This window comes from Oenanthe melanoleuca, chromosome 5, assembly GCF_029582105.1.
Source record: "Oenanthe melanoleuca isolate GR-GAL-2019-014 chromosome 5, OMel1.0, whole genome shotgun sequence".
NCBI classification, from domain to species: Eukaryota; Metazoa; Chordata; class Aves; order Passeriformes; family Muscicapidae; genus Oenanthe; species Oenanthe melanoleuca.
The window spans coordinates 20,393,805-20,970,520 of NC_079339.1; the positions used below are offsets into that span (position 1 = coordinate 20,393,805).

Genomic DNA, 576,716 nt, shown 5'->3' on the forward strand with positions numbered 1-576,716 from the left:
AAGATAGTTTCTCTTTTTTAATTTTTCTTTTTTTTTTTTTTCTCTTTTTTTGTAATTTAGTTGCATTTAACCAAACTACTGTGAAAGGATGTATTTTTCAAGTCAATAGAGTTAAAAATGTTTTACTAAAATAAAATACAATTGCAATTTATATTTCAAATCTGATGAAAATATAATCTGTGCAAAAACTTTTATAAACTAAGATATTAATCATATATTGCTATAACAGCAGAGAATAGAAGAAACTAAGGAATCTCTCACTGCACAAGCCATTTCAAGTAGATTGAAAAAAGCCCCAGAGAGCAACAGACATGCACCTTCAGTAAGTGGGTAATTTAAGAGAATTTCCTTATATAGTCTGTGTGAGAACTTGTTGTGGAACTGAAAGCCCAGATTTTATCATACATGTACTTCAAAATGCAAGAAGAAAACAGAAGAGTATGGATAAAACAGTTAGAATCCTTGCAGAAGCTAGATGATACAAGTTGTGCCCTTAAAAAATAATTAAAGATTATCTGGGATATATAACTCCCACTTCTTGCTTTAAATACTACATCTTACTGTTTTTTTCAAGTCCAATAATACTCTACTTGATTCTGGCTTGTTGGGTTTTTGTCTGCTAAGAATTTATATCTTAAAAGATTTTCTTTTCAAAGTTCTCAAAATTGACAAACTATTTTTCTCTTTCTTGTTTTACAAAATATGACCATAAAATCATCTGATGATCTATTGAGTGTCTCCCCCTCATTCCAAAATTTCATACCTCACTGGAGTTACACTACATGAAAGATTTGTCTCTTATGGAAGTCAGTCAGAATTTGCTAATTTGGCCTTTTGGAGAGCACTCTGATTAGCAGACAATCTGGATGCATGTTATAAACATGAGAGCAAGGAGCAAAAATCAAAACAAATTAAACTAAATATTTCCTTAGATATTTATCACCTAACAAAATCATGGTTTATTCTTATTGAAATAAATAGCATATAACTATTAACATACAGATCTCACTTGTCCTTATAGAGTTAATACTGAAAAAACTGTCCTAGAGTCAATCAAAGAAACACTCATATTTATTTAAAGCATGATTTTGCCATTAGTGTAAAACACTGTAAATCCATTATTTCTTTTATTCTTTAAATTTTCCACTGTTTAGTGCATTAAGCCTTACAATCTACTTGTGACTAAAAGTGGTAAACAAATAAAAAGAAATTCTTCTCATTTTTAATCATACACTGCATGTCTGGACCTGAGTTATTAGCTCTTAATGCTGATTATTTCTGCACCTATGCTCTTACTGGGGAGCAGTTGATGAGTTACTCCCAATCCAAATCTCTCCTGTCCTGCTGTGCTCTTCCAGCCACAAACTGGACACAACCACAGTGTTTTCACAAGGCACCACTGTAAGTGAGGTTTCAGGGCCAACAGGAACTGCAGATTTACTTGGTAGGTTTCCCAGAATTTCCCCAAGCCCATCCCCTGCTGATGAACCTCTGCTATGTCTATAGTGGTGGCTCCGTGTGTTGGTTTTTTATGATACTCATCTATAATCCAACACCTGCAATAAAATATCCACCACCACCTTTGCACTAAATGCAGATCAAGTTTTAGAAATTAGATATTTTTTTTTGGCAACGCTTGTAAAAATGAGAAAAAGAAAAATTAAATAGTTCTACTAAGAACAACAGAAACCCAGGCACTAAAGTCTAACTGGTTTCATTACATCTAGAAGATAAGGATAAATTATTTCTTCATTTACTTCTTTTGGTATGAAATTTCAAGGTAGCTCCTAACATTTCTTAGACCTTCACCTCCTGGACTTAAAAAAAAAACAAAACAGTGAGAATTAAAAAAATTATGTATTTAGGTCTTGTAAAAATGGGATATAACCTTTAGAGAGTGGTGAAAAAGTTGAAGAGATTTTCCATGCCCCTCTTTGAAAAGACTACACTAATGGTCATTCCTGACATATAAAAGCTTGTAACAGTTGTTATGAAACATTTTCATAAGACTATGAAGCTGGTATACCAAACTACAATGTTAATTTACTTGTCTTTTCTTTTTTCTTTTCCTTTTTTCTAGTTCTGTGATCGACCTGTGTCAGTGGGGACAGGGAATCTTGAAATGATTAAATATAATTTTTAATGTGTTAGAATATTGTAGCAAAAAATACAATTAATCTATTACTTTTCATACATTTAGCCCTTTTTGAAGGAAAATAAAATGTCCATCTTCTATGATGTATTGAATGGAACTCACTTGGTTTGCTTTTCACGTGTAATCTCTGCATATGGCAAGATTCCCAAGACTTGATGAAAATTCCAGAAAGAAAATGCTTTGCAGTTTCTATTTGTACAGGACAGCAGATAAACATCTTCAAACTCCATCAAATGAACTGAAGAATAATTCATAATTTCTCATGAGCCCACTAGGGAAGCAATAGATCATAGTCAAGAACACAATTTTTTTTGCACGATTGTTTTACATCACACACAATGTGGTCACCTGCAAGAGAAATTTCATTAGAACTTTCTGTCAGTTGTGCTCTGTCATACAGGAGATAGAGGCTTCTCTCTTAACATTGCTGTCTCTGGAGCAGTAACAGGAGGCACTGGCATGTGATTTGAGCATCCAAACAAGAGAGCACAGCACTTCTTTCCCTTTATTATGGAGCTCAGCTCATACTCTAAACAGTGATCTTCTCTAACTCTGGTACTTAATTCACCTGCAAAAGTACTGAGTGTTTTGTGGAAGTAGGAAGGAATTAGAAATAACATCAGTGGTTCCAAGAAAAATAGGGAACATGATGGGAAATTCATAACTAATATGATTGACATGTAAAACATTTATACTTACCCAGCCAAACACACCCCAATGCTTTTCCTTTAAGCTTATGAACAAGCAGGATTTTTTGATTAGCCAATAAAACTGGATTAATACTCAATAATAATGAATATATTGTTTAAAACAGTCACTGAGTATTTTGTATTACTGCAAAAATAATCAAAGATTGTCACTGATCCAGTGTTGCACTTGACAACTACTCCTGTTTTCTTATAGGCCTCCTACCAACTTACTTTTGGGGGCTAATGAAACACCAAGTGTTTTTAAAACCATGTTGACCATAACTTCTTTCACAAATATTGGTTAGAGTAGCCATAATTTGTTAGCATAAACTCATTAATTACAGATTTAAATAGTCCAGATTTAGGTTTCCTGAATGGAATTTTTTTTTCCAATTTTCAGATTAGCATTGGCCATGGACAGACTGTTACTAGCCAGATGGGCAAAGAGCACATAGGAATGTGTACCTGTAGTAGTTTTGCACAGAAGCTATCACAATGCTTGAAAGAAATCACCAGTGAAATACTCAATTGCACTTTGAAGAAACAGGCAAGCCTAGGAATCACAGTTGCAATATTTTACATTCAGGTCTATCTTTGCCCTCTATTAAAATTCCCTTTGAGTAGATATTATTTTTCATGTACCACATCAAAGGATAATGCCTTGCCAAATGTTTCTTAGAGATTGTTATAGAACTTTGGGTTTCATTCGGTATTATACTTATCAGCCTGCTTGCAGGGTGTGATGCATTGTCACCTATCTCCACTGTGTCCTCCTTAAATCAGGCCTTCATACTACAACATTCACTTGCAGCCTTGAGAACTGTGCATCCAACAGGAGATTTTTACCTCAGAATTCCAGAATTCCATCTTAAACTTACAGAATAAACCATTCTATCAGAATTCCGTCTTAAAATTACAGAATAGAAGTATATTTTTGCATGTTGTTCCATACTAGAAAGACCTAAACAGATTTTATTTACCTGGCACAAGACCCCAAAAACCCTCAGTAAGGGTGGCTAAGAAAGAAAACAGGTGAAAATAGTTCAGAAATTATATATAAGATTCCTTTCTTTCCTAATTTAAATAATGTTAAAATGCTTCTGTTCAGCTGCCAATGCGTAGAGAAGTTTAATTTGGCAGAACTTCTGCTTGGAAGAACACAATGTCCTGAAGTGGTTTCCTATGGAAAGCCTTCCTTTTAGCTTTCAGCATGCACAGTATATACCAGTCCTATACCAATAAGCTAAATCTGAAGAACAGAAAGGCAAAGGGTGTGCATTTCCAGTTGGTAAATGAGTCTGAGTTTAAATTAATGGAAACTGGGTACTCTACAGGGAGTCTAAGTGTCATGAAAATTACAGTAACTTATAATATCCTCTGATTTGTCTGACTTTACTCTTTCTATTTTTTAAACCCAAATCCTGAGATTTCCTCCCGTGATTTACTCCAGGAAAAGGATTTTTATTTGATTTTACACATAGGGATATAGCTCTAATTACAGGTATTATTATGGCTAAGCTTCTTTCATATTTGTGCCCAGAAGTCGCAGAACAACTGAACTGGAAACCACCAACTTTGATATGAAGATGAATTTTCTTATTGAAAGTTACAAATAATAAAAAACAGAAAAAAGTTTTCAATTTTGTCTAATGAATTCAGTGAAACTGAAGCTCCTTGCAAAACTTTTCTGGCATTGTGAAAAGTATCTTGTGATTTAATGGAGATAATTGCAAACATCATTAGAAAGGATGATCTCAATCTTGCATTAGAAATCAAACACCCTTGTTTACCAGTATGTTGTTTTCATAAACTAAAATGAAAACTGTGATATCCTTCAGCAATGATCCAAAATGGTTTAATTATTCTCTTTAAAGTGATTGTGTTTTGGACCATCAGAGCAGATTACTGTAGGAATTTTATCAAACTTTTGATGTTTAAAGCCACACTAAGAATGAGCTATATCCAAGTACAGAAAAAAACCAATATTTTATTTATAATCTTAGTTTAGTGTTTGAACTACAAATTCTGGTTCTATAATTGCTTAAAAGATCATGGGTTTTATAGGCTTCCACAAGTAAATTAATTTTTGGTTTGGTTTTTTTTTTTTTACTTTTTTTTCCATTTTTTTCACAGAATGGTGCTTTTGGTAAATACAGAGCAAATCATTACATGGAGAAAAAAAAGGTTTACTTGTTTTTCTCACTTGCAAAGTTACTGTTATTACTCCATTCTCTGTTGAATAATTTCAAAAAGGGCATGAGAAAACAAAAGAAAAAAGAGAAAGTGACAAAATAGACCGAATCTCACCACTAGAATTCACCATAAAAATTCCCAAAGTGTAACAGAATTCTTACAAAATTTCCTAGATCAGTTCTTTTAGGGAATCAAGATCTCCTATGAAAAATATGGCAAATGGGAGTCAGAGTAGGTTGGGCAGGAAAACGGGAACGAGGAGGGTAAATAACTGCAGCAAAAACAGGTTCTGAGGAATACACATAATTTTGTCTGCTTTAGATCACAATAGAATTTTTAATAAATAAATTTCTTTTTCTTTGTAAAGACACTTTTGAAACAGTAGATTTAGCCCAGTCATTTGTGTCATTTGTTTTATAAACCATCTTTTGTTGTCCCCCCACCCCACCCCTTAATGTCATAAATGTTTTAGATTTGAGTCTCTTGAACATTGTCTTTCGAGTTCATTCGGATCAATAACGGTTCATGCACTGAACTGTGTATTGAATTTATTGTGTTAACTGTTGTTGTGTGGTTGAAAGGAGATTTATAAGAGTTATAGTGATTTAAGTGCTCATGCTCTATTGCTGGCATGGGCAAATGACTCTCTATGGGTGTGTCACCTGTAAGCTCATCATCCACATTAATGATCTCTACAGTCCGTGTTGGAGCATGATGGTTCTGCCGGTGATGCTGCTTCCTCATTTTGTAGAAAATTACCAGCATCACAGCAGCCATGAGAGTGATAGCCACAAAACAACCAATTATTATTTTGGTAGTCTTCATAACCTCATCTATTCCTGGGATCCCGTTGTTTGCGTCCGTCACAGGAATGGTGAACGTTTTTTCTGTTGATCTTGTGCTCTGTGGAGTGAGTGAGGTTGTCATGTTAATGGTTTCCCAGTTGGTAACTGGTGTGGGCCCAACCTGCTCTGTGGTCTGTGCCTCATCCTGAGAAGGTTCCACAGTCTCTACCGTGACGGTTGAAAAGTACGTGTAGCCAGGGTTATCCAGGGCGGTCACATTCAGCGTGGCAGAAGCCGTGGTATTCCCAACAGAGTTACTCACCATGCATGTGTACAAACCCGTGTCTTGCACAGTTACCTTGGTAAAATTCAATGTGCCGTCACTGAGCACAGCAATCCGAACTCTGTATGCCCCATGTGTCATTACAGATCCATTTGGAGTAATCCAAGACACGGAGGTCAGGGAGGTCGACGCCCGGCATTTCATCTCTGCAGCCATGCCTTCTGTGACGTTGAGGTCTGCTGGTGGCTCCACTATGACTGGAGCATAACATGTGAAGTAATTCAGGTCCAGCTCACCAATGTACCTTCCTTTTAAACTGGGAGGCGTGTGGCAACGGGCACAGCATGCAGTATTGGAGGGTGCCTTGTCTTTAATCCACCAGCTGAGCCAAAGGATATCGCAGTTGCAGTTCCAAGGATTGTGATGCAAGTGGATCCTTTCCAGGCGGAGTGGTGTGAACAGGTCATGAGGCAGTAGTGTTAGATTGTTGTGTGCCAGGTTGATCTCTACAAGTGACTGAAGATTATCAAAAGCATTCCTTTCTATCACTTGAATCTGGGACTGTATCATCCACAATTTCTGAAGATGCATTAACCCTTGGAAAGAACCTGGCCGGATGGCAGTCAGGTGATTCCCAGAAAGGTCTAACTCATCCAATTTTACAAGCGGAGTAAGGTTAGGAATCTCTCGAAGATTGCACATGGCAAGGTTCAAATACCTCAAGTTGGACAGACCTTCAAAGGCACCTTCTGAGATGTATGAAAGCCTTTTCAATTCCCCCAAATCCAGCCTCCGGAGAGAAGGGATTCTGTTAAAAGCATAAGAAGGGATGCTCTCAATGGGGTTGTTTCTCAACCACAGTTCCTTCAGTTTTGACAGGTATACAAAAGCCCCATTTGGGATAGTGGTCAGACGATTGTCAAAGAGTTCCAAAGTGTTGAGATTGGCCAGACCATTGAAAGCCCCTATTTCAATTGTTCTGATGTGATTCCTGCTGAGCTGCAGGATTTCTAGGTGCCTCAGATGCTTGAAGCTATTAACTTTAATGATTTGGATCTGGTTCTCATGGAGATTGAGTAGCCGGGTGTTGGTGGAGATGCCGTCTGGCACGTCTCTAAGGTTTTTCCGTACACAAATCACTTTACTGAACTGGTTGCTGCAGGAGCAGACAGAAGGGCAAGTTTGAGCCCTCACTAGACCAGCCACCACAAGAAGCTGAAGAGCCAACAGCACCACAAGCAGGGGGTCAAATAGGGCCCTGTTAAACCTAGGACCTATCATTATCTGCTGTGGATGTAAGGTCATCTTGTTCAACATTCATAATTTATTTGGTGTTGGTCCTTCTGGAGTTTGAATCGTCTGAAAGAAAGGAAGAAAGGAGAAGGAGAACATTAAATTAATCTCAAATAATTGGGGTCTCTCAACAAAGGCTTCTCAAGTCCTTTCAATCAACTCTACCAATTTCTTGAAATTTGATAATGAGAACAGGTATAGAATTTCTAATATTATTTTTCTGTACAGATGTGTGGATCAGCTGCAAGTGGCAATGAGATAAGAAACAGCATTACATTAGTTCTCCTGCACATTCCAATGTACAATGTACGGAGGTGGATGGCAGATAAGAAGTTCAACCTCAATGAATACCTAAAAGAAATGTAGCTCAGGGGAGAGTTGAAAGAAAGGACAAGCATCTCAAAAAGGCAAAAGTCAGTAATAGGAATCTACTAAGATATGAATTCTCAGAATATTGAAGGTGTTAACCTTTTTTACACATTGCAAGACAAGACAACAGATAATATGAAAAGCAAGTGGAGGCTTGTGTCAGCTATGGGTAAAAATCTTTGTCTATACAAACATGATTCCTGAATCGGAGTTTAACTAGAAGTAAGTCTCTAAAACTCAGTGTCATGCAGATGACAGGGCAAGATGTTGCCTATAAGAATTAAAAAAGAAAAAAAAAAAAAAAAAAGAAGCATGATGAGCCTCATCCAATTTAATGATATGTCCTCTTCAATTCTTTTGTTTGGCACCAGCAGCAGAGAAACACTCATTAGCAAATGTGTACTGAACACAGAAATGAGAATAGCCATTTATTTAAATCCTGAAAAATATCGCTGTAGCTCCAGGGCTGGCAGTTTCATTGGCACCTTGAAAAAACTCTCAAAAAATTCTTACTGCAAAGGGAGAAAAGACCTTTACACTACAAATGATCATTACCATTTTAAGAACTTCAGTACTGATTCATGTGAGGCAGTTTTTATAGTCCCCAGCCTTCAGTTCATTTTCAATCTGCTGCTCAGCTCAAGATTCCTCTGTTGCCGAGATTAATGAAATTTCTTATAAATCAGCCAAAAGTGAAGTCTTAGAAATTACAGCAAGCTTAAGCACATTTATAACCTAGAGCACCCAGATGGATAGTACATATATATTCAGTAAAACAAAATACCATAAGGCAATGGTTTTCTACTCCAGGCTCCAAATTGATTCATTTTGTGGGGAAAAAAAAAAAAAAAAAAAAAAAAAAAAAAAAAAAAAAAAAAAAAAAAAAGAGAGACCTTTCTTAAAAAAAACAAAAAACAACAAAACCAAAAAAATCCCCAGAAAAATATATTAACTTTCATCTCACAGCAATTCATTTAATGAAAGACTTTTTTTTTCTAATTATATATTCAGACAATGTGTTTTTGAGAATTCATTTCTGCATTTTTAAAAAACCTGTTATAAGGGTTCAGAGCTAGCAAGTGTTCTCATCTCGTTCTTAATAATTTACTGCAGAGAAAGCCAATATAATGGTTGAAAATTGTGAAAGGAACTAGAAAGTCTGGGCTGTATCTGTATGTTTGATCTCGCTGTAGGTGCTATTTATAAAACATCATTCTTGTTATGAAAGATTCATGAAACTAATGTGTTTTGCAACCTTGAGCAAGTCACTCAACTTCTCTCTCTGCAGCTTGCACTAGTGTCCCATGGCTCTGGAGCACCCTGTGGCTGTAGTTTTAGATGTTACTGCTCCCACCCCTCCATCCCCTCCCTCTGCCAACAGCTGCACTCCTGAAATCAGCTTCATGGGTTTGGGATAATGTACTGGACTAGATGAGGGGTGGCTGCCCTACACACCTTCCTTTTCACTGCAGGCTCACAAGGTCACTTATCTCTCCAGAGGTGCTGAACAGGATGTACGGAGAAACCCTCTAATCACCAAAATTCAAGTTTGATTTCAAAAGTCCAACTGTAGTAAAACTATCTTCAAAAAGCAGGTGAAAAGGCCATAGTTCCCATCTTTCTTACACAGTTATGAAGAAAAACCTGCTGTTGTGGTCAAAAGAATTCTATTAGAGCCTAATATCAATTGTAGGATCCTTAGTTAAGATCTGTGACCCATGAATTTTGCTGCTGAATAGTAATTAACCATCATCTGTGATAGTTAATGTGATTGTATTAGCATTTTTGTCATCTTTTTTTTTTTTTTTTTTTTTTTTTTTTTAGTTCAGTAATTTGTTTTTCCTTTCTCATTTTCAAAATTCTTTTAAAACTTTTACCCTAAGGACTTGGACTGAATAATGAATTCCATTAACAAGTAATAAAACAGACACAGAAACACAACAAACCAATTATTTTACCATTGCACTGGTGAAATGCTTTTGTCTTCAGTGAAACTGGGATGAGAGCTCAGCCTGCCTTCAAAGCTGCCAGTTATCCTTTTATACAAGGCTGGTGAGGCACAGGCAGCACGTGGGGCTTTCAGAGGTACAGGAATCTTCTTCTCAGTCCAATTCACTACTAAAGGTCAGCTTTGGAGGATGTCATATAGTTTCTCTACCTTTCTTTTTGTGACTGTCTGCTCTCAGTACTGTATCCTGGATTCCCTGGAGGACCAGGAAAGCTATAGCATTTGTAGAACAAAAAAGTGCAGAGAAAAAAGAATAGCCATGGGAGAGCAAGCACCCTCAACATCAAATTGTGTATGCACCAAATCCCTTCAGCTGCTCTTTTCTAGCCTCCTTAAAGCTGGTGGTCCCAAGCCATGCTGCAAGCACTCAAAGGCACTTTCCTCCTGTTCCAATTACTTGAACCTGATGGTATCACCCAACATTTTCTTTACCTAGCTCTTCCTCCAGCAAATATTCCCTTTTCATCCCTACACATATGCTCCATGGGGGAAAAAATCATTTTACTTGAGTACATCATTACAACAAATAAATTAGGTATGAGACTGATCAGTAAATGTTGTCTAGCCCAAACCAAAATGTTCCCATGTCTCAGTTGCAAAAAGATTTTTGAAAGAAATGCTTTTATCTTCTTAAGATAAATTCCCCATATCCTTCCTATTTTTGGTTATTGACTGAAACAATGAATCATTCACACAGAACAACTTTTCCCTTGCACTGAAGGCCAAAATTGCCTGTGGCTTTTACATTTACTGTTCTCCCTAATCTTGTGCTAGGGATGTCTCAATCAAACTTATGCCTCAGTACAGCCATCTATCAAAGACCTCCAGGGAAATCTGACACCGTCAGGCTTCTGTAAAATTCAAATCTGTGCACACTTCATGTACAAATTTGGTTACTGACTAATTGATAGGTTCTCTGAGTCTATAATTTTGAAGACAGGATCACCATTTTGTGATATTTGAATACAAAGTTCTAGATATGTTTTTACCTGTATTGGTATGTTTGATCCTTCTGTGTCTAAGTAATATTTTGTTTAATATATAAGTACAGAATATCTATATTGCCATCCCTCTGCAACATTTTACAGGAGGCAGTGAGAGCAAATCTTAGCTTTTGCAGCCACCATTTGATTTTACTTCGGATTTATTTATATTACTTGACATTTTCCCCTCTTCTTTGGAAATACAGGAAGAAAAAGGAAGTTTTTAGGACAAAACCAAACTAAGTGGACTTGGTGCTGCTAAAGTACAGGGTAGCTATTGATCCAAAAAAGTGACCCTGACCAGCAGAAAATATACTAGGCAATGCCTTTCTAGTCCTCACTTCCAGCTAGTGAGGTTTGCATGAGGCTGACATATGGCAATGCGATTCCTAGTGGCAGGAAGAACATAGTAAAAAGATCCTTTCTTTTATACTGATGGTTTTCCAGAGCTCAGAGCTTAAATATTCAGGAAGTCATGGAGTAGGTATTTCATACCAGGGTGATTTTAAATCATAAATATCTTGGAAATACCCTAGTAAAAAAAAAAATCAGCCAGCACAAAATCGCAGTGGAAAATTAATTTAAAGCCTTGAAGGGTGTTATGGAAATATTTTAATGGGCTTTACATAAAGATCCATCTGGAGCTCTGTACTAGAGTAATTTGCTATTCAGTAGCTATTTATGCTAGAGACACATGAAGGTTTAGCTTTACAAACCCACACATGGAACACAGACCATCAACCAGCTTCTTTAGTCTTTGTTGACACCTCTTTGTCTTCTAAGTTATTTTTTTTCTCATTTTTTCTAGTACCAAAATAGCAACTCTATGGTCAATCCAATACCACTACTGCCCTCTGCTGTATAGACTAAAAATTTAGTTTAAAATGTTAAGAATTTCCTTACTGCACAGTCAGTTCCCCTGATGCAGTACAATTATCAAATGTGTTTCCAAACATGACCTTAAGTCTGTCTGTGGCACTGCTCTAATTACCACAGAAAATGGTAATTTTTTTTAGCACAGTAATTTATATTCTCTTTATGGCCATGGACACATTCCCAGACATGTATGGAGAGTTGTTCATTTGGTTTTCTATTTGCACAGGAATAAAAAAATCTTCTTTTTGAAATTGACATTTGATATGCATGTTCTCCTCTCTATAGCTTATCTGACTTTTTGTTACTCTCGATGTACTACACATTTTCCTCTGAGCTAAAAGCAGTGCCCTCTTAAGATCCAGTGCAGAAGATGAAGCAAGGAATGACAGAGCTAATCTACCTCTGCAGCTATGCACAGTGCAGCTTTCCTTAGGGACAGCTTGAAGGACGCTGCAGTCACCCTATTGAAATGCAACTTTGCCAAACGTGTATGCCTTCCTTACGGGCATTGTAATAGAAACACTTTTTTTTCTTGGAATTAGACCTTGGCCCTGAGGTGCTTTGTTCTCCCTTTGCTACTCTACCAGGAGAAAGTGACTATGCTCCCACTGACTGCTGAAGGATTTTCCTGTAATGGGGGGTTTTCATAACAAAAGAGAATTTCCACACCATTTCCAAAGATCTGCCTAATGAGGTATGGCAGGTGGCAAAGATATTTCCCCAAGCTCCAGAGACCCTTAGCTGGATCACTGGCAGTTTAGTTGCTGTTGGCAACTCATACTTTGCTTTCTGTCTTGTCTGTGGGTCTATGAATAACTGTCTCAGCAGCAGAGCTGTGCAGTGCAAAGGCCATAGCTTTATCCCAATGTATGGTTTAGGATACAGTATGATCTAGCACACTTTGGTTCATGCTGTACAACTGCCGTGAAAAAATTTGATATGTGATGTTCCATGTACTGCACTGAAAATTTAGACAGAATTTATCAAGTATCAGGTGTTTAAACTATCATAGTAAATGTACATCATCACAAATATATCACAATCAAGTCTCAGCTGAAGAACTGCTAAATCACAAAAACTCTCCCTCAGCCATGTCCCAAAAAATTTCAGGATGAGAAGCATTCAAATCACTTTTCCCATTTTTTTCAAGATGACAAATACGTGGATGCATTCAGAAAATGCATCTTTGCTTCACTCTATATAGCACAGTTATGTATGCTGTACCTCACACCCTTTTAAAGAGGTTTTCTGAGAGGAAAACCCTCTGCAATGATATCTGCATTTTTTCAGAAAACAAGCCTCTCTACAGTTGCAAATTAAACAGCAGATTTCCAAACATGAGAAGAGGAGCTAGGTGTGTCAAGCAGCTAATTATGCTGGGAAGTCTCTTCCAGTAGCATCAGCACCAGAGAACTGAAAATAGTTTCTGTATGGAACAGGGCTTGGAGTACAGCAACAAAAATAGGGCCAAGTCCCAGGATGACCTTATGCAAAAGTAACTCTTTTGACTCTCTTTTCAGGAACTCTGAATGCTCCAAGGGCCTGAGACTGATCCCCTTTTGGCAGCAATGCCAGCAGAAGCAGCCAAGGGAATTCCAGTGTAGACACGCACACAATATGCTGTAGCTCCACAAAGCACTGAAACACACGAGGGTTAACCTTGGTCCCAGAACAGAGACTGAACTGTGGGCAGGGAGCTCCACCAGGGTCAGAAATCCTCTACCAACATCTGCTCTGCAAATGCTCCAGCAGCCTCACATGTGTGTCCCCATATGGCTGTGCAGGGTTGGGCCGATGGAAGCACATTGCCAGGGATTCACTCGCCAGCATCTCCTGCCCACCTCACCTCCCCCTTTTCTCTCTGGAAATACCTTTCCACCTGGCTGAACCCTCAAGGACTTCAGCTCTCAGTTCAAGAGCAGTGCAAACAGTTTGCATGCTGTGCCCTGCCCCTACACAGTGCAATGATATCACTCTGTTTTTCCATGGGAAGCTTTTGTCACTAACAAAGTAACTCATGCTATGCTCTTAACAGAGAACTACAATGCATCATCATGCAAAATTGTGAAATGGTTTACTGTAGATCTCATATCCTTCTCTTCCTACTCTTATTTTTTATTTCTTCATGGATTGACTTCTGGCAGATGTGTTTGGTTTTTAAAAACAGATTGGTTTACAATGAAACCCCATGTCTGTGACTACAGAACTGGGTAACTTTATCTACATTCTTAAAAATCAGTTTTCCCTTTTCACTGCTCTAGGACTTTAAAAGTCTCAACAACAGTTAAGGGAACCATTGCAATAATGTCTAAAAACCTGGGAGGTTTCAAAGCCCAGCAGTTTTTATCTATTTGGTTTTTATTTTATTTCTAGTTAAATACAGAAGAGGCCAAAGTGGGCTAGATAGACAGCCCTGCAATGCAAACTGATTACTCTTGAGACCAGATAAATCAAAACATTCACAATGCAAATTATTCTCCTTTTTGCATGTTTCACTGTTTTGCTCGGGGACATAGTTCTGTGGCCCCTTGAAGCATTTAAGTGTAGGAAGCAGAGTGGATATTGCTGTACCATAGATACTTCCTAGTTCTCTCCTGCAAGCCTTTCAAGACTCAGCTGAATCACTAAGACACTGATCTGAAAGACCTAAATGTGATTGGACACATTCAATCCTCCTGAATCACCACTGATTTCAGGGGAGTTCAATCAAGGGTGAGTTTGACCCAGTGTGCCTTTTTCTTCTTGTCTTTCATTTTGTTATACAGGAAACAGCTTTATTTCACCCTCCTTATTTTCCAGCATGATTGCATGTTTCCTCTCTCATTTCTTCCTAAGGTTTAAAATTTTCTCTTTAACATCAGGTAAAAGAAATGAACATGAAATAAGAATTTAAAAGAATTTAAATGCACATGTGTCCAAGCAAAAATATTTTCATTTTAGCTAGAAATTAAGATATTTCACAGTGTTTGAATCTCAATTAGTCTGGTATTTCTCTTTATTCATAAATACAATTTTACTCTTAAGCATCATTCGCAGTTTGTATCCTCAAAAAACTAATTTCACAGGAAAATCATAGAAAACATCAGATGATATGTAATGAATACTTCTTTAGGACAAACTTAGATTTCTTAAGAGGAATTATACGACTTCTTTGTTGTCCTCTCCCTGGAAATCACTCCAGGGAGTCAATCCAAGGGTGATGATGACAAAACAATCCTAACTTTTGTGTTCAGACTGTGCACAGTGGTATGAATAGGAGCAATCTGTGAACTATTCACAATGAACTAAAATTCTTGCATAAAAGCCACCACAATACAGCTTGGTTCTAGTGATCCCAGAAACATTCTAGAATTTTAATTGCATTTAACTTTTAAGTGGGTTAATTCTATTGCATTAAATCTTAGTGTGGACATTCTTATTTAGAATTTAATTTAAGCTAAATTGAATCAAGGCCACTGTAACTTCAATTAAGAGTGTCCATAAAAGGATGTAATGTAGTTTAGCTAGTCCCTTTTCAAAGTTAATTTGGATTCATTTTCTCGAGATCCCATATAAACAATAGGAACTTTTGTTTTGTATTGACTTGGGCTTGATTCAAACCAATTACATAAAGGTAAAAAGGTTTCCTACCTCATCACTGATTCCCCTGGGTTTCTGAAGTTCCATTTTGCTCCAGTAATTCAGTTGATAAAATATATTTTCTCTGTCATTTTGTTGTTTGTTTCATCTCATATCTCCTTCTGGACAGATATTTATGTAGGGGAAAACAGCAACGGAACAATATAAATTTTACAATAGCTTGATAATAAAATTCTCTTAATTACAGAAGTCTGTCATGGCACTTCATGTGCCAACCATGATATAAGGGAAAGTCATACAAGCACCTTCTAGATTTCCCTCTCTTATGGCAGAAATATCTCAGTGAGCAATAATCAAACTGCACTGTTTCTGTAACTATGCTTTCTTGATTATTTTTTTCATTTATTATCAAATTAAAATCACAGATCCATGTTAGGAAGGTATCTGAGAACCACAAGGAAATTAGCACAAAAATAACCCTTAATAAAAAATTTTATGTTGCTCTAAAGCACATGGTCTAAAACCATGCAGGTTTTAGTCCTGTCATACTGGGGTAATTTTAAAAAATATTATAGTATTTTTTGGTTTTAGCAGTGATTTAGCATCTATTTAAACATAATACAGTGATCTTTATTTCAAACAAAGTTGTTTTGGTCTGGTAGAATATTATAAATTATTATACATGGAAACATTAAATTGTAAATTAACATTTTTAAAAATGTACTAGAACATTTCAAACTGGTAGGTAAAAAATCTGCACTTTAAGCTTATGTAGTATTAAAGTTTGTGTCTTTTCAAAAATGGAAAGGCAAAAATGTGCAAGGCTCATGGAATCCAAAGTGTTAGACCTGATTGCTTCCAGAATTTTCTCACTACTCACAAATGATGAAAAGAGATGGGGGAAATGCCAGGTCAGAACAACTTAAGAATGCATATACAAATGCAGCCAGTATAATGAAGAGAAACAAACAAACAAAAACCAATTAGAGTATATACCTGCACTTCATAAAGTTTCATCCTAACCTTAGAAAACTGGAATCTAGTTTTTAGTCATTACATTACAATATTTGCACTTGTCTACTGAAAGGGTTAGTGTTGAATATTTTTGTCACTCATTCACATCATCCTCTGAGCCTTGCTGAGCTGACCAGATAATATAACAAGAAGACAGAAATATTTTAGTTTGATGAACATGTAATGCTGTAGCAGTTTTCTATACTTCTCTACAGTTGGGAAACACAGATACTCTGGTAAAATCCAAAGTAATTTTAAAAGATTGAAGATTAGTTTGATATTAGCAAATCAGAGAATTGTCCATTTCAGTGGCATGAAAAGATGGAGTTGTACCATAACAACTGCAGTTTATACACTTTGTATTATGTAAAACAGAGGAGACTGAGGGATGAAAGGAAATGATATTAAAGCAGCCATGGAAAGCCTGCATCAATATTTTGTTTTTGGAGTATGATTTAAAACAGATATCTGCCTAAGTATTCTATGTCATGATGATGTGTCAAGAATAGTGTTTTTCTGTTTTCCTTTTTTAGGTGCTGAATTATTTGATGCTGAGTTGGAGAAGTGCTTGGTAGGTATTTCATAACCTTGATAACTATAGGTGATATTGTTAGTATGTATTACTTCAAAATACCTTCTGGGAAAAACATACCCAGCTAACAACACACTAAAGCACCAGAGTCCATTTTGCATCATTACATTTGTAGTGGCTAACTGAGTCCAAATTACTCCCTCATTCTGTTAATAAACAAAGCAACAAAGAGAAAAAGAGACATGAGTTAAAAAGTTAAGACTGCAAATAGCCTCAAGTCTGGCAAATGATGGTTAAACTTCTTGTCCTTGTAACTATGGAAACCCCTTAAGGTAAGAGTGGAACACAGGCACTTTGTGGTCTGCAATTTACAAGCTGTTTATTTAATTATGAAGGAATATGAAACTGTTAGGGGCAATGCAATTATCCTACTGTGATAGTGTTTTGCGAGAAAAAATAGGTACAGAGAAATATAAGAAGTTAATTTTTTGGAAAATTACTTGTTTTAGGACTTCTATGGAACTGCAGCACATTGTTTTTTACTGAAATCTGTGATTTTTTTTTTTTCCCCAAAGAGAGTGAGGAGCCAAAATTAGTAATACGACATTTTGCCATAATATCCCTCAGTAGATTCATAGTAATTATGTCCATTCTATGCTTCATGAACAAAACCAATGTCAGGGTGTATTTCAATTAAACCCTAGGTGTTACCAAAGTGCAGTGCAGCCAGAATAGCAAGCACATTATTACCAGCTCTATCACTGCTGGGCAATGAACAGGTCACAGGTGCTCTTGCACACAGCATTTGTACACCTTTAAATATTACAAGTGGGAGAATGTTTCAATCCAATTTAGGAGGCAGCTAGTGAAATAAAATTAAGAGTGAAACTATGTGGTGACTCAGGGGGACTATAACAACTACTTACAAGTATTTTCCTGGATCTGAACAACAAACTTTGACCTGAGAGTTCTGTTATTGGGAATTGCACGAATGTAGTGACCCCAGGGCCCTTTGCACACAATAGGAGTTTTTGGTGTCAATGCATCATTCATTGGATTGCTGTAATTAGATGTCAAACATAAACACACCCCCACAAGGCCTCTGGGAAAAAGACAGGTCGTATTATTCTCGTTTACAGCTGAAGAAAAGGAGGCAATAATGGATTAAATCATTTGCCAAAATTTAGCATGTGTATATAAGACACTTTGCAAACATGAGCTTCCCACACCACGCTGGCCAGATGCAATACAGGCATTATTATCAAGTATCTGCAGCATGTTGTTGACACTATGGATGGTAAATCTGAAGAAATACTTTGGGAGTTTGAAACTGAAATTTATAATGCTATTCCTACTTGAAACTCATTGGATGTCTCTTCTACCCAGAGAACAAAGCACAGACATCAGTCTGGATCACTTGAGACACAGTCCAATCCTTCCAACAATGATAATGATAAAATTACTACAATGACAAAAAGCTGAAAGCAAATTCCTTCCATAGGATTGTATAACTGGCAAAATATGACATTCATTGTAATTTGGGGCCACCCAACTAAGAAGATGTAAAGCCCTTGAAAAGTATCAACAGTGCACCTTCAGGGACCTAGTCTCAGTAGCTGAAGAAGGAAAGGGAAGACTGATGGATTTAACTCCATTCAGCAGCACTCTCCATGCCCAGCCATCCAGCCAGGTTTTTACCCAGTGAAGTGCTCACCTGTCCACACCACAGGACAGTTTCTCCAGGAAAATGCTGCAGAAGACTGTGCCAAAGGCTTTACTATATCCCAGGGAGGAATTCCAGCCCTTCCAACATCCACCAGGTGGGTCACCTTGTCCCAGAAGGAGATCAGGTTAGTGCAGCAAGACCTGCCTTTCCTAAACCCATCCTGGCTGGGCCTGATGCCCTGTACGTGCTGTGCAATGGCTCTCAAGGTAATCTGCTCAAGGGTGACCTACCCTGGCATGAGGTCAGACTGATACACTCTACAAACCTCATTTTCATTAGCTATATTCTCTCAAGTGCCAATTCTTCTCTAACAACATATATTTCTGACCTGGTAAAGGACTCATGTTGTTTCCATGTGTTACAGTACTGTTGAAAGATAATGTTTCAAAAACAGTTTCATGCTAAAGCAATTAATTACTGGAGTTTGAATTTCTAGATTCCAAGAATTAGTTCATTAACCTCCAAATATCTTTGTATTAAGCATAATCATAGGGTCACACATGCACGTATAAAATGACATTTGGATTTTACCTTAACAGGGAAAGAGCATCCTTCCCCTTTATCTAGATTATCTTAGTCAGGCACTGGAAGCAAAAATAGACACAACTAGGTCCAGTTTTATAACTGTGTCAACCACTTTAACATGGCAAAATAAAATAATTATGTATTTTTATTTTACCCAGCTTTAATTTTATTCAAATGTTAAATTAATTCTGGAGCAACTTGATATTGGAGCATTATGTTTCTATATGTGCTGAAATACAACACTAGCAAAATCCCATATCATCTATCCTAAAGTGTTTTCTTGAGGTATCTAAGACACAGTGCTATATTGATATGTTTTTTTCAGAATATATCATCTGATTTAAGAATTGATAATATAGACCTGCCTAGCAAGTTATGATTAACAAATAGAGCTTTGAATGCAGCTTGGTGGAAACCCAAGGCTTCAAAGGAATTAGTGAGAAAATATGGCAAATTATATGAGTTATTTTCTTTCTGTCCAGAGAACCTGTAAATCCAAAAATCATAAATTAAAAAGATAGAATAGATGTTATCTCTCTGGAACTTTATACTACAGGAAGTCTTATAGAGAAAAATAATAGATTACTTTTCACGTAGACATGGTTTTAAAATTGAGCAAAAGAGCCTTATTTAATGGAATATCTTCTCTATGTAGGCTTCTTATAGCCTGCTTGTCAAAATCACTGGTGAAATTTAAAATATTATTGCACAATGTGAAATTCATATCAGATTCAGGAAAGGTAGCTTATAATACTTTAGCAGATGATAATTTTCACTGCATATCTGCTTCAAGTTACCAACAGGCTCTAATGCCCAGTATCAGCAGTGCTGCCTCCTTGTTCAGCTGTTCAGACTCTTAAATGCTGATACAGTATTCTATGTTCATGAGCTCACCACACACCTGCATTTTAAACTAGTTCCATGAGAGGAAATCATAGGTAAAAATTTACTCCTACAGAAAGCAAAGGGAGTTTTACATTTGGTTTCAGTGGAGTCAGGACTCCATGCCATATATCAATCAGAATTTGCTATATAGTGCATATTGCAGATTATTGCTGATGTAAGCACTAGGGCTTTGATGACATTATTTTAGGATAGTTTTCAGGGAGATGGAAATGTAATTTTCCTTTAATTAAAACTGTCACAGAACATAAAAGGAAAAAAATAGTAACTGAGACAGCTAAAAAAGACTTCCTATATATTAAAGTCAGCTATAAAAAAATCCAGTAATATAATATTTTAAAATATCAATATATTAATGCAGCTGATTTAAAGCATCTGTCATACCTTATGGTAACAAATAGCTTCCAGAGAAGGAGAACTTTACTGACAAAGACCCAAGTACTGAATTTAGGATACTTCATTATGTACATTGAAAGATACAGAGTTACTATAAGCAACTCATGATCTGGTAAATAGTTAAAGATAATAAAACACAACATAGCCAGTGAAACTTTCATCCAAACTCACACATTTCTATGTGCACAGCTATACCTAATACACCTAAAGATACCTCAACATTATTTTTAAAAAGCCACTTATTTTTTTTCTATCAAGAAAATACTTTCTGAAATTTTGCATTCTGTTTATCTAGCCTGAGCACATCAAAAATACTGCTGAAGGAGAAAAGTGCTAATGTGTCTAGTTCTCTTTTACTCAGAATTATTTTCTGGATTCTTGTATATGTTTCCTACTCCAGAAAGATGCATGAGGACAAGGACATGAAATATTTCCAAGGTGTCATTAGCAGGCACCCATGTAAGCACTTATAGTAGACATGGATAATGCAGTCCTCCTGTGAAGTATCTGAAGATTTTGGCAACATCAGGCACTCTCTCACCAGAGTATTTCACACCAGTTCCTTGTGGTTGGGAGCTACTAAAAGCAATGGTAAATATAAGTGCTAATTTGCATTTAGATATCGATACACAGCACGCATATCCCATACTCTGTGATGCCTTACACAGTTAACTGTACAATGGATTTTGCTATCTGCCTATAGGCAAATACAATTCTTTGCTTATTTCTAGATGTATCCACTTGTGCAAGAATGCCTAATGGCAGCTATTACCAAGTAATTGTCTGTCATTGTCTGCTTTTGATCTGCAAAAATGGCTTTAAAACTTGGGTTCAAGCATCTTCAGAAAAGCACCTTAATTTCTTTATTCATATTGCTGTTCATATGCTCAGTACTTAAGAAAGCTCAGAAAATGACAAAATGTAATCACAGAAACTAGAACCAGCAAAGACTACAGGGAGTTCTGTCTCACATTCTTCACATAGAAGCAAAGAGATTTCCTTCACTAGACCTGATTTCTGAACTGGGATCTAAAGCTCAGAAGGATTTCATGGAAGACATGACAGATGCTGTGTATCAGAGATAAGGAGCATGCACAGATTTAAGAATTTCCTTGAACACTGGAGCCATAGATCTAAATCTAAACTATGACTAGTTAGGAAGGGATGATGGAAAAAAAATTATATAGGGAAAAGAAAGTGATATACATAACACTTTCCTGTGGCTGCTCTTTATAATTTTTTTCCTTTCCAGTAGAGTGAAGGCAACATTTTTCTCTGTAATTCTAGGAAATTGTCTGAACTTAGTCCAATTTCCCAGATGGGATAAACTGAGTTGTTTCATTCAAGTAATGACACTAGATAATTTTTATTCCAGTTGAAGTTTGTGATCCTTGGTACCCTCTAAACTAGACTTATTCTTGAAAAATAAGCTATCTTGGGAGACCGTAGAGAAGCCTTTCAATACCAAAAGGGGGTGTACAAGAAAGCTGGAGAGGGGCTTTTTACAAGGGCATGCAGTAATAGAACATGAGAAAATGGCTTTAAAATGAAAGAAGGCAGATGTAGATCAGATATTAGGAAGAAAATCTCTACAGGTTGCCCAGAGAAGCTGTGGATGCCCCATCCCTGGAGTTGTACAAGGCCAGACTGGATGGGGCTTTGAGTGACCTGGTCTAGTACATGTCTCTGCCCAAGGCAGAGGGGGTTGGACTGGATGATCTTTAAGGTCCCATCCAACCCAAACCATTCTATAATTTCATGGGTTTATGAATATCAGGAGTTCAGTCAACTGCTATGAAATGGAGCTTTTATAAAATAGGCTTAGAATGGTAAAGCCAAAGATAACAGTTTAACTATGAAATAAATAATTCTAATTGCTGAATGCTGATAGAACAGTAACCATACCTTAAGAGTGGACCTAGTTTTAGTTCTCTAGAAATAAACTTTCCTTTTTCTGAATAACGTGTTATTTCCTTTCTTTTTCTCTTTTTTCTTCCTCAGTGCAATAAATTATAGGCTTGCAATGGAAATTATGACATAAAAACAGTACACATAATCCACACCAAGAAAAGAGAGGTTCTTATCTCCTCCTTTACAATGTTGTCTGGTGCACATAGAATTTAAAAGGTTTTACGTTGACTAATAGATGGCATAACTTAGAGTTATATATTGACTTTTCTCTAGGTTTTTCCCTGTGAGTTTTAAATCCTTCACTTAAAAACATCCATCCATCCATCTATCTATCTATCTATCTATCTATCTATCTATCTATCTATCTATCTATCTATCTAATCTATCTCAGTTACCTTATTCCCCACTGAAATCTAAGTATTTTTGGAGAGACTTATAGCAGGTTTTTTTTATAGTTTACCATGTTATATCAAGAAATACTGAAGGCTGCTGTCTTCAACTGAAATCAAAGGCAAAATTTAGAAATGTGGGCTATATATCTATGCTCAAATTTGACATAAAACAATTAGGGTAAACTTCCCTAGTGTTTTGTAAAATACATATTTGGAGAAGGATTCGACTCCAAGTGGAGTGGATTTCTCATTCACCTCTATCATGTTAAAGAACAGTTATTTCTGTCAGAACAGCACTAGAGCACTGCTGTAGAATTAGACTGGGAGAACAATCTGCTTTTATGAATTTGACAAAATAGTTTCTTGCAACTTTCCATTTTGTTCAGCAAGTGCAATGGATCCTTTTTTGGAGAGACACAAAGCTAGGTACTCTAGGGGTACCTAAACTACATCCTTTAGCAAACAGTAAGCTAAGCACACTGAAAACCTTCCCATCAGTAGCTGCAAAAGCTTGTGCCAGTGTCTTTTCCCTGGCATTTGTCCTGAGTGAGACAGGGTGTGAGAGATTACTTGGGAAACAGCCATGAATTATCTTACATCTTCCTCAGAGAGCAACCAGCATTTGGTGGGATCTATTAACATTCCGTATCTGCTGTCCAGATTGCTCTGAGCAACATTTCTTACTTAAAACAGGCAACAAATTAACATTCAGTGGCAAATACCAGGATTTAAAGTCCACTCTATAGGTAACCACAAGAAGGGAGCAAAGCTTTATTAAAATCTTTTCATAATTCTTTACAGCTGTTTAAAGAGGGAACATTTTCTGCAGCTCCACAAAGCAGCCCAGCAAGACTTCAGTATACCAAAGTCAGCAAAATAACTTAATAGTTTCTCCTAAATGTATAAAAGTAGCATAGTAAGGCACCTTTCAATTTAATTAAGGGTCTTCTAAGAACTGACAAAATTCATTTCTCCTTCTTAAAGAATACTAAATTCTTCTTTTAAAATTTAATTTGCCTGCAGTCTGGTGTCCAAGTTGTCAGCAATTTCTTTTTTCCTTAAGTGGAATAAAAATTGCTAAGTAAGTTCAAAATTACACAGCAGAAAAAGAAATGAAATTTTTTTTTCTTTTAATGATTTGGGGTGCTTTTCTTCTCACCAGGATCCCTCACATTTATACTAAATACAGCTTCATTTCTCAAAATGAAATTTAACAAGCCGTACTTAAGAGTGAGAAATGCACTTACTAGGCCATATTCAATTGCTCTTTGATGTTATTCTTTATCTCCCAATTTTTACTAAAAGGCAAAGTAAGAACATACTAGGAAATGAGAGGAATAATTTTATTAGTCTTTGCATAACAATATGAGCAGACAATGAAAAACAGCCAACAGTATACCTGGAAGTTGGAACAGAGCTACTGCTGTCTTCATGAAATTCTGATTTTCAGACTGCTGATTCAAGGATTTTGAACTGGGCTTTGCTTCACCTTCCTTGCAGACTGCAAGGAATAATGACCAATTCCATTTTCAATCCAATGATCCTTGGCCATGCCACTCTGCCTATTATATAGTGGCACAATCATCAAAAGCATGAATGAAATCCAAAGATCCATACTTCGTACTACAAGTAAAATGACCTGACTTTTTATGCTCCTGAGAAAAAGGACCTCCTTTATGCTCCTTTTTTTCCAAACTCATGCTGAATTTTGCTATTTTTGGAATGTTCTCTCAATGGGAAGTTTCAATATCAGTTCAGTGCATAGCAATCACTTCATTCAACACCAAATTAGTTATGGATGCTGAGCCAGTGCTCTATGTCATGAAGAATGCCTGTAGAAAGTCCTGACTGTGCTATAATAGTGGTTACTGTCAAAAATAAAATTCACAGGCCAGAACCACAGCTTGTATAAATCAGTGCAGCTTCACTGGCACAGGCTCTGTCTCACTGCATCCATTTAAATAGTTTCTCAAACTCCTGATCCAACATTTTTATCCAAGTGCTGGCTCACGTAACCGCGAGCCAAAGTCCATACACTCAAGAAAAGCAACAACAACAAAGGATGCCATCTCTCTTTGTTCACTGTTAATGAGCAAGAATGAAGATTAGTTTTTAATATTTGTATATTAATTAGTTAATGATAGTCTTATGGAAATTATATTTTATGTAGTATTTCTCAAAATTTTCTCACATAATCAACAGCAGAGTCATAAAGTTCCTCTACAACTATTTGTGTCTCTGTCCTTTACAACGACAATTGGATTTCTGTCATGAGGAATAAACAAGGGGACGTTCCTAGTAGATGTGGATGATGGTTATGAGGAATTCAGTGTTTGATAGGCATGAGAATCTTTCTCCTGGAATGAAGAAATTAAAAGGTTTCGATTATAAGTGTTTAAATTTAAATTCCATTTTCACTCCTCTTCTGATGAATTATGCCTTGCCAAATCCAGGCCAAAATTAACAAACTAATTCAGAATCAAAAGTCCCAAGCTCAAGCTTTATTTTTTAGTGCAAAAAATGTTGTTTTCACAAAAATATTAAATTCACCTTAAATATACTTTCATCACCTGGTACTAAGCAATCAGCTATTTTGTACTGCAGAAACTAAACTAATCACTTTATCTCCCCTATTTACCCAGTCACCTCACTCAAGGATAGCTCCTGTGCCAATGACCAATGAAGTGATTAAGAGGACTTCAGAAGACAGGTTGGAATGTTTCTATGATATTGCTGTTACCAACTTGTCCCTTCAGGCAAATGTCATACCCCTTAACAGTATCACATTCTCTTATGCAATATGCAGAAATATCACCTTTCTGCTTAAAGTTACTGATTTATCTTAAACCTGAGTTAACAACTGGAGAAGGCAACAGTCTTCCATTATTTTGGATGCTTCATCTTAGTGAGGCCCCACAGCACTTCAGTTGAGTTAGAAGAAAAATGTATAAAACTATCAGAACTGGATTAGAAAAAAAGTACCCATAATCTTTGATACTGATTCCTTTCTTACTCACAAGTGTGAGCTACTATTTTTATTTACTTAAAGCAGCCGGCTGCAGAATCCAGAAAAGGGAAAAAGGCTTTGCCAAGAGAATGAACTTCAAAAATTGTTCTGTAGTTTGAGACCTGTAGTTTATTGTCCAAAATGCATTTAAAAGTGTAGTGTGGGTCTACTTTACAGTATCACTCAAAATGTTGGTATAGGAAAAATAAATATTCATACTCACTACATAGGGTAAAACTCTAGGTTTGCTGGAAATGAAAGTAGTGTTTGTTCACACAGGTCAGTCTTTCAGGGATTTTTCCCCCCCTATACTTCCTTGCCTACATGTAGTATCAGCTACCTGATGTATCTGAAAGATCAGTCTTCACAAGTTAATCTTAAACCTGTTATAGAAAAACAGAATTAAAACTTGGCTTTTGTAAGCAGAGTAGGGATTTTTTTACCCTGCCCTTTGTTCATTCACAGTAAAGCTGAGTGGTGTATGTGACATTTGCCATTAGCTGCAACTCTTAGTTGAAGAAAACTATGTCCTGTGACACAGCTAATGGGGTAATTCCTGTATTACATGCAGCAGAACTTTTGTGCTGCAGTACTGAGGATTACAAATTTACACCCTGCTGCTAAAAGATGCTGTTGGGGTCATTACTCAGTCTGAGCTAAAGCTGATTTGATCTTGAAACTCAGCAGAGTAGCTTCCTGACTCAAGATCATAGAGTTATAGAGTCTTTCTCAATAAAGGGTCAGATTAAAAAAAAATAATAATAAAAAGAAATCACAGGGGGGGAAAAAAATCAAGAAGCTCATTTCAGCTAATTACTACCACCATATCTAGCTCATTAGTGCCACTGACTCATGTGGTGTGAAAAACCAACTGAAAAGGTTGCACACCAGCAAACTAAACATGAAAAATACTCTTTTGTAATTATAAATTAAATAGAATAATTGATTTATGGTCAATTATTCTTCTGACCATCTGATATAACTTAAGTGGTAAATAGGCAAATAATGCAAAAAACATAGGATTTGTGAGAAAAAAAAATTAGAAAACATATCTTCTAAATAAGCTGCTTACTTTTAATTTTTTAAAATATTTTTTACTTCATCTCCTCCCCTCATCCAAAATTATTGCCAACAGAACTTACTGAACAATAGCCTGTTATGCAATACTATGAAATGTACACAGTGGTTTTGATGATAATAAACTATTCAAAAGCCTGGAAATACTTTTTTTCAGAGCCTGGGGATAAAAATCTAAAGAATTTAATTTCTACAGACTTTACAAGAGCGTTTTATCCATCCTACAAGATAACCCCTGACCACTATCTAAAGAAAATAATTTTAGTTAGGTTCTGGAGAGGAAATACTGGCCCCAGTAAAATAATTAGAAAAACACTTTCTTCCCACAAGAGGTTCATTACACTCCATATGTTTTAAGAAGAAAAGAAAAGCAATCCTGTTCAATTTTTAGATCTCTATTCTTTTCATGCCTGTTAAATGCTACATTGGGTCCCCTCTCACTCATACATATTTTCTTGTGAGTCATTGAGAGATAAGCATGAATACATAGAGATTTAAAGGACAGTAGCCAGCAAACTTCATGATAATCAAATCTTTAATTCCTAAAGTAGGAGTATCTGCCTAATTTTGAGGATCTGAGACAGACCTACTCTCTGCAGCTTGTTTTTGCATTGTCCATAGTAATTTTCCTGGAGTTTCAAAAGCCTTCTTCTGTTGGCTTCAGTTGAGTAATATAGAGATCATCAATTTCTAAGCTAGAAACAGAACCATGTTGTGATGGGCTCTACCCCTAATTTAGGGTCATCCACCCCTTTTACTAGTGCGTTCACTCCAGATGGAAATAAGAAAAAATGATGGAGAGAAGAAAATACAGAAATATAATATGCAGTGGATGTTTATGCAGAGGATCTGAAATCATTACCAGCGCTTTGAGACAGTCCTGAGAGACTAGGATTCAACAACCTGAATATTGTGCCATGCAAATGAAACTGAATTGCTTCTGGGGAGAGGTAATGAAATGGGAAGATGAGTGTCTTCGTTACCATTTTCTATTTCATAGAATAATCATGCCTTAAAGCTGCTGAGAGCAGTTCCTCAGATACTTGTTTGTGGCATGGCGTTCCAGACAAATTATGACATTTACAAGTGCTGTTTCACCCTGCCAAGGATGTTAGCCCAGCTGACTGTCTATTCTGTTGTTAGCTGAGAGATGACTATATAAACATTCCAAAACATATATATTTCACAGAGACACATACTTAAAAAGAGATAAGGACTGGAATTACGATCTCAAAAGAGGAAATTAACTCACTTGCCTACTGACTCACCCTAGCCTAGCCTTGTTTGAGGACAGTCACGTGACCCATTAATTTGAAATCTAATTATGCTCTACTATTAAGCGCAAATGCAGGGAACTGCATGTACCCAAGGAGACATTTCAAAGAGCTTTCCTCTGTGGAATGTCTGCAATACCTATTTTTAAATCAGGACCCAAGATTTTGCCTTCACTGAAATGAAGCTAATCTCTGCACAGTGAACCAAAAGAGCATTCCCTTAATTAGTGGTGTCTATGTTGGGCCAGATACAAACATGAGAGAATTACATTCCAGTCCCCAGAATTGCTCAAAATCTCCTTTCAAATGTATCTTGTTGAACTGGAAAATATATATTCTTATGTGACTAAAAACTCACTTTAAAAAATTTTCAAAAAGCTGATAGCTTAGTGTTTTGATTACATTAAATTTTCCATTCTAGTTTATCATTTGGACTTAACAGCACAGGGAAACAAGTCTATCAACACAGGAACAGATCAATGTAGTCTGTATAAAATTCACCCCAACTTTTCTAATATGGATTCACATGGGAAATTTTCCTTTGTTGAAGACCTGTTTCTTTTAAAAAAAAACAGTTCTCATGGAGCAGTTGGTACCCTTATATCTTTATAAAACAGTACAGGTACTAGGTTAGGTGCTTCATTTGAAAACACATCCAGCAGCAAAACAGAGATGTAAACAGCTCACTGCAGCTGGGATTCAGCATGCACTAAGATGACCTCCTAACACTCTACATCATTAAAGATTTCATCTAAAAATTTGTCACCCATGGTTTTAGTCTTTCTGCAACCTTGAAAATCGAATTACGTTAAACAGAACATTTTAGCCTTATTATCACTGTCAGCATAAACAATTCAATCAAAATTATCACAGCCAATAAAAATCAGCAAAGATCACAGGTTTTAACAATTACCTGATCACTAGAACAGGGAAATCACTGTCAATTTCTAAAACCAGCAGTGGATGGACTGTGCTTTTATAACCCATTAAAGGTATCTTAATTTGTACAGTTATCAGGGCTCCACTATTTCACATTGGTTCTTCAGAAGGGCTTTATCTGAACACAGTGTTCCATACCAGCAGCCCTGCAATCAGCAATAAAATATAATGAACCAGTGTTAACAGCACAGTGTGCTAGGTTTAGCAGCATGTCAGTCAATGGGTTTGTTAGTTTGGCCAGGAAAATTCCAACTTGCCTGTAAATTCAGGTAGATAGAAAATACCTTTTTCACCAAGTCTGAGCTGCAGATGTCATCCCTGGCTCTCACTATATTTTTTCCCCAGACCAATTAAAGACAGCTTGTAATTATTGCTAAAATATTCCTAAGTCCAGCTCCAGACACAGAAGGGAGTCATGGTTATTATGGAAGTAGCTGGGTTTTCAATTCCATAGGCACCCAGAGCCAGTAAAATAAACACTTCCCTTCTGCCACACACGGTTCTCCCGTTACATTGTTAGGTGCTTTCAGCTTCATTGGAAACATCAGGTGCCGGTCATTGCTTAAAGCCAGACGCTGTATGTCATGGCTGTGTGACCTGCTCCCATAGGGCAGTCTCCGCCCGCAGGGAGCAGACATCCATCCATCTCCCGGGATATCTGCGGCTGGCGATCGCCCTGCGCGGCGCCGTGCCTGCGCTGCGGGCAGCAGCCCGTGCTGAGCGCGGCCAGCAGCGCCCGCGGGGCAGGACCGCAGCAGAAAGGAGTGCTGACAGCCCGCACGCTGCATGACGGGCTTCTTTCTGCAGTGAGGGAAGTAAAACGACACTCAGCAGTGATGAAAAGATGTAAAAGAGCAGCCCTGAACTATCGCTTCTTTCAGTGTTGCAGGGACTGGCTCTGTGCCCAAGGCAAAATTACATCTAAACTCACACGCAGCTGAGCAGCTGAGAGGGAAATGGTGGTAGGTGCAGGGACTATCTGAGTTAAGTTCCCCTTTCTAATTGATCCTAAAAGAAGCTGAAGATTCCAACCTCAGGATTCAGCCTAAATGTTATGAATGTCTTTTTTTTTTTTTGCAGTCTTGTGCAGCCAAATATAGTGTTGTGAAGTGATACCAGAGTGTCCCTATAGGACATGTAAAAGTCCTTTTTCAGGAAAGCTGCAGCTCACAGAAACAGTTCCCCAGTGCTGTGATCTCACATCTGCATTCCACTAAAACCAAAGAACCTCTATAAACACTGATGCCCTCCCCAAAAAAGCAGCTGGTCTCTGCTACTCACCAAGATGTATCACCAAGGTAGAGACTTGTCTAGATTTAAATGTTGGGGTTAAGGGTGTTTGTTGGTATTGCAAACACCTCAAGAGGTTTAAACCCACAACTTTACTGAACTGAATGAAAGAGCTGCAAAGCCCTGCAATTCAGACATACATTGATATATTTATCGAGATGAATTTAAAAGAAAACTCAGTTGCACGGAGGTTATTTTATATAACTACCATCTGTCAAGGAATTCTGTATTTTCCACTAGAGCACTTGTATGCCCACTCTCAGGGATGGGAAAAATGGAAGCAAATTATCTCTAGGTTAGGCCAGTAAGGCAGTTCCTTAACTGTCTCCCTGCATATGAAGGGACATATGAGTGAAGCTGCAGATGGGCCAGCTCCAAGACAGACAGCTATTTCATTTTTTAAATGATGAACAAGGGATAACATTGCCAGCCATCTAAAGCCATGTTGTTAGCTGTTCTTTATGCTGAGTTAGGGTCACTGCCTGTGAAATCAGCTTGTCTGAGAATAATCAACATACTGTTCTCAACTACTTCCAGGGGAAACAGAGCTGGTTTTGTTTCCTGTCATTTCAAGTTTAATTTTCTCTTCTTAATCTGAGTTTTAAAGGATCTCACAGAAGTGTCAACTCTGTGTTGCCTGATGAAGGAATTTCATTAGTCTAAGGTGACATTTTAGGTTTTGTTTAAATCATTTCTAGTGTTATTGCTTCCTGCAGAAAAGGATTCTTTTAAATCACCAACACATTGCTGTGCACAGTAGAGACCTCCCTTGGCAGGATATGAAAGAAAAATCACGTACTGATAGCTATTCATACTCTAAAAGTGGGCAGAGAGTAATGAGGAAAAAGGCAGTCAGAGAAACTCTAAGCATGGACAATTTTTGCAGAAAGAGTAATTAGAGGACAAGGCATGTTCCAAAGTTGTTGACGAAAAGCTTTTCACATAAAGAAGCAATTAAAACTCCCGTGACCACAGTTCAAAAATAAATCTATGGCATTTCCTTCTGCACCACACTTAAAACTATGTATATGCATAAGGATAAAACAAGAGTGAATGCATTGCAACTTCATTTGCATCAGCAGTATCCTTTAAAAGGAATTAGAAATATTCAGCAAAATATAATATACAAGAAATGCAGAAAACTGTCACAACATTCTTTAGATCACAGCTGTCAAAAAATCTGTCTCTATATTTTCCAACTTACCTAGCATTTCTACAAATTTACACTTACCCCAGCCACCTTGACTTCATTAAAATCAATGCCCAGTTCCCAAATATTATGCCATTAATTGTTCTAATATTGTAAGTTAGAAAGCAAACTCAAGTCCCTGTCTTTTCAGATCAAAGACAAAGCATTTTTAATTACTCGTTTTCATAGATATCTCCAAAGCTTAAGTTCTGTCTAAAATATATTTTTTCCTACATTAAGAAGTTAATTTTTGTTTATTAGAAACATCTTGAAGAGCAATATCAATCTCAATAGTGAGATTATCAAAGCCATTTGACACATATTTAAATGTGTGTTCTTTAGTTATTTATATTTTCCATTAAAGTAACAACTATTCCAGGAATGTATTGTCAACAGAAAATTTAATTTAAACACAAAGAATTATTTGCCTTTATTTTTTTCTTTATATTTTAACATTTTCCTGCAGAGCTATGGTCTCAAATAACAGCATTATGTAGGCACAAGAACTGCAGAAAGAAAACCTTATTGGTGTTTGTTCACTGTCCGTGCTGAGTGCAAAGCGCACATACATTAGCTATAAAAATTCTGTCTGCTTTAATAATTTATGCTATTATTAGTAACACTGTGTGAGCAGGCATGTTTCCCAGGATTCTCTGTACTCAATGCAGAGTTCAAAATTCATGTCTGTCCTGTGGTTAGGTTTTATTATTGCATGAAAAGTTATAAATTAGCTTAACATTTAAAAATATGAATGTTTCAATACAGACCTCCTCAAACTCAGCTGCTGGTGTTTGTCCTTCCTCAGGATGCCTTAATCTTTTCTTTTTAACAGAGCCATTCCTACTTCTTTTCTATTTAGGTCATGATAATGAGTTACCTGCTTTGGTGAGTCACTGTGCTGCTATTGACAATTCTTAAGATTTATAATGAGCTATTATTTTTAAGTGTCAAATTATTTTACCATCCTGCAGTCAGACATGATACTTTCTGCTCCTTAAAATGACTACTGGCCTCATATATATATATATATATATATATATATATATATATTGGAATTTGCAGCAGAAATTGCTACAGTCCATGTGTAAACATCCACTGTTTCTTTCTGTTTTTAGTAAAATAAAGCCAGACTTCCCTGAGAGTTAATGGTCACCTCCTAGATTTGATTTTATGCTTAGTGGGCTGAATAATAGACTGGTCAAAATTTTACAAGACTTTTTTTTCATAAAATCCTTGGCAATAAAACAAATTTGTCAGAGCTTCCAGTGGAGTGGGAAGCCCAGAAAGCGTGTCAGCCCTATTTAAAGATATTGTCTAAGACCATCTCTCTGCTGGCTGCAGAGTCAGGGACCTGCTGGTCCTGGAGCTTGTTCCTTTGAAATTCTGTAAGTCTGGCTTAAGCTGATCCTCCAAAATTCTTGTTGCCCATCTTAGCACCTAAGCTTATGTAAGAAGGAATGCAGGTTTCCAGAAAGCTCAGGAATCTTAATGTTTTAGTTACTTTTCTCACTTTAGTTTGTTTGAAACAGTGTCTTAGATCTCCTAGCACACATGGAATTTTTTTATGAAGTTTATTCTGCAATTAATTTTTTTTTCCTCCTACTATTTATTTTTGAGGTAATGACTCTTATCATCCATAGAGTTTTACTGCAGAAAGGGATATGCACATGTAGGAAGAACAGGATGGTTAGAGGATGGACAATTCAAAAAAATGCATTCTGTAATGCAGGGAATCAGCTGTGCAGGGGAGGATTGTGATGGAACAGTGGTTAACTCTACAAAAACAATTTTATGGCAGTCAAAAAAGCATATTAACATCAGAAATTATTAGGGAAAGAATAAAAAACAAGCTTTGCCATTTCCTCTTTAAATGCATTACTTCTGCAAGGTTTTGACACAATCTCCTGTAATATTGTAATTACCTATTGTAATAGGTAAGCTCAGAAAGTATGAGCTGAATAAATGGATGGTGAGGTGGGTCAAGAACTGACTGAACAGCAGATCCCAGAGCGTCGTGATCAGCAGCACAGGGTCTGGTTGGAGCCCTGTCACTGCTGCTGTCCCCCAGGGTTCAGTACTGGACCCAGCCTTGTTTACTGAATTCATCAGTGACACAGAGGAAGGGGCAGAGGCCTCCTCAGCAAGCTCCCTGCAGACACAAAGCTGGGAGGAATGGCCCACACCCCAGAGGGCTGTGCAGCCCTTCAGAAGGGCCTCAGCAGGCTGGAGAGATGGGCAGAGAGGGACCTTCTGAAATTCAACACAGGCAGGTGCAGGGTCCTGCTCCTGGGGAGGAATAACCCCCTGCTCCAGCACAGGCTGGGGCTGAGCTCCTGGAAAGCAGCTCTGTGGAGAAGGACCTGGGGGTGCTGGTGGCAAACAAGCTGTCCATGACCAGCAGTGGCCAAGGATCCAATGGGATCCTGGGGGGCATTAGGAACAGCATTGCCAGCAGGTCACAGGGGGTGATCCTGCCCCTCTGCTCAGCCCTGGGGAGGAGCATCTGGAGCACTGTTCAGGTCCTGCTGTACAAATATTAGAAAATAAAAAGTATATGCATCAGGACACAAAAATAAGTACTTTTTCAGAAAGCAGGTAGTTATCCGCAAATGGATGTTAGGCAAGATTTTGGAAGAGTAAACCAATACAAATTATTAAATATAAATCAACTTCAGGCTCAGAAACTGACCTGAACTAAAAAGAGCTGGAGACTGATGAATACCTAGCTAGGGAGAAAGTATTAACAGTTGACAAGCTCTAGGTCTTTGGCATGTTCATATAATTCCTTACAGAAAAAGAATACCTGGGCCAGTATCACCACCCTTATGTTAAGGAATTCATCATGACAAAAGCTGTTACCCAGATGACCTTGCATCAAAAACTGAGGAGATAAGCTACCAGAATGACAAACTATCAAGAGTGTCACAAAAATAACATCCCAATAAAGTTTTAAGTTGAAAATACTAGAAAGTAATTAAATACATTATTATTATTATTACTATTATGCTTTTATTTTCCCATAATCTTTCCTGTATATCTGCTCTGTGCTACTACATGGACCTTTGGTCTGACTTGGAAAGACCATTCTTGTGTTCTTGTTAGGTAGCTGCAGACCAGAAATATGTTGATCAGATGTTTCAAAGGACTAATTGTCCCAAGTGAGAGACCTTCTACAGAAATGAAAAAGGGGGTAAGACATTGATATGAGAAGAAAATGGAAAGAATAAACACAAAACAGACTTTGTTAGACATTGAGAGGTTTACTATTTTGCTTTTCTGCAACAATTTGGAACTTAAATATGGAAACAAGAGAACAAAGCACAAAAAAGAACATGCAGAACATATCCCCTAAAATGTGAGCAATGTTCAAGAAAATAAATCTCTTAATTACTTAGCACTGATGGCAGTTAGAGCCAAGAGAACATAATTAACCATGTTCTAATTGGATTGATACCTGCATTTGAAAAGGGATGTTTTAATGCTGTCAGTACCACCTAGTTACATTTATAATTTCCTTTTCTTAAGTTAAATATTTAAAAAAATAAGAACCACAAATTTCAAGATATCTCTCTTAATTTAAGCAGTGTATAAATTTGTTGAGCCAGGGGATGTGTTTTGCAATAACAGAGCAAAATAATAAACAATTCTACAGATGGGTTAGAAAGCTGAAAGAAAAATTCTACCAAGTTTCCAGTGGAGTACACTGTGCTTCACCACAGTACAAACAAAATACCTAAGTAATAACAGGATTCCTCCCTATTTACCAGGAATGCATACAGAAATACTTCATTTTTCTGGTTTTGAACAGTTTACATATTGCTAATGCTACACAGTAAAATCAAATAAATAGAAAACAGTGAACTCCTTTCCCTACTAAGTGGGCTTCAAAGTTAATACTCATGACAAGAAAACATAAGAGAACTTTTTGAAGCAAGAATACTATAGACACATATATTCTTACATGTGCAAACATTTGTGTGCACACACATAAATTCTTGTTTCTCATTTCCATACTTTCTAGATTGTTTTTATCTCCTGAATTATTTGAACACGTAAAAAAAAAAAAAACAAAACCATGCTTTGTACCTTGATTATATATTTGGCCAAAATTTTGGTGCCAGCAGTAGAATTTGATCAGCTTTGAATCCTTGATACAGTCACTGTAGCTATTAAAGAATTGACATGTTAATTGCCACTGCAACTTATTTTGCATTAAATACTAATTCTTTACTTATAACCCAAGATTCAATATGGTAGAACATCTTCCAGATGAAGAAGCTGAAATTGCAAAGCATAAATACAGAAGTGAAGCAAAACCTAAAGATACAGAGAGAAGCCAATCCTAGATAATAACTCACTTTTTTCCCCCTAGCATTTTTTTTTATTTCATGGCATTATGTAGCCTGCTTACAATTACAAGCCGAGATGAACCTTGATCCATCTTTATTCCAAATTCCACATATTCAACACAGTTGAGGAAATTTCTGATTGTCTGAAGGCAAACATCTGTCTCTTTCCATCCACTGTGCCAGAATTTTGCTAGAAAGTGCTTTCCAGTAAATGGTCATGGGATTTTTTGGTTTCGGTTGGGTTGGGTTTATTTTTCATTTTTGTTTTTTTACCTACTTCTATTCATTACAAACTTAGGAGCATTTTATGAGCATGCTGCATAAGTACTAAACTTCATTAAATTTTGACTCTATTAGTCTAACCACAGTATTAGAGAAATCAATGAAGTGGGAGCAAAGACACTTTCAAATATCTTTCTGCTATTCATCATAGACATATTAAAATGATAACTCAATTGAAAACCTTGGATTTTGAATTCATATGAACTCCATATCTTCTATGTTTTAGAGTTCAAAGTATTTTTAGTCTCATGCTCCAGAGTCATTTTTGTGCACTCACATCTTAATTATATTGGTTTCTCCTCTTTTCTTTCTCAAGGATCTGCCACCAAGATTAAAATTGTTGTTCAAAGCACATTTAAGCAAGAAGGTGACTTTAGGGTTCATTATCTAATTGATCAAACAACCTGCTAATTAAATGTATCTGGGCCTAATCAAAGTAGAGACATAATGCAGCAACACTGAAACTGTCAGCAAGGTGTGTGAGACTCGCACCATCCAGGGGAATGGAGCTCACTGTGCTGCTTAATTACATTAAAGCTAAGACTGTCCAAGGAGCCTAGCTGAGAGAATTGGCTGTGTGTCTTACATTGCTCTGGATATGTCAGACTGGGGTTTGGAAGTGCCTGAGTCTTAGCAATAAGCTCTGCTTCACATGACTGCTCTTGCCAAGCTTGCTCAGCTCCTACAGTCTCGACTCAGCACATTTGAGGCTAGTGTAAAATCTGGGCTGAATGACCTAAGTGAATGGTCTTCTTCATGGTTCCATGGCCAAAGCCAGACGTATGGATCTGCTATATCTCCAGTGTTCAATAAACCCCATTGTTTCCATTGCTTAAAAGTAATGAACTGCAGCCAGATTTACACAAACTGCCTCGTGCTCTCCCTTAACTCTAAAGCCAGTACTGTTTTCTTTTTTATTAAGGCCTATCCTCATTCTGAAAATAAAAACAGATAGCTGACTAATCTTGAAAAATCTGCTAATGGCAATGACTCATCTAAAAAGAGGAGATGGAGGAAAACTATTCTCCTACTTCTTCCTACTATAAGAAAAAACTGCAACTGTATCAATTGAGGAAGGAAACATTCTAGATTGATAACATCTAGATAAAATATATTCTTAGATCTATATCCAAATTATAGGTATGTCTTACTGACTGAAGGCTAATCTATTCAATCAAGGCTAATGTATGTTCTACATTCAATGTTTCTCATTCCAAGGTGAACAATGATATTTTTCTCCATAGGTATTGCATTTATTGCAGTAACACATGGAAGTGCAAATCATGGAGGTAATGCTGAAAGAATCTTACCCCAAAATTGACCTTAAAAGTGAGGACAGAGGCAAGATTATTTGTTTAATCCCATGAAAAAAATCAAGAGCACATCTATGACCCAAGCTCTTCAGCATCAGACTTCTGCTCGAACTTGTGGGCAAAACTCCAATTGTTTAATGATGTGGATAAAAACTCTAAAGCGTGGTGTCACTCTTGGTTAGTGACCAGTTGTACACTGCTGCAGTATAGATTGCCCTGGAGTCAGCACAGTTTCCCCATTATTTTATGGAGTAGCATCTTCAAAATGTAAGAAATTAGACACTAATTATAATCACACACTGCTGCCACATATTCCCTAATTGTTTGAATATTTTCAAACTTCTCAGTACTGTGAAAGATACATAGCAATAACCTCCAACAGAGAGAAATATCTTCTGCCAAAGAGAACATTTGCAGCCATTTGCCTGGGTAGAGAGCTCCAGTTATAATTCATATGGAAGTGTTTCCTTAAGTCCAAGTATAATAGTTCTCACACTGCCTCTAAAGCCAAAAACAGAAATAGATAATATGGTTTTATAAAACTAAAATAAATAAAAGTAAAGATCTAATGAAATTCACTTCAGTGTGAAGAGGAGGTAAGAATGGAGGAAAAAAAAAGAAAAATTAAAAGCCCATGTCCTTACACAGATTTTGCAGCCAAGCCAGACCTCAGGAGCTCTACCTATAATTACATTCACAAACATTGTAATTGTCCCTGGGAAGCATCAGCTGGTTTTAAGCCACCTCCCTTCTGAGATTAGTTCAATATGTTTACTACTAGCCCCCCCAAACTTGACTGACATATTCTGATTTGAATCTTAACCATTGTGGGTATTTGTACCCACTGTATCTGAGTTTCCTGTGAAATCCAGCACCATTTTATAAGCTCCAAAGGCTGTTACAGCCACAGAAATTACAACATAACCCTTTTAATTGAAAGCATTTTAGCAATCAACAAAATTTTTGATGGAAAGTTAATGTGCATATCAGGAAGAAAGCATCCACATATAATAATATGTTTGAATATTTATATGAACTAAAATATTAAATTCCAGTTTTGTTATCAAAGAAATTTCATATCTAACTTGCAGTTTTTAGAGGCAGCAGGCCATTAATCATCAGTGCTATTCAATTCCCAGTTCTTTAGTTCATCCTTTAATTCAGTTCTTTAGTTTTATTTTTGAGTTACTTGTACAAGGAGATGAACCAAGTGGTTTTGTCTAAATGTGAAAAAAGCAACCAAAAAACGCCAAACCCCAAACCCAAAACCAACATCTTAATAAGTATGTGCAAAAAAGCTTAAAAAAAAATAATCTTGTAGCTTTTCTCTAGAAAATAGCCTAGCAAAAAGAAGCATTAGCTCATAGACAGAGGTTGCCTGCAGTTTCAAAAGTTTAGTAAAACTAGAAATTTGTCAATGGCACAAATTTGGGACCCTGTGAGAATTTGTCTTTACTTCACAATTAGGACAGTCAAGGAAAATTCAAGGAATTGGAAGGGCAATAACACCAATATTGAGTCAAGCAAAAGTCTTCACACCCTAGAACCTGAACTTCTTTAGCAAGAGCTAATGGCTTAACTTTCTAAGGTTTTGCTATATATGAGACAGAGGAAAGATCTCTGTTTTTCTGAATTCTCTAGTGTGCTTCCGTAGGCAATCAGCAACTTTACTTGTTCCAGGAACCTCTTTTGCAATGCTTAAAATCTCAAGAGCTCATGAGAAAAAAGCCAAAGAGAAAAATAAATTTGTCTCATTTTGATTACAAAGGATTGCCATTTTGGGGTTTCTATCTCCCTAGAGGCTTCTAGAATTGAATATTATAACTTTCCTTCCAGAGATTTTGGGAGAGAAAAACATTTAATCATCAAGTACTCCATAAATATGCTATTTATAACATTATCTTATATAGATTGAGAAAGTTTTGTTGTTTTTTTTTTTTTTTTATGAAAAGAGTTAATATAGACCCATGGGTGGCAACTGGCAAAGTTGAAGTCTGAGCAGTTTTATTGAAGCCAACAACTTACCAAAGTAATTGTCTAATTAAAAAGACTTTTGATTTGACTTTTTCTAGACTTCCAATAACATATAGGAAATCAAGAAGGCAGCAGCAGGAGATTTGTTTCATGCTTGTACTCTATGTCTTTGCCAAAATGCCACCTTCCTTCCTGTCATGAAAAGAGACATCTAGCCCTCCAATTCTAATTCTGGCTTTATTAGATTTTACAGCATTCAAGTGAGCACAGGTATTTATTGCACCAACATGGCAAATGTCTAGCAGCCTGCAAGTACACAGAGAAGTGCACTTGCAGGAGCAAGGCAATCCTCCTTACACTGCTGCTGAAATGTGGGCACTGCAGCAGAACATTAATAGTCTCATTTTAAAACATATTTTATAAAGGAAAATAACAATAGGCGTTCCTGGAGGTTGGAGGGAACAATGAAGGGATGGAAATAATATATTGTGACTTCAAAATTGTTTACTTGGATGTACTTTTGAAAGGGGTCATTGCCTCTCCTGTTTCTAGCCAAAGTAGACCTCAAGCAGGGAAAGGTGGGATGCCTTGGCACAGGCACATCAGTGCCAAAACAGGGAGAATTCAGATCTCTGACTTACAGCTCGATTTATTTCTTCTAGAGCAGATTCATTACTTACTAAATGGGGAGTTGATTCATCCAGATCAGTGAGTACTTGAACCCGTCTTATTCCAGCAACCCGCATTTTACATTTCTTCACAGTTTTAGCAAATACAGTGCAAAATGCTCAGCCAAATGAGAAGTTTTCTTTCCTTTAGCAAAGTGAATGATCCCTGCATGATTTGCAGTTGCTGTATTAATTATGAAAAAAAAAATCTATTTACTTATGATTTTTCTAAGCTACTCCAAAAGAAAAACCATTTAAATGTTGATTCCGTTTCAGTGCCCAAGAGAACTGCCCCCAAGGAATCCCAGCCACTGAATCACTTGAAAATGCCCTTGTAAATTAGCAAGCATTGCACAAACACTGCTGGCAAATTCAATCATTTCTGTGTCATGCTGCATTGTTATCTCCTGCTCACTTAGAGAGCTGAAGTTCATTCTGCCTTGTTTCCATGTAGGCTAGTGAGATGATACAAATGACTTTGGTTAAGTAGCACTGACTCTATTAATATTTAAATACAGAGAATAATAAAACCAAAGCAGAAAGGCTTAGAAATTAAACAACCAATTGCACGGTGCTTCCTCATGTTCTCTGTTTTTTTAATATCCATCATCTCTTCAACAGTATTTTTCCATTTAAAAAATTCCTTTGTATTTAATGTAGAGCTATTAGAAAAAAGAAATGCAAAAGATCAAGGTTCAAGCTAGAGTACCTCTAATGTCTTTCAGTCCCTATGGGCTTTTACAGATGTAACCATGGTCAGAATTTTGGAAACAGAGGTTTTTGCCTAAGCCCAGACATCAGCACCTTTTAGAGATGTTGCTATACAAGCACTTTCAGAAATCAGAGCCTTGATATAATAAAATCAATACCTTGTTTATTCTTTGACTGATTGTTTCCTAAATTACAGGAAATGGAGAAAAACATTCAAAATTTCAATACCACATATATCCCTCCAACAACAAAGGCAACAATGTGTGAAACTATCATATGAACCCCATATGAAAAGCAATTCCTACCATACTCCTACTGTAAAACTCAATTACACCTGCAAGTAGCAATTTTTTAGTTGAGACTATATAGATAAAGGATAAAAAGCTAGATTTTAGAATTTATTCTCAGCTATTATAAAATGTGTCCTAAATTTTAGACTTTTTGGAATTCAAACTTATTTTAATCATGTTATAAATTTATCTCAGTGTTTTATATAGTTACATAAGTAAATGTTTAAAATGCCTGAGGTATTATTGTAAATTAAATATAAATAGAGAAAAAAAAGACTGTTCTGGTTGTTCTGGGTTTTTTTTCAAAGATTAGGAGACAGTTTGAAATTCTAATAAAAATACCAAACCTGATACATGACTTTTCATTTCATCAGGGTTAAAACTGTTAACTCTCAGTGGAGCAGTGAGGACATAATTAAAGTTTGCAGATGCTGTGTTTCCAATATTTGCAAAGGCATGTGAAAGACATGCAGAATAATTCTTACTGCAGTATTACAAGTGTTATTATCTGACAGTCTATTAATATTTTCCCCATTTTATTCCCTAAACTCAAGTAATGCTAATATTGTTCTCAGGCATATTACAATGGTTCTGCCTATTCTGTTCTTTAGGCTTTATAAACTCACATAAATCGGTGTCAACTACATTTGTACAGATAAATATTATTTAATCCTTTCTCTAACAATAAATAGAAATGATTAAGCAATAATTGGGTAAAGAGCTATAGCCTCAGTTATCTGTCCCTCCTACATCTAATATTACAGCCTTAATGAAGTTAGTCATCTTGCATTAGATATAACAGTGCCAGGCAAATTATCAGTGATGCCAATAACTTGGCAATTTTCTGAAAAGCCACTTCAGCTGTTAACTGTCCTAGTTCTTCATTCTCATGAACTTGCTAGAGGAATAGTCTGAAAATAAGGTGATCTAAAAGTCTAAATAAGATAGAAATAAAATACAGTATTTTGCTCTAACACAGGATGAAGATGCTGTTCTCTGGTCCTGATCCTAAATGTATTAAGTACTGTATTAAGTACAGCCATGATTTTATATATGAGATGTACTTACATTGTGACATAAGATTCTTGTCACATATAAAACTGGAGGAGATTTTAATATAGGAAATTGAAACGGACAATTTGCTGCAGAAGTGCTTCCATGTGAATCTCATGAAGTTTAACAAGAGCAAGTGGAAGCTCCTGCACCTGGGTCAGGGCAGCCCTGGAGTCAATGCATGCTGGGGGGTGAAAGGATAGAGTGCAGCCCTGCAGAGAAGGGCTGAGGGTCCTGGTGGATGAAAAGCTGAACAAGACCCAGCAGTGTGTGCTTACATCCCAGGAAGCCAAACATATCCTGGGCTGCATCCAAAGCAGTGTGGTCAGCAGGGCAAGGGAGGAGATTCTGCCCCTCTGCTCTGCTCTGGTAAGACCCCCCTGCAGTGCCTTGGGGTAATATTTTATGGTGCCAAACAGCATTAATAATACCCCACATGTTCAGTGTAGGATATATCCCTCACCTGTAAACAGCACATTTTCACTACATGTTTCTAACCTTGCAGACAAGGTTGAAAGGAAAATAATCTACATTTTTCAAAAGGCTTATTTAGAATGGAGGACTCCAGCATTTCATATGGAGCATGAATAATAAATCTTTAAAATTCTCTTTGATACATCTGTGCACAAGAAACAATCATTACTTAGATGGATCTGAGAAGTGAAAGAACTTAGTTATGACCCACGAAAGGAGGCTCTATGTGTGGGGAGAGTAAAGCAAAGTAGCATTCCAAAACTCATATGATATTGGACTGAAACACATGAAATAAATTATATGTATTGCTATGACTATTTCATATTTATAAAGCACCTTACAAATGGGAACTTCAAAGGGTTTTTCAAAGGATTCATTAATTAGATCACAATAATCCAGTGCATTAAGTATTATGATGTTCATTTTAAACACCATTACATTTAGGCAGCTTGAGTGACATACCCAAGAGTGTATATACAAAACAGTGGTGAAAGAACAAATTGGGCCCCTCATTTCCCTTGAAGACTATGGGCTGAGACTTCATTTTATGAACAAGTAAGAAAAAATACATGTTATATCCATGAAAGAGGGTTTTGACCATAGAAGATTTAAAAGTGCAATAAAGAATCAAAACTCAGTGAAGAGCAATGAGCATACTGAGCCTGGAAAACATGGAAAATAAATGACAAGTTATATCTCTAAAGTGTGATTATTTATCAACTGAAACAACAGCATATTGGGAACTGTTATTTTCGTAGTAGACATTTGCTAGGTACCCACCTGATCACAGGAGGTAAAATGAGGTGGAGATGATAATTGAAATGCAAAACAGGCAGATAAAAGGATGGCATAGGTTGCAATCAATGGGGGGTTTCAACAGCTGCCTGGACAAGTGCTGGAATCCATTACACTGGATTAAAAAATGTCACCAGTGCAGCAGCCAGTCAGATTCCATTTATAGTCGTTTGGAATAGAGAAGAGATCATGTTTCATTAGGATTATCCCTGTTTCCTTTTAGCATAGTTCCCAGAATATCACGGAAGAAGTGATACAGTGATATAGTTCCAATTTTCACAACTTGTCAGGTTTTTTCTATGCACGCACCACTGTCATTTTAAATCCTTATCTACAGCATATATTTCTGCTGCAGCTTTGCTTGCAGCAATGTAATTGCATCTCCCACACTGCATATATCACTTAAGAAGAGCTAAAATTTTAAAATTCCAAATCTCTAAAACTTGATTACCACAGAGCTCTTTAACAAATAATATAGATGCCTATCTTGCTTTCTTCTGCTTGCCATCTTTCCCTTTCTTTTCAATTCTAGATATTCACCATTGATCATTTGTTGTCTATTGTCCACACAAGTCTGGTCTTAGTTCCTCTTCAAAACATCACGCTTTTTGAAGACATGCATTAAATCAAGCTACTGCTAAGACACCAATATCAAATCAAAGTTTCCACGCCAGTTTTTTCTTCTTTCATCCAAAAGAAAAAAAAAGCAAATCACAGTACTTTTAAATACTGCCTTTTTTTTTTTTTCATCATTCATCTTAGAGGATCTAGCTCCCCAATAGCCAACTTTTTGCATGTGAGGGTCATGAGTAAAACAGCACTACTGATTAATTTCTCAATTATGTACATGTCCAGGTATTTTCTGAGCTGAGTATAATAGAGAGAATAAAATGCATTTCCAAACATTATTTGAAAATAATTTTCTATAATCTTGGTTTCAAAATGCAGCTAGTTTTTCCCTTATATTTATAATATGCCAAATATCTACGCCTTCAGACATAAAAGTTATGGGTTGCAGCACTGAGCTAGAGACCTGAATTTTGGAAAGCACTGGTCACCCTAAAGCCTCACAACTTGAAACAGAACCTACAAGTACTTCGACCCTCATCACTTATCAGTTATTACTAGAAGTGGTACAATAAAACTTCTGGGAATGCTCTGGGGTTCATAAAAACCAGGTATTTAATGGAAAGGCACATGTCAAAAGATGAGGGATGTGTTGGAGTGGTACAATGCCCCACAGGAGCTGACTTTGGTCTTAGGTTTAAACTTTCTGACTGAATTTCTTGGGCTTCTCTCCTGTTCCCTCCAAGTTATATTGGAACACTTTCCAGATCATATGGATTGTAGTAGCCAAAATTGTCAAATTAATTTCTTATGTGAACATATTATATGGATGAATACAATGACAGAAAAGAAATCAGGAAATAAAACATAAGAAATGAAGTATTCTCCTTGTATTCTTTAGGATGGAGAAGGCAAATACTGCATGATTGAACTAATTTCAAATTATGATCATATCATGTATCAAATTTTACCCTGCTATAAACTTGAAAAAAAAAAAATCAGTGAATATACCTGATTTTATTTCATCATACCAAGCCCACACTCTGATGTTGAGGGATGTCTTGCAGCATCCGAAAAAGCTTAGAATTTACTAATAATTTACTTTGATAAGCAATAACAACAAGAGCATTTAAGATGAAGCCAGATTGGGATCAACTCCAAAAAGTGCTGAGAAAAAAATTAAGCACGCTTTTAAGTCTATATCCTTCAGTGGCTAACAAAAGTAAAAACAAAGTAAAGCAAACCAATCAACCAACAACAAAAACAACATCAGAAAAAAAAAAAAAAAAAGAGAGGAAAAAACTGAAGTCTTTTTAGTCCACTGATGAGGAAGAATACTCATTCTTTGTAAGTAATACAATCCCAAACTCTAGACTGGAAACCAAGCCCAACAGTTTTCAGCACCTTACATCATCCTCCCCAAATATAAAATTCCTGACAAGCCACAATCCTTACAGTGGAACAGGAGCCAGCTCCTCCCACAGCAACATAGGTTTGGCACAATTTTATGAAACACTTATCTCTGACAGTAAAACAGACTGTAAAGATAGCTAAGAGCAAAAACTAGGTAAGAAGGCACCATCTTTATGTCATCACTTGTCATTCTGAGGTTCTGTCCTATCAGATCTCACGTCCTTGGCTTCTACCTACTTGTGCTGAGTTAACTTGAACTGCTTAACAAGTTCTGTGCATGCATGGCTTCACATCCCTGCCATAAATCTCCTGGTAATACCAATACTCCATGCTGTATTTCTCCTGACGGGGTTCCAAAGGAGCAGAGGCATAAGAGAAGAGCAGATGACACATTTTATTCACAGAAAGGTGACATCTGAGACCAAGTAGGGCACTAGATTAGTACTGTTTTCTCTGACTGTGAGTCATAAATCCCTTGGAGGTCACTCAAAGGTTAAAAAAGAGAGCTATCAGTGAGCAACAGCTCAGTCCCTGCAGGGCTGTGAAATAAGAGACACTATTATTACTTACTCCAATTTTTACACTTCCCAGAAAACTCAAATTACCTTTAATTGCTGGAAACAGTTCAGCTCCTCCAAAATGAAGAAGTCAATAAATGCAGTTGTTTTTCACTCCCCTGTCCTGGGGGGACTTGTTAATACTGATTAGCAGAGATCACGCCAAAACAGATGAGCCGAGAGGGCCTTTAACTTTCACAAAGTTAGCTAAATGTGATCAATAAAGTAAAAGATCTGGGGAGAGATGGCAAGGGAATAAACCATTTCTCTTGGCAACTGTGTCTTTCTCTGGAAGATCCTGCCTCCTGTGTCCCCGGCCAGATTTCCATCCCCTGAACATGCATTTGGTTGTGCTGGTACAATTCCACTCACTGCAGAGATTTCTGGAAGAGTGGGTGATAACTCTCAGGTTAATAACAAGCTTTCCTGTAAAGGCAGAATACTTTTAAAACAGACCTTTCCATTTCATCATGCAACCCCATTAACAGTCATAGGGGCTAAAAACTGGGACTGAATAAACTTAAGCAAAATGTACTACTCTATCAGGATGGAGTTGAAATAGAGCTAGAGGACACAAGGACAAGGACTAATTATTAGCTAGAACACCAGTCTGGAAGACAGAATGACAGAGAGTGTACGGAAACCACTGTACATATCTGGAGTAGAGAAGGACAGCGTGAGTCATCAACATATGAAATAAAAAAAAAAAATCATCATTTTAATGCAGACAAAATCAATAAGATGACAAAAGGATTGTTTCCAAGAAGAATTGTTTTAAATGTTTTCCATGGGATCTTTAAAAGAACTAAACATGATGAGGCTCTTGGAAGATTGCAAGGATAGAACTACAAGACAAAGCAAATACAGGAGCATTGATTAAATGCAGAGTAAGAGTACATCAAAGGAGACCAAAAACATCTCTTCAGAGTTGCAGAAGGAAAAAAATGGAAAGCTAATCAATTTTTCTTTTAGCTTATATAAACAATACCAAGTGAAACCAAATGTCATATTAAAAATGCATACCTTTTTCTTTTGGAGAGAAACTGATGGAGTGTAAAATATGCAAATAGCAGCACAAGTCAGGGCATCTGGAGTATTTAGTCCTTGACAACCCTTCTTTTTGTACTACCTAGAGTCAGAGGAAAAAAAACAGGTCTAGGGAAGAGACCTCCTTTCTTAGAGGCACTGCTGAGCTCAACTCAATAGTTTGCTTCCCCTCAGTGTGCAGATCTCCAGCAGTTTATACTGGGAGTTCTGAGTATGCACTGAGTTTTAAATTCCTAATAATAGCAGGGAAAATTGTATTATATCTAAAACACAAGCAAAGTGCTTTAACTACAAAAAACTTTCTTTCGACTGCAAAGACAAGCATTCAAAAAAAATCCCAAAATGTCTTTGCAGCTCCTTTTTCAAGTCATCCTCTGCAACGAATGAGGCAAGGTCTGAATGGATGGTGAGTGTAAGGGAAGGAGTGACTAAAACATGAACATGCACTTGAGAATAATATAATAGTATTTATACTGATGTATGCAGTAAAACTATTCTATCCCTCCCACATTTTACTGTAAATATAAAGGATTTTCTACCATATCAATCCTTACATATATGTACTGCATTCCTTTTGAAGAGGGTAAAGAAAGAAGGTGAAGTATGGCAAATTTATGGTTCAGAAAATAAAGAATGCACAATTTTATTACAACTGTCATAAGAGTAATACATCAAAACTAATAAAACATATTAAATTTGAATAAAATAATAATGCTAAGAAGAATTTAAGTTACCATTAATAAGTTTTAAAAACCTCATAAATTTAATTTTATTTTAATGTTCAAAATAGTTAATAAAGATATATATAGAGAGAGAAGAGTAAGGATCAACATAGTTGTCTACATATCCAGTTCAATATAATTCCTTACATGCACTAAATTCATAGGCATGACTGGGGACTATGGAGCCTTTTCAAGTGAAGAACATAATGTATAATAATGAGGCTGAATTTGTCCTTTTCATCTGCAGGGCACTGGAGATAATAACTGTGATGTCTTTGAAATGATAGCATGGCAGGTATGGTTCTAAGAACCATACGTCAACGGCTCTGAAATTTCCCTCTGAGCTGACATAATTTAATATTCTTTTTTCCAAATAAAACTTAACCTTTGTAGCAAAACTCCAGCTCTTCTGCATTCTAAATTGGCCCATCCTATATTTCATTTGACTTGTTTGTCAATGTCATTACTTGTAGTAATGTGGAAATCATCAAAATCCATACATACAATTTAATCAACAGTCAAGAACTTTCTGTCTGAGCTAGCATGAAAGCAAAATGAACAAAAATTGAAGTGTGTATATATCTTCATATACCTGAATGGACAGGCAACATTGCTCTTGAAAATGAGAGAGTGCCTTCCCATCAGAATTAAGAGGTTTCAGGTAAGGCTATGTTTACCATAGTCTATTGTGTTCTGAAAATATTCATTTTTTTCCTATTCTTTTGTTTGTTCTGTGATGACTTCATAGAAGGTAAAATAAATTTCCAAAAAATATCAAATGCCTGGAAAACGTGCTAAAATCTGTTTCTGAGACTAAAAGTGGAAACTATATCCTTCATTATAATAAAATTTTCTTAACTAAGTGATCCCTAAGTGAGTTTTTACATGTTCCTTGATTATATTAATAATTTGAAAATAGAGGGAAGAATAATGTGATATCCTATGAGAACCTAGAATACGTTTTTTAAGGAAGTCAGTTCTAAGTTTGATGGAACAAAGTCTCCTGGTTATTTCATTCTGTAGACAGCATAGCTTACAGTTTTAACTCCAAAATTCTCACCAAATTCCACATTAGACTCTACTATAGAAAATTCTCTGTTCACACTTGGCTCAGGAATATATGAAACTTTGGCAAGTAAGATGAGTAATATCTAATATTCCATATCCATGAAAGAAGGAAGCTGAAGAACACATTTAGCAAAGTGGAATGGAAGATGCATGCCAATAAGTTCGGGCAAAGAACTCCTAATTAAAAGATTAGCTTTACATTTCTCACACATCAGATTAAACCCCATGAAAATGAGATTTCTCTTTTCACCTTACAGAACCTTACCTATAGAAAATAAAAAGATCAAAAATACACCTATTGTGAAAGGCTGTACATCCTGTTTATTCAGATTTTCTTATTAGGTTTCAGCTGTGTTTTCAATCTCATCAGCCTGTTATACTGGGACAGTGGCAAGGCCATCAGAAACACATTTCTGGTGGCATTTTGTCTGAACAGAACCATTAGAAGGAAAAAAGCCTGGGAGTGTTAGAGAAGAAAATAGCTACAAAAACACACTTCACAAAGATGGAGATAAGGAAGGATGCAAACCATCATTAGATCTTGGTCTGCTGCTCAAGAGATTCACCAGCTTGCACTCTCTGATCACTTGGCTCTGACATAGCAGAGGCACAGCAGTGGTGTCACTGCTTTGCACAAACACCTAAACCCAGCATATATTTCATACTCTTTTGCTGCTAATCAGGTAAATAAGAACTTTGATGTAAGCAAGTGAATGATCATTGATTTCACTCTGCAGCCATCCAGGATGCACAGACTTTATGTGCAGTATGAATTTGTTATTGTTAACTCAGATCAATCCAATCCAGCGTGCAAGCCTCATTTTTCACATTTTTCTTTTTGAACCATGACAATTTTTTATTTTTTCTGAAACTACATTTTTAAATGATCAGCAGTTCAGTAGCAAATGACAATTTCTTCTTCTTCATACTGGTAATTTTTAATTTAACATTTAACTGTGTGGTGCCAAAACTTTAGCATTCCTAGCAAAACTAAAGAGGTATACTTATGCAACTGAACAATATTTTCTAGTTTAGCTATTAATCCCTTGCTATAAAAAGTGGCACTATATTTTCAAGGCAGTGTATAGGAGACAGGTCCATCTTTGCCTCTCTCTATGCAATGTCCATAACTAAGACAGCTTTTCTCTGTTTAACAGACATGTTAAGGTAATTTTTAATTATTGTAGCTCAGATTCTGAAAAAGTTTTAAAGATGTGCAATAATAAATTCAAATAGATTAAGTGGAGCTTTCTGTGGGGAAAATGGCCCAGATTTACCAGTAGGGGAGAGGTTCTACCCCTCAGCTTTCTTAATACTGCATCTCTGTGTCTTTGTAAAATTGCAGAAATGATCAAACAGAAGTTGCAAAAATAAATTACCTACTCATTTTCACTTATACCGCTTCTAAACATGAAATTTTGCTATAGAATCACATTTTTGAATGCAATATTCAGAGAAGTTGAGTATGCTTGTGCTGCTTGGTTATTAAATAAATTAACCAGTGTGCTGTCATTTTTGTTCTGGTGTAGTGTATTTTTCTGTATTCATCAGAGACTCATTGTGTACAGAGTGTTATTTCATGTCTCTAAAGGAGTGAGTGACTCTGAAGTCAAGTACTCTTGTATTCAGCCCAGTAAAAAAGTTTTAAAAGAAATAGAAGTCAATGGCTGTAAATCAAGAGGATTAAATATATTGCTTCCCTCATTGCAGCATCTGAATGATATAGACCTCTCCTTTTTTTGTGCTCAAATAGCTTTTCATAAAATAGCAAAGGCACTACCATAACATAACAATGTTAGAAAACTATTAGAAATAATATTATGACAAAGTATAATAATCAATTTGGTCAATATAAAGGAATGCTGTAATATACTAGAAATATATTCACAGTTTAGTTCTGTTAGCTGCTATGCTCCATGTTGTATAAAATCAGCCTTGTTTGTACTTCCCATTTGCTTTATATAAAAATTGCAGGAATTACCCTCAAAAATAATTTTTGGGTTTTTCTAAGTCAGTTCAAATGTATGACTGAAATGAACAATCACTTAGTGGATTCAAGCAATCTTCAACCTACAGAGGCAGAGAATACCCAGGTCTGCCTGGTGATGTGGGCTTCCTCTTTGCCATCTGCTTCTAAGCAGGAGGAACAGAGAGCTGTTCTGCCAGAGGGAATTCCTTCCCAAAGGCTGATACTTGGCACTCACAGCTCCCACAACGATGCTGAACAGAGTAGGAAGTGCTCTCAGCACTCCTGTCTCTCGAGGTGCAGCTCCTTTTCCACTGCATACATTTTCTTCTGACCTTTTACCTCTAGCCATGCAGGCAGCCCCTGTCCCACTGTGATGCTTCTAGCTCCCCAACACAAGACAGGCTTGCACAGAAAAGCATTATACCTAGCAAAATTTGAGATTAAGGCTTTATGTAAAGCAAGCAAACAGAGCATTGCAAGATAAAAATAAACCCCAAAGCCCACCATAAAACACTGTTCTAATCTACACTTACAAATATTCTTCATTCACATCCCTCATGCACATTTCTTTCAATTTCAGTCTTGCTCAAAGGCCTTATAGATATGGATTTTGTCCCTTTCTCTCACTTTATGAGGTTCCACAAGAATAACTTCCATCTCCAGCTGCTTTGGTATGGATTTAAATTTCCTAGGAAGTTCTAGCTGCTGTCAGACACCTTGTGTATGTGAGGTGTATTCATTTGCTTTGTTAATAGTCATATTGCCTCATCCAGACTGTTCAATCTTCAGTTCTTCAATCTTTCAGATTTTAATAACTTCATGACAAATATTACATCAGACACTGGATATAAACAAAAGATGTTATGCTGATTATACCTGATTTCTGGTATGTTAACAATTTCTCACAGAGATCTCACCTTCTACAGCAGATGCAAATGTCACCTCAATAAAAGGTGATCTACTTGATGCATTTGAGAGTAAATTTTTCCCTCCCCTACACCCTGCTTTAATATGTCCTGTTTTGCAAGAAGAAGTTTAAAGTAGCTTGAAGCTGACTTTTTTTAAAATCCATCATTTTTATGTAGCCAAATCAACAACTAATATTTTCCAAATCCCCAATATGTTGAGGGAATAAGGGGAAAAAATTTCTATTTGGTATTCAGATCAACTCTTTCATACCCAGTTTTTCTCTACTACAGTCAAAGCAAAATTTCCTCTATAGGAAATGTTAAAAATTTCAGGAAATAATTCTGGAACAGTACAGGAACCATAATATTCTGAGGAAGGTACCTGAACCTGAACATTCAATCATACAAAGAACTGAATATCCCGTCTTACAAAGAGTAAATACCACAAACTGTTCTCCTCCAGTATCAGATGACCACCTATCACAAAAGAACTTGAGAACTGAAAAAGGAAATTATAATTTATACAACTAAGAGGAGCATAATTGGAAAGAAATTAAATAATGCCAGAGAAAAAATAAAAGAAAAAATGGCAGAAAAAATGAACAAAGCTCAACCCTACAGAGATGAGGAAAAGAAAGAAATAAATGGAGAGACTAAATCATTTGCATTCTGACACACTAAGGGGACTAGCTTTTTAACCATTTTTTAATCAAACAAGAATTTCACACAGTAAGTTTAAACAAAAAGAATATAAGAAATGTAAGAAATCTATTATAAACAGTGTTATCAGCTGTCAAGATAGTAATTTAAATGGCAGTCAGTAATACAGGTGAAGGCTGTTGGTAGCTCATCTCTTTCATATTTGATTTCTCAGATCATTTCAGAGATCCAATGGTCTATCTATGTCATGTCACAGTCTTTAGTCCTTTTGTGAAATATTGAAGGAATTGCTGCTGACTTGTCCTGTCTCTATTTGACTTCTAAGAGTTATTGACTTTGGTTCTGTTGAAGGGTTCTTTCTTCTAAGACAAAATCCTTAAGATCTCTTGGTGCTGTCTTGCCTGCTAGCAAGAGGCACTGCCAGTTTTGGTTGCTCACACTTTGGGACTGTAGTCTTATTAATTTCCAGCTGTGTAGAGCTAGTTTTACTCACACAGACATTCAAGAGACAAGCTTTGTTCTAAATATGGGATTTGTTAGGTGAAAAGGACTTCTGTTTTGATTTGAATATCTCCTTTCTTCTGTTCTGTTTCAAGCTCTGGGGCATGCCTCATTTTCAAATGGAAATTTTCATTATGTTTAAGAACACAATTAATTCTGAAGCTGTATACATTTCACTTAATTTGAAAGGTCTGGACTTTTCCATAAATCATGGAAGACAACTGGTTTCTCAGCTGTTACAAAACAGGAAACAAAACCAAACCCTTCATTGACTACTATGATTTTACTATAAATACCCTCAAACAGGCACAGTGATTGAAAATTCAGAACATTCATCTTAAAACCTATCAAAAGAAAATATTGATCAAACAGGCCAGCAAAATGCAGCCAATTATAAACTGACCAGCCAAAGAAATGCACAGAAAGAGCTCTGTTTGCTAGGACAATGTGAAACATTTGTCATTCATGCCAGAAGCAGAATATGGTCAGAATTCAAGGATACATACTTAGTACTGATACCAGATCAATATCACTAGAGTCCAATGAAGATGAAAGCCTCTTACTGAAAATAAAAATTACCTTTTACCACCAAGTCTTCAAGTTATATTAAAACAACACTCTTATCTTCCCCTACCTTCAGTCAAAATGGCATTTCAAGAATAGTACACGAAACACAATTTAAACAGGGAATCAGACTGAAACATCAATCCATTAGGCTTCCTATTTCTCAGGAAGTCTTAAGAGTGGAGAAGTTCAAACTTCACTTATTATGTTGCAGATGAAGATATCACAATGTCATCCCCTCTTCAATTTCTTTCCATACTTGTCTTCAGGGGTTGTAACTTATTTTCCCAGACTAAAGCTTAAAATCCAAATGGATTGAGGTTGGATGGCATTGAGGTTGGATTCATAGAACCATAGAATATCTAAGGTTGAAAGGAACATCAAGTACAACTCCTTGTTTGACAAAGGACTACCTAAAACTAAATCATGTGACTAACAGCATCATCCAGATGGATGAACTCTCTTGGGTTTAGGGCCATGACCATTTCCCTGGGCAAGCCTGTGCCAGTGACCAACCACCGAGTGAGGAACCTCCAATCTGAAGTCCCCCTGGTTCAGCTTTATTCCATTTCCTTGAGTCTTGTTGCTGGTCACTAGAGAGAGGAGATCAGCACCTTCCCATTTGCTGTCCCCCTTGAGGAAGTTCTGGACTGCAATGGGGTCACCCCAGCCTTCCCTTCCCCAAGCTGAGCAAACTGAATGACCTTAGATGCTCCTCATAAGTCTTGCTCTCAAGACCTTACACCATGTTGGCTGCCTGTGGACACAATCTAATAGGTGGATGTACTTATTTTGAGGCCCCCAAAACTGCACTCAGTACTCAAGGTGGGGCTGCAGTGTACAGAAGGACAATAATCTCCCTCAACCAGCCAGTGATGCTGTGCCTGAAGTACCCAGGACACAGCTGGCTCTTATGGTGACCAGGGCACTGCATATTCAATTTGCCACTGACCCAGTTCCCCAGATCTCACCCTGCAGGGCTGCTTTCCTGACTTGTACATACAACCACATTGACCTGTCCCCAGTGGAGAATCCTGCACTTGCTCTTGTGACTCAAATTGCAGAAGTTTGTGGAGAACTGTTGCCTGTGGGATGGACTCACATTGGAAAAGCTCATAGAGAACCATCCCCCTTGGGAGGGACCCCATGCTGGAGCAGGGGAAGGACTCCTCTCCCTGAGCAGTGGCAGAAACAACCTGGATAAACTGATCATAATCCCCATTCCCTGTCTTCCTGCACTGCTGGATGGGGGAAAGTAGAAATGGGAACAAGAGAGGGATGGAGGGAGAGTGTTTTTAAGATTTATTTTACCTCTCATTATCCTGCTCTGATTTTATAAGTAATAAGTTCAATTAACACCCTCAGTTTGACTCTGTTTTGCCTGTGATGGTATTTGGGGAGTGATCTCTCCCAGTCCTTACCACAATCCATTAACTGTTCTTTATATTTTCTCTCTCCTATCCAGCTGTGGAGGGGATTGACAGAGGAGCTTTGGTGGGTACATGGCATCTGGCCAGGGTCAACCCCACTACACTGCTCATGCTGTGCACATTGGTATAAAGGCATTCCAAATGTGCTCAGGTGTACTCAGCACATCATTGATCAGACTGAAGGACCCACCATCACACCATCCCACAAACACTGACATGCAACCCCCAGCCTTTTCTCTAGTGAGCCTGGTTTTATCCCTTTCTCTCTTCAAATCTAGTTTAAAACTCTTTTAATGACACCTGTTAACTCTTGGGCAAAATCCTTCTTCCCCTTCGAGAAAGGATTGCTGCTAAAGCATCAACAAAGGATCAATACAGAAGTTCCATGTGAGTCTGCCCACATTGCTGGCAGAAAAATGCAACCAAGAAGACACCTGAAACACTTGAGATCCTCTGGATCTCAGACCAGTTCCAACCATAAGCAAGCTATTCCTGTCTTTTGTTTACACTAAAGTACCTAAGACAAATTGGTGCAATTTGGTGCAAAAGACTACTGGGCCCTCACTAAAAAAAAAGCCATATAAACTCATTTCTACTAGATAATAGAAAACCAAATTAAGTCTGGAGGCTGAATTGATTAGCAACAAGTATGAGTGGAAGACTGTTGAAAAGATCATAAGCTGAATACTATCACCACATGTATAAATGCAGGAGGAAAGGTCTCCCTGTCCTGTACCAAACTTGTCTTCTGTCACAAATTTGTGAATTGTAGCAGCGGATTCTCTGAACTGTTTTAATGAATGAATGTCTGGGAGCTGGAGGGAGCTTATCAGCAGGAAATAGGAAGGTATTTCCCAGACACATTTGAAAGCCTAACCTAGCATTCAACCAGCCAAAATACCTATACTGAGCAAAGAAAAAACATTTCCCCATTAAATGATATTTTATATTTTTCGATGTCTCATGAGATGTGGGAATAGATCCTTACGAAAACTTTTGCATCAAAAACCCCATTTTATTTTCTACCAGTGTGATTTTCCATTGTTATTTTTCTTGCACTCAGCATACATTAAGGCACATTAATACAGGCAAGAAGCAAGGCAGCCTGTCAGATATTTCAAAATGCACCATGGGCAATGATCGGTCTAGGATGAGTGAACAAAATCTGTTTGTTCAGCAAACTTAATTTTAGCTGAGAACCAAGAAATGTGTGTATAGCACAGACATATGATAAGTTAACTGGGCTCAAAAATGCACCATATAGCTGGGCTTTTGGGACAGCAGAAAATGTTTTGATGCTTCATGTCTCAACTCTGCCTTTTAACATGAAGAAGGAAGCATTACAGTCACTGTGAGGGATGACAGATTTTTAGTTTGCACATTCTCTTGGACTTCTGAAATGCTAGGAAGAAAACATCCATAGTTAAGGCTTCAGGATAGGAGGAGAGTCTCCACAAGCAGAGTAGCTAAGGTGAGATTTAAAGAACCCAATAAGACAAGATTATGTACTTTTAAAAATTCAGCTATTAGCTCTCCCTGTGAAAGAACATTTTACTCTGCTAAATTGTTTTAGGGCTTATAAGCTGGCATTTTCATGGTTTTAATTCCTGCAAGGAATTTCTTGGAAAGTTACTGTAAATTTGTGATTTGTATTCTCTAACAGGTCCATAGGAAAACAAGAAAACCCCTGAGACATATATCAGCATATAAGATACAGCATCCAAATTCTCTCTCACACCAGGATGGGAATTGAAACTCAGCGTAGTTTAAGAAGCTCAGCAAAGATATTCAGGAGACACTGTATGAACAGTCAGACAACAACCAAGGCTTGTGCTCCCCTTCCCTACCAGTTTTCTGCCATGCATTCCAGCATACCCACGGAGCCAGAGAAGCTGACTTGCATAACAATACTCTGAGTTACCTTTTCAGCAGGTTTACCGTCTCGGGAGGTGATGTTTCTCCTCGTTTCCCAAACTATCCCTGGACCTTCTCATCCTACTAGCCCACTGGAGACTGTTCCACAGAGCTGCCTGGACCCCCCCACAGCATCCACCCTGTGGAAGAAACACAGATTGAGAAGCTGTGATGCAGCAAATAAATCTTCTCTAGACATAAACTGAAGACATTGAAAGATAATAACTCAGGTAGACTAAGCCATGATCTAGAGCTGCCATACAAAATCTGAGGAGCGAGGGGAGTTGTAGGATTTCAGTGCCCCCTCAGTGTTTGTATGTTGACAGAACTGCTGGGGGCACAGCTAATTTCAAGACTTTTAAGGCACAAATATAATCAGGGATTTCAAAGGCAGCCATTAGTCAAGAATGTGATCACTTAATCTAGCAGATGACAACCTGTTACAAATGCCTGTATTTTTGCAAACTTAGTAGTAATAGGAAGGAGGTGGTTACTTCTGTATTTATAGCTTCATCATACACCATACAGGGCAATGTGGTAGAAATTAGGCCTTTTCCTCTCATTAGTGATGGTGAAACAAGTCTGTGTACACCTTTTGAGGGCATGGCATTCCTTCCATCACTGGAAACTTTCTTCTTCTAGAGTTTATATACACAGCATGGTAAAAGTTAAAATTGGAAAAAGGTCTAAAAATCAATTAATTTGATAAATAATTTTCAAGCTATAGCCTCTACATACTGCATCAAATTTCTAAATTAGTAATAACCAAAGATTAATGCATAAAATTTCATACCTCCAAAATACAGATAACTATGAGATATGAAACTGGCCTTTTTTTTTTTTTTCATCTTTTAAAAGCATTGTTCATTTGCTAAAGAAAAATAAATTCTACTTTCTCTTGTTTATGCCAAAAGACAATTGAGTAAATTGTGACTTCAGATAACCCATAAGTCACTGATTCTGTTTTTCAAAGACCTGCCTGCTTTCTATTCCTTTGGCCTTGGCTGCCTAGCAACCTCCACAGAGCTTTCTTAGTCTATACTAATTCTGGAGAGTTTTCATTTATATATTTATTTATGAGAATGTCTATAAGGGGGTTACAGAAACAAAGAGCTGTTTGTTCCATCTGTCTAACAGTGGATTCCAAACATGTCATCTCAGTGTCTCAGTGAAGGACACACTCCTTGGTTTTGCAGAGAGGTACCTGCCTTCTTGATTTTGCTTGGGGACTGAGCAAATCTCAGTTTCTGCTAGACAAAAGCTAAGTCTCTGTAGGAAGCTACTGATGTAACAGGCACTGGTACTTCTTGCCCTCCCTGTTGGTTTGATTCATTGGTAAGTTTTCTCACCCTGGAATCCTAGGTGCTTATGTAAGGTTACTGTGCTCATGCAGCCTGCAGCTCTTACTTAACATGAAGACAGTTTGTGCTTCTGCTCTGGGTCACCAACAGCTCCAGTCTCAACCAAGCTCTAGAGGGAAGTGGAGGTTAAAGCTGATCTGCTGTGTCTGTGACTCAAAGCAGGAAGTGTCTGTGACTCAATCTGGAAGGTTTGGATGGGATTGCTTGTTATAATAAGTAGTTTGAAACAGGATATGAACTGTCTTTCCCTGAGCCAGCCACCAGCTTTGCATGAAAATGCTATTTCCCCAGGAGTTTTTTGTTGGCTTTATTTTTTTTCCTTCATTATAAGTGCAAAATTGAGGATGTCACAGAAAATATCCCTATGCTGCATTAAGAAAATACTTATTCTCTTGCCACTTCTATTCAACCAGCACTTTGCAAATATTTTATGCCCTTATCAACACAGAAATCTCTTCCAATTGAAAAGAAGGGGCGGGGGGGAAGAGACTGAAATGAAGAAATGATCAAATATGTGCCCTGAAGAGCTTAACAGGCTCTCTCAAATGATATGGTAAAGAAATGCCAGGTATTTCTAGCCTGCATCCCATGGTGGAGATGTGGGGTTGGTGTCTCACTATTTCCACCCCTGAACTCAGATGGAAGAGTTTGCATTTACTTCTGGATCAAACTGAAGCCTGAAACACAGCAAATCAATATGTCTTAAGATATCTCAATATGCCTTAATCACTTCATTCAATTTTTTTCTGATTAAGCTGACCTTTGGCTATATTTTAGCCTTAAAGGACATGCAGGGAATCTGTGACAGAACAAAAATCTGAAACCAAATCTTCTAAATTCCACTCAATTTCTTACCAACAGAGCTACACACATAAAGATTAGGTTGTTGTAAATTTGTAGGGTTGTAGAAGCATTTTTAAATCTCAGTGTTTACATATACTTAGGCATCAATAAAAAATTACTCCCAATTCAGTAGCAGGAAAAAAAATATATTAAAAAAATCTCTGCAATATTGCATTAAGCAATAAAAATATATATGTTGGGTGGCATATTGGTGGCCAATGAAATAAAATAAGAGCAACACATGAATGATATGAATTATTCAAAAATAACCTGCTGGTTAAAAGAGTGACATTTTGTAGAGCAACTTATAAGCAGTGAAAATACCCATGGAAACTAAAATAGGCAAAATTACTCATTAAGCAGGAGGAAGAAAGTTACTGGAAGTAAACAAAGACCTGGGATTTCTTTTTTCTACTTGTGGGCTAATTATAAACAATTTTCTTAGTTCCTTTCCCTCTGTTATTCCACACAATTATATAAATTTGTAGTTAGCAGCAAATATCTCAATTCTTACTCCTCTGAGTAATTGTAATACAAATAAATTCCAAATATAATCCAAAACTAAGTAGTTGCTTATTGAAAATGAGTTTCCATATGTATGTTCATTTTTCACAGAACATGATTATTATAGCAAAACTTGAGCATGTGGTGTTTCCTCCTCTTACAAAGTATGATCACAATTACATATGTTTTTAAATGTTAAGTCAAACTCTCTGAAAATAAACCTACTGAAGTGTACCAGAACCACAGACTAGCATATCTGCTTTCTCACTTACTTTTGTGAGAAGTCTGCTTTTGATAAGTTCAAAGTCATGTAAATAGAAAATAGAGAAAAATACTTTTTCATGCATTTTTATAAAAAAAAAAAAAAACTATAATGGGTTTTCTACAGAATGAATAAAATTGAACTATACAAAAAGAGCTAGCAAAGGAAATTCAATCAGAGAAAATGAACTTTCTCAAGGTATATGGAAAAAAAGGTTGCAAGCAGCCCCGTCCAAAATTTCAGGGTATAATTAGGTACTAAATCTACTACATTTACACTGGAAAACCTCACCTGCCATGTGCTTATGCTCCCAAAAGAGTATACCAAAATGAGAGATAATCCTTCCTTCCTTCCTTCCTCCCTCCCTCCCTCCCTCCCTCCCAGAAAAAGAGAGAGATTTAAAAGGGTTTGGAAAAGTTCATTACAAAGGAAATTAAGCTTTAGGGGGAAAAAGAGAACAAGAAAATTATTGTCAATATGAAAGTATAATCTTTGCTTGAATAACTAACTCACCAAGGAGAATTGCAAGGAACCTTTTGATAACAATCAATGGTATTATTCCAACACTCTGCTCCTCATTTCAAGTGCACCAATTTTACTTCAGACTTAAGCCAGCAGCTGACCAAAATTTGGTCTAAAATATTTAAATATTTTCTATCCATTCATTGTGGCAGTAAGTAAGAAAAACTCACTGAAGTTATAATCTGGCTTTAGTGATTGCTCTCACAGCAGCTATGTTTTTATAGATTGCAAAGAGATGAAAAGAGCTGCAGTAAAAGGAAGATTTGTTAAAGAAAGACTACACACAGTAACATATGCTACCATGATAACAGTAAAGAACATAAATAAGCAGAAGAGAAAACACAGTTACCCAGTTCCTGCTATTCTTAATAAATATCACTAACAGGGTAACATTCAACTGCCAAAATATATAACAAAATCTATGTTATACCCTGTTAGTACGTCTGGCCCTGAGTTGCCATTCCACAAGAGCACAAGTTTCGTGTAGATTCAAGGCCTTATCTGCCTGCTCCTGAAGTCTTAGATATCCTAGGATGTGTGAAATAGTATTAGATTCTGTTAATTATGAATCTGAATCACTTGCAAGCTGTTAGTAGAAATAGTACCCTTGTTAAGCAACAAGAGTAAAATCAATAGAACAGAACATTGTAGTGTGCTATGCCCACATAAGACTTTCTACTCAGGGTACAAAGAGAAAATACTAGAAAGTTCCTAAAGAAAGGTGTCTGTATACAAATTCTTTATTAGCAGTAAATATGAAGAACCTAGAGTTAAATCTCACCTCTGACTGCTGACTCACTGTGCAGTAAAACAAGCCACTGGTGTTTTCTTGATGGTTTGAAAAAGTGTTCCTGCTAGCTTCCATTCCCTTCTGGTTTTGACACATTCTGCTATTCCAGAGCTCTATTTTATTTAACATGCTTAACAAAATTGAACCTTTTTTAGACTTCAAAATTGGTCAAACCTCCATAAACTCCGATTATTTATGGACATGTCTGTAACTATGTTTTTTCCTGATTTCCATTTTTTAATGATCTTTTAGTATAGTTAAACCCTGAGTAAGGATTATTCTCCTGCATAAAACCTGTGCTTTCAATATATACTGCACTTCTGTTTTCTTCTTTCAAGAATGCCAGATGGAAACAACCCAAATAATAGTTGCATGCCTAGTATGCTAATATATTTATACTTCTGCATTTGAGTTAAGCAGATGGGGATTAAGTAATTCTGCATGACTATCTCTCCAAAACTAGTTCAGATAAGGTATACATTCTAAATTCTGAAATAATTTTCTCTGTGATCTGCTGCAGCAAAGATATTCACTCATACACTATTGATTGGAAATGTTTTTGTACATCTAATCAATAAACGAGTTAATATGTGTTAAACCAATCTTCTAGACTATTTGTCTTGCTCAGCCTAACTAATACAAAGCTGTGAGTGATTCATTTCAGAGCAGCAGTACAGTGTGAAAACCAGACTGGTGTCTTTTTATTGTGTCTGTGTGTGATTGTAAACACAAAATGTCATTAAAAATATTTTTCCCTGACAATATTTCCCCCATTTTAAGATCAGTTCTATTGACTCGTAATAATGGTCTCCAGATACTCATCTGACAAATGGCTGTTTTAATTTATTTTTTTACTGTGAAAGATTTGACCTGGTTTGTTCATCTATAAATACACATTTTTGTGCTGTAGACACAAATATGCATTTGTTTTAGCTTTCATCCCTGCTGTGTTCGTATAACACAGTGTGATATTCACAAACAGAAAGTAAAGAGATTGAAGAACATTTGATAGTATTGTCTAGCATTTTAAATACAGCAAAATAAATAAATTAGTGCCCACTTCATCAAGTGCTAAATTCAGTATGGCTGAAATGAAACAGTGGGCCAGAGAGAAAAAAACTCTTCATCTTAGGGTGAAAAACAGCTCATGTTGTTGACAAAGCAATAGGATGAGTGCTACTGAGTTCTACTGAACTGATAATTTTAAACTTACATTCACCATCCCTGCTAACATATCTGATGTACCTCTAGCTTAGCAATAATTATAAGGAATTTTGCCATACCAGAATGTAATATCATCAAAGGAGTCTGTGAGGATCTTTATCTCTCCAAAAAAGGAAGGTGACAGTCTTAAAAGATCTAGATCCACAGAAAGATTCAGAAAGCAATTCTGAGTTCCAGAATCCTATTTTAAGCACAGTAAGACACAAGTCATTATTATTGAAAAGAAGTTAAACCCATTTTTCCTTCTTTTCAAAATGGAAACTAAAATTCCGTATTATTATTAGCATTGTTATTATTATTTATGTGAATTATCCCTATTTTCTATTCCTCTGCTGGTGTATATGTTGCTTATATCAACATTTTACTAATCTTTTACCTACTTAACACAATTTTGCAGAGTTTTCAATCATTAATTAGAAGCAAATTTCTGTAAATCAGCTTCAGAAACAAAGCATGGAAGACAAGCAGCTGGCACTAAATGACTCTTAGATCTGTTCTGACCCAAGTAATTTTTTAATTCTATTGCATGAAAGGAATTACAGGATTCTTCTACTCACTAGTTCATGTGGATACTTCCTAGTCACAATTCATTTCCCACGTCAGAAAGTTTCCAAATACGGAAAATTTCAATTATATTAATAATGCAAAAGACCTACCCCATTATTTAATCCATTTTCTGCCCTTTGTACCCTCAAGGTATTGTGAAAGAAAGTGACATCATTTGGTGGTTTTGCACATGGAAGAGTTATTCCCTGAGTTATCAAAAAGAAAGATTTTGAAATATGCCTGCTTTGTAGGTGATGAACTTCTTTCAGAAGGATTTGAAGAATATGATTTGTCTTATACTAATGAAGAACATTATTAATTTTACAGTATATGTGCAGAGTCACATATCCTTGATACCCTTGAGGTGAGTATAAGATGGAGACTGACAAGCAGGGACTGAAGCACAGCTAACATTATTCCCTGCAACATACTGAGTAGAAATAGCTGAGGCTTGCATTGCTGGAAGGTGGTGTGCACTACTACCTCCAAAAGAGCAGGCAAAAATCCCCAAATTGTTATTGAAAGCTGAAAAAAATCCCAAACAATCTGTGTAGAGCCATTAGAGAGTAAAGATCAAAATATTTTCATTGAGTCCTATTGCAACAGTGTAGTCTACTAATACAAAGCAAAGCAGTTAAAAAATATCAGTTGCTTTCTTATCTGCAAATTGTTCAAAAATTAGTGATGTATTTCTTTGCTAATAATGATATTTTCAAAATTTTTCCAAAAATAAATACAGCTAGAAGCAATTAAAACAAATAAATTAACAGATTGATTATGTGTGATTGGTCATATAGTGTGATATTCATGGTTCAGACTGGATGATGCAACTTTAACAGACAGAAAGAGGTGAGAAAAATATTTGAACAACTTTGGGAAAAGAAACAGAGGCTTTAAACATGGAAAGGACATAAAAATAATTTTCTCTCCTTTAAAAATATGTTTTGGAAATTATCTTCCATTTAAAACTACTCTCTTCCCCCTGAAGAATAAAAAGGGAATAGTCACCACATCTCTACCAGGAACATTTGCTTCCTGTTACACTGATTACCAAGATGTGAAAAATACCATCAGTTCCAGCTCAATAGTCCAGTTTTCCAAAACTGTCAAAACCATATTCATGAAAAAGAAGTACCCACACAAGCATAATGAAACAATCTGATAGAAAATGGCACAAACATAACCACAGGCAGTGGTGCCCAGCTTATGAACCCTCATTAAGATACATGAACTCAGCTTGTAAATTTTTCTCTCCAAAATATGCAGTGCCCATTTTCACACTGCAAATCTGGAGTCGAATAAAGTTAGCATCTAGCAGGCTTTAGAGTCTCAGAGCAGACCTAGACTTTGCAAGCAAATTATCTGGTTCAGCATTTTAGAAATATTTGCAAGCAGAATTCTATCATCTCAAGTATTAATTTATATGGTCTGGGAATCACAGTTGTACTTGCATTATCTAGACATTAATGCCACTTTTCTTCATTGCAAATGAATGGTGAAATGTGCAGAAATATCCTTTTTGCTTTTTTTTTTTTTTTTAATCTACACTTAAATTTAGTCTACTTTTTTAGATACAGTGCAATGCATGTGTAATAACTCATAAATTTTTGTTTAATATAATTAAAAGTGTGGACTACCCATACATCCCAAGGAAAAAAAGAATGTTGGCTATTTAAAAGACCAGGAGTGCAAACTTTCTTCTTTGGCATATAATCTAGTAGATAAAGTACTTGCAAGGTATGAGGGTCACTCAATTCAATTCCTACTTCAGTTTGAACTGAAGCTCTTCCAGAAAAAAAATTATTTCATAGCATTAACATTGGAAAAGAACATCCATGATCACCAAGCCTAACCATCAACAAGCACCACCACAATGTTCACCATGAAACCATAGCCTCAGCTGCCATATCCACATGTTTGAGCACTTCCAGGGATGGTGATTTATCCACTTCCCTGGGCAGCCTGATCCAATGCTTGACAAGCCCTTCTGTGAAGAATGTTTTCCTAATATCCAATCTAAAACTCCCTGGCACAACTCGAGGCCATTTCCTCTCTTCCTGCCACTTGCTACCTGTGAGGAGACAAACTCTCACCTGACTACAGCCTCTTTTCAGGTGGTTTACAAGTGATAAAGCAGACTTCATGCAGCTGAAGCAGAACCACGTTTGCTAGCCATGTAAAATTTCTGGAGATAGAAAGAATAGAGGGAGTACACAAGGTGGCAGTCTGGACATGGAATGATAGTACTGGGATTTGGGATTATGACTACAGTAACCAGACCATATAAAATCTACCTTCAAAATCAGTAATCTGAAGCTGGTCTGAAAATCAGCTGTAGTCTTTTTAGCCTACCTTAGACATTGTTCACCAGAATATTACAAAGATCTTAATCTACATATATTAGATACAATATATTGATTAGTATCTTGGAATGCACTCCAGAAAAAACAAGTTTGTTCTCCTTAACAGCACACTCAAAGCATGGAAACTTTTTGAACAGAGCTCAAGAGATTTCAGCTCAATTAAATCTACAGTACACAAAATCTCTGCATGTATTCTTGGTTGCCTAGTCATATTTCAAGAAGGGTGAAGAGAACACCTCACTGAGACCTACCATATGTTCAACCCCCTGAAAAAAGATTGTTACAAGTTTTATCTAAATAATTATAGGCTGAAAATTTTATCACTTTTTGAATTTCTGTCTTGGATATTCACAACATTTTGTATGAAAGGCCATTTTTATCCAAGATTAGGGAAAGTAAAAAAGAAAAAAAAACAATCACACCTTGTGTGACTGCAGTTAAGGTTCTGTAGGGCTGGGCTGTACAGGAACTTGTGGGGTAATTTCTCCACTAAACAGGGAATTGTGCTGCACACCTGCTTAACTTGTCAAGCAGCAGCACACATTGACCGGGGGACCAAGTTCAGAACACGAGACATAAAAAAAAAACAAAAAAAGAAAAAAACCTGGACCACATTTTACACTTGTATTCAGTAAAATAAGGAAATACACAGCTATACCGAACTCCCAAGGTGGGGGGGGAGGGTGGGGGGGGGTGGGAAGCAAAATAACTCATCTAGAAACAAATAATTATGGAACTTTGGAAAGATTTCAGACCAAAAATTTGAAAAAAATGACAGTCTACATGCCGCGGAATTTCAGCAGGTATCAATGTTTTAAAGAAGAAACTTCAGTTTTGCTAAACACCCAAAAAAATCTATAAATTTGACAGCAAATTGCCATGATTTTCCCCCTTTCTTCAAAATACTCTTCAGAAATAAAATTTAATCTTTGGCTGAGATCCAGTAAAATCAGTCTATATTTCAACTTGAGAAACAGATATTGCACCCAAGCGACTAAAACCCCCTAAGAAAACTCACAAATCCAGCAAACTAAGCTGCTATTAGACTTCAGATACTGAAGTTAAGAGACCATCATATTTGTTACACACCTTTGTCTAAGGTGGTGGGTTTAGTGGTTTAGAGAAATATTAAATTCTCTCATGAAGAATTTCAGATCTCCTCTTTACAGATCACTCTCCACATTTTCTCTGATTTTCCCTAGCCTGTGGCCAAGGAAGATGATACAGCACCCAAGCTCCTGAAACAATCACATGGAGATGTGATTCCAGTATATCCAGGGCTCCATCTATTCTCTAGTTACATGCTATTATTTCCAAAGCCTGTGTTTTCTTCAATCCAAATCATGCAACACAGTCATGAGGTGAAAACTCATTTTCTGTTGACTTGCTAATTAAGAAAGTAGATGGAATACTGGAAACATGTATTACTAAACTTTTTCTTTTTTTGTTCCTGTCAAGAAGTTTAACACAATTTGTGAAAGCTTGGAAATTCTAGCTGTTGCATTTTGACTCATATTTATTCATTAGAAAAATCAAAATTAAGCAAAGAAAATTGGCATGTGTTTCTGAAAGCCAGTTCTAGAATGAGATGGAAACTTGCAATCCCCTTAATTTCTACGCTTAAAGAATAATCAGTGCAGAGAAAGAATACCTAATGTACAAACATCCACTCAATTCTTCACTTATCAGCTAAGGTAGTCAAGAGAAATGTCATTATACAAAACTGATGTTTGCTTCAGTAGCAGAGGGAATGAGAACAGAACACTTTATAAACACCTCCAAGGAATTGATAAGGGATGACTGCAGTTATCAGCATCAGAGGCATAGACAAGGAGCTTCTCACCCGTTGCCAATGCCACAGGCTACCCAATCATTCCATCTATAATGACACCCACAGGAAAATATCTGGGTCTGTACTCTGCATACTTCCAAAACATCCAGCACTGAGCATTTCTCCCTCCTAAATATATATTGTAAAAGAGTTTCTAAGGAGCCATCAAATGAATTTATATACTCATAATTCAGCAGATTCCTGACTACTGACTGCTTTCAATGGCTTAGAGCTGCTAGTAGCTAGAAAATTTATTTTACTTCAGGTGAAAGAGTTCTCTGTGTGCATAAAAGCAGGATGCAAATTCTACATTGTATCTTATTGAGTTCCAGATGGTCACAGACAGCAGCACAGTGACAAACATAACATTCCTGAGTAATCACAAATATGCTAAATAAGTACAGCATATACAGCACACCTGGATGGTTACCTAGACTGACTTTCTATGTGTGAATTATTTCTTCAGAAATGAAATAATTGTTGAGCTAGCCCATTTTTACTTTTCTGAATCACGCATACAGCTAATGGCTCTGATTCCCATCCTAAGAAATATGCATAGCACAGGAAGATTTTACTGCAGCCACGGCAGGGCTATTTAAGCAAAGGAAAATGTCTCCTTAAGAGCTGGTTTCTTTCTGTGCTTGTTCACATCACAGAGAAATAGAGCTAATGCTACGCTGCTATGAGTGCTTTATGCATTCTGACAAACCAAACGAGGTTTGTCAGGAGAGGCTCTAGGCAGCATGGAACTGCTGCAATTTTACATCTCATTGATTACTGCAGTGGCAATTGAAAATGGTTCTCTGCTTTCCACGTGATATTAAAAATACTGTTGCAGATCTCAGAAAAATATGCAGGTCCTTCAATGAAGGGAGAACTTTGTACACAGCATTGTTTCCTCTTGAATTTGAGTCAGGCCTATCTGACCTTTAAGAAGGCTAATAATAAAGCAATAAGGTGACACACAGTAAAGCATGTCATTCTGTGAGTTGTTCTGCAAGAGGATACATGAAACAAAAGGGCAGTTCAACACCCCCAGGCTTTGGGGATCTGCTTGTTTTGTGGTGTGTGCATCCTGTATACTGCTGGCATTACACAGAGTGTGGGAACCCACACGTCACAACAAACAATACTAAAAGAACAAGGCCTAAAAACAACTGTAGAAAATTAATATTTATTATTACTGTCACACTGCCTTTGTCATTGGCTGGTTTGATGCTTTGGAGAGGTTTTCTATGAATTTTTCAGAATGATTATTGCTTTTATACAAAAATCTCAAATCTTGTCTGTTCCCATGTCTTCAGTGATTTATTTTCTGCTGGATCCAGCAGTCCCTATCCACAGAATGTTACCATTTTATGAGGGACACACATTCTAAGCACAGCAAAACAACCCCAAAAGCACAGAGAATAATCTACAGTGACAGCAGTAGAAGTTTGTTCTACTCAGAGACTGCAAATGACATATGTAGTACCATGTGCTAAGCAAGCTGTGATAGTCACTAACCCTTTGAGGTGCCTAGCAACCCTCAGCAGCATTCAGGAGGAAGAGAAGGTTTTCAGCACTCAACAGAATTAAATTCCTAATAAAACTGTTTACTCAGAATCCTAGCAGCCCTCAATGGTCTCTAAAATCAGGCAGAGGAAAGAATACTTAGCACAAGACCAAGTCATTAGTTACTGCAATCACAGCATCAAAACTAATTTAATTTAACAAGGAAATCTCTGTATTTAAAAATAATGTCAGGCTTATAGAACTTCCCATGGACTGGTCAACAAACTGGGAATCAGAAGATCAAAGCCCTGAATTTCATCATGTCTTTCTGACATTTTTACTATATTATATCTATATACAAATACCTATACCAATGTTTTACATTTACATACTATTCAGGTACATTTTCAGCACACGCCCCATATAAACAGTAATTAGTTCAACAGGCAACCCAATCAATGGAGTTTGAAATGATACAAAAATTGAAAACCAAGTTTCAGTAAATTATTGAGATCTGTGGTATTCCCACCAGTAATAGCCAGTCATGGGAAGTTGCATGCAAAAATTAAACACAAGTATTTCCAGTGACTCACATTAGGACATACTGGGATCCATAGACCAGCTAAAACTAAGTCTGTATGATAAAGAAACATACCATTCAATAAACAAAAGAAGCAAAAACTCAAATGCATTCAAATACTACCAAGTTCTCAATAAAAACTAAGCTGTATGTGAGGACAATTGTTTGATCAGTAGCAGAACAGGAATAGAAAATCTCACAGACCAAAGGTAGCTTTTGAGAATGCACAAATATCTTGCCCTTTCCAGAGAATAATATGATAAAGGCAACAGTCTGCCTAGAAATCCAGTAAGTAATCTCAATAATTATCTTGAGGACATAAAAGACTAAGAATAAATTTTATAAAAAATATTGTCTTGGTTTTCTTGATCCCTTGATATAAATCAAGATAAAGACAAATTAAATAAAGCCAGAGAAGTTATATGGTGATGGGACAAGCCTCCTGATTCTACTTGAAAAAACTGAAGAAGTCATCTGCTAGCCAAACCCAGCAAACATTAGTTTTTCTGCAATAAGAAACTCACACAAAACTTTGTGATGTGTACAATTGCATCTGTGACAGCTGTTCTCATCTACTGGTTATTGGTGTGCTGGAAAGTCCTTAATATCAACTTTAATACTAATGGAATCATTATCACCCTTGGATTTTTCTATACATACACATATAATCTTAGTAACCTATCACCTACTGCTTCATATGGTGATGGTGCCTCACAGAACAAAAACCATTGCAAACTTTTTGGCATACTGAACACAAAGAATATGCTTTTCTATGTGCTTGTTTTTTTTTTTTAATTTTTGTACATGCCATATATCTATATAAACTAAACCTTATAATACCAACAGCAACTTAATCATGTGAGACACAGAATATTTAAAATTTAAAAAAAAAAAAAAAAAATCCCTGAAGTAATGAAGTCCTTTATAAATGTCAATTAGTTATAATAGTTTCTAACATCAATTTTTAGATTGGCTATTATTCAGTATAACTGGGTTCAGCTGTTCCAGAAGGTAATCAACTGCTACAAAATGCCTGACCTGATGATAACAGCCACTGAGAGTTCTGTAAAGAAAACAGTGAAATAGGAATTTCATTAGTATAGCTCTTACACAGAGCAGTGTATTGGAGCACCACAGAATCCCAGAATGGCTGAGGTTGGAAGGGCCCTTTGTAAATCAGCTGATACAAAGCCCATTCTCAAGCCCCCAGGTGCAGTGGCCACTGGCCCTGCACTAGTGCAAGGGGTTGTTCCACAACCTCAGGTACAGAACTTTACATCTCTCTGTGCTGAATTTCATGAGGTTCCTCTCAGCCCATTTCTTCAGCCTTTCAAGATCCCTCTGGATGGCAGCACAACACCCTGAATATGCATACATAACACGTTCTTGGGTCACTTGTTTAATATACTGCCAATTTTGTAATTTCACCTTTTTTTTTCTTTATTTCTTCCTGTGAAATATAAAACCATTAACACTTTACCATTCTTCTCTTGCCATTTGCTGAATCGATAATATATGTATTATGTGGCTTTTTAGCAGAGACTGAATTATTTTCTTACTTTCTGGGAAGTATCTATCACATTACAAATGCTGCTACAAGAAAAAACACCACTGCACCTTGGGCCTATTAGCCACACAACACTCTTCATCTGAATGCATTAAATTGTATTAAAAAATGTGATATAATAAATGAAATCTGTAATTTTATCTTGGTGCTCTATTGAAAGTCTAGGGGCCTAAAGGGCTGAATTATAGCCAAAGGGATTTTTTTTGTCTTTGTTTGGGTGGGTTGGAATTTTTTGAAAAAGAAAATACATACACTAGGACACTAAAGTTCTGATTTTGGGTACTCAGTGATGGAAACCTTACAACCTGAATTTCAGGGTTACTTAAGTCCCAATGAATTCAAAGTTAGGCACCAGCATTTTGTAAATTCAGACTTTGCAGGTATTTAAACTTGGTTACTTGCTTACCAACACATCCAACACAGAATATTAAATAATGTATAGCAATCCACACTTTTGAAAAAGAATTAAGTAATTGTAACACTTTCTAAGAAGTGGAATGATAGTAATCAGTGAAAATCAATAAAATATTTCATAAATGGAATTTTACATAATTTTTAAGTTTTATTACACTATTATTGACATTATTTTGTATTTTAATGAATAAAAATTAAATAAAGCAGGTATGAACCTTTGAATAACTTTGAAACTTTAAACTACATACACATTGTTAATACAGATATAATGAACTGCATTTATGCAGCATTAGTGGCAGTCTCAGTGTAAAGAAAATCTCTAGAAGAATGTTTCAAAGCTAATTGACAAAATACAAATTTTCTCTCAAATTTCCCTTCAGGTCAGAGGGAAACCAAAAACTTGTCCTCTGCCCCAGCTCTTTTCCACTGACAAGGAATGATGGCCTCTGGGGAGGAGATACTGCCAATCACCACAGCCTTGATCATGTATATGGCTGGCACCTGAAGGAATTTTGGACACAAAGCACTATTGGAGGACAAAGAAATTTTACCAGCATATCTCACATTCCCCTAGTCCATCATCTCCTTCATATACCTTACACAAGTCTGATGCAATCATGGGTGCAGAGTCACCCTAAGTCTAAACGCTCTTGTAACCAAAATGATATTGACATGCAGGATATTCAGAGATGAAAGAGTGACCAGAGGGAAAAAAAAAAAAAAAGACTTTATGAATATCTGAAGGGATTTTGAAGAAGAAAATTTAGCATGATACAACAAGAATGAAATGCCTATAAAACAACAATAGTATGAAATGAAGGTAATAAGCTGAATAGTAGCAAAACACTTCATGAGACTGAAATCTACCCAACAGAGACATAATTCTGTAAGGCAGGAACATTTGGAAATAGAGCAGACAAAGCATGAGACAGCATGAAACAATTGTGTACTGATGACACAGAAGGCTAAATCATCTATATTTGCCTTTTTGTCTTTGAGATTACTTCTTCTAGTCAATCATTCTGGAGCACCACTACATTTTAACACCTCTTTCTTTCATTTTCTTTCTCCCTTCCTCTTCCTTTTGAAAGCACTATCAAAATAGATGTGACCTCATTTCTCTTCTTTTTCCTCTGGCTTTAAAGGAACAATCTGTATAATCACTATGTTTACCCAAATGTTTTTACATTTGATTCTTTATATCTGAAAACCTATTTTAAGCTACATCTGGACACAGTGTCCAACATTCCTCTCTTAAAATGTAGTTTTCTATAGTCACATGATTTTTATAAGGTTACCTATCACAAAAGTCAGTGACCTTATAAAAAAGGAGATGAATGAGTGAGGAAAGATTTGGGCTGGAGAAAATGTTAAGTATCATGACTGTTTACCACGAGCACACATCCATATACAAAGTTCATTCACAAAGAATAGACCAAGGCTCTTCCAAAGAGAGCAAAAAGCCTAGAAGCCTGCAGGCATTTTAGAGAAAAGATTTATTATTAACACAAGTCTAGAAAGTAGTATTCAAAAGTTCTTGATGACAGAAGAAAATTAATGCTTCTTTCTCCTTGAAAAAAAAAAAAATCAAACCAATTTTGGCTTTACTGGGAAACTATTTTAAATGCAAGCATATCTGTACATGTTTGTTGAAATGCTCTGTATATGCTAAAGGTGATTTGTAATGAATTTATATGATTTTTTTATATTTTATATAATGTATTTTTTTTTCAAATATTTTTAAATGTCAAAGAGAAAAGGAAGGAACATACAAAGTTACTAGTATCCTAACAGTACATTTTCAGCCAAAAACTACTAATATTTAAATTCTTTTAAAGAAGTTATGCCTCTTATGAAATGCTTATCAATTTTCCAATACAAAAATTATTATCTACTTTGAGTCTCTTGTAAGAAGTGTCTAAAAAATAAGATTTTTATGTATCGCAATCCTCTCAAGATTATTACTATTACAATCAATGTTAATTAATTAAATAATGAATTAAGAATAAGTCAAGACTAAAGCAAGTAATAAAAAAGTAATAACAGTGTAAAACATAAATAAACAGTGGTACTAAAATCTCATGGCTCACTGATACTTTGCATATCATAGGAACCTGAAGAATGCAAGAACTCTAAACAGAAGAACGTACAAAAAGTACTTGGAATAAAATCTAGCTTTGTATCCCTGAAAAACTACATGTACTGAGCTAAGTTTGGAAAAAAACATCCCAAAGAATACTACTGAAGTATTGCTGGTTCCCACTAAACACTAATCTGGTTTGAATTCCAAGGAGATCCTAGAGTTTTTGTTCTCTTATTTATAATACAATGAAAGGAAACTTTGAAAAGTCATTTCAAGCAGAAACCACCCTCCCCAAAACAAGCAAGCAAACAAACAAAGAACCCTAACCCAACTAAAATATTTCTACTAATTTCTGATGAACAGGAAGAAATGTTAAGACAGTCTATTAAACTCAAGTAGAACCTGTTGGGTTTCTTGCCTTGGTAACCCTTACCAACCTCTTAGGATAGGTATTGTGAGATAAATGAATGAGTGCCTTGGAAGAACAAATTATTTAGCCTGACTTGACTCAAAGGCTCCATCATTTGTAATGGACAGCTAAATAAGAAATTATTCCCTCCAACCAGGCTCATTTTAGGGTAGTTATAATGAGCATAATACAGAGTGATATGTCTATTATGTAAAAATAAAGAGGAATTTTTCTGAACATTCTGTATTTTATTATAGTATAAGGGTTTTTTGTTACCTTTATAGAACACTAAGAACAGCTAAAAAAGCTGTTTTACAATAAGTCCCAAACTGACAGATTTTGGAGCTTTGTTTTGTTTGATCAGGTTTTTGTCAACACGTTCTGGAAACCAGGACCCAGTCCTCTGAGCAAAGTAGAAGTGGCAAAACTGAGTTATGATTGAAATCTAGCCTTGCTCTAAATGGAAATATGGAGCCAAATAACTATAGCAGCACTTGGATCCTTTAGCTGCCATGTTCTGGGCCTAGGCACCCAGTTCTGGCTGAAAATGGAAGACTATCCACAATATTTACCTTTAATGCTATGCTTATAAAATGATCAGTCATAAAAAAATGCTGTATATTTATCATACAGCTGCAAATCAGAGAAATTATGTGAATTTACCAAGAAACAAAGAGAAAGTAATATGTTTTAAAAGATGGTACCAGGCTGAGCACAAGCATTTCCACTGAATGCTTTGGGAGGGCAAGTGGTCACGATGATTTTAACACTCCTGTCCATACAATAATTTCCTGATTTTATTTAAATGTAAAAGTAGCAACACTTGCATAGACATCTTCACAAATATTTTCCCTTAAATACACTGTAAAATTAATTAAGAACTTAAAATATGCAAGAATTAAGCAGAAGTTTAACAATTTTATGTAGTTTGAAGGGTTTAGGCACTCAAGTTTGAAAAAAAAAAGTCCAGAAAAGTAGAAAAAATAAGCTTTTGGTTATCTACATGTCCAACTTTCAGAAATAGATGTAGGGGTAAAACACCAATCATCTTTTTTTTTTTTTACTCTTATAGGTGTCATAAATTAAATTTTGTATTTGATACAATCCAATATTATGCACGATAGTTACATTTTTTAAATTAATAACCACTATTTTGAAAGAACTAAATGTTTAGATCTAAACCCACTTTCATTTGTTTCCCAAGGATCTAAAAGATGCTGAACAACTCCAGCCTCTAATGACTTTGCAATCCTATTTTGCACTTGGCTTATTATAGCAACTTGCATTTCTCTTCAATGGCTCAGTCTTGCACGGTACAGAGATCTAGTCCTGATTGATCCAGCAAAGCATCCTGATCCCTGAAGGTTGCATCCAGATCACAGTCTACAAACACTTCAGTAAGGATAACAGAAAAAGTGGAAGGGAGAGTCTTAACACTGCTTTGCCAACACAGAAGCTGAATAAGGCTTATATAAAGAAGGTAATAAAATAAACATATTGCAATAAATTGTTTTCTTTATGGATCAAGGCATTGTCTGATTTGGAACTGTAACTGAACCACAATTCCCTTCCTGAGATTCTTCTTGGATATTCCTTTCCCTACTGAAGGAGTTGAACAACGGCTCAGTCTAGCTTTTCACTTACTCTCAACTGTATGTACTTCATGTACTCTCAACAATAAAATAACTTAATTTTTCAAGCTGGGTTTTTCATTTATGTTCATGAATTATACTTTTTAATACACCTACTTGCTTTTGTATTCGAGTTTTTATTATATCAAGTGTTGGGGTTTTTGTAACTCCATTTTTTATTAATTAATATGTTTCTAACCAAATAATGATCTATAATATTTACACGTAACAGCTGCTAAATTTTGCTGTACTTACTCTGCCCTGTACAAAAGCAAGTATAAAATTATTGTCTTTTAGGAAAAGGGCTCCATTTAATGTTAATGCCCCTGGAATTCCTTCTGTCCATTTTACCTGTACAACAACTCAGAACTGTAGTAGGAGCAGGGAAAAAAATTATAGAAAATTACATTTTCTGTTAAGCATTAATACTGTGTGAAATGCCTTTGGATGAAGGAGGGATGAAAGGGGGAAATGGTTCTTTTAATGATTGGGGCATTCTGTTTGGACTTTGATAGGATCTAATGCATCAATACGAACAATGAGAATAATTACTCAATGACTTTTGATTTCATTTTCTTGGCCAGCTCTGGGACACTGCAAAAGGAACCCAGCTGTTCCTTGATTGCACATTTGATATTAAATGGTGTTATATTTTCCTCAGTGCAATGCAGAGAGTTACTAACACAGCAAGTTGGTTACTATGTATGTTTTCTGTAATACTCGGATTTTAGCAAATTGAGAAGAGTTTTTATAAAGGAATCAGGTTAAGAAAAGAAATAAAGCACACTATGGAAATGCTGTACATGCCACTGATATACATACAGCAGGACTGGACTTAGGGTAACTGTGTTGTATATACACAGAGATTGGATCTAGCAATAAATGCAATTGCACAGTTAAGCTAAACTACATTTACCAATTCTATTTAATAAGTGTTTGCATAGCCTGTACCATAGGACTGTGATCATTCATCTTCCAGTCTATTCAAGCACACTGACATAATCTAACAACATAAGCTTTAAAAAGATAAACATAAACCCAAGCTCCACTATTTTTTTTATTTGAAAGACAGGTCTGATTAAATACATGGTTTACTTTATGTTAGAAGTCAATGGTATTAAATGGTATCATAGGATCTGGAATCCATGCGCTTTGGAGACTGTTTGACACAGGCAAGCTATGCATGTAAATTGTTCAGACATAGGTTTAGTTGTCTTACCCAAAGAACTGAAGTTTGAGGGCTTCAATTTATGCCCTCTGCTACCACAGAAAATGGTGGCAGCTAATTCCTATGCCTTCTGGAATAGTGGTGATAAAGAAACTAGAAACACAAAGTCCATAAAATTCAAATTGAGGATTCTTTGTCCCAAGGCATTAATATTGTATATGCTTGTTGCTTGAAGAGAATTCATCCCAGACCATTACTTTTTGCTTTTTAGTCATGGTGCATAAAAACTGCCTCTCATTTACTCAAATCTCATTCACATTTTTTCAAGAAGAATGAAACTGACTAAGAAAACCTATTTACACTGTTTGGGTAAGTCTGCTGGTAGCATGAGCCAAAATACAATGATCTTTAAAATGAATTTACATTTTAAAAAACAGGATTTTTTTTTTTTAACTTCAGCTCTTTTAAAAGATTGAAGATTAGTATTTTAAAAATATTTCTACTTTTGCACCTACTGCCTGAAGAATGATAAATGCTCAGTTTAATTTATTTTCCATCTGGTAACAGGCATTTACTTCCTTCTAAAGATGACTGATGGGCTGATCACATTTCAATGCAAGAAAGTATCACCAAATAAGGCCAGAATTTTCCATTCGCTTCTGCTGTATTTAGGCAATACTTGTTCCGAAGAATGTTCTAGTTTTTCACCCATATTTAGAAAATGTATTGTGTACCATGGTGAGATAGTTTGTTTCTTGCCAGATCTGAACAAAAAGGCAACACAACGTTAGATAATTTTAGTCATAATGATACCATTCAGTGGAATCACAGTTATGCAATGCTATGTTTTCACAGCATTGTGGAGTTGTGTTAGGATACTAATTTCTTGGCATTGTAGCCCAATTATTTTCATTTATGAACTCAGAGGATGGAGGGAAATTTGCCATGCTAAAATTTGAAGCAGTCCTTTAGCTTTCCACTTTGAGTCCACTGTTGCACATACACTATTACCATAATAGAACAACTGCTATAACAGAACAGGCAAATCAGATGGATTTAAAAAATAGAGCAACACTGTCATTAAATTTTTGATGAACTGCAAAAGAGAGGAATTTAATGCATAGAAAAGTCATGTATGAAGCAGATCTCCTTTGTGGAATGCAAACCAAAGCAAAATGTGGAAAAAAATAAGGTACCATCCTGTTCTTTTCATCAACTGAAGTTTATGCAGACATCTCTTAACCTAACACTTACCACAAAAATAAAGAAAAATACAGTATGTTTGGGAGACAAAAGTGTCAATTATTTTCTTTAAATTCCTAGACAGTCATGGCTCTGACTCATCCAATTTTCTCAGTTTAATAAAATATGACCCTGTGGGAGTAGCCTGTTGCAAAATTTACCATAACTATCTTCTGTCTCCAATATGAGAAATGAATTCTGAACATGTGGAAAACTTCTCCTTTATTTGGTTAGTTAACTGTTGAGCTACCTCTGTGTAACTTCTATCCTGATCATTCTGGCAACAAGTAATTTACGCAACGCAAAACTTTGATAAGGATCTCTGAATTAATGTAAACTTTTCCAAGAACTTTTAAAAGAGGATGAATTAAGGAGGGCGGGGAGAGAGGGTAAAAAATAAAATCGAGAATAATGATTAAATCAATAAACAATTAAGCAATTCACCAAGGCTACTCAAAGTACCAGAGTGCCAAAAGACAAAGACTCAATGTTAAACCAAATTCATAAAAGATACTTAATGTGTCAAGCAGAAGCAAGTAAGCAGGTGATATCCATTTCAGTGTTTTAATTATTTTGTTACCTCCACAGACAGTCATAAATAAAAACAAAAATAAAACTAAAAGTGAAATAAAAACAAGGAGCACAACACTAATCTTTTTCCCTTTCCCTAAGTCTGACAAAATTTTATTGCACTGAATTTCCAATTTATAAGCAGTGATTTATGTATAAGCACAATATACTGGAAGCAGGACATTCAGCCAAAATTCTGATCTTGAAAACCGCTTCTCAAAAAAGCAGTTTTTATTCAGAGTATTTCTGATTCAGTAGCAGACATGCCTTCCTGTGCAGACTCATGGCAACTGACAATGTGAGAAATCGAGACATCACCAAGCCCTTTGGCTGTGCCGGGAGTTTCCTGGGGGTAGGTTGGTCACAGTAAATTTTCCTTAGCTGTGAATTTCACTTTCCTCCAGAGACTCTAAATCTCCTGACCTCTGAGTCACATTTCAAAGTCTACATGCTCTCCATCTGCTTGTTTGCAGAGAAGGGAGAGGATGAGTGTCTGCAGAACTAGAGGAGATTGAAAGGAGATGGTGTCCTGGTTCAAGGTAAAAAGGGACATCTCTGTATTAATGGAGTGCTAAAGAAACTTGTCCTCCATCAGTAGGAAGTGGCTCATCTACTAAATGCATAACAAGCTGGCACATCATTTCAAATGGAAGCAACCAACATTATGAATTATGACCAAAAAACCCTTTATATCCTTAATGTTTGTGAACATTGACAATTGGCAGAGTAGATAAAATTTCACAGTGGCCGGGCAAAAGAGAAATTGTGATTTTTCAACCATTATAGTGTTTGAACCGAAAATAAATGAACAAGAATTTTGGTGTAAAATATGTAGAAAGGCTGATAAGATTTTTCTTGAATACTCTTTATTTGCTTGTTTAGAGTTAGAATACTAAAGTAACATTTAAATAAGCCTATGTTCGCAATTATGTACTCTTAAGAGTAAGAGTTGGTGTAGGCTTATGATCTTGCTTAAGTTTAGGGAAGGAAATTTTAGTTTTTATGAGCCATTCAATTTATGCTCAGAGTAAAATAAGTCAGTAGGAAAATATCACTAAGAGTCTGAATATAAAATAGGGTATGAATTTGCTGGCAGATCAGTAAAAACCTTTCTTAGTAATGGAAAGATAAGAAAAAAAAAATTGACCCATGTCTCCAGCATTATTTAATGAATGGAATTTTTCAGATTAAAGATGTATGAATTTTTTTGTTTTCATCTCTTACTCTGTGTTGAAACACTGTTTTATTTATGGTGATACAGACTGCAATTAAAACTGTGCTTACAAAATGTCTTTAATTAAAGTACCTTTCATGCAACTTAAATCTTATGTTCACAAAATGGCTCCTTAAATCCCATTCCCACTTAAATTGCTTTAAATTCATTTTGATATCTGAAGCCTTATACATAGAGAATGTTGGCCACATACATTGTGGAAGGATCTGTCCTGCAATATGAGAATGCAATTTCTCCTAAGTTACAAAGAAGTAAAAAGGAGCACATAGAATCTGTGTGGTTTGTTTCAAACAATGAGTAAGAGGCCAGAGAAAGGTCAGAGTTAAGAAATCTCTAGTGGTGCCCACTACAGTACACAAGACTGACCATTCCACTATATTTAAATGTATCTCTTAATTGCATTTTCCTTTCAAAAGATATAATTCGAAAGGATAGAGGGGGGAAAGATGTGAAACAAGATCTGATATGTTTTCTTGCTTTTGGGAGATGGGTGATAGTTTCATTACTTGTTTTGGAAAAAACTTATTCCTAAGCCTTTATGAAAGCAGATTCTTTTTTACCTAACTGCCATGCAGTTGGTGTTATAAATCATCAGAGATCTAGATGACTAATGTGTGGAGATTTATATCAGACTCCTACGAAAACAAAAAAAATGGAAGTGAATGCTTTGCTAAATATATATTAAAAATACTATTTCTGTGCTACTTTTCTACAATGTTATCACAGTTGCAAAGCATCATAACTTTAATATGCCACAAGGCCAAATACATTCCAAAACTTTCAAGAGCAATCTATCCACCTAAACACGCACACTTACACTTATAGAAATATATAGCTTTAGCAGTGAAAGTAGTTCAGCTCATGCCAGTGAAATTAAACTGACAGTTCCTCTAGTACATTTTTGCCTCAATATAGAATCTGTTTTACTTTCAGTGAGGCTTCATTTTGGTCCATAGCTCCATCTGCATGGAAAAGCTGACAAAAATAGTGTTGTATCCTAGAAGTTTTTAACTTTTCATTAAAAAGAGGTACAGAAATGCTCAGAATCAGGCAACAGTTCACTTTCCTCCACTTTCCTAACACAGTCTCCTCTCCCTAGTGCCATGATCATTCAATGGTTGTTCTAGTCTTCCAGAGACCTCTGGCAGCAAAGTACTCTTTGGAAGCACAACATGAGAGAAAGAGCTTTGGAACTCTGCTGCCACTGAGGAGAGACATGAGCTATTGACAGACAATATTCATGAGGACCTCTAGTCAAAGATTAAGGAACAGCCCTATCACAATTAGATTTCCTAGTAAGTAAATCAATTCTCTGTTGGTCTCTGTGATCATGTGGCTGGTCCCAAGCTAGGTCAGTGGTTTGAGAAGTAGTTACATGAACTTCTGACAAGAATTTGCAGAAGGGACTGGGAAGGAGGTAAGAGAAAAGGACCATCCTAAACAGGATTTCAGCAGCAGGGAAATTTACTGGTTTCTGTTGTAAGGGTGTGGTAAAGGATATTGTGTCTCCTTCCTCGAAAATCCAGGACTACACTATATGGAACACACTAGTGGATTAATGCATAAGAATCAGGGTATACATTTTCAGTATGCTGATTACACTGACTACCTAGACAGATATTCTCAGTCCTTCTTAACAAGATTTTCAGATAATATAATCTAACATGCATTAGCTATGCCAGCAATCAGTGCAAGCACAATGCAGGTTAGTGTTTTATACATGTGCAATGCATGCTGTTTTCTCCTATAAACAAGCACATGAGATCACCCAATCCATTTTTATAATTCCAGCAAATGTAGTATTATATATCCAAGGCAGGGTAAAGGGTACAAAAAGAAGAATACAGAAAAAGTAGCAAGGTAAATAGTATGACTGTGTCTAACCTCACCCAGAGCTACCTAACATTAGGAATACCCTTTGCTACCTCAGAGGATACTTTCTCACATTCCAAGATCTTTTGGACTAATCACTCAGTTCTAACAATGAAACTGTACACTATTCCAGGAAGGCTCATAAATGGAGGAAACCTAATTTGTATGAGAAAATTGCCTTGGACTAAAGAATTCTAACAGAATTTCAGAGAAAGCGAACATCTACCACACCAGTACGTAAGAAAAATGTATATTTATTTTAGAATTCCATCAGCGATTTTTCTCAGAAATGTTGAGCACAGACAGTGTCCAAGGAAAGTGAAGAGTAACTAGAAATATGAGAAGATGGCCTATTGAGACTGCATTTAATTTCAACCTATACTATCAACATCTATCATGCAGAGATGCAGAGGAAAGTTAATACTTTCTTCCTCTGTCTTGCCAAACCTAAGGCAGGAATTAGCAAAATAAATAAATAAGCAAAATCAAGTCCACAAATTGAGTTTTTTTATGAAGACAGGAATGCACATTTCTAGTCTGACATGCTTAGCAGCCATTCACAGCAAAAAAACCTATGTGTTCAGAGTAAGCTTTAGTGTCCTGTAAGCAGAGGTCATGTTGGATGTATCATCTTTGGCACCTCTACACTTAGTCCATTTCACACCTGAAAAGTAGTCTGGCATCTATTGCAAAATAGGTACAATCTGACCAACCATTGCAGAAATCCATATCAAAAGCCTAAACTGCATACAAGCTCAGAGACAATAATTTTGGTTGGTTTTGATTTAGATGTTGAACAGTTGGGTCAGCTTAAACAAATGGACTTGTTCAAGCTGGAGGCCCAGGTTGCTGAAAAGACAGTGTTTCAGAAGTACAAGACCTAAAGCTTGCAAACCTCTACACTGCAAAGAGAGCTCTGAAGGAGGTAGAAGCTTGGTCACATAAGTTTGTGGATCAGGTACTGAGTGAACAAGTAAATACACATGGCATTGATTCACCCACAGCACAGCTTTCAAAATTCATCTTCATAGAACATTTCAGATTTGACAAATTCACAGAATTCAAAGGACATTTTTCCAACCAAGCAGAAGTCTGAGGCACTGAGTCAGAGTACTGTCATAAAGCAGCAGATGACCCAAAAACTTCTTTGGTGTTCTGGTAACAATCTCAGCACAGAGGGAATGATGGACTGGAGAATGATACTCTTTGGGGTGTTTTGCTCATAGCAAGCTACACATATTTGCTGATGACAGGATTGGAAGCCTGGTTAGAGATGCCCAGGCTACATTCCTTCTACCTGCAGGTACAGGTAGAAGAATCATCTACTCTGCCTTTCTGAATTAGCAAAATATACAAAATATAATAAGGCACACTTCACTACAACAGTCTTCCTCAAAGACCCCAAGAGATAAAGAAAATACTTTCCCATTAATTTAAAAAATGGTAAATTATTTTCAGCATTAAAATTATACCCTTAATTTCTATTATGAATTTATGAGACCTCAGCTTCCATCTATTGTTTCTTCTTAGAATTTTATTTGGTATAATATAAAACATTTAAACACCTGTGTTTTTCCTCTTAAACTAGTCACATCAGTTCTTGAGCTTCTTAATGAATAGATTGATGCTGAAGTACTAATTTTTTCCTTTTTATTCAGCACTGAATATTCTTGTGGCTCTATTCATTCCAACAAAATTTTTAAAATGTGGACAAATTCAAATGAAACAGCATTCCAGTTTTCCCACTGACATTGGTAAAATCACTATTCTGTTTCTCTGGAATGTCATAATATTTTTTAACACTAGCAGTGTGGGAGCTCATGTGGAAATTCTTGCCTGTTGTGATCTCAAATTCTCTTCAGAGTTGGTTTTACAGATGAGTATCTCTCAGTCAGAATTTGTCCTTATATGTAACATTTTGCATCCAATATTACTCAGTATGCCTGTCTTATTTATCATGCTGCCTCACTTTGTCTCAAGGAAAAACTTCTCAATTCATGTGATTGAAATCACATCACTACGGCCAAAGACATTTAATTAACTGGCATTCTCTGCCAGCTCAGGATCAGCAATACAACAAAAAACTCCACCATACTTTAAAAACGGCAATAAATACCTGAAAACTTTACAAAACCTTTATATAATTAATGCTCTAAAGCAACCCCACTCAGACATCCTCACAGGCTGTGCTGGCTCTGAGTGCATCCCCACTCCTGGGAGTGCAGGCTCCCCTCCTTGCTCCCTCTGCCTCTCAAGACACGGGTTTCCAGCTCTGGCTGTTCCCATGCTCTCTGCCAATGGCCAGGCTGAGAGGAAAGCGCTCCCAGCTCATGCATGCTCTCACAAGGTGCACTCACTCCACCAGATGGGTGTTGGCTCCTCACAGTGCCTGGTCAGACCAAGCCAAAGGCTGCAATGAACCGGGTCAGTGTCTGGCAGCATCACAGAAGTGGTTTTGCTCTGTTTCTCTAGCCTGTCCAGCCCTACAGTTCTTTCAGACTATTATTCAAGCTTTGTATTGTGGCTTTTTTAAAAAATTATTTTTGATTATTGGAGGAGTGTTTGTGAGTTTTCCTGGTTAGGGGTTTGTTTTTTGTTTTGTTTTGTTCAATTCTCCTGCTTAGCATTATCAGTTTTGGGAAATATCCTCTCAGCTCAGTTAATCTTATTCACTCAGTTTATCCTCACATACCCACCCTAACAGATGCTCTTATCAAGGTCATTTTGCTAACTGTGGACTCTACTTATTAAGTGTAATGTTCTGTCAATTATTTGTCTAGAACATTGGCACAATTATTGCAAAAAGAGTTACAATATCTGTATAATCCATTAAAAATATTTCCTCACAATACTTACTTTTAAACACCTTACAAGTGCTTCTAGGCTAATTAAATATCCTGTTTTTTAAAGTTTGAGTGCACTTTATTTTCATGGTAACTTCTATCAGCCAGGGATCAATTTTTTTTCTTGATAGAAAATACTTCCCATAATACCATACTATGGACATTAAATTTTCCCTGCCTTAAATTTCTACCAGTTGAATCCTGTATTGCATTTTCAGTTACTTTGCCTAAAATTTATGTCAGGGGAAATGATGAATGGTTACCACGTCCATATAAGTTTCACTCGTATCATTAGAATGTTTTCTAGAAACATACTCTAGACAACTTTTTGAAAAAGTAAAACAACACAGTTGATTTAAAAATATTTGTCCCCTAATAAATATTCCCAAAAATAATTTCAATTGCTTTCTCTTTTCACAGTAAAATGTTTTATTAATAATTTTCCAGACACAGAAGAGAAATATTATTTGAATTATTCTGACAGTTACACATCACTACGGCCAATAGCTCTTCACAGGATGTGGCCAATAAAAACAACCAAAACTACAGCAATACTCCCTTATTTCTGGTGTGTTCTAAGACTATCACACAATCAAAACACTTCTCTCCTATGACATAAATTGTTTTCCTTTTATATCTGCCTTTTTAGTAGAGATTGTTATATGACATCCTCTTTTTCCCTACTAGGTACTAGTTTTGATATCATTTTGGTTTACTTGTTAAATTTTTACTTCCTTTTCCAAGACAGACTCAAAGTCAAATACGAACTCTTTTATGAATTGGGTTTTTCTATGGCAAAATAATACATTCCTAGAAACTGACCGGTTTATATTCACAGTCTTCTGCTTATATGTCCTTTCCAATCAATTTTTCTCATAATTTCCCTCAGGTTTAGAAGATAGGTATTTCTGAAGCAGCATCATTGACTGCTTTTTATCTTTGATTTGCCATAGGCAATCATCAACTTCATCTTTCTTTGCCACAAAAAAAAAATCTTATCTGGATGATATTTTAAATTGGATGCAATACCTTTTGTGATAGGAATTTATACTTCTTTGCAACTCTTAATGACATTCTACTACTACTGCATAACATTTTCATACATATCCTCAAACCTGAAGTTTTCCATTAAAAAATGCAATTATTTTTTCCACATGTTATGGAAAGTTACCTAAGGACTGAGGCATCCTCCACTAGGGTTTGATTCAGTAGTCTTTAACAGATACCTCCAGGCCTTTACTTAATGTATGTAACTCAATCTTCAGGGCCAGACCACTCAGGAAAATGCACATTACAGAAAGAGGAATATCAACATGAACATTCACTGAAGGTGAGGTTTTCTGACCTCTTTCTGGTTCAAAGGAGAAATCCATTATGGTTTTAATTCCCTGCACCATATACAGTCAAAATTCACACGGGCGTTAAATGCAATAAAACCCTTATTGAAGTAGTAGACTGTGCACTGCATATGAGCAACCTGAAAGGCTAATGGGGTCACCATCCTTCCCCTCTGGTAGCTGTGTCATCAACAACCTTAACAAAATGAGCCTTAGTTCTTTAAAGGATGTAACAAATAGAAAAGCTTCCCTCCAGAAAGATAATATATAACCACTTGTAGAAGGAGCTGCCTATCCAAACTGAGTAGGGGCAAAGAAAATCCTTGTAAAACCAAACAGCTAAGTAAAGAACCCTTAACACAGCATATATGCCCTTTGGCAAAGAAGCTCATGGAATTGAATATATTTATGAGCACTTCATTTGAAACTTGCATGTATTGAGGGAGGGAAAGGTATGATTCCTTAACCCACTTCTTTCTGTCCCTGTAAAGCCTCTTCCAGCTTTTAAAAGGAAAACTATAGCATTTTTGTTAAACTGATTATAACATGTCACAATATTCAGTTGTTGACATACATAATCAATACACAGAGATTACACTATCCTAAGGATTAAGAATTCAGACCTAAAATATGTAATTTTAAAAACAGCTGTTTTTTAAAAAATATGAGGTTTTGCTATGGCAGTGAGATTAATTCATCAATTATTCCATTACACACAGATGAAAAAGATGCACTAACACCTGGAATGACAGCAGGGATGGCAAAGGAAAATGGAACCTTTGGAAATTTTGAAGCTTGTAGCATATTAACTCCAAACGGTGTTTGCATCATCTTTTTATATCTATAAATATAAATAGTTATTCTATTATTTATCTCTGGAAATAAAGAAAAAAGAAAAAAAAACCTACAGAGGAAGATCAGTCCTGCTGAAGTAATTGTAAAATATCTGATTGAGATCAGTTGGTGCACAACTGGGTTTAGTTCTTGCAATGACAGAAGAAAAAGAAATGTAAATAGAATTAAACTGGTTGCATGGAAGGGTTGCTGCAAAACCAACTAGCTCATACACTTTACAATGCTAAATGGTGAATAAAAAATGGTCATTAGTGAACAAAAAAAAAAAATATTCTATTAATGAATTCCTGAAAAATAGAAATCTCACTTATATCAGTCCATGGAGAGACTGTCATCCTCTTCTCTTACATGAATAGTCCACTAATAGCTGTTTTTGGAGATTAACAAGAAAGGAAAATGATGAAGATCCAGTAAAATGAAACTTTCATCCTCTACTCCCTACCATAATAAGTTCCAATCAAGACAATGGAATCTGATGATCTTCAGTAATTTGATGAGTGGGCACAGTGCAGGAGAAGTGAGGTGAGTATCTCCCATCCCAGCCACAGATGGTCACTTTTTTCCATTGCAAAGATTCTGGGGTAAGTTCAAAGTACAGGAACAGAACTAGTGCCTGCTAAAGGTCTTAAGACAGTCTTCAGTTTAAGATTTGTCTAAGGTGTGATAATGAGCAGTGTGAGGAGCCCTGCACTGTCATGGCTCTTGCTGCACCCCCCACACTGATAACCAGCTCTCTGTGTGCTTGGCTTTATTTCCCATGGAACATGGCATGGGAGGGAAGAGATTATTGCCATGAAAGTGAAGAAAGGCTTGCAAGCAAAATCAAAATGTGCTGCAGACCTGAAGGACACTGATACTTCCTGGAACTTACTATCACTGTTTTTCAGCATCAGGTCACATCCTTTGGTCAGTCATTCTTATAAGTATGGTGAAATAGAAGCACCAACTCCTGGGCCTTCTAGAAGTCAGGTTATATTACACTGTCCATACAAATATGAAAGAAAATAATATCCATATTTCTGAGGATTATTTTAATGCACAGGACTGTATGAATCCCATAATCCCATAGCAGTCAAATATTCCTCAAACACAAAGAGCATTAATGAATGCTCTGAATTGCTGCTGGTTTGCAGAGAAAACATCATTTATTTAACTTATCTTGCTGTGAAACTTCTGAGTAAGCTTTATCTAATTGCAAGTGAAATCATTGTTGATGGAATCTTTCACTTTGTTTTGAGGATGGTTGGTTTCCTTTTTAATTCTGCTGGTTCCTGGTTATATTGCTCCCCCACAGTCCTGACATAACAAGTACAAGCTTGGCAGCAAAACTATGGTAGATTTTATTCAGTGGTCTGATGCTGCCTCTCTCCCTTTCACAAGCAGCAGAGGTAAATCTTGTCTTAGCACTGTGAAAACAGAATTTCAAGACTTATTACAGTGGTGTTAGTATTTAAATTTACACAAGCTATGGTATATACCTGAAATGCATTTTAATATACCCAAGGAATAGATTCAGTCCTGGAAAGTTCATTGCTGTTTCTAATTGTCAGCGACTGCTACACTTTGCTTGCCTGCAGCTATCCAATTAACATCTCACCACTACAGAAAATATTGTAATATGCTCGATGTCCTAACAACAACAAGTCTCACACTCCGCTTCTATCCAACAATTTCATTTAATTGGGTTTCCAACATATTAGTAAACATCAGTGAGGAGAATACAGGCACATCTGCCATCAGATAATGCAGCCTGCAAACACCTTTTCGTATTGCTGTGCGAAGTTCTGCTGTGGAGCTACTCCTGGTAGTTGAGAATATCGAAAGAGACAGAGAGAGAGAGAGGGAGGAGGAAGGAAAGCTCAACTCCAGAAGTGGAAAACATGTAACTTGTGCCCTGAGATATCGCTATGGCAACATTTAAACAATGAACAGAAAGCCCTGCAGGATTCTGCTCTCGCTTCCTTGGATACCAAATGTAAATCCTGATTCTCTTTTATTGTGTGCATGCACAAGCGTCTGATTTTTGCCTTTTTCACTAACAGATAGCAAAGCACCCAGGCCCCCTACCAGGAACTATGCATTAATTCACTTCCATGTACTGCAGCTTGTGAATATGCAACTAAAACACACCACTGCCATAATCATCTCCCCTCTTGTGTCCCCATTTCTACCCCTTAGGAGGAAAAAATGACCATGATAGTACAGCCAAATAACATGTACTTTTGTTTTTTTAATTCTGAATAAAACCATTAAATAAACCACTCTAAAATGTCACAAGCCAACTCCCAATGTCTTCTGCCATGACAGGAAGTAGAGGCAGGATCCTTTCCAAGGGCTGCTCCTTCTCCAAGCTGCTAGACTCAGGCATGCTGCAAGGCTGCCTTCCAGATTAGCATGGCTGCTGCTACTCCTAAATCCTTCTCATCTGGGTTATCCTGTGGGGGCTGAGGGAGGCTTGTGTTTCTTTATGATTTTCACAAAGCAGCTGAATAGGATGAAAGGCCCCTGAGAACAGCAACCCGAAATCCAGTCAGCTTCACTACTTTAGAAAATAGTTAGTAGTTGCCAAATGCATATCTTCAGAGTAATTTTCATCCCAGACTGAGAACAGCACTAATTCCAGCACCCTTCCCTCTGTCCTTGTTCCCCCAGTAGCCATCAGGAACAAAGCATATCTGCAAGCCAACACGAAGCCAAGACCGAGATGGAGCCTCTCTCCTCTCTGTGTCACGCTGCTGCTGTGCACAGTGTGCTCCTTCAGTGAATACACTGCAACTGGGATAGCCCAGCTTGGGAATTTTCACCAGCACCAAGCTCTCTCAAAATGTGCTAAAATCCTGCCCTGAGCCCCATCCAAAATCTTCCTGCCTCATATTGCAACAGCAAGAATCTTCATGCCAAATGGGAGACAGCTTTTTAGGTCACAGGCAAATAATTTTAAAGCCTATATATAGGAAGCCATAGCAACACCTCTGGAATCTCTTTGTTTTTCTCCAGTCCCACACAATTGCTTGTATTGGCTCACATCGCCAGCATTTTTTTCTTGGGTCTCACCTAATTTGAAAGCCCATTTTTCACTTGTCAGTGGTACCAGGCTGGGAGATATTGTGACACAATTTGCCACTCCAGCAAACTGAACCTGCTTCAATTCTAGATCAGTACAAATCATTCCTGACGTGAGAAAAGATACAGACCAGCCACCCCCTGGCATTAATAACTTACACTTTGCCTGAAGTTTGAGGTACGTGAGCTCTGACCTCCTGGAAAACAATTAGACCAAACAGAGCAGGACCTTCTAATACAGCTTTATCTTTCCTCCTGTACAAGCATTTAGTGCCTAAATATACACATAATGGTTCCCTGTACAGTGCCAAAAGCCCAGCTGCCTGGGGTTGCTACCAAAAATATCATCCATGGTTGATTTGAAGAGGAGAAAGCCCTCAGGACCAGCATATGCCACTGAATGACACACCTGTGCTCAGACACCTGTGAGGAAGCAGCAGAGACAGCCAGCTCCAGCCTCTGGTAGAGGAGATTTGTTGCTTCTCACTTAGCTGGGTGTTTGGATGAATGTTTTGGCTATTTATTTTATGATCAGCCCTTTGGGCTCTGGATAAGCCTCAACACAAATGCTGAGAAATGCTATACTCATTCCCCCTTTGATACTGAATGAGTTAAACTCTGGGTTGTTCTATGTGTCTTTTGGCTACTGTATTAAGTGAATGATTCACAGAAGTGTGAAACTGTTGCCTCTTTGGAAGCAGACACACATCCCTAGCTTTTTAATGTTGACGAGGTTTGCCTATTTCAGCCCAAACTGGTGACTAAATTTTCCCAGTGCTTCCTTATCATTTCAAGAAAATACTCCTGCTAGTTATTGTACAAAATGAATGGGGCACCTATGACAGCTTTTTATTGTCCAAAACTGGAGTTGCTCTATCAAAATTTCTGTTTATGTGTTCACTTGACAGCAATCCAGGAAAAAGCTTGGAGATGCCTTTTCCTTAGCCAGCTTTTTTTTTCCTTCAGTAATTACTGAGCAGCAGCTTAACATAAATTTAGCTTTTCTATTACTGCAACTGCTGATGTAAGTGTAGCCCACAACAGGGCACAGACTTATCATGATACATGAAGGAATGAACAAGAAAGAGTTTTGCACTTATTTTCAGATGCTGGCAAACTTATTACCCATTTAGTGTCCCACCAGGAAACATGGGTCCAGGGAAAAAAAAAAGAGGCTAAAGCACTTCACTCTAAAACAATAAAACAATTTAGCTATATTGAGAAGGATGAGAGTAACTGGAGCTGGAAGGAATAATTTTTGCTGTGCCTGCTTCCTTCTTTTTCTGAGCAGAACTGCACAAAGGGTCTGATTTGTTCGTGTGGCTGAACAAAAACTCCCAGAGATTTCCTTAGGAGCAGAATTGAACCCCAAATCTAAATCCTTTTCAAGTAGCCAGTGTTTAAGAGGCATGACCTCCAAACAGAAGCACATGGGACACATTTGAGAGGCAAAAGTTCTTATTTCCATTATGTCAAAAGATTTAGGACATTTACATGAAGTAACAGTAGGGATGTAAGCAAAGAAAGGGGGGAAAAGGAGCAGGCTAATAATGGTTTATGTATTTATCCAGGGAAATTGCAGCTCAGTTTTGAGTTATTTCCTGCAGGCAGCTTGTGAAGTGAGAAATGCTGCCAGAAATTAAAAGAGCTAAAATCTGGATCTACCAACACTTCTTTCTTTCCTGACTGCTCTTCCCTTCTCCAGAATATTGCTGCTAGAGAAAAGTAAAATGAATGGCAAAGATAGTTCTGCACCTTGCCTGTCAAAATAAAAAAAAAAAATAAAAAAAAAAGAAAAAAAAAAAAAGAAAAAACAAACCCACACCAACCCAAAAAAAAAAAAAAAAAAAATCCTATTCAATGGCTCGTTTAATTAGTTGTTTTCTCCCTCTCATTCTGCACCAGTTTTTGGCCTAATACCTTCAGCTGGAGCCTTACCATGTGAAGGCCAAGGTTGAAGAGGGCAGAAGTGAGGGAGGACAGAAGGGGAAGAAAAGGAAAACTCCCTTAGGCCTGAGCTATGCAGTCATGCAAGGAGAGGGGATGGAGGTAGCACTCTTCCCCACAGGAAAACATGGACCTCTATTTTAAACAACATGTTATCCTCCCTTTATTCCACACTCCCACAAGACATTTCTCCAGGAAGGGAGAGATATTTACTGGTCTGTTACACATCATTGCTAATTTGTGAACCCCACCATTTACAAGCCACTTTTTAATTATTTTCATTACCAGCATAATAAAAAAAAAAAAAAAAAAATCTCCTGACACCTCAGAATCCTCTCACTGCTTGTCAATCAAAGTAAATCTCTTTCAAGTGCCATGAAAGTCCAAGGGGACCCTGAAGGATTCACCACAAAAATCACAAATAATTTCCTCAGAGATCCAGAGGGCATGGGCCAGTACAGCAGCTCCCTAAAGTCCTCTTCAATAGAAGAATATCCTCTCTCTGCAGTTACTGTCTTTTCTTAGCAATGGAGGGAAAAACATGCCATTTCTCTTGGAGTTGCATCCTCAAAATCCATTAGAAGCCCCTGCCCCACACCCCCCCCACTCCCGCCAAAAGCCATCCTTCACCTCCCTGCTTGATTACAAAATGTTCCTTTTAATACACCATATTGATCTGCAATGTCAGACTGGATACCAGCATTCAGATTAGAGCCTTCAACTATTTTAAACACTTAGTAAATAAGTAAACCTCCTCTGTGCATCCAATTCCATGCAACTTGCATCCGTTTGTAGAGACTGGGCAATCAGGCAGCATCCCCCACTCACTGCAAGGGCTTTCTCAGAAGATTTCTTTGCTAGTGAACATTTACAAATGCTATGGAGACACACAGGCAGGTGTCTGCAACATCCTACCAAGGCTCGAGTTTTAGGAATTTGAGCCACTGTGAGAATTCAGTTCTATCCTGATTCCTTCCCTTCTCTCTTCCCAGCCGCCCCTCTCCAGCCGTTACCAAAATACAGCCAGGTTCTTTATTCAGGTGGGGGTAAAGACCTAAAAAAGAGGAATAAGGATGAAAGAAATGAGGCACATTTCCAAAAAATAATAAAATGGAAAGTGTACTCACTGTATCCTCAAAGACTATCCAGCTGGAAATCCGAGTGATTATGAAAAACCAGGGTGGGGGAGGGGTTAGAAAACTATTTCATTTCAGCAACCAAACCAAAATTAAAAACAAGAAAGGAAATAAAAGAAAAAGGATATCCAATTGCAATTTCCCAGCAATTTCAGTCCATACAGGTGCCAATCCAACCCAACACTGCTGAACTCTCCCCCTCTGGCAATTTGCTTTCTTCTTCTCTGTCCTTTATTTTCTCTGTGGCTTTCAACTTTTCTGCTTAAAATTTCTGTAGTGGTAACGTTGATGGTTGCCTTCACTGAAGAATAATGGTTTAAAATAACAGGAAAAAAACAAAAATCCTTGAGGAGGATGAATGGTCCTTTTCCTTTCTGAAACTTTTCATTCCACTGTGGATCGTTTGCCTAGTTTCCTTTTTCTGAGGTTTTCTGCCTCTCTGGCTCCACTGCTCCCCATTGCTCTCTATTTGTTTTTTCTCTGGAGAGCAGAAATAACTGTATTTCCTTTTAAGCAATCCTCCATTTGTATTCTTTTAATGCAATTTTGTTGTGACACTTAAGATCCAGGTCTTGGCAGGCAATTTTCTTTTTCCCCCTTCTTTGCTGCACTATCAATTATCCAATCCATGTGTCTCCACATTAGAATGGGGATTCCCATTCTTCTTTTCCTCTATACCCCCACACGCATTTAGAAAAGAATCTCCTTTTGCATTTAAATTTTTATTCCTGTCTGTCAAAACAATAAACTTTTAGTCTCTCTCGCCCCTCTCCAAAGATCTGATTAGATTTCCAATCACAACCCAGTGCGCAATTGGATTTTTGATTTCGGCAAGAAGCCAGCAATCCACAGCATCAGCACCCTCTCCTTGTTTCAAACTCCACGTTATATCCTTTTGCCTTCCCTCCAACTCCTCTGCATTTTCATAATTTCACATTAAATGAAATCAAGGAGGGAGGGAGTAGAGAAAAATTCAAGGTTCCCACCAGCTGTCATGAATAAATCCATCACCTCATTATTTTTTAAACACTTGGGATGGGTATTTTTAACGCCCACTCTCGCCTTTGCCCCCCCTCACTTCTCAAAATCCTTCAGTCGTTAAAACTCCCCCGATGGGGCACAAAGAAACCCGAGCTGTGATTTGTCCTCTTAGCTGTAAATTTCAGAAGCACACTTTGCTTTTCATTTTAGCTTCCTCTCCATCTTTTGTCCAGCAGCTATATGAATCCAGAAGCACCGAGACGGATAAACTTCTATTTCTTCTTTGAGGAGAGAGAGGGAAAGAGAGACAGGAAGAGGGATAAAAGCTCTCCCGTCTCTGCCTCCCTTTTCCTCCCTTTCTGTGTTTCAATGCAGGTCTGATCTCATTTCCAAGCTGAGCCTGGTGTATTTCAGATGTGCAAGTTGGATTCCCCTTCTGCACAGCAGTGAGTTAGTCTCCCATCTTCTTCCACATGCCAGTTATCTTCCCCCTTTTCTTCCTTCCTTCCTGCCTCCCTCCCTTCCAAGATGACACAGTCCCAGGAGCGCAGCCGCTTCTTTCAGCTCTCGGTTTCATCCCTGACACGCATAGCCCTTTGCAGAGCCGGAACGCTTCCTTCCTGCTACGAGCTGCAGCTTCAATTCTCCCCGTGTGAGCATGTAGGGACGCATGTACGTGTGTCTCCAGCTCCCGACAGCTGCTGCTGCTGCTGGGAGTAGCTCCGCTTTTCAGTCGCTCTGGCTTTCTCTTACTCCCCACCTTTCAGTGGCACCCTAGGATTTGCAAATGTCCCAGGGCCGGTCTCTCTGGCTGCACTCCTCCTTCTCCCCTTCCGTTTTCTCCCCTCTTCCTCTGTTGCAGTTTGCTTTTGGGGGGTTTTTTGGGTGTTTTTTCCCCCCCCCCACACTCTCCTCTTCTTGTCTGCCCCCCTTCCCTTTTTCTTTGCTTGTGATCAGTAAAATACAATTACCCAATTACCTCCCATCATCTTAGCACTGATTGGTCAATTGCATTAACACTTGATGTCAGGGAAAGGGGCCGGGAGCTGCTCCGACGTGGCATTGCTGCCACCTGCTTGACAGACTAGGAACAAACTCAGGGTTACCTTAAGAAATCTCCAAGTCAGAAACCAGTAATTGAAAAACAAGGGATCATCTGAAGGAAAGGAATGTCAAAACTCATTTTCTTAAAAGCCTGCCTGATTCTGACAGTTCAACCAGTATTCGCAGGTTCCAGCCTAGCTGCTGAGGCAGAGTAAATGACAGCAAGATGAAATGAGGTATAAAGTTGTCTTTGCAAAAGAAGTACAGGGCAACCAGTATTCACAGGTACCAGCTCTGGCCACGATGCAGAGGCACAATAATAATATGAAATGCGTATAAATTATCTTTGCAAAAACTGTAACAGTGAAAAAAATTTGCATTGAAAGACAATCTCTTTTCCAATTACAGAAATCAATGTTTGTTTAAAACTTGTATGCACATACAAATTACCTAAAACTCCATTTTGGCTGTTGTTCAAGGGCAAAAGCCCTTTGAACCACTTCAAGGATTCAGTGAGTTTATGTCCTACCTCCAGTAAGCTGAGATGGCAATGCAATGGCTAGGCTCACCTATCAAATCTGCCACAGTTTGATTAGAATGACTTCTGACATACATTTCAGAGTTTTCTGAACTGGCTCCTTAATTTGGGTTATTGAGGTACTGACATGTTTGTTATGCTCTTACCTGCTTCCCAAGTATGTTAGATGTACTTTATCTGCTCAGAGTTGGGTTTGTGTCTTGTTTCAATGGAAATTTTACAGAAAATTTTGCATGTGTAAGGTCAGATGCACTGCTCACTTCATGTAAACAGAATATGGATGATGTATGTGCTGGCATTTGTCTCTCTCGAAATCAGAAACATATTATTTATAGATCTAACTCCTCCACACAACCCCAAAAAAAGAATTAGTCAGGTGCTTCAATGGTAATTATAGCAAACTTCAAATATTAAGCAGTAACTATGATTTATTCCATGCATATAGTAATATAACTAGCTCTTTGCTCAGTCCTTTCTCAAATAGTCAAGATATGTTTGGTATCCTTACTCAGACTTCAGCTCTTGTGTGAAACTCACATACATGAAAATAAAAGCAAGTTTAAGTTCTATGTCATATTAGAAGTTTTTCCAGAATTATAAAACCCGTAAACTAGCTGAATTCAGTCAAGTAGCACTTACTGAATCATTAACATTGACTTTCAGATTTATTCTACTGACTCAACAGGCGTTCTGGTGAGAAGGTCCTACTAGATATAAATTCAGCAACTGGAACCAGGCACATTTAGCACCTGATCTTACTATCCCTGAAATCAGTGGTGAACACAAATTACCTGCAATGGGTGAAAGGCTGAGTGTGTAGCAGTAGGAAATAACCCAAATCTAACGTCTTTCAAAAATGCTGAAACAGTCTTGGGGGTTTTTTGGGGAAGGTTGCAATTGGGTAGGAGATAAGTTGCTGACAAGTAACAATCTTTTTCTCAGTTGGTGAGCTTATTTTGTTCCTGTCTGATTCACTGATACTGCTGGTGTATTTTGGGTCTACAAACGTCTTATGAGAGTCTTTTTCTTTTTACTACTCAAAATCCAAAAAACCACAAGGTTGCTCCTTTTCCCAGAAGGATAAAAACATCACAGTCTAATGCGTTTCCTCCACTGTTATTTCAAAAAACTTCCTGAAAAACTTCCAGCTGTTATTAAAGAATCTGTGAGCAAAAGGGAAGGTTTCTATAACTGAATTAAACAAATACATAGGTTTCAGGTACAGAAGATACACAATTTTTGGCATCCAACTGGAATCTAAGACACAAACTCTGCTATAGCTGCTTTTTTGATACAAAGTTATGCTTATGATAGAAATGTGTTCATTTTGAAATGACATCAAAATGCACATTTCTAGCAGATAACTGCTTAAATAGATTACATGTCTCTCTATAGAGATATTTGCTGGCATATATGTGATTAAACAAAAATGTATCAAAACTGCAACATGCTCTAGGCTATGATATGATCTCAAAGTTTGTTATCTTTAATACATCAATTAGGCTTTATCACCTAATAAACATAGAAGATAGTGTGATTAGCGTCTTAGAACATAACTTTAGAGCAATCTAGTTTGCAATATTTATAGGATGGCATTCCATCCTGGATGAAAAAGTAAATAGCCCTATGCTACTCAAAATAAGAAAATATAATTGCATTATCTGCTTTACAAACATATGTGTCACATGTGTGTGAAAACCATTTAAAACAAATATTTTGGTACCATCACAGTAAATCATTCTTTAATCAAATATTAAAGGGTATCATTAACTCTGGAGAGAATTGTTAGGTTTTTCCTGCAGCACATTATATGTTATTGCCTTGAAACAGAATTGTTCGTACATTGCCTCCAATCTTGCCCAATCCTGAGTAGGAAAGGATAACAAAACTCAAATGTATGTACTGGTAAATCTTCACATAATTAACCCTTTCCAACAGACAAGGCCAGTTATAGAATTGTCACTCTATGTATGACTAACATGGGAAGAGACCAGTGGAAAAAACCACATATTCACAATAATCAGTAATTTGGTGGAAGAGAAACATGGCTAAAGCCTAACAGAACAAAGGCAAAGAGAAACATTATAATTGAATAAATATATCCAAATTCTGAGGAAAAAACAGTAAAACCAGACCGCTTTACTGAGACAAAGAGAAAAGCAATTGCAACATTTTCCTAAGTCATTTGACAGCCCCACCTTCCTTTTAAATAAAAATGAGGAAATCATAAAGAAAATGATGGAACATAATATTTTTTCTATTTTTTTTTAGTTGTCCTGACAAGAATCTGTTAGCATATGGAGAGAGTACTTGAATTCTCTTATAGCTTACTATTTTCAAAAGGGAATAAAATTTGCTGACAAACATACTTTTGACTGCACAGATCTAGGATCAAGCTCATTAATCAATTCATTAATTCAATGGAGATCCTAAAACACTCAAACTATATATCATACATAATTTAACAGGAAGACTGTAAATTTTCTATTCTAATTGGAGTCTACAGTATTTAATTTCTTGTTTATGTGATTTCACTGATTATTATTCAGTTCTTTTAATACAAAAAGCACTAAAATCAGGTGCATACCATCAAAATTAGCAGCTGACTGATACTGCCTCATGCATTAATTTTTATAGGGGTTTTTTTCCTGATGTTTAAAGTTCTAGTGAGAAGGGTTTTTTATCAAGTAATTTCTACCAGGTTGTAGCAGCTTGGAAGAAGTAAAAGCAATCTTCCTTCCAGGAAAATCTGGGTAAAACCACAGCACCTGATTTTGGCACATGGATGTGTACATGACTGTTCAATAAACTCACCTCTTCATAATATCATAATAACAACTTTTTCTGGTAAAGATGGAACTGAATGGTGGGGTTTGTTGTTTGCATTTGAAAGGAACTACATTCTCAAAATTTCTCTATGCTTATTGCATGTTTCTTGTGCACTTGGGGTAACAGAACAAATTTAGAATTGTTGTACAATTGTACAAATTTTCATCTTCCATGCTAACCATGAATGAAAACAGCTTGCTGTTTAAAGAGACTTTCTAGAATGCCTCTGTATGGAATTGAGTCACAGATTGTCAAAGTTTCCTTTATGCAGAGACAAAACTAATTCCCCAAGCTGATCAAGAGGCATGACCTTGCTGCAAAGAGGCCTAATGATATCCTGGGCTGCACCAGGCAAAGCACTGCCAACAGGTAGAGGGAGACAATCCTTCCCCTGTGCTCAGCCCCAGAGAGGTCACACCTGGAGTGCTGTTCCGGATCTGGGCTGCTCAGTACAAGAGAGACACGGACAGACTGCAGAGAGTCCAACAAAGCAGCATGAAGACAACAGACTGGAGCATCTTTCCTATGGGCAAAGGTTGGAAGAACTGAGACTGTTTAGCCTGGAGGAGGCTTATGAATGTCTACAAGTACATGGAGGGAGAGTGCAAAGAGGATGAAGCCAGTGGTGCCCAGTGACACAACCAGAGGCGGTGGGCACACACTGAAACACCAGAGATTCCCTCTGAATATCATGAAACCTCTTTTACTATGACAGTAAGAGCACTGGCACAGGTTGCCCAGGGAGGTTGTTTAGTCCTCCCCCCTTGATAATATTCAGAAGTCATCTGGACATGGTCCCAGGCAATTTGCTCCAGGTGAATCTGCTTGAGCAGTGGGGATGGACTATGTGACCTTAGAAGGTCCCTTCCACCCTCTATGATTATATGATTCCACAATTTACAGTCCTTAGAAGTATTTACATAAAAGGAAAGTAAGAGACCTCACACTTAACTGGTAAAAATACTTTTTCTAAAGTGCTCCTAGTTTCTCTTGTTCACTGCAGCTTAGGAGACTTACGTGCTTAGCATTCAACTCTGCACTAGCAGAGAGTCTCTTGTTTTCTAAAATGAATGATGCTTTGAGGAAAACAAATATGAGACAGAAAAAACTACTAACAGGAAAAAAGGTAAACCTTTCCTAATTTTGCTCTTGAAATTGTGTTTCAATTCTAACTAGGACATAAAAATTTCAAGTGTTTTCACTCTATAATTGTTCTGAGAATAGGACCCAAGTCCTGCCATTTTCTTATGCCATTAATTTTGGGTGTAGAACTCAGACTGAGAAGAATCCTCTCCTTTCTAGGAATGAGCACCATTGACATTAAGCTGTGGTGAATTCATTCCATAGGGAGGAATAACTCCTTTGATTTCAACGGACCATCTCCAGATTAATGCAGGTGTAAATGAGAATAGAGCATTCTTCATTTTATATCCATGGCCCATTTAATATGTATTTGGTTTTCTAAATCACGCAATTATAAAATCATTGAGGTTGGAAAATGTTAGTAGAGTAAAAAAGGAGGACTGTTTCTATTAAATTGAATTTCTGAGAATGTAAAATTTAAGAATATAGACAACTAGACTTGGTCAGGAACGATACATCTGTTTGAAAATATTATCTTTCTAGTGTGACAGCCTTTTTTTCCTCAGTGAATATTAAACAGCAAAAATATGATACTTTGACACAGAGATGAATGTATCAGACATCCTAATTTCTTCTCCTGTGGAGTCATTGTGACTGGAAAATGCAATTTCTGAGTATTGCAAATTAAATTGTAACCACATATGCTTCAAAACTTTAATGAGAGACAACCTAGCAGTCATATTTTCCTACCTTGTCCCTATGATTATCATACATTTAAAATGAAATCCTGATACAGCAAAAAGATTTATAGTTTAACTTCTGAGCCAAAGAGAAGGTAACATTCAGCATCTCTAAATTTTCATCACAAAAAACATGATGTTTGGCTTTAACCATGCAAAGAAAGTTGCAGCTTTCAATGAACTGGGGAGGAAAGGGAAAGTTGCACAAAGAGGGCAAATTGTCAAAATTAAGAAAATAAGAAAATTTTGTAGCATAAATAACATTTCTGAATGGGATAACTTTAATTTTTCAAGATCTCTTTCAGGTACATATAAAATAAATTACTTCAATTAAATATCTTCAGCACCTTCTATTTCTATGTCCAACACTGGGGAATTGTCTTTACATGAGAAAAATTTTTCACTTCATCATCATTTGTCAATATTAAAAAAAAACCAAAAAAACCCTCTGTAATTTCATAGTGATTTTTTTTTTTTTACTCCCTTCTTTTTCCTTTATTTTTTTCCCCCTTAAATTACTAAAGGCTCATCCTTTCTTGGTCAGCAATAAGCATAAGCTTTGTTTTTTTTGCCCCCCAGATTTGTCTAAATTCAAATGGATTGAAATACTATAAGGCATATAATATAAGGACCTGATTTCTTACCGTTGGTGCTTGTAGGACTGCTGTGATGTGGGCATCAAAAGTGTTATAGCCAGCACTCACTGGAATTGTATTTCCAGAGTCTTTGCATGATCTCAAGATGTACTATCTGACTCTATGCACGCCTGCCACTCTCCCTGTAAAATGGAAATTATTCTTACTGCATGTGTTAAACAGGAGGGATTCACCATTATTTGGATTAGGGAGAGTAAAGTCTCGACCCCATAATCAACACATGATGTGCACTACACCAGGCAAGGCAGATTGGAAAATATAAGGTAGCAAATAGGGTAAAAACCCATCCATTTAAATAATTATCATTTTTTTCTGTACCCTAGCAGTCAATAGCTGATATTAAATAATTTAAGATCACTGAGCGTGTTGTAATATAAATGAACACTGAGATGTTGACTTAAACTAGATGGATGGGAAGTCAGGGAACCATTTAGGACCTAGAAATGAATGAAGGAAAGAAGCTCTGTCTTTATACTCATAAATGTTCTGAACTATGATATAGGTTACTTTAAAAAATTACTCTTCAACCTTGATTTCTCTGGATTTTCTCATCAGGTGCTCAGCTCTCCCTTCTATCCCCACATACACACTAAAACTCTACATCATTTAAAGAGCATATGAAATACTTAATCATCTCTCAGTATCATCTTAGAGAGATGCATGAAACACTAGAAGACAGAGATGACCCTTTTGAAACTATTTTGGAATTTACTGGGTTACTGCCACTCCAGAGCATACCAATAGTCTGTCTAGTCCACTGTAGTGTCATTTCTAAAAAGAATACCAGAGTGTTTCATAACAGATTGTTCCACAACTTTTTCATTGGATTTTCACTTAAGCCCTGGAAATCTTACAAGTGGAAAAGGTAACTCTCTATTTTGGAGACAATGAGAGGAAACATGTTTAATATGAGTAAGTAACTTTGTCCCCCTCAGGGTAGAATCCTTTGAAAAGTTCTTAAAAAGTCTGTGGTTGAGAGATTCTCTCATTCTTTACTGACCCCATGCTAGACGTACTAATAAGAAGAAATGCTGTCAGTCATGAGTGGTGAACGTGATGGCAAGAACTAAGATTATTTAGGAGTATTAAAAAAAAGATATTATTTTATTATTCCAGTTATTATTTTATTTCTATTGTATTAATTAACAATAATTTATTATTATTTTTTATTTTTTATTCAATGATAATTTAGGCTAATTTTGTTTTCCTACAAACTCTCTGAACTTCATTCCCAGATGCAATGGTACAGTATAAAATCAATACTCACCTAACTGAATCACATCTGAGCTTCAAGGTCTAGGGAAGAGTTTCTTGTTAAAGGAATTAATTGTGGTGGTGAACAGGATAAAATACCTGTAAGAGATGAAACATTGTTTTAATGATGAGCATCACAATTATAATTGTTTGAGTGTGGGGAAGAAAAAACTACACAAGAGGTGATGCACAGAAGTCTGGATTTTATCCAGAGTTGTACTAAATGTTTTTTGGTTTTTCAGACCTCCTATTTCTCTCTCCTCATACTTTTCTCCTAACTGAGAGTGAGACTGCACTTCCTTTAAATTGTATTTGCTTTACACTCCTTAGTATATGTAGGTGGAAGTATAAAATATAAAAAAAAAAATAGTTTAGAGATAAGGAGAGCTATTGACTTCAAGAATTACAGTACTGATAGTCTTTGAACAATAAGAAGGGGTAATATTAAGAAAATTAGAATAAGAGGCTGAAGACAACTTTTCCTAAAAGTTCTTCAAAATTTAATGGAAAATTTTCTAAAAATCAGGAGGTCAAGGAATATGACCTTCCATTTAAAATGTTTCAAGTGGGCCTCATTTTCAAAAGCAGCACAGCAATATTTGCTAAATCCAGCTCCAGTTAAAATGTGTTCTCCAAAGATGAGCCAACTACAATGAGTCATCACTTTTGGAAAATGCATTTAATAACTCCATACATGAAGGCATAGATCCGGAAGCAGGAATTAACCATCTATAATCCTAAAGCACATACAGTACATTTTACTAGCATTTATTTTCTGGAAGAGAAATTTAGAAGAAAATATTAGGTTCAAAGAAAAATTTTAATGCAATCTCTCACAAAATCAAGGCTGCAAAGCTGTTTCAACTTCATATTAAAACCTGTCCCAAGAAATACGATAATTAAAGACAAATTAGTTTATTTATTTATTTAATGCTCCTGCCTTAATTTTTATTAGGAAAATAACTATGAACAAAGTAGAAATCTACCAATTGCTATTTCTTGATATTTAAACAATTTAAACAATAAATACATGGTTGCATAGTGACTTTTTTACAGAATTATTTTCCCTTAATATTTCTTCAAGAATTCATATAGTTATTGAAAATCATAGAATTGTGTGGAAATTGCTGTTTCTTTTCCTGCATGACCACTTCAGATAGAATAATCAAAGATTAGTTTGTTTCTGCCTTTTTTGAGATACATAATCTATGTATACAGATTTTTATCATGAGAAATGGTAATAAGTCCCATATCTTTTCATGTTTAGAAGCCTTCTAGAAAAAAATATTATTTTTTTTGCTTCCTAATACAACAGAAATTAACAGGTGCTAAATGTTTAAAGTCCATGTGTAACCTTGCAGGGGGAATGAGTATATCTTACAGGTAGTCAGCATCATCCAGGTCAGTTAACCCATACTGATATTGATGACTATCCCATTTTTTGAGAGACTAAATTTCCATTCCTTATTTCTTTTGAACAGAAGAAAACGAGCAGCTTGTCACTATGGTATTAGGTGGGAGGCAGTGCATGGCAGGATATGAGTCAGCCATTAAGCCTGCTGGTCAGTTAAAAACCCCCAAAAACTCAAAATAAACTACAACTTGTCATAATGACTGGGGCAATTCTATGCAGAGATAATATGCATTAGGCAATTTATTCACAGATGGGAATTTATTTCCAGAATATGTTAATATGAAGACAGGGTTTGAGATGCCTCTTCTGTACCTTGCTACAAAAAACTTCAAATACCTGCATCTTATACATTCTTACTTTAGCAAAGTGATTAATGTTTTTTCTGGGATAGTTCTGTATTATACCCAAGCCCATCCTTGGAATTTGATTCTCTAAGGTATTTAAGTGGGATATTTATAGGGCAACCATGCTGATGAAGACCTTGCATGCTAAGCTCTAGAATGATAAGAATTTCTGCTTTGGTTAAATGAGAGCAAGTATATAAATATATCTCAGCCCTTTGTCACAAAAGTGTGTGGGAGAGGCACATTAGGCAAGGTGCTAGAAGTGAGGGAAGCTCTAACTACTTGCAGCTATGACACATTATTATTCATTGCATGGCATGTCACTCAGACTGTCACAATGCACAGCAGTGAGCATGCACATTATCAGTGCTGAGCAGCAGAAGCAGAAGCACAGGTCATTTTGGGAAAATACCTCTGTAACAGTCCAGGCACAAGTTTGCTGCTCTTTGTGAAACAGATCTGGCAACACAAGCAAGGGGATCATCAACTGGTTACTAACAGCCAACAAAATTCATCCATTACAAATTGAGACATATCTAAAAGGGCTTCCTGAGGTGGAATCAGAATTCTGTATGTAAATAGTCACTAAATATTATCCAACAAGATATATCAGGCTCGGAGAAAGTGATCTGAACAAAGAAAAGACCAAATGCTCAAAGAGTTGCATAGGTATAAGTGTTAGCACAGTGCTGTGCACTGAGGAAAAAAGGTTAATCAAGAGAAGGAAGAATCTGCAGGGTCAGAGAAAGCACAAATAGAAAAACCTAAAATCACCCAGGAAAAATTAAAAGAAATAAATCAGCAAAGTAAGGAAATAAGATAGATGTAAGCACCGGTTTTAAAAACACACATACAAAACAAGTCAATGAGATAAAAAAGACAGTCTGAGTTTCTTGAATATGAAATTATCAAGTTAGAGATATAAAAAAATCAAACTCAGTTTTTATGTATTTGAAAATTAGCTTATATGAAAAAACTTTATGGTTTTGTTGGTTTTTTTTTAAGAAAAAAGTTTTCTTCCTTGAGTATTCACAGACAATGAAACCACAATGGGCAAAGTTATTTTCTAGACCCAACTTTAAAACAATTGCAATATTGAGGTAACTTCTATTTTTCTGCTTCTTTCTCTTTTTTTACCCCATATACAGCAGCACTCTCTGATTAGGGATTTTTGTTTTGCTTGACTTTAAAGTCAGGCTTTAGCAGAAATTCAGAGAATCCTCAGTCTTACAGGTCAGAAAAATTATTTTAGTGCCAATGCAAGCAGCCCTGTGTGAGACTTTCAGGCAGCTGGTATCAGCACTTCCAAATGTTACCTATAGCTCACTCATGATATTTCTTCTAGAATAATATGATAAAAATCACATGCTCATCTTCCTGGTTACACCATGAATTTGTGCACTTATGACTGAGGTGCAGAGCATTTCCTTCAAAACTACTAAGAGGAGCTAATTATCATGCTTCTTTATCAAGAATATCAATTTCTTAGTAAAATTATAGCATTTATCTGCCTATAAAACCTGTAAACTTATTACCTTTCAATTAACAAAACACCCACACATTAATGAGTCTCTTCATTGCAGTGTGTCTACAATCCATGTATAGCAATCATCTTAGAGACCCACAAAATGTAACTTCTGCTAGGTAATTCTCAGAAGTACCACAAGAGCTTTCACATTAATAGCAAGAATTGGGATTTGTGTTCAATTTCTTTCAAAATTTTAGTAGGTAAAAGACAATAATGTTGCCATCATGTCACCATCATTCCTTATCTTTATTCCAAAGATACTGATGTCAAAGGACCTGAACAAAACTTTCTAACTTGATCTGGAATTTAATGGTCTAAGCAGTACACAGTATGTTCCTCATTGTGTGACCATTTCCTAACTCACTGAACAATTTGAGAACAGTAAGCAAGCAGTTTAAAACAATGTGGCTGAGGGCAAAGGTGATATGTGAAGGTCAGGATGAATATAAAAGTGAAAACTAGAAAGGATTTATGTATTCATATTTTCATTAAAAGTCAATTTCTTTCAATAAGCACTGCACCATGTGTAATTAATTTTTCATAAGATTCAGAATTGTTATCTGATGACTTTCTAGCAAAATTTGTTATAAAACCACCTCATCTTTACACTTTTTATGGAACAACCAAGCAAGTTAAAGACAAATAAAGGAGAGAGGAAATATACTGTTGCAGTATGTGATGCTCTTCCTAGAACATTCTTGGTTTGGGCTTTGTTGTTGTTTTGTTTTGTGGTTTGCTTTTTTTTTTTTTTTTTTTTTTCTTTTCCCCCATTAATATTTACAAGGAACAAATTAAATTACAGAGTCATAACTTTGGAAGGGAAGGGGTCATCCAGTCCAGTGTCCTGCTCAAAATAGATCTGATAAAAACAAGTATCTCAAAGCACATCCAGCAGATACATAGAACATCTACAAGATTCCCCAATCTCTCTGGCATATTTTACCTGCTTTTTGACCAACCCAGAGTTTTAGGGTTTTTCCCCCTATTATTAATATGGAAAATGGGAGCTACAGTGAGGGAGCAATTCCTTATGAATGTTGCCTATGCTGTCCTGGGAGCTGAATTCACCATTGCAATGCTGTAATTGATATCTATTGAATGGGAACTTACTACAAGATAACAGAGGGATAAATAGCACCCAGTATGCTAATCCAGGCACTAGAAATGTGTCACAAGGAATAAAATATTATAGTTTTAAATGTAGAATGAAAATATTGAAAAGGCAACCTTAAAACCAGAACAGTGGGATCAAGGTATTAAGAATGAAGAGAGAACATCTGTATCTCCAGTATCTCAACAAGTTTATTAGCTAAAGAAGTGATGATCTTTATGCAAAATTGTCAGCAGGGCACTGTGGGACATCTGGTTTGATTCTCCAAGTTTTATTGATATCCTGTTGTTCCTTGTGATACTGTGGTGTCCCAGACATATTCACTACTGAAAAATCAAGTTAGAAGAAATTATCCAAAATAAAAATGTTCATCTCAAATTCCAGTCTTTCAAATACACAAAGTATAACTAGTACAGTATAACTTTTACCCAAATGTGTCAGAAGCAGCTGTATTTTCTATTTCAAATTACAATTCCAGATGAAACTGGCCTACTTTAGCCTACATAAATTATTTTATATCACTGTTAGATATGGCATATGTTTCTGAATTCTTAGAAGTCAGACTATAAAGACATTCCACGAAAGATAAAATGAGGCAAGTTTTAAAATATTGATAAAAAGTATATAAAGGTTTTTATAATACACTGATATGTAAGCTTAAGTAAAATATTTAATTGAAATAAAACTATGTAAAATACAAATTTTAGTCCTAGGTGATTTTAGGATATGAATATACTAAAAAAGAAATTTGCTTTTGAATGATACTTGAAAAAACTGAGAATGCATAAGATAGTCTGTGGTCAAACATGGTCCATTGAAATGGAAGGCCAAATGTGTATCAAGGATTTATTTTTAGATATTTTTAATTATTACCAGCCAGTTCCTACTGGACCTGCTCAAGCAAGTATACACAATGACTTTGTCTGAATTGCCTCTATAAAAGTCGAATTGCAGGGCCAGAGGTTGGACTTCAATGACCCCTGTGGGCCCCTTCCAACTCAAGATATTCTATGATTTTATATTACTTGTTCACCTATATAAAATGACTGTCAGCTATTCTTGTTTTATACATACACTTTACTTTATCTTCTCCATACAAGCAGAGTAAAAATAATTTTGCGTGCAAATATAGCTGTAAATATTAACCTAGAGAAAAAGCAATGAAAAAATTTAGCAGGTGTAATATGAGGACAGAGGAACCTAAATTATCAGAAGACATGAAAAATCAACTAGGGATCAGCATATAAATTGAGGTATTTCCTGACAACTGTCATTCTTATGCTAAAGTTCAGACAAGCAAGGGAGATGTCTCACTCTGTCAGTCTTCCTCTGCTGCCTGCCAGCCCTATCAGAGCATCAAGGTGTCTGAAACAAAACCAACTGATTAAAAAACTAGAGCAAAAGGTGAGAAAAGTTTTTCCTTATTATCTCATTAACTGTTTTCAACAACTGTTTTGTAATTGTATGGTAAAGGAGATTCATGTAATGCTGTTTCATCAAGGAACTTACTCTGTACAGGTTTCAATAAAGGTGAGACTGATGCAGCAGAATGCACATCTGGCTATGGATACCTTTCTTCCATGTATACAAGACAAGACCACAGACCTGTGAAAGACTATCTGGGAGATTGCAGAGAGATGTTTTGACCTATGTCTACCAGGTTGCACATGAATTATATTACATAGGTTATTTAAAGTGTTATGATGTGCCGTCAACAACTCTTTAAATATCCATTAAAAATAACAAAAAAATATGAAGTCTTAAAAAAAAAGCAAGAGTGATTTCTATTTTTTATTCCCCAAAATAAAAATTTTAACTGTAAAATACAGTCCTATACCTCCTCCAGAACACAGCTGATAGGAGAAAATAGGTAAGATTAACTTGCACATTTATTATTATAAATCGTTCTTGGCACCTGTATGACTTAAAGCAAAAATGTAGCTTAATTTACAGCAACAGAAGAAAAATGGAGAAGTGTGGGGGGGAAAAACTTACTAGCTTTAAGAATAAATAACCACAACTTTCTTCAAACTCTCTTCAAACTCCAGTGACCTTGATTGTGATTCTAGTTCCAAAATGTTCAAATCACCTAACAGAAATAAACAAACATGTATGTTCCCCATTCCAGATAAATTCACCAATACATGAGTCAACTCTTGATTTTCTCCTTGACCTCTACAACCACTCTAATAATACTCAAATGTGTTTCTATATAATGTCACTTTCCAGAGAAAAAGTTGTTGCACACAGACTTTTCCTAACTTTTGTATTTGTGTAACCTTAAATTACAAATCACGTATTTTATGCCTGCTTTTTCCAGACTTATGTTAAATCCTGATACATGCAAATCAATTCATCCTTGAATAAATGTCAAGTTACTAGAAAAGTACAAGACAAAATGAAGTGCCAATATTGCCACAAATAGCCACCTTGCCACTAGAATTGGAGTAAAACCTCTGATCTGCACACATCTACTTGTTGGACTTGCCATGCTTCAATGCTCTCCATGAACTAAGTACCAGGGGGAAAAATCAATTAATTTTCCTTAGCAAAAATTTCAGAATATATAGCTCAGAGTGAGTTTGTGATATTCTTGCACTTACTTCTCATAGCCTGGCTCCCACATAACCATAAACAGTTTGTTTGCCTCTTGAAAGTCATTGTCATTATTTTAAGCCACCAGTTAAATTAATTTATTTTATTATAGTTTCTGTTTGAGAAAACAACTCATTCCTGCAATCTATAAGAAAATCACTGCTGTTTTGTATTCTGAAAGTCTGAAGAGAGGCTGTAAATAGCAGAAATATAGTATGAATGTTTTCAAGTGAGAGCGGTAGTACAAACCAGTCTGTTTGCCATTTTAAAACTACAAACAGGTTTATACTAATACAAAAGAAACAGTAAAATTTTAAAATAAATTATTTCATGAGGTTTGAGTGTGAAACTAAACTTTACCTTGAATCTAGAAACCATCCATCCCATTAAATTAGTTCCTTTAAGTGGGTAACGTTTTTACTGCTCTACCTTCTCTCAGAAGGCAGCCTGTCATCCTTTTTGATAAGCACTCTACATTTTTTGTGAAGAATTTAGTATAGTAATAGATATTCTACTACCTTATGGTTCGATATTTCAGTGTCTATATTAGAATGAGATTTCCAATTACAACATGGAAAAATGTCCCACAGTATAAACCTGTATCCTACAGAAACCACATCCTATACTAACCAACATATCTGCCAACATTCAGCATGGATTGCCCTTGTTTGCAACAACTTTTCACATTCTGAAAACTTTGATTGTTCCCCCACTTCCATATCTCATTCTTCTCTTCTTTTAAATGTCATGTGTTTCAGTTCTTTCTGAAATGCCAGTTTTTCTAGACCTTCTTTCTCCTCATTGCCAAGATATGTAATAGCTCCTTTTTGAAGTTGAATTTCAAATTTCATTAAAACCCTTCAAGAAATCCGAATCAAAACACTGCATACAAGATCAAACAATGTGCTTTTTGTTCTGAAATTATTTTTCAAAATTGGTTTTAGTAGATAGAAAATGAGAGAAAATTTTATTTCATTTTCACAGCAGTATACTTTTTCTTGTTGATTTTGAATTTAAAAGGATTAGCTAGAAAATCACAACGCATGCATTCATAATTTTTTTCTTTCAAAATGAAAAAGTTTTACACAAACTCAAAGGTTAAAATGGCAACTCTTTCAATAACCTCAAAATCCTAATTATTAGCAGATATACAACCTGCCCTTAGGAAATAACTTGTTCATATAAAATTGTTTTGCCAAGAGTGCCATGTACACATTTAAAAACTACTTGTGAAAATGTCAATCAGTTTATAAGTGTTTTGTCCATATTATCAAGTACTTCTGGTTACTTTCTACATCATATTCTGTGTTGCATTGTGAGATTCAATGTTAAGTGACTCCCAAATCATTCTAGTAGCACAGCTATTATTTTGTTATTCAGATGCTTCTGCCTGTACTTAACATTATGACTTTCAATCCAGTTTTTCTTTGTTTGGTTTCTATTCATTTTTCCCATCTGAACCTTTTGTATTAAACAGAGTACTGTGTCTTAGAAGGATGATAGATCACATGCCACCATTTTAATCACAGTTGCTTAAATTCACCTCTGAACAATGCATTCCAGATACCCACATTTCTAGATATCTGTAATTAAGATCAGCAATTTAGGACAGAGAGAAAAAAACAATAAATATTATAGCAAAAAATGAAGATGGAAAAATGTCACTGTGTGTGACTCAGAGTGATGATTTTCAACTGTTCTACATTTGAAATGAGAGAATGTTGATGCATGACAAAGTACAAACAACCATTGCATGCAATGATGTCTCTGTCATTGCCATGAAAATGCCTGTGTGGGTTTTATTAGGAGAGAAAAACTACCCTCAGAAAATAACTTTAAGTATATTACTGGGTTTAACAAGAGCATTAGTGCTGAGTATCATCCCACAGTGCTTTTTCAGCACTTACAATACATGACTTTTTAAGTCTTAAATATAATGAAGACCACATACTCTCAGTAGCTGAATTTTAATGACTAAAATTTCTGTGGAAAGTGAAAAATAAAAATACAGTTACTGAACTTACCACATCATCACTGATCACAAAACAACTTGAAAACCTGAGTGTATCATTTAGGCCATACTATCTGAATAGTCATATACAGAAAAATATATGTCACATTCAATTTGCATCATGCTGACACTCTGATATTATCAGTGAGGGAAGCCACAACTCTACTTATATGGGACTAAACTCTAATCTATTTTCAATTTTGTAGATTTCTTTTAAGAAAGAATTAATGAAAACAAGTGTATTCTTGTAAACTTAATCATTCTAGCCTGTTCTGGGAAGTTGCAAAACGATTCTGACATGCACACTTGCTGAGTGCTTGACATAAGAAGGAAGCAAGGACTATTTCCCCAAAAAAATAAAAGCACAGAGGAAAAGAGTTCTGAATATCTTATGTTCTAACCCACTAGTTTGTAAACAGTAACCTACAATCCTAACCAATAAATTAATTGGAAAATAACTGAGTTCATCCCAATGACTTTTTGAATAATATTTCCAACCAGTAGTTAAAACTTTGTAAATGGCAATTTGTAAATCAAAGGTCAGTCAGGGTCTTGAGAGCTGTGGTATTCCAAAATATCCCACAACTTTGCATCCAAGGCTTGGACTTGGAAACCCTTTAGTGTCCTACTAAATCACAGATTTCTTGAACTGCTTGAATGAATCATTTAGCCTTGTTGATGGACTTTCAACTGTAAATAAATTTTTTAAGGATTTCTGTTTCTTCAGTTAATGAAGTAATTTTAACATGACCAAGGCTTTTTAACTAAGAAGGAAAGTCTTCCTTCTGCTATTAGAAACCTTATTCTAAGTTTTATATTTTCTTGCATTTTATATACAATTAAACTAATTCACTGCAGAGTTTTAATGTTGTGTGAGTCATACCTAATGTACACTCACTTTTAGAAGATCTAATCCAAACACAACGAGATACTTATGCTCATAGCAGCTCTGTTTCATATTGAAAAAGATTTTTAGGGAAAATATTCACATTAGCTGCATTTCCACAAAAAAAAAAAAAAAACCCACCAAACACCAATAAATCCACCCACCACTCTCCAAAATAATGCCAAACCAAAAAACTCCAAAAAAATAAAGTCCAACCAACAAAAAAATCCAACCAAACCAAACAACCCCCATAAACCTTAGGAGGATAATTAATAATCTCAGTGAAAAGCACTTGGATTCTGAAGTTCTAAAACAATTTGCATGAGAATTTGCTAATTCTCTAGTTTTAGGATGATCTGCTATTTCTTTAATTCGAACACCAGAGTAGTGAAGAAAACTCTCTGCCAAGTACTGAAGATACTGAAGACCGCTGTATGCTGAACACAGTTTGTATTCTGGTAACTACACAATACTCCTACTATGAAAGATCCTAATTCATAGTGATATATACAGTACAATATACAGTGGTGTAGAAACCTACTAGAAAGCCTAACAACCACTTAAAAAAACACTTAACTTTTACTTGAGGATTTAAATAGTCTATGGCTCTTGTGTGAAACTTTGCACAGTGACTAGTTCATCTGCTAAGATAAAGCAGATCTCCTATAGATAAGCTAGTAGCAAGCTTCATGTAGAATAATTCCTATATCCAAGTGATTTGTATGTCAGCTAACTACAGTCTAATACTTAATGACCACACCTAGAACATCTCACTAGACAAGGGATGTTTATGTCTTTCAGAATCACCTCTCTAAAGCTTCATATCAGTCAGATCCTAATCACCTAACTTTCAGGACTTGTTTCTGCTCTTGCATGTACATTGCTGTTTATCAGAAGTTTTGGGTTTCAACTTTACTGTAGTGTGACAAGAACAGCCATGAATAAATGCCAACTAAATCTTGCTGTGGAACAATTGTCTCCACACAGCCTGAAACATTTCAACAACCAAGTCAGAAAGCCAAATTTACCACACAACATGCAATAATTTCACTCTTCAATGCCTTGAAAACCACACCTAAGTAGACAAAATAAGCAGTGATAAGCTTGGGGGGACAGAAAAATCAAGTTGTTAATAAAATTTCATTATTTTAACTTAATCTATTAACTGGGTAACTTGAGGCATTTTAATTTTATTCTGTTATTAAGAAATATTATGTTCCACACCATAGAGATTAATATTTAGCGCAGTACTTCTTATGAAAATAATAGAATTAAAACTACATTGTTTTAAGAAGAGTTTGAGGCAATTTCACTACAAAATTGCTGAAATATTCCAGAGGATCTAAATATTGAATTGACAAATCCAGTTGCCTTCATGAACAGATACCTGAAACATCTTACGTCCACTAAAGTTACTTTCATGGATTATGTTGACATGCTTTCTATTTTACTAATTAGCTGATGAATAGCAAGGAAAACAGCAAATAGCAGTGGAAGAGATTCAAGAAATTTCTACATTTATAAAGGCAAAAAACCTGGCATTAAATTCAGGCAAAAGCTGTAATGAAATGTAGCATCAAGAGACAGATTAAAAGTAGAAGGTATTTTTTTCTATTCAGTACTCAAAGAAAAAATGAGTCAGCATTAAAACTCAATTCTTGTTGCATGCTGCATCTGCATGCATAAAAGTGAACATTACTCATCAAAGTAAAGGACAGAACATCGTGAAGTGATTTTACTAAACTTTGTGAAATCTATCTCAGCAACCATCAATAATAACTACTAGGTGTATTTCCTTGGGATCCTCGGGTCACAAAGGGCATGATAAACACAGTGACACGTTCTTGGCAGATTGAGAAATGAGTTTTGGCCTGGCTGAGGTCTCCCATATGTGTCCTGTAAGCTCAGCTAATGAGGCAGGACAATCATTAAACTTGGATGAATTAATATGACATGAATAGGAGAATCCACAGATGCAGTGACAGAGATGAAAGTAGGTCACATTCTCACAATTTAAATAGAAATAGTCTAGACAGCATTAGCATGAGCCTTGTAAGACTTGTGCTGAAAACCTCAGCACAAATCTGTAACATCTATTGTGGCTGACAATAAATATAATAATAAAACAGCTAAGAAAAAAATCACAGATATAAATAAAATGAGAAAAAAACCCCCTGTTTTTGCTTTAGCTGGTATTCAGTGGATTAAACACGTTTACAGCATACCAAATAAATAGGATAAACAATAACCAATATAACAATTATTTTGAGGTAATTTTCATTCAAATGCTGGTGACTGTAACAAAAAATATACATCACCTTGTTATTTTACAAGAGTATTGAAAAGGCTTGTTTTCTCCAAAGGTCTTGGCAGAACACACAATTTTAAAAAAGCAAAAAGCCTCAAATAGCCCACCAAAAAAGCTGTTGTATATAGGAGTAAGAGTTCCTTGTTCATTCTTTCTCTTCACGTTTACTCTGCTCATTTTAAGGAGTAAGAGGTCATGTGGAGTCTACACATGAAGTAGCAATGACATGATGAAGACAAATAAGTGAATGTCTAACATGATCATTTGAGATAGTAAAAATGTTCTCTGTTTAAATAAATGGGAGAATAATTTTTACACAAAAATAACAACTTTTGATTATCATTCAACTCTTATATATTATGTGGTCTGACCATTTCCAAAGTGAAAATTCTATTAAAAATTTTTTTGGTACCACAGAAACTTTTTCTGTGTTGTGCACATCCCCCTGCCATGAAATGGAATGATACAACAACCAAATAATTTTCAAAGTAATGGATATCTTGTAATGTGCTGTAACAAAAGAATATTTTTGCGGTAAAATATTTTTGCCTGCTTGATCTGTGTCCCAGTAGTAGTAGTACTTACTAACAAAAAGATGCTCCTCAAACTGTAGTACTTTCTACAAGAAAAGGTGTTAAGCTTCATTGCATGGTCCCATTTCCATTTTGGATAGTTATATTCCAACAAAATCTGTACTAGGCTAGGTTTTTTTTCCTCATTCCAACATTCTTGATAAGAAAAATAAGATAGAGTGTAATGGTGAATATTTGCTATTTTTAGCATTTGTCCTTGATTTTTACATATTCAAGAAACATAAGTCTGTGTACCTTATCTATATTAGGTGAGTAAGAAGAACCACAGGACTCAAATCTTTAATATATAAGCAAAATAATATATTAGAATCATAGAGCATTGTGTAATTTAATCTAAAGCCACACATATTTCAAATATATTTTTACCCACATTTCACCCACACACAACCCACATTTTATATATATGAAAAAGTAATAATTTTCCCACCAATTAAGTTCTATCATTGTTTTAAGCATAGAATAGATACATTTTCATGTCATTCCCAAACAGTTATGCTTTTTTCAAAGAGGTAGAAGCCCCTTGTAACAAAGTTAAGAAAATAAAAAATATTCTAATATGACAAAGGGAAATATTTCAGTCTAGAAATGAGGTTAATGTTTCTGCTTTAATGTCTGGGTTTTTTTCTGAGAACTAGCATTAGACAGACAACAGTAATAACATCTATTGCCTGTTTTTTTCCAATGTTCATATTGTTTCTTTTTAGAAATCTATTCAGTGTATTTAGCCAAGTACATGTATTTATATATATATGTGTGTATATATATATCTACATGTATATATATAGCTTTTTGTTATTGCTTTTAACTATTCTTTCAAGACATATGCATAGTTTTGGTTGCAACAACTACAACCATTGAAGCAGCAAGACTCAAATGTGAAGAAAAAATGATGTCATAAATCTTGTGTCTTGAAGATCTCAAGATGCAACACAGAAATAAGAGAGAGAGCCCAAATTACTTGGAGAGTTCTGAAAAGTAGACTGACTTTATCATACAAATCCATATCAAATGTTACACAAGTTGAAAGACATCTGCCTTGGACATATCTCTGTGTGATTCTTAGTCATGGGTTTAGACCAAGATTCTCCCAGGGAGATTAAACAGCTTAACAGCCAGATGCTGCAGAGCAGTGTTTGGCATACGTAGAGCTGATAAAGTTACTGACTCTGAAGTGAACAGAGGAGACTGCAAATGTTCCCAAACCTTACAATCAAAACAGCAGAATGTATAGGTAAAAACTTTTAGCTGAGTAGTGTGTGGCTTAAAGCAGAAGTAAATACCAACTGGTACATGGACATTTAGACTACATGGGTTATTTTGATATCCAGCTGCTCCACTTCCAATAATTCCAAGTTACACCAGAGTAGACAGGAAAGTAGACTACTACATTTAGGAAGAGTAGTTAATTCTTGTTCCTGAAGTCCTGAGAGCTCTCTAGATGGGCCAATACTAAAGCTTTCCAATTTTACTGAAAAGTATTCTAAGTATATAGGAAGTTGAATCATGTGGTCTCATAGACTGTCTTGATTCAAGCAGCACCATTAGGATTATCCAAATTGTTCTGGGTGTCAATTTTTTTTCAATTGCAACATTTAATGTAAAATATTCCATTTTTATGAATTCTAAATAATATTCTATTCTAATGAATAATAATGCCTCAGAGAGAAGGATCCTCACAGATTTCCAGATTTTCCATGTACCACATGAACAGAGAAATTATTTCTCAGACACTGCTATATTAACTTTGCAGATAACATAAAACTATTTTGGTTTTCACTGCAAAGTAACTTTCTGGATGCATCTTTGCTATGGATAAATAATATAAATAATATCCTGACTTTCTTCATCACAATACTTAATGTTGTATTCAACAGTGCAGCCTGGAAAAAGACAATTTTCTCCATTTTCAGGAGCAGAAAATTTCAGCAAAACAAGGCCAGCCATATTTTCAAAATTTCAAAAGCCCACATTTGAAAAACCTCACCTGTAGTATTTGATAAAGACTGCTGATTATTCTCAGTACAGCAGCACAGAATTTAATTTTAAAAAAATCCAGAAAAATTATTCCTGGAACACTCCCAATACCTTTGACAAAATTTCAGGGAGCTGAAACTTACTTGCAGACAAAGATCTATATGTTATTCTATTATTTGCTTAGAAGTCACCTGCAGTAAATAAGACAGCACTCACTTTTCCCCTCAGAATCACATCATCACAAATACTTTTTTTCCCAAGCAAGTTACAGTAGGGACTGTCAGGCCAACAATTATGGTTTCATAGGTGAGGGTACATTATATACACTGCTGTAGTGACACCCCTATAGAAAACCCTCTATTATTAAGCCAGTGGGAGGAAACACTCCATCCATCCCAGCCAGAAGACAGTCTTTATTGTCTATATGAAATAGATTAGCATGTTTCTCTTACCTCTGAAGGAAAAGATGCCAATGACATGGGCAACATCCAGTTTAGAGCACTGGCCAGCATTTTTTGCAGCGAGACACAGACTGTGATGCTCATAGAGAAAAAGGTTATGGTTCAACTCCTAGAAGCAATCCCTCTGGAGACCTCTCATAGGGTTTACTGAATGTCAGAAGGTTTTACTGTTCCTGTCTGCTAGACTTGTGCTGCAGATAGACAGCAGGATTTCAGCATACAGTTTGCCTCTTTCTATCAGCTTCTAAATTCTATTAAAAGTGCCTATGGCACTCCTCTGCTAGGAAACATTTAGCACTGTCACAGACACTCATTCCGAGAAGTCATTTCAAAGCACCAGAGTGCTTTTTAAAACCTCTGCTGTGTATGCATGAGCACCAGAGTCTGCAAGTACCTGCACAAAGACACTATCAGAAAACACTACTAATGATCTCCATACACTAACCTAGAGGTGACAACAGAAGAGAAACTATGCTCTCAGTTATTTTGGTTACAGCTCTGTTATTTTGAGAGCAGTTCTGGCCAGGTTCATATTTTGCACAAGACACTTTTCCTCCTCAGTTTGCTTTTTCCCCTATAGATACACTATGGTACCTCACAGAGAATGGAACAGTCACATGTTCTACTCTGGCAGCAATATCTCCCATGAACATACAGCTGCAACCTATCTGATCTGCTATTTCAATGTCAAAGACTCATCTTCTCACTCCATCTACTGATAAATAAGCAAATCCATGGTCACACCAAAGCAAACAAAATCAATGAATTTTGTGACAACCTCCAATCACTGTGAAGACCTCCAGTCACTGGAGCATAGCAGTGCCATTCTGCTTGCCCCATATTCCCACTATTTACCCAGAAGAAAAACAGCATTTTAGGTCATCTACAGATTCCCCAAACAAGTGTATTGCGAGTTTTCTGAGTCAGGCAAAGGCAATGAGACTAAGATTTGAAATTTAAATGAGGCTCCAACATTTACACTGAGGAAAAAAAAAAATATATATATACATACATACATACATATATATATATGTATTTAAAACAAAAATAATAAGATTCCAATTAGATAAAAATGAACTTTTACTGAATATCATTGCCATTAGCCCATATTATTTTTATATGAAAATTATTACTTAAATTTCTTTCCTAAATTGAATACAAACAATATTTTTCTAGTAGGTCCAGTAAGTAGCTGTCAGAGATCTATGTTGAGATGGTAGTAGTAAAACTACAATTTTGATGAATATGTGGAAGCTTTATAAGATTTATGCATATTCCACCTTTATTTCCACTCAGAAAACTTCATAGGGCCTAACAAGTTTTAATAGCTATCACACTGAAGTTATTATTTTAATTGGCAACAGAATCTACAATTTATTCTTTAATTAAAGGCAGTGAAATAACAAAAAACTACCATAAACATTTCATTCTTCAAAACTTAATCAAGAAGTAAAGCCAGAGTGGGACTGAAGTAGATGTGAAATAGAAACATTAATTTAGTTAACCTGTTTGGAGGTGTTTTCCTGGTTACATTCATAACCACTAGTCAGGCTGGAAATTAAATTACTACCTGCCAATGACTGTTTAGTAATTTACATCAAAATAGATGGAGATCTCAACTTCATGATTTCCAAATTGTTTTGAGAAATGTCTGCTATTTAGACAATTCAGGAAAGAAGCCAGTGACAGGGATTCCTTCTGACTCAGTTATTTTAGTAGAGAAGGTAGTTTTCTTTAGTTTGTAGTTTTCCACTCCTGTAGGTTTTAAAATATCTCCTGTGATTCAGATAAAGAGGACATAGAGAAGAACAATAATGCAAGATGCAGAAATGGTTGAAAACACTGAGATTGTTGATAGGAAAAATAGTGGTACATAGATTCCTTTTTCTTTTCCATTTTTTTTTCTCTAAAGAAGAATGCTTTTATGATTAGAGTGGAATTTTAATAGAAAACCCTGACCCACTGGCATATTCAAATAACATATTGAAAATCTTGTAGAATTACCCTGACAAGCAGACAAACAATCAGACAATCTGTAATGGATAGCTGCACAATTCTTATCTAAATGTATGATTGAGAGGGTTAAGAAGATAAATACAGTTTCAGACAATGAGAGGATTCTAGTCACAAGATTAATTTTATTTAGAAGACAATTTTGTTCCCAGGTGAAAAATGCTTATATCTTGCAGTAGTTTTAAATTAAGTATATTCTACCTCTTACCAAAAAAAAAAAAAAAAAAAAAACAACAACAAAAAAAAAAAAAAAAAAAAAACCAGCAACAAAACAAACCCAATACTGGTAACAAAGAAAGTTTATTAGGTAGAGAAGTTTTAAAAGACAACCTACTTTTGGCAGTGTTACTAATTAGTCTATCCTTCTTACACAATCTTAAAAGCAGGATGTTAAAGTAAATGAAAGCTACTGTATTTACAAGTTTAAGAGGAATCCCAGCAGTCCTCCATGCTTTCATGTGTAATCACTGCTTGTGGAAGCACGGATTGAAGGCTGTGGCTATGCTGAAGGTACCTGGCTGTGTTCCTAACTGCACTCAGATGAAATGAGGCAGAGAGGAGAATTACTGAAAGCGAAACCTCTACTATGTTCTTTCCGAGTATTATTCTGGTTTCTCTCATAAATCAAAGCTAAAAAGCTTCTCTGATTTTTCAGTGGTTGCCAATAGAAACTATTAGCCACTCATTTCAGGTGGGAGGCCAATATGTAATAGGATGTAACCAAGAATACTATTTTCCTAGAAATAACCTGACATCTAGAAGAGAAAAATAATTTCTTCCTGCTCCAAACACTCCTTATAACGAAACTGCATGAAATAAGGATGGGGGCAAACTTTTAGATCCAGGGTCTGAGATATCCAGTATTCCTATCCCACTCCAATTATGCAGGAGGCTCTCATTAGAGCTCCAGTGGTTTGCAGTTGACAGTACAAACTCACATGTCCAGTGAGTGTGGGTCTAAAGAAAAGAGGAATCAGTTAACTCATTTAAATCAATCCCTCTGTGCTCCCTGCTCAGTTCCTGAGCGCTGCCAGCCACAGAGCTGAGAGGCAGTCTGCTGCTCAGGCTTCCACAACTGCCTGACCTTTCCTCTAAGCATATTAGCCTAGAGCAGATCCAGCCTCGGCTGTCCTTTGGGTCCATGGACTTCGCTGAGTTTCATCCGACAATCAGCGTTCTGAGCCCCAGGCAAATCCTTCAGTGCTGCTCTTCTTATCACAAAGTAATTACCTGGCCTTTCTTATGGCTGGTTTGAATTCACGGGTTGAACTCACTGAAAAGGTTACAGAGTCAAAAAATAAAATTAGAACTTCTTTTCAGTCAGTTTTCCTGACTTTATACCAGATGGAGTCAGCAACTTGAGAAGCCTGACAGGCAACTTGACTGAGTCTATCAGACGGTCAACTGATCACTTTCATGTTTGCCAAAATGTTTAGGGATAAAAAACAGAAGCATATTCTATTGACATTAAAATACATAGACTAGAGACAGATTTCTGAAATGACACGGTAAACCACTCTGGAGTGGGAGGATTTTTGCATAAGAATTACAGACATTCTCTCTAAGTAGAGTGACTGTTGTCTATGAAAATTAAACAGTTTCATGTCAGTTTTAGTCAGGGCAAGTACTTTGTGAAACAGAAAAGATGACGTTTCTCTGAGGAGCTGATTTATTTGCTTTCCAAAAGGCAAAATTAGCTAGAGAAGCATGGACTAAGTCCTGGAATATCTGTATGCTATTCTGTGTCTTGTTCCAAGTACACTTTTGTTATTAGCAAGCTGGACAAACACTGAAATCTGTGACATTTGCAGATCACAACTGGATTAATTTCAAATAGGTTCATATTCCTAGACCATCTGAATTTAGTCATTTGAGATGCTGTCATACCCAGTACACATTCAATAGGATCCTTCAGCAGTCTGTCATTGAGGGTCATCCTGCCCTCACCTTTCTTCTTACTAGACTAGAAGCTTAGAAAGAAGATATACAAAGATATATATATTCTGCCAATAATCTTTTTGTTAAATATGCTGCAACTCTCTAACATTTCCAGATAATACAATATAAAGCCACATAGTATAGATATCAAATACTACATTGTATGCGTTGATATTTATCCCATTTCATAATAAATGGATTTAAATTTAAAAAATCAATGGCAATCCTCCCTGCCCATCTGTTATATATATCTCAAATTCAAAGATGTAAAAGAAGATAAAAATTTCATCCTTTATTCTCAGGAAAAAGCCTCCCTTAACATTAGTTGTGAAAGACCTTTTCTGAAAACATTATTTTAGTTAAAGTTATAGTAACTCCTATTAGTGGATCAAGGTAATGTATAGCTAATTAAGGAAATACTTTGTGTCCACTCATATAATTTTTGAATAAAAATAATTAGTTAAAATATGTCACTTATAAGGTATTTTAATTTCTATTTTCAATAATGGGCTCTATGTTTTCTTGTTACTCTGATTAAGATTTAAAATTGTGTAACAATACTTGCTATATTTATGACGGAGGGAAGTGGATTTACTTCTGAAAATAAAAGCCCTCAAGAACAAAACCATTTAAACATACACAGTTGTTTTTTTTTTAATTCCTCCATCATTACATGTAGCCCATATGGTGCAATTTACACACAGATTCTGTATATATGTACATATATAAATTCACTATATATTGTGATGCATATAGAGTTGCCAGAGAATGCATGTCTTCCACTTATGCAAAAAGTAGCAGATATGACTCCTTATTTTAGGACACTAGTATTAAAGTTTTCCACACTCAGATTTTCCCACTTAAGGAATTTTTTTAATAAGCTAATTCAATATCATATTTTTATACATCAAGCCACAGTTTTCTTCCCCCTCCTCTGTAATATGTACTTTTTTTGGACTGATTTATGGAGATTTAATACTGTATCTGTGCTGTATAAGTAAATAATTTTAATTTGGCCATCTGCCCCATATAATACATCTCCAAGGCCATACCCAGGCTTGCACTCAGAGGCATCAGGGGGGATATCTAATGAAAGTTTATGAGGGCAGCAGATGTTCACTCATGCTGTTTGATGTCGGTGAGATCTGGAACTTTACCACTAGGAAATCCAAGAATAGAAGTCACAAGAGCAACATGCAAGCTTCCTGCAAACACACTACTAATCAAATCAGTATTAAAACTGGAAGGAATTTATGTGCAGGCAAGTCCAGGAGCTTCTTTGCTATGTTCCCTTCTCTTACTTGTAAACAGAATTCACCATTAGTCATGCCCATTTTAGTAAAGCTGCCCATGGCTTTTGAGGCTTGGAGGTCTCAATACAATCAGAGCCTTCTTACCATGAAGTACCTTCAACTGGAACAAAGGAATTTACTCAACTCTTTATGCCTGTTGGACCTAAAATTTTCTGAGTAGAACTGCTGTTTCATTCATAGCAAGTGTTAAAAAAAAAATACACCTATATCTTTATCAATATTCAAGAAGTGATACCAGAAGATTTTTGTTCCTGTTTTTTAGCAATGACATAGAATAAAAATATTCAAGTGCCTAAATTATTTAGAAGCATAAACTTTGTTTTCTGTAGTGGTAATAGCACTCACAGACCTAAAACTAATTTGTTTTCAATGGGTTTCTGGTTTCTACTTATGTAATGAATTTATAATTATGAGAATTGGGCTCCTAAGTCACCTAAAAACCATTAACAAGTTTCTGTTAATGAATAATTAAATTCACAAATATTACATGAACACCTACATGACAGATACACTGAGGGATGAAAAATTATTAGAAAGGATTGATTGTCTGCTGATACACTTCCATTTTGGTCTCTGAACCACCATTTTCATACAAAATATTCACAACTATGACCCTTTCTAAGAATAAAGATGAGTTTATCATATAAACAGAATTTAAGACTATCTACTACTGACCTTATTGTTATGGCTTTTTCTTTGGAGTAGAGAAAGAAGATGCAGGTAGGGCAGTTTCAATGAGAAAACTACAGATTTAACATCTACTAAGATCCACATAGATCAAAATCTAGATATAAATATTCAGAGAAAGAACCCCTATCAGTAGGTAAAATATTTTAGTCACTAGATTTTTACCACATACATAAAAAATCTCATTGATTTCCATTACACAAGTGACTGCAACCTGAGAGGAAAAACAAATGGAAAAAAAGACTTCCATGCACTTCAATAGGCTTTAGATTATGTTTCTAGTGACCAATAGATCAGAGAAAGAATATAATGCATAATGATAAAAAATCAGGCTCCTGCAACAATTATATATTCACACGGTAATGGTAAAACATCCTTTTTAATAGGTCATTTTAAAGGACACATACATATATACATTTTAAAAGGTTACCTTAAGTGGAAAACACAGATAAGGCAAAAGAATTTCCTAACTTTATTTTTCTAGGGAAACACTGATCTTCCACCACAATCCATAACATTCAGTCAGAATATCATTCTATGCAAGAGTGAACGAAAGGCACAGCAGAAGCAATTAATTCATGGCATTCCTAGAGGTGACAATAATAATTACAGAAGTTAAAATTCCTGTCCTTTTGTATATTTCCCCTTCTATGCATTTACATCTCATTTCCAATATAATTTGGTTTCCAGTAAAAAACTTCCAGTATTGTCAAGATTTCATTTTTGTTTTATTATGACTTACTGTGGGAAAGGCAGCAGTAAAACAGTGAACAACCAACCACCAGATAAATATGTGCAAAATCAACCTCTTTTCCATGGACTTGCCTTTTTGTCTTAGAAATTTTCCATCTTATTTGAGCTGTTAAGCTTAGTGTTTTGTACAGCATGATTAAATGGGCAAATCACTGCAGACCAGAAATGGTGTTTCCTACACCCAGATCCTAATTAAACCACTTTGAAATGCATTTTTTTTCTTTTAAATTAAAGAAAAAATATTGTGATATTACTAAAAAAATAATCTCCCCAGGTCACTGTTGTGTCTAATTGTTGTCTAAGTGGTCCCCTTAACTTCATTCAGCAATGCATCCTCTGAAAACTGTTTTGGTGTTGTGTGACATAACAGGAGTACAGACACTGTTAACCAGTCATGTCTCTTTATTTTTCTTGAAGAATTATATTCTGATTCCCTGCCCTGACTTTATTAGACTCCAAATGGACAGAAACAGCCCGAATCTCATAATTAGGTAATAATGCCTAGATAAATGCAACACAGACAGTGAGAAACTAAGTTCACACAGTCAAGCCTTATCTTTCAATCTTCTAGATAAATCCCCACAGCTTGATGGGAAAATCTCCAAATCAACCCATTTGTAATTTAATCTGAGAAATGTTATAATGCAACAGAATTACCTTTTGGCTAAACCACTACAAAACTTCTCCTAAACTACAGCATCAAAATAGCATCTTCCAGGAGAAACCACATGTCTGTGCTCTGGTATTTAGTGACTAAGAGCATAAAGTCAAATGAATAGATGGATTAGATTAAACTATATTAAGGATAAATTAAGTATTGATAAACTTGATAAAACATGATGTTACTCTGATGTGCTACAACACAGAATGACATATGGCTGAACCAAATGTCAATTTAAAATGCTGTGATGTACTACAGAACTTGGATCAGCACGGTATGATATGACAAGAATCCTAAATAACAAAATAAAAAATTGGAAGAGTTGTCTCTAGTAGTGAAAACCGCAAGATTTCAGTTCTAGTTTAGCCAAATATAAGACTACAGAAAAAAAAAAAAACCCACAACACGCCAAAACCAAACCCAAAACCCAGTAAATGAGATTAGCATCTTTTAGTTAATCCTTATCTCGATAAAAAGACTTCTATATTTAAATATTTCAACACTTGCTAGGAATGAGCCTCATGACAAATTTCAAAGGAAGACTAGTAACCAACATGAAAATGGTTAGTTTCACATGGTTATTGTCACTGATTCACTCAGGAAGACCAGTCCTGAAGGAATCTCATGTGTGAATGTACATATAAAGAGTAAGACAAATTTTCTGGCTTGGAAACTGTGCATAAGAACACATTACTGAGCTTTTAAAGTCCTGTATCCATAGTACTGCCTTGTTCCATTTACAAGTCATATTCTTAACCCACCTCATGTTTGTATTTTGGCAATTACAACAGTCCTTTAGTCCTTTAAAGAGACTTATTCTACAAACAAACCATGATCCTTTCTCAAATATTTTTTTATCTCAAAAGAGATATTTAATCAAAATTAACTTCATACTTTTTCAATTATGGGCATGATTTCTCTGCTTCTAGCACACTCATCATAAACATGGATATGACGTATGGTTAACAGAGTAACACAACCACTTTGTACATCATATGCTGCAGTTGTCATACTCGTTTTCACTCCCATGAGAACAGAACTATACCTTCTACCAAAATCTACAATCTTCACAAATTGTCAGGATTTGACAAGGGACTCATCCAGGAAATCATCAGAAAAAGAGAAAAAATTATTTGTTCCCTGTAGTACTTGGAATCTGGATCTCAAAACGCTCTGAGAAATGAAGGCATCTGCACTACAGAGACACTATCAGCTTCCACTTCACACAGAGCAAAGAGCAAGCAGGTGAAAATGTATTTTTCAAAGAAATAAAAATAAAAAAGAAAATAATTAATAAGCTTGACTTCTCCAAGGAAAAAAAAATAGTGGTGGTTAATATATAATGCTATTTAAACTGGCTGCCCTGGAGACTGATATAATTTTCTTTAGCCAGAATGCAAACAGAGTGTCTCACAAGCTTTCCAATGAACTAAAACATGTAAGAACCATTTAAAGAGATGACAGGACATTAATTAATTTAAAAGCTCCTGAAAAGCCTGTTAGGAAGAACACTATATGAACAGAATTTTTATTGGAGCTATGACAGATATATAACAGATCTTTCACATTAGTTCCCCTATTGTACACAGTTCTCCCAACAATCACTTACAACCTCTTACAAGCATTTCACTGTGTGACACCAGAGACTGCTCCAGGCTCTAGAATGGGACTCAAAAAACAACCAACTAACCAAGTCTTTACTACTCATAGTGGGTAAAAATTCCTTACAAACTTCACTCACTCACTAAAGATTGCTATAGTCCTGGTACAAGATTTATATCACAAGCCATACTTTTTCCATACATTTAATGCCAGCCATTTTTTTTTTTTTTTTTTTAATTCAAAGAAAGGAAAAGATTCTAGTTACTGTGCTCTTTCCACCCAAGACACCAGATTAAAAAGCATGTCTGTATGGATATAATATTTAAAATTTATGCTTAGGACCAAATAAATACATTGAAGGCACTGTGAATAGACAACAATCACATCTTCTCAAGGACATTAGCAGCTCAAACTTTCATTAACTTAATATGTCGTCAGAAGACAGGAAGATAATAAAAACTATGATCAGGAAAAGGTTCAAACATGTTTTTAAAAAAGAGAATCAGGTTCTATGAGATTTCATATGACCTACCTGTTAGGCAAGGGATTCTGTGAAGTCTAGGTAATGGTTTTAAGTATGGGCTAGATAAATATTAGTTACTATCTTCATCTTATTTTTGAAGATCGAGGTAGTCCCTTGTCTCTTGCCTCCTATTTCAGGTCTCTTTCAATAGAGTCCCACTCATCCTGAATGACTGATATACTACTCAGAGTAGGTTTCCATGCTATATAACACAGCAAAAACCTATTTAGTAAGACTTAATATCTTTTAAAATACTGAATTAAGAAAAAACTATGAAGTAGCTAAGGAAAGGTGTTATTCTAAATCAGTGGAAATAAAGATCTTGGAGTTTTATAACTTAGGTAGGATAATACTACACACACTAAATATGAAAAGTAACTGTATTGGTCATTTCCTAGTATACTACTTCTAGCCATACACAGTGGTGTCACAGCAGAAAACAAAAAGTTTCCCATCATATTTAACTAACAAGTAATATGGAACCTATTTCCACAGCCTTGATGTCAATTTACATTACTGGCATTAGAGCTAATTGAATAAGATTCAGGGCAAAATAAGTGAATTCTTTTGTTCATCTTTTATTTGGGAGTCATCATCACCTGAACTTGAGTTACAGTTGTCATACATTAATGTAAAAATTAAATTAATATTTGTACAGCAACAAAACAGCAAATCCTCTTAAACACATTTCCAAAACCTTTGATATTATAACAAAAATAATTGACCTGGACAAGGAGCAGCATGAGACACATTCTTATTTCTAGCTGAACAACAGCCTGAGATAGAGACAAGCAAATGTAGATGACCTACCAGCTATGTACCTCTCTTTTTAAATGGCAGTACAAAAGAATGGATGGATTCAAAATAGTTATTGGACAACTGGAAGATAGAAAACATGGAGATCTGCTACCAGCCATCTGAAATGCTTCTTCTTACTTGCCTGAGTATCATGTTTTAAGAATTCAAGCTGCAAACACATTGAAGTAACCCAAAAATCATTTAACAACTTGACATATAGATAAAGAAAGAGCTGAGGCAGGAGCAATGTATGTGGTTCCCAGGAGGATAATCCACCTGAGTTATAACATTTCCAAATGTGCTGCATAATGTAAGTATTAATAGGACACAGGTGCCTTTGCTGTTGCATAGAAACAGGTGCACTGAGGCGAATCAAGTTATTTTTAATAAAGTAATTTCCATTTTAGACAACACAAGGTGGAGATTCTAGAAACAGCTCCCAAATTCTGAAGTGCCTGTTGCTGTCCACTAACACACAAGTCTCCATGCTTTGCAAAAAACCATTATCCATGTTGGATTAAACATCAGAACTGGATATAGGATAAAACTTTGGTGCCAAAAATTAATCCAGGAAACACTGTCATTCAAGCATATATACACCAAGATCTATAAAAGCAAAGAAATATGCCACTGGAAGTTTAACATGCAGATTAACCAAGTTAATAAATCAATGTCTTAAACAGAAAGAGAACGAAAAATAAAGATAATTAGATATGCTATAGATATGCACTGCAACTTAAAAACTAAATAATTTTTAAAAACAATATGCCACATTTACTGCAGCCTGCTGTAATAATATTGCAATACAGCCTCAGGCTCTGATCACAAAATAATGCTAGAGCAGGACTAGCTGCACTTGGATAGAAATATCACAAAAAACATGGGGTATTTCTGAATGCACTATCAGCAACATATTTGCCAGGATGGAATCCTTTTTTCAGAGAAACAATCTAAGCCAGCATCTAAGCTTGGCATGTAAAACCTCTGATGAACACAACCCTTTCATTACAGGTTCATTGCCAACCACAAAAAGAAATGGCATGCCTTTGAAGAGAATCTGGCCATCATTGGTTCTAAAGTCTTCAGAACTAATCATAGTCTGAGGAAATTACTTCCATTTTCAGCAGGTTGTTCTCTGTTTCCTCACTTAAACTGTTTTGAAACATTGTTCAGTGTTAAGAAACAGCTGTAATATTCCAGCACAGAAATAGTTCATTTAACCACTAAGCACATGATAAATAGCCTCAATTATCTGTGGTCCAAAGGGGCAGTGTTTTATGCTGATTAAAGATTTGGTATCTTAAAGTCAGAAGTGTTTGCCCTAATAGCATTTTGGCTGCAGAATATAGCTACCTTTTTGTACTAGATTTGATCCATAATATCCAATTCCTGGGATATGCCTCCCTACTTCTGCAGGATCCAGCAGCATCCCCATTGCAGCTCCAGTACATCTCCAGTCCAAGTGTATGCAAAGATTTTTAGGAGACACTGAATGTAAAAGATTCTATAAAAGAAATCATCATCACAGTCTGTAAGACAGTATAGTCTAAAGATAAAGGAGAAATGAAAATGAGGATACAGATGGGTAATTAAAATTGTGATTTTACATCTGTTATTACAAATCAAGACCTGCATTAACTCTGATCATAGGGGGGGAAAAAAAAGCAAGAATGCTGAAAAGCATGAGAACCTTCCAGTATATAGTGAAACACCAGCCTACATCATGCAGTTAAATACTAAAAACAGCTTTCAGAACCAGTGTTAAGAAATAGAAGACTTAGGGGATGGAAAATTTCAGGGTCATGTCTCATTTTCTGATTGAAAAAATCTGTATTTGTAAAAAAAAGAAATCAGCTAGGAGGGTTTTTTTCTTAATTAATAATTGTTAAAAGAATTTTAAAAGGTAGCTTCAAGAGAACAACAATGACCTAGTCCTCAACCAGGGAACCCTTGAAATTATGAGCCCTTCATTTTTCCATATATCAACAGCTTGTTATGATTTCTGCAAAATTTATGCACAAGTTTCTTACTTCAGAAAATGCATCTTTCTTACAATGAATGGATAATTTTATATTAAACAAACTGAGAGACTCGTTTATGTTTCTAAGTCTGCTATTGACTTCCTGTGTAATTTTGAATTTAATTTCATTGTATGTTTCCCCATTGTATGTTTCTGTTTTGAGAACACTATGATACTACAGTAATGAAGACCACATAAGATACTAGACATATGTATTGAAGCCTTTCTTAGCAACAGAAAACTCATGGCTTTTTTCTCCTTGGGAAGATAATAATGGATGAGCAGTCTTGACATCCTGAGAAGATATATTTTTATCAGGGACAGTGTATCTTGACACTCTGCATATCTGTGTAATAAAAATAAGTGCCAGTGCCATTAAGTGAGAGCTTGTAGCTTTCAAAATACATAATCCAAAATTGTTAGAATATTATATATTAAAAAAAGTAATTAAATATGTGTGTATAGAATCTACACAAATAATGCTCAGATACAGAAAAGGCTTTTGTAAGAACATCCTCAAATTACATCCATCATACATTTATGTACCATAACTAGCAATGTATGTCCTGATGGGATTAAAGTCTTGAGACCACAGAGCTTAATCGTGTTCTTGAAAAAAGACAATTAATGCTAAAACATTGTAACCAAGATCAATCTAACTTCTTAGTTGTCAGTTTTTGTATTCTTTGTCACTAGCCCTTTGCTTAATTCTATTCTGCACTCCTCAGCAAGACCTCTAAAACTGCTTCTCCAAAATTCCTTAAGATATTGTTTTAATTTCCTGCAAACACAGTCAATATGAAAAAAGGTATTTATACATTTTCTTAGGAAGGAATGCAGAATGAAATTAATTGTACCATAAAACATAATTGACTGAATGTTGAAAAGTGCAAACTGAGTCAAAAGAAAATCTAAATATTCCCAGAGTTAACTACTTTCCTTCTACATCAGGAATTTACAGCGGTTGGCTTTGTTACTTTGCTTTCTCAAAAACTGAATAACAAAAGCAGGACAATAAATGGATCCAATTATTTGTACAAAATATTGTTCTTCCAACAAAAAGACCAAGACCAGTGCTCTGTATACTTTGCCACTTGCTTAAGTCAGTCAGAACTGAATGAAATCTTTCAGCATGTTGAATGGATGTTACTTTAAAGCACTAAGAGCACTTAAATTCTCAGGGATCCTGGTGTTGGAAAAAGCAGGTTTAAAGAAGAGCAAAGGCCATTCTCTCGGTCATTATCATTCTCAGATGCAAGCCTGTTGCTCAGTAGGGTGGCATTCATGGAAACTGCACTCAGCAGAGTCAGCTCTTTGACAGGTTGCTCCCTCCCTTAAAGAAGGGCAGGCTTTTGAGAAAGATTTTTCTCCTCTTTTCTTCTGCCTAGGCCAGGAACAGATGAAGGTACCTCACCAAACACAAGGGAGGACTTGAACCTTGGTCTTTGAAATAATTTTATCCACTGCATAGGAGACTGAACAATTTTTTTGGCACGGTGAGCAAGACAAACTGTAGATTTTTACTTTTCTTTAGTGAAGACCAAGGTACTTCAGGGGAAAGAAATTATGTCTGTGTACTCACTTGACAGTTAATACAATGTAATATCATTACTCATGTTAGGCAAATATTAAATATTAGTGCCTTAAGAATTTTCAGTGTTCACCCCCCAATTGGTTTGTTTGTTTTTTGGTTTCTTTTTAACTCAGATAATTTCTTTTTTGTTTTTTTTTTCTTTTTCCTCTGGACATAGTCTAGTAAAAAGGATTACAAGAAGAGATCTTTCTCAAAAAATTACTGGTAGACTGTAAATATCTGCAGCAGAGTATTTTCAATTCATCCTATGCATTTATTCAGCACAGAAGTTGAAGTCAGAGACTTATAAAATAATTTCTTTCATATTTAAAAATTCAAAAACCCACATTAAGTTGCTGCTTACTGAAATACAGAAGAATTATTACTGTAATTTAAACACTAAATATTTGCAAATAACCAGTACATTGAAGAAGATACCAATCTGATTTCAGATAAGTGCAGATGAGTTGAAAATAAAGCATTATTTACCCACTCAGTGTAATCACATTTTATCCATTTTTTATAAGTGTGCAGAGAGAATCACAGAAGCAAAACATAAATAAGACCTGTATGAAGAGCTCTTTATTATTGCAGCTTGTGAAAAAAAAAAAAATCAGAGTTTAATTGAGCAGATGAAACCACATCTTCCAAGCATGAATTAATTTGGAGTAGAATCTGAGTTACACAGTGAGATATAACCTGATGGATTCTTAATTTCCATAAATTGAAAATTCAATAATTTTCTTCCAAAACTTTAGTAAAAATTTAAGATGAAACTTCATACCATTTTATACTAGACAAAATAATATTTTTAATTAGATGAACCCATTAACTTTTTCTACCTTTTATTTCCTGTGTGTCTCTAACCCTGACACTAACTAAGCAAAAATACACAGATAGAAATCCTTTTTTTTTTCCAAGCCTTGTCAGTCAAGATGTGACTATGATTTTTAAAGACAATATGAAAAATATTCTCATTAATTCTTGAGATTATAAAGGGCAGAAACTCAAGACATTTTACAAGTCATATGTACAAGCAATCACCTGGAATCCACAACCAGTTCTTTTAAGCCAAATCACAATATTCAATAACTAAAAAGAAAAATTAGTTCAGTCTATTCATCCAAACAAACATCACAGACATATCAAATTAACTAATAATCCTTTTTTAAAAACATAAATAAAGAAGAATATGGGATAGGGAGCTTGTTTTTTTTTTTCCCATAGAAGTTTTTCAGTCTATAAACAACTGCTTTGTAAATAAACAAGAATTACTTATGTTCTTAGAGTACATGTTATTGTGGGAAATGAATACACATGGTGAACATAGAATGATGCAACTTTTATCTTCAGCATCCCTAGACTTCAGATATTTGGGAAGGATGTCTCCACTTTTCCAGTGACATTGGAAAGATTATGAGACAAGATGAGACATGGTCTTCCAAATTATGTCTTAAAACAGCTTCCTTTAACACCTACAATACTGAAAAACAGTTTACATGCACACAAGACAAGGTTGCAATAGGATTATAACATGCAGACTCACATGCTTTATCAGATGCTATGGAAGTTCTGTAACACTTTTCAAACCCAAAATATTTCACAAAAACATGCAAAATAAAAACATAAAACATAAAACTCTGAATAGTAGTTTAAAAGACTTAATAAAATCTAATATTTCCTTTCTTCTGGAAGGGAGCCATCATTACTTAGAAGAAAACTATGTTGTATTAGTAATCCAGAGGCTGTCCTAACATTTTAACTTTAAATTATTGCAAATTACAAATGTCAGACTCTTGCCTCTAGACAGATGAAGGGATGAATATTAGTTGTTTCCTCCTTATTCCTGGAAAGGTATGCACATGGAATTAGAGACACACTTCAGATAATGAATTTTGGATAGATTTATATTTTGGTCACATCTTTGCAAAATGTCTTTTATCCCACCAGACATCTTAGATTATAACTTGATGTGTACAACTTTGATACAGCTACTTTCAAAACAGCAACATCTGCTCTAGATAGAAAGACAGACATTGCCACAGAATTTTCTGATGCTGGGAAGATGCTGAGACCAACCATGTACTTTAGTCAAGAGAAAAAAACAACAAAACCAAACCACAGTCACCACCTTATAACCCACAATCCACATAATTAGATAATTAGAGTGATTGCTGAAAATGCTGCAACCCAAGATAAACTTGGGGGTTTCAGTGGAGGCAAACCCCAAGCCTAATATAGTGATTTTCCTGTTTGTCAGCATTTGAAAACACCCTATCTATTTTTATTTCAACTTTCCCTTGAAGTATTTAAATTCCTTTGGCAGGTTGAGGTGTGCAGCATTTATTCCTTGATTTAACAGCTAAACTAGATCTTCAGGAATGAACCATTTTAGTGTGCTAGATTCAAAGAAGCCACAACAACTCATCAATTTAGGGAAAACTGGTCTTTCATTTTTATTAGACTTCTTCTCTTTCTACCAAAATAAATGCCAGTACTAGAGATTGACTGCAAAAATTATTTCTGCACTTGATAGCAACTAAAATCACATAAATTATTTAAGATTATTTTTATTTCAAGAATAAAATTAAAAACTATTAGTAAGCACTACTTTTATAAATTTAACACATGAGAACAATTCCGTTGTATAAACCAAATTATTACAGAGAATGCAGTAATAAAACAGACCAACCAATTAGCCAGAAAAATTTAAAATTATGGTTTTTTTACAATTCAGCAGGGTTTTAGAAGATTGGTCTGTTGAATTAAAGTTTAAAGTAGATATGCTGATGTTTATTCAGCTTTTGGAATTGAAAAGAAAAATTTTTAAAAAATCATTTTCAAGCAAAGCAGTGCCCTTTCGGAAAAAATAAATAAATAAATAAATAAATATATTGTAAAACATGACACAAGTTTCTAATCATTATTCAGTTAGGGGAGCCAATGTTCAAAAAATCACAAAATACTTGAAGGTGGAAGAGGACACTGGAGGTCATCTCATCTAAGCTCTCTGCTCAAAGTAGGGTCAACCAGAGCAGGTTCCCCAGGATAATACTCCACAACCTCTCTGAGCAATATGTTTCACTGTGTCACTATCCTGACAGTGGTTTTGTTTTTTTTTTTTTTTTTTTTTTCTTTCCAATGTATAAATGATATTTTGAGGGAGGTATAAACATGCTGTAGGGCAGAAAGTGGAAGAAAATTGGTCTTTATGGCTTTCAAGGGCTTCAGAAAATGTGAAGAAAGATGAAATGTTCAGTTCAAATAGTAATCAAATTCAAGATGAAAAATTCACATTTTGGGGGGGATATATAGAGGAATGGTGTTTTAATAGTTTTATAGGAAAAGGCTTTGAACCTGAACGTTGACATAAAACTTCAGCACAAAAAATATAGAATATTGAATTGAGATTTGCACCTTGACTCAGTTATGTCCAGGTCCAAAAGACCTAATAAATCAGTTCATCGAACTTATTTTCCATTGTCAGTCTATTTGGCAGTGGTACTTATCATAATTTTCAGTGTTAAATTTTTTTGGTATTTAGGGCTGATTGTACCTGCCTCATAAAAGAGAGTGACAGAAGAGTTGTCTGTATTCAAGTTAGCCAGTTCAAAAGGTCTGCTATAAATCATAAAACTACTTGTTGTTCTCCTTATCATCATTTGATACCAAGGTACCAAACTACCTGCCTTCTTTTCCTAAAAGACAGGATAACTTCTTTCTTTCTATACCCTGAGCTCTGAAAATAATTCTCAGCACTGTCTGCCTTGAGGCTGTTACTGACTAGCACAATTCAGCCATTGCAGTTTATATCCTTCAGAGGTGATTATACATTCTCCCTTTGATCCTTTTTCCAAAACTCAATTCATGCTGTTAAACTCTATACTACATATCAGGCTCAATTAATCTTTACTTGTAAATCCTCTGACCTCTCATCATTCTCATAGCTCTTATCCACACCTTAAAAATGTTTATTCTTTGATCCTACCACCTCTGAGATTTTAAGGTCAGGTACTGATAAAGTTCAACATATGGGGAAGTATGTCACCAGTATGAAGAAGAACAATAAAGAAAAAATTCATAAATGTAAGTGGAGATTGCTTCTCACCAGGGCTACCATCTGCTTTGAGAATGACAGCTAATCATAAAGACATAGAAAATGAGAAAAAAAGAGAATAGCAAGAAGATAGAATAAAAAACAAAACAAAAACAAAGAAAAACAACAAAAAAAGCCCATCAAAAAAAGCCCAGCAAAAAAACCAAATTACCCCTGTATGAATTCTTTAATTTTCAGAAGAAAATATGGATTGGCATTTAATTTTTATAGTTGCTATTAAAAAGCCACCTGACACATATCAATAAAATCTACATGAGATCCGTATCCTCTGAAATCTAGTTTATACCTGCATTCCATTTGCAATCTAGCTTGGATTTGTATCTCCTACTGATTACAATGTAGATTACTGTAGAGTATCATGAGGTGGGAACTAATTTAATCTCAATAAATGACCTTTTCAGATGCTTTAAAAATCTTAGCAAATTTACATTTATTAGATCATGAACTCCTCAGAAGAGCTGATATATTAAATACATATCTAGTAGAATTATTGTTAGTAACACACTAAGAGCAAAAATAATGATTAGCATACCTTGCCATTATCTACATTTTAAAAATAGATAAGCTGAGTCACAAAGTGCCAAATGTATTTTTACATTACCAAAGTAATTTGTAGGAACAGATTTGTTCCTGTGTACCATGTGGGTACTTTACACTCAGATCCTACAGAAACAAGACTTACCACAGAGATGAAGATGAAGATATGATAGGCTCTACAAAAGCTGTCCTCAGTGGCAGCTAGCTGGGTGTAGGCTCCAGCTTCTTGTAATGTAAACCAATATTGTAAAGCTAAAATAGCTGAATTTTCAGAATATGTGAGCTGTTAAGAGGCAATCAAGCTTGCCTAATGACATCCTTCAGTAGCAAAATTCCAGCAAAGAAGCTATACAGTGAGCTATTAAAGACAAAAATGGTTAATTTAGACTAGTACAGACCAAAAGCAAATATGTCAAGGAAATTTTGCAATGTATCATTTTCTGAAATAGCTCCTTCCTTCAAAATATGCTGAAAGTGACTTTAAAGGTTTTGTTAGCTCTTTTAAGAAAGGTCAATAATTATAAAAAACTACAGGAATTCGTAAAATATCTGCCCCAGAAACTGAGAGCCTCTAGCCACAAGCAGGAATAAATGAAGATTGGTTCACTTTTACCTGACACTCCTTGGGCAATTTCTTAATAAAATGAACTCAGCTTGAAGGAGAGAGATTGAGGAAACTGCTCAGCTGTCAGTTATAACAGCAGCTGAAACTCTTTTTCCTTGCCCATGAAAAACACCCAGGATATAAAAGTTGGATTACAAGGTACAGTCACACCTAGGAACTGAACTATTCTAAAAAACAGAAAAAACTGTTAAGGACACAAAGAAATTCTTCAGAAATCAAGGATGAGACTAACATGAACTCAATTGTCTACCACTCTGACTTGTACAGACCTTAATGTAAAAGAGTTTGCTTTGATTTGATGGTAATTATTTGAACAAGTCATTTTTGATGTGACTTTCAGAAAATGAGAACTGCAAAGTCCTGTTGTATTTGCCCAAACAAATTCAAAGGACAAGGATATTTTATGATATATTTTGATAGGATATTTGAATCATACAACAATTATTTTATTGTTGCTTGATTCTCCAACCATCTTGCCGAAATCTTTATCCAATTTTTAACATACAGACTTTTGCAAAATAAATTTATATGTTTCCACAATACTTAAGAAAGTAGCTACAAAATATATCGGGGTAAAATTCAAAGAGAAAAAACTCATAGCTTTTACAATAAAAAAATCCTGTTAAAATAACTTTTAATCTTTCTGTTGCTCTGTATTTAGGAAAATTTCTCTTAAATGTCTCAAGAACTCATCTATTTTCTGTATTTTCTCCCTCAAACATTTTTTCCCTTGCAAAAGAACAAAACATTAGAAATTGTCTGTATTCTCATTAGTTATTTTTGTTTGTTTCTTCAATCTTATACATCCCTACCCATAATAATGAAAGGGCTGAAACCCAGCACAGGCAGCAAATCCATTTTCATAGTGTACAGAGATAATAATAAATCATCTTAAGGTCCAGGTTTATTAGAAATGACTGAAATACATTACAGGGCAGCAATAACTTCAATGGTTGGTTTGCCAACCAGTGGTGTGGAATTAAAAATGCATTAAAATTTATAGAAAGGAAAGTAAATAGCAGAGAGTTTAGATTGGTTTTGACATAGTTAAATGAAGCATTATTTCTCTTTGTGTGGTTAATAAAATAAAACTCTACAGAATGTGAGAAACATTCTCTTTTCAAAGCTGTAAGGTGAAAAAAAAATCCATTATTAATTAAATTTAATGCTTATTCCCTCCACTGCATGTCAATGATGCATTTCAGAAGAGAAGTGCAATGAAAGGTTCTTCTCTTTGCTTCTCCAGAAGCCACTTCTATAGATTTTTAACAAGCATGTTCTGTGCAAATTTTGTAGGTACAAATGTAAAACAAACACATATTAGCACAGGAAGATCTATTGTAATAATATTAGTAATAGTAATAATAATATAATACTACAACACAATTACATAATTAACCCGATTTGCACAAATTTCCCAAAACTTGCCAGACCATTGCCCAGCTTTTTTCCAGAGGAGCAGAAAACAATGAGAATGGAGACCTGCTTAAGATACACTCCTTGTATAAGGAAAACTTGATGGGAACTGTGAGGATGGGAGTTTTCTAAGGGCTCAGCTGCCCCAGGGAACAGGGTGTGGCAGTCAGGCCAAAGAGCCCTGCAGCTGCTGAGATGAGCACAGGATTTTTAGAGCTCATAGAACCATTCTATTTTTTCAGTTCCTACATGAACAGGTAAAAATGCCACTGACAGGGTGTTTTTTCCATGCTAACACTTTAGGAAGATATGAAACTCTCTATATAGTCTGGCCTACATCCTACAGGTGGCATAAGCCAACACATGTGCCTAAATTATGTAACAGGCACTAATGAGAACAAGCTATCAAAATTTACCCTTTTTTTCAGCTAAGGCTCTAGGCATGGCAGAAGCAGGTAAATGTCTTTAATTTTCAGGACTGCTCCAGCTATTTCTGACTACAGCTGCTCTTTTTTAGCTTTCAAACTACAAAGACACTCCTATCAGATAGGGCTAAAGGAGGGAAGGAATCTCTACTGCTGTAATTGGGAATCTTTTATGCTCACTTTGCATTGCCCAAGCACACTGCTTGGAAGGAAAGAATGCAAAGGAAGAAAGGGGTCATTCATTGTAACCAATGGAGAGAGAATAGTAAAATTTCAGAGTTGAAATATAATTAACCAAATTGTATTTGACTATGACATGAAAGTTATCTACTTATAGTGTCAGAGTCTTATTTCATAGTTTTAACACTGAGCATGGTCAAGACCTCTATCTGTATGCCCAGAAACACTAAATAAAACATCCTGAAAATATTCCTGAAATACCCTCAGAAATATTCTGAGAAGTATTTTTACAACTTTACCACGCTACCTTCCTGTTGACACACATTATTTTCACCTATTTTCCAGGCTCTGCCTGCTTCATGTACTCATTAGGCCATTCATACTGGAGAAAAATTATAGTAGTTGACTCTATAAAAGTCACATCAACAAAGAACATCAGCTTCTTCTATTCTATAGTCTGGCCTCTATCCCAGCTTACAAAAATATGTGGGTTTTTTTCTTTTTTTTTTTTTTTTCTTTTTTTAACAACATACAGCTGAAATTCTTGCAATATCTCTGAATTCAAGCAAAACATCTCCTCAACTCCCAGTGATAACATTTGTTGTGATCATACCAAATGGCAAATAATTAACTTCTTTACCAGTTCCAGTGTTTTCTTTTGGCAAATAAATAATTTGGAAAAATCCCTTATGAAACAAGCTCCTATCTCTACTCTCACTGAAATAAAGGAAATAACATTTACAATCAATATGTGAATATGGGGCTGAAAGACAAGTGGTTTTACCTAAATCAAAGAAAAGAAAAGTTTTTTTTCAATTATAAATGCATATATTTATGAATGGACATCAGATACATCAGATACATCATCATGAGAACAGCCTCTAGGTGTCATTGAATAAATCCAGATTTAATCTACAAAAATTTTTAAAAAACTGAAATATTGTCCTAATAGCACAGAAAATTTTAAAGATCTTTTAACAATTAGAAAATGCAAGTTTGATTTTATTAATTCTACTGCACAAACTGCACTACAGACACTCTGAGAGAGCTGGAAATAATTATGCAACATGTAGCCAACCTATGCAAGTTATAGCACTAATCCCTGATGCTTCAGGAATACAAACTGTTAATCTCTGTTTGTCATAAAGAGGACTCTTTAGAGCAGCAGTGGGTATTACATGTATACAGTGAACATTAGAACCCACAGTGATAGATGCTGGATTGCCTGAATCTTATCTTCATCTGAAATAAAAAAAAAAACAAAAAAACCAAATCCAAACCCCACCAAAAAACCAAAACACAAACCCCAAGAAAATGCCAAAACACTTTGGATTTTTACTATGTGGTGTTGGCCATTGGTTTGGTCAGAAATATAAGGATTACTTATATTAGGTAATATTATCAATTTCCATCCAGTCAAATGTCATGAGTTTCTTTCATTTTTTCTTAATTTTTGTTATGGTATTTCATAAGGCTAAAGGAATTACTGATAGGCATCCATAATCACCACAAACAAAGCAGGATGTATCCATCCTCATTCTTTTAAAAGACAAGGTGAAATGTGAGATGTGCCTACTTCCAGTAACAATATTATAGCATGTCTAAGCAAGATCAGATTCTCACTTGCCTTTGCATTCCCTCAATTTCTCAAGGTTTCCAAGAAAAATGAACATTTACCCTTTGATATTAAACACAAGGTCAGACAGAATAAGTGGTTGCAAATGCCCATTACTTTCCTGTCATCTGCTCAATTAAGGTTTCCAGCTGTCAGTATCTAACATTGCCACACCATTAAAAATTAAGGGACATTCAGATCCATTGATCTGTATCAAGAGCGCTTTAACGGGAAAGAAAAAAAAAAAAAAGGCAGAAATCATAATTTTCCTAAAGTGTCAAATTATTAGATGAAAATGTCAGGAGGAAGAAAGGAACAGAGAACTCTCTCAGAGCTGCTCAGGTGTCAATTGGTGCAAATAAGATAATTGTTGCTGCGCTCCCCATTACTCCTCAACTGTAACCAGGCACCTTAATTTGGTCAGAAAGGTAAGACATTCTAGAGTAGAAAAAGGATGTGTATATGTAGATTTTCCAGGCAAATACCTTTTCATTTTTATTTGACACTCTAGAATAAAACTGACAAGGTGTGTATTGAGGGATAAAAGTATGTTAAATATACTGGAACCAAGGGCCATAGCACAGAATTAAACATTACAATGGTAAAATATTCTGCCTATAATGGCATTTGATTAACTTTTTATGCTCTTCTATTTTGAAACTTTTCCAATCAATTGAAAAAAATTATCTTTTTTTCTCTTATCACATCTGAAAAAATCTATAATTTTCCAAGCACTAATATAATCAGACTTAAATTAAAATATTCTGCCGCTATATGTTTCTGCAATATCACTTTTGATGGAATTTGTTTGTTCTGCTTCTTATTTTTTTAGACTTTTAGAGTCTCTTATTACAATTTAAAAGAAGAAAAAATATTATTTTCTATATTAAAAAAGTCTAATGTAAGACTGTCTTTAAGAAATAAATTGTGTTTGAAAAGTAGTAACCACAACAAAAACATAAACCATAAATTCTAACACCTGAAAAATAACCATAAGAGAGAGAATAATGAACAACAGAAACATTATTGTAACTACTAAGCCAATAAAAATTATATGTTCAATATATTTTTTTGCAAACTGAATGTAGCTATAAGTTTCTTGGTTCCTTAAACCTGTTTCCTTAAGCTCATACTACTTCAAGTTCATGGCAAGGGATGAGCAAAAAATTCAGATTTTCAGTACACAAGGATCATATCAAATTTATTTAGCCAGATAAAACCAGGCAGGAAGACAGAGAGGTTTATGAAAGATCCAAAAGCACTAACACCTTTCATCTAAGATCTTGATTAAATAAATGAGATTGATTCTTGACTAATAGTATTTTCCTGGATGCCAAACACATTTGTGTATCTCCTGTGTTGTTTTTAAAAGTTGGAAACCTTTGAAAATTGAAATATTATTTCATTTGCCACCTGCAATGAAACAGAGCTATACAAGAGGAGAGTCTGTTTGTATTGTGTAGTGAGGTGTGTGCTCCCTTAATTTCAAGTTCAGAGCAGAGTAATGCTGCCTGTACTAAGTTATGCAAACCTAGAGAATGACCATTCTTTTCACCTCTGGGTTTTTTGACTATTGGATCAGATATTCACCCTGGTGACAAACTGCAAATATTTGATTTTCTTCTTAAATACGGATACAGTGGAAATCTGCTTTTATATAGTCACTGAAAGTTTATGTTGGGATTTTTTCAAGGTGAGATGAGGGCAGTTAGGATAAAATCACTTTTAGATAATGGTCTAGAGACTTTTAAATAATGTTGACTGTGTGTGTATGTAAATATATATAAAATATTATTTTATGGAAATACTTAAAGCAATATTGAATTCACTATAATAATCACTACCTCCTGCATTACAAGATTTTCTTTTAACATGTCTATTTTTTAAACTGAAAATAGTGATTTCAAAAACAAAAGTCAGACAATTTTGAATAACAAAAAAAAATCTTGTGAGTAGGACATACTGTTTATATATTTAATTTAGGCAGCTATTCTAATGCTAAATAGCTCACTTCTTGCCAGATAATAAAAAGTTTGGAAACCATTTGGATGCAGCTGTTAGACATTATTAGTGATAGTTCAGTAGAATTTATAAAGATAGTGAAATATTATTGATCAAACTAAGGGCTGTAAAACGTTAAAGGACCCTGCAGAGTTAGCACCAATTAGGTTTCTATCAGCCCCAAGTTTAGATGCATGCTGTGTTAGGAATGAAAGATTCCCTAGATACCCAAACTCCTCTTTCTGCTTTCATGGTGTGGTGGGTTTGTTTCAGTGACAGTCTGGTGATATCCCTCCTAGTATGGGAGGTAGCTCTTACAGCAGGAACACAAAAATAAGTTTAATACTTGTTGATACAGATCCAGGAAAAAAAGTCAAACAAGATGAAATGACCTGTCCCAAACTAGAGACTGGAACTGAGCTCAACTCTGAAGCCATCCAAGTCTCACAATGGTGCTGGTCCTCTCCTATGGCTCCTGACCTCAGGCAACACGGATGGACATTTGCATGGATCACCTTGGATCAACAGTGCTCCATGAATGCAAATTACCATGAATACACAGCCCAGAAAGCACTCTGCTGTGTAATGAGTACACCTGGTGTTGTTGCTGTTTGTCTTCTGTTCTATATTCACTAGGAGGCAAAGCCAGCTCATTGTTCTAGCCTCTCACAACATGCTCAACATGCCATCTCACTTCTCTGTTTTCTTTTCCAAGGTGCAGTGGAAACAACAGGCAACTGTATTACTGTATTGTAAAGCATTCTCTTCTCTTCTGTTAAAAACAAATTGATATCTAGCACAGTTGACCTGACACTGGCTGCCTCAGTAGCAATATCTCTCCATAATTTCCCCCAAGAAAATTCAAAGGATCAACTGCATGATGTAGACATCTCCCTTTCAATCACCATGCTAACTATAAAGTTTTCTCATTGTCTAAAGAACATTTACTATCCTGTGGGTAGAAGAAGTGGTGCCATCTTTCCATTGGAGGCAAAAAAAATACTCTATATTCTGATTTAAACACTACTCTAAAGGAGGCAGGAAAAGGATGTTCAAAGGTTATTTTTAAAGGCCAGCTCAAAATAGCAATTAGGTGGCAGAACAATTAAGTTTGACGTATATTGTACCCAGTACAAAATACATTATGCTTTTACTCTCAACAGAGAAATTTGTGGACACTCTGGAAGTCTGAAATGAAAGCCAGAATTAACTCAGTACAAATACACAGACAGGAAATACTTTTGAAATTTTAAATTTTGGTCTCATTAGGAAGAAATTCATCTCCATTTGAGAGCAGATATAGAAATGTTATCCTCTTAAATCCTGATTTCTTGGTGCATTGATTTTGCACTAATGTTGTGTTTAAGAATGACTGTCCACTTGTGCACCACATTTTATCAACAAAGCAGGTATAATAATTGCTCTCAGGACTACTAGGACATGCATTTTTCTAGGTGTTAATGACCTTGATATTCATACACAAAAATATCTATTCAAATGCCAAGTATAATCTTTTAAAATGAAAGCTTAACTATTGGTGTCCCTCAAGCCTGGAGTCTGGATACACTGTCCCACTAGGAAACAGGCTGTGGACTGGAATCACAAAAAACCCTCTTCCCTTTCCTCTTGGATTGGGAGCAAACCTCACTTTGTCTGAACAGCAGAACCTACATTTCCAAAGCTCTATCCTAAAATACGGCTGTGTGGTGAGGTAGCAAGGGGTGCTGTGCTCTCACTACTCAAACACTGATGGTGTAAATGGCAAAGCAGAGGAATAGAGTAACTAAATGCAGGGGGATGGCTGGGTAGAGAATAAAATAAACAGAGTTGAGCCACAAGCTGTAGCTGATTTCTTCATTGTTTTATTATTTTCAATGGATACCCATTCTTCTATTATTGTGCAGTAATTGAATATTTTCTATTGTGCAAAAGAAAACCCGTCACACTGACAACAACCACTTTGAACCCCTTAAGGTTTGAAGCTGCCAGGAGAGTCCATTTTCCTCATGATAGGCTGGCACTGGAGTATTAGTTCATGTTATCACTGCTCAAGCAAGGATCACTGAATTTTAGCATCACTGTGGCCTTCCATGGCCTTTTTAAAATTTACAATGAGACGAGCCTGAGAGCTCACTGCCGCATTATGAGTCTGATTCTTTTCCCATTTTTATAAAAAACAGAGGTAGATACTTGAAGCAGGAAGTTCTGTTTGTTGTCATGATGAGAAAGTTGATTAATTTAGTTCCTTTTTTACCACAGAGATTTTCTAGCAGACTTTTTTTCCCCCAGCATGGGCATGAGCACTAAACTATAGTAAACTATAGAGCTCTGCAGTACTTTGGAACAAATTCAGAGTTTAGAAGGGGCTGATCTGACATATTCCCCACAACCAGAAAGAGAAAATCACACAGGCAATTATAAAAGCTAAAGTAATGGAATCTGGCTTCTAGCTATGCCTTACGGATACTGGCTTGAAACTGTGGCATCCATAAAAATAATCCATATTCTATTAAGAGGGCTAAACATTGCTGGGCAGCCTAGTTTTGTCCCTGTCAGAGACTGAACCATTGGTCTTCCAGGTGATTATTAATTTAAAACAAATGATCATTAAGAGTTTCTAATCAGCATAAACTCCAGGCAGTAAGATGAATTTTAGTTATAGTCAATATATAAATTCCCAGCAATCCAGATAGCATTTTGTAATTTAAGTAAATGGCTTTTGTCATGGTTGAGTTCATACTTGACCCTGATGCTCCTCCTGTCCCACATTTTTCCTGATTGCTGTACACTGACCTCTCATGATTTTTACAGTTCTGTAAGGTGGTGAAGAAAAGATGAAAACCCATTTACACTGTCAAAGACAGAACTTGTCAGGGTCGTGTGGCATATATCATCCTTGCTTCTCTGGGACCCCCACAATTTAAGTCTGCCCTCACAGTCAGCTAGAAAAGTGAATACTTCAAAATGAGACAGTGCTATCATTCAGCAATTATTCATTATAGAATACAAGCTCAATGAATCAGAGTAGATATAAAATACTCTCAAACTGTATTATATTACTGTAGATATCTCCCATACTGTCTTTTTAATGTTTTCATTTCAACTTGCTTCAAATGACTTCATAAAGTACAGAGACATCAAAGATTGTTATGCTGATCAACAGAATAAAGGCAAAATTTTAGTACTCACAGAAAAATTGCAAAGCAATTACAAGTCAAAAATAAAGAAGAAACTATCTAATTTGAAAAATATAGGGAAAAGTACTTAAGAAATTAGAATACAGTTATTAGCCCCATTTGAAATTGAGTAGGATTTACTATAATTTATAACAACAAAAACACATTTAAAAAAATGTGTGGAAATATTAATGAACACGAGCAGCTCCTACTCCTTACAAAAGTTTGGGTTTAATTTAATTTGGAATAATTTATTTGCTATTAGTTTTAAAAGCAATTTCAGAAAAACACCAGGTAGGTATTCTCTCAGTAATATGGTTTATCAGGTATCAAAATAGTTTAACCCTAAAAAAGATTATGAATTTTCCACAGTATCTCTTACAGTAACAGCATGAATTGAATCAGAAATAGATTAACTGTCTCAACTGCAAACAAAACCCAACCAGAAAACAAAACATAAAAATACCTGGAAATCCATAGCCATGTGCTGTAAGGAAGCATCCAGACCAATCAACCACCACTGAGCTCTATTTACACACGGCTTCAATGGGCAAATTCAGTGTAACCATGCAGCAGACTAGCAGCATATGCTACCCAACTGCTCCCACCTTCATGCCGCTATAGGAAGCAGCATGTGCACACACATGCAAGCTGTGCCTGATCTAAAGATCAATGTGGGCATCAAGTGATCCTCTGATTAAAAGCCACAGGATATCCCAAAGAACAAGCTCATCAGCTTTATGGAAACTGGATCCAAATTATTTTTAGCTACTTTTCGCTACCTTCTATGAGAAAAAGAGGAATCCCAACTCTTAATTTATTCTTTAACTCTCAATATATAAAGGAGTGTAGAGGATGCATTTTCACAAAAAGAAAGATATATTCCATTAATAGATTCAATCTTGTGATATGAGAAAACATAATACTTTGGAACCTTGTTTTATAGTCAACTTAGATCATTATTAACTAATGTCAAATTTTCTGATTCAGGGACAAGAGAGAATCAATAACAAGTTCAGTTACATGTCACCATATTAAGATGAGAAGATACAGGAAGTCTGCATTTTCAGATCTTGAAGTAAAGATTTTCAGTGAATATTGGCGAACAGAAACCTCCTGGTTACCCATCCATGCAAAAGGAACAAAATACAGGAGAGTCACGTTGCTGAACAGCACCTTCATGGTGTCTCTGCACCCCACATGCGTTACAGTGGATGAATCCAATCTTTAATTTGCAAAAGTCTTCAGGTATAGAACAAGAATATTCTACTTGGTATCAAACAGGCAGTTGATTTTTTTCACTCACATGACAGATGTCTCAACTGCATTTTCCTATGCCACTCCACAAGAAATGCCTTCACAGGCCAACAATATTTCCTTAAAACTTGCAGTACTGGAAGAATGAGATGGTAACATAACTGTCCCTCAAGCAGTGGGATAGCTAGAGTAAAACTGAAGCATTGCCTACAAAAACAATATCACAGAAAACAAATTCTCATCCTTAAAAAAAAAATCAATTTAATGAATTCAATTCTAGATAAAACCTATTTTCAGGTGGAGGAATGGAAGAGGAAAAATGGAGTCTTTCCTAGAGAGCCACAAAATCTGGGGGCCCTGAGTTCAGGATAACTACACTTCAGATCTCACTTACATGGTGTTCACAGTCTAAAGATGATTCCAAAGATTTACCAAGTAGCTGGGGAGTTTTGGGAACAGTTTATAGCAGGAAGTATCTATGGTCCACCTATTTTATTGTAAGATGTTATTGGGCTGAGAATGTATTGGGATGGCAACAAGTTAACATTCATTATTAGCATCCTTTAGCAGGTGTGTTGGGCTTTTCCCCTGTAGCTGAGATTGCTCAAAGATTGTGTCTCTCTTGTGCACCAATAAAATCATTAGCTCATGGTAATAGATGTATTTAGTCTTTAAAAGTTTCACAGGAAATTTTTTTGTTCCAGTCTGATGTCACCAGAAAATAGGAGAGTAAACTGCTGTCTAATCACTGTTCCCTACTACTCATTCCTCAGGCACTAAATGGCATGTTTAAAAATCCATCCAAAATTTCCACTCTCTGTATGCAGAACTTGCTTTCAAAAGCTCCTCTTTAGACAATACCAGTTCTTTCTTCAAAATCTGTAATGGAAATAAGAAGTGCACACCTGTACTTGCAGGGTATTTTTTGGTCTCTGCAGGCCAATTCATTTTATCTGCAAATTTAAAGCAATGCAGTGAGGAATTATAATAAAGGAAACACAGATATTGATGGATGGCTAAAAGCACTGTATAACAAAAAGGGATATTCCCTCTCTTCAGCTGATGCCATTTCCTCACTCCCTGATCCTCCTGTCCCACACTGCCTTTCATAATGTGTGACTACTTTATTTTTAAATTTCTGAAGAAGCAGGTACTTATTTAGTCTTTCTAAAATTTTCCAGTAGTAGAGCCAATGTTTAATCCCATTTTTAGTTGTCTTTCAGAAGGCAGGTAGAACTTAAGAAGGAAGATGAGCCATTAGGATCATGTGTAGCAGATGTCACGAATCACTGGGGTGGTGAGCTTCCCCACATCTTCAGGCTGCTCTAAAATCTCAGGAATTCTCTTTAGCCCTCAACTTTGAGTAAAGATTTTGACACTACCTCTTTCCTTGACCTTATAAGAAACTCATAGGATAACATGGAATATCTAATAAGTAACAGAGTGAACCTTGCAATCAAATTTTGTCCTGCTATTGCAAACTTGTATTAAACTGACACTTGCTGATACCCTTGCCAGTGCTTCTTTAAGTGACCTAAACCAATCATTCATGACATTTATGCAAGAATCTATTATGAAGTAATGATTACAAATATATTAAACTGTATTATTTAAGGAACTTCCTAACATAAAAGATTAAATGCATTTTGGTAAAAAGCTCTCTTACTTTAAAAGAAGCCATGATCTATATCTATCCTGGAGACTGTCATTTTATATAATCACCAGAATTCCTGTGAACAAGTAATTTAAATAAAAAGGCATGATCACCTGCCATCCTCCATCTATCTGGGAAACTATACCATTTTTTGTTATGTAGTACTCTGCATCACAAGTTTTTCCTTTAGAAGCAGAGAAAAAGAAAAACATGTCAAATTCTTATAGCTCCAGACATTCCAGGATCTTCCTATTCCATATAAACCTTAAGGATGTACTCTGGAATAATTTCAAGCAGATTCAGATGATAACTTCATATTTCAATGTCTGCAAAGAATTACTAATCAAATCTGGTTTGTTATTAGTCATAGGGTAAATGATGAAAATGAATGTGAGGAATTAATAGCAAGCACAGACAGACATCATCCTAAACTGTCATAGCTATGACATATCAATATGGATCTTTCAGCTGCCATGTAAATTTTCTCCTGGGAAATGTAAAAATATATCTAAAATCTAACAGGCACAGATCCCAGTGTCCTTTATCTGAATTGAATATCTTATAATTGAATACCCATCAGTACTTTGAAAGGCCATGGCTGCATTACTTTCTCCCACAGACACATTTTGAAAAGAAGGCAGCTGTAGCCGATCCAGGTTGCAACCCCATTCTATAGATTCAGGAAGTTTCATTTACCTGGCTTTAGCTTGACCAAACTAGTTAGAGGTTTGTTTTTACAAGGCACAGGCAAAACAACTGTAACTGTCCTGAAACATATATGAAATAAATATAAAAACACAAAAAGATAATAGTGAACTTTTATAGTCATCAATGTCAACACTTTACAGTTGGCAATCAAATCCATACTAATCTTGAAAGATGCCCATATTTTCTAATGACTGTCTTCCAATGCACACATAATAAGGAATGCAAAATTTCTCTTATGATGTATTCAGTAAGTTCAAAGTGATACCCAGGATCTAAATATTAGAAATGTTATGTGAACCCAGAAGTAGCTAGTATCTTAAAAGAAAAAGCAACCAATAAATTGACCAAATTTGTTAGCCAGTAATTTAACATCTATATTTATGGCAAACTAATTTTCCATCCAAAATAAAGATCTTCAGATAAAAGAGCTAATTATGTCCCTTGGAAACTTATTTAAAATATATCTTATTTTCATTGGCACAAGTTTGCAATAAAATTTACACAAATCCCTATTGCCATTTCTGCCAGCCTTGCTCAATTTCCCACACTCTGTCAACATGTGTCAGGAAGAAAGCATTATGCCTTGTTAAATTACATTATAAGCAGAACCTTCATCCCAAACTGAAAGGGAAATAAATTTTAAAATAGCACTGGCTAATAACCTCTCATGGTTTTTTAAAATCCTTAAGATTCTGTTCTACAGAAGCTGAAGTTCATCGTTTCTACAGGCACTGAGGGGCAGAGTCACTAAATTTCTGAATTCTCAGGCACAGGATTATAGTCTAAAAGGCTGTTGCTTCAAAAGAGACTCCAGATAGCACAACACCTCTGCTTATGTGTATCTTAATTAAAACTAGTCAGACTCCTGTTGGACACAAAAGTGGACTTGAGTGTTTGTCTTATAGTCATGCCTTAAGTGATCAAGGCTATCGAGCAGCTCATAGAACACCCAGACACAGCTTAAGAAAATGAGGAGAAATTAATAAGAATATAACTCAAAAAGCATTATCTAGATTGCCATTACAAAACACATTGTATGTGATGATTTAAAAAAGCAGCTGGGACTTAAACTCCAATTAAACTGCAGGTACTGCTTTTATGACTCATGCACTCTGATGGAGAATTGTGCTTTAAAGTGCATTATCTAAGTGTAAACTTTTGAGCAAGCTTTAAACACCCTGTAAAATAGGATTTACTGCAGAATTTTAAGGACCCTCCCTAACTTAGTTCTCAAAAGTATAGAGACTAACATCATGCTAATCAAGTAATTAAAATCTCAGCTAGAAAGGTAAATTTAGACACAGATCCTCAGCCATGAAGATGCCTCTACTTAGGTTCTTGGGCTAAGGTGTAACCTAGCTGGTTCTGGGGCACTTTCATGCTCATTGAGGCTTCAGCAAAATGAACTTCCTTTCCATGTTGTTGCCCATTTTGTATATGTTGCCCTATACATTAAGAAGCAAACAAGCATATGGCATTGATCTCCTATGAGAAGTACAGGAACAAAACAAGTTGAAAGCAATTAATACAGGATCCTTTTACCAAATGGCAATCTGGCATGTCTGTGCAATCCAGAAACCTACCTTTTAAACTAGGTTATTGGTTTTTGATTGTTTGCTTGTTTACATGTTAAGCAAATTAATATTTTTAACTGATTTCAGGTTTGTTTTTTTTCATTACCTCTCAGAGACAAATTCCTCTAGAGTTTGTGAAATTGCTATTGCTATTGCATTTACATTCTTGCTACAAATGTTTTGGCCAGTGCTTCTGTGGCTATACTCTTTGTGTAAGAGTTATGAAAACAACTATAGATCTGAAACCATAGCCAAAGTTTTAAAAATAAATTTTGGATAGTCTTTATACTTAATCTCCTGTGAGGTAGAGAATCATTTAAAACAATTTTTTTCTTAAGAGGCTGACAGAATTCAAATAGATTTGGGAAGTCACCTGCCTTCTATGTCATATGAGAAAGATATTTTATTTCTGTTACAGCATCTTCTGCCTTTCTCCCACTCACTGGTGTTGCATCTATCTCATTTCCATTGTAGCACTTTCAAGTTACAGCCCTGAAGGTGTCATGTTTAATTTACTTAATGAATACATGATAATTTATGTCTGTTCTGTTGCTTGATGGGGCATGAATGTTCAACTAGATTCTTCATCTTCAATTTGCTTTCAAGGAAAAGATATCCTAAGCTTGCACAGCTTGAGGTAAATGGCACCACTTAGAAGAGCAAAGATTGTCGAAAGGGTGGAGATGCACATTGCCTGCATTGTGACCTAATTCTCTAGATTATTTGAACAGCTTCAAAAAATAACTTCATAAAAAGGAAATATTCGCTCTTCTAACTACTAAATTGTTAGTAGCATTTTAGTATTTTTGAAGAGTAGCTTATTTGTAGCATTTTACTGGACAATGATAAAAAAGAACCTTCAAATTTAACTCAAGACTGACTTAATTTTTCTCTTTTAAGAAATTCTGCAAATAGTAACCATTTTAAATTTCTTGGTTATAGAGAAGGGGAATCTATTATTATCCAGAGCTTGTTCTAGAGCTGTAAGTGTGAAAGTAAATAATTTCTTCTTTTATTTTTTTTTTTTTTTTTCTTTTTAAAGGCAATCCATGCTGTTATTTACACTGATAAGAACCTTAGTATTTGGGACAAGTCTTTCTGTCTCCTACAGAGACATCCTAGATCTTTTCCCTCACTCTCTACCTTTAACTAAAGGGTTAAAACAAGATTTCCACAGTATCTCATAAAGGTATATTCTACCAACATCCAAGTTGGCAGACTTCCTAAAGCAGAAAGTCACTGAAAGATGAGATATCACATAGAGTTTCAAAAAGCTCATCTTACCAGCAAAAATATTTCCCCAAAGGTGGTGTGAACTCATCTTGGACATGAAAACGATACTAATGGACCAGTGACAAAAATGGACACGTAATTACTAATACTGTGGCTTGGCCTGGGAAGAAGTCAGGATCAAGAGTGCACAGCTGAAGGGTTTTCTGGCAACTCATTTGCAGAAAGTTCTGCTCTCTGAGCAGCTGGAAGAAATATCGCAGCTGTTACAGCCCTGACAATCAACATGCTCTGCTGAGGATGGCTGCTATGCAAACAGTCCTTTGTGGCACACACAGCATACTCCATTGGCTGTTAAGTGGCAAACAAACCAGTTTGGGAATTCCTACGCAAAAAGTTGTCCTGCTAATACTGGAGAAAGCTGGTTCTAATCCCAGTTTTACAAGCCACACTTCATAATTAAAAATCAACATGAAGTGCTGTGGGGAAGATTTTAATTTTTTATCTGGACTCATTTAGTTGGCTCCAAATGTATAGTAAATGACAGAGAACTGCATAAGGTATAATCTTCTGTGTAAAGTCCTTTAAAGATCTCTACTCAGAGGAAAGTAAATCAGAGCTTACTGAATTAATATATGGAAAAGCTCAAAGCTTTTCAAACACATATCCCCAAAAAGAAAAGCAAGTCAGGGAGCAAAAAGCAAAGTATGTTCCCAATGTCAGTGGCAGGTCCCACAATAAATGGGCATGCTAGACACATAAAGATCAGAAACATGATGCATGAGTGACTCTTCTGGTTCAAGACATGTTCTCTTCCTGAAGTTATGACAGATGGGCCATAATGAACAGATTCCTCAAGTAAGAAAACCAGAAGTTGAAGGATGGCAATGAAAGTACAGAATAAAAGACTTGAATATTATTTTAATGTAAATGTGGTAAAGGCTATCCTATATTTATACAGTTGTTTCTCCCTTTAATAATCAGAAGGAATTTTATAATAAAGGTACCTCAGTTTAGAAAAGTATACCCTAGTATAGAAAAGTATTTCTGTGGAAAGCCAAAGCATAACTCTCTAAAAGAGAGAACAATAAAGAGGATTGATGTTTTGGGGGTTTTGGGGGAGTTTCTGACAGAGAAGAGTATGGTAGGAGGGTTAGGTGTTTTGTTGTGTTTTTTTTTCCATTTCAGTACAACAATAGAGAGGTGTCAGATAAATTTAAAAATACAAAATTCTATCATCAGGATTTAGGAGGAGGCTGAAATCTGAGGTTAATACTAGATTTCTCGAAAAATCTGCTGGTCAGATTCATTCTATAAGGGTCATAAACAGTCATTATTTTACAGTTTCTATATCCTCAAAAAGATAAGCAACAGCTATTGAGTATCGACTTCTTAAAGTATCTGAAATCAATGTTCCTTTTGAAATATCCTTAACGATAAAAAATAACTGTCCTCCTCATATATCAGAATATATAATACTGTGCTTACAAAAAGGATTTCTTTTGGCAAGGATTTTGTTATTTTAAAGTACTAAGACTTGAACATCCAAATTATTGTATTCAAGTGGCTGATCATAACAAATATCTCACAGTTACAGTCAACGACTGATGTCCAAGTGGAAATCAGTGATGGTCCCCATGTGCTCCTGAAGAGCTCCTCTGGGCTTGGCATTGGGACCAGCACTGTTTAACATTTTTGCTGGTGACACAGACAGTGGCACTGAGCACATCCCCACCAGGTTTGCTGATGACACCAAACTGTGTAGAGCACTCTGGAAGCAAGGGATGGCATCCATAAGGATGTTAACAGGCTTGAGAGGTGGGGCCATATGAACCTCATGAGGTTCTACAAGGCCAAGTGGGAGGTCCCACACCTGGATCAGGGCAATCCCAATACAGGCTGGCCCAAGAATGGATTAAGAGCAGCCCTGAGGACTTGGGGTGCTGGTGAATGAGAGGCTGGACATGACCCAGCAATGTGCACTCGCAGCTCAACAAGTCAAATGTATCCTGAGCTGCATCAAAAACAGCATGATCAACTGATTAGAGGTGGTGAATCGCCTCTTCTACTCTCATGTGAGACCTCACCTGGAGTAATGCATCCAGTTCTGGTGTTCCCAGCAGAAGGAGGACATGGACCTATTGGAGTGTGTCCAGCAGACACACTGATGTTAATCAGAGGGATGGAGCACCTCTCCTATGAAGACAGGCAAAGAGAGTTGAAGTTATTTAGCCTGAGGAAGAGAAAGCTCTAGGGAGACCTCAGAGTGGCCTTCCTGCACCTAAAGAGGACTTACAAGAAAGATGGAGGGGGACTTTTCTTAAAGGTATGTACTGATAGGACAAGGAAGAATGAAAGAAAGAAGGCTTAAAGTGAAAGAAAGGAGGATCAGATGAGACAGTAGGAAGAAATTCTTTACTGTGAGGTGGGTGAAGGTGGAACATATTGTCCAGAAAGGTTGTAGATGTCCCATTCTTGAAAGTGTTCGAGGCCAGGTTGGATGAAGCTTTAAAAAATCAGGTGTAATGGAAGGTGTCCCTATCCATGGCAGGGCCATTGGAACTAGATGATCTTTAAGGTCTTTGTCAACTCAAAACATTTTATGATTATTATTCTATAATTTCTAAGATTAAAAGTGAAACATTATATTTCTTAAATGTTAGATTAAAAGAAAAATAATTTGTCTTCAAACTGTTCCATATTATTTCTCATTAGAACAACACTGAGTTCAATATCAGGTACAAAATATCTTGTGAAAGCACAGTGGTCATAGTTCAAACCTTCCATTCAGAAAGTTCATTTAAATGAGCCTCTGTAGAACATCAGCAATCTAAGAACACCCACATAAACTCCCCAAGATTGTGTATTATTGTACAGAATGTAAGAAGAATTATTGCACCTAATTAAACATCGCAGATACAAAGACCTTTTTTTGAACTTATGGTAGCCTTTGAGTTTTGAAGCTTATCTTCAAACTAGCTATTTATATCAAAAACCAAATAAGACCTGAATCTTCACCATACAAATTTCAGACCTTTTTTCTTTCAAATTTTTATAATCATCACACCTAGAAAAAATTAAATGTATGTGGAAGCTCAGCTACAAATGCAAGGTAGTAAAAAAATTCGGTTTTGCAGTATTAAATGCTCTATCTGCATTTATTTTCTTTGGTATACATTGTAACAAAATATTCAGGGGAAAACAAATTTGGATTGTGATCTAAATCCATGTCCCAAAGATACCAGAACTTCCAGGTTCAGAAACTTTTCTTGTAGAAAAGAATGAAATCAGTAGTAATATGTATTTTACCTGAATATTACAAGTACTATTTTTAAACATCTAAATTACTAAGAACATATAAATTATTTCTTTCTGTTCTCTTCATATAATTTAACTGGCATCCTAGACTTCTTAGTAGGAGCATGACCTGTGGTATGCTGTTTGCTTGCTCTAATGCAAGTTTCACCCTTGCATTAGAGCCCAATACTGCATAAAAACAACTCAATTTTATCAAAACAACTGGTGCAAAGTCAAATATCTAAGGGGGACAAGTTTGGTGTTTTAGCCAGCTATGTGTAACTGAATGACTTACAGGTCATTCACAGAGGAGGTGGTGTCACTCACTACCTTCCTTGGTTTATAGTCAAACCACCTGTAGCTATCCTACTGAATAGGTACTCTTTGTTAACTATTAATTTCAGAACACTACACCTACTCTGGAATTAATTTCTTAGACCTTTCTGCTAGATCTTCATTTCTTGAGAACCTTCTAGTAATAAGCACCACAGGTATTCTGTAAACATGTGTTTCAAGGACAGTTATACACTGATATTTGTATAATCTCACTAGATACACCAGATGGCTTAATTATAAAAAACAAAATTTGCCAGATAAACATTACTTCTTGTTTCATACATACATTTTCCTGTCAATAGCTTGTCTTTCCCAGCAAAACACTTTTGTGTAATAGCTTATTATATTTCATCAGAAACAAGCAATCCTTTAACCCTGAGGCATTGGGGCCAGTATTATTTATCAATCACATTTACTAAAATTGACCGAATCACCTTTTGGACAACCGAAAGAGGAAAAAAAAACAACTTTTAAACTACAGAATAGCACACATAACATTCACATTATTTGTTATATATGATGATCTTCCATTTTTAAGTCACACACAGAAATGACTAAAAGCAGGAAATATTATGCATAATATGATGTAGGCTATGAATTCTGCCCCCATGCAATTAATGGAAAAAGAATAATCAATTTATTAATAATCTAGTGACCTCCCACAGTATGTGGCTGCAGAATTTATTAATTTGGGCTTTGAATAGCCTTTTACTCCTTGCTATGTTTCTCTAGGTATAACTTTAAAAGTAATCTCCAATACAGTTTTCAATACAGTACAAGATATATTGGAAAAATGCTATTCAAAAGTATTAGAGAAGACTTTTCACTCTGAAAAAAGGGATCCTATCCTGAATTGTTCACTGTCCACAAAACACAGATATATTGGTCACACAAAAAAAATGTCCCCTCTCACCTGTTTTACCTAAAGGATTAGAAGCTGGATCTGATCTGGGTGGGATTTCAGTCTATGGATATATTTGCACTGACTCTTCTCTGATCTCTTTGCACACAGCTGACCTTTAACATTCACACAGTAAAGGGAAACTAGTTACCAGACTTACAATAATGAAAAGGAACATTTTCCTTTTTATTATCCATAGTCTTTGATCCATGGAGCTTAAACAAGATACAAACCCATCAGTACAGAAGAGACACATGCCTTGTGAGCCATGGATTTAGTCCAGAGCTGGAGAAGGTGTCCAAAACTTGACTTAGTACCTTCATTCGCTTTAAGTACCTTCACACAAACTTTAAGTTCTATGCCCACAACATCACAGCTTTCATCTATATATTTTACATAACTACTCAAGTATGCCTTTTGTTTTTCCTTTTATTTTTTTGTTAAGAAAAAGATAACCATTCATTAAAAAAAAAACCCACTAAATATATTATTTCTGAATCTTGATTCTGAGATATGAAACAGCTGACTTCCAACATCACACTGCTTGTAGAACTTTTAATAAGCAAGAAACAAATCCATGGAGAAGCAGCCAGCCCAGAAGAGATATGTGTTTTCTAAAGTATTTGGATGAACTTTGCTTTCTCAGACACTCTCCCCATGCCTACATCTCATTGCTTTCCCTGAAGCATGGAAGCTGCCACAAAGGTGTTTTTATCTAGGAAAGCTGCTTTTAAATCACCCTGATATTCATTTCAGTTTTTATCTGGCTATTACATGAACATGAGCTTTTCTGCACCACTTGCCTTAAACTTGTATTTTATCCTAGGTGCAAAGGAAACTTTAGAACTCCCCTACTGATGCTTAGGTTGTACCAAACAAATACCACAATCAAAAGTATAGAGTTGTCATCTGAATTATGATGTGTCTTACAGTCTGAAGGGAGCAAGTGGTGTGAGTTAATTACAGCCAGCTGAATTATCTGGATGCTACACACAGAGAAGTTTTGTTCTGCTACTGGGAAAACAAAATCAACACAAAACAACAACAAACCCTGTTAACAAATTACTTCTCTCCACCCACTTTCCCATATTAACTACTTTTAAAAGAAATTTTTACATGCCCTCCCTGCCTCATGCCCATACTTTAGATGGAATCTGGGACATGAATGTGAAAGGAATAGGATACAACCATAAAAGGCACATAACAAACACAATATGCAAACTACAAATAGACAATTAAAATTCCTGAACTCTCAAACAACAATTTCAAAATGTTAGAACATGTCTGAATATAGTCAAATCATGACTTGGACTTTGGTAAAATGCTCATGGAGGGCACACAGGTATACTGCTGCCAAGTCATGCAACACAGGTGAGGCTTCTCCTGGTAAACAGAAGCAGAGAATAATATCCTTGTAATGGTGTTCACCACACCTCTCTTCCTCTCAGCATGCTCTACATGCTGCACAGAGTGCTGGCACTGCACTGTAGCTCTGATCCAGCATCATGCTTAAACATGGACTTATTCTTAAATGTAAATAATAATAAAATAATAAATAATCTTAGAGGCATCACAGAATGCATGAATGGGTTGTGAAGGGAGGCCCAGAGTGCAGCCTGAGGAGCAAAGCAGTCACCTGCCAGCATTGCTCACTCAAGAAAAATCTACAGAGCTGATCTAACATACACATATTCATATATAGAAGAAATAACAGTGGCTATTCCAAATGCTCACCCCAAATTACACAACCCAAATGCTGTGATCCTCTAGCAAAGCCCTCTGCTTTCGCTGCAGTAAATTCAGGATGAAAAAACCATACTGTTTCTACTCATCAAAGATCTTTGTTACACTGATTTCTAAAAGAATTCTTATGTCCCCAAATACAATTAATTATCAGGTTTGAAGTAATCTAATTTCAGTCTTAAGCAATGTCTGTCTGAAAAGGCAGATTTTAGTACTAAGAACAGTCTGGGCCTTAGATTATGCAGCAGTGTTGATTTTAGTAGTATTATGCCTGTATACATGGTATATATATCCTGGATATGTTCACAAGTTGTGTTTTATGATGCTTTAAAAGTCACGCTGCTGTTCTGTAGGAAATGTGCTCCCCCACCCCCTCCCTGAACACACTGAACCAAGGGGAATCAGCGTCCTGGTTCTTAGTCATGTAACAGTTTCATGTGTGCACTGGGAGCAAACATATTGTGGGAATGACATCAACACTGCAGAAAGGTTAACAAAATATTACCAAAGACAGACGCATTTTCAAAACCCTGAAAGATTCACACCGATTTCCAATGAGACTATTCATATCTTTGACAAATTTGTACATCAAAAAAGCACTCAGCCTGTCCTAAATAATTCCTTCTATTTCAACAGGAGGTAAAACTCTTCTGCCTTTTTTCTGTAATCTTTGTAGTAATTTCTCACTAAGTAATGCAATTTCTGGCTCAGTTTCATATGATCTTCAACATTTTTGCACAGTTTTGCTTAAAACACAAAAATTATTTCATCTGGATGTTCCTCAGTGAGTCTGTTTCCTTCCAAATAACCTCCTTGAGAACACATACATTTTGCACAACAAGATATTGTTGAAACCAGAGCAAAGAAACAAAGAGAAAAAAAATATCTCTAAATCATTAATTGAGAATACTTCTCATTCCACACAATTACTTTATTAGTTGACTTAGCCATCATCAAGGGGGCTGGGAAGGGGGCAAGTCTTACTTGAGATCTTGTGAGCCCTTCCCTGACAAGATCTTTTGACAAAGATTAAACATGCAGATATGAAAGTGCTGGCCTTAAAGAGCAGACTTTATGAGGAGGTGTTACTGTTCTCGTTATGTACCATGGCATCTTAGACAAAAGATCTTGATGTAGTTTTTGCCCTACAGTTCTATTTCAGCTCTAGTTTGTATTTTAACAAAATATTTTCATTTTAGTAGTGGTTGATAATCACTATATCTGTAGGCACCTTTCAGTGTCATGAACCAATTCAGATTGTCCTACCTCTACCTAGAATTCAGGCTATCTAAACACTCTGGTACCTACACATATGTAGTCTGATTTCCAGAGCTGTTAAGGCTTGTTATTTAAGGAAACTATGACAGTTAAGTGCCAAGCACTTAAAATCTAAATCAAGACATTCAGGGATTCTTGATTTCACTACAAGCCGTCTTGTAAATGTAAGTGACTGGAAGCTTGTGAAGAAGTCATGGAATCTTAGATCATTTTGTTCAGTGACTCAGCTGGAGGCTGGCATGGTGATAGGTAAGCATCTCAGATTATATTAAAACACACTAGAAGAGTCAGGAATATTATAATTTTCCAGTCAAAAAACATTGCTAAGTCTCACAATCACCATTTTAGGAAGAAGTGTAACTAGAGACAAAGGTTAAACCATCAAATATATATGATTCACAGACATAGCTGTGGGCCAAAGAGGTTTTTCCCTCTATACATTAAGAATATGAATAGGATTGATGAGCAGCAATCCTAACTCCTCCATCTTAAAAAAAAAAAAAAAAGTTGTTTTGAGTATGATCATGTGAACCCACTAAATGTCAAGACATTCCTTCACCCCCTGAGGGAACTCTGGGGTAGGTTATAACAAGTATGATGTCTGACCTGGAGTATCCTGCCTTCTAACAGAGGCTACATCATCTGTGAGACACCAGACCTAAGAGCATAACACTGTTCACACTTTCACTTCAGCCCCCTTCCTCCCACTTACAGCCCTGTTCTAGGCATTGTTTTTCACACATGAATGTCAGAACCATTATAAAACTCTTTCTAGAAACACCAACGATTATAAAAAAGTGTCTCATTCTTCCCACATAGGAGCCATGAAAATGGAATTAATGTGATACTCATTCTAAGACAGCAAGCCTTCCTGAGAGTCAATGTATGTTGATAGCAGTTTGGGGTCAACATCACACCGAGTTCACTTGGTTTCCAATTAACACAAATGCAACGAGCTTACTTTTGTCAGCCTGCAATATCAAACATATCTATTTGATTTTAAGTGTTGCAACGGATTCAGAAATCAGAAGTTTGTCACCACCACTTTCTGTCAATATTTCTAAGGTATTTTAGACTATTTTATCTTGGGTTCAAAGCAAGAATAATGGCAATTTTTTCATCTCAGTAATAATTCAATACTTCATGTCAGAGGGTACAATTGTGTTGACAGTAACACTGTTGTTCCCCTACTATAGAGCTGTCTATTAAAATTTCCAAGTAGAGATGAGTTGAAATTGAGAAACAGATTCAAAATAAAACTATTTTCAAAAACATGCTATTTCCAAAAACTATTTTCAAGAAAACTCCAGATTTCATGAATATATTTGTCGTGCAAATAGTTATGGCTTTACTCATGTTGTATTAGCTCACTGCAAATTGTTTTCACAGTGCTTGGTTAACATACAATTGATTATGCAATTGTGAAGTGTTTACTTGGAGGGATTTTCTTTATCAGTTTGTGTTATATGGATATTCTGTTTCCCTCTGTCACAAGATGCTTTTTGTTTGTTATTACCTACTAGGAAGTACCACATGTCAAAAAATGACTGTTGGCTAGAATATACTTTTTTTTTTTTTAAATTATGCAGAATTTTAATGTATTGTCATTCTTGGTATTATGTTTTAACTTGTCTGCTTATTGTGTTTTCTAGTATAGATTTTCAAACCATTAACATAGACTACAAAGAATATTATAAGCAAAGTTTTTATTTCCTTGTCTTGCTCCAATTTTAGCACAGTCAGAAGCACAAAAAATTTTTAGCTGGAAAATGCTTTTCTTTAAGCTCCTTCAGGTCTTTATATTTTATTAAAATGTTAATGGCTATCAAAGTTCTGCAAAAGCTATTGGAGACTACCTAAATCCTTTTTACCTCTTAATATCATAACTCTCGATCATGATTCTTTTTTAAAGTAGCTGCATTGTGAGAAGTTGTTCTAAAAGATAACATACTTGGATCAGTGCAGTATTTTTGCTTTATAAAAAACTTGCTAGGGAATCATATATTAGCAAACTATTACCATAGATGAAATGCAGGAATGTAAAAATCAAGATTATGTACAGCTTTCAAAATACAAAAAAACGTACTCTATTTAAAAGTAAATAGTTTAAATTGCTGTGGAAATTGCTTGTTTATTGAATTCTCAGATTTAAAGAACAGAATAATTTCTTCAAAATACAATGTATTTGTTTGCTTAAGATTGGTATTAAGGATTGGATTAATAATATAAGTGAAATACTACCCAGTTTTAAAGTGTGAATACCTTCACATAAAATTACTTCATATTATGCAAGTCAGATATTATATTTTTTCTTCTGACATAATTTAAATGGTCTAAATCAATTTTTGGATACCCTTAAATGATTCCAGGGACTACATAAGACTTAAATTTTAATACTTTTAGTCACATTAGAGTCTATTAATTAGATGCCTGAGTAACCTAAAATTGATGGCAAGGATATATCCCTGAATAAAAATTCTTCTCAATATGAAGAAATGAAAATAACTTTTTTCTAAAGCTTGCTGAATAAAAGAAAAAAAGTTAGAATCTGAAAAATATTATCACGCATTAAGGACTATCAGCAGTGTATTACACAGACATTAAGCTAAAATGCATATTCATGAAATGAGGACATTATACTAATAAAATGAAGCAATAACGTACTTAATCAAGCTTAGACCTGACTCTCTAGGCTACAAATTTGACTAATTCTGGTAAAGGTATTCAGCATGTAGTGACACCAAGCATGCTTACTGAGCTCCCATTATTCCACAGTGAAGTTAATAGTACCTTATTGAGGCTAGAAAAACTCACAAATCACTCTTCAAGCTGCTCTTCAGCAATGCATTCTCAATGCATACTCAAGACAAACACAATATCGGACAAAAATTCCTATGAGTAAATATAAATCTTAATGAAATTCCCTCTTAAATAATTTGCTATTGGAAGAATAACACTAGGATGTGATTAATGTGAATTAGAAAAGAATCATAATATTAGAATTAGTTGGATTGAAAGGCACCTTAAAGGCCAATTTGTTCCAACTCTATTACTTCCATAAGCAGGGACATCTTTCACTAGACCAGGTTGCTCACAGTCCCATCAAATTGGGCCTTGAACTCTTCCAGGAGTGGGGCATTCACATCTTCTTGAGGCAACCTGTTCCCATGCTTCACCACCCTCAATAAAGAATTTCTTCCTAATACTGAATCTAGACCTACTCTCTTTCAGCTTGAAACCATTCTTCCTTGCCCTGTCACACCATGCTCTTGTAAATAGTGTCTCTCCATCTTTGTTGTGTGTGAATAATTACTATATCATGCTATTTTGACAATTGTTTCAAAGTCATCTTCACTATCAAGACTCCTTATTATAAAAGTGACCTCTGCTGAAGTGTTTTTGATACTCTTCATTCCTATATCTCAGAGTGAAGAGATGGATAGCTTACAACATTCCCTAAGTGCCTGCAAGAGCTCTTCTCCAAAAGAATTTCTGAACAGGATGTCACTTGCAAACATACCATGACCATATATTCATATGCATCTCATGCTTCTGCTTTATACATGTCTACAGGACCTAGATGTAGAGGAAGACAGACTCTTACTGGGTGTTTGTGTAGCCACACTCTCACTCTCAGTTTCTGGTGACCCTGGGGGAATCAGTCTTATTACAGCATCATGCAATGTCTTCTGTCCAGCCCTTAGGAAGCCTGAGAAACTTGTAGAGAAGTGATGGTGCAGCATTGGAAATCCAAATGGTAACCAGGGTCCAGTGGGTTAAGTAGGGAACAATAATCTTTCCCAAGATGAAGTCACATCTTTAGTTCTATGACCATTATGCAACTATTTAATCAATGATGTATTTACTACAGTGATCCAACTCAAGTCTATTTAAATCAAATATATGAACTGTTATTAGCTGGGACTAAAATAGAACCACAACAGCTTCATACACAGCTGAATTCGAACTAGAACTTATGAATCTGCTTTGTTTGATTCCCTAAAAATGAGTTCACACTCTAACTTAGATCATGAAGCTCGCACAAAGAAATGTGGTAGAAATCAGGTTTGAATAAAGAATGTAGAAAAATATCCATCATCTAGTCTCACAATCTGGACATCCTCTCTAATTGAGCCTTAATAGCAGCACACTGGTTTGATGCTTTTATAACAAATGCTAGAGCTTTTCAAACTCTTTCATACAAATAGAAAGGGTAGGTCATTGAGATTTTTGTGGTCTCCTGATGAGAGCACAGGCATAACATGTCAGAAAACGATGGTCAAGTCCAACTCCACCTGAATTCAGGCACACATTTTCATCCCAGATCACTTCAAATCAAGCAGGACAGCATCTTTATCTCATGCCACTTTACATCCTTAATTTTTTGCCATCTATTTTTGCTTTCTTGATGAACACATGATTAAAACCAATTTTTTTCCACTGCAGATTTTGGTTGCGATGAAACAGTATTTAGACATGAATTCTGTGGACAGAAATGTGCTGACCTGACAAAGAACTTCATCAGGAATCAGTCTACTTTTTCCTTTGTAGTTTATTGTGGATGTGGTCATTTGTTCCTGTATAGAGAGGTAAAACCCTTATTGAAGCTCTTTTTTTCATCTCTCTTGATCACTGAGTTCTTCCATCCTGATCTCTTGACCTTATGGCACTTAAATATGGACATTTTTTCAAATCTCACTCACATAGCCCTTTGTCATGCTTACCTTTCCATTTTACCTCTAATCCCATCACTACACAACACAAAAAAAAAATTTCTTTTTACATTAGAGCACCTAAAGATCTTTCAACATTTGAAGCTTTCTTGCCTTATTGCCCTGATCTTTCCCCAAAGATGCTTTGTGCAATAATGCTTCCCCATAAGTAACTTCCAAAGTATTTTAAATGTTTAGTGCCTTTTTATCAATTTAAAAACCATTTATAACCTGCCTTACCCTCAGTCCTGACAGGCCACTAACCGTGGCATCAGCCAGGTGACTAGTACCTGTTGCCATAGAGACCACTGCTACCAGTAACCACAAATTCCTCACATGTTACTAATGGAACTTCAACCCTTTTCCTCTTTCCTATGTAGTCTCTTATCACAGTTTATCTACATCTCTGACTGGGAGTTCTTTTGGGGAGGGAATGCCTTTGTTCTCTGTCTACCCAGTACATAGTAGAATGAAGTCTCTTCCTAGAGAGAATTTGACTCTTCCATCAGAGGAAATAGTAATAATGATGCACCTAATTTGATGTTACTGATGGATGACTGAATAATTCCAAATCATACTCAGGCACTCATGATGGTGCCTGATCACCCAGGGCCATAATAGGATCTCAGCTGGGATGACACAACATGCAACAATTCTGCTTGACCACCAGCACCAGAGTCTCAAAAATTACTATTCAAAAATGTTCTTTGCAGAAGCTTTAGAATGCACTCACACCTTACATGCCACTTATTCCCTGTTTTAGTACGAACTGGAGATAAACAGTGAATTATCTTGCTTTAGTTTTAGTACATCAAAGTAGTTGAGCATCAAACATGGAATCATTCTGAAGACCTTCCTTTAAGGCTAGTCTATAACTCTTGTTTGCAGAAATGTTTTTCTATTTCTATTGCAATATTTTTCCATGTATAATTACAATAATTTCTTGTGTTTGCTCAGGAGTTTTACATGTTCAATTTCATACCAGAAACTCCTAAGACACTTCTGGACATGTTGGAGACATCTGCTGTGCATGTAGCTATCTAATCCACAATTTATTCCTAACAATATCAAAGTTAATTGGAAATTATTAGATTATTAGATTATTAGCCCTTTTTTTGTCTTGGACCTCTCGAAGAAAACAATATTTTTTAAACAATCTGGAGTAGCTAAACCCCATAAGCCAATGAAAAAATGTGCTAGGTGTCAAATTACATGTTAGCACGGTGGTTCTGCAGTGATACAGACACACATGAATTGTGCTGAAACAGACGCAGAACGAATAATTTGATTGGAAACAACAGTTGTAAACCTACATCTTTCTGTTATAATAAGATATAGGCAAAGAGAGAGAAACTAGATTAAATCATGACATAGAAAAGCACTGTTCTACACAACACTGTAGATGCATTTTTCTCTATTCCTTTCGTCAGTGTTTGGCCAAACTCCCACAGATCTCCCAGCAGCTATTAGATAAAACATTCATCTGCCTTTTCACCACTCTTACGGCCAGAGGTATCACCTTAAATAAACTGGAATTGAACATGACATTTAATGTCAAGCTCAGCACTGCTAATGCGATCACGATTGTCTCTAGAACAACCTGTTCTGATCCTGTAGCATGACCCCCTTCTGACAGATGTGAGCTGTGCATCCTTTTTTACGTCCTATTCAATATTCCTTGCCCAGACATTCTACACAGATGATACTGAGTACTTTTTTTGCTCCATTTCACCCCCAAAGCAAATCGCTGGTGCCACTTCCTCAACACTTCCACCTCTTCCTCCAGTACTTAACACATCCACACCTGCAATCTCACATGAGGATGTAACAGTCAAAGATTTTTTCATGTGGCCAATGAGTGGTGTTATTTGCATTTTTTTTTAATTTATGAGGGAAAAAGAAAATTACCCATGAATGCTTAAAAAATTATGAACGCACTTTGGCAATAGCAGAGAGGATCCTACAGTACAGGAGTTACATCAAGGTAGGAAAAAGCAAGAAGAAGACACTGAATGGCAATAGGTCCACAATTTTTTTTCATTAGGACAAAAAAAAAAAGCCTTTCTGCAAGGTTTATTGACATAGGATGTATTTGCATCAAATTATGAACTTATAATCTACTGCATTGCAGACAGTAACAAGGGGAAACTGCAAAGCATTCTGTTGGAAGCCTGTCACAGAAAAGCTGTTTTGGGTTTCCTGGTTTACTTATAGTTCACCATTCTTAAATATCAGTGTCCTGCATTTTTTTTTTACTATTTATAGATCTGCAGTAATGATGAAGTTTGAGGAACACATTAGAGTTCATTAAAAATAACACTGATTTTTGGGTGAAGAGCTAGAATTCTATTCCCATTTCCAAGACACAAATGCAAGACAAAAAACAGAAAAGACAGCTTGAAACTTTTTACAAACTGTGCACAGAAGGAGGAGGTGGAGTCCAAGCAGGTAAGATCCCAGTCAAAAATATTGTTTCATAGCTTAAAAAAAGGGTGGAAATCTCTTGGGATAATAGGTTGGCTTGTTGACAAGTACATGTTCATCATGGGGACATTAACATAACAGTTGGGTTGTCTGGTTGTCACTTCTTCAAGCAAGGGACATTTCAGATGGTTCTGCTGAAATTAGTATAAAAACCTCAAGAAATGTGGGTAGTCATTGTAAATAGTCCTTTGTATAATTTTCTGTTTTTCTAGGGATGAGTGTCTTGGCAAACACAGTTTAGAAACAGAAAACAAACTGCTAAAAATATTCACATGCTTTGGCCAATAGCAAAATATACTGAAAAACCTGGTGAAACAATTCTCACTTACAGATGGCAGCAAACAAGTAGCCAGCACTTTCTCTAATAACTTAGACCTTTAGAGGGGGATTATTTTTGCATTCTATTTAAATAGCATTTGGGGAATTACCTCTGATTTAGCACTTTGCTTGCCTGTAGAATTAAACAGATTTCACACTATTCTCATGTTCTGATGTCCCATGAAACAACATAAAGAAACTTGATTAATCAAGATAACATATTAACTCCACCAAGGACAAAACCTTACTCTTATGCAACTATTTTGCTGTTTTATATGGCCACAATTAACCACCAGGAGTTTTAAATAGAAAAATCAATAGATAGAGCAAAATCCCAGAATAGTTATAATATTGTTTATCCTGCTGTAGGTTAAAATGCAGCTTGAATGCAATGAAGTTGAGACAAAAATGGTAGCTCTTTTTATTTTGCTTTCCTTTGTCAATATCAGCAGTGCTAGATGGCTAACTTAGAATAGAAAGGACAAGAATTGTTTCTTCCCAAATTATAATGGCAGACCGAATTTGTCTGGACTCCAGTGGAAGCCAAACCTCTGACTACAAACATCTCTTGCACAATGGTTCACAGGGGCACCACAGAGAAACCTAGAGGGCAAATCTGGTCTTTGATGGCATGGATATTGATTACTTTTAGAAATAAAGGATATGATGGATATGACTTACTGGAGTCTATATCTTAACGTGGACTAAGAATCAAAACTTTTTAAAAGCCTGAAATAAAGCATAAAAGTTATAACTGATGGTGTGCCAAAGCTTTCATCTAAGGTTTACCAAAGAAAAAAATGGGAAGCTTGAATATCAATACCTTCAATTAAGTGGGACTCTGACTTTTGTAAAGCTAGGGAAAACTTGCTCTCTTATTTGTGTTTTCTGTTTTTACCAGCACCTTACGTATTTCCTTATGTGTTGTTTAAGACAAATGTTATTTTTCAAGAAACACTTCTCTTAAAATTCTGTTTTGCTCTTAGTCACAACAAATTATTGAATATATTTGTTATATAATTTGGTCCAGTTCAGTGAACTGCAGCATATTCCTGAAGGCCACTGGTTTGAAGCAATTCTTTTATCACTTTTCTCAATTCCTTATTTATTTTGTGTCTCATGAACTTCAAGTCAGTCTGTTCTGTTTTTAAAAGAACTTCACCTTTTACTAAGTCCCTTCTCTACAATCGTTCTAACATCATTGCTAAATATACCACCAGTAATTGCATGAATTCTAAGGTGTTTAAAAAAAAAAAAAAAAAACTGAATCAAGGTACTTTATAATATTATTTTATTTACAAGTTATGGTGGGAGTAGCCTGCAAGACAGATGGAGAGGGCCAGTTCTCAGTGCCATGTAGTTTTAAGACAAGAAGGAATGGCTTTAAAATGAAAGAAGGTGGGATTAGATTAGCTATGAGGAAGAAATTCTTTACTGTGAGGGTGGTGAAGCACAGGAACAGATTGCCCAGAGAAGCAGTGGATGCTCCATCCCCAGAAATGTTCAAGGACGATTTGGATGAGGCTTTGAACTACCAGGTGGAGTAGGAGGTGTCCCTGACCCTGGCAGGGAGGGTGGAACTAGATGATCTTTAATGGTCCCTTCCAACCTAACCCATTCTAAGATTCCAAAACTTAAAGATTCTAACCCAGCAGCAGGGCATAACTGTGGTATGTATGATTTCTGAATGTTAATATATGAAACACCCATTATCAGAATAAGTGGTTGCACTGGAACTTAGCAAATGATGACACCTATCAGAAAAGTTGGGCTGCAAAATGATCATTTCAGAAGCTATTTTTAAGCAGGCTCAACACTCAAGACAACACCACTTCCCCTCCACCCCCTGAGAGATTGAGAAAATGAGATGTCAGCAATCAACACAGTCAACACAGATTCAATGCAGCATCTGACAGCATTTATGTTAATAGCACTTTCTTGTCCCACGGTCCAAATAAATGTACTGTCAAAGCTCCACATGCAACTGGGACATCTCTTTATGGTTGTCTCATCCTCAGATGAGAATCTCCTGACAAAAATCTGAACATACAGTTAGGCTTTCTTGTTTACCACTGAATTCAATGTTTCAGGAATCTATGATCCAAACTTAAGTCAGAATAAAGATTAGTTCACTGCAACTTTTTTGAGTCAGTTGGACATGTGATGTTCTATTAAAATTTCCTAACAGCTGATCATGAGGCATTTAAGGAGGTTTGATCCCATTCTGCTTCACTGAGCATTACACATTATATTTCTAGGCCCCTCAAAAGAAGATTGTATTTCACGAAAGACATTTAAGACAATATCAAAAGATAAAGAGACAAAGAAAATATTTCTACTTCAAAGTATTTCACTTAAACACCATAATTAGATTTCCAAATTATTGCAGAATTGTACAATAGTACCAATACTTTTAGTCAGGAAGCAAATTTCTGTGGGTTCAATTAACACACAAATGTCTCCATTATATAAAATATAGGAAGCATGGTGAGATATGTTAAGCAATTCCTCTATGATGTGTGACATTCAATACTTTGTTAAGAGAAGGAAAGAGAATGGATGTGAGAAGATCTGGTAGTTTGCTTTTAATTTGGACACTATGTTATTTTGGGAGAAGAAATATATTAATGCGAAAGTCAGCTGTTAATTTGTATTACAAAATATACAAGACATGTTTGAAAAACAGGTATTTTTCAGATTCAGATTGCAAATAATTCTTATTTTGAAAGTATTTCTATAGGAATTTGCCTACATTCAAGTTCTGAAAAGACAAGAAACATCTGGAAAGCAAAGCAAAAAAAGTCAAGGATGTTATTATTTTGATTTTCAGTTTGTTAAAAGGACCAAAATCAGGAGTAATTCTGAGTAATTCTGATTTGCAATTCTATTTAGATACTATGTGCTAGAAAGTGCAGACCCTTTCACTGTCAGGATCTCCTACAAGAACACTGTGTCATGCACTTGAAATACCAAAGAGTTTACACTAACACTTGGAAGTTGTTCTAAATGTGTACTTCAGGATGCCACTATGCCTAAATTATGTCACACATCTATAAGTAAATGACTGCACCCCTGTAATATGCATCTGCTTCACTTTCCAGGTCTAAGGGGCTATTTCCTTCCCATGGATCTCAACAGTACTGGATCATCTTGTTACAGAGGAACTGCAAGAACTGGATAGAATTTTATTTTTTTTCACCTACTAATATATTACTTTTCTTACTTCAAAAGAATTTTAAACACACAGTCAGGAATTTCTCAACAGGCTCAGCTGGGGACAGCTAAAATATTTCATTTTGCAATCTTGATCTTATTTTTTGATTTTTTTTTTTCAAGCTAAATTTGCCAAGATTTCAAACTAAAAACCTTCTATTTAAAAAGAAAATAATTTTGAAACAAGACATTTCAACACTTTAAAAATCTTCTCCTTTCCATTCTACATATTATTTTGAGTTGATTGATTGAAACTGTTTCTGCTGTAAAGAATTCAGTTTCAGCAAAACAAAGTTTTGGCAAAGATGCCAAATGAGAGTAATTTTCTGCCTTTAAGAACAATCTTCTCACCTCTAAGAAAACAAATTGTACAATCTACTTGTCTATAAGAAACCAGCAGTATCAGGGGCTGTTTCTTAGGAAATTCCCATGCAGCATATGATGTACAAAGATGGACCTCTTTGACTCCTTTGTATTGCAGACAGCCACAACTAATATGGTTCTAAAGTTTTAAGGGATTTTGAAGCTCAGAATGGATAGGCATAAGATTATGAGTGAGTTTTTAACTTTTGAGAGTACAGACACTACACTTAATAACAGAAGTAGTGCTGCATCTGCAAGACTACTCCATACCATCTACATTTTGAAAAAATCAGGTTCTGAGTTTAGAAATTAAAGTATTTATTAATAAAAAAGTGTTTATTTAACACGTTCTGTCTCTTCCAGATGACATGGCCACCTAGTGCAACTGATGGCTGACAATATCCAGGATGGCTGTGTCTACTGGGGAAATGGCCTGAGACAGCCTGCTAGAATATATTCTGTTAGTTACTCATCTAGAAAGGATGTATTCTAGAGGCTAAAAAAAAACCCAGCCACTTTTGCAATTCCTTGAGACATCAATCCCTATTATTATGCTATTCTGGATGCTGTCTCACAGTATGATTCTAACTAAATAGAGTAGGATTCCCTACCAGATTCCATGAGGAAACAAACTGCTGGAAGCATGGAGGTTTTACATATGTCTGCTTTTCATCTGAGTTTTGTCTTGCAGCATAATAGGGCAGGAGCCAGGCTAATGGGTTTTCTTTAAGATTTATGCAACTAAATTAGCCCACTTCACTCCATGCAAATTCCCAGTGGTTGCTGAACCACCCACTAATGAATACAAGCATAGGTAATTACAGGACAAGTTGCTTGAGTCTAGACTGACTGATTCAGCAGTCAGTGACAACATGGACATGGGAACATTAACCATGTTTTACTCTTTCATCCCAAGAGGAAAGGTCTTTCAAAAATGCTGTGTCCTTTTGCACATTAATGGCTTCCTACACTCCAGACATTTACAAACTATGGTAGGTTGTGATATAGCAAAAGTGCATTAAGATGTGGTTGTGTAGAATCTCTTTCTCAAGTAAATAATTTATGTGTAATACTAAATAAAGTGACAATAAATTTATAAACACACTATGTATGGCTGGAGCAGGGACTAGAAGATACTGTAAAGTTATATATGTTTGTTTCTTTTGTCTTTGCACTTTAGCTTTACTAGAGTTTGGAAGAAAAAGAGGAACAGATTGACTTCCTATACAGGAACACACAACCTTGGAAGTTGTTTAAAAATAAGAAAGCTATAACCTTCTAAAATCATTAACACTTAGAATAAAAAACAGCTGTCTTTTACCAGAGGAGAACAAAGTATGAAAATACTTAAAACATTACTTCATTTCCAGCACCAAGATATGCCAGGGTCCATGAGAACTCATTGAGGTCTGACAGGAAGACAAGCAGAGAGTGAGGGAAGCCTTTTGGAAGGTTAGTCTAAGATACTAATGTAAAAGGTCAGATAGCTATAGAAAAGGTACCAGAGTTTAAAATATACCTTTTTCTAAATACTTTCATATCAAACAAACATATCTTTACCATGATGAAATTATTCCATTACAGACTATCACCATCATAATTCAAGGCAGAGAATTGTAAAGTAAGATCTCAAATCAGACCTGCTGAATGATCTAAGCTGTAGAACACAACTGCACTCTGTGAACTGTTTACACCACTCACACCAAATATTATCAGAGTCCTGAACTTGAGGCTTTACAGATGAAATGAAAATAGCTATTCCAAGACTGCATGAAGTTTATGAACTTAGCAACCCCAGGAAAACTAACTGAAATCATTCTTTATTTTTCCATTAATTCATTAAGTGGCTGTTGAACTCACGAATGAAATGAAGGCAAAAAAAAGGAAAGGTCTCAAAACTATAAATCACTCCCTTACACACTTTTCTTCAGTTTTCTGTTGCATAAACTGCCCTTTTTATTGGGTTTAGATTATTCTGGTGGCTTTGAGTGGCCAATAAGAGAGCTTGTTTAAGATAATGAAGAAACCAAGCACATCTGTATTTATTTGCCTGAACTAAATTAAAGCAGTTTAATTTCTGTTGGTTTTTCAGCTCAGTATATTTATAAGGCAACACAAAAATGGTCTATGACAGTTCACCCTGCTTTTTTGGGGGAATGAATAAGATACAAAAGGCCACTGTCTCAGTAGAGCACTCAGCTTTCATTAGTGAAAAGGACAGGCATGTACAAAGAGCTGCCCTTATATAAACTTCAGCCATTTGAAATTATGCCTTGTGTTGGGAGCAGAAACTTTCCAAATGCAGAGACTGGATTACAAGAGTACCAGCAGTGATCTGGGTCCATGTGGAGAGTGTTTACTGTTTACATTTCAGTTTCTCTGCACTACAGGCACAAGACAGATGCAGAGGAAAACAGCAGCTTTGCCATCCCACATGTCTTTGCAAACAGCCTTATCATTGACTTACTTGTAATTTCCTTTTAAACTTCTTCAGAAATAATTTATCCACTTTGCAAGCATGCCTTCAAGTGTAACATATACAACCTGAATATCAAAGAGCATTTGAACTCTAGAAACACACAGATCTTGAAGCAGTGCTGAAATGGGTCAACTTGCTCAAAGCTTTAATGCCAGCATGAGCCACTAATAAATTGTTTACAGGAGTTCAATGCCACAGAAGTACATGATGACAGGTGTTTTACACTTACTTTAGGTTTGTAAATTGTTGTACTCTCAGTGCCACAATGATCTTTGTGTCAGGCTTGAGTGAATATTTGGTAAATAAAGCTGGTCAATAAAGATCTTTTTGAGAGCAATTCTGAAAACTCCAAGTGCATCAGACCACAATATTTTTCTTCAATACTGAAAAAATCAATAGCAGCTAAATCATCTGGATATGAAAGATGATTTGGGGTGTGTAAATCTTGTATTGAAAGGTATCACGCAGGATTAGCCATATTAATTTCAACTAAGTCAAAATCACAAGGAAGAGAAAAACAAGACAAATACTTCAAGAAAAGAGTGAACAAGAAATTTAAATACTAGTTTTTCTTTGGATGATACAAACAAATTATATCGTAGCTTAAACAAATCCACTGAGTACTGCTCACAGATGAGTCTCCCAAGATAGCCAGTATTTCTGATTGATCTGCTGGTAATTTTTATGGAGTCCATCACAGTCATGAATATACTTTTAAGCTATTATATTACCACTTTATATTTCAAAAACAAGATTCCCTGTAATTTCCATGTGGTACTTCAGTTTTATCCAAGTTCTGCAATGCACAGTCCTGCCTTCTAAGACTAAATTACTATGACAAAACAAAGTTTTAGTTTGCCTCTTTTACCCTTGCTTTAAAAAAAATAACTACTCTTACATGCTTTGTTCTTACCAATGAAGGTGACATTAAAAAAAAAACAACCCACAGACCCATAAAACTAACTGGATACTGATCATCTGTTATGCTTTATAACATAATGAAAAACTACTGTCTACTAAAAGTTAGAGAACACAGGCAAATTAAATAGAGCATAGTATACCAACACATCTATACAACCTGTCAGGGATTGATTTGCAGATAAAACAGAACAACATCATGTTCAGAGTTGCTCAACTTCTGTAAACTGAGTACTGAGCACCACAAAGTCAGATTTCCAGAAATAGCCTGTCCCACTGAGGTCCTCTAGTGTGTGTAAAATAGAGGAACTCACTATTGTCATGATAATAGGAGGAGCTCCCAATGTTTAAGGAAAAGCCAAGTAATACTTTGCATGGAAATGCAGCCTATTTTCTTATGGAAAGACTGTTGGATTTTCAGTAAAGAACTGAGCTTACCAAAAAAAAAAAAAAAAAAACCAAAACAAAACTAAAAAACAACAACAAAAAATAAACAAAATAGAAACAAAAAGCAAAAATTTCCAGAACTGCCTAAATATTACACTATCTTTTGAAATACTACACTCAAGTGTGCTACCTACCTACCTTCAAGCAAAATGCTCTCATTCTGAAATTCTCAGTCAAAGAAGTATTAAGAAAGGGAAGGACTCTCAAGAAGTCCAGTTAAACCCCTCTGTGTTTGACTATATCTATATATGCAGATATAAAAATATACATACACAAATACATGAAGGTTTACACACATGTATCTATATATGTGTATATATCAGTTTCTACAGTTTCTATTTGCATATCTCAGAGGAAACATTAGTTTTTATTTGGTTGTAGAAAGTTCCAATCATCATTTGCTCTTAAAACAAGAAAGGTTGAAGAAACAATCATAGTGCTTTTTTTTTCAGAAAAATCTCAGAAAAGCTGTGCAATTGTCCATTAGCTGCTGACCATATACCTCTGAAATCTTTTCTCAGCTTCTCATTCTCTTTTAAAAGGCATTGCACTTGAAATCCGTATTGCTCCACTCTGATTCAAAACAGCTGTGCCAATAAAGTTATTTTAATTGCAATACTTCTGCAGTGGAAACATGATATCTACTCTTATAACTGAATAACAGTTATTCAGCTTATTTACTCATGGAATATTTGAACAGCAAGGGGACAAACCATTAACCTTCAGGAACAGTTTCACTATTTCTTTGATTGCAAGTGCTTACTTAGCATCCTGGTTTCTTACAAGGAGATACTCTGTTGTGTTTTGGTTTTTAAAGAAGATATAGAAACTGCTCTAGGATAAACAGGCCTAGCTACACATAACTACAAATCTTCATTCTTACTATCTTTCCTTCTTCTACCTTAGTTTAGGTTTCTCAGAATCTTGACAGATACTTTCTCTTATGCATGCAGGTTTTCCCCAGGATTTTGAGGAAACACTGTAAAAGAGAGGAATTGTTGGTCCTAAAACCACCAGAGAGCATGTCTTACCCCTACAGATATAGATAATCTCTTTGTCATAAGTAAACTCATAATACACTGCTGCAGGTCCACCTTATAAAACCATTAAAATGCTCCCCTAGCAATGTTAATTTTAATGCAAGTGTACTCACAAACACATACAGCTTCTTTTGCAGCCTTGGAGATGTCTGAACATCTTACACCCACAGTTTTGTCAGTATCCTGTATCACATCATCCATCATAGATGCATAAAGCTACTGAGACAACTAAAGAAAAAGGCACCAGGAGCATGGCTGGAGGCTGTGCATTTACTAGCTCAAGCTTTTTGGTTGCTCACTGAACTCATATACCTTTCATGGTTGATTTTTTTGGACAACCACCTATGGAAATTAAAAGAAAATGTAGGGGGGAAAATGAGCTTTGTAGGAGATGAATAGACAAAACATCTACTGTTTTTCCAGCCACTTATTACAACTCAACAGCTTTAAGGTTCAATTTACACAGTTCCATTCTCAATTATACACCATTATCTATTAAGCAAACTCCCCTGATACTCACACATTTTTCAGAAGGTCTGTGCATCATCTAAGGTGCAATTTCTCATTTCCAGAGCTGAATCTAATATATGGCTATTTGTTCTATTTTCTATTTCTGCAATACTTATTTGACTGTGATATGATACAGTCTCTAAAAGACATATCATTGCTTCTGCTATGATAATGGATCAATATTTTGCCTTAATTGTACTGATTCTGATGGAGTCCTCAGTGTTCTTGGTTGAGGAGAAGTCAAACTGCTAAGGCCCAATTAAATAAAAATGATACCTGAAAAAAGGCTTCAGTATTTTCAGTCATTACATTATTACCTTCATTTTTACTAGCTGAGTTAGATTTAGCCTCAAAATAAAAAGATTTTAAACTATATATAAACTTAAAATGCAGTAGGAGTCCTGATATAGAATGACTTAACACCACAAATAACAGATTAATGTTGAAGCAAAACTTTTAACACATGGAGAATGGAAAGCACATAAATTAGATGATTTCTTCATGAGATAAACCACAGACCTGGTTACTTGACAAGGTCACTAATCACTTTGTACACATCTTCTGTCAGTAAAGGATGTAACCCACTCTTCCTGCTTATTACTTAATCTAGTAACCAAAAATTCAGACTGTAGCATCCAATCTTTTGCTAGTTGGACTCAGGCCCTGCTGATGGGAGCTGATGTTGCCTTCTTCACAACTAATTTCTATGCTACTGCATGATGAAGTCAAAGAAAGATATTTGCTGAACTTTCTGCCCCACAGCTCTGGGTTTCATCTGGGAAAAAGTCTGAGCTACATAGATTACTGGTATAGGCAATTCAAGTGCTGGCAACTTTAGCTTTTAAATCTTGACTATAAGAAAATAACAATAAGAAAAAGAAAGCTTAGGCAATGGTACAGAAACCTCACACATGAAATCACCAGAAACACTCCTTTAATGGTGAATATCTTAGAATGATTCCACATTTACAGCTGGCAGTGCTAATGTCATTCCCTGATGAGAAAAGAGACATGGCACAAAGCCATGGGATGTAAGTTTTTTTCCCTGTCATCTTTCTTTTTTTTTTTTTTTTTTTTTTTTTCTTTTCACTTTAGATATACAACAGGTGCTTGTAGGAAAACCACTATTCTAACCTAATCATGCTCACTGAGATAAAATGCTAAGAGGCAGCTCTGGGGGGAAAATGACAAAACACATTTGCATAGTTTGCACTACAGATTTTATTTAATTTAAGAAGAAAGGCCTGTGAGGCTTACTGCACTGTCAAAAATTATAAATATAAAAGTGCCTTCAGTATTTCCTAAAGTGCTAAGTAAAAAACCCTTTGGATTCAGAGGTTAAGTCAGACTGATGAAATCAGTCTTCATAGCCTTTCATAGCTGATCTTTGGAGGGTAAATATGGTATGGGTAAACTATGTCATCTTGAAAAGAGTTTCAGTTACTTCATTGGTAGAAAATCTTATTCAGCTCTGGACTTCCCAAGTACAACCATATAAGACTTATTTGTAAATTCTAAAATAAATATACACACACAATAATAATAATTTTTGCCCTTGAATGAAAAGTCCTAAATGCTAACAAAAAGCAGTGGATTACCAGCAATACCTTCTTCCAGACCTATCATGTATTACAATATATTACATGCATATAGCAGACATGTGAATGGTTCATTCAGTGTTTTCTCCTACTTTGGCTGATCCAAGTATCTCACTTCAGCATATATCCAAAGAGCTTTCTAGAATAGGCACATGATTTAATAATCAAATTATCTGAATGCTATTTAGAACAAACAGATTAACACAGATACTATCCAGATCTGACACATAATTTTTAGACTCACTAAAAATAACGTCAAAGAAGAAATGGAGTAAATAATACAGCTTCAGAAAGAAGGCCAAAAGCATGAAGGGTGTTTATCTTGTATGGGGAAGGATGGATTACAGTCTCCTTTTCAAGTACATACTCCCAGAGTATCCTTACACAAGGGCAGAGACCAAAAATGAAGTGAAACAAGAAATGCCTGCTAGCTCTCTACTAGCAACACAAAACTTCTTCATCTGTGGGGCAAAGAATAGTGTCCTTTGGCACAGCTGTCAGGTGGGTCTAAATCCTGTGTTAAAATATTCTGTCTTTGAAAATAAGTATTTGAGGAGCAAAAATGCTGGTTTACAATTTGAAATTTCTTTTAGAGCCATTTCTCTATACATAAGCTTTTCAGCTAACCAATGAATAAACTCAACTTTATAAAATTTCCTTTTGTTTTAAATATATTTCAAAAGCCTATTCTAGACTTGTCCTTTGTTCTAGCAACTCAATTTAAGAGAAATTTTAATGTTATCAAAACCATTATTTCTATTATTTTTAAGGACCATTTTTTTTTAATCTGCACAATTGAATTAGTTTTTTGTGCTAACAGAAAATCCATTCCTTTCTTTTTTCACTTGACACTTGTAGAGGTTTCATTTAGAACAATGAAAACAATGAAAAGCTAAATCTCACTTTTTCTCTTTTTTAAATCTGTGAGAAACAGACATAGATGCATGAACTATAAACCCTGAAGATAAGTGGCTCCACAGCGCAGAAACTAGAGATGAAAGGCCCAAAATGTGCTGCATCATTTTACAACTCATGTCCTAATTTCAATAGTCTCATTTGTCTTCTTATGATATTTTCCAAGGGAACTTTTCAGCTACTATAAAAATGTAATAAACAGAAGTGTAATAAACTGAGAAAATTGTGCCCTTGAGCTTTGGAAATTTTTATCCAGAACCATGCAGTCAACACTTCCAGCTAATATGTTATGCAATATGATGCCTACAGTACCTGATCTCTCAAGTACAGCATTGGCATGATACCATTCTGGTGAGCATAGAAATATTTGTGTGATGAACACACATGCATTCACAAGCTGCTTTCAGATGTATTTAGTTATTTAAATATGTAGCTACCAAATGAAAATCAGTACTCAGTCTTCAACTTTCAACAAGATATTTTGCTGATTTCATCAGTGACAATTTTAACACTGTCTTATGTAGGTATTGGCTGTGTCAGAGGAACTTCAGAAACATTTTAGGACTAATTCTTTGAAAGGGAGGAATAAGAAACATTCTCCTTCTAAAGGCATTTTAAAATCCAAACCATACTGAACTGACACAACATGCAGTCTGAAAAACACCATTACTGCCTCTTCTGAAGCATTTCAACTTCAGGACATGTCATATCATAGCTTTTGGTGATGGAAAGCCTTCAATCTATCCTTCCAAACTTAGAACTGAACATGACAAAAAATACAACTGTCTTAATTGTACCAAGTTAAAAAGGATACTTGATAATTTCACCAGTAAGGATCCTATCTCTTTTGCAAAGAAAAAAAAAAAAAAAAGGCAAACACCAAAAAGTCAGAATATTAAAACACTACAAAAAGTTCTGAGGTGTACTTGCCTGACCAAATGGATACAGCAATTGTGTACTAGACAGAACAGCCATTGGACAGCTGAGAAATTTTAAAATCTTATCTGATTTAGGAAGGTGTGTATCTTTACCATGTGTCATGAGTATACATCACATACATATTATCAAAGTCTGTTTTTCTAGAACAAGATAATTTGTGGTTGACAGTCATTGTGAGAGTCAACAACTACAACAGTCATTAGCAAGAGCAGTACTCTTGATTCGTTAAGGCTGTCCTGGACTATGTGTTAGAAACCTTGTCCCAAGTGCAAAGAGATCTCAACTCAGTCAATAGCTGCATAACACACTTACAGGGAGAGCAAGACAAGTCCTGTCTGCAGAATACCCAAGGGCCTTGCCATGAGATCCACTCTGACAAGGGCAAGAATATCCCAGCAAGTGCTGCCACCAACAAGTGACACTTTCATGAACTCTTGCCCCCAAATTCATAATCATTCTACTGGAAGGACAGGTAAACAAAGTTTTAGCATTTCTATTACTCACCAGATTCCCATTTCTCTATCCACTTTCAAGAGCAGGATTTAGCACTAGCTAATACAGATTTTATAAGCAGTAATGAAGATAACAGGATTCTTTCCAATACTAGATGCAGGAACTACTCCTGTTGACATTCTCCAAAGCCGAAAAAAAACCATTTGCCTAGCTGGCTTGGATACACTTGTGCAAAACCAACAATTTGTGAAAATGGTATTTGGTACTTGGCTGCTCTCATGTCTTGTGAGGTAAGCCAAAATCATCTCCACAGTAACCCTTAGGCAGTCAGACTCAACACACAGAACAGATTGAACACAGCAGCCAAGAGCAATCAGTGATCTGCCTTTAGTCCATACTTGTCACTTAGTGATTGTGACCCAGTGGCCACAAAAAGTACTACATGAAAATTTGGTTCCGTAAAACAGGCCACTATTTATGGGTATTTTTAAAGAGCAAGTCAGCTGCCAATTTGCACCCTATCCAAAATTAGAATGTCTTCCAAGACCAGTTTTGTTCTAAATCAAATTCTAAGGTCCTAATACTGCCCCACTTAATTTCTGTGGCTACTTTCAGAACTGAACTTTTAATTTCTGCTTATGTACTATGTCTGGTGTGCCAGAGAAGACACCACTCAACTATAAAGAATGATTTTGCAATATTCTAAACAGGGTTCCAAAATATGCCTACATTATGAACTCTTTGCTTTCTCACTCTGCATTTGACCAGAATGTCACAAAGCATGATCAGGACAGCTTTTACAGATAGTAATTCTCCCTTCATTCCTCATCACAGATCTGAACACAGAATGATCACCTACCAAGGGTTAGCTGCTCCCCTAAGTGACAAAGAGATAGAAGCCAAACAAGATAAAAAGGTTAGCAAGGCAGAGCCTTATCAGAGAGGAAGCAGAGTTAATGGCCAAGTTCAACCAAGAGTTCAAATCAGCAGGGAGATGCATGTCCATAGGGTAGAGCCCAGATCAAAGCAGGAGAACAATCTGTGGGTCAGAAGTAATTATGGGTAATCAGGGTGAGATATAACCCAGAGGACAGTGAGAAGGTTCAGAGGCACAGGACAGGCCAAGACAGGATGTCAGTCCATGGGTTAGGACCAGGAGAAAAGGATCTCTGTCTGGGCACACAAATGGCTGAGCCAGCCAGCAACCAGCACTGCCAGCACAGCTCTCCAACAGAGGCTGGAAGACTTCCAGCCTGAGCCAACACTGAGCTCTTTGGTTCACTGGCAGATGTGGATGGAAGCCACAGTTGAGGCTGGTCTGAGCCATTAGAGCTATTAGTACACTCAAGGCCCTAACATGGATGATCTTGGCCACCTGCTCATGACTTGGAGATGATCTAACAATCTGTGGTGATTACACAGTTATATGGACAATGCAAAAGAGATACTACAAACTTAGCAACCCTCATTGGGAGAACTAACCTGGAGATTCTTTACCACTCATAGAAGAAGAGAGCAATATTCAATTTAAGCCAAAAGCAGGATTTTTTTTTTAAAGTTTAAAACAAAGCAACTTTAATATGTAGTTTTAGCCATGCTAAGATAGCACACAAAGCAAGATGAATAGATAAGCATTAGACTTAATAGGCTTAATGAGAACATGTGAAACAGAATAATTTTAGAGAGAGAGAGATGAATCCTCAAGCTCCAAGGCATATTTCAACCAGGAAACGAGAGAAGCTAAAAAGTTCATTCCATTATGATTCACTTTTCAGAATAGTCATGATCAGAAATGAGCACTTCAAAAAGAAAGAAAACAGACAGCCCTCTTCAGTTTTTAAAAGGAGAAACTTACATGCTGTACAAACTGTTCTCATACTGGAGGGCTTTTAAAGCTCCCCTCTCCTACTTACTGCTATAACTATGGAAGGCTTTTCAGATAGTGCAAATATATAAGCTGTTCCATTCAGATGCCTAATTTTATAGATAGTCCAAGAGTCAGGAACTTCTCTTTGTGGATCTAGTATTCAGCCTGTATCTAATTTCCCCATTTGTGCAATGGCATTAATAACATCTTTTTAGTTCACAGTATAACGAATATTTTAACAATTGCAATAGATGAAGATATTAAAAAAATTTAGGCAGATGACAAATAAGAGTTGGATTAGGATCCACCAAAACATATGCAGACCACCAATGATCAACTTTCAACCATTACCTTACTCTCCCCTGTCCACCTTAAAAACCAGAAAAAAGCATCATTTTCAGAAAAGGTTTAAGATTGGGGAATCATGAAATATTCAACCTTAGGAAGATATGAGTGCCTGGGAATCACACTAAGGTGAGTGGGAGCATTCATCTGCAGGAGGTAGGAAATTCTGCAGAGGGATATGGAAAGGCTGGACAGATGGGCCAAGACCAAAAGTATGAGTTTCAACAAGAAAAAGTGCTGGGTCCTGCACTTCAGCCACAACCCCAGGCACTGCTACAGGCTTGCAGAAGAGTGGCTGAAAAGATGCCCAGCACCAAAGGACCTGGGCCTGCTCAGTGTGAGTCAGTGTGTGCCCAGGTGGACAAGAAGACCTGGCTTATGGCAAAAAAATTTTGACTACAGGGCCAGACTGTACTATGCACTGGTGATGCTCTACCGCAAATCCTGTGTTCAGTTTCGGGCTCTTCACTGGAAAGACACTGAGGTGCTGGAGCATGTCCAGAGAAGGGAAACAGAGCTGGGCAAGAGTTTGGAGCACAAGTCTCATGAGGAGCAGCTGAGAGAGCTGGGGTTGTTGGAGACCTTATCACTCTCTACAAGTCCCTGAAAGGAGGATGCAGCCAGGTTGGGTTTGGTCTCTTTTGTCAGGCAACTAATGACAGGAGAGGCTTGAAGTAAGCCTCAAGTTACACTAGGGGAGGTTTACCTTGGACATCAGGAGTAATGTCTTCAAGAAGGGGTTGTTAATCACTAGAGTGGGGTGTCCAGGGAGACGGTGGAATCATCATCGCTGGAGGTGTTCAAGAAATTAATGGACATGGCACTCAGTGCTACTGTCTTGTTAACAAGGTGGAGATAGGTCAGTGGTTGGACTTGCTGATTTTAGAGGTCTTTTCCAACCTAAAAGATTCATGTGACTGATTTTGTGTGTGCCAAGGCTGCAAAATGCCTTAAGAAATTGGTCTTTATCTTGTGTTGACTTCATCAACATTCTACATAGATAGCCTTTTAGTCAGTTCCTTGACTTATTTCATGGTGAAAACTCCTGCAGGAATACACCTCACTCTTCCCTGGCACACTTCTCATAAGCTGTTAAAATACATAGTTCTGATGATTAGTTTTTTACTGGCATTAGATTTTCTTTATGTTTTCATACTTGGAGGTATGCTTTCTCAAAGCCAGCCTCTTAGCAATAAGGAACAAGAAGATTCTTCTTTTGCAATGCATTAGCACAAAGCGCCCCTCAATGGCCTGACAGCCTCAAAAATAAACTGACAGTCTTATTTGCATAAGGAGAGAAGCAGGAAGTGCATGGAGACAGATGGGTGAATATTAATTAATGCTCATAATGCTGAGGAAAATAAGCAATTTGAAATATGCAATATCCTCTTTCCCAAACAACCTTGTCTTATTTACATTATAATATAATACTAGAAGACAGAATGTACTAAATGCATAAGGAGTTACAAGCTTTATGTTAAGTATTTCTTGAAAGATAAGGACAGGAAGATGCACAGCTAAGACTGTTCTAACTCAGCTCCTCCAGACAATGGTAGAAGGCAAAACTAATTTCTTACATGCTAGAAATATCTTATAACCAGAACACTATGTTATTTAAACTTGCAATTAGGTGGATATTCCAACCAAAACTCACCAAATAATAGAATTGTAATGCTATTACTGAAAGTCATATCTGGTAGCTCATGAGATACCATAGACAGACCTATGAATAGTAAAGGATAGGAGGTCAATATAAAGTCTTATTGTCCATGGTTTCCACGTGTTCTATCTTTCTGGCAAACAGTCACCATTACTGTGGAGCTCTTTCTCACTGTCAAATTAAGCACAGCCAGCAGCTGTGATGCTGAACGTGTGCCATACGTTATCTCAGAACAGAGCTGATCAGGTCCAACCAAAAATCACATCTACTTCAGCTCTGAAAACTGGGGCATGTGTCCCCTGCACACAGCCAGGACATTATTGAATTCATTGTGTAAGGAGTGTGGCTGCACTTCCCCTACAAAGCCAGTCCATATGCTGAAAGACCACACTAATTATGTCCATAAAGGGTATCTACTCTGCTGGTATATGCACTAGATATTGGCACACTAATGTTTTGCTGATATTACTGCATTCTTGTACAATTTTTTTGATAAGCCTTCATTAAATACCTATTCATCATACTTCAGTATGAAAAGGGCAGCTTTTGCATGATTTGATGGTGGCAGTATAATAAGTTAGATGAAAGAACAGCCTTGAAATGAGAATAAATTTTTCACAATTTTCAGGCTCCATTTCTTTTTTAGGCAGGAAGAACAGGATCTAAAATTGCATAACTGTATAAAAAAGCTATATCACTGACATACCATAGGATGTTATTTTATTCTCACTCAATAGCAACTCAATGAACCTGTTCACATGTAGATGAGTAAAGTCCAAAGTCCTATAAAATTTTGCTGTGAATTAATTCACAATGCGCTTGCAATGACTCTGAAAAGTTGATAAACTGGAATTGCCCCATCCAACTCAGCATATTCTATGATTAAGATTCCACATCATTTTCACCACACAGACCTGTCGTTGCTACTAAAAAGGTAAAATCAAGCCTCAAAATAGAAATGGGGAGAGGGGAGGGGTTAAAAAAAAAAAAAAAAAAAAAAGGAAAATGTAATAAGAGGAAAGAAGAATGAAAAAAGCTAAAAGCATAAAAGGAGAGAAAAAGTCCAAGATGGAGAAGAAGAAAAAGGACAATAAAAGTTTCCATAGTGTTTTAGTTAGGTAGATCCTTAACCTCAGGGAAATTCAGAGATTTCTATTGAATAGGTAGCAATCATTTTAAAAATTGGAATCCTATCTGTTATGTCATGTTTACTTCTCTTGACGAACAAATGACACACAAAATTTTTGGAAATAAATTTTTTCTTTCTTTTCAACCATGATAATCAGATTTTCATTATGATAAAACTGTAATTCTCCTTAAAAATAATAAAGATTTCTTTTTTTCTGTCAAGAATGTGTAGAGATATTATATAACTTCGTATGTGTGCATGTATTCATGCCTGGTATAAGCAAATAATCTATAGGCTTACACCCATGGTTTAATAAGAAATAAATCCAGAAAAATATTTAGACATGAAACACAACAGATTACCTGAAATCTCATGAAGATTTCCAAACACTAAGCTTCTTTAAGCTTTAAAACACATAGAACTTTGATTTGACCAAATGAAATACTAACTTATGTATCATTTCTTGTCTTGGCTTCCCTACTGCCATTTAGCTATCTACAGTATTATGGTAGTCATCTTTACTTCATTCACACGTTCTCAGGCTGAGAAGTCTTTTTAAAATTTGTAGTCTTCATTTTTAGCTGTATTTATTCCTTCCTTAAACACACATCCTTCCCTCCCATTTTTCATTTTTTTTTTCATTTGGGCTACCTCAGAATACTTTCTCTATTGGACTTTTAGAGCCTTACATCAACAACTCATTTCTCCATTTTTTGCAAGACTCTCCTACTCCCTTCAAACACTAATTCTCTAAACCTGACTGAATAAAAAGAGTTGACATATAGCCATAGGTTTTTTTCCATTTACACAACAGGCTTCCAAACTTCAGATCATGGAACCAGTTAAATGTCTTGTGAAGACAAGACATAAGGAGCAAAAATATGACAAAATAATAATAGACGATTGACATATAATCACAGCAATAATTGACAGACTGTTAACAGATTGATTCCCAAATCTATACCTCAATATAGAAAAAGGATGATACAGACAAAAAACATTAGTATATTTTTGTACTTTTGCTTTATATGGAGTAAGAAAAAAACCAAAACTACAAAACAGTTTCAGACTGTTGAAAGCTGTTGTATTTATTGTACATGCCAAGACTTATTTAGACTATATCCAATTTTAGGACCCTCAGAAGACAAGCTACATGCCCTCCCTAGAGTAGCTGGTTAGTGTTAAAATTGAATCAAATACCCGTCACCCCAGAAGTACTAGCAGTCAGGTTTTTATGACAACTGTTTCTAATAATAAAGAAAAAACAGAGATTTTACATGGTGGGCAGAAAAACTAAAGAGGAGAGTGGAGGTGGAAAAGCAAAAGCATTAGAGATAGGAATAAATTCAAAATTGTTATGTAGTCACTGGAGCACAAATGCAGCTCACCTAACATCAGGAAGATTATCAGGCATTTATCTGTCTCAGCTGTTATAAGTAACATGTAAAATAATGTTTTGATTTGCCTCAGAAGACACTGCAGTCAAATGGATCCCCTAGCAGCCATAGCACCTGTGAGTATAAATCACAAGATGCCCAGTAAAATCAGGATTTTAAATTAAGCTGGAACAGTTCAGAAAAGAACAGTCTAGTCAGATCTGAGCTGTTTTAATCTGCATGGGTAGCATGGGGGAAGAAGAGGAAGGGGGAATAAAAAAGATTTATCCAAATCACACAGAGAGGAGCTGCTTTTTCCTCTGTATTCTTTGATAATAAACTAAGAAGATCTTGTTTAACAGTACTGCTATTCTTTTAAAAATAATTGAATGTAGGTGCCTATTTTAAGCATTCATTCAGACTGCTCCCTATGATTAACAGAGAAGCTGGAGAATTTGAGCTCATCAGTTGACGAAATAGCTTGAAATGAGAACTGCTGGATCATGTTTCAATATTTATCACAAGTAATGGACAATCACATATGAAAATTTATAAAAGTGAACTCAACTCAGAATTTGAGAGTGTTCAGAATTATACTATAGCCATGCATAGTTCAGTGGTTTGATACCTCTCAGATGCACCTGTTAAACAAACACAGGTAAAGTTGTGAAAAATGAACATGCACTGCTAACAAGGTTTTCAAGATAAACTTATTAACATATAGAAAATATGAAAAGGTCTTCAGCTGCAAGCTGCAAGAGGAAAACAAAAGGTTATTTTCTATAAAATTCCCCAATATATGCTGAGCCTGCAGATTCCAGTGATGGAATAACTTGTGCGTGGCTTTTAGAACAGGCTGTACCATTTGCTTTCTCCTTATGGTTCTAAAGAACTATCATCTTAAAAGAGCAGAAAACTTGAGCCATTACTCCAGTCTAGAGCTGAGTGCATCTTTAAAGGTAAAATAATGTCACAGAGCATTTATTATTTTAGTAAATGTTACATTTACTATTTTAATAAATGTTACACAACAATACAAAACAGCACTTAGGTACCCACAAGAAATAAAAGGTTGTATGTAAAAGTAAAGGATTGTTTTGCTTGTTTGAACTGAGCTAAGATAGATAGTAACTGGTCCCATTTAGAGAATGAGATGTGAAAAACTGAGAGGTTTGGGATCATGAGAGTTCTAATTGTTCTGCTATTACAGTCTTTCATGATTGAATCACTACTGCTTGATGAAGCATTTACTCCTAAATGACACTGCTGAAGGCACTAATGAAGCGGGAGACCTGGTGGCTTAAATCAACAGTTTTAACTTTCAAAAGTTATCATTATTAAGTTATTATTAATTTTGACACAAAACCATCTAGAATAACACAAAATTTTGTGGTTGTTCACTGGCATAACAGTGAGGCAAAGAAACATTGGGAAAATCTCTCTTTGTCTATGCCCAGTCAATTTGCATGGTAGCAAATTTAATCACCCATCCTTCCAAAATCAGCTGTCTCAGCTTATTAAACCTGATTGAGAGGGTTGGTCCTGAGAAAGGTCTTATTTGTGTAAAATTGTTAAAATGAAAGGTTTTTAAATCCTCACACATACACAAAAAAATCGTTATTAAATTTCATGATAAAAAAGAACACAGGATTATATTAAAATTATATGAACACCTGATTAAATTCCCACACAGTCTTATTTATAATTAACTTTCATTCTCCTAATGTGCACTTGTATATTTAATGTATTAAGTAGAATTATATCTCCTTTTCATGCCAGCACTTGCTTTTACATGTATCCTGTGTTGCACCTCATCTAAGATACCTCTAAAGAATGAAAATGCCTGTGAATTTTTCAAAAAATTGACAGAAGCTAATGTCCTTGCATTTCAAATCCAAACCAGAAAATTATTTCAAAATCATGAATGAAAATATTCACCAGTAATAATGACTGAAATCAGTATTTATTTGTCCAGCTACTGTAACACCTTATCCTGTTTAATAGCTGATACCACAAAAATACAAACAGCTGGGAAACCATGCCTGTTGTGTAGTACTAACAATTTAACACCACAGTAGATCAGAATGGGAGCACAGGTCCCTACACTCATGATTGCATATATAATTTTTACACTTCTAATCCTTCACACACTTGGTATGTGTTAAATACTTCAAAAAAAGGGGCCATTGCCATCAGGATAGGAGTTTTGCATCCCTGGAAAATTAAAACAATTTAATATTTGAAGTTTGAGATTACAGCGAGTCAATCAAACACTATTTTTATACAGAGAGATCTTTGCTATATTTTAAAATGTTCTCTCGTTATACCTTGAAGATAGAAACTAAAGAATTTGATTGCTTCTAAATTTTGAAGAGGATATAATGTAGAGTTCACACTAAATCCAAAAAAATTATTTTTCCTATAAAATATTCTAAACCAGTTCTATATAATAAATGTCAATCTTAAAATGAGAAAATTTAGAAACTATCAAATTGATTTGTTGTGTGATGATAATTTTTTTTTTTATTAATCTATTGTTCTCTCAATTTTAGGTATCACTTGGAGTACTCTGCATATTCTGTTCTACAGTCCTAATTACCAGATATTTTTAACACATGGGAGACTTGCATTCACTCCCATGACTGTGACACTAAACAAAAACTAATAAATACGCCAAGATTTTCCATGTGAGAGATTTCAGATACAGTATGACTGACACAAAGCAAATCCTTATCCTGACTAGACCAGATTTTTTGTAGCCTTATGTCCCTGAAGTAGTGAAAAGCAAGTAGAAGCACATACAAGGCCAAAAAACCACTATAAAGCAGATGCTAACCAATTGTCCCCAGTCCTGCCCTGCCCCATACATGGATGTTACCCATTCACACTTCTGCACCTAAATATCCACTGCTCCTCACACCGTTTACAAAGCCAGAGTAAACTCAATTTTTGCATTAAGTGGGATGAAGATAAATGCTCTCTGACTTTTAAGTGAGCAATGAAATTAGAAATTAATGGTGAAATCCAGATGCATTGCAGTCAAAACTATCATCATCCATGCCCAAAGCCTCCCACTCTCACTACATCTACTCAGTTGACAAATTGCTTTCTCTGCCTAAGCAACCCAAAGATTTAATTTAGGTTGGAACATTCAGTTAACATTCAAGTCCTTTATTCATCTGCCCATGCCCTCCTGATTACAAGATAACCATTTTTAGTTTCAAGACTACTCATTTGTGTGAGCTTACTACTTAAATGTCAGGTTCATGATCCCTTCAGGTTGCAGCAACTTTATCAAAACTCTAGCACATCTTCCAGTCGTGGTACAGGGCAAGGATCTCATATACAGCTTTTACTTCAGACCATTCTCACTCTTTACATGACCCTACAAGAGCTTCTTGGAGATATTTCAAAGCCAAAATAACAAAATAATTCCTACAAGATTACAAAACCCTAGGTACTTGCAGGCCTTTTAAGCAGGAAGAATTCTTAGGGAAGAAGGGAAATTCAGTTCTGATACAGAAATAATATTGAAGACCAAGAATATCTCTAGAGTATGCAATTATCAAAGCACAAGTCTTTGCACATACAGCAGCTGTCACTCTTTGCATATGTAAATTATAAATAAGGGCTCCACAAAGTGCAGTGTCCAAAAGAGGCTCATTTAGATGGTGAGAGCCTGTAAGGGAAGTAATACAAGGAACAGCTGAGGTCACTCGATCTGTTCAGCCTGGAGGAGACTGACAGAAGAGCTCATCACACACTACAACTTCTTTGTGAGAGGAAAAGGAGGGAGACACTCATCTCTATCTATCTTGTGACTGGTTAGGACTGGATAGGAACCAAGGGAACAGCATGAAGCTGAGTCACAGGAGGTTTAAGTTGGATATTAGGAAAAGGTTTTTCACCCAGAGGGTGGTTGGGCACTGGAACAGGCTCCCCAGGGAAGCCATGTCAGCATCAAATCTATCAGAATTTAAGAGAGATTTGGGCAATGCACTCAGGTACATGATGCAGCTCTTGGTGTTGTCCTGTGTAGGGCCAGGAGTTGGATTTGATGATCCTTGTAGGTCACTTCCAACTCAGGATATTATTTATTCTATGATTCCAAGCACAATTGTTATATGCTTTGTCTACTGGCATGAGTTGGTCCTGAGAACACCCATGAAGAGCCACAGATGTTCTGAAATTGAAATAGCTTCTCTGAGCTTTACAGTTTCTCATCTTTTTCTGTGGTTTTTGACAGAAAATTTCTCACATATCAGTTTTTCCTTTCAAGCTGGCCCTTTACATGGGCCCACACAACTGCCATTTTTCTTTGTACAGACAAAAGGGAGAGAACCTATTTTGTCTTCATCCAATTACTTTTTCCCCAGTGAAGAATTAATACTGTAGAAAATTCCTCCAGCAGCTTGTAAGTCCACGTATACTTCATATATACTAAAATATCAATTCTACACTGGTTAAAAAAAGAGACATTTTTGTCAGAATGATTTCTCAGTGATTTCTGTAATTCTTTGCTAAGTTGTTTGGCCATCCATGTGTAACACAGCAAGTGATTGAATTCCACAACTATAATGAGCCACAGAAAAAGAACAGAAGACATCAAAGACAGTTGTAATATCATATCCTATGATGAATGATAGCAAGGAATTCCTTTCATACAGCTTCCAGACCACCCTAGAAAATGGAACTATACGTCCCCAGGAATGTGGAGGAAAAAAAAAGAAATCCTCAAAATACCATCATGGTTTTTAAAAAGCACAGAACAAAAAAAAACAGCTATACTAACCTGACAGCTGTATTAACTTGAACGGATGAGTTTAAGTTCCATTCTGATTCTAAATATAGAGAATAACTTAAATTTACACCAAAAAAACCTAAGGATACAACAACAAAACAGGAGAATTTAACTCTAGTGTAACTTGCTACCATATTACCTTCCCTTGAGTTTTAGTACTAGTCATTTAAACACCGAATTCTGCAACTGCAGAAGAGAAAGGAGGAAAAAAAGAGATCTCAATAAATGACCAGGAAGCTTTGAAATTTAAAATTAATACAAATAAAAATGCAAATTAGAGGCTGCCAAGCCTCTACTTTCATCCTTTACATAAAATGCAACATTAGATATAAATATGTTCCTACTTAGAGCAGGAATTTTTGGATGTATTTACATAACCCTTTCTTCAAACCTCCCCTTAAAACCATTAAATTTCTCTGACTCTATTAAGAAATTATTTTAGAATGTCACTTCATGAGTTATTGCAGATCTTCAGTTTATAATTGGTTAATAATAACTATAATTTTTAAAATTATTTTTATATTTAATATTGTTTTTCAGCATAGTTACTCTCCCTCTCTGATATGTTTACAGAAAACCGTCTTCTCTCAACTTCATCTGGACTACACTATACAGACCATGTTGTCTCAGGTTCTCTAAACTGCCATATTGCTCTGCCTACTCTGAACATACTCAAAATCACAATATTTCTTCTTAATATAAGTACCTGATACGTAACACTACATATTGCCTATTAAAAATGACACTAGTATTCCTCTAAGGCTGCTAATAATTCCCCATGAAAGCTTCTAGAGCCTGCTTTGTCATTTTCCCTGCTACTTAAGTGTCAGCAGATAGTCATTCTCTGACCAATATGTTCAGATTCCCTTCTTCTCCCACTCCCTCCAGCTGGTAAATCCCCAGATTATACCTAAATTCCTTGTAGAGGTGTCCTCATGGCAGACTTTATTATTGGATTTCAATCTAGAGCAATTATTCAGAACAAGATCTCTCCCTGCTTTTCCCTGTTGAATGATACCATCAATCTGTGCCTAATTACAGCTCTCACACTTTTGAGTGCAGCCTTGTCTAAGAAATAATTTATCGTGTTTAAAAAGATATGCAGACATATTTTTTAGCTCTACTTCAGAATCAGAAAAAAGTACAAGTTTTATGGTTTTTTGCCATTATTTGTCTGCCCTTTGCTAACAAATCAGTATTCTTGCTTACTAGAACTACTTTCACATCCATATATATGTATTTGACCATACTTATTTATATATATATTTTGAAATGCCCAGCACATTAACACATACAGACCTTGCAATCTGAAGGTGGAACACAGTATCTGTTTAACACCTTCCTATAAAACTTTTTAAAAGTGACTCCAAATGTTATTTTGAAATTGAAATTACTTGAGAGGAAATAGCATTTAATTTAAATAATGAAAAAATGCATATAGTATTTTTAAGCAGTATAAAATATTGTTTTCACCTTACTCTGTTTATAATCAATGTCTTTTTTGTTCATTTAAGTATCTGGGGAATTATTAGGAAGTCATCAAAATGTTCTGTATCATTCACCAAATATTAGATCAGCCTCAAGCTGGAAAATTCAATAAACATTTTAATAACATTTCCAATAGAAATTAAATGCAAACAGTATATCTACAGAAAATGCTGAAACAAAAATAAAGCGCCAAAAGCAGCAGGTCCTTTGTAAAGTGCTACTGGGATTAATGACCTTTTTTCTATGAAAAAAAAAACCTTTCAAAAGCAATCAGCTCTACAGATTGTTTAACAGAAATACATTTAGAATGACTGGGAACTAATCAATCAGTCTGAGTGCACAGAAAAATGACATGCTACATGATTTTGACACAGATGACATCGCTTTGTGAGCAAAAACATCCAATGGGCTTGGTCCAGCCAATGAGATTGGGGGACTGGTTGCTTTTCTATCTGTGGCACATGTCCAAAGCAGGACTATATTCCTATGACATTTACTGAAGAGCCACTGTAAGTTCTTTATTCAGAAGTACACAGACATGAAAACTAAATTTCCAGAGCTGTTATATGCATGATCTGAAAAACCTGTGGTTATTTTGTACCAGATTTCCTGTGTGCTTCACATCCTCTCCTAAAAAATCAGGTTCATAACAGATAATTTATTATTACTCTCGAGAGTCTAACCAAATAGGGTATGATGTTTGAATCAAAGTGGAGTGCTGAATATGTGCCAAGGAAGGCAGCAAAAGAACTACTTCATCATTTCAGCACTTCAGCCTCCTATTATGATTGCATTGGCACCTTTCCTAATGTATAAGTGAATTTAATCTGCAGCAGTGCTATAGGGAAGGTGTGCTGTATGAACCTTGAATTTTAATGTAAAACATTCTGGATAATTTTCCACACACTATATGGAAATTAGTGAAGTTCACACACTTGGCTGCCTCTATATCTGAAAATGTCACAGATCTGCACGAAGAGTTGAGCAATTCTGAAAATTAATGACTGTCACATATGGCCATAAGATATTCCTAGTGAGTTAGTGACTTCAGGTTAGCGACTTCAGCTATAGAAGATATTTAAGTCTGCATCAAACCTGCAGTTCTTTTCAAAGTTACCTAACACCCAATGCTCAAGAAGAAATACAGAATAACTACAAACACAAGATTATTCCACCTTCCTTTACTTAATCCACAGTTTTTCAACAAAATGATCAACAGAACCTTAAGTCTCGAGGCCGTTGGCTTAACTCTCACTTTCCTCTGTAAGACCTGTTTCAGCTTTGCCCTCTCTTCTTATGGAGACTAGAAGAGCTGTGAGGGTCAGGGAAAATTAGCGCTTCAAAATTACTTGGTTGTAATCACTCTCATTTTATAATCTCAAATATTTTCTTTCTATCCCTCTGCCCCATCACATTCTTCCTTATATCCTCTGCTAGATTGTCTCACTCTTGTGTATCATAGTTAATTATCATCTGTGTTACAAGATACATGATAGCCTATGAATAGAAAATATTTAATAATACTTTAGATAACACTTTAAACGCATAGAGGATCAAGCATTTCATCCTAGCACCCGAGCTCACATCATTCTAAAGTTAAAAAGAGTTATTAAGATGTAAGTAAATAAATAGAAAACCACATAAAACTAGATCTTCTGTAAACTGGTTTCACTTCACCCCAGACCAACAACTTCACCAGTTTCAGTCCCCAGCTGCCCCATCACCTCTGCCCCTCTGCCCACCCCACATTCCTCTCAAGCTGCCCCATGACCAATTTTGTAAAACACTTCATCTCCACAGTGTGGATTGCAGCACTCAGGAACCCTCTCTTGGCTGGAGGCTCAGTGGGTATCTCAGTCTGTAGTTATATCTCCAGAAATGGAAGATCAGAGGAGTAACTTAGCAGTCTTAGTTCCCAAGGCAAGGCCTTCTCTAGCAACTCTCCAAAAGAGAACTACATACACAGCAGAGGTACATCCCTCTTGTAATCCTTTTCATACTAACAAAATTAAATCCTGAGAGATGACTCAACTTGCATAGAAGCTGGTGGGTATAATGCTTGAGCTACCTTATGACCTATAACATCCAGCCTGATGGGTCAGTTGTATCATTTCACAAGCACATCTTTAAATATTTCATCAACAAAAGAAAGAAAAAAATATTAAAATGGAAAGATTTTTGTTGTTTGGGTTGGTTTCTTTCTTTCTTTTTTTTTTTCTTTTTTTTTTTTTTTCCCCTTCAACAGGGAACAACCAACATTTTAACAAAAGAAGCCAGTACTAAAATATTTGTATATGTCTGTACATAAAGAAAGCAAATCATAGGTTATCAGCTTGGATATGCCACGCTTCATCTGATCATTGCTAGATGTGAGCAATGAAAACAGAGTTAATGTTCCATGGAGAAAGCAGAAGTGACAGTAATGCCCAGGAATGGACTTTTACACAAAGAACTCACTGGAAAAGCTCAAATGTCAAGTGTAACAGAAGTTTACATTACTTCAGGTTTTTGACTTATGGCCCATGCTTCCTTTTTTCCTATCCATACAAACATACACAGTAACACAACTTAAAATCTGGTTTAGCATAGGACTTTGTTTTCAATCATTATCTGCAGAGTGAATAAACAGGACTCCCACTGTGTGTGAAAATTCCTTGGAGAAAATAACTCTTAGTCTCTCATCTTCATGGGCATTATGTGCCTCAATGATGGACAGATCATAGCACAGGCAAAATGCAATTGGACCTGATGTTGTTAATGTTACTTGCCTGAACTAGAAAGGGAGCAAATTCCAAAGTAGTTTTCTAGCATTTGCCTACTCCCTGCTGGAAAAGAATTTATATTTAAAGCTTCAGCAGATCTCCACAGCAAAGCTTGTACTCAGTTTCCCCAAACATTTCATAGGTATTACCCAGCCTGTCCCATCTACCCTAATGCACTATTTATTAATCAAATGCTTTAATTAAAATACTGGAATCTGTAAACAGCATGGTCAATCATAACACAGAAAATATGTCTGGAAGCAAACATGTTTTCATAAATAAAGTAGACTGAGAAAAATAAAAAATAAAAATAAAAACATAAAAAATAAAAACCAACCAAAAAAAACAAAACCCAAAAAAAACAATGCAAAAAACAAAAACAGAGTTCTCCATAAACTGAATTATATCTGTTTACCAAACACAGCTCTGTAACTAAGGCTAAGGTGGTGGGCTCACAGGCTTTAAAACATAGCAGAATTTAATCCTTCTTTTACAAATGTCTATGACCTATTAGAAATCACGGGCCTGATTTTCAGAGATACTGAGCCTGTCTCTTCCATTTACTTTACCCTGAGATGTGTGTGCTCAGTCAACTCTCCTGGAAATCAAAATCCAGTAACTTTACATGATATTAATGGCCAGATCCTCTGCCTTCAAATAAAGTAGGATTTATATTGGCTGAGGCTGTTTCTCATGCTGTGTTTCTGGATACTGCAGCCTCTCTGCTTACAGTAAAACAGAATAAAGATAAATAAAAAATACAGATATAAGATAGATAAATTAGATAAATTAAGCAATAGATTAAAATAGACATATTAGACTATCACAGCACTGCTCCCTCCCACAGACTCCTCTCCATCCTCTCCTAAAGCTCATGCTGCTGCCTTCTTCATTTGCCTTTGGCAAGCTGCCACTGCCAACTCCTTCTTACTCCCTGGTTTCCAAATGCAGTCAGCTTGACTGGACACAAGCTGACTGCAGGACATTCAAAGCCTGTGCACTGAAATTCTCAGTTCCTTGATCTTGACACACATATGCAGGCTGGCAGTAAACAAAATCAGCCAAATCAGCTATACTGTATCACAAAATTTATTACTTGAGTTCATGATACTGAAATACCAGATTTTCAAAGGTCACTGTTCATGTAGATCTTCATAATGGTCAGCCAATTTATGTGAGAAGAATGTTTCCCTGTCTCACACAGTGTGCATATACACAGCAATTTTTCCTTTTGGATTTACACACCCAACTGGCACTTAGTAGTTTTACCTATGGCCTAAGAAAATTTGCCTCAGAACAATGTACCATGATGTGGAAACAATTAAGATTGTCCACTCAATATTTACCAGAGGTTTTCCAGCATCTGATAATGAGCTGACATGACTGAATGATTGCAAGAGACTGTTAAGGACAGGAAATTTTGATGCATTGTACTTGGGAGAAATTCCTCACAGTATGTGATAACAAGGGACACTGTGCTGTAATATGACCTCTTGCAAAATTCATTTCTCTATTTGCATGAACTTTACAACTAAAGAAAACAAAAAGGGCATTTAATTCTGGGAAGATAAAATGTCAGTTGTATAAGTAGGAATTCTTAATTCTAGTTCTAATGTATTGTATTAAAGTGAGACAGATTCAGACACAAACTCCTGAAAAGCTATGCCAGGAAAAGCTGTTTCTCCCTCAATTCAGAATATGAGTGTGCTAGTGCACTGGAGTGAGATTTTTTTTGGTCAGACATGCACTTATTCCACTAAATTGGTTCTGCAGGGGTGCAGAGGAGCTGTGTGTGGCAGTGACACATGGAGCTCCTCTGCAAAAAGAATGCTTTTGAACTGCATATCTGTTTCAATGAAGGAGAAAGAGAAGATGCAATGTTTTCTGTTTTCCCCTACTTTACATTACTTGTCAAAAGAAAAAAAATCTCACTTTGTCAAGTCTGTTAATTCTTTCCCCTCAACAGTAAAGAAAGAATATACATAATTAGAAGAATTCCATGACCAGCAAACCAAGTCTGAATTCTCTGTCTTTTCTCTCTTAAACTCATCTCTCTCATCCATGAAGAGGGAGAGTCCTCAAATTTCAGAAAGGAATCTGCCTCAACTTGCTGACACACTTGCCCAACCCCTCTAGAAATGGCTGCTGGTTATTACAAATTTTAGTTTCCAGTCACCACACTTCCCACTGGAGTCGCCAAAATGATCTTCAAACACTATTGGTAACCAGCAGCTGAATATTAGAATAGTTTTAGTTTTTCACTATGCACATCTTATACCTGTTATCATCCACCAGCAATGTATCTACCTCATTTACTTAACATCTAGCTTTTATGTCCAATTTCCCTTCATTTTCTCATTTAACAGGATTTCACTCCCCTACAGTGAATGTTTATATACATAAGGATTTAAATTGGCTGAATTAACTGAGCTAATTTCTGTTGGTACCACCTATCTAATTTACCTCACACAGTTGTAAAATGAAACAACTCTGTATTTTAACTATGTAAATAAAAACAGAGCAAAAAATCAACAAACATTAAAATATAATTTTGGTTCAATTCCTTCAATGTTATATAAACAGACATGGTTTTTATTTCTAGGCTCTGTGAAATTATAAAACTACTTGTTAATGGATTTAAAAATTTTATTTCCATGTTAAAGACTTTGGACCCAAATTCAACTCAAAAAAATTACTTAACCCCTTTTTAAGCCTGCAGAGCTAGCAATTCTAACAACTTGAACCCCCCAGACTTGAGAAGATATCTCTTCTCAGCATGGATATACTTATAGCCATGTGAGTTTTAGCAGTTGGTCTTTAGTGCTGTTTCAGTTGATGATTCATTTATTCTGTAGGTAGAAATAAGTATAGCTAATGAGATCACAGAAACATTCTGACAGCTTTGATGTGAATACAATCCCTATATTAAGAGCAGTGTGTGGAGGAGTAAAGGGTGGGATGTTCTCACTTGTAATTTGAAATAAGTTTGGTGGATCTCAGCATAGTGCATAGCAGACTGATGTTCAGAAAAATCACCAGTCAAACTAAAATGGGCACCATTCTTAGCAACAGCAGCAAAAAATAATGATTAAATGGGCACAGTTAAATCAAAACAGACTTGCCATGCATTTGCTGAAGGGAAAGTGTCTCTGGAAATTTGATATCAGTCCCATCTGTAAAATGAAACCATGGTCAAGTCTTAATGAGAAATAATTATAGTTTCTAAAATATAAGTAATAAATTTTCAGATGGCTTAAATCTGCCCTGCTCTATTGACTTCAGGAAAGCTGTGCTATTTTCCAGAAAGTTTTCAAAAAATATAAGCAGTTACCTACCACCTAAACATTTTATTTCTCCTTGCATGCATATGCTAATTTAATGGTGTTTTTCTCTCTGAGGAAAACCCCTAAGAAGCTATTATGGTCCTCCTCCACCCATGAACTACTCTGCTAATGCCAGTTTTCTGAGGTACACAGTATATATCTTGCAGCCCCCAGACACAGGAAATACTAGTGGTACAAGGCATTAGTGGTACTAGTAGTACTAGTGGTACAAGGACCAGAGATTTTGTGATCTTTTTTGTAGAATGAAATAAAAACATACATTTTATGTAACCACTATCATCCACCACAAATAGAGTGAGCATCATGGTGGCTGTATGAAAACTCCTCATGTCTGAATGGAAAGGAGACTAAAGGTAGAAGAAAAAGTGTTACAGTTTTACTGTCCTTACTCTTCAAAAATCCCTGTAATGACATGAAAATTTTAATGTGATACAAAGATTTCATTAATTAATAGTATTAAAGCAAATTTAATTCTTAAGCTTGTCACTCTTCCATCTTTCTACCAAACAGCATTGGAGAGAGGGGAGATATTTGTTTCTTGTGTGCAGAATCTAGGGTTTTCTAAAATCATGATTCATTTTTCTTTATCTGTACACAGTAACAATGAGTCTAAAATACTTAACATCTTCAGTTAGAAGCTAGGAGGAAGAAACCTTCTAAGCTCTCTCTGGAGTGACAGGAATGGGAATAGGACTGAAGACACCTTGGGCAAATGAATCACACACGCTGATCAGCCCCAGACAAGATGTGACTAGCCTTGTCTCCCTCTTCATCACATTTGGATCCACTTTGATAGCATGACATCTAAAAGCCATTACCACAATCCACACCATGACAAAACTATTATTCTAAATATAGGAACCTTTCAACTGCCAATGAATTGCATAAAAATCTAGCAACACTGGATCAAATTGAGATCTAACCTGCATTTGTGATTGAAAAGGAGGGGGGGAAATAAAAAAAATAAAAATTGAAAAAAAGGCAAAGCCTGCAGTTTTAGAGAAGTAAATGTAATGAACCTAAAATCTTGCTTTGGAAAATCATTTAGGAAGCACAGGTTGTTTACTAAGCTAAAGTTCCCTAAAGCCAATCCTTCATTTACATCTATTAAATTTTTACATATCTAACAAAAGTGAGCATGCAAATGCAAAAGCTGAACAAAAGCATTCATTTCTTCCCCATGATCCCACCTGCTTGTTACTCTGAAAGGAGTGCTAATGTTAAAAAGCTGCACACAGCCTCTCAGTAATTAGACTCAGCTTCACAGTCAGTCTTTATTTCCTTGTACCACCGGAGGCTAAAGGATTGAATGTAGCCTAATTCAATGAGAGGGCAATTCCTCAGAGCATGAGAAAGATGATAATTAAAGAATACTGGCTTGAGCTAGGTTCACACACTGAACACCTCATACATTTGTTGTGAAGGACAGATGATAGAGAGTGAGGAGCTGGATGCTGTAAGACCAAATATGAGTGACTACAGTACTGAATTTCAGAGAATCACAGTGAAATGACTTTCCTTCACTCTTCTCTCTCCTCTGCTATTTTAGATTTTTGTTGTTTTATTATATAAGGTATGCACTTTGCTAGATCTATAGCTCTGTATAATTGCTGGAATAATCTCTTTAGTGATTTTCTCAGTCATACTGGCAGTAATCTAGAAAAAGCACTACAGCAAATATTATGGTTTAAGTTACTTATTTATTTTTACAAAGGTTTTTACAAAACCAAAATTCTTATGGCCCAAATCTGTAAGGCTGTAGGAATTTGAGAATTTTCTATCAATGCAATTAATTGCTAAAAAAACATAGACTTATCTAATGCCACCAACTATTTCTAAGAACCCTAACTGTACTGAGCAAGCTCTCATTTGGTAAGAAATAGGAGGAGCCAGATTAATAACAATACTAAAATATAATGGAGCCCTGAATTTTGATATTAACACGAAATACAAGACTATATTCTGAGGATTTCTTCAGTAATGTGGTACAGATTATTTAGACATAAAAATTGTTGTGGATTGAAACCTTACATCTGGAAACAAGACAAATAGATTAGTAGACACTAAAATATTTCTATGAAGAAAGAGTTCAGTATTCTTTCAGGCACATAAATTTCACAAAATTCAAATGATTAATTTGTTATTTTTAAATTCAATTTGTTGCTGTTATCCGTATGTCAAAAAAAAAAAAACAAACGTAACTTTCATATATGAGTTCTATAGCACAAAAAATTAATCTTAAATCCTGATGTATAGGTGAGTTATACTAGATAATCAAACTGTAGTTTAGTGAATTCAAGATTGTTAATTTAAACCATATAGACAGACTGACTTTGAAATGAAGGTATTCACAAACTTATCTATCATCAGTCACCAAATTTCCCAAATCAATGCAGTTTATATAAAAATTAGAAACACAAAAATCTCTATCAGCAGTGAGCAATTAACAATGATACTAATTCTGGTGACAGCCATGGTAAGAAGTTGTTCCTGTAGTGCAGGTGCAGATAAGAGCTGCATCATGCTAACTTTTTATAAGTACAGATGAGCTGTACAGTAAATGCCAAGCAACAAGAACACAGCAACACAGCAGCCAAAGTACAGGAAGCTACCAATCTAGAGAACAATGGATCTCTGTACACCACCAGTTTGCACATCAAAGAAATCCATTCCATGTACCATGAAAAGAAAAGTTGCAAAGAGACCTTTTGAAGAAGTCTCTATAAAGATATTTGTGACAAATTCATCGAAAACATAAAGGTTGGTCTGGGAGGAAAACCTGTATGGGACAAAAAAAACCCCAGGAGATAACTTCATGCTAACAAAAACATGTTGTATTTTCAAATACAGTCTATTATATTTGATAAAGTAGGGGCAATTTTTTTCCAAGCACAAACAGGCAGATGTTTGATAGAGAGACACAATACAGTAACTGAATTCCAAATAAAGGTTAGTATGGCTATCAAATAATTTGCCAGCATTATTATAACATGCAGTCTTCAAACTATTTTTTTTTCCATAAATCTCTGCTATCACAAACATTTTCATATTTCTTTATGTAGTTCATCGGTTACACATTAATATATATTTCTAAAGTTAATTACAACAGAGAAATAAGCAGGTCAATAAGAGTTAGATGGCAAAGACATAGTTGAAAATCTGAATTTCTCCGTGTGCAAAATAGGTAATAGTCATCCTAACTTCTGCTTACATGCCTTAACACCTATGCAGTTGCATGAATAACAGGACTTCTATTCCCTCTTTCTGAACAAGGGTCCTAAAAGTCAAGTACATGCCGGTTGCACTTAGAGCTAACTTGTTGACAAAAGTAATTTTTGACATATGAATATCCATCATTCAGAAGCTGGAGTGATCACCACTACCATTAAAAAAAATTTAAAGACCAATTATTTTTCATAATTCTATACGGGACATGAATAGAATAATCTAGAAGGAAAAAAGTGAACTTCTGGCTACTTCAATCAATAACTTATTAATACAGAATTCCTTCCTTAAATATATGCTAATTTGAAGTACACTTTTATATAGTATATGAAATATACAGAAACATATTTTATTTATCCATAGCAGTATCCATATATAAAAATATAGGAACTGATTCCCTGAAATATTTACTGCCTTAGCTTCTACTGACTTTGGATTTTCAGGAAATCAACACAGCTGGAAATCAAGTCAATGGCTCCAGTGCATAACCTCCTAAAACTAATATATCCTCCTAGAAGATCCAGGCATTTGCTCAGGGTAGGAAGTTTTTTCTCTATTTCACTCACAAACCCTTATATTCCCTGATCCAAATTGAATCTTGTTTTTTACAGTTAAAGAAATACATGAGCCTACTGAGGTTTTACTGACCCAGTAGGCTCTAAAAAAATCCCTGATGCTTTCTTGGCACTTGCTATCACTTGTGACCTTTATTTTCTAAGAAGGATTATTATTACTGCCTTGCATTCTACAGTTCCCTACAGGATATCACCAGCCATATGTCAGCCTTGCTCAGGGGGTTCTCATATACAACTCAAACAATTTTTACACCTATTTCTAGTGTTCACTGAATATTACAACCATTTCTTTCTGTATTAATTCCTATTGTACCAATTGAACTGTGGGCTTCTAACATGCAGTTAAACACAATAACTTACATAAAATACAGAGACCTTCTGGTATCAGTAATTTAAGAACTTAATTTTCATTAAATTGCACACATGAAGTCAGCTGTGTGAATCAAGACTGTAGAAGATAATATTTTAAAAGACCTTTCTAGCCTTGCAACTAATCATTTGATCATATACCATTTTGTGTGATGTTCCTATGATAATGCACTTAACCAGGAAGCTTTGATCTTCCCTCATACCCACCACTTTGCTCATTAATTCACCTTCACAGTCCATAATACTGTCTCATAAGCCATGACAGAAACTCATATGTTTTATATTTATTTCAGTAATCTTCACTCCCATGATGTGGAAAATTTTCACTCCTGAGTTCTTAAGTTTTGGTCCAGGCAATACAGTCCATACCTTGAATGAGAAGCAGAGCTGGCCACAAACTTCATATGCCTTAGGGAGCACACAATACCAACAGACTTATGCTAAATATTTTAGACACTGAGGGAAATGAGAAACATGATTCTTGTGTATTTCAGCTGGAATTGTGCTCATATTTTCACTTGTGAAAATGTCCTCTTTGATTACATTAAAAATACAATATGAAGAAAATAAAATGGATGAAAAATACTGATGCTTATAGTATTTCCTTCTCTCTAATTTTCTTCCAAGATAATTAATTTCAGTATTTACCAGACATCCTCTAATTCAACATGCTTTTACATATAGACAGGCATTTGTGTTGTCTTTTAAATACAACTATTATTGATGCTGTTAACCTGTGTCTATTTCCTAATTACTTAAGATCAGACACAGTATCGCATCATGGATGGAGAAGGATACAAAAGACGCTCTTTCAGTCCCAGTTTATTGCATGGCGATGGTATGGCCGGAAAGAGGCCGAGTTTCTCTGGGGTACAGGTAATCAGGAGAGGGGAATGGGAGTGGCCTTGGCTAGCTGCCAATGGGATGAGGACACAGAGGGGACAGGGGCCGGAATACCGACCCCGGTGGGTACAAGGACACAGGGCAAGGTCACAGGACCGGAAAGGAAGACAGGAACTGGGGTTTGCAGGAAAGAGGTTACAGGACACCTTGGTATAATTTCTTATACCTCAAATACTGAATTACAACATCTCCCCGTTTTTTTGTTTTTTAAGTAGGGGGATGATATTAAACTAATTTTAGTCTGAATTTATTAGTTTGCCCACCATTTGTGATAAGCAGGAGAATTAGATTGTTTTATATTTGCCATTTCTATATGATTGCCTGCTGAGGTAGAAGAAATTATACCATTAATGGCTTTAAATATTAAATGACGTAGGATACCAAATGCTATCGCTACAAGGGAAAGAATTACAACAAATAACATAATGGTTTTGACTATGGAAGTCCACCACCCAGAAAACCCCCAGCCATTGAACAGTTCATTAAGCCAGTCCTTTGTTTCTTGCAGAGCAGCGTGGACATTTAGGAGCTCTTGCAGTCAGGTTCATGCAGCAAAGTCCTTCAAATTCCTGGCATCCCAGGCAGGTGGACACAGGGTCTGTTGCTGCTGCAGTGGACAGGCATATGTTTCTGAGGGATGATCCACGCAGCTGCCAAACTGTTCAAAGCTAACAGGACACAGGGTTAACTGGAGGGTAGCTTTCTTCTAAAAGGAAAAACAAACAGTTTAAAACATGTTATAAGTCTTTTTCTGCCAGAGGGTATTCCTTTATGAGGTTTTTGTTTCCTTTCCCTCTGCGGCGTCTTCTTTTCGAAGCAGTGGTTACTTGCTTCTCATCTCCTTCTGCTATGGCTGGAGTTTTGGGAACAAAAGGTTTAACCCACTTTTGGGGAATCCATCGAGGACCTGAGGGGGTTGACACACATGCATAGCCCCTTCCCCAGGTTACTAGCTCATAGGGACCCCTGGTTTCCCATGTTTCTGGATCCCTAATCAAAACAGGTGGATGCTGAGACAATTTAAACTGTTTACTGCTGTTAAAATGACGGACCACAGGAGGTGTCATGGTTTCAAACGAACAATTCAAGAAATTGATTGTGAACAGAGCTTTACAGAGCTTTTGCTGGGGAGACATCCACACAGTTGAACTGTTTTGCCTAGCTAGAACCTGTTTTAGTGTCTGGTGTGTGCGTTCAACCACTGCTTGGCCTGTAGGGGAGTGGGGGATGCCTGTTTTATGTCCCAGTCCCCACTGCTGGACAAATTCCAGGAACTCCTTGGATGTGTATGCTGGTCCATTATCTGTTTTTATTTCCTTAGGGATCCCCAAGACTGAGAAGGCTTGTACTAGGTGTTGTTTTACATGTACAGCCTTTTCCCCTGCATGGGCGGAGGCATAAACTGCACCTGAATATGTGTCTATACTCACATGAACATATTTGAGGCGTCCAAAACTAGGAATGTGTGTGATGTCTGTTTGCCACACCTCACAGCTGTCTAGGCCCCGGGGGTTAACCCCCATACCCAGCGATGGCATGGCCTGGAGCTGACAGCTGGGACAGGTGGCTACAATAGCCTTGGCCTGACTCCGTGTTAGCTGGAACTGACGGACCAAACCTGGTGCATTCTGGTGGTATTGCTGGTGGCTCAGTTTTGCCTGTTGGAAAATGTCAGGAAGGCGTGCTTTTTCAGCTGGTGCTGCAAGGGTGTCTGCCATCCGGTTCCCTTCTGTGATTTCACCTGGTAGTTCTGTGTGTGACCTCACATGCATTACATAGAAAGGATGTTCTCTGTGTGAAATCAAATAGATTAGTTTTGACAGCAGCTTAAAGAGCTGCTCATTATTGATGTCTTTGAGCACTGCCTGCTCCGCCCTGGATACTACCCCAGCAACATAAGCTGAATCTGTTACCAGGTTGAAAGGCTCTGAAAACTGCTCAAAGGCTCTCACAGCTGCAGCCAGTTCTGCAATCTGGGGTGACCCCTCCACAAACTTAACATCAGCTTCCCAATGCTGAGTCTGAGGATTTCTCCAAGTCATCACCGACTTATGGGAGGCCCCCGATGCATCTGTGAACACTGTGAGTGCCTGAAGCGGTCTCCTGCTTCTTTTTTCACGAGGGATGAGGTGGAATTCCTCATTGAACAACTTATGAGCTGGGCTGTGAACAGATATCTGTCCAGTGTAGCTATCCAGAGATATCTGGAGGCTGGCATTGCTCTGTAACAAATGCTCAAACATTTCTTTTGTTAGCCTTTCAGGAGAGTTTTTTCCCTCCATAGAAAGTTTAATTGGCAGGTGAATACATGTGAAGTCAGACCCAGACAGTTCACGCAGCCTCATTCTTGCTTTTTGAATCAACTGAGCCATAAGCTCCTGTGGTTGTGTGATAGTTTTGGATCTTTGGTGGGAGAGGAAGACCCATTCTATGATTAAGAGTGAATCCTTCTGCCCCTCAATCCACTGAAATATTAACCCATGTAAATGTGGTAGTTTTCCCAAAACAATGAGTTTGAAAGGTAGTTCAGGCTGGTAGCGGTGAGCCTGCCTTTCAGACAGGGCTTGCTGTACCTTTTCAATTGCAGCTTTTGCCTCAGGTGTCAGCTCTCTGGGAGACAGTAGCTCCCTCTCCCCTTTCAATAAATTAAAAAGGGGTTGTAAGTCCTCATTAGTGAGGCCTAACCAAGGTCTTACCCAGTTCAATGACCCACACAGAGAGTGAAGATCTGCAAGAGTTTTAGGGTTACAATTAATTTGTAATTTCTGTGGAACAATGGTCCTGGCTGTAATCTGTAGGCCCAAATATTTCCAAGGTGGCATCCTTTGAACTTTGTTTTCCTGTAATTGAAATCCAGCAGAGGTTAAAACCTTAACTACTAGGTCAAGCGTGTGTTGGAGTATTGAATTGTCAGGAGCACACACCAGCACATCATCCATGTAGTGTAGGATTATAGCTTCCCTGCTTTGTGCACGCACAGGAGACAACAATGAAGCTACATACCACTGACAGATAGCAGGACTACACTTCATGCCCTGTGGAAGCACTTTCCAGTGGTATCTCTTCATTGGAGCCTCTCTGTTCAATGATGGTACTGAGAATGCAAACCTGGGAGCATCTTCAGGGTGTAATGGGATTTGGAAAAAACAATCTTTGATGTCTAAAACTGCCAATTGCCAGTCTCTAGGTAACATGCTGGGACTAGGCATCCCAAGTTGAGGAGACCCCATGTCCTGAATTACTTTATTTATTTCCCTAAGGTCATGCAACAATCTCCATTTGTCTTTCCCTGGTTTTTTCACTACAAAGATTGGAGAATTCCAGGGACTAAGTGTTTCTTCTATATGATTTTTTGCCAATTGTTCCTCTACAAGTTTTTCAAGTGCCAGTAATTTTTCCTTTTTGAGCGGCCACTGTGTTGTCCAAATAGGTGTGTCACTTAGCCATGTTAGTTTCTGGACCTGGCAGTCTACAGTGGCCGCTTCCAAAAATCCTGAGGGGTTTTTGGAATTATCATTTTAACTCCCCACTGTGACATGGAGTCCCTCCCCCACAAGGGACATTTGTAATCAATTACAAACGGACGAACACTGGCCAATTTGCCGTCCGGTCCTTCAATTTGTACCATGCGTTTTGATATTTTTGCCAATTTAACTCCTCCTATACCCTGGAGCTGCCCAGCCACAGGTTGCAATTCCCAATGTGAAGGCCAAAGTTTTTCAGGAATAATGGTCACGTCTGATCCCGTGTCCAGAACACCCTGCACGTGTAGGTGATCTGTTCCATGTGTCATGTTGCATGCTAGAGAAGGTTTTTCCTCCTTTACTGTTTCTGCCCAGTAAACCTCTGGTGACTTATCATCTGCTGTGATGTCTGCTGGAATAGGAAGGGCTTGGGCCAGTACTTGCCCCTCACACAAATAGAAAGGTGCTTGAGAGCAACGAGCTAATATTATAACACTGGATATTTTCCCCTTCATGATCATAGGAGCTATTTCAATTTCTAAAGGTGTGTGTGCTGTGTCTCCCACAACAAAATACTCACTCTCCATGTGGCAAACCGTCATGTCAATTAAGGGGCTTGAGATGTCCACTGTAATGATGGTCCACTCAGCAGATCTGAAATGAAAACCTTTGGTAGTCTGGAGCCTAACACGGCCACAGGACTGCCTGACCTGGTTAAGAGAACATTTAACATTTATATCATCTGTTATTCCCACATTGTCCCTTCCACCCTCCCCCTTTGTTTTTAAGAGAGAGGCTTTTGCTACAGTATAGCCTGCAGAATTTATATCCTGGCGCTTTATGGTGTTTATGGCAGGCCAGCGCCTCAGTTCTAGTTTTTTTGTTCACTGATTTTCTTCTGTTTCCTGTTCTGAGGACAGTCCCTAGCGAAGTGTCCTTCCTGCTGACACTGGAAACAGGTGATCTTCTTTAGTTGCTGTGATGGCCTGTGCTGCTTCATCATCTGTGGTGGTGGAGGTGCTGGAGGCTTAGGAGGTGCTGGACTTGGGTTCCTCTCAGGATCACTGAACAGTTTTGCTTTGCGTGTGCATGCTTCGATCATCTGTGCTAGGCTGGGCTCCGGGTAGAGTGGTAAGCTTGAGATGACTCTGCGACATGCTTGATTGGCGTTCTTCTCTGCTAATTCCTTAATCAGTTCTGCGTGCATGGCTGGATTTTGCACCTGGCGTTCCACCTGTGTCTTTAATCGATCTATAAAACTTAAAAAACTCTCAGAAGAATGCTGTTTAATATGAACATAACTAGTAGTTACTTCAGGTGTTGGCAAACTGATAAAGGCCTTTTCAGCTGCATCACTAACCTTATTCAAAATAAATTTAGATAATAACCGTACTTGCTTTTCAGGGCAGTGAATTTCGCCCTCCCCACATAAATGGTCCAATGTAATTTCATTATCATCAGAATCTTTAGAATGCTCAGGGTTTTTGTGAAGCTCTGTTAAAAGACTGCTTAAAGAACGTTTCCAAATATTAAGCCATAATTCATATTCAGCTGGAGTTAGCAAACACATAAAAAGGTCTTTTATATCCTGGGGAACTAATTCATTAGACAAAAGAGTTGTTCTTAGCATCCCTTTAAATATTTCACTTTGCCTCCCAAATTCCCTTTGCACCTTACAAATTTCCTTTTTATCTTGGTATGAGAATGGCTCGTAGCTTCTCCTACCATTCCTTCTACCCACATAACTAACCGGAGCTGCATCAAAGAACTGAGGACGGTTAGTCAGCAAGTTAGGGGTTAAGTGGTTCTGTGTCTCTGCCTGCGTTCCTGAAACACGTGCTGCCCCTCCCCCCGTCTTAGCTCTCACGGAGTTCCCATTGTTTTCTGTCCCCGTGTTAGAAAGATTGTTACAAGGCGATATAGAAACAGCAGCTTGGAAATATGGGTTTACATAGCTAGGAAGATATGGAGCAGAAATGGGAGTTGGATGCAGGAATGGGTTATTGGAAGAAAAAGGCATATGGTTTGAAGTTAGTACAGGTTTTCTCCCTTGCACTGAAGAAAGGTGATTTTCTAAATTAGAATTTTCAGGCGGCGAGGATGGAAAGCAGGGATATCTCGGCAAGTTTGTAGCAGCTTGTGTAGAAGGATCTAAGTGTGTATAACTCGGGGGATTGTTAGAATTAGTAGTTTCTTGAGGTATTTCTGATTTCTCTTTTAATTCAGGGCCAGAAGATTTCGAATTAGGCAAAGAGGAATTTAATTTAGAGACAGAAGATTCCGAATCTAATTGCTTTAAGCGTTGGTGAATATTTAGAAATATAGGCAAAAATAAAGCAGCCGTGGTATCACCTTTCTGTATTTTAGAAGTCAATAAATTTCCAACATTGTCCCAAAATAAAACTGAAGTGACATCTTGCTTTTCAAATTCTATAACTTCTCGAGACAACAAACTAACAAATTTCTGAATCTGTTTTTTAGAAATTACAAAATCCTGCGCATCTAACATTTCTTTAAGCTGAGAAATAATGCTCTTTTGTTGTGCAGAAAATTTCCCCCCCATTCCGATGTTATAAACACAAATGCACAATTCCTTTACTGTTGCAGAAAGTTACAAATTAGCAGTCCGTTGCAAACCCAGGTGTGGGGGTGCTGGGTTTTTGTTACCACACGCGGCTGCCGCTATGGCAGCACCGGGCGGTCCCGGGGAAATCCTCCTAAGGGAAATCCCCGCGCCCGTGCTCACGCCAATAGCCCAACCACGCCGGTGGAGCGGCCCGAGCACGTAAATGCCGGCGGGATTGCGCAACACCGCCCACGTGTTCACCACTCCACGCGGACTGCCGCCGCTGCCCCCGCGGGATACAAACCTCCCCCCGCGAATTTGGGGCTACTCCGTCTAAAACTCCCCCCTCCCCCAGTACCTCGGGGCTAGATAGGGGTTCCCGTCTTCCCTAAGGGATATTTTACCTTCCTCAGACGGAGTGCGGTCTCGCCGTAACTCTGCAAAAGCTCCAATCCAGAATCGGCTCCTCCGAGTTCGCGGAGAAGTTATCCGATTCACCCTCCTATGTTCGGGGCTGGCAAAAACAGCTCCGACCCACAGAGGTAGTTGAACAGCTCAACGGGCCTTTCTTAGCCAAATGGGGTCTAAAACTGAGAGCCCCACGTTTGGGCGCCAACTGATGCTGTTACTCTGTGTCTATTTCCTAATTACTTAAGATCAGACACAGTATCGCATCATGGATGGAGAAGGATACAAAAGACGCTCTTTCAGTCCCAGTTTATTGCATGGCGATGGTATGGCCGGAAAGAGGCCGAGTTTCTCTGGGGTACAGGTAATCAGGAGAGGGGAATGGGAGTGGCCTTGGCTAGCTGCCAATGGGATGAGGACACAGAGGGGACAGGGGCCGGAATACCGACCCCGGTGGGTACAAGGACACAGGGCAAGGTCACAGGACCGGAAAGGAAGACAGGAACTGGGGTTTGCAGGAAAGAGGTTACAGGACACCTTGGTATAATTTCTTATACCTCAAATACTGAATTACAACATATTATAGCCCAATATTTAATTTAAAATGATATGAAATTAAAAATTGAAATACTCTGGAATATTTCAGAATTCCTCTGCTTTCACATTTCATTGTAATTCAAATACAGCCCAAGCTTTCTAAAGATTTTAAAACCACAATGAGAGACATGGATTCAGTGGTAAATTATATATCTAAAAAGGAAGAAAACCCAGGGGAAAAGTTTTAACTATAAATATAGGATGTCTTGTGGACCAGGATAAAGTTTTACTGTTCTCCAAGGTTACTAAGAGAGTTCAAGAGAACATAATCCCACGATTACATCAGTGAAATGTACCAGCAGAAACAGTGAGCCAGCCCCCAAGTAGAAAGCAGATTCACCTTTCTGCAGATGAACAGTAAGAAGCAGGTGTCATCAGCTACTGGCTGCAAGAATTTATATTATCTTCCAAAATACCTTCACCTGCTGGTGACAGGTCAGTTCCTTGAGGACTGAGAACTTTCAGCCAGTTCTTCACATTCTGGAATAACTGGAATAACATTCCTCTTAAATGTCACATAAGGTGACAAAAAAAGTGCTTCAAATATTTTAAAATATATTTGCTCTAGATTTTTTCTTTTGACATTTGGACTCCTATACTTTTGTTATTTTAGTAATTAGTTTCTTCCTGCTTCAAAGTATGAGAAGCTAGAGTATATCAGTAACCACTAGTAGTGAAGTTTTTAACATTTCTCACCAAAGAATAGAAGCTGTTACTAAAATAGCTGCTGTTTGAAATTTAGCCAGTTAGAAAACTTTATGCAGGAAGAATTATTTTCCAAGAAGTTGAGGATTTATGAATTTATGGATCCAAGGCTACCATTTCACAGATTTTTCAAGGATCAGCCTTTAAGCATGGTACATTCATGGTCAATCTGATCCTTTGGAGCACATTAAAGCCTAAATATTGACAATATTTTTCATACTTTATAGCACAGGATTTTGAGGACTATACAATCTGGATTACAAAGTCACAAAGATGCAAAGTATTGAGCCATTATTTTCAATTGCTGTTCAGTACATAAAGCCTGCAGAACTTCAAGCATTATATCTGCTTTTCTGGGGGAAAAGCACCAAGGATATTTTGCTGATGCAGATAACAAACTGTGAGAGGACAAAGCTTCAGCAGGTCCAATTCATTATCTAATGTGAGCATGATTTTTTTTTTTTAATAAATGCTGTTGATATGTCACCTGTTGATGGATTAAAGCAGCCATTATTTGGAATTTTTGCCTTCTGTTCCTTCAAAAAAGGTTAGTTGTCTAGACTTGGAGATGCATTCTGGAATTTGACCCATAATAACACAATTACTAAGGCACCCCTCTTTATCCCCTAAGTGATAGAAGATATAGCTCAGCCTAAGTGCCTTCTGAGACATATTTGAAAATATTTGCTCCATTGTAAATAAATTATAGACGGGTCAAGTCTTTCAGAAAGGAGATTAGTTTTACATAAGACCATTGCTGTTCAAAAGATAGAAGATATTAAAAAAAAATATTCAGATTTATTACCTTGCAATTCTTCAAGTCACATGGGCTGAAGAAGATAAAGTTACTTCTTGCTGTTAAGACTTTAATAAAGAAATTGTTGCTAAAGTACATGTAATGTACCTGAATTGTTTTGCATTAAAATCTGCCATAAATTCCAATTTCTGTGTCCATCAAAATAAAATATGTTTAAATACAGACATTATTTAAACCTAAGCCACCCATGGAAAAAATGGCAATATCAAAACAAGTGTATTTAGAGCACAGTATTTTAAATGCTATAGGCTTGTTCAATTTATGTCCAATATTAGAAAATAAGTTTTGTTGTTTATGGAGGATCTGCAAACCTACCATTTAAGGTGGAGAGGGAAGAAAAAAAAAAAAAAAAAAAGATTACTGCTGTAATATATCCTTTCATTATCGTGGCAAGCTGTGGTGGGCTGACCCTGGCTGGATACCAGCTGTCCCTGAAGCCTTTCTATCACTCCCCTCCTCAGCTGGACAGGTGGATCTGCTCCACCACAGGGAAATCTCTGCTCTGCTGCCCAGAACACCTGCTCCTTCTCATTCTTCACTGACCTTGGTGTCTGCTGAGCTCTTTCCTTCATGTATTCTCTCTTGTTGTGCAGGTGGGGTTTTTTATCCCTTTCTTAAAACTGTTATCTCAGAGGCACTCCCGCTGTCACTGATGGTCAGTGGCAGGTCCATCCTGGACCCCATTGCATTGGCTCCATCACACACAGAGGGACTGTCTGACAGATTCCCACAGAAACCACCCCTGGAGCCCTCCAGCTACCATAACCTTGCTGTGCAAACCCAATACACAAGCCTGGGAATTTCTAAGTTTATTCAGAAGATAACAGTATGGCTAATTGGGTAATACAAACACCATATAAGCCATTCGTGCTTCATCAGGCATTATAAAAACCTCTACATTTCAAGCAGAGGTTTATGGAATGTTAATTTTAATCCATACACAACAGTTCTCTCTGCAGTGCAAAAAAGCAATCCCAGAATGTATTTTTTAAAGTATTTCTGTAAATATGAGACTTACAGTGATACTACCTATACCCAGACATATGATTTGAGTAATTTTATATAGTAGCCTAAAAAGTTCCTGGTAGGACCACTCAGCAAATATCATTAAAAAAACAAAACAAAACAAAAAACAAAAACCACACAAAAAACCCCCACCAACACAGAAAAAGCAAAACTGACCAACCAAGAATACCCATCCAAAAAAACAAAAACCTGAAGCTCTAAGACATAAAATAATGAGCAGAATTCCACCCTGCAGGTGGTAAACAGATTGGAGATAGGAATTCTCAGAGACAAGTGGCAGTAACAGAAGAAATATCTAGTTTTAGCTCTTTTTTTTCCTTCAGGGAGGAGAACAAAGGACTAAATATCAACTCAGACAGGTCTACACCCATGACTCTTTTGCATTTATTTTGAAAATTTAGTTTGTTTTCTTAATTTGCCTTTAAATTAATATCAACTAATGAAAATGAATTCTAATTTAGCTCATCACCATAAGTTCTCCAATTGTATTGCATCAACACACCAAAAAACTTTCTTAAAACACCTCTCATCAGTCTCCAAAACATGACAGTCATCACTACCCATTAATTTCTATTAGTGTTATTAGAAAAGATGGTAACATTCTACTATAAGGCATACTAAAAATTGCTCTTCAGAAAAATGACTTTCCATATGTTTGAAAATACTAAAAAGAAAACAAAATATGCTTTATTATTCTTTAGAAGAAAACATTTTTTTTCTTTGATTTATACATATTGTCTTTCTTTGGGGGGAAAGAAGATAGTTTAAAAAACCCTGGTATTGTTATACTATCATAATTTCTAATTTTGTTAGAATTGGCATCTTTTTTTATCTTGAAAGTTTTTTTTAAGATCTGGATGGTTATGGAACTCAAAACACAAAATAATTCTCACTTAATAGCATACTTGTGTGTGGGATAAAGTCTCAAAAATGCTAATACAAGGGAAAATGAAAAATCAAAACTGATTCTTGACCTCCAAAAGGTTTCAAAATCTAATTAGCTACATGAAAAAATGAAAATGTAAAATTCCCATTCCAGTGCTTCTAGCCATCAGAATTCCCTTTTCATTATCATGATTGCACAGAAAAGGCAATAAAGTGAAAAATCAGATTGAAAAATGTTCCGTACCCTAAATTTCTCTCATGATTTGGCATTCCTCTATACAAATACAAAGTACAGGACTGTGCTCCTGTCAACACACACTGTTCTAATGTTCTAATAAAAAGATCCATGCTTATTGCACCCCAAACCCCTTGGAGTGCACACAGATCTCTCTGACTGTTAATGATTAATGCTTAGCTCTACTTTATACATTAAGCACAGACAAACGACTACAAGACTGACATAGATGAGTCACAATAAATTCATTCCTTATAATTTGTGTCTGCTATCAGTGGAGAGCCTACAGTTGCAAACTTAAAAGCCATTTTGAGCTCTGTCATAAACATTGATCACCAATCATCCATTTATAAACTTTTTTTTTTTTTTTTAATAAAGCCCTGTGTGAATATAGGAAAAGTTATAAATGAACAGGCAAGAACAAAGTTTGGATAGAAGGTAATAGCAGGCCTTAATAGACACACAATATCAATGAATAAAAGAATGGAAAGAAAGTTATTATCAGTTTACCTGTCCTTAGTAATTCTTGGCACTGTTATTTGTCCTTCATGTCAAAGTGTTGTGTATCTATCTTCTCAAAAGATACGCTGTGCCTTAGGATATGTCCATATTAATCTCCATTGCACATTCCTTTATTTTCTGGCAACCTGTGCATGTTGAGAAGGGAAAAAAAACTGAAACATTTCATGGTGTGGTGTGCCTCATACTGACAGAGCATGTTATCTTGTGCTTTAGAATAATTATGAAACAGAAACTCCCCAAGTGGAGGCAGTTGAAATTTCTATGGCAGACCACCTAAAACATACAATCTATAAACAAAGAAAATTAAAGAGAATTCATCTGGTTTTAACTAGGAGTTATATTTTGTTCTGAGTCTCTTAATCAACAATAACTTTAATAATATTGTGGAACCTATTCATGAGACATCACAAAGTAGGTAGTTTAGGCTACAGTCATTACCCCATTCACCAGATAAATATTTGCCAATGCACACCAGCACTCAATGACAAAGAAAAATCATTATCCTTTTCTGAACTGCATACATTGAAATTAAGCTAGTTATTTTATTGTGGGTTTGGTTTTTCCAATGCTTATGGCATTTTATAGCACTTGGCAGGAGTGGTGCATTCAAGACCAAATGTCCAGTGCTAGAAAGCACCTGTGGACTTGGGAATTCTTTGTGCAAAGACAGTCCCTGACAGTAGAGCTACTTCCTGACAGGAATTAAATGCAGATACCACCACCATGACACACATAAATCTTCCCTACTAACTGCAGATCTGAGATTTGAAAAGTATTTTTTTTTTTTTTATCTCCTAGGACAAGTTTTTCATCATTCTGATTCCAGTGCAGTTTTATTTATGTGTGACAGTCATTAATGGTTGCTTTTATATTTTATAATTCTGGAGCTATTTTCTAGTAGCCATAGTGACTTTATAGTAGTAGTTACCCTGCCAAGGAAAATAAAATTTCTAAGTCAGGTGTGTACTACACTAAATTTGCACAATGTAGTTATTCAAATACCTGGAAATGTAATTTCTCCTTTGAAGTAAAAAAAAAAAAATCTGATAGTAAATAGTGAGATCTCTAACTAATCAACAGATCACAGACACATCTGACAAGTTCATGTCACACATCAAATACTTCCACAGAAAATATGAAATCACTTGAATACCAGAGGACTCATTTCTTCTGTGTTCAGAGGCAAAGTACGAAGGAAAACTCAGGGACAAAAATACAGTAACAATCCTTAATTTGAGATATGTTAATATTTGTAGTTTCTCGTATGCATCATATATGCTACATACAAAAAACACTTCTGAATTACTAAAATGGATGTATGTAGTTAATAGGCAGTGTGGAAATGAAAGAAATGTTTTCAACACTTCTATCTTGTTTTCTCCTAAGAGTGACATTCTACTCTAAAGATACATTATCAATTGCCTTTATTAAGTCAGCTATCCAGTGATTTATCCAGCAATCCATTGGGTTTATTAATTAACTGCAAATGGTCTCTTCTTACTTTTCTATAAGAAAGATTAGCTTTAGCACCTAAAAAAGCAAAATCATTATTTAAAACTTAACTAAAGGGGTCTAATTGTTTCTTATCATAAGAAAGAATTTCTATTTGGGCACAGATGTTAAAAATATATTCTTTTTCATATTTATCAAATATAAAAATAGAAATGGAAACATACTGAACCTTATACAAAAATTATAATAATACAATATATAGGAAATAGAATATAAAAGTTAAAAAGTGTTGTTCTTTAAAGCAGGAAAAAAATGCTTTATACATACACCTACACCACTGATATATTATTCATCTTCCATAATAAATGAGAATAATCAGGGGACAAAAATAGATACAAGAGAGAAAAACCCATCAGACACATTCACAGTCACAGATTATGCCACAGCTTAATTTACTATTATATAAGGGAAAACTAAAAAAATCACAGCTGTTCTGAAACTTAATCACTGGGATCATTTGAAAAGTTCATTGCAGAAAGTGATTTTTCTCCTGTGCTGCATGAAGATCAGAAATTGGCCTTATTGTACTAATAAAACTATGAGAACCACTCTGTCAAAAAACAGAAGGTCCACATCATCTTACAAATTACTATTACAAATTACAAATTACTTGATTTTAAATTAGCCTCAAATATATTGCCTGCCATCAGTAGTTTATCCTTCCCAAGGACGACATGAACTACCTTTGGCAACAGCAGATGAAGGGATCAGCTGACATTCCAGTCTGCAAACTAGATCACTTTTCTTCTTTGAGTCAGTGAAAATTATTCTATAATTACAGACGTAGCAACCATTTCATAGTAAAGGTAATTCTTCAATAAAAACTTAATCTGTTTTGTGTTTTTTAATATATCAGTCAATTATCCCCTAATCTTAATTAAACTTTACTAGTAGTTAGCTGAGGTATTTCAACAACCACAGAGTTCACACTCACATGAACCCTGGGTATGTTAGTAACCACCATCAGTCAATTCCTCTTTTGCTTTCAAACACAATTCAGGGGAATGGATGTTGGAACAGATACTGGTGACAGAGGGACTCTGACTGCAGAGATTCCATTTCTAATTCACCCGTAAATTTAAAATGGATCACCAAGGGCAGATATGGGCTTTATGCTTGGAAAAGCACTAATCATAAAGATTTTATCTTTTGGCCAATGTTTTCCATCTCTAAAATGGCAATGTAATTCATTGTCCTGCATTTTGGCCACAATAACCCCCTGCAACGTTAGAGGCTGGGGACAATGTGGCTGGACAGCGCCCAGAAAGGGACTGAACATGAGCCAGCAGTGTGCCCAGGTGGCCAACAAGGCCAATGGCCCCTGGCCTGGATCAGGAATAGTGTGGCCAGCAGGAGCAGGGAGGTCATTCTTCCCCTGTACTCAGCACTGGTGAGATCACACCTTGAGTGCTGCGTCCAGTTCTGTCCCCTCAGTTTGGGAAGGACATTGAGACACTTGAGCGTGTCCAGAGGCAACAATGCTGGTGAGAGGCTTGGAATATAAACCCTGTGAGGAATGGCTGAGGGAGCTGGGGCTGTTTAGCCCGGGGAAAAGGAGACTCAGGGGTGACCTCATCACTCTCTACAGCTCCCTGCAAGGTGGCTGTAGTCAGGTGGGGGTTGGTCTCTTTCACCAGGCAGCAACTGACAGAATCAGAGGACACAGTCTCAAGCTGCACCAAGGGAAATATAGGCTGGATATTAGGAATAAGTTTTTCACTGAAAGAATAATAAAGTATTGGAATGATTTGTCTGGGGAGGTGGTGGAGTCACTATCCCTGTATATGTTTAAAAGAAGACTTGGATGTGGCACTTGGTGCCATGGTCTAGTTGAGGTGTTAGGGCATGGGTTGGACTTGATGATCTTGGAGGTTTCTTCTAACCTAGTTATTCTGTGATTATATACTTTATATTTGTATGTGTAAACAATAGACAGAACTATTTATAAAATGCATATAACAATGATAACAACCTTATAAAGATGTTTTCATAATAAAAGTAATTACAGCACTAATCGATAATCCTTCTATTGTGTGATATTATTATTGCCACAGAGGAACTGCCTGGAGTATAAATACAATTACATGTTATGATTAATTACTGAACAATTTTCATTCTGTGTTTGGGAATCACTGAGAATCTTTGAGGTAGGAAGGGATCTATGAAGACCATCTAATCCAAGATTTAAAAGGTGTGTAATGTTTTGAGGATGTGCTAAACTAAGCATTGATTTATCTTTTTCTCATCCTGCCTCTAACATCACAGAATCTTATTTCCTGATCATGTTCCTACTATACAATGGCCACTGAAAAAAAGACTGATCTTTCATCTACTAGTAGCACAGTATTATGTTGTTAAAACATTCTATTATATTTCAGCAATATTATATATATCATATATATATTATAGCACCTGCTAGTGCCTAAAAACTTTAAATTGTTTTTGACCCTTTAATTTCAAATTCTGTTTAGGTTTTGTTTTCTGAAAGTTTGTCAGTGTAAGTATCACTACTTTCCATTTTTTCTTTTTAAAACACAGTCAGATGTGATTTCTCTCTTTCCACAGCAAAGATTACATGGTTATGAAAGGACAAATTCTCTCATTTCTCACCATATTGTATTTAAATAAAGCCTTACTTTTGTAGTCCTTCTCGTCCCTCACAGAAATCACAAGATCAAATTATTTCACATTACAAATGTGGAAATCAGAAAAATCCACAGTACTACTGTTCTTTCATGAGTGATGACTGAGACTGAATTATTTGGATTCTCTTTCCCATTGCATAATGCTATGGAAAAAAAATGCATTCTGTAGCTCATATAGTTATCCAGAATTTCCTAAAGGATGCAAACTTTCAGTTCCTCATTCAGGGCTATTGTCTTGTTTCATGATGGCTCCATGCTGAAAACAATCTGATTCCCAAATAGATTAAGTCAACATACCACCTTGTAGAAGTTTTGGTTGGATTTATACTTGAGATTTTATGGAAGTGACTCAACTGTTCCTACTAAGACAATAAATCATACAATTTGTTGTCATAGTCTGAATATGGCATAAAATGTGCCCATCTATTTCTCTCACTTACTGCCTAGGGAAAATAAATTAAAAGGTATTTGATACTTTGATTCTGAAAGAGACTTCTGGGACACTCAGTGAATTAAGTTGACTCAGAACTCAACTATAATGTTTTAAAAAAGGATTACTATCTTCTTTCTTGAACAACATTCATATATCACACAGATTAATTCCTTGCATGCATGAACCACCATACAGCTTTTGGAGATAGAGTTTCCAGCCATGTAAAATAGATTAATTACAGACAGTTTGATAAACCATTTCTTTACCAGTGCATAGGGAATATACCACACTTTAGGCACTTTTTATAAAGATACTTTTTTGTTCTGTCATTGCTTTAAATTCCCAGATTTCTTTTGATGGGGTGTTTTCCATTCCCAATGATAATTTAATTTCCCTCCTCTATAAAAACTTCTCTATTTCTCCTTTCCTAACAAAATAAAAAGTGTGAGCAACACAACAGAAAACTTTCACTGCCATGAACCACCTTTTTCAACCAATTCCCTAGTGTCTGGCTTTGAACAGAGTCAGCACAGTCACCTGTGCTGAATTAATATTACACAAAGCACATGGCAAGAAAATCAGAATAGAAAAGTTTTATACCCATCTCACACAGGTATGGAAGATTACATATGCTTCAAAACAGAGTGAAAATAGCTATACTTAACTATGGGGTTATTCAATCACAGCCCCAGGATGCATTTGTGTCCAAAAGACAACAGGAGGAGAGCCTCCCCCTCATCCTTGCAAAGGAAGCTGCACAGTTCAAAAAAAACCATGAAGGAGCACCACCAGCTGATTCAGAGTGCCCTCTCCCAGGCACAGAAGGTTTCCTGAGAGGGAAGTCTTCTCACATCGTGTTCAAATGTGTCCCTTCAACTCCTAAATGGAACAGAAACAGCTTGAGGTGCGACAGGTTTGAGACAGACTGGGAAATGGGACAGAGCGGTGGAAGTTTTTACTGGTTGTAAAGCTTTTAAATGATGTTTTATGTATACAGCTTGCATGAAACTTCAGTGTAAATACTACCAATATTTTAAGCCTCTGTGTAAACATTCCCAACTTTAACACTGCATTATATCGATTTAAGTAATTTTTAGCTAGCTTAAACTAAATCAAGATATGGCACATTCTGGAACATTAATGTCTACACTGGGGCTTACACTGAAAGAACTGAAGCTAGGAGTCATTACAGGGTTTCAGCATAAATTGTATCTGGACTTAAGTCATCTTCTATACTGTGAGAAAGATGCTATTCAGTTAGGAAAGTCAGTACAGAATTTCCTTACCACAAATAGGAAAAACAACTTCTTGACACAGGGAATAATCATATCATAATTAGTATTTATGTATGCAGATAGTGCAACTATTTTCCACACCATGATTGGCAAACTTCCATGATTTAATTCATCAAGACAGGGCAGTATTTAGCTTTAATCAGAAAAATAATGGCTACAAAACAAGAAAAAATTTATATTTTCGTTGCTTAAAAAAATAAAAAGTTTCATGTTTATTCATCATCAATCACAGAATTTATTTGTATACACCTAGAATTCACAGACATCTAAAAACCTTAGTCCATACCTAATTAAGGTCAAAAAAGGATTATCTTATTCTCATAAATATATGGATATAAATAATTATTATATAAATAAGCAACATCTTACAAACAGATTAGCATGAGTTCATAAAATTGGTATTATATGTTACAAATACCTTGGAAACAGAATTTGAGCCCCACACTTTTGGAAAAAGTATTTTATTATCTCTTCCTTACTGTGCTCAGAATTAAAGGCAAGATGATACTTACAAGTATCAAGCTGATACATACTGCAACTTATGAATGTAAGGCAGATTCTTATCCCTGAGAAAGTCAAAATTAACCATTCTATCAGTATTCCTTAAATACAACTGAAAGGAAAAATAAAACAAGTAAGCAAGCAAATAGAAAAACACCTGAAGACCTATAACCTAAACTTTTACAGAAATGCATATTTCTTATGGTCCTTTGCAGGTTTACAGATTTAGTTATTGATATTTTCTGATAAAATTAATCTGTATGTACTAGAAATAGCATAAATCAAACAAAGATCTAAACCTCCATTTTGTCAAAAACCTTTGATCCAAACAAAGGTTTCTAACTGGATAGAACCAATATATCTTATCTTCTCTAAGATCCTTTCACAGGCAGCATTATACAGAGAGTTGCCATGGGGTTCTGTTTATGTTCAGTAAAATTTGATTTATTTCATTATATGCAGTTCAGAATGCTATATCAAGGCACTTGCAAATACTGCCTTAGGTAATTTCACCCTCCAGAGATTAATTTCAATTAAAATACATTTTTCCCGTCATAAAATAACAGCAAGCACTTTTGGTGAAAGACTTAATTTGGGGTTTTTAAAGTAGTATTTATTTCAGCAATAAGGCATATCTGAAGGTACATACTAAGGTAAATGGAAGTCACCAGTTTGGCCTTTTTCCTGAGAACCTACTGATTTGCAATTTCTTCCATCTCTACCCAGATCCATCTAAGAACATAACCTCCCATCAAAGTATGTGAAAACCCATATATTACCTCCTTTAACAGATTAAAAAATTTAAATAAAAGTTACCAGACCAATAAAAATAAAACATAAATTAGCACAAAAGCCATAACATCTACTAAAATAGTTTCATAAAGGAGACATGAAAGCTTCTATCACTTCTTTGTCCATGATTTTCCCCACATGTGAGCCATTATTTCAACAGCATGCAACCTATTAATCATAAGTTATTACCTATTATTATGGCACAGATGAACTGAGGTGTGCTGGTTTTGGCTGGGGTAGAATTAATTATTTTCATAGTACCTCTAAGGGGTTGGGTTTGGATTTGTGCTGGAAAGTTTTGACAACACAGGGATGTTTTTGTTACTGCTGAGCAGTGCTTCTGCAGAGACATGGACTTTTCTGCTCCTTATCCCACCCCACCAGTGAGAAGTTGAACACAAGAAGAGGAGAGGAGACACAGCCAGGACAGCTGTCCCCAACTGATCAAAGGCACATTCCACACCATATCTCATCATATATTAGGGGTAGAAGGAAGGGGCTGGGTGGGGAAAAAGATCAGAGTGATGACATTTGTCTTCCCAAGTAAACTTTATGCATATAGAACCCTGGGAAATGGTGAATGAATTCTTTGTTTTGGTTTATTTGTATGCATGTTTTCTGCCTTATCTATTAAATTGTCTTTCTGCCAACCCACAAGTACTGTTGCTGTTGGGATTCTCTTCCCACCCCACTGCAGCATGGTGGATGGGGGAGGGTGTGAGCAGCACCGTGGCACTGGGCTGCTGGCTGGGGTTAAACCACACAATGAGAATTACACACAGCTGCCCTTGGAAAAATGAACCTGAGAAAAGATCAGCACACACCGCATCGATCGCTGCAGCAATCAGCAGAAAATGAACACACATTGACCATTGAGTGGAATAATGGCTTTGTTGACGATCTCAGAGAATTTCAACCTCTGCAACTAAGTGGATAGAGAGATAAAAAGACAGACATGATGAAAATAATCTGTCATCCCTGTTTGCTGTTTTATATAATCATCTTTCATTAGTCACATACATGTCCAGATGGCCACGGATCAAGGATCATGTCACTTCTGATCACAGGAATTTCTTTGCCCTTCTGTCCACAGATAATATGAAAATATTCCACTCAAAAGAAAAGTATTTCTACTTTGTAAAATGTTAATACATCTTATTTTAATAATCCATATTATTCACCCCTCTTTACCTCTTAATTAAATTCAGAAGTCAGTAAATCCACAGTGGACTTACGGTCCCAATTTATACTTGCAAATATTGTAAGGTCCCATGAGTATTACATAACTGCTGATACACCAGTTGCACATGACTTTCCTAAATGCATACATTGCATAAGAAGGAAAACATAGGAAAAATAAATCACTATCTGAGATGGATGCAAAGATGTAAATCAAGAAAGAATTACATATCCTTCCAGAGACTAGATGAAGAGAAACAAAGATTACTTTTTTCCTGTTTAAGTAAATTTGACTTAACCTTAAAGTTAACCTTGGTAGGCCATTAGAAATTTTATTAACTGTATTAAGACATAACAATTTTGAAAGGTAATAAAAGCAGACAATTTTATTATTTTTTAAAATCCATAACAAACAATCAATAATGCAGTGAAATGTTCTTTAAATCACTGCAGTATTGAAGAGTCTGAAGATGTGTTTACAACAGTGGAAAGCAAAATAGTCCCACAGAGGGATAAAAAATTTAACTATACATTGATATATATACTATATATATATATATATACTTCTTTGCATAGAGTCCATTAATCTGGTACGAAGGTGTCATGGATATTTGGCATTAAAGTATCTGGGCTGTGCAGTCTGGATTTCCAGCATTATCATTTGATGCCAGGAATTAAGATTATTCTATCCTCTTCATTCAGACTTTTTAAGAAATTAAATAGATTCAGCTGAAAACCCGTAAGTTTATTTTGAGTTAATTGCCATAATTTCTGGTCTGAACATAGCAAAAGCCAAAGTCTCAGGAAAATAAAGAGGAAAATAAGGAATATCAAATATTTTAATACAATTTATTAGCACAGACATATATATAGGCACACATATGAAACATACATATATGTACACATATGTGTACATATATACACATATATATACATATATATGATTATATTTGATTATAGATTAGTAAATACTAAAGTTACTCAAAATCTCTGGGAAAAATGCTCCCAAAAACTGCAGGTCTGTGTATTTTCAGGAAAAGAAAATAATAAGATAAAAGTAATCCAAGATGCAGATAGATATGAAATGTAATACAAAGCAATGTAGTTTGACTGAAGGTATATTATCCATCCCTACCTTGACAAATACTTTAAACAAGAAAATATCTGCTTTTTTTCTCATGCTTATAAAGTTTGATTGTTTCATTTGTGTTTATTCAAGTATCTGAAAATGGAGGAAAGAAATTGGATGACATTTACTGGTATATGCAAGGTCCTTCACTCACTGAGTAAAAAGGATTTACATTAAATAGCACAATCTTACAAACTGTTTCTGGAAGGACTAAGGTGAAAAGTTTAATGCTACTAGAAGTTACTGGACAACCAAGTAAACATGACCATAATGAATCAGCTGGTATTGCTTCACTTTTAATGCAACTGTACAAAATCTAATCGGGACTTCAGTAGATCACAATGCACGTGCAAGGAATATTAATTCAAGCTGTAGAAGATAACAGGATCATCATCGAAAGAACAGAATCCAATCTTATAAGAGGAATTGGAAAATGCTTAGCTCATTCACTCTAGAAAAATGAAGGTTAAGAGAAGATACAATTACTGTAAATGTATTGGCTTGTTGAAATTAGAAACATACAGAGAACTTTTAATGTAAAGGGCAGTGTCATAAAATCAAATGTGCATACCCTAATGCATTTCTTAATAAAAACAGAAGAAGACTTCCGAACATTAAGATGGTGCATTTTCTGTAATAGACTTACACTCTGAGAAGTGAGGACAACCATGCTTTCAAATCCACAGTCAACTAAATTCAGGGAAATTTGTTTCTTAAGATAGGCTGAATTGATTTTAAGGAAGTAAACACATGATCTGGTGGTCTTGCAGAAGACCCAGTGTCAGTAAGGAGCATTACAACAACAAAATCAGATTTAATAAGTTTTAATCTCTGGTCGTCGTGTTTTCACATGAATTACCTTGACCATATTAACATATTTAATTTCCAAAAGTAATTTCCAAAAATACATATTTCTTTGGGTTGAAAATAGTCAGTGACATAAGCCACTTAGCATATTCTATTATGATGCCCACGATTACTCTTAAAATACAGTATTTGCTTTGGAAATCAAAAATCCTTATGACACTTACCCTTCAGAAGAAAAACAACGGTGGTACTTTAGTAAAGGTTTCAAAACCAGCCAGGAATCCATGCAAAAATTGAGTTCTACAATTATTCCTACTTGTGTGACTGTTTACTTCAGTAGCTGCTACCATTATTCACTCCTCATCACCCTGGTTTTACTGATGGATTTGTTATGGGTGGATACAATAATATGCATGCACATTGAGTAGGTGTTGTAATATTCCAGACATTTTCTTTTTCTGATTACACAACAAACAGTGAAAGTTGAACACAGAAACAAATTCTTACTAGAATTTGTTTATTGAGGCTTTGTTTTCTCCTTCTTTTTTCTTATCAATGTGTCAAAGTAGTGGAGCAGCTGAACTATATGGCCAACTCCAACACAAAGTAAAAAGACACTAAGATTAGTATTCTCCAGAACAACAAATGGATTGAGGGGAAAAACAGAATGGAGTTGGAAACCTTTTCAGATCTGCAGTCAAAACTTGGTGAGCACTAGATAAGACAAGCCACCATATCAACATTGAATGACTTACTGATTTTTCCAGCTAAATATTTCTCCTCAGATAAAATTGTGAGGGCTGTAACAGTAACTTCTCAGAGACAACATACAAATAGAAATAAAGGTCCTATTTCTCTTCCTCTGATGGAATTATTTTATATTCCATGTCAGGACTTCATCATATTGATTTTGCAAAAGTAAATGCCTTCTCCTGTCTCAATCCAGCTCCCAAAGGAAAGAGAATTTTTGATTTATATAACTGGGGGGAAAAAATATCCCAGATTAAATGAAAACACATATATTAAACTAAATGAGAAATAACTCACTTTTACACATTAATGAGAGTTAACACCAAAGCATAGCAACACTGTCAACCCCTCTATCTCTTATGCCTTGATTTCTTCACCGATCTAGGGCCTGTATCTTGGTTAAAACCACATTGGAAAGAGTGGTCTGAAGCAGAATACCCCCCTAAAAAATAGTTTATCCATTTTCCAAATCTTTATATTGATTGCCATGGGCAAAAGAGAGGTGATGAAGCATCTCAAGACTTTTCATGTCATGGAAGACTACAGAAAAATAAAAATGTGAACTAGAATGATAAGATGGCAGAGTCTGTAGACACCCAAGCAATGAAACAGACTGAGGTGTTAAAAAGTCTTGCTGTGTCAAGGATAGCTGAATTAAGGTTTTCTCACTGCCCCAACAAATACTGGAACTACAGTCCCTTGAAACGGTTGCTTTGTAAGACCAACCTCTCCAGTTTTTTGACAAGAAAAAGCCAACAGCAATAACAAAAATCTCTCTTTGCCAATAAAGAAATTGAAGATAAAAATAACCAGGATCAGATTAGTTGTTTATCATTTATAAACCTGTTTTGAGAAAATTAATACAACTTATAGATACAATTCTTGAAATTCCAATGACAAAATATAATTGCATGTTTGTCTTTCCTCCTAAAGAGAGCAAAACTAGGGAAAATAAAGGATGTCAGCTTTTTTACCATGCAAATTTCTCATCCTTTTTTCTGAAATGTGATTGCAGGAAATCAGAGAGTATACAGACCATAATAAAGAAAGACTATGTTATAAACACCTGTGTAACAGCCAAACCATGAATTTGTTCCACTTCCCTAGTACTGGTTGAAATATTCATTCCCATTAGATGCTCCTACTTAGTTTCTGGAGGACACCTTCATGACACAATATAAATATCAGATATCTTTCCTTGATAGGTAACTCATAGACCTCTTCACTAGTAGAAATATGCTCATTCTTTTGGTGGGGTTTTACTGCGTTAACCTTAAATCAGAAGTCCTCTCCTCTTGCTCTCAGAATTTCTAAAATTACCATGTACCTACCCTTAACAGGAATTCTCTATGAAGCAAAGTGAAAGCCAAGCCAACTTTGTATTTCAAACTTGCTCTGCCTACCAAGAGATATGATAGGAACAGTTTGGAATTAATTGGTTCTTTTTATTGGTGCCTGACACATACAGTGGGACAGGGCATGACAACTCTATATGGTTTTTAACATATAATTAATAATAAGCTGTCATAGGTATATTACGAAAAATTAAAAAAAAAAAAAAGATAGAAACATATTATCAAGAGGAAGATTAAATATGATCAACACAGTAAAGGAGGATAAATACTAAACTGATTAGTATGGTAAATGAATGCTACAATTAATATTCTAAGACAATCTCCTGAATTTGTAGAAGAATCTAGCTCTAAAATCTAAGTATGTCAGATTATTTATGCTCAGATTTTATCTCATCTGTAAGTATCATATAGTGCTGTATGCTGATATGCAATGGACAAACAACTCTGAAACTTAAAAAATATGTGGAGGACTACCACAAGATTTCAAGATTTTCACATGAAGAAGGTTTGTGAGGTACAATTTCTGATGAAAAGAAACAGAAACAATGTGCTAAACAGTAAGAGAGAAGCATTTAATTTAGTTTATTCTCCCTTATTGCTCTTTAAAATATTCCGCTGAGGGAAAAAAACAAACAAACATGGATAACAAACTTTTCCACATACTACTGAGAACACTCATCAGCGTTTAGCATTTTAAATTCTCAGCATCAATGCTGGCAATATCACTGAGTCAAATATTATGGCTAGATATCTAAATGCTGAATAACTGCATGACTAAATACATCTGTGTTCATTAAGGCTAAATCAATGATAATCAAAATTCTTGTTTGTGCAGCAAACAAACTGCTACTAGAATTATGGAGAATTTTAGATCTTCACAAGTTCTTCTGTTTTCATACAGCATTATGTGTTATCAGTTCTGTTGCAGGACTTGTTTTGAGAGATCAGATATGATCAGTGGAACTGACTCAGACACAGATCTGTGTCTGAAATGACAACCACACACTGCTGCGATATTTTCTTTTGGACTTTTTTTTTAATATGAAGATAATGAGCAGAATTTAAAGTCTAATTACCTAGAGTTGAATTACTGATTTTACATTTCTAGAAATACTGTGACAAAATGACTCAAAGACAAAAAAGCATAACAAGTGCATCTCCAGTGTCACACTGAAACACTTTGGCTACATCTAACCTATTATCTATTTTTTGCACATATCCTTATGTATCACAGAATGACTCACAGAGCTAAAATAATAATTTTAAAAATACCTGAATTTTAGGCTAAATTGACAGCTCTAGAGATTTAAATTTTCTCCTCATCCACAGTGGAGAAACAGTGTCAGTAGCTGTACTACTAGCTCATTCTCATCACCACCCACTTGGAAGATACTATTGTTAAAGGTAAAAGATTTATTAACTTTACATGACAATGCCTACAGCTTTGAGTCATATATGGCCTCTTTTGAAGGGCTGATAAGCACTTGCATTTCAAACTGACTTTCAAAGAAATTAAGGACAATTTGAATCTATGGCAAGCAGAAAGACAAAGTGTGCTGAAGTGATGCACCCCACATTCTAGGATCCTAAATTAGCAGTCATCTTGCAAATAAAAATAAATCATTTGTTTCTTAAAAAGATCACAGAACAAATTCAGTCAAGTAATTGCTGCAACTGTGCTAAAGTCAACACACCATTCAGTTATGCAAATGATCCAGTATCTCTCTCTTTATAAGAAAATCATGGACAAAAACAATTTGAAGAAAAAAATCTTTCCTATCTCAAGAACAGAGATTGTATTACTACTAAAACTTCCATAGAGAAAGTGATGCTATATTTATCTATTTTAAGATTAAACTTTGATTAATATAAGTATTTCAAAAATATACTCCTAAACAGATGCAAAGATACATGGCATCACTGTTCTGTGAAAAAGTCGTGCTAAGATGGCAATTGCTCCTGTGTAAATGTAAAATTATTTAATTACAATTCATATAATCTAAATTGAATAGTTTCTGTTTCAAAGACTCACATGGTGCTAAGAAGCTTGATAATTTCAATTAGAAATAATACGCAGTTGTCATGCCTTCTTTCTGAAACACACTATCATAATGGAGTTCTTAGATTGTTTTCCTGTAGGGCATTATTAGTATCACATATCATACAAAAGAAAAGCTTAGAACAGTCTTAAAGATCTACTTGCCTTTTACCATATTTTTAGACATTCAGTCTCAAATAAAAGAAACATTAATGGAAGCACAATAATGCCTAAGCTATATTCAAAACAAAAGAACTTATGATAAAAAGAAGAAACATGCAATAATTATTAAAAATCAAAAACTGTCAACATATATATGAATGCTAGAAATACAGAAGAATATTTGTACAAAATAAGAATTGAATCTATAATGATTTTCTGGCAAGAGGTGACATTTTTATGACAACCACTGTACATAAACAGGATTCATTTAACATCAAAGCACTTTAGCAGCCTAAATTCAATGTGTATGATTTATATAAGACTTTAAGGTAGACTTATATGCCCCACAGGAAAAAAAAAAACATTCATCCTGTAACAATTATGTCCATATAAGCTTACGTTCACATGCCTACAGATATACGGTTTCATGGATACAAGTTTGCATTACACTGACAGTCTCACAGGTTTGTGAGACCTTGGCCACTCCTAGTGGATGAGCCCCTGAAGCAGAAGTGAAAAAGACATGACAATGGGACATTATTAACTCACCAAATACTGCCATGCTTTTGTATTCAAAGTTACACCTTGACTCAGAAAAACTTGATCAATATTATGTGTTGATACACAGCTTAGTAAGGTCAAAGAAGATCTGATAACTCAATGGTACCTGTTTGGTACCTCCAAATTGTAAGTTGGAAGTGCAAGATCATTTCTTTTAGATTCCAGATGCCAAACACAGATGACTAGCTGCTGTGTGATAGCATTCAATATAGTCTCAACAGGAATGCATAGATTTCCCATGAGCAGCTTTTCACAATCATCTTCTGAGGTCTCTTCCCTAACTGCATGAAAATAAGTGTCATATGTGTTTGATCAAAAAGTAGTTGAAGTACCTGAGAAAGGACTGGTGGAATTAATATTTCTTAGAATAGACCAGCAGCCAGAATTAAATCTGAGATTTCTTTCAATGCATTAATGGTATAGAAAGACCTGGGACACCATCTGTGTTCTGCTTTCTTGGCTTCTGAAGAGCATGCTGGAGGGGCTAATACTGGATAATATAGTGAAAAGTGACTACCTGAAAACCCATGAGACTCTTTGTTATGCACACTTGAGAGAGTTATGAGAGTTCTTGGCTTTCCACTTTTTTTTTTTTCCTTTTTTCTTTTTCCAGTGGTGGTGGGAGGGATGCTTTAAGGGCAACGGGGCAAGGGAAGTATATTTGTTAGCAAAAGAAGCACTGATCCTCCAGTGAAGAAAACAAAAAAATATAAGAAATATTACTAATTATGATTAAGAAACCTTCTAGGCAAATGAGACAGAAACACGTCAACATGGTTATTGAGTCAGAAATGCTCAGAAATGCTTTAGGGCACAGGACTAAGAGAATATTTAAGCCCCAGGCCATGCTTACACTTCAGAGGAAGGAGCAAGAGGAAAGATATGCACACATAGAAAGAAGCAAACTTTTCTGAAACATGCTGTTAATCTTTACTGTCATTTTTGTTGTGACATGGTTTATTGAATAACTAAAAAAAACACAGATGTCTGGGTTCAAGGTATATAAGGCATTGTTCTATCAGCCCCCATCTTTGATTCATACATGATCTGTAGAGGGAAGAGCACCACCTACTGAATCATTAGTAAATAGATTTTAGCTCTCTGTAAGGTTTCATCATCCAATGGGATTCAGTTTTTTGCAAAAGCTACTAATACACAATTTATTTTGTTCCAAAACACACATGAAATTTGATCTAGTTCAGCTCAGGCAATTCAGTTGACAGCATTTTCTTTATAGTCTTTTCACTTCCTGTTTGTGTCCCTGTTCTTCCTGCATTCAGTTAACCATTTTTACATGAATGAAAATTCAGATACAGTGGATGCTGGTCTAACTTTTATTTGATTTTAAAAGTCGATATGACTTTATAACCTTCTCAGAAATATGCATCTGAGGTGTAAGTCTAGAGGGTGAGCTCCAGACTTGCAAACAAACTTCTCAATATATTAAGAGGAAAGACAGGTGATACTGTAGATATGTGTAGTATATACTCCACTTTCACAATCAATAGCTGAACCAGAAGAGAAATTGAAGCATGAAACAAAGACTTTTTTTTTTTGGCAGGAAGTAGAGCAATGTCACTCATGTCCTGGTTTCTTCTCTGTATATCCTTGGATCAGTCCTCTGTGAAACTGTTGACCAAGCACATTATTAATACAATGTTTATGAGAAGGATGTTTAGGGACTCGTGGAGTCCTGGCAGCTGTTTGTTACAAGCTTAGGGAAAAATATTCCTGGATGGATTCCAAAAGCAGAGCTTAAAGCATTTTTTTCCCCCCATGCAGACACATTAGAGTCAACACATTAGACGGAAGAGAATTACACAGTGACAAGCAGGTCATGGCTGGATGAGAGACTGGAGAGTTTAGCATCCTCCTACAAACTCAGTGGTTAATTTCCTAACCATGCCTCTTCTTCAGCCACTTCTTACAGGTCCTGGTACTAGTTCGAAGTTGAGAGAGAAGAGTATGCTAAGAAATATTGAGGAAATGCTCAATGGCTGAGATGTATAGAGTTAAAATTGTAAGACAAGGAAAAGATCAATCCATTTGGCAACCTTGCCACTGTACCTGTTATAGTACTCTGGAAATCAGAAAGGAAATATGCAAAACAGAAGTTTCATCCTGGTCAGCCTGACTGCAAACCTCTCTTTATAAATGTATCAACTAATTTCTACTATAATCTAAGTTTACGTCCGTGTTACTTTTCTCTGACTCTTCAAGAATCTAAAATGTTTGTGGAATCCTGCCTCTAAAAATTAGGTTATCTCTTGGGAAAAAGGGTCACATTTTTAATTGGTTCAATGAGTTACAAAATGTACATCTAAAAAAAAAAAAAAACTTAAAAAGAGATATGTACATCATCTTTGAACAAGCAGCATTACATATTAAGTGTGTATCAAAATAAAACAACTATTATTAATTTAAAATGCAGTTAAGCAGAATGATTGCTGAAAAGTCTCAGGAATGAACATCTAGAGACTTAGGAGGAAATTTTAGGCCTCATTAGTTCAACAGTTACACTACTATTGACTTAATAGAATCAAGACCACTTCAGGTTTGAGCTGAAGATCAGCTCCTGAAATTAAAAAGTAGATCTCTATATCTCTGTGGAAAGGTTCATTTTTCTGTGACTCCATACTAGTTTTGACTAGTGCATAACATTGGCTAGGACTTTTAAAACCATTAACCTGTAAAGCCATTGGTTTACAGGAAGGAGCTGTGACAAAATGCATAGCCTATAGTCAAGTGAGACATGAAAGGTAAAACTACAGAAGTAAAATAGAGAAGAACTATGAGGCAGCTCAGGATTCAAGAGAAAAAACACTGATGTGATAAAATGCATAAATATCTAAGGGGGAAACAGAGCTACAATATGGCAATACAGGAACATCACAGACCATCCCGTTCCAAAGAGCAGCAGCAGCTGACCCTGACCCATCCCCAAGCGCCTCATGGAAGGTGATGAAGCATGTTAGGGGTTAGCCTAAGCTTTTTGTTTTTGTATCTAGATAAAGATACTTCATTTCTCAGTCAACAAATTACTGCTTTCTACCCTTAAATGGAGCATATCCTTCTTGCCCTCTCTTTCTGTAGAGCAAAAGCCATCCAGACTGTTCCAGAGTGTGAAACACTGTCTTCAAATGAACTTTACCTGTTCTCTTGTCACAAATTATACCGATCTCTCCATGTCACACCTCACATGGCAAATGTTTTAATCACCCATAATTACATCATAATTCCATCCCAAATTTTTTACAGTAACTGCACTATATTTGATGAAAATTGTAACATATTTTTACAGATTAATTAAAGTTGCTGTAGAATAAATACATAATGAAACTGATTTACATTATTTGAGCCAATACATGCTCAATGGTGCAACACTAAACATCAGAGAATAATATTGTAATACTCTAAGACATTTTTCTACTACTACATTGTTTATTTTCTTTTCAGCATGAATTACTAGAGAAACACTTGGAAAGGAGGAACAACGATGGATTTTTGCTTTTACTCTAAAACATAATTTAATAATGTTTTTTTAAAGTGTGAGTCTATGATTTTTTTGTTGTTTTTCCTTTTCACTGAAACTAACAAAAGACATTATGAAAAGTCAAATATGAATCACTTATTTGGACAAAGCATGTATTTAAATGGTCAGTAATTCTCTTCTACTGTCAGAAGACAAAGGTTTACCATTTTCTTTCATATAATACCTTTTAAATTGTGAGAATGTCATCATGCTCTTTAAAGGGCAGGAGAGAAAGGGCTGAGGAGGAGCACATAATTCCAGTACTATATCCTAGCACTGAAATGGATTGCTGCCAACTGTAAACATACTTAATTCATGTCTTTTTATAAGAGAAAATGAAGGCCAGTTGTTAGATACATTTATGGTACCATACAAATGTTGGCAGCGTTTTATAGTGCTGTCACATTCAGAAAAGTGATAACAGAAAATGTGACATTTAATACAATTGCTCCCTTCCTATCTACAGAGAAATATCTCAACCATTTTTAACATTAATTTTCTGATTCTGTGAACTTTGCATAGCAAATATCAGTACTGGAGCGTAAAGTCTGTTGCACTAAGCTTCCTCTCCTGAAGTCATCCCCACTATTGTGAAAATAGTGTGAAATTGTGAAAACAGTTCTGTGAGCAGAATAGTGGGATGGGGCTGGCAGAGAGCAGTGAACATTAAGAAAGCATGGTCTGATAACTCCAAGTGATGAAACATTAGTACTTCCACAATACATAGAACAGAGATAAAACTACACAGTGATTCCTGGATTTGGAATAATTTAGAATTTCAGTCAAAATACATGAAAATGTCTAACAGTATTTTACAGAGATTCCAGATAAGTATAAAAATGTCCTTTCTTTCCCCAACTTCAAATTATAACCTCAATTAACAATGTGTAGAAATCTTCACAGGAGTTTGACCAATTCTGCAAAAGACAGAAATACACACAATTCATCTGTGTAGCTCTTGGTCACCATTTAAAAGGAAAACTGTGCTGGTTTAGGCTTGGGCAGAGGTAATTTTCTTCCAAGTGGTTGGTATGGGGCTGTTTTGGATTTGTGCTGAGGGGCTGGTAATACACAGATGTTTTTGTTATTGCTGAGTGGCACTTGCACAATTTCAGAGCCTTTTCTGCTTCTCCCCAGCAAGGAGGCTGGGGATGCTCAACAAGCTGGGAGGGGACACAGCTGGGACAGCTGACTCCAACTGACCACAGGGATGGTCCAGACCATTTGGTGTCATGCTCAGCATGTAAATCTGGGAAAGAGGAAGGTAGTGGGTGGATTTTTGGTGTGATAGTGTTTGTTTTCCTCAGTAACCATTGCATGTGATGGGGCCCTGCCTTTCATGGCTATGGCCGAACACCTGCCCACAGGAACAGTGAATTAATTCCTTGTTTTGCTTTGCTTGTACTTATTAAATTGTCTTTATCTCAACCCACAAGTCTATTCTATTTTACTCTTCTAAATCTCTCCCACATCCCCTTGTGTAGGGCTTGGTTGCCAGCTGGAGCTAAACCACAACCCAAACAAGCAAAAAAGCCCAAACAACAAGAGCAACAACAAAAACCCAACCAAGAAAAACAAACAAGCACAAATGAATTGCCATTGCCTGATGTTAATGACCATTGACCACAACTACTCACTTCTAAATTAATCTGCTCTTTAAGGAATGCATGTTTTTTTCTGCTGGAGCCTTTTATTAAATATAACAGAAAAATCTGCAGCATCTCTGACTATATGATGCAATGTCACAGAAATGCTAAGTAAAACATGTATTGTAAACTACTTAGTTTACAGACCAACACAGTTCAGGATGATCTGAAAATTCCCTACAGAATTTTTTAATGAAATCAGTGTTTCTTTTTTGCAGCCTATATAAATCATTTATTATTTATAATTTGAAAACTACAAATCTACTTCCTTTTGCCAGGATCAAACTATTTCCTCTAATTTTGCTCTAAGAACAATAATTAGGTTACTATATCTATATATGATGCATAGGTCAGACTGTACTCTAATGGACAGCCTCTCTTTAACGGGAAAAATAAAATATTTCACCAGTCAAAGAAAGATGTAGCCTCTAACTTACTCATCTCATATAATACTGGACAAAAATGCCCTATAAGAAAAAATCTGTACTCCATAGGGATTTATTTTTTTTTCTCGACTGATTTAGAGGTATACACTGTATAGAAAGGACATTTCACTATTAAAAAAACAAAACCAAAAACAAACCCCAAAAAACAACAGCAAAAAGAAACCAACAGCAAAAAAACCACATTTAATCTTGACATGAAATTAGTTTATGAAAATTCAATAAAATAATTTGGATTTTTGGCAGTTTAGCACTTTTCAGCATCAAATATTCTGCTAAAAAGACTAGAAGATTATTCATGAATGTGAGCAAATGCATTTTTTGAATAACATTACCATGTTTTTGTGAGCAAAAGCAATGTGATGCTTTCTCAATAATATAATCATTTAATTAAATTAGGATTAATTTTAATTTAATGCTTTTAACTTGAGAGTTGCAGTACTTTGCAGACCACATAAACACTTTAAGATGAGAGCCTATACAGCTTTTCTTGTCTCTCTTCCAAAATAACAGTGAATTCAATTGCAATAAGCAAATCCAAACCACATGTGGTCAGGATTGTGCCATTTCCTGCACTCTCAGAAATGTAATGGTGGGCTACTCCCTTCACTCTGCAATGTTGAGTTTCATTTCAATGCAAACTTGCATCTCACATAAAATGTCTCATTAAGCATACATGATTCATAATTTTAATTACCATTTTAATAATCACCAGCTCTTTATAAATGACTGTGCCAACAGCAGGATAAACCAGCATTTAGCTATACTAAAAATTTTACTCATTATTTTGAAATCTGTTTCATCATCCTGCTTCTGACTCATCCGTTTATACCATCAGATGGTAATTCACTAACATTACCAGACGTAAAGATTGCACAAGCTTCATTTTCCATTTGGATCTTCCCCTGTTCTATGAATTAGGTTTGCATACATTGCATCCTCTCTTCCATTTATATTCTCCATTCTTTCTGCCCTTCATGCTTCTCAAATGTCTTTTTCAGCTTGAATGGAGTGGCTTTCCAGCCTTTTTTAGTAAAGCTCAAATACACTCCCACTTAAGCACGAGTTCAATATCTTACAACTCTGGGAACCTGGCAGTCCAACTCTGTGCAAAGGTTATTGTCTCTTATGAAAACCTCACTGCCTTGCTTAATATCATCTCAACAAAAAAATGAACCTGGGAAGACATAATAAAACATTTTGCAGAAAAAAAAACGTTTAGCAGCAGCGAAGTGACTTTTCTTAATAGACAACATGTAACTAAAATCCATCATTGCATTATTACTGAATGAAAGGGACTTTGTGACTTTCATTAGTACTGTTTTATCAAATGTAGCTCACTGAAAAGCCCTTTCAGAAGCCTACTAATCTTGACAAGTTTTTCTTCATATATATTGCTTTAAAATCAATCAAATACCTTTCTAAAAAAATCCTCTTTTTTTTTTTTTTTTTTTTTTTAAAAAAAAAAAACAAAACAAGCCACATACATGATATAAACAACTCAGCAATTAATAATATTCTTAATGGTGTGACAACTAAAAATACTCGCTTGGAAGCAGACATTGATAAAAGACTGCAGGACAGAAACTGTGCCAAACTATTCATACATTGTATTTGACATGATAGTCACCAGTTTGACAAATGACTGGCAACAACTTTTATGACGGTCAATCATTTTAATAAGATGACATAAATGGATGATTAGAGAGGGATTTTAAAACATTACCAGAAAAACCAGTGGAGAAATGTGGTTGCTAAAGAGTGTTTTTCATGCTTGAAGAAAACACCAAATCACAAATTAAATGCCTGACTTAAAAAAAAAAATCATATCTTACTTCAGTTTCCCAGTTTGGATAAAGTGCAAAGTATTTAGACTTAAGAGATTGAACCCCAACTCTATTTCAATCCAAGGCAAAGCTTCTACTGAGAACAATATTTCTGTCAAGTTTCAATATTCTGAAAGACTTCAATCAAGCTTTCTTCTACTTCAGAGCATTCACAATCTGGTTTTTTTACAAGGAGACTAAGCGCTCTCTTCTGAAGACTTGCAAAATATAAGTACAGACCATTGAAATGTTGTGCAAGTAGGAAAGAAGGACATTCAAGAGCAAAATTGTCAGTTGTTAAAAGTCTTATTTTGTGAGTAGTCTTATTTTGTTACACTTTAGCTTCCAGACTAAATACTCTGCATGACATGAATGTACTCTTTATCTCATTATGGACCTAAGTTCATGAAAACATTAGAGTTGCTGTGGATGAATCACTTCTGTTCAGTTGTGACATCAATTAAGTTAGGCTGAGTGGGGTAACAGCTTCTTTGCTTGAGGTTAAAGTGGTTGCAAGACATCCATTCAAAACAAAATTGGCAACATTAATGCCATTAGAGACTCCTTTTCTTTAGTGCTGCTTTTATTTCAGTCTGTAAAACTAATAAATGCAAAAGAAGAAACTGAAGCACTAATGAAAAACATATGGTACAATATTTGTTTGTGACAGAAGTGATGCTTAATTAATCTCCTATTACTCACTATTACCAGGATAACAAACTTGTAAAATGACATGGATTTTGATGAAAAAGCATACACTTGGAAATCAAATAGCATGATAATTAATCTAGATAAGAAAAAAGTCACCTCAGTCTGTAAATACTCACCTCAGGTTTCAATCTTCAAAGTGCAAATATTTTTATAGATACCTGTACTTACAGATACAATTACCTAAATTTAGTAGTATGAACCTACTTTTTAATTGAATTCAAAAGAGGTTGAAACCTGGCTTTGGTCAAACAACTGCAAAAAGCCCCTATGGCTGTGTATCTTTCTGTTTTCCACCCTAACAACTTCCTTGCTGCAACTTTCCACCTAACAGCAGAAGTAACACGTAGGTAATGCTCCTCTGCTGTCAGGGCAGACTGCTGCATGAAGGATAGAGTGTGTTTTTTACTCAAACCCACAGAAACTACATTCAACCACTTCTGAGGTTCACTAAAAAAAATCTGTCCTATGGCCCAAGAGATGAGAGGACAGAAAGTGGTCAAAAGTACAGTTTAAAGCAGAAACACCTAACTGAAGCCCCTGTTAGTTTCTGCAGCACTTGGCCATCATCCACTTGCCTTTATTATCTATTAATAAGTTTGGCAGACCATTATACACCATCTGATAACTACACACAGCAAAACAATGTTAAAATGTATTAGATTACACAATCAAAGAGATTCTTCACACATTCACTTATTATTTATGCTTTCTAAATAACAATGTACAAAAATATCATTTACATTAAACTATTTTAAACAAGAATGATAAATTATTATTATTTAATTCAAATAATTTTTATTAGTTGATAATATTTATGAAAAATATTTGCACATGATGGAGAGATCCATAGAATAACCTGAGTCATAAAGACTCCAGAAGAATCATCAGGTCCAACCCCTGGCTCTGCACAAGAGTCACACCACATGCCTGACAGCATTGTCCAAACACTTCTGGAACTCTTGGTGCTGTGGCCACTTCCTGGGGAGCCTGTTCCAGTGCCAAAAGGTGGAAAAACCTTTTCCTAACATCCAACCTAAACCTCCCCTGACACAGTTTATTATGATCAGAGAGAACAGATTAGTGTCTGCGCCTCTGATTTCCCTTGTGAGGAAGCTTCAGGCCACTGTGAGGTCAGTCTCAGTCTCCTTTTCTCCAGGCTGATTGGACCAAGTGATCTCAACCTCCTCATATATTTTCCCCTCTAGGCCTTTCACCATCATTCACCAAGTTACCACCAGCCACTAGAAATTATCTCTGGTACATAAGGCAAGAACATCAATTAGTTTAGACCACATTACCTATTGTTAATACCACTTTGAATAGCTTTTTCTCTTCAAAACTGCTTTGGAATTATACAATATGTTCGATTAATACCTGAGGGATTCAGGTCTGCAAGCAAATGTCATACAAAAAACCCTGCTTTAATTCAGATATAATAAAAGTAATATATTAGACATTGTGTGCAGTAAATAAGTTTCATTCTTCAAGGTGACACACTGTATTTGTCCTAAGGTTTGATATGCAATAATGCAGTTACCAAAGCAAGTGCACATAATGATTTTCATACCAGTACACTTCAACAAAGTGGTATAATGCCACATGACAGAACATTTTATTTTAGTCCCACTTAAAAACAATGCATTATTAATGCATCATTAATAATATGTATTTTTACAGTATGTTTTAAAAACAGCTAAAACTATAATATCACTCGAGAAAAATCACTACAGTCAATAAGCAAGAATTATTTCCACCAGCTTTAAAAAATATCTATTATCCCATGAAGCACAGTGCATAGATATATAAAATTCAGTAAGGTTATTTACCAATGTGACATATATCTTCAGTATATGGAGGAAATTACAATGCACAAGAAAGGTAGCCAGGAGGGAGTTATAAGTCTCTTGATAGACAAAGATTAATGCCACCTAGCTAACACGTATTATAATGATCTAAAAACAACAATAGTTCCTATTGCTATGCTGCCTTTTATCTCTGGAGCTCAGAGCACTTCACAAGCACTAATTGAAACAACTCTGCAAGGTGGGTACATTTTATTGTCTGGATTCTACAAATTGGAAAATGAAGGCACAAATAATTAAAACAGCTTGCCCCAGGTCACAGGGCATGCCATCAGCTAAACCAGAAATACAACTTTCAAACTGAAGTTCCCAGTTTTAATTCTTCTTTAATCCTGTGTGCACAACAGTAATAAAAAATAGAACTCCTAACTAAGCACCTACTTCTGTCATTGAAATCAATGGCAGTACTGCTGCTTTCTTTGCTGGAAGTTCAACTGCCTCACAAAATACTAAAGATTTGCTAACATCCTAATTCATAAGAGAGAGAGTCTCCAGATGGTTGCTGAAAGTCTCCTAAGAGGAGACTCCATGATGTCCTTTTCCAGTGCTTCAACCTATTCCAGTGTTATTTCTGATGCTCTTAGTGAACTTCTTGTGCTCCAGTTTGTGCCCCTTGCCTCTGGTCCTCTTACTGGGCAATGCTCAAAAGAGCATGTCTCTGTTTTCTTTACAGTCTTCTTTAAGGTAATAACAGACATTAATAAATTTCCCTACTGAAGTTTATGTTCTGCAGGCTAAACTGTTCCAACTCTCCCAGCCTTGGATCATTTAAAACTTTTTTTTGTTTGTTTTTCTGGGGAAAAAGGTGCATGAATAATCTAAACCTAAAAACTGCAGAGGCAGAGGACTAGCTCCCACATCCATGGATAAAAGAATTAGACACCTATTTTAGAAACAACCAAATGCCCAAAAAATCAAATTATCTGAATGCAAACTATTTATATAATATCAAAGTGATCCCCACTATTTCCACCAATCATTAGATTATCCAGTGTAACTTCCTCCAATATTTTCATGACAGCAAAGCAGCTGTCTACCTCATATTAAGTAGATTTATTCTGTTTGTAGAGTGGAACAGGTTATTATTATTTTATAGCCATTTTGAAAAATGTTCATTAAAATATTTATTTCAAAGACTTAATGTTTTACTAATACAAACTTGGTTTTGTCTTCTTGCAAACATATTTTCTGCACGTGTTCACTACAAAAGTGATAGACATTCTTGTTAAAAACATTAAAAAATAGAAATATTTTGAATAAAGTTAAAACGGAAGCCTTGTGTAATTTTTGGTTGAGTCATCCTCTATTTATCCTGAGAAACAAAACTAATTATTCATACAACCCAGCTTCTGTCTTGAAGCACATGCTTTAATATACCAGCAAACATAGGGTACATCAGATTTTTCTTTTCTAAATAAAATATTTTAGAAGTAGTTAAGAGGAAAAACCATCACAAATGTCTTAAAGAAAAATATCATTGTAGTGTAAAGGAAATTAGGGAAACACGGGACACTAAAGCACCTCTCCCTACAGAATCTTTTCCTAAGGTATAATATTGAGCTACTGCATCCTGATTATTCCAATCACTTCTGATTATTTCAACTCCTACATGTCAAGCATCAGCAGTGCAGAGTATAATGGAACACAGCTAAAAGCAAGAGACAGGACCAATAAAAACCACCGAGCTATTTCTCCTCTACAAGGGAAAGCATTTACTGTACTGGAAAACACAGAAGTGCCTGTAAACAGATATCCCATTAAATCAGTTAGTCAGCAAGGTCCCTTTCAAAAGAGCAACATGGAAAACATCTTCTCAGGTTTTACTTAACTTTCTGTTCAAAGGACGGATGTTGAGCCTCAGGGATCAGCTGGTGACATGAAAATCTATCTTCCAAATCACTTGGGTGTTTTTCAGTAATGAGTTCCCACTTCCCTATCCCTGAAAGGCATGGCAAATAGAGTCATAGATCAAAGCAGCACATAGCTGAGTGAGTACAGCTATGGAAGCTAAAATGGCAAGGGCTGCTGTGTGGTAATGAAAAGGGCCATCACTAAAGATTTACTCTAGAATTCAAAACTGTCACTTTCAATTTGAAACAAGGGATCCATTAGCTTAGTGCACTTTTTATTGTTATTGATTTGCAATCTTTTACATTCTTTTAATTTCAAACTGACATTGAACGTATAACTGTTTTTTACCTCACAGAATAAGCCTTGATGATTTTGCTTTCAAATAATTATTCTCAAACCACGTTTTCTTCCTGCATCTGCTTCTTAATGAGTTTCATTAATACAGGTTTCCATTTACCTTAATTATATTTTTGGCAGATTTGCTTTCAGCCACGTCTCGCCTTACCACGGAAGTGTTCTGTCACCTCCCCTGGTTAAGCCATAGTGGCCCTGAACAATTACTTCTTCTAGTAATGTGTTGTATGTGGACAGAGGGCTAAAGTGCATGCACACTTTTATTCATATCTGATAAAAAAAAGCCATACAACCTGCCATTCTCCCATCTAACTTAAGTAATTGCAAGGAAATCAGCTACTTTCCCCCTTGGTAAGGAGAAGCCATTCAAAATAACACAACTACCAGTGGCCAAGGAATTCCAGAACTGCAAGCCCCAAATACAAAAAACTATGACAATAATCTGAGGCAAATGTCATTCTAAGTTATATTTGCACAGGACCCTACCAGACAGTAGTAACTCTGATATTTGGCCCCACCATGTTTCCAACTCCTGTGTATTTCTTGCTCCTACTTGAGAAATGACAGAAGTTCTTTATTCACCCATGCAGGTGTCTTACCCCCTTTGCTCAATTTCTTGCTTATTAAGATTCATTGTTCTTGAACCTGAAGGAAGTCATCCTTGAATATCAACCAACTCTCCTGGACCCCTCTTCCCTGCACAATTTGTTTCCAAGTGATTCTTCCAAGACCCTTGAAGAAGTTAATTTAGCTCTCCTGAAGTCCATGGTTGCTATTTTACTTGTTTCCTTGCTTCCTCTTAGGCCTAAAGTCCACAATCTCACTGTCACTACAGATGAGGCTCCTCCCAAACTTTATAATATTAAATTCTGTTTACTTGACTTGTAAACATATTTTATGATATAGTGATGCATTAATCTTTTTCCTTTAAAACGAAAGTAACAACTCAAATCCAAAAGTATTTTGCAATACTGCAGCTCTTTCTGTATCATCACAATATGCCTGCAGCACCACCTTGTATTTTGTCATGGCCAAGCATCCAAACAGTTAAGCACAACAGTTTGGTTTTGCTTCCAAAGTTCTCTTGTACTGGGTTTCCATATCTGAAAATACTTGGATACAGAAATTCCTGTCAAAAAATGTAAAATACTTCATCTGCAGATAACTTAGTTCATCTGCAAATTCTAAAGTCCACGTACTTCCAATATACAGCTTTTATGTTGACAAGATAGATGCAGCCTGAAACCTAAAACATTACCTTAAACCTGGTGCTGACCACAAACAAAAGTTCTAGTTTAGACAGAATTTCTGGATTTCTGACCCTGAACAGCCATAAAAGTTCCCATCCCTGGAACTGCTCAAGGTCAGGTTGGATGGGGTTCTGAGCATCATGATCTAGCTGAAGATATTCCTGCTCATTACAGCAAGGTTGGACCAGATGACCTTTAAAAGTTACTTCAAACCCAAAGAATTCTAGGATTCTGTGAAACTCACTGACATACACCTTCAGAGTTTAAATGTTTCACTCTGTTCCTATTTTCATCTTATTCAGAAACTTAACTGAAACATGAATATTCAGTTTCACTTTATAATCTGTAAAAGAGAGATACTTAAGAAGATATCAAAAAGTGATTTTATAAAATTAATTCTCCCAAACAAACACACCATTAAATCTTCCCCTCAGAAAAGATAACAGATATTTTTCTAAATACTGTGATTTTGTAAAAAACCTAAACAAATCAAAACATAAAAATTAAAAAAACAAGAAAGTATCCTAGAAGTAACTGGTTTTGTCAAAAAGGTAGCATTTCTTTGTTGTGACATAACCCTTATTCAATAGTATACTTTTTTTTCTACTTCCAGTCAATTTGCAATTGTATTTAGGACTCGGGATGACTGCATTTTTTTCAATTTCTCTAGCATGAAAATTATCTCTGTAAAAATTCTAGACATTTTTAGATCTTTAAACCATACCAAACTATATTCTAATTATGTTTACTTTCTTCATGCTCTCTCTCAATTCATTGTAATCTGCATTTTTTTATGAGGAACTACATTTGAATATAGATATTTTAATGGCAGCAGATCAAATACAATCAGCTACATAAGTTTTCTTTTTATTTATTCTCTGGTAAACTAGAATAATTAAGGTAGACAATCTTTCATGAAAATATTCCAATTAGGAGTTAAATGAGGACTGCTGAATTTTTGCACAGAGTTTTCTCATATGATTCATTTGATAAATTATTTTTTCTGTCTTTCATTTTCAGCACTTCCTTTTAACATATCTAAGCCCCAAACAAAAGGAATCCTAGATTAAAAACAATCATTAGGAATGCACATTTTATAAATAACCGAGACAATGAGGTGATATGCATTATACAAAGAGTTATTTTACAAAAATATGCACATTACTCTCTGATTTACCAGAATCTGTACAAAGGGTGAAATAAAATGTCCTGTGTCAAAGGATTTCTGTGTTTTTTTTTCAAAGCTGAAAATTTAATTCACTTATGTGAAAAATTACAAAGATACAGCAAAGCAAACAAGATGCCTCAAATTTTTTCCAAATTAACTTTCTTTCTCTCTCAAATATTAGTTTAAATTCCAGGCACAGGAAATGCCTGCGATCTCACCTAATCAGAAAATTGAAGATGAAACAAATGAAAAAGCTGGAAAAAATCTCAGGCCTTGATATTTCAGTTCTATTCAGAGTTAAAAAAAAAAAAATTAAAAATAACTGAGTAATTTCTGCCTCTGTATACCACGGCTGCTCAAGTATCTTTTCCTTTGTATATCAAAGATATTTTAATGCACATTCCAGAGCATATGACCTAGTTTTAAGAGATTACCTGTCTATGTAAAATTGTACAGTTCAGCAACTCATATGCATTCATTGCTTAGTAAATACACCCCTAGTGATTCTCTCTAATGCTTTCCAGTGCCCAAAGTTTCTTGTGAATCTCCTCACACTTTCTGCCCTTAATATCACAAACAGACTCTCCAGAAATACATCCTCTGCCAGTTAGCAAATAGTATTCAGAAAATTCCAGCATAGTCTAGTAAATTAAAAATAGCCTTTCGAAACCCTCAGCTACGTGGCTAGTCCTGGACTCACACAGCATTAAGTTCAGCATGGATTGGAGACATGGATCCTTCCCCCACAATATGAGACTCATGCACCAGAACTTTTGATTCTACAGTCAGGGCCAACCTATGAACCACCTTCAAAGACCAGGAACTAAAACTCATACAATCTTGTTAGAGGAACTTAATTTTATGGAACAGTATAGTTTCTGCCCACTAAGGAATCCCATTTTGTGTTATAAGCTTTTCTGCTACACAGATAACCACATTTTCCTAGCAGATGGCCTAAATGAAATTAAACTCAGACTACTTGTTTGCAACTTGCATTTAACTTTCTTTCTGCTAATGGCCAGGATTAGTGCACATTCCATTCCATTTAGACTTGATCCTGTGAAGCAGTTGACACCAGGTGCTGACATTACAGAAAAGATTTTTAGGAAACAAGTCTGCTTTCTACAAAGATTTTAAAAATTTCTAAATACCACTGGTACATAAACAGTTTTTATAGTATAGCTATAGTCAACAGCATTATGATCCCTTAAGGCAGGTAATCTGTTCAATGTGCATGAGTGTGCCTTTGAGGAGTGTATTTGACAATCATGGATCTGATTTCTACACCTGCAATTATTTGTCATTCCAACTTACACTAAAATTCATCCATGCAATCTTAGCCGAATTCACAGCTCATTATAAATCGTTTATAAATTCTGTTTGTGGGGGGAAAGCTCCTAAAAGAAGAAATGACAAAAAACTTTCATCAGTCAAGAAATGTGCACTACAGGGGCATTTTTTTGCTGTGCAGAGGAATGACAGAACTAATACAGACACCCAAAACAGCGATTTTTGGCAATTGCTTATGTTTTCTTGTTTCTTATTAAATGAAGAATTTCTACATCAGCAATAAACCAAGAAGTTTACACTTGTTGTGCCTTCCAGCACTGGAAATTTCTGTTCATGACACTGTAACTCTTGTGCTGATAAACTCAGAGAAGGCAAGCACAGGCTCAAAGTCACAGCTCCCAAACCTCTTGATAAACATATGGTTAGGTCTGAACTGAGCATTCTAGGAAGGACAGTGCATGTTAGATAAAAGGAGGACACTGGCTTCATATGTTCATCTTACTTTCCCACAGATTTTCTCAATTACCTCACTTCTATACAATCTTATTCCTTAGATTCAGATCTGAGAGAGAATTATTTTAAAAAGCAGCAATGCTAATGAGATGGACTCTTAGCAGCTATTACCACCTGCTCTTATGTGGTTTGCACATGAAAGAGGCTAGAATGCATTTTAGGATCAGAAAGCCCTACTGTATATCTAATTCTTGTTCCTACCTTGGTCTAGGGTTGTCCTTAAAAGTGTATTTTCTATGACTATATCAAAAATGCTGTTAAGTAAACCAAGGTATTTAGCTTTGTCTACTTTTTCTAGCACATATATCCTGAATTTTTTTTTTTTTTTGTTTCAGATTCAGCAAGCTCTTTAGAAGTTGCCTTAATTTTTCTAATATAAAATGTAAACATAATATTTATGTGTTTCTCTCATTACACAGTGTACAATTAAGCATAAGCAAAATCCTGGGACCTTAATATTTAACCAAGAATGATTCTTTCACTTCATCCTCTGCAGTAGTTCTTTTTAAATAAATATACTGGATACATGAACATATATGACTAGGAACTGGTTCCAGGTAAAGATATTAATATAAATCTTTGATTAATGATAACCAAAAGTTTAATTTAAATGATAATTTTACTTAGAAGTATTTCATGTTGAAATTATTGCTACAAATAGTACAAAAATAGATAGTCATATACAAAATATTATAACAAAAGTAATTTTTAATCTTGGAATTTAAACTATTTTAAAGTATATTTCATAACAGTTAATAAGTTTATTATTCAAAATTACTAATTTTGTATAAAACATATTTACAGTGATTAAGTTTTAGAGTAACTTAACTATCCAACAACTTGGATAGGTACCATGTCATGCAAGGCAAAGGGTGCTGCTTGCAGAAGAGGAATACCCATTTAAAAACACTCTAAGAGATAAAAGACTAAATCATATCATTTTACTTGTCAGCTGAGCTTTCTAAATATCATTTTCTGGGAGGATAATAAATGTGTCATCAGCACAACCATTACTTCTTTCTCTGTTTCAAGTTTTCTTGCAATTTAAGAATTTATTTCAAAAACTCCCCTGCTTTTGTGGAGAAAAAAAAAAAAAAACCTACAAAAAAAACCCCTCTGAAATCAAGAATTTCTCAATTTCTCATGCATCCATTAAACCTAACATGACAAATGAAAAATTTTCTTGTTGGAAAAACCCAAACCCATTTAATTTGTGTTTCATTTCAGTTCAGCTACAGAACAAAGAATTAAATAATGTGAATAAATTATCTGCATATCTCAACATGTTATTGAGTCAAAGTGTGTGCAAATGTAAAGCAATCTTCTATTGGGTGCAGTCAATGTGCCAATAGTTGGATACCACACTATAAAATACTATTGCATAAAAGAGACTTCAGGGCTTAGGGTCATTTTAATTGAGCTAAATAAACCAGAAGTGTATTTTTAAAGACCAGGAGATAGCTACTTGATAAAATATAACCAAATTTGATAGTAACTGATCAAAATTAAAAGACAAGTACTTTGCTGCTTGATAGCAAATAAAGCAGATTTATATTATGTTAAGATTTACCCTTTAGGATCCCACAAGCTTACAAGTGCTGTAAGCATTTGGAAGCAAATAAAATTAATTTTTAATTTTGACTAAAAAATTAACAGATTAACAAGTGAGATGTTTGTTGCACTTGCTACCTTTTGAAGGTAATTCCAGGAGAAGAAGAAGAAGTAAAAAAGTAGATATTCTTGGTTGATTTCTACCACATTTTATTATTTTTTTTTAAGTACTGAATCTGTAATTTAAGCATAGGAAGAAGTCAAGAAAATATTGCTGGTCCTCATAACTTTGAGAACAACTTTTCATATGCAAACTTGATATAAGGTTGTGCTGCAAAGAACGACCTGAAAAGATGGCAAAGACGCTTCAGGGAAAAGATGTTTTTTTCATTCATCTCAATGAAGCTGTTCCCTTTAACAATCATCTCTAAAACATAAGAGTCATTTTTAATAAGTTACTGGAGAAATATGATACCAAAGTAGCAAGCCTATCTTCACACTTCACTGCTGCTAAGAACAAGAGCCTTGCAGAACACACAGAAGCTCGTTTGCACTCAAAGCACTGCATTATCTGCAGCTTCAAATGGTGGGGGTTGTAAAGGCAGCTTTACTTGAGTAGAATAAATTTTGTACAGGAGAGTCCTGAGGGAGCATAACTCAGTGCAGCTCTATTTCAGTAACTGCTTCAGAGAGCAGATTAACTGTCTTCAGAGACTTGCCTAGTCTGGCTTACAAAAAAACCCCTACATCCACTCAGAATCTGGCATGCTGTCTAAACATCTGTATTTTTCTGATGTCATAAGGGTATTGGTTGTTATTGAAATGTCAGCCTTTCCAATGTGATTTTCTCTTAATTGTTTTTAGATACTCAAAAACCCTAAAACATTGAATTCAATCACCAAAAAATAAATATAAGCATTACTATAGCTTATAAACTTGCTGTCAAACAAGACCAATGCATGTATTTTAGCTCTTTTCATTTGAGCACATAAGGCTTCTTTATTAGTAGATGTTCAATATGTCAAATATAAAAGCTTTATTCTTCTGTTTGGTTTAATTATAGATTTATACATTTAATAATCAAGTACAAATAAGATTAAATCAATAGGAAACTTCAAAAGCATATAGAAGACTCTCAGTTAAGTTAACCAGTAGGTTTTTTTGTGAATAAGACTCCAAAGAAGTAGTTGAGGAGTATTTAGAATATGGTCCTGGCCAGAACAGAAGTAGTAAGAACTAACAGGTACTTTACTCTTCCTGTTGCTATGCTCTTCCATTGTTATTTGGATTTCAATATTAAATTAGTATTTACAAAACTATAAAATAGCCAGGTATTGAAAAAAAAAACATAGGGGGAAAGCTCTGAAAAGTCTGGGGAAATTTATTTTCTTCCAGTAAACATGCTGGTTTCCTGCCAAACAATTAAAACTCACTGTTCAGTTGTAAAGAAAACATTTCAGAGTAGAGAAGAAAAGATCTTCAAATGGCTCTTTGCTAGTTAAACTCAGAAATATACAGCTTCACAGCTCACTGAACCCAACACTGAAACAGTCAACAGACGAAGACCTGGCAATCTGGATAAATAAATACAATCATGTGTCCTGGGGTTTCTTGATGGGTATATATTTCTTGTAGAAAAGGATGGGGCTTATCTCTCTGGACGTGTTGGCAGCCAGAAGAAAAGTCAAGACATTCTAATATATTTTAAGTAAACCAGAACAACAGTATGGACAGGAAATATTCTGTTTTCTTTGTGAGGTCTGCAGTCTCTGAGCCCCTAGGAAAGTGGTTCATGCGATTCTATAGTGCTCTCTTTCACTCTATACAAGTTTAATTAGAAAACTGCTTTGAGACTGCTTCCTTGAAATTAACAGTGGCACAGAAAGACTCACAAATGCTAACCAATATATCATTTGTCTTTCATTAAAATGAAAATTAATTAGATCCAATGACCAAACTCACCAATCATTTTGGAGAAGGCAGATTATTTGAAAAGAGCTTTACAACATTAGTAATGCTGACAAGTCCTATTGTTTAGCATATTTTGTTATGCTGGGTTTATCTGTAAACTAGTCCAAGAATGAATCTGTTTTTCAAAATCATAATTTTCATTCTTTTCTCAGTAACCACATTTTAATGCTGCATGTATAAAAAGGTGAAAGAAAACAAAAAAAACCAAACCCTCACAAAGAATCCACCCTACAAAATCAAGCAACCAAAACAACCACAAAACTTTTACTATCCAAATACTGAGAGATTCAGAAAATAAGAGAATGGAGGTTTTTTGGAATTGATTCAGGGTTTTAAATGCCTTGAATGGTGAGTATGCTCAATTGTGCTAATTCAGTTGAACACAGACTGTAACGTTCCACATACTCAAATAACATCTCAAGAATAAAATGTTATTTTATGTCAGGAAGGAGTCCTTGAAACAGTTTAATATATGTTCTGACATGTTGAATTACTGGAATATTTTGCCGCTGTATCCTACAATCAACAGTGAGTTTTTTGCATAAATTATCACAAAGAACATAGTTTATAGTAGCTTGTTTTTCAGCACTGACTTAATTCTTATTACTCTAAGTAAGCTTCATTAAACTAATTGACTTAGCTGGAACCACTTACAGTAGTTAAGGTTTGCAGAACTGCAAGAATTAGCTGTACTGAAAAACTTGAGAATAACACAAGTATTTCTGCCTATAATGAATAAAACTAGTGAGTAATTTGATTTATGGTGTATCAAACAATTAAATTAGCTAAACAACTATAACTGGCATAGCTTTTATAATAACAGGTCCTACAGAAAAACAATATCAAGATTTAGATTTTCTGAGCTTTCTGAAAGAACCCAGTAAGTGTATTTGTGACAATTCCATTTTCTTATCTAAAACCACCAACAAGACAGATATATTTCTACTCAGATCCATTACTTACAAGAAGGAATGATGGTGTTGTACTTGTGGTCCAGTCATAAAACTCTCCACAGCTCTATTTCAGACTACTCATGCAACTTCTGCAAGTAACTTCATTACAGGGGGCCTCAGTTTCCTCAGCTTCTCTCCATACTTAAACTGTAATTTGCTTCTACAAGAATTCTGCTGGGTTTGGATGTTTGAACACTACAAAGCAACATCTATGTATTACAGCTGCTCGATATATGTACTCTAAATACACAATTGGGCTTTCAAAAGGTTTAAGAAGCTTGTATCTAAAAATTAATAAATAATAAATTATCATAAATAATAAAATAAAAGAAATATACAGCCATTAAGGCCTGTCTACTCAAGTTTTGCTTCAGTTATTTCTAAGTGAACAGATGTAACAGTATTTTATTATATCATAACTTCATTATGAAGATAAATTTACTAACATTGGGCGACACACTCCAGAATATTAAATAGGAAAGAAATCACAGAAATGTCATCCCTTTCACTGATAAGCCAGCTTCTCTGAATAGATTTTCTTTCAAGGTTTAATTTTAATTACCCTTAAATCAGGCTTCAGAATTTTCATCAAAATTCACTACTTTGACATCATCATTTGCTCATGCAGCTGTAAACACAAAATGTGTATCGTAGTTACGGGACGAGACAAACCTTGACACCATTTGAAGCGGTCTGCTGTGCATGAGGATAAATAGGAGATATCAACCAAAATTTAGAAAAGCCCATCTCTGATTCTTTATCAGAGGAGTATCCTTGACAATAATCAGCTTCTAAAGAAATGTCATCCCAACCTAGTGAAAATGCCCCTGCCATCTGTTACTTTCATTTTGAAGGACTTGTGAGCACCATCAGTAGGAAATCACCTTTCTTTGTTTGCCAAAACTGTTTTAGATCCTCTGTATGTCCCTTTATGTCTCCTTCTTATGATTTATTTATGATCTATCTCCTTCAGAGGCAGCTCCAGCCTCATTAAAACTGACTCCTGTTGCCTTGGCTGAGTGTGGCTTCAACGGGAAAGCAACATCTGAGTGCACTAGTTGACCCGAAACTTACTCTTTGACTCTAGCCCAATCAGCTGTCAGAATTTTATCAAAAATGAGACACATTGTAAGAAGGGAAAGCTTTATCCACATTACTTAATTAGATATGTTTTAATAAAGACATGACCTACTGCCTCTCTTCCCACCTGCAAGCACTATAATTAAAGTTTCTCTAACAGAACAGCAAGCTATTTTTGTCCTCTTGCCATTTTAAAAAATTGAATACAATTCTGCAGGAACTTGAGAAGTGAAAAAGGAAAATATGTCAATCCTAGTACTATGATAAGTTTCCTTTTTTTTTGTTGTTGTTGTTTTGTGGATGCACAGTTAAGCACTTAAAACAATAAACAAACAAAGGCAGCAGGTATTCTAGAAGTTCTGGTTATTACCCTGGTCTTCTCCTCTAGTCAGTAGGAATGTTTGTTGTGTAGAAGCATTGAAAATCAACACACATTTGTTTATTTAGCCATATATGAGTACTCAGGGTCCTTAGCATCAAAACCATCTGGACTTTCACAACTTGTAAACACATTATGCTTCTTATGTCAGTGCGTGTGTAAAGAAATATAAAAATTCTATACATGATTCAATGATGGTTTTAGGTATTAATCTTTGTGAATGGATCTATTTGAACTGATGTAACAATTAACATGGAAAAAAAAAAGCAAACCTCTAAATTAATATTAATTTTATCTAAATGGAGGCAAACCCAACTACCTCATTTTGTAGTGTTTCTATTCCAGGAAATAACTACCAATCAATAACATTAAGAAAATGAAAAATGTTGCAAAACTCATGTTCCAACTCTGAAAATTATAAAATAAATAAATTATCAAAAATTATTTCATTTACCAAATTCAATACATGTTTGATAAATCCTTAAAATGCCATATTGGGAGAATAATCCATTCACAAACACAGACAAAGCAAAATGAATGAGCAACCTCATTGTAAAACTGAGAATATCTGCTGTTGTTTAAAGCTGATATGCAGGGGACCTGAATTATGTATATGAGAGTCCACAAGCATAAAGAGTAAAGCAAAAACTAATATCTCTAGTATAGGAGGTTAATAAGTTTAATTCCAGACAGGCCTTAGTTTTATTCTGAGTGTTATTTGGGGAGACTAAAAGTCAATTGGTTTTAGAGTTTGAGCTTCATATCCACTACTGACTCACTGCATGAGAGACAATGATGAGATCAAGACAACCAAAAAAGACATGTTATGAAAGGCCAAGGGCAGGTTGATACTCTCAGCACGTTCAAGGAAAAACATCCATAAGTCAGTGAGTGAAGGTGTTTCAAATGAAGTGGTGTAAGACAGTGTGTGCCTTAGCAGACTGTGTCAAAGGCTCAGCACAGAGCCAGCATTCACAGCAGCAGTCAAGGTGCCACTTTAAGCAAAACAGTTCCTGGAAACTGAAATACTTAATGGATAGCAAGCTTAAGATCTCACATGTAGAAGAACATCACATTTCTAAGCATAAAACCTAATCTTATCCAGAGGTACCAACAGAAAAAAAAAACGTATTTCCTATGGTTAAATAATTGCAACTGAACTTACTGACCCATAAAGATCAGTGGAAAATGGAATATTGCTGGTCAGAAAGTGACCTCAAGTCACAATAAGCAAGCTTAATGAAAAAAGTAATTATGAAATCTTAAAGTGTAGACAGAAATTGTCTGAGAGACAAAAGGAATTGTATTTTCAGCCTACTCTGTCCTGGAAAAGTTTCAACTCAAAATTATCTCCATAATGGGAAGTCACACTTCCAGACAGCAAACAGTGATCTAGAATCTGTACTCTGTGAAAGCAAACGAAAGAGCTGCAATTCACTTTAGAGAAGACATGACTGAGGGATGTAAAAGATCACTGCAAAGAGATTAAACTATTCTCTGTTAAGTATTCTGGGTAGCTCAACAATAAATATTATGTAATTATCACAAAGACAACGTGTTTTAGGGTAATTTCTACAAGCAAGCATTATTAGAACACATACCTTACTCTGGATCACTAACGTTCTAAAATTCAGTTAGGTTATGTTTCAGAAGAGTACACTGCAGGTGTTGTCTTCTAGAGGACAAGGACATAGAAATGTCCAAAGATGGGCTGGAGGATCTTCTCGTATTATTCTGTACATTTTGTACATAATTTTCCAATGTTTAAAAACTTACTTAAATGGTCATTTTTGTTTGACTATATATCATTTTCAGCAGTCTCAGATAGAAAGTGAAATTTGGACTCATCAACAGTGCAGATTTTTTCCTCTCTCTTCTTTTTTACTCTTCTCTCTTATAAAAGGCCCCTCACTTTTGATGAAATTATGCTATTAATTCTGAAAAGCATACATTTCTTTTAACAATCTTATCTCTTGAAAAAAAATTAGACTTTTAAAGTAATGCTTTCACTTCTTTGCTCTCTGAAAACAGTGTAAGAAATTCAGGATTTCTTACTGGATTTCAGCATTATTTCATCTTTAGATTTACTTAGTCCAATTATAACAACAAATGGGCAGAACCATTAAATGCAGAGCTTGTGTACAAAATCCAATGAGATATGTATGAGGTGTGGCTGCCTCTATCCTTCTCTGCTAACCTTGCTGTTCTCCATTTCTCATGAAAGAGAAGCACTTTCATTAGTGCACTATTGCCATTGATTCATTTTCAGTAATATCCCTGCTAAGTATTTTACAGCAACACAAGAGGAAAGAAACACAGCTTCTTCTAAAAGTAATGGAAAACTGTGATACTTCCCCAGTAATAAAAAGCAGTAACACTGCATTTCAAAAGTAGTCAGTGGAAACCTATCCAAAGCACTGAACCATCCCTGCAAAAGTTTCTGTCCCATGAAACAGCTGGATGCTAACATGAGTCTATCTCAGAATAAATGCTTTACAAAAGCCAAAATGTAACATAGAGCAAAACCAGCATAATTTCAAAGATTTCTCCCACTCTGAGAGCAACACAACACTGGCCTCTGTGTAGCAAAACACACTCTAGGAATGTTCACACTCAATCCCTCAAGGGATAGCACAAATTACTATGCTAAACAAAGATACTAGTCCAGACTCAGAATGGTTTGATCTGTTTTAGAACAGGGAGGTAAATTGTTTTGTGAATTCATATTTGTATATTGAGTTATTTTAGGGAAGTCCAGACCTCCAAACACATCCAGAAGACAACATACATATTGGCTGCAAAAATCTAAATCAAATCTGAGTCCAAAATCACCCCACACCAAAGCTAACAATTGCTGTGTTACACAGCTAGTATAGTCATTTCTCTTGGTAAAATACATGGTGGTGTCAGTATCACAGGTTAAAATAGGCATTCTTTTACTGAGCTGCCTCTTGCACTTGCTCCCAAAAGTGGACTTTTGCAAAGCAAAATAAAAACAATCTTTCCAAATAACTGCAGTTAGAATTCTAACCAAATTAAACTGTCAGATGCTTTTCATGCAGTTACCCACCTTTCCGTTCATCATCTCTCTTGAACATTATGTTGCCAGATATGAGTCTCTGAAGTATTTCAATTGCTGTCAGAGTAGCAACTTGTGGAAACTCACATTTTGGTGCTTGGCTTAGCCTCCCAGCTATGATTTGTTGTGAGGGGCCATCCTTCATCACCAAGGTTTCATTTAGTGTGATGAGTTAGGATGCATGAGTGAAATAACTGCAACCCAGCAATTCTTTAAAGCAGCCTTGAGAATTCACACCTATGTACCACAATAGGAAGACCTCAGCATCAAGATGGTCTCATCTTCTTTACCTATTTGTAAACTTGAAATGACAGTAGAGGGGTGACCCTGACTGCATGACAGGTATCCAACAAGATTTTCTATCACTCCCCCTTCTCATCTGGATAGGGGACAGTAAATATAACAAAAGACTCACGAGTCAAGCTAAGGACAGGGGAGATCACTCACAATTACTGGGAAAGTATTTCCCCCATATAAAGGGCACAACCTAACCAACATGGGCTGCACCACAGGCTGGAGGGGAATCTCTGCCCTGGAGCACCTCCTTCTGCACTGATCTGGGTGTCTGCAGGGCTGTTTTTCTCACATATTCTCACTCTGGCTGCTGCTCTGCAACAGGGATTTGTCCCCCTGTTTTTCAATAAGTTATCACAAGGGTACTACAACTATTGCTGATGGGCTTAGCTTTGGTCAGTGGTACCAAAGGTTCCATATGGGAAGGTCCCAGCAGCCTCTTACTGAAGCTACCCCTGTGCTCTCCAATCTCAAAACTTTACCACTCAAACCCAAAACAATGATTCTCATCTTTAATTTCTATCAGATTAGCCACTGATACCATGAAGGAGATAACATTTATTTTCCCTAGTGTACACTCTATTGTTTAGCACATGCACTGAAACATAGAAGAATAGCAAATAGTTCAGCTTGCAAGACCTTCAGGGGAAGCACAAGCTCTCTTTGTACTATGATTAGTTCTGATAATAGGCCATAGGCCAGATACTGTATCATTGTTAACAGTGTTCAGTGCTGAGCAACCTTTAAACATTACTACAAAGCAGTTTGAGCTAGAAGGCACAAAAGGTACTCTGTTGGTTTCTTTCCCTTATGACTATTTGTATTTTCTAAGCAGATTCTTGTTCTATTTAAAGTAATGGGTTGCTTTCATTTATGGGATACATTCAATAGGAAATTATCAGCTTCTATCACAGAAAATATATTCTATCCATGAAAAAATCTAAACCGAGAGTATTTTCATTATGCCTAGAAGACCCTCCTTCCTTGTCACACATATTACCACAGAGAAACATTAGAACAATAAAGACAAATGTAGGCCATCAGGCCATGTTTTTCAGCACCCACACCAAACACACTGCCACTCATAACTGAATGCCAGCTATGGAAAAAAGAGCCTCCTTAGCCACCATGAAAATGTCCCCTGTCTCTATCAGGTACAGTCAGGTCCTTGCTAATGGGCTGTCTTAGAAAGGTACTCCCAGAAAAGTAAAAGTTGCTTTTCTTTCACTGTATTTTGAATGAAGATACAATAACACCTATTTTTAGCACACAGCAAGAAGTAGTTACTTTTATCCACTACTATTATCCTGTTTTGTCTTTGAAACTAAATACAGTTGAAAAGAGACAAGTTTCATAGAACAAGTTAAGCACATTGTACTAAATTTCCATGCACTGATTTTTTTACCATTCACATTTTACCCATTTTAAACTTCTGTTTTTAAAAGTTTTTCTGAATAGTATTACTTACTAATTTTTGGTGGATAACATTCAATGTATATCATATTCTATGTATATCATAGCATCATAACTGATAACATCTTAATAAGTTTCAAAACATTAGTTGCAAAACTTCCTGCTGTTATACTTCTTAAGAAGAAAACTTTCTAAGAATAGCAGAAAAACTGAAGATTTCTTTTCCATCTCTGAGCTAGATTCCACAAAGCACATAACACCCCTTTAAAATAGACAGTGATATCTACCAACATTTCTGGACAATTTTCACTTTTGATAAAGGCAAGATACAATATGAGATACTACAGGGGACACAGTCAAAATTTTACTACTAAGGATGGCACACATTGATGAAAGGGAGATAATAAATTGTCACAAAGACACAAAAAGATAGTTTTTATCTAAAAGGGTATTACTAACAATATTAGAAAATTTTATTTGATTAGGTTTTATTATAGACACAAAGACCTGAAATGTAACTAAAATAACAATGACAGCATATTTTAAAATTTATATATAGGGATTGAGCATTTATTGAGCATAAGTATTTTTCAAAAAGGAAAGTGACAATTAGGAAATGTAGCCATCTATATATTTTATTTCAATATATGATTTAACAAATAAAGAGGCTGAAGATAATAGATCATAACTAGAGGTCTCTTAAGAGTTTAAAAAGAGATCCACGGCATTTATGCTGTAAAATTTTATACATCTCAGACAGAAAGGACTTTTTAGTGCAAATTATCTTTTTCCAATAGTCATGGAGACTAAAAGACTAAAATTTTCTGATGATATATTTATCAAAATTTCTGCATTTTTGTTTGAAATTCATGGCTTAAAACCTGTTTTCTCTCTAAGTCTCTTCTTCCTTCAAGAAGTGGAACGACATTAATTTCTCCACAACCCTCTCCCATATCTAAATTCTGAGGCAGGATATGTTTTATCTGGGCTTCTGAACACAGTTTGGCAACTGAGAATATCAAGTATATGAAGTTACGGCTTCATAAATATATTTAATCTGTGCTGACTAACTACCTTTTAATTTTCTGTTGAATTGTGTGTGACTCTACACAAACTGTAAATACATCATTTCTCACGTGCTTGTGTAAGTGAAACAACAAATAGCCTCAGAAATTATCACTGGCAGTGATTGTGTGAACTAATGTATGAATATTGACATCCTTAAGCAGTAAGATATATGGAAAAATGGAGCATGAATGTTCAGTGATTTGACCAAGGCCAAATATGATGAAGCAGTAAAAGTGACTTAGATTTATAGCAGAGTCAAAAAAAGCTTTGTTATGTATTTAATCTTGATGTTCAATATCTGCGTTTATCTCTTTACTAATCTTTCATTTGTTGGGTAGAGATGATTTTTTTTTAATTACTAAATTACTATATGCCACGTGCTATTAAACTACCAAAAATCATCTAAAATGAAGCAATTAGACCAAGTAAAACACTTGTCTTGAATTCTCATCAATATCTTTCTCTCATGGTCCCATGTTCTACAATTATTTCAAATGTAAACAAAGTCCTAAAGGCAAGATAAACTTGAGCTACTGTCTAGTTTTACAGATTCAGTGAAGCTAAAGAAATCAGCAGGTATTTTGCTTCTATAGGTATTTCAAGCCCTAGCTCTTTCTGCGCTCTTCCAGAAGAGAAGCTGGAAATGCTTTTCCCAGGGAAAGTGAAGAGAAGTAGATTATTGAAGGCACTTAGAGACATTATCACCTTCTTCCCAAACAGGGTAATTCAGCAGGATGTAAGCCGGTATTCCATTGCACCTCTAGAGTGTCCTTTGAGAAAGAAGCAGAAATTGCATTTTCTGTCAAATACACTATATTGTAAGAGATAACTGAGGGAGGTGTTAGGCCATTTGGAGGGTTCTGAAAGCAGTATTACACATTCAGTCAGAGAAGGAAAACTTGACCCTCCAATGACCCTAATGCTTACTCTAGCCAGTGCAAAATTATTTGCTACAATTCACCTGCTAAATCATCAGGCAGAGCAATGAAAAGAACAGATTTTCTTAATGTCACTCAGGTGATTGGTCTATCTGGTAATTCTTTTTGACACTAAAATGAACAGATTAAGCAGCAGGAAATGACACAACAGCCAAATTCCCAACACTTGCTGCCCATTTCAGCTGGATTGCTGCACCCCTCCCGAATCACACATCTGCAATATATGCAATGCCCAATGAATCACTGATTAGAATTTCTGTTTTACCTGAAATGTGGTTGGGGCTTTTTTCCCTAAAGGAAAAACTAAACCTTTGGCAAAATAAAGAATCATGCATGCAGGAATTTTAGGGTCGATGTCCAAACAGATCTCAGATCCTTTTTCTCTACAAAATTATGTCCTCCCTAGTTACTAGCAGTACAAGGCCTATAAGGTGCAGCTAAGCAGTGTCCATTTAGCTTGATTAATTTATGATATATGTACCATTTAACTCAAAAGGAAGCAGTAAGAAAACACTCATGTTATTGCTGTGTTTGCCACAGTGGTTAACCTGTGGCTAAAATAAGAATTTAACTCACTGCAAAGCTGTATTTATAAGTTGACTAGAAAAATAACTTTCAGATAGTAGACTAGAAGACCTCCATTAGGAATAATAGTAATGGAGTATAAAGAAGGCAAACCAATCATCAATACCAAATTATGATACACCTGCACATTTAGTGGAAAAAAAATTAAACACTATTTTTCTAATATTTTTCTATATATATTTCAGGATCTATGATAGAAATATAAGATAAAGATCTTTATCAATGACAGTCTATTCCTAGATACTCTTTGTACTAAGTTTAAAATACAGTTTGCCTCTCTAAATCATATTCTATAATGCATTCCCATTTAGCATGCCTTTTGGCAGGCTGGCCAGACTTCTCCTTGGACAGCATCTCTCAGACTTCAGCTTGAAATCTTGTGACCTATATTTTACACCATTCCAATTACGCTGCACATTTTGAGTTTATACACAACATATCATCTTCCATAGTGGCTTAGATTTCCAGGCTGAACAGAAGAAGAACAGCACTGAGTAGAGAAGACTGCAAAAAACAGTGGAGATGAGTGAAAGAAATAACAAAATCAAAGCTTTTTCACTGCTGGAATCTTTTAACTTTTCACTCCCCTCACACAACCCAAGGATTTCTGTTGTCTTTTGCTCACTAGAGTTTCTGTCATTCCTTATCACACAGAAGATTGTTACTGAAATGTCAGAGAAGCTGGTAGTAAAACAGTAGTGACAGCATAGAAGGCAGTATAATTTTCACTGCTTCAAACTCATATTCTATGTCCTATAGTAAAAGCACAAAGAAAATTTGAGGTAAAGTGATAGTTGGTGTGCAGTTACACAGAGGAAATTAAATTTAGAGGCAATAGGTATGCATTTTTTCATAGAAAGCACAGGGTTTGAGTTTGAAATAAGGGATATTTCTTTTAATTTTTGTTTAAAAGCCATAGGAAATAGCTTAAAGGAAAGGAAATAATTGCCTTTTTTAATATTTTCATTCTGTCCAACCATATGTTAGGAAAATTAACACTACCATACAATACATCAAGGCAAGGCACAATGGTATTTTATCTTGTTGACTCTAAACTCTTTGATTCTACATATGTGCTCCTCTTTACCTTCTAAATATCATCCTTACTAAATAATCTTTAAGGGTTCCTTCCAACTCAAACCATTCCATGATGTTTGTGGGGGTTTTTTTGGGGGTTTGGGGGATTTTTTGGGTTTGGTGGGGTTTTTTTTTTTTGTTTGTTTATTTTTTGAGATGAATACAATTATATTTTGATTCTATAACTGCATTCATAAGGTACTTCTACAGAATATACTCACTGGGATAAAGAAAATGTCATTACCAAGTTTTATTATTCCTGGTGGCTGATCTCATGGATCTTAAATCACATTGAAGGAAGAATGTGAATCTTCAAACTTGCTTCCAGAAGCTGAGGGTGTGGTGGGGGTGGGGGCATGTCTTTCCTTTGACATTTAGATACATAGCAACAGATTGCTCCACTCAAAACTCTACAAAAAATTGACTTGCTTAAATGATCTATGACCACTAAACTCCACAAAGAAAGAAAACTCTAGGGCAACAAGCCTCAAAGTACACATGAACATAACTGCATTTGAGTGGCACTATTGAAACTAGCAGTCCTAACACTAAATATAAAATTTCAGGATGAAGGGACATTTGCAATGCAGAGAGTGAGAATTCATTAGGGTGTTCCTATAGGTTTGGTGTGTGGGTGTCTATGGGGGAAGTGTGTTTTATTTAAATGCATACTGACAGTGAAAATGTAGCAAAAACATTTACATGTACTTTTGGAAATGTTTTTCTTAATTTCTAATTATTTTCAAACTAAGAAAATGCTTAGGAATATATTAAATTGCATGAGAATAATGTAAGCACTACCTCCTGCTTATCCTTCACATGAAAAGCAAATTATGTGAAAGAGTATTTATCCCTGTATGAGGCAGGTAGTAGAAACAATCTAACACTTACCAGAAATATGGTTGGTTACAAATATTTGCTTGCCCAGGCTGAAAAGCTAAAACACAGATGTTCTAAGAAAACAACTGGCGCCTAACATCAGACTTAGCCATAGAAATTAAGCTCTTCAGGTTTTCAGTCACTGTTGGTTTTTTTTTAGTGCTATGTAGACAACCTCCTTTTTCAGCATTATGTGTACATGCAACAAAAAATAATCTCAAATTGGGGAATTTCTACTCAGTTTAATTTACTGCTAATTAACGTGGTAAGGCAAGTGAGGCATGGGGCAGGAAAAGAACACAACCAAGCAAACACTTGGATGTCAGGGTCATGTTTTCCCTCACATGCTTTGTTGTTCTCCCTGCTTTACTCTTCCCCACTTTGCTTTTTGCCCCTTTTCTCAGATGTTCTTTGCTCCTTCAGGTTTTTCAGCCCTTCAAGGCTGTTCCTGCCCAACATGGTGTCTCCTTCCAGGAGCTTGTCTCCAGTCAGATGCTCCCACACCCCCAGCTGCCTCTTTCTTTCATAAACATTTTTCTGCAGTGATGCCAGCACAGCAGATAACACTGTGGCTACTTTTGTGCCACCAAAGCAACGCTTACATGTTGTTATCTACTAAAAGGAACAGGAGAAATCCAGTTTTCTGTTTTCTCTCTGGTGCATTGCAACTGTTGCTACCACCAGGAATGATGAGAGACTGGTGGAATGACCAGTCCACACTTCTTGAGATGCTTTGCACTGAAGAACTGGGGAAAAAAAAAAAAAAAAAAAAAAATCTTGACGTATCATTGTGGGATTTACTGAAATAAGGCCAAAATAGATTTCTAGAAGTAAAACCAGGGTGGTGACAGAAAGACACTCTTCAAAGCTATAGGGAACCCAAAGTCCATATGGCTTAGCAAGAAGATTGAGAGAATGGAATATGATCCCACTCTAGCTTTCACTCAGCAGGGTTATTGCCAGCTTCAAACAGAATCTAAGTCCAAACTTACAGGAAAAAAAATTCCAGATATTCAAAATTATTCCTTTGATGCAAATTGTCCCTCTGAAAAGACACTGTGTGCCTAGTCATTTCCAGATCAGGGGGGAACAAAATCAATAAAAATGCCTATTGAATGCTATATGTGGATTTTGTAACCAAAAATGTGCATATGTTATGACAAACCAGGGATGACACTTGTGGGCTTTGTAGCTAGCAGTGTCTTTGGGGTTTTGTGCATTAATCTAAGGATTCCAGCTGAACTGTGACCCACAGTGCATGTGCTATTGAAATCTTTTCACAGCCAGCAGTTCTCAGGATTTTAAATTGGAACCGGGGAAGAGGGGACCTATTCAAAATTCACACACACATGTTTTCCTTTATGTTTGTCAAGAGATTTTGAAATGGCTTTTGCTAAGTGAAATAACAGCTAGAAATATACTTGACATTTCACTTATTTTTGAGTATTTTTAACCTTGGTGCAAATGTTTCATCTCTTATCTTGTATACTGGGATGCAGTTCATGAAAAATTTATCTTCCATGTGGCATCCAATATTTGGAGATTATACCACCTGGAATCTATTTATTCAAACACACCTGGTGCTGTCTTCTCTTTTTAGACTGTATTATAACTTAGCCTTGCCACTACCATGAATCATAATTTCTGGGCTGTAGAGAAGTCTGTTTACTTCCTTCCCAGTAAGTTACATACATTTTGGAAAATGACTGAAAATTTAATAATTCCCAGTGTCATTCTACTAGTGTTTCTCTACCAGTTTGAAAAGAGTTTTTTATATATATATATATTTTTTATGTTTGTTTCATAAATGCCAGCAAGGAGAAAAAGGACTAGGCACACTTGCTATCAGAAACCAAACTTTTGTCACCCCAAGCATATTTATTGCTTTGTTTTCTGTTTCATTTCACTGCTCTCAAACAATTCCTCATCAGTGCATTCCCAGAAGAAGTCACAAGCCCTGAAAAGAGGTTTTGTTTTTTTTCTACAATTACATGACAGGATATGCTTAAACTCTGTGCACCTTAATGCAAGTCTTATTTCGGCAGTTCATAGAAATTCCCTCTGCTAGGGCCTGAATATCAAAAGAAAGATTTTATTTGAGCTCACAGTAGATTCTTCACATGAATTAAATTATTGTTTGAAAGCCAAATACCATAAAAATTGCAATTACTATATTTTTCAATGACTGTAATGTACATCATTAGAAGCAACATTAATCCGTTTCATCTTTGCCCTTCATTTTACAGTGGAAAACAATCTGTGATTCTTTTCCAATATTCTGGCATTGTAAAGATGATGCTGCAATATTTTATCAGCCCACTTTTGCCAAGCCAATTGTTTTTTTCAGACCACTGGGTAAAGAAGCAGTTTATTTCAGAACTATCAGATATTAAGTATAAAATAGGAGTCTAAGGAATAAAAATGCCATCACTGCTACTATCCAAAAATAAATCTTTTACATACTAAATTTTAATCATTCTCCCTTAATTTGCTTCTATTTCTTATGATGTCTCTCTGATATTGGTTTGTCTTGAAAAGAAATTTAAAATCCTTACAATTCTGTGCCCTTTTAGTTAATGAAGAACCAACAAAGTGTAATAGGTGTTTCTCAATCATCCACCTTGAAGCAAGTACAGGGACATTCCCTTAATGGTTTGGGTGGGGGGGAGGATTCATTCTTCCCTCTGTATAAATAATGGAGCTCGAAAGCAATTTGTGAGAACATTTCACTGTTAGTTATTTGGGGCTAGCCTTCCAAAAATACCTCTGTCCTCACTAATCTGATATTTTTATATATTTTAGTAAAAACAAAACAAAAACAAGCAAACCCTCCTCCACCCCCCAAAAAGACCACAAAAAAACGTTTACTAAAGAAACATTGGCAATCAAGATTCTAGCAGACCACACCCCATGCCAATCTCCAGCACTCACCTACACTATCATCAAGCTTCCACTGCAAACTCTCAGTACCAGCCTACAGCATCTTAGCATCTGTCTTCTCAGCATGTTTGACTGTCACACAATTCAAGCATGGTCAGTTACCAGAACTTAAAACACCCAGAATTCTATGGTTACTGCTCCCACCAGACTCCACAAGTCTCACCATGTCTTCTTTATTTGGCCCTAGCTGGTCTACTGGATCATCTTCCCTGGCCAGCTTCCTCACTGCCTGTATCAAAATGCTCACCAGAGACTTGGACTCTAGAGGTGCCTTTGCAGAAAATGTTCAAGTGCACACTGAAGATTAACTCTTGTGGTACTGACACTTTCCCTAGTTCTCCAGAAAGAGGCTTGATTTACTTTTTCTTCTTCATCAGCTTGTCTATAGCAGCTGCCCATCAAAATGCCACACTTGCTGATCTGGTCCTTGCTCTGAAATTCCCTAACAGCTCCACGTTTTTCCTGAGACACAGCTACAAGGCTCCTCACCAGACAAAGCACATCTCCTCTTCCTTCCCATCCTGATCCTTTCAGCAGCATGTACTCATCCAGAGCAGCCCCCTAATTATGTAACCTATCCTTTACCACTTTGTGATTCCAATGAGATCATAGCCCTGTGACTACACATCGACTTCTCATTCCTCCTGTAAGATCCTCATGCTGCAGGCATTCATGCATGGCATAAATGAAGCTTAATAAAGGAAAATGCAAACTTCTTGCATTTAGAATAGAACCACCTGTGCAACAGGACCCTCTGGAGAGAAAGAAGCATAACAGTAATATGCAATAATAACAGTCCATATTGTAAAGATGACATAAATCATACCAAGCTATGTACAGTAATAGAGCCTGTGGTCAGTAAGTTAACACAAGTGATTATTGCTCTCCATTCTGTATCTTTGGGACTACATCTTCAACACTGTGCTTTAATTTTGAGATACCATGTATAAGAAAGCTACTATCATTCTAGAATGGATAACCATGCCTGTAAATTCAGCAAAATGTCAGCAAAATATCTAAGGTACTGAAGAACCCAATGCGCCAGAAGATGCTGAGAAACCTGGCTTAATTCTATTCTTCAAAAAAAAAAAGAAAAAATCTAATGTGGGATCTTATCGCCACAATTAACTACTTAGTGAGAAGGTAAAGCCAGATCCTCCAGGATTATCTGGAGGTACACACAGTGCCAAGGTGAGAGGCAACAGATACAAGATGCTAGAAGGGAAATTCTAATTGGATATAAGGAAAAAACCCTTTCACACTGACAGTGATCAAATACTGAAACAGGTGCCCAGAGAAGCTGAGGAATTTACATTTTTGGACATGTTCAGAATTTAACTGAACAAGCTTCAAGAACATCTTCATCCAAATTAAGCTGGTTCTGCTTCAAGTGTGCAGCCAGGCAAAACAACCTCCAGAGGACCCTTCCAACTTAAATTATTCTTGGATGATATCACTATTGAGGTCACTAAACCACATCAGATAAAAAGACTATTTTTTTCTCCTTTTTAGTTTTGTTGAAAGAGTTGAATTTCCTTCCTACAAAAGAGTGAAAAAGACACCCAAATTTCCTGAAGTATGCAAAGTCATACAATGCTGCATTACCTCCTCCTCTGCCTAAATATTAAAAGAAGTAACAAAATTATGAGCTGAAACCTAGAAAAAGAAACCAGGCAAACATATTGCACTGCTATCAGAATACCTATTGTGTATTTCTAATGAAAAGGTGACTGGAAAATTGTCAGTGCAATACTTCTTCCTCGGGATTTTTGTTTCCCATAAAGTTAAAAAAAGTAGTAACAATGATAATGAACATGACAACCTATAGTTTAATGTTTTTTCTTTTTTTGTAAGAGTGTAAAACAGTTGAGAAATTTGCCTATTTGGCAAGCAGTCTCAAGATATTATCCATCCTGACAGACCTCAAAGCACTTCACAACTCTATAATAATAGACTAATTCCATTTACTACTGAAGTGCAGCCAACTATGAGACAGAACACAGCAGTGGTTTAACAGCACAGATGAACACTGTCAGCCCTTTAGATTAGTAGGTAGATGTAAATATCTTATCCATTTAAAAACCATAGGGTGCTTTGAGACAGAGTAGAATTAGCCAAACTTCTAAATAGCAAAGAATAAGTAGCATCATGTTTTTTTTGGAAGTAGCATTAGGTTTTTTTGGATATGTATTCCTTTTTTGCTTTTTGTATTTTCATTCTGTTTTGGGTTTGGGTTTTTTTTTTTTTTTTTTTTTTTTTTTTTCTTTTTTTTTTGTTTGGTTTTTGTTTGGTTTTTGTTTGTTTGTTTGTTTTGGGTTTTGTTTTTTTTTTTCCTTTGGATTTTTTTTTTTTTTTTTCTGGTGGGTTTTGTAGATCTTTTTTTTTTTTTTCTTTTTAATGTAGAGTCATTAGAACGCCTTATTTGGGATAGCTAAAAGCCTTATTCCAAATGAATACTGAATTTGACCTGAGACTAGAAAAAATTAATTTCATCTATGGAACTCATACTAATGTCTCCTTTGATGGCCTGCAGTTAAATCCTGACTCACAATGAATTAAACTACTGAGTTCTGATCCCAGCTCAGAAATGTTTTACTTTTCCACAATGCTTCTTCAAGTCCCTCTGAAAAGCTTAATGCCATATACTCTTGGTATTTAAACATACAGTGCTCAATCTGTTGCTTAAATAAAAATGTCTAATGTTATTTGCCATGCTTCAGGATTATGTGAGACATTGTCAGGAGTCTGGCAGATACAACAGGATCTATGGGAGACTCATGCCCATCTGGAAAGACAGCTGGAGGCTAGATTTAGGCAACTAAATCAAGTCTCCACTGCAAATTTAAAAAGCATCAAGCTGGTGCTACACACACCACTCTTCCTACAGTTTCCGCCTATTTTATCGGGTGATAACAATTACTATGGAAGTGCCAAAACTATTATTTTTTCTTGTTTTTAGAAACTGTAAGGGCTTCCTACAAGTGTATCAGTTAAAAATTACAGATTACACTGGCAAAGAAAGTGTGTCTGGTTCTGGCTAGGAAGTTTGTCCTTAATAAATTAAATCACCAGAATCTGATGCAGAATTATCATTAGCAAGACAGAGTTCTATAATTAGTAGGAAGAGTTTAATACTGTACCTACATTTGTTATGTAACAGAGGTTATAAGCTTTAGTTGGTGAGCTAATCTGGCCAGTGTCACTGACCAGAATTGAGTGCAATGAGACTGAAGACGTGTTCACAAAGACCAATTTTTCAATTTTTTCATCCTGCAAAGATAGTTGAAGATTAATTGAAACAAATAGAAGAAATAATATTCTCTTATCTTGGACAGTTTAAGAGGTTTAAGTGTTAAATGTTTCTTATCTGAAGTCAAAAACTACTGGAGAAGTAATAGTAGCCAATTTTTCAGCCATATAGCCTATGTATTTAGGTTCAATATAGTGTGAAGAATGTTTAATTTAGCTTGCTACAAAAGATGGTTTTTTGCTTCCTTTTCAACATCCTAGAAGTGTTAATTTGTCTGAGTCATTCAGCACCTATTTCTCTCTGAATTTTTCGTGTCTGTGTCTCCATCTTTTCCCTAATTTCAGCATGTATTTAATAAACCCTGATGTATTGATAAGATGGTCAAGAGATCTGCCTCCACCTCCTGCATAAATATGTGAAAGAAAATGCTACAGAAAGTCCAAATGGCACAATAAAAACTTTTTGCCATTGACTCATTATACAATGTGACTTTTTTTAATGTGGGTATGAAATAATTTCATAATTCTTCAATGTTCTATAATAAGCCTTATAATTTAAAATTAGAGAGATGGAATTACAGATTTTACAGTAATCTGTCTTAACTTTGAAATGGATTCATGCCTGGATAAAAGGTGGAAAACATGACATGAAGTTGCCTTAATTCGATAAATTATTGTGAAATATTCACATAGTCACCAATTTTTGGGCAACAAAACTACCCTAAAACTGTGGGGTTTTTTTTTGTTTTGTTTTGTTTTAATTTGTCAGAAGGACATAATACAACTATAAAACAACTGATCTTCCTTCCATAGGCCATCTTAATTGACAGTAGTTGTACAAGCATTTTTTTTTAAAGGCTACCTCTTTAAAAATTATATATGTACTGAATAAAAATATTGTCCAGTAAGTGATCTTTGATGCAGTTCCATGTGAGAAAGTTACACATGATTTTGAGCTTGATTTTTACCTTACTCTTAGATGGACATCCAAACAAACAAAGTGTATTTTCATTCATATACATGTGTGTATTTGACTATTTTGTGCTAGGGTATAAGCCACCAAAGATTATATCCATTGCCTATGCAAACTCTTATCAAGCACCTCAGCATCACAGCACCTCAATAGTGGTATTTGCAAATGAAAAGAACTATGATGTCAAGCTACTTCTTTAACTTTAGATACTATTTGAAATGCAAAATGTTTCAAATTGATCACAACTGTAATGCAGCAACTATGAATGTTACCTCTCTCACTGTTGTTATATCTCTTATTCTTGTTTCTAGTAAAAATATGTACAAACAAGTAACCTGGGCTGCTTTTTGTAGAAAGCAACACATCACAAACACATCACATTTTTAGGATGCAACACAGCTCAAAAACTCAAAGTATGTATTTTCCCTTTGAGACATCAATGTTCTATCATGTTCTTTAAAACTGAGCACAGAAACTTGGGCTAAATTTGATATGGTGCAGAGAATGAAACAACAGTTATGCAAGTAAACCAAAACAACAGCCTACCATCAAAGACACATTTTCTGTTTTGGGTAAATTTTTAATTAGGAGATATTTCAGAGAGATCTCAGTGCTGGAGCTGGACACCAGCAGAATACGGAGACCTATAAAAAGCTCCAAATAAACTGCAAATATTTCAGTAAAGATCTGCTGTTGTAGAGCAGCAGGAGGGTTGATTCATCCATTCACTGGTACCCCTGAATGCAGTGTTCACTGTTTAATGGGGTCACAAAACCTCTGTTACCTAAGAATTGCATCTGTGTAATCAGATTTTATCTTTCTGCACAAGCACAGGCAAAGAGAGAGCCTTCTTATAATCTGTCCCAGTTCTAAAAGGGTTAAATAGTTTCAAATGAAACTAACTTTTTTTTAAATTGCTTGTTGCAGTTTTTCTTCAGGTAAACACAAAGGTACTGCAAATATTTTCAATTTAGAGACTTATTCCTCTGCAGAAATAGCGTATGGTCTATTAGATTATTTGGCCTACAAATTATTTATGCTGTGCTGTTTTTCCTTTTTTTTGTAAAGGAATTGAATATTGTGGTTTTATTAGTATTAATTTACAAGGCCTATCCCTCTAGCTACAGTATTAATGCAGAAAAGAAAGTGCTGCTTTGTGTATAAACTGCTTTTGAGGTCTAAAATACATTTCAGAACTAGAGGAAAAAATCTTATTTTTTCATTTAAGAAAAGAAAGCTGGCTAAAATATCTTTAAGAATAATTCTTCCTACACTGAGCCACATCTGGCTTTGTAATCATTATTTTTTATAAATTTTTGAGCATTAAAAATAACTAAAATTTACTTGAAAGGCAGCAGTCAGCCACTATTGAGTTACATTATAACACTGCTTATCCAGTGATATTTTGGTATCTCTGAATTTTCTTGTTTAAATGCAGCATAAGATGCAAATCCAATTACAACGCAAACCAGTACAAGAGATGTATAAATATTATATACAAACAAGAGGCATGTTTTTTAATTGGAATTGGTTTCAACATTTTGAATGGTTGGGCATAGAACAAAAGTACTATGGCCAAGGATGTGTGTGTTGTTTAAACCAACACATGAGCTCTATTGTTGTGGCAACAAAGTCCAATTTGGTGAAAGCTCAAAAGCTAAACTTAGATCAATCCTAAAAAGAACACTGCAAATTGTCAAGCACAGGGAAGTCATTTCAGAAGAATATAATCAATTCACTGAAGAAGTCTAGGCAGTCTAACTGATTACCTCTTGGTTTCTTCATTTATATGGAACAAGCTGGTGATGACAGTGCTGCTTTAATAGAAGAATCAGAAGGATGGAAAATTCCTATAAACTGTTTAGTGAATAGGTTGTGGAGAGAGCTTCTCCAGTTTTTAAACAAGGTTTTAATGGTTGAGGTGCACTGACAGTCTCAAACACTTCATTGCATTTGTGTACTCTAATCTGCAATAAAGGACTATAATCTTCAGGGCTGTTGACTGATACCCTTCACCAGCACAAAAGTCATCCTAAAAAAGCACAATTACAGAACTACTCAATCTAATGGAAGAGAGAAAACTGGAAAGCACACCCATCTGTGTCTGTGACTAAAGAAAATATCACATGTTGTGAGCATGAACAGAGGCCATCTCCTTCCTCTGCACCAAGCAGCCTGTTCTGTACACTCCAGTACTTCAAGATCCTAAACAGAGGATTTTTATCTTTTTCAATCACAGAAAAGCTACTATGGAAAGACCTTTGTTTTTATGTGACATCTGTTTGGTCTATCTTTGCTTCTGCCTTCTCAAATTGGATAAAACCAGTCAATAACTTCATTCTTGGGTACTGCTGAATTCAAACACCTTTTTTTTTTTTTTTTTTTTTTTTTTAATCAGATTTCAAATTAGCTGAAGTTTGATAAACATAAGCAAGGCAGAACATGAAATTTTCATATTTCATATAGGATCTGCTCTTACATACAGCTTCCAACATTCCAAAGGAAATACCAACAAGGATAGCCATAATACACTCTGCTGACACTTAAAATTGTCCTTTTCTGCTTCAAATTCCAACAACTCAACAGCTCACAAAAGAGTTATCGATGAAGACTAAAATTAACTGTAAAAGTTCATCCCATAACAGGCCTTTCCAAGTGTATTCTGAACTGAATTATTAGCAGATGGAATTTGATTCAGCATTTGTAAAATAATTCAGCCCTGTGAACAATGGGTTCTCTGAGGATTTCTTCAGTGTTTCTTATTAACCTCTGCCAGTAGAAGAAAAAAATTCTCTCATCATCTGAAAGTTTTTTTTCCCTTTTATATACTTACTGCAGCCGTGACCATATGGTTACAGTCCTGTCCTTTTAATCTCTTTGTACTTTCCAGTGTTTGTGTGTATTATTGAATAGCTGCCATACATCACCCCAGAGGAAGGGTTATGTTTCAGTTTTGGATAACGGATTTGCTGTACCATAATAGTTTTTTACAGTGACTTACCTTATCAGCAAAGCCCTTAAACATTGACCCCTTCTGAAATTCAAGACTTTTACATGGTATCAGCTTGTTACATCCATTTCTATGATTAATCTCTTTGGTTAAATAGTTTGACTATATGTAACTTGAACATGAAGAATGAAAGAAAGCTATTAAAATGTGATAGTCACTGAGTGGTGCCTAAATAGAATAGAGATCCACTCTTCCACAAGTTTCACCATAATCCCTTTTCAAACCATTTCCTGTTGGCCAAACCCATAGAGGATTATAAAGACCTTTTATATTTGCCTACAGCCTGACTACCAAGACCTTCTCCAGGAATCAAGAGACGCATTTTGAAGTTGGTCCCAACTGCTCTGCTATTTTCAATGAAAGCACTCAGCAGAAAAGCTGGTTTTACTCATGTTTCTTGTCTTCCATTTGCAGTTCTCCTAGGCAAGACCTACTGACTGAAGGGAAAGAAATGAAAAAAAAAAAGTCTTTTCTCTCAGAAAAGTACGTAGGCAACCAAAGACACAAGAGGAGATTTTGCATATTGAGAAGAGGAGAAAAATCGACAACAAAAATATATCTGAGAATTCAGAGGTCACTGGATCCAACTTCTTGCTGGTAGTCAAACATAGTAATAATTATCAGAAGCTGACAAGCATTGTGATAAGAATTCTCCCTTTCCCCAGAAAGTTCACTTTTTTCCAGCTAGACTATACAACTGCTTTTTAAAATACTCCACTGAAATGTACTCATGCCTAATTTCTCCATTTACTTCTCTGCCAGAACTGGATTTTAATAGATTCATCCTGCTCTGGCACTTACTTGTGTCTTCATGCATTTAGAGAAAATAAACATAGTCCCCTCTCACTTATCATTTTTCTACATTAATTATGTCATCCTCTTCCAGATCTCCCTCATAAAGGAAGTCACTACTCCTCTGAGTATTGTAGATGCTATTGTTTACAGTAATTTGAAATCATCACCTGAATAAGGAACAGATAAAAGAGACCTTTAAATTTATGACTAAATTTTTATTTTCTCTACCTCCACTGGAAATTCCTGCTTCACTGCCCAGAAGAGTTTAAGATTCAATTTGCCTTGGATGATCTTGTTATGATTGAGCCTCACTCAAGAAATTTACAATTTTCAAAGTTGCTGCTCTATCATACATGCTGATATTAGCCTTGAAAAGAAAGCAACAAAGAAAAACAAAAAAAAAGTAACTAATTAGACTGTAAGAAAAGAGTAGCATTTCAAAATATTTACACCCTTATAAATCATACATAGTCATACTTAAGTAAATAACTTTAATGCTGACTCCTGGAAAAATATGTCTGGACTTTTCTGTATGTCATGCAATTATTCATACTTCAGATGGCAATATAATATTTTCTTACCTCTACAATAACGGAATAATAACCTGATAAATGAAAAAGAAATATTGGATAACAATTACCTGTCATAGCTAATATTCAAAAGATGACTCTAAGAATACTAAAAATAACTTTAAATGAGGATTCTTTTAAATAGCATTATAAAAATTGTATTGTACTATGAAATAAAAGTTCTGTTAAGCAAAGAGAGGAAAGTTGGTCAGCTACTGCAACCTATGGCCGATACAGGCTGCAAGAGAAAAAGAACATGATTGAGGAATTAGGAAGAGAGATATGAATCCTAGACTGCGGCTCTTTAGGTCTCTTGAGCTAAAGAAAGGTGTTTTTATGCATTTTTAGCTGCTTTTGTGAAATATCTTTTTGGGTAGCATGAACATCCCTAATGGACAGATATTTGAGTAAGATCAACATCAAAGAAGCATATCACAAATAACACAAGGTTCATTTTCTTGTCTGTCCAGACATAACAAAAAGTGAAACCTAGAAATGCATTTATGTGAAATTTCCTCCAATTACAAAACCTCCACCACAGTTAAGCACCTCTGACGTAAAGTGGTTGGGAAAGCTTGAAGCCATGCTTTGCATGTCTCCAGGGCTCCTAATAAAACAACTTTAAACGCAAAGGAGCTCCTTGAAGGAGAAAGCAGATACAATCTCAAGTAAATAAAGCAAAAATAATAATAAAAAAAAAATTATGAGTTATCCCAGAAACTTCTTCCTCAAATCTATTAAAGTGTTGGGTTTTTTGATCACCGTACTTTATAAGGTCATAGTTTTGTTAACAAAATGAAGTCAAGTGTTACACAGAACCATGTGAGTAGTATCAACACTTAGCTCTGAAGGCAGATTCAAATCCAACAAGACAAGTCTTTAAATAAAACTTAAATCTGATTATGTATGGGCCTGTCATCATCCAAGTGCCCAGCTGTGCATCTGCTCTTTGCACACCTCACATGTATTATATCAATGGCACTCCCTCCTCTCTAGTCTGCATGAGACACAGCAAAAAACAAAGTGCAAGAAGCCACTGGGAAGCTGCTAGATCTCTGTCATTGTAGCAGCAATTTTCCTTTGAATCAACATAGAGATTTTAATATGTTCCAGTTTTGTTTGGAAAAGGGAAGATGGCACGAGTATTTCTCTGATCAAGACTTTCAAATGAAGGACAGAGTGGGATCTGCAAAGAAGGCTTCTGGTGATCTGAAAATGAAAGTAAGGGGAATGTACTTTCTCAACCTGTAAATGGCATAACAATAACATTTCTTGTTTTCTGGTTAAAACCAAAGGAACTAAGCAGTCAGTGTCTCCATTTTTGCCATCTTACGTGGTTTTTGCATCCACATGGTCTTAAAACTGTAGTACTTTTTTTCAGACCCACAAAAAACAATATGAAACACAATAAAGATATTTCAAAAAATATACAATAATCATAATATTATATAACTTCTAATTTTCCCTTTACTTTTTCTCCGCCTGCAGTAAAAATAAGTATCAGCAAAACATGTATTCATTAAAACTGCAACTCATCATCAGATTGTATACCACTTATATGTTTCTTTGCTTGATGTTTGAAAAATTAAGGGGTATTGATTCCAGAAAGAAGCCTTTTCTGAGAAATAATATTCAGGAGAATGATCTGGAGCTATATTACCAGCTTTGACAGAGAGCAATATACTCCATGATATACTCCTGCTTGTTCAGAAGCAAAACCATGTCTCATTTAAATTCTGAAAATAAGATATACTGCTTTTCCTTTTGTAACTCCTTTCCAGTTGCATAATCAAGTACCTTCACAGCACTGAATGGTCTCCAAATGGTCCAAGAGGCACAGAGAAGTTTCTTTCCCTCAGGGAGTGGCAAATCTCCATTGGAGCATTTTGCAGGCTTGTTTCCAGACTGCTTGCTGTCCAAAGCCTGGTTTGGATCTCTCAAGTGCTAACAGGATTTCCTTCCTGACCTTGAAACTACATTCCTGACTGAGAAGCAGAAGTGGTAAGTTTTGTAAATTTTGGGTGACAGAGGACCACCCTTCCCCAGCAGTGCTAGGCCAGTGTCTCAGATAATTTGGAGAGTGATACACCAATAAAAATGATAGCCTCATCATCTTCCTGCTGCTGTTCCACAACTTGGCTTTGCCAGCTACTGACACAAAGCAAGGTATTTCTCCCAGCTCTTCAAAGCTGTTTAATGAATGATGAAAGTTGGTAATAGAAATAATTGTTATGTACACTGTTCCAAAACTGACAGAAGAAACACCTACGAGTATTATAATCCTATACTCTTTTCCAGAAATAAAGAGATATAGAAGGTTGTTTAACTGTGCACAACTATCATCTTCCTTTCAGCATAATAATGGTTGTGTATCTCTATAATTAAGGATAATTATAGACCATAAAATTTGTACAGTGATTAACCAAAAACAAGATGATGCTCTGTGCTGCCAAGACAAAGATATCCATCACTGAAGTTTCTCTCTCTCATATTTAGAATTTCCCCCCATTCTATTTCTGTTGCCTTCAGCATTATAGTATATCTGTAACTCAAAAAAAAAATCCCTGATTTTCAAAGTGCCATGTTAAATCTGAGTTGCTGCATTATTTTAACCTTAATAGAATAGTGAAATGAGACTTTTACAATTATGCTTTAGCCAAAGAAGCACATTTATCTCTAATACCAAGAATGTGTTGAAAGTACGTCCTGTAATAATAAATACTATAATCCTTACAGATATGCTCTTCACTAATGCCACTGCAGATACTCTCATTATTAACTCTGCACGCTTAATCCCTTTCTGAATACCTGATTTCTGTAATTTCTATAATTATATAGATTACTCAGGCTAGCTATGTACCAAATGTAATGGTATTTCCTTCTTAATGCTGTTTCTCCATTCACTTTAACATCCATTACTAGCACGGCACATTTATTTCTTCTGATGTGAGATTTTCAAGAGACACTTTGGATACATTCCTCTGAGGAAAAAAATGCCAGACTTACTATCAAGGTTTTCCAAGTAGTGACAAGAACATGTATAAATTAGCTTACTATTTAAGAAGGAATAATTCAGAACTCTGAATATCTTCTCTATGTTAAATACCTGTACCTATACCACACTTTATATTTGCAATGAGATAAAATATAAAGCCCTAGGTACCAAAAGAAAGATTTCAGAAAGCAACAAAAGATGCAAACACAAACTATACTGTCACTCTAATTTCTATGTATTTTTGTTGAATGAATTTTTTTTTTTTTTGGTAAATTTAATGTGTGGATTTCCTGTATATTTGTTTGAAAAGTAAAAGCAGAATATCATGAAGTGAGGCTAGATTAGCAGTTAATCTGTCTTCTGTTTGTATTGAGGGTTAAAATACATGACCTACAACTGGTTTGCATGCAATCAAACAACACTTTCACTGTATAACATAACCACAGATATACAACTGTCTTCATGGGTTTCAATTTGGAATCATATTTATTTTTTTGGCAGGAAGCATTAGGAATTTCTCATTTTCTCTAGGGCTGTTTGGCCTAAATTCAAAGGATTTTTTGGATGCAGTCATCATGAAAGTGCTTTATTTATATTTAAATTTCTAGCCCCTCCGTGGAGAATTCTACTGAACATTTCATTCATTCCATTTTCACTGGAAAAGTGCACACTGCCTGTTTTTCTTCTCTATGACTGGAAAAGGAAAAGGACACTTTTTAGTAATTTATCTATTTTCTTTACAGATTTCTTGAACAAATTTATCTAATGGGTCAGTCAGCAATTTCTGTTCTTGGTATTTGTGGATTTCCCCTCATGCACAAGACTGGCTCCACAGGTCTTATGGCACTGCATCCCCATTGATATAATAAGAGCAGAAAGAACTCTAATTTCAAAGCAGGAATTATTCATTAACATCCCATGGCTACTTTGTTTAAGCAATTTTGTTTCTCCTTTGTCTCTTATTGTTCACAACAGCACTTATTTGAAGGGATCAGAAAAACCAGTGAAACACATTAGCAAACGGCACATGAAAAAATAAATACTTTTGGTGATATGTTCTCCCATTCTGAGTACTGGAAAAAATCAGTGGATGAAGTTACTTGAAACATTTTAAGGGAATAAAATTCCATTTACTTTTACTTTACCTGAAGAAAGGAAGAGAAAATGCTAAGTTTATGCTGAAATGGAGCAACCTGGTCATTTTCACTGTTTTTTTTCCAAGATGAAGGATGAAAAGGGTCACTCATTTCACACTGCTATCTCTTGAACTCCTCAAAAATAAAACAAATGTGGCTGCAGTCCAAGAAGCTCAAGCAGTCACCCCAGAAACTGACAGTATCTTTCAGGAATGAAAAATTACTGTCAGCATGAGAGACAGTTCTTAGTTTGCCTGTCATTATTTACTTCTAAGGTCTGACTAGTTTGGGGAGATGTCAAGGGAGCAGCTGTCAGATTGAAGGCAACAGAATTGGGAAAACAACCTAAACTTATATTTGAATCATGATTGATCATAACCTGCACTATGCAGTCAGATAAGTATAATAAAGAGAGAAAACAAAAAAGGACCTACGCTCTCTCAGTTAAAAGATAAGCAGTAGTATAAACTAATAGTTTAATTTATAGTTGTCCAGAAATATTCTACAGAAATGAAGTCTCACTGAAAAATAATGATCTGCTGAATTTCAGGTCTCAAAGTCTATATCAAACAGTAAAAAAACTTATTTATATTCGTAACTGGCTTGGTTTTCTGCACTTTTTGCCAAAGAGGAACAAAGCTCAAAAATTACTTGAAACATACTTATCAAATTTTCATTTTTCTCTACAATTCATCTCAAAGTATCTAATAAATAATCAGTATGTAAAACATTCATTTTTAAAGCTGAAGACAGTAAGGGACTTGTGTAACAAACATCACAAATCCACTAACAAAATCCTCTGGTGAGATGAGAAAGTGTAAAGCTTTTCTAGCTCACAGTCTAGGAGTGGACCGTACCTTTTAATCAGATTGTTTATGTCTGAGCTATTAGCTAATGATGTATCACTTCCTTCAGAGCAGAGCTGACTTCAGTTTATCAACTTTGTTGATTTCTGCCATCTAAAACTGATCAGGCTTCTGTTATCTGGGATTTTAAACTGATGGCTAATTCAAATAGTACACAGATCAAGAATTTTGTCCTTCTAAAATAAATCTGGCATATCAGAACCTTGTTTTTTGCACATACACAAACACATTCAGATTTTTTGAAAAATATCTTTATAGTCATGATACAACTATTGAATGCTGTTTTTTCAGCATAATAATCTTGATGGATTTGTATTTGACAACTTTCTGCATGACTGAAGAGATTTAAGTAAAGTAGAATTATTCATTTGCAAACATCATGATTTCTTTTTCATTGCATTAGCAAAACATGAACATTTCAAAGAGAAAATGAAAGTATCTTCTGAAATGGTGTAAATGTCTCAAAACTTTACATTAAAAGATAAATTAAGAAATAAATAGCTATTAAAATTTACATCATGATATACCTGCTCTATGTCTTACGACCTACAACTATTCTAATTGCTACTTTTGCTCTGTAAAGCTTCAATGATTTCAGAGATGCGTTGCTGGGTTTTGTTTTCTAAAGAGAGGAAGTATAGAATAGATGTAAACATCAATTACTCCTCCAAAAAGAACAAGAGGTTACAAAGGTTACTTTCCATTAGTGAAAAGACCACACATATTATGAAGGGAGGTGAAGATAAAGAGATTTCATTCTGGATGTGTAGTATAATAGGTCTCCATCATCATTGTATCAACAGAATTTTATCTTTTTGAGTGATCCTCCACCACTTAGTATCACTGGATATTTTCTAGTCCATTTTATATGTCTGATGTACCTTCTGGCTTTATGTATCAGAAAGAGAGACTTTTGCACTTTGTCAGCCATTCAGACAGCTGCTTATTAAAATGAAAGAAAATTGAAAAAGAAATGTTCAGAATACCATGAGAGAATTTCTATGAGATGGAGGAGGAGTTAATGACATTGAAATTGAGTGAGTATGGTACCAAAGATTCTTTGTATTGTTCTTTAAAGTGCTTTAGGGCCTAGGAGGACAATAACACCAGCAAAATAGAAGGACAACTGAAGAATTACAAAAAATACCACTCTATCTCACCCTGAATGACATCCTTCTATATCTGCCCTCTTTTTGCTGCTGATTCATAACACGCACTGAGGAGTAACAAATATACATTTACTCTGGCTTGGCAGAAAGGGCACAGAAAGTGCAAGAAGTCAGAGCTTGCTGCCCATATTTCTGATCTCTTTTCCATGGCTCTGGCTAAATGCTTCCATGGAAGTTTGAAAAGTGGCTCAAAATGGACTAATACAGCGAAAGTGTTCACCATTTTTACCAACTGTTTTACTAAGATATTAGCATTAAAAATATGAACAGTAATTGGAACATGAAACATGGGCATTTATCCATGTTAGCAACGTTTGAAAGAGAAAATCAGCTACGTACTTTCTAAAAGAGATGCTGGGAGTACGAAGCTTTCATAAAATCTCATATTTTGATAAGTGATAGCTTTGTCTCGTAGTACTCTGAATTATTCCCTTAGAAAAAATCACTGCATTATCAAATAAATTTCTTTGACATACACTTTTCTGAAGTTACTTGTAATTTTTGACCCATTTGTTTTCAAATCAAACCACCTAAAAATCACAGTTGTCTCAAATTGAGAAAAAACAAGAGAGGTATGTAAGATCTGATAGTTATCATCTAGGATTATGCCAGATGTCTGCTTCCCATAATTCAGGTCAGGACAGTAGAACAGATTACTCTGTATCTCCAGAAATGTTACAATAATAGTTTTGGTCAGCTCTTTCACTTAATGAAGCTCTCCATACCCAAAAGAGTATTCCTACCAACGGTGTCCTAAGATGTGAAAATGTGGTTTATCCTTGCATTAGTAATGACTCACTCAAAGCTCACAGGCTGACTGACAAGGGCTGCTGCAGACCCTTACAGAAAATGCTACCAATGTTTACTACTCTGGGGTCAGCCAAGGAGCTTTCCAAGAATTATACCCTTAGAGCCTTGAGGCAGCTTGTGGAAGCTCTCTAGTTCTGTTGCTGAGACATTTTGGCTGTGTTCTGGAGAGCAAGTGACCCATTTTCAGGTTCATGGTGTGCAGCAGCAGGGATGTTTAAAGCTGCACTGCTGCTCTGATTCATCTCAGATGTGTTTAGGATGACAGTACCTGTATTTTTTCACATTGCCTGATAGCATTCACAGATTGCTCTAGCCACAGGTCCCCCAATGACTTAAGACCTGTAGCATATCAAGCAGAAAGCAATGCAGATTTTAATGTGATCTAAGCTTGTGTAGGTGACAGCAAAAGAGCTGGGGTGACTGTTCAATAAAATATCTGCTTAATAAAGCAATTGATAGCATTTAATTCTTTTGTGATAGTCACCTTGTGAAATTTCAATTGTTTCCTATTTTAATGCTCCTTTGCCTTTCTCTGTGTATTTATGCTTTGCAGTTAGGGACATAAGTGCAAGGAGATGAGCTAGAGAAATATGTGCTTTATTTATTAATCGTACTCATTATTTGTACTCATATTCATTAGCTAGCTGCTGGTGATTTAACATGCATTTTTAGCTATGTCACCTGGTAAAGAAATCTTCTCCACCAGAAAATATTTAACTATTTCAAATGGCATTAAGTGTCTGATATTTCTCATAAACATGAATTTTCACTCACTCTTCTTTTCCTCTCCTACTATTCTCATTACAGTGGGACTCAATGTAAGGAAAGTATATGGCTTCTTCTGGTAGAAGTATGTGGTCAAAGCCATACTATAATTAACAGCATTGTTTTCTCAAATCACAAGACATGTTGCCTTAAAAAAAAATGTAATATACACATACACAAACCATCAGAATGAATGAAAATGAATTAACAGAGACATTTTTGATTGTGTACAGTATCTATCCTCCAAAAGAACAAAATAGAATTAAGTAGCAAACATGAGTGAGTGACTATGTGTGTGGTGGATAGGATATTGGTAAATTAATATTCCAGAACTCTGAATAGATTTCGAATTGGATTTAGTCTAGAAATTAGTTTAGGTTTTTTTTAGGCAAACAGCATTATCTAAACTTAATTACTCTTCCAATGCTTGAAGTATTTCCATTTACAGAAGTGACAATTCTCTAACAAAACTGGCAATGAATACCAGAACTGAAGTGATACATCTTCTCTATGACATCTATATTTAGATTATTTAGACAGACATATAGATAAATCACAGCCTGACATCTTATTTTTGAGGAAAGCAGTTCTGCTAAAAAAAAAAAACAAAAACGACTGTGCACAGCAAGTGTAACACTATACTACCATATATTTACCTTAATTTTTTTATAAGAAAAATATGTGGAATATTTACTATGGTCACATAATAAATGCATCTGTGGAGCTGGAATCTATTTTTAGGTATAATGCAGTTTCCAGAGCTCAAATTCTTGGCATCCATTTTTCACACCACAGATACAACTTTACCATATCAATTTTGCCCCTTTGCTCAACTAACAACAAATGCAGGATATATTTCATAAGAATCACCAGAGTATCCGGCTTTTCTTTTAATGAAGCAGTTTGGAACATTTAACGAACTGGAGAATTGTAACAAAATGAAACTTCAACAAAGGACTGTCAGGATGCCAGTAAAACAGCAGCAACAAAGAAGCACCCAACAGCAGTTTTGATATCAACACCTCAAAACAGGGAATTTCAAACATCACTTTTTAGAACTGGGGAGAATGGCAACTCTCTTACACCTCTTGGTATACCAAGTTCAAAGTACTGTAAGAGTTCTATGAAAATTTTCCTTCAAAACAAGCTCCTTTCATCACGTTTCTGGTCTTGGCATGCACCTCGCCTGCAAACCCGAGCGCAGCTCTCGGCTGACACGCGGTGCACGGACAGCTGCTCCCTGTGCTGGGGCCAAGCCGCCAGATGTGCGACAGCAGCCCTGCACCTCTGCAGCAGCCAGGCCAAGTAACTCTGGAAACCAGAGAAAACTCCCTAGCAAAGCAGCATCCCTGAGTCTGCACCAAGGAACCTTCCCTCTGCTTAGAAGGAAGAGAGTCCGTAACAAGTATATACAAAACCATGGCATTTTCCTATTTTTCAGTCACCTACAAGAGCTTTTACTTCTTTGGCCTAAAAGGTCACAGGAGTCACAGGACCATATAGCAAAAAGGATTTAAGAGCTAAACAGTCCTTCAAGCCTTTCTGCAAAACAAAGAACATTCCAATTTGGGCAAATTTAAATCTAGAATTGCTGTTCTTTAATGCTGACATTTTAAAGGACAGTCACTGAGAATTACAGTGAATAAACCCATGTTCAATTTTTTCATCTTCAGAAGCTGTTTATATTTAAATATATCAAATAATTGATATAATTTTGAAATAATTTTAAATATTAAATATATCAAAGCTTAAAGGACACCAGGGGGAAAAAAAAAAAAAAGGCATTTGTCAACATTTAGACTATAACTTGAGAAGCTTCAGCTAACTGATTGGTATCAACCATGCCATATCTACCAGAATTATTTTAAATGCCAAGACCACAAACTGGTGATGTACAGGACATAATCTTATTTTTGTTCCTTGAGCAACAAAACAATTTTGTAGTAATTTCACTGTTAGCCAGATCTGCAGTCTGATAACTGAAAACCTACAAGTGAGTCAGTAGAGCTTTCATTTTTGTGAATAAGGTTGTATTTAACATGTGATACATGGTATAAGTAACACTTAGTGTACTAATTTGCTGAGGGTGAAAGTATCTGAGAAATAAATTTAATTAATAGAAATAAAGTAAATGAAATTTAAAAATATAAAAAAATTATGTTTAATATACGTGATTGTTTATGAGAACTAGATTGAACTGCATGCAGTTTTGATGTACTCTAATCAAAGCCTTTTTTTTATTCTTTCACTTTCTGCACTGGGTGTGTGGAAGCAGCTCAGATACTTAATAGTATTAGTCATACTTTCTCACAGACATTAATGCTTGAAACATTTCAAATCAATTTTTTATAAGCCTGGTACATCAGCAGACTGAGAAAGACTGAAAAATGATGGCTGGCTCAAAACAGCTATGGTGTGTGTAGGAGCAGATAGGAAGGTGGAATGGTGCCCTGTCCCTCATCCCATCCCTTTGGATCTGTCAGTCACTGGCACACTGGAAGTCACTGTCCCTGAGCCCCAGTGCAGCCCTGGAGTGGTTACCAGAGCAGAAGATCCCCCTGGGGGAAGATGGTCACAGGAGGCTAGAGCAGATTAAAAAACATTGCACAGAGATGCATCTGGTTGTGTCCCTCATTACTGGGGCTTTGAGGAAGTGTTTTCCTGTTTTTCCCATCATAGTCTGCCCTTTGTATGATTTAACCAGAAAAATAACTTCTTGGGACTGGACATTGGTCCATGAGGAGGTCTTAAAGCTGCTGGGTTTTGAGACAGGAATATATCAAGCTCTTGGCCCCATTCATCCATTTGCAGGTTGAGTGGGGTTTTGCAGTCCATGGGCTGTCAATTCATGTGTGGCAGAACGGACCAGAGGATCCCACCCACCCAATACAATTTCATTCACACAGCTTTAAGGATGCTGAAAAGCAAGGCTCTGTAGGGGAAAAGGGTTTGTGGTGAAATCAACCCTACAAGAAGGTGCAAGATTGTAAGACAGCAGAAAAGTAATACTGAGAGGCCTCTTTAAGGTATTTAAGACTCGAGTTTTGGGCACACCACCCTCTTCTGGGGTGGCACAAAGGGAGAGTGTCAGGAAGTGGTATGCTCAGATAGATCATTATAGCCACATTCACAGAGGGAAGTTTTTCCCTCTCCTCCCCACCTCAAAAGGATGCTTTTAAAAGGAAATATTAGGTAGTTAAGATTTGCTAGACTAAAAGCAGCAGAAGAAACTAAGAAATGTTACTAAATTAGCAATTAGGAGTAATTTTGCAACATCTTTGACAGTAAGGCTTTTGCTCTTCAAGCTGGCCCTAGAAACCAGAAATTAATCACAGTAGCCTATCAAAAGCCTTCATATATGTGTCTTTTTCTATATCACAAAAAATGTCTGCTAGAATTTAGGTGCATAGAGATGTACAGATGAGACTCTAATAGCAACCTAACTATATGAGAGTTCTGCTATGCAGAATGCACACAGAAGTGTTTGCTTGGGTGCACACACTGCAAATTCCTCACCTTCAACCAGTAATTGAAACTGATGAAATATCAAAGATTTATAACTACTTGAAACACCACCACTTCTGCCCCAAAGGGAAAAGTTAACCTCAGGCCTTCAACCCTCCAAATTAATAAGCAGTCCTTAGACCTTAAAGTCTTTATTAGGTTTTCAAATTTAGTGTTCTTACTGTACCTCCTACAGTTCCCTCACAAATTTGCTTAAATAGAAAGAATGATTTAATTCCTAGCAATCAACTTGGACCAAAATAAAAGGACAACATTGTGCACATTTACAAGTATGCGTCAATACATTAGCAGCAAAGAAACATATCATTATTACAGAATGCAGGCCTGAAATTAAAGGCTTCAAAAGCATTTTTATTTCAAATCAGTTTTTAAAGAGTATGATTTGTCTAACGTGTTATTAGGACCTCTTCAGATGAAAGGAGAAAAATGGATTAATAACAAAGAGCATACTGATTGAAATCTAATTTCTATTATCACAGCTAAATGATGTTTTTGCATGCAAGCTGAAGCTATGTATTTTGAGATCCACAGTCCCCTAACACAATGTCACTCATTTTTCTGCTCTTACTTAGAGCCATTTCCTGTTGAATTGAAAATAACAGTGCCTCAAGTAACTACACAGTATAAAATGCTTCCAATTAGGAGCTGAGTCTCTAACTAGAGAAAAGAATTAAATCAATCATTCCCAGTGTTTTCAGAATAAAGAATAAAATCCACATAAAACCACTTTAAAATATTATGTACCTGGACTATTATCAGCACTACTCAGATGATTAATTTTTCACCTCCCAAATCACACAGCTATAAAACTCCTAACAGAATTTCTATTCTATCAAATAACATTTTTAAAAAACACAGAACAAACTAAATCAGGAAGAACTCTAGACAATAAAAGATATTAAAGCAGTACAAAAACAAAAGAAACAAATCATGAGCTGCCCCAGGGTCACAGATCCTCTATAGTGTCCAGTACTCAAAAATACCATAAGCTGATCTGGAGGGTGGGAGTTAATTTAACCCCAGAAGTGAAAACCTTGAGCCAGACAAGTCTTTTAAAAGCACAGAGAGCTCCAGCCCCAACCCCATCTTCCAGAACTTCAGGGTTCCTAGGAGTTACTTCTAGCAGCAAAACACCCCAGCTAGGAGCACAGCCCAATTTCTACCTTCCAGGCTTTGTGGCAGACAGCTCCCATGAGAGAACTGTATTTAATTAGTGGAAAAGCATTGGTACTCCTAAAGGTTGTCAGGGAGCCAGTTGGGATGAAAGGCTGAGGACACACATTTTATTTTCCATTGATCTGCATTTTCTGATGTGAAAAAAAAAATTCTTGCAAAACGTGGATCAGTTCTCACCAGCACTGACACCACCCTGTGGCTGCTGGAATACCTTTGATTGCTGAATGTGCTGAAAATCAAACACCTGCAGCACGTGTACTTAGTTATCTTGTTAGCTCCTAGACTGAGGGGGGATGTGCAAGTAAATTAATACTGTCTGCAGCACAGCTTTTGCTAACCTTTTACAACAGGGTCTAGGAGTCTTCCAAAAAGCAGAGAGAAGGACCAATAATCGTAAAATTGTAAGTGCAGTAATAGCAGAAAAGGTAAATGATGGGATGTCACATATGGAAAGCTGAGGATTCCTGATCAGCTACAGCCAACAGCTACACAGTCATTTTAAGCCAACAGCAACCTAACTTTTAGTCTGGACAATAAAATGGTATTAAGACATTTAATTTTTTACTTCAAATTGCTGGCTTCTATCACAAAATCTAATGAGCATATCAAATAAAAAAAATTCATCTTCTCAACACAATGACAAAAAAACCCTTTCTTTCCCTAACACTGAAAACTTTGATCTTAAATCCTCTGATCATGACACCAAAAGTATTTATGGATTAGAAAAAAAAAACTATCTAGATGTTGATTAAGGAATGCCCAGTGATTTAATTTTTCTATCAGACTAATCTTGCAGGAAGCAACAGACATCTGTGTCAACTGTTCAGCTAAAATAAGAATTTTGATAGCACACCTTCAACTTTTTTGTCCAGAGGAGCCATTTTGCAGCTTCTCTTTGTTAGACTTAGGAGAGAATGCAGACACTCTGCAGTTTCCATTGCATTTCTTTTATATCCCAGTTTGAGAACCCCCACCTACAGTTGAACAGATTCAAACTATTCTTTCCTTCAACTGATAATTTATTTGCAAAAATAAAATCTTATAGTAAGTAATTTATTTTTCAGAGTCTGAAAGTTCTCCTGAACAAAGACAAGTTGGCTGGCTGGCTGTCAAACCTCACATTTAAGTTCTGACTAGTCACTTGATACAGCACATCAGCTCAGCCAGTGACATCTCTTCTACTCGTGGACTTTCTAAAAACAGTGATAGAAATCATGCTGAAAACACAGAAAACCAGGATGTTCAAAATCCTCTTTCTGTGCAAGTGCAACATCAGAGAGATTCAGTCTCCCAGCACTGGAGCCCATGAATTGTCCCCACAAATGTCTGTGCATAGAAAAGACCAAATCAACGCTTTAAACAAAGCTGAACCAATTAGTCCTTCAAAAGTCAAATGATTAATAGAGATCCAATGTGAACCTCAAGAACTGTGACTCTATCAGGCAGGAAATGCTTACAGCAATGAAATCAAACATCAGCAGAAGAAAAGTTAAGACTGTTGCTCCACTAGCCATACCAGAAACAATGCTGCTACTGAGCAGTGACAATGCTCTGCACACATTGCCCTGGGAAAGAACAAACAGCCTTTTTAGCCTCCATTTCTGTACTAGTGTATTAAGTCAGAGAAGGTCATTAATATTACTTAGCATCTCCTCCAAACTGAAAATTTTAATCAGATTTTACACTTCTGTCAGCCCTGTGTAGTTGTGTTTTTGCAGTTCCTACCAGAAAAGGTCACAATACCACTATTCTGGGGGGAAATTAATTAATAAAGGCATTTATCTAGTGACCAGGTAGGTCCCATATACGGTTTTTTTTGAGCTTTGCTTTTCAGTTAGGACTGATTTTAACTTGTGTTGCTATGAATCTTCCTATGTGAAGCTTACAAATGATTAGTAGAGCCTGATGAATATTAATGTACAAAGTAAAACAAGAGGATAAAAATATCTTCCAGAAGGTATTACTTTAGACAATCTGCCACTGTACCTTAGCTGCTGCTGTGATGAAAAAATACATTAAGTAACATCTCTAAGCAAAGGTTTTTCTAAAAATCAAATAATAAATACTACCTAAATTGAAGACATAATCAGCATTACAATAAACTTAGTACACTTACATGTTGTTCAGAACACCCAAGAGAACATCAGTCTGTTTACTTTCTGAATTGATAAATAACCACAATTTCTTGCAATAAAGGAATTCATTTCTGAAAGAAAAAACAAACAAACAAAACGTAGGTTAAATTATTCACAGGTTTTTTACTAGCCACATTGTGATAATACCTGAAAATACATTACGACAGCTGTGAAATTTGCAGAAACTTGCTACAATTTCATTAAAAACCTGCATAATTAAATCTTATTTGTAAGGGTAAACACATTATTTTCTAATACTCAAAATATGTTTTATGTATAGGTTAGTGTTACTCAAGCTGCAGGGAGTTTGGTATTTCTGTTTTATTTTGTACAACCAGGAAAAAGGGTTTTATTTTCAGGAAGCAAGTATTCTCAATTTCTACCAAAAAAGCCTTTCACAAATAGTCTAACAGAAAACAAAAAAAACCTTAATATTTTTCTTTTGCAAAAAAAATCAGATTTTCCTTGAATATTAATGGGAAAAGGATTTCAAGAAAATCCTGCATATTATGTCCCAGAGTACCTCCCTTTATCCCTTTTCAATATGTATTAATGAGAACACACGAAGAAAATAGGCTGAAAAATAGACTCTTGCAGTAAAATCAATTTAAGAGTGGAATAGACTGGCAAGAAAATGAAGAATACTCTATACATATACACATGTGTATATATACTCTATATACAGTTCATTTCTACTTCTCTGACAAAAGTTCAAGAGAACATAACTTTCCCTTTAGTAGAAAATTAAACTGATTTTAAAAATTTGGTTTCATGTACATACAAACAAACTCCAGTAAGTTTTGTTTCTTATCCTAAAATAACAAAACATTAAAAGATTTCCCTTAGGATTGTGGAACTTGCTGTCAATAGGGAATTTCAAGAATTTTTGACAAGTGAGTGTATTCCTTCAGATTTCTGAATATTTTTTAACTGAATAACTAAATTATTAGTTTTTTTCCTTAGTGTTTGTGACCCCTGTGAACCAGTCCTCAGCCATACTACAGATGAGGATACTAAACAAATGAAAAAAATTACTTAGAATATTTTCATAAATTTTAACCTTTCAAAACTAAGAGACAATATTACTGAGGGTAAGCGTCAGTGAGAAAATATGTTAGGGTATGTCTACTAAGTCCACTCACCATCTAAAGCTACATTAAATTCTTACAAAGAAACAAGTGATGGCATGCAGGTGCTCATGGAATGAGTGCTGGTAGCAGGATACAGCCTTTCAGTTTCATCAGCCTTTCATGGGACAGTGATTCTGACATCCTGCATTTATCTAGTCATAAAGAAATACAGACTGGCTACAAGCAGCTTGATTTAGTAGAAGATGTCCCTGCCCACAAGAGAGGGGCTGAACCAGATGACCTTTAAAAGGGCTCTTCTGACTCAACCTATTCTATGATTCTTTTATTCCCAATAGCCCCTTGCCTGGTTTGACAAATTCCAGTTCTTCAAAAGTCATGTGTGGGTTCAGAGAGAGTAAACAAATGCATGAAACATGGGAAATTGATCTTTACATGTCAAACTTAGGTATCTGTAGCCTGTCACCAAACTATGTCTCTTATAATAAAAAAAAAAATCCAAAGATTCATTCATGTGCAGCTCACCTGCTCTGACTCTCTCAGAAATACCTCCACATATCTGAAAGATAACTATTTCTGCCTAAGAATGCAGCAGTTCAATGCAGCCTCTCTGCCTTAGATAGTGTAGTGAAGTTTTGTTTCACACCCATGTGCATGGCCACATAATATTAAGATTGTCACCCAAGAGTATAAGTGTGATTAGAGTCTGCAGTGACCACATAGAAATATCTAGCCCCTGGTACCTTTTGCTTATTTTGAATATACAGTGAATGGAAGCAAAGATCATTAGAATAAAAATATTAGAAATCCGAGTGGGAAAAAATGAAATTAAACCAGAGGAATGTAAAATTTAGGGGGAAAAAATCTATTTATTGACATTTAAGAAGTCATTGGTATGGCATATTACAGAAGATAATTCAGGGAAGATTATAATGGTTTTATGAAGAAGTAAAAATATGAAGTCTTCTAAAATAGTTTGTTTCACAGTTTATTCTCAAATAGTGACCAAAACTATCACTATTAAACATGAAGAGCTGAAACCACTTATCTTCTCATGCAAAAATATTTTATGTTTTAATAAGCACTACTGAAAGTTTAACATTGTGAGTTTAAGGGGGAAAAAATAGATAAGGAAGTGAATTAAGATGAGATATTCTAAATATGAAAATACATCTAGTCAGCATGATGCAATATTGATGTAATTATAAAATTTTACACAAACATTAGTCAAGGCTTTTATAATTACAGTTGTCTACACCTCAGATGATCTTTAACTTGAAACATTGTAGCTAAGAGAATGATAATGATTAAACATGGCAAGTTTAAGGATAGCAAAATGTGTAATGTTTTTAACATCCACACCCTCAGAGTAGTGTCATGTTTATTTATTAATATCCTCCAAATGTAGGACTTCTGAAGAATTCAGCTAATCAACTAGCACATATACTAGTTTACTGAAATAGAATCAAGGAGGTCCAGACAGCCTTTTGCCTTGTTGCCCTCTAGTTACTTTGAGAAACTATTAGCAGGAAACATCCATGACAGTATTTTTCCATTATTCTGTTATCCGTAACATTGTAGTCCCTGTGTTTAAAACTAGAAAAGGAAAACACAGCTTCTTGTCTCACCTGCAGTGAGAATAAAAGCAACTGCTCTCACTCTTCTGTGTAAAAACCCACACCACAAACCTTTGGGAATTTCACCAGCTTTTTTTTCCTAATGTCACAATTTTTGTATTTATCAAAACTTCTCAAACACCCAGATATAAACAAAATCCCCCACCCACAGTGATCTGGAAATATTACTATGTCATACATAGATTTATATTGCATTTGTACTTTTTTTTTTTTTTTTAACTTGCCGCTTCAGCAGCAGGGTAATGTGTTAAATGTACTCTATAGTCCTCTAAAAGCCCCAGCTAGGTTCAATGCTGACTCTTTTCAAGCTGCCCTGCAAGTTTTCCAACAGTAACAGTTTACAGCTACTTAACTACTTTTAGGATATCACAACACAACAAACACAAAACTTAGATTTATCTGAGTTAACTCAGTTTTATTTTTCTGCCTATATTTTAGTTTATTATTAAAAATAGTCTTGTAATTAACCCTTTTTTATGATGATTCACTGAATAACTCATCTTCTTTTCTTCATCTTCGCTTTATAAAGTCTTATAATCCTTTTTTTAGTTATAACTCACATTTTGGCCCAGACTTTCCAAATTTATCCTTATATAGACCTTCTGCACATAGCCACATCTCTATGTTGCTTTTCTACCATACTTTTTTGATTTGGTTTTGGTTTTTTGGGGGAAAGTGTTTTGCCACAAAGGCAACCCATAGCATTACCCTGCAAGGTAAATGAAGTTTTCTGGATGACAGAAGAGCAGCAGAGCTGATGCAAGGCCAGCCAATTAGCCCACAACAAAATGTGTTCAGTGCCAGTCAGTGCCTTTAAATTAACTCAGAGGAGCATAAGGTAATAGTGTAGCGGGGACTAAAATAATGCTTATAATGAGTGAAATGGGAGAAAATGTAACAACAAAGCTTTTTTTTTTCCCTGAAAAAAAAAAAAAGAAAAAAAAAAAAAAAAGACTGAATTGTGCCTAATTTCAGTAGTGTTGGGTAAACAGAAGGGCCAATTAAGGTCTTTGCTTCAGGTTCAATTTTCATCCTGAAAATGGGTTAGCGTACCTGAAGCTTATGTAACATCGCTCTTACATTTCAAATTATTTCTTTCCCTTAAAAACATTAGAATGCAAATACAGCAGTGTCATGGGCAACTACTCAATCAAAATCCCTCTGAGAATTCAGAACACAACTTTGTATAAGCCAACACCAGTGCAGTACAAAACAATTCAAGGCAGCACTACTAAAACAGAAATTTCAGAAGTTACACAGCTACACTGTGTAACTGGAAGAGCTCAGGTTTTGGTCAGTGTTTCTACTGCTCAAAAACTAAGCAGCAGATAATGTAACTACTACAGGAAAGCTTGAGTAAAGTTTTATGGTTTATCCATAAGCAAAGGTGACAGCTTCAAACTTTGCAAGGCACTGGTTCCATACAAGGCCATCAAGGTACAGTAGTGCCTACCATTCACGAGCTTCTCTCCTTATAGTTTTGCTTGTTTGTTTTACAGCTGCAGTACAAGGAACAATCAGTGAAAGCTGCTCATAGGAAGTGAATTGAGTAGCACTTTGAGCTTCCAGGAGTCATATAGAGCTTGCCAGAAATCACTCAATTTATTGCAAGAAGTGCCGTCGGTGGCTGCAGAAAACCTTCATGAAATCAGGTGGTGTTGCTTTGGGATTTAAAAGTTACACATCTCACAACTAAATTACAAAGACTTTGGAATTTTTCTTCTGCAACACCACAAGAGAGACTTTACTGTTTCTTAGTACACCCTCCTACCCTATCTTTTCTTAACCCAAATAAATGCATTAAACAATGTCAAGTACTGCCCAGACAACACATTATTGTAACCAACTTATTTTCACAATTTATTAACATTATGAAGAAATGCAGAATCTTTTCAGAAGCCAGAATAGGGCTGTTGCCTCTCAGAAGAGAGAAGAAATAAATATGTTGTAGGCATTATATTAGCTAGTGCTTCCTCTGTTTTAGCCAAATGCTTTCCGATTCTATTTTAAACATTATTCCTGTATTTCCCATATAGTGCAGGACCAAATCTCTGGAGGAAAAAAGAAAGGCACAGAACTCAAATTCCACTTAATTTCTGGCAGTCTGTGTGTTACTGGCAGGAAAAAAAACCACAGAGAATCAGGCAGGTATTTGTGAATCCTGGTCACTCACAGAACTGAGCTATTTGAAATCAATGGATTTTAAGATGTCCTGATAAGGGACACTCAGAATTTACAGGTTAATGCATCCAAGATTCACTTCACTTCCATTATCTCCCTTGTGAACTTTGTCATGTTGCTTCATCTCCAAATTTCGCAAAAAGGAAATAAAAGTTTCTTGAGATTACTGATGGAACACAGGTCCACGGCTCAGAAAAATAAGGTGAGTGTATAGTTTAAACAGGCTTTACTAGCTTTCAGGCCTGAAATTGAAGGTCTGCATGTAAAGAAAGTAAAGTCTGGTTGCTGTATTTCTACACTCTCAAAAGCGAGCAGAAATGGGACCATAGCAGTTAAAACAGAACTAAGAAATCAATTCATGCTACATTTCAATTCTGAGACTGTCTCATAATTAAGATGGTAAGGTAAGATATTACTTAACCTTCTTTATTGTGTTTATAAACATGCAATCCAGTTCTTGGCAGTTTCTTAGCATTTTGTCAAGGTAGCAAAGTACTTCTTTTCTAATAGGTGTTCAAATATGGATTGCCTGCTTAAAAATCTAACTGCTTCCATGAAACTACAAACAACATCAAAACGGTAGGCAACCTAAAAGCAGTCCAGACAATGCCATGGGAGCCCAATGGTATTCACATAAATTTGATGGAGCATTTAGAAAAACAGAAACATAATGCAGGAACTGCAATAAAGTAATAATGAACTGTCAGTCAGAATAAAAGCAGAAATCGTGAGACAGCAAGCAACAACACTGATTTTTTTACCAGACCTCATGGGGGGTGGTTCCAATGTGTCTGTTGTTAAACATGAGGATAAGAAAAAATACAGAATATTTTCAAAAGTTCCTGCCAGTTGCCTAGACAGATGCTTCTCAATATAATATCTAAAATGCTATATGTTCATGAAAACAATTAGCAAATAGCAATTAAATTCTACTATACAATATTTGCAACCATATGACTTATTAATACTCATGCTCCTACCAGTACATAAGAAAATTTTTGTCATAACAGAACATAGACATTTGCTAAAGTTAAAATTTCTCCTAAGATATAATTGAAATTTTGTTTATAACCACTGCTTTTAAACAGAATTAATACCCTAATGTTCTATTCAGAATAGAAATAGTCTTATGAATAGGCATAAGAGCTTTCTGCATCAGTTATGTAAAAAGAACCAGAGGAAAGGTGCACTGTTATGCTAAAATAGGAATCATAGGTGGCTACCCAAAGCAGAAAGGGGTTTCATATGAAAACAAATGCTGTCTGAAAATGGTCATATTTATTTTCTGATGTTGATTTGCCCTCATTAAAATATTCCCTTAATCTTTTTTATTTAAATTGGCATTGATTAAATTATACCTCATTTTTGAGGGTGTTTTAGATGAGGAAAGAAACTAGTCGCAATGAATAGATCCAAAAGCAAATATTAGAATATATACTGAAGAAAATTGAAAATCACATGGAAAAAATAAGGAATTTAAGTGACACCAACCCACCTCCCTTAATACATAATTCAAAATTTTCAGTGGCATTGACTAGTTGTATAATCTTTCAATAGAAAAATAAAACTACATAGCTAGTTCAAACTAATCAAAACTTAACAAGTGTTAGCTATGAACTTGAAAGTATTAGTGAATTATCTATAGATGAACTTTAAGAACATTAAATTAAAAAAATCACAGTAACAATATTATTAAGCAATTATCAACTTGTTAATCAAAAATGGGTTCACATTTTTTGACCTACATATTAAAAAAGAGCTTATTATTCATCTATAGTTTCAGAAAACTACACTACAGTATTACCAGTGGATTCATTACAAAGCACTGCATAAAACCTTGTAGCACCACATAAGCAGAATCCTGACTAATCCAGTCCAACAGCCTAACAAATAAAGCAAATAAAATAACACTTATCACCATACTTTTGTCCTCATCTTTTAATTTAGAGTTTAAACAAGAATCAGTTCATTGCTAACTGAAATTACAACTGTTGGTCTCTGAAAAAGAGTATATAAGAAAGGTTTGGAAAATGATCAGAAGAAAGGAAAATTAATGTAAGCTAGAGGTCATTCCAAGAGCTAAAAGAAGCAGGAGAGAAGGCATAGAGCTGAAAGTGAAAGAAATAAAGGAAGGAAATTACGTGTAGAATTGAATTAATATCGCTTTTTAAACTCAATAAGCTGCTTAATGCACACAACTGCCTGCTTACTTTTCACCCTGCTGGGTGTGAGACAATTGCAATGTTAAAACTGTGAAAAGTCACATGTTGGAATAGTTTAATATGAGCAAAAAAAGGGAGATGCCTTTTCCATCCCCTACAGAAATAAGTAAAATAAACCCAAGAAAAGCAAATTATTAAAGAATCCAACTAAACTCGTTGCTTACCACCAGCTGACCAGTGTTCAGCCAGCCCCTAAGCAAGAGCAGTACCTGCAGATCTTTTCCCCCTCACTGTTTCATTGCTGAGCATGAAATATTATGGTCTGTATTGTCCCCTTGGATGGTTGGGCTCAGCTGTGCTGGCTGGGTCCCCTCCCAGCTCCTTGTGCAGCCCCAGCCTGCTCACTGCTGGGCAGTGGGGGATGAAGTCTTGATTTTGTGTAAGCACTGTCCAGCAATAACAAAAACATTATTGTGTTATCAACACTGCTTTCAGCACAAATCCACACAGGCTACTCTGAAGAAAATTAATATTATTCCATCCAAAATAGGTATGAAAGCTTCAGAGGGTAAGACCTAAAAGATCTCAGCACTGAAAGAAAAGTTAAGAATTGCAAAGGACTCCGAAGGTGAACTTCAGGTTGTATAAGGCTAGAGATCAGAAAGCATTTGAGACAGATGTGTGAGGTGAATTTAGTAAAACAATAAGGGAAGTGATTCCAGTATATACCCTGGAAAGATCTACTGGTTATGAAGGGAATTAGCTGGCAATACACAAGAAGAATATCAATTAATATAATTATTTTTATAGAATGCAGCTAGTATTTTGGGATGATGCCTTGCTGTTTGTTTTGATTTCTGTTCATAATTCTTGCACATCAAACAGTTTTTTGCAAATCTTTCAGATTCACTTAGAAGTGCTCCCACCCTTTTCTCCTGCTTTGCTACTAAGGCATAATTGGCCATTCTCTTTTTGTATTATTTTTCTGAGTCATGATCTCATGAAGAATAACATAGTCCATTTCCCCCATCCACTTGAGAAGATGTTAAAGTAGTTTTATGAATATATCTATGTAAAATTATAGAGAATTCTATATAAGATGACATTTTCCCAGGTTTGAAATCTCATTCTATTTGAAGTAGGTTGTTCTTGGTGCAGAGAAGTGTAGGCCTTTAGTGCAATATCTACTTAGATATTCTCAATTCTTTTCTGCATTTGTAATTTCTAAGAACTTATAATGTCAAAGTAATTTAATAACCATTACTTCTTGTATTTGTTCTTCATTGCTAATATCAACAAATCCTGGCCAGCTTTCTCTTTTTTGCTTAAACATTCCTACGAAAATATTTATTAACTCTGGTCTCACAACTAGGATTTGAATTTTCGGGCCAGCTTCCCTAGACACAGAGAACACCTGAAGGTAAGGATGAGACATAAAAAGCCTGTGTTATTAGTAAGGGAGAATCTTCCTCCTGCTTCTCAGTTCCCAGGCAACATTCATCTCAAGATGAGACCTTGAAGTGATAGAAACACAGACCCAGAAAACTATTTCACATCAATACCCAAGATTCACTTATATTCTATTTTCTTCTGTCCTTTGAAGGAGCTGAGAAAAAGTTTCAGACAAATAAGATACTTTAAAAATACTTCTAATAGGCATATTTTAAAAGGGGAAAATTAGAAATAGATTCCAGGATTATAATGATGATGATGATTAAATGAAAGAACAACTCAAATGAATGATTCAAATAATTCTGATCGTTAAAGCAGGAAAATGGAAATAAACTGGTATGTTTTAATAATTGGTTTAAAATTAAAGAAACATTTAAATCAGAAGTTTTTATGCTTATTACTGTTGATTAATTTCTTATGGTGGGTGAAGAAGGGAATCCTGAAAATTAAGTAAATTTGACATACTGAAAATTAAAGGAAAAAATAAATCAGTGAAACAGAGCTCTGATCTCCGTGCATTCATTGCATTCTATCCTGAATAACTAAAAGATGAGAGAGGCCTTAAGAATACTTTTAGGAAATAACTGTATTTCCTCAACATCTGTCAGTTTGTCTATCAGTTTCTTTTCCTTCTTACTGCCTCAAGGGGACAGACTGGAGCAACACAAATAATAATTATAGGAATTTCCAGCATATTTTGAGACTGTAAATTAGTGTCAGTTGTGTTTTCTCAGGAGTCAGGCATTAAACCAGTTCAGGTTTGAATATTGCTTTCTTACAACAATGGTTGTGATGGCAGTAGCAAATGTCAGGCCATGAATCTAACAATGCATTAATTGTAGCACAAGGACTCAGACAAATGTTCTAAACTATGTACAGGTTAAAGGTTCCAGTGCACTGGTAATTCTCAGTACCAGCACTGCAAGGGCATGAATTGTCTGTTCTTAGAAATATTTTTGTAGTGACTAACCTGAATTCCTGACAATAGCAACCCACAAAAGAAAACTAAGCCTTTCCTAAGCCTTTCTCAGTCAAACTAACTCCTTGAGTAGAAATAATCAGTCAGAAGATCTTGATCAGGAGCACACTGATTCAAAGCTCAGGTACCATGGCACAGCACAAAGGCTCTAAACACATTTGTGACTAATTTCCCCTGCACACTAGAGCTCCAAACCTGCAGTAACCAGTCACTTAGTACAACACAGTCAATCCCAGCACTTTCATTCCCTAACTCATCCTTGGAGCTAGTCTTTCAAAAGCTTATCCAGAAGACCAACTCTACTCTTGTCTCTACCTGATCATTGCAAAAGCACTCTCTCTTCTGTGATGAAATCTGAAAGTTTCAGGTACTGAGAACAGCCAGAAAGATGTGCATGGCTGACAGGTGCTGAGTAGTCCCAAGCAGGATGGCTTCACTATTGCCCCATCAGGATGCTGTCAGTCCTGGTCTTAAAAACTTTGCTGGGGCACAGCTGCAAACCCAATCGAGATCAAACCTAATCAGCTCCTGAGTCTCTGGTTTGGAAAGGCTAGTCTTTTCTTGATTCTCCCTACTTATGTTTGATTCCAGCTTTGCAAATATTTTACTGCCATGTCATTCTGTTGGTTTCCTATATCCATGTTTATACATTTATCTTTACTTCCTTTTGTAGATTATAACTAGAATATATTATTTACACAGAGAAAATACATTACATAACAACTACTTCAAGTTTCCAGCATTTTTAATTTCTAAATTTTCACATTGCTCTAAATTTTTACAATATTGGAGCCATCTGATCTGAGTACATCACAGGGTACATTCATCGTCAGATTACTGCTAAGAATACTTCATCACAGAATGTATTTCTGTTGAAGGAAAACATAAAAGTTCAAGATCTCATTCATTCCTTCAAAGACAAAATATAACATTTATAGCTGTGTACATAGACCTGAAAACAGTGAAGTATGGAATAAAAGCTCCCTCCTAAGGACATAGAACTTGCACCTTCAGGCAACTTGCACCTTCTTCAAAAAAAGACAGTTTGAGCAGTTATTTAAATATAGCAGTGATCACAGGAGCATAACTTCCTTTTCTCTCCTGCCTGACACATGACTTATTTCAGCAATAGGAAGCATGAAACACTGAGAGGAAAACACTCTCCACAACAGCCTGTGGAAGATGGCCAGTAGATGCTTTGGAAGCAAGTAAGAGCCAAATAATGTGCCCATGCCTCCAGCAGAATGTGTTTATTTTCTCACACTAAGAATCATGGTATGAAAAGAGAACATAAATTTCTAAAAATAGGTCTTTGTAAAGTTATAATAGAAGCCTGTGGAAAATATCAGAGAATTTACAAGAGACCAAAGACTTCATGTTTCAAGACTGATCTAATATTTAATTTTTAAGGGCAAGGCAGACAGCTAAGATCTCTGGGAAAGGACATATCATTAACAGCCACTCTTGAATGTTAGTTTCCATAACTTTTACCTGCCACCTTTCAAAGCTCTGATGGATGTTGTATTAAATAAATGACCAGGCAATATCCTGAAGAATCCATTTGGAGCAGCATAAATATGCATTAGTCAAAATAAAAAGTTTCTCTTATTTGTTAGATAAATATTAAAAATAAGTGCAACTTTGTATCAGAACACCTCATTTACCAGGATTTCAATTTAAATCATCATAATTAACCCCTTAAGCAGAACCAAAACAAAAACATCAAAGAGCAGAAATATTCTTTAGTCAATATTACTGGGCACAGATGCAGCAAATGGAGATATTTCATTTTGGGAGGGATTATCTACATGATGCAGCACAGCATATGAAAAAATGGATGGGCTGGATGGCACTGTGGGGAAGTTATTACTCCTGGAAACTGACTGAACTTTTCCAGTATTCAGAGACCCTACTGATAAGATTACTTACACTGCTGGCTGAGCAATGCAGCAACAGGTAATTCATTACAGAAGATTAGGACATAGATACACAAGGTCAACTGACTAATTCAACTTCTGGGCTTCTATTTTATTTTGGTCAATGTTGTCTCTAAGAATGCATTTTCTTGTCTGTTGACCAGTGCAGTGTTAGGATAAATATGAAAGTTATGAGAAATTTCAATGTCCTGCAACCTAATAACTCTCACCATTGCTAAGATTGTTCTTGAGTCTTCCTAAATTCATCATTTTTTAATTTATTTCCACAAAATACATCAACTGCAGTTTTACTGGAAGCTAGTAACACAAGCCTGTTTGAAGGTCAGGAAAAAAGATTCCTTCAGTTTAATTTTATATGTCCTAGAAACGGTTTCTTAGCCAGCGACAATGCTGATGGAAATTGGCAATTTTCAGAAAGATGAATTTTCACTTCTGCAGCTCTCTGTGAAACACCTTTTAATGTAAAGATTAATTGGAGCAGAAATAGCTCTGACTGTACCATTTTAGCTCTTGTCAAAACTATTTTGTCAAAGAAATTGAAAGAATCCCCCCCAAAATGCATATGATTCAGAATTAACATAGTGGTATGGGAACAGTATATATTATTAAGAACATTTCTGAACATGCCACATCTCTAAGGGAATCCATAAAAAGGATTTTAAGAAGGGGAAAAAAATGAGGATTTCTCTGAAAGTGAAAAGGGGTAAAAGGCAGAATATGAAAAGCAGGAGAGGACATGTTTCCAGGATGTTAGTAAATTTTGATGCTTTGAAGACGTCTTGAATGATGAAGACATGGTATGTGGCACACAGAGAGTCAGAAAGGTGAATATCTGGCTGAGGGTCAGTTTGCTCTTGGGACAGCAAAGAGTGGGCAATCACTGCTGACAACAAAATCTTAACACAAAAACAGAGAAAAATTCTAAGTAATCTGGACTGTGCAGTTTGTCATACAAAGCAAAAGAAGCTTAATCCAAGAAAGAGAGCAGTAGCTGCTGAAAATTTTTGTTTCTTAAGACTGAAGAGTGATTATGTCACCTTCACATTGTACACAAAATGCTTAATCACTAATCCCTAAACCCTTATTTTCCATCCCACAGCACAGGTCCACACTATAAAATTCAAGGCAATAAATATGCAGAGGAAAAGTTTCCACTAATTTTCCTATAATTAACACAGATAAATAATTTTATTTTTTAAGGCTTGGAGGTTAAGTAAAAATTGCTCATGAAATTACTTACAGAGGAGAAGCTGCTCAAAATGTGTGACAGTTTCTGAGTAGGGGAGAAAAAGCAGTTGAAGAAAGAACAGCACCTTGTATATCCTGTGTTTGTGGAACACAGTAACACAGTTATTTTTTCAGCAAAGAGGTACATTTATTTAAAAATTACAGTTGTGTCACTCATCTGCATTTTCAGTCACTTGATATAAGCAGCTCAGCAGATCTACTCTGCATCTTTCCTTCATTCTAGGTAACTACAACAGTGTAGTTGAAGGAAAAAAAAATCCTTTATTAGCCGTTTTTCAGTGCAGTTTTAAGACAGGCTAAGTTGTTTCACTAACATGAAACAATGGTTATATAACCCTAAGTCATACCACAGATATGGAGGAGGGAAATAAACTTAGAAGAGGTTGTCACTTAAGCACAGGCAATTTCCTTAAATGAAGATAGACATCTAATGGGTAGTTTTGAGGTAGATATTACAATGTCAGCCTACTGAAAATGGAACACAAATGGTATCCAAAAATATACCATTAGCAATTAAATATCAATACAGGAAAATAATGAGTAAATTCTGTTCAAAGACTGGATTTTTAATTACAGACACTGTTTAAAGGTGAAATACTGTGGCAAATCACAGAGCACAATGATTATAAATGCTGGTCTGATATTTCAAAATCCTTTATTCTTGGCTCTAGTATGTATTCACCATGCATAGTAATTGTCTGTCCTCAAAAGTTAAAGAGAACACTAAAAAGATTATTTTATTTTTTAGCACCCAAGGGAATTAGGAACTTCAATGGCTTTTAATGCAAAATATTCTAAAGTCGTGTAAACACATTATGAAATTTAAAACGGGAAAAGGAAAAGAAACAGAAACTTCATTTTGATGCTTCTAAAACTATTTTCCTAGAAAAATTTAAGAAAATTGATTCAATTTTATTTGAATGTCACTTTGTATTTCAAGAGAAAATTGCTCTGCCAAGGGAATGTATGAATGAAGAGTAAGGTTTGATTTGGGAAGGACAAAACCAAAAACCAAAACAAACAAACACCTTCCTTCACGAATTGTTCAACCCATATTACCTCAGTTTGACTGATTATAAAACTCTTTGTATTGCAGGAATTATGTGCAAGACAGGAATAAAATTAAATACTTCTCCTGAAGACTCTGTAAAGCCATGCAGCAACCTGCTGAACTCAAAATATCTTTTGCTAAGAGTGTCATCAGATGTGCTGGAAGTATTGAAGCAGGTAGCTGGAAGTGAACATCTTTAAGGAGCAGGCAATCAAACTGTCCCTGAAATCACAGCAGCTGAAAGAATTTTACCTGAAAGGATGTGCCACTTTATCGTTACCCACACCACAACATATTCCACAATATATTGAAGCAAAACTGAAACACATAATACAAACTGGCAAAAAAAAAAAAAAAAAATCAGCTAGAAGGACAAAAGAAGAAAAGACCAAATTCAAAAGCAGTGCTGTCTGCAATATTGTCTTGGTCACTTTGACAACTGGCATCCCTCAGAGGGAAAATAAATAATGCTGTACCAATGGTGACTTTAGCTCAGTTTTGCAAAAAAATTGTCCATCCCCATACTATGATTTCTGGAATGGAATAGGGACAAAAAATACAATAAAATACAATTCACAATTCCGATTTTCATCATGTTTTTCTGTATAAAACATTTTAAATTAATTTAATTTTGATAAAGTTCCAGTGAAAACTAAATAATTTTGTGATATCCTTGCAAGAATACAATGATTTCTTGGGGGTAAAGGTCTCAGTTTAATAAACCAATATGTATTTCAGTTCAGTGTAGAATATCTCACAGATAATATTTCAGATATAATTTCTTAACAGTTCAGGAGGAGAGGATAGATGTTATTTTTCAATGCAGTTAGAGGAAGAGTTTTATTGTTGCTATGGCAACAAGTATATCTTTTTTACTTTCTTTTGTCATACCATACAATTGGCAGGCTTTAAGCACTCAGACTGGACAACCAAGCTTCCTCTCCTCTGCATCAACAACTTGCCGTTAAGAAGGGGGAAAAAAAGGGCTGCAATCACATCAAAATGAATCTGCTTGAAATTATGTAGGTTTTAAGCTTTTACAGGGCAAACCACAGTAGTTGATTGGATCACAGTAGGATGTGTTACTGCAGTCTTGAGTAAATTGTGATCCAAATAGTCACTAAAGAAAAGTTTCTTTACACTAAGGAAAAAAAAATGTAGCACGTGGTGGGATTTCCAGTGGAGAGATGGGTGAGGTATTTTCTGTGTTGTCCTTACTTATCTTCCATTCTGAGATCTCCCATGAAATCTGAGATGAGGCAAACTACCAAGTCTGGCAGGAAACCTTATGACTACTGAGAAGCAGCATGTCCCCAAATAACTGGGGAACAAAATAACTCAAAATATAGTTGAAAGAGAACTTTCACACAAAAGCCAATTTTTTAGCTTTTAATTACTGAAAACAACACATCATTTTCTCTCTCAATGCAGAATCAAACAGAAGCAAGTCCAGTGAAGGGTCGCTGAGATGGCCAGGGTCAGATTCACTTGTCCTGTGAGGAGAAAGTGAGAGCTGGGACTGTTCAGAGCAAACACTATGGGGAGCTGGGAGGTGGAAGAGCAGTTTCTACAGGAGGACATCTTTACAGCAGTGTAAGGCAGGAAGTCAAGAAAGAACACACAGGTTAAAACAAGAGAGGTTCTGATTTCTCTGCCATGAGAATAATCAAGCTTTAAATGGGGCTGCTCACAGTAACTGCAGTCTTGAGGTCCCTGGAGATTTTCAAGGTTCATCTGGGTAAGGCCATGAGCAGTCTGACCCCAAGCTGTCCTGGCTGTGAGCAGGAAGCTTGACCACCAACCTCAACTACCCTATAATGCTTTACACACATTGAAAGTCTATATATAAAATATTTTATATTATTATATGTGTATTACACGTTATGCAAATCCAATCCCTTAACAGTTTAGCTAAAGCAGTATGAAAGCTTTCCATGTCCTCTTTCTGTGATCAGAAGCAGGCAGATATTAAAGTAGGATGAAAGATTCTTTTTGGAGAAAGATTCTTTAGTTTTTGGAAAGAGATTCATTACTTACAGATTTTTTCCTCTTATCTCTTAAAGAGTTCTGCTCTAAAACTTTATCCAAACAAGTGCATTACACGTGCTTAGTGTGTGTGTGAGATCACATTCTATTTTGGTGTTAAAGACCTGATAGTTTTGTCTAGTGCAGGCATCCCACCTTCAACTTACACCTACAAGCCAACATGATTTTTTTTCCTAAAAAAACTATTTAACTTTGATAATAGCATATTATGAACAACCCTTTGCAGTAGTTTCTACCAATTCTTTCAAGCCTATCTTTTTTCTGAGAAGTTGGAAGCTTCCCACTAAGTAGTAGTCCTACTTCAGCTGATTTCTGAAAACACTTTTAAACTTTGTAGTTTGTGATAATAATTAGAATATTCTGTGTATTACACTGATGTCTTCTCTTAATGAGTTCTGCTACATTATCTTCTGAATACTTCTTAAACATTGTCTTAAATGAAAATTTAAGCTGCTGGCAAAAGATCGAAATCTTGCTACCCAAGGACTCTTTCATCTGCATTGCAAATTAGCAGCTAAGAACATGTCTACTCGGAAATTATGCAGCATAGGTACGGAAATCTCACAAGATCTAGGATGAGGTTATTCTTCCATAAAATCCATGAACCTGAGATATAAGCATAGCTTTATTTCACAATAATATTCTCATTACTTTCACAGGCTTACTAAATATTATATGACATTAAAAGAATATATTTCAAGGCCCAAGTCTCATTTCATTTTTGAAATTGTGTTCATGGTGCTTTATAACTGCAAATTAAATAAGATTTCAGTGATAAAATGGGCCTATGTATCCAGAAGCAATTAGAATTCACACACAGAAATATCAGACCAAGCTCAGAAAACACCGTGGTTACATCACAGGTCATCTCAGTTGTTTCTTTTTCCAGACAAAAAAAAAAAAACAAAAAACAAAAAACTGTAACAACTTGTTTGAATCAGATTCAAACATCTATTTTTTTAATTAAGAATACATTTATAAAAATATGCTTAAAATTGACTATAACTGCTTTTGTTAAGCATTGTTCTCAACAAAAGAAAAATCAGCAATATATTCAGACAAAAATTTGCCTGAACACACTTCATTACTGTAAAACAAACAACTCAAAAAAAAAAAAACAAAACACTTAGGAACAAAATCTTTATTAGCCTACACTTAGTGCTTGCTTGACTAAATCAGTCACTAAACAAAGCTGTTTTTCTGTTCTAGTGACTGAAATTAGTTTGGCACTTTCGCTGCAGTTTCTGTTGCTTTGGGGTAATCAGTCTGGATGACAGCTCTGCCATTGGTAGGGTGGACAAGTAATGATGACAAACAACTGTATTTTTCCCTACTGTGTAGGATTCAGAAAATACAACATGATCATATCTTGTATTGGCTGTATAGACCATGCTTCTAAATGTCATCAAGCCAAATCTGCCACCTCCCTGGATATTTTTTATTTCTCACCCCTCACATCAGTAATGGTTGAACAGAACAATGAGATTGCCAGCATCTCCCCATACAATTTTTGGGGTTTTTATTTATTAAAGAAAGCTGGAGCTTTAAATCTGACAAAACAAATCAGTTTGGTGGCTGCAATTCAGCCCTCATTCAGGTAGCAACAGAGTCAATAAAACCACCCAAACTCAGAAATGTGTTGCTTTCCCTAGAAGACTGCATTAAGCAATTGGTCTCCTGCTGTGGTTTCTTCACTTCACATCATTATAACACATCAATAAACCTGTCTGAGCACCTGCCTGTTGTTATTGGCTATAAATCCCACAGAATTACCAACCACTCCAATTTCATTTTTGCAAACGTCTGTTACTGATTTAATGCTCTATGCTTCAAAGAGTTGCATCTTCCATTGAAGGTGTATGGAAACAGCAAGGCTAACAAATCAGGTCCTGAAAAGGATTAGAGAACTGTCATCTTGAAAGTGCTACTTCACATTCAGCAATGCTACCAATATCCCCAAAACATAATAATTGTCTTAGCTGAGAGACTGGAATCAGAGTCTTCCCCCCATGAAAGCCTTGAGACGTTGGAGTGAATAGAGCTAGTAAAGACAGAAGAAATTCTACTGTGTCAAGTTATATGTTTTGGTTTTTTTCTTTTTTTTTTTCTCACCTCATTTTGTTTCACATATGAATAGTGAGGCCACATTTGCAACTTTGAAACAGAACAATCTATGTGCAATCTCTCCCATAAGAACATACTTGAAAGCTATTCTGAGATCATCTCTCAATCAACACTTTGATAAATTTAGCAGACTGAATTTCTCAAATCTTTCACTGGTAATGGTTCCCATATCACAGGGCTTTCTTGAAACTCTTCTCTGAATTCATCTCAGCAATTTACTACTGCATAACAGGATAGCCAACTTGGTCATTAATATATAGAGCAATGATACTGATGTACAGAAGAACAGTATCACCTTTCACTATCTCACTTGATCTTTGCTTCCTAACTCAAAAAACATTTTTGGGATAGAGGATATTTACATGTTCCTGAGAAACCAGCACAAGATCACATGAAGTAAAACATGAGGCAAACAACTTTTAACTACTTAAATATTTCTAGCAAAAATCAAGAATTCAGACATTAACATGTTTTATATTTTCTGCTTCATCTTATGCTGGAATATACAAAACTCATTTAACTACTCACTGCAGCACTTTGTGACTATTTCTACCAGAAATCATCTAACTCTACTTATACTGTCAATTAACAAAAGTACATGATGTGCATTATCATCTTCTCTATTATCTTTTTGCTTAAATTTGGCAGACTTTAAAATGTCATGTCAGAAGTTAGAGTAAAATTGTGATCAAGTACAATGTTGTTGCCTGGCTGTTTTCAACATATTAAATATGAACAGTGGAAGATGTAAAGATGTTCTCTATATATAGAGAGAGGGATCTATATATAACAAATACTGTTATTAGGTGACTTGCATTAAATTATAGTATTTCCTCAGCAATTACTGCATGCAATCATACACAGAGTATATATTTTATCTTGACCATTTTTTTTTTTGTAAGATATGAGTGTTTCTTTTCTTCAATCATCTTTACTGTTTGGGGTTTTTATTCATCTCTGAGGTTCCACTTAAATGCCTTTCACCTGACTGCTGTTCTCCACCTCCCCCCTGCAACTCTCTGGTAAAATTTTATAAATTTGCTATGGAGTATCTGACATATGCAGTGTTAATTTCATCTACCTTCACAGAATGTATATTGATGTCTTGATTACAATTGGATGCTTCTGTTTCCCCCTTTAAGGCCTTTATCTGATGAGGCCCCTTATGAAAAACTGTATGTAATTAACAAATGTCTCTGCAATACAAATATCTACTGAATTTCAATTCTGACCTAGCTTGACTTGCCACATTAATTGAATTAAAGTGGTTTTCTGGAAGGACATTGCTTATTGATGAGATGACCTAATCAAAGTTATCTTGGCAGGTATCCACAGTCAATATGGAGCCATATAGAATCTGAGGTGGAAAAGCAATCAGACTGAAATTTGCTTTCCAGTTCCTTTTGAAATTAGAGCATGTCAATTCTTAAAGCATTCCTAATACAACTACATGAAGCTCTGGGAGATATTGTGTCATTTAGAAGCTGGATCTGAAAAATTTCCTCTAAAGCTACTGACTTGTTTTACTGAATATAAACATATCTTGCAGATACTGCTATTGCCAGGGACATTTATAAGAAACAAAAGGTGTCTATAAAGGAAAGTAGTGGATTAAGGGTTGACATTATCAAATTTTGGACTTTCAATATTTTCAGGCAAATGTACAGGGTTCAAGAAGAAAGCAGATGCGAAGACAATGTGTGTTTGGGCCCAGAAGAGGATCCAGAAAGGCTCTTTTTTTTACCACAGGATGTATTTCATGGCAACATAATGCAGCTCAGATAGATTAAAAAAAATATTTCACTTGCTGAGTTACAGTTCTCTTCATAAGTGAAGGAGACAGTAATAGAAACCCATAGAAAGGCAGAAAAATTATGACTAACCTTAAAAATTTATGAAGCAGAAGAATCATAGCAAGGAATAAAGGAGGGCCCTGGAATATCCATGCCAGCATCTAAACTGATCACATGATAATCTAGGTATTACAAAGGTGTGCAGATCTACAGCAGGACCTAGTCACCTAGTATCATCATACAAATATGAAAATCAAGCAAAGAGAAATAATTTGGTCTCATGATAATTAAGAAATTTAACTGAATAACTGTCTATTGAGAAAAGAATATTGTGTGAAGACAACCTCTTAGGGGCATATACAGTGTCCTATGACAATTTTCTGACACTTGGCATGTTGTTTGTTAACAATATTTCTACACAGCACAGTGGTGGAGCCAGAGGAGGGCAAAAACTTTTTATACTTAGAAAAAAAAAAACACAGGGGAGTTTTGAGGGTTTTAACTAAATTGAAATTTTCAGGAAAATACTGGGAGAAAAAAATGCCATCAAAACAATCAAATGCATAACAACTAGTAATTTCTTTCTACTATAACATAAAATATTTTATGATGGTTTCCTGCATTAGCACATGAACTCAGGGTTTTGACACTGCCCCATCTGATATAAACAGGAGGAAAAGCACAACACAGAGGAAAACAGATTATTACAGTAGCAAAGTTGCTCAGAGAAAATTTTCAAAAGGTATTATCAATGCCATTTCTTCAAATAAAACAAATACATCTGTTGAAGTTTCCCCATGATTCAGGCCCATTCAGTGTTTTCATTAATGATGAAGATACTGAAAGATAAAACGTAACTTTCAGTCCTAAGCTTCCAAGCGGTTGTCATCTTGATAATGTGCAACTACAATTTAAAGAACTAAACTGAACCAAGCAAAATTATCCTTAAAGGTGGACAATATTTTGAATCTAGGGTCATCATCCTCTTACATAAACAGCATGGAAATGTGAAAAAATGGTTTCACAGAAAAGGATTTGGAGGTTTTTATGGTTCAGGAGCTAAACCTAATTTTATGCTGTTGTAAAAGCGGTAAATGGTATTTGGGATGTACCTGCTAATACACAACCTTGAAAAGGCTGGAAATTATTCTCTACAGTACTTATAAAGGATAAAGAATCACACAGAGTATCATGTCAAATTTCAGGCATTTCAATGAAAATTAGGGTCAGCTGCAGATATTCCTAAGGAAACAAGGAAAATTACCAAGTGATTAAGAGCTGTGATAAAGGAGGAGGAGAGAAAATAATAAAAGAGTAACACAAGATTATAAGTTTCCAAATACCTAAAAAGCTGTGAAAAAGAGGATAGCATGAATTCATTTTCCATGCCTAGGGAATACGTGACCAAAAGTAACAGATTTAAGCTGCATCAAAAGGAAGACCCAAGTTAGTCCTAAGGAGAAAAAAAAAAAAAAAAAAGCAACAACAACAAAAAAACCCTATCCATGTGGAAGATAATGCAATAAAATAGAAAATGGAAATAGTGATGCCTCTGTCCCTGCAATCAGTCCCTTCTGAGGCCACTTTGGCCTTCCACAGACATGGGCTGACAGAGACCTAATGAAGTCTGACAAGGGCAAATGCAAAGTCCTGCCGCTGGGATGGAGTAACCCATGCCAGCTGCACACAGGGCTACATCAGCAAAGTGACAGCCAGCAGATTGAGGAAAGTGATTATTTCCCTCTACAGCACTTGTGAGACTCAACTGCTGTCCATGGGTACTTCATGTATAAAGCACAGATTACAAGACATTTTGAGGTACTGAACTGCAGCCAGTATGAGTTAGAGCCTGATGAACATGATGGATAAGGAGGATTGAGAAATGAGGCTGGTTAGTCTCCAGAAGAGAAAGTTCATGGGCCATCTTACTTTAATGCCTCATGGGAAGCTGTCAAGAATAGAGAGAGCCTCCTCAACAATGCCAGTGACACATGAAAGGAGATTAACACAAACTGCAACAAGAGTAATCTGCTTAAACTAGCATTTAAGTTGAAATGAAAAAAAAAATGCCACAAAGGCTGTCAAATCTTCAGCTGGCTTCTCAGATAGATGTGTATGTTCATCTTTGGAAATACTAAAAACCTGGATGAGCAAATGCCTCAACTACCTGATCTCATCTGGCCATACACTAAATAGCAGCTGTACTAAACTGTCTCCACAGCTGCTGTCCATGAAACCAAATCCTCCTGAAAAATAAGTATCAGGAGTGATATAAGCAAATTTGATGGTATTCTATATCATGAAGATGACTGCATCACTGTGAGCTATTCTGTTAGATATATTACTCTAGAATTTTCCATCTGATGGGATTATTGTGAGGATATGTCAGATGACAGCAGAGGATCTGTCAGCAGACAATTTCACAGAATGACAGAATATTTGAAGCTGGGGGGACCTCTGAAGATCACCCAAGTCCAATCTTTGTCTCAAAACCAAACTCAATTACAGCATGTGGCTCAGGTACATGAGGTCATTGGATAGAGGTATTATCAAGAACACAAGACTTCTGGTGACCAGTTTAGCTTCCTGTTTTGCAAGTTTGGGTCTCACACAGTTGGTCAAGTTTGCATGGTACATATTCCTATCAGACCCACAGACATTCGAAGATGCCATATAAAAGCGTCACTGGAAAAATGGACCTACCTGTAAATCAGAAAAATGCTTACAACAGCCTTGATACATTTTTATTACCTTATTTTTTTCTATCATCAGCATCACTTACAAGAATGGTGCAGGGAATTTGCTATCATTCCTCAGCACAGCTGGAAAATTTAACTCAATTTTGCCTTACACCATCCCTTTCCAATGTACTCTGCATGCAGTTATTTGTCATAAACAAATAAATTAGCCTTAACTGTTATGAGCGAGCAGAATGCTTTCAATTAGAGGTAGCACCTTCAGACTCTGTTCACTCAGCAGCAGGAGGACAAGAAAATGTTTCTGTTATTGAACTCCTTGGTACTGTCTTGCTCGAGGATATTTATTTTAATAAACACAAGGTCGTTATGCTGGCATGAGGACACCACAGGTTCTCCCTAAGTGTTACTCTCTGATTACATGTTATCTATCTTGCTGTTGTATCTATAGCTCAATTCTGTCAGCACCAACTGAGCAGCTCCTGTTAAAATTAGAAAAAACCTCAAGGGAGGGCAGTCTCATAAACAGAGGACTCTAATTCTAGACAGTGAGCAGACAGCTCCATATGCAGGAACAGCTCCAGCTCCTTTGTGCTGCTTGCTCTATCAAGCACCTGTCACCTCACAGTAAGCTGCAAGAATTGCATCTATCTCTGCATACTAAGGACAAAGTTGTTGATGTCTTACTTATCTGTTTTATTTTGTATGCAGAATAGAATGTAGCAATGGAGGTGTTGATCATTAAGAAGCTTTTTTGAAAGTCAGAGATGTTTGGATATTATCCTGACTGACTCTAGAACAAACAATTGCATACTCTGACACTTCTCTGTTGTAGACTAATTATCCTGTCAGATCAGCTAATGTCACTCAGTTTTATGGATGTTTTAGTCCACTTCTGCTGCCTCAAAGCACCAATTTATCACAATGCAGAGCAGCAAAACCAGTATGATGAAAACTCACACATGGGCCTGAAAAATCTTTTTAAAACAGTGTGTCTCCAGTGAGAACAGTCTCGTTGTTACTACTTCTCTGTGACAAAGAATAGAGAAATAAATGCTCTTGGAAATATTTGAGAGATGTAGTACTGTTCTCTCCCTGTGGTGAAATGACCAAATAGTCTTATCTAACTTTGGAATGAAGAGGGAAGAGAATTAAAAATCTTTGAAGGTGGAGAGACAAAAAACCCGAACTCTCAAGCATTCACTTCCATTAACACATCACTTATCAGAGATTGAGTTTTTCCTGAATTATAATACAAAGACCACACTTGACCTTCTATCATCTTTTACATTGAAAAATACAAGGAAAACACCTTGTTGAAATTCTGCTGACCCAGCAGATACAGCAGTGACTGAGGGTTAAGTGAATGAAGGAGGGGAACAGAGGGAATTTCTTTCTTTGCTTGTTCTAACCCAAGGAAAGTTTGGAAAAGAAATTATTTCAAGCTAAAATTAAAAAAAAATAATAAAATTGCAGTATATGTCTCAATTCCTGAACTAATAGAAAAGTATGCTTTTTTGAGACTTCAACTATTAATTAGAATATTTTTTTCTAAAAATAGCACACATACAGCTTAGAAAGTTGCACTTATGACGTTGTGTTTGAAAATCACGTATACACTGTGTGTCCATTTCTCAGGCTCAGAGAATGGTAAAAATATTCTCAAAAGTTATAGTAATGTATAAGAGTAGAAATACTTCTGTGCTTCCTTAAAAAATGGATAAAAAATTGGCTGCTGCCAAGAGCAATTAATCTTCCTGCTAACTCTGCCATTTATAACAAAACCTGTAATTCAAGAAGCATTTTTAATTATCTTTCACTTTCAGGCTGTCAGCCACTATAGTGATACATTATATATTCTTTGTTAGCAATGATCTCTAGTATACTTGGTTTCTTAAACATTTTCTAGCACTTCAGTTCCCTAAAGATAAATAATTTGTTTGTGCTTTGGTGAAGACAAGCAACCACGTTCTCATTTTCAAATCCCATAATTTTTTCTACACTCACTCTTCCAAAAAAACCCCAAGGCCTTCTACACCTGGAAGATTTAATGACAATGGGCAATTCAGTCACAGAAAGCATTTCTCAGAGCTCTGTGTTCAAAAGGTGTTTATAAAATAAGTTTCAATGAGTTTGTTTCAATACTGAGTATGACCACTTAACTATGCTTGCAGTAATATTTTGCTGTCCCCAAAGCATCACCCAGAGCAAATGTAATTCTGTGTCATGTTTTCCATCAACTGTTACTTCCACCTGGTACATCTGGTACATTGATTTCACTCCCTTTCTAAACTTTAGGCACCCTAGGTAGAAATGGTCTTCTCAGTAACCCTGACCACACAAACTGTTCTACAGTGTTCATTTTTAAAATTTACTGTGTTGTGAATGCTCCTCTTTCTGATATTATTCATTATTAAACATCTCTTCTGGCTCAATACACATGGTAAAGCACAATTGCCTCAGCTTTCTGTGTCTTTTTGTTCCAATTTTGCATGCACTCCATCCCTACTACATATTACTATGCACATCCAGATCCATTCAATCCATGATTTCCTTGCAGTTCCCACAGGTGATTCAATAAAACAGATGCCAGAATTACATAATCATAACTATTATTGTTATTATTGTTTCTGCTGGTTATTATTATTATAGTAAAAATAAAGGGAAGGAAGCATTGATATAGAAGCTGAGTTTTAGTTGCAAACATCTCTTCCTTGGTTTGTTACACTTTACAACATACCTTCTGCTACACAGATGTTGAACCTGTCTGAAATCAAACATCCTTCTTGCAGACCTGCTGCTTGGCAGCTGAAATTTCCCCCAATGTATTTGTCCTTCAGCAAGTAAGTGTCCTGCTTTGAGTTCTGATTACTCTGTGGGGAGGGCAGTAGAAAATGGAAAATCCTTAAAGCAACTCTTAAAACTATTGGTGTATTACCAAAAAGTAAATAATAAACATAATTGGGATTATTAATTAGAAGAAAACATTAAACTGTTGGTATCTATTCAGGAAAACATTTTATATATTTTTTCAATTCATTAATAACTTATAAAAATTGGTTAATATTTGTAAAAGAGATAAAAAACTTCTTGCTTGATTTCAGACCACAAGATTCAAATGTGGAATTCAGACCTGACAATGCCATTGTTGCAGTGCATCTCTCTTTTGCCTGAAAATCTCCTACTCAAAAAGAAGTATTCCTCTTCTGTCCACTCTCCTATTGTACAGTAACACCCAGTCTTAACTAATGTCCATGCTTAGTCATTGATATCACGCCTTTGCTTTGAGCAGATTTGCCCCAGAGATTAATTTAACCAGATTTGGAAAATACTTTAAAATCATCTAACACAAGGTCTTGCATAAAGGGAGGAAGGGGGACACCTATTGTTTAATACAAGTTAGAGATTGAATAAAGAAATCCTCTGAGTAATCACATATTCCTGAATACTGCTGTGCGTTTTCATTTAATAGCTCCAAAACTAATTATTATGTAGCTACCTCAGTGTTTTGAAAAACATAACATGCAGTTATTTTGTGATTGCATGTTATTTTTTCCTATCAACCTTGTCACTTCAAGAGGCCTTAAAACATAATTAAAATATCAGAGATACTATGATTAAGCTGAAGAGAGGCTTGTGCTTTGAAAAATCATCATTCAGCTACACCATTTAACGACTCTTCAGAAAATTTTAGCTTAAAAGACCTTAAATAATATGTATTTAATCAAGCAGCAAAAAGAACTGTTCCCATTTCTTTTATAAGGTATGTCATTACATTCAGCCATCAAGAACAACCTCTTTTGGGCCTGCTCTGTTAGCAGCTGTAAATGGCAATTCAGTATGCTTTGGAAAAAAAAAAATAACCAACCAACCAAGCTGGACATTTTCTGCAAGTGGAGCAGCCAAGGACCAACCCATTCATAAAGACAAGGAAGCAAGACTCAAGCAAACTGTTCATCAGGCCATTCATTGCTCTCCCACAGAAAGGACTTGCAGAATTAATGCATAGAAAAAGAAGTAGCTCAAAATTAGGATTTTACTGAAAAGTCTAGATGATATATACATGCTCTCATAATAATAAGAGATTTATTTTGTGATTCTAAGCCATGCACTTTTTCTAAGTTTTATCTTCCAATGTGAAATGATAAAGTCTACACTAAAGTGGCAGAACAACTATGGTAATTTTCAATGACACTGGCCAGGATTTGAAAATAGTATGTCAAAACAAATGTGGCATGGAGCTGGAATTCCCTTCCCTTTTTCCCAGACACACAAATCTCCAGCAAAATCCACCCTAGGTTTCTCTACTGTAATCCAAAATCAAGTCAGAAAAACAAAAAATAAGGTGGTTTCAACCCAAAGTAGTATTTCTTCATTAACTATCAGCAGTGTTGAAAGGAATTACAGGACTGAACTACAGGCCATTGGAAAATACTAAATTAATTACTCATCTCAGCACTTCTCCATCAAGATGTGGTTGTCTAATTTTCAAGTTCAAATGTTTACTGGAGCATCTTTCCAAGCTATTGAATTTTTATAACCCTAAAATTCACTTGATAGGACAGAAAGGAGGTCTTCAAGCTTCATGTCAATAAAGACATCCCTATCATCTAATGTTTCATGGAATCATGGAATATCCTGAGTTGGAAGAGACTCACAAGGATCATCAAGTCCAACTCTTGGCCCTGCACAGGGCAGTCCCAAAAATCACACCCTGTGCCTGAGAAAATTGTCCAACTCTGTGAGGCTGGACACAGCACCATGTGACAACTTCCCTGAGGAACCAGTTGCAGTCCCCAGCCACCTCTATGGGAAGAATCTTTTCCTGATATCCAGCCTAAACCTTCCTGACAGAGCTTTGTGCCTCAGTCACTGGTAACCAGGGAGAAGAGATCTGCCCCTGCACTTCTCCTCATGAGGATGCTGCAGACCCCAATGAGGCCTCCCCTCAGTAACAATTATGTATAAATTATATTAGAGAGTCCCAACAAAAAAGCCCATTATAAGCATGGTCAGATTTCTAATATTTAAGAGAGTCTTACTAGCAAATTATATGTTGAATATCAACAATCTCAGCAAGAAAGAAGAAAGGCAACAATCCACTTTAAAGATCAGAGAAGAGTAATGGGAAAATACATATCTAATGGATTGCATTATGCATTTACATCCATAACTTTAGTCTGTTTTAAACCTACAAATAACCAGCATATTTTATTTAAAGCAGGACTTCTTTCAAAATTGCTTCACCTCTTAGAACCACATTATGGACATTCTCACATACAGTTTTAAATATCTGAAGTTTTCAATGGGAGAAGATAATCCTAAGAGTTAGTAACTCACAGCTGAATTGAGAAGATACTGTTAAATTACAGTAGAGAGAAAAGATAATCTCAATACTCAAGATTCAAGCTGCTTGTAGATTTAGAAAACAACAAATACTGTCACAAAAAATAATGGATTACAGAGTTTTAGATTTACTGTGTTCCTACCACAGCTGCTGGCTGTAAAAACTGTCTAGGGTCAAAATTAGAAACTGAGAACTTTCTGGATATCAGGTAGCCTATAATTATGGGCACATTCAACTCACAGTATTCAGCTTCTGAAGGCTAATTTTCTAGCTATCATTTTTTAAAAAATTATCTGTAATAGAAAGCAGAAGCACACAGCAATTAGATCCTTTAAAATATCTCAAATTATGGAAGGCTGCAGAATCAGTACAGGAATGTGAGAAAAGTCTATTAGCCAAACGTCTTCATTACTCCTACTGGGAACTGTAGATTGTTAATTTCTCTTAAAAATCCAGCAGCTATATAAATAACTAGCACACAACATTCTCATTTTGAAGATTGTGTCTGATTGGAGTCATGGAGAACTTCTGGTTAGCTTGCTCAAGGTATTTTTTCAGATCTGATGCTTGCTGAAATGAACATTAATGCACGAACCAAAGTTGCAATGTAGCAATATCTTTGGGTGGCCAAAACAGTAACTATCTGGGGGAGGAGGGAGGTTTTTGGTTTCAAGGTTTCTGCCAAATGCACAGACACATGAGTGGGGAGTTACAATTGCATGCTACAGAATCTATGTGTTTCACAAGTTGTTTTTCTGATTTCCCAATGCCCCATTTGATGCACCAGCATAACTTTTATCTTCTTAAAAGGATAAAGACTAGATCAAAATTTAGACGTGTTTTCTCTGTCCATAAGAATATTTCTATTTCCATGACATGACTGAGTTTTACTTGTCCTGCTTGTGACTGCTTTCACAAATGTGTAATTTATCTGCAATAGAGGAAAAACTACTACAGGTTTGTCTATTTCAAGCATTTAGAAGTTAAGTGAGACCTTAAAATGACATGAAAATAATTTGCTGAAACAAAGGGAGAGGTATGGTACAGGAACTTTTTGGTCAGCTTCACCTTCATTTTGTGAAAAAAAATTCCACACATATCTGAAAGTTAAATTGGTGGGAAATGACAAATCTACCACCCAAACTGAACTGACATTAGTCAGAAGTGGGATGATAGTGCTCATAACCTTCTTATCAGCCTTCTCTAACAGGAGCCAGATAATGAGCTCAAAGTTAGAATGCCATATAATAGTGGCAGAGGACACTTAAAGATACAAAGTCCAGTGTGGACATGTGAAATGACAAAGTAAAATCAGAAAGATATTATTCATGGAGACATTGACAGTCTTGAGCTGTAACTCTGTCAGGGACTGACCCTCACTATGTGAAATGTTACTGATGTTAACTAATAAGGCTACAAAAGGGTGGTGTGAGGAAACACCATTCTCACTTTACACCTGTAAAATGGAGAGCAACAGATGAGAGTCTGGCTATAGCAATATCAGCATGTATGCACTATAGAAATCAAAAAATTAATACATGCTCCTAAAGTTAATAGAGCTACCATGGACTGTTCTAGCAGTCTGCAGAAGAGGAAAGATCATACATTTGAAAGATGCCTTGTAAAAAGCGACCTTTTTCATTTGACTTATTTACAGGGTCTGAGGTAAAGAGAAAAGTAGAAATCTTCTGCAGTGAGAGGCATGAATCACTGCAAGGACAAGAGGACACCCACGGTGCTACAGACAACTTGAATGAAGGGAGCCCAGATGGCTTTGAAGTAAATACAAGTTCATTTCTGGCTACCCCAGCTTACTTATCAATAGCAAGGCATAGAGGAGTGAGCAAGCCTACTGCACATCCATCATTCACATTTCTACATTTCATTATAGACAGAAAATGCACTCACAGCATGTCAAGCTGAAATAGCTCTTGGCATGAGTCAGAGAAGAAAAACCGTAAAAGCTCAGCCAGGAGGAAATGCAAAATTGTTTAAAACTCGTGAAGTGTTTGTTTCTCCCAGTCTCTGGAAAAGAAAACTGCTTCATTTTGTAGAAAATCAACACAAAATTTCTTATTTCTTGATTATTGTTGAAAAGTATTATAGTGTTTTAGCTTCCAGTCCTCACTATTAGCCTTCTAGCTATTTCTAGGATATATCCTCTCTTTTTTCCTTTTATATCTTTATTTTTTTTTAGGATTATCATGGTTCACTTACACCAAAGGCATTAAGGCTGAGACTGTATTTTAAAAATAATGTTTAATATATTTACTGGGTTTAGTCATTCTTTACTATGTCTAGAGGCTGAAGCACATAAAGGCTTTGCCTACACTGCCTGCTAAATATGCTCTAATATCCTAAAATTCTGCTCCCCTAGCTGTTCTGAACACCAGTGAAGAATCTTGCTGCTCTTTTTCTGTCTGAACACTACTACCGCCTTCTGATGGAAGATCAGTAGTTTCTCTTTTTCACAGTAGTCTCTTTTCACAATCCAGATGGAAGTAAATTCAGTCACCTCCCCATTGCTGAAACCATGTTCTGTAGTTATCAGATGATTAAAAAAACCTTGATGCATTTATTTTATCCCTACTTAATAACTTCTTTTACTTCAATAAAAGCACATTCAAGCAATGGTATAAGGGAAAAGCAAAGCATCCAGTAGTTAATAACTATGAAGCATTTAATACATAGCATAAATCAAAAGTCAGAAAAAAAACACAGAATCAAGAAATTTATCCTTCTGAGGGTAATGAGAGAATACAAAAAAGTTGAAAAAGAAAACTTTCTGAGCAACACAACTATATCATGGACAGCAGTTCATACTTTCTCTAAAATTGCTGCTCACAGTAGGTGAGGTCTCACAGGCAACAACTCTAATTACTCACAAATACACCCACTGCTATAGGGATCAACAGGCCAGGTAAAATAATCACATTACTGATCCACTATTAAAAGGCATATAAACAAATATTTTAAAATATATACGTAATAATAATAATGATGAAGGATTAATAATAATAATAATAATCAAGTAATAGTAGACAGCCAACTGAACATGAGCCAGCAGTGTGTCCAAGTGGCTAAGCAGGCCAATGGCATCCTGGCCTGTGTCAGGAATAGTGTGGCCAGCAGGACCAGGGCAGTGCTTGAGTCCTAAGGAAACCTGCTGTGAGTGTGTGAGTGTAGGGTACAGCTGCAAAAGAGCCTGGGCCCCAGCTCAGGTGGGACAAGTGTGTCTGCAGAGATGTTACCTTAACAAAGACCTTATGACTCCCTACAAGTACCTGAAAGGAGGCTGTTGCAAGGTGGGGCTTGTTCTCTTCTCCCAGGTAACAAGCAGCAGGACAGGAGCAAATGGCCTCAAATTGGCTGAGAGACTAAGATTGGGTATTAGGAAAAAATTCTTCACTGAAAGGGTTATTAAGAATTAGGTAAGGCTTCCCAGGGAAGTGGTAGAACCACTGTCCTTGGAAGAGTGGACAAAATATGTAGATGTGGTGCTTAGGAACATGGTTTAGTAGAAGAGCTGGCAGTGTCAGGTTAATGGTTGGATGACATGGTTAATGGCTGATAGATGATCTTAGAGGTAATTTTCAACTTTAGTGATTCTATGAAATCTGATTTTAAAAAAATTTCCTCACTCAACATTTTTGTTGTTTATTTCATCCTATTGCCATATTTTATACATACCATGTGTAGTGACCTACATGCTTTCCTTAAGGCACCATCCTTGCTTTTAAGGCACATTAAATAATTTCAAGATCTCATCAATACAAGCATTTTTGATCCAATGCATTAAGCAACCACTGCTCTAAGTCAAACGCTCATTTCCACTACCTGTCAGGAAAATACCTTCACCTAGCCCTTCCCTATCCCTCCCATACATAAAGGAAGGGAGAATAAGCAACAATCCAGTGACTAGACTACTAGTAAAAATATGAATACAACACCATTAGGCTTATCTTAAACATTCCTCTCCATGGAAATCTGCATTAATCATTGTATATGTTAAAAATAAAATTTACCAAAAACCCCTCAAAACCACAAGGTCTCTAGCACCCTACATACAAAGTATTAGTCCAAAGTTCACAAGCTATGAAACATTCCAGCTCGTAGGTGTGTCCTACGACATATGTAAGCATTCTGCTTACATACAAAACCAGACAGTCAAGAAACAACAACCAAAAAAAAGTTTTTTCATCTTTCTCTGTTAGAAGAAGTGTGTGCCAGTCACGTGTCAGATGTTAGCCACTACTGCTAAAAGCATATGTAGATAGACTATGCAAATGAGGAGAGAATATTCTATCAGACTGAAAAAGTTTCGTTTCTGGCTTGGTCAACAAATCCCTAAACTCTAAACTGAATTCAGACAAAATAAAACCTTAGGAAATATATAAATAAATAAGTTTCTGGATGGTCTGGAATTTTACATTGAGGTTTTTTTTAGATAGCCCATGATCATACCATTTTTCACAAGCAGAATCTTGTACCCATGGTTAATGAACACACAACCATTTCCTATATTGTAACAGAACTATTAATCTTCTTCATCCTTTCCTTAAAGGAAAAGAAGGTTTTAGTATTTTATCTTAACATTGATACTTTGATTTCTTAATACACTGTTTGTTACTGCTAAGTTCTTATAAGAATTTTCTTCCCATTCCAGGTTAGAGGACAGAAGACAATAGTCACACGACCAGAAAGAAAACAGATCTCCTGCATATTTGCTTGTTTTGCACACACAGAATCAATCAAGTGAGAAAACTACATCTCTGAAGATTGTAAACCAAAGGAAGAAACAGCATGATTTACACATACAAAGACAGCTCTGCAAAAATATTTTCCTTTCACAAGGGCTTGATCCCAAGCTCAGTAAAACTGAAAGTGCAGTCAAAACTGTTCTGGAGGGATTAAGGTTTCTGACTGGTACTTGTAGTCACAAGAAGACAACCTAGAAGAGGAAGAATAAATTAGGAAGGTCAAGTAAAACTGAGGCAAATATTAATCCCTAATATATCCTTTGTTTTGAACTATCAAATAGTCATTATTATTTGAACTGTATGCACTAACTTCTTTTGAAATTATCAAAACAAAATTCTTTAAGAAACAAAAAAAATCAGTTTTTCATCTTGAATTGGAAATGAAAGAAAACAATGCTGATTTGTTGGGATTGCCCATAAGAAAAATAACTCAAGATTGTTTGTAATATCAAAGTGTTGTTTGAGGCAAAATATATTCCACCCTGAGAAACCTAAGAAAATTCTGATTTGAGCATATATGAACATAAAATGTGGGTGTTTCACTATTTTTGTGATAATAAACTAATAAAACCTTTGCAGTCTCAGTGCTGGTCATTATCCAAAGAATTTAAGATCACAATCTGATCACTAAGAAATGTTATCAACTGCAGTGCAAGATTGATTACTTTTTTAGACATGTTGTTTATATATTATTGGCATACATAGCTCAATATTTTCATATTTCAAAGTCCTAGTCTTTTACGCATATAGGTGTTCATTGACAAAGCTCTTTTTTATCAGAAACTTAAATCCTGGATTTTCAGGAGAACAGAAGAGCATATTAATGTTGCCTAATACTAGATAAAGAAGTTGGGAGACTTGTCTCCATTGGGGCCCTACATAATCCACAGTGAGCAAAAGAATTCTTCTGAGAACTCAGACCTCTCCACCAAACTTCTGCTCATAGTCACCTGATTAAAGATCTTCTTTGTCCTCTTTAGATATCAAAGACTTGTTAGAGATTATACCAGCATACCTTTAAGAAATTAACATTCTCACCTAAAACTAAGAAGTACAAATATTCTTTCTTTCCTAACAGTTTAAACAATGTTCAAATTGGTACTTGTGAAAGAAAAAGCGGTACAAGAATTGGCGGCCGAGACCCAAACATGAGAATTCGAGTTATGAAACTCTCATCTAGTAAAAAAGTATCAGGAGTTCACTGCCAAGGCAAATTTTTAAATTGGTCGTTGATTAGCTAGCACATGGAAAGCTACTAGTTTGAATTCTTTGAACATGATTTCAGACATACCAAAATAACTCCTTTTGGTTTGTTTCTCCATCTGAAAATGGACATCTTCAGGTTTAGGTTATATCTGTCACTACAACATACATATGAAGGGACAGAAGTACACCCAAGTGGAATTCATACTAATTGCTTCATAATCATACAGCACCTTCAGGCCATGAAGTGTGTATTAAGTATTGCAAGCTCCTGCCTCCTCTCCAAAGAAAGTTACTAGTGCTTGCAAAAGCAAAAATGACTCTATGTAATTAAACAAGCAAGACCCCTGCCAACTCTGCAGCGTGCAAGCCTGTACCCCAGTCAGAAGCCAGAACACTCAGGACCAATCCTGCTGAGCTGTCCTCATTACAACAGGGCAAACAAAGATGTTTTCTTTATGTTCTCTCAATAATTACATTTGATCTGCCTCACTGAGGATCTCCTGCTAGCAATGAAAAGCATGAAGTGTTTCAATGGGTCAGTCTCTAGCTGTTTTATTTTCATTTCAAACATAGCAGACACTTCCTATTTATAATTTCCAAGGCAATAACCAGTGTACTTTCCCATCTTAAACCTTTCCAGTGACAATGAGCCAATTACATCAACTGCAACCTCAGCTAGCAATTTATCCTAATTTGCCAATGAGCACAAAGTAAAATGGGCTTTTTCTAAAACTTCAGATGTTCGGTGACCAGAGGCACTTTGAAGGTTCATCAAACTTACTTCAATGATTTATATTTTTTTTCCTTCTTGCTCAATTTTCAATATACTTTTGCTTCAGAAACTGGTTGATTGAAAATATTAAAGTGTATCTCTTAACAAAGATGCAAAAATAAATCCATAACATGGACTTATATGGACTTAAAACAGCATACATACCAAGCACTGTGACCAGTCACTTGCTATGAAAAATCAGAATAAATTGTCACTGAATGAGCAATACTTTTAAGTACAAAACATATCTAAGCAATATTTCATACAGTAAAAGCAGGTAAAAATAAATAATCCATCTTAAATTCACACAGAGGTTCTGGATTGGAGAAATGTAACACAAGTTTGTCAAGACTTGGAATTTGTTGCACATACTACTTCTGATATAGTTATGCAACTCGGCAATGAAATAAACCACAAATACTGTAAAATAAACTCCATAAATTAGCACAGAAACCTACTTCTGAAACTAAAAGCTTTTGCTCCAATTAATTACATTTGAATTCCACAGAGAAGGAGGGTATTGACATTTCAAAACAAGGCATTTTTAGTAAAAAAACCCAAAAAACCAGGGAGAAAATTTCTAAATTGCATTGCTTGGTATTGCATAAAAACATATAATACAGTTAATGAAGACTGTAATGTCCTGATCTCCTTCAAAATAAATTAATGAAAGAGAAATTTGAGGAAATTATGTAAAAAAAAGACATTAACAGAATTTTAATTTTTTACACTCCAAATTTTAGACCATACAACAATAATCACTGCTGCTGTTGCACAAATGGGAAGGCAAAATAATTCCCAGTACATCACATCAATTATTTGAAACTGTAGATTTTAAGTGAAAATAGATAAATCTCACATTTCAATATTCTTTCTGAGCTCCCTACCAACAGTCTGTTGAGTCTTCCCAGCAGGGATCTCTAGCTGAAGAGGGGGAAGTTATTGCATGATAAAACATAAAACTTGAGGCCAGAAGACAGCAAGCAGGATTTTCCAAAGCGGATTCAAAGAGGAGACAAACTGATTAGGGATGTCATTTCATTGCTTCCTGTAAGAATTAGTGAAGACTCATAGAGCTTATTTAAACTCTATCTAAACAATTATTTCATAGCCTTTTAGTAGACCTTCCAGCTTAATATGACCCAGCCTACTTGAATCCTTGCCTGTTCAATGTCTTCCCTAGACAGTTCCAGGAACTGAGCCTTAGCTTAGATTCCAGTGATCATATTTCAGCAATGGGATGAGCATCCCTGAGTGCATGCACAGTCCAAGAGCACTGTCATAAATGAAACTTTCCCTACCAGCATCAATCTTTTAAGGCTCATCTTGTACACTTACAGCCAGTGAAGGCTGGCTTTGAGAAGCAATAAGGCAATACATCTTCTCAGAGCAAATGTTGCCTAAGCAGTTATGCACAGAATAATACCTTTGTTCCTCCACCACAGGCAGAAACAGATTGCAAGGCATGGTAAAAACATCTCTACCCACCAAGCCTTTGGCATCATGTCAGCAAAGTTACCACCACCACAAGCGTGTGTTTGACCTTGAGAAAAGCTTAATGTTAACTGGTACTAAAGGGATTAGTAAATGAACAACTTTTTCAACACAGTTTTCAATTACTTTGATGAGCAATTAAAATGTTAATTAAAAAACAATCTGAAACTCAGTACTCAGAAGGTTATGAAATAATAAGCTCTTGTACACTTGCTGCATTGGAAGCACTAAGAAGGTCACAATGCAGCTGGAGCAGGGAGGTGTAAAAGAGAGTGACTGTATTATGCTTGGAGCTGTTTATTTAAAGACAAAAAAGGTACCTTAAATACAGCTGGCAATGTGTTTTCTGAGTTAGACCAAAGATTCATACAAACACTAACTTGGCGAATAGCGGCTTCATAATTAACTGCACTCTGCTGTCACCTCAAGAAGTTCAGAGCTCATCAGTTAAGTTCTGAAATAATAATCAACTCCTAAAATAAAAATGAGATTTTTTAATGGCTAAAATTTGGGTTTACTTTCTTTCAGTTATCAACTCGTGTCTGCCATCAAGGGAATTAGAAATTGGCTTCTATTTGAACTTCCTGCTGTGCTTCTCATGCAACTGTAGAAATGTAGAACTTTGTATCTGAAGAAACCCCCTAAATACCCCCTAATTTTGTGAGTAACAAAAAAAAAAATATTTTGAAAGCTAGCAGTACTGCCTCCTTCACTATGCAGCAGTTAAGACCTGTTCAGGAGGGTGTAGTGGCTCACCTGTTCCTCCAAAACTACCATCTTATCTTGGGCATTTACCAAGTCGTGTTTATATTTGCCAGCAAAAAACCACAACCAACAGGAGAAAAAAAAAATCCAAAACCCACCCAAACCAACCAACAAACCTCAAAGTTTTGTTGATATTGTTGTTGCTTGTTTTTTAATGCTGTCTAATTGCCTTTAATGCAAGGTAGGAAACCATCCTCCAGCCACTTTGTCACTATGCATTGATCTATCATGGATGCTCCAATAAGCTGATTTCCCCTTACACAGTCTCAATGACACAAAGTGCATTCTCATTAAAATTGAAATAAAGCAGTACGGTAACCTCAGCCTTCTATAGCATCTTCAAAAAGTCACTATGATTCATTAAAAGCAAACAAAAACGTTTCTTAGAAAACAGGCTCTTGCCATCTATTTATTCAATAGCTGTTGTGTCATGTGATTGTTATCTAATATTTGAGGTTAAGGATGGAGATATTTTGCATTCTTGGAAACAAATGTAGTGGGTCTCCTATGAAACAGAATTTTTTTTTTTTTCTATCCTATAAAATCATACTTACAGAAATATGCAGAATAAATTGCCTATGTCTTACATATCAGTTTATGCATCAGGATTTAAAAAGAAATAAAATAGTAGAGAAAATACTATTGGGGGTCAAAAAGCAGAAGGCACAATAAAAATATTTGTAGCACAAAATATAATTCAGACTTTATCTCACAAGTTAAATTTTTGTTCTGGTGATATAGCTTCTGAAACTGCAGTGGACTGCATGGTTACATAGATCCAGCCACAAGGCCAGAAAAATAATTTCATAAGTAGTTTCACTGAAAAAAGCCATATACTAAATTGTAAAACCAGTTTAATTTAACCCCACTGCCTACAGCATGGTAGTAAAAAAAAAAAAAAAAATTCTTTATCTTACAGACTGAAAACCATAATAGGTTATTATTGAAAAGTTTCTTTTTTTTTTTTTTTTTTGTTAATAACATTAATCTTCAAAATAATCTGAAAATTAAAATTTAAATCTTTGAATTCCACCTTCCACTTCAATAAGTTACTAATATGCTTTCAGATTAATAAGTCTCCAGGGCTGTACTTGACAGCTATTAAGAGACTCCAGTAATGCTGCTGGAAAGAAATAAAACAATTCTCTTCATTGAAATCTGCCAGGTGAAACTTGATCTGCTACCTGTAATTAACATGAGTGGATTTTGTCCAAGACCTTGTAAAGATTAACACTTCCAATTATGATATAGATCAAATTAACACTTTAAAGAAACATTACTATAACCATATCATTAATTTTATTTGGATACACCTTCTGAAAAAGGTCTACTTTTCAATATTATTAAAAGTATTTTACTAAATACTGACATGTTCAAATGAGTGGTATCAGCAAAAGGGAAAGCATGGCTGCAATGATTTTTATGGGAAAAAAAAAGCCCTAAGGTGTTAGCTTTTCCTTTATTTCATTATAAATCTCCTTAAGTCTGCTAATCCAACTTCATTCTCCAGCATTATTTATGTTTTGCATGTGAATTTCCCAGCAGTTTCTGGCAGTTCCAGATATTTTACTTATCAGAGTGTCAGAGGATTCTCACATTTTTTCTATGCCACAAAATCCTTGTAATGCCACCTAAATAGTATTGTGGTACATGCTAGAAAGATCACATTTCTTAGCTGACAAAGTGGATATAGTCTTACCTTAATGCAAGAAAATCAAATATAAAATATTATATTATTAGCATATTTAAGGAAAGTTGGTGGTTTCACCAACTTTGACTGAGTGTGACTTCCTAATACTAGTGCAAATAAAAGAGCATAGAAGAAAGTCATTGAAGGGGCTGACCAGCATTCATAATACAAATACATAATACAAATACATAAATACATCATACATAAATACATAATACAAATTTTTAATTTATGTTTTCATTAGATATATTAATGAGTCAGAGCCCTGAAGATAAACAGGTGAGTGCAGCATCTCCCCTTTCCCACAAGGAAAATCTTAGAGAAATGGCGTTCTTAGGACTGGAGAACAGCATCTTCCAGGACCTAAAGCAGGTCCACGAGAAGGCTGCAGGGGTCTTTTTGCAAGGGTTTGTAGTGACAGGACAAGGAAGAATGGCTTTAAAATGAAAGAGGTTAAGATATTAGGAAAGAATTCTTTACTGTAAGGGTGGTGAAGCAACTGGAACAAATTACCCAGCGAAGATGTGGATGCCCCATCCCTGGCCAGGTTCAAGGCCAGGTTGGAAGGGGCCCTGACCAACCTGCTCTAGTGGAAGTGGGTTGGGAACTGGATGATGTTCAAGGGCCCTTCCTAGCCAAATCATTCTATTTCTATCACATTTTTCAAGACAGCAATCATTTGTGGCACTGAGGAAGAACACTGAATATAAACTACTGGACAGTACTAAGAACTGAGCCAATTACACTGCTCCATATAAGTTAAGCTAAACATGGAACAGTACCAAAAGCTTTCAAATACCAAACCTTTCATGAAAACCCAGCAAATTAACAGTTTTTGTTTCTACAAAGTCAAGTGCAGTTTCTGCCTAAATACAGCTATTTTGTTAACTGTAGTTTATTTAGGTTTCCATTAAATAGAAAAACACTATTTCTTTTCTATTTCTCTTAAGATCCACAGTTGGTTTAAGGGTGCTGCGAATGTGTTCACCTTTTCTCTACTTTTGTACTTACATGGAATTAGTTGTCCCTTTCAATTATCATCCCAATATCATATAAAACTGTTAATAATTAGATTCTTACAAAGTGCATCTCTCAACCCAGGCCCACAGTTTCAAGCAGATGTACTTCATATGAAACAGGACAAGAATAATTCATGCAAGGTGAGAGGAACAATCACAACACAAATAGAAAGTGTAGTTATGGAAGCCATAAATCTGACAGAACTGAAAGCTTTTCAGAACAGACTATATAAACAGCAGATATGAGAGAAGAGGAACACACAAGGGCTTCTTCCCCTTTCAAAATGTTAAACTGAGTAACTGTTTACTCTTAGAGGTGGACTTAAATTGATTTTTCTTGATTAGTAGCAGTTTGCTACTAATATCTTTTTAGTTGCTTTATGTTACATTTCTGATACAGTTGCTATTTCATCTTGATTTTATATATAGACCACAATTCATCCTGCAAACCATATCTATATAGTCTATATGGCTGAAATTCAGAGATCCAATGCTCAGGTTTGAAGCCTACAGTTGTCATGGGAATTAATGTTATATTATGTTCATTATGTACATTAATATTACATAAGGTTCTTTTATTTTTCTTTTTTTCCTCTACTATTAATATCCCAAAGGTTCTGCTAAGACACCCTGAACACAAAATGACAGTTTGGTTTGGGTCCTTTGAATAAAAAAGTAGGAGTCACAGCAGAGAAGTTATGACCCATTTACCTCCAGAGAAGAGATGAGAAGAGGAAAAACTAGTTGGAGATGGAAAAAACTAAAAAAGGAAACATGACAGTATGGTTTCAGTAATTCACCTTTCCTGCTTCCTTTTCACTATAGAAAAATAACTTTGGCCAATAAAATACAATATCTGCAGGGGCAGATTTACTTTCCTGCTCTATTTACTTCATCTGATTGCTGTTCTCATTCAAAATTACTGCATTCTGGGAATACATAACTTGTGACTCCTTTCCTTCATGTGCCATTTAATTTGTGTTCCTTTGGTTTTCTCCCCTCCCTAAGAAATTTCTTTTTCTTTCCTTCCTAACATTCTCCTCAATATCCTTCTGTTTCATCTGCTGATATTTTTATATTGGATTCTGTGAGCCAGACTGTAGTTTTACAGCCAAAATATTTCAGTTAACAGTATAAAAGACAGATGGCAGAATTTGCAGTGTTTTAGTAGTGATGGTCTTTTACTAGCAGTAAAAGGAAAAAAAAAATGTACAAGGAGAAAACAAAAAGCTGCTGAAACTTTTTCCCACAAACTTTTGGAAATATATGTGGAATCACTGGGAAATCCTGGAAAGTGTTTGGAAACTCCTTTGTTGAAAAACTCAAAGATGCAGAGAGAGTACTCAAAGTTGCACATTCATGAAAGGAAGGCAACAGACCTCCTTTAAGCAAGGGGGTAAAACCCACCTCCATTACAGCCATTGGCAGCACCTCCAGAACCCACTCCTTCTTTTCTCCAAGAGAAGGTCCCTCTAAGAAGTTGTTCTTTGTTTACAACTTGAAGGCTATTCCTGCACATTTTACTACTTTACTACCATTTGTGATTAAGCAGATAAGGAAGGGATATAAAATTTAGCTGTACTTTGTAGGACATAAATAAAAAGGTGCAATGCTCAAGGGCAGAAAACTTGAAAGTTAACCTTCTACCCAAAGTGTTTGCAGGGACTACAGCTTGTAGAGCCTGACAAACTGGGTTTTTTACAATTTCATCCTCCCAAATTCTCCTTTTCTCAAGAAAGTATGAAGACCAAAAAAAATGAGGATAAGAACCAAATGGTGTCACCATAAGGAGAGTAGGTGGGAATATTAAAATGGAGACATTTATTTTATAATGTGTATTTCCCCACTGCACCTCCCAGATTCACACATCTTTTCATTCTAATACTTCAGTGCAGTCACCCACTTAATTTATTGCTGTTTTTCGATGCATAATGAAGCCTCCAGTTTGCAAATGGAGAACACAATTGTACCAGAAATTGCATGCTGACCCAAAATTTAGTGTGAATCTGCACATAACAAATAGTAAACTTTGCTACTGCCTCTTTTGGAGCTTTCCAAGCCTTAAAAAGAAGAAAAAATAAAAAAAAAAAAAATCAATCTTGTGCTAATTTGGCATGGATTGGTAATCTTCAGTGAGCTTGACACAATTACTTGCAAACTGCATGTACTGGGGTTTGAACCTTTTGCATTGCAATGAACTTCTACCACCTGAGTCCTCACTACAGAGACATTGGAAGTCACAGCACAGCAGTTCCAATAAAAACACACACACACACACATCCTGAAAGAGTAAATGGAAGGATTAGCACTGATTTTTCTGTTTGATCCAGTAGTGTTCTTCACCCACCCTTCCCAGGACTGAGCAACACACCAACATCCGTCCAAAGACGTGAGAGGGTTCACAGTTCCTTTTGTGAATTAGCACATGGCTCCAGATCTAATGGGGGGGAAGGAGCCCCCTCCCTCACTCTGCATTTTGGTAGAAAAGTGGAATCTCACTTCCAGCTAATCCCAGATTCCCACTTACAACACAGAACATCTCAAGAGCAGAAGATCCTAGCACATCTCTGCACATGGCTTCCTCTGCACAAGCCAAAGGTCTGTACAACTCTCCAGAGAATATCATTATGCACAAACTCCTCTTGTTATCAGAAATATTCTCTCTAAATTAGACCTATTTTAATTTTAACAATAGCCTTCTGCTATTCAATCACATTTTCCAATTTCAATTAACATCTGAAAATCTTCTCTATTCACATTCCAGAGGTTTAAAATGGCTTAATATCCCATTAGCTTTAGCACACATAAATTTAACATTAAAATAAAAAGAAAAAAAAAATTAGATTGCTAGGATTTTTGAAAAGGAGACAAAAGTGCAAGACTGCTTCAAATGCAAATGAAATCTCACTAAGACATTCACCTTTAACATTACTATCTATCAAAATAATAGGAATATGGATGAAAGATGCAGATCAAAGCAACCTTTCAAAATTGTCGATTAACATGGCTATTGCAGGACATCATTTTTTATGGTTCTTTGGGCTGTCTATAAATTATGTAGTTACTACTTGCATAGTGGTAATTTTATTTAGATCTCATTTCCCTAGTTTGCCTCTGAATGTCATGAGTATTTGTTCCTTTAATTTTTTGTTCAATTACTGGTTTTGTTTTTTTTTCTCAAAAGCATCTGATGATGCAATACTGATCTCTATTTCTTATCTTTCCTCCACAGCAGAAAAGGAATAATTTATCATCCTGCCTTTAACCTAATGTTTCTCAAATCACCAAAAAGTTTTTCTGCTGTAAGTTAGTTTTCCAGGAGGACTGAAGAAGTGGTGCTCTCCGTTATGCACCTTAATGCCAGTAGAAGAAAAAAAATCTCTTCCCATTTTGAATCCAAAAGATATTCTACCAGATCTTGCATTCATCATATTACAGATAAAGTAAAAGTTAGAAGATTTAGCAAACAAGGACCTGGTAAGTCTAACCCTCACTTTCTTTACAAATATATAGTAAATGATAGCATCAAGGAAAAGAAAATGTAAGACAGGGAAGGTAGAATAAAAGATCAAACACAGCATTTTACACAGATATTCTTGGTATGATTTAGCAGCATTGCAGAGACTAGTGCAAATCCGCTAGACATAAAATTCAAACTCAGATATTGAAGTAAATCTCCATAGTCTAAAACATGAGTTCTTGTCAATGTGTAGGACTCCCTTGGTGGAAGGGCTGCCCTGCACACACTTCTCCCAGTCATAAGTCCTTCAACTCTTCAGGAGTGATCTTTCCTACCACTTATCTATTTGTCTGCCACTGTTGAACCGTGCACCTCCAGGTTTTTTATATTTGCATTTAAATTGGATAACTTAAAGAATTTTATGCTTGCTAATAAAAATAAGTGAAAAATGCCAGAAATCAGAATAAGAGTTAACTCTGTATCATCATTCTCTAAATTAAAAATTCATTATTCTAAATATTAAAAATTTTCAGTCATCTATGATAAAATAATAACATATTATGAACAAACCAGCTATACCCCAAGCAGTGAATAACAAATAACTGAAGCAAATAAATTGCTCATTTTCAATGGTTCATTTCATGCCATTAGTTGTTGGAAATCATTTGCTAAAAATAGATTATATTTATGAATGACTATCACAATCACAGAAACAGGGATGTATTAAAAGGTAAGGAGAGGAAGAGACTGCATTTGCAATTAATAGCACTGATAATTAATACTTCAACTAGTCTGATCTGTCATGCATTTTATTCCAAGTGACCAGACTTGCTGAGTCTGAAATTATCTGAAATTATGATTTCATGCCTTACAGTACAGAATGAAAACAGATCAGAGAGCAGCAGCAGCAGCTTTTACAGGGCATGTAAAAGGTCCTAGTGTTTGCAACCATGGAATAATATGAAAGGTGTGCTGAGGTGACAGATGGGTCTGAGCCCTGACTTCTTCATTCCTTTGCTCATACACCAAGCACAGCTAAAGAAAAGTGTTGTTGATCTAAACCTGATGTTATTGCTACGTGTTGTTTTCTTGATGCCTATTAGCAAACCAGCTGCACACTGGATATAAAAAACTCCTTCTGGAAAAGCATCAGTTTTTTGGTCAGTACTCTTCAGTTTCTAAATAGGCAGATCTCAGCAGATACCTGATGAAACTTCTGACCTTCCCTCCTGTCCTGCTTTCAAAGTGCTGAGCACTTCAAAAGACATTTTCTCTTGGTGTGATGGAGATACCAAAAGCATGATGCTAAAAACAGTAAAAAAAACAATAAAATAGGGAATAAAAATAGAGGGTTTTAAATATTTGCATAACCATAAACTAGAATAAAATACTTATAGATTTGAGGCAAAATTTTATGAGTAAAACATAGTAATTTTTTAGACATGGTCATTTGTTCAAAAAGTTCCCAAATCCAAGATATTAAATGTTATTGTGTGCAAATGTGAAGTGCTAAAGAACATACAAAGGACATATGCTAAAGAGAAACTAATTTTCTCTTTCTCTGGACTGCAGAAAAAGAAGTCAATTGATATTTTATTTATTCTACTGTACCATAAGAGAAAACAGTAAGATTTGTCATATTGTTTTATCCCAAGTGCTTCATCTGAGTTCAGGCAGTAGCCAAGAGTTGGCCTCATCAGAATATAAGTCATGAGCAGTCATGTCCTGTCTCCCAAACTCTAGGTATTAATACCTATATATGTGAAGACATTAAAGATTTAATTGATTAGGGGATAAAATAACTAAGAGAAGGGTAAATCTTGGATTCAAACAGTGATCCAAGTTATCTGTTTTCTAATAACTTCTTTCTTTTAGTTTATATTTCTATTTATCTTGATTTGCTACCAGATACTAAATTGATACCTTTAGGGACTTTTTGCTGTATAACCTCACAAATATTTCTTCTGACTACTAAAAGTCATCTCAGCTTTCGTCAAATACACATATAACATCAAAATTTACATTTTTCATGTGGAAAATTTATCTGTTACCTACACCAAATTTCATTTGCCACTTTATTATGCAGATACCAAATTGTGTAAGATCCTTCTACAGTTCTTCAATTTAACTTTATGTTTACAGCCAACAAGAAGCTTTCTTACTCTAGCCAGATGTACATTTTTCCATATGCTAGGTAGCCCCTGTCCCAGCACAAATATCTTTCAGTTCCACTGGTCTTAGGGACCTGATCATTTGTTCCTTCCCTGTGTTTCCCATGTTTAAATCACAGATTCACTTGTTCAAGGACTTCCCTTCTTATGCCCCTGCTTTGTACAGAGGGATTCACTTTACACAAGTTATGCTGCCCTTTCCTCCATGTATTTATCCACAAGGTCTTTTGCTTTTTGTACAGATTTTAGTAATTTGCCAGTTGTCCAAGTCTTTCCAAAGCTCTCTTTAGAACTTATATTTTGCACCTTGCAGCCTTGAAGTATCTGAGCAGCAGGAAGCAGAAGGACACAAACCACATTTATTTGTTATGTGTAGTGTAGTTTTACTAATTCAACTTCACCTTCTTTCTGAATTCTTTTCTGGTCCTGGCCTATTCATTTCATCTCCTGGTTGCACAGCCTCTTCTGCTGACAATGCTTGGTCTTTGAAATGACTTTGATAGTCCTCAAAAGCTGTCATTAATGTGGGCAAACAAAGCAAGGAAACACTGCCTGTCCTCTGTAATCCCATTTTTAGATTGTTTTATCATAAGCACTTTAAACTGATCACATCATGCCCTGAAATATGAACAAAAGCTTCTCCACAGGGACAGAGTATCAGTAATTGGTGCTTCTCTTTTCAGATTCACATGCCAAAATTCTTCAATTATGTTTTGTACAGACTATACAGTTGCTAATGAAGCCAGAAAGATCCAAAAGGACACTCATTCTCAGCAAATTTGTAGGGAGAGGACAAAAAAAAAAAAAAAAAAAGAAGAAAAGAAAAAAACCACCACCAACAAAATCAATCTGTACTTCTTCCACAATATTTTAACTACTTATTTTAATATTCAGTATAATAATTTAGTTTTCATATACTTTAGTTCTAACATTCCATATATTTGCAAATGTGTGACTCAGTCTTAGACATGCATTCTTCAGAACTGAAAAAAAACCCAGTCTAATAAAAGAGAGGCCTCAGACATCCAAGACAATATTTCATTGGTCTGGATAGTTTTCTGGATAACTGTTGCAACTCTGTTTTGATCTATGGGAAATTCAGGCACAAAATATAAAACTGTTCTTCTGGAATTCAAATTCCTTTGAGGTAGATGCAAAAGGGTGTTCTGAGATGCATTGAACAGCCTGCTTCAAAGGACTGACAAAAGCTCACATTCATAATTATCCCCACCCATTCCTTTACATTAGCAGAACTAGTAAAATAGTTTTGCAGATATGAAAAGCCAAGAATTTACATGGACAAAATCACTCACAGTAAGGCAGTTCCCTGTTACTACTCCACTGCTCTCAGGTCTGTTGGATGTCAGCTGCTTAATCCACATTTTATCTCATCTCCTTCCCCTCCTGATTTTCTGTTATCTCTTGAAATTCAAAGTACAGTGCAGAATAAATGTAATCTTACATGCTATTATCCTATCTCTAGCATGCAAAAGAAGACATTTTAGCAAATATTAGTAGGCCTTGCAGTGTTCCATTCCCTCCTACTAGAGGTAGAATAAATACTTCATGTTAATCCTTAATTTAATAGAAGCTGTTTGAATGGTTTATGGCCTTGGAGCCAGGACATATATCTCACATTGAAAATAAAATGCTGACCCAAGAGAGAAGACAACAAATTTCACATTGTGGGAAAGGAGGAAATCGAGGAAAAGAAAGGGATATAATTTAACAAGCTAGATGACTAAATCCATCCCTAAAATAGCTCTACTGAAAGCAAAGGGGCTATTTCCAGCAAGGATGAATTCATGCCAGAAATATCAGTTATTGGATTGCATTAGCAAACAGCTTTACAGCAACAAAAATTCTTTGGATTCATAGCAGTGAACAGAAATGAAGTAAATGTCTTTCAAGGCCACTGCCTCAGCCTTCTGTGATGAACTTGGGATATATTATGCCTACAGTGTTCCTGCTGGAGTCACTCTCATCACTTTTATGGGTAAATAAAGCAAGAGAAAGGACAAAGTGTCCTATCAAGAAATAAGTTTATAGAATTAAAAAAGATGTGGGAAAAACTGAGAACTCCTAGCTAGAAAATCCAAGATACAGCAGATCAGTTGAAAACTCAGATAAACACATTGCCCTTCTTCCCAGTTACACCAGGGTGTGGTGAGAAACAGACACGTTGCCACATTTAAGGAATAATAAAGTGTTCCAAAAAAATCACAAAAACTATGTTATGTAACTCCTCACTCCAATGTCCCAGTAAGTCCAACAGTATCACCTCTATGAACATATGAAATTCAACTACGTGCTAGGAATTTATCTCCAATAAATCCCCTACTAAAACCACATTGACAAGTATGATTCATCATTACCATTTTTAAGGATCTAAAAGCATTTCTTGCGCAGAACAAAGATGAATAGATGGTCTAAACTGACAGCCTTCAAAGCATATAGACATTAGACAGTGATTTGAGTGGAATAAAATCTCAGAGAAATATTTACATGCAGGAACAGTAACTCAATAGCCACCAACTTCTACATAAAGCCAAATCATAAGATCTAATCATTTTGGAAATCAGCTCTTCAATTAATAGCCAGAGATCAAAATAGATAACTACTCTGATAAAAATCTAAAAACACAAATTAAAGAGACTTCCGGTCACTAAAAGATAAAGCCCTAAAAGACAGAAGATAATTACTTCTAATAACACAATTAGCTAGAAGTAGCAGGTAGGAAGAAGTCCTAAGTAGCATTGAAAATATTACACTTTCATTTAGTTTTGAAAGTTATATGCCCTTTTTGACTGTACTACATAAAATACTTTGAAAACAAGACAATTAGCATTTTAAATATTTGCTGTTTCCTAGACCTTCACTCATATCCATGACCTTATGCTGCATAATCTGTGCACAGTTTGTAAACCTACTGTGAAATATACTACCAATATACATATACAATATAAATTATAACAGCTGCTCACTGTATTGACAAAATGATGGTATTGAGCATAAAGTGGCTTTACCTGCAATTCAGTGCACAACTATCATTCTCCAGTGCATGCCACTTTTTTTTGTTCCATGATTCTTAGAAGAAATACTTGCAAATCCATGCATCCTGCTACAACTCTCTGTTCTTTTACTGAAACCTCTGGAAAGTATCTCTTAGAATTCTAATGTTAAATTGGGTCAACACCAACATTTTCACACAAGGTAACACTTGTACACGGGAAAACAAGGGCATACAATGCCCTTTCAATTTACACAACCCTATAGTGCCCTTAAGGCATCTAAAGCACAGAAATGCAGCTGTAGGGTTTTATTCCAAAACCAGCTTTCCAACTGTATACTTGCACACTTTATATCATATGCAGTCAGTAGTCTGCTCCTTTGAACCTGGCTGGGTTGCATGTTGTGGCCCAATGAACAGCTCAAGGACAGGCCTGAGGACAAACTCAGGAAAGTAACTGGACTGTACCCTCCAGATGAGTCTTCTCACCAAACCTCAGCCAGGTTTCATATGGGCAGGCTTAGCTAAAAATTCTCTTGTGTGTATTTATTGTGAGCAGACAACTTAACACAGGTCCACACCAAATATGTGATCTAGGGAGGACTTTTAGCTCCAACTGCATGGAGAAGTGTCCTGGCCACAGAGAATCAGGAGATGGATGCAGTGTGGTACCCAACAGAGTTAAGCATTACTGGGTTCAGCCACTGAGACCCCTGGGTAACTAATGGGACTCTTATCTAGAAAGAAGAGCAAAATGAATCCTTGTAGCTGGTACTCTGAGCACATTCTAAGACTTTACCCTACAAAAGTAGGCTGCTTATTTAGTGTCTAAACCAGAGTAAAAAGCCAACACTAATGGTTGTTACTAATTAGACTTTTAAAGAACTCACTGGGAATTTGTAGCTAAAAATTACTGTGCCAAACCCCAAAGAACTGGCCATATTTTAACTGCTTGACTGTGGCTGAAGCAGACAGAAATAGTCTTAAAATGTGGCATAATTATGCAGCTGTGTTACTAGCTAGTAGTCAATGTTAATTATGCATTAAAAGCTAAGAATGATATTTATGACTGTCCAGGGTAATATTCATTTATAATGCATAATCAGGATCTTTGACAGAAGGCTGTCTTATATGTGTTCCATGATTCAAGAGCAGGAGCAGGAAAGAGGATCCCAGATTACATTTTATATGGGACTCATCTCTTCCTGTATAGTAAATGTAAGCAGCCACTCAAACTCATTTTTGGATTTAAAATATAATCAACTACCAATTAAAAGAGCAAGTTGACATGTAAATCTGCAATGCAACTGAAATCAACTTTAAATACTTCTAACTAAAAAAAGAGTATGTATGACATATTGCCAACACCTTCCCCCTCACTGAGTTTCATAGAAAGTTACATGATGCTTTGCAATTAATTCAATACAGCAGTCAACACATCTTCTCACAAGGTGTTTTCAAAAAGACAGGGCTTTAAAACACCAAAACAGATAAGTTTGTTTTGTTTTTGGTCTTTTTTTTAACTAATAATTATTCTAGATCACCATGAGCCATAACTAACCAATAGCTAATTTCTTTCTCCTGGATTTAGGAAACTCCCTTGAATGCAAACCACATGGGTTTTGCTACAATGAAAACCTGCTAAGACCTGCTTTCCAGCCCACACTAACACAGCAACAGACAGCAATGCCAACTAAATAGCACAAATTCTATATGATGTTTGGTCTTGAGAAAAGGTCAGAAAGAAGCACAATGGTTTGACACGTGGCAAAGTCTGCTGGCTACTTTTGAAATTAGGTTTAACACAATGGCATTCCAGGGAGCTCTTTGACAGAGACAGCAGAGAAGGGGAGAATCTAAAGATTGCAAAGATTGACAGATGTGAAGATTTGAGAGCAAATATGTTCTATGCCACATTCAAGGGCACTGCATCAAAATTATTAATGTGTTGTAATCCAGAAGCAAAAAAGTTTGGGCAGGAAGTATGAAATCTGGAATTATATGAAACAGTGGTAAACTGGCCGAATGGTACTCACTCCTAAATTTCTATACATCCTTTCAAGACCAGATAGCTTATAAATAATTTAGAATAAATGCAAATTAACTAAAAATAGATCCTTAGATTTGTTCTGCACAGGAAAGGAAGAAATTTAAACCAGAATTCAAATGGTTTCAGATTGGTGCAGGCCACTACTTTTGACAAAATCCAATAAATAGACTCTCAAAAGATAAAAACAAACCTCTGTTTCTTTTTGTTTTGCCATAAACCCACCCAATGCAGAACTGAGAGAAATCCTGATTTTCAACCAGTTCTCAGTTACAAGTGCTCCTGGTAATTTCTCTATTATTCAACCATGCTTATCTTGGTGTACTCCTACAGGACACACACACTTGCAGGAATAACTACTGTTATGTGTGTAGTTCCTGATACAAACACAGTAAAAGACAGCACATCTCTCCCTTCCTTTCTTCAAAACAGAACTCTGCACTTGAATGTTCTTAACATCCATTCCCATCTTAATGCCTCTGCCTACTGTTGCCTTCCACTGTCAGAACAGGTTAATGACCAGTCAGAGGTCAAGGAACTCCACTGTTCTAGTGCTCCAGGTTTTACTGAAAATACCCAGATTTGGATTTACTAAGGTTATTCCAAAAGGATAGGGAAAAGTTTATACTTGCTCCCTTTTTTGTTTCCTTATGTTGCTGTTTTCATGATTAATATAGCCCTTGCCTCTATATTATTGTGAAACCTTCTAAGCAGACCTCTCTAACCTCAATTTCTTTTCATGGATAGGCAAAGTGACTGTGATGGGACAGCTAAGACAGCATTCCTTTATTTTCTCGTGCCAAAATATAAATTGTAAGTGAGCAGCTTGCAACACAGAAGGAAAGTATATTATTGCATCAAACCCTATCATGAAGTAAGCAGATTAGGAATGCTGGAAAATAAGCCAACTTGAAATCCTTGCTGGCTATTTCATTTCCCACAAGATTTTAGAGGCAGTTCAGAAGAAGCTGTCATCCTTGCAGTCTCCAAAACCTCTCCCTGCAATAACTTTCTTTTCATGAAGATTAGCAGATTTTTGCTAATAATTATGTAAACCTCCCTGAAGAATCATAGGCTTTCATCTATCACACCCCAGCCTGCATTACTGCATGTATGCCCTCTTTTCCATTTTCAAATGAAATACCCCTTTACTCCATGCACAGATTCACAGCAAAGATTTCAGTGCCATTTGCATACTACAAAAAGGGAGTGATACCACCTCCAAATGAGATATTGTGAACTTACAGAGGATGTAAAAAATGTGAGTCTGAATATGTAATGGTATGATAAATGCAACCTGCATACCCAGTTAAGAACCTGGCTTTGAACAGGGGCTGCAAGCGCAAAACACATTAGGTATGGCTGGAACTTCGAATGGTCAGCTTCATAAGCCAAACTCACAGATGTTTAAAAAAAAAGAAGAATCACTAAAATGCCAATAGAAATGAGCTATCCAAGCTCCTGATCCTAAGAGAGATGGGTAACTGACAGTACCACACACATCACTGACATCAGGTAATGTATGAATAAAAAGTCATTCCAAAAGCCTTCCAAGCATACTCTTTTAAAAGAAGGCTTCCAAATGCAAAGCATCTGCCATGGGGAACTGAATTCTTTTTACCAGTTTGCAAGATGTAGAACATTCAAAGCATTAAGACTAAAATACTTGTGCATTTGGATTGTGTCTCCCCGCTCTTTCCAATTGCAAATGTTGTCAAAAGGCAGAAAACATTACTACACCACTAGCCCTGTAAAATTTTTATGGCAGCAATAATATATAAATCACTACATTAATATGACCACTGATTTGTGTAATTTACAACTGTGCTTTACCAGACATTCAAATTCTAACCCACAAACATAGGTGGATTTAATTCTATTCCTTGGCTGAACATCCTGCTCAGACTTTCAAAGTGGAAATGAATGTTCCAACCTGTATTTCCAGAGGTCTCCTTGAATCTTTCCAAGGCTGGACATCACTTAAAATCTTTATTCCAGCAAATAAGACACCAAACATACACAAGTGTAGGACAAATGGCATCTTTGCATCAAAGCAGTGGTGAAGCAATCCAACTGTGTATCATTTAGAATAAACACATTATGGTTTGAGAGACACTCTGAAATTATATGCTTGACAAACATTTTCAGAGAAATTAAATATTCAGCACTTCCAAAAGCCAAGTTCATCTAAAATACAGTGGTTCCTTGACATGCTCGCTGCTATCCCAGCACTTGTTCTCTGTCCTGATCTTTTCCATGTAAAAAGCCACAGAAGTTCCCTTCCCAAGCAATACAAGATAAGCAATATAAAAAATGGAAGGGCCCTAACTCTCTCCATACAATCATTGGTTTCCTTTTCCTGTGTTCTAGGCATGATCTTATAACAATGTATAACTAACAGCTATCATAACTCTCTAGCCTTTTGTTCATGATCGAGGAAGCCTCAAATTTCTGTAAGCTCCACTCTCTCAAGAGCCTATTTATTTTTATCCTTAGCCATCACAGTACTGCTGATGCCACTCATGTCCCTTTTCCCAAAACAGGAATAACTTTTATGCCCAAAAATTCAATCAGATGCATCCGTTTCTCAGTTTGGCATTTGTCCTCTGCTGTACTTCTAACTTCCTCGTTTCATTCCCACCACACAATCCTCACACTCTTCATTTCTGAATGATCAGAGTTCTTCATCTCTGTTCTCCCATTAACTGACTCTCAGTCCCTAATTAGTGTCCCTGTGGTTTCCTTTTCCCTTCAGTATCATCATGGTCCCATAAGTATCAAAACAGCAGCATCTGTATTCCCCATGGCAGATTCATCACTGCTCTGCAAGGCTTTCTGAGAACAATGCCAGTCCCCACTTTGCTAATTCTTATTATTAGCTGTCAGGAAACTAAAACTTTCAGCTGTCAAACAAAACTTTTAGAGAATAAGCAGAAACAATTAATGGGAATGCTGTAATGATCACGGAGAACTGCTTATCTCCAACTGCAAGCAAATGCTAAGGTGATTTAGCAGATAACTGCTATGATAACAGCAATTTCTCTCCTATTTTCTCTGACATAATTTTCTGGATTAGTAGCTATTTTAAGTTTTGGATATGAGGAAACATGAAATTTTTAGTTTTCTGACATGGTTAAAAGAATACGAAAATATCCAATAATGCTCTAAAAATCAATCTAGATATTAACACTCAAGGAACTAACAGAGGAAGAGTGGGTAAGGCAACATTCTATGAAAGAGACAAAGGTTTATTTTACACTTATCTCCAAAGGCATGCTGAAAATGAACATAAGATGCTGAAGTAACCTGGAAAGGTTCTAAAGGGTTGAAAAGAGGTCATTGTAGGGGGGCATTAACCTACCCACCACAGTTATCACTACCCTAAGCCTAGCCTAACCTCATCACCAGGGGTGGTCCAGATCAGACAAAATGTAGGAGCAGGCATGCTGGGGCCTTTTCCAATCCAGGAGCTCCTGGAGCTGTAGGCTCTCGGACTCTCTCAACCCTAATCACAAACATTTCCAATACAAACAAGTCACTCAGGAAAAAAAAGGGAAAAGCTATAGCCCACTGACAAAATATCTATTTCCTCTTCCTTCATAGAAGGAAACCCAACTGTTACTAAGCACATTCTCATAAAAAAGGAAAGTTAATCAAGAGAGCAGTAACAAGGGGACTAGAGGGTAATTTAATAGCAGAAGAACACAGTTTATAGCACAGGACTTATACCAGCTGTTTTTCCTGTTGTAATTCAGAAACATATTAACCAACTAAATTTTAATGTTAAGTAGACAACTTTTATAGAGCTGGCTAGATAAATGTTCTCTCCCAATATCTCACCATCAGCTGTCTTCACTTGTTATCATATTAAACCTGTTCAAAATTATAAATTAACAGCAATACAGAAATATAATTATTTCTCATCTAATGCATGAATCATTTCAAATCCTATTTTAACAGAGTAGCCTTCTCATTCATATTGGGATCTTGTTCCTCATTGCAAAGTATTGCTTCTCTATAAAATTCAAACTCTAACCTGCAAAACACTGACTTCAATGAGCAGAAGTTCTCCAGGTCCTGTCCCAGACCTCTTAAGCCCTAGATCCTGGTACTGACAGATACCATTTTCACCTAATCTGTCCTAGAAAACACCCAGATTCTAGTACTGTCCTTAAAACTTTGTGACTTATGACAAAGGGAGTATATGTATGAGGATTTGTTTTGTGCAATTGCATCCTTTAAATTCAGGCGAACTGATGAACTTAGCAAGGTAGGACCAAAAAACCCAAATTCATTTGAATTAAATTTTTTCAGGGACAGTGAGAGAAGAGTGTGTTGGGACACTGAGCTAGGCCCATCCTTATTTTTTTCTTTTTCCTTCAGAATTTCAGTACTTATCTAAACAATATTATTTCTGTACATCTCCAATGTCCTCCTGAAGGTCTTTCTACTGAGGGGTTTCAGGATTTTTTCCTTTAAGCACAAAGCTGGTCATTACCTCCTGATCAGTTTTCCAAACCTAATGCACGGGTTAAATGGACTTCAGAAACATAAAAAGCAAGAACAAACTGATTTTTATCATAACAGTTGTGGTTATGATTCCAACAGGAGCAACCTTTTTCCTAAACACAGCCATTAAACTATTAATGACAAGCTAGGTAGGACACAAATGAATGTGTTTTGTCCTACCTAGGGAATTCTCTAACAATGCAGCCATTAATTCCTGGCAGCCACCATGTTGTTGGGGATTACTGCTGCATGGAGCTTTTGTCATAAAACACATTCCAGTTAGACACAGCACTACACTTCTGCTATGATGAGATGTTTATATCATGACACTAATAACACCTTTTTTACCAATCTTTTTGCACAAGGAAAAAACACAGATCCCGTGGTATATGATGCCATTGGCATATCCTCACACACATGCTGACTCTCTCATTCCATTCTTGTGCATACATTCATCACCTGGGGTCAACACCTAACTTCTGCCAACACATATAAGTGGTTATGCTTAGAAAAATCAACTGGAAATCAATGCTTTCGTATTATTATTATTAAAATAAAAGCTAAAATAAGCTAAATTAGGTTGTTTATAGAGGAAGAACAAAATGTTTTAGGATTCAATGCAAGTCAAATAATAGAAAATTAATTTTTCCAAGGCCATGAAATAAATCACAGATTGAAATTCACACACCACCTTCACTGCAGTTTTTCTGCTCTTGACCTTTGCTATTTAACACTAAAAATGTTAAGCACAGGCACCATTTCTAAAGAAAGACACATTACAAGAGCAATCAAAAGTACTTGCAGGTCCTTTGTGACAAAAAGGGTACAGTGCCACAGCTTTCATTAAATTGCCTGGGTCATAAAATCCAATAGTTTTGGATGTTCAGGAGAAGCTGTAATGTGGAATTTTCAATGCTGTCTCTTCCCACAGTCTCTGAAGATCTAATGAGTGTTTTGTGGTTGGTTGTTTTATAAAAATCTTATTGAGAAAAGGAGGGAGAAAACAGCTTACAGTGTCTTGCATGAATGTCTGACTTGCAACAACAAAGAAACTGAAGTGCTGAATATTCTTCAGGAAATAATGACAAAACAGTTTATTCTGAAGAGCGATCCCTAAATGTAACCCACATAAACAAAATGAAAACAACAGGCCACATACTACAGATAAAATACAATCCAAATCAGATGGGCTGTGCGAGACACTGAGCTTTCCATGAGAGTTAAAACAGCAGCATGTACCTTCTGGGAGCACAGCTAAGCAGCCAGAGAGCTGGTGTATTTTGGCCAGCAAATAGATAGGTGCTGACAGGGAAGCCAGATGGCATCCACCTAGTCCAAGTGGCTGGCTGCCTCGTGGCTGGCCACCTCATGGTGCTTCTAGTCCTACAGCAGATACACTGGCCTGCAGGTTAGTTGCAGGATTCTGTCTTGGAGCCTTGCTTCATTTACTGGGGAGCCAATGGCAGAGAGCAAAGGAATGTCGAGAGAAAAGGAAAAAAATTGAAATCCTGGGAGACAATTTGATGCAGGGAACAAGGTAAAAAGAATGGAGAGGAGGTTGTGTTAAAAGAGAAAGGTAAAGCCTGTCACCTAGATCAGCTGTAGTATTTAGCAGCTTACCTCTGCATTTGAGATGGAAACTTTGATAACAGAGGCTATATTGACATTACATCTCTTAATGGCTCTACCCAGTGCATCTAGAGTATGACACTTAAAGCTCTCTCTCCTGTCCTTTCCCTGAAACTGACAGAACTAAAGATGTCTTTCCTAAGCAGTCAGTATAACAAGACCTTTTTAAAAGGTTTTCTAGTATCAGATCAGGACACAAATACTTTCTTTTTTTTTTTTTTCCCCCTGCCCCCCAGTTCACAGTTGTATTTTTTTCCCAGTTCTCAGTAGGGAATCAAACAGCTAGATAGTCTAGGAGACTGATTTAAGGACCTGTGATTGGTAGAAAATGTACTCTGGTGGCTTGCAAAAGAAGTGTGATAAATAGATACTGGGAAAGAATATGTCTACTACTTCACCTAAGATCACAAGCAACTGCAGCCATGGCATTCTTGTTTTGAACATCATGATTATTAATTCCTTAAACTATTCTTTGTTTTCATTTTTAGGATTAGTGATATTGAGCATTAGTTCTTATTTTAAGCTACCCCCTTTCCCAATACACAGTAAAAGCCAAGTGGTAGCCCTGCTTTTCTCCCAGGAGGATAAGCCAACATGTCATCATCACCAACTTGAGCTGATAATACTCACCTGTGGTAGATTCTATTCTGTAAGGACCACTAGCCCTACTGCCTCTGAAAGAAAATTTCTGGTTTAACTTAGATGATTCAACACCCTACACCAGAGCCCATCAGAAAACATTTCTGTCAGCTCAACAGAGGAGCTGCTGAGCAACCACTACAGAAAACACAACTATACTGGAATAACTGCTTCCTAGTGTGACTATCACAAAAGTATAGAGCAAAATAAGATCAAAAACACAGTGCTTCCTTTCTTCCCTCAAATGGCAATGTCAGGCAGTTTTGGAGTTCTAGCTAAACTCTCACACAGATATATACAGAGGACCCTAACAATAGTGGTTTTTTAAATGCCACTTCCTGCCTTGACCTCCGCAGACTTTTATTTGTCCTGCAGGCTGAATATCTTTTCTTTTCCACATGCTGAGGAGACAGAGCCTCTGTTTCAACTGTTTTTCATGTGAAAAACTTGAATCAAGAGTACATTAAAATTTCTCTTTATTATAGCTTCTTTCCCAAATCAGTTATTTCATACCCCTGAGTTTTTCTCACTCAGTCAAAGAGACCAGAAGCTTTGCATTACTACTAGTATTTCAACCAGCTCAGTTCATACAGTGAATATTGACTCAATGGTGGTTTTATATTTTATACTTCATTGATCTAAGTTTCTGAAGTAATGGTTTTGATCAGGGCTGATGAGGGCCTACGAAGTTCTCCCACTCCGGATTTGCCTCAGCACTATGCACTCTGAGACTCAGTTTGTTGGCTTCACATCTGAATTGTTCTGGCTCCCAAATGATGTATCTTCCACTGACCTGGTGTAGCACCTCTAATATTCTTTTCTGTTTTGACAGTAACCCTATAAAAGCATAGTTTAATACTCAAGTTTATTTTTTTTCTTTAAAGCAAACCTATTAAAAATTCTTTATCTTCTTATGCTGTGCACCCAAAACAAAAACATAGATTCCACTCCATATTAAATCAAGATTTAATAATTTGAATAGTAATGGCAAAAAAAACCAGAAAACACTTCTGCAAAATTAAAATTTACCCACAAATATTCATCTGAAACACCATGATTCTGTTTTTAAGAGTTTGTACTAAATTGCTCTCAAACCCTTTCTCTCTGGCAAAGCTGCTATGATTCCAGTTCCATTAAAGACAAACCCTATATGATTGTAGGAGGTGTCAGGATGGGATAAAAAAAAGGAGTGAAGTACTTTAGTGGCATATGTGACAACCACTTCAAAGCCATAAATCCTACAAAAGTACCTCAGAGAATAATGATCAGTCAAGACTTTAATCATCAGCAAAAGCGAGTTGAGAGAATAAGGAAGGCCCTAAGGGTAATAGCTGTAAAATGAAAGTGTCCACCGAGCGCATTTTTTTCATTACAGACAATTGAGCCATTTCTCAACCTTGTTTATCTTTAGCTTTTCCTGTTAGACCAGAGGGAGAGTAAGGGATATTATACCCAGCTTCTTCCAGTGAAGTAGAAAGAAAAATGCCAGAAATGCATTAAGACAAACAATGCTACCTCCACAGATCTGGTTATATATCCTTTTTGGGGGCAGGCTTTCAGGCTGATTTCCAACCCCTGGTCCCTTGAACATCCAGCATCTGGCTGAAATCCAGACTCTGTTCTTGGCCCAGGACACACAGCATATTTTGGGTATCCTAGCATGAATTTCTGAGTTCCAAGACACATAATCCCATTATTCACATCATCCCAAACAATCCTATTGTCTCCTGAGCCTTCATCTGATCCTTCCTACAGTCTTCTGTCTTAAATTCACCCAGTCCCAGAAGACCTGGGAGATGTGACAGACATGTAGATTTCTGTAATATGGATATGTTTTGCCCCAACTTTGAAAATCTTATCACTCTTTACTTAGTATTAGGTAAAGATAAAAAATTGAAAAAGATAATCTGGAGATTTACTTTTCACTGGAGCCTGAAATTTTATCTGAAACAACTGAGCAGCATTTGGTTTCTTTCTTTCTTTCTTTTCTGACAGTTTCTGCATCATAAACACCCTTGGTTCTTTGTTCTCTAAATTAGGCAAAAGTGAAACAGTTGATATTACAATATCTACATCTTTTGCAAAATGATCAGAATTCACACAGAGATATCATAATACAAGCAGATTTTTTATAAACCAAGAGACTAAAATTTTCATTTAATTTGCTTGGCCATTAGTTTTTAATTACGAGTTGAATTAATGTCCAGAAGACAAATTCAACACAATTCAATTCATTTAAACTCTGTCCATTTATTGATTACAAACAAAGGACTAAAACTGATCAACAATCTGGAAGTATATATTACCAATATTTTGCAGAATCTCAGAGTATTCTGTGTTGGAAGGGACCCACAAGGATCATTTTATGTGTTACAGTTAAACAGCAGCTGAAAAGATCCATATACAGCATACAGACCATGGCTACACTGTAGCTGTATTTCTGGGATGATTCTTAATCCCATTTACTTATTTTAGAGATAAAAGAATGTAAATCATGAAACAAAATTATATTCTTATATCTGCCTAATATTCTTTTTCAAGAAAAAAAATTAAACATCATAATTTATAAACATAAACTCTTTCTGGATGAATATAAAACTTCTTTTTAAGTAAATTGCAAACCCAAAGGCCAGTATAAATTTAAGATGCTCTTCTGACAGAAGAGCTCAAACACAAGTGACTGAAACATACCTAAAAAGCTAAGATTAAAATAGACACCTAATTAAGCATCCCTGTTTAACGTAAAATTGCCTAGGAATAACCATAATTTTTCCACTGTACCAATATGTGAAGTTGTAAAGTACACACATCACATCCCAGATTAAGTTAATTGTGCACACTTCTGTGAGTTAGGACACAAACGGAGCTGGTACTCAATCTTTAAGGAATTGAAATAATTGTAGAAACTACTGTCTATCAAACTTCACCAAACAACACAGTTCTCACTTAGAAAAATGTGGAATCTGTTATCGTGTCTTCCATTCAATCCAAAATAATCAAAGAAAATATTGGTGCTTTTTTCCCCTTTAGGAACCATACTCTGATGCTGTGCATGCCCAATAAGATGCACTAGGTCGCTTCCACGCATAAGGAAAGGATAAGAGAAAAGTTCCTCTAAGTACTGAATTTCTTAGAGAAAAAAGAAGTTCATGTTATTTTGTGGGGGGAAGAAACCCCAAAAGCAAAAGATTAGCTGTTAATTATGAACCAAAAAGCCAGATGGAAAATAGAAGCAAGCTGGTCTAATTTCAAAATTTTATTTTTATTTCCTTTCCCCCATATTTTAGGGTCTTTTAGTGTAAACCTATTTAAGATACAGAATATAAGATCATGCCTTTTAAAATGTATGAAATTATGAGAACAGGATACTTTAATAACGAACCATTTCAGTATTAATTTTTTTCAGCAAAATAAATACTGATTGAAAAACACATAAGAGCCGATTATAATCCTATATCTTCTGAAAATATTGTTTGCAGTATTAGAAAATGTTCATTTATTGCTATACACAGAGTTAGCAGTAAGTTTTGCAGCAATAAAGGTTCAGAGGCATTATAAACTTCTCAGCACCACTGAAAAATAAGACAGGAATCAGAAAAAGCCAAACCAAAATATTAATACAGCTTTTTTAACCACAACTTTCTAGTCCATCAACAATGGGTCACTATGGGAAGCTCCTCTTTCTCCTACCACCCTGTTGCAAATCCCTATTATGCTCCTGCAAAGCTTTCCATTTCTTCAGGCGTGCCAAGAGATCAGTTTACAAGATTGCAAACTATTTGAACATGGAAAGCCATGTGGTGGAAACCTCACCTGCAGCAGGATATGAGTGAGTTGCTGGAAAAGAAGCAAGGGAGCTGTAGGGCTCTTTTAAATTATAGACCAGCTATCTTTGGTAAAATGGCAGATCACAAGCCCTCCTTTTTACCATCCCATTAAAAAGAAGCCACTGGGCAATCATCTTGCCCAAAGAGAACTCTTTTCATCTTTAGAAAATCCAAGGAATTAAATCTTCCAAGAAGAGAGAAAAATGGGTAATTTTGTTAAAGCCTCAATTGTCTTGTAGACTCTCCACATCCTTTTCCTCTCTTCCCTTCCACAATACACAAAAACCTCAAATCTCTAAGCGACTAACTCTTGCAGCTTACAAAACATTAGGTAAAATGCAACAGAAACATAAGAGCACTCAATTCAGATGTAGGAAATAATTTGGGATGGGCTTGAGAAGTGGTTTTTCAGGTGTGAGAATCTCAGCAAGAAAAACATTTCACAACCACCCTGGTTCTGACATGTGATAGAAATCTTCAGGGACCACCCCTCTCTGATCATATTCTGCCATCCAGCAAGACTTCAGCTATATCTAGGTCACATACAACACTCCATCCACCCCCCCATGCACCTCAGCTGGCCCAACAACTGTAAATATTTTATCACAGAGCTTTAAATCCTGGCCTATTTCTTCAGGATATTTAGAATGTTAAACAGTCATTTGGCAGAGAACAACTTATAATAAACAGTTTTCCCCTCACTCTAGCACTGTTAGTTGTTTCAGGGTAGAATATTGCATCTTCTTCCTGTCTCTGGGCCAAATGGAAGATTTCCTAATTTTAAAAGGTCTCTTTCCTCCCTGCTACTAAGAAGGCATTGAAATTTATTGACAAATCCCACTGGCTGCCAAATATTCTCTTTGCTTTTTTCATTCCCAGTATGTTTGTCCTTAATTTCAAAGATTCAATTCCTGACAAATATTCAGTGTAAATTACCTACAACTGCAGGTCCATCAGGTTGTTCAGTTGGCCACACATCCCACTAGATAGTTCAGCCTAGAGCAATGCACTTGCAGCACATAATTCCCTTTTATGTGCCAGCCAGGGAAGCTGCAGGTAACCCTGCCATGGAAGAACCACACAGGGAGAAGACACTGCAAACCAGAGTGTGGAGGGGAAGAGCACAAATCCAAACCTCTCCTTTAGCAATTATTCACAGAAAGAGCAAATCAAACACTTCAGTGGTATATATTCTCAAGAGACTTGGAGTATGACTTTTAGCCAGTGATCCTTGTGGGTGTGAGAATTCACTTTTATGAGAGTAGGAAAAGCACTCAGCTCAGAGAATTCAATGGAAACATTTAAGATACAATTTACACGGCAGATGGAGGACTTCCTATAAATGATTAAATGACCTTCAGATTATTCATAATATTATTCATATATAAATTGCAGCAGCAAACTTTCTTCCAAGACATTGGTGCACACATAATGGCTATTAAAGGAATAGTACAAAATTCCTCTGCAACTATTTACAAATCCAACACATTCCCTTGTGTCTCAGCTGCTGGATACACATTAAACCAAGATGACGGATTTACTTCTTTCTGTAGTGCAAGGTACCTATCAAACATTCAAGACAACAAGATCCAAAAGTCATTCCCTATGTGGGGGAAAAAAACTACACTGGGATATAAGAAAAAGCTTATCATTACGAGTGATGTTTTATTCCTTACTTCTTGTTTATTTTCTTTCCTCTCTTCATGTCCAAAGAAAGTATCAGATGAAAATGATATAACAAATTATGATCACAAGATGTATAAAACGAAATTTGAAGAAAGAGGTTTTTTTCCTCCCTTCCTTCATCAACTGGGTTATATTTTAGGCAAAATGAAAATATCCATAAGGTTATGTGCAAAATAAAGGAATAAAGCATGTTGCTGCTGCAACCAGAGGGTCACATCACTGTCTTGTGGCAAGAAGAGACTGAAATGCTTGTCTCCCTCTACTGCTTCATTAGATAGATGACTAATAGGAATCTCAAGGGGCAGTCATAACAAGCAGCACCCTAGGTAGAGCCTGTCTGTCACCTGAACAGGCATGAAAAGCAGGGAGAATATCCCTTTCTGATGTCCCAGACTTCTTTTGCCTGCAGGGCAAAGCTGAGAGAAAACTGAGAAATCTCAGTGTTATGATACTCACAGAATAGTGATGAGCTCAGAAACAGACTTTCAGTTTCTATAACTGCTCGCATAACTTGAAGCACAATCTAACACAGAACCATCAAGAAACAGAAAATTTTCTGTCAACATGTCTATATAAGTGAGTTTTAAATGAAAGAGAATCTGAACCTCAAAGGATAGAGAAATTCATTGTAATGTTGAGAAATTCACTGTAATGTTGCAAGAAGCCCCTCCTACCCCCTCTCTCCCAGGGCACCCTCTTCTCTCACCACAAGGTTGTGTCAGTGAAAGCTGTGGAAGCTTTGAAACTACAGATGAGGTTCAAGTTAGGGCTCAAAAATGCAGCTTATATTTCCTCACAGCCTGGAATAGCTCTTTACAGGGAACTTAAATATCTGCATGGCTACTATGGCAGTGCTTCCCTAACATACAAACATCCATAGAAGAAGAAATTATTAGAGTCTGAGAAATTTAGTCAGTGAGTCTTTGATTATAGTCCTAGTTTGTAAACAAAACAGGCCACATGAAAGGCAGATTCACATCTATGTATAAAATCAGATACAGATGTAAAGAATTATTATAGCATATGTTTCATTGCTAACATCTGTATTCCAGAGATTCCCCTAAACTCCTTAAGATTAACTGTTTTGGAAGAAAAACAAATTCCCCCCTCAAAGGAAAAATAACATGATGTCACATTATTCACTAGATTACATGTAGTCTAGATTGAATTGGCCTTCCTTGGTGATGCAAGGGAAACAAGATTAAATAAAAAAATAACCTGTTAAAGCAAGAAAAACCTTGATCAGTGCAAAATCACTTGGCATATATGAACAGTTTTCACTGCTTCAGGATGGATGTGGTAGGAGGGAGAGAAAGGTTTTTGGATTTTTTTGTGAGTTTTTGGGTTTTGTTGGGGGGTAGGTGTTTATGTTGTTTGGTTTTTGTTTTTTTTTTTTTTAATTCCAATGCTTTTACTGAGAATGATTGACAGTCTAATAAGATCTACCTAGAACTGAATTGTAAGTTTACATTACACAGCATGTGTTCTGTCATTATTACACTGTATGGTAGGATAATGGTCTTAATACACAGTGCCAGAGGCAGAAGAGGCTTCTGAAAATCACTTAGGAATCAACACTACAGAAAATAATCTGATTTTTTTTTTTATCTATTACTACTTACAAAATTCAGAATTATTATTATTATACAATGAGAGAAGCTATAACCAGCAGCATCCTGATTTAGGAACATCTGGAAATGAGTCAGTGCAACAAGCTGCTGCTTCAAAAATACAGCATATTAGTCCCTTAAGAAGGCATTAAATTTAAGGGAAATAAAAAATATGACACAAAGCTCATATCCATTATCTAGAGGTGGTGACATAATATTCCTCAGGCCTCAAAGTGAAGCCGTTTTCACTTTTGATGAGAAAACAGAGTGAAATAAATTCCAACACAAAAACTAGAACAGAATAAATGAAACTAGGACTTATAAAGGATAAACAAAAAAACAATCCTGAAATAAGAAGAAAAAAAAAAATACTCACTTGCTTTTAGGAAGGGAATGTGCTCTAACAGGGCCAAACTTTTAGAAAAGGCTCAAACTAATAAAAATCTTGCCTATATTAAATATTTGATTTCTGATAATGAAAAAAATTGCATTGAAAAGGGAAGGACTATTTCTACAGAATTACTTATCTTTGATTCTTTAACCAAAAGTCATAGTCAGCACCACAGAATCGAATGAATAACATACCACACCTATTTTAAGTATTGGTCACCTAACAGAAAATAATGTATTTGTTCATTCAAAAAGTACATTGATGCCATCGTGGTTACTTGATCCTAGCTTTAGGGAAGACCAACAATTCCTAGGCATTGATATGCCTAGGAACAGGAGAAGTCTAGCTCTCTTTAGCATCACAAATTCTAAATGAGGAGGCAAGTACTGGAGGAGGAGCTACTGAAAGCATCCAGTTTGGGGATGGTCTCCCCCTCCCTAGGGCTCTCATAAACCCTTTCAGAGACAAAATATTAGGCCAGATTGACCATTGCTCTTCTAACCCAGAGGGCATTTGTTATGATTCACCCATAACTAGCTTTTACCTTATTTTTAGGCAATTGCAGAAAAGCCCCCCAGCCACAAGATAAGAGAAGATGTAACTTAGAAAAACTTGCCTGGTTTCTGTGATACAATGCAGCTTGTCTTGTCTGACTGTTGGCTGCAAGCTAACAAAGTGCCTTCTGCAGGTCCTGTATTTCCCAAGTGCACTTCCACATCAGAAACATTGGTGCTTACAGAAGAGGGAAGAGAGAAATAATTCCTCTAACCTTCCTCAGGTGTGCCGTAAATTCAATTTCAACGGTCTACCCACTCAATCTGCTTGAAAACCTAATGCAGCTGCAAACTACTCCGTCATTGAGGAAGATGATGGCATTGACCTCTCATCATCATAAAGTCTACTGTAAGATTCATACCAAATTCCAGTCAAGTCTTAAAAAATGTCTTCCCAATGTTCAACCACAGTGTGAGTTTTCAATACTATATTTGATAGTGGTTTTCATAAATTTCTTAGCTTGATGTCATTTAACAAATCCACTTTATTTGAATAGCTTACTCTCAGGAAAACATAAAATAAATTTCCAAGCAAAATTACGCTATTTGGTTTTAGATTGGGCTCTGCCAGTAAGAACATTTTTTGCTATTTCCTTTTCCGAAATAATCACTGTTAGAAAACCTCAGACATCAGCTCTCATTTAATTTGTAATATCCGGCTTGATCCTGGACATTATATTGTTTAAAGGGCACATACTGGAAATTACATGTAATTGATTATGGCTGACTGTAATCAAATTAAATGTTTTGATAAAACCAAAGATGTCATCATTGTTCTGCACCAGACTTGGCATTGCATTTTCCTCCCTCTAGTATCAGAATAATAAAAAGAACTAATCATTCAGGAGAAAATACATCCAAAACTTCTGAAAAGGAAGCAACAGTCATAAATGTTGTTTTGAAGATGGAAATATTTAGCATCTGTTGGCTCTGGAATTTAGATCCCTTCAAAACAAGCAAGCTTGTTGAGGACTATGTAATGCATTTAATACTCCACAGAAGTGGTGTGTGCAAGGTGTGATGAATTACTGTGAATTAATGTTGCAATTTTCAAGGTAAGAGCTAACTATATCAGGGATGTATCACCAAATGCAAAATGCAACCCTCTGCAACTCCTGTAACCCTCCCTAAGTAATGTTTTGCCCATTTGCTTGATCTATCAGCCTTTTCCACTGATAGTAAAGCAAAAAGGAAGTTGGAAAATTTTTATTAGAGAAAACATTTTTTAAAATAGCTATATAGGTCTTAGTTCATTTGTGGGGTAAGAATGAAGGGTTAAGCTTACAAGGAACTAAAGCTTATCTTATACAAAAAGAAAAAACCCTACAACTTCAGCCAAGCACTTGATAAAAACCAATATGAATACACTGATGCATGCCAGTGAATTACTAACCACTGAAAACTTGCTATATGTGGTCCAAGGCTTTTGGATTTAGAACATTAAACAACTGAGCAGTTTCCTATAGTTTATCAGTAACACACACAAGCTTCTCTTGCCTGAGAAAAGGGTGGGTAGTGCAGGGTCAGCATAGCACTAAGCTTCTGGTAAGAGATAATGCATCTTGTGTTACCTTCCTTAGATCGTGTTAGCTTCAGGGCTTCCTGAATCACTAACTCCTGTTAATATCCACCCTTCTGTCACTGTACTGAAACTTGTACTGACATCAAATCAAACAGTTTTACTTCAACATATTATCATGTTCTCATACTCAGTGCTGTTGATCTACTCTTTAGATTAGACACAACCCAGAGCAGAAACCAGTTCTGCCCTGTTCAAGTAGCACACGGTAGAGTTGGGTTAAGACTTCTGCCATCTCACAGTTGACAAATGCAGTTTTAGATTTCAACTCAACTGCAATATAAACTCTTAAACAAATACTCATTTCTGAAATTACTTGAAAGTAAAAATAAGCAAAATTTTGGAGGAATGGGAAATGAGAAACTGCATGATAGCAGAATTCACTGAATATGCCAATACATAAACAAATTCTGTGATTCTGATGTAGTAGTACTACTATTCTAACAAAAATAAACCAGGAAAATTTCAAGTGCATCAGAACTCTCTGCCGGCATATATGAGCAAATAATGTTAATTACAAACAAGGCCTCACTCTAATTCAAAAACATCAGACCCAAGGTTCATATTCTGTACATTTCTTTCCAGCTAGGTATTCTGCTGAATGGCTTTATTCCTGAAAACATTTGCCAAGACTATGTTTGAACTCATTTAATTAAAGTTTGTAAAGTGCTCTATGATCTATCAGCAGAGTCATGCTACAGCAGTAAAGTATTATGTCAGATCTACAAAAATATGAACTTACCCATTCATCAATTGAATGAGGTTTCTCTCACTAATTGCAATAGGCTTTGAATATGATATAATTTCCCACAAGTATTATATTTTGCTTAGAAACCACATAAGTAAACACTACTGCTCCCTATATCTACCACTAACTTAATTGCAATACCAGCTGAGGAATCTTCCCTTTTGTACATGGATTTAAAGATCTCTGTTGTTTTCATATGCAAGTCAAAGTTCACCTTCAAAGTATTAAGACTTCATCCAAGCTTAAGACTCTTTCTGTTATCTTAGCTGAGATAATTGATTTTCTTATTTCTTTTTACAGAAGAATTCAGTATGATAATGAATTCCCAAGGAATGCCCCTGCCAAAGTGAAAAATATTGAAAATTAATTGGAGAGATGGCTTATTTTTCTGAAACACAGTGTTATAATTTAGAGTTCAGTGGGCCTTTCTAAATGCACACAGAAAATGTGACATGGCCTAAATTGACAGCATCAAAGGCTAATAGAAAGAGCCACTAGTCTAAAAAGGAGCATGCAATTACTCCAAAGACGGGTGGACTCAGTTCTCTGGAACTGCAGATCTCAACTGCTGCTAGATTGGTAAGTACTAGAGAAGCCATGTGCTGGGATTGATCACCCCACTGTCCATTTGAATTTGAACCTCATGGTATTTGAGGAGTGTAGCCTGCTTATGGAATAGAGGCTAGCCTGCTTAGGGAATAAGGAGGGCTGCTGTATTTTCTTTTCCTTGCTTCTTAGAATGGAAGGAGCCTTTCAAATAGCTCTATTTAAACCGGCTGGATAGAATTCCAAAAAATAAATCTGTCCTTTCACCCTGAATCTCTGACTCATAAGAGACTTCCTTAACCTCATATTTCAAACCTAACACCTTTGCTGCTCAACTCTCATTATCATTATTCTCAGTCCCTTCTGTCAATCTCTGTGACTGCACACAATTTTCATTTTCTTCTCATATTCTTGCTAGTAATTTCTCCTCCAATTTAACATTTTACAAACTCTACCTCTGTACTGTATTTAATAGAACCTCATTTCTGCACTTAATTTGCTTACCTTCACATTTAATATAGGACTAAATATATAATAAACCATCCTCAAAAACCATCCCTTGAAATTGTTTCTCAACAATGAGGCAAAAAAAATTAGCAAATACTTTACAGCAGAAAAAGAAGAGAGGGATTGACTACAAAACAGAGCTACAATACAACTAGCTTTAAAAATATGAAGGAATTACAACAAAGTTTCATTTCTCCACCTCTGTATACACAATTTCTAATTTTCCACTGAAAGTCCAATCAAGATTTCTAATCCTTTTGTACACCGTTCAGCAATTTAATGATTTATTATAAACACCAAAGACCATTCATCTTAACCACTCAAAGGGAAAGTACAAAGGCTTCAGGTTGTTTTTTCTAGTATCTTGCAAAGTATTTCCCCATCAAAGAAAACTGTAATTGCATATTCACTTATCCACTTAATGATCCACAATGATTTTTCACTTGGTATGTGTAGTACTCATACAACAAATGTCCAAAGAAAATCCTCAAGTTGAAAGTATAACCTACTAGGCAGACCAAAAGATACAGTTCTTCAGGCAGTGCTGAACTGGGATGCAGGAGGTCGTGTGCGTGCCCTCAAGCAGCCATTTGTACATAAGAATGTGAGAATTAACATTCTTTTTAAGAGGTAATTTACATTGAGAACATAGTTTAGCAGACACTTCATTGTCAAGAAACTGATCAAGTGTTAAAAATTTTTGAAGCACCTCTGGCAAGTGGCATAAAAATATGGACTCCATTCACAATCTTTAATAAAAGTGTAACTTCATAGGATTACAGAATAACCATTCAAAAATGAATTTCTGTCTCAGATCCAAAAATAAAAAAGTACTTTCATTTTTTCATAATTACAACCATCTACATGTTTTCAGGGGAAAGTGTGACCTTATCTTACAGAACAGCAGTGAGAACATTGAGAAAAAAGGAAGTTAATTTCCATGAAAAAAAAATTTAAAAGGAAGGACCTTCTCAAAATCATAATCAGTTTCTCTTAAAAACTGAAATATCGGTTGTGATTACTCTCTCATTTATTTTCCAGGTCAGACAAAAAATGCAAAGCACACAATAACATCAAAGAAGTTATATTGCAATGTCCACATTCTGACAGGAGTTGTGGTTACCACTTTCATTCAATGAAAAGTTCCACAGTATCCATTCTGAACTACCTTAGCCTTTACCTGGTTTTCAGAGATCAGATTCCTCTGAAGGTTGAAGTTAAGTACCAAGTGATGATGGACAGATTTACCATTCAATTTTTGGATCTGCATGTTGTTTTCCAGAGCACAGGAGATTAGGGATGCACTAAAGAATTGACTGCTTTGTTAAATCTTTCAGATTCCATCTTTTTTAGCATTATTGATCCAAGGCTGAGAATAGTACATAGACCTTGGCAACAGGGCCAGAAATAGGAACTAAAGGCTATTGAGCACAAGATGAACACCTACTGCCTCAACTGCTTCTAGTGGTGAACTGATACAAGATTTCACCATGAGGATAACTGATGTCTCCAAGTGGATCTAAAAATAATACTATTTCCAATTTCCTAAGGTTTACAGTACACATGCAGAAGCTCTGCCTTTCCAGAGGAATACAGACACTACACAGTATGGAATAGATAACAGTTGGTGCTACCAAGTGCAAGAAATATTGAACTAAAAATATAGAGAGTAAGTACTAAACTCCCATTCATTACATTTTTAAAGGATGCAAGAACTCTGAAGACAGCAAAACAATAATTATTAACAATACATTTGCAACATGCTAATCAACTACAGATGTACACAAAAAAGGGAAAAACAGACCTCTGATATCTATTGAGGGCTATCAGGGGAACACAAAATGTAAATATTCAATTCTAGCAGATGTCAGATCACATGAATATATCAATTTTCATCCCTGAACAGATATTTCTAACAGCCCAGTGGGAGCATACACCTTTCAATAAATATCCACATGTTCCAAAACCAGGAACACTTCTTATTTGTAAGAGGACCACTACATTAGAAAGATTATTACAAGAAAATACTCACGGGAGAAGTCAAGCTTTCCTCTGTAATTAAACTTTATTTGAAACTGAAACAAAGGGCTTCTTAAAAGAGATGCTTGTAAAGCTTTCAGAATAGTTTTCACTCCTAACAACCATGCAAGATTTAGAAAACATTTGTAATATTTGACTTTGTTCAAAAGCAGAGAACTATTTTGGATCTTACTTTCCAGAAAAAAAAAAAATTACTGTAATAAGACAAACAAAAGTAAAAAATTCTCCATGTTAGAAATGGTTTGGTCTTTTGCTCTCACTCATATGAGCTACCATATTATCATCTTTATTTTCCATTCAGCTGTCCACAAAGAACTTTTTAAGAAAAGAAAAAAAATTCTTGTTTGTGTATTATCAACAAGGTTGACAGCAAAAAAAACCATGATACAATACATCAAATTTCTCTTTGTTCTACGCAGAGGTTTTCATTAACCTGTTCTCAAAAAAAGATCTTATTTGTAAGAATACCCTTTCTATAAACTCATAATTGTTTGTGTGCAAGATTCAAATTCAGAAAATTCTCAAATAGTTCTGGAATTCCAAATTATTTTTCCTAAATTTATCACAACTTCTGAACTAGTTTTGGAGGGGTGAAAAATATTTCTGGAATTTAAAATTCCCCCCCATCCCCCATTTTCCACTCAACAACAAATATTTGAAAATTTGTTCCAAAGTAATAATTAAGAATTCTTTTTATGGATGGACTAACTTGCTGGTCAAGGGAAAACTGACAGAGGAACAATCAAATGAAACAGATTAAAAGAAAGCTGCAATCCAGCAGGAAAAACGTAGAGACATCTTTTTCAACTTATGGATAAAATATTAAAAAGTAAAAGGATTAATCTAAAGGAGAGAAAGCAAACACGATCTCAGTCTCAGTACTTGGAACTTCAGCCAGATGTGAGAGATATAAAATGCCAAAACATAGCAAAAAGAAAGCACTTGCTATAGTTACCATTTCACTTCTGAAGACCTCATCAGGGAATCAGAAGTGCTTTAAATGAACAATGACTGGAAGGAGAAAGATTTGTGGATGCCTCTGCCTGTTGTAATATCATGACCTAGTTAAGAAGAAATATGAAAAATGTGATACCAAGGACTTCTGTTCTAATTTCCTCTTAAGGTTTAGCCAAAGTGAATGAATTTTCTTTTCCATTCACACTATAAAGTCAGCAGAAAAAAAGTTTTCTAAGAAACAAAGGAAAAGCAGTGAGAGACAAAATAATTTCTCATTAGCAGATGAAAACTCTATCAAACAAAATTAACATTACAAAGCAAGACAATTATTCATATATTAACATTCTCACGGAGAAAAGAGAAAATGCTTAAAACCAAGTATTTTGTATTCAAACAGACTCAACATCAGCACAAAACTCGAAACAAAAATATCAATTGTGAAATTATGTTTCAAGATAGTATATGAATAGTGATCTGGAGATCTACCTGCATAGGCAATGAGGATTAGGTTCAGTTTGGTCATGACATGAAAAAAAAATTTAAAAAATCATCTGACACATAGTGCAACATTGCAAGTCCTTTCTGGATTCATCTGTCACCTTTGAAAATTTTACCTTAAATCTCCCATTCCCTGCTAAGCGAGACTTCATTAATTTGATTTTAGCAATATGTTTATGCACAGAACTATCCCACAGGTACACACATAAGAAATCATGGGCTAGATTAACCAGCTGCCATCTCGAACAATGCCCTTCAAGAACCACACAAATATCCAAATATCTACTTTATATACTCAATCAGAAATTTGAAATTTAGTAACTCAATTAAAATACAGCAGGCAGGCAAACAAATAAAGGTAATTATAACTATCACTACCACAACAAGTGAAAAGAAAACATTCCAAGTCAAAAATTAGAAAAAATATTCACTGAATTCTAAATTTATATATGGAACTCAAACACTTAGAATTTCCTTTCATGTGACAAATAATGACCATACAGAACCTAGAAGAGTTTCTAGACAAGCCAAGACCTAATTTGCATCCTTTAAAAACTGTAATATCCTAAAGTTACAGAGCAATACCTCCCTTATAAGTCACCATCTAGTCCCACATGGGCATCATGATTACTGTAAGCAAGAATAATATATTATCAGTTTCCAATGAAATTTAAAGTAAGTGTAAAAATTCCTTAAGTAGAAAAATTACCTCACACAGGAAAAATATTTTGGGAAAAGAACTGCACTGCAAAAGACAGCGTGCAAATGAAAGAGAGACTAGTGAGGACTTTGGGATTTGACTTGAAATTGCTTGCAGCTGAAATAAATGAAAAAGTGTGTTAGGAGACGAATTTTTTTCTGAATCTGAAGAAACAATAGAGAATAGAAAATGATGGAAGGAATCATAACGATTTTAAAGATATACTGGAAACTTTCTTTTTCTATTCTACTCTCTCCTTCCAGCCACACAAAAAAAGAACTAACCATTTCAGCAGAATAAATTTAAGCAAAACAAAATTTTCCCTCACAGATTGCAGAAACACACAAAAATTGGCAGGTTCAGTGAATCTTTTTTACTGCTTCTCTAGCTGCAAAAAAAGGTAAGGCCAAAGGGCTTTGTTTTCTGAAAACAAAGGCAGAGGACTGTTCTGACAGAGGACTTTAGACAAAAATATATCCTCTCAGACCTCAAAACCAAACTTCAGTTATAAATGTTTCCTAAAATTTGTACTTTTTTCCCTCTCAGCCAGAAGTTCCAGAATTAGCATTTGTTTAATGAGTCACTTTGGTTTACAGCATGGCATGTCAGACCTTTGGCTCAAATAGTGCCCACATACACACATCCCTTTTGAGTTCACCTGCTTTTTCTTTACATAATTCTATGCCTCATGAACACCAAAAATGGCTTTAAATTTTAAACCAGACTGACTGATACAAAAATATATGATGAAAGCTTGAAGTAAATGTCAGACATCAGGATTTGGTCTTCTCAGGAATTTTAATAAAAATTCTGCATTGGTTTTGACATTTCCAATTTTAATTTCAATTTCAATATTTAGCTTCATTTTTGTTAATGCCATTCAATACTGATTCAGCTGCTATTAATTACAGAAAAGGAAGAGAAAAGCTAACCTTGCTCTAGTCACAGATATAAGCACAGATGCATGCACCACTTTTCTTATCAATAAATGACTCTCCTTAGAGCAGCAATTTCTTACAGTGATATATAAAGTCTGTTAACCAGAAAGCATTAATGGCTCAGTGATTTTTTTTTTTAAAAAATAACATATACCAACATACATCTTCCCAAATGTGCAGATGCAGAAATGCACACGTGTATGAATTCAAACACATACTGAGAGTCCTTCTGTTCTTCGGAACAGCATTTCTTGCATATGAATGGGAAAAAAACCCCAAAACCATAACAAAAAGCATCTTTTCCATACATGTGAGAAGAAATGCAAAAATAAGAATTGAACTCAGTAAGCATCAAGGAAAAAAAAAAAAAAGGATTAAAATTTAGATATCTACAATCCCATAACAGTCCAATATATTAATTTGTCAATGCTGCTCTGACTTCTGAGGTTTTTTTTTTTTGTTTACCCTATAGCCTTAGGTTATATCATGCACCTGTACAACAGATGGCAAAGCTGTGGGCCACTGCCTTAAAGACCCAGCACAGGGACCTGCAGCCTTCTCCAGACATCTGTATAATTACCAAGGGAATCTCCACCAAAAACCTAGGAACTGATTGTCTAACTCTCTGAAAAGGGGCACTTTTTTAGTACGTTTTCAGTGGAAGATGAAGGAAAAAATTGTAGATTCACTGAGCATATTAGAAAACAAATTGGGATGCTTTACCAGTGAAGCATTTTCTGTGACTAGTTTGGCAAGAATAACTTCCCAAGGGAAACCAATCAGAAGCAAATGATACAAGATGAACAAGGGCAGATCACACAAGAGATAAGAAAATGATCTAGTAAAGAAACACTGTAAATCTTATACTGGCCTCAACTCACCTTTTAATAAGTTTCTATTTACTTGAATTTTCTTATCATTCATGAAAATTTGAATTATTCTGATTCACTTAGAAAAGAAACCAGAAATTTATATGTAATTTTCCATTTTTACAGTGTTATCCACAGAACAGACCTACCCTTTCACTGGGTCTCACTTGGCAAAATAGCCATATTTCAGCAACAGCTCAATCCAATCCTGCTATGATGCCAGATAGTGATTCTGTAGCACATTTTGTGTCTAAGTGAAGAAATGCTTACAGGCTGACAACTCTGTGCTTCTATTCTTATAACAGGTGAAAAGGCAGAAAAACAAAAAGCTGTTCAAAGAGCAAGAGACATAGACAAGGGTTTGCTTGGTATTTACTAGGAGTTCTCTCAGTAAAATGTAATAAACCCAGCATGTCCATTTCTTATTTCTAAAACTTGTGAGGTTAAAAGATTGCTCACTTAATTGCATCTTCTTGCACCTTTTCAAAGGATCTGTGTTTGTAGGAACCCAGACTTGTTCTGACAATACAGCAGTGCTATTAGAAAGTCAAAATCTATGATACAAAGCATTTTAAACCAATGCTTTTTAGCATTAAAAATAAGCATTTATCCCAAAACTACATTGACTTTTTCTCATTGGAGAAACACAACATTTTTGCCTATTTTAATTTTCCTTTATATATTGCTTCTTTCATTGTTTACTGCTCTATATCACATGAAAAAACTGTGATAAAAGAGGTCAGATGAAAAGAAACTGCAGCAGTAGAAAAAGGAGCAAACACACTAGAAATTTTTTTAAAGTTTCCTTCTCATTAAGAGAAAACCCATGGAAAATTGGAGCAGAACTAAATTCAGTTCATAATTGTAGCTTAAAAAAAATATTTCTATAAGGATTACTGCAGGCCATAGTAACAAGTTAAATCACTTCAAACTGTGCTGAAGCACCAGTAGAGAACTAAACAAGGTTCAGAAAAACTGTACAATTATAATCATTATTTTAAGATTTAACACTCAAAAGAACACCTACCTTTTCCTCAGTGTTGCTTACAATTGGAGACAGAACACATGACAAAGCTTGTAACATTACTAATGAATAAATAGCTGGAAGGGGAATCTTTAAAATCAGCAACACAGACCTCCAAAAGGGTCTCTAAAAAAGAAACCTCAAATTAATTGACCAGTAGGTAAATCCTTTTTGTAGAATGTCTCAGGATTTGTGATTTTGCATAACAAGATGGTAACATCCAGGCAAGGTAGAAGAAAAACTGAAACAAAGCATACAAAGAAGCTTCTTTTACATCAGACATTGATATATAATTGATATCAGACATTATCTGATACAGACAGAAAAAATTGCACACTGCAAAAAAAAAAAAGATACTGGCGTCTTTCTCCTACAAACAGTATTTCCTCACATAATCAGATGCTCTGAAGTCCCCAAAACTGAACCAGTAAGGTTTTTCTTTATTATTTGCACAAATAATTATCTAATTATTAAGCAACTTCACCTACATTCTAGAAATACAGCATTTTGACATCACCTCTGAAATAAAACATTCTACAGGAATGCACCATCTCTGTCCCAAAACCAACTTATACTGTCTACGATCAAGGCTATCCAAATAAATTTGGTATTAAAAAGCAATCTGCTTAGTGACTCAACAAGCTGGGGGAAGGTGAAGTTGTCTGAGTCACAGAAAAGATTCAACACTGTGCAGGCAGATTTTGTTTTATTAACTAGAACTGTGTAGGATTTAATGATCTGAATTAACCCTCTCTTTATGAAATGAAATCAACATCTTCCTAAAGCGAGAACATACACACATCTGTCAGGACGTGTGAATATAATCAGGAGAGCACATGTAATGTACATATGCACGTGGTGCCTGTATTCTGACAGGGAACAAAAATCCAAAAGCTATACACATGGATTCATGGGATAGTGGATCCAGCTGTGTACATGTCCTTGCTTGAGATACATCAAACCAGAAGAAACAGCATAAAGAGAGGGTACCAAAAAAAAAAAAAAAAAAATAGGTTAGAGGGGATGTCCACAACAAGGTGTCTGTGATCACTTTGGCATCACTGGGGTGAAGCAGGTAGAGAGAAAGATGGTTTCACTGAAGAGTTGCAATTCAAGACTTTTAAAAACAGTAGAGCTGTATTCTTCATGGATATAATTTCAATTATCTTGGGGCTTGGGAAATCCTAATGCTATGTGCCAGAATTATTATTCTGTGCTAATTGAGAAGATGTTAAAAACAAGTCTGCTTATTTCTAAACGGGACAAAGTCCACACAGCTACATGCAGGGTCTTCCCCCTCCCTAAACAAAGGATTTCTCTTTCAGAGAAAGTCCCAATACAAATAATTTGATGGTGTTAGTCAAACAGTTACAACAATCACTTAAAAATTACAATTCTAAATCTGAAGTTGATGTCAAATTCATGATTTACTGATGAAAGTATATAGAAGACTGCTGCAGCTTTCTCATCAAATCTTGACAATAAGCTGCACCTCTTGCCAAAACAGTATAGCAGTTACTCATAATGCAAATACAGCAAGGATTCTATGATTTGACATGGCAAGTTGCAGGAACAGGGCAAGAAAATCTATTGCCACAAAACAGAAGTCTTCCAATCATCATGCTGGACTGATAGTCAGAAGACTTACTTCTCACATATGCCCCAGGATTGATTCCCTATGCCTCCATCCTCTGTCCTCAACAGTTGCTCTGTTCCTAACCAAGGAGAAAGACTAATGCTTTTCCCATTAGCTGTCTCCTCCAGAAGATCTTCTTGGGAAAAGTGATGAAAAATGGAACAGAATTTTTGAGTACAGTTATAACCTTCTCTTGTGGCTCAATGCATCAGAGAAAATAGATTTCTTTTAACATAGAGTAGTTTGTACCATATAAAACATTCCCTCAGTTCTTTTCACAAGAAAATAAAGCATTAAAACCTACCTAATATTTCACACCTAATTTGCACAGCAATTCCTGCAATGAGGGACTGTGAGCAGCTATAATAAAGCCTACATTAGCTGGGACAATGAAAGTCTATGTACATTTCTGCAGATTCCTTAACAGGTTAATTTTGGCTGTGCTAACTTCAATCATATTATAGCCTCTCAGAGTTTGTTATTATTTGACTTTTGCCTGAAATGCCAACAGCTTTTGAAAAAAACTTCTGTCACTTCTGAGAGACCTATGAGGAAGTAAAAACTTTTGCTCCACCCATGTTAAAAAAAGGATGCAAGAATAAACAGCTAAAAAAATCATGGTTAAGTTAAAATGAGTTAATGAAGGCTACTTACGTTATCATAATATTCAATAGGTTAACATTTCAAAAGAAAATTAATACAAAATCAATAGAAGTCAAGAGATAGATACAAAATATTATTTAAAGATACGGCAAAACTTTTATATGAAAATATAATTTAAATGTATGGATGAAAGAGATTATTAATCTTTTTCTTCCAGGTAGAAGATTAATAATGAGCAGTTACACTAGCAGCCTTCCTCCCTCCAAATCACTCTGACACTAGCAATGGATCTAATCTGGGTTGATTAGATCATTTGAACAAGGCAGACTTTAAGTAGAGTCATGTCAATATCAGCAATTTTGGTAAATAGATCAGCAGGGAAAATGTGCCAGGAAATATATATAAATGGCTACTACTTCTACTCATTGTATTACAATAGCTATGAGAATACAAAAACACACACACATTGTAGGTTTATCTGATGGTGCCATTTTCTTTCTTAGTGCAGAAAGATGATCCAAGCCACAAAAAAATGACAGCGCTCATTAGCATTTTGTGGTGGTAAGGTTTTTTTTTTAATTATGTGCATAGAACAAGCAAAGCAGCAAAAGCATTTTTATCTGGGTAAGAAAATGAGTGTACACCCATTTTTCTTTAGGGAAAAAGTTACTATTTATGTGGGAAAAGTATAGCAGTCTTGCTATACTTGAGGTTCTTTTGCACCTCAAAGAAAGAGAAACACATTGTAAGAAAAGCTTCACTGAAGCTTCTCTGCAGAGTGAACAAACCAGTCCTTTGTGCTCCACAGGTAGCATGTTAATCACCTGCTGCAAGCTCAGGCTGAGCAGCTCCAATCGATGCCTCTGGAGAGCAAGCTCCCAAGCATGGACGGCGCTATAAAATGTGCCATAGCGTCGCTCGTGGGTTGCTCCAAGGCACATTTTCAACATTCAAAATCCCAGCTATTTCTCTTGATGAGACTGGTTTACAATAAATGAAAAAGAAAAACAATAAAGGCAGAACAAAGGATGAATGAGAGCAATTATTACTAAGCAAAAAATGATGACTCAGATTAGCTTGTTGATGAATGACAAAAGCTTGATAACTAAATTCATTGTGTCCTCGCTTTGTTCAGTGAATTTGTTGCAGTTATGGGGCTGTTCAGCCAAAATCAATTTGTTAGGAAATGAACTTTAATTATTTGTTTAAAATCAATGTAACTTCAAAGCAGATTCTAACAGCTTTTCAGTATGCTAGTGAAAAAAATATGAAAATCTCTATACTCCTAATAGGTCTACTAACTCCCAATTCACAAATATAAAGAGAGATTTTAAAAAATGTCTGTCTGGAAGACCTTGAACAATTTCTGTGTGAGACACCGGGATATGCAAGAGAACTACACAAACATCCACAAACACAAAGTATCATTAATAGGCATAATGCATTGTCAAGTCCAGGATCAAGTGTAAGTTGCCAAAGCCCATTTTTAAAGAACTTAACTGGAAAACTTTGGAGACCTTAAAAGCATAACTCCATCAAGTCAACTAAGACACAAGGTTGAACCCATTTCAAAAGGTATCAGTAACCCACTGAAAATGTCCCTTAAAGATCATGATACTTGCAACAGGTGCTGAGAGGAAGTTGCAGCAACCCCAAAACCACACCAAATCATGAAGTAGCATCCCATAAAATACTGACTTTTTTTTTCTTCCAATTTATGCTTATTAGCCAAGGAGGCTCTTAAAACCCAATTTGTAAACTCATATTTCTGTTCTCTGGATCCAGTTATATCCACCAATATTGTGCACTACATAACATTAATCTGTTTCACCAAAAAACTCCTACTCGTAATAACTCTAAGCCTCATCTCTGAAGTAATACTTAACTTGCTAAAGGACAGCAGCTTTGGAAATGAGTACTGCAGTGGTTGCAAATAAGTTCAGCTGAAACATAAAAAACTAAGGATCTTTTTCTTGTGCTTCTTGGCACCAATGAAAAATTAATTCATAGTTCTCTTCCTAGGAATATGAATAATCAAAGTTAAATTACAGAAAATCTTTGCCTAAGCATCCCCTCAATTTAACCTCTGTTCAAGTTTGTAATGGAAGTAAGTTTGCTTAAAAAAAAACAACAGCCTCCCCAACCACTAGAGGTTTTGTGAAGCCTCCAGCCATCATAATGAAGGAAAAAAAAAAAAGAAGTCATTACAATGGAAGTAGTAAAAATCTTTTATTTACCTTCCTTCAATTTCCAATAACCTCGTAATTACAAAACCTTTTCTAAATATCAATTAAAAAATATCCCTCCTTCTCTCCCATCCTGCCTCTGTCATTTTCTCCCTCTCATAATGAAGTTAGTTTACAGGATTCATAGCTATCCTATCATTATTTTAACATCTATGACAATCGAGCTGTACTAAGAAGCAGCCACCTTAATAGATCTTTTATTTGCTGTCTACTATTTCCTGTGTCATTTTGTCTTTAACAGAGTTAGGACTGCTCGATCAGATCATGAACTTAGAAGTAGGTTTGAAATAAGCAATTAATATCTTGCCGCTATCCATGCAGAGTCATTGCTCTTTTTACATTACTCCTTTCCCTGCACACATAAAGGAAAATGTGTGCTGAAAGATTTACTATTGTCAGATATCATTGTCTATCTTTGTCCTCTGTTGAATTTTGCTTATAAGGCTCCTGCTCTGCCCCAGATTGGTAGATAGCACATAACATATCAATGGGCAAGAGGTTTGTGCCTAAGAAACTAATAGTACTTTAAAAGTATCCATCAGATTTTATGCTGCCCTAGAGAAGAATTTCACGTTTCACAGGTGGAGACATCAAGTCTAAAGTAACTCAATGGCAAATTCAAACACAGAATGCAAATTCTTTACTACATCCATTAGGCAGCATGCTTCAAATCAACAGAAACTTCTTTTGCCACTTTTCCTGTTTAATGAATCTTTCTGATCAAGCCTGGTACTAAGATGTCCCACTACAGAAAGAAGATATTATTTCTTTTGTGCTAATGAACTGCAATCTTGATCTGAAATGGCAGTATTTCATGAAGACTCAGGGTCTGGATTGTTTGCCATCTGCTCATTCATGCATTATTTCAAAGGCAAAATCAAAAACTAATCTGAATGACCAATATTGTCATTTGAGCTCTGTAGATCATTTAATATACTTTGGCTATAGTAACTACCACATTTTTATTATCAAATGCATGATAAAAGAAAATTTTATTTTCAATACAAAGTTTCAAATACTAAGAAAAACAGACACTTTGCAAAATATCTGCAGCTGCCACTGATTTCACAGCAGTGAGTAGCCAAAATCTTGTGACTTTTTAGAAAGATTAAAGTAACAGCAATAAACCAAATAACAGTCTGGTAAGCCAATTTTCTGCTCAGGATTTTGTGAGGTCACTACTACGCATTTTTCAGAATTTTACCTGTCCACTTATTTACTTAATTTATTTTCTGATTCTTGGACAGTGTATTTTTACTACAGGAATTATTCGGAGAGGTTTAAAAACAAGAAAAGAAGTGATAAATATATCTTATTTTCTCTACTCTTTGATATTCTGTTCTTCCACTCTTGCTTCCTGAGTTACAAAAGTAACTTTTTTGAAGGCAAGAAATGAAACATTTGCTTTTTAAAAAAGTCACCTGGAAAAGGGCACTACTTGTGAGTATTCAAATGGAATAGATAGTCCAGCACATATTGCTTCTAACTTTAGGATTAATGGAGCTCTGAAACATAATTGTAATAGTTAGAGAACAGTAGGATGGTCTTATTCTCCTGCCACCATTAGTAGATCATGAAAAGTAGATCAGTAGATCAGGAAAAGGTAAGCCAGTGTGATACCTTTTGGTTTATCAACCCACTTTGAATAAGAGATGTAGAAGTGACACTTAATCAGAAACCACTACAACCTAAAATAAATTTATTGACCAATGGGAAACTTGGACTTGGGAGAAAAAATACATACATTTCAGTCAAAATATGCTTCAGATAAAAGGGCTTGAAGAATGATAGAAACACTGTAAGAGAAATTCTAGCACTAATATTTTGATCTACCTATGGGAAATTAAAATACAGGAGTCATAAACCAATAATTCAATCTTGAACTGATAAGCACAGCAGCAGTTAAAATGTTTCACTCTGTTCTGCTTCAAAATTTAGTTCCAGAAATTAAGAGGCAGTCAAGAACTCAGTACAGCCAGAGAAATATAATTACTGTGTGAAGAAGACATTAGGTAAAAGTGTTTGGAATTCCAGTTGATCAAGGAATTCAATTGTGACTTCCAAGACTGCTGTAAAATGGTGGGAATTTGTAGCTCTAACCAGTTTGAAAATTAGCTCACCTTTGTGAAAGTATATCTGAATGTCAGGACCTTGCTTAGTGACTCTGGATACTGAGCTAAGCTTGCTATTCTGGAGAAGGTAGCCACCGACAAATTACGATGGAAATTGCTTCCTTAGTTGGCATATTAGTATGCTAAGGCTGAAGTATGCCACAGAGTAAACAACTGGTCTTCCATACAGGTGTTGGAAATACCCTAGGCTATTCAGAGTTCAATCATGCTGCCGAAGCTGAAATTCAGACATGCCTAGATCTGGCAGTTTATTTCACAACTAACCCTGCTCACAAAATCAGAGATTATATGGAAATAAATTCTGGAAATCAAATCAATGTAAAATGGCAAAGGCATGCAGGCAGTTTCATTTCATGAAGAGAATAAAGGGCCTTCTTATTTAATAGTGTTCTGTTTTCCCTTTACCTTAGGAGTCTTAACCTAGAAGCTCACCGAACAATTCATTATATTTTCACTTTTTTATTATAGCTTGACATCTCTGACCATTAAAAAACATTTATCATTATGGATTGTGAAATGATGCAAAATGAAGCAATGATCCGTTTCCAACTTGATAACCAGAATGGCTGGAAGAAGTAACGATTATCAGACTGCTTTTCAAATGCCTGAGTCTTTCATGTTCTAAGTAGAATGTTTTCCCTTTAACTGGGCCTTCCATTCTTCTCTTTGGGTAGTTAGGAATGAGCACTCAAGAGTGCATTGGATTCACTTGTAAAATGTAAAGCAGACAAAACATGAAGTTGCTACTTAACCCTACTGTTCATAACGCACTGTTACTTCCCTGCTTTTCTTTGAGAAACAGGACAAAAGCAAAACTACAGGTTTTTTTAATGCTTTGATACTTAAACTTATTTATAAAATTGAAATGTGTGTGTCAGAGTTCATACATCCAAATGGAGAAAAGCACAGGAAAAAATGTGCTCAAACATACATTCAAATTCTGACACACCTCCCTGCATTGAAAATACTGCAGAGAAACTGCTCATTCCCTATATTGCTTTTTAACGTGAGCTTTCCCTCATCCTCACCTATCTTGCTTTCTTCTTTTACCCTCCCAAATCAGTCACCAGATCCGTATTTTATAAAACAAACAAAAAAAAAAAAAAAAAAAAAAAAAAAAGTGTTATGTAACTCTCTATTTTAATTTGGTGTTTGTTTTTGTTTTTGTTTTTTTTAATTAAACACCCTGGATTTATTATAATGGAAAATGAGAACAAACTGAAATAAGCATTCACTCGCCATTCTTCTTATGTGTGCACAAGAGTAGATTATTTTCCCCACACTTGTTCAAATTCTAATTAAGTCCTCTCAAAATCACTGCTTCCTAATCACTCATATCCTTTCCAAGCTTTCTAAGCAGAACACTTAATTCAAGTGACACCCATGTGTCTCAGTTGTTTTAATTTTTACTGGTTCTTGACACAAGCAGTACTGGATTATAAATGTATAAAGCTACATAAAGGCACAGAACATCATATTTCTATTGTTTGCATATTTTATTTGCATTTCATTTAAAGCTATAGAACATTGTCATCTACATTAATTTTCAAAAAATGTAAAGCTACTGCCAAGAAAGCAGGATTTCTGGCAACTCAACAGGACATGTTTTTCTCAGTATCCAAAAAGTTTCTACTCAGGGAAACATCTTTTAGCTTTTATCAGTATACTGGAGGTTTTTCCTCCATGTTTGTCTTTTAAGACCATGTTGCACCCATCACTACCTGTGACACATCTCCTCAAAGAATAAATCTCTACCGAAATCCAAGTAAGACTGTAAAGAGTGAACAAAGAAATTTCCAAAACATGTTCCTTACGCTAGCATCTATCCACTGTACTTTTACAGGGTGTCATCCTGCAGGAAGGCAGCCACTGACAATTCTGCTAGTTAAATGAGAAATGTAGTGTCTGTAGTTGGTAGAGAGAGAAATACGTGCATGTTTTCATGGAAAGGATGGAGGTTTTTTTGTCAAGGACACACCACAACTCATCTTTTCTCATCACAAACCTCAAATGTTGTGTTCTAAATCAGTAGATAACATTTTCAGGCTAGGGATGGGAAATTCTTCCCAGAATGAGACTTCTAGAACTACCAAGCAATCCTAACAGGATTGCCTATCTTGACTACAGACTACCACTTGGTCAGCATAGACGGTAAAAGAAATCATGATACAACTCCTTGGTTTCTGACAGGAGACCACAATGTGGACACTCTAAAGGAAATCTTCCTGAAATAAAACAGATTGAAGGAACTGATAAAAAACAGTTTATCCTTCAGATGCAGTATCCTCTTCTGATATCAAGGGCATCATACAGTAAGTTTAGACTAGTCTTAACTTGGGAAAACAATATATAAGACATCAAACCTCAATATTTACAAAAATTACCCTAGAAAATGCTTATTCAAAAATATTTTTCCACCTGCTCAAAGATCAAGATGTGGAGACTACATTCTGCAGATATTTCCTTACTTGATTATGAATTTATTTTTAAGCTAGTGATGGTTTTCACATTTCACCTTCTACCCCCGCAAAAAAATACCCCACGTTTTAATAACTATGCTCATAGCCAAGGAGCTTCCAGAATGTTGTGGTTTTTTTGTCAAGTCATGGGTGCTCTTCAGGACAGATTATCAAAGAGTCACTGAAACATTGGATAGGTACTTCCAGGAATGGTAACTCAACCACTTCCCTGGGCAACCTGTTCTCTGGCAGCTGCAGCTCCCAGCCAGTCTCAGCTCTCCCTGAGGACTTCCCAGCTCAGGAAACCTTCCCATGGGTGAGGGATGCACCACTCAGTTGCAAGACAGGCTGGCACTGGAGCAGTTCAGCTGGGTGAGTGAAGGTATTGGCAAAGGATTTTCCTGAAGCAAATACTTAGGCATCTTCTAGTTTTTAATGTAAGATGTCATGATAATATACTAATGAACATACAATGGGAATATGATCTGCTTGACTTAAAAAAATTCAAAATAACTTTCAATCTCCAGTTATTGAGGCAACTTGAAAATAAAAAGCTCAGCATTTTAATTTAACCTTCTGTATATGATATTTGTGTTCCTCATTTCTGGGGGAAAGAATCCACCCAAAACCAGTATCCAGAAAGTCAAGTTCTGTCACTAGAAGTAGAGCAGACGCTTCACTTGCTGGCAAAGAAAGTCTTTCAACTTTCATGGCAGAGACACAAAATATTGGACCGTTGTCACTTTGTTATTTCTTCCCAATGATTCAAGCTAGTTTATAAGCTCCTTATATCAGGATTTGTAGCTTTAATACCAAATGTCACACAGAATTATAGTCTGACATACAAATGTTAATATAACAACAATTGACCCTGTAGGCATCTACAAATTCTGATCTATCAATGGCTGTCAACATGAGTCAGTACTAACAGCACACTTGGCATAAGTAGTATTTTATAATTTTTTTTCAGCATGTTAAAAAATATTGCTTTTCCCCTTTCTCTTCTTTTTTATGGCTCTAGGTTCTCTCGTGCTATTTACACCTAATTTTAAAAAACATCTACAGGGATTTCTTCTAAAAATTTCTAAGCCTCCTTATTCCCATGGTTGGTTTCTTCAAATTTTGCACTGAAGTCTGTCTATGAGTTGTTTTATACTGAGGTCTTATGTAGCCATCCAATGATCTATGTCAATGCTCACAAACAGAAACCAAATTCTTCTCAACAAGTACAAGTGACAGTTTAAGCAAATGACTAAAATACTTGCTAAACTAAAATACCAGCCTTGCTGGACTATAACCAGAAAAATTAAGAGTAACAAATTTACCCAACAGAGTTCTAAAGGTCTTGTTTATGAGCATGTCAGTGTCTGTAAGCTTTCTGCAGGTCTAATCCGATTGTTTAAACCATGCATTATCCCCTCCATCCAAAATGACAGTATTCCTCATCAAGTTGAAAAATCAGCCTGAGGCTTTCCTGTGTGAAGAACAAAATAGTTTTGAAAATGAGCAGAGAGTGTTTCAATCAAAATAAATTCTTCAAAATCCAGGCTAGCAGATATGGTTGATAAACCTCCTATATTTCAATAGAAGAAAACATTTGCTGTGAGTATTTCAGGCCAAAAAGTGTGATTATTCTTGCTGATGGTTTTGCATTAGTTTTATATTTAAGGAAAAAAAAAGATACCTTAGAGGACTAGTAGCATCAGAAAAACAAAGCTATTTCAAGTGCAAAGTTTTTATAGGATAATATACTTCTACTGCACTTTATACTACATTTATTTTACTTTCTGGATGTGTAGAAAAGTTTATACTTTTTTCATTAAATACATTCTCTCTCAGTGACAAAGCATTAGGAATGAAGATTTAATTTTTCATGAGAAAATACTGCTGAAGCAATGACAGGGTCAAACTCTTCCCCATGAGCTCTGCCAATGTACCTTAAAATTTTCCTCGAAGCTCTATCCCTTGGAGTGAAATTGTGCAGAAATGTTTAAACTGTTTCTCAAATGTTCTTCCCTGATGGATGTTGAGAAAGTTCTAGTCATATGTGCAGGAACAGAAGCAAACATCTTTAAATGCTCCACAATAGCTATCAATCTCTTGTTTTGTCATTTGTTTTTGTTTTTTTTTTTTCACATATATGTTCTGAAAGCCTTAAAAAGGTTTCAACTATCCCAACAAGTACTTAATTTTCTTAAAAGCATCTGAAAGGAAAAAAATCATAAACCTTTTATCTAAATCACTGAGATTTTTTCAGTGCCAAAGATCTGGAGGAGATATTTAGATATGTCAGACACAAAAAGATAAACATATCTTGCTGCAGGCTTTTGGACAGCTTACAAATTTTTTCCCTCTAACATATATTTTTTTAAATAGATTTGAAATCAAGCCTGCCTTCTAGCAGGAACTATTCAAGATTTATATTACTTATTAAAGACACTGCAATTACTAAAGCCTATCTAAGAGCTAAATGATGGGCTTTAAACCATTTCATAAAATGCAAATACATTCCCCACTGGTGATTTCAGTTGTGAGCCCAAGGACTCCATTAACCACTGACCTCAGTACCAGTTCTTTTCCAGGTCAGCAGAAAGTATCTCATTGTGTCACAGATAAAGGAATTTTCACAGATATGTTTCTGGACAATCTTTTCCTGCTCAAAGCTTGGAATGAGGTTTCCACCCTCATCCTGCTTAGTTTGCCAGCCTCTTAAATCTTTTTTGTCCATACTTTTGCATCCTTCTTTTTTTTAGCCCTATTGATTCAGAATTTCTGTCCTCTTTTATAGTCTTCTATTCATTTCTTCAGGAAGTTATCATTCATCTACACAGTGTTCACTAGGATTTTTGTAGACACTTTATCCATAAGTAAAAACCATTGTCTACCTCTATTTCAAATTTGACTTCTCTGCAAGAGGAAATCTTGGTCAGTCTGCATAATGTGTGAGAATACGACCAACAATTAGAGCTCAACACAACTAAAGTGGTGTTGAGAAAACTATTTTCCCCCACCATTAACCAAACTCTCCTCCTGGCCTTTAGATTACCAGAACTCTCTTCAAAGCTAGAACCAGACATTATGAAGAGACAACTTGTTACAAGACATGAGGCCAGTGATTTGTCACGTAACCAGCAGCACATAGTGCCACATGCCTCACGTTCATCATCTTTCCTCTTACTGCCTCTGGTTTCACACACTACAAGGAGGCTGCCTCCCTACTAGAGCTGACCAAGTTTATCACCTTTCTAACTGTGCCTATTGATCATTTTTCCCAAGTTGCCCTTCTTCCTTTTGGAGATTATTCATAATATTCATCAGAAACATTCTCTACGTCATTTCATTAGCAAAATTAACAATCCTCTTAAAAAAAGTAAACTGACATCTACCAATTTCTTTTGCCAAAGAAACAAACAAACAAAAAAACCCACAAAAAAATCACACACCCAAAAAACCACCCCCGTATTGTTAGTGTAGATTCTCCCATCCCTGTCAGTGTTCAAGACCAGGCTAGATGGAGCTCTGCACAACCTGTTCTAGTGGAAGGTGCCCATGTCAGGTGGGATGGAACAGAATTTCCAACCCTGGCCATTCTATGGTTCCAGGATAGCAGTCCACAAAGTGTTTATATATAATGGACAGACCAACAGCAATCAGCATTTTCTCTGTTTTTCTTGACAGACAATTACATCTGTAATATAAAATTCTTCATGCTAAGGAAAAACCAGTTTTTAATGGGCTATTTTGTAAAGGGGCTTACTGTAAATGTGGCCCCTTTAGACATATATAGAAAAGAAAGATTAGGTATTTAGTAGAAGAATATATTTAAGACTTACATTTTAAAGATAGTAGTAGTAAAATATTTCCTGGACCTGATAAAAATAATTGTATACCTTTTTTTTTTTTTTTCTCTGATACAAGGGACTGGGCTCTACAGAATCAAAATGCTCAGTTTCAATTTGTTTTTTAAACTTTTTTCAGGTTACATTACCCCTCAATTTATTCAAGTTGGCATTGAGCTGTAAGAGGTGGCACTGTTAAATCATTTCTTTCTGTCTGTTTGCTGACCTTCATAAATACATAGCCAATGTAATTTGCACATTGAATGTAACTTCAGCTTTTGACCCCAATGGTCAAAGTACCTTAAACCCTGCTACAGACTTTTCATTATGGTATTTTCTTTGATCTTAATTATGTTATAAGCTAGAGATTTGTTGATAAGCAGCACATCTATTAAGGAGTTTGGAAAGTGAAACTCTGATCCAGATCCAAAGAAATTTTTTTTGTTAATGTACTTTTATAGGAAAAAGAAAATATGTAACTCAACATAAATTATGATTTTCAGTCATTCATCTTTCAAACACTCCAGTGTTAACACAAGTTAGAAAGCAAATCAGACTGACCATCTCCCATTAAAGCTGTTCCTGGATATACTGGGTCTGGCTGAGGAGGAGTTCATCTTTCCCATGTCAGCCCCCACAGTGCTGTGCATTGGAAGCAGCAAAGGTGTTGGTAACACTCAGTGTTTTGGCTACATCCTGGCAGCACTGGCTCAGCATCAGTGGTTTTGCTCCAACATTTTGCCCCTAGTCAGGAGGCTGGAGGTAGGCAAGATCTTGGGAGCAGACACAACCAGGACGGACAACTGAGCCAAATTGACCAGAAGGAGATTCCATAACATATGGTGCCAGCTCAGATACAAACTAAGAAAACAAGGAAGAAGAGGAGACACTTATCAGTTATGTTTGCCTTCCAGAGCAACAACTACACGTGGTGAAGCCCTGCCTCTCGGGAAGTTGACGGCAAATAGAGAATACAATCTTTCAGTTCTTTCTTTGCTTTTGTTTGTCATTCATGTAGTATTTCATTTCTGCTTTATTAAACTGACTTAACTCAATCTAGAATTTGTTTTCCATCTTTTCTCTCCCCAGATGAAAAATGGGAGAGATAGAGTGGCTTGGTGAGCACAATGGCATCCAGATCTGCACACCACACGGAATCCCACTATTTAAAGAGGAAGTAACCAAAAATCCAGCTGTAACTATAACTTTATCAGTTTATTAAATACTGAGAACATCATCTGAAATCCGCATTTTTCTATCTCCTTCCCATAGCAGACATTTTGCATATCTTGCTTATGGTTTATACTACAGAAAGCCCATACCAGAATTAACTTGGTGGTTTATCACCCTTCCTATTTCCTGCTTTCTTGCAAAAATGAGCAAAATTCAAGGGTCACATCTATACTTTTACTTATGTTGAGAGGTAGATTTTCCTCAAGTAGTTTCATTTATTAAACTAGAACAGCATTATTATCTGTAAAACACTTTCTTATTTTCAATTTTTTTTGGTGAAATTCTTGAAGGATAAGGCAAAAGCAATACATAAATCACGGGATTGTAGGTAAAGGTATATAGCACAACATGAAAAAAGACTCAGAAAAGCCACTCAGATAAGTCACTGTGCTTACAAGATGGCTTGGACCCCTTATAATCCAGCTCAGGTCTTGTGACTCCTCACTTTACCCTGAGTGAAAGCAGATATTTTGGCCAGTTTGCTTGACTGCAGCCACCAGTGTTTGTTTCACATTGCCTTTCTAGTTCTCAAGGCAGATCCTAAAACTGTCCTGTGAAAGTCCATCTTGTGAGTGCAACAATGATGAAAGAGCCAAGAACACAATTCTCAAAGCCGTGTGTTTCTTTATCATCAACAGTGGATCACAAAGTGCACAGAAATGACAGAGAAATGACACAGAAATTTTGTGGAGATGTTGGGAAGTACTTAACTATTCTGGCTCAGCACCACCATTTCAGTATCTACTTTCTTTCTTGCACATTTTGTATTCTTCTGCTTCTACCTTCAGCCCCAGAAAAAGCAAACTCATTTCAGACTCCCCAGAGCCAACTGAAAAGCTTTCATAGCCCTAATACCCCTTCCAGTTTATTCCCGTGTACCAGGAGAGACAAGTGGCATTGTCACGTTTTTTGGAGTTATAAAGCAAACCTCAGAAAACACAGAGAAGGGGAAAGAAAGAAGAAAAAAAAAGATGAAAAATTATTAATCACTTTCTTCCAAGTGCCAGAGCATTTCATGGTTCAATCAATTTCAGCAGAACTTTTGAAAATTCAGCACTTTAAAAAGCAATAAAATATTTAATGGTAATTGAAAACTTGTCTACCTCGGTGTGGCCAGCATAGATGGATTCCTAATCAGTTTACTGAACTCAATCACTCTTAAGGCAAAGTGCAAAAGTCTTTTTACACTTTTTGTAAATTTCCATAAGGAAAGAAATCTTTCTAGAAACCATTGAAAGGACATATCAAATACTTTGGATTATACTTCCCTCTGTGCTGTGGACTGAGTGCATGACCCTTAATAATATGTATAAACAAATTTTTAAAGCTTTTGCATGAAGTTACACTGTAGCTCTACTTGGACACAGCAAAAGTTATGATGCTCAAGAATTGTGAATCCCAAACTCCTTTTTGTTCCTAATAAGATCTGACATAGTCAAGTGAGAAACAGCATAGGGAGGTCTGTATCTAGAAGAGGTGAAAAGGAAAGACAGTTTTAGGACTTTTAGAAGACAATTGTCTGAAATCTAAATTCAATTTACAGGAACAAATTTACTCGAGCAAAGATGAAGCAAAAAAGAGAAACAGCAAAAAAAGAAAAAAGGAGAAAGAGGATGACTTTTGGAAGTAAGATAACTGTAGAAGTTGAACAGATTAACTTCTGTCCATAATACACAAAAGGTGCATGCAGAAAATGGAATTTTTTCTGTTGGAGTGGGAGGGATGTTAATGTGTGAATGAAATCACTCAGCCTGTACAGCACAAGGTGCAGCAGTTTAAACACCAGCCGTAAAAAAATAAGAGTTTTTGTTTAGTGACAGCTATAGGTACTAGGCTAGCAGCATTAAGAAATTGGATAATCTATGATTGACACAGCCTGACCAATGGCAGGATAATCTGAAATGTCAAGAAACAATGTGCTACATATTCCAGCAATTTAAACCAAAGTGAGGTATCACATTCACTGCTGTTAAAAGCAATTTTCGCAGACGTAATTCCTCTGTCTTCCACTTGATTTGTAAAGAAATTCTGCCATGAAAAATTGATTTTTTGTTTTTTACATCTCTCCACAGCAGAGATTCCCTTCCTACCCTCCTATTTTTGGTTCTCATTATCACCCTGTATGATAGAGATTTACTGATAAGCAGCATAACTATTTAAAAAAAGTCTTGGAGAAAAAAAGGTAAACCTGAATTCAATTTATAAGTATTCAATTCAAAACTCAATTATATTTTGAGATAAAAAGGAGCACTTTGAAAGCCAATTAGTACCTTCTTTACAAAAGAAACCTTCAGACAATATTATTTAGCATTAAGAAGTTTTGGAGTTTTTAAATAATGTATTACATTCAAAACATAACTTTTTTGAAAATTACCCAACTTAAATGGGAAAATAATTAAGTTGAGTAGTTAAAAATATTTTGAAGAATGAATTGACACAATATGTCTCAATTCAGGTGTGAGGGAAGAACTGTTTTGGCTGATCCTGAAATGATCTTTTCCTTTCCATTTGTTTTCAGTTCTGCCTTTAAACTGGATGTATTTTTTGTTTCCTCTTCCACTATATTGTGGTTATCTGATTTTCCAAACTGCTGCAGGGGAGCAACCCAGAGAATATTTATTTGAGTAAGCTATTAGATAAAGAGAAGAAAATGGTAAAAAGCAGAAATAACATCAGACACAACAAAATTATGTTGCTATTCCTGCCCAGGGATGTTTAAATTTCATATTGATACTTTCTTAAATGTAGTAATAATCTCTCTCAGATAACAATGAGAATGCTACACCTAAATAAATTTTAAAATCTTCTTCTGTTGTATTGAAGCATGGTAGCAGATGCCCTTTATTTCAGACATTAGATTTCCTGATCAGAAAGTGAGTGGTTCCACCACATTTCTCATGCATATTTCCTATACAGAAGAGCTTTAATGGGCTTGACATATCTTCAGTGCATTGAAATCAATGTGCACTAGAGTTGATTTGTATACATACACAATTCTAAAATTATTTTCAGGAAAAGTAGCAGACTTTTATATAAAACCTGTGGACCTGATATTGTTGCTTATGAGGAATTACACTTTCAGCAGGATTTGTTAAGAGTCATGCAGAAGGATTGTGGTAGCCACGTTCTACCACACAGTTCATTAGAACCAAGATCATACTCTTTGGTTGTATTAAGTCTGAACCATAATACCAAGAGCACTGCCTGAAAGAAGGGCTGGAGGGATTGGTAGTCCTGACAATAAAATAAAGCTTCAGGGCAGCTGAAGAACATTTAACAGTGTTAAAGCCAGGCAAGAAGGACTGTGAAACCAACTGTGAGCTCTGCACTTAATGTAAAAACAGGAAAGGGAACATGACGTTCATATGAGAGAACAAAAATATAGCAGTTTATAAATTATATAAGGGTAAGGACCAATCTTACTATTTTCAAAAACTGAGATTAGCTTAACATACTAGATTGTAGCCACAGTCTAAGAATAAAAATTCAGGAAGAAACGGAAAAAAAAAAATACTGAATAAGTCATCAACAAACCAATAGCATTCAGCTAATCAGAGAAAGTCACCCAGTTCCAACTGTAACTTACACACAATAGATTTCAATCTGTCACAATAGAGAATTCAAAATGATGCTATAAAAACACTCAGACAGAAAATCTGTGAAGCCCAGAGGTCAAAGTCCATACAAACAGCACATGGAACTACACATGCTATAACAATGCCAACAAAACCAATGCTTTTCTGTGCAAAAGCAGACAACCAACCCACTCACCTTGTGCTTGATAAACATTATTCCCACCCCCATCACTTAGACATGAGAGCCCTAAACCAGCATGTGTCATCAAACCTCTTTTCATTGATCTTCCAAGGAATATCTACCTCCTCCTCTAAAGCTGTTTTCTCAGCTCTGTCTTGCCAACAACAGTCACACAAAAAATATTTCTTATCTACTTCATGAATCTCAATCATTTTATGATAAATATACTGTTTCAATTTTCTCTTAAATTGCATCTCTTCAGAATTTCAACTTGCACAATTTCCCACAAATGAAACATTTTTTTGTATTATGGCGTCTTGGTAATTGTAACTGCACAAGGACCAATAGCCTGTGAGCCAAATGCACAGGAGAAAACTTTATTGTGCTTATGGTTAAAACTATGCAATCAAATTCTATTTTGTAATAGGTCATTACCATGCCTATCACTTATATAATTAAAGTGAGACTCAGCTCTAGTGTATGCTCAAAAACATCGAGTCAAGTCATGGAAACCAATTAGCTTGACAGAACAGGAAGAAATTCACAACTTTCAAAACACTGTGGTAAAGCTTGGAAACATGGAAACATCCACTTGAATAACTGCAAATGTTTTTAAGGAAAAAAATCCCAACCATGCTATACAGATATCTGTCATAAAGGTGACAAAAAACTTTGGAGGGTGGGATATATATGGGAAGAATTCTTGCTCCAAGGGTACAAAACATCACTGAATGCTTTCTGGAGGTGGAGAAAAATCCTTTTCCTGAGCCCTCCAGAAATACCTTATCCACTTGATCCCACAAGAAATGAAAGTCTTAAAGTGAAATAGTTTTGCTTAAAATTTCTTTATATAAACACATTGTTTTAAAAAATTCTACCAGTCTGTGGTTTTTCATGGTGCTTACCGTCATGATAAAACAACTTTTCAATCTCCGGGGACAGAGTAAAACATCCTAAAATCCATAATATTTTTCTACACAGCAATCTACTAAGTAGGGCATACATTTTGGCAAAGTTTTCAAGCTTCTCTTAAGCTCTCCCCAACCCCAAAACAGCTTTAATTCCTAAGGATACTTAAGATAATATGAATCATTCAGTTTTTCTTTTATTTCCATTTATTTACTTAAAAAGAGAAAAATATTTTTTTTTCTAAATAATTTGCTTCTTTTTCCATCATTTGCTTCATGAATACATTCAGCTTTTTAGGCCACTACCAAAGTATTAAAGCAAACAGAAACCTCCAAAAGAAGTGTACAGTCATGAGTGGAAGAAGGTTTAGATCAGAAATTACAATCTCCCCCCTCAATCCCCAGTGCAACTTTTACTGTAATATCTTAGCAAAAGTATCATATTCTGTGTTACTTTAGTTTCTGTATAAATACACTAGAGAAATGATAGACATAAATTCATATCAATCAGTCTAAGCACATTAAAAAATAGAACTCCAAACACACACTAAATTTTAAGCTACAGAAATCACTATTTCCTACCAATACTCTGTTGTTCTTGTCCTAGTCCAGCAGCTCATAAAAGCAACTGTCACTTTCCAGATTGAGATAGTACCTACTAGAAAACTTGCTGCCTTTCCTATAGAAGTTTTGGTTTAGAAGTCAATCTTTTGAACTGAGTTAATATATTTGCGATTTTCTAATGGACTTTAGGAAGGAAAACAGTAGAAGTACAAACACCTTAGGAAGGAATTATTTATTGTTGTTGCTCCAGACTTAAACAATTTAGTCCATAACTGAAATCCTGATGATCTCATTGAGGACCATGTGATTACAGGCAAGTCCCCTGGCCACAAAGGACCTAAAAAGGAATACACAAGTTTTCCTGGTTCTAAAAATACTATAAGATACACACATGTATATCATACATGCAGCATGACACACGTGTGACACCAGTGGTGTTTTGTACCTTATAGTACAAACAATATTATAATCATTCAACCTACTCCAGATCAACAAAATGCAGACAGAGAAGCAAAGCTGGTTTTACAGGTAATTGTCCTTAGATGTTTGCAGTGCATAGCCTATGATAAAACTTATTAATTCCATTCAGTGAAGACATGCTCTGTAAAAAAGGACACACCAATGTCAAAAAATCCCCAAGAAAAAGTCTGCTAAAATACAGGTTCTAACACTCTTTTCTGAGTAAACAGCTAGCAGAAGATAAGCCTCTGAAGAGATGAGCACTGTGACAAGACTCAGAGAAATGTGACATTTGAATGTCTCCTCAAAGTTCATTCGGACTATGCAAACCCCTTCTATTTAAACAGTTTGTTTCAAAGCGAACTTCTCCCACAGACAAGGTGTCAGGCAAACAAGACCTTCCATTTTCTTTGCCTACAATTAATTAGATTTTAGTAGAAAATAAATTACAGTGAGCACTTTCAAAATTCAGAGGACTTGCACTAATCATGGAATCCTAAATAAAAGATATGAAAGAAAAAAGAAAATTTCTCTCTTAAAATATTTATAGGCTTTTCTTTTTCCAACTGGAAATCTAGTTTAGGGTACATGTCTAAAAACAGTTGCATTGCTCACCTGAGTAAAACAACTTGTAGTTGCTGGTAAAGAGAATTAAGACCTTGAGGTATGTCAGTATTATATATTAGTATGTGTGACTAGTGATGGCTAAAAATATCTCTTCTAACTGAACACTGAGTCTGATAGCAATAAATTCAATGGACTTTCCAACTCATTTTTACCTGTACCTGGAGACCCACTCAAATCAGAACTGTAAAATAATCTATGTTGTGGGGGTTTTTTTGGTTTTTAATAAAGGATCTAATAACCTGTCCAGTTTGCAGCTGGGATAAAGTCAATTTTCTTCCTAGTAGCAGGAGGATTGCTGGGTTTTTGAACTTAGTATGAGAATAATGCTGAAAACACACTGATGTTTTAGTTGTTGCTTAAGAATGCTCACCTTAAGTCAAGGACTTTTCAGTCTCCAAATGCAAAAAACTGGGAGAGAGAATAGTGGGGCAGCTGACTTGAACTACACAAAGGCACAAGCCATAACATAGAATATCACACCCAGTATCTCATCTTGGAGGAGTTGGTTGGGAGGTGTTGATTGGTGCTTGGGAACAAGCTGAGCATCAGTCAGTGGGTGGGGAGCAGCTGCAAATAAAAGTTTGATTGACTGATGAAGATCCATGTGAACATCATCCAATGCTTCTTTTTAGTATGTTTTAGAAATTTTATGATAGAATGATGGAATGGTTTGTGCTGGAAAGAAACTTCAATGATCATCTAGTCCATTCCCCAGAAGAACAAGAGAAAGGAATGTTTGGTACTTTGTTTAAGGAGAAGACCATGGTCAACACCTTGCCTTTAATCAATATTATGGAAAACAAATCCATGAAAATATAAATTATTCATTATGGTTTTCCATTTCCTGAGTTGTTTCTCTCTTTCAAAAGGCTAAAGCAGGATGTGTATGCATCCTTTACTTCCTATAAAACTTGCTTCCAGTTTGTCAGGATAAATCACAAACAGCCAGAAAATGAGATAATATGACCTTTCCAATAACTGACAGCTAAAAAAATGAGTTAGTAGAAAATTAGTAAAGTGAATCATTATTCAGTTTGTCTCTTCATTCTTTAAGCTAAGACAGAACATGTTGATAAGCAGCTTTTCTTCTCTCCTATTAATCTGGATAGTGGTGCAATATTTAAGTTTTCATTAGCCCAATACTGTATTTATGTAATAGGATCTACAGAATAAATCTGATTTGCCATGCTACATGTTTATGGTTTGGTTTTGGGTTATTGTTTTTTGGTTTTGTTTTGTTTTTTTTAATTGTTTGTTTTTCTTAAGAAAGTTTCATAAGCAATTCTATCATGAAAAAATTCTACACAGGGGCTTTTAAAGCAGAAAAAAATTAACCTTTAATCCACAATTAAGGTATCTAAAAAACATGAGTTGCATAATTATCAGGAGCATGAAGTCTCCTAGAGCAGCAGATACCCATGCTACCATCTTACTGAAGAACACAAACTGTATGGATGTATGTCAATGCCCATCCTCACTAACATGAGAAGGAACAAACAAGTAACAGTTTAAGGTGTTATCAATAATGCAATCCCATATATACACTCCTGAGATGGGGATTTTCTTTCCCCCCCTAAGGTGAAATTTCGAAGATTGAAAAGTCCTTACCAATTATTAATCAGGCAATGTAAAAATAGTCGAGGTGAAACAAACATTATTCACATCACCATGTTAAATTTCAAGTTTATTAATATCTAATAGATTTTTTTTTTTTAACGAGAACTCTCTACAACAGGCAAGAGTGACAGAAATAGAAGCCCAGACTGGCAGACACCTGGTGATCCAGAAAAGTGTCCAGTCACCAAACTGCTCAAGGAGCTGCTCTTTTATCTCAATATATTGACACACTGTTGGAACTAAAAATAGTCTTAAGTCGTGGAAATGCTAATTTTTTTTGAGAATTTTGTTTCATTATATCTCAGTATTTCCATATAGCCAGAATTAAAATGTACTGTATGACAACATTTCTGCAGCTACCTTTTTGTCCTATATCAGTAAAGTACTGTGCAGATCTCTGTTTTAACTCATTAACTTTATTTAGAATGAAAATATCCTAAAGCCTTAACCTCACCCCTATTTACCATCCAATTCTAACCCTTCCTTATCTCCAAGACACCATTAATATGCTTTGCCATGAGTTCTTCATATTCCAAATAAAGTCCTATTCATAAACAGCAACAGATTTGACTGTCCTGCAACAGCAAAATATTGCTTGCTTTTCTATAGAATCCTGTTTCCTGAAACTCCCTATGTGATTATGAGTGCTGCACTGTCAACTCTCTTACATATTTTTTACCTATGTGTATGTTTTCCTTTACTTGTAGCACTTTCAATTTATCTTCACACAATTTTGTGTTTTCTTTTTAGGTCATTTCTCCCCAGGAGTCAAATGTTACATTTGAACACTGTCTTCACAAGCATCCAACAGTCCTCCCAAGATGCTGTCATGTACAAATATATTCATTATTACTTCACACACATTCTTAATGAAAATACAAATCAAAGGAATAAGAAATCCTTCTGCTTCTTTAATTGCCAGTAATAAACTTTTCACCAGCATGTTGACTAGGCACAAAGAACACAAATTAGTGTCTCACTGTGCTAAACACTAAGCAACAAACCAGCAGCCCTTGAAATAAAGCATTTGTTGATAGATATACACCAAGACAACAAATGGACACAGATTAACAGGTAAAAAAAAGTATTTGAAAATATAACTTTTTTTTTTTTTTTGTATCTCAGCCCATCTGAGATAACAGAATTCACACGTACGGAGCAGAAACCCAGGAGAACCCACTGTGTGAACTTGCAGCACGTCACCACACTGCATTGGCCTATATACAATATTCTTTTTTTTTGGAAAAAACTTCTAAGGAAATCTGCTTTATATTTATAGATGGAGAATTCAGGTAGGAGAATGAGACCCAGCAGTTATGTAACAGATATAAAAACATACTTTGGGTGACGGAGGGCACACCTCCCCTGACATAGATACACCCGAGTCTGTGAGGCACAAACATCACACTGATGGACAGATACTGCAGAATGTGTTATCCTGAAATTGGCTACACACCCTTTTGCCTCCAGACAATTCAAGCTTTCCCTAGTAAGGCTGCTGTTCATGAAACTAGAAATGGCAGAGGAAAGTTTCTGTGCTTGGTGGTGTTCATATATACACCCAAGTTATACTTCAATTTCCAGCACAGAAACTGCTGCTGGAAGGGAGAAGTACCACAAATCAACTTCAGAACAGTGAGAAATTATCCCCAGTACCTTAGTGTACATATTTCAGCCATGCACAAGCTTGGAACAAAACAGCAGGTTTACTAGTTTCAAAAGATAGAATCTTTATAACCTGTTAGACTTAACAGGATATGATGCAAACAAAGAGATTTTTCCCTTTGTGGGAGAAAAAAATACCAACCAAAAAACCCTATTCAAAGTTCTTTGCTATCTGATAATTAAAGCTTATTATCACAACATTTAACATAATGTATTACTGTTTTATTTCTTATGGTTTTGTTTGGTGGGATTTTTTTGCAGATGTTTTGCATTGTTTGATTGGTGGGATTTTTTCCCCTCTTTTTTTGTAGGGTTGAGTTTTTTGCTTGTTTTTCTAAGTATTCCACTGATGACTCAATAGGCAGACTGAAAGTACCCAGAAGCACAGAATGTCTGAGACTGGAATTCACCTCTGGAGATCATCTTCAATTCAACTACCCTGCTCAAGGGGGATCACATCCAGGTGGTTTTCCAGTATCTCCAAGGATATTGTACAACCTCTCTGAGCAACATGTTCGGGAATCAATTAACGAACAGTTAGAAGTTTTTCTTTTGCAAAACTAGAGATTGCATTTTTTTTCAAATTTGTGCTCATTTCCTCTTTTCCTTTCACTGGGCATCTGATTCATCTGTTTTCCTTCCCATCAAATATTTACACGTATTGGTATGATGCCAACGTTAAGGAACTGTGACAACATTAAAAAATGTGACAATTTTGATTGAGTGCAGGAGTGAAGAATAGAAAAAAACCACAACATGGCAGGCTTATTAAAAAACAGCAAAACCAAACATTTTCCCCATAATGATTTAATTTTCTCAATTATATATTATAAAACTAATTTTTATTAAATAGAAAGTTCAGTGTTTTGCATTGTGTTCAGTGCTCGTGAAACTAAAGCCTTCAAGAGCCCTTCTTTATATAAATCTGCATTATGTTCAGGTTGCTGGTTGTTTGGGTGCTCTTCTTTTTTTTGGCTCTTTTGAGCTTTATATGATAGAAACACCAGAGGAGGACTGAAAAAAAAAAAAAAAATCATATTTTTTTTTCCCAGATTACCAAGTACACCCACATGAAGCAATTTTAACACATTTTCCCAAGCAGGTATGTGTGACTTGAGGATCTCTGTGAGAGATCTGATCAGATGAAAGAGGAAATGTCCAGCACCTGTGTTGACTTCAGTTTGTGTAGCACCAACCCCTTTCACAAGTTGAGATGTCTGAAATTTCCAGATACCAGGGGTAGGCACAGGGCTATTACAGCCTGCAAAATCAGCCATTTTAGACTGAAATACAAACAAGAGATCCCATTCCTTCATCCAGTACATCTAATAATCTCGTGCTCTGAGAGCTGATCCCAGCATGACACCTAGTGGCAGCAGCATTTTTAACCCTGTCAATGCCTTTTCAGAAGATTCCTTACTGCATCCAAAATTTTTAATTTTTTTCTAATGTAACTAAAATATCTCGAATTCACAAAAGAAGCAAAAGCCAGATTATTCTTAAAATTATGAAATTGCTTTGTTTCCTCACCTCCAAGCCAGAGTTTACTGAAACATACGAGGACTCTTTGTAAACTACTGATAACCAGAGACAAGAAAACACTACTTATTTCTTCATAATTTCTTTAAATTCTGTTTCTGATAAAACTCTCAGGAACAGGAATTGCTCAACTAAATGGTCTTAATGAGGCTGTAATGCTCTTTTCATGCTGAGGTTTAATACTACAAAGTTACTGCTTTGCTCCCATAACTAAACATGAGATCTATGAAAATATTTAAGCAACTAATTCCCCCTGCCTCACTAAGTCAGGAGACCCTGACATGCAACCTGAAATATATCACACTGTTATATGTATAAAAAGTATAATTTATAGATGTGGGTGTAATATGTATTATGTCTAGCATAATACTTATTAGAGAGATTAAGGATAATGGCCAGATTATACACACACTCTCAAGGTTGTAACCTTTTAAACAACAATAATAATATTGCCTCATGTGGTCCAATATCTGCTCCCTTCCTCAACTGGTATTTTGATATTAATTTTTAATCTTCTCATTGTAAGATAATTTATAGAACCAATATGATGGTACTCATCTCTAAGATTAGTATAAATCTTGAATGGCCACAAACGATAAGAGGAGAAATAAAGTTCTATCCAAAAATGGCAGGTTGCTATTATTTGACATAAAGTTCTGCCTAATTGTGTTGCCTGTTGTATTGGATTTACATGGTGATGTTTTGGTAGTGAGGGGACTATAGGGATGGCTTCTGTGAGAAGCTGCCAGCAGCTTTCCCCATGCCTGACAGAGCTGACCCCATCCAGGTCCAAAAGGGACACACTGCTGGCCAAGGCCAAGCCCATCAGTGGCTGCGGAAAACACCACTGTGATAATACATTTAAAGAAGGAGAAAAAAAAAAAAAAAAAAACCAGAGCAGAGAGAGAAGTGAACATATGTGAGACAAAGAGCTCTGCAGACACCCAGAGCAGTAAATAAGGAGCAAAGGAGAAAACAGTGGAGCAAAGACTCCCTTGCAGCCCATGGAAGTCCAAGGTGGAGCACCTGGATGCCCAAAGGAGGCTGGGACTTCAGCCTGTGCTCAAGCAGGCTCCTGGCAGGACTTGTGACCTGCAGGAAATGCATGCTGGAGCAGCAGGACTGCACCTCTTGGAAGGGATTCATAGTGGGGCAGTTCAGGAAGAGCTGCAGCCTGCTGGAAGGACTCGTGCTGGAGAAATTCATGCAGGACTGCCTCTTGTGGGAAGCAACACAGACTGGATCAGGGAAGTGTGAGGAGTCCTCCCTTTGAGGAGAAAGGAGAAGCAGAGATGATGTGATGAACTGACCACAGCCCCTGCTCCCTGTACCCCTGCCCTAGTCCAGGTGAATAGGCACAGCATTTGAGAATAATATTAAGCCCAGGAGCAAGGAATAAGTGGTGGCAAGGTATTTTAAGATTTCATTTCATTTCTCATTATCCCACTCTGAATTTGATGGGCAATAAATTCAATTAAAGTCCTCAAGTCAAGACTGTTCAGTTCATGACAGTAATTTGTGAGTGATCTCTCCCTGTTCTTAACTTGTGAGTTTTCATTATATTTTCTCTCCCCTGTGCAACCAAAGAGGGAAGTGACAGAGTGGTTTTGAAAGCACCCAGTGTCCAGTCAATGTCCCACACCTATGATCAGAGAAATGTTGCTCCTCTCAGCTATATGGACAAGTAAAAGGCTATTGCAGAAATAATTTCCTTGTCCTTCAAATAAAATTTTTTAAAAAATTTAAAAGGACAACAATACTGAAAAAAAAACAACAAACCACAGCAGCACTAAAGCAAGACTCACTAATTTCATTAAATTTCCAGGTGAGAAGAGGATGTTATCACACTCTACAACAGGCCAGGACTTAATATAGAAAAAAATTCAAACAACACATTTTCAAATTTGGGCAAAAACATTTTTAGATTGCAGTTTTGTCCCTGAGGCTTAGTGTTCCTTATTAACATAGACATTAACATATACAAATACGCTTACAGAGTAGAAAGAAAAAAATAAACTAAAAATACTTCTTAAAAGAGCAGCTCTGTAGTATTTTCTTTATTATTCTTTACCAACCCCCCAAACACTAAATTACTAAATCCACAAAATAAACCAAGTGATCTCTTTTTGTTGGTTTTTTTGTTTTGTTTTGGGTTTTTTTGAGAGGGTAAAAGGGGGTTCAAATGTACGTATGTGGAGTGGGTGGTATTTTTTTTTCTTAGAACAATACAATTACAAATCTCTTAAAAATATCAGCACACAATTTCATGTAATGCAACAGCCTCGTCTATCCTAATGTGTGACATGTAGGAGTAACAGGTTCAGAGGAGCCCTGTGCCTCAACAGACTGGTTGGTTTCTAAGAGCTCATGTGGCTTCAATAACTAGGTAGTAAAAGCAGTGTTGCCATCCAGAGTACCTCATACACACACCTTTCTACAGTCTTTGAGAAGAGCTTGAGAAAAGCTTAAGAAAAGCAGGAGCACACTTTGCTAATGGTTGTGTGATGCACAAAACCAGAAAACACTTAGAATTATAAAGACTTTTCAAGGAAAACAAGGAAAGGCACAAAAAATCTCAATAGCTAGAAGAAGTAGTCAGTAAAACTCTAACCATAAAACAAACCAATAATGCAGATTGGTGATAAGTGAAACTACATGGAGACAGATGACCACGGAAATAACAAATCCTTCCCAATGAGTCTTCAAGAGAAGACTGTAGTAACTTCTTTAGGAAGACAGTCAATGTTAGGCATACAAGATACAATTACTACACAATTCAAAAAATGAAAAAAGGATGGGATATTAATAAGGAAGTTTAATTATGAGAGAAATTATATTATATTCTAGAACTTCCAGGAGGAAGACTGGTGTCTTACCTTTTTTTTTACAGATACCAAAATTATTTTCAAGCAAATTTATTATCCAAGACCTAGACACGATCCTTCTGACTCAAAACACCCACTTCTTCTCATACACCAGTTATTTTAAATTTGTTATTTCCCTTTTATTGAGAAATTACAAAAAACAATGCTATAAATATTATAAAGAAGGACTAATTCTAGTGTTATGAATATTGAAAAATTCCTTGGGGCTCAAACAAGTATCAAAACCCCCAGAGTGAAATACTTGTCACAAGCAGCATCTACCTTGAAGGTAGACAGACTATGTAAAAAAAGCTTACAAAGAAAAAAAAAAAAAAAAAAAAAGGCATTAATGGGAACTGAGAGAAGAAACAGATAAAACTAGGAGTACAAAACAGCAATAAAATGTCTTGCTTTAGGTCACATGTTAAGAATATGAGAACAGCTATATGTACTCTCTGTCCTGTCTCTTAACAGTGACCAATAACCAATGTCTAAAGCAAAAACCCAAAACCTCAATGAATGCTCCCCCTGTATGTTCATTGACTCCAAGAGAGAAAAAATGAAAGAAGAAGCAAAACAAAAGTATTTTCCTTTTTGATCCAACACTAAAAATGAGATATGCATGGTGCACAATGGGTTTTGGCTTTTTTTTTAGAAATAATCAAGTATGTATCTATAGGGAAAGTCATATATAGAATATTTTAATTCTGGTAAGACAAAAATGCCAAAATTGAATAAATAATGAAAAAATAATTTTCAAGAAATTGGCTACTACCATAATTTAAGACTATTTTTAGTTCGATACATGAGCTGGTTAACTCTCTAATAAGCTCAATTATTTTCCTTAATTGTCTATTTTAAAATTACACTTTTAGCAAACTACTGAGCTGGCAAAGAGGTACCTATTCAGAACAATTGCTTCTACTACAAGCTAATGCCAAGTAATTTTACCATGTGGACATTTACCTCTAACAAATGAGTCACCACCACCAAAATACTTAATTGGTGTCACATAAATAACTGCTTGAAGAGCAAAATAAATGTCAGTTTTTCACAAGTCTCTAAGCAAGATATAAGCAGTAAGTTCCATTTTCAGAAGGAACTGTTCATCTCCTTGAACTGAGGCTTAAAAGCATAGACATATAGCTTAAGTGTGATAAGCTTAATGAACTTCACTTTTGAGCTGTGTCACAATAACCAATAAAAATCATGTTCTTAAAACCAGTCAAGAGACTTCTCTCAAGCTTATCTGGACTCATAACAGACTTTCAGAAGATTCCATTAATGTCCCTTACCATCAGCCAGCCATTAGCCAGAAATAGGCAGCTTCACAACTCAGCCGGTTGAATACAACAGGACATTTTAACTGTTTCAGATACTTAAAACACTAATCCTTATGACCTAATTATTTAAATTAAAATGACCAACTTTTAGTTCAGGGAATAAGGAACCCTCCCCTAAGTGATATGACTTTGATTTTGGGGTGCAGCACCTACCAAAATTTCAGAACAAAGAGTGTGGGGCTCTAATGTCACCTGCTCCAGCCGTACCTCAAAAGCCCACCAGCACTGACAAAACTTCTCAATTAGGTAACATATCAAAATGTATTTTAGATGCCAAAGAACTTTATCTTTTATTTCAAACCTAAGAACTTAGCAAAAAGAAAATTAAATTTTATTTGCTTTCACATGCTTTACAGCTAACATCTAGGAAAAATATAAAAAAAAAGTTAAAGAGACAATCAAATTAATAACTTCAGTATACTTAATACAGGCACAATGCAGTTCAATTTTCATGCTTCACAGCAGAAACTAAACATGAGCTTCAGAGAAAAAATTTTTCCATGATCAATAACTTCCTATCTTGGAGTGGTCTAAGCGTTTTGAAAAATACCAAATATTGTTTGGCTTCAAGAAAAAATAGGCAGATACGCCACTAGTCTGACAAAGTAGAGCAGTTCCAAGGTATGCTCCTAACTTAAATCTGGTTGAATAACCATAAACAGGAGGGGACTTGCCATTGTTTCTTTCTCCCACTTGCCTAGGGCAGCATGAAACAGGGAAAGGAGTTATTGATGAGGTTTCTTTAAGGTAAGATTATTTCAGTCAAATTTCACTCTAAACACTGTTGTTACCTTATAGAGCTCCAGTGGACAAAAATTGCTGACCTAATTTCCAAATGTCTTTTCTGATCATGGAGGAGGACATTGTCAGCACAGTGACAAAGGAAGATTGAATTGTTATGGTTACAGTTAAAACTGGCTTCAAGATAAAAGGGTCACCACGAAATCTCACTGAAGTGACTTTGTACAAGTACATGTTAAGCACAGTACATGCAGATCTAGATCATTTGGATGTGACATTGTATAAGTCATCCATTAGAGTTCTGCATGTTCTACGACACATGGCTGTTCCCAGTAAGAGCCAAGCTTTGCAAACACTCTTAAAAGCCAGACTAATATCTGTATATATATAGACAGCAACAATGAAATTAACATTTTTTTTAAAGCATTTTCATTGCTCAGGTAAGGCACTGAGACAGCATAAAAGATGAAAGCTGAATAGAAGTAATTATTAATAATGAGATATAAACATTTTAAAGTCAGCCTTTTGATCCATGTAATATAGTAGTCATTAATAGATAGAATTGAAATAATTAGCTTAATTTATTAGCATCTTTAATGAGGTTATTTTTCTTACTTGAGATAGCAGACACACAGTAAAACACTTCAAAGGTGAATTGTTTTACTATGAGCATTTGCTCAGAGTAGGAGGTTTATTAAGTTTGAATAGTATATGCTGTGAAGATGCAGTAGTGTACAACCTCTGCTGAAAAGTTCAGATACGACAACGACAGAGTGGAGAATTATAGTGAGTGTTGTGTTGGCCAGTTGTGACATTTAATCTGAAACTTCAAGATTATCCTCTTTGGGTTTAATATCTACTGAAACCAGAGAATATTTTACATCTTAAACCCAGAACAGGGATAACCTCAGAGCTGTAAAGAGAATAAAAACCCAGAGCTCATGAACAAGATGCTGGAATCATGGGGGTATCACATCCTTACCACTCCTTACTAAAGAACTGAGGGGCCCAGACCTGAGACCCCAGACTATGGGGAATCTCTCCATGCTTCTAGTCCTGCCAGATGACAGGACCATGAGGACCCAGAGTCAGGACTGCCAGAGGACCTGCTGCAGAAGCAGGAGCCAGGATTCCTGCCCACAGCTCAATTCTTAGACACCCCAGGTACACCTGCCAGTGCAACAGGTCTCAGATCAGAAAAGGTTTGATAGTAAGCAATGAGAAAACACAATACCACATTAAGGTACTTACTTTATGGTTTTCTCACCACTAGTGTCCTAGATATCCTTGTGTCCATCTGGGACCTTAAAACCTTGAAAGACCACACTTGGATTTCCAGGCACAAGAGTCATAGCATCTCAACAGACTAAAGTATTTCTTTGTTATAGTGCTTCCCCAAACTAGAAATACTGAAGCCAGGACAAGTTTCAGAGTTGGAATCAGTCCAGGCAGCAGAGCTATCTGTGCCTTCTGACACTGCTGTTTACCAGGTGGGAAGCAACCCAAACAGGTCTCTTGGCATAATTTAAATTACATTTAACAAACTGTCTTTCTATGAAATACAAGAATGTGCAACTTCTTTCTAAAAGACTTAAAGTGGAAAATTCTTAAACTCAATAACAACCCAATTAAAAAACAGCATTCAGAAAAGATCAACAGAATGACAATGAAAATTGGAATGAAATTCCCAATTCAATTAAATAGGAATAAAAAGAATGTGGACAGCATACCTTTGGAGGAGAAGCTAAAGGAACATTCAGTTCCTGTTCCTGCCTCAGGGAGGACAAATGTTCCATGGACAAGTTGCAGGAAACCTCACAGCTTAAAAAGAGTCTGGAAGTACCCCAGGCCTACAAACTGGAGACCTAGAAACTACACGGTCAGGTTTAGAAGCAAAAACCAAGCTCAGAGCCTACAGAAGCTACATTGAGAGACTGACCTAATTTTACTTGAATGTAAAGTAAGCCAAAGATCCAAGTAGATAGATATCTAGAAATTTGGAAGACACAGAGGGAGTCTATTGTAAAAATAATTGTTATGATCGCTACACTTGGATAAAGGACACAAGAGAAAAAAAATGAATACTGCAGGTATTACCTTCCCTGAGAATATCAGCCAGGACTGTACTCTGAGTTTAATTTTAGACTACCTGCACCACACTCCACCAAGTACTTCAGCCTTCTGTGCTTACAGTCTGAAAGAACTATTTAACATCTGTGTCCAAAACAATAAGACCCAGATTAAAATTCAGGTAAACAATTTCATCCAAATAGATTTCATTCACACCACCATTCTATGTTATGCTATTTGTTCTTTCTTTGTTTTCTTTTCTGACAAGTATCTGCATGTCTGGATTTCAGTCAGAACTGTGTGGGTTTTCATACAGGATTCATCACTATAGTAACCAAGAACAAATCACCAAGTGTGAGGGGTTTTCTGCTTCTCTCTTTTTTTCTGTTTTTGTTTTTTTTAACCTTTTAAACTGACAGTGAAGTGGGACACAGTGAAATGGTTGAGTGTCTCAGAAGCTTCCACAGAATTCGAGTGACATTTGGGTTTATGAGCCCTGTAGAATCCACCAGAAATCCCTGCACAAATACAATTACGTAGGAATTTTCTGCAGTGCTTTAATCCCATGACCACAATAGAAGTAAATGTTGTTCCTAACAATTTTATTAATAGGGAGCACAGGGTAGATGAAAGGTAATACTTGTGAACTCTCTAGCCTCATCTTCCAGACGATAATTTGAACAATTTTGAAATAAGTCAGAAAGCATATCAAGGACCACTGATCACTGGTTAAGCAGATGATAAAAAGCCTGAGCCAAACTATTTGAATAAAATCCTGGGATAAATGTTGCCATCATTTGAGAAAGCATTTTAAGCAAAACAAGAGCTCTGTTTTCCACAGAAATATTCCTAAATGCAATGTTCCTCGAATATTGCATAAACTAGGCCATTGAAAACAGTATTCAAGAAAAGATCATATTTGTATGTGTACATCTGTATGTAGGTCTATAAATAAATTTGGAATAAGACACATTAAGATCTCAGGCTCCTCTGCAAACATCAGATGAAAGCTTAAGTTCTTCTCAATGTTTATCACAGAAAACTTTTATTTAGCATTTCTATTTATCTGCCAGCAGTATTCCTTATTTTGATTCTGTTGCCTTAAAAAGAACTACAGCCATGGACATCCTGTAAAATTACTGTAGAATGTACAATATAATGAACAGAGCTCTTGTTTCACTTCCTTGCTAAGCTCCTGATAGCATACATTGCACTGAAGTGCTGGAGCAGGTATCAAGAGTTTGCTGCACTCAGACACAAATTCCTAGTCGTGAAATGCAGCTCTAGGAAGATTTGACATAATGTAGTCGAAGAACTGAATGACCAAAACTATGCTTAACAAACAAACTCCCCAAGTCTGTATCATTGAAATCAATCTCAAAAATGAAAAACAGCATAGATGAAATGGGTGTCTAATGATCAAATTTCAGTGAACAGCTATTATCAGCTAACACTGCACATACACAGGTGTAGGGAAATGACATTAGAACAGTCATAATGACTAAGTTTCATTCTGAATGAAAGTTAAATTGAACCTACTCATATAGTCATTAAACACACCGGTTTAAAATGCAAATGTCACAAACTGCTTAATCCCATTATACAATTTCCACCCTTTACAAATTAGAATGTTTTCCTCCTCCAACCTTATCAGCACAGGAAAAATGTATCAGAGTAGGAGGGCTTGTACATTTACGTGTGCAGGCAAGTAAATCCAAAACAAGATGACCGCATTAGTAGAAACTATCACAAATAGTGACAGGTTCATTTAGCTCAGGTTCATTTAGCTTGGTCCAGTACTTTATCCAAGCAACAAAATATTTTAGGAACCTCACTATTATTCGCGCATTCATAATGAAATTACTTTGCCATATCTGGTTGCTTCAAGAAAGCAGCTATTTGCATCCTGAAAAAAATCATCACATGCAACACCAGATCCTGCTTACAGGGATGAGATCTGACATGGAATGACAGCATTCAGTAAAAACAGGACATACAGGGGCCTAATGAAGTGACAGCATAGCAATAAAGCTACAGTACCTTTTGTTCACAGCCTACCGGTTTGCATTCAGGAGTTGCTATAGAAATGTGGAGATCAAGTCCTACATTCAGCTCCAGAACTTTTCTCTCAGTTGTCATGATTTTTTTCACAAGCTAGCAATGAAAACTAGTATACAAAAATACTATTTACGGTCAGTTTCATCTGGTGAATTATGTAATAAGTAGAAGAGAAAAGAGGGAAAACACATTGTTGCTGATTTATTAAAGCCAAGGATGAAGTGAGAATTCTGCATAATCCAACTTCTGCCTGTCAATACTTTGCCCTTATGCTACATTTAATACAATTTAATGCATTTAATGAAAGTTGCATTTAATAAAAGTTTAACCAGTATTTTGCCAAGGCATGTTGTTTAAAAGTGACAGAAATGACATAAAAAATAAGAAAATACACATTCTCTGATAGTTTATTTCAGTAGTTCATCATGTCCATTCATGTTAAAAAGTACCCATCTCTAACTTAAATTTGGCCAGCCTCAACCTTCTAGGGTAACTACCTTCTTTTATCTCCATATAAAATGAGAAAGCAGTTGCTCCCTTTTCCAGCTTGATTAGAAAGCCCCACTCCCCAGTATTTTGTAACAAGACATTTCAAACTATAGGATAGTTTGTTTCTCCCCTCCCAGTGAAAATTTCTGACTATCACCATGCTGATTCTACTAACCAAAATAGAGATATAAAAGACTGAAATATAATGAAATGACAAATAGAATGAAAAATTATTCAAAATACACCCAAATAGCACATAAAAAATACTTACTTGTCTAGTTGGCCAATATGATTAACTACTAGCCAAATAAACACTTTCTGGGATGAGCAGATGTAGGGGATACAGCATCTAGATGTTATGTTACATGAGATAGCCTTTGTTTTAAAAATGTCCCCTAAGAGAAGGTTTGAAAAGTAAAAAAATAAGCCGCATATGAATAAGTTTCAGAACACATGAGGACACAAAGACAGAATAACCACTGCTTCCCTACTAAGAAAACCGTATATTTGTTGAAATGCCTTGCAAGAAACTGCTGAAAAAAACAGCATTAAGAGTCTGCATTCAGTTCCCCAAAGGCAGCAGTTGGCTAAGATGACACTGGCTGATTAAAATGGATTCTCTACTTTATGGATAGAAGAGTTACAGAAAGAGGAGATTAGGGTATAAGACTAATGGGGCAAAACAGCTAGAGCTGTGAAAAAACTGTATGGCTGAATTATCACCCCAAGGACCAATCCATAAGGATGAAGAGTTTGGGCACACTAAAAATTCTGTATTCTGTCATATGAGTTTACTACCTTGTATTTCTGGAAAATATGCTATCAGTGTTTGTGGAATTAAAAGCAAAAGAAGTTCTTTTCCTCAGTAGCATCATGCGGGGGGGGGGAGGGGGGGTGGTGGTGGGGATAAAAAAACAAAAAAACCCCACAACTTTACTTAGCACTAGAACTAGAATACATAAGAAGAAATTAATGAAAACATTGACTCCATTAACAGCCATTCTGTTCCTGTAAATAAGAAGAATTGCACAAGAAAATCTCTCAAACACAGAAAATGTCAGATTAACAACCACCATCTCCTGAAAGAAAGAACCTAACTAATGAGGATAGGTCTAATTTATGTTCACATTGACAGCTGTCTTGGGAACAGATTCATGGATTCCCGATAACATTCTTTCAAACCAGTTTCCGTAGCAACTGCCACCCCATACTCCTTTCTCTAAGGCACAAAACACCTAATAAAATAATAATAATAGCAACAATGCTATCTACTTCCACAATGTCTATCAGGAGATTTCTGCTAAGAAACAAGGTTGATTCTTACAGTGGAGATTCAATCTATTGCAAACACATTATAATGTATTTTTTATTATTTATTTTATTTTGTGAAATGGAAAACAGAAATACACAACTCTCTAGAATCAGAGTGAACTGTCTTTTCATTCAAAACATTTGCTGCTGTGGCAATGAATTTCAGGAAGGAAAACAGAAATATGTAAAAGAGAAAAAGGAAATACAGCAAGAACAACCTAATAAGCTATAATTTTAACCTGTTGGCCAGGTTCTGTCCATTATGAATTGATTTAGGCAATCTTCCTGACAGGTGTTGAAAAAACTGGGAAACCTGTTAACTCCTCAAGTAAGTGATGCCCACTATCAAGATCAGTGACATCTATTCTTTCTTTGGCAGCAGTGATAAAAGGGTGCAGTATTTTCTGGCTTTCAAAAAATTCCAGAAAAGCTGCAAAAACAGATTTTTTTGCTACAACTACTCCAACAGAGGATGAGAATTTAACCAAATAGTGCATCTGGTATAAAGCCTAGCAGAAATACCAGTGTATGATACCATAATAGTACCTTTTAGCAGTTTGTTTTTGAGAGAGAAAAATGCATGTGCAGAGTAGTCTCTTCCATGCTTGTGATCAGTGAATCTGTTCCCGAACATCTCCACTAAGGGAGACTCCACAACCTTTCTGGACAGCCTGTTCTGGTGATTGGTTGTATGCCCAGCAAAGTTCTTCCTCATGTTCAGGTGGAACTCCTGTGCATCACTTTCTGCCCATTGCCTGTTGTCCTGGTGCTTGGCACCACTGAGAGGAGCCTGGATCCAACTTCTTGACACCCTCCCTCCAGATACTGATAGGTTTTGATGAGGTCTCCTCTCAGTCTTTTGCTGTTGAGACTGAACGGGCCCAGCTCCCTCAACTTTTCCTTGTAAGAGAGATGTTCCAGTCCCTTAATCATCCTTGTAGCCCTCCACTGAATCTGTTCCAGGAGCTCCAAGTCTCCCCTGTCCTGAGAAGTCCAGAACTGGACACAGAACTCCAGCTGAAGCCTCACCAGGGCTGAGTAAGGTACATTATCACCTCTCCCGACCTGCTGGCAATGCTCTTCTAATGCACCCCAGGATACCATTGGCCTTCTTAATCAAATGTTCTTATACTAATCACTTCCTACTTCCAACTTCTTTCACTGTGTGGTATTTCAAAGCAGAACAGCATGTGATGCAAACCCTTAAGCAACTCTCCAAACAGGCAGCCCAGATAACACTATAGGTAAAATATAACATCGTAAATTCTCTACTTAATCAGGCACAGAAAACAAAATTAAAGAGAGCAGTGGCAAAGACTGGCAGGGACAGAGATACAATCTGAGGGAGTAAACTGACATGGCTAGAACACCTCCCCTCTGTCTGATTCCCTGCAAACTGTGACCATCTAAAAATGCAGAGGGTCAAATTTCCATGCACAGCCAAGGAAGAAACAATAAATGAATTACAGTGGTGCTGTTCCTTCGGAAGGTTTGAGTGTGTCTAAAGCAGAATACTTCAGCTGGCAGATTGATTCCATCAGCGTGTTACTTGCTTTGAGGGCACAGTTACGTTTTGTTTCAACAGGATGTAACTCTGGGTTTCTGACACTCAGTGCCACTCCAGGAGGCTAAGTCTAGGCTAGATATTTCCAGCACAAGTGCTTTCAGAGAGCAGAAGATGTTGTGCTGAGGTTCTGCATATCCTATCCCTTCTTCATCACTGACAACAGCACACATGCATGATTACACACAGACACACACAATAAACATGAGCTGCACTTTAACCTACACTTTGGTTGATGATGGCACTTCCAGTGACATTGCAGATTTTCTCCCTGAGACTGTGCTGGTTCCCCATTTACATCAATACAAAGTTACCACTGGTACCTGTGCAGTCTGAGTAAGTTCTGAAGTTACTAATCCTCTCTTTTTCTCCTCAGCCTCCCTCCCCTAATTACTGTGCAAGAAAGAAAAGAGACTGAGATTACAAGAAATAGGTTGTTTAAGGATTCACTTTCCAGACACAAAAGCCCTAACAGTGCCTGCTCTTTCTCTACCACTGATTTATTATAAAATCTTGGGTAATTTACATCCCTGTGACTTCTACTGTCTCCAAAATGCAATACTAAATCTTATATTAATGCTAATCCTTAATTCATACTAATATTAGTGCTTATGTTAAAACTAAGACTTACACTTTTCTAATAAAAATTTACTTATCTGCTGTGAAGATATTTCACTTAATAATGATTAAGACACAACAAAAGTTTGCTCTAAAATAGACAAAATTGGTAGTAAGTGATAATATATCCCTCTTTTGTTCTTTTTTTGTGCTTGAACATTATTTCCTTAATAAGAAACTTCACAGAGCCATTTTTAATAGTTCAGATACAATAAGAGAACAATAAAATTAACAACAGGTAGTAGTGCCATTTTACTCCATTTAACACCAAAACAGTAATCTATTCCAAGATCATTGTTCCTATTTCTTCTTGAATAGATTCATTATCTCGGTTGTCCCATCAGCTATGGCAGAAGTTTATTGCTTTTAAAGCAAGAAAGGCAGAAATAATGTCCCTGTGCAGCTCATGAGACACACGGGATTTCATTTTGAAGTTCAAAGTGCAGAAGGAAATGCAGAGGAGAGGGCAGGCTGGCTGCTGCGTGTGCCATTTCAGCTCGCAGAGACGCAGGGCAGGTCTGTCAGCTCCAGCCCTGCGTGGTGCATGTTCTCCTAATTGAAGGGAGCATCTCTCCAAGCTCCCGTGGCAGGCTGCCTAGCCGGGCGCCAGGCTGGCTCCTGGCAGGTGACAAAGTGCTCTCACTCCCGGCTCACCAGGCTGCAAGGGCACCAGGCTGCTGAGCGAGCCGGGGAAATGGGGGGAGCACCGAGGAGAGCAAGGAGGAAGAGCAAAATTCCAGCTGCACTCGCTCACATAAGAGCTCCCTGTTAAACAGCCTTGGAAACAGCCACAGCACCAAGTTCAGAGGAAGCCTGCACGGTGCCAAGTTGGCACCTGCTGGGGAGGAAAGGAAGCTGCTGGGGAAAAATAACTAGAAAGATAAAAGAGTGAGGAGTCACTAGAAAGATGTTAAATATTTAAAAGAAGTATGGAAAATTGATATTAGGTGCTGCTTTTGCCCTTAAACTACAGTTTGGTAGAAAATCCTAGATTAAATAAAAAAAAAGCTAAGAGAAATACAGCCAATACTGTCTCAGATATTTGTCTTGTTAAAGCTAGCAAGCTGGGCAAAGCACAATTTGGTGGGCTGCTAGGCAAGGCAGATGGAAGGTTAAATTAAATTTCAGGAAGCCATGCAAAGATGAACATGGTGTTCTCCAGTTCATAAAAGAAAGTAATTTCACTGGGAAATTTATCTTTTGGTATAGGTATAAAATAGAATTAAAAGTCTTCCTATTTATTAAAATGTTTAAGATGCCTTCCCTAGTGCCCCAAACCAATTTAAGCACTGCAACTGCAATTTGCCTACCGAAAATTCACCAGTGATTACAGGATTGTAGAGTACTTCTGGTCCTGCAGTCTCAGAGGTAACTCACATTACAAGAATTCTATTACAATGGTTCTTAATCTGGTACCTAAAAGCTTTATATTTATAATCATTAAATTAAAAACTCACATGCCACCACACACAAAAAATGCACTTTAAGAAGTGGTTTCCAACACTTATTTCACCTATGTTAATACTACCTACCTTTTAAATAATGTAAAACACACACCACAAGACTTACCACCTGTAACAAACCCACTGCAGGACAGAACAGAGGAAGTTATACTAATGGGGACAGTAGAAAATTCTGGTGTCAAGCAATGCCTCTAAACTTTAGCAATCCCTAACAGAGCAAGTTTAGGAACATTTCAGGATGCATTCTAAGTATTCCACAATCACCATAATTTAGCCAGCGTGATCATTTGGACATTTTGCTAATTTGATATGCAGGTTTTTTTAACCAACCTTGAAGAAGAGAAAACTTCTGATCTTTGATGGATATAGCCACAAAATTCTGATTTAAGTAGAAAATAAGACATTCCTCTTGGTCATTTTATTCTGCCCCACAAGATGCCTCTTCAATTATTTTCTGGAGTTTGCTAAATATTCTCCTTGCTTGGAGGCTTCTATCTGCTTGTTACCACTATGAACAAAATTACTAACATAGGTTAAGATATAAAAGTATGAACTTAGGGTAATAGAAGATTTCTCTGAGTTGTTATTTAAAAATGGTTTTAACTGTGCTGCCAAAACAAGCAATTTAACTTGCATGAAAGGACAGTAAAGAATAGAGAAAAGGAGGGACTGGCGTTTTTCAAAGGGACCATGGACACAGACGTAGGTATCAAATAAGTTTCAGGTAAGTGTTGTCTGAGTAAACAGAGATCAATCAAGTTCTGGCTACTTCAGAATTTAACCTCGTTTTCTCTTCCCCAAGTGATGTTATAACAGTGAAACACTGAGATGGAAAAATCACCAAATGAATCATAAGCTTCATCAAATTAGGAAAAACTTTGCCCAAGTGAAAAAAATATCCACACAATTTTCATGCAAAAAGGGGCTATATCACAGAAGCAGAAATTTAGGGAATATAAATAGAGTGGTGAAATGGCGCTGCTGAGATAGAGGAACTGGTGGGAGAGGAGGAAGCACAAGAAGAATTTGGTATTGTTCTCAACATCCATCAGCTATCTGGTAATTTCATAGCAACAACAAAAAACATTAGTTTGAAATGGTGGGAGGAAAGGTCCCTTAGTTTTGTAGAAGGAAAGGAGGCAGGAAGAAAGGGATACTCCATTCAGGATCTCAGAATTGCTTTTTACTAAATGTGCAATTCAAATTACTTGCATGTGAAGGTCAAACTTAGTGCCATGCATAAGCAGTTCATTGAAACCTTCTATTGCTTTCAACAATGACAAAATGAAAAATTAATATATCTACTGAATTAAACCTGATGCAGTTTAAAAAATGGAATCCATTCTGTTTTCAATTTTAATCATTCATCGTTCCTATTTTATTACACCAAAAGACAGAACAAGCTTAGAATGCATTAACTTAGTTAAACAAAGCCTGATTTTATGATGCAAATGTCAGTCTTCACAGTTCAGTAAGTTCTTTTACATGTTATATGACTTGTCTACATTACCTCAGCTGACAGGTTTTTTTTATAGCTCCTTTTTTCAGTAGGTATCAGGGTCCCTGATTCTACCACCCACAGCCATGCTGATCCAAACATTATCTGAAGTTATGCACGGCTGTTTCACAAGCAGCTCCTGCTCTGCAGGATGACACATGGTATCCTTCATGTTCCCAGCAGCTCACAGGAAAAATCCAGCTCAGCCCTCATAGAGAGCACATTTTATTCCACATACATACACGCTTAGCAGGTACAGCCAAGTACCTGCATTTCGAGTTGTTACGTGTCAACAGCTCCATCTCTTTTTTTCCTGTTTGGGAACTAAGGCACCATGAATTACATCACCTCTTCCTTCTCTTTATTAGCCAAGGTTAAAAAAAAAAAAAATCTTTACACATAGATTAACTTGCCTGGTTTTTCACTGGCTCAAAAAAGCAAGCCAATGAATTAATCAGTTAGGGAAAAAATATAGTTAAACTACTGGAGAATATAGGTAAACAATAAAGAAATGAATTATTCAAAGACAGTGAGTCATATGAATCAAATACTGTATTTTAGAGACACTGTGAGAGGAACTAAGAGTCATAAAAACTTCAGGCAGATATACTAAACTAGGTATTGGGAAGGGAACAGAAAGAACTGCCCCATTGAAATGCTGATAATCCCTGTGAGAATGTATTTAAAGTAGCTCCCAATTAAAAGAATTCCTCCACTTTCAGCCATGCCAGAGCAGTTTAACCCTTTAACATAGAGACATCTTATTCAGCAACACAAGAATTCAATTAATTTTTCTTTCACTGCAAGAAAAGCAGAGGGATTTAACTTTGCTATAGCATAAGTAATAAGAGAGGAGACTATATTAAATAATGTCATCATGAAGCAAGACTCAAGGCCTTAGCAATGCCACAGTCCAGCATAAGCAACCAGCCAGCAGATTGTTTTAAATCACACCACATAAATAACCCATTTATTTTAAAAGGCAGTTTATGAAGACTAGGAATGTCTCATGTCGATCTTATATATCAGTTAAGAAGAACAATTAATTATTGGTCACATTAAGAAGGAAGTAGCATCTTGTGTCCAAGCTATGCATGGAAGTGTAAGGTACATGGCCAATACTGAAATGTATAGTTGTGAAATGGAAAAACAGGACACACATAAGCAACAGCAGAGGACAGAAGTTCCCTGAGCCGTACTTCTGGGGAAGGATTCCCTTTTTCCTCTTCCACCCTAGGTGGTCATAAGTCTACTTCCTCTTGCTCAAGTCCCCTCAGAAATGTTGTGTAAATGACAGAGTAATAGTACAAACATAATCAGGATGCACTACACATTAAACTGTACATAAACGCCACATGTGCATAACTATTTCACCAGAAACTGAAGAAAACCATGTAAGGAATTTGTCTGCTAGAATTCAGAGTAGTTTGAAGATAAAACTTGCTGACTGCAACTCTTTCATGGCCTATGTATTCATGCTGAGTTCACAGTTTTGGAAAATTGTCCGTAACAATTACCTCCATCAATACTCTGTGGAGTGGAGCTATCTGTCACTACATACAACTAAAGATGGAGTACAGATGGGCAATAACTTTATTATGATGGGGAATAAATATTAAATAAATTCTATAATCACATCATTAAATAAACTTGCAAATACTTTAAACCTGAGCACAGAGAGAAAATAAAAGTCTTATGACTTCCAAGAAAGCACAAATTTCCATTACTTCTCCCCTTTTGAGTGGCCTTCTGAATGCAGTGAGAACAGTTACCACCAGGGACAGGCAGGTCTCCTTCCACCATAACTTCTGTGCCTTCAGCCTCTGTTGTATTTCCCTCCTGCACTGAGCGTGGACAATACAGATCCAGCCCCGTGCAGACCCTGCAGCGGCGCCAGAGGAGGAGGCACAGCCGGGAGCTGGCCATGGTGCGCAGCCCTGGCACGGGGATCCCGCCAGCCACGCTGCATTGCAGCTGCCACTGACAATTGCATCTGCTTCCCACACAGGAAAGTTCTTCTCCTGGGCACAATCAATCCTAGGCTTACCAAGCCTTTACATTTCACATGATGCAGCCACATTCCCTCAACAATTGCTCCAATCCCATTCTTTCTTCTTCTAACTTACAGCCATCATTAAAATAAATTAATCTAAACTGTTACATTTAGTCTGAAAGTTTCTCATCTCAAAACATGAGCTAATATTTTCAAATAGCTATAATACACATTTATCACTTTTGAAGCTACAAAACTATGCAAATATTATGTATAATTAACATGGTGCCAGGATTTAGTTGGTCTCAGTTCTGACTTTGTGATAGTAATGCCCTAAATTATCTAGAAAGCTTAACAACTGACAAGAAAAACCCCAAAACAAAAAACTCCAAAAAATTCAAAGCACATTAAGTTATATTTCTTGTTCTTTGAGAAAATCCATCATTTCAAACTACATTTTTATTTTCCATTGGAATTACCATTTACATACAGTCACAGTGTTTAAGAATGCCAGGACAAAGATTTTTTAATCGAAGTGAAGATTTTCCTATTCCCAAGCATCACCATCTGTGTCAGCCTGATTTTGGACTGTATGGAGTCTACCTGAGTCTTTGTAGGGCTCTATGATTTGGCTCTTTACTGGCTATCCTGCTTTTGAGCTGTTTGCCCTAAAATATGACACAGTAGTTCATCCAAAGGTTTAACGGGCACACAATTCTGGATGTCAGTCAGAAAGTCTTGTCCATGCACATATTTCTTTAAGGAACCATAGCTGTTTAGAGGAAACAAATCAACAAACAAGTCAGCAAGCCAACCCAGCTGATTCAAATTTAATTAAAATGTTGTGATTCAGGTCTTCTATGCCCATAATTCTTTCACTGTTTCTCAGTGGAGGTGAGGAGGAAAGGAAGTTTACTAAGTTATTTCTAGCATATATGGAAACAACACATCAAATCACCTACTACAGCTTTCAGCTAGAAAAGCTAAGCAGCAATTCAACAACTTAGTATTTTCATTCAATACTTGTGGAACTACAGATATTATAATAGGAACCTTGTGCAGCATCTGACACTCAAGTATGCTGTAATCAAAGCTGTATCCTTCCTGAAATAAAATTTTCATCAAAAAGTATTTTCGTCAAAATATATGTGATCAGACTTACAGAAGCAAGAAGCTAAACTGATTTACATCTAAACATTTATATTAGGTGAAGCACTACATAGGTTTTTGCACATTGTATTTTTTACTTCTGGAGAATATGATAGTTTTAGTGTTCCTTAAGTAGATCTTTACCTAATGAATACAATGGGATTTTTTTTGGAAGCAGTGTGGAGGCTAGCTGCAAATGCTCACCTAAGTGTCATTGGAAAGCATCCTCATCTTCAACATGGAAAAGCTGATCAATTCAGCAATTGTCTATATTATTGTCATCAACTCTGAATTTTGAAGCCGTGGTTTCTAATGCTTTGAAGTAATTTTAAGCAAATTAAGCAGTCTGAATATCATATCGTGAAAGAAACAGATGAAAAAGTACATACAAGAACTTTATTCTAACATATATCTAGTAGCTAAAAATCTCCTCAAAGTGCAGAAAGTTACATCAATGATATGCTACTAGAAAATCATTAGGATCAATAATACAATGAATGTTGGAGTGAAGCAAAAAGCACAGATTTTTTTTTTTTTTTTAGCTAAATCTAAAAAAAGCAGTCAGGCACTTTTAAAGTAGTCTTCCTTCATCTGAGGCTAACTGAAATTGCCAGTCTTCTTACACTGGTAAATAACAAATACAGCATTATAGCAGGAGATGATAATGTGGAAGACCAAAGTGAGCTCTACTTCTGTAGAAGTGTAGCAATTATTTTCAACATGGAGCTCTAAAAAAGAAGCAAAGTAGTAATACAAATGCAAAGTTTGTCAAGATAGTATATGACTTTTTAACACTTCCCATGTTTCCCTTAAAAGATTTTACTCTAGATATTCATCACTCAGACCTAACAGAAAGAAATGTCATATATTTGCACTGTAAAAACACAATATGATTCTGAAGAAGCTCAAACATTCCTTCTGGGATGTACACACCACATATAGTCCATCACCACCTTTCTGCTTTGACTGCTTTCCATCCCTTTATCTTAGTATAAAGATACTACTCTTTAGGGCCCTTTTCAAACTCTGCTAATGACTTGTTCTGGCTGCATATAGACGAGGTAGTGGGAGACACTGAGGTCAGACAGTTCTTTTATGTCATCACCTAATGTGTACTAAACTGTTGGAGTGGAACTGAAAATTCCTAATCACTGCCATTGAGTTTGTAAACATATTCGTTGCAGACATAATGAGCTCTTGTGACTTAGGAGCCTGTAAAAAAAGAGAGCTCTTATGACCTCATTTGCTGCATATTCTGAGTTCCACTGATATACTGCTTCTTTCCTTAAGTAGCATCTTGCATAAATAAAACTGTCACATTCATATTTATCCCACAGAACTTGAGGTCAGCTAAAACACAGTTCCATCACTAGTATCTGAAACATAGGCTAGAGAATTCTATGTGGCAATTTTTCACTGTATTACCTCATAGCAAACACAAAAGGGACTAAAGTGATATTTCTTCCAGAAGATTTTATCTGCCAAGAAAGCTCATGCCCAAATATTGAAAAGTAAGTGTTGGAAGAAAGCAATCTGACAGCCACTGACTCTGCATAACAAATATGCCAGTGCACTTGAGACACTACTGTGAAAATCTTTGACATTTATAAGTAAGGTTTCTAAATACACACTGAAAAACAGCAAGCTGCTGTTTATCTGCCAATTTATTAGATGTGCTCATTAGTAGCAAGCTATCATAACTTAAACCATCCAAAATAGCTCACTTAAAAATATTTCCCACAATCCACTAAATATTCTGCATTAGTATCTACCCATGAAGGTAACATTACAGACAAATCACCTATTCTGTCAAAAGGTAGTTTAAAGTTCATAAAGACTACTGTAAGAGTTCTCAACCTAAAGATTACAACCAATTTTCAAAGACATTAGAGATAGAATGATATAAGTAGAGAATTATGGTTCAACTGTGTCTGAAAAGGTTGGTGAAGAAGGAAAAGACTCAGGAGGAGTAAAAACACAGAAAACAAAACGAGGCATAGAAGAAAAACAAAATTATTCATTTGCAGAAGGCACAAGCATCTTAAAATAGCTTAAATGCTTCGAGCATAAAACCTGAGTTGAACTTGTTTGGCCAGGCTAAAGGGAAGCTCAGCAGCCTACATCTATTTGAATAGGAGTTAAAATTTATTTTAGTCAGAGATGCCTCTCTACATACTCTTTAATGCTACAACTATAACCTGCTGTCACTGGTTCTGATTGCAGAAAGTTAATCAGAAGGGTGGGACAGCTAATGGACAGCTGATGAAACCTCCACCCTCAGATTTTCAGCAGGGCAGGGGCATTGTCTCAGACACTGACCGGGTTGAGAGAGATCCCTCTTAAACCAAGTTTTTAACCATCTACAAAACACAGAAAGAATACAAATGGTAGAAAGCAAATACAGCTGATGTGTATCTACACAATGGTGCTAAGATATAAATTTAAAATTATAAAAATGACACCTGGAAAAAAAAGTTTAAAGAAACCAAAACCTTTTTTGGATTTTCTGCTTTATCACATATATGAAATTAAATAACTCTCTCACACTGTGTCCATTAATTGTCTTCTTTCCCCTTTGACACTAAAATGCCGATCTAAAGAAGAACATAAAAAAAAAAAATATAAATTGTAAACATATCCCTACTCATTAATAAAAAATGGAGGTGGGAAAGTAACAGTGAAAGTGTTCTAATTTTAAAGAACACCATTAAATATTTGCTGTTACAAATAATATGAATGGCCTAACACCAGTATTGACCTAAGACAGTTGATTTCATTAGGTTTAATGACCCATTACACACAGCAGCCCAGAGCTTTGCTCTGTACAATCAGATCTAATAGACAGAAGCAGACATCATTTAGTGTTCAGAACCTGTTTGCTGTTGACTTTCTGAAGTTTATTTTTAAAATTCAGCCTCACATACTAAGTATCCTTCATGAGACACCTCTAATCCCAGAACACATGCCAACTGAACAGAGAAGCTGGCTCAAGAGCATGTCTCACCGGCACCCCAGTGCACTACTAAGCTGTGACCTTGGCTCATTCTTGCTGAAAATGTTATTTCAAAGTGTGAGGAAGTACATGAGCCAAGACCATGAAAGACTTGAAAAAGTCAAAGCAAAGATAATAGAAGACTGGTCTGTTTCAAGGAAAAATAAAGGCTGACTTCCTCATATCCCTGAAAACTGCTAATCAGAAAAGGCTTATCAGCTGCCCCATCAGAGTCAGTAAATCCAATAATGCTGCCTATTGATTGTTCCTGATAAGCAATACATATTTGCTGACATTTTATACATCCTGTCCCTTTCCCAGTGATAAAAGGATATTACCAAGACTGACATGAACAGGAAGGGGGTTATATCAAAATACACTGACATTTCAAAGGCATGTGGATGTGCCCATATGAGTTGCAATTGCTTGTTGCCCTCCAAAGGACATAAATGATGACCAGTCTCAGTACAAAGCAGCTTTACAAAATTATTCCGTTAGGGATCCAAATAAAAGACTCTTGTGAGATAATATCAAAAAAATACTAAAAATATGAATGGTAGGAAAATTATTTAAACTGATTTAGACTATTCAACAGTTAAGTGACAAAGTCCTTGAGTTCAAAGCATGGCATTTCTTATTGTGTATTTTCTCACTTAAAGTGTGATTAACAAGATTTCAGCATTTCACCTATGAAAGACATATGACATGTCCTCACTCTCAGTATTCATGCAAAGAATAAAGGCTGTAATACCTGAGTGCATGTACACAAAATCAAAAAACCTATCACATTTAGAGTGAAATTCAAATATAATTAAGGCATAAAAGCAAGTAAGGTCTTAGTATGAGTAGCTTTATACTTACAATCATTAATATCTCATTCTAGATATATCTGGTAATTCCCATTTCAGGCAGCAGTATTTGGAAGGATTTGGTACAAAGAGAAAACAAATGGGCCTAGGTAAGGAGGCCAGAGGTCTGCCTCTGTGCTCCAGGTCTTTGCACACTTGCAGGAAACAGTCAGGAACAGTTTTTTCAGAAGGGTTTCAGATGCTCCCAATACCTAAACCTTGTCTCAAGCACACATTTCAGGGACACATTTTCCCACCCTCTGGGAACTAGGCCACTCAAAGCCAGTTTCCAATAGATCCGAGATAATTAAATTATGTTTTAAGTAGGTGTTCCACAGAGGGTCACACTGTCCAATTCGCAGCCTTTCCACCAAAACCTAGATGCCCAGTCATAGCTGTCCCACACTAGTCTTTAATGACGATTGATTGTAACTATCATCACCTTTTTGTCAAGCCTACATATACAATATTAATTTGATGTTCTTGAAAACTCCCAAAGACGCAGAGTTCAGGCTATCTCTTCATGGAGTTGAGCTGACACACAACATGCTGTAATCACAACCTGTTTTAAATTGACATTGCATTGGCAGTCTTATTTACTTCTGACACTTCAGTAGTTCTTTGATTTAACAAAAGTTCTTTACCATAGACTGTCTAATTCAGAAATTTAAGAGTAACACAGGAATATCAATTAGACCTTAAAACGTGAATAAAAGTAGAAATGCTCCAAGTCATTATGGTCAGCTCATGATGCAAGAACTATGGATCTGTCAGAAGTAATTAAGCTTATAGCTTTTTGAGAGCATATATTTTTATATGCTGAGAGCAGTTTAGTTCTTAAAATTCATACAGTAAGTCACTACAGCTGCTGCTTCTCAGCTGCAGTAATCACAGGCAACTGCTTTTGTAAGATTTTCAAACCCAAAAACTTTCTTTGTTTAATTTCATGCCAGCATTCTCAATTTACAGATGCTAATTTGGTCTTTGACTTCTCTCAGCAAGAGTATGACTTAGACAGGAGGAAGAAAAACTAAGTTTCTGGCTCCTGGTAATGGAGTAGTTTTGCATGTAAGCTGACTTGCACCTTAGATAGCCTTGGACTGATTAATCGTTAAGCAGGAGTTCAGATACCATATTCTTGAAATTATATGTGTGAACAATTCATCTGTGGAAACTAAAGGCTAGGGATAATGGTTATATTCAAGGGCAATCATTATAACTAGAAAAATGGAAAAGCTAAATTCCCCAAAAGTGCTTCTTACTGTACCAGAAGTATATTTGCTCAGTAGAGTTAGGGACAGAAAAGAAAGAAATCTTCCATATTCTGCTGTTAGAAACAGGCAAATTTTTGCCTTCCAAATATAAAACCTGCTTTACCCTGACATGAAAATTTTATTGAGTATCATCCATTGATATAAATCTAAGCATGTATTTATCCCACATTATTAAAACTGTAAAGACAACCATGGGACACAAAAAATAAAATGCTGAAAAAGAGGAATGGACATTTTGAAAAGACAGGATTAAGTTGATTAAATGGACATTCTGAAAAGGCAGGACATTCTGAGTAGTCATTTCGGTCTTTCAGCTCTGCTATCAGGGCTCTCAACTTCAGACAATTTAATTTTCATACCTGTTCTTCTACTATAGACACTATCCTTATTTACAAATTCATAGATTCAGCCCTTACTATTCTTCTGTGCAAAACTAGCTATACATTAAAAAATGCTACGTTAAGAGAAAAGTTGCCCTATTATATCCCATTAGCAATACTAAGACCCAAAATCAGACCTTTAAAACTCAAAAATAACATTAAGATCATGTTCAAACACGCACCCAAAGTACAAAAAGGCTGGTACCTATCACAGCAGGAATATACTAATGCTCCTTATCAACTTATGAAAATTCTGCCTATTTTTGAAAACAGGGATATTTTCCTTTCTCATTGAAAGTGAGAATTTACATGTGGCTGACATCAGGGAGCCTTTTTTCCTCGCAGCACAAGCAATACATTGTCTAAGAACAAATTTCATAGTCTGCTCATTCAAACCAATCACTTTTGTCAGCAGCAGTGGTGATGTGTACTAAATTACCTGGCAGATAGAGCAAAGAATCAGTGCTGAACATTAAATTGCAAACATCACTGACAATGGGAATTTGAAAGGGTAAAATGAGCATTTATTTCTGTGAAATGGAAGAGACAGAAAACAGTAATTTCTGTCTAATGCAGGACCAGGGTGTGCAATGACACCAACTGTTGCATTCAAACTCCACAGAGCAAACAGGCAGAGGATGCTGGTGTCCCACTCCACCCCTATGGCTGTACCCAGCCATCCTGAAGCAGTATCTCACTCCAGTTCATCTCACCAAGCCCCATCCTAAACCTGACCCAAGGGCCAGCTTCCTGGCTCCACCTTTGCCCACTCCATGGAGCTGTCTGATGCCCTGGGGCTGGGGCTGCCCCCAGCCTGTGTCCCAGTCCCACTCCCTGGACAGGGAGGCCCCACAGACCACAGCAATTTCCTTAGTGGTGGAACCCAGGTGATCTGAGTGATACTCAAATACACTAAAAATCTCACAACTCATTCTTTCATTAGGAATATTAAACAAATTCCTCCAGCATTTAACTCAAATACAGGCTTTCTGGAGACATTTTCCTCAATTAGAAAAGGGGTTTTGATGAAAGTTATCATCAATTTTTTCTCACCAAGTACCCTCAAAAGATTAGGTGCTTATATTGATTATTACTCTGCTGATAACAAAATAAACTGGGGAAAAAAAAAACCAACACAGAAGTCCATTAACCTTAAGTAACTTGTGAGGATGGTTTTCTTTCACATTAATAAATTTAATTAGTGTTGTGGGTAGCAGACTCCATTACTGTCTACCTTCTCCCTATTTTAAATATTGCCCAACTGCAACACAAAATGTACCCTTTAAACAGTGCTCTGCTCTTCAGAAAAGACAGATACAGGGTCCAAGGCAGTAATTTGTAAAATGGGTAAGGCCAGAAACAATGTAAATAAAATCAACCTATGTAATTGTAATGTACAAAAAGGCTGAAGTCAACTGCCATATCCATCAGATATCTTGGGAGTGCTATGCTACTTCTTCCTGCTTTAAAGTTAAGAGTTACTGAAAGTTGAGACTATTATTAGAGAAATAAAAAAGGGTCTCTTTTAGCACAGTGCTTTGCATTTTATATCAGCAGGAAAAGTCACTATCTTCTCTATTTGCTTTTCTCCAAGAAGCTGCATTCAGTGTAGAAGCATTAAACAAGCTTATGCTAGCCAAAAAGGCAAAAAATTTAAACTGTCTAAAACTTGTATCAATACTGTGTGGCACCTTTCATTCCTCCCATGAAAGCACTTCACACAGAACCTCCCCAGGTGATTTATATTGTTAATGATTCTAATTAGAGATAAAAAAAATATTTCTCTATTCGTAGTTCACAAGGAAAATAGCCTTTTTTTATCTGACATTTAAGCCAGAACATTCCTGGAGTTTTTTTAGTAGAGGATCTCAAAACCACTGCACATGCCTTGTGCTGGCCTTTACATAAAAGTCAGCCTAGAGGTACAGTCAAGCTCCTCTCAGATTTTGCCACACAAACCTGTAATTTAAACGTTCTTTTAAAAGCTGTATAGTATTATCTTTGAAGGGAAAAGATAATACTATAAAATTTCACCAATAGGTGTATTCATGTGCATCTTTACACTATATAAAAAAATAATCTAAGTAGAAATTGAACCTACCACTCCCAATCCTGACAAACCCTTGGCCAGTCAAAGAATTGAAACTCTGAGTGAAAAATGCTACAGGCCTTCAGACAGAAAAGGCTTTAATAGGAATGATTGACTGACTATTGCAAAGAACACAGAGGAATGTATCTTCATGAGACATCCCTCTGGTGAGATAAACAGCTTGATTTATATTTTATCATCTTTAGAATAAACAGAGTTGTTTGGGTTTTTGTTTGTATACAATTATATATATGTGTGTGTGTGTATATATTTATAAAGTTAGTGTAAAAAATTCAGCCAAAGCTCAAAACCCATTCAAGACTTCCCCAAATTCAGTTCTGATTTCAATCTTCAACTTTTGTGTGTCTAAAGCACACATTTCTTGACTGCTACATGAAAACTAAATTTGGGCTTCCTGAATTTACCATGCTTGGATTGCTTGCCTTTGTTTGATCAGAATTGATTTTCCCATTAAGTTTTCCTTTCTTTTCTTTACTGACATGAACATAAGAACCTAAAAATAAATGATGTAAAGTCTTAAGCAAGACAAAGAGCTCTGCAACATCAGTCATTAGTGAATTGATTCCTCTCTAGTTATTCCCTGACTGGGGTGGGGAAAGTCTCTTCCAACCTAATTCAATCTATGATTCTAGGAGAATGATAAATATTTTCTCTAACAGTTGATTTTCAATAATGTCTCACAATCTGAACAGGGCTGCAGCTAGCTCACAGATCATGCCATTTTAAAATAACTAACAGATTAGTCAGCCCAGGAGCTTAAATTGTAAGACATCCAAAAATATAATCTCTGAACGCTACTTTGTAGGGCCTTAGTCATACCTTATGCCCAACATGGACACTTCATGGACAGTGAAAGTTTGTGAAGACACTAGCAATTAGGACCTCATTAGATTTATTCACTCAATTTTAACACCCATGATTTCACAGATCCAACAATTTGTAATTTCAGAGCTTTTTGTTTACTTGACAATCTAGAGAAGCAACTCTCCCATGTCCTGGAAAACTGACCACAGTGAGAGCGTACTAAGCCAACAGGGTTTTGCTGTACTGGATGCAGTGACCTCCAGCAGTGGTTGCACACTTGCCTGGAGAAAAAACATTCACTGTGAATGTATAGAATATATTTTCAGTCAATATGCTCCCAACCTTGCACTAATTTCACCTCAGACAGCTCCTGAAATTAATATGCTGCCAGTATATTAAGCAGTGTTAATTTAACTATTATCCATGAACTCATACAATCTGCAACTGAATTTCATCATATTATAAGATCACAAACCAGACTAGCCCCAAAGGAGAGCAATGAGGCAATTTTACAGTAACCATGCAGAGTGTTTGCCTTGGAATGAAAATGCAGATGTTGGAAAAGCATCTAATCTTTGTCATTTTTCAGTTTTTAAAGATGTCACTTTTCATGAAAGTGAGGATTTTTAATTGTTCCTAGGGTTTGTCTTTCAGACTGAAAATATCTGCAGTATTGTTTCCCGTTACTGATAAGTTATGCACTAGTAGAGAACACACAAGGACTGTCCACAGATAAACAAAATCTGTTTCAACTCTCCACAGATTTGGGTAGTAAGAGCCACCATAGCTTGTTTGCCAGATAAGCTATTAACGTTTTGAAGGCTTTTTTCTGCATACTAATAAACACTCTGCTAAATCCACAATATTTGAAGTCTATAAATGAGGGCATTACAAAACAAGGAGAAAAGTTACACCTTTCAGTAACGCCTGAATATAGTTTGAAAACTTTTTTTTTTTAGACTGGTCTTCTTAAATAAACACCTCCTTCTCAAAAATAAGGATTCCCCAGAAGACAGCACATAAATCTTATCTTCCACAGAAAGTAAAAAGTGTATTTTGTAACTGTAGACTATACTCCTGGTTTACCATAATTCTGCAGTCCTTCCCTATTCTTTCCAATCCCACTGCACTCTATGAAGAATATTGGCAGATTATATAAGCTTAGCATACTCCACCTCAAAAGAGAGATCAAGTCTGAAAGGAAGCACTAGTGAACAACTACAGATGAAGAGGCAATGAAGAGATGAAGAGGTAAAAATATACATTATACTACCAAAAGCCTGTGCCTTCTCATATTAAGCCAGTTTGTCTTCAGGTAAATTCAGAACAGGTACAACAAATCTGATTAGGTTTTCTTAAAAAAAAAAATCGCAAACAAACCAATAATTAAAAGCATCAACATGATAGTGATTTGAAAATGACAGGAGTTTTTGTAGTCTGTGCAAATAACAAAGGGTTACATTAAGACCAAAGACATGTAAATCCGCTGTTCTTCAATATATTACCTGGACATAGCATATATTGCTTGATAAAGTAATGCCTATGATAAATATAAGGCTCCAGTTGAGTGAAGTAAGCAGTTAAAAAAAAAACAACTTCAGTCACAAAGATAGAGTAGAAATCTATTCAGTGCTCTTGTTTCTGATCTGTTAGTGGTTAGGTCATGGTTGACTTTGCTTCTAAAATTCAGTTTTTCATTCACAAGATCAATATAAAAGAATATAAAAGTTTTTTTTTTCTCAGGCAGTTGTGTATCTCCATCTTGTAATTTTACATAATATAAAAATGCTGAATGCTGGTTTTTACATTTAAACATTTACCTTTAAAACATTTTCTTTTTATATATTAAAGTGTGAAAAATATCGGAGTAGCTTTCCTACAGCAAGGGGATCTTCATGCATTTCTAATGCAAGCTATTTATCAGCACTTTTATACTTGGGCAAAATGCTCCAAGAAACTAATAAGAGCAAAAATACCTTATCACATATTTTGATCTGACATTTCTTAATGATGCTCTGTTGTGTAAAGAGTAAAAAAAAAAAAAAAGGGGAGAGAGATCAAAGTGACCGTACCAAGATGATTCTCAAAGAGCAATGGTCACACAAAACTGTTGTCATTTATTGTTTTTTCTTTAGCTTTCCTTCTATTGATTAATCAGCAGAACCAAGTTTTTAGAAATGCATGACTATGATAAATCAACTGGCATCAAGTTTTAAGCTTCAGGGTGCACTACACAGAATACAATGAGTCACTGAAATAAAGCAAAATCAGTGAAAAAATTGTAAAATTGAATCTAAGCTCAGAGAGGGGAGAGAGAATAAGGTAAGAGTTTGAGTTCATTACAGTAGTATAATTTCTAAGCTAGATATGTAACTTGGTCTTTATGGCACTATAGTCTAGACATTTCTATACAAAGCTGAACAGTTCTAGACTTACCTGAAATACAGTACAACTTCTAGAAATAGTTTATTGCCAGAGAGGAACAAAACTAGTGAAAGATCCAAATTTAAGTGGAGTATTTATAAGTACTCTCACAGGTTTTATACACTGGTCTGGGAATACACCAAAAGGCCTCCACAAAGTGGTAAAACCTAAATCTCCAGAGTTACTGAGTGTAACAGACCTGACTGAAGTGAATGTGGATTGCGTCCTTTTAAGTCATCAGGTCTAAAGAACAAATTGAATAATAAATTCCTGCTCGTATCTCACCCATTGCCCTCTCTGACTCATTACTTTCATTCATCTCACTGTTTTCACATTTATAGAGATGCAGAAAAAGTATTAGTATTCATGCCATATATGAAAACAAACCTTGCAGCTTTCCCTCTTAGTAAGGAAAGTATCAAAAGTGAAATAGTGCTGCAGACAAGTTCTGAAAATGATACACTTGACATGTCAATGAAAGCTAAAATAACAAATAGTGCATTTAAATCCCAAAAATGAAATGCATGACTTGTACAGAAACAAAAGTGGATAAAACCACTTCAGTAAATACCCTGAAAACTCTTACACTTGGGAGAGGTAAATAACATTACCAATCTTAACAGCAGCTAAACTTCACAGGATCAGATCCTAAGAAGCTGCAAATTCATATGTCATAAGGCAGTTGGCGATATATATAATTTTCTGCAAAATCACAAACAATGTCAAGAACTCTGGCTACATTTCTTAAACAACTACCATTAAGCTGTGATAAATTAGATAGCTGATAAAAATGACTTTAGAAAACTCCATTAAAAGGCCTATAATTTTAGGGGGAAACATAAAACTCTAAAGATGCATCTTGAGCTTGTCAACAGAGGTGTCACTTATGCAGATCCTTGAAATGAAAGTAGAGCAGAAATGCAGTGATCAAAATTCAATGTTTACATGATCATCTATACTTGATAGTATTTAAAACCACTCAAAAATTTCAAACACAAAGTCTTAATTCTAGCTTGGCCTAAGAATTGGAAGAGAGGAAGAGAGTCACAACTCCAGTTATTGTCCACTCAAAATTAGATTGACTTGCCTGAACTTTGTTTTTGTTGAAAGTTCTCTTTGAACTCTAGAACTTTGGGATTCTCTTCATTCTCTCACACTAATGACCATTTCACTAACAAATTTCTAAAAATACCTTGTTTGGGGTTTCTTTGGCTAGTTAGTTGTGGAGCTGGTTTGGGATTTTTCTGTTGTTTTGCTGAGGGTTTTTTTTTGGCTGTTTTTGTTTTTGCCTTCTTTTTAATATAGCAAGAAAAAAATATTAGAATTTGTCTTAATAAAACATTCTAGATATTTTCCATGAAGATACTACATAGCTTTGGCAAACTTACCTCCAAGCCTGTTATGAAAGTAATCAAACCCAAGGCTGGCCCAAGATGTTGCAGCACATGTATAAAATCAAACAACTTCTTCTGAGTAGGAAGACTTGATTAAATTCTCAGACTCAATGATCAGACTCAATGTATAGTCTTCAAAACAAACAAAAAAAATAAGTAGTACGTAAATTACATGAGAAGCAGCCTTGTACCTAGCTTATCCAGTCTAAAAAAAAGCATTCTTGACACCTTATAAAAAAATAATCCCCTTCATTGAGAAATCCATAAAAATTCAAATCTCTCTATTGCAAGGCAACCCTATACAGTAAGAAGCAATATGTCTAAAGATGCATCACACATCAGGCAACTTCCCAGTAAACTAGTGTTTGAAAGAAATCAGGATTTTGGAAGCAAAAACTTAGATGAAACTTTCTGGTTTCCTTATGTTACCTCCCATCACTAAGACATCAGGTAAAAGCCACTTGGAAACCTTCCACTCAATTGACACTCAAATGTTTATTTTATTCTGTAGTTTAAAACATTGTTTCAAAAAGTGCATACAACAAATAGTAGGACTGGTTTTGCTGATGCTTTACTTTTGTTTCTTCATTACACAAAAATATTTTCACCTTCCCTTTCACCTCTGAGACATTTACCATGCCTGTTTCACTGCTCTTAGCTTCATTGCTCAACAGATTCCATTCATGTGATTTCAGACTGCTTCCTTTTTGCAATTACTGTTCCAAGCCTTTAGCTGGTGGCTTAAGAGCTCAACTATCTCATAATTGAAATTATTCTATAGTAAGAAGTATTTTTAGAATTAAAAGCAAAAGCACAACAGCCTGTAAATTTATTAAAGGCAGGGTGTCTCATACTAACATATCTTATTCTGCATCACAAAAACCCATTTGAAATCCTTAGGGTCTTTCCACAAGGCTTTTTAGAGCTAAGTGTCTACAAATGTGATTCCTTTCTCTCAGTGATATATAAACATATCTATGATCAGCATTTGGTGTGACAGAGCCCCCTCTGAAAACTGATTTTCTCATAGTTTGTATTGAAATTTCTCTTATTTTCCTAGCTTAATATAAAGCTAGACATGCATGCTGATATATAAATCTGTATGTACATAAGACATACCTGTTTAGGAAGTGAACAGACTTTAACTTCCTTTGCTCTGTCACATAGACTTACTGTGTTTTTGAGCTATGAGCACACACTGCTTTTAGCAGAGACAAATAAGCTCAATTGATTACATTACTGGGACTCAAGCATTTCTACCTGCATGCTCTGTTACTCCTCAGTTATATTACTTCCCTTCTGCATGATTTACACACCAGGTGTTTATAAGCCTTTTATTTTACTTTCCCCAGGTAAAATATATGCAGACCTTTTTTCCACTGCACAATAGCAATTCAATTCCTTTTCCAGGGCCTGCAAACTGATTTTGCTAAAGACCCCTAGGAAGGAAATACAAATCTTCTCTGTACCTTCTCATGTTGTTACCATCTTTACAAGCACCCCAAGGAATGAGATCTACCTGTACCCCAAGATGAGAATGACACAGAAGATGGGCTAAGGGGGTATCAGTACTCTGAGCTGGAGGACCAGACTCAGAGATTCATCAACCTCCAACTGACCCTGAATTTGTGTAGGATCTGCTGCTCCAGCTGGATCCCTATCAATCTATGGGTCCTAATGTGATTCATCTGAAACTCCTCAAGGTACTAGTTAATATCACCACAAAGACTTTCAATTTTTGAGACATCTCAGGAATCCACAGAGGTCTCAGCTGACTGGAAGCTGGCCACCATTGTCCTGGTTCTTGAGAAGGGCAAGAAGGACAACCCCAGAAAATGCAGCCTGTCAGTCTCACTTCAGTGCCTAGTAAAAGTATGTAAAAATTATTCTGGGAGGTAAATTAAAAACACCTTGAGGACAACATAGTCATTGGACACATCCAGCACAGCGTCATGAGAGGAAAGTCCTACTTGTTGAACCTGATTTTCTTCTAGGACAGGATAACCCACTCAGCTGATCTAGAAAAGCCAGTAGATGTCATCTTTCTGGACTTCAGCAAAGCTTTTGATACTGTCTCTCACGGTATTTTTCTGGGCAAAATGTTCAGCACACAGCTGGATAAACACATCCTATAACAGATGAGTAACTGGCTCTCATAGGTCAGGCACAAAGACTTGACAGGGAATGGGATGACATCAGACTGGAATTTGGTCACTAGTGGGGGTCCACAGGGCTCCATCCCTGGCCTCATTCTCCTCAACATCTTCATTAATACTTAGTATTTCTTTGAATACCTCAATCCATGTAAATTTGCTGATAACATTAAATTAAGAGGAGCTGTCAACTCCCTCGGACAGAGAGGCCCTGTAGAGAGACCTGACAGATTGGAGAGATGGGCATTCACCAATCTTATGAAGTTTAACAAGGGCAAGTGCCAGATTCTGCACGTGGGGCAGGGCAACCCTGGTTGTGTGTTTTGATTAGGAAATGAGAGGCTGGAGAGCAGTGCCACAGAAAAGGGACACAGGGGTCCTGGTTGGCAGAAAGTGAGCCAAGTGTGTCCTGGGGTGCATCAGGCACAGCATGGCCAGCTGGGCAAGGGAAGGAATTGTCCAGCTCTGCTCTGGGGCAGCCTCACCTCAAGTGCTGGGGGCAGTTCTGGGTGCCACAACATAAAAATGACAAAGCTGTTAGAGAGTGTCCAAAGGAGGGTGATGAGGATGGAGCACTGTTTGGAGGGAAAGCTTTATGAGGAGCTGCTGAGGTCGCTTAGTCTGTTCAGCCTGGAGGAAAGGAGACTGAGGAGAGACCTCACTGTGGTCCTCAATATCCTCATAAGAGGAAGCAGAAGGGCAGATACTGATCTTTTCACTCTCATGACCAGTGACAGGACTCAAGGAAATGCCATGAAGTTTAGGTTTGATATCAGGAAAAAATTCTTCACCCAGAAGGCGCTTGGGCACAGGAACATCCTCCCCAGAGAAGTCGCAACACCAAGTCTGAGTTCAAGAAGCATTTGGACAATGCCCTGGGCAGACCCAGGAGTTGGACTCTATCACCCTGACGGGTCCCTTCCAATGCAGCATATTCTATGATCCTAGGATATTAAGACAGGAAAATACAGGCTGTCATGGAAGAATGGAACATCTGAGAAACTGGTAAGGACAAGTAACAAGATTACTTGTAAGTCCAGCATTGTATATCCCCGTAAGGAGTGCTCAGTGAGTTTATATTTTTGAGCATCCTTTCACTAAAGCAAAAACAACTCAAAATGCCAAGTGCCTCAGAACTATTATTAGAATACAATTTATTTTTCAATTAAAAAAAATGTATAATAGCCAGATTAGATGACAAGTTATTTAAATTTTAGAGTTATCTTGGGGAGTTTTAAGACTCACCTAGTGAATCTTTTAGCCTTGTCATCATTTTATTTAGATTAATAGCTGCATTTTTTTGGGTTTTAGTATCGGGTATTATGCAGAAAACAACAGAAAAACAAGGCCAGGGACACCTACTACAGGGATTTCTCATTTATGCCAAACAAGAACAATCCTCAGCATTCCTGCTCAATTTTCATTTTAACACATACTCCCCACCCATAAATGCAGATACCTACAGACACCTACCCTTGCATAAACTGCCAACTGCCCAATTCAAATCTGACTTTCCTTAGAAGCAAGGAGGAAGCAGCAGCAGGACAATAGTTTTATATGCTCTGGTAGCAGCCTGCTGCCCATCCAGACCACTCAGGCTGTGCTTTAGGGAAGGTCAGACTTCAGGTATTCAGATCCATTATATTTCACATCAGCAATAGCTCAGTCAAAGGGGTCACTCCTTCCCTTACACTACAGCAATCTCAGTGGTGTGTACTGAAAAAGAGATTGAATTCCAACACCAAGTTAAAGTTATAAGCCTAAAAGTCACTATTTATGGTCCTATCACTGTAGCCTGCTTTCTCACTTTGGACAAGTCAGGACAAATTTATCTGTTTAGTCAATGGACCATTTGAGGCAGCTATTTCTTCTTCCACACACGGCAGTATAATTTCACCCTGCAAAAAGACATGGATTTTTCTAAGTTACACAAGATAGTTTAATAACACAAATTAGACTTGATCAATACTCCATCAGATCTCTTGTTAATGAAAGTCACATGAGCTCACCTTCAATCCAGTGGAAAAACAATGAAACACTGCAAGATGTAAGAAGACAAACAAAAAACACACACACAAAACAAAACACCCATCCATAACAAAGATGTTATGTTCATATTGGAATGATTAAGTTTAGACTCAACAAAAAACTAACATTCTGTCACTTTATATCAATACCTTTTTTTTTTAACTATATGTAATATATTTTGTCAAATACTTCTGCTGTTAATCATATGAATGCCATTTCCTAACACACCTCTCCTCCATCGTCTTAATAGTAGAGGCTACAGTGTTTCATTTTTCATTTGCGCCTGTGTGTGTCAAGGGCAACCAAACAACACACAAAAGCACAGCATGATCCATGGGTATTTATTGTGGTGCATGCTCTGTTATTTATCCTAATATAATTACTACAGCACAGAATAGAACCAACGAGGTTGAAGGTAATTGAGCTGATATGTCATTGTGCACTGATTTTAAAAGGGTATTTGTAGTGGAGAATAGCTCATTCAAGAGGCTCATATTTGAATCTTCCACAAGATACATTCTGGCCACAGAATCATAAACTGCTACTTGTTCCAAAACCTGCTCTCTCAAGATTTAGACTAGTGGCTTAACTTTTGACTCAGTCTACCTCTCAGTTATATAGAGACAAAACTGGTTATGAAGAACCAGCACTATGGCTATATGGCTAAGCACTATGAATATAAAGAATGTAGTTACCTAATTACCTGTCATGATTTAACCCCAGTCAGCAGTCCAGCACACTCACTCACTCCCCCATTCCCACTGAGATCATGGAGAGAATCAGAACGATGAAAGCTGGAAAACTCTTGGGTTGAGAAAAAAGACAGTTAAATAGGGAAAGCAAAAGGTAGGCCTACAACCAAAGGAAACCAAGGAATTCATTAATTCTCTGCTTCCCATGGACAAGCAGACATTCAGCCAGGAAAACTGGGCCCCAGCACATGTAACCATTATTTGTTGTGAAAAACCATCATTCCAAACATCCCTCCTCTTTCTTCCCCGCACTACAAATACTGAGCATGATGCCATATGGTCTGGAATGTCCCTTTGGTCAGTTGGGGTCACCTGTCCTGTGTCTCCTCCCAGTCTCCCACACACCCTCAGCTCCCTCACTGTGGCAGCACAGAAAGCAGAAAAGGTCTTGGTGCCTTGTGAACCCTGCTCAGCAATAGCAAAAACATCTCTGTATTATCAACCCTGTGCTCAGCACAAATCAAAAACACAGCCTCATACCAAACACTGTGAAAGATATTAACTCCATCCCAGCTGAAGCTAGCACATCACCATGTATTTTGATACTAAGAAATATTCCTAGTTGAATGACACCCATAATATTGTGCCTTTTTTTGATTTTATTAACAACTCAATGAGGAATCAGTTGTCAAAGACTTACGGGAAACTTAACACTAGAGTTGCATGGTTTCCTTCCCTCTTTTCCTGCTTTATAGAATATACAGTCTTATATTCCACTTTTCCAATCTGACTTCTATGCTCTTAGAGGAGCTACTGCCAAAACGAGTGGCCTGTGTCTAATGTTGATTCAGCAGCAACAAGAAAATGCTAAATCTGGCACTCATGTGGCATATTCCATTACTGATTTGACTGTATCCATCAGATCCAAAACATTAGTTAAATATCTCTTTTAAAAATCATAATATTTTAATATTGTTTGTGGAACGCTAATGAGCAAGTGGAGGAAGCAACTGAAATTAATATGATATTGGAATTGCTTTGGAAACACTAAGAACAGTGGTCAAACTTGAAATGAGAAATTTATGCTCTTGCTTCATAAAAGTCTGTCACAGAAAAGACATCCCACTGCTATATTCACAATCTTAGTCAACCTACAGGAAAAGCAGTTGCTCTCAATTTTTGTCATGACTAATTTTAATAAATTATCACAGGCTGTGTAAACCCCATTCATTCTATCCCTGGTCAGTTCCTCAAAGCTTTCCACTAACTCTAATGTGGGTTTTTTAAACATAAACAGAAAATAAATTCTGTAATTTGTTTTACAACATCAGTGCTATAATCACTGTCTTTAAATTCTGTTCCAAATAAGCACATGGTGCCTAGAGAGATCCATTATTATGTTTTCATAACTTTGGTCTCTTTCTGTGAGACAATCCAGTAAACAAATTATTTAGAAATGAGAATTAATTTAAGAATACATGTCCCAAGACCAAGCCACAATGCAGACTTTTGAAACAGACTAAATTGTTTGTTCTTTGGCTTTAATAAGAGTAGCTACACTTGTAATTTCCCAATAATTTGATATTTAAACATGTTCAGAAAGAGCCAATCAAACAATGGTTTATCCTCAAGGAGAACGGCTGCTCTGCCAAGGAAATGAAGCAAATCAAACCTTTCAAAGGCAGGTGCATTTTAGAGGGTGCAGAGCAAGGGCAACTGGAACCCTCACACACAAGCAGAGGAGAGGGAGGTTGACAACACAGAAAAATCCTGATATTTTATTTCACCAAAAACTAAAGCCATCAGATTCTGTTTGCAAACTGAAAGCATCTTGTTGAAAACCATGACACGTCCAAGGCTTTATGAAAACATTTTCTTGTATTTGCAGTGAGGACAAGTCAAGTTATCTCAGATTACCCTCTGCTGAATGAACCAAGTCATTAAACTGGCATTTGCATTGAAAGGCTTTTCACAGGGTTTTCTGTCAGGCCTTTCAAACAGGGATGAAATGAATGAGGGCCAGCTTACAAATGACGCATTGTTGAATGTATGTGGGAGCAAACAGCCACCATTGTGAGTGCAGGTGGGAAAGAAAAATGAATAGACAAGGAAGCTCATGGAGACGAAGACTCATAATTGATGGGCTATGTGCATGTCTTTAATGAAACTTACACAATAAAAGATAGATTTTCCCCTTATCCTCCTCTTTAAAAATTAATTATCCTGAAAATTACACAATGGTGAAACATCTCAGATTATAGATGCTTTTCTATCATTACACTACTAATTTAGATCTAGAAATATTCTTCTAAAAGTATAATCTCATAGCATTTAAGCATTTCAAACCTCTTACAGAAATACCCTCATGGCTTTTTACTCAGGAAACTGAGGCACGTGACCAACAGGATGCAAGAATGACGACTTAAAATGTAGCGATTTTAACTCCAATACTTCAGCTGAGGAATTAAACATCAGCTTTCATGTTATGCTTTCTCAAGTAGGATGCAACCACATGCCCTAATGCCAAATGTTTATACAAACAAGAACAAAACCAGAAGCACAGATGCTTCAATACACTGCATAGAAAATATTATCTTCCTGTCACAACCTTTTTCTCTGTAAATAGTCTCAAATAGTCTTCTGCCATATTTTTCACAGCTGCTTCATTAGTTTTCTCTCCTGTTGCCTGGTGGCAGCTTTCATCCATATTTTCCTCACTGAAAAGACACTTCAAGTCTTATTTGAAAAGATTTCTTTGCTATTCTGTTGTCTTCCCCCAGCTTTTATTTTACAGTAGAATACACTTAGGCAGTATTTTTGCACTGTCATTTCTGGATCATCTACCATTACAGTCTCTAAACATTTAATTTTGCAAGTTGTTTTTATTTACAGGGGAAATGCTTAATTCTACTAATTTTCAACTTACAAATTGTATCTTGGTTTCCTAAGAATATCATTACCTTCACTTGACTCCTGAAAACTGCTTATTTTTCTCCACATCATCAGAGAGCTTAACCACTGTATAATTTTCCTCCAGGTTAATAACATTAAACAGTGTGGGGGCAGGAACAGATTCCCAAGGGACTCGAGCATAAATACATCTATAATACCAAGACATCTGAGCAAATGCCATCAGAGAACCACAAGTACCATATTTACTATATCAACATGTGTGTACAATGCATCCTGCAAGGAGAAATAAACGCTTAACTGAACTTTTACTTCCAGTAGAAGAACCTACTGATCCTTGAATTTAAAGGTCTAACCTAAAACTGACATCAAGAAGAGAGCACAGAGTGTATCCCAATCTCACTCCCCTAAGGTCTCGAAAATGCCAGGATTCAGGCATAACCCAGCATACCTTGCAAACTCTTAACTTTGTGTTAATTATGAATCTCATTTGCTGTAGATCATAATGGATTCCAGAGAGATTATGCAAGTCTCATCTGGGACTAATGAGTGAGTATGAGATTTTGAACTGAAAAAGTTTTAACTTAAAGTAATATCAGATACACTTGGAATTTAATTAAAAATAAAAAGCTACCCTGATTATGCTCCTTAAAAATTATTTTACTGATTAGAAATAATTAAATTCCTTTTTACACTTAAAATGCAGGTCTTAGGTTGAACATTCATCCATTATTTGTTCTTTTTAATCACTGATACAACACTATCAACTTTCTTCTGGAATTTCCCTAATGGTCCAAGATGTAGACTATACCAGTGTTACAGATGACTTGTCCAGATAAGTTTTAAAATATCTGGCAAAAATTCAATTCAAATATTCTGATGGAAATCAAAGATTATTTTTAATCTGCTTCAAAAAAGACTACTAGCAAAATGAAAAAGAATTATCAGTTAGCTACATAAATTAGTACTTTTCCAAAACAAAAATAAGGCATTTTATCCTTACTCAATTATTGGTAATACCACTGGTTCTATCCTGTTAGGTTTATATCTTCTTTTACTTCCTTTTTCCCCCCAAGAAATGCATGCTTGTTTACAAAAAAAAATTAAATTTATTCTATTAACATAATACACATATATTTTAAACACAGTTTCTATACATCATCCTTTTGTCTATTACCATGATGAACCTCACTGTGTCATGTTATGTTTCCTTTTGTGGTTACTAAAGAAAAGTACAAGTGTTTTAAGATATAAGACTTATATTTTAAAGTATCACTTTCTCTCCTAACTTTGTTTTGACCCATGAATTGCACTTTTTAAGATCATAAACATAGAACATTCTGAAAACTCTTCCCAAGCATCAGTTAGTCTTCTCTCCAAATCCTCTCTCCTAGTTCAGGAATCTCATCTGTTTTCAGCCATACCTAGCTGCACTGAGAATCTGGCATGATTTCTATTGGTTTGGAGCTTTCTTTTTGCACATAAGTCAAAATCCTATTACACCATACACTTTTTAGTTCTGTCATGTTTTATTCCATCTGATTTACGCCCACTATAAAACCCTTTACACTGTATGTAAGGGTTTTGAACATGGAATTTCAAGCATGGACTTCAAAGTTGTTAAAAGTGCTAAGTTGTTTGAGCTGGCGGGGGCAGGGGACACCCCACACCACTGGCAACATTACATCTCTAGCACACAACACAGAGGTTGAAACCATCGGTGCTAAACATGTTCCACTCATCAATTCATAAAGAACTGAATAGTCCATTTTCTTGTGGGATTCAGCAACTAATTGGAAATGGTAACTATGTTTGCATTTTATGCTATGAACATTCAAGTATTCTAGATTACTTGCTCCTGCTTACTGACTGCAACTTCATTTATTTTTCACCTAGTCTTTTCTTAAAGAGGTCATAAATATTTTTTTTCACAATTCAGATCTGAAATGGCTGAAATAGCCATATATTAGTTACCACTTAGTCAAGATTAAATTCAGAAATGAGCAATTCCAATTAATCTTAAAAATAGGAAGAAGAATAACTGGGCTCCTAACATTGAGTTTAGCAGTTACATTATTTCTTTCATATTCTGGCAGGCTGATGATTGCCTTTCTTCCTTTTGATTCTCTGCTCTATCCCAGTCCATACATCCTCAGCACTGCAGTATGATTTTAGAGAGGTTCTGATGTATCTAGAAGACTTATTTTTTGAACACAATTTCCCTCTGTGCTTGGCAGAAATTACAAGTTGTACAGCACCATTCTTCCACAAAAGAGGAACCAAAATACATTAGCACCCTGTGTGCAGCTGCTTTGTCAGTGATTCACATCAAGTATTATCCCCTATTCATGGAGCAGAAAAGAGATCCAGAATATTTGGGACAATTTTCATTTTCCCTCTGGGGTCTCATGAGTGATCCATTTGTCTATAAATGTTGGGGGCAGGGGGCTGTTGAGTTTGAGGGTTATTTAGCTTTTTACCACTGTTCCTTAAATCTCACCTACAAGTCACAGGCAATCTGTTCTCTGAGAAAGCTGTGCTTCACATTCATCAGAACAATTTCTCCTATCACCACTCTCTTAGAAAAAAAAAAACTCTTTAATTTACTTAAATGTAAAAATTTAAGTGAGGATTATATGTTTTCTGGGCCTGGCATGATAGGTCTGAAAGTGGAAGCCTATATACAATACCACTATACAGTACATAAATTATTAGAATAGCCTCTATTCCTGGAAAAAAAATAAAAATAATAAACCAAAACCTGCCACCACTTCCCACTTTCCCCACAAAACAAGAAATATTGCACAAATTGCAAACAGGAACCATGCCTTAGATGTACATTACAACTGTAATGAGCACAAGCCTGCATCCAAACAAACCTCTCAGACCTCCCAAACATCCTTCAACCTGCTTCCCTGCAAATCCTGTTGGCTAGCTACATCCACCCAGAAGCTACAGTGAAAAACAGCCTCTCCAGTACTCCTAGTTTTAGCCAACACTGTTGGTACTAAGATGTAAACAGCATTCTTTTGTCTGTACTCTTCAAGGTCAGTAAGTCTTCAGCAAGGTCCAACTTCAAAGAGTTAACTTTAACACTTTGTAAACCAGATGCAATGTTAATAACCAAATCAGTATCTGATAAAAAATAGCTGGAAAAAAAAAATGAAGTTCATTTTCATTAAAACACATCAAAACTTCTAAGCTCTTCAATTCCAAGCTGATAAATAGCCCTGTTTTGTTTGCCATTGAAATATGCATTTCAGTTAGACATGACTCACAGATTTTGTTATGCTCCTTCAGTTCATGTGCACACACATCCCCTTTACCTGTAACCTCTATGCTCAGGAATTCACTATGAATTATTTGTTTGATACTACAGCTTAAATGAAAAGTGTTATTTCATTTCTATGCACAGTCCAGATTGTTTTTAAAAAAATCTTAAAAATTTTAATATGCATATCATAAGATCTCTAATGTATGCCTCCCACCTCAGAATCACAGGGAGCAGCTCAGAAAAACAGAAATTGAATTACTAAATGAAATGTTGAGCACTCTTGTCAGATTAACAGGCAGCCAAACTAAACTGTGAAGATCCAACAGCACAAGAGTGTGGAGCTCTTCTTCAACACAAGTTAACAAGAAGTATATGGAAATGACACTCAAGAACCCATAAACTTGACAGTAGGTGACAAAAAATAGAAAGGACTTTGTTACCAAGTCTGCCATCTGTTTTTATAGCTTCCTATGTCATTTACATAAGAAGTAGATAAGACATTTAAATCAGAACTTCATTGGAGTGCATGTTAGTAACCACCTCTTACAAAGAGGTGCAACAGTCCATCTCAAAATTAAAACAGAAATGAGATGCAAGTTGTCTTTAAAAATGGGTTCATGATTACCTCAGATAAACAAATCCTATATTTAATAGGTTAGTACTTAGCTGCAAGCTAAGCATTAACAATGCAGAGACATGCAAGTTCAGTTTGCTAGAAATTAATCCACTACTGAATTAGCAATTTTATTATTTTGTGCAGCAACATATACTCAAAAAACCAACATCACCACCCTACACACACAAATATATTAAAAAAAAGTAACACTAGAAACAGGTAGAAGCAAAGAAAAAAGCAGGCCTACCCTTCAGCTGCATGTCAGTCTTAGCTCAACACTACAAGCACTGTAGTTCATTGCTTTAAGCTGACATAAAACCTGTCAAGCAGCAATCAACCCATTGCTTCTACCCTACCAATTCCTGTACATCTTTCAGATGCTGGAACAAATCCATCAGAGAGCTAACCAAGCAAAACAAAATGTTTTACGTGCCATGTCTGTTCCCTCATCCTGTTCAACAAGTGGATGCATAGCTTCCCTTACTTGCTGAATGGCTCACAAGGATACATTAATTTTTCCCTTACTTATTCTCCTTCCATTTCTTTTATCATGGGAATACAAAAAGAACCTCAGACAACACTGTAGAACTCCAGCATCAAGACATCCTGGTGGTTCTTGTGAGGAGAAGCTACATGGAGTTTACCATAAATACAGCATAATAGTTTGAAAGGAAAACTAAACAAAACCATTAAAAAAACCCACCATGATATCAACAAAAAAGAAGAGCACTTTTATGACCTTCCTTCATGAACATTTTGAATATATTTGTCTTTTGAATGGGATGTTTTCAGTGCTATAAACACTATGGTTCATTATAGTTTCCATGATTCCCCGCCCCATAATTAACCTTGGTTACATTTTCACTACACAACTGATCATTGTTTTTAGTAAAGAAGCTTTTTGTTGTTCAGGATAATGTAAGGCTACCTTATTAAATCAAAAACAGTAAAGGATTTTTCCATAACATTTATGTCATTTGTTTCAAACATTGTTTCAGATTTTTTTCTTTGTCAGTATACAAAATGAGATAAAGATCATTCCAGCTAATGTAACAAGGCACTTCAGATGATGAAAACAGAGCCAGACACCAGTAAATGCACATGAAAGCACAAAGTAAGCTGAGTTCTAAATGTTTTTTCCACCATTATTGTCTACTTAGACTTGTAAAAAAAAGGTTCCAGCACATTGTCTTGTATTTTTTCTGTTCTGAACCAAAAAAAATACATTCATAATAACATACAACATATTTCTTTACACTTCAAAAACTTCAAAACAGGATAAAGAGCAAAAGTAATAATTACAGAAAAAAGTTTTTAAATATGAGGTATTTGCTCTGAACTTTGCTTTGAATTCCTATTTTCCAGTGATTCAATGCAGCTGATTCTCTAAGTTCTTCGACTTCACAAGCACACGACTTGATACCACTGGGACCAATCAACTGCAAATTCAGTCACAGCAATTTTGTGAAGAATAAAATTATCTGCAACATTGCACTGTTACGCTACAAGTGGTAAGTTTCTTGCTGATGGAAATGGCCACTTCACTAGCACTCACATAGAACAGTAGTTCTGAGACTCATTTGCATGTACTAAAAGATGGTAAAGCAGTCATTGCTTTTTGACCTGTTTAGGTTCGTACATTTTTTTATATTTAAACATACAGCTTAGGCTGAGCAATTTGTCACACATTCTAAAATACCAAAACATCAGCATTATGCTCTGACTATTCCTTTTCTGCTTAAATTACTATATTTAAAAGAGCAATTCCCTGTTATAAGAAAGATGTAGATTAGAACAATTTAGCAGTTTTCTGTGATTCTTTGCAGCATTTACTCTTGAATAAGCACAAGAGGCAATGTACAGAAGGATTTGGAAATGACTACATTGCACCACTTTCACCGAGTAGAAGAGAAAGTAAATTCATCACATGGGGTCATCTGCCTCATTAGCACTACAGTTTTTCTGGGTTTATTCCATCTGGAGTACAGCAATTCCTACTCCTTTCCTATTCTGCAGCATATTACCAATGTCTATATTATGTTGTCAGACATATGCAGGTGGCTGTCATTGGCATCAGTAGACACAAGCTTTCATCCAAGGGAAACACTGATTTTGATGAACAGCAAATAAACTGCATTCTTTGTTCTTAATTTAGCAGACAGGTGTGGCTTTCATCAGCATTCAGTAAGACCTACCTTGCAAAATATAAGCAGAATAAATTTCATAAAAAGACCACATACAAGCTTGTGCTTCATTTATGTATTGGAACAACCAGAAAAGCAAAGCAACCACCAGAACTGCTTCTTCCAGCTACAGTGAGATTCTCAATTAATACAAACAGTATTACAGAAGTAAGTCCAACTAAGTCAAAGCAATTATTTGCTCAATGCAGCAACAGAAGCTTACTGCAGCTGTTAATATGACCATTTATAATCTCCTCTGAAGTTGGTTAATAGTACTTTCAAAAAATATTCAAAGTACAATTAAAGAAATGTGTTTGTTTTTTGGGGGGTTTTTTCTATGTTACACTAGCATTGGCAAAAATTGAGATCCACCAGCATGGCTGAGAAAGAAAGATGAGTCAAAATTAAAAAGTAGTATATTAGAACTTGCAAATCTCTAAGTACACCGCTGTGGGGTAGACAGGTGAGTTAGGGTAAATGACCTAGTTACTACTGCCTTTTAGAAATAAATCTTTGATCTGAAAGTACTTTAACTTTCTGAATCCCCCAAAGCATCTACCAAAAAAAAAAAAAAAAAAGAAAAAAAAAAAGCTTCCTGTAGCTCTCAAATTACTGTGTCACAGAGATACAATCTGGATATGGAATGCAGCCTGACACACAGAACAATCCCATAAAACCTCTCAACACAGGACCAGAATGTGACTTGCCCATCTACTGCAGCTGGACAGGACAGGCACTGGACTACAGAAGAGCACTGCCCTCTGGGCAGGAGGGATTAAGACGGTTGTCAAGGTGGGAGGTACATTATAGCAAAGACTTTGTAAAAGAATATTAATCTAGATTTGGAACTTTTGCCATTGTTAAGTGCTTGAGAGGAACTCAATTTTCCAATATGAATTTTGCCCTGTAAAATCTAATCTGCAAAAAGCACACACATTCCATCCCTTCTTCACTTTTGAGGGTGGAGGATTGCATTTCTTAACAGTAGAAGACCAGACTTCAGGGTCACTTCTGTATTACAACAGCAACTACACAAAGATTTGCAAATTTGGTGTTTAAATACATTTTAAACAAAAACAAACAAAAACTTTTCATGTGCTGTTCAAGTTATTTACTAAATCTTGCTTAAGATTTCATAACACTCGACTTGCAAAGCATAAAGTGAAAAACTGACTAGTCTGCTTAATATTTTACATATTAAAAAGGCAGTAGTCTCTCTCAAATTTCATACTTATCTACACACATGCAGTATGGCACCACAATACGCTCAGATTATAGCAAGGGCATGAAATCCATTGCATACAGCAACCTTGTCAGTGTGCAGATCCCAAGGATTATTTATGACTGCAGAGGCCAACAGCAGAAGGAGATAAAGTGGACTATTTAATCAGGTCAAAAGCAACAGACCTCGTTCAATTACACAGATACACACAACCACCCTTTTCTCTTCCTACACCTTGCTTGTTTTTCATGAAATCATACTCTAGAAAAATACACTAAGATCACTTCATGATATATGCACTAATTGTATTTTATTTTTTAGAAATTTGGCTAACCTTTATGAATTTTGCAATAACTCAGCATTTGCATTACAAAAAATGCCTGTATCCAGCATGCCTCAAAACAAACCAGAGCTCCACCAAATGACACCCTACACCCAACACTCCCATTCAGCTCTTGTGGCACTAGATATACTCATAAGTCATGAGCAGAGGCACTCTATTGCTATATCATGAATTACAGAAGGTAATCTATTGCTGATTCCTTCATTAGGCCATGACAACAAGGATCCATCTAGATTTCCTCTTTGAAATTCAGGGAATTTCTTGTCTTCACAAGACAGCATTGTTATTTAAGTTTTTCCCTTCCCTACAGGTAAATTCTGAGGTCAAAAAATGATGATAGGAACACAGATTCAGTTCAGAATGGAAAGACAAAGACCATAGAATATAACCTTAAGCTCTTCACAGTTCTTTTAACATCCAAAAAACACAATCCGATATTCCGGCCTTGGCTGAACTTGGCATTTTATTGCCAAAGTGTAATTCCAGCATGAATTTACCCATGGAAATTTTCCCTTCCTAATATTTCCACTATCCTTATATTTGGTATTCCCTAACAGTAGGCCCAGCAAGTTCTGCCTGTCCCAACTGTAGTATACAAATACGTAAAAATGCAAAATGCAACATATACCTGATACTTGCTTTGTTATCTGCACTCCATTGTTAATAGCAGTTGCAAGAAAATGTTGATATGAAAAGTGATGCATAACATTCCTCCAGCCCACATTCACACATTATTCTCCATTTTCTCAAGGAAAACATGGAAAGAAGGGAAGTCTACAATAACAGCCTATAGAATTAAAACACAGTTTATACAATGCTCTTTCTACCACTGCCACAAGTAAGTAGACTTCTCACTTATTTATAGAAAGAGTGAAAAAGATAAACTTACAGCAAATTTAGCATTGCAGGAACCAGGAGCATAATTTTTTTTGTCAAGGCAGAAAACTTTATTTCTGGACTGGAGGTTTTCTGCCTTCCTTTGAATTATCTTTTTGTTTTGTTTTGTTTTCCTCAACGTTGTTGTCCATACCACTGAAAAAAAGTAGAAGAAAACCATTCTGCAAAGCTTCCCCAACAAAATTTCTTCACGGGAAAGTCCCTTGTTCTTCTTCCCCCTGTCCTAAACACTCACATCATTAATTTGGCCTCTTCTACTTTAAAGTCTCTAGTAAACACCAACACAGTAATAAATTTCTACTTTGCATTAACCATCTAGAAGAAAAAAAAAATAAAATGTAAGACTTAAAAATTTTCTATTCAAATTGTTTACCACTACCTTCCCTAGAACCACCACAGTAAAGAACCAGCCTCCCAACTAGGCTGGCAAAAGGAAAAAAAAATAAAAAGGGAAACAAGATAGAAAGAAAAATATCTCTGGTACAATTGAATACTCAGTAAAATTAACTTCTGTGTGCTAAGAAGCGGGGCTAAAACACCAATATCTACCTTTAGAGGCTGTTCTAAACATACAAAACAGAAGAGTAACACCAAAGTCCTTTACTGTTTTGACTGCCATATGGAGGAATCATCCTTCTAATCAAACTTGCATTTGTTATCTTTTTCATACTTCATGCAAAATAGGGAAACCAGACCTTGAATCCTGTTCATCCAGCTGCTTGGATAATTGAGCAAAGACAGTCAAGTGATAAACAGGAAGCAGTGTCAGTTACATTTTGTCCTGTGCTATTTATGCAAGGAATAGATATTAGCAAAATGAGCATTTTTCTGTCCTCACTGAAGGAACAAAAGTGGTGTGATGAGAAGTCAATGAGCAACTCATTAGGGTTCATAATATGCTGCATCAAGAAATATGAACCATTTTTCACATTAATTCAAAGTCCAAGAGAAGGTCCTAATATAAAAGGGAAAAAAAAACTATTAAAAAGTGGTTGTTCTTAGCCAGCACAGTCTCCACTAATGAATTTGTTGACAAAAGCTTCTATTGGCTTCATTGCTGTTAGTTCTACAGTCAAGTGAGCCAGCTGGACTATTCTGACTCAAGCAGCTTCATATCCAATTAAGTTTCATTTATGGAATCAAACTCCTCCAGTGGTTATAACCTTGCTGGAGACAGGGTCATTAACTTGCAAAAAAAAAACTTTTTATGTGTATGTGTGATAAACAAAAATACCTACTTTTACTGTCACTTTTCAAAACAAATATGAATTCTAGGTTGTTCAACACAGTGGTTCTGGGATCTGAATTTTTCCATAATAATTATACAGCTCTTTCCCAGATTCTTATTTTGGCACCATAGTTGGCCCTCACTTTATATATACAGCAGCTGTTATGCTGAGGATGGAAGAGTTAATGGAAGCCATTAATGCAAGAGGTAAAGGTGCATTCATTTTCTGAAATACTGTGAAAAGGTCCTAGTTCTCAATTCAACAGAAATAAAAAGGTAGCATTTTATATAAATTTATACTATAATCTGTATAGATCAGCTTCCAGCTATATTTCTGGATTCAGTATTGGAAAAGTAGTTTTAAATTCTAACTGGAAACTTTTATTGTCCATTTGTGATCACAGGCAATCTAATATATTCCTAATGAAAAAAGTCCTTTTTTTCCTCAAATAATTGAAGGATAATCACAATAATAATACAGCATTTACTAACTTCTAAATTCTCATTCCTAATTTCTTAGCCAGGAAACAGTAGAAAAGTAATTGTTAGCTAAATGTACACATAATTTCTGTAAAAATAAATTCCCTCTGATATCTCTCAAAGAAAGAAGAGAGGCAGGTGATAAGGAATGGTGATAAGTCAATGAGATCTCATTTTTAAATAAATTTTATCAAGTTATCCACAGCCTCCGGTGTGCTGTCATTTTCAATATTTCAATGGGAAAATTAAATGATGGAAAACTGTAGAGTTCTCAAGTTTCAGAATTATCAATTAAGGCAGATAGAAAAAAAAAGAAAAAATGAGAGAAATAGAAAAAAAAAAGAAAACACAGGAAAAAAAAGTTCACCATCACTTTAGAAAGCCTGTTCTAAAGTCTTTTGTCCACAAATCATTAACTAGGTCAACTATTAAAGATTTTGATTTTTAATAATTTTCAATAGTATTAAAAAAACACTAAGAATAATGGCTAAATTTTGATACTTCCAATGCCCTTGCTGTTTTTGTTTTTTTTTTTTTCCACAAATAAAATATTTCCCTTTTTCAGTTTCACCATCTTCAAAATTAAAGTGCCTACACTAAAGCTCAGCTGTTATTAAGATTAATTAATCTACAAAGAACTTCAGAGACCCAGTGTTCCAGATTCCTCTTGAAACACCTTGCTAGGTTATTTCACCATCCCTTCCAAACGGGGTCAAATTAAAAAAAAAAACAAACAAAAACAACAACAACAACAACAAATAAAACCTATAGATGTTAGAAAGAATTTTGATAAAGGACAAGTTTCTTTGTTATTTCTTATTTCCTTCCAGAGTATTAGCTGAAGATCAAATATAACTTGTGGCAATAAGAGGACTTAATCTCAAAACCATATACTTTACATTTTATCAGCATAATCCTTTTATATCCCAGGCTATACATAGACATTAAAGTCATCTACTAATTAATCACAGATTAATGACAACACACATCTGACTGAGCTGAAAGACCAGCCAATACAGTCACACAATCTTTATCACCTTTTGACAGTCAGTTCCAAGTAACACAGACTATTGCTAAGATATGGAGAATTTTAATATAAAAGCTACATCCTATGATTGACAAGTGAAAATACTACATCCAAATGTATTATTTGGATGAGTCATGGCATGATATGTCTTCATGCAAAAAGTATGAACTGAATCCATAATCTGGAGTACACCTGGCTTTTATGTATTTTTATTTTAATTAATATAATTATCATCATTAAACATAATTCCCTCTGAAGGTAACATGCCCCTCTTTGGTCTTCATAAATTCCTGCTGCTTGCTGCAGACTAATTAGACCAAGTACCTACTTTAACACTTCAAATAGGCAACTACATCTTATGGTTTAGTGATAAGAAATATCCAGAGGCACTAAAAATGTTCTTACAATTGCAACAGAGCTGTTTGTGCAAGCGCCAATTTACTTTGCTCCTCTCATGTCTCTGAAAAAGCCTCTCCTTTATGTTTCATGACTTTTCTCTTATTGCAGCATCTTCCTTCTCTACAAGGTAGAACATTAGGAAGATACCTTTTTTAAAAGTATATTTAAACCATTAGTACTGTTAGCAACTTACTTTTTTTTAAATGCAATGTTGAACAAATCTTGTCTTAAATCATATAATATGACAGCAAAAATCAGAAAGCATACCACAGTACAGGTATTAGGGTGAGAAATACGGATACTGGCAAATGTTAGCAATAGATTAGCTAGAGAAATGAAAGATGATCTAACTAGAGATAGGGACTACAAAGATCTGTATTTAATGGCAGAGCTGCTTTGAAGATAAATTAGCCATGAACTGACACAGTTTGAACTTTGAGAAATTGCTTTAAAGATAGAATCACTGACACCAAGAATAGTCCAGAAATACTCTTGGTACACAGGGCTTGGGAGAGGGTTGTGTTCAGCCCAGACTGCTGCAAGAGCTGTATGGGCTCCTTCTAAGCATCCAGGAACCAAGCAGCTGAAGATTCCAACGGCTGCAGCTTAGGAATTTGGCTTAGCTAATGAGAAACTAGAAGTACAGAGAATTCTGCATTTGGAAAGGGACCTGGGCATTATCACCAGCAGAACACAGCGCTTTGGTGTGTACACGTTTCAAGGCCCAGTAGGCTGAGAAGGAGGGAAGTATTGCTCAGGGTGCTGCCAGAACATAGTCCATCAAAATTGCCAGCCATGAGGACTGCTGGATGAGGCCAGGTTCTTCACTAGCTCTTCACATTACAATTGTCAGAAAACACTGGCACTCAGTTTTAGTCTTTAGTCCAGTATAATAAAATTTATTTACCAAGCAAACAAAGTAGCTGATAGGTGAGACTGAAGCAATTCTTCAAAATTTATCATTGGCCAAGGCACAGTATTACCAGTAGTGGGCATATCTCAAGAAGGGACCAGCTGTTAAAGTTGCAATCCCATAGTGTTAAGTAAGCTTTTTCCCAGACATTCTGCATTAGCACTGCTACTGGGGATTCTGCATTCCAGAAACCATAGAATGATTTGATATTTATTTATTTCATTTTTTTATATATCATCATTTGGATGATAACAAGTCTCAAAGTCTCATGACAGCAGCAGTGACCATTTAGATAACCTAGTCTGAGATTACTGGTGAGAGAAGGGATGGTTAAGGTGAGTTACTAAGTCATCATACACTAAAAATCATTAGATAAGATTTTTAGGAAGGCAGTAGTATTTCCTTAATTAAGGCATCTTAAATGATTTCTGATAGTCAGACTCAACATTCCAAATGAAGAACCCCACAAGACTCAGATCTGTTTACACCACCAAGTGAGACAGAAGAATAAATAAGCAATATTGACATCTGTGTCACAAATATAAATACTTCAAAAGACTTTTTGCCAGCACCAGCAGAGAAACATTGGTGCTTCTGAAGCAGAGAAACCTGTTGCACTCAAAGTAAAATCAAACTCAGCAAGACATAATTAATATTCACATGCCTTGAGCACAAACATAAGGAAAAGAAAACAGCACAACCAGCAAGAACTGATAAGTACCATGTGACATTGTTACACTGCTAATTACATAACCACCAGTCAGCATTTCTAATCAAGCTAAACATAAATAGAATTAATTGCAAGGGGGCAAACAGAGACTTATTATGGAGTTACACAAATAAGATAGAGTAAGACATATGCAAGTAGCAAAATCTGAAAGGTAACAAAAGATGTCAGACAGGAAAGACGTTCTCCCGAACTATTTTGGATTTCCTATATACATGGGCAAGGTGCTTAGTGAAGCTAGCTACTGAAACTATATTCTCATTTTGGGAAGATCTATTTATTTTTCTAGCCATTCCCACTAAGGCACTGTGACTCTCAAATTCTCAACACCAGAAGTGTTTTAGTGCAGAAATTCCTGATAAAATGTGAACTTCATGAAGAAGCATAGGATCAAAAAGCATCAAACTGAATGGAAAAAAAAGTAAAGAGAGTTTAAAAAAAAGTCACTTATTCTGTACTGAAAACCATTCATCTTTATTTGCACCTTCAAATGATCCAGCATAAAGGAAAAATACACACTCTATTGCCTGACAGATGTTAAAATCAGTGATCAGGCTGTGACAGATCCAGATTCAAAGTGCTGCTTTGTCTCAATCAGACCAGAGATTGCCTGGATTCTCTCAGCTATCCTAAGCCAATAAACTACTCACTAGACTATGAAAACAAAGACTTTGTATTCCTCTCAAAGTTGTTGACAAAGAAGTTAAACAAAAAAAAAAAAAAAAAAAAGACACCTTTATCAAAACTTTCTACTTAATCAAAAATTTTCTACAGAACATTCAAGCAATTTCTAAATGAAAGCACTACAAAAAAGGAAACTGCTTCATAGTTGTTACTCAGCACAATGGGATAGAACAAAAAGCTTCAGACCACTTACAGTATGAGTTTTCCTAAACTGAAGCATTTCTCTTCCAAAGCCTGTGCAGTTTATTTAGTGTGATCGATACTTAGTGATATTCTATAGTTATATACTGAGATAATTAGGTAGACAGTTTACTCTGATTTTTTAAATATAGAAGTAGTTAGAATTTCACAATCTCTCATGACAATTGCACAAATTAACTTGAATGTGACAAGCCCTTTCTCATCCTTTACATATTCAACTTCCAGTTAGTCCAAAAAAAGAAAAGGACTAAAGTGAGAATTAGTACCAAAGTGGAAAAAGTTTTCTTAGAGGATGAAACTGTAATGAAATATGGAAAAAAACATTTTTTTTTTCCTAAGTAAATTTTATGACATGGCCTAAACCTGCTGAGCAATAGGACTTGACAAAACACATCAAGAAAGTTGTCAAACCACCTCTCACTCCAGTGAGAGAAACTGTCCTGAATCCCAATACAAGGATAACTAAGGCAGTGAAGCTGCATCCATCTACAAGGCTAACTTATGACTTTAAACTTATTAACTCACATTAAAGAGACTGGAACACCAAGGGGTTAGTTATTTTCTCCTATGAATTTTTCAAGAACAAGACATTTTGGGGACATTTTTTAGAATATATTTTTCCAAGGCAAAAACATCACACAGTGAACATATCAAGCCAATGAGGCTGCCAAGATCCCTGCTCATCTCTCATCAGGTATCGTTTGGAGGGAAACCAATAAGCAGACATTGGTGAAGAAAACCCTTGTGCGCTTCAATGAATATTCATTACATCCTCTAATTTATTATCATGTTTACAGCCAAAACTGCAGAGCAAATTACATTCTACATAAGGTCCCGAGGGGGTTTTCATTTCCACAGCTTGGACTGGTACCAAAATAAAGCACATTAGAGAGAAATTGCAAAGAGAGCCATTAATATTTAATGGACTACTAACAGCAGTGCTCCTCATGACAAAGTCACAGGGCAGAGCAGAGAAGGATCACTCAGAACTTTGCTCCACAAAAACTCTTCTCATTAAGCAAACTGAATTCAAACAGACAAACAGGTGGCTTTCTAAACAAAAACAAACAAACCACAAGAAATTCCCTCCACCCCCAATAACAAAAAAAAAAATAATCCCCCCCACAAAAAAATGAAACAACAACCACTCAACATTAAGTAGAAATAAACAGCAAAAATTGGACCCAAGAGATAACAGACAGTACAAAGGAGAAATTAGCTTATTACAGGAGCAGAGCAAAATTTGAAATGCACAGAGAGGAATCATCATATGGAGAAAACCCAAAATAATCAGTAGCTGGAAAATGTAAACATGTCATAAACATGACAACTCTGAAATTTCCATTTCCTAGCACAGAAAAAAGGCTTCAAACTGCCTGTCCAAGTGAATGGAATCAAAACACAGGGAAAAACAAGTGTCCAGCAGCCAGGAGAACTTTCACAGCATTAGCACAGATGGTATAAACTTGTAACATCTCTCTAGTGATTCAAGCAGGATGGCTGCAGTGGCACAGTCACTGCAGATGGCAGGATGGATAAGGATACTCACACTGGTCTAGACTCATTTTCAAAACTGAAAGCAGATACAGTAAGGTCACTTAATCTAGCTGTTCATTCCCCAAAGCCAATGAGGAAATCCCAATTACTGTTCCTCTAACACCAGGTAAAGTAACAGTCATACAAATACAGTTTTGCTTTCAGATTTCAACTACAGCTCCAACATAGCCTCAGAACACTCCTCTTGACCAACAACTTCTGTTCATCACCTACTGGACAACCTCCCTTTCCACAGGAGAATTCTTTGTCTCTATTCCTTTACTCCTGCACTGGGTGTTTTTTAAAAACCTTGATCCTTTTGACTGCCTGACCTTGCAAAAAACAGACTCAGGCATGCTTTTTTCATACCTGCTTAATTCAATCTTCCAATTATTCTACTGAAATCACTTTTGAGATATCATTACCAGTCTTCATCAACAGTTCCTTATCTCTTTCTATCTACTTTTTACCTTTCTGTGGAAAGAATGAGACTGGGAAGAGCACAAAACATTCTAAAGTGAGTCAGTCTGAGTAGCAACTAAGTGAAAATGTCTTCCAGGCACAGATCAGAATTCACATCATATTTCTGTCTTAGATGTGTAATATTTTCTCTAGGAGGCAGTTTTCCAGACTGTATTTGGTTTAGGTATCAACTGCTACAGCTGCCAAGAGAACTAACAAAGATAGCTACAAAAAGACAGAGGTCAACACCAATTAAGAAATGTCAGACTTGGTCTTTTTTGTCATATCTTTTTCTGATCATACAATAAAACCATGACTTGAATAAAAGAGCATTAACCACGAGAGCATTAACCTTTTCATTGAAGGTTCCAAAGCATCATTATGATATTTTGTGCTTGAAGTGTTCTTCCAGAAGGAATTTAATCTCATAAATGTATTTAAAGTGTGATCTACGTTGGGTAAAAATAACAGAACAAATCCCAAAACAATGTTGAAGTTTTTTAGTCACATTACAGAATTCTTTTTTATTCTTGAAAATAATTGTTCTTAAAAGAAAACAGCATAAATAGTGAAATAAACATTGCAAAATCACTTGAAGTAATTCAGTTTTAGATTTACAAAAAACAGCAGGTGGAGTCAGGAGTAAGAGTCCTATCAAGTTTCATCACTGAGATACTAACAGAGACAACTTTACCAGGTCCCCAAAAGTCTGGCTTTCAATTTTTATATTAGTGGTCTTGCATTGAACCCTACCTGTGACAGTTGTTACAGTAGTTTCTGTTGTTTCATGCCTTGGGCTGCCGGGGGTTGCTGGTCCAAGACAAAGACAGGACACAGCAGTTCAGTGTAACATGACTTAAGCAACTTTATTGTCTGTGAGCACACTTATACAGGGTGCTTGATCTTTCCCGGGCTCACACAGGTGGTTGGTTACAACTTCTGTCATTGGCTTTCTTGACCAATGATACATTAGCACTTAAGGTCCAATGGATGAGCTGGGATTTTCACCCAGGCACCTGCCTGCTTAACAGGCTGGCTGGGTTTCAAATTGCATCTTTTAGAAAAGCTGCAATATTCACTGCTACACCTACCCTTTATTATCAACTTTGGGGTCATAAGGGCCTTTTCCTGAGGCTACTTTTAGAACAGGTTCAGTTGAGCCTGTCCTTTTTCACCCAAGCCCCAGAAGTCAGTTTCTCTGGCCAGAAGAACTATTACAGACCAGAGTCTCATGAGCTACTAACTCAAGCAGCAACAAGAAAAAACACAGTTTAAAATACTAAGAAAGATGTTTTTCTTCAGAAGAGCTGGGGGTAAATGAGCTATTCTGGCAAGTAGGAATGCTTTAGCATTAACAGACAAGAGGTGACAGACAAAAGTAGTTCATCCCTAGGCTGAGGAGATTAAAGTCCCCAAGTTCCCTGGGGTTTATAGACACCAGACAGTAGAGCTGTTCATTCCGAGTCAGAAAACTTCTTTGCTCCACAGATTTTAAAAGCACATGGTATGGAGCCAATTAAAAGATACAAGAGACTCAAACCTCCAACTCCTCTAAATCATGAGCTGGTGAACAGGTGCACACCTGAGATATTCTCCTGGAAAGAAACAGGTGGCAGTGGACAGACAGCAGCCAGCATGGGAATCAGCATTCAGCTTGTGCTTCCCACACCCAGCCAAAAATATGAATAATGCAAGAAAATGAGAAAATTCAAGACAGAGGATTAGACTATTCATCTTCAACCTTGTAATTATCTTTCCTTCTGAATAATAATTTTTTGGAAGGGGAAAGAACTAGTGAACAAGTACACCCAGCTCCTTAGCCTCACATAAGTGAGATGCAAGTAACTAACTTAAATCTTGGGGAATAATCTTTGTGTGAACACAGAGCTGTGAAGATAAGCTGGTCTCAGTAGAAGAGCTATCAGATGTCATTGCATTTGATTAGAACAGATTTTTAGATCAAGTTATGAGGAACATGACAACTCCCAGAAATAAACTGGTTTTCCATTAAAACACTAGTATGTCAAATTCTCAGATAACAGATCGGCAGTAAGTTAATATATAGAAATGTAACCCTTCAGAGTGAAAATCTTATTTGCTATTCACTTCCAATAGGTACAGCACACATGAGGAATATTGGTGTATAAGGCACTATTCTTGGATGAACATCAAATTCCTGGGAGAGCTACACAAATCTAGGTCAAGGTTAAGAGTTGGAAAAGTGTTTGAAAACAGATATAGGATAGAGGTCTTTTCTAGCTCCACATTTCACTGTGATTGAAAACAGTCTGATGTAGCCTGACTGCTGATACACTGGGTAGAATTTGATATTGAATCACAGATAGCTATACAGGGAAGGCTCACGGTGTTCAACCCCAGCTGAGTACATTGGAGGACAAACTGTGATTAATGCCCAAAGTCAAAGCTGACAGCAGCTATTACAGAGTGGATTACACAGCAACCTAACGTAATATTGCCAGACATCACCCTCAATCAACCATCTCTCCTGAACAAAGTGATCAACACTAACCCCATTGCCATGCTATTATATTAGTAGACTCATAAGCTTTCCATTCCACACACCACTTAAATGTACAAAGATGATGGCTCCTGGCCATTTGGAACACCAAAAGTTCATACTCGCCTGAACATTGCTAAAGGTTCTAAAGATTCATTCTCTTGGAAAAATCTTAGCTAACAATATATCCCTCAACACCTACAGCTAAGAAACCATGCAGATGTCAGCAATGGATGCCCTGAGCTAGCACATCCTTGCACATCAATGTGACAACTGCTTTATAAACACTATTTTTTATATCACACGTGCTTAAGCAAGCAAAATGATTATAGATTGCAGCCACATCACTCAATTGGCTAAATCTAAGGGAGAATTAATGCAAACAAGCTTTGGCAAAGAGATTTTACTCTGAACTCCCAAATGGAAGTCTTATTATTTTCTCTGGTCATATGCCAAAACACATCACAAAATACAAGTAAAACACATGGAAAAATATTCTGTAGCTAATATTGCCTAATGAGAGCTTGAATCAAATGTACCCAGTTTCCAAATGCAAAACATCTATAGCTCATGGGCTTGTTTTGCTGAATTTTTTTTCTCTTTTGATTTTTTTTAACCATAAGATTACCATTTCAATTATATTTAAGTACACTACAGAAGCAGCATTTACTAAGATCGAAACCTTTTCCTTATTTTCAGTTATTTAGGCCACAATTAGGAGTAAATAGACTTAAAGTCTGGAATTCTTTATTTATTTTTCCAACTTTTCAGATTTGTTTTGGCTTTCAAAATCACCCTGTGAAAATTAAATTAGGATGATTTTTGTGATGTATTTTAGAAAGAAAAGGGGGCAGTTAATACCAAACAGTTAATAGGTATCATACTAGATATTTATGCTCATATCTTTACAAAACTAATTGCAAGACACCAGTTGGCCTGCATATAAAGATGAATTTAGACTCATTTAACTTTATTAAGTTAGACAACTAAATTTTCCAGCATACTTTAGATAATCAATTTAAGAAAATATCTACTGCCATAAATATGATTCACCATACTCTAAAATTAGATGTGTAAAAGATTTAAATAGTATAAATTATTTGAGAGAAGCAATCTTTTCCCGTCCTTGACTCTATAGGAATAGGAGAAGGGATAGCACTACAGTTTAGGCCAGATGCTAAATATTGAACCAGACATGTTAAAGGCACAGATCACACCCAGCACAGTAATGATTTCAGTACTGATAGTCAGCTTCAGCCTTCAGACCTTCTGCATCACAGCCACCATTTCATATGTGTGCAATATTATCCACAGGGTTAAAGTAGTTCAGTCACATAAGCAAGGTACAGTTAGTTTGAAATGAACCTAGCCTAAGTAAACAGCTTAAGTAATCAGCACTTATTTCAAAGATTTATCCCCAGCTGCATTAAGGAAAACGATGAGAAGCATTAACACATTCTCTGCCATAAGTACGTTAGAAAAAACCCTTGTGATGCAGCACCAGCTGTGCTGAACATTTACTTAAATCAGTCCTTTACAGTGTAGTTACTCCATAACATCATCACCAGGCACAAGAACCTCTTTGTCACAGCAATTTATCAGCTTCCAGCAGACTCCCCCCTTCCCAAGACAGCAAAGCCCAGAGCCCAAACTGCTGCCAAGTGCACGAGCACCTGCCTCAGCTGGCCTCTCCAAGGCAGGCTCAGCCCTTGCTCAGACTGAGCATCAGTTTGCCAAATGGATCCTGACATCTTGCCAGAGGGAAGGGCTCCTACATGCTCTCTTACATGCCATCTCTTCTCCTGCATCTGCAAAACCTGCAGCTAGCCTAATGTCTCCAGCTGCTCCTACCTTTACTCTTCTCACCAGCACTCAAGCACCCAGAGGGCACCTACTACGTCTGAACACATTTAATCACAGAAAACTCAGTTCAAGTTGCTGCAGACAGAAAGGCATTCAAACCTCATTGACTTCCAACAGATATTGGATCATCATTATGAAACAGAAAAAGAGCTAGGAGTTACATGAATCTGCTACCCATATTGTCACACTATCTCGTCTCCTTAGAGTAAAGTCTTGGGACTTTTATTACTACCTCTACCACTACTTTTAGTGCCTACAATAACTGGATGTCCTTAAAACCCTAATAAAGGCTAGATATCCCTCTAACACAATTCTGCCAGTATGCTATCCAAAATTCATTTCCTCTTGTTAGTTTCCCTTTTATTACAAGGCAGGTTCTACTGGTTTAAAACTCTTACATTTTGGGGTTACCTAGCCATTTCCAAACTATGGTTCCCAGAACAGATTCCATAAGTACTCTCATATCCTCACCAAGAGTATAACATGGGATAAAAATAGAAGATAATGTTCCACAGATGAAGAGGTGTATGGTAAAGATCTGCTCATCCAATTCATGGTATTGATAAATCATTACAGTTTTAAATCCTTGAAGTTTTAAGAATTAATGGGAGGACACAGAGTAGTTTTTTGTACCACAAGCATGTTTAGTTCATTCAGAAATGTTGACCTGCTCTCACTTCCCATGTCACAAGAGAGTGAGTTTGCTGCTAGGATGGAGATGAACACAGAAGCACTCCAGTTGTTTTCTCTACCTTCAGTACTCCAAAAAGGAACTTCTACAAATTTGCATTGATTAGGCCAAAATACTTGCGTGGACAGACTTTTCTCAGCTGTCAAGCATGGATGGATATAAATATTTATGAGGGCAGAAAAGCATATCAAAACCTAGTGGAGCTGTGAGACAAGTTTAAACAATGCCATTTACAATTCATTAACATAGGTAGTGCTGTCTTTCTCAACCTAGTAGGTATGGAAAGCTACAAGAACTGGTATAATTTCACTGTGGGGCAACAAAAGCACCAGTGAAAGTTAATATTAGTTACAAAAGCATGCATATCCTTACTGGAAGGTTTAAAATACATATAAGTGAAGACATTGTCCCAAAGCATTTATTTTGTTTCAGTAGAGTTGAAAATGGTGCTGCAACAATCCTTGTGTTCTTTATTTAAAGATGTACCAGCTGGTGCTTGAAAGTTACACAAAAGCTGTTTGAAAGGGATTTTGTTATTTCATGGTGTCCTGAACACCTTGCTAAGGAATACACAGTTAGCATCCTGGTTTTCCTTCAGAAATTTCCCAGACTTGGAAAAATACTTAAATGCATGCTCTAAATATAATCAATTTCAAAAAGAAAAGCTTCACATCTTTAGGGCACACAAGATTACAAGTATATTTTTTTAAAATCATATACAGGTACTATATGAGAAAATTCAAATGTGGATGGATCAACTCATGCAAGATTCTAATTTGACCATACACTTACTATCTAAATTAAAAGGGAATATCAGAGGTGATAAAGAGTCCTTTCTAGTTGTTCCAAGAAGCAAGCAAACCATTTTAGATCAAATTAATTTTATCAATATGAGATCAAGCCTAGTTAAACCTTTAAAATTTTTACTACCTTCCTGTGTTTCTAAGAAGGGTTTAAAAAAACCAGGTTGTTTAATATTAAAAAAAAAAACAAAACAAAACAAAAAAAACAACCAAAAAACAAAAAAAGAAACTCATGTGTGTTTGAGACCACTGGACCAACATCATCCAAACAGTCTTAAGCATGTTTGCTTTCCACTTTAGAAAATAGAGCAAACATGATAAAATAATGTGCTGCTGTTGAACATGCCTTTTAATACATAAATGTTTTGGTTGGTTTTGTAAATAGTTATTTACAGATCATCTAATTTCAGTGTTCCCTCATTCCCATTAGTACAATAAAATTTAGTGTCTCAGTAACACCACATTGTTTAACCCTAAAGAATTTTGGGAAATAGGTCTTGCATGAAGAATACCTTACACAGTATGTTACGCTGACTTCACCAGCTCCTGCTTTGCTTGCAAAAACTTATGGAAAAGAGCACATGGTAATGTTGCTGCTGAAGTCAAAGTATTCTTAAAAATAATAATAATAATAATAAAATATTCCATTTGATTCCCTCACCTTAAATGTTTTTGACTCTCAAGCAGTCTCACTTCTATGGGATTACCACAGAGATGCAGAGTAGCTGCCGCCTTAACCTTCCTAGCTCAGCAGGTTTCATGACTTTCTCAGACACTGATACCCTAACAAAATACATAACCATCAGAGATTATCCACCTGCAAATTATAAGTAAATCCAACTCTTATTTTCACTTAAATATTAGAAGCAGATGGGCTTGGGGGATTATTCTTCCCATTGACTAAAGTATTAGAGAGTACACCAGAAAAAAAAAATACTATCTTAAAATCACCTAAGTAAGGTAGGCTGATATTAAGGTTCTCTACTATGGTTTAATAGCACTGTATCAACATTAAAAATATTCAAAACACATATTTGGAGCTGGGAATCAGTTGCTGGGATCTTTCCCTCAAAGTTGCAGCCACATATCTAATTAAGAGAGAAGTAGTCAATTAAAATTGCACAGAAGAAACACTGAAGAACAGACAAAGTGTTATGGGACAAAAGGAATCATGAATGGCAATTCAGCAATCAGGAATTAACAGTAAAAATAATTTAAAAATGAAAATCAGACCTTTGCCACTTAAAAAAAAGTAAATCCAAAGTATAACACAGTTTGGAGAAAAACACCTTCCCATCCACACATTACAAAAACAGATGTGAACTGATCCTTAGGTCAAGCACTCTAGTCAGACAAAGACACAATTTAGACTGTCTGTTCAGATGTAACTCACCCTTAGCGATAATTATATTTTTTGATACAGGAGTCAGTAACCTACAGCTTTTGTGCCAAAAGCTATGGATGTGCTGGCAAATAGTTCTGCCCAGTAGGAGCTACAGCCCAGCAGGAGCAACTCTACATGGCAATAGTACATGTGCCAAGGATGTACTTCTGACTGTCCCCAGTCTGAGCCCAGGAACCGAGCGCTAATTCAGTGCTGAAATGCAGGAGATGACCTTGCCTCAAATAGGCTCATCTAAAAGTCAGATTTTGTGCTCCATTACCAACTCATGAGATAAGCTGAAGCAAGACAAGCACAAACGCTGGGGTAACACTACCAAATCACAGTCCTGATGGTAAATCAGCTCACTATGTAAACCCATCCCTTACATAAAGCACGGGTGCAGCTTCTGACTGACATCTGGCCAGTTTATGTAGGGCAGAGCAAATAGCTTGCATATACAAGTCACTGGCAGTATCTCAGATTCCTCATACACTGGAATATCAAATTACACAGGTATGGTCTGCTTTAGGAATAAATTACTAAATAAATCTGACTTAGCAGTGCTAATACACATAGCAACCACCTCCACTGTGCAACTCCCTACAAAAGGTTAGTTTTCAGTTTTCCGTGGATTCCCCCTACCACCAAAAATGAAAAGTCTCATCGAGTCAACAATAGGAAACATTTTGTTAGCTAAGTATTTTTTTTTTTTTTAAAGCTACATCCAAGTTTTCTGTTCTGGACTTCTTAATTAGGGACCTTAAACTCCATTATTCCATTCTGCAGAAGACACCTGCACTACTCTTAGTGTACACAGTCCTATGGCTTTTCAGTGGATGTCACAGACTACACTCGTTCAAATTTTTCATTCATAACATCTCACAGAAAATGGAATTTTGCATTTATACGGTGTTGACCTTGAGAGTTACTGAAGCCACCAACACCACCTCTGATTTTATAACCTCTCCCCTTCCTCATATTTCCTCCACTAATTTTTTTTTTTTTTTTTTTTTAGAAGCCAGTATCTATCAACATGCCACAAGGCTGGTGAAAGTCAAAAATATAGTGGAAAAGGATCAAAAAACGAGTACTCAAAATTCTCAAACAAGAAGGGAGAATATTCTCCATATTTCTGTTACTGTGTTCAGGGAGTCAAATGAAAAGTTATCTAGGTCAAAGAAAAATGTTATATTGAAGAGGCAATAGAAAAGCTGGAGAAGTATATGAGCAATAGCTTAGGTAACTGAATCTGAATTGGTTTTCTCTGATTGCATAGAACCTTATGTTATTTATGGAAACCAGGAAACAAAGCGGTTGCAATGAAATGACTGCAATAGTGCCTGGCAATAATGATATTAAATCCATGTTGTTCTAATTATTCGCAGTGTGTAATTTGGTTCTCTCCTCGGTCTTGCTGTCTGAAAGCAGCTGGGCTTCCTTCATTCCAGCAGAGCAGAGCATGAAGATGGAAGTCCCCTTTCATTTCTCTTTGTCGTGCACTAGGTCACTGAACAGGAGGATACCTTTGGGCACACTGGGAGAAGTCACAAGGCAAGTGCTTTGCCTCTCTGAGTCTAAAAAACAATTTTGAAGCATTACCTGCAGCATTGTGTCACAATGAGCACATCAGGAAAAGCTTAGCAAGAAAACAAGACAGCTTGACTAGTAGATAGAGAAGACTGAAGTCACCAAGGCAAACAAACTGACTGTTAAAGGATTTAAAATGTTCTGTGACAGAGCACTCTTACAGATTCAAACAATACACATGAAAAACCCTTACAGAATGTCAGGATGCCTATCTCTAATAACTCCTAAGTTTTGGACAAAGCCTCCCCTCCCAGAGATATGTTTCTTGACCATATGTTATACTTCCATCAATAATCGAGGTTTTTTCCGGTTTGAATTTACTTGTACATCTATCCAGCCATTTTAATTTTAAAAATTCTATTAACTAGACAGGGTCAGAGGAGACATAGATGGACCCAAAATCCACATAAAATAAATAATTTTGAGGAATTGTAATCAAGCTGGCTATAGAACTTAGAAAAAATACATAGAGGAGAAAAAAAAATCAGGGGAAGATGATTTAGAAAAGAGCTTCCAATGGAAATGACTACTGCTGGCTCATAAATCAATGCTGTACTTAGCATGTTCTTGATGGTGCAAGAAATATGACTTTCACAAAAAACCCTGTATGGAACTCAAATTAGCTCTATCATAAATAGAAAGCAATTAGATAGAAATTATAAGGAAGGCTACAGGTCCATAAAGAGAGCTCCTTACTTCAACATATTGTCACATATTACAGTGTAAATGACCCAATGACCCCCCATCCCATAAGTTGGCCAAATTTATTTTAACATTACAACTTTCCTCTAAAAATGTACATAACATTTTCCAATTCACACATTAGTTTGTATTACTTTCCCTCTTCAAAAAAAAAAAAAAAAAAGTCTATAGAAACTTCAAAAATAGAAGGAATTAGAAGTCCTGAACTGAGCACCTCTATGTGAACTTGCATGCTTTCTGATTTTCACTGATTTAATTCTGAAGCTAGCTCTGCCATTAATACAAATATTTGATATGAAATGTATTTTTTTTTTGAGCTTCAGTATATATTCCCTACATCTGCTACCAATAAATCCATGGTCATAACTCTACAATTTTACTTGCTTCTGACAAGAATATTGGGGCTAGAAGAATATTGGGGCTCCCTGAACTAGAAAGTGCTGAGGAACAGACCTTAAATAATTTAAAAATTATCATGAGCAACTAAATAGAGAATATGAGGGATGTATACAGCCTCCCACGCTGCCCAATGTAACAATTTGTTCAAGATTATAGCAACTCTTAAACAGAAAGGATCTATTTCAATTTCACTTTGATACAATTCTTTAACTGGCTTGAGCATTCTGAAAGGATTGCCTTCAGCTTCCAGGAAAAGACCCACACAGGTGCTTAACTTCTTAGACACTGTTAAAAAAGCAGTCTGTTTTTAATTCCTATAATGCAGTGATAGCATGTCAAGAGACAAAATAGTAAATGTATCCTCTTCCTGTAAGCATGATGTGTTTAGTAAGCAATTGCATCTCCCTGCTGGCTACCTGTGAATCTTTCTTGCAAACTAACTTCAGGTATTACCTTAAAAAAAAAAAAAAAAATCTGCAGAATCAAGGTCACCATAAATCAATTCATTAGCCTACAGATCCAGTCTCATCCATTGATCAGGTTCAGATCAGAGATGGTATTTTAGAAAAAGTACTGCAGACAAGATGTCAGCAGCACACAAAAACATCTACCAAAGCTCACACCATTAAGTTTAAATTCCTAGCACCTGAGCTTTATAAGCCTAATGTTTTAATCAAACAAATTGAACAAGACTTGGAAGGATTACTGATGTTGCTTCTCAGGCTGAGCCCATCTTTCCTGGACAGAAACTGGAGCAGAAGTTCCTTGCGGGAGAGATAATCTTTAAGCATCCAGCGCTAATATCTGTGAATATCATCTATAACAGCACATTGCACTCATGGGAAATTTCAACTTCAGATGTCTATTGGAAATACAAGACAGCAGAGAGGAAGCAACCTAGAATGTTCCCAGTGGATGAGGAAGACATCTTCCTAACACAACTGATAAATGAGCCTACCAGGGGAAGTTCCCTGCTAGACCTGTTATAGGACACTGGTTGACAGAATCCCTTGGGAGTCAGGGAGGGCAGAAGAGCCCAGGAAAGCTGGATGTGCTTTAAAAAAGAATCATTAAATATTCAGGAGCAGGCTGTCCCCAGGTGCAGAAAGACAAGCTGTCTGGGAAGACAACCAGCTTGGTTAAACAAGGAAGTTAGACTGGAGATTAGGGGGAAAAAAAGAATCCATCACCTCTGGAAGGTCGGGTAATTTGGTAGGAGTATAAGGATGTAGTAAGATCACTTCAAATTGCATGCTCTGCAAAGGGTCACCCACATCAGGTAGGTGCGGACACCTCCCATTGTATGCACCTCACAGTATCCCAAATTAAAGACTGTAATTGGGGTATCTTAAGTTTGAATGGCCAGGAGAGCTACTTCTCAGCACCTGCTGGGTGTACACCACCATCCTGACACAAACACTGCAAATAGATTCCACTAAGAATTTTTCTGGCTATGGTCAAGGAGCAATTCTAATTTCATCCTATTCCTACAGATATAGTTTTACTTTGGGTAAGATACCAGGATAATGCCAGGTAGCAGAATAAGCCCACAAGAGTTCTGACTTGATAATGGCTATTGTCTAGCATGAATCTGCAGACTAAATAATCATGAACACAGCTAAAGGGATTCACACTGGTTTTCATCAAAGTTGATGCTTTCAATAAAGCATGCCAGATGAATGGTTGTCCTGTAAGTTAAAAATTATGACTTAAGAGGTCATTTTACCATTGGGTTCAGAGTTAAACCAAGTATGATGTAGAAAAAGCATCTGTGAAGATCATGCCATCACATATATGCCAGTGAATTTGGTATCCCAGCTACAAGAAGGTCAAAGAAATAGCTACTGTCCTCTGTGATCTTTGCTTTTGAAGCTCTAATGTTGTCTTGACATAAGTCATTTATGTACTGTAATCATAATTTATTAAATGTAAATACTATTTACCTTCACCTCTCTTAATCTCTATGCTAATTTTTATTCATAAAATCGTATGCAGAATACATGCATCTACAAATTAGCAAAAAATATGTATAGTCATGTGAGACTTTAGAATATTACTTTATTTTCACAATGATCAATACACAGCATTTGCTCATTGACCAACATGGCAAATGGGTTTCAGAAAATTATGTAATTGTGAGTCCAGAGAAAACATCTAGATATAGGTAAAATGATGTCAAAGACTGATAGGATTTACAGGCAGTTCTCTTTATAAATCATTCCATGGAAACAGTATGGTTTTCTAGCCTACTTATGTGCAGTAAAAAAAAATAGTGGTATGATCAGGCATCTGTGGCCAAATTATTTTATGAATTATATGTTATCTATATAACCTCACCAAGACTTTTAAAATGCAAAAGTACAAAGAATTACCATCTCCATAGGAAAAATAAAAATAAATAAAAATTTCTTGACAGGCAACTGGGGCAAAGGAACAACAGTGAAATAATTAGCACCCAAATGTACACTGGAAAGTTGAAGCAATTACTTTTCCTCTAGCTATTGCCTACAATGTTGGACACTGAGCAGGCATATTCTGCAATCACACATGCAGAGGGACAATTAATTGGAAACACTAATTTGCTAGAGTACAACAGTTAACATTGAGTGTTATTTTGAACATCTCTAATTGTGCTAAATACCATCATAAATACTTTAGTCAACTAAAATATATTTTTAAAATTAGCATGTGTCATATGTTATATTGTGCTCCTAACCAGAAACGTTTCAATGTAGGCTTATGAACTACTGAGTTATGCAAATGTGCTCCAATAATAAACAGAAAAGCTTGCTTTTCTAGTGGTTTTTTTTTTTTGCATTTTAAAGTTACAGTTTTCTAAGCATGCTGTTAGAGAACTAAGCAGAATTTCTGGTTCCATCTTATTTCATCAGACCTCCTTTAGCATTCTGATATATTGTGCTCTCTTGAGTTTCCCAGTCCTGCCCAGCTGGGAATAAAAAAAGAAAGTACCTTCTAAATAGTCAGAGGTAATAAATAAACTGGACTACTATGGCAGAAAAAGTCATAACAAGAAAGAATTAAAAATGTTATAGGAACCCTGAAGAGAATTCCTTTCTCTCTATGGCAGTTTTGTTTTGTGCTACACATTCACGTCCTTCCCCAGTTTAAGATTTTTCTTTGGGGTGTATGTATGAGTTCTATTTCCATAGTACTGAAGTAAAGAGACTGGTGAAATTCTTGTATAAAAGCACTAAAAATATACTGCCATTCTTTGTCATGGATTCATCATTGGACCAAAAAAAATTCAATATACAGCATCCATGGGTATCAAGAAGTAAAAAGTGACACCTGAAAACAAATTGGTATTTGCTTTTATAATGTTTGACACACAAATATCAACACATTCTAAATAAAAGAAAATTTTAACTTAACAAAATATTTCAGATTAATCTAACAATTAGCATATCCATACTAAGATTATCACAATCTTTGCAATAATTTTTTGGGAACTGAATACACTTTCATAACCTGAGAAAAAACTGGTGGAGTAGGGAGAATCAAAGTGATCAGTTATTCTAATGCAAGCAACAGTCTTCTTTCAAGTGTAATCCATTCTATTGACTTTTTCTAAAACTGTCAAGTGCTTTTCCTCTACTTAGTTTATGCCAAGTACCAAGAAACAAGGCAGATTAAAACCTGTTCCTGCCTAAATATCTACTATCCTATTTAACAGTCTTAACAGAGACGTCTAAAACATTTTTTCCATCCCAGGACTGAACTAGTTAAGTAAGTCTCAGAGAACCTTTAAAGGACAACCTGTAGATATACCAGGTGAATTCAGAGACTTGAGCTACTATTGTTTTTGCAGATCAGGTTCTACAAAAAGAAGAGTTCAAGATTCAGTGTTTTCAACAGTTTCAGGAAAACTTAACTGTTTTTCAAAGAGAAAGAAGGCGGGGGGGTAGGAAATCCCAAAGACAAATAAGAATATTTTATCTAAAAAAAATGCCAAGGATACAAGAGCATACAAGAACATGTAATAGTCACAAAGTGAAACAAACCCTGCCACTGGCAAAACAAATACAAAAAAAAAAAACACACAACATGTAAAAAATCCCACTATAATCACTATCTGGCTGAAGGCATACTGCTAACACTGGAAAGAAAATAAATGAGTATTCTCACACTTCATATTCAAGGAAGTGTTAACAGAGATTTATACTACTGACACAGTCCATTTTCAGTCATTTCAACACCTATAATACACACAGCTGAAACTCAGTTACCCTGCACCCTGAAGACTGCAGTCCTTAGCAAACAGCCAGTACACTCCTGTTGTGTGCTAAAGTCATTATAGAGAATAATGGAGCACATTATTTCTTAAATTCTGTTGCCTCAGGCCACTCATATCATAAACCATAGGAGTTGTGTCACCAATGCCTGAAACAGAAATGAAGCCATAATTTATGCGTATTTTAAGACACAGGAGCCCTTCCTTTCACTTTACAATCTTTTAAAGAGCCCTACAGTTCTAAGATACCCCATTACGTTCTGTAGTTCCTTCAGTATTTTATGTACAAGGCCATCTTTTTTTAGGTCATGGCACAACAGTTAAAGAGGAATAGAGAGGCAAATGATACTAGACAAAAATTGTATATGTAATATAAGCAATCATCACCAGAACCACTGGTGTCTAAGATGTGGCCTCAGCTGATCTAAGAGCCACAAGTCCCTTTAGATTAAAGCACAGGTAGGTTGCAGATCTGAAGGTGGCCTCCTTTAGAAAAGGTATCTTCCTACATGCAATGGCCAGCTGTTGGCACTCATTTGGAAGCACAAAAATTGGTATGGAACAGCTTTTTTTTTAGCCCTATCCTCATAAAAAAAAAAAACCCCACTCAATTTTCTCTAGTTCTCCAGTTTCAAGAAAAATTGGCTTAGTCTCATTTATTCTGTTTGAGAAGAGTAGAGAGAGATACAAGATATTTCTTTCACCCCATTTTCTTTTTATAGTTCTCAGGTTCAGAGAGATAACATGAGATTCTCTATTTATGCATCAAGAGCAAATAAAAGTAATTTTTTCACAAGTGCTGTTTGAAAAGACTATTTTTTCTCACTCTCCTCATTAAATAAACATGTTATTCCTACTTGCCCAAATGCAGAAATCGATAAATCCAGATGACACAGTCTTTATTATTTAACTTCTCTTCATTTAGTAATATCTTAAGAACCCTTACAAGCCCAGTGTTCTTGTTATGTCATTCTTCTCTATTTAAAACCTTAATCACAGTTCCCCCACAAGTCTTGCTAGCATACTCCTACAGAGTGGAAACTTTTCCTCTAAGACAAGAGAAAAATTCAGTGTTTATTTCCTTCTAATGTTTTCTTCCTAGCCCTGCCCCCTCCATTCTTTCTTCTCCAAAATAAAGGAAAAGGAGAAAAAACACCCACAAGATACTTTATACATTCTCTGCTGAAACAGCAACATACTTCTAGTAGATTTTCATCCCTTTATTGTTCAAAAACTATTTTCACATGTAATTTTTAATCATTTTGACAATAGTTGAGCACTAAGCAGATCCTTTCAGTAGTCCAATAATAAAGCCAACTGTGTGAATTAAAAGCAGCATTTAACTTAGAACCCATCAGTGTGTTTGAACATTTCAAATAGCTTTACCAAGTTTGTTACCTTGCACTTCACTGTACTGAATTAGCTTTTTAACAACTTCACAAGCTCTTTAAAAGTCACTTTGAACTTAAAGAAAATATACTCAAATAGCAATTTTTCCATCCTTCAAATCTTTGCCAATTCAGATGCCTTTTTCACCCTATGTCCTTCCGTCCATGTTCCTCATTCAGAACATTGCAATGAAATTACAAGAGTTTGGCTTTGTTTTCTTGAGCTTTGTAAGTTCATACTGAAAATGAAAGCCTCCATTTTATTTTTTTTCTATTTTCCAACACTCAGGAGAGAATCATTAGAATAACTATTAATATATCCATGGCAGCTTGTTGATCTAGGGGTATCATTCTCACTGTGGGTACAAGAGATCTCAGGTTCAAATCTTGAATGAGCCCAAGTTTAAGACCCGTCAGCCTGATTTCAGTGCCAGGAAAAGTCACAGACCAGATCATCTGGAGTACAGCACAGCTAGGGAATAAGACCCAGACAGCATGAGATTAGCAAAAGCAGATCCTGCCTGACTGACTTCATCTCCTATGACAAGGTAACCCATTTAACAGATGAGGAAATGGCTGTGGATATTGTCTACCTGCACTTCACTAAAGTCTTTGAAAGTTTCCCACACAATTCCTCTGGAGAAGCTGGCTTCCCAAGGTGTGGTGGTGTGTTCTCCACACTGGATAAAAAATGGCTGGATGGCTGAGCCAGAACATAGTGGTGAATGCCTTAAATTCAGCCAGTGGCCAGTCACAGGTGGTGCTCCCCAGGGCTCAGTACGGGGGCCAGTCCAGCTTAATATCAATGATCTGGACACAGGGATTGAGTGCACCTTCTGTCAGGTTCACAGACAGCCTCAGGCTGGGTGGGAGTGCTGATCTGCTGCAGGCAGGAAGGCTCTGCAGAGGGATCTGGACAGGCTGGATTGTTGGGCTGAGGCCACAGGTATGAGGTTCAATAAGGCCCAGTGTCAAGTCCTGCACTTGGGTCACAACAACCCCATGCAGTGCTGCAGGCTCGGGAAGAGTGACTGGGAAACCACCTAGAAGAAAAGGAGCTGGGGGTGCTGGTCCACAGTCAGCTGAACATGAGCCAGTGTGTGACCAGGTGGCCAAAAAGGCCAGTGGCATCCTGGCCAGCAGGACCAGGGCAGTGATTGTCCTGCCACACCTCAAGAGCTCTGTCCAATTTTGGCCACCTCATGACAAGAAGGACATCAAGGTGCTGGAGCATGTCCAGAGAAGGACAGCAGAGGCGGTGAAGGGTCTGGAGCACAAGTCCTGTGAGAAATGCATGAGAGAGCTAGGAGTGTTTAGCATGGAGAAAAGGAGGTTCAGGGGAAAGCTTAGCACTTCAACTACCTGAAAGGAGTGTATAGCCAGGTAGGGCTTATTTTCTTCTCCCAGGTAACAAGTGACAATATGAGAGCAAATGGCCTTGAGCTGTACCAGGGGAGATTCTGATGGAATATTAGGAAAAAATTATTCACCAAAAGGGTTAGCTAGTACTGGAACAGGCTGGCCAGGGAAGCAGTTGAGTCACCATCCCTGGAAGCATTCATAGAGAACTTACAGCTGAGGCACTTGATGACATCATTAAGCAGTGAACACAGTGGTGCTGTGTTAATGGTTGGACTCCATGATCTTAGAATTCTTTTCAAAACTCAATGATTTTATGACTTCAGTAACATGCCTCATTATATTACATAATTCAGAGACAGGATTCTGCCAGCTGCTTTTTCTTGGTTTATGGAAAACTCAATTGCAAACATTCTCTCATCAACTTCCATATGCAAGTAATCTGCTTCCCCTAATAAGCCTTTATAGAAAACATTGTAAAGAAGTTTAGTCCAAAATATAACACCCAATTCTGCTTTCACTAGTGTATTGATTCTGATAGAAATATTACAATGGGCTTGCTAAAATATTTTCGTAACACAAACCACACCTGTTGATTTGGATAAGGTTCAACTAACACAATGACTTCTTTATATTCCTTCTAAAGGTTTAGAAAAGTTATTGGTGGTCAACAATTGCACCAGTACTCTCTGAGCAATACAGAAACTTTGCTTTTTTTCTTCTATTCTACTACAGGAGATTTTTAAAAAGCACACAACGCACACCTTAAGCACACAAATTCAGTTCCACACAGAAGCCACCTTTTAATTTTTACAAATAAGGCAACAGCAACAAAAAGAAAGATTAAGAGACAAAACAGAACTCTGAAATCTTTACAAAGGTAAGAAAAGAACATAGTCTGAAGTTTTCTATAGCAACTTTAACCAATAACTTCTACAAATTCTTCTGCATACTGAAGGAACAGGCAGCAGCCTGGTAGATCAACAGCTCTGTAACGTCTAGTTAGGACGTATAATGCCATGAACTAATGCTACTTTGAGGTTTGTGTAGCTTTAACTTGATTGAAACTTCTGTGCTCTTCAACTTTCCAATGCAATGAAACAGAATCCTATGGAGTGAGCCAGTATCAAACCTACCTTAAGCTCACTTAGGTCTTGTCAGAAGACAGTCCTGCAAACACATGCTAATACATACATACATTTATAGTACTCAAGTGGGATTAAATTTACCATATACAAAAGTAAATTTCAGTGTCAGAAGGGAAACAGCAGAAGTGAATCTCTTTATATTATTCTTGTGGTGCCTAGAAGCAGGAAAAGAAAATTTCAATATGCACTCTGACCTTCTGCAATTTCAGACAAAATTACATTTGAGAAGTGTTAGATAAACTTTGGTAGGCAATTCTGATTGCTGGAAAAAGGAAAACACAAAGGTACAGCCATCTCAGCAAGAGGCCACTGGTGAGATTTGTGGCACATTGTTCAGGTTCGGGTCCTTATTTTGCCTAATTGAGGCCAGCAGTTTTCATCTGCCAAAATACTTTGCAGGAATCAGAACAGGAAACTGCATCCCAAGCTCCCACACTCTACAGCAATACCCTAATCCCACATGGAGAACAACAGCAAAAAAAAAAAAAAAACATTTCATGGTTTTGCTTTTATTGGAAATTGCTGTGTCTTAGATTTTCTGTTGGTGACCTCTATACAATACCAGCTTTCACTTATCTACACAAAAGCTTAGATTTGACTCTTTGTTAAGGTACCAACATTAATGTCAGGGAGGTAACACACTGCATATGGGGGTGTGTACTGGAACAAGAAAGTTACAGTACATTGTAAATGAAAAAAAAATTGCCTTTAGGCTGACAAGCTATCCTTCAAGAGGAAAAACCAGACAATTTATGCCTGCAGAGGTACTTACTGTAAGGCTCATACTATAGCAGACAAAATTTCTCATAATAATATAGCTGAAGCCCAACAGGAAGGACCTACTAATCCTTTATGTACTCCACCATTGTTTATTCAACTAAAAAAGTGGCATAAAACATTAATGCTATTTTCTTACTCAAAGTTTTTTCACTCAAAAAATTGAGGAGCTCTACTGATCAGATTGAGCATTGAGAGATTGGGAGAACAGATGGAGGAAATGCAGTGAATAATTTTTGCATCAAGCAAACCTTCCCTGTTCAATACAATCTATACAGAAGAACATGCTTCTTTTGAAGCATCCCACTGGGCAGGTAAGAGTGAAGGATTAGAGTCAATTAAACCAATGTGCTTTCTATTGGTGTCCAAAAAGTTATGTCTACTCAATTTCCAGCCATAAAGGCTAAGTGTATTGCTGAATACAAAAGACCCATTTCTATCTCTGAACTGGGTCAGAATAACACAGGTAAACAGCAGCTGGAGGAAACACACCACAATACACCATCTTTGAAAAATCCTCTTGTTTCCATGTGCTGATATCCTTAGAGGCAGAAAGGTTAAATGTGGCCACACATCCTACTCAAAAACAAGGCAAGTCTCTATTGTCAAATTAGGGAATGATGGTTTTGCTCCAGTTCTTTACAAAACTCAAGGTCTGCAAAATGCTATGGGATTCACATTAATCTCAGAAGTCTTGTATTTACATCACCCTTCCTGAGCTGTAAGAAATCACTTCAGTACTGAAGCTTAAGACTAAAGATTGTGCAAGATAACTATTGTTAATACTTCTTTTCCAAAAGGTATCATTATGTCTTTCACCAAAACTTCATTAAGATTTCAGTGGCATCAGTACTACCATTTTACCAGAAGAATAAACATTCAGATTTTTCAGAATGTTTTAAAACAGAAGATTTTTCTTTGGCATGATGTTTCATCAGCTTTCATATCTGTAGCTGTTGGGAAGAAAAGGACTGATAAAATCTTGTCTCCATATTTGCATCTGTTTATTGCTTTTGGAAGTGTTTTGAAAAAGTCAACCATTCACAACTGGCTTGTTTTGCTGAAATTAAATCGGCATTTTCATAAAAGAAAACCCTTTGAGCTGCCTAACTTGCCTTTCAAACTCTCTAAACACCATGGGACTTTTCTACAAGGACACTGCTATGACACAGCCTGTAGGAAACTCTTCAGTAGTTGGAATCCAGATTTGTCTCTATCATAAGATGTGAAGGTGGCTGTGAATTTTAGAAGCAACCAAGTGAGCCATTTTTTCAGTCACACTGCAGTAGGGTCATAGGAAGCAGTGCACTAACAGCACAATCTGTAATAAAGGTAACTCTGGATTTAAAAGCAACTACTGCCTGAACACCCTCTCTCTGCAGACAACCTGCTGAAAGTTGCTCCAAGCATTTAACTCTGGAAACCATATTCTTGAAGTGAGAAGAAACAGATGTGTTGACTTCAGCCCTGGATGACTAGGAAGCAATTTTCTTTCCTGAGGTAAGAAACTTCCTTTGCAATCACTCTGGTCTATTGAGTGTCTGGCCCTCACAGTAGAGCATTCTACAGTGCCCTGTGACTGGATGGAGTTTTTAAAAATAAACAGATATACACACATACATATATGTAAGTCCTAGCAGTTTTGCTGTCTCAAAATAATAACCTAAATACCCCCATAAAACCCCATATACATATTTCTAAAATTTTAAATCAGTTAGATATTTTATTCACTATGCAACAGGAATAGAATATTTTTAACAAAACCTATTCTACATCAATTTTCCATTCACTTGCTGTTTCTGGTTGTGAAAGGATTAAATATCATACTACTATTTGTGTTTCTCAAGGGAAACAGTCTGACATTGTACCCAACCATTGAGAAGCAGCACCAGAGGAAAACAACAAGCAACCAGTCTCATTTCCTAGACATACAAATTTACTATGACAAAGCCAAGGAAACATGTTTGAATGATTCTCAGATTTTTTTTTTCTGCAAGACAAATCTCTCCACACTATTGTTACTCCAGTAAAACATGGAAGGGAAACAGCAATGAAAAAATGTATAACAACAGCTCAGACAAAATATGCCAGACAATGACAAATAACTGATTAATTTAAATTGGACAGCTCTGGTTGTTGGCAGAAACTTGAAAACGTTTTTGTTTTTAAATACAGAACCAGTGGCAGTGGTCTGAACACTAGTTTTAACTAACACAAACTTCTAGGCTGTGTCAGTCAGTGTTTGGGTTTGTTACACTGCCTACTTCCCTTGACCTCCAGTGTTCTTATTCAATGTGTAAAAGAGGATCAAACAGAGCATTGCCAAAAGGGAAATTATGGTTGCCTGAGCTCTTAACCTATTGTAAGTGCCTCTCTTTCAAAGACAAGCTATGAATACATATACAGCACTTCTGTAGCATTGATAAAAGATTCCTGCTGCATCATGAAGAAAAATGATTCTCAGTCAAGAGGGAAATTGCCAGAGGTGTCAGAAGACATGTTGCAGTGACGAAAACAATGACACAGACATTAATTTCAATAATATGACAGTGAAACAGTGCAAACCCGAGCTGCCTAATTCTTTAAAATCTTCTTTTTTTTCACAACAAGATTTGGTCATTTAAGTTCTTCAAAAGCGGTATCTCTCTCTTTCCCTAAGCTCCTCCACCCCTTTTACCCCCCCACCAAAAAGCACATAGACATTTCATTTCAGCAAGGAGAATTTCATTAATTATACTAAATGGAGTCATGATCTGGAAAGGTCACACGAGCCTTTAAGCATGCCCTCTCTCCCAGCTAAGTACTTCTCAGCTACAATTGATTACCTTGTCTTTTAGGTTTGCATCATTCCTTCAAGAGCAGCATGTGTGGCATCAACAGCATTATTGATATGGTGATGAGCCACAGCCCAACCTGATACTGCCTCCATCACATGTTCAAGGTGCTAAACTCTATTAGAGCTTAAAGCCTTTAGAGTGACACCCTGGAAAGGAAGACAGTACAGGGGAGACCTAGCACAATAATGGGTATTCCCATGACTCAGTGGTGCAGCATAACATGAAGAGTACCCCTTAATAAGGGTTAATTGCACTCTCACCAAGCTTCTCTTATTATGTGCTTTAAATCCTTGTTGATGTATGCCACATTACATCAATTAAAAAGAAAATCAAAAAAACCTCAACAAAAACTAAGTTATTAAAATGTAATACTCAAGAGAGTTTCTTGGAAATGTCCTTGGCTCATCTGCTTTAAAATAAAGGATTCCCACATGAAAGATATTCACACAGTGATCTGTGAAGAAAGCCACACGCATTCTTTAGCATACATGCTCACCCCTTATTCAAGAACAGTGAAACCTTTCAAAGAGCTGTAGCCATCCCAACACATTCTATGAGTTTTATCAGGTCCCAAACTACTAGAGACTGGTTCTTGTATAGGCTACTTGTATGTTATTACCTGTGACAACAGTTCCCTACCTGGTACCACACAAAAACCTCCCTGCTGTGTACCAAACAGTAGCTCATTTGCCCATGACTATTCCTCATATCAAACATGTAGTGAACAACTAACTTTGGGGAGAAATAAAAGGGCATGTGGGTGTCTGTATACAGGAGACAGCCAAAGGTTCAGCCCTGCCTTGCTGCCAGGTTAGCAGGGGACACAGACAGATGGTCACCTTGTGCTGAGGCAGCTTAGAAAATGCTTTTACAAATATGAATATAAATGGGTCTTGTCACTTGTAAAGTCTGAAATATTCCACTGGCACCAGTTCAACTGCCTCTTAGTTAAGAGATTTTTGTACAATAAATAAATTTGCAAAAGTGCTAGGTCAAAAAAAAAACAAACCCAGTCAGCTTCTTCTGCCCCCATTTCTTTCATCATTACAATGCACTCTTGGAACTTTCAACTTCAGGGAAATGCAAATTCTTCAACAATGAATTATGCAAGAGGAACGAAATACATGTGGGTATAGATACGACAGAAAAATCTTTTTCAGCACATACGAGGTGACAAGGTACAGAGACAGTGCTCTTCACTCTTCTGCAACTGAAGAGAGAATAGTTAAGTTATACCTGTAGTGAGGTTTTATATACAGCCTTAAGCAACTCCACTTACAGCTTCAACACTGCAGAAAGTGACACGTGACTTCTGAGCCCTTGGTTACAGGATGACAGAAAGCAACCTGGATACAGGGATACAAATCCCACTTAAGGTTACATTTGTCCTTTGCTGCAGACCCTACCAATCTGCTATGTCCTACTTCACACTTGGTGAAACACGAACATTTGTACCCTGCCTGTTCAATGCACGACATAAATCAAGTCACTAATCGTCACTGTTTTCACCAAGCCACTTGCCACTGGCACACACCAGATTGCAAAACTGTTCTTTGCTCTGCATACTGTAAAGTCACAAGCAAGGGGTGAGAGGTGGTGGGTATTGAAATAGCAGAATATATGTCAGACAAAAATAATAAACATCTACAGAACTGCAAAATATTCCAATAAAGCATCAGCATAAAATGTGAAACAGGTAAGAGACAAGCTACCTCAGCTGAAAGGTGGAAAACCAGAGGAGATGCAGTACCTGGCAACATCTGATAGTACTGCTGGTATTAGAGATTTACATCTTCATCGATATCATGAGTATTCCAGCACACACACAATATTTCACAAGCATTTTTCATGGAAGGTACATAGGTTGATAGTAACAAGACTTTTTTACCCTGGGTCACACATTAAAATGATAAAAATTAGCATAGAAAGAGTGCTTACAGGTTCTGCTAGAGTATAGAGGAAAACTTTGCTTTACAGTATCAAGAACTTGGCCTAAAGGTAAAAGGAAAACAAGTAAGCCACGCAAAGCAACTTATTTTCTCCTACTGTTCTTCCGCTGCAGCAGCTCCCTCAGAATGAAGACACTGCAATACCGTTATACAAGAAAATTGGAAGGACAGAGAAGCCCTGCTGAGAACTTACTGCAAGTGTGACACAAAACAGCAGCCACACGGCTAAGAAGGTAAACGCAGCATGCCGAAAGGAGAGGTCAGCAAGTGGCACCGAGCAAAGCCGCCGGTTAGCGCTCACCGCGGTCCCAATCTTTGCCGAGGATAAAGAGGGGAAAAGGAGCTGTTTGATTCCGTGCCGATACCACTAGGGACTCCAGCGCTCCTTCGCTGCTGCCGGCAGCATCCTGGAAGCCCTGGAAGAAGCTGGAGCGAGTGCCGCAGCGCCCGGGAGCGTGGCCGCGGGGCAGCCGGCTGGGCGGGAGCGGCGGGCGGCATCCCAGGGGCGGCCGGCACCGCTCTGCTGCTGCCGGCGAGCGGCGGGGCACGAGGGTTAGAGCAGGGAACGAGCGCGCCCAGGGCCGCTACGGAACCGGCTCTGATCTCCTGCAGCCTCTCCGTGCCTTTTCCTTCAAAGAGCACCTTCGCAGGGACCTGATTGCTACATCACGTCAGGTGATGCAGCTTTAATCTAGCTCTTAGAAAGGTGTGCAAACAACTATAAATAGAGAACCTGACTCCTAAAATAGATTAATTTTTTTTTGCCCACATCATGTTTAAGATACTAAGGACCTTTCACACATACCATTTCTTCTCTGAGTCTGAACTATCTTTGCCACCCAGTTCACACATGAAAGCACAGAATCTTGCAGGTAGAAATCAGCTCTCTCCTACATCTGAACAGCAAATGGCACAATGGAAACACATTCTGGAGAGCTTAAGAACCTATGTAATAAAATAGCAAGTAAAAATATCAATTAACATGAGTTGCCTGTTTCACATATCACAACAACCACAAAATAAAAATAAAGATTCAGGACAGGGGGAAGAAATAATTTAAATTATGTTTTCAAAAATCCAAACAAAAAAGTCTAGGGAAAAGACTTCCAATAACTAGGATTCACACCAGGAAAAACCCCACAGCTGGATAAGAAATAAAATTAAAAATTTTAATAGTGACATGAAAAGTAGATATGACAAAATGTTTTGCCCTATAACTGTGTACACCAATGTCTCCAACCACTTTAAAACCACGACACATTTCCAGACAGATAAAGATTAGGGAATGTTACATTAACAGAACCAGCTTTATACAAAGTTGTTTTGTGTTTCCATTTTTTCCTGTTGCTGGATGATGACTTTGTGACAAAAACCTACTCACAAATCAGTAACACACCAAAATTTCCATTTCTAGCCCCAAACTAAGACCACTGGACTGCATTTCTCCCCACAGCCAAAGTTTTGACACTGACTTGGTTCATCTTAGAGGCAATTACACCAACTCGGTGCTCTAAAAAGGAAAGCTGATCAACATTATGCAGACTTCATAAATATTAGCAAGCAAGCACTGCAGGGAGCTAAACACATGGGAGATAAAACTGGACAGCCCACTTGAATAAATAAACAAGGAGACTGCTTAGCTCCATGTGCCTGAGCAAGGTTTTTTTTCCACAACTGGCATGATCTCCACTGTGTCCCATCTCCTTTTGGTCACTCAGTACTCTGAGACTGACTCTAGCCATGGGAGACCAGTTCTTTACTATGTCCTTCCACCCCAATCCTTCCTAGGTCAATAGCTCTGTCATGGTTCTTTGTCTGTGAAGCAAAGGGAGGACTTGCCTCTAGCTGAAAGCAAAGCAAAGTAGCAAAAGCAGCGTGAGAAGGTATCAGCTGAATTTGAAATGCTAAGTATAAAAAGACAGCTGAGAGCATGCTTATGCACAGTGTTCTTTGATTCACTTCCCCCTCTCAAGCAACTTCTTTAGCTGTTTTCCTCTGATAATGACAGTGCCATCTGCTCATACCATTTATCTGGTATCCCTACCTTTTGGGTATGGAAACATCCCTACTCACATAAAGCATTATCAAATCAATTATGTTCTGTTTATGAAAACATACTCAGTTGCTGGAGGGAAGATCACATAGTTATAAGCAAAGTGACTCCAGATAGCAAGTCACAAGATACTAGGAAGAGACAAAAAATCCTACACGCTTCTTCACGTGACTGTCCTTAGCAGCTGTCTCTTTGCTCAATCAGTTTCCAGAAGAAATGCCTGCAATCTCCCCAGAACCAGTCCCAAGTAAATACAAACCCCCAGGTTTCCCAGCAAAAGTCTTATAGAACACACAAAGTGCACTGGGCCTGGGAATGTTAATCTCTGGCAGAATTTGCCATGCTCTAGTTAAAGAACTAATGTGTGAAGTCATCCAGCACATGCTGATGGAAATAAAGAAAAGTATGTTGGTGTACAGATGAGGGTCCTGACTGCATTAACAGTCATATTTATATTATTAAAACTCTAGTGTTTATATTATTAAAACTCTCAGTGACAGCTCACTAGCTTCATGTAAGGGACAAATGTGCCTGGGGAGTCTGTATAGTCTTCATCATTGGAGGTCTTTAAAAAGAAATTAGACATCTGCCAAAAACTATACAAGTACAGCTGATTATTCTGTGGACAGAGACCACTGATATCCTTTCAGACTCACACCTAAAGAAGCTTATCCTTTAATCTATCCTAATTTGTAGCCTCCCAGTGGGTTTGTCTCTCCCTTCATAAACTCCATTTCACCAGAAATCATTCCCAAAATGAATATAACACCTAATAATGTGAGACATCACAGAAAAGTTAAGTAGACAGAAATCCTAAAAAGCACACCCAGAAGCTTTGTGTATTCAAGGATTATGAATCACCCTAACAATGTTAATCAGGGTCGGTTCAGATAATTTCATCAAAAGAGAAGCTGTAAAGTGGGGACTAAAGCTCACAGGAAGTTAGCAATCCTACAGAAAGGTGAATGATCTTGTCTATAATTATTTATCAGCACCTCAGGACTTGAAAGAAAAACACCTGACCAGCTAAAAAGTCATCCCAGAGTGATAGGGGCTACAATTTCCAGCAATGTCAGTGAGCAGCCAGGGTCTCATGATCATCAGCAATGTTTTGTCCAGAGCTGCAGATATATATAAGTGAGGAGTGAGAAGGTGTAAAGCTAAAATATGATAGCTGTCTAAGTAACACCAGAGTGAACAAAGGCCTACATTTTTAAAAGCTCAATTCTGATTTATGTGTCTAAATAAGTGCCAGATTATGAAGAGTCAACTACTACACATGCAAGCCTTCTGAAACAAATGTGGCTATTATTGCCACAATAAGAATTAGTAACCGTGAAGAACTTTTCAAAATTAATTCTGCTCGCTTATGCAAAAGGAGCACACAAGATCTAAGAAAATCCATTTTTGAAATCTCTTGATAACTGCTCACAAGTCTAAAAGGCTCATGTTACACGGTTTCAAGCCCAGTACAGCTGGTCTGAGCATATCTCAGTTAAATAGGAATAATAATCAGCTAAACATTATTCCATAATTTTTTGCAATGATTTATATAAATGCCCAAATAGCAAATTACACATTTTATGATGCTTTGAAATTAATGTATTGAAATTTACTTGATATCACCTTCCTCCAAACCATAAGAGAAATTTATGTAGATATTTCTTTCTACCTCAAACCAGAAGGATGACCAATACAAAGATACTTCCAACAAACACAATGTTCTCTCAAAAACTTTGGGAAAAGAGCTTGGCATTTCCAGTACCTATTTAGCTACATTATGAATTCTGGTTTTCTATGTCATACACATGAAATAATACATAGAAAAGATATTGTCTCATTCTGTCAGGTACATTCAACAGAGTTAGCTAGCAAAACACGTGCTTTCTTTTCCTAGCATATGGCCCAATTACCATTTAGGCTACTGTGCAGCAATCTTTTTATCAATTAGCACAAATAGTCACTAGAGCCTAGGCTCAAGTACTTATCTGATTACATATCTGCCCAGAGCTGTCTGCATAATAAAGTACGATATACTCGATGTAAGACAGGAATCTCTTGCTTATTACACATCCCATGCTTGGCTAGCTAAGAAACATGACCGCGACAGCCCGGCTGCCTCCCCGCTCCGCGCTCCCCTTCCCGGGCAGCAGCGCAGCAAAAGCAGCCGGAGCCTGCTCCACAAGCCCTGCTGCCGCCTGTCCCCAAGGCTTGTGCTGCACCACGGTGCACTGAATTTGGAAGAGGTGATTCTTTAAAGAGCTACGCCTTAAGCAGCTCCAGGTCACCAAGAAAACAAACCTATTTTAAACTACTTTCATCAATAGTGATAAAACTCAGTAAGAAGTTCAGAAAAAAAGAAAAAAAACCAAAAAACAAAAACAAATACGAGAAGAGATGAAAAGATTTAAAGCAGAGAGAGAGCTCACTTAAATGGTCTTTAAATGCTGGGCTCCAGTCTTTCTAAAGACTTGCAGAGGAAGCTTCTGTGGGAGAGGAGGCAAATGTCCGTGGTTAGTGAAACACTCAAATATTTGAGACAAGGCACACTGGTTCCAACGCCAGCTCAAACTTAATCTTTCCATAGGCTAAAACAAAAAGTAATCTAAAAAGTCTCTGATAGTTGCTCACTACACCACAAGTACAAGAAGTTTTAATGTTTTGGACAGAAAATCAGTTTGTGGTATAGCAGAAGTGATTATGACAGAAGCACTTGAAACTTCTGAAATAATAGATGAGTGTATATGTTCATATTCACACTATTTCTAGCTGTATACATGAGAACAGGAATGGATTTCTAAATAAATACTGTGTTACTCTCTGAACAAAGTCTGAAAATGTGTCATGCAGTGTTAAGAGAACAATGAAGACAGCAGAGACAAGAGGGATATCTGTATTTATGAAGATTTGAAGTCAAAAGGCAAAGTCAGTTCAAGCTATTTCATAAAAGAAACTAGCACAAAGTATTTTGATACAGACACAACCTCATTCTGACAGTGATAGAGCCCTAAGACTGAAGTGTTACTAATTGTATTATTTAAATCATAGTTGTATTTACGCAGAGAATGGCAGGGACCATCTTGAAGCACTCAGTGCTTTTTCTTACTCAGATTTTGAGTTTTAAATTATTTTTAAAGCTTTCTAAGACTATACATACATAGTAATGAATGTAAACATATTGTTTAAATTTTGTCTGTCATATCCAAGAACTGAAAATTTAAACCCCACAGCTTCATCATTCTCCTATGAATTTGCAGGTTCTTAATCCATTAATTTCCAAAATCAGAACTCAAAGTCACCATCTTTATGAACCGTTTTAAACAAAACTTCTGTACCACAACAGATGTGAAAGGGTAAAATATCACAGTGTTGTTCTGTGTTTCAGCTGTAAATAAGATCCTAAATTTCAATATATTTGCTCTGTACAGGAATACATACTAAGATGGACGAGGGTGAAAACCTGTTTTTTAATAATAATTTTCTATTTTTGGCTCCTCAAATCAGATTTAATAGAAAATAACACCCCAAACATTAAATGGTATTGGACAATTCAACAGAAATATGCTGTATTAATGTTTTATTATATTCCATAAATTTAAGAGTAATCACCACAGTCATACCACTTTTTGATGAAAGTCTATAATTTTCATATTCATTAAACACCATATAGATGATCTTCAGGGGGCAGAAGATTCCTCTAAATTTGTGACTATAAGGTTCAAGGCACCATAATCTTAACTTCATTGAAACTCTTGCTACAGGTGTTATTTTAACAGACCCTGCAATCAGAGCCTTTGCTGGGAGCAGCTGGCTGGACTGCTGTAGGATCTCTAAGCCCTGGAGCTGCTGCATGGTCCTACTGCCCTGAGTTCTACCAGTCAATGTCCTCAGAGCTGTATCTGTTCCCAAGTTTCCCTATGCAGCTGCAAAGCAATTAAATCAGCTCAACATCTGTATGTGTTTTTTAATATTCATCTCTATTCAAACTGATCTCACAGTCCTATTTTGTTGTTTCTGCCCTTGGGGGAATCAGAATCAAGCCTGCAATTCCAGAGCAGGATTTGTAACATGATGTATTAGCATAAGCTGCTGTACAGACTGTGGCTGGATTGCACACTATGAACAGGGGCTATGCAAAACAATGGAAAGCGAGACACAGCCTCCAATACAGCAAGTCTGAACTGCGTGGTTGATTTAGTGACTCAACTCTTGCTTAATCCTTCTCAAATCATTCTTGAGCTGGTGTGGAAGGGAATGAGTCAGAAGTTGCTTGCATATTTCATCTCCATCCTTACCAGCAAAGGGCATGCAAGCAAGAACAGAACAGGAATTAATTGATACGACAACATATTTACAAAGCCAAAACTAACCTTGCTAATAACACAAAAGCTGCCCACTATCCTGACATGGTGACCCACTTTTATTGCCCTCATCCAATGTGAATAGCAGTTGCATCAGTTCTAGCTAGGGCTTGTTGCAGGTAGTTCAGATTCAGGCATCTCCAACATGATCCATGTCTCCATCTGTGCTGCACTACTGCAGTGCAGTTTTAAACCTACTTAGCCAATGAAGGTAGTGCAAAAGGCAGCAGCAAGGCAACACTGATCCTCACTCCTGCTTGGGCATGAACAGCTCAACAGAATAATTTTGGCACTAAAGGCCACAGGTAGCAAAACCAAATAGCTGAACCACGGTCTCAACCCTTACAAAAATGCATTGCTTGGGCATCTCATTTTGTACCAGTTCTGCCAATTTAAATAGTATGATCTCTAAAGGGAAGTATTGCTTTCTCTCACAAAATGACTGCATTTTATCAGCTATTCAACAACAAATTAAAAAAAACGCTACTATTTGCTGAATGCCTGCAAGTAGAAATTGAAAGCCCAAGCAACTAAATGTATTTCCTCATTTGATGAAACTTGGGGCATGAAATATACAATGAAATGCCATTAAAGATACTCGCTACTGTAATACAGAGAAAACAAGTTAATCAGAAATAGCACGAGTGTCAGAAAGACACAAGGTGGTGGCAGGGATGCTTCTCACTTTTGTCCTGCAGGGTAGTAACCATGCACTGGGGAGCAATTAACCAGCATAATGTAATCATTTAACAGTTTTAGTAATCTATACACTACATAAATCTATACACTCTTTACCCTACAGGAAAACTGGTCACAGAGAAAGCAAAAGTAAGACAGATCACAAAGTAGCTGCATACACCCATTGTAGATCAAATAAGATGATTTTTTCTGACCACATGAACCTGAACTTTGTTTATGTCAGTAGGCACAGAAAAAGAGCCTGCTCCTTCCAAAAAGGCCAGAGCACTATCTTAGATTTAAGGGCAGTGCACATTCCAGTATTATTGGGCATATCATGTTTAATGGATAGGGCAATGAGACAATTGAGGTGTATTGTTTTCTTTTGTCTACTAAAACAACAGAATCCAACAGACTTCCAATCTGGGACAAAAGCAAGGACAAAACACATTAGTTTCCTCTCAAATCACCTATACATCAACTCCTTCTCAATAATAACATCAAATCATAAAAATAGAATTGAGACTCTAGAGAACTGAAAAAAACCATCAGCTCAAGCAGTAGACTTTAAGATGTGATGTTAAAAGAAAACTAAACCATCATAGAATTACACTAGTAGTCTAAACTAGTAACTCTAAACATTTAGTGTAGGAACATATTCATGATTTGTTTCAGAAAAGGAAACAATTAAAGCATCTTTTGCTCTGTAATATTAAAAATTCAAACAGTAGTACACTAAAAAAAGGCAATTTCCAGTCCCATTACTAACAGTGGTAAAAAGCCCATGTAACCTTAAATTCTTAATGTTTTCTAGTGTGTGTTATCCTACTAAAATCAAATGGAACATCAGGGCCTTTTGTAGAAGACAGGCTTTTCTTGCTCCAGTGACCTTTTCTCCACTGCTTCTTGTGGTGCTCACCACTAAGCTTAAATAATTAAATACTTCTCAGCCTGACTTCAGAAATGCACCTACATTTAAAAAGTACTATTTAGACAATAATTTGTAGAACAACTGGAGGTCAAATGTCTATTCTCAAACTGATGTCTTTATCAGAAGTACCTATTCATTTCCATTGCCCAAGGTCCTGGACAAGATCATGCAATGTATCTAGTATACGAATTAGTTAAATAATATGGAAAGACAGACAACCATCAGCAATGTTCAGAAGTAAAAGAATTTAAGTGCTAAAAGCTCAGGCATAACTCTTGTTTTAAAAAAAAAAAAAAAAAAGCGCTCTCATATGTTCGACATGAAACTAGGACAAAATAACCTTAGGAAATAAATACTCATGTTACATTTAGAAATGAATGTTATTTTTCTAAATATTCATAGATTTAGAATGCACATTTTGGCAAGCCATGTATTTCTCCTCCTTCAATAATAACAAAATTCACTTCTACCAGCAAAGTAAACATTTATGAATATCAGAGCAGTAACTTTATCCATCTCTCCTTCCTCTGTATCCTCAAGGCCATGACTTTATAGGGTGCCTTTTGTTCTCCTACATTCTGCTACAGTTTCCCTTCCCATATCGAAAAGCATAAAGAAAATGGTGGTTTTGGGGAAGCTCGTTTCCTGCTGATACCAACATAAACACTTCAAGTTGGCTCATTGCTAGACAGAGACAAAGAAACATGTTGATGTCAGAGAGATAAGAGATAAGGAAGCTATTCTTCTCCACTGGTAGAACTCAGAATCTTCCATTACATTCCAGATGGAAAAATCATTGAAATGTTCATGATTCAAAGCAAAGCTTTGATTTCAAATGGGAAAATACATAACATAAAAATAAGTTTTTTGACAGGTATGTCACTAAGTCTCTCCTCTCTTTCTACATTCTATAAAGATATCTAGTAGAAAATATAAATCATATAATATCATAAAAAATATAATGTTCAATGAGACAGGTGTGGAACTTTTCATCTAAATGAAAAGAAAGATTGTGCATCTCCACCTACTTCAGAAAGAGAATATAATAAGAAGAATTAAGGCAGATTAAGAGACTCTTTTAGGCAGCTTAGGACCCTTAAGAACACACTCCCAAGCCAAGTATTTATAATACAAGAAGTCTCCTAGTTACCTCTCTCAACTGTCGCTGTTGTCAGTATTGCATAAAGCTGCTTAAACTATAAAGCTGATTGTCAAGGGAATCCCAGTCTGAAGGGATCTTTTGTGGTCTGAAAGGGTTGTGACTTCTGTAAAAGGAGGACAGTGAGTTACTGCAGCAAGCCTTGAATATCAATGACAAAAAGAGGAAAAGGAAAGCTCACAAGTCAGGCTATATTTTCTCTCCCTTACCACTCATCTAAATCACATGGTAGTTGCAGGGCAGGACAGAGCCAAGGAGGACCAGGACAATCCTTGCTCCCCAAGGCCACTTTGCTCTCCAGTAGAAAACATGGACACTCTCCTACAGGTCACAGGAAAATAAGAAGTGCCTCTGAGCAACACCTCTGTACACAGCCCACTCCACTGCAAGCTCCCCCTGCAAATTTCAGGGGCAAAAAACCACGTGGAACAGGTGTGATATGAGACAAGAAGAGGAGGATGAAAAATGATTACTTCCTGATGACACAGGTTGCATGAATCAAGCTATACATTAACTCAGACACATTCCTCTGCATATTCTAGAGCTGATAATATAAAGCTATTCATAATTTTTTAGTTGCTGAAGAGAGTCAAAGCTTACACACTTCTGGCTTATATTTTTCACGGAAGACATGGCTGATTACATAAAAACTGACTTTGTCAAATATTCTGAGGTCTAGTTCATGATCCCCAGAAATCACATTTTCTTTTCCAGTAATGAAAATACCTATGCATTCAGTTCTATTACACAGTACAAATTTTCAATGTATTGGTCACTTGATTTGAACCTGTTTCTGGATACTTAGGCTCTTGCATGCCGACATAGTAAATCACCTCTTCTGCATGCCTCAGTTTGCTTTAGGCTTTCTGAATTCTACTGATCCTAACATGAACTATTTTTAGTTAATGAGAGGAATGATTGCATATCTGAACAGATAAAGAACACGACCTTAATATTTACATCCCAATTGTAATACAGTAACTGAAGAGTTTTGGTGGGGCAGCACTTTCACGAAGTCCTGTTCTGAGTTTTATTTTTACTTAATATATATTCCTTTATTTAAGGAACTGTAGCTCAAATTACTTAGACAAGTCCAAGCCTTAAGTTTTCAAAGCTTTTTTCAAGAGAGCTCCATATCCATTATGGAGTTTCAATAATACCACTAAGCCTTATTCAAAGTAAAAATGAAGACTTGAGACCTAACTTATTTCTGAAGCATATACTTGAAATGCTTAAAAGAACACTTTACAACCCATTTTCTCCCAGCCAAAGTGACAAAATACACTTTGCATGCAAAATGAAAACTTTCTTCTACCTGCAGTCTGAACAACACAATCCCTATTTCTATTCTTGCAAAAACAGGAAACTACTTTTGCCTTTGAGGTAATCTCTGAGTTGACCTTATTCCACCCTTTTCTCTCCAGTTTTCCTGGAACTTTCTGCTTTCCAGAAGGCAGCTACTCTTGCAGGTTTTAAGTAGGTAGAACATTTAGTTTCAAGGTGCATTATTTTCTTCCCGAGATAACAAAGGGTAGAGTGAAGATTTATAGGTTTACATGAAATGCACTGTTGTCATAAGTGTCTCCAAAGAAAATGAAAAATAGGTTGAAATGAATGCAATCCCAACATGAGAGTCTCTGCAGAAAGGACTAACCCTCAGAAAACTCACCTTTGCTTTGTCCCTTCAACTATAAAAAATAACTATTAATGATGCTTTTAAGAATGCTTAACTGATGAACAGTAAATGGTGAAAGGGAAATCACACAGACAAATGTGCCATCCCTATATTTACATAATCATACCAAAATGATGTCTATAATGTGTTTAACAAGCTAGTGATGCACCACAACATATAGAAGCATTGCTTTTCTTTTTCATTTGCCAATTTATTCCTGGGACACCAGAAAAGACAGTGAAGTTTATACACTGGTAGACAAATTTCAAAAAGCAAGCAAAGCTTCTATGAAAAATATGCCCACTGCTTGATAACCCCATGCTGTATTTTCTCCTACAAGGGAGAGGGCCTCTCTTGCTCTCATAGGAAGTCAAATTAAATTAAGCAAACATTTCAAAAAAAGTTACTGCCCTCCCACCCCACTTGTCATTTTTTCTTCATATAAATCAGCTGTTTCAGAGAAACTAAACAGAGACTGATACAAGTTTGTTCTTAGTCTTGTAAGCAGGACTAACAAGACTGGAACTTATTCTGTAGCTACTAGTACATGCTGGACTTCACGGGTCCTTGACATAAATTTAACCTACCAAAACAACATCATCTAAAATTACCAAAGAGACTGGAATGGGCCTCATGCAATAATCTGCTGTCCACAAGTTGCAAGCGCAATGATATGTAAAAAATGCAAGAAAAGATGCCTTTCACATCTGCAGTTATGAGCTTCATTTAAGAAACATTTGAGAAACATTTGAGCATGTTTCTGTTTTACAATTTTCTGACCACCTCTGCAAGGCACAGAATACAAAGTATACTTACCACTGATGGCCAGTTAAGTAAAAAAAATTGGCAAATTACAAAACAATTGTCTGTGCAAAAAGTTTCTTTGATACACTCTGGGAAGAGACCTAGATTTCTTGCTACAGTTCTGCCTCTGCAGTATCTGTTCTGAGAAAGAGTCTCCAGTTTCTGAAGAAATTTCTGCCCACCACCCTCCCCCAGGATCAATAGGATTCTACCTTATGTAACCACTCTAAGTTTGGCAGCAAGAGCTCTTACACAGCAGCATCTTGCAGATTGAGAGAACACTGAAACACTAAGTTTCCTCCTTCGCAATATGAAATGGCTGTCAAACTTAGCATACAACTGGGTCATCTGATCTTTGAGAATTTCACTGTTTTAGCAATCTGAGAAGTTACAGCAGATTACATAAATATATGTATATACACCATGCTCTCAACACTACTCTTTTGGACCACCCCTGAAAGCTACAATATCGAAATAAACAGTCTCTCATTTTTAAAATTTTTATTAAACAACTCAAAACTATGTGAATTTCTGCACTCTTTTGAAAAAAAATAAGGAACTCTTACTATTAAATGATGCCTTCTTAGCTACCTCAATCTGTGAGGAGACAAATAACAAATTGCTCCACAATGGGTGTCCACAATTAACTGTCTTTTTGACAAGCTAAGAAACTAAACAAATCTCAAAAGAAAACTTCATGCTCATACTTCCAACTAGGAATACTGAAATTGGTTTTAGAAATTAAAATTAACTGGGTTTAGTTTCAAGGCTCTTAAGCTGTGTATTACCTACCATGTTTGCTTGCTAGCCCAGGAAAAGGAATTTTAGAGTCTCCTTCACTCCTAAACCTTATGCTTTGACACAGAATGAAGAGAAATGGGAGAGTAATAAGGAAAGGGGTAGGGGATGGAGGGAGGGTGTGGAATGCAATTTACTTCATTCACCTAACTTGTCAATTCAAAGGATTTGAATTTGTAACTTCATTTTTCTTCAAGTAACAAAAGGTAAATTTTACTTACTATTTATTCTTTTAAAGAATTGAGAAACAAGTCCACCTGCATGAATTTCCAGTGATCAGACCATTTGTAGTCTTGTAGTCAAAGCTGTACATATTCATAAGCAATGTGGATCTGATAAACTACTCTTTTCTGCCTCCTTATTTCAAAACAAGGCTAGTGTCATCACATTAGTGTAAGATTATATTGCAGACCAACACAATGAGTCAGCAATCAAAACGATGTGTTCTGCCATCCCACAGAACTTGTTATTTTGGTTTAATTCTTGGAATTGCTGGTACATCTCCTTCCCATCCTCCCCTTACTTCTATGCCACTGCACTGCTCCAAGATTACCTTACCAGTTGTCAGCCCAGCTTGTTTCAGAAGAAAGAAGGAATTCATGTGTAAAGTACCCTGGGTCTTAGAAACACAGAAACATGTGCTGGAGAAGGTTAGTGCCTGGTTGGCTGACTTCAGCAACAAGAAAGGGGAGCTGCTCAATTAACTGGAACTAAGTGAAAAAGAAATTTCTGTTATCTTCCACTTAATCTTAAAACAACATTTAGACAATTCAGCTCATGAGAACCTCATTGTACCCATATTCCTACTGAGACACTTTACCTATGACACACTGCAAGACCTGTGCAGGCCTCTCTGTCATATTCCAGCAAGATGCACAAAGCGTAGTGGATTGAGCTCAGAAGGCAGCCAAAGAGCACAGAGGAGAAAATATTTTACACATTAGGTGAGACTGAAGGCATATGGGGCATTACACTATGAAATGTAATTGAAATTCAAGGATCACTAAAATGAAACAATATTCCTTTTACAGATTGACTACTGGTTTGGGGTTTATAAAAACAAAAAACCCCCACACGGCCCAACTGGTGCTAAAGCCTGTTCACACATAAAACCTGCTAAAACTGATTATTATTCATTTCCATTCTTACCATAAGAATAACAATAGTATTAGAAAACAAAACTGATCTTGTGATAACATGCTATGTTACATACAATATCATATGTAAGAGATACAAAAATAACACCAAAAATAGCAAGTGAGACAGTATAATTAAGAAATCAGAATCGAAATTCCAGAAAAGTTATTGAAAATCTACTAAACCAACACAATTGGGGGAATATGGGAAGAGAAGCACAAGGTTTCCTCTTCAGTGAGCCTGTTCACATGCCAAATAATCACCATTTGCTTTAGTCTGCAATATAAGGAGATAATGAAAAAGCATGACTACATAAAAAAACAGATGATTAATAACAGCTGGACACAATAAAGAGTGATGACATACTTCTTTCCCAGCATACAAGTGACTGCTCTTCCACTCAGTTTAAGGCAACACTATTAAATTTCATTCCATACATTGGAATATATAGAAATGGAAGTGAAGAAAAATGTGCCATCTTTTTCACCAGAACACAGAAGTTTCATGTCCAGGCAGAACATTTGTTCACTCCTTTCACCCAGTCAACATCTCTGCTTTGATAGTCTCATTCTATACTTTCTAAAACCAGGGTAAGGCTCAAAAAATCACGAGTTATCATCTCACACACACTTTTTTTTTTTTTTAGTTCTCATTAGACAGAGACTATTCCCCATAGTTTAAAAAAAAAAAAAAAAAAAAAAAAAAAAAAAAAAAACAACAAAGACTGATTGCCTGGTGAAAGAAGATTCCTGTGCAGCACTCAATTGGGGCTTTAGGAAAGTACAACAAGGTAAAACTATGGCAAACTGCATCCTGCCCAGGAAGAGATCTGGTTGCCATAATCATATACAGTAAATGCACATGCAACACAGAAGCATCACTTCCAGAAAATGAGGGGAAGCACACCTATAACCAGTTCTCCTTTCTTCCTTAATCTATCTTTAAAACTATTATGCAAAACCAGTGGGAAATAGAGGGACTGACTGACAGGATACAATAATATAAAGTGATTTGATTACTCTGAAGCAGAGCCTTTTCATTAAGTTTTTAGCTTTACAACACAGGATCTATTACAAGGGTTATTATACTTCCTTGTACAAAATAGATCATCCTATTTGATGTGTCTTTGTATTTAAAAATCTGATGTAATCCCCCTTTTCTTTGCATACATTACATTTGTATACATACATATAGAAGCCCCTGAGCATCTGGTTATTCAGTAGAACTCTATTTTGATCCCCGTCTTTTTACAGTATGTATCCAGCTACGCAGTATTTCAAAGAGATACCATATTTTTCAATATTAGTCATTCATATTCATATAATTGAAAAGGCATAAGTACCTAGCAATTGCACTTGGAGAACAAAACATCTTTGAAATGTATTTACAGATGGCTTGCTTACCTCCTTGGGAATGCTAAGTACTATCAGTGCAGCAATTAAAAAAAAAAAAAAAAAAAAAAAAAAGCTGAACTAAAAGAGCTCTGATTCTATTGCAGTACAACGGTATTTTATTTCTATTATTTAATGGAATGATGGGGAAGACTACAACAGTCATACTGTTACAGTAGACACTGCAGGTGGAAGGGGGTGCAGGGAGAGGAAAAGTGCCAGGTTTAAATACTGAGTAGCACCAGAGCAATGCAACTGATAGATCTCCAGAAATTCTGGAGTGCCATGTACCATGCTGGATGAAGAATTTACTTTGGTCACCTGAATGCTTAGTAGCACCCCCATTCCAAAAATTAATGGTCCACAAGAACCCATTTGTGATTGGCACTTTGTACCATAAGAGTTATGACTGTTTGGTCCATCATATTGCATAAACTCTGTAGCCAAAAAAAAAAAAAAAAAAAAAAAAAAAGGCAGGATTCAAAAGGTTAATGAGAAGCAAACAGATGAACTTCATGTAAGTGGATGCACAAATCCACAAATTTCTATTCTGCTACCTTCTTCAGCTAACAGCAGCAGAAACAGCTTTGTACTTACATATTCATCATTCCAGAGCTGACTGAAATGCAGAGAAAAAACTAGACAAGATTTATGAAAATATGGAGGCTTCTATTGAAGATACTGTATGAATTATATTTCTTGTCCATTCGAGATACTTCCCAAATATTTTAGCTTGTTTAATAAAAATATTTCTCTTCCTAGAAATTCTAATACCTTTGAAATAAAATGAGCTTTATAGTGCTATTTAACTAACATTTTCCAGGAGCCCTACAGTTTATTATTTTGCAAGCATTTTTACAGGGCAAATGGCAGGGGAAGGAGGGAGGAAAAAAAAGAAACCGAACCAGAAAAGGATGTAAAAAGGGGATGTAAATTACAAGTACAGACTTTACAAACACCACGCTCCTTAACCACCCAGTACTAATGTTTTAGTCTTTTTCCTGTAGTTTAAGCAGGCAAGCAGGAAACAAACAAGAAAACAGAAGGGGTAGACAATCCCCTGGACTTACCTTTTGTACAGTCCCTCTATAAACTTCTCAGAGAGAAATTTAAATTCCTCCAAGTGTATGTGATTCTTTTAGCTTTTTCTTGAGTCACACAGAAGCAAAACAATTAGTTTTCAGAGGTTCCATTTACTGCTCTTGCATCCCCAGCAAAATGCGTCCAGGAGACTATGCCAAAAGTAAGCCCAGAACTCAAAGGCAGTTGGAAAGGGAGCGTAGGGGGTTGCTGAAGGACCAGATTGTGAAATTCGGTAGCTTGAGCACAGAAATATCCTACTGTACAATATACCTGGCTTCTTGCTCACCAAAAACTGTAGTGCAAACTGTCAGTAGTAGCCTCCAATAGCTGCTGTGTGTGCTGCAGATGGTATGTCTCACTGTTACCTTCCCAGATGGGTAGAGGATTCAGAGAGCAGCAAAACCAGGGGGTCGCCTCCAAACCAGGTGGATTGCCAGCCACTCATTCACTCAGTCCAATTAATCAAGACAAGAACAGCTCAGTCACCGGAGGTATCTCCTTCCAGGGTGCACAGGATTATGGCAAGGTTATTAATCTTGCTTTGCTGCATCCCCCCCACCCCCTACATTCAGCAGCCTGCACCGAGATGATTGCCAGCTCTGTCTCTGTCCCTGTTCTACTGCATTTTGCTCAGCCCTCTGTTGCTGCAAGTGAAACACAGAGGAGGGAGGAATACTAATAAGGTGGTTAGCTACAGTTTCTTTAAGGCATTCTACATACTGCGTGTGCCTGTGTGTACGTGCATGTGTGTGTACATTTTCCATGGGGCGATCTGGATTTCTTGGCAGCTGAAATAGGACTTGTTTCTACATCAAAGTCTGAATTAATCTGGATTATCACCTAATGAATATCAGAGCCAGCAATTGTATTTTACTTAGGATAAGGGGAGGGTACTAAATGGTCTAGAAGATTAGGATGGCAGCAGTGGTTATAGGGGGAGGGAGTGGGGGGTTGGTAGTGTAGAAACCACACAACAGCCAGAAGAGCATAATCAGTTAGAAAATTTGTTCCAAACTGATCATTTTAGCAATGCTTTTACAAGTCATTCTTATATCCTAAACCAGTTGAGATTTTAAAATCAGCACTATATTATCCATCTTTAGATTAGGCAGAAATATGCAGAGTCAAGTAAATATTTTTAGAAAAGAAAAGATTTCTGGCAGGAAAAGAAAAAATTAGAATGTCAGTGGAGGCAGACATCCAACACTGCATTTATGAAGGTGCTTGAAATTCCCTCCTTCAGTGAAATGCTCTGCTAAAACCTTTCACTTATGAAATGAGTTTAGAGTTTTCAGTCCAAGAACCAAAACAGATTTTCCATGTATTGCCTAAATAGCTGACCTGCATTGGTTCATGAACCTGAGTATTCTGCTGTAAGTACAAGTCCTAGCTGCAATTCACTCATGAAGTATCAAAACAGTTATATTGCCCTTACTTTCCCAATTTCCTTAATTCAGACCCTCTGTATCAGGTTCAGGATGCAAACGCTGTTGTCTCACTTGTCATCCATAATTTCAGCTTTTTGCAGCAGATGACACTCCAGACTCCTGCAGGAGACTGAAGGCTGAGACTCTTTCAGAAACATGAAACCAAAAATAAACCATTCCTCAGAAGCAGATCTGGGATTACTACAGTAAATTATAACTGTGAGGGACTGTTAAGGAACCAGTTCATGGGTCTGAGCAGCCAAATACACTTGACAGATCTCCCTAAAGAGTGAGCAACATATAATGAGTTTGGTGCCTCACATCACAGAAATAGCTACTATGGCAAGTTTTAGCAACCCAACTGTAGTTGAACATGGTGGAAGTGCTTTGAGGAATTTTAGATACACCAATGATAGGATAGCTGGCACAGCAGCCCTGTTGCACTGACTGTGGCAGTTGTTATTGCTACTGTAGCACAAAAGACTGCCACGTAACAGGGCACTGTCCATAAGCACTGTGGCCACAGGATTCAGTACTAACATGCAGTAAAAGTCTTCTACTGTTAAGCAAACCCTGCAGTTTTAAAAGCCAGTGAACTTGCAAAGCCACACAGCATGAGAAAGGAGGCTGTGGTACCTGGAAAGAAATGTAGGACACAGTTTTGGAAGATGGAAGACCAGCACTGTTTCACAAATCACACAAAACCACTTGGGCTTTTGTTCACTTTTTCAGCTTAAATTGCTGTATAATTAAAATCTAAAATGATTTATTTATATAAGAGTCCACTGAACCAACAGGAGAATTTGTAAATTGTAACTCTTTTCTTTGCTGCAATTATTTTGCTTCTCCACCCTATCATTTCTCCACCCACCACTGCATCTTATGTTGTTTTTTTTTCTTGATTTGGTGATCTTTGAGAGGATTCTCACGCAGACACAAACAATCATGCCTATCCACATAGGAACATGGAAAGCCACAGTAGCTTGGACTGAAGATCCACCTAGCCAAAGTTTTGCCTCTGTTGGTCACTGTCACAGGTAGCCATCAGACCAAGGGAAGCAAATGGTGGTGTTTCCCGAGTACCCTGTACCAACCTTCAATTATCTGTGCCACAAGGAGTTGCAAAGTCAGACAGGAGTGCTCTGTACACTTTAGTATGCCACTCACAGATTCACGGTCTTCTACCGTAAGACAATTTCCTCATGCTGAGAAGCCTTGATGCATTTATCTGCCCTTCATATTGACTTTGCCCTATTCAGTCAAAAACTCATCACTAACCTTTTCTACCTCATGCAGTGACCAAAATGCCACAGGCATGCCACAGGAGTATAGCACTACACCGACACTTTCTACTTTGAGAACATATCATCCCAGAGCACATGGTATTAATGAAGCTAATGGCATGTTCTCTTTTCTAAGACTGTGATATGAGTAATTTTGCTACTCTCAGATAAACAATTTCATTAGGGATATAACCTTTATAGTTCTAACTAGTCAGTTAACTTTTCGTAAGGGAGATCTCATGTCTAGACAAAAGTCCATTGTGGACAGCTTTTTCCACGACCTTTTTCTAGGTGCAGTCAGAATTACTCGAGTATATTTAAAAAGCTCCAGAGCTGATTAAATCTATTCATAAATCTAATATTTACAATTCATGGGACTGGAACAACAGCAAAAGTAATTAAACTGACTTGCATTCTAATTTCCACAACACAGAATACACGTTGGGGTGGGGGGTAAGAAAGATTAAATGTTGTGCAAAAATAAGTTGGCATTTTCCAAATATTCTTCATCATAATCCCAAAGGTGCAGGCAAGGACTTTTTTTCTACTTCAAAATCATACCACCTGCTAATTACGTTCACATCACTCAAAAGGAAAAAAACATTCTTTGCACTTCCAGGGATTTTTTTGTTTTTCACACTTTTTTCTCCCCAAAACAGGCTGCACTTCGGACATCTCATCACTCCCCTTCTTACAGGCATCTTTGTTCATGTTGTCCCATTATGGTTAAAACAAAGGCAGTTAACAATGCAATATAAACCAGATATACCACTCCTGTCCCCCATCCCACCTCCCAAGGGGAAAAAAGTAAGGAAGCTTGACTTCAGCTCCCTCTCACTCTGGCCCTCACCTCATTCAGCTGAATTTGATGACCTGTCAGTTAATATCAATATCACTCCTCTGAAAACTTCTGAAATTCAGCACAAATGAAGCACACAAGCTTACTGCTCAGCAAGGCCCTCAACAGAGAAAGTACTGACCCAGCACACATACTCCCACGCAAAAAACTTCCAAAAGCCCCTCAAATATTTTTGCAATATTTCACATTTTTATTAATTGACATAATTGGATTTAGTGAATCCCAAATTCCATATGCTAATTGCAGCCAGTTCTTGTTTCCTCTTAATTTTCAGTTTCCTTATGAAGTAATAGTCATATTCGTTATTTCCACACTGAGAAAGCATTAGCAAGACTACAGCAGGGGTGAAATATAACCCAAGAGGTCCCTGTAGACAGGCTGAGGCTGGCACCCATTACAACCAGGCACCTCTGGCTGACGAAGTTTGAAGAGTTACAGCTGCCAGAGTGCACACTACCCCCAGTCAGCACCCTAGTGACAATTACCAGAGGAAAACCTACACCAGTCTCTCATCAACCACTTGGCTAATTCAGTCCTAGCTTAAAGCCAGGATCAGAGGTTGCTGTGAATTTATACACCAGCCTCAAAACTACAGGGACTGTGAAGCAGCACATGCAGCTTCTCCTGCCTCTGCTAGAGGGCAGTGGCAGCTGTTCCTAAGGAAGCCCAGCACCCACTGCCACTGCTGGACTTCAGACAACTTTAGAGCTGAACTGAACAATATTGAGGTTTTTGAAAAAATGATCATGATGATCTTTCTCCTGGGAGTTGTGAAGCCTATTGCTTACAACGAAGATTTTCAGGAGACTAACAGTGAAAGAAAGTGGAAAAGCAAACAAGAAAATGTATCATCATCTGAAGAAAAGAAAAATTAATTGCCAGCTAATATTTGCAAAGTTTATGTTCAAGACCATCAGTAAACAGATTTCTACTGTTACAAGAATTTTGTAGACAATATTCTGTCAGGGTCTCTGCATTACTGTTACAATAGACATATAAGTAATAGTAATAACAGTCTCATCCTAAACCTCTCCTCCAGGGAAAAGGTACAACAGCAAAACTGCAGCAAACAGATATTTCATGTCTTTTTTATCTTAAAACTCACAGTCAGTCAATCTAGTGAGCAATACAACCGAGTTCCTCAGAAATTTGAGAAACGCACATATTTCACTATTTACTGCCCTAAAATAAACACAGGCTTTTCACATAGTGGCAATTTGCTTTTTTATCACCAACTACTTTGAAAAATTGAATAGTTTACATTGGGAGTATTTTTAGTTCCAACAGACTTACCATTAGATTCCAAACTTCTGCCTAAAAACTTTGATTCAGTGCCTCAAGCCTGTAATTTCAAATTAATTCTGCAATGATGAAATACAAATCAATCACCTTGATTTTGTGCTATTTGGATGCTATTATTTAGAGATAGATTTTCCAACCCTAGTATCTTAGGCAGAAAAACAATTTTATAAAAAGAAGGAAAAAATAAGTACATTTCCTTACCTTTCTTCCTTCAAAGAACAGAAAGAAGCTTAAAGCCTTGTTTGAAAGCATGAAAAGCAGTGGTTGTTTTAGAAGTTCAGCTCATGACCATTTAAATAAATAAATATAAAAATAAATAAAAATACATATATAGATATATATATCTATCAAAAACCTACACCCACAGACTCCAAAGCCTAAAATCCTACATAGCTGCTATATTCTGAAATACCTGTTCCACCACAACACTTCCACCCCCTTTCCAAAGGAAATTACATTTTTTCCTCTTTGGTTAACAGAGCAGATAAAATATTTTTTCTCCCTTCTTCTTTCTGTCTTTCAGCAGCTACTGCTGCAAGGAGAATACTCCAACACACACACCCTCAGCCTGAGCTAATATGAGCATCCTTTTAACATTTGCTTGCGTTTCTCTGTGACCATTATATCTCTTCCTCCCTCTAGAGAGATGGTTAGCAAGAATTGAAGTGTGTAGTATGTCTTTTAGTGAAAAAAGACTTAAAGTAATTGTCTAGACACTGTCACATCATTAAGCACTTGCTAAAAACTTCTGCATTTTTGGTATATGCAGGTAGCCTGATCACTGTTTAAGAAACAAGATCAAAAAGTTAGTTAACTAAAGCTAAACACCTTGGATTTATTTATTCTGTACTAAAGAAACACTGGTATCAAAAAGATTAGGGTATTACACTAATGCATTTAAGTTCCCTAGAAGTTTTTTTCTTTTCCAAGCAACAAGAATATTTAAATTTGATTTTTTTGATTTTGTCATAAACCTTTTCTTGACCTTTAACTTAGCATATATTCAAGTTTAAAAAACCAAACAAAAAAAATTATTCAAAGCTGTGATAATCACATATATCTTGAACCAGTACTTCCACTCTCAAATGCTTTAATTGTCCAGGAGCTTTGACTAACCTCTGTACCACTTGTGCCCATCAGCAGTTTTTTATTTACACTGACTCAAGTTTTCTGACTTCAATTAGGAATGCCTGAGGTACAGTTTCATCAATATCCCTGCTCTCCAGAGACTGTCATTTTCCCTCTAGCCCCAACTTTCAAGTCTCACTTGTTTGCACAGGAATTCAGCAAACCAGCTTGAGCAGCAGTGGGACTAGCATTGCTAAACAAGGCAAATATCAGGATGAGTGTAAAATTAGTTATCTTTGGTCACAAAGGTGTTCTTTCAGTGTTTATCAGAACACTGTAGCAGATTACCAAGATGACTGGGAGAGTTCAAGATGTCTTCTGGTAGGTTTCTGACTGTGCAGTATTTTGGAAAGTTGTTTTAGAATATTTACAAAGTCGTAAACCGACACTTCAGTCATTAAGCTTTGTTGGCATGAAAAAGCAACCTATAGTGAATCAATCAAAACAAATAATAAAAAACCCAAACAATTTCATGATCCAAAGAAAGGACAAAGATCTCAGCCTTAGTGAGTTTCACTTATATTCAGAAGAGTTGTGTGACAACAAGCCTGCTCTTTCATACATCAAAATAATTTCAAAAAATGGTATTTTAGTCCTTTCTAGCTTAACCCAAGCTGGGCCTGAAATAAGACATTTCACTTCACAATGGAGACAAAAGTTTGTGAGCGCTTAAGAGATCAACAGCTACTGCATAATTTGCAAAATAAAAGCTACTTACGTTTCAAAACAGAGATGCTTAAAATATTGGTGTAGTCATTAATAAAACTTTGTATACAACTGTAGTTGTAAGACTTTAAGGGTTAGTATTCTATTCCATGACAAAAGAAGCTGGCAGATTAGTGAGGAAAGCCTGAAGAAGAAAATAGTTACATGTTTAGGCTGATCAAGGAATGAGATCTATTATGCCCATCTCTCTTAACCAAGTAAACCTCTGAGCCGCTGCACTCTAATGTACATTCACCAGCTTGCAGTATAATTTTAAAGTTTGAACAATGGGATCTCCATTTCTTTTCAAGCTAGACTGTTCCAACCTAACAGATCTCAGAGTTAATGCTGTAAAGAGCCACTACATGAGCACCAAATTCTATTCCCTCAAAAATGCGTATGCTAATAGAGGCGTAAAATTGGACTTAAAAGACTCATTTTCCCATTAATCAGTTTTCATCAGCCATTACAGCCATGTCCATCACATGCAGTGAAACATTTTTTGCACATTTTCCTTTCTTCTTTATACTAACACCTACATATCACCATGGGCAACAGACAGCAAAAGACAGCTTTTCTTGTGCTAAATTTTAAGCTCACAGATAGATCATTTTGGACTGAAGGCCAGCTTGCTTTTTTCTTCCTTACTGGTCCCAGAAAAAAATAGTATTTAACTACCTTTAAAGACAGCAGTCCTTTCACCTGTGGTCTTACACCTACACTCATGTTTGTTCTCTGACTCCCTTTATAGTCACTGTTTGCAAGAGTTCACACCTCAGGGCACTTTAATTTCTTTTATTTTAGGTACCTCTATTTGGGAGTAGAAGACCAAACTCTCCTGAACCCAGAAGTGCTTGAGTGAGTAGTTCAGACAGATTCATTTCATGCAGGTGCTTGTGTTTGGTATTAGCAGATTATTAACAATGATTAATCTGCAATCACATTACAAAAAGTACCCTGCCATGTATATTGTCATGTAAATACCTCCATATGAAATCTAAAGGGTTCAATGGCTTGTTGGTGACAACCACAAGAAAAAAAAAAAAAATCTTTGAAGTTTAAGCCTAGAGAAAAGTGCTTTAAAAAGTTAATTGCATGTTCTTGTTAATGCTACCTCCATATTCTTTTTCAGTCTTAGAGCAGGAGCATGAGCTGATCTGCTTGACAACTTTTGTTCTTGTATGTACCGGATCAGGATGACACAGAGATAAAGGCTTCCCTGTACTGCAGTCAATACAAAGACTGATACCCCATTTCTTCCTTGATCCCCTGATGCGTGCTAATGTCTACCAACAATTTGATGGGTGAGGGTGTGGGTATTAACACTTTGAAATGGGTCCCAATGTCTCTCCTAACTTTGGGCAGCAGTTTTGTTTCAGAACCCAGACAAGCTCCTGGAACAGACAAGGGTCTGCAGAGCCGGAGTTTCTGAGCTTTGGGGTAAAATGGTAAGTTCAAGGGGGGAATATGTGGTAGGGGGTTCGGGAAGGGTGTGCCTTCCCTGTGCCTCAGCCCGTGGGGAAAGGGAGAGGCAACATGCGGCCAGGAGTTCAGGATAAAAGGAGGCTGCGCCCTCCAAAACCCCGAGAGAGAAAACCCCGCGGGCGTGTGCTCCAGTGAACTCTCTCCCTTGATTCAAATAAAGTTGCAGGACTCCTCTGCCTCCTTTTTGGACACAAACCTCTGGCATTTGTGCATTTTCCTGACACCTGCTTACCCTGGAGTCAGCTGCAATTACTGAAAGCATAATTAAGAGAACCTGGAAAGGGACATCAAATATATTTTGGACATGTGGTGAAAAGTGATAGAAATGGGTATGAGCTACCTCTTACCTGCCATTGTGGTGAATGTGTTCTCTCTGCCATGGGTGAGAGAGAAAATGAAAAGAGATCAAGGGGTAGGAAGAAAGAAGCTGTTAAAGAAAAACTCCCCATGTTACGTGAAATTAGAGGAATGATATGTTTAAATAAACACCAAAACACCAGAGAGCATCGACTGGAATGGTGGTGTAGGACGGAAAAACAAAATGGGAAACTGTTGGGGCAGGGTAGTGTAGGGAGAGATGGGACAAGCCTGAAAATTTGTGAATAAAAGTGAAACCTCTATAAAATTAAAATAAATACTATTTTCACAAGAATAGAAGGCTGAAGGATTAAGCAAGAAACAAAGCACAATTAAAGGCTTCACAAGCTACAAAACAAGAGAGGAAGTAAATATTGAGAAAACTTGTAGAAATATCCTTCTTTAGAATACATCAAAACAATCCAACCAAATCTCACTTTCTTCGATAGTACATTACTCCATATAAAAAGTTTCATAAAAAACAACTCACTTGCATTCACAGACTCAATAGGGTCCAGTGGTTTGTTACAGGACTTTGGCTCAGGAACAAATAAATACAAACTATTCATAACTTAACCCAAGCTACAAATAATTTGTATGAGACAAAACATGGGCTAAATTTCCTGAATTAATTCAAGAGTAAGAAGAGAAAACCTTCTTAAACATTAACTTGATTCAGGTCATTTGTTTGGGAAAAAAAAGACTGACAGGAAACATAATTCTTAGAAGCATATGTAAACACATAAAAACAAAGTAAACCTATCCTGACTTCTAATCAGAAACTGAAAGTTATTTCACATAATAAAAAAAGCCTTCACTAAGAAACATTAGTTGAAATTAATGTAAATAAAAATTTAGATTGCAGAACAGAAAACTATGCCTGATAATCAGATCATTTTCAGCTTTGGAAGTGTCATTGAAAGAAAATAGCATAAGTCCTAGAATAGGTCTCACTTAAAATGAAACCAGACAAAATAAGAGCATGATAGTGAATAACCTTACCACAAGTGATGGGCATTAGTGACCTAATGAATTAACTCTTTTCCATTACTAGCTTCTGTGACCCAAGGGAGAAAACCCAAACATCTGATGAGGTTTTTAAAAAAGACGTTAATAGAGAAAAATAAGGATTTTGTTGCCACTTGGAGTATTAAAAAGACTTCATCAAGAAAGCATTCATTTTTATTTTCCTTTTCAAAAGGATTATGCACCAAACTATCAAAAAGGTGTTGATTTTACCATGAGTAATGAAGGTTATTGGATTATAACCTTCACTCTACACAAAAGTGAAAAACCTTAAAAATACTTTCTCATTAACAGTTGAGAATTTTACATTTACTGTAGCACTTTTGGATTATACATCTCCTGTGTCAAGTACCTCCTTCAGTCAAAACAGATCAGAAAAATTAATTCAAAAACTTCAGAAACCAAAAATTACAGCAAAATTACTTTGATTTGCTAAGCACAGTATATCAGCTAATCCTCTGAATTTTTCTAGCGTTCTTGGACTATAGAATTTTTTTTTTTTATTATTTAGCAAGTAGCTCTCCCCAGCATCAGAACATTTTTGTTCACATCCATTCAACAGAGCGTTACTTTGAGCATGCAGCCAGTCAACAAAGGGGGAGCCCAAAATGGCTGAAATACAGGGAGGCGAGAAGGACCAAAAGTTGCCGGAACTTAAAGCTGAATTTGCACTAAGCAACTGTGAGAGTCCATCTGAAAGCCTCTAGTTTGTTCTGCCCAACAACCCTCGCCTGAGGCCTAAGAAGACCCCTCAAACTGCAGTTTAAAGGCGCTGGCCAAGGATGGGAGGAACGCCAAGTGATTGTTCGCAGGTGGTGCCCATCGGACCAGGACTGGTTTCTCATGAGACTGGTTTACAGCTAGTCACGGTGCACTGAACTGTGTTTACTCAACAAGGCTCCCACAGGTGTGAGAGCAATGAACTGGTCAGAGATGGAGTGCCCTGTGTTTGTTTCATTGACAAGGACTCGCTTGGGCTTGTTTTGGGTTTGTTCCCCCAACGGAACCCAAAGCGTACCTGTTTCTTGGAGCAATGATCTCCACATACAATAGTCCATAAATCTCCCCACCATTTGGCCAGAGGCCACTTGCTTTGGAAAAGGACTATAAAAAGTGACTTTCCCCAAAAAGACTTCGAGATCTCTTTCTCTCCAACGAATTGAGGACACGTCTCGTCGGAAGACCACGAGGATGCGTCCCATCTGTTGGTAGCTATATATCATCCTTTCTCTCACCCTCCCTCTCTCTGGCACTCAATAAACTGCATTACTGCTTTCTGCTAAATAGACCTGAGTCTCTTGCCTTTTGTCTTTTGCACCCTGGGGTTGAATGAACCATCACGACTCCCGCTTGGGTTGAGCGGATCGTGACAGCAACAAAAAAGGAAAGAAACTGTAAATGCCAGAGAAGTCTAAAGAACTAGACTACTCCTCTAAAAACCAGGGGAAGCAGACAACTCACAGCTAGAAAGAAATCAGGTTCCCTGCTGCCCAAGTGATAACCCAGACCGTGTCCTCATACAAAAAGAGCACTTGTTTTCACATACATATTTCCACAGTTATTTTGGGTAGCCCATTATAGCAAATATAATAAACTTTTGCACAGCCTTTGAGCATAGGCTATTTGCCCTCAGAAAAGGGCTACAAACCATATAAACGTTCCCTGAGAGTAGTCACTTAAGACACCTGAAGAGGAAGAACTTTAAACACCCATCTATTTCATTGTCATGCACCATTCCATAATCGGTATTCTCCATTAGGTAGGTAAAAGCAATTTAAACACAACACCACGTATACACTACTCACCAGTCCTATGTTCAGACTTCTCAGGCGCTTCTTAGCGGTTTTCCCAAAATCAGAAGTTTTTCTCCAAGAAAATACAATCCTAGCAGTAGGTCTGCTCAAGACAGAGATCCACAGATACAAGAAGGGAAATCCTAAAACGTTCAGTATGGCCTCAAACTGCTTTCACCACTGCAAGCTCTTAAAACTCCTCCCAGGCTGCACCTGAAAAACTGCACCTACCCCCACCCAGCTGAGCACTGATTGTCATAAGTACTGTTAGCTGTGCTCCGCCAGCCTGGCACTGATCCCTCACAGCTGCTGGTACTTAGGATGTGCCAAAGAGCATTGAATCCAAAATCATCGTCTCCTTGTGTCGTGGCTCTGATTTTCTAATCTGAAATGTTCTGAACTTCTGCTCCATATATAAAATGGGCATATGTTGCTTCCTTGTAAGACAAGTACAGGGGAAAGTAACAGTGGAATACTAATAGTCATTAAGCTCTCAGATGATCTAAGGATAAACACCATGGAAAAGCCTTTTGCTTTGTGATTCTGTTCCCAGGAAGTCACTTGAAACAATTGCAGTGAGGAAGGCACAAGGTTAGGCACAGCAAAACCGCAAGTTTAGCAGCATTTAGAATAAAAACGAGCCATGCAGTCACTAGCATAAAAACACTCAAAGGTCATTCCTACAGCTCTAGCTAAACCACAGGGAAATCTGTAAAGGGCTGTGACACTAGAGCTGCTCATCACTTGTGGCTTAGTGGGCAAGATTTTTGTGCCCTCTTCTTCCCCCAGTTACGTGGTGTTAAGAAGTCATCAAAACTTGCATGTGCTTCAGTTATGCATATGTTACTATTGAGGCATTCTTAGAACCTGTATTTCTGTTATTTTAGGAGATCAGTGCTTGAATGATCTCACTACCAGGCTTAGGGAATTTCTCAGTGAAACTTTTGTTTCTGCTATTTGTGCACACACAATCCTGCACTAGTTCCCTGTATAAGACAAGTGTTGCTGTAAGGTACAGTCTACTCATAAGCTGGTGTAAGCTTTTTTTTCCTCTAATACTTACTGAAACAAAATTATATTTATCAGCTATTTCTGTGAAATATACATATAAACACATTCATTCCCTCACATCTGGAGCCACATAAGATTAATCCTGTGACTACATTGGCTTGATTGTTATCCTATAAATATGAGCACCTGGACTGAGATGCTTAGAGTGGAAAGCCACAGAGGCCTTAGACTTGTGGAGGTGTTGCCACATTTTAATGAGTTACTCAGAGCAGCTGAGCAGAAATATTTTCACCCCTTGCAAATGAAACATAAAATACCTCATGCCAAATAACTTCTATAGGCAGTTATGCTAAAAGCAATTATTTTTGCATCCACCACCTTCTGCTAAGGCACAATACAGTTGTGTATACCTGAGTCAGTACAACGCTGAGGGCAAATTGTCTTTAAAACAAGTAGTCTTTGTTCAAGAATTTTCTTCAGAAAAGGTATCAAAATAAAATGTCACTGTAGAAATCAGTGTAATATATAAAATCTTAGGACTATTGGAGGGTTTTATACAGATATGGAGGGAAGGAATGTTATTTTACACATCAAGGGATATAATTGAGCAATATTTCCGAATGCAAAAATATTAGCATAACTTTTGTTGGTCTCTAATTCAAGTAAGGGTATTTATTCATTGCCACATGTTGCAAAATGAAAAGATGATATTTGTATCATTGTCTAAAAGTAGGATAGCAACTGGGGGGAAGGGGAGAAAGGGAAACATTATAAACCCAGTTAAAAAACTCAAGTTCAGAAAGATTGTGTTTCTCATTAACAAGAGAAATATGCTTACCAGTTAACAGAAGAAAAATATTGGTTATACATGTTTCACCTCAGGCTTTTAAAATAGCCATTTCAGCAAGCTGTTTTCCCATACATAGTGGCCTTGATCCTGATCCTAGCTTCTCCATTAGCATCTCATTTGTCTTCATTAGGATTTCAGGGTTTATGTCCAAATTTACTTTTGTGATGGACAATGCAGCCCAAATAGCAGTTCTGAAAAAGAAATGAGGAAGAGCTAAAAGGAACCAAATCCTCCCAGTAAATATTGCCACCTGATATTCAGCTAGGACATCCACCATTCTTACTTTCAAAAAAAACCAAACAAGGTATTTAACAAGATATTATCTTCCTGTCACAACCTATCATCCGGGAGGCTGCTCCTCCCATTGCACACCTATGCACTGATGCAGAAAGAATCTTACTATTAGCAAGTGACTGAAACTTGTGTTTCAGCCTTTCATAGTGTTTTGCTGTTGTTTAACTGCTCTATGTGGCAGTGATTTAATTTCTTGATTAAATTTTCTGAAATTCTACCAGATGTCAGTAAAAAAAACCAATAAATTCAAAACCACCTGCAAAAATATGTCAGTTCCTGTTAAAGTCTAGGAGAGCATATTGCACTTGAACTGGTTTAAGTAGCAGGAGCTGCAGTACTGCCCAGAGGAGGGCATGGACCGCCCCATGTCACTCACAACCAAGTCTGGATGGCTGCAGTGCAGGTGTAAGCAACTTACTGACCCCAAAACCTCGGCAGTGGATGACCTGCCCTGGGACAGAAACAGCCCTGAGGGACCCCAGCTGTGGGTCACCAGAGAAGAAGCAGGTAGGAATGGTTCTGTGCTAATCCTGGATCCTCTGCTTCCCATCTGCTCTCCAAAGGAATCGGGGAAGACTGGGTGCTACACATGAACAAAACTGAGGAAAGTTGAGGACAGGAAGTGGGGTGGAGCAGTGTTTGACTTAGGTTGAACCTGGGGAAAGCAAGGGCCAAGTCTTTTCCTCAGGGTTTGGTTTATTATGCACATTTTTCTTCTCTCTGAATACTCAAATCAACAACTAGAAAATTTGTTTAGTTGGCAAAAAGATACAGTAAAAATTCTTCAAGCTGATTCTGTTTTGCTCATGAGAGAATCCATAACATTGTATGTACCTCACTATCAGTTAAACTTACTCATCTGTACCTTGCTGGTAGTCAGCCACTGGGATCACAGCTCACACAGTGCATCAACTGCATGAATCATATATATTGTCTAATCGAATATATTGTCTAAAATATTATTTGAAAAAGAAACACAGAGGAATTTTTTTCTGAGAAAGCTCATTATTTGCATTTTTAAAACCTGCATGTACTGGATTTTTACTGAATTTACTAAAATTAAGTGATCACTGGCATTTCTGAAATTAGTGAACACCTACAATTCAATGGCTTCAGTGAGCTAGTCCAGGTTTAGAAGAGGGAGCTGGTTTCTCATCTGTCACTCATCATCACCATTAAATTCCATTTGAGCACCTTCATTGATTCCATATCTGTAATTTTGCATACCAAGTAAAATTTATTATACGATCAGGTTCTGCTCCCCAGTGTAACCATGAGAAAATTGCTCATAAGAGGCAAGAAAACCATTTTAGCTGTACACTCACTTCAGTAATAAGATTGAAAATCTCACAGTCTTCTGAGGGAATCACTGTTTAGACAAAGTGTGTTTTGGCAGATTTGCACATCTAAATACCCCCAAAAGAACCAAAATCTCCATTCGAATACTCTTCTCACTATCTGGAGCCAGAAATAAGAGACAAAAAAAAAGTTTCAAAGAGATTAATTTTCAGTCTGGGCTTGTGGAATACAGTATAGAAGGTATTTGTATTACTGAGACAAAGACATTTAGACAGTCATGAAAACAGGTCTTTTCCTTAACCCAAGAAAGTGTTTTGCTTCCCTTCCTAATCAAGAAAAGTGTGTATGTGCACTGTATAGAAATTAAATTGAAATATATAAAATTCATTACCATCTGCATTTATTTTTCACCTTTCTATTAATTTGTAGTTGTCTGGTCCTATATTTCCACAAACACCTTGAAAATTTAGCCTGTATTGTGTCTTCAAAAGAGACAGATGTTGGTAACTGAAAATGGCTGGAGTAGAGCTGAGATCTGCTGAGCTTGAGTAACTTCACTAACCTGCAAAGTAATTTGTAGGGCTTTTTAAAAGAAAATGCCTTGGAGTATGTAAGGCCCAATTCCTTGTATATGTACAAAACCATCCATACTGTAACTTCAGTCTGTTGCAGTACTATCAGCAGAATAGCATCTGTTTGCAGAAAAAAAGTCCTACCTTATCAAAGTTTTTCAGGCATGTACCTTCTAATTAGTTGTCTAACTCTCAATGAAATGAATAGGATATAAACACCTAAAGAATACAAGGTACTTTACCTACAGCCCACTCCCTAAAGAATCCAAGTACAAAGAACAGTCATTATAATTACCAGTCAAATGATGAATGCCCAGGTAAGAGACACAGGGTAAATTAATTCCTTTAAGTACACTTTATGTGAGTGAAGAAAATGCACATATGTTGCAGTAAAATGTGGCCACAGCTATAAAAACTTTTCTCATTAACCTGTGATTTAAACCAACCTCATTTAGCACAGGAATAGCAGAGCCTAGGCTCTTCTATGCCTGCCAGCCGCCTTGCCCCTATCTCCACTCACTGGGAGTACAGTAGTAGGAGGATCCTTTGGCCTGAACAAGCACACCTATTCTTGGGTTCTGTGTTTTCTTTCAGTATTTGACACTCCAATCTACATGGACATCCTTATCCTCTTCAGAGGCTACACCTAAGGTCCAAAGGAGAGTTCGCTTAATGCAGATTTCAGCAGTGACAGGCACTTCTGGCATGAGATTTCCAGAGGAAGTTGACTGAAAGACTCTAAGGTACATTGCTATGTTTATTATTATTATTACAGCTAAAGCTGAACTGTTGTGGTTAACTTTGATTAAGTTCCAAGTCATCTTAAAAAAGATCACAGCATTCAGCCTTACACTGCGTTTTTTGCCAATGTTTTTCATGAATCTCTGTAACACCCGCCTTTGCAGACACCAAATTGTATTTTTGCCTCTATATATCTCCCCTGTTGAAAGCTTCTCATTTACAAATGGCAAGCTCTCTACAAGGCAGCAGGTTCAAGCTTGGCAAATTGTCATCCTTCAGGTTACCTTCCACTCTCTGACACTAAGTTCCTACCTTCATCACAGAGCTTTCAATTCCCTCCTTACTTACGGGAGATAAAAGCCCTTATATTCCTCCCAACAACAGGTTTTCATCTTCTTTATGTGCACAATAGATTTCATCTTTCTTACCCCCAGCCCTGCCAATTTCCCTAATTATCTGTCAGTGGTGCCAAGAGCTCCCACATCTATCATTCCACAGTATCACTCCATAGTCACTGCCACAGTCCAGCATCACTGCATTAGCTATCTGCGCCCCAAACAGTTTTACAGCACTGACATGGGGAGCTGCCTCTCACAGTCAAGTGTATCACTGAATAACCCTTCTTCTTTCCAAGCAGCTCCTGCTTGTCACTTCCAGCTGCACTCCTCTGTCATCACAGTTCTGCTACTACAGAATTGATTTCTACACTCCTCATACTATTGGTATGAATTATCATTCACACAGTTTAACAAATATTGATAACTTCAAGACACATTTTTCCATTCTTTTCTTCAATGCTGCTTTCAACTTGCTGCATGAACTCTGTTGCATCCTGTAATCAGCAGGATTTTAAAATGTCGTGGTTCCTTTATGAAAGCTACAGGTGAATTTGAAACACCCTAGCCTTTTTATTTGATGCATTATTTAGACCAGCATTTACCTGTGTGCCTTTAGTGTACACACTCTGTGAATGATTAAGGGAGGAGATGTAAAGAGTCCCTGCATACCCCTGGAATAACTCTTGTACATAAAGTCACTCATGGATGTAATGATTTGTAGAAAGAAGACCATATTTTATAGATTAGAACTGTTCCATAGAATGCCTGGAACTGTTTTGAACCACAGGATATTAAACTATGTCAATATGCTGTTTTTTTAAAGAGGTGAAAATAGAAGAAAATTACTGTAAATCAAATAAAACGTTTCTGAAGGCCATTATTTTGAGTATTGAGTATTTGACCACTGAATCAGATAATTCTGCCACAATGTTGGGTAGAAAGCTTTCTTTTTCAGGCCGTTCATAATGTTTCACAGCTATTTCCAAGTAAATTGTTTTAAATAGCCAAATATAGTTTCCCCAAGACAAACAGTGATTTTTATTCTTCAAGATGGTTAATAAAAAATGGTGAGTTACATTTAGTGGAAGAGTTGGAGTTTTTGTTATTTCTCTTATATTCTTCTGCAAACAGGAGTCCAACAGGTTAACTTTGTTCTATCCTGCTGCATTTAATACTCTCAGTACTCTTCTAATACTAGAAGTGTTTTCTGATTTCTGTATAGTGCCTCAAGGCCTTAAAATGAATGTGATTTATAACTGGCAACGTATCTGAAGTACATGACATAAGACTGAAAATATTTTTCAGTTCTATTCACAGTATTATTATATCAGAGTGTATAACTCTTCTACTTTTGACTTTTCCCAGTCATATTTTACTTTTTCACAGAGATGTGAGGTGCTAATAGAGTTCATTCTTTAACCCTTAATCAAAGCCCAAGGAATTCTGTGGAAAGACTCCATTACACTTCAGTGTGTACTCAGTGGATTCAATACTTTCTTAAAAGTGCTTTGCAATCCTTTAGTTGACAAATCATATTTAAACAAAAATGTTTTAATTTATTTGTTTTCCCTTCCTTTGGGATTGATGCTTCATGCTATATATCAAAGAATGAAGTCACATAACAAAGGAAAATTTTTTTTTAAAAGCAAGCACAAGACTAGCATCTATTGCTTTCTCTATACATGTCAGCATTAAATCACTGAGGGAATACAGCAATAATGTTAGCAAAGGACAGATCCTGGCTTCTTACAAAACAAATGTCTTGACAATTAGCTTTGCACTGTCCATGGACCATTCTAATATTTACTTAAACAGTAAGTAAATATGTAGCTATCTCAGTATAATTTTTATTATATCAGAATCAGAAAACACTGAGAAAATATTTAGGCAAAAGAATTCTTTATTGTATGCTAAGAAGTAGTCTGAGATCAATAACTCCCAAAACAGTCATCCTTCTTGGGACTTTCATAGTGCAGCATTTGCAATGGGGAAACTGACATATGAATCAATGTAACTAGGAATAATTTATATGCATGATCTTTTAAAATAGTATCATCAAATACAGCCTAGTGTCAGAGTTCAGGTTAGATGCAAGAAGCCAGGTCACCACCTGCACATGCATTTGGATATTTCTTGCAATAGAAATAGCTGCACAGCTTCATAGCCATGCCCACCTGCACTTTGATTAGGACAGCACTCCCTTCTGGATGCCATCCAGACAGGTCTTGACAGACTTGAGAGCTGGCTCTGTGCAAATCTCAAGTTCAAAAAGACCAAGTGCAAGGTCCTGCACCTGGGTCAGGGGATTTCCAAACATGGACATATGAAAGAAGCCCTGAGACCAAAGACTGACTTGAGGGGTAGTGGTTGATGTGAAGCTCAGCATCACCCAGTAATGTCAGCCCAGAAACATTTGTGTCCTTGGCTGCATTGAAAGCAGCATGGCCAGTGGGCAAGGGGAGGGGTTGTCCCCACCCCCACTGCTCTCCTGATACCCCATCTGGAGTGATGCATCCAGCTCTGGGGTCCCCAGCATAGGAAGGGAGCCCAAAGGAGACCACGATGGATCGAAGGGCTGTAGCACCTCTGCTGTGAAGACAGGACAGGCTGAGAGACTTGGGTTGTTCAACTTCCCTGGATACAAGCGAGCTCCAGGGAGACCACAGAGTGTCCTCCAGTACCTAAAGGGGGCCTGAAAGTGATCTGGAGAGGGACTTTTCACAAGGGCATGTAGTGATAGGACAAAGGGGAATGGCTTTAAACTGAAGGAGGGTAGACTTAGACTATTGTATATTGTATATTGTATATTGTATATTGTATATTGTATATTGTATATTGTATATTCGGAAGAAATTCGTCCCAGTAAGGATAGTGAGGCATTGGAACAGGTTGCCCAGAGATGTGGTGGATTCCCCGTTCCTGGAACTGTTGAAGGCCAGGCTGGTTGGAGCAACCTAATCTAGTGGAAGGTTCCCTGTTCATAGCAACTGTGGTGCAACAGGTGATCGTTAAGGTTCCTTTCAACCTAAATCATTCTATGACACTGTGATTCTATGATGCCTCCCTGACATACAGCTTCCCAAGTGCCTTCAGACTCTTCTTTCTGGCTGTGAAATTTCTGCAGTTGAGAAATAATCTTTCCTTTTATTTCTGGAGAAACTGCTACTTTAGGTTTTACAAACACCAAAGTCCTATATATTCTCTGTGGTGAATATTTCTTCTAAAAGCAGAAGCTTTTGACATGACAGCTGCACTGAAAAAATGTAACTACATGAATTCTATTACATACTGAGAAAAATATCATTACTGCTTGATAGGCAAAACTGTAAAAATTCAGATTTTTTAGTCTTTTACCTTTGGAGAAAACACTGATTTAGCACTGTATATTTCATTGATGCAGTCCTGTTTATTTGCAGAGATCATGATCCTAATCATAGAAAGAAACAAACGACAGTATATTTGCTTCTTCTTTCAATGCAAGAGTTTCAGAAATTCTTTTACTTTACCACTTGATCTTTTCTGGGCCAGATTATCATCCTTCTTTTACTCTGTCCATGATTCTTTGCTGTGTTTTCTGTTTGCTTCACCCCATGACTGTTAGAGCATCACCAAAGGTCATCAAGAGTTTCCTTTTATGTGCAGTTTATTATACAGAAAAGAAGAACAGATATTTTTGATATAAACTTTTTTATGTCTGTGTGTAGATGCCTCAAAGCCCTTGGGTTTTCAGTTTTCAAGAGCACTAAACTTATGTTCAACTCAATTTCTTGTTCATTAAATCTACCTAGAAGGCAGGTGCTTTTCTAGCTCTTAAAATATTCTACCTCTTATGTAGCCTCTTGATGGAGTTAGAAACCTGGGCCTATTCCAAAAACCTAGATGCTAAAGGAAAAATTAACTTTTCACTTATTACTTAATTCTATCTACTAGTCTCTACTCATTATTATTTACTTGCCTGATGTAGCTTTTCCAGTTATTCAGCGTCTTCTGACATTAGAATATTTTTACAAAATGTCTCCTGATATCTTATTCAAGTCTTAACCATATACTGATTGTGTTTTTATAACCTTCTCTTAACATCACTTATCTTTTTTTTTTTGCCTAGCACCTATTGTTTTGTTTTCTCTGAAATTTGTCTTTTATTTGCCTTTCTGACAAAATCATGTTCTGCTGCTTATTTTTGGAAAATGTGGTGTTAATATAATTTTTGCAATGTTTGTCTAGCCATGGAACAAATCCTATTTGAAGTTTTTTGTTGTTTTCGATTTTTTTTTAACTACTATGTCAATTTTTAAGATCTGTTTTAAATAACTATAGGTGCAGTGCTACAGAGTTAGACAAAGGCAGACAGAGACATTTTTGGGATTTAACAGTAGTCTGAAAATTTTCTCTAAGTGATGTTGTAAGTTTAAAACATTAAAAAGTCATTTTAGAAGTAGAAAAGGTATTAAGTCTGCGTTTGGAATGTGGGTTTTTTTTTTCATAAGTTTGTCTCTGTCACTGAGCTTCACAAGTATAAAATATGATCAGGGAATTCATGGAGCATTATTCACTGTCAAGACTTTGGATTAGAGCTCTGCTCCAATTTTTAGAAAAAAAAGATGACGTTTCAACTTTGGTTTCACATAAGATTAAAATGCTTACTTCTAGATACAGGAAAGATAAAGCACTCTGAAAATTCAAGAATGAGGTGGACCTTATTTTCAGCAAAACCTCCAAATAATAAAGAAATTTTAAATTCGTTTAGCATGTAAATATTTCTCTTGCATTACATATCAGTCTCTATTAAGAAATATGGGTCCTCTAAAGGGAGATGTACAAAACCAAGAGCTATTATTGCAATATTGTTTTGTATAATCTCCAGCTGAACAAATGTTTCTGATGATCAGTCTATGTCCTTATTCTTTAAAATCTTGATTGTCACAAAGTAAGAACAGAACTTTCTCTGCTCTTTTCTGGAACATCTTTAATAATTTGTGAATTTTAATTGGGTCTTATTGCACTTCTCTTATTGTACCTCTTTGTGAAAACTTATAAAAGGAAAAATACTTTGCTGTATTTTTAAAAAGGATCCATATGTGCACGTCCTACAGCCAAACTCATAAATTTCTACTAGTCTTTTTAAGGTAAAGGCAAGGAATATTATCTTATACATGGACATGATAATGGAAACTCCTATTATAAAAATCCAAGAGTGTTCACTCTTGCCTGTTACTATGACTCATGAAATCATAAGATGTCTAGTTCATACCTGTGGCCAATTAGACGAGAAAGCATTCTTTACTACTTTTCATAGGTCATTGAAATAACAACATAGAAATACAGCTGTTTTATCATTGTTGCATACCATAAGCATTTCTTTTTTTTGTGTCTTTTTTTTTCATAGCAGCTTTATAATACTGGGAATAAAGAAAAAGCATAGCTAGCACAAAACAAAATGCATGAGGCAAGGACTCAGAAAAGGAACAAAAGGGTTGATTTCCAGGGCTGTTGATCTGACCATTAGCTATAAAACACTTTTGTAGCATTTGCAGTTCTGCTCATTCCCACCAGAGGGGGGACCGAAGCTGCACTGTTTCAATGCATTTGCATATAAAATGTAGTGTGATGCACTGTGAAGGGGCAAGAGAGAGCTGGCTAGAATAAAAATTCAGGCCTGGGGCATGAAATTCTTGGATTTGCATTTTTCCACATAAAATTTGCCTTAGCTGAAAGGGAAATATTATAACTTTGGTCAAGTGGGCACAGGACTGAAGAGCTGGCATCTATGTCTAGGAACATGAAATAAGCATTTTAAAGATACCAGCAGAAATGAATTGCTTATGAATACTGAACATTCATCGAGTTCCACTGAGCTATGCACCAGTGCTTTATCCATGTATGTATTTTTGCCTGCCAATTTGGTTCCAAATCTTTTCTTTTCCACTTTTCAAATTAAAATTCTCTTGCATCACACATATGAAGTCTTTAGTCTTATACTAAAGTCTTTCTGTAACCCAATTGAATCATAACATCCATTGCTGTCATACTTTCTTCCTTTCAAATTCATCAATGCCTATATGAAATACCTACAGGGAGAGGACAGAAGTTAGGTGGGCAGGTGGGTGCCCTGTCCCCTGCAGTGGGAAGTCAGACAGTCATTGCTCTTTGCTTCTTCCAGGTGATCCTGTGTGGCTCAGGGTCTGGTGACTAGGGTCTCTCAGCTGTTGCTCAGGTTCCCTGCCTCTAGGAACTCCCTGCCCAGCTCATTCTGGTGCTCAGAATTTACTGTAGCCACCGTTAGAGTTGTTGCCATTGCCTTTGTCAGCACTTGCCTCTCTGACTGACTCTAATTCTTCTAATCCTTTTACCAAGCATTGTTATTTTAGGTTTTAAATTCCCCAAGGCTATTCTCAGCACATAGTAGAACCTGTTCAAAAGCTTCCAGAATAATTATTCAGGGAGGTTCCCTGAGCTATATATAATTGTTGAATAGATGAGGAAAAGTATGTCCCTGATTCCAGGACTGTAATATCTGCATTTCTTTAATTTCAAGACAAATAAATTGCTCTTAAACGTTCATATTTTTTTTTTTTTTGCTCAATCACAATTATATTCTGTGTTTCCTCTGTGCCATGATTTAATTCTAATTAAGAAATACTGTGGCAAAATTTCCACTGTTCCATTCCTACTCCCTGAAGCACAAAAGGTTATTCCAAATACATGATGCAATATTTGTGTTTCAGCAATCAGAGTCTGTCTTTAGAGAGCCATGAACCATGTGTGGTCACATAAGCTCTCCCAAACACACCTGGGTTAATACATTGAAATCCTGACCTGCAGCAAAGTCAATGCATTGTATTCCTGACCTGTAACAAGATTAAAAATATCATACTTACATTCAATTTGAAGACTTAAAGTCAGATGACTAAACGGAAAATGTGCCATGATTTTTAGTGTATATTAGGTATGGAGACATTCTGTGTCCTCTAAACTAAGGAAAATGTGTCTTTTTCATTAATAAAAAGGTAATACACACCTGGGCACATAAAGAAATTCAAGTTTCTGCATCTGGTCTCCTGACAAACCTTAAATGCATACATGCACATGACACCACACAGCCTGAAAAGTCAGCCACTTTTCATCAGGGTTCACTATAGGGACCCTAAAAGGTAAATTGGCTCCCCATTCCCATCCAGATCTCCTGCTATTCTTCAAGCAAGTTCAAGGCCTCATACTGACAAAAGGCAATTGTCACATATGGTAACACCTATTATCTTTCTAACATCCATATGAGTATACTAACCTTTTACAAGGTGAAGTTAGTGTATAAAATAGAATGAGAGAAAAACATATACCCTCTTCTAAGTTAAAGGAAGATGAAATTATATGGGACAGAAACAGTTTATTCTTAAAAATACTGATCATTTAAGGAGGTAACAGCTTTGTCTCCCTCCTAGTCTTTCTAACAAAGCCTCTTCTAAGTTTTTGATGGAGTCCTTTCCTTCAGTTTCTAATTAGTACTTATATCTGGGGGTTTAATCACAAGATTCTTTCTTTCTTAGCTGTCTTTGAATGGTAGTCTTGGGATACCAGTTTGTATTAAGCTCTGCAGGTCTGATTTTATTTGTCCCTGCAAACCTGTTCCCTTCAGGATCACACAATAGTAATGTGGCTAAATTGTCCCCACTCTAGGTAAATTTCTTTTTGCTTAAGAACAAAAGCATTTCTGGGGATAAAATATAAAACTCTCTACAATAGACTGTCTAGACTGTGAATAGTACCATCCTTTGGGTACAGACGTAAATTTTTTTTTATTTTTCTTTGCAAAATTTGCCTTGATCAGCATGTTTTTCAGACAGCATCAAATATCTCACTTCATTTTGTAAGGCTTGTGGCTCTTTAGCATTCAACAGAAAAGTGTTCTCAGGCTTGCAAAGCAAACCAGCAATGGCATTTTCACTGAAGGTTAGAAGGTACAATTGTGGCCATTCTGACTTCTCAGAGCCTCTCAAAATGATGGGTTAATAAAGAGTCACAGAATACACAATATGCAGTGACTTCCTTCTCTGATGCAATCACACAAAGCCAAAAATGCTCATAAAAATTATTAGCATTTAGAATTCTTAATGTTATTACATATATCTCTGAAAAGTATATGCATATATTTCATGGCTTCTAGGCAAAACCTTTGGTGTATACCAGGTGGCTCCTTTAACTTCAGGTAGTTTCAATCACTTAATAGAGCAGAGATCATAATGAAGAAACATTTATATTTTTTAGTTATGTCTAAAAAGGCAAGCAAACAGAAAAGCTTCTGGGTTTTCTAATCTTGCAAGTGGTAAGTTACCCTGTCACTGTCACTATCCTTTCTAAGTAACTCATTTTACCGTTCATTTCAGGGTATGGATATAGTGGGGTAAGTCTAGCATCCCACAGAATCACCCTGCAAATCTCTCTAGGTTTGCATTCCTCTACACTTTCTCCTTTCTCATATCCTTAAGTGCTAAGATATCTTATGCCAGTCTGCTCACTGAACATTTGGCATATGAAATCATCCCAACTTTTTCCTGGATAACTTCTCTGTCAGGCTGGGTTACTTGAGAAAAGAGTCATTGAAAAAAAAAAAAAAAAAAAAAGAGTGTGGAGCAGGTCTGAATTCATAATCTGTCACAGATAAATGGAGGCAAGCCCAAGCACTGTAGTAAAAGTTATATTTCCTTCCTAATACCTGTATGTATCCCTTATGAGGAATACTACATACACAGACTTAATATGCTCCCATCAGCAGCTTTTGTCTCTGTCCTAGAAATACAACACACTAGCAGCTCTGTTCACCTTCCAGAGAGTCTTAAAATAAATATTACAGCTGGAAGGTATAACACCTCCCTCCTTAAGGCTGTATCTTTCCACTTCCTGCTATCTATGGTTTCATCACAGAAAGCCATGAAGTGCCTCCCTTGTTGTTGATTGTGTTGCTGAGATTGTGCAGCCTGGCAGCAGGAACATCACCAAACAGCACTATGTGAACACCCATGTGGGTGTTCATGTAGTTATTTCTTCATGCAATGATGAAGGTCTTATGAGACTAGTGAGGAAGGGCACTGTGTTTGTGCTAAAACCTTGCAATGGGGCCCGAAGGCAAGTCATACAGTATGTCAAAATTTGTTTGTCATCAGGTGCAGTGCAGACATACTAAAGGCAAAATAAAAGCTATGGTGTGGACACGCCTTACACACAACACTCTATAAATTGAATTTGAAAAGAATTTTCAGACAGGTAGCTGTGTTGCTCAAATTTACCTGCTTAACTTCAAACTCCCATGCCTGAGCATAGTAAATGTTATAGTTTTGTAATACTTTGCTGCAACTGGAACTGGAGAAAGACAGGCAGAATCAGATCCAGTGCACTGAACAGATCTCAGGGAGATAATAAACAGACTTGGTCAATGAGGGTTTAAAAATTGAAGCAGCTTTCGTTTTCATTGACATCTGGCCTGTTTCCTGTTAGGAAGAGGTGATGAACTAATATGGATAAAACCTAGTTTCTTCCCTCTCAGGACTTCTAACATAAACCATGCATATAGAATTGCACTAAAAGTTATCATCTTTTCACATAATCTTTAAAGAAACAGGTTATTTCACAGTTTTTAATTTCAATAAAATTACAATTTTGAAATGGTTTTCTGTTTATTACAGTTAAGTTACATTATTTAAATCCTTAAAAAAAAAGAAAAAAAAACCCCAAACCACTCAATACTACACTGAATTCCAGAAATAAAGGTGCTTTTCCATTTTGAAAATTGCCCCTGGCTATCAAGGTCAAGGAAGGTTTTCACCATTTGAGACAGTACAACACCCTGCTTCATCAAGGTCAAAGGTGATCTTAATAACCTAACGTGGTTCTCTAGGGGTCCAAAGTCAACCAGTGTGGATGACAACTCATGTTCAACAAAAGCATGTAATATCTATCTTTTTTAGGGATTTTCATCTCAGTCCTCAGAAAAAGATGAAAATCAGTTTAACAGAAACATAATGAAACAGACTGGAACAGTCTGGAATGTAAGCAATCTTTGCAATGGATCAGTGCTCTCTGTCTTTCAGCACATAATCTCTACTGTAAATGGGACCAGCTACGAACTAAGAGAAATTAGTGAAATACAGTATGCAAATATTGGTAATTCCTATTTCTTGGTATAAAGCACCTAGCAAATGTACCATTTTTCTCTAGCCAAACCCTGCAAGCGAAACAAATGCTATTATGCCAGTGTTTATACAAGAGTTCCAAACAGTATAAGCTTAGAATTGTAATAAAACACATTATCCTTCACAATAATCTTTAAAGAAACAGGTTTTTAAATGAAAGTATTTAATAAGAGGACATTAAATTTTGAAATTTGTTTTCGTTGGTGAAATTAAGTAGAATGTTTTCATCCATTAAAATTAAGTGCACAAAAATATCTTAATTTTAGGACCACCGACTGTGATTACGCTAACAGCGATGGAAATTATGAAATAAGACACATAATTTTAATTCATGAGCCTACCTATTGTTCTTCAATTTCCCTGCTGCACTCTTAAGGGGGTAAAACCTTTTTCAGATACTGCCATGTCTTTTTTTTCCCTGGATAACCAGTCCTACAATGTTCTTTTATGACACTTGTAGGTATACCAATGCTTGAAAAAAACCTGCAAAGAGATTTAATAAAATATGCAGCATAACTAGCTACTGGGGAGAATTTCAAATTGTATTTCTGTGCATTTTTAGAATTGTTTATCAGGTTTGTATACATATAGAAAGACCAATTAACTTAGACACTATGAGTCCATGAGAATACCCTATGTAAATATAATGAATGAATTCTGTAAGCAAATGCCTCTGTGAAATAAATTATTCAACTGTTTTGGCAGACAGATTGTCCTTTATCTAATGCTTCAGTGGAAAGCAGAAGAAAATACAACTGGAGTAGCCTTGTAACATAACATATGTAAATCTTTTCTGAGCTATTCAGTGGCAATTTAAATGCCCTTAAGCATGCAGGCTGATGGTCTCGGTAATTGTTTTCCCAGTCATTTGGGAATCTTCTAATCATTCCTTAAATTTTGCATCAGTAACACCTGTACTCTTCCATCAGCTCACACTTCTGTGCTGCTTTTGGGACTGTGGGCAGAACTAGCTGCTGATGTAACTCCAAATTTTGCTGCAAGAAACATGTGCACAGGCAGCTCTTGATTCAGTGGAGATGTTATCTATGTGCGAACAATGAATATTAACAAGTCTCTTCCTGCTGTGCAGATTTAGGTCGAGTTGCTTTGTACTGCTAAAGAAATGTCAGTATTTTCTGTCCCTCATTTATATATCCATTGAGTAAATCTGAGTGGCATTTAGGGAATACACATTTGGATGAAAGGAGCTAAAGAAATTGAGCTAATGCAGTGAATCTAAGTACAAATAATTCACTTATCATGATACAGGTATTGGAACAGGTGAGTATTTTCCTATATCCTACTCAGCCTCCTTTCACATATTGCTATTGTTATAAGAGACAAGATAAATCCCAGAAACTTTATCAGTTGGCAAACTTTCTTTTCTCCATGTGAGTGACAAAGAGAGAATCATTTGTTTTTAGTAAGCTCTTATGAACAGTCTGCAGCCTTCCAGGTGTTTTATTCGTGTGTATGAGCATCAGCCAACTATGCCCCCTTTGTTATTAATAAAATTTAATTAAAATTTCAACATGTTTTTTTTAACTTATACATGCAATACTGTAGAAATGACCACCATTATACACACCCATTTATTCCCAGATTAACCACATTCATGCAACAAGTATCTTCAAGACTGTCAGATCTAGAATCAGCTTAGATAGAATGGCCCCAGTGGCTCATTGACTCCAGCAAAGTTGTCATTGAAACAGATCTAACCTTCCATAAGGGAAAGTTTTACTGGCTTTTTTCTGTGTGATCTATTCAAAGTGTTGCAGTCTGCACACTTTGGATGTGGCTGCAGCAGATCAGCACAAAAGTTCATCTAGCCTGGCATCCTGCTATGGGAGATGGCCATATGTGAGTGCCTGCCTAGAGGTCACTCAGTGGTGTCTCTCTGATATGCTTTCCCAGCTGCAGGGGTTTGTGGCTTTGTGATTTTCTGAACCAAAAGTGTTATCCCTGTAGTTAATAACGCCCTCATGGATCTATTTTCCATTCTAATTTTTCTAATTCCTTTTTGACACTCTGTAAATGTTTAAGCATCCACAGTGCCCTATTGGAAGCAATGCTTCAGTTTAATTACATATTGTGGGAACACAGAAGCCTGATCTGCAAAGGGCAGACATAGCTCCCGAGAGATTTCGCAGTTAGCCTGGCCTTTGGAAAGGATTTAGGATGAATTTACTGTAATGGGCTCTTAATGATTAAAAATGCCATCTTGTATGTTATCTTGGGCTAGATATCTGGGAACCTTCTAAAATGAGAGCTGTGGAGCATAAATACGCTCTCACATTGGATTTAAGTGCTTCCTTAATGGACAGTCTAGGTGACGGGAAGAACCACCAAGAGCAAGGGGTGCCAGGGGCTGAACAGAGGGCAAAGCGTGGGAAGCAGATCCTGGGAGCTGGCAGTGTTGTGTGAGAAAACTGAAACTGGACTTGGCTTTAGATTGTGGTCTAGTATTAACCATCTGTGAGGTGGGGTAAAAGCTACCAGCATGCAAACTGTAATGGGAACAAACCTTGTATTTGTTGTTATTATGGAAGTTTGTCACCTTTTTATCTTTTTTTTTTTTTTTTTTTTTTTTTTTTTCACTGAAAAGACTATGTTAGGTAATGAATATCTGCCTCACAGAAGAGCCAGAAATAATGATCTCATATAAATGGATTAATGTAATGTATTTAAAAATGAAAGGCATTAAGCTCTTATTAAATTATTTAAGTCTGCTTATGAATATACAAGCAAGCATGGACAGAGTTTTTCCTTTTATTTTTTGCTTGAAGACTGATTGTCTTTTAAGAAAAAGAAAGAAAAAAGCCCTTATCAAATAAGGATGAAATTGAAATCCTCTTTTATTTAACTAAACCTTCATTTTGTAAATAAATTTAACCCTTGTTTTGCATGGATAGCATTAAAGATGTTGATTTCTGCATTCAGCCTCAGACATTTTTTCACCTGAGTTATAGGGAATGAGATTGGAACCTGTTCTCAGATAAAAATCTGAGGAGATTCAAACTCCAATTCAAACACACTGTAAGGATGCCTGGATTTTCCCCCAGACACAGCTGTGAGCCACCATTAGATCACCAGCATTTCTATAAAGGCCATTCATACTGAGACAATGATAGGTGCATATATTAACACATCTCAAGCTCATAGTTAAGACCTGAGTCTAAAGAATTTCAGACTGAGTGATGCATAAATATATTACAAGAAAGATAGGAGGGCAGTGACAACCAAAATTATATATGGAAAGGGTTTCTTTCTAACTCCATGCTACAACCATTCAAACTCTTCAAATACTAACTCTAGTGATTGAAATATTAATTTTAGCAGCTTTAACATGACAGTTGAAATATCCAAACAGGACCTATTCGGCCTGTTAGTATATTGGCCGAATAGGAAAGTTAAAAGAAAATTATTGGAACGTAGCCATCATAAAAAGATTATTTCAATGTTCTTCTGACCAGTTTAAATGGTGAAGCATTAGTATTTCTTAAGGTGAAATACACAGAAATAATCCTCACTGAATATGCATTCATATGTTTTCTAATTCAAATCCATACAAAAGAAAACAGACCAAAAATTGTCTTATCTGGCACACACACAAAAAATCAATATGGTACAACCTGACATTTTGTAACAAAAATGTTCCATTTTAACCAGCATCTTACATGTTGATTTATGACATTTTCTCTATCATAAATTGCAACACATTTAGACAATATTATTTTGGTACCAGATAAAGATGTCAAAGAACCTCCTACACAGGCATTCCTATATGTTATTTCAGAAAAAAACTTACAACTAATACTGTATCTGACACAAAGTAAGAGAAATTCTGAGGTGATTTACTCTTTACTCCAACAGAGAAGTATTAGGTTCTCTCGCTGCAACCAATCAACCCTCCATGTAATCTTACCTGAAGACAGCTAAGCTACTGTACTAGACAGAAAACTTCAGCTTCATTCATTGTCAGTACATGTAAAGCAAGTGGTCCAGAAGCAAGTGATCCAAACATTCAGTGTTCATTTTGACCCATAAATTGTGTCAATTTTTTGATCAGACAAGACATGAAAATTACAAATATTTTCATGAAGTGACTGAAAATAAAAAGCAACTACCCTTGTGTAACAAATACTTTCTAAACTCCAGAGGAACCCTTTGTCTTGCAATAAATTTTATAGTCTCAAAACCTCAGTCTTCCTAACCTCATCTTTCCCACCAATTTGTGGAAGTACAAACTTCAAGTGTCTATGAAACCATCAATGTTGGACCAATTATTCTAGCCCAGCTACAGTGTGGTATTTATGCTCTAAATCCTGCTCCTCATGAAACCAACTTTATGCTGAAATATTTTGACTTACCATAGCATCATACTGTGGGTATGAAAAGAGGGAAAGCTTCAACACATTGGCCAGACAAGTGAATAGATGTTCTCCCATATAACTGTTTCAGAAAAAGAAATCACTGTGAGGATATAATGCAATCTCCATCTTGGAGGTTAAGAGCTAAATGAACAAAACGTTAAGAGATGTGGTTTATGCCCAGTGTTAAACTGCTCTGAAAAAAGGCTTGACTTGAGACCTCAGGAGGTCCCTTCCAACTCAAAGGAGTGCCTGATTCTCAGAACTTGTTTGGTGCTCATAATTTTGAATATAGGGGGAAAAAGGGATTCTCTTAACTTTGTCTCTTAAATAGTACCAGAAATATATGTAGCAGATTTGAACTCAGAATTGAAACTTTTCAATGGATGAAAAAAGCAGCGTCAAGACCAGCTCTCTTGAAATCAATGGCATGAATTCATATGAGTAATGTCAGAGTTAAGACTTCAGTTTATCTGTGATTTTGGTAGACAATCATCATAGAAGAGCAAGCTGTTCCACTCCAAATACCAAGCATCACTATTCATCAAAAGATTGCTAGAACTAAGCTATCAAGCTGAAAAGGAAATATGTTCTCATCCATAGCACTGACCTTGGAGCTATATGGACATCAATTTGGAAATATTTGTCCTATGCTGAGATTCAATTTCTGGATCTGCAAAATAACCATATTATGAAGGCTATAGAAATATTTTTCAGACACAGATGTTACATGTCATTATAAGATTCATTTTTTCACAATTTCTAGTCTTCACATTGTATATGGGAGCTCAGAGTGCAATTTCTTCATAAAGATGATGCTGGAAAAAGAGAGGGGTATTGACCTTTTCCTAACTTCTCCTATCAGAGTCCACCATGGCCATAAGTTTGGGTTTTTTCTGGAAAACTTAATACAAGAATTCAATCTGAAACTACTACATAACTATCAGATTTTTGCTAGTTACATATTCTAAAATAAAATGCCTTCAGATGTTCTCTAGACTGTATATCAGCAAGTTGCCATCAAATTAGAAATAGGCCTCCAAATTTTTCAAGTTGAAACTGGAATTTTTCTGCAATTATGTTTGTGGCTATCTTAGTATAAAATTAAGTTCGATGGCATTTGAAATTCTTTCAAATATTCCATGTATCTCAGGTCCTCATGCTCCACTATCAAAAATGTTATGAAAAGACATTTGAAGTCTGAATAATTGTATTACATTTAAAAGAAAATGAAAATGAGATTTTCCTAAACTCATTTTAAAAGCAGCAGTTCACACATATTAAATCAGTCTAACCCATTCAAAGAAGAGAAATAATGTCTTGTATGAATTTTTGAATGGGATACACTCAACTGAATTCATTCAGAATTCAGTTTAAAATTTTTATTGATATTTTCAATTATTTTTTACCTATATTTCAAAATTGTCTGGTGAATATTATTTGCAATTAATTATTTATAATGCAGGATTGAATTCAGTATTTCATCCTATGTTGACTCCTCATCAATTTCTGTTATTTGGCGTGTCTTGTCTACACAACAGTAGACAAACAAAGTACTTCAATATTTGGGAGTTTTTTGCTTTGAAAAAAACCAAAAATGTTTTGAAATGTCAGCTTTTCTTCTTAAAGCAGAAATTTATTTTCAAAATGTGAGAACTTTCAGACAAGTAGAATTTCTGGTTTCCTAACAAAGCTAGCTATGAAGTCCAGTGTTCACAACAGTTTAAGATGCTAATACTGGTTTTTTTTCTGCTCATTTTTCCATGCTGTCATGACCAGGAACTGACCAGTAATCACCTGAGCTGACAAAAAGTGTTTCCAAATGAGGAGAAACCATCAAAGGCTGGGCAAGTCTCCAGACATCACCTTCTCTACTAGTCAAAATGGTTAGAACTTCATTGAAAAGAATTTTATATAACTAAGATTTCCCCCCCACCCACCCCCACAGCATGTCTAGTTTTACCTCACCAAAATCTTGTAAGCATAATTTTTTTCTCTTTTTTTTTTTTTTTTTTTTTTTTGGTGGTTTTTTTTGTTTTGTTTTGTTTGTTTGCTTTGTTTTGTTTTGTTTTGTTTGTTTGTTTGTTTTTTCCCCTCGAACTTCTCAGATCAGTAATCACTTTTCTAATGTATTCCATTCCTATTTCTGCCACTAGGTTACTACATATCAGCTGTCAAGTCTTTTTTCCTTGTAAGTGTGCTGTACACTGTGCTGTATTTGCAATGCCAGGAACATGATCTAAAAATAGATAAATTCAGTGAAATCATTAATTTGCTGCTTTTTCTATTAGAAAATATTCCCCCAACAGAACTTAATTTCTGTAATAACATCCCTTATTTTATTGGTTATTTTTGTTGCTCACATACCCTATGGATGTTGTCATTCTATAATATTAATCTAATGATTGTTCCCTATTTGCTTGTATGCAATTTTTCATCCCATGTTAGCACAAGATATAAAAAAAAAAGACTATGAAGAACTTGTTTCTCAAGTTCTGGAAGCATTGCACAAAACAGAAAAAGTTAGTGTTTTTATGACCACTGAAGACAGTTTCTCAGAATCTATAGGTTTTTCTGTGAATCCTCTACTTTTCCAGATGCTTTCACCTCCTGGTTACATTAGAGAGAGAAGGTGCCAATAATTCCCAACTCCATTCATGTTCAAGGCTCATAAAAAGTAAGAAGATGCATTATTTGGTGGAGTTCAGGTCTTATGTGATACTTAGAGGGCATTTCTTAAAGCAGTAATGAATGAATTTGGTTTTCTCAACAGCAACATTAATTCCTTGCTTGTTAAAATAACGCAGTTACAGACAAAATTATTGGCACACGCAGTTTAATTTTTTTTTCACTTTCTTACTTCTCTTTCTTAAATTTCTTCCCTATCTCCTAACTTCTAGGTACCATGATAGTCCAAGCTAATTCTAAATGAAATAAATATCATACCCTTTTTCTCCAGCCTATGGGTTATATGTCTTTCAGCAATGCTGCCTGTCTAATCATGAAATGAGTTTTTTAATAGAGTCAGACTGGTAAAAACTCTGCAAAGAGAAAACAGAAATGCTCCACTGTCTGAGACACAGAAGGATAGTGCTGCCAGGCCAGCCTTTAAAACTTTATCCCAATGAAAAGGGAAGATTTAAAAGTTGTACTTAATTCCAAATTCATATATTTCACTTGAACTTTTTTTATTTTACTCATTGTGAGTAAATAATCCACGCAGAAGTTATAATAAAAAGTTCTGAGTAGCTTTTTGAAAAATCAACTGCAATCTATTGTATTAGCAAGAGCTTGAGTACACTGAAACTTTCTTTAAAGAAGTTTACTCTTCTTTTTTTCCAAGTTCTCTCAGTAGCTACCCAATCTTGGTTATTTGATATTTTTGAAGGAAGAGAAAAACCTAAACCCAACTTGATATATTGCTTAAACACAGAGCATTCAATCTACATGCTAACCACTTAGCCATGATCACTTATTTTTTCCTCATTTCATATGGACAAATAACAGATATGGAGTACTCTTATAATACAGTTAAAACTGAAGTTAGGTATTATCTCAAGCAAGCCAACAAAGCCAGCCAATATACACAGAAGGAGGACCTCATCTTAAGCATCAGATAAGCATAAAAATAGTCAGAGCAGTCTAGCAACTCAAGACAAGCATCTAGTATGCAATTTTGTCAAACTGGAAATTAAGATCCCTGAATAAATGAAAAGGTTGTAGTGGGCACAAGAAAAGTATATTTGCAAGTGATTGATGAAACAAAAACCAGAAAATTACCCGTATAGAGATTCTCACATTTAGAAAAAATTGAAAGGGTGGAGAAAAGGCCCTCAGAAATTACACAAGGATAACAGAAATGTTTTGCATTAACAATGTTAAAAAATTCAATCTGTTTGTCTTATCAAACAAAGCTGAAAAGATAACTTAAAGATAGTGTAGAAGTACTTTTTGATTAGCAACAGGATATAAGTACCTTTTAAACCATCTTTTTCATTCAGTAACTAGTACATCTATATACCCTCCACATTTGCAGCCATTTGCACAGGCCTGCTAGCAATCTACAGGGCAAATATAAAAAAATAGAAGAGATTATTTCCATTTGTGTATTCCTTTACCACTAGCCTGTTAATGATGCTGTTCATTGGCCTCAGAAAAAAAACCTCAGACTGAAGACAGGGACAGTTTCAATGACAGCCTGGAAAGAGTGAGGAATTAATGACATGGGTAAACCTAATTTGTATTTCTATTTTTAAAGTCTTCCATTAGACTATCTCAGAAATATGTTAACAGCAAAACAATGATCAGGATATGAAATCACGTATAGAAAATGGCTAAAAAGACCAATTTCTCAGTAGAGCAAGCAGTAATTTCAGAAGTACTGTAAACTGTTCTGCCTCAAATCAATTTATATTTTAACTGCACAGGCCTAATAGGCTGCATTCATGCTGATGCTAGTAACTGTACAATTACTCAGTGGTTCTGTTGTGCAAGCTTTTGTTTGAAGCCTTCTTTGTGGTTTCTTTGCATTGCTGATACATATATAAAAATATTAATTAATATCCAGTCAAGCCTTGTTAGTCAGACATATTTTATCCTATACTTCACCTTCATTTCTCTAAAACCTGCATGTCAATCTGATGCATTTGTTTAAGAGGTTTTATCTAGATTTTTCAAACACCACCTATCTCATATTCAGCTTGAAACATAATTTTGTGGAATGTGTAGGTTATATTATCTGCTCTTTTGCCATTTGTAATCCCCCCCTATACAGACTATGATTTTGCCAGAGGTAGAACAGCTGTATTTCATATTTATTTTTCACTTGCTTGTTGCAAATAAATATTTAAAGTAGTAGAGAAACAAACTATATGTGATCAGTAAGAATCCTAGCAGAATTAATTTGTCTAACTCACTGTTTCTTTCAGTACTCCCACAAGATGTACTTCTGTGGTGAAAACTTCCACAGCTGAACAGTTTCAAAGAATGGATCTGTTGTGATATCTTAGTGTCTGGTTTGCCTGTGCTTTCACAGCAGTTATTCTACAATTCTTTCATTGCAGAAATGAACTACTAATTTGCCTGGAACAGAAAAACCATGAGTGGATTGAATAAGTTTTCCTTGTAGCAAAAAAGCTCTGACCCCAAGGTGAAGCAGTTCCATGTTTCAGAGTAATGTTCAAGAGACCTTGGAAAAAGCAGATATGAAATTACTGGTCATTCATGTTGACTTCTGTCCCAAAGTATCACGAAAAACTATGAATATGTCAGCAACATTTTTTTCCAAACCTCTGCATCTGTAATTTTGGAACTTCTCATTTTTTTCAATATAGGAAGAAAAATGATCGCCCATAGGAGCAGAGGAACTGACTGTAGCCTTTTAAAAACAAATGCAGAAGGTGCCTGTTGCATTCCAATCTCATTCAGCAATATGCAATCCACAAAATGTAAGCTTTCAATAAGATCTTTAGTACAAGACTGGATACAGATGGGCAGTAATAAGAAAGTAGCTCCCAAGTCAGTAGTGAAATCAGCTCAGCATAATGTAGGCCATGATGTGCTAAGCACCTTTTGGACATATTTTAAACAGGAGCTGGGTGAGACCCAAAAATGTCATGTGGAGGTTGTTTATGACCTGAATGAAAGTGCTTGCAAGAGAGAAATTAGTTTTCTTCAAATCAGTAGACCAGAGCTTCACTTCCTAAGTACCAAAATATATACAGAAAGAAGGTACATGCCCTCAAATTCCCACAGATTTGGACCATACTATTTTACATCACTTCATACACCTCACGTGCTTGAAGCAGAGGTGTTGTGTGGAGCACCAGTTAGGGATTTCACTGTTAGAGGTAGCTCCTTGTGAAAGAAATACAGCTGTTGGTACTTAGCCAGTGCATTCACTGGACTTTGGTAGCATTAGCTAAATTATAGAGGAGCTGTCAACTGAAATGGTGTCAGTGGTGATATGACAAAAATGTGAAGGAAGCAAAAAAAACCCTGATACTAAAAGAGATATTTTCACTGCAATAATTAGCAACCATTCTTTTATTAGAAAAATATAGGAACAGCAAAATAACTGTGATTCAAATCACTCTTAACAAAAGCTCAGTTTAAGGGTGAATGAGCAACAAACTGAGTCATGAGACAATCCACAACAGCTTGATTTAGACAAGTATCTCAAACTGTGTCTGAATGTCTCACCAGCTTCATTAAATTGGCATGGGATTCTCATAACTGTAGGATTTCTCCTAAGTCATGTGTATTTGTCTGCTGAAGTATTCAGAGATAATTTTGATAGAGCTCTTGTACACGTTTTGAAAAGATACAATTATCACTTCATGCAGTGGGAAATGATAAGTAGCTTTCTTGAGTCTCTACTGATGTCAAACTTGCAGTAGAACAGATTGGACATCTATAAAGATAATTTAATACACAATCAAAAATAAGTGTCTAGCAACATGAGAATGTCCATTTCTGATCTAAAGTCAAGTCAAATATAGTTCTCAGAATACTTCTGTTAAGTAAGTTTTTAAAGTGATATTTAACATTTAATAAGCAGATTTTCTTTGAACTAATGCAACTTTATGAAGATTTATTTATAAATGTATATTTTGATTTATTAAAAAAAAAGTCCCTCAAGGTGAATTTGTTTTGCAATTATATTCCACTCAACATCATACTGCCAGCAACTGCCTGCAAAGGAAGGGAATGTAAATTTATAACCACAAGTCCATGCTATAACAGCATAATCACAAGGGTAACATCCAACCTATTATATTAGGAAGGCTATAAACAAAACCTCATCACAGCTAATGTGCAGCTGTCAAAAGGCAATGAACAGATGGGTTTTCCACAACCCCACAGAGGTTAGCACAGTCTGAAGCTCTTATTGGGATTTGAGAAGGCTGGACATCAGCAACACGTTACCACAAAATCTCCTGTGCAAAGCATTCAGGCAGACAAGAGAAATGTCATTTGGCCCAAACCACCTAAACACTGGTGTATAATAGTGAGGTAGTTATAGCCAGAGTGGGCCTTGACATGTAACTGGGCATCAAGGCATGTTGCTGAAATACAGTCTCTGTTAAGACTGTCTTCTGTTGTAATATTTCCTGTTTGTCCATCCAACATTTGCTATTCTGAAATGTGAAATCTAATTATCATCCTTACCACAGTTTTTTATTCACAAACTTCAGAGAATTCTCTCTTTAAGGGACTTCGTCTCTTGGATTCCATGTATTAAGGTGGGAACAATTGTAATATTGGAAATCAATTATCTCTGCCAGCATTGCCTAGAACTGGATGAGGCATGGTAATTTCTGGAAAGTCCTTCAGTATAAGCACAAAACTGAGAGTTTTGACATTTGACCCCAAGTCATTGTCCCATATGCCTGAATGCTCTAGAAGCAAGCTGCTAGAGAAGTTTTCATTTGAACTTGTTTATTAGGCATGTTTTCTACTGGGATTGATCCATAGCTGAGTCAAATTACTTTAATGCTATATGTCAGGGAGAATCAAGTAACAAAACACAAACCATAAAACCTTAGCTTAAAATACAAATTCAATGCCAGAAATACACACACACACATGTATGTGTGTGTACGTACATACATAGATATGTAAATATAAGACCATCTCTTTCCTAGTTAGGCCTTTCTTTGGTCTTAGGGACAGAAAACTGTCAGGTAGTTATTCCCCGCTGAAGAATAGTCTCCTGGTAATTTGGTTATAGTGTAAGAGTGTTGGATCAAATTAAGAAAGAGTAGAATTACTGTTTTTTAAAATAAATTTGTCAAAGGTCTTAATACCCCAGCCTTCAGAAGATGACAGTCTGACCCTTTCATACAGTGGTCAAGTATTTCTGATGGATTATGACACATTAATTAATAAGCAGCTTGCTTAGGCAGAACTGTGAAACTGCCTACAGTACTGTCTTTTGGCTTCTTACAGATTCCCAGATGAAGCTGGAAGGAGATCCAGGACTGTGGTCCATTTTGTCCATTATCAATCATAAAGAAGACTCTCTGCAAACTATTTTTCACAGGTCATGATGAGAATTATAAGCTATTCAGTATGTTTCAGTAGACTGGACATCTAAAACATTGTGTCCTTTAGGAGAGTAAAATCCCTGCCTCAGACCTGAAAAATACCTTCTAGTAGCCTAAGCCAACAACAAATTCCATTTCCTTTCCCTTCTTTCTACTTCTCTGTCTATAGGAGTTTCGTTGCCCAGAAAGAGTCAAAAAAAAAAGAACCTGCCAAATATCAAGACCTCAAATCTTGCATTCCTCCTGACCATTTATCTTGATTCTATAGGAGGGAAGTGCTGGAAGACTTTAGTGTTTTTTAAATTCCACACAGTTAATAGAGGATGCTTTTTAGAACCAAAACAAAGGCAGGAAGGAAGTCTATTTATATCACACATTTTCCCATACCATGGCTTTGAGTATAGAAATGTGGGGAGGGGGCAGGGAAATAATTTTAATGCTGCCTTTTAATTTCTTGAATTATATTGAAATATTTAAATATATGTAAACCATTCTAATATTTTTCAGCAAAAATGTTCCCTAGGAACGGTAGGACCAGAGAGAAGTGTAAGTACTGTCCCCAAAACTAGCAGTTTACTGCTCTGCATGAAGTCATAATAGATGTTTGGCATCAATACTAAATTAGTCACATAATATATTCTGATCATCTTTGAGGTATACATGCAAATCATACTATGTTAGATTCTGATGTACCCACAAACTGAAACCAGAGCATTTGAAAATTCATCATATTAAAGTAAGGATATGTTTGCTGTTTTGCTTTCTTGTTTCCCAGAAAGTAAAAAATTCATTTTTATTTTATTTTATTTTATTTTATTTATTTATTTATTTATTTATTTATTTATTTAATGGAATTACACTCCTCTCAATATTCGTAAAGGCAAAATAAATACCAAAGAATACAAAAGCCTAAAGACTTCATGCCAATGATTTGATTAGTTATAAACTGATAGAAACACATCTCTTTTTAAAACAGCATTAAAAAATATTCCAGATATAGCATGTAAAAGACTTCAAATGAGTTTCAGGTCCCATATTGGCTCTGAGTCCCACTGAAAATCTCATTAACTATATTTTCAATGAATTTGATCCATGAAGTCTGTTATAAATAGGCCCAGGAAAGTCATTTTCAGATGAAAGTGTTTCTCTTGATGTGATTAATTTTTAAGATGGGTCTCTGTAAGTGCAAAGCTTTCAAGTTATCAGAATCTTCTACAGCATACAATCCACTCCACATTTCCAAAGATTTATTTATCATAAATTCTTTTTCCTTTCTTCATAGCTGGTTACATTTTCTTCACTTAAAACTACTTTAAAGTCATACTTAAAAGTGTCAAAGTCCTGTCTTTTTACTGACTCTTTTTCTTTCTGATATACTGTATTAAGCAGCACACTGGGAACACTTCAAATTGTTTTGGAACACAGAAATAATTTGTCAGTGAGGAGTTAACACTGTTCAAGTTTTTACTAGAAATTTTTAAAGAATCGAAATTCTTTAGCTAACCTTAACATTTTTCCTGAAGTACTCAAAAGTGCCTTTCTTATGTCTTTTTTAATGATTGTTTATGTTAATTAATTCTAATCCATTTTCTTCTGGTTTCTATAATTGTAGCATGCAGAAATTAATCATAAAGTTTGACACATGTAATCTGATCTTAATTATGTGTTTAGAAATATGCTGACAGATATTTTGCATTTATAACAATTAGTAAATTTATCTTTATTGAAGACCTTCCCAGACCAACATTTTCATCCTCTGCTCACCACTGAAGCACATTTCTTCCTGAATTTCACCCTGCTTTATTCAGTCCCACAGTGTCTCACAGCAACACCAAGCATCTTTTCTCAGCCCAGATACACTCCCTTTCCAGCCATCTGAATCTAAGGAAAAGGAGAGTTTTTATTCAATAAAACCAACACCAGGTAGAACTACAGAAAAGTGGTGATATTTACACTGTCTGTACCCTTCACTTTTAATGAGTAAATGCTTTCAGGAGCCTTTGTGGACACACACAGAGTAGGAGTTATTTTAACTTGTCTCTTGTATGACAGATGAGAAGATGTTACTGCTTCCCATGGCAGGCCACTCACTGTTAATTGTCTCGCTTGTTAGGGTGCAGCCAAGGGCTACTTACCAAACTTCCTTTTCCTTAAGCCTCTCTTCTCCACCAAGTCTTTCCATAATGAAGCAGCATCCCTCATTCCTGCCACCTCTGATGCACAGCTACAAATGCTTCTGCATTGAACACAGGGAACTCTTGCTTTGCTGCACATACAACTTTGGTGCTTTTTCAACAGTTGTTTTAAAACCTTTCTGCCTGTTCTGTCTGATATTTACAGAAAATGTGAAGAGAAATATTGTCCCTCTCTGAAAAGTACATGGAAAATGTGCATGTCTGTAATCTCAGTAATGTGTACACTCAGAAAAAAAGGAAAATTTGCTTTTGAGAGGAGGAAAATTACCTTGGAGTTGTATAAGTGATTCTATTCTTCTTGAGTACAGATAAGCCAAAATGTGAGAGAATATCTCTATATTTTAGTAAATACTGTCTCCACTGAACTTTTATACCATCCCTGAGGGGGTTGAAGGGGATAGGTATGATCTATCAAGGTTCTCTCCTCTGGTGCCTGCTTTGCCATTCAACACCAATGTCTGCATGTGCCTAACTGAGACACATGGGGAAAAAAAGGTACTTGAGGAAATGGGTTTGCTGGAGGAGAAAAGAAAGCATATGGCAGCCACTTCCATGTCCTTACAATCTGTAAGCCTATACAATACATATTTTTGGATATCTGAACTCTTTGAAGCTGTTTCCCGTGTTTGAGAAAAAAATGACCAGAAAAATTTCTGTTAGTGAGGTTGGGAAGGACTGCATTATTTGAAAAAACAAAAAGAGCTCCAAACATTGAATAGAAATCTTGAAAAGGAAATAGTAGAGAAAAACCTTCAGTTTTTATGTTACTACCTCAAAGGGGTTTTAGTTTATTTATGATAAACTGATATATTTCTTTTTTCACAATTTTTGCACAACTTATTTAGCAAGAGGTCTCTAATTTGAAAGTATAAACAATAGCTAGTTATTTGATCCACTCAGGTATGACCTATTCTCTTCTTTGTCTCCCCAAGTAAATTCAATTTCTTCACCTGGGTTGCACTCTCCAGCTTTGCCCCAGCAATTAAGGAGGTATAAAAATCAAAGACTTTTCACTTTGGAGACTGGTTTCACTAAGCAGTTAGTCACTATGAGTCAAGTCAGAAACCTTTTTAGAGAGAGAAGCAGCAGACCTTTTGCTGCTAGGCTGACTGTCCACTTGCAGAGAAGAAAGAAGTGTCTCGTCTCCTTATACTCCTCAGGTGGTAAGTTACCACTGAGAGGATGTGAAGAGATGAAACTCTCCTTTCCTGAACTTTGGCTTTATTCAGGATGCAGACGAAGAAGAAGAGCTACAACAAACCTTCTATAAATCATACATAAGTCCCTTCAAAAAGGTCAAGCAGCAAAATGTGAAGGGGGTAAAAGTGAGGGGATGGAGTGGAGTTCTGATGATTCCTCAGAAGAGGAGACTGTGATGGAAAACTTATGGCACAGCATGTACTGTTGTACTTTTACATTAAAAATAGAAGGAAGTCATTCTGGGTGTGTAAGGAAGGTCTGATATTAGTGATATGTTTCTCTCCAAAATGATCTCAGTTTAATTGTTAAACTCAGGTCTGAGAGTTTCTTTTTTCACCATCACATAACCAATCTTTAAATAAAACTTATTATTAACTTTAAAAATCTGAAAGGTTATTTAAGTCATTAAATTCTGTACAAAAGTTTAATCGATTTCTAAATAATAAATCAACTCTGGGTGCTCTTAATAATCTTGGTGTAACACATTTCAATCCAGAAGCACCACAAAGTATTTATCTTTAATGAATAATAAATGAGACATTGGTATTGACTGAACAAATTATTAAATATGCAATCAGTAAGAGAACATGGGAATAATTTTTAAATATTAATAAACTACAGATTTTTCTTGTCAAGTGCTATCATCTTTTTGCATGAATGACTTCTCTTAGCTGTCATCATAGGGCAGATGTATACAGGAGCTCATATTGGACACCATCTGTCTCTGAGAAAGAAGAGTTGTTTCACAAGATACTAGGGGTCTTACAAACTCTTCTTTTTTCAATGCAGTCTTTGGTTCTGAAATCCTGCTGTAGTACATATTCACATTTTTTAGAAAAAGACAGTCACTGGGAGCCATGAAATCTGATGGTTAGCGGGCCTGCCTCACAGAAAGTTTTATCTGCTGTGTTCCTTTTTCAGCTTTTTCACTGGATGTAGTTCGTATGTTTCCCTAGAGAGTTTTTCACAGTAAGATTTCATGAGAAGTTCTGAAATTGCCTGAAGCAAGGCTATCACCAAAAATATCCCTAAATAAGGGGTTTTTTCCCTCTGCCATCTACCTTGAGGGCTATAAAGCTACCCATGAACTACTTGAGTAGAGCACTGTGGTCTTTGTCTATATCTAAACCAATGGACCTTTTGAAATATCCATCCTCCCGTTCTCCAAAGCTATGCGGGGTCACAATTAAGTCCAAAATCTACACTGGCACTAGTGCTATCCCTCTTCTTCTCCCAAGAAAAGGGTTCTTTTTATTTAGGCAGGGAAAAAAAAAGCTCTGCATGCTCTAGCCAGGACCTATATCTTCAGCTGTGGATGAGCAAAGGCCCCTCAGTATGAGCTGTGCCATAATATACAGCTGTCCCTATATGCACATGGGTCCCTAGTGGGCCATGGCAAATCTCTCCTTACTCTAAAGAAAGGGTTTGGATGTGCCTGTTCATAACTTGCTGTCACTTTCACTCAGTTATAGCAAGTAATGAATACTTTACATTTGTTCCTTTATATCATGCTGCAGAGTGTCATGAAGCACAATATGAGAACTGTATATAAATCACCATCTGAAATTAGACTGTTCTGTCTCCCCCAGTCTACAACAACCTTTTTGCTCAGCAGAACTGATAAGAGTGCTCTAACTGGCAGCTGTCCTGGAGAGTAGTCTGAATGCAGATTTATGGTCAAAACCAATCCTGTTCAAAGCAGCTATTCCTTATCTATGTACATACTTGCTAGAGTATGTTTTAACCATCTGACTTTGTGACTGAACAAGTTTTCTTCTGCTAAATTTGAAGGGCACAGCCACTAAGCTACAATTAACTGGGTCTTATTTTACCTCATGAATTATTGAGTTTTCTATCCCTGTCTCAAACACAAAACCTTCATTAGACCTGGTGAAACCTTTTTTTTTCTTCTAGAAAGTACTTTCTTTGTTAAAAACTCCCAACCTTTAACATGAATATACCAATTTGATTCGCATTTTCTTAAGGAAAAGTGAAAAAAATTTCTTCATAAGGGAAATTGTTTCATTTCAAACCTTTTGGAACAAGACTTTTCTCTCGTTTTTTTAATACTGAAGTGACCTTTCATTTTAAAATTTAATGTTAAGAGAAGTAAAAAGAAAACAAACTTTATAATGAAAAATGTCTTTCAAATTGATTTTTTCCCTGTTTCTTACAATTAGTAATGGAAGACAGATTACTAAAAGAGGAAATAACTGAAATAACTTCTAGCACTCTATTACACTTATAATTACAGTCTGAAAGGTCTCACCCACTGTTTCTTGATCACCAAAAGCCTGAGAACATTGCAGAGCGTGCAAGGAAAGGCAATATTGTCTCAGGGAGCACACATGGGAAGATTTGGTTCTATTCCCAGGCCTGTCATTGTCTCTGAGCCTGACTATAGGGAGGACAGATAACTTCCTACATTTCCACAAATCCAACACAAGATTACTGATATTACTCTACTTTTAAGAAATATTTTTACTTTATACATATGTCAGACTTCTAATAAGTCTGCTGTGAATTTTATCAAATGAGATGCATTAAAATTTCTGTTATTTTACCGAGTGTGATTTAGTTAAGTACTGTACCAAGAGGAATGATACTTAGTCTTTGAAGGTTTGTGCTGAAATAATTATGAGTTATGGGGCTGATGACATCCTGGAATTCACTTGTAGTTATACAGAACAGAGGTAAAAGGAAGAAGGTCATCACATCTCAGAAAACCCTAAGAATTGTTTGGGAGACTGCAGAGACTGGGAAAGCTACACAGAAGGAAGCCTTAAAAATGAACCTTCACCTCCATTTTCATTCTTCTTGGAGTTTTTGTAAAACTCAGTCCATTGAACTTGTGCCAGAAAAATGGATTCATGAAACTTGAGTCTCAGTTCAAATCCTCATTTTTAAGGATTTATTTTTCTATACTCGTGTAAATGTAGAACCGACAAGGGTGAAGAACTGAACTTAAACTCTTCTTTGAAGTGTCAGTCACAGAAGATGTGGGCCAGTGAGCTTCCAAGCTGAATCTTCCCACAGTTTCAGATCAATGGGACCAGTTCAAAAGTGAAGAACTATTCCTTTAAGAAGGTCACAAGAGCTACCTGTCCTTGCTTGTCTCTCTTTACCTCTCCAAATTTACAGAGTACCCTAAAGACATCAGGCTGGACTTGATTGAGGGGAAATGTCATCCTGACAACACACTTCAGCAAATCTAGTTGTTTTCCTTGATAAAGTGAAATTCTACAAACCCTCTTACAAAGTTCTGTGCTAGGAAGGACCTCAGTCAAACAAAATGGAACTTCCTTCATCTACTCAGGGCAACTAAAGCAGAGCTTAACATTTTTTTGTGCAGCTGTTTTGGATCTGTGTGTCTCATACATAATTTTCCTGGTGTATTCAGTGGAACTGCATATGGCCTCACAACGCACAAGGAATGATGCTGTTGTAGACAATGTTTTGGTAGCCAATTTCCTGATGACCTATTACAATTTTTCTGCTACAATAACATACAGGAATTAATACAGGAAAATTGAGAGAAAAAACTTGAATGCGTTTATCAGGCAAAATTAAGTTCAATCATTAAATATGTCATAGTGTTTCCTTTGATAAGCCTTTCTGAAAATGAGAATTAGGAAACAGAGTTCTAGAAATGTAATAATCTTTGGCAACATTGATTTCTCATATATACATTTGCAATAAACTAAGTATATTAGTCAATGACTGTAAAAGACAGAAGGTTATATATATATAGTTACATGTAGCGCTAAAAAATCTAAAAAAAGACACTATTTCCATAAGGTTTATCTCCACAGATTTTATCTTTGCTAAGACTGAGTTTCTGTATTTGAAAAATATAACCTAAGAAATACATTTCCACGCAGAACTAGTTGTTTGTAGCAATCCAGTTCTTTGCTAATAGCACCCATGGTCTTTTGGTTTGGTTAGGCTTTTGAGAAACAAGGTGAATTTATTCTATTCATGTTTTTCAGTTTGAGCTTGAAAAACTTAATAAACACAATATCAAGTTTGCTAACAAGCACAGTAGTTTGAGTGAAGATGTTTTTTTCTACACAAAGTGTCTGCTTCAGAAATTACATTTTATTCATTATAACCTTCTGGATTAGTTCTATGTATCAAATAAAATAGTGGAAGGTATTCTGTCAGATGATCCAGAGGTAGAAAAAAAATTTGACATCAGTCTCACATATTTTAATTATGTCAGATATGCCTCGTTTAAAATAATAAAGAAAGGCAAACTGTCAGACGTTTCTGCACTTGAGAAAAGCAAAAAAAAAACCAAAATAACCAAAACAAAATCAAAACCCAGACCTGGAGTACAAGTAAGACAATTTCAAGGAAATTACAAAAATTGTAATAGGGTCCTAAAGAAAGGATGCTAAAAGATAAATATAAAGCTGATGAAAGGAGAAATTTTTTAAACATGATACATCATTAACCTGTGGAACTTGCTGCCACAGGATATAATTGAGGTTAAGAGCTTAAATGGAATTAATAAAGAATTATACATTTACATGGATAATGAGAGCCTAGACATGATAAAAATTTACTAGAATGTAAACCTTCGTACCTCAGGTGAGAAGTTAACCGCTAAAAGGTAGCAGCCTGAATGCTTCTTACAATGTTATAAGGCAAATGTATTCTGATTAAAACCTAGGTTTTTATCTTGTTAATTCTGCTGGTATAATTTCCTTTGTATTTGTCTGCACTTTTACTCTGCTACTTGTGCCATTGATTTCCAGGGAGTGGTAAACCTTCAGTTATCCTAGTTTCTCCTAATATCTCTCTTGGTATGCAGAGGAAGAGAGAGCTCATTTTAATATACGTTTTCAAATCTAATTTGCAGCACTTTTGGAGTCCCTACTGTATCATTATAGTGATATCTAAATCTAATGCACTCTTGAGAAAGGAGGTGTAAGGAGCTGATAACAGCAGTGGACAAGGTGGAACAGTGACATGGCCAGACAAAAGACAGAATTGAAAAGTGACAAATTGGCACAGAAATGCTATTCTTGGACAAGGTGGGCTAAAAGAGTGAATACTGGCAAAAAAAAAAAGGGAAATCTACGTGAAGTTCAGGAGTCATGGGTGTCTCAAAAGCTGTTTTAGAGTAATGAAAGAAGATGGGAATAACTATCTGAACAGTGAAAAGATGAAAAATTTTCAGCTGTTAGTTCTCACTGTTTCCCTCCCCCGCCCCCCCCCCCCCCCCCCAATATTTGTATGAAAGCATCAGTAAAGCAACACAGACCAGGTACTACCCTTGCTTTGTCAATGGATATAGCCTGCAAGATGCATTCACTAGTAGGCTTTGGGCTGTTGCTATGCCTAAAATAAAGTAGCAAATCAATACATTTGTTTGCCCAGATAGAAACTGGGAATCTACACCACATAAAAATAAGAGGTTCTTTGCCAAGTCAAGTCAGGCCTTGATGGATCTGGAGAAGCAGATCCTAGAATATGCCTGTGCTCTGTGAAAGTGGAAGAATTGTATGTCAAGTGGTGCTGGTTCCTGGAAGCCTTGCAGATGAAAATTTGATTAGTGTTCCCTGGAGACAAGGCAAATATTAGGTGCTACACTGTTAAAATTCTCATGGCTAGCACGGCAACTGCATGAGTTAATCTAGCAAACTTATTTTGTAGATAATTTTCTAAATAAACGCAAATCTATTTCATCTCTATATAACACATTAAAGGCAGTTCAATGAGAGGAGGATGAAGACCTCACTCATAAGCTTCTGACCAGAAATACTGCATGATTTTAAAGAAAGGAGTTGGGATGGAAGGAGGCCTCTGAACACCTTGCTGGAGAATTAGGGACTGCAATCATGGTGAATCCAGAGCAACTCAGCCATGCCTGCTGGGCAGGGGTGTCTCAAGAGGGACTTAGATGGTGCCTGAAACATCTGGCCAGGAGTAAGCTTCATTACAAAGGGGAAGACACCCTATGGAGATTTAGAAACTGAGTATTGAAAAAATGTCTGCAATGCAGAATATTAGTATTTAAAGATGTTATCTACATTTATCACATTTGTCACTTGCCATTAATTTAAATTCCCTTTATGCATCTGTTCAGGAAATAATTAGAATTTTATGCTGCAGTAAATATGCTTGTTCATCCATTAGTGCAAAGCAGAAGATTAATTGCAGTACAATGGGAATCGGGACTACCGTATTCGGAGCTACAGCAGCAAGGGTGACAGCTGTGCTGCCCACATACTTTGCCTCAGTAAGCTTCAAATCTTCAAACCCAAGTATAGATGAGAAAATAATTAAACTCCTGACAAGGTAGGGCTATCCTTGTACTTGTGTGTGTAACCAGACAGACAACCAGCAGAACAACAAAAGATCACACAGAAACTAATGAAATAACACTGTCCCAAAAGTTCTGTTAATCAGATATTCAGCTATTTTTATACACATAGTTTTATATACAGAGATTCATAGTTTGTATCAACCAGTACATTTTATAGAAAAATAATCTGAGATCTCTTTAAATACTTGTAGTAAAATTCCAAAATGTACTAAGATATCGTAAGGCCATATTAATTTGGCAATAAAACTCTATAAGGCTGAAAAGAAATCATAACTGCCACTAGCTGAAAATGACACTGTAAAATTAGAGCCAAGACCAAAAATAATGAGTTGGAGGGAAGAGATGTAGGCAGCAGGAAAATGCTATAAAACTTGCGCTGCCTTACTCTGTGTCTGGCTCAAGAGAAAGGAACATCATGGTGATGGACCTACCCCCATGACACTTTGGTCCTAAGGTGTTTATGAACACTGTCCTGGATATACAAACCAAAGAAACATGAGATTTCTCCTTCCTCCAAAGAAAACATTAATCACTTACCCAAAAGCATACCTAAATGAGGATCTTTGTAATGGCATTTGTTTGTGGGGATTGACTAAACCCACTGATAAATGCATGGAGAATATTTAATCCCAACAAACCAATCATATGTGATTAGCCAGGGAAGTTGTGCAATTAAAAGCCCAGTTTTTTCTGGATGATTCATATCATTCTAGTGCATTATATCAAATTATATCAAATCTGCAGATGAGGTGAGTTTTGGCTTATTAAAAGTTAGGATTTTTAGAGATTTTTTTATTTTCATAATGACTAAAAATCAAATACAAATTGGCAAGATGCTTACAGGCTTGGCAACAGGAAATCAGATGTTAGACTCAAAGAACATTTAGTCTTTTGTGGCTGCTTAGTGACCCCATTTCCCTGACTAAAGATAAAACATTTTTACTGCCACAACTTGCTTGAATAATTTTTTGCAGACAGTGCAAAATCATCTTTATTTAAATTTGTTGGTTGACTCCCTTTGTGGCATGTATTAGGGGACAAGAGCAAAGAAGGTACTGCTCAAATTAAAAAGTAGCCATTTGCCTTGCTTTTAAAGTGGATTAATGTTTAAGAGATGGGTGCAACTGTCAAAAGGAGATTCTAGTTATTTCATGTCTCACATTTCTCTGGTTTATACTTTTTTAAAGATGACATGTGCTTGACACATTTGTCTATACTACTAATTCAGTGCAATTATCAAAGACTAAAAAAAAAAAAAAAAAAAGAAATATGCAAAACCAGCACTGAAACTACCTAATCCAATAGACTTTGGTGTGACAAATTTAAGTCTAAACAAGAATTTATATGAATAAAAGACCCTAGATGTAAGATTGCTGTGAAGACTCTGCTCAACAGAATGTGAAAAATGTGATCCTAACAAAAGTATTTCATGCCTAAAATAGAGCAAAACAGTTTACAAAAGAAATCACAGAAGAATAAGTAATTGGTTACAAGGGCCCATAGGCTGGAAACCAAACTTGACTCTCATGATGAAGACTGGTATTACAGATACCCCTTGGACTGATGGGCAACAAGATCTGCCCCAAAATGACACCTGACCACTCCAGATTTTATCCTAAGGTATTTTTTATTCCTGTGCTGTGGTTGCTCCTTCATCCTGTAAACTATATTTTGCCATAGCTCATCTTCAATAACTCCTATCAGAAAAATGGATTTCCTTTTCCAGGGTGTGTTGCAGTGTTTAAATCTCTTTGGTCAATCTCTGTATTATTATTCAGGATGTTAATATTGGCTGATCTTTCTCTATTTGATTATCTTTATAAGTAAGCTCTCTCCCCCTCTCCTGAGGAATGAAATTAGGCATGCCTTTTTTCTCCTCCTATAACTATTTATAAGCATCACAGATAGATTTCTGTGGGGCTTAAGCAGAAGCAATCTTTTGCACCCATATGCAGCACCTCCCACCCCAATTTTGTGTTACCATGTGTAACTTCTTGTACTATTTCTAAAGTAGCCATGCAAAAAGAAGGGTGAGGAGACAGCATATCCATTTAAAACAGAGAGTTCTTTTGTATTGCAAATAGAGTTATCTAACAGATCACTTGGCATGAAAATGCACCACAATTCCATGTGTTTTGTGGGAAGATGCAGCCTGGAGGGATGTTATTAGAAGCAAATATTACTGTTTCACACATGAAGTGAAGTACTCAGCACTTTACCCTTTCGACAACTGCTTCCCCCATAATGTTGCCAGAGCAAAGCTGTGAACTAATAAGGACTGCCCACAAATTGTGGGTCTAGTGACTGAAAACATTGCACTTAATTCCGATACATTAAGTTTGGCTGCTAACAACTATTTCCAGGAGCAATCTAGAACTGTTATGTGTAATGAAGAAATAGATATGATGACAAGTCCCAAAGTTGTGACCATATGGAGACAGGCGGAAGAAGCAGCAGAAGAGAATGTTCCTTTTGCACTACATTATTCTGATACTCTTTCTTGCTATGAAGATTCCGTACACAGATAAATCAGATTTGCATGATTAGTTTTCTTTATGATACTTAGAGCTTAAAATTACAACCCTTTTATTGATTTTTAAGGCCAGTAAAATACAGTTTTTTCATTGAATTTTGCCTTCTGTCTAACAGACCAGAGAATTCCATCCAGTCACTCTTGATTGCAGGACTGTAATTGGTGCCTTCATTGAAGAGGTAAAAAATGGGCAATTTTCCAAAGTAATATTTTGCAATGGTTAATTACCCTTACAACTAAAGATGCAGGCCAATGCATATCTCCAATTTTAATTCTTAAAATTATAGATATAATTTCTTACTATATATGTCTTCACTAAACTGTGGACCTTATTCAATATCTAATTTTTTTTTTGTTAGTGAAGATGCTATATAATTATCAACTCTTATTTTTTCTCTAATAAGATAAACAAATGACTACATTTACTTCCTCTATTCCTTTCATTCTTCAACTTCAGTATGTCCTTCACTCGTTCTAACTGCCTTTCTTTTAAAAAGACATTTCATGAGTTAAAAGTTTGTATAAGTATAAATAGTAAAATAATTAATTTTTTCTTGATTAATTACTCTTTCTTACATATTCATAATTTATGTTTTCCCTTTTGTGAAATAACCTTACAATAAGAAATATTCTAAGAGCCAAAGCAAATTTAAATTGCTGATTTCTGTCGCTATTAGTATGAACAGTTTTAGATACTAAATATATTGTCACAACCTTCATCAAATATTAAATGCTTTTGAGTGTGCAGAAAAGGACCAAAAATAATTAAAGAGAAAGTATTGGCTGAAATGCCATAATCGCACTAAACTGTGCTTTTTATGAGTAACCAGCAGGATATCTGGCACTGCTCAAAGCATCTTTGATGATTTCTGCAGAAATTGAGAAAAAAATGAGATAAATGTATTGCAAAACAGCATTTTTGCTGGAAATTATTCTTGTTCCACAAACATACATGTGATCCTGATAGGAATGTTCTCTCCAAAATTGCTTTCTGAAAAGCTGACTGATAAAGCTCATTTGTTTTCTTTGATTTAATTTTCACCACAGGGAGTGTTGGCTACTAATGGAAAGAAAATCTGTATGTCCAGTCACAGGCTGTGATTCCCATGGGAAAACAGTTTGCGTGGAAGAATTGTAAGCATCCCTAAAATAAAATAAAATACATGCATACTGCTAGAAGAGTAGATTGTGGTTTTATGTTAGTGTTTTGCTTGCTTGTTTGAGCAAAAGTTATTAAGAAATATGTCTCAGAATAAACTTGTGGGACTTCACTGTATTATGGAAGAGGGCCTCAGCTTGTGTAGTGAACAACCCAGTACTCTGTAACTCACAGATCTGCCATCTGACCTTCAATTTATTTCTGTATGCTTTCCTCTAGTCTTCCTTTTTCTTTATTTTCTGCTCCCTAGTTATTGCTCAGTGTTCTGCCTACCTTTGTGATGTGGGGTTATTTGTCACTACGTGTGGGAAATTCACCTGCCAAGCCCACTCCTATCTATGAGCTACATGGAAAAATGCCTCCAGTCCCTCTTCTAGCCAGCTCTCTTGAATGAGTCATTCCTTGTTCCAATGTAGCCTGAACTGACAGGAAGAAATTATAATGTATCACTTGACTGATAGAACTAAAATGCAGCATCTTTCCTTGTTGCCATCTTCTATCCCATGACTTCCCTATGTACAGTTCAACATCTTGTCTAATGGGACTACTATTGCTTTGTTTAATTTAAGATTAGATTAAGATGTCTGTACATAGACAGATTTCTCTACATAGGAAAATGGTGTTATATAAAGCCTTACTGGTCATGAAAGAGTTCCAGGATCTGCACAGCTAATGCACTAAATTATGCTCAGGTATTCTATTTTGGTTAATATAATTCCACAGAGTTGCCATTCACATGAGGTCTCAAAGCCCATAATTACAAACCTCACATTGTGCCACTCCATATTTCTAGTGCCTTATATACACTGCAGCAGGAAGGTCTACCATAAAATATCATGGTAACAGTTTTGACAGGGAGTTCTAAGTTAGATGCAAAGTAATTTTTTTAATTGACTGCTCACTAACACAGTATTACAGTTAATGCGTTTGCAATCCTCCTTATTAAAGGCAGGAGTTCTTCACTTCTGTAGATTGGTGTTATATCTTCTTTTTCAGAGGCTCTCAGTGCCAAGAAGAGAGAAGAATGGGATTAGGGGATATTTATCTCCTGCCTCCACTGCCTTGTGTTCTGGCATGGCACTTCAGTCCTAGTCAAGGCCAAGACAGTTTGCAATCTCACATGTAATTCTGATAGATTGTAATACTGCACGAAATGTTACATCACCAATAATGGTTCCTATAAAAGTTAATTTTTGGATTTTTAATTTCATACATTAAAAATAATTACAATAAAGTTAAGTGTCATTTTCCATACTATATTCAGAGCCACTAGATGGTGGTATGCACTAGACCTGAGGAAAAGTACACAAAGGGACTGATTAATGTGCTCTTCCACTGTCTGAACAGGAGATTTTTCATGCCTCACTTTCCAGTCTTCTTCCAGCCAACCTTTTTCCTATCAGTTGTTTATTTAGGAGGGTAATTGTGACAATTATAAATCTCAGTTGAAGTTTTTCCCCAGCTTATTGACTGAGTTTGCATGACAATAAAATCTCATTTTGAGATAAATCTAAAAAGCCCAGAAGATGATGAAAGGTCAGAGACAACTGGCATGCATGCAGTGAAAAGAATAAGAAATAATTATGTGCAGCTTGGCTTATGAAAACTTTAGTAAGTGTCATTAGATATAAATGTTTTCTACAGTTTTTATGATAAAAACTGTATATTGAGTACAGATGATCCAGCAACTCATCTTTTTTAATTAATAGGATAGGACAAATATATTCAACATTTTAAGAATTTATGTTTACAACCTTCTTCAAATTTAAATTCTATGCTTCTTCATACTAAATTATGATAGATAAAAGTATCTATAGCTAGCAAACATAGCTTTCATCTGGGACATGGATTTTGGTCATCTCCCCTCCAGTCCAAATTATAAGGGAGATGTGTAAAATTAAAATCTAGAATTCTTTTCCACCACCACCCAGTTGGAGTTTAGGACATTAACACAGCAAATCAATGGTAGAATAAGAAATTTCAGGACTGAATCCCCAGGTGCCACAGCAATGGCGATGTTATGCTTCCTCAGTCCTTATTTGTCTTTCCCTTCTGTCTATTTTTCCTTGTTCCATCTTTTTTTCTGTCAGCCCCCATCTAGCTGTCCTGGATCTGTTATTTGGCTCTGTCAACCCATGTAACATTTCTATACAGCCTAATAAAAGTCCCCAAGTTAGAAGACTGAACTGCAGAGGAAAGCTGTGCGCTACCACAGCCGTATAAGAAAATACAGAGATCCAAAGTATAATGCACTTTTAATTTCACAAAGCCATAACACAAGATAAGATGATGAGAAAAATGAATTAAATTATCATTCTATTTTTAGAAAATGCAATGATAGAAAATCAATAATACATTGAAGCCCATTAGACAAATGTCTTGTAATAGTAATCCTGTTAAAGAATAAGTGTCATTTATACAACTATTTTTAATTATTATTTTCAATCTCAGATGAATTGTTTCAAATTAGCAAGATACAAATCAATTGTTGTAAATGACATTTGAAAAATGTGGAGCAAGTCTTAATGGGAACAAAAAGCTTTTACATTAATATAATGACGATTAAAATTCTTAACCTATTCCACACTATTTGTAGGAGAAAAAGCATGCTTGGCATTCAGCCACAAAACATAACTTGTGTGAGACACATCTTCCAGAAAATGGAAGATAGAAGAAAGCTCAGCATGGGGAGAAAGAAAACAGGTTTAGTGATGTTATTGCAGCATAAGTGATGAACTTGTTTGAACCTTTGCTACCTGTATATTCTTTAATTCTCTGGAACAGATTTCTTTGCCCATCTCTCCATTTTAATGATGAGCACTGGCTGGCTGTATAACTGTATTTTGATAGCTATTGATTTGTGGGAAACTGATGGAGCGTTGTAGCAACAAGGTAACAAAGTTCAATAAGCAATATCATAGCAGGAGAGGATAATTTCATTTTTGTATCAAAACAGATTTCACTAACTCCCATAGACATATGTATACCTGCATACTTCCAGCATTACATATGTGCATCCAGGTAGCATTACCAGCAATCATGAAACCAAGATTTTATCCAAGTGATCTTTACAGCATTTCTTGTAGTGGAACAGGTGACAGTAGATGCCAACTAGTAAAACAATCACTTCTGCTCTTTTTTCAGGTTGGTTGCTCCCTAATTAAGGGGTCATTACTCTCCATGCTGCTATGAGTCATCAGTGTTCCTCATCTGCCTTTCCCCACCCCTCTCCTACCCCTCCCTGCGTTGGCTGATGACTGCTAATGTTAAGACCATCAAGACGTGATACTCTTGTTAGCTTCTCCCTGGCATTGTTTTCTTCAGCATCTTCCACAGCCAGCTTTTCCCATTTTCCCTTCATACTTACCCAATGCCTCTGTTACAGTTGTCCTCAGAGCAACAGGCTGGGGAACATCCGACTGCCAGGAGGCTGACAGAAAAGAGTGATGAAGAGCGGCAATTACACACACACAGACGTGTTAAGGCTGATGGAAAGTTCTTAATGGGCATCAGTCAATCCTGATTTTCATGGAGAACAACTGTTTCACTTGGGTGAATCAAAGGCGTAAGAGCATTGTGGTAGAGCTACAAGGCTTGGTGCAGCCTGTTGCAATATCACAAACTCTCAGAAGTCTCAAAGTATGAGTTGATGGAACTCTTACCACTCATAGGTAAGAGTTATGGGTATAATTAACTACAGTGGAATGGCGTACAAAACCTAACTTCATAAAAATAAATGCGTTGGTACAGTTTCAGTGTATAACCCCTTTGACACAAGCCCTTCATAGTTTTATATTGAATGCAGCATATAAGGGTTCACATTCCTTTTCAGTATATATTAATGGTAAAAAGGAGTTGGGCTGTCATTGGTCTACAAGGAGTAGTTGTATAACCCTCACATTGATCCTGTGTAAGAAACCTTATTCCACACTAAATATGACAAATATTCACTGTTTTCCTGTCCTACTGAAATTCACAATTTTTTCAAATGCCATAAAAGTATGAGTTTTGATTATGTTTTCTCCGTGAATGTCAGAATATGCCATGAGGAGCAAAAATGAATCTACCCTTCTTCTGTCTCTTCCTTAATATCACATAATTAACCCACTATATAATGAAGAACTAGGGGTCAGCCAGAACACATCAATGAGCTCTATTTACATCACCATAATACTATACGTGGTAGAGTAGTAATCTCAGACCTTTAACCAGCTACCATGCTTCCCTTATTCAAAACAAATTATGACACATCTGTAATGCTAGTTAGACACAGCCTGATGTGTATTTAAAAATAAAAGACAAGCGTTTTCTTTTTGTGTTGTTCAGTAGTCAGAATAAGGAGACTGGGATAGGGTTTAGCAAGATTTGTTACCCGAAAAATTTCTTCTGCACCTATGAAATAGAGAGAGAAAATATTTGAGGTATTATTATGAGAAAATGGGGATAAATTAGTGTCTATACTTCTCATATTGGTGATGATTAGACTCAGATGACTCTCTCTTTGTTTATATGAGCATAAAAATTAAACAAAGACTTAAGGGAAATAAAAGGTTATTTTCTTCAACAGTGTGAATTAAGGAGGAAAGAATAAAATTTTGAAGTAGATACTGGGGCAAATAATGGAAAAATGAAGTTCTAATGAATCACATCAATTACAATTAGGAGTTATCTCGAATGGTTAATAAATCAAATTATAATCTCTAGGACGAGGATGCACTTCTCCTCAAGGAACTTGTTCGGTTGACCCATTCAGAAAGCCAAAATATTCAGAAAGCTCAAAGTGTACATTTACAAGTCCTTTTTTAACACTTTGTAACCATCCCCACTTCCTCATCTCGACTAATGGCATGGAGGAATGGCATGAATTATTAATTTGAAATTTGGCTTGCTAAGTAATTGTGTTCTGCTTTTTTCATTTTTATCTAGTTTTGTAAATGTTTCCCTGGAGTCCTTATTTGGGGGATGTATTTTTGAAAGACTTTCATGCTCAGTCAAGCTGTGGAAGGCATTTTAATTAAACATAAATCACTTTTGCTTGTATGCATTTGTATCAGCTGTGTGGACAAAGATCTCTGTGTGTCAAAACTAGTATAGAAAAAGCATTATAAAGTAGTAAGGCTTGTCCACTTAGTACTGTCTGAAAGGTGCTACTCCAATACCTCTTCAGGAGAAAGCTGTAAAATCCTGATTAGCTCCTCAAAATTGTTCACTGACTGCCAAGGTCACCAAGGTAGGAGGGCAATTGCAGTAACAAAAGGACAACAGCTGAAAACAGCACGACTACCATTCAGGGACAATAGGAAGTAAATGAGCTGCTAGGGTCAGGATTAATATGAAATACTGAAGTCAACTAGTATGCTACATATACAGTAGAGTTGATAGGACAAGATTTTTTTGTGAACTCAAACACTAAGACACCTTGAAAGCACCTGTAGAAATGAGAAATCAACAATAATAACAATCATATCACAATTGTTTCATATGGCTTCATAGCTGTTACTTTGTCCTGGCTACTTGTGAATGTTCAGCCCAGGTCCACCAGTGCTCCCGTGGACTATTCCAGAGTATTAAGTGTGTAATTTTTGTATGAAATACACCCTATTTCTTTCTTCCCTTTATGTTAAAGCCAGTAGTTCAAGCTAATATTCCTGTGTTGATCTCTATTGATAAGGGTTTATTTTTACCTTTATGCAATTTAGATATTCATTTTTGTTCTTTTGCATGCAAAATTGTTCAGGCATCTGACTGTTTCTGGTTTGATGAAGATATGGACACTAAAAGCTGCAATCTATCTGTGATATGCCAGAAAAAAATGTCTTTGTAAAACAGTAATTGTTCAGATTTCATGGCAAAAAGATTTGCTCTCACTGAGTGTGCACATTCTTTTCAGCCTTTTAAATGCCATCTATTCTAGTTTAACAACATAACATCAGCTTTTAATTTTACCTTCTTCAATTTTCAGATAAAAAACAGATTTGGCAACCACAGCATTTAATTCCTATTCTACGTTATATGGATGGCTTACAGAAAGTCATGAGGTAAACATACTAGAACAAAATCAAATTTTCTTGACATTAGGACTTTCAAACTTCTTTGTCCTTCCAAGAATTTTTGCAAAAGTTATGAACCTCAGACACCTAACCTAGATTGCAATCATTAGTCCCAAACAATCGAGATTCAAAGTGATTTTAAAAAGATGTTGGTTAAATGTTACAAGCATTTTCAAATTTTATCACCCCTTCAGAAAGAAAGATGTAGTACAATCACATCTGCCACCTACACCACAGCCCATCAACAGCAGTTACTCAGGTAATTTAGAAAGCAGGTTGACTGTATTCTATTATTAATACATATTCATAATACTATATAATACTGTAATATTATTAGTACATATTATTAACACATATCTCACCTGTAAATTATAAAAGACTGCTTAACTAATTCATATTATTTTACTAATTTACATGAAAGAAAAAAATATTGTTTGTATGTCCTTCAGAGATTTGCTTTCTTCTGATTTTATTTCTCAACATTATACTTAGGCACAGTTAGGTCTCCTCTCCCTTAAAATCTTGTTGATCTGTCTATGTGTTTATCTTTACTTGGGTCTCTCCCATTTCTCACAAAGGATCTATACCATGACTCAGAATTTAGTAGGATTCATCTTCCATTTTGCTTTTCAGGAAATAGAAAGCATTTGACAGTGGGACATGTTTCTATGTCTAAAGCACTTCTCTTTAAACTTCACTTTCTCATTGTAAGTCTCAAATTCTGATTTGAGAAACACAGGAGAAATTTCAGAAGCATTAAAGATCTATTATATTAAAAAATTAAAGCAATAATTAAAGTAATCAGAACCATTAAAAAAAAGTAATTTCTGCTGTTTCTTTCTGTGATACAGAAATGAAGAGTTAGAAAAAACAATTTCCATGAAAGACTGATGAGACAGGGGTGAAAAAAAAAAAAAAAAAAAAAAGCAAATTTTAACAATTTATAGAAGATATATAAGATTTCCAGTGACCAAATTCAGTGAAGTCACCCTACATATAGTTGCATGCAAATTTTCATTAAATAAAGATGATATTCATTATGTTTGGCTTCCTAAATAACATTTCCCTGTAATTTATTGTTACTTATTTTAATTTAAGTGTAAACCTTTTATAAAGATATTTGAACAAGTGAGATCGAGCTGAGAACTACTCTGGTTTTCCAGCAAGTTAGTTGGTGACTTTGTTTGGTCAAAGTTTTTTGATGCCTGTTAAGAAGACCAGAGTTATCTCACTGAAAAGAAAATTAAGAAAATAAAATGAGAAGGAGAGAGCCATTAGTTAGACAGTTTTTTTGATGGCTGAAGCATAGATAAAGGGGTAAGGAGATCTGGTTTTATGCTTGGCTGAGCTAGCAGTTTCCCATAAGCCCTTGCAAATATTATTTAAAGAAGCTTTCTATTTCTTGGGCATTATGAGATTAAGTTCATCAGGGATTTCAATGCCTTTTGAGATCATATGATTTATAACTTTATAAAAGTGAAAAGTATAATTAGAACTTCCAATGATTTTTGAAGTGAAAATAAAACACCTTCCCTCATGCTAAGCCTTTTGACTATGAATTTGAAATGTTCAGTGTCAAGGATGCAGCCTCACCAGGCACTTGCAGGATTAGATCCAACCTCATTGTACTTTGATGGGGATATTTTTTTCTATGGCTCACATTTCTATAAGATTCTATAAGGTTATATATGCTGACATTTCTAACCAGATACCAGAGAGTGCTTGAACTGAGGCTGTTCATCCAATGGTTCCATTTTATCTAGTAAATATTATTTAGTAAACATTATTTTTCTATGAGAAAAATAATGTTTGTTACAATTATGATAATATTCACATAGCAAGCTCTCAGGCAAATTGTAGAAGTGTTTCTCTCTACTCTAAAATACCCGGCTCATACCTCTGTCCTCTAACAGAAGAGAAGATTTTAAACACAAATTTATATAGCATTTCTGTGGCTTCTGTAAATATACTGGGCTTCTATTAAAAGAAAAATCACCTTGAACTACAACTACTGGTCCAGTTCAGACGCAGTCTTGCTTAAAGCATTCCACCCTGTGGAAAGCAGTGTGTTGAGTAATTATGCTGAGAAAAATTACTGGAAAGGCTTTACTTAACCTTTTAATCACACAGTCAATTGCAGCCAAGTTCTCCAGTTTTTCTAATCCCTCCAGTTCTGCTTACATAGTGCATTCATATGCTTGGGATATTGCCTCTGTGATCTGAAAGTATGCCATCCCTGATGTATGCATGCATGCAAGCATATTCTGGCTTCTGTTCTAAACATTTTGGCAAGATCATAAATGTTAATATTGCATGAGCAGTAACAGGCTTGGAGGCTGATAACTATTATAGGGCAAAAGCAGGTGGAGTAGGGGAAAGCCTTTATGTACGTAACAGGTGATAAATAATAAAATACAACAAAAATCGTAGGAATACTTTGTACAACATTAATGCGTCTTCCTCTTCCTTCTGCCAAATCTGCAAGCCCATATGGGCAAAACCAGTCAAGCAAGCTTGGAATTGCCATCGGAGTCCCCTCTGAACTCTCCTACAAGTAAAGTGTCCTTATTACAATAATTTTTATAGCTGAAGAAAATCTCTGCTTTAATGTATCATTCCCTAACTAGGTTTCCTATTATGCTTCTGTAAGAAGTTTTAGTATAATGCAAAACAGAATTGTGAGTAATAGTCAAGTTCTGAACATTTTTACTTGTTTGAGCTGTACAAGAAAATTTATTTACAGTCATAAAAATGTTTATTTTTGGAAGGAATTGTTATACAGCATGTACAGCTCTCTTAAAACATTATCTCTATGTGAACTACTGAAAGCCAGGACAACTGATGTTGTCCTAGACTCAATAGGGCACTTCTTTTTAATCACCAAGTGATATACAAACTTTTTTATTTAAATTTTTTTTCAATTTTTTCCACCCATATATATGTTTCCTAAAAAAAATAACCTGAACTTCTCTGGGAATCATATTTGAAAACTTGGGTTTATATACATTAAAATAAAAGCATTGTTTAGTAATTGTTAACATTGAGAATGTCGATGTTGACTTTAAGAATTCTTTCTGATATTTGAATGTAGTGTAGAGCAGTTCCCACAAATAATTTCAGGAGCTAATTGCCATAGCAGATCACTTCTGAGAGGAAGAATTAATTAAAATATTGCTTTGGGTTTTTCATTTAGAGGTTTCACCTAGAGTCGAATGACCATTCAGAAACTGAGTGAGAAAATAACCTGAGGCAAACACCTTTCCAGAAATATCTGAACACCAACATGCCTTGTGCTGCAGATGAGATGAATCATATGAAACACAGCTTTTGATAGAAACTGCAGGAAAAGCAGAGGGAGAGGAAGGCAGACACCAGCACCAGAGAAAACAAATTTAGGAAAGTATTGCAGTAAATGTGCTGTGTGACTGCTAGGAATCTGGCAAAAAAGCATTTTTGCTCAGCACTGTTGCTTCTCTGTACAGATGACCAACAAATGCCACTTTGAATAAAAATATATAATATCCAGATGATATCCAAGTGTCTGTGAATGCTTCTGTTTTCCTTGCAGAGGTTGAAGGAATCACCAAATTCAGGAGCTCAGGTCAATGAATTCTATAAAGTGAACTGAGGTGACTCAGGGAGATGTTGAACAGTTCAGCGGTAGAACACACAGAGGTGCAAGTCTGTGCCAGTTCTTGATGTGCAGGAGAAAAAAGTCATCTCATGTCTGCCTTTGGCTTCAGGATCATTCTTGGATTCTATAGGTAAGCTCCTCAGAAAGCCTGATAATAAATCTAGGACAGCTTCACTTTAGGGCTTTTTTCTCTGGACGCACTGACCTTTTACAGAGTGAACCTGCACATTAATTTCATCATTACGACACAGTGAGGAGAGTCATAAGGGAAATCAGTGCCAGTCAGGAAAAAAATGCATTACTTAGCTGCAGTTCTATTCCTCTGTTGCTCCTTGCCAATTTCTGAAAAGTAAATCCAATTTGACTGTTTTTCCAGTTAGAGAAAGAAACTAGTACTTTAATCTTTAAGTTAAATATTTTTTCTTCAGATAATTCCAGACTGAGAATATCAAAAAGTGAACATGTCTGAGCACCTAGAACTCAGTCTCAAATCTAGAAAGGAACTGATCCTGATCATCAAGTAAAATAGTACATCAAGTCTTATTTTTCCTATGATTGATTATACACCTTCCTCAGTAATAATATTCTAGTCATCTGCCAGTTGCAGTCTGCCAGACAACACATGCATTTTATAAATTAAGTGGTCAGTCTTAAAAAAATAAAAGCAAAACATGATTTAAAAAAATTAAAATCAGGGTAAGATGAAAGATTTATTTCTCATCACACACTGAAACCTGAATGTCTATTGAGAAAAGCAATGCACTCTCCTGGTGGCACATAAAACAAGGCAGACTGATAATTTCGTTGTAGGTATCTATGATTTATAACTTACGGTTTTAAAGTGGGCAGCCACAAAATTGCACATTGCAGTTTTTCTTCCACCTCTGTCAGGATTACTAACAAATTACACCTTTCTGTCTACAAATTTTAGTTAGGTCTGTAAGGAACAGATACATGAGCACAAAATGGAAAAAGATAAGATGGGCTGAAGGATTTCTGACCGCTTTAGCCCCTTCATTTCTTCCATTTTGGATGTGTTGTCAATGTGGGAATTCAAATTCTGAGATCCTAGAAAAGATGATCTGATGTTGAGAGCACTCCTGACTGGGCTGTTGGTGGACTAATTGACCTCTAGAGGCCCCTTTTCCCTGATCCTGTGATGCAATTCTTCCATTGACTTTCCAGGATATATTCTTTTATCAAAATTTCAAGTAAGCAGGCAAGGCTTACTATAAGTCCCATTTAATTGGACTAAATAACTACAATTGTTCCAAAACCAAAAAACTTCAGAATGTATTTTCTTTTCACACTTCTTGAAATAATTCACTTATTTTGCTCTCTTCTGTTTAAAATTGTTTTGGATGAGAAGTCCTGAGCAAAAGAACTAAGAAAAATAGATAATCAGTGTCAGTTAATCATTATCACATGACTGTCTGCCAGCAGAAAGAGTGCTGGCAAGGTGGCCACTTAGAATACGAAAAAGGAAATAAGAGCTGAGGTGCAGAATTTCAACAGTGGATAACTTGAAATACTAAACAGGTCTCAGTTGTAGCATTGTAAATGTAGTTGTAAATGCACAGCCCAGGAAATTGCTCTATTGTCTGCAAGAATGGTGGGCACTTGTGTCAGAAAAAAATCAAATGATTCTACAGAGAAAGCCCCTGAGATGTCTTGTGCTCCCACCCACACTGGACTGGTAGGGAAGGATACTTCAGTACAGATGGTTGGTTGCAATGAATCTTTGGTTCCTTTTCCTAGAGAAAATGTCAGTACTTGGAAAAGATATGCACAGGTTGATGAATTGTTTCAGAATCTATTTAAATGCTGGACAGAATTAGAGCAGCTGAGGAAATGGCTCAGTGGTTACAGGACTTTGCTCCTATGGCAGACACCACAGAGAATGAGGCACTTTGGACCCTGGTGAGCCACAAAACCAGTATCACAGCCAAAGCCAGATCTGAAGCTTTAACACCTACAGACACCACAAAAAAGGACTTCAAAGACAAGCTCTACCAGCAGCTCTCAGTGGATACAGCAGGAAGAAATGAGGAGTGCTGGCAGTATGTGACTCTGTTAAGGGACATTGAAGTCCCCATGTGCCACCCTGATAGGGTTGGGAGATGTTTTCCTTGGGGAGCTGAGGCTGTGGTGATGCTGAGAGGGTGTCACACATGGCCATGATCACAGATCATGTTCATCACTGCACTCCACTGCTGCTCTTTGCTGTGGGCAGGAATGATGGTGCAAGCCAGAACCTGGGCAGAATCGAGGAAGAATATAAAGCTCTAGGGGTTCAAGTGAAAATTGCTGGTGCCCAAGTTATTTTTTCTTCCATCTTACCAGTCAGAGGAAATGGTGCAGCCAGAAACTGATGTATAATGCAAATCAACTTCTGGCTTTGTGGCTTGTGCCATCATGAGAGTTTTGTATTCTATGTTTCTATGAAAATGACTGGGATCAGAACATTCCCTTTTCCTTGCATAATAGAGTTCTAAAGGCTCAAAGATGGATGTTAAAAAAGGTCTGATTTAGTCAAAAGCTACTGTTGTAGTTCTTGTCATATCTGTCCAAGAATATCTTTAGTCCTCACACAAAACTATTTATTTGCTTATTTAAGCGTATCCTTCATGTTTTGGGCTTAATGATTCTGAGTTTAAAATATGATAGGTCCATTTATGAAGTTTAGCTGTCATGAGCACAGTCCATGTTTGTCCTCAGAATCATAACAGGAGGCTTCTGTATATATCAGTGCATTTGTCCTTTTAAATGGCATGTGGAGGAAAGTATTCTTTGTAGTCCATTCTATGTATGTAGACCCTTTCTAAGTTTCTGTTATATTTTACTGATATAGAGGAACATAAAAAAGCAGAGTAAAACTGAAACTTCCTACTCATGTTTGGTTATTTAATGTATTATCTCCCATTCTGATTTTAATATACTAATTCAGAATATACTGATGGAGGTAAAGGGGAAAAAACCCACAAAAACTTAAAGTTGGAGAAGAAGCATACATTATTAAAATTAATATCAATTTTTCTATTTATTTTGATACTTAATTTTCAGTTTCTTTCTGAGATTGTTCCTTTTGTTCACCAGATAATACCTGAAAAAAGCTTTATGGCTTTTTGCTTAAAGTAGAAAATTAAGTTACTATACCTGATTTAAAAGGTTAAATAATTATTAATATATTTAAGAGCTCTTGAAAACATGAGGTAGAAGAAAAAAATATTTTGACCAGCCATAAAGAGAGCTCAACAAATCTGCAGATGTTTTCCTTGCACTATAACTAACTCCTCATTTCAGTGTACAAGTGTGCCACTGCAAGGGAGATACTAGTTCTATTATTTCCTTAAAGATCAGGCAGAGGGAGAGGATTTCAGACATAGCAAGAGTTTCAACATTTCAAATTTTAGATATTTTGTTTCAGATATCTTGTGCACAGTTTTGCCATGATTCTAAACTTACCATGATCCCTAATCTCTTAGTTATTTCTTGCCATTTTCCTGTAAGCAAGGTTATGTAAACTGAAGTGCTGGAAAAATCTCCCAAGTACCTCTTCTGGGGGAAGACTTATACAAAATAACAGTGTTAGGTATGAATATCTGGGTGAGGTCTCTTTTCACCCTTGCAAAATGTCCTTTGGTATTTTCCGAGAAGATTTAGATTTAGACCACAGCCTGTGGCTAGGATTTAGTGAGATAGAATCTCACCGGCATTTATTCTCAAAGATGCTAAAGAAAATGAAGATCAAAGTGAAGGTTAACTATACTATTTTAAAAAAAAAAAACAACATTATAAAGGATGAAGGGTAGCGAAGTCACTTATACATCTTTCCCTTCATTAGAAACAGTCTGTAATATCCCTGAAGCAGCCAAATACAGAATTCTTAGCTACAATGCAGTGCCATGTGCCAGGAAAAGAAAGTGCAAAATAAGACCATGCTGCAGTTTTAAATGGTTTCTTGCATAGGCTTTTATCGAATTACAAGGCTCTCTTCATTCTACTACATGGGACACAAAAGTGGAAAGCAATTGAATTATCTATTAAGTTATTTAAATTTATACAAGACATGAAGCATTCCCAAGTTATCCTTTCATACCTTTTCCTCTACTCTATTAGATAACTCACTGTGTATGGTGCCTTGGGATCAGTCTCAGCAGAGGTTTTGAAGCACGTGGTGTGACAGTGCCCAGAAAGCTGCACAGTTCGCTGTGGTGAAAGGAGTGCCATAGCTGTGTGCAACAGCGGTGAGGGGAGCAGTGCAAACTCTGTCCTCCTGCTTCCCTTTGAGAAGAGGTCTCTGCAAATTCATTACCTGACTGGAAAGGTTTCCTTGTCTGTTTCATTTCAAGGAAGTCATTATGCTGTTGAATAAAGGGTAAGATGATAGTCCTGAGCATGTTGTTATTGGGAGAAATAGCTCAAGTCTTTTGTCCCTCTGCCCCATAGGGTTTAACTAGAAGGTTTTTGTATGGCTTCACAAATAAGATTGATTTTTTTCTGTATGAAAAATATCCAAACTGAGCAAAAAACAAAGGGATAAAAATATCTTTTTAAAAACTATACAGCAAAGCTTGATCCTGAAACATTTATCTATGTATTCATGCATATATATATACATACACACACATACATATGTACACACTTGTACACACATGAAAAAAGCTCTAAATATTCCTAGATTTATTAATTAATTAATTTTTGGAAGTTGAGTCTTCTAATCAATTGACTATTTGCAACTCTACAATATGAAAGTTTTTTTACCATTAAAGAGTTAAAGCAAGAGATACAGGAGTCCTGCAGGGAAGCACAGATACCTCCATGGTTCAGAGCTTCAACTAAGTTGTAGAAATGCATATTTGGAAAAATAATTCTGTAACTTGGTTTGTAGCTGGGCAAAGGCAAACTTGCATTTTTTTTCTATTTCTTTCCAAGCAGAGGTTTCAGCTGCGATCAAAGAGCTGACAGATTTAAACCAAGTTTCAGAGCTCTCTGAAAGTTTATTATCCAGGTTTGCAATTTTTCACCAAAGCTTGCTACACACAAGAATTTGTAGATGCTTATCCAACTCCATAGCATCCATCAGCTTATACAACTGTTATGAATGTTTTGGATGTCTTAAAAGTGGCAGACCAATCTTTTGCATAACCATATCTTGCATAAAATTAATTATATAATCTGGTTTGTGGCAATTTTTTAATTGCAAATTAATTAGCTCCATCTGGTCTGTAATTTTCCACTTAGCAGGTAATAACTTTTAATGCATCTGTTGCTTCTAAAACAGATAAGACACTATTGAGTACAGCAATTCTTATCTGTCAAAGTTATCTGGTTAACAGTGGTGATCTTGATTTTTTGAGAGTTTTTTTTTATATGAGATCTTTACTGTACTGAATTCTAAATGTCTTCATTTGCTGTGAATGCTTCTGGCTCATTACTTGCTGCTCTACTTGCTGTTGATTAATGCAAGACATTTTTGAAGCTGGAAATGTGTGATTATTACATCTTTAATCTAAAATAGACTGACTGGTAAACCTGACTGGTTTTATATATAAATTTCCTGTTGATGGAGAATGACTACTACTGTACCTGATGTTAAGACACAGTTGAAGAAGGGGGGAAAACCCTGTATTTGGAAAACCCAAATGTATTTATTGACAAACAGGAAAGTTAAATTTTATAGCAAGGTCTCATGAAAGTCTTGTAGAGCTCCTGAAGAAAAGATAAAGTTTTGTGGGAAAGGTAAGAAAGCAGATTTCTCCTTTGACTTTAGCAAAATACTTATCTTCAAGACTGAGACAAATTCAGATCTTCAGTAATCAAGTTTGTCAATTCTTTCCAAAATCACATCTTGATTTTCTGTGATTTAGATCTATCTTACATCTCTTTTGTGACTGTATTGAAAACCACGTCCTAGTCAAATGGTTAATGTTGTTATATATCACTGCCATGGTGTAGGAATGGCACTCTTCAATTTAGTGCTCCCATTGAGATGTTCCAAACCACACTCCCACTCTCTCCATCCCCCTGCAGGTGGCCTAAGAGGAGAAGTGGAGGCACAAAAGGTAAAGATCAGGGTGCAAAAATGAAGTATGCCCTGGTCAGAATCAGGACGATGACAATGTATCCTTTGACTGGAAATTCTGCAAAATGTTATGGCTTCATATCTGTGGTAGGTAAATGCGGGTGCAGATTGATTTTATAATTTTAGATGTAGATCTTTGAACAGATGTTTAGAAGTTCTTCCTGAAGCATATTAAAACTCGAATTTATGGAGGCATATTTTCTATAAGTGGGTGAATATCCCTATTTTCTGATGCTGTCACCTGCATTTCTTACCACTTATTTGATCATGTTTTCAAATATACCACAAATTAGTTCATTCTAACAACTCTTCCTATTCACAATGATGATTTTTTTCCCTTGAGGTTTGTGACACTAGTGCTAATCAGTTTACCAGATGGCTTCTCCTTTGCAAAGAAAATAACTTTCCCAAATTGACATTTGTACCAAGATGAAAGATTTCTTTCTGGTTTTTTTGAGTGTCAGTGGCTGGCATTCTCCTGGCCCTAATGAAATGTATCATGAAACTCCAGTGCTTTGACATGCAACAACAGAGGGATTAATTTATTTCTGTGCTCACTGTTTGGTATTAAGAACCTCGGGAATCCAGATGGACAATTTAGGTGTCAAATAACCAACTTTCCTATTTTCACATATACAAGACTTAGTTAGAGATGTACACTGGTGCACTGAAATAGAAGATGCCCCCAGGGAAACTGAGAAATTTTTTCTCTCACAAATTCCCTTACAAGTGGTTTGATTTCCATCTTTACCATACAGTTTTTTTTTTCTGATGTCTTACCAGAAGTTTAGTCAGAAGCAAAACTGCATTTAATCTCACATATTTCAACTGGATGCACAATACAGGGCATGTTTTTGTCACAAGGAAGTCTTTAGTAGCCACTGACCCTTGTGGTCACTCTTATCAATCCTTTTTCATCTCCCAAATCTAAACAAAAGTGTTCTGGATCCAAATACTCGAGCTAGGGACACCTTTGGCTTAACTGGCATTATTTGGTTTCTCTAGCATCATTCATCAATGTGATTTAGGATTAAAATCACACTAGATTCCTTTCACATCTTGTGAAATACTTTCTAACTCCACAGGACAAGGCATTTTGGAGAAGTTCATGCTTTAGTTTCTCACGCTGTTTGCTTTGACCTTATTAATTCTTCTGAAGCAGTTACAGTTCAGCACAGCCAGAATGTAGCCCATGCCAGATCTTCAGTTTAGCAGCATTTTAACGCTGGTCTGGACGTTTTTCTCTAATATGCGTCACTGCTCTTTCCATCAAAAACCTTTAGCTCCAGTAAAATTCCTAGAGCTACTTTGCAGTGAGCTGGATGGTGTCTGTATCCAACACTGCCACCTTAAGCATGGATAAAGCTCTGCTTAGGTATTTGTGATTCTTTCTTAGAGCAGTCTGAGTCTTGCAAAGATGATGCAAAATTTTACCAGTAGTGAGAGCTGATGAAATTCTACTTTTCCGCATTTGGTGAAAAACCTGGAGCACAAAAAGAAAGTAGTGTTTCCTGTCCTGTGTGTATTTAACGAACCGTTGGTTAAAATATGTCACATTCGTGAGAAATCTTACTTTATGAAAAGACCATGTAAGTGTCACAGAACAAATTATTACCATCAAGTAATACAATTTCTTTTGTCAACACTACATGCAGCTGAGTAACTGATTTTCAGAAAAAAAGTACTTGTGAAGTCAGAATCCAAACAGAATTATTATATAAGCAATGCATGCAAGACTTTGAGGTTGAGATTTTCCACACTGCAAAAAAAAAAAAGCCAACCAACCAACCAAAAAAAAAAAAAACAACCAAAAAAAAAAAAAGGAAAAGCAAAACAAAACACCCCAAACCAAAACAAAAAAAATCTCAATCCAACAAAAACCCACACCTCACTTGAGTCTGGCCAGGAAACATTAAATTAGGGATTTGAATACAAATATTTCAGGCATAAACTTTCTGTCCAGGTAATTGCCCTGAACATACAGCATTCTCAGAGCTCAAAACTCAGACCAGATATCTTGCTAAACAGCTGTAGGAGTCTCTTAGTTTTAGTGAAAGTAATACATGGAGCAATATTCACTCAGGTAATTAAAAAATTCTCTCCAAACCACTTCCATTTCCATGCTGCCTGAGCAGGTAAAATCAGATTCATTTAAGATCATTTCCTAACCATAAGAATTATCTACCTGAAATATGGTGGAAGTTCCCCCAGAACACATTTAAGCAATGCACTTAGACAAAATATTTATAGATTTGATAAAAGCCAAAAAATAACTTAAAATATTTGCAGTACTTTTTTTCAATTCAATTTCTTTTAACCAGAAAAGGAGGAAAAACTATTTGTGAATCATTTGCAGATAACAATAGGAAAAGAGAAAAACAGCGTTTTTGCCAAGGCAAGAAAAAGTTTAGTTCCTTTAGAAATATTCATAAATCAGCCTTTGTCGTGGGGAAAACAAATAATCATAATTTCTATGGTAATGTAAACGTGGGAAGTACCTGAAAATGAAAGGAAATTTGTATCTTGCCTCTCAAGAGGAAACTGACTAATGTGAGTGGGTAAAAAACAAAACAAAACGCTTCTTTTTTTCTGGGGAATACTGTTTATAAAGACAATGTGTCAGCCATTCAGTTATTCTGTTGGGGTTTTTTTTAATTTTTAAAGATGACTTTGTTTTTCACATGTCTTCTTGGATAAATCACATTATCTGAGCCTTGTAAAGCCTTGCTCTTCCTCCTCCAACTGGCTGCTTTATTGACTTCTATTATTTTTGTTGTATGATGTGTGAAAACAGCCTGTCCCTTGAAGCACAACCAGTTCATTGAGACTCAGTTGGATTCACTCTTTAGGAGAAAAAAACATCCTTCCAGCTGCACTTTCAAGCATGTGTTTTGGGTGCTGTTCTGTTGACTGAAACTATATAGTTTGCTCTAAAAGATAAAGTATATAAGAGTAAAGCAAGATTCCTTCAACAGCAACACTATTTATTTTCTGTAGAAGTAAGAGGCCTCACTTTTCACCAGACTGAATTAGGAAAATTGGAGTGCACATCTCAGTTTCCACTGATGAACTCAACATCAGGGAAGATATCAGTAAACCTGCCTGATGGATCTTCTTTTTATTCAATTTAAATCTCCCCTTATATTCCCAGTTAATATTTTTACTGCCTTTACCAATGCTCTTTTACTTTACCTTTGGACTCTGCAAAGGCTCCAGCCTCTCCTTTGGAGAGTTTTCTTTGTTAAGAGAGAGATAGCCTTAGCCGCCCTAGGATTTTACCTCCTTTTGAAGTACACTATCTTCAGCTCCCTTAAGACATCTTGCTGAATGACTGAGCAGTTTGTCATGTCTCATCTAATGATTGCTCACACTGTACGCGCAATAACACTGCACTGCGCTCTTAAACAAAAATTCAACTGGCAGTCATATCTTACATTTCAAGCTATAATATTCAGCAGACCTTGAGGCTAATGTATTCATAACTGATTGTTTTCTGGTGTATATTTGATTTCCAAAGTGTCCTGAGGAATCCTGGGATTGGAAGATGAGGTAGCTGGGTCGCATGTTCAGGGTGTGGTTCAGCATGCGCTCCTGAGATGAGGACAAATTACTCCAGTTATTACACAAAGAGCGCTGTTACCATTGTGAACAAATATATCTCTTCAAGCCACAGGTAATAGCTAGAAACCTGGACTTTTACAGTCAATCCATTAGATCAGGATCTCTTTAAAGAACAATTATATCTTGGATAGAACTGAGCACCATGGCTGCTGGATCTTCTGCTATGAAGCAGTCCACAAAATTGCACAAACCCTAAGGTAGGTTGTAAGACTGCACTCCATAAATACAGAAAAGGTTTATCATGTAAGTTTTGGAGTTCAGTAAAATAAGTGCAATTCTTGGAACTCTGCTTAAATACAAGATTCTTACAGAATCTGAGGGCATCTCAGCAGAGGCATGTTGTACTATGCAAATCTACTTAAAGCTCATGGCAAAATCCTGAGTTCCTACTCTGAGTGTAGAAAAACTTTATAATCTAAGGTCTGTCTCGAAACAGTTCATCTTCTTGGAGACAAAGGCACCTTGAAACAGTCTGAGATGCTTATCCTTCCAAAGCATTTCTCTGGGCACTGAAATGCTTTGCTTCAGGAAAACTGGCAGAGGTGACAAAGCTGTCTCTTATGCCAGTTACCTCTCAGATTAGATGAGATGGTGAGCAGAATGCTTCTGTACTTTTATTTTCTGCATGAAAAAGTCCTTTTTCCTCTGGAATTTAGCAGAACACAAAAGTTGTGTGCCTGGCCCTCAAGGTGTTTGGCACTAGGATTAGCTCACAACAGTCACCGCTCCACCTCCTGTCCAGTCAGAGCAAAAGCTCAAGGAGCATTAGCTTCAGAGGTCAATTCAGATGGCATAGACAAGGGGCATGAGATGCGGGATAAAGCTGTAGACATGAGAAGCAGCTTTTTGAACATCATGGACAAAGAAGCTGTGGTAGCCCAAAGAGTGGAAAAACAAGAAAATACCTCCTGAGTGAAGGCAAAACAAAAGAACAAAATCCACTCACAATCTGTGTGTTTGTGAGAGCGGGGAGAGGGAGAGGGGAAGAAAGAAGAAGAGTTTGATACACAGGGGGTGGAGTTAAGGAAGAACACAAAGAGACTAAAAAAATTAACTTAGAAGCTGTGCACTAGAAAGATTTTCCCTAATATTTATGCCAAGGAAACAAGCAGATGAGAAGTTGAAAGCAAGCTCGAATAGCGGGTGAAGACAATAGGGACACTTCATCATCACAAAATTAATCTATATACATTTTTTCTGAGTTTGTCCACATAGGAAGCATCCTAAATCTGCTTCATTTCTGAGGAAAATTATCATTGCTGTCAACAAAGTCAGTTTTACACTTCCCCTTAAGAAATGTGGAGAAAATTTATTGAGTCCCCAGTACACAACAGAACATGTAATTAAAAAGAAGCACCATTGTTTCCAAGGTGAAAGTTTCTTATATTTAGTTAGTTTACTGGAGATGGGAAAGAAGAGCACATTTCAAGAACTAAAGAAAACTGTAGGTTTCTTTGAAGTCTGCTTCCATTCCCCCAACATTAAAACCGTGTGCAAGTCAGTTGCAAATAAAAAGCTGCTCTGAAAATCCCCAGAACCCAAAGGTGACTTTAAGAAACCGACATTCAGCAAAAACAAAACAACTCAGTCGTCCCCTTTGATCACTCTAGCCAGCTGCCCTAGGCGAGTCTGGAGCTGTACAAAGCTGCCTGGAGACTTCAGCCAATACACCAGATGTCACCCAGAGATAGAAGAGAGAAGATAGATGGGAGAGGAGAGAAATTTTCAAGCTGAATTTTTGAGGCTGACATTCTACAGAGGAACATCAGAGACTATAAAACTCATCATCTTTGCCTATAGGAAGAGAAAGTGAAGGAAGGAGAAAGGGACAAAGCATTCACAGAGACAGCTGAGAGCCTCAAGAGAAAGACGATTTCTGCAAATAGCCCCTTAATGTTTGGTTTATGTCTAGGTCAGGAGAGTAGCCATAAAATGTCACCTCATCACCCTCTGAAGTCATCACAGAAGCTGTAAGGGAGTATTTGGACCCATTCACGATTGCCTTTCTCCATTCCTGGGCAATATTTACTGCTCTTTAATTCACCTTTTATTTTCTCTTTCCTGCATTCATTTAATTTCAGTGTCACTGCATTTATTCTCTACCATCCACTTTCCTCAATAATTAATTTCTCATATCTACTGCTGTGTAGCTATATCCACAGTGGTTTCAGCTGGGAAAAAAAAATCAGGTAATTATGAAAACCACGACACTGCTTATGAAAAATAAAAGAACAAATGCTTTTAAGAACTGTCACTTTCCCACTCTCTTCCTATATCTCCTTCTTCAGAAAAAGTTTTCATAGCATGTGTCATGATCTAAAAGCAAAAGCAAATGCAAATGTCATGGCTGATGAAAATGACATTTCAAAGAAGTAACACTTGCACTGCAACAATTTCTACTATCTCTAATGTGTTTGATTCAAAGTTTAGGATAATCTGTATCAAGAAACTGATGTCTAAGATTGTTAAGTGCATTGGCAGCTGTATAGCGAACACTATAACTTTCTATGCTTTGTGGCTGAGATGATGTGAAACACCTGGTCTCTCCTTTTCTTGTCAAGACCAAACAGAAGGTCCAGAAATTGCTTTGGTAGGTGGATTAGAAAGAGACTAAAGGGCAAATCAGGGCAAGGAGCCTTTACAGGGAGAACAGTTTTCATGCAGGGAGTTCTGCAATTCTGCACTACAAAAATCTCCTGCCAATTTAGATGCTATCAACACACCATCAAACTGGTCCTTGGCAGCCCTAGAATTGGAGGGGAGCAAAATTATGTTTCTTTCCCTGGTCTTTATAATAGAATACACCTTTGATTCAGTCTTGAAACTGCGGCAAACCTGGCCTCTTGAAGCTATTTGTTAGTTTTACAGTCAAGAAAGTGAGAGTTGTGAAATACCTTATTGCTTTAAATATTCTTCAATCTAAAAAAAATATACTAAGTAGAATTTAGCTTTTGATAAGTCACACTTAGATACGTAGAAGTATATTAGATCTTCACCAGTCCTAAATGGCATCTCTGTTGTCTGATTACCAAAAACCTCATGTTCCCACCAGCTTCTAGTCCCAAGCCAAAGCTCCTGTTTTCTAATTTTAAGATATTTCACAGATTTTTATTTGAGAGATTTATTTGTTCATTTGGATAAAGCCTTTACAAGTGAAGAAGTTCCAGAAAACTTTTGTTAAAGGTATAAATTCATGTCCCACTTCATTGCTGTGCATTTTGGATTATTTGATCTTGCTTGTCCTTACATGTTATTTTAACTGGAGAGCAGCCACAGCAGCAGCCACAGCAACGTGATTTCAGGAGCAGACTCTTGCTGGTATATTATGTCACCTCAGTCAGTGGGCTATTAGGCTGGCTCATTGAGAAGTGCTGGTACTGCTTGTGAGTATGTGTTGCTTTCTAATTTCCCCACGTGGCACTTCAACAATGAGCAAGAATTCACATTTCCCTCTCTCATCCCCAAAGGCACTGTGTGGATGATGCAGTGTTTAAAAGGACCCTGATGGTGCTAATTGCTAATCCCTCTAGATTTTCTTATTGAATTTGTTACAAAGGATTTCATACTTATGCTTCATAATTAAAGACAGCAAAGGAGAAATAATCTTTTGTTTCCAGCCCTTGTCTGACTCTGTTCCATCCCCCAAATTGTCATTTTAGTTTAATGGCTTTAGATGTGTGTTTCCATGCTAGCCTAAATCAGTGTTGCTTGGGTTACACTTTTTAAAAAGTGATGTGACCTATAAAACAGGTCCAATTTCTTCTTACAAAGGATTACAACAATAGCCTGATGTGACTGGCAATTCATATTGCCAGCCTTATTGCTAAGTGGCTTGAGCAAAAATGAGTTTGTTCCTGGAATTTCTGTTCCTGTTCACTGGAGGGTACAAGAAGGGATTTATAAAGGACAGATAATAAAAGAAGGGGCAGAAAATCTGAAAGACAGAGTAGACTCCTCACTTCTGCAATACTATGGATTTTCTTTAAAAAATTCAATTTTAATTGTGCTGATGGCCACTTTGGCTCCTCCATATTTCTGCCCCTAAGTTCCTTCTACTGCTCTCAGCTTTTTGCTCTTCTTTAGGTTTTCCCTTAGTGGTGCCTTCTCAGCCAGATGAAACTCTTGAGTCTAAAACACATACAAGCTTCAACAAAGCCTTTAATTTCTCATATGGAAAGCAGAACTTGCTTCAGACAATGTGTGCCTAATCAGGCCATCTTATTTAAATACGGCTTTCGGGTCATAGACATAGCCTTTCAACAGTCCTGTCTTATCTGAGTTCCCAAGTTATCCTCTCCTACCCACAGCAAAAGCATATTAGCCCGGAAAGTACTGATGACTGGGTGGACAAAGAGAGAAAGTTAGAAATGCAGTCGTAAGAGCTCCATCCTGGAGTCATTGAATCTTGTTAAAATAGGCTTTCTGGGATTCACTGTGTCAATTTGAATTGAGAAGTGCCCTCTTAGACTTCTTTATTATGCCATCCATCTTACAGGCAGTGATGTGTAGTCACATCTTGTAATAGATACTTCCAGCAGGATTTCACTGTTGTGAACATGGCTTTGCTTTTCCCCTGAAGATCCACAGTAGCTGTACCAGCCTGTGTCACGTGTAGTATAATTTAACATAATGACCTTCATGGAGGAAAATTCATTTTAATACAAAGGAAAGCTGTCCTAGGCATGACCATAGAACAGGCAACACATAACTGACGAATGTGGTGATGGCACTGTGACTGGCCAAATTCACCCATCTTGACATAAGCTACATTTGTGTTTTTTCTTTAACTATTCTATCAAGAGAGTATGTGTGGACAGTAGAAGCCATTTGGTTTTGATTGCCTGTAAGGAAGTTCACTGCAGTCTCCTGACTTTGGAGGAATGGTGATGGAATACACTTGGAGCTATAATCTTCATTAGAGACAATCACATGTAGAAGAAATGTGCCTATATGCCATAGCTTCTGTGAAGCTCTTTTGTGTGAAATGGATGAAATGACAATGCACATAATAGCTTTTAGATACTCTTTAATCTAAACTGCTCTTTACAGACGCTTCACATTTCTTAATTTTTCATTCTACCAAACTACCTTCTATTGTTATTTCCTACCACCGTCAAAAATCAGGTGTTAGCAAATTTAAGAGTGGCACATTACGTTTTCTTTTTCTCCCACTCTTTCTCCGTAATCACTCCCTTCGTGGTGGTTTTCCAGTGCCAGGTGGCAAATCAGCTGAGCATTTTGGAAGAATGAGGTATATATGAAAGACTCTTCCAATTATACACTCCACCAAGCCAGCTCCATTTCATCACAATTGATGTATGAGCTCATACAGGAAAACGAGCAGTCATTTTAAACTTTTTTATTGAATCTGCAGTTTTCTTTCTAAAAAGTAATTTTAAACTAAGAGAAATTAAGAACTCCTCTGTATCTTATACTGACTCCTTTCAGCTGCCAGGACTATGTCCCAGACCATCTTAGAACTATTTGTTTTCTTGCTGTAAGAAATGTGATGCTAAATTAATCTCCCACATTTATACACAATCTTCCATCTTGTTAGGAAGCCAAAGTACACTGAAAAAATATAGGGACTTCATTTTGGACTTCTTGGAGCTGGCACTTCCATATATTAAACTTACACCTCTTCCTCTTGTCTTCAGAGAAAATTTCCCTATAGCAGACAGTGAAAAAGAGATCTGAAGAGAGTGAGTGGATGAAACATATGACTGCATTCACTAATGCAATGCAGGCATTTAATATGGCAGGCAGAAAACAGCTGCTGTTTAATTTCTTGCAACAACTCTGAGAAGCTGATTAGAATGGGAAGTGACTAAATCTCATGTATCTGGCCAAATGAAGGTTTATGTAAAAAGAATACAATTGCCCAATGGTTTGCCACAATATACATACAAAGATAACTAGGACATTCAATAATTTATATATCTACTGGTAACTACTAGCATTTGTAATGGTCAGCATAGTATTAGGTGGCACAGTTTCTTTTGAACTGTTCTATTTTTCTGTAAGAGGAATGGCATAAGAAAGTGTTTGAGTCTTAGAATTTTGTACAACTGGGATTATCTGTTTGATGATTCAAGGCCATTTTTGGTACAGAGCCAAGAGCTCCAGTAACTAGACAAATATGTGAGTCTAAACTCCGAATTGAAATGACGGTTGCAAAAATTAAACTGTCACCAAAATTTATATAATTTTTCACTTAGCTTCTTATCTTATTTCTTTGCTAATGATGCTATTATCTGAGAAGAACCCCCACCCCAAATCCAAAAACTTAATGTCTGGCATATGTAGAATCTTTTAAACTCCTTAGTGTCTTAAATTTACCAAGATCTCACATCTTATCTGCCTGGCTCTTTGCAATGTCTGCTTCTTTTATTGATCATATGTTCACACTCATACACTGTATAACTCGTTGTATATATAATGCCTTCTTTTGAAAGATATTGTTGACACTAAGAAACCCATAAATTTATGATTTTTTTTGTACTATAGCTGGTAATTAAGATTTAGAATGATAATGAGCACTAAAAATAGGAAGAAAGCACAGAATATACAGTTAAAGTTAAATTACTCTAAAATTTTGATAATGGATTTTTCAATCCTTTTCAATATTAATAGAATTCATGGTTGCAGTTAGAATTAAGAGAATGAAAATTTTCATACTTAGCAACTGTGACACTTGATGTCAGATCAGGGACATTAAAAGATTATTTTTACCTCCTTCTGGTCTAGAGGCAGCTTCCAGCTCAGGAAATGGGGCTGGGAACTGTGTTTCAATTGATGGCTCATATAGTTATGCTGTGTGTTGTTTCTTAAATACTCTGAAATAAACATTCCACTGGTCTTCCTCTGAGATAGGATCCTGGTCTAGCCCAGGATGACAATCCATGCTCATCTGAGGGATTTGGTATAAGGAGGTGAAGAGAATGAAAAAGCAGGAACCATTAGGTTGTTCAACAATGCCTTTGTTATATTACCATGGAGGATGTAAGAGCAAAACAAAAGAAACTGGTTTTGTATAGAGGACTCTATATGACATAGTTTACAACACTCTCTGTTAATAAAAGACATCCTGAAATTACATATGGAAAATACTTCTAAATAATTCTATTTGTTATTCTACCATAATATATAATGTTTTTCTCTGAAGTTATTTCTCTTTGAAATAACCTTATGAAACACATCTGCCTTTCACAAGAAATATATTTGAGAATATTTTTTCTGCTCTGGTATGCTATTAAAGCCCAAGGGATGAGGCTTCTGCTTCTTCCCCTCACAGTGAAGAATGTTTCCCTTTTAGGAGAATTCTGCAATTATTCAGCTTATATTTTTCTTTTCTCAGACTAATATCTGCACTTAGACACCCAGACATTTATAACTCATTTTCTTTGTTGTTGTTTATACTATTGAAATACTTGCAGCTGACTCCCTCCAGAAGGAACCTGGAAGAGACTGTTGTGTGTGTGTGGAAGAGACAATATGGGCAACAGGACTCTGGACTAAGGGAGGAAAAATGTATTGACAGCACAAACACATTTTCTGCTTAATGCTGGGCCCATCACTGTGCTAAACATTAATTCTAAAGCGAACTAAAGGCCAACAGCCCACTGCCTATACCCAGCTTCTAGCTTCATTCTTTCTGTTTATAAACTGTAGCCACATGATTTACAAGCAGATGTGTTAAATATGCCTGATCTGATTTCCATTTTTCTACTACTCAGAAAATCTTTTAATTAAAACAGAGAAGCAAACTTCACTTCACTTTGGATTATATTTTCAAGTAAATGCAATAGTCATGCAGAAGCATCTTTAAAAAAAATTAGTTAGCATCACCATTGCCAGCTTGTAACTCAGGAGTGATAAGTTTGTGCTTCTCAGGATACAGAACTTTCCTACTAACCTAGTGTCTGATTGAATTTGTCATAAGACACTGAAGAAGAATCATTAATGTTCAGTGCAGCAAAAAGGAAACCGTTTGTGGTTACAAAACAAAAACCTTTTTCTAATCAGCTTGAAACCTGAACACCTCCAGAGTGCCCCAAGCAGTTCCTGGGAGAAATGAATGTCATCTGAAAAGCCAGAATATATGACCACTTAGCTAGACTGAACTCTGAGACACTACAGCTGAATAGTCTGAGAATACTTTGCTATCTTTTTTTTCACTACCTTGAGGCTTCTTTCAATAAACAATTGATTTCAGTTTTTAAGTCCGTCAGCATATAGTTCTTTTAGTTAGAAATGAAATGCACATAGTGATCTTAAACTGTTCTCATAGGGAGTTTGAGAGCTCACAGGCCAAAGTGCCTCTCTATTAAAGGAAAACAGAATCCTGAAATTATAAATTATATTCTTTACAGTGTCAGATGGAAGCTTTATTATTACTAGAAAAAGTAATTATTACCACTTGGAAATCACTTATCTCCACAGTTCACTGCGGTAAAATAGCAAATAAGCTGCTAATTTATGTCTTGCAACATAAATACAGGGCATGTTTATATACTACTTTTTTTTTTTTTCTTTATGTAAGTGTCCTTTTTCTTTTTTTAATCGGTTGTTCCCCATTACATAAAATAATTCCCCAGGAGGAAGGAATAATGATTACAGTTAAATTAGGTTGTTAGCAATGGCTACAGGTAATACTTCTGAAGTGAGAAATTCAGAGAGGGCAATCCTGCAGCCAAGTGTAGCTCTGCTGAAACCCTTTATGCTAAAAAGGACATGCAGTGTCCTACTTTATATTTCAACTACGATTAAACTTTGTGCATTTCATGTAAAGAATTCTCTGAATAAAATAAGTGTTTCCAGGTACTAGAAGACTTTGATTTTCTTTCTTTTACTAATGCTCCATTAACCTCCAACATCTGCTCTCTCTGTGCACAGTCAGCAGGTCCACTAATATCTCCCTTCTCTTCTGTTCTAACAGGAGCAGTCATTTTTAATAAAGTTATCCTCTCTCTCTCTGTCTCTCCTCTCTACAACACCATTCTGGTGTATGAGTGCATGGTGTGCCACAGGGGATCTGTAGTGCTGCCTAGGCATTGCTTTCACTTTGTTTCAGCACTTTCTTGACATTGAATCAGTGCACTACAGTCCCATTAGAAACTTTTAGTATGAACTGGTGCCTCCAGAACTGCATATGAAAAGCTTTGGTGGAGCCAAAGGCCATGGTCAGGGATATTTGGCCGAATTTGTCACTAAGTGGTAGTAAAAGCCAGGGACTTACAAGCTCTTAAAATTACTTTGTCTCATAAGTTGAATATTTTTTTCCTGGTGGTTCCTAAACTGCTGACAAAGCCATGCAAAAGTATTACCTCATCTGCTACCTAAGTAGTTTTTCCTTGAAGCTTAAGACAACAGTTAACAGTTCACAGTGCCACAATGCACTGCAAGAGAAATTGAAGGACATAATGTAGTCTGCGTACAGGCAAATCCCTGGCAAATGTACTGGCATTCTGTGTGAGAAACAAGAGGCCCGGCTATACTATTTTGTGTGCTATGTTGCTGCTATTTCTAGGTCTGTATACTCTATTGATTGTTTTAATTGCCTGTATTACCGTAATGATGACTGCACTCCTAATACAATAGGTTATTTGTATTCATGAAACTAAATAGCATCCATGGAAAACATACTTTTAAAGTTGCATTTTCCTCATTCAGAGATAGTTCATTCCCCAGGGATGGAAATGCAAACCACTCAGAACTTATTTCTAGTAAAATTTAACTTCATGTTCTTGTTGTCCTGCCCTCATGAACTTCAATAAACCACAGTTCCTTAATGCCTCTGAGAAGCTCTCTTTTAACATCCCATCTACCATCATCAAGGGGGATACAGACCTAAAAAGACTTTCCTGCAACTCTATTCTTTCAAGTGTCTTTTTTCTTCACAGTCTTATACAAACATCTTCAGTTATTTTTTTGGATGGTTGTCTATTAGCTATAAACTAGATTTCAGCAACTGTTGACCGCAGGTATATCCAATTCCCTGTACTCTCTGGACGATTTAGAGAGACGATGAGATACCAGTGTAGGATTTTCTGAAGAGGTAATAAAAGAGAAATTAATCTGCCAGATGAAAATTCTTTGTTGTCAGCATTTCTCTGAACTGAAGGATTAAACGTATGCTGAATTCTAAATGGAAAATATGTTTACACAGTGCTCTGATTAACGGCCACAGCAGTATTCTGTGCTGTGTGCAGCTATGTGCAGCAGGTTGTCTTTAAAGGATTTCAATAACTCTAGGCAACCCAAAGTTCATATCTGACATCCAAACTTTGGAGTCCTTTGAGAGCCATATATAAAACATCTATATTCTTGAAAAGTCTTCTCTTTTTATGAGATTGAACAACGCATGTGTGATCTCATAGGTAAAGCACAGTACTATGAGTTCAGTCACTTGGAATTTATTTGTTTCCTCTACAAAATTTCTGGATTACCCAAGGCAAATAATTTCTGTGTTTCAGTTTCCAAATGATTAAAACAAGAAGATAACAACTCTGTTTAACAGATGCCTTCTGAGATACTCTATCAATACACAGTACTGCTGTACGCAGGTGTTATCCAGGGCAGCAGTGACTACCCTTGGAGTCAGCCACGCTCCAGGAGCACACGGAGAAGGCAGCCTTGGCCAGTCTGGCAGCACCCAGTTGGGCAAGTCAGGTGGCTTTCTGGGCTCCTGGAGACAGCACTTCAGGGAGGGCTGTTGCCTGGAAACCCGCACACGCCTGGGCTGCTGTGTGACATCAGTATGCTGATCCTGCTTAGGGCATACCGTGGAACAGCCTTAATTGCTACATGGATAATCCACCTAAAGCTAGCTTCTAACACAAAAAGAAGGACCGGGTCCAAATATACCTTGTAGTTTTAGTATAACCTTAGCCTTAAATAGGCAGATTCACAAACTGAAGGCACACTGACTGGGAGACTTCTTTAAGCAAAAGGCAGGAAAGCAAACAACATCCAAATATGTGAAGACTGGTAATGAGTCAGTAACTGTTTAGCAGGTGATGAACCAGTCCAGATGTAACCTCTGGCATGGAGGGAGGATGTTTAGGATTTTGATGTGTCTTCAGTATTTAATGCAGTACTCCCACAAAAATTCAACTGTCTTTATGTTCCTTCTAAAGCCTTGGAAATATTTCTCTGGGAAGAAGTTTCTGTGATTCAAGACAGTCCTAATGGGGGATGCTCTTTTGCTAGATGGGGCATTGATACTGCTCTGACTGATACTGCTGAGAGCCTTAACATCTGCACTGCACATAGCCACTGGCCAGCATCAATGTAAATCTAGATCATGCTTTCCACAATAAATGCTGTAATGGTTTTGTTGATTGCTACAATTGTCATGCATCTTACACTGAAGGATTTGTTAAGGACTCTCCAGGGTGGGAAAGTTCAGACAGAAATGTAGTGTTTGGTATGGTTTTTCAGGAGTAGCTGTGAAAATAATTGATTTTTTAATTCAGTAGCTAAAGTTTAAAAACACTACTACTTTTGATCTGAACCAAATGTGGCATGTTTTCTTTTTCTTATTTTCACTTAGACAGCTCCTGCCCTCTCTGCTGTTAGGAATTCCAGTCTATTTAGAATAAAAATATTTTATCTTTGCTGTTGGCAAAACAACCAAAATCCAAACACTTCCAATTTCATTACTATATCCTCCATTAGCATTACTTAGTAATCCGATCAAATGACACGGGGGAACTCATTTTGACATTGCAAATAGTCTGGGGATGCTGAGTCCAGAAAGTTTACTATTTCCAAAAAAAGAGAAAAAAAGAAGATAAAACAAACCCCCAAATCACTTAGCTCTTTTTAGAGTAGAATCCGTGAAATGCCTCTGCTGTACAGAGGAGGAAAAAAAAAAAAGAAGCTGCAAATAAGTCTCAGGAATGAGCCTATAAGTCTGTCCTGTGTGCCCTTATCAAAATGCTGATGTTATGCTCCAAATATGCATCCTTTTCCTTCACAAGAATGCAAGTTCTGAAGACACAGAATAGATCTGAATCATCAGGGAAAACGTGTGATGGGAAAACGTGGCATAAACCAACTTTTTAAAGTTTTCTCTGTCTCATGTCAGTAGCATTTTTGTCAGCAAAGTCAGAAGAAAATTTCACATTGTTTTTAATAAAGTTTTCCCCAGCAAGCTGCTTGTTTTCAAGGAACTAGGCAAAGCAATAGCAGTGAAGAAAATTGGCTGCAGCAGTCTGATATATCACAGCTCCTTTTGTTTGTTCAGAATGAAGAAATGGTAAAGGCACTAGCAGGAATGTCCTGCTTTCCCTTCCCAATTCCTGGAAGTGGTTCTGCTCTTCTATCTGTAACAGCTGCTTGTTACTTATGGAGAGTACCTGATATGATGCTCATGGCAACAATGCTTGGGGAATGGAGTTGACAAAGTGTTTTTGTAGCTGCTGAGGGATTGGAGTGCACAATGCAGGCAGAGAGGCAATGGTGAGCTACAATCTAGCAAAATGACTGAGCACCAGGGGTCTAATTCTGCCTTTGCACATCTTTTAGCCTTTTCTCCAATACTGCCGGTGATGTAAATTTTTAATTTGGAAACTAGAATCATAAGCCTGGCAAATCCATTTGCTAGATTCTTCAAAATCCCTTCTCCTTGAGAAAGAGGAGTTTTCCAGAAAATGAAAATTACTCTCTTGATCAGCAACCTTTACTTTAAAATATGCTTTTATTGCTAAGTTATCTCAAAGCTCATTAATTACTCTGGAACTACAAAAAAAAAAAAAAAAATTGAACAAAAAATTATTTCCAGTAATCAAGATTTTCCTCATGCCCTGAAAACACTGTCATAACAAAGTAAGACACAAATCATAAGTGAAGCAGCAGAATTCAAAACTAAAGGCAGTTTCATAATTTTCCATAAGAGATTTCTGTTCTTTTTTTTTTAAAGTTTCTTAGAAGGGAAGTAAGTGGTTGGACTCAAGGAAGTTATAAATACCTTCCAGATAGAATGGTTTATTCAAGTAATAGCTGATATTCTTCAGAATAGATAGCTAAATAGGTTACTGAATGCGCATTTACTAGGAGAATGTGCATTTATGTGGAGAACAACATAAGAAACATTCGTTGCCCAAACCAGAAACAATCTCTAGCACACAGCATGAGAAAACCATTGTCCTGCAAACATGGTGATCCAACATAAGATAACACAGAAATTAGAGAATGAATGAGTCTGTAATTCAACTGTACATGTATCCAAAGGCAAATCACTTCTGTCACTTGCCTGCTCCTTCTTTTGTCACTGTATGACTAATTATTTTTGCTTATAAGAGGATTACCATTTTTAGACATTACTAACAGTAATCATTAAAAAAACCACTAAAACTTTCCAGCAACATTGCCATTATCATTTTCCAAGTCAAGCAACACAGGGAAACAACATTTACATGAGGTTTTTAAAGAAACTTCAAAACCTGAGAGATTAAAAACATATGAAGGTTAAAATATGGCAGAAGAGAGAGATCTCTCCCCATTTTTATTGTTCATCCGATTTCAGGGTTTCACTGCCTTTACAGGGGATCTGAACTTTGTCATATAGTTTTCTAGGAGCAAACTAATGTTATGATTACTCTCCTGCTTGCAAAATACAGGTACTTTTTATACTTTTTTTCAATAAAAACCCAATCAACCAAATATATATATATATATATATATATATATATATATATATATATATATATATATATATATATATATATATATATATATATATATATATATATATAATAGTAGCAGAAATCTCTCTTGGGAAGGCTCAAGTTGAATTTGGATTCAGTATAGTTGATAAAATGTTTAATGTTCCAATTTCATTCTGATTTAAAACTACCAAACTTAAGAGTTTAAGAGTTTAAGAGGACACAAAGATCCTTGTGGGTCCCTTCTATCTCACAACGTTCTGTGATTCTGTAAACTGGCCAAAACATAAGTTTCTAAAGAGTTGCTTTTAAATATTGTTTTAAAATATTTACAAATAATATAGATTTTTCCTAACAGTTTTCCAATTGAAAGAATTCCTTATGATTCATTAGTATTTAGAAAAATGCAATATTAATTTCCTTTCCCTGATCTTCAGCTGGCAAAAGAGTATCTAATTAGAGTAAGGTCAGATTAAACTTGCAGAGGATTCTGCTCTCATCTGTAAACAGTTTAGCCCACAGGTCTTTCTACAGTTCTGTTGGATGTAGGTACAAATATGCCTGTGATGCAAACAGCAGGAGGGAGATACAGACACTTCGGCTGCACAAAGCATGAAAAGAATTCTCAGTGTTCTCCTGCACTGCTTTTAGAGAGAGAGGAGAAACAGGGAACAGAAAAAAATTTTAATCATTTCACATTTAATTTTGAAAAATGTGATTTAATTTTGATAGACTGTTCAGACAAGTCCCTGCTTTCCAACCACTCTCACCCATTTACAGCAGAACAAATCCTGACCTTGGTCACACAAGGATCCTCTGAAGTCAGTGTCAGGCTCCATATCGACTGTGGCGGGTTTTCACATCTATATCTGTAAGAAGCTGGTTTGTTTGAATCTTTGAAGGTTGCCATTCTTTCCAAGACAAAATAGGAATGTTATCATGAGGACAACCTCCCTCATCTAAAATGAGAGACTGATAATATATGCTTCCAGAGATGCTGCTGGTAAGGCATCTAAAACCGGGAATAAAGTCAGGAAAGATTTTGTTTTCATTCTTTTTATTTATTCTTGAGGGGTAGAAAGAAATCCTTCAGCCTTTGAAAAGATCAGAGCAGAGTGATTGATCAGGATTGAGGTAATACTTCCTGAATATGAAAAACAATGTCTAAACCGTTCTCTGGAGGATCTATTGTAAATGCTTAAAATTTAAGCACTTTTTTGAAGAATGATCTTAAAAGTTTATCTTCATCTCTCTTTCTTTTCATAATCTCCTGTCTATTTTCCATGCTTAGACTGAATCCCAAGGGCTTACTATACATATTCAGCTCACAGGAAATCTCATTATCTTTCAATGCTAGGCATCCCATCCTATTGTTGTGCCAGCAACACAGGCTATTTCTGTAAGATTGTGTATAGTATGTTATTTCCTACTGCTGTATGTGCATGAATCATTCAAACAGGAGAATATAGCAGTTCCTCCTGTGGCTTATTTATTTACACAAGTCAAAGTTTTGTATACCAGCAATACAGTGTATTATGTGCCTGGGAAAAATCTTGGCAGAATTGAATTACAAAAACCATCCAAACCAGGGAAGTTTCTGTTCAGCACTTTGAAATGTGAACTGTCTGTGATCTACTCAATTTGTTCCAAGACTGAAATGCTTTCAAATGAAAAAAACTGCAAATGGAGCTCCAATCACTGTAAGTAGCAGCAGAGAATCATTAAGAATGACAAGTGGTATATTTTTACAGTATATTTAGAGAATTCTTGAACATACACAATACTTCTCAGCCTTCTTTATCTCCCATATGACTGCCAAGTCTTGCTGATGAGATTGCATGCTTTGCTATTCCTCCCTAGTGCTGTACTTTGAATGAAACAGCTTGAAACTTTTTCTTCTGCTCTGAATGTTGCCTGGGTCATGAATGGAGCAGCAGCAGAGCTGTGACTACTGGGCAAAGACTAAAAGGCACTTAGCTGTACACTGGAGTTTCTCATCAGCTCATACTGGTCACATATGTCAGCAATGTATTATCACAACTAAGCTGAAGTGAGGTTCCTTGGGATCTTCAAGGAATAACTAACCAGATAGGCAATGAGTGAGCTCCTGTGATTATGCAATACCGGGCAATAGACCCAACAGACTATTTGTTAAGGTAGCACACTATCACAGGATGTCCCACATGAAGACTGAGAAATCTGCAGAAAAATGCACACAGGCAACAAAACAGACACTAATAAGACGAAATGAGCTGTGGGACTGTAGTTTACCATTATAAATCCATGTAAAAAGCAAATGTGTGTGCAAGTTATATGCACGTATACAAAAAAAAAAAAAAAAAAAAAAAAAAAAAAAAAAAAAAAAAAAAGAAAGAAAAAAAAGGGAGAATCTGTTAACATAATTTGCTGATCTTTGTAACATTCTGTAGATGGCAGTGTGGGTAAACCGTCTCTGAATTTGTAATATTGCAGTGCTTGGATTTTGTGCATATGTAAGACAGCAATATCTAAGCCAGCACAGGCAGACTTTGTCAGTAAGAAGGCACAGGGCATTTTTGGAAACACCAATCAACCCAGTGTTCATATGGGAAAGACCTCCTGGGACAAATCTGCTTTTTAAACTCCAGCTAGTTTAGATCTCAGTTCTCACTTCCTCTTTTATGAATCATGACAAACCTAATTTTGAGTTGTCTGGGATATGCCTACAATTAATACTTGTACTTCCATAATGGCTTAAGTGTTGCACCAAGCTGTAACTGCAGAATGGTTTCTGATAGCTGCTGCTTCCTTCCCATTGCTTGGGATCAAATTCAAGGCACAGCTCCTGAACTAAAAGTCTCTTTACATTTCTGATTTTGGAAATATTCAGCCCCAATTCTAGTTTTTGTTGAGTTTCTTTTCAGAACAATTCTGAGATCCTAAAATATTGCTCTACACCATTTTCATTTCTGTACTGGGTTTAAAACTGACATGACAAAATGAAGAAACCTGATGCACACCATATTATACAGACAGACATCAGGAGTCTGAAGTGAATGATTTAAAGCCCTTTTTGTAATGTACCTGTGTGCTTCAATAAACATAGGTGTTTTGAAAATCTAGAGATCATCAAAATACATACCTGAGACAGAGAACAAGAGCTCATTCTCAATTTATTTCATCTGCCAAGTAAGAATCCTCATATATTTTGGGAGCAGCACTTTGGGCCTTAATCTTCTAAGATTATGAATATCTCAGATATATTTGTGGTCCAGACCAGGAGTCTAGGACCAGGCAGGGGCCCAGCTGTGAGGTAGTGGGAATGGGATCTTCGGTGGGCATTAGCACCAGACCCTCATCCTAGGTGAGCTCCCATGGGATGGGGGTCAGCTGTGTCCCAGGCTGCACCACAGTGGTGCTGCAGAGCCTCACCTGAAAGCTCCAGCAGGAGGGGAGCAGCTCTGGGCTGTGCTGGCCTGGGCCCTGCTGCCAGGGTCCCAGGAGATTGTGCATGTCCTCAGGGCCCTGCCCCTCAGGTGCATTTCTGCAAAAAGCCAGTCCTACATAAGGCAGTCCTTATTTTAAATTAATGCTGACCTGATGTTGATTTATCAATAAGAGCAGTAATTCCATTCTGCCAAGCCATCACTGATGGAACTCAGTGTAAAACATCCTCTTTTGCAATATAAACACAGACCATGAAATCTTTTTAAAGGAGAACCCATTCATAACATGCAGTATGTGTGCCTGAAATGAATTGATCTGTAATATTTAGTGATGATGATTGATTTGTACCCAGAGGCAGGAGACAATTAATCACTTTTTGTATCACCTTATGTAGCATCTCCATCCTATTTATGTCAAATTGTCAGACAGAATAAAAATGAGAACTTTTGGTGTTTGAATGATAGAAATACTTTTCAATGCCAGGACAGTTTTTTTGTTTTTTGTTTTTTTTTACAGATCCTTTTTTTTTTAAATGGGCAAGTTTATATATTTAAAATGTAAAGGTGAGCTGAAGATTTTGAACTTCAGCAAATGGAATAGCTTTTAGAACTGGCATATCCTACCTACAAAAGCAGGATTCAGGTTCCCCAAAAAGTCTTAACCTGAGACATGAGGCTTATGCTCTTATCTCATCTTGTTAAAAACATTAAGGTGACAGCATAATCCAGACTTCAACTTTCCATTTTGATTTAAATTTAGCATATTAATCAACTCAATGTACCTTGTGCATTTATTGTTCACTGACATTCATTTCAGTCTAAGGAAATGATACATTTCACAAAATTCAAACCAGATCCACCAACATTTCACATAGCATTTGCTTTTACTACACAAAATCTCCATCCCAAGTTGACCAGTTATAATGGATTCTTGGCAGGTCAAACTCACTTGTTCCATGGGGAAGGGACATAGCTTTCCCTTGTAGTAGCACTGTAATTGAATTTAACTGCTATGTTTCTACTCTTTATTGAATTAAAACTCATTAATATCACAGGCTTTTTTTTATTGTTGCTGGTATTTAATTTCTGTGGTAAGTATTCATCTAATCAAAATAATTTAAAAAAAAACAGAAAAGAAATGAAGCGCAGAAGAGAAAAAGGTTAAAGTTTGTCTCAAGTTATTTGTTAATCTTCAATATCCAGCAGCAAAGGTTTTCTAGTATAACTCATAACAAGTCTACTCAACAGGATATTTTAGAATAAATAAGTGTGAATCTATATATGTAGCAACTCTTTCCTGCTAGAAATGTTTATTAGAACATTCATTCCTTATCCCATGTGATTTACCCATGATCCACCTATCTGCTCTTCTTCCTTCAGCAAACTTTCTAGCTCTCTCCTACAAAGTTTTTTGTACTTATTTTCTTTAAAAGTTCACTGGTTTATCTAGGTGTTTATTTGATTACTAGATATCTAGTTGCTCACCCCTTCACCTGCCTGACCACAGGGAGTTTTACACAGGGGAAGTACCAGAGCGGTGACTTACTGGAGAGAGGGTCTGCTGCCCACCTCTGGTTATGTCATGCCAACATGTCCCCTGCTCTCACTTCAGCTCATGTCAGACTGGTCAGAGGCATACTTGTACTCTCCCTGCTTTAATTCCACGTAGGGTTGCCTCAGACACCTAATAGCAGTCCAAATTCAAAGGAGTTTTGCTCATCAGCACACACCAGTTTAGAGGGAAGGTGTGTGATCATATGAATCCCTAACACCGAGAGAAGGCTTAGGTCAAACATGTTTGTGACAGCTTGTTCATTTAAAAATAAGTAGAAATCAGAAATAAAATTAATTTTGTTATCCTGAGAACTTAACTCAGCAGGAAAGTATTGTAGATATTTTAGTAATTTTTTTTTGTCATTCTTTCTGACCACCAAGATCTGTATCTCCATATTTAGCACACTGTGCTTACTTGGCTGTAACTGACACTCAGTTCACAGACCCTGGACCTGGCTCCTGGTAAGCATTTAAAAAAAAAATAAAAAACACATTTTTTTCTATATTCAAATAAGATTTTAGTCTTGGTGTCTTTAATTTTTCTAATAAACATCTGCTCATATTACTTGTTGAAATTGCTGGGTCAATCATAAACACAACAAATAGGTATTTTTTTCTTTTAAAGACACACACAAAAAAAAAAATCTGTAAATTGACAGTGGAATGAGATTTACACTGACCTCCTTTTCATTTCCTGTACAGAGAGGAATTTTAATGACACCTGCTAAGGTGCTTATGCCAGAGATAATCAATACTAAATATACAAGTAGAAAATAGAAGCAGATCCTAAAATTTTCAGTTAACATCATGCAAAGTGTGAAGTGAGCAGAGGACTTACCTCCTTATTTTAAAGCTGAAAGTTAATGTCTGACTACTCTGATTTTTAAGGACTATGGATAATATCCTGTGTTCTCCAGATTCCCACTGAAAATATCAAATTATGTTAATTTTGATGTGGCAAATAACAACTTTGAAAGTAATTTTGAGGGGCTTCTTTTTTCTGAAAGAAACAAAATACTTTCTGTCATCTAGGGGCATTCCTTTTATATTCAAGTATTTGGGCCAACTGCCTTTAAGTTTCTACTGACTTTGAGAAGGACTGGGGATGTAGCCTCACCATCATTTATTTGGTTTAATGGTGGTTTTTTAGCACCATTTAATGGTGTTTTTTTAGCGCAACTACTGAAAGAGTGGTTGTAATTAAAATAATTATACACACACAGAATGTGTATATTTTAAAAACAGATTTTGTTTTTCTTTACAGTAAAGATTTTATTGGCTTTTGAAACATGGCAATGATATGATATATAAAACTGTTATGAATGTTTGAGATCACTTAAAAAAATCACCAGTGAGGGCATCAGTATAAACCAGGTGTAATATAAAGCAACAGCATGACAAATTTCATTGACAAAGTTCACTCTACTACTTACTAGATGATTAAGGAACACCAAGGAAAAAAATTGCTACAAACAAAATCCAGTCAATCAATCCAAACTGAAATATACCAAGAACTAGCTGTATGAGTGTGTGTGTGTGTGTGTGTGTGTGTGTGTGTGTATGTGACAAAAGGATAAGAATAGCAAGGATAAAAAAAGGAATACCCTTTGTTTTACTATTTCACTACTCCTTTTTGAAAAAGGAATATCCTAAGAAATACTAAAGGCCTAAAGGTTTAATAGCACTCAAATTTAACAGTACTTAAACTTGTATCTTAAGCTTGACAGTTTAGCAAAGGAACAAGACTTACCAGCATTTCACTTAGCTTATAACTTAAATTGAACTTGTTTTCAAGCCTAACATATTTAGATATCTAAAGCAGCATTTCTCCCATAGCTGCCATAGCATTTGCACACCTGTATGCACACAGACACAAGGAGTCAGGGCAAGGTACCTGTGACAAATTCCCCTGGAAGGCAGGGAAAGGCTCACCTTGGGTGCCCTTGTGTCTCCTGAGGGGGCGAAGGGCTGGGCCCGGAGGAACGGGGGTTTCAGCCCAGGATCCGTCGTGGCTCAGCAGTCTCTGGGTACAGCCAGCAGGAGCTCGCTGCCTCTAGCAGGTGTCCCCTCAGAGGGAAGGTGCTGTCACCCTCACTGCGCTCCAGGAGAGCTCCCAGGGACCCATTTTGGATCCCTGTCCATGGGCCGCAGGCGAGCGGGCCTCAGTCACAACAATGCTTTGTCCTGGCCATGGCCTGGGCACCTCTCGAACAAAGATGTTATGCCATTCAGGCAAGAAAATCAGTTTCCAAGGCTGCTGATAATAAAAAAAAAGGAGTTCATTGGGCAGCAGCAGTTCCTGGGAGCAGAGGAGTTTCTGAGACACTCCAGAGACGCTGAGCCAGGTGCTGCTCGTCAAGGCCGAGCCTAACGAGCGTTCCTGAGATCTGCTACGGCCTGGAAAGGGGGGGTGATGCACCATAAAAACTAAACCTTCAGCAGCGAGCTGCAAATATATCTGACTGAAGTTTATTTCCAGCTATTTACACTAAGAATTTTGTGTTAATTTAGCTGCCTTTACTGTTTACTTTAGAAGAAAACAAGTTCAGATTGGTTTTGGTTTTTTTTTGTTTTTGGGGGTGGGGGTGTATATGATTGAAATTACCTGGAGAATTACATATTAAATTCTTATGACTGTGGTAAAAATTTGAATTCTCCATATATTTCTCCTGGTTGATTTACAGGAAAAATAGTTCATATTTATATTACTGCAAGCTCTGTTGTAAGTTTTGAAATTAATACGTGAAAACTGTCCCCAACTAGGTTCAAATCCATTCTAAACTGACTTCTATTAACAAATAATTCCTCTTTGTTCTTTGAAATAGTTCTTGAATAACGGCAAAGACTATAAGATTGATTTTGATAAACCATTAGATCTAGAGCATACATAGAGGGTAGGTAGCCCTGTGATAAAATCCATGGATTTATTCAGCAGGGCTTCAGATTCTTAATAAGGATGCAGGTTCTCTATAAACTTGTAAACAAGTGAAAAATCAGTACATCAGACTTACATACAAGCTGGAAATTGGTTCTAAACCAAATAGTTCTCACTTGTCTTATAGTCAGGCATTTTTCGGAAGTCTGAAAATCCATCTAGTACTACTAGTGACCACAAAAGTCAAGGTTAAAGACCAGACTGACCCAACTTTCACACATCAAAGAGGCAATAGATAACTAAGGTTCAAAGATGCCAACAAATGACTGAATAGCTTGCCCTTCTGTGGTAAAGCTGAGATAAACTCATCAGTACTTCTCACATAGTAAACAATGCTTTTCTTCCAAGAATATACCATTAAGCCATATGGAAAAATTTAATATTTCACTCACAGCAAGTTGTATTTGGTAAGTATTGTACAAGACATATTGCATACAGT

At 36.3% G+C, this 576,716-nt stretch overlaps 1 protein-coding gene across 6 annotated transcripts; it reads right to left on the minus strand.

Moving 5' to 3' along the window:
• Positions 1-4,806: 4,806 nt before the first annotated feature.
• Positions 4,807-483,438, minus strand: LRRC4C (leucine rich repeat containing 4C). 6 transcript variants are annotated; one of them, XM_056493617.1, is made up of 8 exons: positions 482,798-483,438; positions 287,034-287,123; positions 214,056-214,192; positions 107,826-107,919; positions 101,447-101,532; positions 100,168-100,301; positions 56,625-56,757; positions 4,819-7,464 (listed from the first exon to the last, which is right to left on the minus strand). In XM_056493617.1, exon 8 carries the CDS (start codon positions 7,420-7,422, stop codon positions 5,506-5,508), a length of 1,917 nt encoding a protein of 638 aa, XP_056349592.1. In that variant the 5' UTR covers positions 7,423-7,464; positions 56,625-56,757; positions 100,168-100,301; positions 101,447-101,532; positions 107,826-107,919; positions 214,056-214,192; positions 287,034-287,123; positions 482,798-483,438; the 3' UTR covers positions 4,819-5,505. The 6 variants fall into 6 exon arrangements, with proteins under 6 accessions (XP_056349594.1, XP_056349597.1, XP_056349592.1 ...); XM_056493619.1 differs by lacking the exon at positions 107,826-107,919 and having other exon boundaries at positions 4,807-7,464; XM_056493622.1 differs by lacking the exons at positions 107,826-107,919; positions 482,798-483,438 and adding an exon at positions 466,934-467,369 and having other exon boundaries at positions 4,813-7,464.
• Positions 483,439-576,716: the final 93,278 nt, after the last annotated feature.

Excerpts from the sequence above, each read along its gene's own strand:
- LRRC4C (XM_056493619.1), bottom strand. The coding sequence starts at position 7,422 with ATGTTGAACAAGATGACCTTACATCCACAGCAGATAATGATAGGTCCT.